Source organism: Emydura macquarii, unplaced genomic scaffold (assembly GCF_026122565.2).
Source record: "Emydura macquarii macquarii isolate MOO-44397 ecotype Brisbane River unplaced genomic scaffold, CSIRO-AGI_Emac_v2 contig_1253, whole genome shotgun sequence".
NCBI classification, from domain to species: domain Eukaryota; kingdom Metazoa; phylum Chordata; order Testudines; family Chelidae; genus Emydura; species Emydura macquarii.
The window spans coordinates 80,112,769-80,647,009 of NW_027131390.1; the positions used below are offsets into that span (position 1 = coordinate 80,112,769).

The 534,241-nt window shown below is 39.5% G+C and overlaps 5 protein-coding genes across 11 annotated transcripts; 4 read left to right on the top strand and 1 right to left on the bottom strand.

Annotated features, from left to right (window-relative positions):
* Positions 1-42,286: 42,286 nt before the first annotated feature.
* Positions 42,287-354,526, top strand: KCNH7 (potassium voltage-gated channel subfamily H member 7). Its single transcript, XM_067549879.1, has 16 exons — positions 42,287-42,362; positions 44,413-44,643; positions 222,841-222,996; positions 251,251-251,679; positions 257,393-257,413; positions 260,901-261,115; positions 292,712-293,137; positions 301,362-301,761; positions 305,251-305,450; positions 318,941-319,193; positions 322,502-322,707; positions 328,590-328,689; positions 344,836-345,087; positions 349,074-349,242; positions 352,932-353,124; positions 354,174-354,526. Exons 1-16 carry the CDS (start codon positions 42,287-42,289, stop codon positions 354,438-354,440), a joined length of 3,594 nt encoding a protein of 1,197 aa, XP_067405980.1. The 3' UTR covers positions 354,441-354,526.
* A 9,639-nt stretch (positions 354,527-364,165) lies between these two features.
* On the bottom strand, positions 364,166-384,077 carry GCA (grancalcin). Its single transcript, XM_067549353.1, has 8 exons — positions 383,890-384,077; positions 380,188-380,361; positions 372,473-372,542; positions 371,371-371,414; positions 370,929-371,076; positions 368,486-368,599; positions 367,984-368,042; positions 364,166-366,314 (listed from the first exon to the last, which is right to left on the bottom strand). Exons 1-8 carry the CDS (start codon positions 383,911-383,913, stop codon positions 366,288-366,290), a joined length of 660 nt encoding a protein of 219 aa, XP_067405454.1. The 5' UTR covers positions 383,914-384,077; the 3' UTR covers positions 364,166-366,287.
* Positions 384,078-393,572: 9,495 nt separating this feature from the next.
* On the top strand, positions 393,573-436,624 carry IFIH1 (interferon induced with helicase C domain 1). 2 transcript variants are annotated; one of them, XM_067549356.1, is made up of 17 exons: positions 395,962-396,065; positions 398,267-398,510; positions 399,336-399,492; positions 402,129-402,311; positions 410,474-410,554; positions 414,740-414,960; positions 416,015-416,225; positions 418,707-418,924; positions 420,602-420,718; positions 421,771-421,894; positions 422,029-422,262; positions 427,191-427,447; positions 429,702-429,851; positions 431,030-431,191; positions 431,744-431,934; positions 433,708-433,801; positions 433,900-436,624. In XM_067549356.1, exons 2-17 carry the CDS (start codon positions 398,487-398,489, stop codon positions 434,080-434,082), a joined length of 2,607 nt encoding a protein of 868 aa, XP_067405457.1. In that variant the 5' UTR covers positions 395,962-396,065; positions 398,267-398,486; the 3' UTR covers positions 434,083-436,624. The 2 variants fall into 2 exon arrangements, with proteins under 2 accessions (XP_067405456.1, XP_067405457.1); XM_067549355.1 differs by lacking the exons at positions 395,962-396,065; positions 398,267-398,510 and adding an exon at positions 393,573-394,703.
* A 3,208-nt stretch (positions 436,625-439,832) lies between these two features.
* Positions 439,833-497,859, top strand: LOC137153702 (prolyl endopeptidase FAP-like). 6 transcript variants are annotated; one of them, XM_067549360.1, is made up of 26 exons: positions 439,833-439,846; positions 446,336-446,420; positions 458,155-458,250; positions 459,638-459,732; positions 459,868-459,942; positions 460,181-460,233; positions 461,980-462,052; positions 463,411-463,531; positions 466,958-467,112; positions 468,104-468,207; positions 468,548-468,683; positions 473,243-473,287; positions 475,031-475,135; positions 475,219-475,289; positions 476,066-476,119; positions 477,067-477,191; positions 479,848-479,895; positions 482,145-482,243; positions 483,028-483,097; positions 484,442-484,636; positions 487,487-487,541; positions 492,359-492,458; positions 494,671-494,735; positions 495,655-495,727; positions 496,005-496,078; positions 497,518-497,859. In XM_067549360.1, the coding sequence occupies exons 3-26, from the start codon at positions 458,187-458,189 to the stop codon at positions 497,617-497,619; spliced, it is 2,157 nt and encodes a 718-aa protein (XP_067405461.1). In that variant the 5' UTR covers positions 439,833-439,846; positions 446,336-446,420; positions 458,155-458,186; the 3' UTR covers positions 497,620-497,859. The 6 variants fall into 6 exon arrangements, 5 of the variants coding, with proteins under 5 accessions (XP_067405461.1, XP_067405459.1, XP_067405458.1 ...); XM_067549357.1 differs by lacking the exon at positions 439,833-439,846 and adding an exon at positions 445,926-446,052; XM_067549358.1 differs by lacking the exon at positions 446,336-446,420 and having other exon boundaries at positions 439,836-439,846.
* Positions 497,860-513,378: 15,519 nt separating this feature from the next.
* On the top strand, positions 513,379-520,081 carry GCG (glucagon). Its single transcript, XM_067549880.1, has 6 exons — positions 513,379-513,481; positions 513,912-514,073; positions 514,983-515,036; positions 516,270-516,407; positions 518,382-518,525; positions 519,573-520,081. Exons 1-6 carry the CDS (start codon positions 513,384-513,386, stop codon positions 519,595-519,597), a joined length of 621 nt encoding a protein of 206 aa, XP_067405981.1. The 5' UTR covers positions 513,379-513,383; the 3' UTR covers positions 519,598-520,081.
* Positions 520,082-534,241: the final 14,160 nt, after the last annotated feature.

The following is a 534,241-nucleotide window of genomic DNA, read 5'->3' on the forward strand; positions in this document are numbered from 1 at the left end:
ATAACACTGGGACAAATCTTTATTCTTATGAAAAGGATTGTTGTATTTTTAACGTCCATATGATGTAGAAACAACCTTATGTTTTAAGGTGTCAAATGAGTGCCCTCCACCCTCCTGCACAAGAAACTGCATGAAACTGAAATGATCAGCCTAAGAAGGATGAAAGGCTGAGTTGGCCCTGGTGTTATTTGATCTTTGGTTCCAGCAGGTCGAACAATTTTCAGCCTTAGATTACTAAGCAATGCAGTACATCAGAGGTGTCATTATTATGTACATTTATTATTCAAGTCTCCTATAATCTTACAGATGAAGACAGATTGCACTTTAGAAGCAGACAACCTATTTTCAATAAGAAATAGGTGAATCAAAATAGAAAGGTCCTAGGGGATCCAGGGGATGGAGCCTTCAATTTAAATGAAACTCTCCACTTGGAGGTAAAATAAAAACCAAACACACAGCTATACCTTCTTTCATGTAACGTCCCTTAATGTAACATGCCCTTTACTCTCAAACCTACCTTTGATAGAGACCTGCTATGAAGCTGTCCAGGAGAGATGCACATCACTGGACTCACCATAGGTTTGACCTTAAGCACACATGCATGCACCCATGCGCCCACATTCTCTCTCTCTCTCTCTCTCACCTGGTTCCCAAGTTCTATAGTTCATAGGCTGGCCCTCTTCCCTTCCCCTCATCAGGCAATGTAATCAGAACATAATGAATTAATTCACTGGCTCACCAGATCTCTTTCTCCTGCAGGTGGCTTCAACTGATGGCTTTATCTTTTCTTCTGGAAGTTAGGCCAGTCCTTGTGCTTATCATAGTCTTAGTGACAGTATGCTTAATTGCATCAAGGCATGGGTACAGGAGGGGCATGCCTTTGGATTCCATGAAACCAGAGTAGCAACTCCATCTCTAATCTGGTTTCCATTGGCCCTACAGAGTTTATATTTTGTTCTTTAAATAATGTCTGGCCACTGGTGGGGCTGAACAGGTTCAGAATTTCTAATAAATAGGCCCAAAGAGAATTGAATAAGTTTGTTTAAAAAAGAAGTCAGGAGTCATCCAAAATCAATTTCTATATAATCAATACTCCCCCTTCCTTGGCGCCGACCCAGCAGGCATCTTTACAGGTAGTATGATACACGCAGATATCTTTGGCAGCCTTCAAACCCAGCTGACATTACTGTATGTAATTACTACCTTTTTCATCAATGGAAGAGTCACTCTCCTTCCACTCGTAATTTCACACCGTCAGAAGATGTTCATGTTGAGTGATGACCTTCTCCTTCCTTTTACCACACTATTCTTGGGACCCTGCATATGGTGACCAAATGTCCTGATTTTATAGGGACAGTCCCGATATTCAGGGATTTTTCTTATATAGGTGCCTATTGCCCCCCACCACCTGTCCCGATTTTTCTCAGTTGCTATCTGGTCACCCTAACTCTGCACCTCATTATGGGTAATGTTTTGGTCTTTCCCACTTACAGAATTAGAAAGCACTTCTGGAAAGTAACGGCCTCATGTCAGGTAAGGCTGCAGTTTTAAAAACACAAAATCCCGGGGAAGATGGAATGTGGTGAAGTACTTTAAGCACCTTAGTTCAATTCAAACCCATGAATTTCACATGAAATATTCATACTTTAATGTTCACAAAGGAGTTTAATCTGATCTGCAGAACCACAACTCCTGCAGTATAATATGTCCCATGACCATGCAAAGTGCTGAAGAAAGCAGAATATGCCCAGATTCCTCTGCCAGGAAAATTCTGACCTACAGGCTGTGGAGCAAAACACTTACTAAGCATCCGAAATAGCTGTCTAATGTATATGCCCTCTGGAAATGCTTCGTGTTTTTCTCTTTAGGTATCCATCTATGAGCTTAGCAACCAACACAGTTTCTTTGCTCAGTGACCTTATAAATAGAAGTGCAAAGATCTAGAAAAATTGCTAATAGCATCAAGATTTTTACTAAAGGCCAGTGATTGTGAAGGTTTAACCCTAATTGCAGTTATGCAGACAAATCCAGCAACAAACCTTTTGTGTTTCTGAAAACATGCTGTCTGTCATCGCTCAGTTACAGCTGCAGTATTTATTTGCTTTCAAAAGCAGCTCTAATTGATTTATCTGTTGCTCAGAATAACATCATGATAAATAAATTATCACCTAAACACAATTGATTCCTAGCATTTCCTTTTCTAATTATATTTATGACATATTACTAAGGCTCACATGGTTTAAAAGCTTACATATGTTTCTTCCATCCCCGTAATCTAATCTAAGGTGCAAAGCCTGGATTTGTGCCAATAAAACCCTTTGTTAATATACTGCTACACTAGCATTGTCCATCTGGAGTTACTGTTCTGCTTGATGTCACATGACAGATCCTACCTGCACAGAAGATGAAAGGACATTCAAGGCATGTGTCTGGGGATGACAGTTTTCTTTGTGATGAACCACAGAGTCACAGCTTGTTAAGTAAGACTGTGACAGTGATAAAAGACAAAGCCATCATTTTATAGCAGAATATGGCCTATCTGCACATGACAAGCCATACTATCTCTGCTCACACATGCTGACATCTCATAATGCACTCCCCCCAAGTGCCGGACCGAAATAGTCCTTGAAGACAGCACCACTAGAGAGTAATAGCATACTGCTTATCTAGGAGCAAATGAATGGAAAAAACCTGAAGTGTACAATGTGTCCCTATTAACATCACAGATAAAAGTGGCTTCAATTTAAAATATTTTCTACTTTGTACCTATTTCATTAAGGTTCAATAGGCTTAGGACTAAAAAAATAATTATAACTAAATTGGCCTCATTTTCAATAGCAGAATGATTTAAACTCTTCCAAATGATTTTTTTTAAAAAAACATGATTATGGTAAGTTTATGAAAATCAATTTAAGGCTCTCCTTCAATTCAGTACTTCAGGCTAGGTGTTCGCACTGTGAGCGCATATATTTACACTACATTTAACATTCTTAGCATTTCATGTCTTCCCAGTGATGTACAAACATTATTAATGAATCCTTACGGGCTCCCTGTAGGGTGAAAGCTAGGAGAGAAGTGGGTTCTACCAAGAGGTCGAATCAGGGGCAGAGAAAAACCCTCCAGGAGCAGACAGCACAGGAGACATGGGAGCTGAGACTGACAGCAGAGAGGTGGATGCACAGCAGGAGGCTGTTGTCCTGCTGCAGGCCATGGAACATACTGGTGGCTGCCTGGAAAGGAGGGGCTAGGGAGGGAGAAAGGGTCTCGTTAAACAGAAAGGAGGATAGGAGCTGAGAAAGAGGTGGAGATTTAGTGGTGGGAGAGAAAGGAGGGGAGGTTCCCTTTAGCATCTTTGGTTTTCTGTTATTTAAAGCAGACTAATTTGTGCTACTATTGTGTTCCTAGGGCATGTCTTCACTGCAGAGCTAATATGGACACTTACCCAGGTTTTAACCTAAACCCGCCTACTGTCCACACATGAAAACCTCTGACCCTGTGGCACACGGGCAGCTCATGGGGCTGCCCCACCCTGTGTGTCCCCTGTCATGTGCTCCAGGAAGTGAAGGCAGCCTTGCCTCCTGCTTATCTTACTTTCCTCAAGCAGGTCCTGCAGGAAGTTGCTCCCCGCCCATCCCAGTCCTCTGAACTATCATCGAGCCCCTACCCCACAAGCCTCCCCTACAGCCTCCAAAATGCCACCTGAGCCGGCTGCATGGCATCACTAACATACCAATGTCATCAACTGGCCACTGGAGGTCGCATTACCAACTCCCAATGAAAGTAGCAACAATTATATTTCCTCAAACCTCTTACTGAGGTTTTGGCTGTACTTTTCCCTGCACTTCCTGATTTATGTACACTCCATCCATGGTCCCACAAAGTCACGAGACCTCCTCATCAACCTGCTCCTGGAGCCGGCTAAGATAGCCATCCATCACTCCAGGAAGAGGAAGGTGAATGGGAGGTAGGTGGTCTGTGACTGAGAAGCCTATTTCTATTTCCTTATTCAGTCACGTCTCCAGACAGAGTTCCTCTGGGCAGTGTCCACTGACTCCAGAGATGCCTCTGAGGAGCAGTGCCCTCTGTCTGGGTTTCTCTGGCTTGGTGTCCCCTTCTGGCTCCCTCATTTTTAACCCTTGATCTCAATCCCAGTCCCATTTTTTCTTTCGTTCCCCCAAGTACTCAATTGCAGCCTAGCCTTGGTGGTTCCTCCCCCTTAGTTGAGCGGGAGGGCCTTTAGTTTTGGGGAGCCTAGACCCACCTGTCCCAGTACTTTGCAAATACCACAAAAATCTCTGACTTGAGTTTGAAGGTACTGTAAGCCCAAGGTAGTTTAGCTAGCTTGTGGGGTGGGCCACAGCCCAATTCACTTAATGTCTTTAACTCGGACTGGAACCAGCCCGCTTTGCAGTGAGGATGCAGGGTAAATCACCGATGGTCTTCCGAGGCCTTCCGACAATCCCCCCAGGGAAAAATAAGTTCTACTCCAATTGACTGATCAGAGAACATCTCAGCTCAGAGAAGCATGGGATATGCCTCCAGACACACATGAGTATATACTGAAACAGTGATGACACAGTAATGTAGGTATGGCTTTACAGTGGGGATTCTCACATCCAGACTAGGCTAATCTAGGTGCTGAGACCTGATCATCCAGGTATACTCTGCAGCAGACATGCCCTATATTTGTATATTTTAGGTATGCTGTTTGGATGTTTTATATGTATAGAAACTGCAGTAAAAAAACCTAACTTAACAAGCTCCCACTCTCATCTCACGGCTGTGTATACAAAATATTGCCTTTAAAGTTATCTTCCTCTCCTGCTGCCCTGACCACCTCACTCCTCTGTCTGAATCCCTCCACTGACTTTCTCTGGCCTCTGGCATTAAATCCAGGCTTCTCACAGTCACCTTCGAAGAACTTCACATGTATCCCCTCAGCCTACCTTCTCCCAAGTCTCTGTTCCTGAACGACTCATTTGCATTCTCCTCTCATTTTCATTTTCACACCTTCTTCCGTATTGTTCCCGCTTTCCTTTTCTTTTTGCACCAGTCTAACTCTCTCTTCTCATGGAAACTGCAGGATTTTTTTTCGGAAGAATTTGTTTCTCTGATAACCTCAACCTTGGTTGCTTGATATTTGCCTCTTCAATCTGTGTTTGAGCCATATAGCTAGCCTGATGTGGGTCCCCATCCTGCAAAGCCTTACACATGCGCTTAACGTTAAGTGTGAGTATATGCAATATTGACAACTCTCACAATTTTATTGTGAGTCTCATGAAACTTGATGTGTTTCTTAAAGCCCCAGCTAGTAGGGTCATGTGATGCACAAAAATCTCAGTCATAAAAAAAAAAAAAGCCTTTATGTTTGGGAAGAAATGCGTAAATTGTGATGCCTAAAAGCTCCAAATCCTGAAAGCAAATAAAAAGAACCCAACATTTATTATTTTTTAAAAACTCCTGACTGCTAAGTCAATATCATGATTTGGGGGCTATTAGTCACTATTTTGGAATGCTTGGGGTTGGCATTGCTGGAGCAGTGTAATTGATTTCAGGAGTATTGAAACATTAGATCATACATTCATTTTGAATGATGTCCTCCTGTGTATTTGTATAATGCTGAGCACACTGCATCAGCACTCAAATAATAAAATAAAATCCCCAAACACTTAAAATGGATAGTTCTCAAGGTTCTGAAGTTTTGGATTTTTCTCTTTCACAATTTGTCAGCTTAACTGACTTTTCTGGCTGCATTTGCCCTGTGTAACTGAATTAGCAAGGGGCTAAGTGGTTTAAGTAAGTCAAGACTTACTGCATCTGAACTCAAAATGAGCATTTTTATTTTGAGATTTAAAAGAGTTTAGTTAGGTTTTTCCTTTTCTTTTCATGCTTTCTGTGCCTCATGGTGCTAATCAGGACTGGAAATGCCACAAAGGCCACAAGAAAGAATGTTCTCACAGTATTTTGGAGTCAGTCAGACATAGAAAGTGCTGAAAATCTACCAAAAAAACCCTGATCTGGTGAGTTCTTCAGCCCAGCTTTAAGATCTGAAAGGCACAATTAAGCATCTGAGCTTTCAGATGCTTATCCAAACCAAACTGATTTTCTGAAGCTACTTGAAGTTTTCTCATCATTACTCTGAATTAGTTGAATGCTGTGGGCCTAATAACATGTACACTATGCTATCAGTAACAATGTTTTAGAGGTTTTTTAAATATATATTTGGAATGGCATTGCCTAACGCACAAGTGTGCTGCTGGTGGCTTTTCCACAATTCCAAACTAAAACAATAATAGCAACAAAACTGTTTAATATAATACGCTGGCACTGCTGCTATTGTTTAGCCAAAATTTAATTTCACTGCACCTTCACAACTATGCAGCTCCCAAATCACATACAGTGGTGACAGAAGTTAATTATATTGTTCTTATGGAGTGTAAGAACACTTGATACTGAGGGAGAATGCTGCCAAAAAGGCTGTGAATGGAGCTGCCTGCCATATGTTTATACTCTCCCCAGTGGTTTGGCCCAAAGAACTGCCTCTAGCATTGAGATGCTCCATTTCTCATCTAGGCTTCAGTCTAATGGCGATGAGCAAAAGGGTGCGGAAGGAAGTGCACTGAGCAACAGCCTGGGATGCTGAGCAGTTTGTGTTGCTGAAACCAGTCTAATGCCACCCAGCCTCTCGTTGTGCTCCACCCTCTGGGTTCCAGGTTTATCCCTGGGTTGGAGCAGGAAATATGCAAGGAATGGTTGCTGTATAACATAATAGCACTTAGAGAATCTTTACTTAGCTGTTCCCTTACCCTGATTTTAACCATGTCCATTTTCTCTCCAGAGCAATGTTAAATTCCCTGGCATGCAAAAAGTCTAAAAAGATGGTTCTTCATTATACTGATTGGACCTGGCTGGGAACTTTTCAATGAAACATTTCTTTTTCCATTGAAAAATGCCAATTCGTTAAAACGAAAAAATTTCACAGAAATCTATTGGTTTTCTGTAAAATTTCAATGGGAAGATTGATTAAGTCCAGGATGGAATTTCTGGCCAAAACTAAAGACAGATGGTGAAGGCACTCACCGAGACTGTAGAAGAGCCAGATTCAAGTTTCCTCTCTGCTTGAGTCAGACCAGGGACTATTCTAGTCTCCCTGGTTTTATCAGAAATTTCATTCTGGAGCTGAGAAACCTTCCCAACAAAAGTTTCATCAAAACTAGAGGAGTTTTAAGAGGTTGTTCTGCTTGCTTTGGAGCAAGAACATGAATCTGAGTCTTCCGTGTCCCACGTGACTGCCCAAACCACTTGGTTATGGGGTATTTTAGAGTGTCCCTCTCCTTTTTTCACAAAAAACTTCACAGTGTTTCATTTTTGTTGCAAATTAGAATGGAAACAATTGCCAAAAGCTCAAAAATGTTCATGAAACGGAATTCCTGTTTTCCAGCCAGTTGATTCTCTGCTATCCAGGAGCACTGCTGAAAGTGCAATCACAAGTGTGGAGGTGTTCTGCACTATGCACATCTTCAGGCCAGTGAATCAGGTTCCTAATTATGGACCTATGTACCTAATTAAGTCTGAAACTTTTGTCCTTATTCCCAGGCGTGCACACACCCCTCAGAAATCTTTCTTGTCTGATTCTTTACTTTAAAGATATTCTGTGGCCTATTTAAATTCATGATTATTTGCGCCTATATTTTATTTTTTCCTGCAACATGGTTATGTATTCTGCAGCTGGTTATGTTAATAAATAAGAAATACAAAATTCAAGGACATGAAATCAAGAAATAATAAAAGATTTAATACATCTAGATTACCATTCAAGTGGGAAATAATATGGATCACTGGAAATTATAATGCAAAACTAATACATGCTACTAGTAGATAGGCTATTTGAGAATTCAGCTGTAGTATTTCAGGCTGTAATAGTTGCTTTTCAGAAGCGCCGAGCACCTGCAGCTCCAGTGACTTCATTTGCAGTGGGGTTGCTCAGTACCTGTGGAAATCAGGCCAGGTCATGCACTCACTCATGGAAAGGCCCCATTTAAATGGAAAATGATACAGATTAAAGGCTAGGTTGTTTCTGCTTCATCATGCTCTCTATTGTGAGGTTGGTGCTTCTCTGCGACAAGGAATGTGGCTCACTAACACTGCAGATGTCCCAAGCTAAGAGATAAGAGTTTATCTCAGTCAAGCAAGTGAGCAAGGGGATGTAAAGCTGAGTAAGACCTACCAGGATCTTGGGTTTGGGTCTGTTGTGGCGCATGGCTTTGGCTGGAAGCCCCTTCTGCAAACAAGTGGGCAGGGAGGGTTGGGGGCATGAGGAGAGTCCTGGCTTTGTCCTCTCTATTCCATGTTCAGAGATGTGGGGTTGCCAGCTGCATCCTTTCAAGTACCTCAATAATTTACTTCTTGCTGGAGCAAGACAGGAGTAGGGTAGGAATTATGACACTCTCTGAGTCACAATTCCTTCCTAGAGCTCCCTATCATACAGAGCCTATCCCTTACTCACAGACAGAGCCTAAATGCTCAGTCTAGCCCTATGAGATTTCACTTACATGTAAAATCAAGGTAAAGAAACAGAGTTCTTTCTTTAGCCAAGTTTGTTTTTCAGAGTGTTACTGAAGATCAGAAAAAGCATAAAGAGACTGTGTAGTACATTAGCTGAAACTGAAAACTGCTGACTATGTCAGGACTGAAAAATAATGATGTTACCTTGAATTCCTTTTAAAAGCAACCTATTATTGTCAGTGGATACGTAAGTGTTCATCACACTATGTGGTCATTTATTGTCAATGTCTATTGCTGCTCAACATAAATTGCACAGAGCACAGTTTATAAAGGAGAGTAATGACACCCTGCTTTCAGTTTTGCTATGGTTTGAAAAATCACAAAACTAAGGTTTATGGTTTTTTACCACAACAATTTCTGTTAAATGTATTTTTGTGTTAAAAATATTACATGATTTGTTTTGGCTTTCTCGTGAGGAATGAGAATACATGGGTATAAAAGAAAAATAATGCACACGATTTGTAAACTTGTTCCCAAGGTTCTGCAAGGAGATCTCTGTGCTTGGATCCCTGCACCTGAACAAAATTCCAGTGGCTTCACAGATGGCAATGTGAATTTTGTTGCAGGATCAGCACCTTTCTTTGCAAGCTCTGTGTGTGGGCTGATCAAGCAGAAGTGTCAGTGAGCCACTGCTGATAACAATGCGGGAGAGATGAAGGAGGCAGAAAGGCTTATGAGTCAGTATACACTGTGAACAATGATCAGAGAGAGTAGCAAACAGGGCAATTAGGAAGGACTTTCAGAGGAGGAAGGAGATGCTGACAGGTCTCAACAAGTGAAAACGCTCCCTTGAGAAAGTAACAGCATTGGAATGTGGAGTGGACACAAGAGGGAAATAGACTTGTTGTGAAAATCGGGCCTACAAATTTACTCTAATTGCGAGATCATCTGTAATGGATACAAATGATACAGCTAGATTCTCGCTGGAACGTATCAAAGGAGACTATGCCAAGCTGGAGAAGAATCTTAAGGAAATCGAGGCTCAGGTGATCTTCAGTGGGATTCTGCCCCTCTCTAGAGGAGGACAACAAAGGCATGACAAGATTCTGATGATCAACAGATGGCTCAGACAGTGGTGCTATAAGGAGGGCTTTGGGATGTATAGGCACTGAGAGGCATTCCTGGACAGAGGACTGTTCTCTTGGGATGGACTTCACCTGAGTAGGGAGGGAAATGCACTTCTAGGATGGAGGCTGGCACAACTGATTAAGAGAGCTTTAAACTAGGGAGTTGGGGGAGATAGTTGGGAGATGCCCAGGTAATCTCCATGCCTGATTTTAGCACTGAAAAGGAGGAAAATGAAGTAAGAGAGGACACAGCAGTGGGGAGCAGAATGGATATTAAGAGGAAGGGCAGTGTAGCTGCCCGTCTAATAGGCAATATTGGCAGTAGAAGGACTGTGCCAAATCATGTAAGGAATGTGAGCAAAGCCAAACAGCAAAAATTAAGATGTTTGTATACCAGTGTGAGGAGCCTGGGTAACAAAATGGAGGAACTAGAGCTACTGGCAGAGGAAGTGAAACCAGATATTATAGGGATAACAGAAACATGGTGGAATAGTAGTCATGACTGGTGTACAAGTATTGAAGGGTATGTGCTGTTTAGGAAAGACAGATATAAAGGCATAGGTGGTGGAGTAGCATTGTATATCAATGATGAGGTAGACTGTAAAGAAATTAGGTGTGATGGAATTGATGAGACAGAGTCTGCATGAGTAAAAATCACATTGGGGAAAAAATCTACTAGAGTTTCTCCTGGGATAGTGCTTGGGGTGTTCTACAGACCACCAGGATCTGATCTGGACATGGATAGAGACCTCTTTAATGCTTTTAATGAAGTAAATACTACTGGGAATTGTGTGATTATGGAAGACTTTAACTTTCCAGATATAGACTGGAGGACAAGTGCTAGTACTAATAACAGGGCTCAGATTTTCCTGGATGTGATAACTGACAGATTCCTTCACCAAACAGTTATTGAACCAACAAGAGGGGATGCCATTTTAAATTTGGTACTGATAAGTAGTGAGGATCTCATAGAAGAACTGGTTGTAGGGGAGAACGTTGGTTCAAGCAACCATGAGCTAATTCAGTTCAAACTAAATGGAAGGATAAATAAAAATAGATCTCTGACTAGGGTCTTTGACTTCAAAATGGCTAACTTAAAAAAATTAAGGGAATTAGTTGGGAAAGTGGACTGGACTGAAGAACTCATGGATCTAAAGATGGAGGAGGCTTCGATATACCTCAAGTCAAAGTTGCAGGAGCTACCTGAAGCCTGTATCCCAAGGAAGGGGAAAAAATTCATAGGCAAGAGTTGTAGACCAAGCTGGATGACTAAGCATCTCAGATAGGTGACTAAGAGAAAGCAGAAAGCCTACAACAAGTGGATGATGGGAGGGATCAGCAAGGAAAGCTACCTCTTGGAGGTCAGAACATGTAGAGATAAAGTGAGAAAGGCCAAAAGCCAAGTAGAGTAGGACCTTGCAAAGGGAATTAAAACCAATAGTAAAAGGTTCTATAGCCATATAAATAGGAAGAAAACAAAGAAAAAAGAAGTGGGACCGCTAAGCACTGAGGATGGGATGGAAATTAAGGATAATCTAAGCATGGCCGAATATCTAAACAAATACTTTGCCTCCGTTTTTAATGAGGCTAATGATAAGCTTGGGGGATAGTGGTAGGGTGGCTAATGGAAATGATGATATGGAGGTAGAAATTACCACATTTGAGGTAGAAGCCAAACTCAGACAGCTTAATGGGACTAAATCAAGAGGGCCGGATAATCTCCATCCAAGAATATTAAAGGAACTAGCACATGAAATTGCAAGTCCATTAGCAAGCATTTTCAATGAATCTGTGAACTCCAGAGGGGTAGCCGTGTTAGTCTGTATACAGCAAAAATAATGAGAGTCCTGTAGCACCTTAAAGACTAATACATTTCTGTGGGCATAAGCTTTTGTGGGCTGCAACCCACTTCGTCAGATGCATGAAATGGAAATCACAGATAGGAGGTATATATATATATATATATACAAGAGTAAGAAACATAACAATGGGGAGGGCAAGTGTTAACAAAGTCAATTCAGTTAGGGTAGATGAAGCCTATTCACAACCTTTGATTAGAAGGTGAGAATGTGTGAACAGTGACAATTACTTCTTGTAATGAGATAACCATTCCAAGTCCCTATTCAGACCCCGTCTGATTGTGTCAAGTTTGCATATGAGTTCCAGCTCTGCAGTTTCTCGCTGAAGTCCGTTTTTGAAGTTTTTTTGTAGAAGTATGGCAACTTTCAAGTCAGCTACAGAGTGTCCTGGGAGACTGAAGTGGTCTCCAACTGGTTTATAGATGTTACCATTTTTTATGTCTGATTTGTGTCCATTTATTCTTTTGCATAGTCACAGTCCGGTTTGGCCGATGTACATGGTAATATATGCTATCAACTTTGAACTTTCAAACCATATCCCCATATTTGATGGGCTCTCACTTTATTATTGACAGTGTTGCCAACTCTCATGATTTTATTGTAGGTCCTGTCATATATGACGGTTTCGGTAAACCCCCCCTCGTGAAGTCAAGAGATTTCATTTTATTAAAAGAAAACTGAGATTCTGATATAGGGTTTGTCTACACCAGATGGGTGTAAATTTTGGTGTGCACTAGCCTGTTTCCTCCTTAAGGGCAGATATAGTAATTGCCTTTTAAGGTAAATGTATTTACGTGATATGCAAACCATACAGTCAGGAATATATTGGAAACATGTGGCTGTACACAGAGCAGTGACCATGGCCTAGTTCTACTCCCAATTAAATTTCAGTGGGAATTTTGCCAGTGACTTCCTTGGAAGTAGGACAAGATCCTGTAGCCCCTTGTGTAGCTGTTTTCTGCTGTGCCCACATAATACTGCTGAAAAGGATTTGTGGGTCATAGTGGATCACAAGTAGAATGGGTCAACAATGTGATGCAGTCATGAAAAGGGCTAATATCATTCTGAGATGTATTAACAGGAGAGCGGTGTGTAAAACAGGGGAAGTAATTGTCCCACTCTGCTTGGCACTGGTGAGGCTTCAGCTGGAGAACTGTGTCCAGTTTTGCGTACCACACTTTAACAAAGATTGGACACACTGAAGAGAGTTCAGAGGAGAACAATAAAAATGAAAAGGTTTAGAAAATCTGACTTATGAGGAAAAAGAAGCTGGGCATGTTCAGTGTTGAGAAAAGAAGACTGAGGAGGACCTGATAACACTCTTCATCTATGTTATGGGCTGTTATAAAGAGGACATGATCAGTTGTTTTCCGTGTCCACTGAAGGTAGAAGCAGTAATTAGCTTAATTTGCAGCACAAGAGATTTAGGCTGGATATTAGGAAAAGCTTTAAGGGTAGTTAAGCTCTGAAATAGGCTTCCAAGGGAGGTTGTGGAATTCTGTCACTTCATGGTTTTCAAGAAAAAGTTAGACAAACATCTGTCAAGCATGGTCTAGGTATATTTGATCTTGCCTCAGTGCAAGGGGCTGGGCTAGATGACTTCAAGATCTCTTCCAGCTCTACATTTCTGTGATTCAGTGTCACAAAGATAACACAGCTGCCCTAACAAGCATCCTCTGCTGGTGGAGAGCTGATATAGATGGCTCTATACTGTTCACTCTCCCTACCTAGATCAGGATGTATTTTGGAAGAGAAGGACATGCCAGGGGCAGAAATGGATTGACTGGGTAATCATATGCTCTGATGATCCTGCATTTGCAGAACCAACGAGGAGACAATTGCAGATGGCAAATGCTGGAGCAGTTCTGAGGCTGAAAGGGCTCCTGCCTCACCAAGGATCAGGGGAGCACAAATGTGCTTTTGGATCTGAACCTGTTTGTAGTAAAGTCATCATGGTACATTCAACTGGCCTGTTCATGAACCTTTATTACATATGCATGCACTGCAATGTGTTTAAAATATATCATATAGTTCAACATGAATTCTGGCAACTCTAAGGGTTAAAATATTATGTACATTGCAACGTATTTCAACTACAATACAACATATAAAATACACACGAATGGACTGACCCAGTTTTCTTGTATCTCTCTTGTATCTTTAGTTCCATTAAAACTCATTCATGTGCACATAGTTTTCAAGAAAACAAACCTGGATCTTGAAGTACATTCCCACTTTCTGCCATTGATTTATTTACTCTCTTGCTTAATTTCTTCAATGGATGGTTTCCAACCAACTGTCTTGTGACCATATTGACAAGTCTTTCAAAGTATCATCAAATCTGTTTTTAAACATGTAATAATCAGGGCCAGATTAAGGTAATCCAGGGCTGTTGGCACAGCATGGTCCCATCTCCTGCCCCTGAATTGTGGACCTGCCCCCCAGTACTTGGAAAGGCAATGGCAGGGACCGTCCCACCCCTCTCTGAGATTCATGGATCTCTCTCTTTCCTCGAGGAGTGGCAGCAGGGCCACCTCTCCCACTGGAGGCAGCCAGGAAAGAAACAGAAGTCCCCACTCTTTCCTAGAGAAGCAGAGGTGGCAGTAGGTGCTCCCTTTAGAGCTGACCCTGGCAGATGTGATGTGTCTATTTGGATGGATAGACCAGATCTGCTGTACTCTTCTCCTACCACACACACAATTATCTGCAGGGGTGGCTTGCCACAGAAGTTAGACTGGAAGTCAATATCTAATTGAGATGCATAAGGCAGTTCACCTACCTTACAGCTACTGTTTCAAACTGGCTGTAGACTCAAGCAGAAGGCCCTGCAACAGTTACATTCAGTTTGTTTTCATGTTTTTCTTCGCACCCATGAGAGCTAGAAACGTCATTTTTTTAGAATGTTTTTAAAATTTTTTTAATAGTTCTGATGTGATGTCAGTAATAATACAAAGACAATACTGGTAATGATGGGATTAGGTCTGATCTATTTCTCAGTGCAGATGATATCATAGAAACATAGAAGATGGAAGATAAATCTGAAAATTCTAAAATCCCCTGGAGATGGATGGGGTCAGATCATACCTCTCAGAGCTAACCATACTATGTCACCCTTACTTCTGCACTGCTACTAGCAGCAGTGCTGTCTTCAGAGTTGGCCAGCAGCCACTGCTCTCTGGCCACCCAGCTCTGAAGATAGCACAGAAGTAAGGGTGACCATACCGTGATCTCCTACATTAGCCTTGCGACCCCCTTTTGGGTTGGGACCCCCAGTTTGAGAAACACTGACTTAAAGGCTTAATATGTTTATATTTTGCCATTTTAAACACATATTCATGCTTTGTTACAACACCGTGAAATTTGATATTTAAATATCTGAAACCGTGACATTCAAGAGTTTAAAAATGCTATGACCGTGAAATTTATGAAAATGGACCGTGAATTTGGTAGGGTCTGCTTATAAGTTACTTTCAAATAGTTGTCTAACTACCAAGCTATTTCCGTCCCTCAGGAATAATAAAAAACAAGTTGTATCTCCAATTTTCCTTTGCTCCACGTCAATGTGAATGAAGAAACAATGCAATCAATGGAAAAGAAATCTAGATTAGCTTTGATGACAAATAGTTGAAAACATTTAATTTATGCTGTCCAAAGCAGATGCTAGAAAAGGCCCTGCTGGATTTATCAGCTTGTGGGGCTTTTTTCCCTAATTTCTTAAATCATGAGAATAATGTCATAACATTTAAAATAAACTTTCCCTCTTTCCACAACACTACATTTCACTAGACTGGCATGTCACTGTGTTTTTTAGTGAAATGAATCTATTCATAGATAAGATGAATAGAAAAACAAATAATTATTCATGCTTTTTATTAATTCATTTCCATTCATTTCTGGTGCCTGTGGAAAGTGACTTATTGAATTAGAGATGGCCTTGTTTATAAATGCAGATTTCATGCACAGGAGCATTCATGCCAATGTAAAAGGGAACATTTTTAGGTTCATTTTAGTTTACTGGATACATAGCATGTATGAATTTAAATACTCTGTAATTAGGTGGCAGACATCATATAAATATGTCAAGACTCTAGTCAACAAAATTCTCTGGGATTCCCTTGATGATAGCTAGGGCAATTCAGTGAACTGGCATCTGCAAAGCACAATCACTATTCAAGTCTTTCAAACACATTGACATTAACACTGTGACACTAGCCCAGGTGGACCATATTTGCTTTCAACAAACAAATGTCTTAACCACAATTGCATTTATCTCCCTGGATCATTTTTCATTTTATAGCTGAATGGTTTATACAAACATTTGCTGGTATTGGTTTATCCCCACCCATAGTATTTCTTTATAAAGATGAGATCATTAGTTCACACTTTTGAAGTCACTTACCAGGCTCTTCAATATGGTGCCCCATAATACATTTGGTGCTTATGAGCCTGGGTAATTCAAAGCCTGTGAAGGATCATGCTCCCCGCCTACCCTAAGGGATTAGTGTTTCTGGGCATCTCTTGAGCTCTCCACTGCCTGCTTGGGGAGAGGGTCCTGGTGGGAGGGTCCCTTTTCCTGGTGGGAAGAGATTCTGACTTCCTGGAAGTACTGACACTGGTTTCATACACATGGTATTAGCACCACTGCTAAGGGAAAACTCCCTATGTGTGCAAGAAGTGTGCCCTTAAAGGAATTGACATTTACAAGAGACATCATTGTGGTACTTACAAGAAATATATCTATGCCTGCTGGTAAAGTATACTTGTGTGATTTAACGATGTTTTGTTTCTTCTTAGTTTCTTCCTCAAGGCTACCCCATTGCATATAGTGAACAGTATGTAGGATTTTTAGTTGTATTTTCTTGTTAAACGAGTTTCTGAACTATATTACTTTGGCATATCTGTGACAAAAAATTAATTTTGCCTGGTGTGTTCAAGAAGTTATTTTCACATGAAATTTGCCATAACATTTCTTCTATAGTTGAATTTACAGATTTTCTGTGCAGGAAGGTTTCTGGGGGATTTTCCGTAGATGCAAATGAAGTAGGGGCCTTTAAAAAGATTTAAAGATTTAAAAAGCAGGATTTAACTATACAAAGGACAGTCCCTTCTGAGAAGGAAACTTGTGGGCTGGAATTTTGGCTCCATCAAAGACAATAGCAAATCTATTATTGATTTTTAAAATGGAACAAGAGAAAAAAGTTGTGAATATCAAAATACAACCATGAAACTTATTATTAACTTATTATTATTTGTTTAACACTGTTTTCAGTGGTTCAGTGTTTCATTTCAATGTTTTCATTGTTTTCAAAGTGTGCTCTCTGACCTTTTGGGTGACAGAATCCAGAAACCTCCTGTTATAGTTACTCTCTAGCTACTTAAACATATACCACACAATACACTGGATGGGTAAAAAAAGCCTAACATTGCTGTTAGAACCCCACCTTTTAACCTTCCTGACCTTCTTCATTTATTTATTTAAACCTTGATATTGGATTAAGATATTTTGTGCACATTTATGACTGTGCTTCTCTTTAAGTTACTGTTTCAGTGGGGCTTCTGATGCACTAAAGTGAAACTTGGACATAAGGATTTACAGGACTGGGGCTAGAATTTGTACTACTTTATATGTAAATGACCTGGCAGGAAGATTTAAATATAAACTCACATATCTAAAATAAAAATCAAACATTACATGCACAGTGACCTTAAAGCAGATGAAGGTAAACACTCCAGCAGCAATATACCAGTGAAGAACACAAATTAAACCCATCATCAGAACTGATACTACTGGCCACTTGTTGAAAGATTTAGCAAAGAGCTGAATTAGCACAACAGATAGTCCTTTTAGAGCAGTGATTTTCAAACTGGGGCACGCAAACTCTCGTCAGGGGGAATGCGAGACAAGTCCTGTAATGGTGGACAACACATTTTATTTAGTAAGACTTGGCAACCTAATCAATGTTTCATCCATAAGCAGAGTTTAACGTCTATATTGGGGGGGTAGGACTGCTGGCCAGTAGCCGCCGCTCTCTGGCCACCCAGCTCTGATGGCAGCACCATCACGAGCATCAATGCAGAGCTTCAGAGCTGGGCGGCTGTAGCATGGCGGCTGCTGGCCAGAGTATTCATATTGTGTACAGTGCGGGAGGACTATTTTTTTTAATCCTGTTCCTGTCCCACCCCTTGAATTTTTATCCTGCTCCTGCTATTATTGCAGCGGGTCCTACGGGACTCACGGGATCCCAGTCCTACTGCAGGGCTCTACTCTGAAGGCAGCATGGCTGCCAGCAGCAGCACAGAAGTAAGGGTGGCGATGGGGGCGCTTCCTGCCTGTACTTGGGGATGCTGGAGCATGGGGGCTTCCCGTCCACTTTGCATGACGATGCAGGGGCTTGCCAACCATTTGCATCGAGGGTTAAAGGTTTCTAATCCCTTTGCATGGGGAAGGGGAGGCACAGGGGCTGCTTATCCTCTTGGAGGGGTGCATGGAGACTACAATCCCTTTGCATGGATGAGTTGGGAGAGTTGCATTGCATAGGGGTTCAGGGAGTGGGTGGGTGCTTGTGCGGGCAGACATCTGCTGGGAGTAGCACATCCAGCAATTGCTGGGACAATTTTACAGCCCTCCAGAAGGACTGGGATTCTGCAAGTCCCGCAGGACCCTGCTGCCATAATAGCGGAAGCAGAGTAAAAATTCAAGAAATAAGGCGGGAGTGGGTGGGAGTAGGAGTGGGTATTGCAGGGAGGGACAGAAGCGGGATTTAAAAAATAGTCCTCCCACACCACAAACAAAATGAATGCCCTGGCTAGCAGCCACTGCTCTCTGGCTGCCCAGCTCTGAAGTTCTGCGCTGCCCCACACAAATATAGAAACAAACTACAACTATGTTCAGTATAATAATAATAGATAATAATAATTAATAAATCATTGTACTTGAGAGCTTGAGCATTGTTTCATCATGTTATTCCTTATAGACCTTTTTCATAGGTATATTATGACCCCATTTCAGACGGGGCTATGCAGTAGACTACATTATTTGGAAAGGGGTATGAACCCTAAAAAGTTTGAAAATCATTGTCTTAGAGGAAGTTCTTCTAGAACTTTTTGAGCTAGCTCAGTATGGCAAAGTAGGAAGGATCTTGCACTGCTGCTGATCTTGCTCTGCCTGTTCTGTGAATGAACAGAAAGCATCAGTTTCTACCCATGGTCAATCTGGAGCTGTCAGTTTCAAAAGAATAGGAAAAAAAGCCTAGGCCATATGTGGCCCACCAGCTACATTCACCGTTCTGTAAACTGGAGGCATCTGTGTCCCTTAATCCAGCCAGGAACTGGATTAATTTTTAATTTAATAAAAACTAGTCAGCAGTAGGACATATTTTGGGCCCACTTAATTCAGAAGCGGTTCAAGGGGTAGAGAGAAGCCTATATTCTAATTGACTGGATCATGTGGCAAACACCATCATCTGCAAAAGGAAGAACAGCATACAAAGCTGGCCAAATTTCAAATGAGTAGCCTGGCTGGCAGCCGAGCCACGATCTGTGACCTTCAGCAGCTGCCGTGGGCTTTCATGGATCATTTCTGATGAACATAGCCCAGAGTAATTACATTCTTGCAGATTACTTAGTCCTGTAATTATACTTGAAGTTACTAAGCAGTTCAAAGATTAATTACTGTGTAACTTGCAGTTTTTTGATCTTATAATAAGGGTAGTTGAAAAGGCAAATGCAACATCATCATGATGTTGTGATCACAGGGATATTAAGTAACCATGTATTTACATGACGAAAAGTGGCCAGAATTTATACCGTACATGGTGTCCTCTAAACATAAATCTGGACCTAATTTAATGTTATGGCTAGAAAGATGGGGAACTGAGACTGCTATTGCTGATTCACTTATTTGTTCTAACTAATAACAAAACAAAACCCCTCTAAAACTATAAATTGTCTATACATGCAGCCCTTGAAAAAAATATGCTTGCATTGCTTTTACCACATCCCTTCTTTCCTCCTCCCCTTCCCCTCTGTCTCCCATTGGTTTGTTTTACCCTTCTTGTCTTAAACTAAATTGTGATTCCTTGGAACAGTTACTATCTTTAGGGTGACCAGATAGCAAGTGTGAGAAATCGGGACATGAGGCGGGGGGTAATAGGCATCTATATAAGAAGAAGCCCCAAATATCAGGACTGTCCCTATAAAATTGGGACATCTGGTCACCCTAATGGTCTTTTACTATATTTCCACAGCACTAAACACAACAAAGCCTCTGCATGCTACTGTAACATTAATAATAATATTTGTAACAATCTGGAAAATGTGATGTAAAATGGTTTAGTATTTATTTATTTACTGGGTAGCAGGAAGGGATTTTCATAGGCTATACCGATATAGTTAATTAAAATCAGTCTTATTCAGACAAGGACTCTTGAGCTGAAAAGAATATATCAGATGCATAACATATTTTTTCCCTGGGTGAAGTTGGAAGGTACTAAATTGACTTGGGGCCAGATTTGTAGAAGCTAGAGTCTAACTGTGGAGATTACAGAGACCGAGACGCCACAGTTAGGGTGAATGCAAGCCTGCCCTTATGTCCTGGTTTGTTTGGTTTTTTTGAGCCCCTTACCTCCTTGCTATATGATCCCCAGTAGTCAACTTGAATAGTGGCACTAGACATTGACAACAACTCCACAGAACCAGAACTCTCACGTTGTATGTGTGTGATAGCTGAGATGCCTGGTCACTGCTTTGGTTAAGAATCACATGCTTGCCACTTTAATGATCTTGGATATTTGGGTAAGCCCATTAATCAAAATATATTTTTTCTTTCTTCTCCAATGCATTCCCCCCTAGTATAAAGCCTTTTTCTTTTCCCATATTGATCAGTCAACACTTTTTCCCTCCATGAGCCTGATTCTGCACTCACATTACTTTTATTCCAGTCTAAGTGCATTGGCTTCAGTGTAATTACTCATTTATACTGGTGTGCTGTGTGTCAGTGAACAGAGAGAGGGAGAGGTAAAGGGAGAGAGAGAGCGAGCAGGATCAGGCCTAATATTAACAATGAAATATAGGAGAGAATTGCTAGAAGGGGAGAGTAATTTGAACATTTAAATTGGCTGTTTGCTGAAGTAGGTTACTTCAAATTGTATTGCTGCACTTTTACTATATTTAAGCATTAATTTTGTTGCCTAAAGCATATGATGGGTGATCTTTTTATTAGCAAGAGTGTATAAATAAATCTAAATAAATACAAATGTCATTTTAATGTTTATCTAAGAAAGGGAGAAGGAACATTTTTTAAGAAAACATTTCTTGTATGTTATTAATATAAAATAATAAGACAAGCTGCAAAAAGATGCACTGATATATGTTAGGAAAACAGTTGAATAGTAGTTGCTGGAACCTGACTCATCAATGTGTCAATATCCAAAGGCAAAAGGAGGATTTATCCACAAGAGTTGGAGTGGGAAAGTTCTAGGAGGTATTTAAATATTTAAATTTGCTCCTCTGAAGCAAAGTCTTTGTCCCTCTCTTTCTCAACATAATACAGTCATCTCTTTGTTTTGTTTGTATTGAATCATTTTTGCAGGGAATTTAACTAATGGGAGTGAAGGAAAAATTACAGTTCTTAAAAATTGGATACTGTGATGGCTGTCACAATTTAACCCCTCTGTGGGACCATGTGTCAGTATCCAAATGGTCATTTATTGTCAAATGCTATTTACATATGTAGAATAGTTAACTCAGTCTATATTGAAACTAAAGCAAGTTAGTGTGTTTTTCTCAGCAGATACTGACGATATCTCTTAATCACAGTACTAATACTCAATTTGTTCTTACTTTACCAAAGATTAGAGAGATACCACAACTGTATAAAGGGGGAAATGTACTTACTAGTAAAACTGGGTGTCTGCAATGTGGCTGTTAATTAGGGGAAAGGGGAATTGAAGTTTTGTGGAGAAATATACTCTCTCCATCCTCATCTTCATGCAGCCCCACCTCCCTTTATCCCTAACTAGCATCAGTCAAACGATGGGCCAGATTTACAGAAGATATAGGTTAACTGGAGCCAGCAATGCTCCCTGCTCTCGAGGTGGTGGGAGATGCACTTCAGTGAATGGGCAGGTTCTCGATAATGCCACTGTCATTCTTTAGGCTTTTCTAGTGAGGGGAAGCAAATTAAATTATGAGCTCCACTGCAGCCCAGCTGGCTCAATCAACACTTTCCACAGATGAGAAGTAACTGAGGTTCTTTGAGATGTGTGTCCCTGTGGGTGCTCCACTTCAGGTGTCAGCGCATCCCGGAACCATCAATTGAAGAATATCAGCAGCAGTGTCTATCTGAGTTGCGCGTGCACGGTGGTTATCTCAAGGTAGCATTGGCGCCTCATCTATCACGCCAGAGACGTAGCCAGAACTGATTTTTTGGCAGGGCATGTGGTTGACACGGGCGGGCACAAGCCTTATGTCACAAGCCTGTCTGCTTGATTATATTTATTCAATTAAACAAAAGAACCCTCCCCCACACTTTGGAATAATGCTTGTGATTTGTCACTGGCATGTAATGGTTTAAAATCATGTTTTACAGAGGCAGATAAAAACACGGGATGAATTGCTTAAAATCTGATTGGGTGGACTTGCTTTCAAAGTGGATTGGCGATGGCCCGCCCAGGCCTACCCGTAGCTACGCCACTGTCACACACGTGACCCAACCCCTTCAGTTCCTTCTCTACCATAGAGTTTCTAATGCAAACTCTGAAGTAGCGGGACAGAGAGTGGGTAGTGGAGCACCTACAAGGACACATGTCTTGAAGAACCTCAATTACTGCACAGGGTGAGTAACCTTTTCTTCTTCTTCTTCGAGTGCTGCCCCTGTGGGTGCTCCACTTCAGGTGATTGTAGAGTAGTGCTCCACTGTGGATGGAAGGGACTTCAGAGTTGCTTGAGTGATTGAGGATAGCACTGTGAAGCTGAACATGCTATCCGAACCAGTGGCCTGAATAATTGCGTAATGGTTTATGAATGTGTGTTCAGAGGCCCCGGTTGCAGCTTTACATATGTCCAAGAGTGCTACATTATTGAGAAAGGCCATTGAAGTTATTAGAGATCTTGTGGAATAAATTTTGATTCCCCATGGGATTGTATTTTCTTCCGTTGGTAACATAGGCGGATGCAACTAGAGATCCATTTGAACAGTCTTTGTGTGGATATGGCAGAATCTTTAGGGTGTTCTGTCGTGGAGGTGAAGAGTCTTGGAGATTTCCGGAAAGGCTTAGTTCTGTCCAGGTAGATGTTGTTGGTCATCATGCGCACTTTGTCCTTTATCAGTGGAAGAAAGTGAAGGCATGCATTGCAAACCACATATAGTTTGTGTAGATTGATGTGCAGCTGTGTCTCTGCAGGGGACCATCGTCCTTGGATGGTGTGGTGTTTTAGGCGAGCATCCCAGCCAATTAAGGATGTGTCTGTTGTAATCATTATGGATGGTTGGTCCTGGTAGAAAGGGATCCCAGTGCATACATTTTCTGGTTGTGTCCACCAATGAAGGGACTCCTTGATCTTTGTGGGAATTGTCAGGCTTTTGTTCAAGCTGTGCTTGTTTGGTATGTGGACAGAACATAGACAGCTATGTAGGCAGCACATATGCAGTTGTGCATGTTTTACCACAAAAGTAGTGGCTGCCATATGTTCCAGTAATTGTAGGCAGGTACGTGCCGATATGTGTGGACTGACCATGCTTATCAAAATAAGGTTTATCAATGTGAAGATTCTGTTCATCGGTAGTGATGCTCTGGCTTCTATGGAGTCAAAGTGTGCCCCAATGAATTCCAGTTGATGTATAGGATTTAGGGTTGATTTTTGTTCATTTATCTGTAACCCTAGGTTTTGAAAGAGCTTGATGGTGTTTTGAGTAATGGCAATTGCCTCTGTTCGAGTGGGGCCTCTTGGTGATCATTGAGCTATGGAAATATCATTATCCCTTGTTTGCATAATGGTGCTGCTACTACTGAAAGGGTTTTGGAGAATACTTGTGGTGTTGTGGAAAGGCCAAATGGTAGGACTCTGTACTGAAAGTTGTCCACTCTTACTGTGAACTGGAGGAAACTTCTGTGAGCAGGATGTATCATGATGTGGAAATAGGCATTTTGTAGATTGAGGGCTAAAAACCAGTTCCCCTGTTCCAGCACTGGAATTATCCTAGCCAGTGTGACCATCTTGAACCTTTGGGCTCGTACAAACTTGTTAATTTTTCAGTGATTGAGAATGGATACTTCTGTGTTAAAAAGTAATGGGAATAAAACCCTTTCCCTTTTTGTTGTGGAAGAACTTGTTTCCTGACACCTAATTGTAAAAGCTGATTTACTTCTTGTCGCAGAAGATGTTCGTGAGAAGGGTCTCTGAAGAGGGATGGGGAGGGAGGTTCGGTGTCTGGTATGGAGGAGAAGGGGATGAAGTAGCACGATTGTATAATCTCTAGGGCCCATTTGTCTGTGGTAATTGATACCCAGGGGTGGTAGAAAGGATATAATTGATGGCAAAAGACCAGGCTGGTATTCAGTATTTGTGCTGGTAGATGAGGGAGGTCGTTCAGACCCTCAACCAAATTTTCAAAATTGTTGTTTGGCTGATATAGGTTGGGACATAGATGATTGGGTCTTGGAAAGTCTACGTCTCTGGGAACTCTGTCTGAGGATTACAGTGTCTTTGCTGAGGTGGGAATGAGGTGCTCTGCCATGCTGATATGGCTGATAACATCTGTATTTGGAATGCAGGTGTGTATACCCTGAGAGTGAGAAGGGTCACCCAGAAATCATTCATAGATTGGAGGACCTCATTAGTTATGGCAGAAAAAAGTTTTTCACTGTCAAAGAAAGATCTTCCACCTTTTGCTGGAGTCTTTTGGGATACCTGATGATTGTAACCAGGATTCCCTGTGCATTATTACAGCTGTGGCCATTGTTCTTGCCACTGTATCTGCCAAATCAAAGGATGCTGGTAGCGCCATTCTGGTGACAAGTTGTCTTTCATTTATTAAGGCCTTGAATTGTTCCTGCCTATCCTCTAATAAGTCATTGGTGAAGTCATTGAGTTTGCTATAGTTGTTGTGGTCATACTTGGCTTGGAGCACACTGTAATTTGCCATGCGGAACTGTAAAGTCGTGGATGAAGAGACCTTTCATCCAAATAGGTCGAGTCTCTTCCACTCTTTATCCTGTGGGGTAGTTTTGTACTGTGGCTGTTTGCCATATTGGTTTCAGGTTTCTACTACCAGGGAGTTGGATGGGGGTGGGGAAAAAAGGAAGTGCATGCCCTTAGTGGGCACATAATACTTCCTATCCACCCTCCTACATGTGGGTGGTACGGTGGCTGGTGTTTGCCACACAATCTCCGCTGGCTCCATCAGGGCCTCATTTATGGTTAGCACAATTTTTGAGGTGAAAAGGTCTGGAGAATTTGAAGAAGTTTGTGCTGAGTATCAGTCACTTTGTTGAGTTGGATCTCCTAACTCTGCACCACCCTTTTAAACAGTTCTTGGAACTGCTTAAAATCATCAGCAGTGGTGGGAGGCGGGGGCATTATGACTTTGTCTGGTGAGGATGAGGAGTTGTGTGCAGGTGTCATTGTGTCCTGCTCTGTGACCTCCTCTCTCTATCCTCCATTTTCTAACGGGTTTCAGATGTCTCTGGTATGGGAGACGGTGGTGGAGATTTAATCTAATCTCTAAATGGGGTTGAAGGTTGGCTATACTGTGCCCTGTAGGCTGCCTGTGGCCATTGCATGGGAAAAGGCATGGGTGGGCACAGCCATGGTTGTCCGTACCACAGTTGCATCTCTCCCCTATATTAGGCCCTTGATTTCATGTGTCCCAAATGGTGGCCTCTGCTGGATGGGTGAAGAGCAGTGTGAGGAGAAGGCACCCCCTTCTTGATCATCATCCTCATTGCTCAAGAATGGTGGGGCACTGTGTGATGCTGGTTGTTCTGGTACTGTATGTACCAGGGAGCCATCAGCGCCAATCATAGAATCATAGAATCATAGAATATTAGAGTTGGAAGGGACCTCAGGAGGTCATCTAGTCCAACCCCTTGCTCAAAGCAGGACTAACCTCAGCTATATCATCCCAGCCAGGGCTTTGTCAAGCCTCTGCTTAAAAACCTCTAAGGATGGAGATTCCACCACCTCCCTAGGTAACCCATTCCAGTGCTTCACCACCCTCCTAGTGAAAAACTTTTTCCTAATGTCCAACCTAGACCTCCCGCCCTGCAACTTGAGACCGTTGCTCCTTGTTCTGTCATCTGCCACCACCGAGAACAGCCAAGCCCCATCCTCCCTGGAACCCCCTTTCAATGTCCTTGTGCTGCAGTAGTTGGTGTGGTGTCCTCAGTTTCGGTGCCGTCGGCACCGATGTCAGTGTTCTAGATGGTGCCATGGTCGGAGCCAATGGTTCACAGCCTGGCATGCTCAGAACAGGTGGTGCCGTGTCTGCTGGTGCTGCTGAAGTTGTCAGTACCAGTGGTTGTGGCATACCCACTGGTGAGGGTCCTGGCGCCAGGGTTCTCACCGGTGTTGTCTATACCATAGAGGAGGAGGCAAGTTCAGATGTATGGCTGGACTCCTTGTCCTTTCGGTGAGATTTGGCAGTAGTCCCAGCGTGGACAGTGCTGCAGGTGCTGAAAGATACTCAACTGTAGGATGATCAGCATTGAGGACAGCGACCTGGCTGACAACCGCTTCTTTTTAGGTGGCTCTCTCTGTGGCGGGGTCATAGCTCTTTTCCTTTATTCTTTTTTTTAGGACTGAGCATTATCTTTAGGTGAGGATGATGTACCTGGGGAGTCTCCTATAGAGAGAGAGAGACTGTTGCCCGTTGTTGTTGTCAGAGGCCAGTTAGAGAGATTTCCCCATCAGAATGTACTTCAGGCAGAGGTCTCTATCGCTTCTGGCTCTGGCCTACAGATTGCTGCAGTGAGTGCACTTTTGGGGTATTTACCACTCACCAAGGCAATGACATGAGGAATGTCTGTCTGAGACAGTCATAGCATCTCGGCAGGAGCCACATCTTTTAAAACCTGGAGAACCAGGCATAGTTGAGTGGGGTAGACATTCCTCGCACTCTTTCCTCCCACTCAGAGGAATTTTTTTTTTAAAGAAAAATAAAGACTGAGTAAACAACTATACTACAAAAAATTAAACTATTTCTACTATTTCTCTTTGTCTGTCACAAACACTGGGACAGCACTATGGGGCTCCATCTCAGGCTGGGGACAGTTGAGAAGGAACTTAGGGGGACAGGTTGTGCACGCAATAGATAAGGTACCAATGGTGCCGAGAAACAACCAATGCTCATGCGGGACCCAGACAGACACTGCTCCTGAAATTCTCCTATTGATGATTCCAGGACACACCTGAAATGGAGCACCCAGCGGGGCATCACTCAAAGAAAAAGCTGTGATTACATCCATTGTCTAGAACAGCGCATACCCATGTGGGGTCTGCTTTGGTCCCCTGGTGCAGTGTAGATTACAGATGACTTTTGTCACTGCAGTTTCCCTTGTGGACTCTCCAACAATGTGGGCCTCTGCTTTCTTGTGGAATAGATTCTGCGCTAAATTTTGCCACAGGCTCTTGGACTGCGTGAAATTAAGTCTAACACTCAATTTGATGTGACGTCTCTGTTTGTCTGTAATGTGATAACTTTGGAACACTTTGGAAAATTTCAGGCAATATTTTAGTCATCAATGGGCACAAGCCTGTTGATTTTGGTGCAGATCAGAACACGGGAACAGCCTGTGCCCCTTCTCCTGTTCCCTCTTCTTCCACAGTGGTTCCTTGTTGGGAGGCCAGAAGTGGGGCCAGAAAGCAGGAGTATCCAGAAAAATCCAGAGGTTAGGCAGATCTGGGAGCAGTGACTCTCCCTCCTCCCTGGCCCAACGCCCCCGAGGATATCACCAGATGTCTAACAAATTAAATCAGTTGCCAGGTGACAGCCACCTGAGCATTAGCTAACATCTTAAGGATAAACAACCACTGACTAAATTGTTCATATTACTCATGCTTTTTCTATTCAGAATGACTACTCATAACAAAACTGTTACTAAAACACCTACACTTCAGGGGTTGTTTGTGCTCTGGAGAGGCAGACATGCTGCATCCCCATCTCCTCTGAATGCTGTTTGGGACTTCCACCATCAATTCCCTGTTGTAGAAACTAAACCACAGATACACTAGTCAGCTTTTCTCCTTTGTCATTAATCATCCAGGGCTATGCTGTAATGCTTTTTACTTTAAAATGAGGGAAGGCCAATTATAACTGTGGAAGGCAGACTGTACTCAATTGTTCCAGGTAATAAGATCTGCATAGCATTTTGCCATCTGCACTGTGATTCCATTGCTTACTATCAAATTACGTTCCACATAATGAAATTAAAGAAAAATTGAATCAAACTCCATGTGTTTTTATCTCTACTATAGTAGTTTACATTACTTTGTTATTATGATTATTAGAGAATCTGGAAAAGCTTGTCTCTCTCACCAGCAGAAGTTGGTCCAATAAAAGATATTATCTCACCCACTTTGTCCCTCTATTATAAAATATATCCATGTTGAAGAGAGGGGGGTTAAATTAAAGGAAGAGGGCTAATTTGGTGGCCTAGCAATTATGCTTTGAATTTCCATGTAGGACAGTAGATTAAAAGTCTGGTCCTCATCTCTTGCTATTCAGGCACAAAAGAACGGTGAGTTTTGTGGAGGCAGTATTCTCTGACCTTGTGGAATGAAACAACAGTGAAATCCTTTGGCGGATTAAAGGGAGACCCTAGAAAACATCCCATTCTTTTTAGCAAGAAGGACTGTGGATGAAACATGGACCCCTGAGAATGAGAGTTGGATGATTAAAGAGGAGACACAAAGAATTCCAGTAAAGAAGTACAGTATAGTCCCATAACTCTTTCCCCCATTGATCTCCTGCTCTGTGGATTGAGGCATCCTATCCTTTCTCCTCCTCTCATATTTTAATGTTTGGCTACAATGGGACTATCCATGTGCTTAAATAGTCTGCTGTATGGGGCCCTATATTGTTACCAGATTTGCCCTTCACCTTGGGGTATGCTCATTTATTAGGGTTACCTTCCTACAAGGGGGTGTGATTCTACGGGTGTGATTCTACTAATGTACTGCTTGTGTTACTTGTGTGTTCATATGTTCAAGCCCACTCCCAATGGAGCTATCCTGCAGGACCTAAGGTTTTCAGGGCTGGGTTCCTCCAGCACCAGATTCAAATAAACCCCACACAGATACACACACGCATTCCAGATTAACTGAGTGCGTCTGAGCAGCCCAGGCTATCAGCACTCTCAGCTGATCCCATATGTGTCCCTGAACTCAGCAGTGGCCACCCTTATATGCCCCTTTGCAATGCACCAGAATAGAGCACACTTCTTGAGCAGGCTGGATCCAAACAGCACTTTTCGGCTACTCCCCTTATTTGCCCCTGGACTCCATAGGCTAGGCAGAGTAGCACTTCCCGGCTGTCCCCTTTATATGCCCCTTTACACCACAATTGTTCTAGCAGTAACCCCTTGATGAGCAAACCCCATAGGATTTTTGGGCACTCCAGAGATCTTTGGCTTAGGTAAGAGAAGCGTTGCTGCAGAGCAAGATAGGGCCAAGAACACAAGGGAGTACATGCAGTTTGGAGAGAGAGAGAGAAAGTGGCAACCAGCTTGATTATAACAAGTTATTTTATTGTTAGGTACATAAATCTTATGATACTAATAGTAATACCATACAAGGAGAGAAAAACAATCAAATGCTTACAATACTACACAAATACAGTTGGGGTATTGGAGAAAGCTATTCCAGGTTTGATTACAAAAGTAGAAAGTTATACCTGGACTAAGAGAGAGAGAGGGAGAGAGACAAAAAGTATGTTGGTGGAAGAAGTGTGTGGTGGGGGGCGGTCTCACCACTCCATGCAGTTCAGAGGTTCCCAGGAAACAGGCTGGTCAGCTTAGGGTCTGGACCGCTTTGAGTCAAGCAGAGTCCCCAACACGATCAGTCAGGAAGAGGAGAAGTTACAGTGGAACTGATGCAGAATTTTGAATCCAAGCATCAGAACAGGGGTTTGAACTCTGATAGGGGGTTTTGTAGATACCAGGTTTGTTTATAGATAAAAAATGTCTGGACAAAAGGAGCTGATCCTTCCTGGAAGGGCATTTTTCCTTGAGCAAGAGCTCACAGTGCAACCAGGATTCAGTGTTTTGCATATCAATAACTAGAATGGTCTGATAATTGCGGAGCTGGATGTGCACAGGTGTGAGTTTATTTACATCAAGAGCATAGATCTCCCAACATGCAGTAAATTCCTGCTTTACCAATCCCAGTGCTATCCCTGCTTTACCAATCCCAGAGTTCAGTGCGTGTTCCATCTACGATGTAGATGAGGCTTCTGTATGCCTCCTTTTTACATCTTTGATGTAGATGAGGCATGAGGAGTTGTATCACCCTTGATGGGAGGGTTTTCCACTGCCTTTTCATATTGAAATGCCTTTGATTTCTGGTTCAAGCAGCCGGGGGGGGGGGGAGGGTATTCAGGTGAGCCAGAGAGAGAGTCAGGGTTTTTCGCCCTGGTTCCCCAAGAACACAGAGCTGCTAGGTAACAATATCTGGGTGATCAAAACTGCATTGTGTGGAAAATTGGATAGATATAGGAACATGTAATTTCATCTTTATGCAACCTTCCCCACTCCACATTCATGGCTAAAACTATTAGAAGCATGGACCCTGTAGATCTGTGTAGTAGAGGGGGAAAAAATGTAAGAAAAGAATTTGTACCCCTTAGATATTATACTCACATTTGTCTTACATCTTATCTTGTTTATTCATGGTATTTGTTGGATATTGTTAGGATACATAGCCTCCCAATAAGGAGTTACAGTATGATGGTAAGTATACTTTTGTATAAAATAATATCTAGGAACATGGAGAACTCTATTTTCAGGAAGTGCTTGATGAGAGAGGAAAGTATATCTGGAAGAAGGAAAAAAGCCTGAATGTTGCAATGTATAGGCTCTCTCTTTTTATGTTTGGACACTGAGCAGGTCCTATCTCAGCTGGAAGAGGGAGAGGAAGGTGGTTTTTAAAAGATGCATTTATGTAATGGTATGGAAGCCACAAGAGATGATCTACCTGGGCTTTACTTGGCTCTCCATCATTGCAGTACCTGAGTGCCTCACAAACATGAACAAATATAAGCTTGCAACTTGCCTTTGAGGGAGGGAAATTCTGTCCCCATTTTACAAATAGGAAATTGAGTCATAGTCAGATTAAAGGGATGATCTAAAGTTTACTGAAATCAATGGAAGTCTTTCCATGGACTTCAACAGGCTTTGGATCGGACTCTAGGTGACTTGCCCAGGTTTACAAGAAAAAGATCATAGCAGACCTGAGAATTAAACACAGGTTCCCTGAGTCCCAGTTCCTCCTCTCTTCCTTGCTCTCTGCACTACTTGCTACCATCCAAGTTGTCCAGTGCAAATCTCCATTCAGTATTACCTGTAGATTACAGCATTAACTATATTTCATGTGTGCGCTGCATTTAAACTATATATTTTGAGGTGTATATTGCAACATTCCTTGGAACAAGACAACTTCATTTTCCATTTTTGTGAAAATTACAGTGGAATGCTGATATAAGGGTATGACATGTTTGGAAAGAGGTGCGTGAACCAAGGTATAAGGGATACATGTTTATTTTTTATATATTTAATGTTTCATCTGAAAAAAGCTTTAGAAAGCAGACAGAAGCATTCTGCTAATGAACCATGTACGACAGCTTTTTTAAATGTTAATCAATAATGTATCACTTATGCAGCAGTTCATGCCTCAAGAATTATATTTGTAGCTGTGATAAACAGTGAATAGACTTCAGCTACATAGTAGAATTTTATGCTTATGCATTCTTAAAATGGTCTATTTGTGAGTAATGTGGAAATGACAGTGGCACTAATCACTGAATTGGACAGGATGATCTAGTCTAGTGGATAGAGCAGAAGGCTGGGGGACTACAGTGTCCTAGGGCCTCAATCTCCTAAAAGCCTGTGCATTGCGGGACTGGGAGCTTTGTCCGGCTGTGCCACTGACATAATGTTTACTTTTGACCAAGTCACACTGGACCTGATTTTCCAAAATGTGTACATGTAATTGCTTTCCTAATTATTAGAACTGGTCAGGAATTTTCTGAAAGAAATTGCCCTTTTAACAGAGTAAAAATTTCTTCCGGATAATTTCAATTTCAGTTTTCAACAATTTCAATTTTCTACTGAAAAAATCAAAATGAGATCTCCCTGGCAACCCACTTGGATGGTTTATATCAATTTCACTTTATGCCTGCAACAAGAAGAAAAAATTATAAGAGCTTTCCTGGAGTTCAGCTGACAAGCAGAAAAATCCCATTTTGGTTCTCCTGAAACTGTATTTTTGAAACTGTATTTTTCTGGAGATCCCTTCCCACAAAAAAAATTCACATTTCTGACTTTTTGTCTTGGCTCAGGATGGAAAAAAATTAAAAACATGACATTTTTCACAGGAACTGATTTCTATTTTCTGTCCAGCTCTATTGATTTTGTGTTAAAATACCCATCTTTGCAAATACCTGAATTTACAAGCTGAATTTACAAGCATAAACTGATCATGAAAACTAGGCATGCTGCAGTGTGTGAATTTTTGAAAATCAGATCTTCAATCCCTTTGTATTCTTGAACAGCATGAAATAGGGCTAATACTTATCTACCACAAAAGAATATCATTAGTATTAATGTATTGACCAAAATTTTCAAACTTGGTTATGTAAAAGTAGGCAACTAATCCATAACTAGACAAAGCGAAGTACAGCTCCCAGAGCACTGCTTTAGGTGCCTGAATATATACTTATGTGGCTAATGTCAGATAAGTGACCTGGCAAATCACACAGCTACGACACAGTGATGAACACTGATCTTCCATCACTTGAGGAAGTATGAAAGACCATCCAAAAGTTACGGAATGTCAAGCTGCTGTAAGGTGCCTTGGAACCAGTAAACATTGGCCTCCACCAACTGTTTTTAAAATTGTCAGCATCAAACAGACTACCAGCAGAATGGCATCAGTGTCCCTGTTCAAGGGTAAAGGATCTTGCACTGTCAATATTGTCTATATTGTCTATCAGCCCCTAGAAACATTTTCACTCACATGCTCCTTGATAGGATGCAACTACTCCTTACCAGACACCATCATCCAACACAAGCAGGTATCAGTGCTGTGCAGTTAACAATGGACACTGTCTTTACCCTCTGGCTTCTGGATGAGCTGCCCCAAGGAGTTATCCACCTGCTTCATGTGACATATATCAACATCAAAATGGTTTTTAATTCAATGGAGAGGTCAGCACTTTGGCTCACAATGAAAGGAGTTGGTGTTCCAGATGTTCTGCTAAATCTGGTGTGTGATATTCACTCTGGTACCAGTGTGAGTGTGCACATTGGTTCACAGCTTTCACTGCAAGTTTATGCAAATTCAGGTATGTGGCAAGGATGTATTCTCACCCTGGCATTACTCTGTCAAGCTATCAACTGGATATTAGAACTTGCCACTTCTCACACCAGAATCAAGTTTGGTCAAGAAGAGTTCACTGACCAAGACTATGCCGATGATGCGGCCTTGCTTGTGAAGAAGCCAAAGAATTTCAACCTTGCCCTTCAAGGTTTTCGAAACACACCCACACTATGGGGCTGAATATCTCATGACAGAAGACCAAGGTCCAGGACTTCAGAGCTGGGCCACCAGAACCCCTGATACAGGATGCAACTGTGAAGGTTGTTGACAAGTTCATTTACCTAGGCTGCAAGGAGAGTTCAAATAGTTACAGCAAACCAAATGTCTGCCATTGAATAGGTCTCACAATCTCCTGCATGAAATCCATGTCTAACCTATGGATGCAAAAACATCTCTGCACTGAGACAAAGTTCAGGATCTATCACACCCATGTATTTTCTATACAGATCAGAAACCTGCATGCTCTTACAGATGGAGAAGGTAGAGGCATTCCAGATGCACTGTCAGCAGCAAATTCTGAACATAAAGTGGTTTGACTTTGTGCAAAATGCCATAATCTCATAGAGATCTAGCTCTCCTCCTATTGCTTGATTAAAAAAGGGGCATAGCAATGCTCTTCAGCTACGTAACCAGCATGGACAAAAACACACCAGCACACTGTGCTCTCAAACTCTCCGTCAATTATGTGCACACCTTGACCCTACCTGCCATCGCCCTAAGGGCTGGCCCTAGAGATTCATGGATTCATGGAATTGAACCAAATCTGGGGACTCCACTGTATGACGCCATCAGCCATGATCACTCTGGCTAGCACAACGATCCTCAGTAGACTATGAGCATATGATAAGCATTGTGGAAAATGAGGGAGTTACTGTATATTATTTTTAATAACTATAGGCCTCATGTTTTCTGTTTGATATTAACCTGCCTGAAAGCCAGATGTTAAATCAGAGTTGTCTGTAAAGGCAGAAACCCACAGGAAACAAAATGATGCAAAGATAAGACTTCTTGAGGAAGCAATGCGGAGGAACTATTGGGGAATATCCTATGACTACATCAAGGCTAAAATGATTTACTCTTCCCAAGGCTGAGTTTAGGATCAAAGAGGATCATAAACCTCAAGATGCTAGGAAAGAAAGGAAGGGTTAAGTGGCCAGAGGCTAGCCAGGGTGTCAGTGAAAGCTGACAAATTGTCAGAGACACACAGAGACAGGGAGCCTGATACAGCAAGACAGGCTACTTCTCCCTGCCTACCAGAGATGGCCTTAGCTGGGCTGAGGGAAACTTACCAAAGCTGGCAAGGGAAGTTGAACATGTAAATACTGTCATGCCTACTGGTTTTACTGGTCTTCTACTGGTTTTACCCTCTGCTCTTTATGTTTTGTACTTGGAAGAGATGAATGAATAATACTTTGATTTGAAGACGTTGTTTCTGTGTCACTGCAAACTTGTACTGTCAGAGGTTCCTGAAGGGAAACTATTATAGGTGCCAAAACCAATTTGGGCCTTAACATGTTTAAGGAACCGGGGGGATGCAACCAAGAGATCAAATCCACAGCAGGTGCACCATGAGGTTCCTCCCATAATAAGATACAGGAAGCCAGGCTGTCACCTGAGGTGTGCACTCAAGAAGCACTAAAGGGATATCCAGTGCAGTTCATCCTGTAGCCCTGACAAGTATGCTTCCACATTTTGGATATAGTGCTATGGAAGTATTTAGTATATAAATACGAAGTATTATTATCATCATTGTCATCAGTAGAATGATTGTCATGGAGAGAGCATATATCACCTACACATAAATATCTTGGTAATCAACAATAATGGGAAAGGGGAAACAAGCATGTGATACTTTAATGAGCTTATGATGAAATCTTCCTATTTTTAAAAGTGTTTCCCTGGTAAAGTAGTGTGGGTTTTTTTGTTTTTGTTTTTGTTTTATTTTGTTTAATACTGATTAGGGGCAGTGGAATTGACTTTCATCTGAATACTATTACCTATGAGCCAAGTAATCAGCACTGGGAAAATGGGAAAAAAATGAGGTGGTAAAACAAAGCACAAGTGCTGGAAAAAACGTGAGGAGACTAAAAATGTACATTTTCTTTGTATGCATAATAAATAAATGATGTCTTATAAAATATACATAATGGCAGAGAGAGGAAATCCAGGAAAGATTAATTAAATAGCCCCTTTTCAGCTTGTGGAAGACCCTATGCTCAGAATATCATCTGTAATTTGTTTCTTTCTGTCATCATATACTATGGCCAAAGCTTTCAGAATTGAGTGCCTAAAATTAGGCTCCCAAATCCATAATTAGGCATCCAAATATATGTTGGAGAGGTGCTGAGCACCTGCCACTCCCTTTGATTTCAACAGTATTTATGGGTGCTTTGCACTGCTGAAAAAGTCAGGCCGTTCAAAGCCATGTTTATTAATATGGATCTAGGAGTCTTATTTTAGGCAGGCACCCAGCTTCAAACATTTTGGCCTATATGAAATAGTCTTTTGTCAAAAGCAAAAACAATACATCTGCTCATGGAGCAGATTTGTGATGGAAGATGCTGCTTTGAAAGGGTTTCAGCATGTGGCATCTCTTCAGATGAGTTAGACAAACACTAGGGTTTTTGTGGGTTTTTTTGCACCTAATCAGGCATGTCAGGATATCAAAAAAAAAAATATATATATATATATATATTGAAAGAGAAATACCTGACCTGGATTGTTTAGATTATTGTTGACTGCAATTTGAGCAATGACAGTGACACATGCTGTGTCAGAAATAATTATCTTGTATGATATGAACTGTTAAAAATTACACTAAAAATACACATATTATTACTTGAACAAGAATACAGAAGAATTAAACATGGAAAAATACCATAGTAGAGAGAAAATGTATACACCAGGTGGAGAAGACTTCGCCTACAGAATTCAGTGTTAGAAAATGCTAATAATAAAAATGTTAATGACTAATTGAGTGCAATGCAGAAACTTTGGTTACCTTATTTAGATCAAGTGAAAAAATGAACAAGGTATAGAACACTAAAAATGAAATAGTGCATGCTGTGCTTGTCAGGACCTTCTGATTAGCATAAAACACACTGTACTACTATTTATTTATCAAAGAAATCAATTTAATAATTGATAGTGTGGGGCTAATAACACTAAAGGAAGCTCATATGATTCTCATTTCTTCTTGTGATTAAAATATGATTTGATTAACGTATGCCAAAGATTCCCAACCTCTGGCCCAGAACCTGCAAAACAATTATCATCATTTGATGAAGGGGTCATTGCTCTTTGATAATGACATATACAAGCTCTTTGAGTCTGTGTAATAATCTTCCCAAAGAAGTAGTGTAAGCCCCATTCCTAAGAAACATTTATAAGTAGCCTGGATGACACATGTGTGAATAGACTGTAGAGCTGTGCTGTTCATCCTGGGGCCTGCTGTGGCTCTCAAAGCTATAGATTTTAGCCTGTGTGGGTACCTGTGTTAAAAACAAAAATGTGTATTTGAAAATGTCACCTGAGCTTCACCCCATGGTTTTTAAACTGAACCGTTTGAATCACCCCTATTCCTACAGAGAGAATGTAAGGCGCTGCTTCTGCAATTACCTCCCTTTGCTTCCCCTGCTGTGTCAGGAGAAGGTCTGGTGTGAACCGGAGCACTTTAAACAATTGCTATCCCTTCTCTGCTGCAGCTGCTCAGGAGTGCCTCACTAGCAGCTTGCTGCATCATAGAAGAAGGGGAAAGGGATTCACTATAATTGTTGGGGTCCCTGGCACTAGGGCAGTTTGCATAGTATGCTGCTATGGAGCCATAGACTCTGAAAGTCCAGGTTCCCTGCAGCCCAGCAGACAAGCTGCAAAGGAGCTGGGAGGTGACCTGGCAGGAATCCAAACTGGTCTCTGATGGTTCTGGTCTCTGCCCAGGTTCCATCAGAACTTTGATGAAATTGAACCATCTCTGTGCCCAGTTCTACACCAGTACTATATGGAAAACCCCTGCACTGGAATAAGAATGGTTCAAGACTTTTGAACAAATTCCCATGAGAACTAAGGCAAGGTGCATTTCTTCGACCTTCATTATATAAACACATAGTAGTGTATATTTATAATTTTTTTTAAAAAATCAACCAAAACTACACTACACATACAAGTTTCTCTCTGGGAAGAAGATGAAAGAATGAAATATGCTTGACAGATAATAATCACATCACTTCATACACTATTGGAAGGTGACTGTAGTAAATGAGGGCAGTCTAAGAACCTGTATACAACTTAATAGAAATAGAATTTTAAATAGCTGGATTAGATGACCTACAGCAACTAATTTACTCAACAAGTTTAGCTTCTTTTTCTGCTCCTGGATTGTCAGCTAGCAGATCAGAAGTTCCTTGTATTTTTTAGTAGTTTACTCAACTTTTGCAAGGAATTTAATTTTTTTTTCTGTGATGGATTGATCGATGGACTGACTGCACATGTCCAATAATTCAAAACCAAAGGTGTGCTGGTTGGTTGTGGTGGGTCACATACGTCATGCATTATTATTTCTTTTCTTTATGTAGACTACATTTCTAAAACGACACTCCCCAATCGAATGAAGGCTATGTAAAATGCAGAATAGATTAGCATGACTACACATGTTTATCTTTGATGACATTTCCCCTAGTTCCTAAATAGAAACTAACCAGCATATGGAGCAGGACATTGCATTTATATGCTATTAAAACCTTTCTATATATCTTATGAAGAAAATAATAAATGAATAGAGAGGTATTTTTCATGTCTTGCCTTATTATCATTATTCTGTGTGGATGCCAGACAAATAATCGTGATTGTGACTGGTGTGTGATCTGACTAGAAAGTGACCATCTGGATGCCATCACTGCCCCTCTTAATTTCCAGAAGGGGTCACTGTTGAGTAACTTGGGGCACTCCTTATTGGCCAAATACCTAGGGAAGTAAGATAAGCATCTAAAGAATGCAAACACCAAAAGGAAGAAAACACAGTTGGGGAGGAGCTAGGGATTAGCCTGAGTAAGGGAACATTTTGTCTTAATATGAGGGAACAAAATCCTATGGTGAGATCAAGGAGATGGTTGAAAAGTCCCTTAGACAAAGTGGTGTAAGTTCCATTTCTTGAGTAATTTAGAACAGAACTGGATAATACAATGGCAAATATACCAGGGAGCAATCCACTGGCAGGGACAGACTAGATGAGCTACATTAATGTGTTTGTTTCACTTCTATAATTTTCTTTCCATGACATGTTCGCACTGCTCCAGAAGTGCTCCCAAGTCATGCTGACTTATAACCTCAAAAACCTGTCTCAGAGCCCTTCTTTTACTAACGTATCAAATCAGCAAGAACAATATATTTTGGCATATTTCAGAGTAACAACCTTTAATGCTCACTAGAGCATTCCAGAGAAAATTATACTAGCTTGTGTTTTACTTGCCCACTATGTGAGACTACTTTTATTTTTCAGTCTAGGAGACTGAATTAATAAAAGTTAGTTAAGTAATTATAGCCTTTTCTTTTCTAATTAATCTCTATTGGCATTGAGGTAGAATGCCACAGCCAGAATTGCCTATATAAGACATTTGACAATTTAACAGAATCAAGAAGGAAACATATAGGCTGGTATATTTACTCCCATCGAGATAATAAGATCATTGTGATCCATTGTGAATACTAAGGATTCCAGGAGCAATGGTAGATCCATGAAACTCTGAGACTATGAATAATTTTGATCAAAGGTGATCATATACCTTCTCTAGATGGTGCAGTCAACCACCTCCTATTATTCTTCTAGGATCTTTATCCACCAACAAGCACCTACCTCTCCAGTGGTTTTTACAGTAAAGGGCAGTCAATCCACTTTAATTCAAATCCCTGTCTTGATCAGATACTGCAAAAATAAGAGCATTGACTGTATTCAATGAAAAGGAGACAGAACAATCAATCTGCAGATGAAACTCCAGCATTCCAACTGCTAATGCTAGACTGCATCATGAGATAGAGGAGACTGGACAAAAATAATATATTTGCCCTGTTTCCAAAAGATTATGTATACTTGAACAACTGGCCAGAATTGTTCATCAGTGAATATGATTTACAATTAGTTATTAGGATTCTGGAAATGGAAGAGGTCATTGTTTTTTCTTTGGACAATGTAATTCACGATTATTAAAGGTGGGCATTTTCTCTTGCTGGTAAAGAAATATCTTTGGTGTTTCTTTATCTAAAAGCCAGAAAGAGGTCAGTCCTAGATGTTAAAACTGGAGTAGGTGCTATGGTGTTAGGTGATGTGATAATATAAATATGCTGCTCTCATTCTGTGCATATAAATTCTACTGAAGTAAATGGGAACTTTCCATGCACACATGGGGCAATATATATCCCTTCTAACCAGCTGTACAGAGAGAGAGAGAGAGAGAGAGAGAAATTCAGCTGGCAGCCTTATCCACTAATGTGAACTATACTAAAAACAAGGGAAAATACCATATAAATTACACTGCTCTTGTACTGGTCACAGAGCCACAAAAATGTCGTACTTCTCCTCCAGAGGGTAGAAATGAGTCCTATATGATTACTATTCCCCTGTTTCATATTTCTGAATATAGAGTGAAACATTTGTCTCTGTACATAGGTAATGCATAAAAACAATTACAGGAATAATTTAGAAGCATAATGCTTGTAGTCCTCTATTCAAATCAATCAATTGCAGTATAAAAACGCCCTCAATCCTTAAAAAGACTGATTGTATAGATGAATGATACCATTTTGAACAACTGAAAGCCATTTCCCCTATCTGGTATCCAGCTTTGCAAAAACAATGGGTTAGGAAACAAACCAACAAACAAGAAAGACCTAGGAAGGCCAGATTCTGCCCTTAGTTACATTGATGTAAATCTGGAATGACGCCACTGAGGTCAGACAACAGCAGAATTATAGATAACAGCAGAATAAATCTATACGATGAAGCATAGTAACAGAGTAACAAAGGCCACACCTGAGAAAGGCCTTTGGGAGAAAGGGAACACCTGCTAGCATCGCTGATGAACAGGTGGAAGGCAGAGCTTTGCGGGCTCGATATCCTGCGGTTAGTATTGCCATTACAGAAAGTGGTTGGTTTTCAGGTGCCCTCCCCTGCACCCTTCCCCCCTCAACGACTTTATTAAGAAACGTTGCTGGTGAACCGATATGAGAGATCTGCTTTGCGCTACCCTGGAGGTGCCCCTTGCAGCACCGCGTGACCGACTCCGACTCCCTCTTTGTGTTAGCTAAGTGCTGGCCCTGCCCTCGCGGAGGGCGCGGCGCTCTGCCGGCTCGGTGGTGCAGGAAGCCTGAATTACAGCCTGATAGGCGCTTCCTCTAGGATCATCCTGAGTTCTTACTCTGGGCTGGGGAGGCGGGAGGAACTGGGCGGGACGACGGCGGCGGGCTGCTCTGTCCCACTTGCCCCTGTTACTAAGCCCGCCAGAGGGCTGCTCGGATGGCGGCGGCTGGTGCTGCTCGCCCTGAGTCAGCAACGTCAGCACCACAGACAGCTCCGAGCATTTCGCACCCCCCGGCTCCAAGGCCGTCCTGGGAGAGCCACCGAGCCGCGGGATCCCCCCGGGCTGGAGCCCCCCGCGCTCCCCTTGCCCAGCAGCCTCCAAGCCACCTCCCACGTGCTAAAGCCAACGGGGCCCCGCCACCGCTGTCCCGGGAAGGTGCCCGCCTGGGCTCGCAGCGCGCGCGGCTCCCACGTGGCCTACAACCGGGGCTGGGGGGCTGGCTCGGGTGAGCCCGGCGGCTTCAAGCGCTAACGCGGAATCGTGGCCGAGGCCGGGCACCCCCAGGCTGCATGCCCCGCTCTGGCAGCTCAGCCGGGCCCCCTAACGCTGGCTCCTTGGAAAAACCCAGCCCCCAACTCCAAAGGGAGCTAGTGCCCCTTGCCCCCAGCGCTCCGGGGAGCGAGCAGCACCCGCCGCCAGCTCACGGCAGGAGGCGCCCCCCCAACTTTCCCTGGCGGGGGGAAGAGGGGCTGCCATTTTAGCCCACGCCTCCCGGCCTGGGGGGACTGGGCTCCGGCTCTGCTCCCTTCCCCCGCAGCTCTCAGGCAGAGCGGGCTGGGGGGCGGCTCCACTGCGCGCGCGCGCGCGTTCTGCCCCCTGCGCCTGCCCTTCCCTCCCTGTCAGTGCCTGCGGCTGCCCTAGCCCGGCTGGCGCGCTCGCAGCCGTTCGTTGTGCAGGCGGGGGAGGGACGAAGTGGGAGGGGACGGTCTCCCCAGTGTCCCTGGGGTGCAATGGGCGGGGGGCTGAGCGGCGCGCGCTTGCCCAGCCGAGGGTCGAGCCCCCCCGGGCGAGCTGCGGGGCCGCTAGAACGATCCGCGGCAGAGAAGTTTTCGCTGCTTCCTTTGTTGGTGGCTGTCGGGCCCCCCCTGTCCCCCGCCCTCGCTACGCTTCCTCCACCCCCGGCCTGGATCTGCAGGGATGGGCCCCGCCGCCCTTGCACCGAGCTGGTTTTGCAAACCCAGGCGGCGCACGCAGGGGCAGGGAACGCAGCGAGCTGCTTTCCCACCCAGCCGCTCCTTCTCTGGCAGGCCCTAGGTTCTTGCGCTCCTTGCAGCCTTTGCGTTGGGGGATGTGGCATGTGGCAGTGGTACGGGGTGGATCTCGTGCCTGATGTAGCCGTTTGTCGCTGATTTTTGGAGAGATTTATTGGCTGGCTCCAACTAAGCCACGCTTGAGTAATCCGAGTTGCTGCGCGCTGTGGTTAAGCCCGGATGGGGGGTGGGGGGCGTCACTCCCTCTGGTAGCAGAGCAACATTAGTCTTCCATCCCTCTAACCATCACTACAGCCTGGGAAACTGCCGGGTCACATCCATTTGCATTGGAACATTGGCGATGTTTGGTGCTAAAGAAACAGATCGATCACCCTTGTGATTCCCCCTCCTCCTGTCCCTGCTTACCCCACCCCTCACCACCCCAGACAATAGCCTCCGAGGTCCCCCAGAGGAAGGACCGGGGATGGATCTGACTCCAGTAGGAAAAGCGTGTCTCTAGAAGTGGTGCTAATGGGAGGAGATGCTGTGATCCAGAGGAGGATGATTTGTCACAAAGGGTAGCTGGCTTAGTGCTTTGGGCTGGAGCCGTGTAGGAGATCATTGGAGAAGTCATTGTGCACAGTGAGCCGAAGATCTATACAAACATGCCTGTTCGCAGAGGGCATGTGGCACCACAAAATACATTTTTGGGTACAATCATACGAAAATTTGAAGGGCAAAGTAAGTTCTCTCTCTCTTTCTCTATATTTTGATACAATGGTTTGGGTCTGCTTGGGACTAGATGGATAGCAACTCCAGACTGTTTTAAGCTTAGAGGTTGGAAAGGAAAAACAAAAGGTGAGGTAGGGATCACGAAGAGCGTTGCTGATATTATTACAGATCTACATTACAGTTTACTGTTTCCCCCATCATAGGGGGCAGTTTTAATTATTGGCTGTATTTATATCTTATGTTGTAGCCACGGTACCTGTTCAGCATATCGCACAGAGAGGGTGCTTATGCAATATGCAAGGAAAACATTGCTACAGTTTTTTTAAAAAAACAAAACAAATCAGAACTGGAAGACTTTGATTTAGAGGAGACAAATAACACCAAGAGGAATTGTTTTGGGGGGAAAGTACACTTGTTAGCTTGTCTTCAGCGCTGCATTTTTAACGTATTTGTCAGTGATGTTTTTTGTTTATCATTATTTTATGGAAGCTTAAAGTGTCTATTAAATCAATGCAAATATATCCCCAGGGAGGATGTTCTGGATAGGTTGCTGATCTAGTCTATGAGATCCTTCCCAATGCAGCAGTTTACTACCTGTCAAGGAGATTGAAGCTTTCATTATTTTTCTTTGTTTGAATTCCAATTCACTTTACATCTAACACTTGAAACCTAAAAAAGAATTTTATAAGGGCACTCAGAAACAGTATATTTGACTCACACACACTAATTTAAATATTTAGCCTATTTATAATATATCAGGCCACTAAAAATAAACTAAGTTTAGCTCATACACTTTGCAGTTCCTTCTCTAAATGTATCTGCAGCTAATTTAATATTCTTGTAACTTGTGTAAGAAATAAAGCCTATACTTATCAATCAATGGTGCTACTTATGTTAGTAAGGGTTTACAGACTCAAACCATTGGATTGTGTGATTTACTGTTACAATCAATAAAGCAAGTTAATAATCTAACATCCTTTAAATCACTAGTCCTAAGTGAAAATTCAGCATAATATGAAGACAATGGAGAAAGTAGATATAAAATGCAGTCTTTTCTACAAATGTTTGATATATTAGAAAACAAAATATATTTAATTTTAAAAAAACTAATATAGGGTCATACATTGATCACTTAACTCATGATAAATCCTGTTAAAGTCAAGGAGTCTGTGTGTGGGAAGGAGTCAAGCAGGATTTAATCAATGGTAATAACATAGTAATTGTATCAAAGCTGAATATCCATTTGTAAAATGGGAGCAGTATATAGTGCAGTTGTGTACAGAAATAAGTAGAATAGCTATAAGATAACTTTGGTATGTTACTCTCAGGTGAGACTTTCAAAAAATGTGTGACTTAAGCACATGACTTTACAAGTATACTTTTGACCCAGATTGACAGAATTTGACCCAAGATGATCTTTTACTATGTGGCTTCTGTGCATGTTTGTTTGAAATAGTATTTTTTAAACATCAAATTCTGTAATTTCCACTTTCCGTAATAACTATAGTTTATAAGACAACTCTACAAGCAATTGAATTATCATATTACATTTATTTTCTTGGAAGTTTAATTGAAAACAAGGTTATGGGCTTGATCCTGCTCATATTCAAATCAAGGGAAAAATTCTCAATTGGCTTCTGTAGTGCAGGATTGAGCCATTTGGGCCTGGTACTAGCAAGATCTCATGTGGCTAAAACTCCCACTAATTCTTCACAGTTTTCCACAGTAAAGACTTGCAGGACTGAGCCAAGAATCTGGGTCTCAGTGGTACTGAAAAAGGTATTACAAATTTGGAAGTCAACAAGAGCTTTGCAAAAGGACTTGTTGGATCTGGTTTTATATTCTTAAAAGCCAACTATCTTCATATTTAATTTATAACAAGTTTATTGAAGTTTCTTTAAGCACTCTCGGTCAAGATAGCTGTAATATATGTCACTTGAAGATCTCTACTCATAGAAATCACATGCAAAAATAGGTTCTTCAACCTCTGTCCATGCAGCCAACACTTCATGGAATGTTGAAAAAGTACTAAAAAATGCATCTCTTTCTTGTATTGCAGATAAAAAATTCATCATTGCTAATGCTAGAGTGCAGAACTGTGCTATCATCTACTGCAATGATGGGTTTTGTGAGATGACTGGATTCTCCAGACCAGATGTCATGCAGAAACCCTGCACCTGTGATTTCCTTCATGGGCCAGAGACCAAAAGGCATCATATTGCCCAAATTGCCCAGGCACTGCTTGGGTCAGAGGAGAGGAAAGTGGAAGTCACTTACTATCACAAAGATGGTAAAGTTTCTCTATTTTAATTTTTTTTTAATGTGTTTGCATGACCAGTTGGCTTGTATATGGGTTTTTTAAAGAAATTTGTTTGACACTATGGGCCAAAACCTTAGCTAGTGTAAACTGGTGTTATTCTATGGACTTTAGTGGAACTACACTGATTTACACCAGCTGAGGATCTGTCTGTATAAGATCAAAGGTTGGTATTTATCATACATTCCTAACATGTCTGTCTATTTAGAATTGGAATTAAAATAACCATTTTATTTATTATATGACCTGTTACACATATAATAATAATAATTAATAATAATGAACAATTTTTAATGGTACAAAAATAAATGGTCTAACTCTTCTTTCACTTTCACTGGATAAATCAGGAGTAACTCTATTGAAGTCAATAGAATTACACTAGTGTAAAACTGGTGCAGTGAAAAGAGATTCAGGCCCAGATTGTTAGTTTCAATGGATGGTTTCATATCATAATAGGTAGTAACAGTATGTAAGTACCAGAGGGTTAGACTCTGTTATCCACACTCAGCTTGAGTAGTACCTTGATGTAAATGGGATGTCTGAGCAAAGTACTACTCATCCTGAGTTAAGGGTGGCAGAATCTGGCCCTTGTTAAGTGAAACATGATTGAGAAAAAGTGAAAAAAGAAGGGCCAAATTCTTCTCCTAGTTGTGCTGTTGTAAATGCTTAGTAACTCAGCTGAAAATCCAGAATGATGCTGTTATAACAAAGAAGGATTTGGGTCCCATCAAAACAGAAGGGAGTTCAGCCCCCTCCCTTCCTGCCCAGCCCTTAAGGAAGAATGCAGACAGAACAGAATACTATTTTTATTATTATTGACATATGGAAAAAAGAGTAAAACAACTATGCTGTTATATATTTACTGCTGAAAGTATGAAAGGAATGTGTGTCCATGTTCTCTGAAAATGATGTATCTGCACATGGCAGTATTACAAAACTAAATAATTATGATTCTTTATAGTTAAGTTTAAGAGGTTTTTTTCTGATTACTCAGCATTATTTACATGAATGTCTAGCTTCAAAGAGGTCTGAATAATGTATAAGTATGGTGTACTATGTTCTGTCCCTCACTGTGAATATACTCAAGAAAGCAAGCAAAGGAAATTCATATATTCAAATATTGAGCTTAAATTAGTTTTGGAGACATGCCAGAGTACTGTTTGCATAGTTTCAGAACTGCAACAACAGAGGCTCTCAAGCTTTAAAGTCACAGAGCCAAATTCTATTCCAGTTATTGTTTTTCCAGAGTGACACCAATGAAGTAAATAGCGTTATTCCAGGTTTACCCTGGAGTAATGAAGAGTGAAATATGACCTACAGTTTCCCCCTCACTTTTGATATTTTAGAAAGATATTCTCTTTACCCGTTGGATTCTCATATTCTCTCTAGAGTTAGACTCAACCCCAAATCTTGGATCAGAATATTTCCTTACTTTGGGGAAGTTCAGATCTTGGTAAAGATCCTCATCTAGGGAGATCAGCTTTGCTCAGTTGATTTCATTGAGAATCTGGCCTTCAGTGTCTTGTGGAAATTTTCACTCTGTTTATGTTAACATGAAATATAGAATAAAAGTAGCATTGGAAGTGTGAAACACCATCACTAACTTTCAAGAGATCACAGTCAACAGAGTGAAGAGCTGGCTTTATGGTATGATCATTCAGAAGTGTTCTTCTTGCTTCAGATTGCAAAAATGATTGGGGAATGGAGGGTGGGGGGGGGGGAGAAAGAGGGAAATGGTGTCTACTTAAATAATTAATAAATTGTCAGATACCTTTTTAAAAATACCACATTTCTGAGATGTTGAATTCTGCAACTTGACTCATTATAGAACATTAAGAATACAATATAAACAAGGAAAATGTTTATTTCCTTTTCCACATCTTAATTTTTTCAGTTTGCAACATATAATTTATTAAATTATAGAGCATTTAAGGAAAGATACTGCAAACAGTTATGCACAAAAGTAATTATACTTTGATGAGTAGTCACTTTAAACTTAAAGGTGATACCCATGTGAGTATAGTTAATGCTCAGCCATGTGTTCGCAGAATTAGTTCCTTTAGAAAGGCACAGATAGTGTTTTTCACAAATTAGGGCCTGAATCCTTCTAAGATTTACTACTGGGCAAAATAATGTACCATGAGCACTAATACACTTCAGTAAACCCTTGCAGAATTGGGCCCAACCTTTGGAATTTAAATACAGAGAATTAAGGGATTGCAATTGCTCACAGGCTGTACTAAGTCAATGATTTCTAGGCAGAACTGCCTATTAGTTCTTAAGAAATCCACATAGAAATCTATGCTAGTCCATGACCCCATGCTATTTATAAGCCTACCACAATCATTTGGAGCCCAATCCTGCATTCTTAGTTCATCTACAGTTCCCACCGACTTCAGTGCAATCTTTGGGTGTGGGGAAAAAAATCCAGGATTGGGTCATTTTTAGGAGGGCACATCAATAACTTTGTGACAACCTGGTGGCATGTCTATTTTATTTACACATATATACTTTTATTTGTATTCTTTCTACATTATCTGTAAGCCCTCACTGTAAGAAAACATCTTTTAAAAAAAAACAAAACAACTAGCAATGGTGTTTTGTAAAAATTAAAATGTAGTATGAAAACATGTTCAATATTACATTGGGTGTAGTTACTCTCAGATTAGTATCATAGTTCTTATAAGAAGCTGAAATGGTCTCTTTTAGTTTTCATAAAAAGTGTGTGCATGTATTTTATATATAAATAAGCATGGAAGATTTAGATTTTTCAAATAATTTGACAGATAGCATATTTATTTTTAACCATTTTTTTCCATTTAAATGTTTACAGTTGTGGAAAGTTATGGGGTGGGGGTCAGACAATAATTTAATGACAATACATATTGAGATTTTAAAAGTTAAAGCTTTATAATCATTAAAACAGAAATTGTCATCATTACATCATGTGATATATACAAAGTAAATATCCTTAAATTTCTTAAGCACAGTTTTTCTTAATTCGCCTATCTGTAAATTTTTATTATTATCCATGGAAATATTTTTGTTGGTTTGTGTGTGTTTGATGAAATCAAAGTTTACTAACGTTAACAACATTTACTGAAAAAAATCCAATCCCTTCCAACATATATATCTATATCTATATCGGTGAAAGTTTACTAGGACCTTCTCCAGGTTTCTGAAGTGGGCAGCAAGGTAGGGTGGGGAGTTGATGGATCTGATGACTGTTCATTTTGTATTATTCAGGGTCTGTTTTTCATTTGAGTAAATGTGTATTTTTAAAGGGCTCGATCCTGTGAAGTTAGACATGTAATTTGTTCATCTGAGTAGTCCCAGTGAAATATCATTCAGTGCTTAAAGGTTTGATTTAATTTATAAATTAGTAAAGAAAATGCATAAGTGTATGTACATGTTGTATAGCTGCACATAGTATACTTCTGTACAAATGCAACCTACTGGGATTCTCCATCTTCCACTGATATAAAGCCCACACTTCTAGCTGAGAAGAGTATCAAGATTTTGGACTTTAAGCCTGTCAATGATGCAAGACTGAATTTTGTCTATCCTGCCCCTCCGGGCACTGCAGTTATGGCAGAAGATTCCACATTTGGGGGGTAGGGATAGGGAGGTTAAAAGGAAAACATTTTTGTAGCAGGCTGATTTTAGAAAAATGGAAGATTCTGAAGCTGCACCGACGTTTTAAATATTGAAATAAATCCTGGGATGATGGACAGAATGAGCAGAATGCAGGTCCAGTGGTCAAAGGTGCATGACAAAGACAATGGATCACTTAGCTCCATTAATCAGTTACAGGGCTATCACCATCATATATATTTCCCTCTACAGTATATATAATGGGGGAAGGGAGAGAGACCATGCATGATGGTGTGGTTTAACAATTTTAATGGCATGAATTTGGGATGCCATCATTATTAATCAGGCCAGAGGGATTTATCCCAATGACACTGACTTCCAAAACCTCAAAGGTTTTGAAAATTTACTGCTAAACATCCTGTTTGCACCTCATAGAAAGTATTTTTAATCAGACAATTCTGCTGTTATAGCCTATATTTTCTTTGTTAATAAAGGCCTTTCCATAATGCAGTCGTTGTTTCTGAAGTCCTAATAATTTGTTCCAAAAGAACTGAAGTAGAGCTCTGTATATCTCAAAAGCTTTTATCTTTCACCAACAGAAGTTGTTCCCATATATTACATCAACCACTTTGTCTGATGCAAAAGAGGCAATTATGAAATCACCAAATGGATTTCAGTTTTTCAGGGCCTAATCAGTGGGAGGAGATGGACTCAGAAAAATTAAGGGCCCAAATGTGTATCTCTTACATACATGAATAGTCCCATAAAAATCACTTGAACTACTCATGGGAGTAAAGGTTGTGAAATTAGCCCCTAAGTTTCATTTTAATGCAAATGTCCTCCTTCATAAAAAAATTAGGGTACATAAATGCAGAAAAAAAAGTCACAAGCAGCATCATTTCCAAATAGAATATTTTTCAAAGCTGCCCATGAGACATTAGCAGTTATTTAAATTAATAAATTATACTCTGAGTTCATAGCAATTTAGTGCAGTGTGTTCCTTATGGTTTATAAGTTTCTCTTCCCAGCTGGTTATCTAGAGTATATGTTCTGTATTAGATACATTTGAAGGTAAGATATTGTTTATACAGAGTATCAATTTTTGTTTTAATAAAGTTATTTGCAGTGGAAATGTTTGACAGCTCTTCCTTTGAGGACTCCATTTTACAGTTTAAGTCATTATTACATAAATCATTCTTGACAGCAGTAAAATATTACTTGAGGTGATAAAGGTGTAAAGTTTTTTTTACATAAAAACTATAAATTATACAGAGATTGAGGATGGGCATGTGTTAATGAAAAGTATACCATCACTGCCTACATTTTCAGCATGAGTTCTGCAGACAACAGTAGGATATAACTAAAAATATAGCCTAAGAAGTCTGCTTATTAGCATGACATGCAGGAGGTCTTTAAGCACCTTACACAGGTGCAGATATTTTATGGATAGAAAGTAGCAGTGAAAGATGTAATGATGACTAAAGAGATGATAGCAGGAAAGCATGGTTCCAAACAGCAAGAAGTACTTGGCACTCATCTAATTTGAGTAATCCAGTGTGCTAGAAGTAACTGTAGAATAAAAATATTTGTGTTTCCAAAAACTCACTGAGGTACCAAATTAATGGTTACCAGACCTTTAAATTTTCTAAATGCTCTTTTTCAGACTAAGAAAAATAAAACATGCCAAAATATTGCTTAAGTTAAGTAGAAAGCATTACTGGTGTCTTGAACCTAATCAGAAATGTCAAGGCATTTTGGAATAATAGGTATATGCATTCAGCTTCAGCTACAACAGGCATTTTATCACCTGTTCACTTTTTATATGCCCTGAATTGATCAGTCAGTTTAAACAAGGTAGGTGCAATAGGTCTATGAGGGCAGACCTTTACCCCTGCACTGGGCCTCACTGTAGTCAATGGGACCTGGCATTGGTGCCCAGATACACCAGAATAGGTCTGATTGCAGGATTCAGAACTGACAAGAAAGGAAAAGAAGGTGGAAACATGCCAATATCATGCCACTGGAGGAGTTTTTAGTAAAATAGGAAACATCATATGTCTGCAGGTAGATAAAGGAAGTCTTATGCTTTCCCCTTTCTCCAACTCTCCCTCCCTCCCTCCCCCCCGCCCCCGAAAAACAAGAACAAAACCCTTCTGTCACTCAGTTTTTCAAAACATTCTAAAAAGATACCTGTAATGTGTCTACCTTAGGATATTATGAAATGTTCTGGACTGAAAGCAGTGGATATGAGCAACCTTTTTCCACAGAACAGGTATAGCACAACTACTTGTACTTCAGACTTCTGCCTACCCCTATTTCATGGTGACTCCACCCCCTAACCCTCCCAATTTCATTGAGCCTTGAGTTGGAAGAACCAGCTGTAGCTCAGTAGCCATCCCCATTTAATTTTTGGCACCTCTGCTGACAGAGCTAGGATAGCAGTTAGAAGAGGGGGAGGCTTCCCCTCTTTCCTTTTCTCCTCCTCCTCCTCTGTGATTTGACTGGGGGGGATGGGGCGTTTACACTATTTCACTAGGAACTGGACTGAAACCACTGACTTATTTCACTTAGAACATAGGATGCTCATAAGATAAACTTTCAGTGATACTCAGCTGGACTGGTGTCAAACTAGTTATTTAGAGGAGAAGGTCTATATCATTTCTACTTCCCTGAATCATCTAGTTACTCAGCTTTTACAAAACAAAATGTTGTTTTTAAAAGTTTTAGTTAAATTGAGTTTATTTGGAGGACTTTTGTGGGAAGTAACTGTTCACTCCTTTCCCTGCATTCATACTAACTAGATGTTTAAATGAGGGAAAAGGGGAACAAAAATTAAACTGTCTTCAAGGTTAGTCTTTCTGTCAGAACTCTGGACTTGCTATGTATTTTTTGGATAGATCTGATCTTAAGATATAGTGAAAAGCACAGCCAGTAATAATTGTTTTCTTAGTGGGTAAATACACTAGTGATGCTAATAGTTGGTGCAAGACTCTCCCTTCCAGCTAAGTGCCACTCAGATGTGAATGGGGGAACTACAGGCAGGGTCTTTTTCATCCCTGTACATTCTGGATGAAGAAACTGCACTACCTTGATCAAGATGGTGCATAGAAGAAGTTTGAGGTAGGCTGGGGACAGGCCCTTGGTTCTGCTACTTATACTGATCCAGTGGCCTAAACCTTTCTTGCTGGAGGTACAGAGAATCAAGGGTTGCTGTTTTAGCCTACAAGCTCCAGCAATGATAAGACAGGAGCTATATACACTGAAGCCCCACTGCCTATACATTTTATATGCAGGGAATTGTATTTTATTCCTCCCAACCCTTGCTTTGTGCTCCATAGGGTAGCCCAATCATACAGGCTTTGAGCCCGAGAAGGGAATTTCAACCATTGTGCAAGTAGTGGACAGGATTTTTAAATGAGACGCACAACGGTGCAGTGATTCCCAATAAATGGCAATAAGTCCTTCCATGATACAGTGGCATTAAGACAACTTCATAAGCACCAGTTATTAGCTTGTGCCTATGATCCACGTAGTGTAATATCTTGTCTCTGAAAGTGGCAGTACCAGATGCTTCAGAAGAAGGAGCAAGAAACTCACAGCAAGCAGATGAGGGGTAATCTGACCTCTGTGAAGATCTCATCTTAATCCCTCTTAGTTAGAGGTTTCCGTAAAACCTGAAGCGTATGGTTTTATATGCCTTCAAGTACTATTTTTAGCATTAATTATTATAATTTTAGATAGTGTTGTTATCCGTATAAATGGCCAAACATTCTTTGAAAGTTTCTATGTTCTTTGCAGTGAAAAGAATCCTATGGAAAGGAGTTCCACATTCTAAGTTTTGAATCTGTATCCATTCAATTTCATTGAATGACACCTTGTTCTTATATCATGAGACAGGAAAAATAGAAGCTCCTGATCTATGTTTTTGATACCATTTTATATACTTGGATCATGTCCCCTTTTATTTGTTTCCTTTCTAACTGCAATCATTTAATGCTCATATGCAGAGAGTTTTTCCATGCCCATAGTCAATTCTTTCTGGTCTCCTCATCCTCCAAAAAGGCTCAGAGTGGGCAAATAAGGAAGAAGATTTAAAGAGAGACATTGGGGTAGAGCCATTGCTTTGGAAGTTTATAGTTGCAAACTTAAGATTGGATATTATTACACAAACTTCAGACTGACGACTTGGATAATATATATTTGTGACATTATCACTCTGCACTATGTGAACTCATGCACAGGAAAGGGGATAGTAGTAGTATTTCTATTGTGCTGTGTTTAATGTATTTCAGGGACCAATTTTATAGTGTTTCATATAAATTAGATTTATCTGAATATCACTCCATGTATATATTGGAGTACTCCATATTTGGACCAGCTTCCAGACCGAGTATGAAACTGCCTAACCAAGCAACAAAGAGTTAAGAGCAGCAGGGGAAGAAGCTTGCTGGTTGTGGGAGTGGCCAATTCACCCTGAAAATAACACACACCAAACCAATCAGAAGCAGGGCTGTGAATCCAGATCTGAGCAACTTCTGAGTGCAGAGCGGATACACACATATATATGTGAGTTCCACAAGCCATAGTAGGAAGCCCTTTCACCAACTGACACGCAAGAGAGGGATGGAAAATGCTAGGCAGCCATATCACATTGTATACAGTGGTGCCTTACAATACTTACAAACATATCTTATGACAAGTGAACACATGGACAGAGCTTCATGAGCTGTAAATCACCACACACTACGTTGTCCAAGAACTAATCGGTGTCTACCAACAGCATGCATTGTATCACACACATTTCTCTCTCTAGATACATGTATACACCAGTATAGCACCACAGTGCATTTTCACTAAATATAGAAGGATTGACTGTGGCTGATGTCTTTGCACCTGCTGCTGTATATTGCTTGTTACTTTAGCTTTCAGTGTGGCTTTGAGATTGGAGTAACTTCTTGGTCTGACTTGATCAGCTTTGCAGAACAATGCATTGGTATAGGTTGTGAAGTAACTGGTGGAGATCCGAGATACGCTCTTTATGCTTTCTGTACAGCCAAAATACCTTAGTCCTGACTCAGAGCTACACAGGTGGCCGCACAGTTTGGATAATCAATGTGAAATTGGATTTAGTCCACACAAAATGGCCTATTTGACCCAGAAGTACTACACTGTAGCTCCTTTTTGGAAGGTCCACAGCTGCCATTGCAGTTAGTCTCAGTACAAGATTTGACTGTTAGTCCATAATTATACAATTTGTTTTGGGCTGGCTCCATATTTCAGAGGTCATTTCTGTACTTATAGCTGCAAATGCTATTTATTTTATGGAGCTTGATTTTTTTGGTCTCTGTTTTTCTAGATATATTTTAGTTTCAGAATTTTTCAGTTATGTTATTTTTAGGAAATAATGCACATTCTGTAAACATGTTTAGATGTTAAATGGAAATTTCATGAACTGGGAACCAGAATTCCACTCAGCTCCTGACATAAAAAGCTGTTTGACTGCATTTCCACAGGCAACCAAGTTAAAGCTACCTCAATAAGCTACTAGTACTGCACCACTTTTTCATTTCAATTTTCACAGTTTTTTGCATTCTGTATCCACAGTGAAGTCTCATTGCTCAAGCTCACCTCGCAGGTTAACAGTCTGTAACAAAGCTGTGTCCAAAACGTCAAACTAATGAGAGAATAAAATTCACAAAGGGGAAAGTTAGTAAGCGGCCTTGTATGTTCTACTATTTCATCAACCAGACCCAATATTAGAGGGTCATATTACCATTTCTCCTGCTGATGGCCTCTACTGTGGCAATGGTGTCTTATTCAGCCAAAGAACATGGGGGTGTGGGTGTTGTCAGCAAAGAAAAGCAGTCATTGAAACCTCTGGATGACTGTTTAAATGTCAGCATTAACTGTTTCACTGCTGATATTTTGAGCGGAAGCTTCCAGCTAAGAGCATTTAACCCAGAATCCCAGACTGCCTCCCAAACATTCTTGGGTGCTGAAAGCTCTTGCTACCCAAACTATAACTTTCCCATTTGAAACTACAATGATGTAGTTACACAGTGTCAATGCAAAAATCTGCAGCATGCTGAAAACTGATAATAAAGGGACACATAAAATATAGTGAATTTAATGCCCAAATAAACTACAGAGGGGCTACTACATTAATTGTATTTTTTGTTTTTATTTAATTCAATAAAAATCAACCTCATTCAATTTAAGCAACGCCACCACAGAATCTCCAGCCTGCCATACAAGAGTGCCATAGAAATCAGAGGGCTTTGACTCAGAATTAAGGTCTTGCTTCCCTGGTGTACCTGGACCCTCTTAAAATGTTGGGCTCTTTAAAAGCATCAGTATAGGACACATCCACTGCCTGATTCTGTTCACAGAAGTACCACGTGGGGGTAGCTATCACTGATCTAAAGACACAGGATCCGATTCTCAGAAGTACTAAATACCCACAGTTCCCATTGACTTGAACTGCATTTGTGCGTATTTTTCAGGTTCATGGTGTCATCTAGGTACCTTTGATGATGCAGGTATTTGGGGGGCAATGCCCAGCTTGTAGTCAGGTGGAACACATGTTGCCAAAGTTGCTTTTAGATCAATAACATTTTACATAAGCAACCCATAATCAAAAAGTATCTGATAAAAGAAAAACCCATTATTTTAATCTATGAAGGGGATTGTTTCAGATCAAGAATAGACAAGGACCTTCTCTGTCTCCCTTCCTTTGTCTTTCATCTATATGCCTGAAAAGCAGTTAAATGTCATGTAAACGATGCTCATATTAAATCACCCATTATGAAGCATTTACCGTGAGATGTTCATGGACTTTGGAGTCTGCAGTATTTTCAGATTATTTAATTCTTAGAGGGTTTTCCACTGGTTTTCATTCAAATCAATGTGGTTGCCTCTCTACAAAACTGATTTGTAGAACTCTAGAAAACTGTGCCAACCTGCCTTGCTTCTTTCTATCTGAAGAAAACTCAAAAAACAACAGGATAATCTCATTAGTATTTTACATGTTTGTGATTATTCTACAAGAAAGCAATTTTTTTTCTGTTTGCAGAAAATGAAATACAGTATTGAACAAATCCTATTTCTATGGTATTTGAAGTAAACTATTGTTACAGTTCTTCTTTGTCTATTTCCTTGTCAAGATGCCTTAGGATTCACAGATAGAAAGAGCCCTTGGGTCTGTATCATTTTTAATAATACTAATAAGGAAAGGTTATTTTTTTGCAATTCTAAGTATCTGTCAATGTTTTCAGACTATAAAATACACCATAAATCAATTTAACACAGAGCTCCATGCAACAAAAATTATGAGAGACCTAGCAGGATGTGGGAGTCCATGTATACTAGTTGTACAATGTGCCAGTCTATTCAGAGAGATGTCGGCTTGATATCTAAGATGTATCAGATAGATATATATGGATCAGATTCTGAGCTCTGGCTCAGGGGTGCTTAGTGCAGCTCAGGAGGGGTATGAAAAGATAGCCTTAAGTCACTTTTGTGCTACCCTATTCCTGGGCCAATCTGTGCTGGTCCATTCCCTTGGATCATCCTCAGGCTTGCTTTAAGTTGTACTTGGTGACAGTGGCAACAGGGACAGGCAGGTGGGGTAGCTGCTGTAATATAACCCAAGGTCCCTCCTATATAGGGGAGATCTTCTGAACCTTCCTAGATCAGAGAGCTGAATTCAAATATTGCTTGGACGCTATATGGTCCTCATACGTTGAGAGAGGCAGGTGTGGCCATGTAGAAGGTTTATCACCAATTTAGTGATTCAGGATGCTTTTTGATTAAGAGCTATTAGTAACTCAACTTTGGATCTGCAGTACTAGGTCTAAGTAGAAATATCCTGGGTGTGAAAATTCCATTGGGCATTCAGCTAAGTGAGTTGTTTTGATTGGAATATAGGCATATGATATTGACAATAAGATCTAGATTTGAAAACAGACTTGAGATGGAATAGGAGCCCCAACTATATATATAGAAGAAGAATTTCACTCTCCTGGGATTTAGAGGTTCTTTGAGTCGTTCACTTTGTGAAAAAGCCAAAATTCCAATTGTCCCAGTGCCAATAGACTATAAATGAATCCAGAGATACTATAGTTTCCAAGATCCTCTCTAACAAAGTTTCATCCAGTCACAAGAAATCATGAGTCTAACAGTGAATTAAAGGGGCACATATTGAGATCATTGATTAAAGCAATAAATCTCTTACTGATTACTTTGAAAGACAAAGTCAGTTTATAGTTCCAAGATGGCATTCTCTGCAGCATTCGTGCACTAATCCTTCCATAGATGAACAAAAGCACTTGTGTGTGTGTATGTAATTGCCAAAAGCTACTTGCCGAGACTGAGTGAGTCCCAGAAATGATGAGCAGAACCAGAATATAACAAGATATTCATGTGTAACTAACTTTGCAAAATAGCAATTTACCATAGAGCTAAATAGGAATTATCTTTAATCCAACATTTAGGAATTTAGGGCCAGATTCTTGGTGCTTCAATGGGGGCATAAAGCTGGCTTAACGAGCTACCTGGAGATTCCCTGTGGGGAGGAGGAATCCTGGGTGGTGCGGTTGTATACTGCTCCCACTCCTAACCTCTGGTGAAAGGGGTATTTCCAGGAGAAATGGGGCATACCCAGGGCATCTCTACACCCTGGTAATCCTCAGATGCCAGAATAGCCCTTTGGGTCTAGAGGCAGTTGAAACTAACTTAGTATACTCCAAAGCTGCCCTAAATTATACTGGGGGCCAAACTGGCCCTTGGCCAATCACAGGATTGTGGGAATCCAAAAATGGAATTAAGCCACCTTCATCTCTTCTTCTTGTTTGTCCTGTGCCAAGCACAGTTCAGATGAACTGGAGGATCCAGCCTTTAGGCTTTCAGAATTCCAAAGAGAAAATAGGATCCCCAGTTAGGGAACACAAGTATTTCTGGTGAAAACATATAAGAAGAAAGCTCCATAGGTACTGGACTCACACTGTATGCATTCTTAGCTCTTTTCAAAGCAGAACAAAATAGTCCTGTCATTTGCCAACTTTTGGTTTGCAAATTAGTTTAAGGGTTATACTGCTGCTACCTAACGAGAGCCAGGAGTCAGGCATACAGTAGCTGTGACTCAGTCTTACTCTATATGTATTTTTTAAAACAAACAACTTTGTTTTGTTGTGTATTATTTGCCTTCAACTGATTTTGGGTGTGTCTCATTATTAAAGAGAAGGTTTATTTTATTTTCTCTTGATAGATGAAAAAAAGACGATAAAAATCTGACACTAGTATGTTGCTCCTTTCACAAATTTCAGTCTCCCCTTACCACATTATGTTTCAGTAGAATTCTGAATGTTAATGGGAGTCATGTACACTCATCAATGGGAAAACAGAGCCCTCTGCTTGACGTGATATATTCTTTTTGCCTGGTTTGTCTCATCTCTAGTTCTAGTAGACTGACAAATAATGTTCTGGTAGGATAGTCCTACACTGTAACTTGTTTTCCATCTTAGATCTTATCCTTTATTGATAGCCACTCTTTCTAAGAATTGACATATTGCTACAGCCTCACAAAACTTAGTTCCCAGGTTCAAGTGAGAATCTTCAAGTAAGTAGCAGTCAGTTTGCCTTTGATTCCTGGAGGCCTTCCCACAAGCATGGAACATGCTCTAACTCACTCTTCTACAACAAAATATATCTCACTCTTCTACAACAAAATCCCTTTGTAAAGGTGTTACACTCATCTTTGTAGCCTCATGCATTTATATTTTGTCTGTGTGTCTGCAGAAAGTCAGAAGTATAAATAGGTCAGTTGCTTCCTGGGTACATTTTTAAACTTAGCGGCACAATTATGGATATTCTCTGCGGTTTTTAATTACACTTATTGGAATTCAGTATTATTTTACTGAATTTCTCCTGCTGGAATTTTGTAAGTTATTTTAAAATATAGTTAAAGATTTCCCATGGTAAGTGTGAGTGTGCACGTGTATAGAAGTAATTAAGTTTGGTCAATACTAACCAGGGAATCTGCCACCAGCAAGGTTCAATGTGTTTAAACTCTCAGCCAGCTTTCATGTATAATATACACAAGATTTCATCTGATTTGTACATACACACTCATGCCTTGTGATATCTTACGATATTATACATGTAAGCTGGTTGAGATTTCAACCACATTTCTCATATGTAGGCTGTAGGCTGAAAATGTACCATTCCAAAACATCATTACTACTATCCAATTATCTGGCTGTTCTATGGTTTACATTTAATGAGCTGATGGTATCAGTTCAGGACAGAGAGCCACTATCACAAGTGGCACTAATTGATCCCCTTATTGGCATCTCCCCTGGAGGCCAAGGGTGGATGGGCTATGCCCTTGGACACTGAATGGAGTTTCCTCTCGCTCAGACATCATACATCTTGCTGGGTGCTTAGGGACAACAGCAATGGCACTACTACTACCTGTTACTTTTTCTGTGGATAACTAAAGATTTCTGTCTTTGGCCTCCACTTCCTGCAGCATACTGATTTTTCTTGGGCAGTTTCTCATCCAAACCTATGCCTGTGTTGAGGGAAAAGAGACCTCCTACTGTTTATTCCTAACATAGAAAAGAATTAGTCGTGTGGCTTGGCGCATAGTAAAGCTAACTGTGACGTGTATTTTCTTTTAAATCTCAGATGTAGCTAATCAGTGTCTCCTCATACTTGGAGATAAACTAATTGCTGCTGACATAAAATTATGGTGTCCCTGGTATCCATTATTCATCACTGTATCTACACTGCTGAAGATGTACTGAAAACAGATCTTCCAAGGAAAATATTCCTCACACCACGTGGAATTCTCTTAACAGTATCAGAGAGTCTGGAGTGAGATAACCCCACTGAAACACTTTCCTGTCTCAGGAGAAAAAGTTCTCTGCCAAGGTATTTTTATCTAGGGCACAGGGAAAAAGGAAGATCTTTGTTTTCCACTTCTCTTCTGCTGTCACTTCTTTCTTCGTCACTGTACAAACATGCTTATTTACTTCTACTCTCCCTCCCTGCACACAACTCTTATGGCTTAACTTCCCCTTTCTCTCTGATCTTTACCAGAGGCACAACTGCTTCTCATGTTACTCTCTTGAATAGCGTGACAGGTGCCCTTCTGCTGTATCCTATTAGGGTTGCTGCTGCTCTAATCCACAGGCAGTTACTTGCTGTCCCTTCTCCCCACACCATGCAGATAACAATGCAGTCCATGTTGCAGGGTACATAATGCCTCCTCACAAGAGCTTTGCACCTCCAGATGCCAGAGTTGAGGGCATTTAGCACCAGTAGGATCCAGCCTGTAAGAAGCAAGGCCCAGCAAAAGGCAAAAGTGCTTCCTAGAAGGAATTTAGTGGCTTTGAAACCAAGCTAAATTGTAGAGTCTTTGATTCTTACGTGGGAGCTGTCCCCAAGTCCCTCCTCCAATCTGCCATATTCCCCTCACAAAGGCCAGGGAGAATCACAGTCCTCACACTCATTGGATTGCAGTGATTGTTCCTTCTTATAGTCCACTTGATGACTAAACTGCCCTCAGAGCAATTTTCTCTCTGTGTTCACACCCTGACCTGGCTAGCAGAATAGGCTGGATATGTCTGGAGAAGCAGGCTGTACCAGTCTAACGGATAGAGCAGGGTGCACTCACATCATGAATGCTGGGTTGCTTCAGATGGGACTGACTCTTGCGACACAATCCCTACTGAAGTACCCCATGAGGCAAGGAGATTCTGTGCCACCCCGTTGTGCACAGCATAGAAACGGGACCTTCTATTTATTTATTTATTTATAAACAGACCAATATGGGTCTGTTAGACACCACAGGCGAGGTTAGGGCTAAGGTGGCTTTAAGCCAACCTTGTGCCCTCCTGATCTTGAGCTGATCCAGGACCGAATGTAATTTAGACAGACTCCTTGGTCTGCTCTATGGGCTCAAATGCCACCCTGAATCTTGCAGTACTATCTGAAGCAGCACCACCTCCAACACGTCCCTTCTACCCCCAATCTTCGCCCTATGAAATCAATGGGAATCTTTCTGTTGATTTCAATGAGCTTTGGTTCAGACCCATAGAGCTAGGTGCTGCCAGGACACTGAAGACACTGTAGCCTGACTCCTTACTTACGTCCATGCATAATACATTGAGCCAGAGGAACAGAAAAGAGACAAGATGGAACATTAGAGAATCCCACATGAGAAACCCCTCTGGATCTCACCTGCCAAAGGGAGCACCATCTATACCCACTCATTGCTGCTAGCCACCACCACCTCATGATCAATGGCAGGAGGTCAGAGGATAGAAATAACACACTCCTCGGTATTAAAATGAATTGCAGTGTACTTAGTGGGTTACAGTGTTATGGCTACTCAGCAAATGCAAAGAGCAAGATATACATAGTGACTTCATGATGCTTTGGCAACACCACTTGTGGATTCCTGCAGCCCCACAGCATTTCAGTGCAGTTGGAAAGGAAGATTAAATAACACCCTCCCAAAATATTCATAATTTAGGCCTGCAACTCCAATCTGTGGGTTCTGGTGATATTAAAAACAAAAAAAAAAAGCCCTCACTACTCAAGCAACACACTCAAAATTTAAAATGTCACCCAAAATCAGTGGGATGACAGCCTTATGATGTGCAGTTAGGGGACATTATTCCTTATGATCAATCCTTTATGTTTATTTGGACAATGGCTGTTAAATAAATGCAGAGTGACTAATAAAGCATATTTAATGAGCATTAGTAATGATAAATTCCTTAGCTGTATGAAGGGGTCCATAAGCTTCATTAAGTATATTTTCACTAATTCAAAGGACATTGAAGATATTTTTCATATTATTAAATGCATTTCTCCCTCACTCTTTACATATTTGACACTTTAAACTAAACTAAGGGCTATTTGTTTCTTGCTGAATTTTAACCATCCCAGTTTGTTGCTGTAAAGTTATACTATACAATCTGCTCACTGATTTTCTAAGAGATCCTGCCTTTCACCCTGTTCCCATCATGTCAGGTAAGAGCAGCTGGGATGATCTAGCAGCATTTCCTGGGGTTGAATTTTCAAGTGGCAAGTCAACTCCTCTGGAATTCAATTCACTTGATATGTCAGACCCAAATCTAAGAGATTACACTGCAGTCTTTGGAAAGTTTTTATTTGTTTGATTTTATTTTTTAATTAGGGCTTGTCTATATGGCAGGTTACTGCACAGAAAGCCAGGCACCAAATTCCTGCCCGGTAACATCCCTGTGGCCACAACACAGTGAAAGTCTGGAGTGTGTTTGGCTTTCTACTACTTGAAAGTGTAGTAAGTGAAGTCAGTTTCTGTTTTTATTCCTTTTTCCACTGAAGTCAATGGGAGAAGGATTAGGTTAATAATGAAGACGTGGTTGTGATCATTTCTGTAGGAAACAGCTCTGGACCTGGAATGATGTTCTTTGTAGCTATTGTTATGTGGTTTATTTTTATAAATATGTAAATGATAGAGTGTATGTTAATGTGATAAATGCTTTATATATTAATAAGATATATAAGATTGCCAAAGAGTATATGTATTGGTTTGTTGTTATTGGGCTCCTGGACAGTAACAAAATTGATATTGTAAGGTTGCTAATTAATATTTGACTTCAAACACTTGTTTGTTAGTTTAGGATGATTCTTGTATGCTTTGCTCTTGATGCAGAATTCTGAAAATATGTGATTTTTAAAATGACAGGTATTTCCTTGCCTACATTAACTTCAGAATATTAAAACTATTTTTCAAATTATGTTTACTTTTTTACTATGTATGCTTTGTCCACGTTGAGAGAAAGGCAAAATATACAATAAAAGCATAAGTCAATTTTACTTTTGAGACATGTCGGGTTCTCAATGCCACAATCTGGAGTTCCAGGCACTACAGGAGAAAGTTTATTTGTTTCAAAACAAACAGTGTTTTTTGGGATTTGAAAACCATGGAAATATTTTATGGGTCTTTGACTTCGTAAAAGTTTGTTTTTTGGAACCAAACTGAAATGGCTGACCTTTAAATGAACACAGAGGCATTGTTTCTTAGATGTACAGTTTATTAAGTGTTTTCAATCAATTATCAGAGAAAACATGATGACTAAAATAGCTTAGAGGAGCTTTAACAAGTGTAGCATTATCAAACTTCACACTGATTTTAAATTTAACCACAGTGCATCCTCTCCACACAGAGACCAGCTTTCAAAAATGATTTCCTAGCATGGTCTTTTTTTGGGAGAGGGAGGAAGAGTAGACAAGGCCTAGGTTAGATCACTATATTTCAATTCTAATCACTTTAGTCAGCACTTACAGTTTACTCACTGAAAGTCTGAAGGCCTAATTTAAGTGTCAAACTGAGAAAATTGAGTCATATATAAAACGTACTTGGGTATTGCAATACGTTACTGCTGACCAGAGCCCTGACCTATGTGGCAGTAGCATTTGTTGTTGTTCTTTGAAGTAACTGTTGTTTCCCTGGAATGCTGGCACTTATATTCATAGATTCCAAGACCAGAAGGTACCATTGTGATCATTTAATCTGACCTCCTGTATAGCACAGGCAGAAAACTTTCCCAACATAATTCCTAGAGCATATTTTTTAGAAAAAATCCAATCTTGATTTAAAAGTTGCCAGGAATGGAGAACCCACCATGACCTGATAAATGACTTGATAAATTGTTCCAATTGTTAGTAACCCTCACTGTTAAAAATGCGTGCCTTATTTCCAGTCTGAATTTGCCTACCGCCAACTTCCAGTCACTTTGTCTGCTCATTTGAAGGACTCCTTATCAAATATTTGTTCTCCACATAAATACTTATAGACTAATCAAGTCACCCCTTAACTGTCTCTTTGTTAGACTCAAGTAGCTCAGACTATTTAGCTTATCACTATAAGGCATGTTTTCTAATCCTTTAATCATTCTTGTGGCCCTTCTCTGGACCCTCTCCAATTTTTCTACATCCTTCTTGAATTGTGAGCATCAGAACTGGATCCATATCTCAGTAGTGATCACACCAGTGCAAAATACAGAGGTAAAATAACCTTTCTACTCCTACTTGAGATTCTTTATGACCTTTCTTCTCACTCTTGCACATCTAAACAGGGAATTTCACAAACTGGCTTAGTCTCTAGCAAGTTTATTACTATCCACCATGGTGATGGTCCACACAAAGGTTAAAAGAAAAATGATTACTAAAGGTGCAAGGAAAGAATAGTAAAAAGCAACTGCAGTAAAGAAGAGCATACTTTGTGCCAAACTCTTATTCCAGCCTTTTCTGTTGTGTTCTCTTTCAGCAAAGAGTTCAATGTTCTTTTCCCCAGTACATAGCATGCAAAAGAAGCTCTTTAACATTGATACAGGCTTTTTGATTTGCAAAAGAAAAAATAAACATTGTATTAATTTGCAAACTGTTTTTGCATGTTCCTAATATACAGGACATCCATTAGTGACAGCGATGCTCAAATTCTTGCTGAGAGTAATGCGTCAAGTTAAAATAAGAGCTAGGTAAGCATGAGAAAACCTGCCTGGTGAGGTTCCAAGTTAGCCCAGCATGCACGGGTCTTAACAGTGCTAGAAATTTTAAAGGGAGAGGAAAAAACAGATGGGGAAGGAAGCACGTGGATTCTCTCTTCTAACTCAGTAGAAGTGGAACAGCTGGCATGAGGCATATGCTGTGCATGAATCAGTTGGGCACACCTGACAAATAGGTGTTTACTCATGTAGTTTGCTAGTTAGCCAGAATCTCACAGATTTTTTTTTTAAAGGGAGTAGAGTGGGTTTATCTATACATTTTAAACACACACTGGGCCAGACTATCAGAAGTGCTCAGGTTAATTTAGGCACCAAGGATGTGGCCAGATTTCCTAAAAAGTTCAGTATGATGGGGTTGAACTCTTTTCAAAATCTGCCCATAGGTATTTTGATGGGAGCTGCTGGGTGTGAAAATCTGGCCTGCATTTAGCTGCCTAAATGGGAGCACTTGAAAATCTGTCCCACTAAGCATACAAAATAGTTCAATGGTACATTAGCTTTTATGATCATCATGTAGCATCTCTTTTAGTCTTAAGTCATAGATTTGATGTCTAATCATTTTTGAGGGAAATGGATTTGGTACTAGGACTTTGAACAAGAACTGCCTTTTCATCACTACCACATGTCTTGCTGCATATCTTTCCATTGTCAGCTCTACAACAAATATCCCTGGATTCAGAACATGGCTCAGTGAAGAAGCAGCACAGACAGACAGTGAAATCTTGGTTTTATTCAGTAAAATTTCTGCTGATTTCCTCATTAGAGTAATCTCCAGCATATAGCAGTGAATATATTATTTATTCATGATGGTCTCTCTCTTGGATGTGCCAATATCAGCTTCCAGGCTTAAGGAAATCACAACAAGTAACAGGGCAAATATACGTAAAGCTGTGGTGTATGTAAATTGTACATAGTTCAATCTAATTACTAGAAATTAAATAAATAAGTGCCTGATACCCTAGGTATCAGTCAGAATGTGTGAAATGTTGTCAGCAAGACCATGTGAAAGGCATCTGGTTCTAGGTTTCATTACAAACTCAGAAATCAGAACAGAACGATCAAAAGATTTGATGCAGCACTTTTGACTGGCCATGGGCCCTCTCTAAACTACCAGCGCCATGCTTCCTGGGCTCCCTTACTACAGTTGACTTTGGAGGGCATCCTATTATTAATTATTTGTATTATTGTAACACCTAGATGTCCCAGTCCTGGACCAGGACCACATTGTGCTAGGAGCTGTACAAACAAGGAACAAAAGGCAGCAAGGAGGGTTTCACTGCACAAAGGCAAAGCAGCACAAGCTAATACTCTCTAAGGCTGTATTAACAAGTATTCAGCTCCCTGCCTGAATTGTGAGACAGCAACAGAGAAGACATCTCCCTGAAAGCCTGCCCCATCAAGGCACCCAGTAGAGTCACTATAAAGGGACTTTTGTAATATTAGAGGAGGGAAAGTGAAGCACCCTTTGCAAATACAAATTCCCTCTGCACAAATGTGAAGGGAAGTCTAGAGCCTCCGGTTACATGGCTAAGCCCACGGTGTTAGAATCAGGATTAGAACTCAGGAATTCTTGGCTCCCAGCTCTGTGCTCAGACCATCTCTCTCTCCTTTGTAAAAACACTCAGAAAGTGTCCACATACATGAGAACTATGGTAATACAACTTTAAGTATTGCAGAGAATGCACTGGACACCAACCTGAATGTCCTATATAGAATTATTAAACTGTGGATAAATTACGGAAGTGTAAATCCATAGAGGTTATGGGAATGTTTCGGAGTTTTGACTCTTCTGGCGGGACATAGAATAAATCTAGACCTTCAGTCTCATTTACAACTTAATATGGAATCTTTTTTAGCTGTGGAACATATAAATGAAGTCACTCTGAACAGGCCTGGGTCCTTCCTGCAGCTACAGGTTTAACCAAATCAAAATGGGAGTCACAAAGGCCCCACAAGAAAGAAGAGTTGAATCATAAAAATCTATATTTCAGCAGGCAAATTTAGGAAGAATTCCTTAAAGGAATGTAACCAAAGTTAGCAGTAATCATTGCACATTGGAATCCTTTTCTATAGTGGCATAGTACAGACTTAGGGAGCTAGATATTAATTATTATTACTATTTGTTTACAATTAGTGCTGGTCAAATATGAGAACCCCCAATTTTAATAAAAAGCATCTCCCCATTTTCCATCAAAAAACATTAACAACATTTTTGACAAGCTATTGCAAATGACAAGTCTAATATTTAGAGATGTGCTCCTGTCACAAGATTCAGGTCTCAATTGGAAATAGCCAAAATTTGGGGAAGAGGCGCAGGAGGAGTAGAGGGTGTAGGATCTGGAATTCTGGGTTGGCCCACTCCAGACACAATCGACTATTTTCAAAATTCACATTGAGTATAGCTTTGGAATTCAAACACCTACCACACTCCGGTATGTTTGGATCGGGGGGCTTAGTTTGGGCCCTACTTTAATATATTGTCATCTCCAATTGAGTGGTTTAACTCATGGAGCTCAATCCCGAGTCGCTGATCTGGCTGTTTAGATTTACTTTCTGGCTGTTTTGTAAACCTAAAGTGGCAGCACCCTAAAGGGGAATCCTAGGGTGGCATAGGGTCAGCTCCAAATGAGAAGAAAGAAATGGGAAAAGGAGGGGCAGCACATTATACATAGCGCTCCCACACATCTCGGACTAGTGTAGTCACCGCTCTGCAACTGGTGCAGCCAGGGTAACGTAGTCGGCTTTAAGTTACACCACCTGTCTTTTCTGTCTCTGACCAGCACAGGACTGTGAGGGAGAGGAAAGCTGGAATAGAGCCACATTCCCCACTCAGTCTCCTCAGTTGAACCAAGCACGAAATAGGCAGAGCTGAGGTTGAAATGCAGGGTTTACCCCTTTAAAGCATTCTGAGCTTTGATTTTCTGTCCATTTAATCTTCAAAAAGCCTTCATATCATGATGGGTATAACAAAATGTCAGACTAATGATTTTTCTGCAGTGGAGTGAAAATATAAACTTTGAAGTGGTGAAATGAGCATTTGCTGTATATAGATCATTTGGATGCTGTGGTTTCTTAACATAGTTTTGTTTCTTTATATTTAAATCATTTCTTTTTTTAAAAAAACCAGTCAATCAGGAGATAATTACAAAAGGAGAAGAAAAGAAACCCAGTTCATGTTGATGGTGCAAAATTAGCAATTATGAAGGTACAGCACAGATATACTGTAAATAGCCCCCCAACTATTCATTATTTACCCACATTTTAATTTTTTGCTTCACTGAGCCAGATTGCATTGCCAATACTACCCAAGCAGAATGTTCAGTCTATATAGATCAGCACTTCCTGCATGGAAAGGGAAGGCAGAGGGCAATGCTCTTCACAGCACACAGGTATTACTCTGTCCTAGATTCTGCCAACCTCCAGTCCCCCACACATCCCCCCTTAGGGATCCACAGCCAGAGAAAGAATGAACTAGAAGCAGGCTTGAGGAGGACTTGAGGTTGGATTGCACCACAGAAAAGCCTGCAGAGATTTACTGAAGCCAGGGGTTGATTTAACTCTCCTATGCCTAGCTTTGTGTTAAGGAGACCCACTGTTCAGAGTGGTTCCAGGGAGTGGCTGAGTCAGGACAAAGCCCTAGCGGTGTGGCTCTAATGGAGTGGGGCAGAGAGAAGCCCCCCTACACACACATACACACACACACACCCTTGAGGGTTCCAAAGCTGGTATGAAGGTACTGGACCCTCTGGGAGTCAATAGGGTTGTGGGCAGAACCACAGCGTACCCCACAGAGCAGGGATAATCTCTGCCCCACTACTTCTTTCAGAACAATTTGGGGAAAACTCCACAATAAGATTCTCCTAGATTTTCCATTCCTCCTACCCCCAACCTAGTCCACAGGGATAATATGGGCCTCTGAATGCCATTTATTTCTTCATATTTAAATTAATAATATTTTCTTATTATTTCCATGCTACATCAGGCTAATAATGCTTTGTTCCAGATGCAAAATCAAGAACCTCTATTCCTCTTGATTGTTCCCAGGTGCAAAATAAACAATAAATATTAATAATATCGCCAACCTAAACAAAACATCCCCTCAGCCACTTCATTGTTTTAAAAAATGCTTAAGAGTCGTGGGGACTCTTTTCTGACTTTCTGTGCCTTTTGGATGCATATTACAGTAACACTGTTTCATAACCTTTCTTCAGAAGCTGTAAAGCCAGGAACACATATTTCCTAATTAAACCTTACAATCTCACAAGTAGGTAATCAGTTCAGACCAGTTTCTGCAAACAGATCCAAGCAGAGAGACGTTTTGTTACTGTTTAGAACCCCACTGACGGGTCCACCCACCTGGATATGGGATCATGACCTTGACTGCAGTGATAGGTGCTATAGAAATATCTACAACAGATAAGATAAAATGAATATCTTATTATTACCATGAGGAAATCTCCTCAAGAGGGGTAGAGCCAGACTAGAACGCAGGAGCCAAAATACTCACAAGCTGGGAGGGAGGTGTATACTGCAACAGTCTGCTACTGAAAGGCCATTTTAGGATTACAGTGGCTGTCTCTCTCAGATTTAAAGGGCCAATTACCAGAGAAGACCATGCCAAAAAAGATCTATTTAAACATGTAAAGCCAGACTCTAGAGTTCAGGCAGATGAAGTAATAGTAGCTGGATGTTTTTAAAAAAAGGGATTAAATTTCCCTATGGGTTTGTATGTGGGATGCTGATTACCTTTAGCTGCTCCCATCTTTGAGGTCAGGAATTTGGGTGTCAGATCCTCTCAGTACAAATCTGGGGGTTTCCTGAGTTTGGGTGATTTATTTTCATACACTACCATGGTTTATTACAGTATTAAATAAATCCACCGAGAATATGTATTTCTTTTAGATAGGCTCTCTGCCTGTGCTTGAAGTGATAATTGATGACTAAAACTAATTAAAAAAAATTGGGACTGTTTAAATGAACATTTACACAAATAATTTGTATTTTTTTTGTTGAAAAAAGTACATATAGCAATTTTATCATCAGCTCTTTTGGGATCATTAGCCTTATAGCCATTCCCCATTTTGTAAGTGGGGAAACTGAGTCACATGGTATGTTAAGGGAAAGTCCTTATTTCCCCCTCTCTCTGCAGGTACAGAAGGCCCTGGATGCGGTAGAAATGTGTTATTCCCGTGCATGCACATATATACCACAGATCACAGCTCTGTGGAGAACTTCACATCCCAGCGTGGAGGAGTGGGGTTTGGGAAGGGCAGGGTTAGTGGATCTGTGATGATGCAGATTCACTAATTAAACTCCAACTGCACCATACACATATGCAAAACCCCCAAACAGCACTCTAATGAACAGTCCCATTAACACACAGCCCCCTGTGTCATGCACAGGGCCCAAGATTTGGCCTTGGTGAAGGCTTGGTGACTTGGTGAAGATCTCAATATAATTCATTAGCAGAGTGGGAAATGAAATCCAGATCTTACTTGGGCATTTTAGTTAAGTTCTCAGTCCATATTTACCTACCCTATCCTCTTTATCTCCAAATAGGAGAAAGTCCATCTTTTTCTTTCTAGGTGTGTATAATAGAGCTGGTTAGAAAGTATTTTTTTTTCTCTATAGAAAATGTAAATGAAAATGAACAAAAACATTTTTCTCAATATTTTCAGCAGTAAATGTGAACTTTTTGTGAAAAAAATGAAAACCCCAAAGCCAAAAAATTTTCCATGTTTGGAAACAGAAAACCCAAAAGTTTTTACTCCAAACTGCCCCCTCCCCCCAAAAAAAAATAATTCAAAAACTGATGAAAACTAAAACATTTTCAGTTTCATTCAAAATGCTCGGTCTTCCAATAAAAAAGAATTTAAAAAATGGAGGAAAGGAGATACTTTCTGCAATAATTTTCATTTACTCAAAAATACAATTTTCCAGCAAAATATAGATTTGATTGAAAAATTTCAACCAGTCCTACTGTATAATTCCCATTAATGTCAACAGGAGGTATGTGTATGTTGGGAGAGGAGAACAGAGATCATTTGGATTCAGGTACTGACTTCACATAATCAGTCACCGAGAAAACAACAAACACAAAATCCAAATGCATAACAAGCGCCTGGTGCAGTGATTTTCTTTTAAAAGTTATTTTGGGTTTCAGCAGTTTCCACATGTCTGAATATTTGAAAGCAAAATTTCAATTTATTTTAAAATCTGTGTCACAATTTTAACCTTTTCTAGGCTGTTCTTTCCTTGTGAACCTAATGGGTGTGCTATATTCTGCTTTGTGAGTGATAAAGAACTATGCAGCTACAAAGAAAAATCACTTTCTGAGTATATTACAGGTTTTCCCTTCTGAGATTGCTTGAAATTTAATGATCTCTAGTAGCTAATACAAACTTAAAGAGGATAGATCCAAATTTGCTTTTGTTTCTTTTATTTCCATAGGCATGATCTCATGTGCCAATTGAGTTGTTAGTATTATCACGTGTGAATATTTATTACTAGAAATATAGAGAATTATAAGATACAGGTTTAGATATGAAACACTACTTTACAGAATACTCTTAAGGTCTTTCATATTCTATAAGGATCCAGACAACATTGGTTCCACTTTGTTTTTTGTCTGGTGCACATATTTGTAAAAGTGCAATGGATAGTTTACACCTTTATTTAGAACTACCAATTACTTTTTTCTATGCCTAACAAAAACGATAATTTAACAATAGGCAGATTTCATTGTGAAATATTTATAGTGATCTTTGTGAAATAAATGAAAAATTAAACATCCTTCTTTTTCCTGTTTGTTCACCCATAGCCAGCACTCTGATTATGCATTTTCTTAATGCATTGTTTTTTTTTATATAACTCCTCTTGCCCTAGCAAAAACACTCTACAGTTTCTGAAAGCACTTTTAGAACAGCAAAGTGGTGTAGAGATTTTAGATTAATTCTTCCATTAATAGTTCAGTTCCTCTTTTCTTACTTTAAGCCCTACACTCTGTTGGTTTTTAGCCTTTTATTTATGCCAGCAGTTTCGTTGCTTTGTAGGATGAAACTTGTGGTCTGTTGAGTTTCCATTTTTTTAATCCAGTACAGAAATAACTCAGAATCTCCAGAACTCCAGATTTCTCCTGCATGTACAAACTTCCACTCTAAAATAAGATAAATGAGAGTTATACAATAGGAAATTAGATTACCACTACTATAGTAAGGGCAACTTTTACTGTTCGAACAGTAAATCTACTAATATTTCTTCCATTGCCTGCCTTAACTGAATACCCTTAGGCAGAGTGTAAATTTCTTTATTTGGTAACAGACGTTAAGGGCGGAAAGGACAAATTTCTAGCTTTTTATTAATATTAAAGACAGCAGCTGATATTTGCCCAATTTTTACCTATGAATTACTGAAACAGAGAGCCTCTAGAGCAGTAAAGTCACACTTGGGTGAGATATTTCTTTCAAGGATAACTCTGGAAATCAAGCTATTAAACAGTGTTTTATGCTGGGAATCTTCTATCAGGGCGTAAAAGAAAGGTTCCTTCTTTGAACTGAGTGAAGCAATTGGGGTATTGTTTACATTCAAATTCCTAAATATGCACTTGCTTCTGCACAATTTTTGGAACTACAATTAAACAGAGACACAATCACAAGTGTCAGGGCTGCATTCACTAGGAAGCCAAACTACCTGACTGCACCAAAAATTATTTAGTTGAATAAAATGATTTAATTTCATAAAAGCATTAAACTGGAGGCACAGATTGTGTGCACAGTATTGGAAGCCAGGTAGAGGTCTAGTTAAAAATCAGGGTCAATATGATCAGTTGTGTAGTGAGGGTAAACAGAATTTACCCCCTTCTCGTATGGGGAATACAGAATTTAGTTCAGGTTAGTTTACCCACTTCACTTTTTACCACTAACCACTGAACATGATGTATTCAGACACTGTAGCAATAGGTACCTAGATAGACTGAATAATATGAATAGCAAAATGGTGTTTGGTGTTGCACTGGTTTAACATGGGTGTGGGGGAGGATCCAGGAACCTTTATTTTTTACTTTGTAGCCCTATGCAACCAGTTGGGTGGGTGGGTAGGGTGAGCAGGACAATTTATCAGCACAGCTGAGTAGAACAAGGATCTTGAACCCCGGTACAGGACTAGTAAATCTGTTGGTGCAGTGTACACTTGCCAGAACAGTGAGAACATTTTCTGGAGCTGCCAGAGAACATCTTCTCTATATGCCCTCCAATACACATACCTTTAAGGCACCATCTAGCCTTATGTGATTCAGAGAAATATATTTATTTAAATAGTAAATATTTAAATAGACTAGAATTTGGTCTGATATGGTTACATTCATAGTCATCTCATCCCAAAGTGCTTCCCAAAATAAAGAGCTGCATGTCAGAAGCACAAATGAACAGCCATCATGTGCTCACTAACAGCTTGATTACTAGAACCATTTTGAGATGAAGGGAAAGATAAAGCTGATCAGAACATATACTCTTTATTAATATATATACAGTGCAACTTGGGAGCACTTCTGCTGAACAGCCACTAGAGATGGATAAGAGAGACCTCAGCTTAATCTTCAGCCAGCCAAAGGAGCACACATCTAAAAGGATAACTTCCCTCTAATACTGCATTGCAATATCAGTTTTGGGTTTGTGCCCAAGTCCTGGTAGGGGTCTTGAACTCATGACTTCCTGGCTAGGACACAAGAATGCTATGAACTGAACCATAAAGACACGTCATGTTGTGCTGCAGGATATGCAGTAGGATGTATATTGCTACAAAATAAATAATCGCCAAAATATATTTATAATTAATGGATATTTAAATAAATTACAGTAACTATCCTATTAAATTTAAAACGCAGATGTATTGAGTTACTATACATGAAATAACTAATTATTAAAAAATTATTAACTAATTTGTTGTATTTCAACAACATAAAGAGTATAGAATATGGACTTGATTCTGCTCTAACTCACACTGTCTTTTTTCAAGTTAATGGAATATCTTATGATTTACACAAGTATATGTGACAGGAGAATCAGTTCCATGAAGGTGAAGAGTTGCTAATCACATTAATTTAATTACAGTTCCAGTATTTAATTTAGTAGCTCTTGTAAAACATTGTTGTTTTCCTCAAAAAACTAAACATTCATGTGGATGGTATAACAACTGTATTACCCAAGAACTTCAGTTGTAGTTTATGGTTAATGGTACCACTGAAATGTAATTGTTCTATTTGTGGCAAAGGATGACTATTTTGAATTCTGCAGAGAATTTGATTGCTATAGCTGCTCAGATATGAAGGTATAATTTGGCTCTGCATCCCAGCATCCAAATGAAAATAGAGGTATCTCAGAAATAAAATTTTTGCAAACAAAGATTAGAAATATTGTACAGTCTTAAATAAATATGATTTCAAAATTTGTAGAGCCAGTCCCTTGACTAGTTTAAGTCAGCATAGTTGTATTGAAGCCAATAGAACTACATCAATTTATAGCAGCTGAAGATATGGCTTGGGAACTTTTAAAGTACTGTGAAGGTTTATAATGGAATCCTAAATCCAAAAGCACTCCTTCCCTCCCCCTTTCACAAGAAAACCACAACTCTTCCACTGTCAAGGGTTCTCAGCAACTGCCAGGGGTTAGATTCGACTCAAAGCTGTTCTCCTTGCCAAATACATCCTTAGATCAGGCAGCCTTAGTTTAAAAATCTCTTGCGGGAGGATTCTTTATTAGCAGTATCGTTAGTAAATCATTAACTGTGCACAGAGAAGGTCCTAAAGCACTCCAAGAGAAAGGCCATAAAAAGAAAACAAATAGATGTTCCTTCTGATCTAGAGGGATTTTGCCAAATTTAAGTGTTCATAATTTTTAAAACAATGAACCAACTTTTTTCAGTTTTGAGATGTTTTTCCATGGTAAATGAGGATTATAAAAAGTCATATTTGAATTTTCTATCAACCCTTTTGAGTTATATTTCAGTTGGAACATATGGGGAAATCATTCTTTAGTTCCACTTCCATAGCTCAAGAACAGTTGAATAAATTTTGTTCTTATTATCCAAAATGATCACCTTTGCCCTGAAACCAAGAATGAAAAATTTCAACCCTCAAGTGATTTATTTGACAAAGCTATTAAAATAGGAGTTAAAATAGAAACAGGATCTCAAACTTAACTATAACATTTTTTACCCAAAAATATTACAGTGTATTGCAGTGATCATTTTCATCCAGTACAATATGTATGAGGCATCTACAATAGGCATCAACACCTGTTTCCCAACCTCGCTATCAGGACCAGGAGATGGGTGGTCTGACCTCATTAGAGTCAGGATCTAGCCAAGGGTCAGAACCAAGAGTACATAACCAGGGCCAGGGCCAATGGTCAGAACTGCAGTCAGAAGTCATCAACCAGAGGCAGAAGCCAGGCAAGGGGGCAGGACCAGAACAGGGCAGGAGCAGACTACAGCAAGATAAGAAACAAGTCAGACCCAGAGGCAGTCACATCTGCAGACATAAGCATTAAACAGCCAGCAATTTGCTGCTGCAGCTGAGCTTAAATGCAGACCTAATAGCTCCTTTCATCCAGTCAGGTGGACCAACCAATCAGCCCATTCTGCCGCAGCCCAGCTGGATTCATTAGCCTGCTTAAAGGCAAAACTGGCTAGGCACTGCTCATCTTAGGGAACTCAGCCCCATGGTTCCTGACCCTGGATTGGCCAAACTGGCCATTTATAAGTCCCAGAAAGAGAAAGGGGTGATGGAAAATAGATTTGACTTACAGATGTGCTAGAATCAAAGCTTGAACACTTCCTAGCTTTAGGAGTGTTCAAAATCTGGATTCCAATCAGAATTTTGAAAATGGCCCCACGGTTATAATGGACCCCTGGATCTGAATCCTTCAGAACTTTGGAGTGCTTTAAATATAAATCCAGCACTCAGTTCTGTGGTTTCAATTTTCCTATACTTTGGTGTGGAACTCTGTTTTTCTGCCCCTTAGAGATTTCCAAAAGGTAATTTCTATTGTCTCTTTTTCTGAACCAGTGGGCAACCTGATTTTCAGAGTTGTTGTGCACCTACAGGTTCCTTTGACTTCAGCTGGAGTTGTGAGTGCTGAGTTTTGAAATCCAAGCACTGAATTGACTTTCTTACTCAGTATCCCCAAATAGCACTTTATATCAGTGCCAAACATCCCCGCATTTAGTTTGGGTTTTGCAAACAATTGTTGATGGGGTTTTGGTTTTGCAAGCCAAACTGGATTAATTATGGATTCTATTTATCTGAACTGCAAGATGGGATACATTAAAATAAATGGTGCCAGTCCCAATACAACTTTACTTCAAATGCCTCCTTTTCGTTTTACAGTTTTGTTTTATTTCTGTTAATTTTTGTTCTGTTATCCACATACCTAATTTTATTCCCTACATCACCAAACTCTGAACACCATCTGAGTATTTAAAAGTAACACACATGTTCTTCCTTCCAAGCTGGAAGGAGAAATAGCATAATTACTTAATAGCTCCTGTTTGTTAGTGTATAAGCAAGTATGTTGTGTGTCTGTCTGTCTTGAGGGACACCTAAGCTGAAGAAATCAGTTTTGCATTTAGTTCTGAAAATGAGAAAATTCCATATTGGAGCTTCAGAAAGTTCTGTCTCTCGTGCTCATTAGCCTCCTGCAACTGGTTGCAATTTCATTGTTCCAGGTGCATTTAGCTGTCATGGAAGATCATGGTTGTAGAGGGCAAGGTGATCTGTCAGGCAACAGATCTTCAACTGTACTTTGCAGTCAATGGAGAGCCAATGTGGAGAGCAGAGCTCTAGGTGTTGTGTTCACGGCAACCTATATTGCTAAGCAGATGGACTGCTGCCTTTTATACCAGTTGTAGGTTTTCAGGGCATGCAGCTTTAATAATAATTAAGCCAAAAGGTCATGAGTTTGTGGTTTGCCATGACTAGGACTGTGTCTGATGGAATGGGGAACAATCAATACTCAGCTGCAGATGAAATTTGGCATTTTGTTCTGTGATGGCTATTTTGACATCCAGTAGTATTAAGAAGGTCAGTGTAATAATCCGAGGGCAGATTTTTCAGCAGTGGGATGTTACAGGGAAGATAAGCTCTCCAAAATATTTTCTTCTAGCTACCAACATCACCTTTGTCTTGCCTGGGTCCCTAGCCAGGAATTATTGCGTTCTCTACTTGTTAAGTGTCCTCTTTTTAAAAGAAGAGGCTAAAAGGTTTCAGCCTTGCCTCAAACAGAAGTGCTACACCAGGTCAACATTTATTCTCATACAATATCTCACCTATTAAATGTGTTTGCTTTTCATAGTTTGCATAAATAAATTAGTTTAATGGACTGCTTTAATGGAAACTACAGCTCAGTCAGTTTATTTGCAGTAACATATTCCACCTATCTGGAATCCTACATTACATTTACCCATAATCTCATCTATCATTATCTATTTGTTACTTTGTGTCAGTTTTGTCCATAACAAACATGGAAAACATTAATAAAAAACTGATAAAAAAAAGGAATGAGAGCATAAAATTCAATATCCATTGTGCAAATATAGGCTACATAGATCTGGTTCCTGCCTAGTTAATATGTTAAATAATAAGACACAAGCTAGTTACTTGTTTAAGAATCACTCATAGAAGAGGTTGCAGGTTTGGACCTAAATTAATTGGGCCCAATTTCCTACTCCTTTACATTAGTGTAACTCCACTTGGGTTAGAGCTGGACAGGCATCTGCTTTCCTTGTCCTGCAGATTGTTGAGATTTCAAAATAATTTCCCATTCTACATCAAGATGAAACAAAGACTTTTGCAAAAAAAAATGGAGAGAGATCCCAGAATAGACTTGTGTTTAAGAGCACTTACGTTGATAAATCAGGCAGAATAAGGACTTGAACCAGAGTTTCCTACAGCCCCCATAAATTCCTTACCCACTAGGCTATTGGCTATTCTAACATAGGCCTTTCTCTGGTATTGACCAGTATTTCCTTCCTGGACCTGCGATACTTCTAATTGAAAATGGTATGTTTCTGCAAAAAGTTTCCGATTCGAAGAAAAACAATTTAGTCAAAAATTTCCTGACCAGCTCTGAGTTATGTCGGTGTCAAACCAGCCTAATGGAGTGGAGAGTGAGGTCCCTTGTCTCTTCTTGAGTCCTAACCATGCTTCTGTGATGAAACTTCCATTGACTTTAAAGGGAGCAGATCATATCCTAACGTCAATCCAAAAATATCAAAACCTATGATTCCTCCTAGTGATCACCTTATGCCCTGAAGCATGGAGATTGGTACTCTTTGTAATTTCATCCTAACTAGTGTAACTAGATGTTATTCCTGTACAATAACATCCTTGTCTAACAGTTTATGGAAACTTACTAATCTATTTGACTTACAGTGTACTTTACCATTACCCTTGCCTTTCCCTCTGAGCTGAATTGAAGGGAAAAGGAGGAGAGCAGTAGCAGTAGAGGGGAGGTTCTCTGAATCATTCTATGTGCAAGACCAATGCACTCTAACACATTCCTTGCTGCTGTAGTGCTTGCTTCCGGAGACCTGCAGGTGGGTGTACAGAGTAATATGACCCTTTGTACACACTCACAGTCCATGTCCCCGGGGGATCATGAACACTGCCAGGCATAAAATCACAGAACCATAGAAATGTAGGGCTGGAAGGGACCTCAAGAAGTCATCAAGTCCAGCCCCCTTCACTCTGGCAGGACCAAGTAAACCTAGACCATCCATGACAGTTTTTGGCCAACTTGTTTTTAAATGCTTCCAGTGATGGGGACTCACTATGACCTTTCTTGGAAGCCTATTTCAGGACTTAACTATCCTTTTAGTTAGAAAGCTTTTCCTAGTATCTAACCTAAATCTCCCTGGTTGCAGATTTAGCCCATTACTTTTTGTCCTACCTTCAGTGGACATGGAGAGCAATTTATCACTGTCCTATTTGTAACAGCCCTTAACATATTGGAAGATTGTTATCAGGTCACCCCTCACTCTTGTTTTCTCAAAACTAAACATGCCCAGTTTTTTTAACCTTTCCTCATAGGTCAGCTTTTTTTAACCTTTCCAATTTGTCCACATCTTTCCTAAATTGTGGTCCTACATTGTGGTCCAGAGGCACGAGATGGAGGAGGAGACTCTTTCTACCTCTTGCCCCTCCTTGCAAGACTTGGCAGCCATCACATGAGAAAAAGCTTGTTTCGGATTTGAACTGCAGTGGGTCTTAGACTCTTAGGAGAAGCTTCCTTTGACCAGAGGAAATAATTTGTGTTAAAGCCACCCTCATGACTTACCCACCCAGGACTAAACCAGGGCCTCCAGAGCTAAAGGCATATATTACTATGGCTTAAGCTAAAGCTGCAGGCTGTAACAGCTCTTATTCTCTGTACGGAGGCAAAAAGGGGGACCAGTAACACATGCTCACCAGCAGGTTAAACATGCACAAATGAAAATAATTAAATTTAACCATCTTTATTTCCCTAATCCTGCCCAATACTTGTTAACTAGGTCTTTAGACATAGGGATTGTTAATGAAAAGTGCCAGAAATGTGAAGCCAGCAGGCAGCATGGAAGATCAGAGGAATAAAAGCAAAACCATTTCTGTGTCAAAGCTTCACTATTACCACCATTATGATTGAAATTATTGGCTTGAACTCATCTCCTTGAATTTCTTCTGCCAAATCTCTTAGACAAAACATTTCCTAGTACATGTTGTTAGCAGGAGAAACAGTTACGACTGGCTTCTTGCTGCTAAGACAACAGAAGGATTCATCTCACCGAGCACAGGGAAAGGAATTAGTTAGGCAGGGAGGCCTTTGCAATGCAGTGGAACTAACGTGACCAACCATCTGAAACACAACTGACATTTGTAAAGCTTTTTAGCAAGAGTTCCCTTTAATTTATACAGTTTCCATTCAAAGCTCAAGAAGTGCTGAAAATTTTACTGGTAGTGGTAGAATTCATTTTAAAATAGGACTATTGTGATTTACAATGGAGTCTCCAATACACCTAAAGAAAGGCCGCTTTCAGTATGATGCGGGAAGAGGGGGAGAGATGAAGAGAGAGAAAGGCTCTGATCTGATCCACCCACTGTGATCTTCCACACTGAAGTCAATGGAGTCATTCCAGGTGTATCCTGGTGCAACTGAGATAAGAACCTGGCCCATATACTGTACACAATGCCACTTATTAGATTAGAATGAGTCAATATTAAAGGACAGAAGAGCAGGATGCAAGTGCACTCATATGACTGACACCAGATAGAGGTTTTTAATTCCTGTGTGCCTTTATCTTTGGGATTAGAGCAAATATTTGTGGGTGCCTTAATCTTAAAATTGCTATATTTATTTTTGCATATTAGCAAGCTGAAATTTTATTAACCAAAAAGAAACTGAAAACCTACAATATCTAATCTTCTTTTCTTTGCTTATATTGCCAGTTTATCTCATACATGATTAATTATTGCTTGGATCTTTGTGTGTGTTTATGTTGCTAGTACACTGCCATAATGATTTTCTGTATTACTGGTTTTTAAAATAACTGTGGTTTAACTTTCAGTGAAGGGTTTTTGGGGGATATGGAAAAATTTGCCATGGTAATCTCTAAGCTGCTTAAGATATAATGAAAAAGAAAACAAAGTGTTGACTGAGATACCAAATTATATTCAATATTTTCAACTCAAGTAAATAATGGTAGTGAAAATATTCTCACATATATTCTTTTCATGATAGAGTTATATATTTGAAATTGTATCACTAAAACCAGCAATGATCTCCTCTTGTACTGTAGTAAGTACGTTCTTACATTTTTATTTAGTTTCTTTGTTAGCTCAGTTATGGAAAAAAATTCGTTTTAACTACAACATAATTGCGTTACCTAATGACTGAGTTATACAACACGTTTAATCCTGATTGATATTGCAGTGAAGCACAAACTAATCCTACCACTAATTAATGAGTACTTCTGTATCTACAAAAAATGATTTAACTTGTCCACAGTATAGATTTTCTTGGGGCTAATTGTTCAATTTAATGAAGCAGCTATCACCCACTGAGGCAAGTGCCATGTAGACTTTGCCCAAGTGACTAACAGAGTTATGAAAACCCATTGTCCTATATCCATAGATATGTGCAGAAGCAAATTCTAAACTCTCTTCCACCTGTGAAATCCCACTGACTTTAATGGGAATGCATAGATAGAACACAGCATGGGATTTGATCTGATTTATTAGCTTAATGTTGATTGTTTTTATTCATGTCTTGTGAAAACTGTTCTACTCAAACTACTGAAACTAAAATTGCTAGGGCTGCAGTACTCTGTTATGAAACAAATTACTTCCCTTAACATGGGCAAGAATATCAGAGGGTTGATTTAGTTCTCAGTCTTGAGCTAACCAATCACTCTTGAAGGGCATGGCACCTGCATTACAGGCCAGCAAACACCAGCCACCGCAAAGAGTCTTTGAGTTCATTAGGCATGGGGGCCTCGGGCACTCTTAAAGTAATTGATAAATTAAACAGGAAAAAAAGCAATTATTAAAGCAAGACACAGTAGTGCAGTTGAATGCAACTGGGGAAGCCAGAGGGGCCTGATATCAGTTGTCGTTATCGATGCAGAGGATGGGATAAATTCAGGCTAGCTGATAGCGAATTGTAATGACATGGGGGAATGAGATGGGGGCACTCATTCATGAACAGCAGCCCAAACATTGTGGATAAAGAGCTGCCATTTGCTTAGTCACTTGATACTGGATATTATTGCCTGAAGTGCCAGTCTTTCCCCACCCAAGCATTACATAGGACATTCGACTGTTTATATATTTTAGCATTAATGGTGGATAAACTAATAGAATATTTGGAAAAATAAGCAAAAAAAAAAAAATCTCCACTCTTTTGACATTGCATGTCTGGCAATGGAGTGAGTTAGCAAAGTCTGGGATTTGAAGCAGTACCATTAGCAAAGTACCATGGGATTTGTGCTCCGAGGATTCCTTGCTATTGTATCTTTGCCTCTTGTAAAGACATTACACACAACTTGTCATCTGTATCAGCATCAGAAGCAGCAGTGTATTAGGAATGTTAGTATCAGGGATGTTTTCCTGGGTCTTTGGTCTGAATCTTCAACTGGCATCAAATAGCATTTCCAATAGACTTCAGTGGAGCTAAGCCCTTCTACAACAATTGAGGGTATTTATACTTATTTTTGAAAATATAATTTGTTATAATGTGTATTTTTATTATTTGGATTTTTTGCTCCTAATTTCCTACAATCTTTTCTGGATGCATTCCAATGAATGTTGAAAAGAGCATGGGTTAAATACTTGACAGCATCTGCAGTTGTCAGACCAATAATTTTTATATAAAAAACGAGTTCCTTTTGTATAATAAATTGCCATCACACCAGAAATCAACTGCATGAACAAAGTGAAACATTTTCTGCTAGGTTTTAATGATGACACCTTTTTTTCTGCACTGTTCTTAACAAACAGCAAGAGGAGTTACTGCTGGAAGGAGCTGAAGAAACATGAGGCACACCAGAGAAGGATATGTATTCTCTAACTTTCAGACAGTGTTTGCCATGGTATCAGACTAGCAAATATGTCTGTTAACATCTGTTCACACTTTTCAGATTGGCATCATTAGGAAGTTAGGGCTGAATATTATTCTTAAATCTTGGATCCAGTGAAGATACCAAATTTTCATTCACAGCCGTATCCTAATTCTGCAGGCTGTTGAGAGCAACTCCCACTGACTTCAACAGGAGTTCAACACCTTGCAAGTTCAGCTCCTCAATCTACAACAGGTTGCCGTCATTCTAACATCACTGACTCAGGCTTAAACAACTCCTTCACTGGTCTCCCTTGGTGCACTTACCACCTTATTGGTCCCCGTCAGCCACAAATCTTGCCAATCTTCAGAGTCCTCTTGAGGTCTGATTACTGAGACATCATATTCACAAACCTTAATCTTTGTCTGAGCTCTTAGGCTGCATCTACCCGTGGAGCTAGGGGTGTGATTCCCAGCTCATGTAGATATACTCCTACTACCGCTCATTGAGCTAGTGCTCTAAAAATAGCAGTGTATCTGCAGTAGCCTGGGCAGAGGTGAGCAGCAACATGGGCTAGCCACCCCAAGTATGTAACCACAGGGTCCAGATGCATTTGTACTCAGGGCAGTGAGCCTGTGCCACCACTTGCCCGTGCTACCATAACTGCACTATTTTTAGGGAGCTACGTTGATGACAGCTAGTGGGGATATGTCTATGTGAGCTAGGAATTACATCCCTTGCCCAAGGGTAGACATAAACTGAGTCATTTATTTGTTCTCTTTCTCATCATGTGACTTCAACCCCATCTGATACCAAATGCAGTACGCCTTCCTAGTTCATCTTCCTGGCAGATGACCATGTTTTAGCTGCATATGTAATAGATGTCTGCAGAGAGAAGTCTAAAAATGTTAAGCAGGAAGTAAAGTATGACTTTTATTGTATTTTTATATTGTGCCAAAGGTGCAGTAGATACTTAGATGTTTGAGTAGCTAAGATGTAGTTGGAGGCTTTTTTATAGTTAAAAAGTCTTATGTCTTTGTTAAAGAATTCATCCACAGCACAGGAAAAGCAGTAATGTGATTTTCCAAACCTTGGCCTCAATCCTCTGTTGGACATAGTGAGCACAGAGCACAGCTGAGCGGGAGAGCAGCAAAAGACCTATCTCAAGCTCCCTGATGCTGGGGATTATGATGTACCAGCTAGGAATTGCTGAAGGGCACTGCACTCAAAGCATGTTTCCAATTATCCATCCCCCTAAGCTGTGTGGGCAAGGAGGGAAGCAAGCTATTCTACCTCTATACCACCTTGGTGGGAGATCAGCCTTTCAACCTTTTTGCCCCACCAGAGCAGTAAAAAGGGACCAGAGTGGGGTGCAGAATTGAGACCATTGTCACAATGTATTTTCAGTATGGAATTTCAGGAGGCTAATGAGGGGTATTTTGATTATCTTTACTAATAAACTTTGACATTATATAACCCTTGTCTTCCAAAGATCTCAAAGTGCTGATTGTGCTGCTATTGTCCAGGTTTCCCTGGCTTCTAGGAAAGACTTGGAAAAAAATCTGAGAAAAGTAGTCTCACTGTACAGAAACTAGAATATTGTCTTCTACCATGCCCAGGCATTGCCTATGCTTGTGTGTACTTGTGAGTACTTGCGTGAGTAGAGTTTCTGCTCTACAGCACTTACCTTTCCAGCATTTACAAAGTCAAGTTCCATCAAATGGACAATTCCTCTTTTAAATTGTGTGCCATCACTGACTGATTTTCTCCTTTAGCTTTCGAAGATTCTTATGGACCTTTGCTGAATGATTAGAAATGGGTACAGAGTTTGGCATTAAACAACTGATACAGGAGTACAGAGTTTGTGTTAAGGAACGCCTGAAAACATGTCCAAAATGTGTGTGTGAGCATTTGCTTTCAATACTAGCTCCATTGTAAGGCATAACGAACCCAAGAGAAAGACCTTGGGAAGTAAGCCATGTATTGATTTGTTCTTGAAGCTTTAATAGTATTTGGATGGTTATCCATGCACTGTAAAGCCCCAGAGATGCAGAGTTTAGCTTTGGTTTCAAAAGCCTCGTACATTGTCCAGTGGCTTAAACAGATGCTATTTTGGAATGAGACCTGGTAAATTTTGATACTCATATACTATACCTTCAATGTTTTTCCACTCATCCATACATTATTTGTTACATGAAAAAATTTGCCTTTACCAGGGCTTACATTATTAATACTGTTGCATTGTTATATGGATGCAGTACTGTCTAGGTTGTTGAAAAATGGGTTTGAGATGGTATGATAAATTGGGGCACCACAATGTCAAATGAGGCAATTGAACTCAATTATCTGCCAAGCTCTATGGCGAATATCACTTATCAGAGGAGTGACAGATAACTTTATGGGAAGCCACATAAAGTAACAGATTTGGTTTGAATCCTCAGCAAGAGCAAACTGATCTAGTAGAGTAATGCTAATTTACACCAGCTCCAGATATTTAGTTCAGACTGACAGAGGCACTTTTACTTAGCAAAATACATTTCCCATCTCCTCTGTCATATTCAAACAACCATATTGCAGTGGGTGAATTGCTTGTAAATAGCACTTTAGGGTGGGTGTGACAGGATTGGTTCCAGGCTGTCATGACATACTGTTTTCTTGCAAACAGTTTTTTCTGTATCCATGTGTAGAAAACTCCACATATCAAATTCTGATGGCTTTCAGCACCATGTGGAAGTGATATTAGCGAAAGGAAGTGGAAGCAGATCTACTCCTCTGCTTCACTGCCACCATCGCTTTCCTCTCAAGGAAGGAAATATTTTACTTTAGCTCCCGTGGCATGTTTTTTACACTTGTTTTGTCTTTCCCTAAGATACTTTTTATTTGTTTAATATTCTTTTCCTTTTGCATCCCTCTCTTCCCCTTAATGGTTCAAATATTCCTCCTCTTCCAGTATCATCTTCTCTACTTTTCCAATCTCAAATTCTTAACTGTTCAGGTTTAAGGTTAAGATACATTTATAGTCTAAGAAGATCAATCATTATAAAACCATCCATCTGGCTCCCACTGAAATAAAGAGGAACTATGTTTGGCCTTTATGCTGTCTCTATGTTTCTGCTACCAATAAAATAATACCCACTGTTACTTACCATAATGAAGAGCTATATAAAAGAGCTATATAGAAATTCTGTGAACTCTTATCCCTGAATTCAACTTCTACGGCTATTATTTTTGGCAGAGGAGGTACTGAATTCCTTGTTTTTTCTTCCCTACCCCCTGCTAGCTGAACCTCTTGCAATGCCATCAGTGATTTCCCTTATCTTTTTTACCCCATAAATTTCAGTACATTTTTTGAGTATGTCTATGCTGCAACTGAGAGTGTGATTGCAGCACAGGGTAGGCATACCACATTAGCTTTAATCTAGTTAGCATGCTAAAAATAGCAGTGAAGACACATCAGAACAGGTTCAGCATGGGCTAGCAATGCAAGTACATGCCCACTGAAGCCTGTGCCACCACATTGTCACAGCTATTTTCAGGGTGTGTAGCACCATGGTGGCTTACTGCTTCCTAAGCACCCCTCATAGTTAGGGTTCCTCTGTGACCATTCTACCTCTATTTCCCCTTCATCTAGGCCCCTTTAAAGAACTCACTCAATTTCCAATGACCTTCTAAGCTCAAGTCCTTTAATTTACTCTTCTCCTCAGTCTGCCAACAAATAATGTCAAAAAACAGAACTCAGGAGTCCAAAACAAAGTCTTTCAGCTCATCTTCCTTTAACTCCCACTCTCAGGCTTTATCTGGCGAGGCCCCTGCACATGACTAGCTCAGATAAGTAATGGGGCAGGCTCATTCATGGGCTTAAAGTTACGAGTGTGCTTAAGTACTTCGCTGGACTGGAGGTTGGTTGTAGTTTCCTTCACCTGGTCTTTCCATTCCTTTCTTTCCTTCTGGTTTCACGCCTATTTGTGATGTTTTTTTTCTGTAACAGACAACAACTAAATCAGAAAATTAATCTTTCATGAAGGTATAAAAATATTACAGCTCTCTTATCTTCCTTTCCGGAGTTACACTAAACTATTATTTTTTTAAAATGAGATCAGAATTTGCCTCAAGGAGGAATCGGGTTCCTCTAAAAAAATTGTCCCTTGGACTCTGAATTCAATAGACACATATTCCTCCTCTCACGACAGGAGGCTGTAACTTTTTCACAAGGTCTGCTTTCCTTCTTTGCAAAATTGATAGGGCCTAATTCATTCCTGTGCTGCTGCAACACTTGGTTCAGGGCCTAAGGGGTGAGTGGAAAGGGACTAAGGTTACTTCAGCCAAACTTGCACTCAGATACCCAGTCAGCTTTTGCAGCAGCTGGGAACAAGTGGCCTTAGATTCAAAGCATAGTCTTTCCCTTAATAGCAGCAGAAAAGACTCTCTTCCACAGATTAGCATCTATAGACAGATGGCAACCCTTGTAACTTACCCCCCAGAGACATGACCATATCTTCACCTTCCCTCTCAGATAAGGCTCAACAAGGTGCAGAATTTCTCATTAGGCCAACCAATAGGAAAATGAAGACGTGACAGCCAGCTGGCTTGGCAGAGGAGAGGGCCAGGTGGGTTTCTGAAAGTTTAGGATACCTATAAATATACCAAATAAAAATTTCAGAAATCAAGACTTCAGATTGTGTGTGCATGAGTATTATGCATATGTATGTTGGGCAAATGTGTATGTTTTATATTTCTCTGTTATCTAGTTTGGGATCTTTGTATGATTACTACAAAGACCTCACTTTTTTCCTGATAATATATTTGTTTATACAATCCTTCTCCTGCAGCCAACTGTGCACATATGATCCTTACTTAACAAGGAATTCCACTCCCATCTGTTGCTCTTGGCACTCTTTGCTGCCCTATTGGAACCTCTGCTGCTTACTCTTTAACTGAAGTGACAATTAAAAAATAGAAAAACAAAACTGAAACTGTAATATAAAATGCTAAAAGCCTGAGGCTAAAATAACCAAAATCTCATTACAGGTCAAATTTAAAAATTATAAAATATGTGAAGCTACATTACGTTGATGAGCTAAATCCTTCAATCTATCAGAATTTCTAGAGCGATTTCACCATGCAGTGTAAGAAGGGCAGGTTTTGTCTGATGTGCAGAATTGCTTTGTTCTTAGACATGCAAAACCTTCAAGATTAATTAGAGCTCAAAGGATAAAATGCAACAATGGGACTTCCCTCTCCTTCTGTCTTCTCCCAGTGGATGTAGAGGATTCCCCTGTCCTTCTGTCTTCCCTCTCTTCCCATGGCCCCTGGAGGATTCCCTTCCTATCCTTATCCATGATGACGCTTCTTCTTTGCTCTACCCACAGGCAATGGGGAACTCCCCTTCTTTCTACCTCCTCTCTCACCCATGGGGATTGAGGATGCCCCTTCCCTTCTGTTCTCGCTCTCTCTCCCTCCCAGTAGAGGGAGATGGGGATTCCTCTGCCTTCTGTCCTCTGCACATATTTATTACACTTGAGTCTCTGTTTAATGTTTCAGTTTGGGAGACCAGTGTTCTCTTTCTTTCCACTCACCTTGCCCCCGAGTCCTATTCTTAATCCTGCAAAAATATGAAACCACACACCCACTTCAGATTTAGTTACTGGCAGCTGTGATCTAAATAGCATTATATCCACTGAGTCCTGCTCCCTCTCTCTCTCTCTCTCTTCTTGCTGTCTCCTTTTTAAAAGATGATTAATTACTAATGTGAGAAATGTGGGTTTAAAGACAAATAGAAAACCAAGAATCCCTGTTTTCCACAGTGATTTATTTGTGAGGGATCCACTCCAATATTGGTCATCTCCTCTAATAGTTTTTGCAGTACTCACTGTAACCCAACTCTGCCCAGCTAACGATAGATTACTGCGTCTGGTGAATTAGCAAGTGTAAATGAAATTTACCCTTGTGCAAAGGGCCAGCAAAAAGCCTATGCCCCACTTAAGTGTGTCACATAAGCACTAAGGGACTTAAATAAGTCTATGTGTAGATCTTATGTGGAGGGGTGAAGTTCACTGTGGGAATAAGCATGGACATATAAAAGCCAGGACTAATGTCTAACAAATTGACTTCACTTTGATATTGATAGTTTTGTTTTAACAACTTGGGAGTATTGCAGACCATAATAGTAAGTCGTACTCTAATATATTTCATAAAAAATAACGAGGTCTCAGTAAAATGACACCACATTATAGCACTATCATAATGTATACTCCATGCTGTGAACTCAGTGTTGGGGTGAGGCTGGGCTCTGTATGAGAATTTTCTGTTCAGCTCTATATGTAGATTAATGAAGTGGGAACTGGCAAGGGCCTACTGTCTTGTACTTTCTCTGATTTTGAATGTTCATTTCACTTTTTGCAGGAGGCATCACTATCCAGGAATAAATGAACAATAGTTTAAAAAGGGGAGTTTCCGGCAAAAGCAAACTTGGGAAAAGAAAAATTAGTTTACCTTCTTAATATAATTGTGATCTTTCTGATTACTTTGAAAATATTAATATTATAGGAAGAGGTTCTCCTTGAAGTCCCAACTTTTCCTGATTAATGCTACAAGAGAAAGCTATAAATTCTGTTTTAGCTAAAAAATTATTGCAACATCACTAAAACATCATTAATATTTCCCTGTAGAATCACATAGAAGAAGATGGTTTCTTTGGGAGCAAATCCTTGTTTATACAAGCCTGTTGGGATATTGACATCTCCAGTTCCTTGTTCTGCGTGGTTAATTAGCACTCCGAATTTCATAGGCAGAGAACCACCAACATATAAAAAAAATGCTATTCAGTTTTTAAAACCACTTTATACAAGTAAACAAACTTATACTAGTGACTTCCTCCACATAAGCCATTTGCCTTAAGCTACTTAAATATACTCATCTTTAATAAAGTAATGAAGAACACTACAAAAAGCCTATAGCATATATATTTTGAAGTTGTATAAATCATTGGAATAATATTAAACCAGATCATTTTGAATGTTTCCATCTTTTTAAAAAGTATTATTTGAATCTTCAATCATGGAGGTAAACTGATCCAGATCTTGGGCTATTAGATCATCAGTCCATATGTACATGAAAGATTTACCAGTCTAACTGGATTTCAGAGTAATCAGACCATCATGGATCAGACTGAAAAGCAGAACAGGCCAATTTATTGAGCACAAGGGAAGAGCCAGGAACTCCTAAATTGTAATTCTGGCTCTGTCACAGACTTGCTGTGTGATCTGTATGACCTTATAAAGCATCCATTAATTTTGGGTTCCTCAGTTTTTTCATTGCCCAAACTGATGCATATAGTCCAAATTGTGCTATAATTTAAAGGCCAAATTACATGTTAGTCTTGCAGGTCGTCCATTTAAGTCAATGGGACTACTCATATAAGTAAGGTAAAAAGGACTTTGCCACAAAACCTCCTGGCTTACATCACCTGTTATCACTCAACCATCTTAATACCTAAAAGGGGTCTCAAACTCTTTCATAGCTGTGGACCATGCTTTTAATAGAGAAATGGACTTGAGAGGTGGCCCGCCCTTGCTTACTATAGATGGATGTATGAATTGTGTCCTCCTTTGCAATTAAATAGCATCCATATGGCAAATTCAGTGAGTGTGTACTTGGTGACCATTTAGTGAGGTGTTAGCTGACCATTTAGTGTGGTGTTAGCTGACTTTCATGCAGTTTAGCAGCTGAAAATAAGAAGAAAGAGCACCATGTGACCACCCTGCTTTTCGGACACCAGTTGTGAACCACCAGTTTGAAAGCCTCTCTCTTAATGAAATACATTTATCTGTGTTTCTATTGGGTGCAAATGTCTGTTGATAAAGGGCTTACTCCCCAGCCCTTCCTGCTGTTTTCTTGGGCACTCAAAGCACATACAAATCAGCATCATGTCATTTTGTTAGAGCATCATGGAGGTAAGGAAGATAGATAAAATGGGGAAGAAATTTGTGAGTGTTGTGGGGGAAAGAGATGTCCAGAAAAGCTCTGACAAATTATGACGTATCGTGTCTGAAGAATACCTGCAAGCTTTAGTAAAGAGAGGCTTTGTCAAAATTAGATCATGAAAACAGTCCATGAATTTTAGTTAAAAAAAAAATCAAAGGTTTACAAGTGTTCAACAAAAAAATACCACTGGCAGCACTATAAAAACTACTGAGTAGACCTTGATGTTTGATTTGTTTGTAAGGGCAGTTGCCTTTCATGAGCTTTTTATTCTGGTTTGTTTATCTCATTGAGCGGGCTAATCTGCTATGCATTTGTTCATTCTTTATCATCACATTTTTAACCCCTTGAATGTTAGTAAAGGAGTACTTTGGCATCTCATAGGAGGGTACATGGGCACATTCAGCTTTTCTTTGATGAACAACCTCCACGCTGTAGGAGGCCAGTAGCAATGTGAATTCAATAAATATTCATCTTTTATGAACATTCATTAGTCCTTATGCTTTATACACAGCTGCTCCCAAATGCTGTGAATGGTATGGCAATAAGGGATTGAATTCAAGTCACAGAGTCTTTAGAAAGGTGTAGGAGTGAGGGCATTTGATATTATATTCTTCTGCTAAGAAAAAAAAAGAGAGAGATAGAGGTGCATCTATAACAATGCCTAGAGAACAGACTCTCCTGGAATGTAAGGTCTGGATTCATTCTCCTCTCCTTGAAGCCAAATATGCTGCTAACCTGCTGTCTCTAGCATATGTAAACTCCAGGCCTCTGGAGCTTTCCTATGTCACATTATGTTCCATTTCTTTTAATAGGATTTGATATCTTGCAAATATCAGAAACATTTTCTCATGAGATAATCCCCTGCTTCAAAAATTTTGTACTAAGAAATAATAAAGCAGCAAAATAAAACCATGCCACACAAACAAACAAAAATCCACCAAACTGGCTTTGGTCAGGGCAGTTTCTTTTCCTCAGACATAGCTATGCCTGAGAGAGGAACTGCAAAGGAGACAGCTGTTTTGAATATGTACAAACAAAAGGAGTGGTTTCTATAGCAACCATGGAGCCATGCAAAAGCTCTCTCAGCAATTCTCAGCTACCCCTTCCCTTCCCCCTATACATACACTGGCTTCTCCTTTGTGAACTGGTTCATCCCTGTTTGGACAATCAGGTGCTTAGTGATTTGCATTGACATAGTGAGTTAAGGTGAATATCAGAGGATACATTTACACTTTGCAAGCCAGTAAAAATTTGCAAGTTTGCAAGTCAAAATGCTTTAGAACTAGTCAGCTTATCCTGGCTATTTAGCCTGGTTACTCAACCTACTTTGTCATTAACCTTTGCGGATAATTATGTACGGACATTAACATAAAATATGTTCAGACTAATTATGGACATGTACGAGGGTAGCACAACAGTAGTGAGAAGCAGTTGTGGTTACAGGGAGTCATTCACTTTAAGGTCTACACCAAGGTCTACACCAAGGATTAGCCTTATTCCTATTTGTGACTGTAATGATTAGGAGAGAGGGTCCATGGAGATTGTTTTTTGCTGATGACATTATGTTTTGCTGTGAAGATAAATATGAACTGGAAAGGGACCTAAAACTCTGGATTAGATAAAAATAGTTTACTAATCAGCCCACAAAAGACAGAATACATGTGATGCTTCATTGAGAAGGACAACAAGAAGCCAATAAAACTAGATGGCATAGAGTTAAAGTCCATGCAACAATTTAAATGCTTTGGTTCAGAGTTGAGCCACGATGGGAATGGGGATGTTAGGAGCCACATGAAGAGCCCAATAACTGACCTACCTTGTCTCTCTAATATCCTGGGACCAACACACCTGCAAAACTGCAAACATAAAATACAGATATTAGTTTTGGGATTTGGGAGACAAACATTCACCTGCTGAAGGGAAACCTATTGTAGACAATAATCTAGTATGAATTTTAATCCAGTTTCAGAATAAGCTACCTGAAACAACCTACAATTAACTAAACTTTGCTAACTTGCCTCTCTTCTCATTGAATGGGGATATGTGGTCAATACAACCTTCCCCAGTCTACAGTAATTTCTAATGCATTTGTCAACCCTTTTCCCTCAAGTTTCCCTTTCCATTGGCAAGAAGCCAGAAACAAACTGTCCCAGTTACCATTGAAGTGAATGATCACTTGAAATCAATTTAGACAAAAGACCCTCACAACATGTGCGTACCAATAACAGGCCCCAGCTATGATTAGCCCTGGCTTCAAGAACACTTTAGTAGTATTATCATAAACAAGGTAATCAGTATTGCAATTTCCTTAGAGAGAAAGTGTATCTACATACATCAGGTTAAAAAATGGAAGACTACATTTTATTTTGGTGAACTGGGCATGACCATAATTCTTGAGTATGTGACTGAGACATAACTCCCATAGTAGAGCTGTTAGGTCACCACGAATAAGTACAAATTACCAGTATTGTTTTTCTTTTCATTCACTTAGGGATTTTTTTGTTCACACCACTTATAACAAGTGTTTTGCTTCACTGGTTCCTTTTAAGATGATGTTTGCTACCACTAACAAAAAAGACATGAAAACAACATTCAGATCTGAGTTAATGGTTAATATGTGTCACTTTCATTGTTGCAGTGTTAGAAGACAGGAAGGAAAGGTTTTATTGAGCATTTTTTTCTGCATTTAAGTTACATGCCATATGCAATGCACCATGGTCAAACTGAGACTATCATGTTCATTTTTAATTTAGGTTTGACCATGATATCTGAATTAGGAAGAAGTAAGGCATGTTCTCCAGTACAGCCTCAGAGACATATTGGTATGAGGTACAACACCTCTCTCCCCAAAATTGGGCAGATGGAAACACTAAGGCTCAGAGTACTGTGTCAGCTTTCTTCACCCTTAATCCCAGGATTAACATCAGAGGCGGGGACAGAGACAGGACAGCTGCTGTGGCTCAAATAATTTTGTCGATTAAGCAGGACTGAGGCACACTCACTGATTCTTGTTGACCGGGTAGACAACCAACTATCTGATGCCATCTTCCCTGTACCTAATAAGATCTGGAATTCAACAGAACTATTTTAATTCATATTCATTTTGTCTGGGTTTTTGAATGGAAGGTGCCCAACTCCCATTGAAAGTCACTGAGAAATGAACACCTTACTCAAATGCAGCCTGGTTCTGCTTTACACAAATACCAGTGCTTCAAAGTAAATGGGATGGGAGCCTTCCACTCTCTTGCTACAATATATTTTTCCACACACTATCCATTTCCATTTCTGATCTTCTACACCATTGCATGGAGTACAGTAAATCTAAGAAAACTAAGTACCCTGACTTCTAGGATCTCCTTCTGCATTTCCAGCAACTGTAGCCAGAATATTCTCAATTGTGAACATAAACAGACTATCAGCTATGTCTCCCTGCATCAACTCCACAAATGCATTATGTTGGGAGCCAACAGAGTTTGTTTCTGAAATGAAGATGGATAATGCACAGTTTGGCTGTCTAGATAAAATGTGAGGTGCCATAAGTCCTTCCTTGCAGTATGCATCAATACATTTAATCTAAAGGGTCTTCTCCCATTTGACCTGTTTTCCTTTAAAATTAATTATAATGCTTATAGACAGTGACAAATGTGTCAGTGCTTTTAAGGCTGTGGACACCTGTCTAGTGGGAATGGAGGGAACTCCAACTTATTTCAGTTAGGCCATTAAGTAATCATCAGATAGTAACAAATTTGGATTACAACCAACCTGCAACAGATATGAACCAGAAATAAAAAGCTCCATATTCAGTTACTATTCTCCTGAGCCATACAGTCATCTGGTTACTGAATGTGAGTATATGGGATTGATTTTATTCTCATGCTTTCCTGGATCCCTGTGCAATATCTGTAGGCTGAAGAGGCAATTTTTTTATTCAGACATGGATCTAGTTTAGATTTTTAGGATTCAAGCTTGAAGCTGAATCAGAGCTAGGATTTGCATTCACATTCACACTCGACTCTGCTGAAATTTTGTGAGCTGCTTTTGTGTGATTTTGAACACAGCTGTTGACTAATAAACATTGGCTAGCAAACATATATATTATGCTAATAATACTACCCACGCTATATATTCCAAGCTTTTAAGTATACATATTATTAACCATTAATATAGCAATTATATAGCCCAAATTGGTCTGTACCTTTATTATAATCCTGTTCACTTAAGCTAAGCATCCCATAACACATTGCATTAGCTGAAGTATGCTTTGGCTTAAGTAGATAGGAAAACTGTCAGTATCAAGGCATATAATTGTTTCCTCATAGCATCAGAAACGGAGTTATCCTCACAAACCTATTTACCCTGGTACAGGCCTCATTGGTGTCTTCACACCCCTTAATACCTAGAATGCATGTGCTCAGAACAAAAATAAGGGCACATCATGATCTGGAATGCATGGGTTCAGAACGAAAGATAAAGGGGTATACCATGATACCAGAAACAAACAAGATAAATAGCTGATTAATTAAATCCAGTTTCAGGTGATGTACATAGTACCTTTTACTGCTAAACAAGTAGGGTACCAAAATATAGTTTTAGAGATGTAACTTCAGGGAGCACACCTTCTGCTTAAGGTGAATGTAACATTGCTACATAAGACTGCTCTTCAGAGACTGGTATTGTATAGAACCTTTTCCCTGTAGCATATTAATAAGCTTGACTGACACTGGTTACTTGATCTCCTCAGTATATTTCATAACAAACCAAAATGTGCCCAAGCAATTGACAATACAGTTTATCAACACATCCAAACAAGAATCCAAAAGTAAGTCCATTTATGGATTTAGAACTTACTTAGAGATAAAACTATAAGAGTTTCTACCTAGGGATTCAAAACAAGTGGGTCTGAAATTTGAAGGGGTTTAAGATCTGAGGTTCCAGTTTTGGCCCATTTCTCAATAATATACGCATAGAGTGATACTATATATAATTTATATAGTTAGAGAGCAAAATCAGTTTTTCTTAATAACCATATTGATATTCTGTGTAACTTTATCTTGCATTTGGAATCGAGTTGTAAGAGCAGAAGCTTAACTGTATAATGTTCTGTGGTTATAGATAATGCTGAGAACTTTATGCAAAACTCTTGAGTCCTGTAGCACATCAAATTTTATAAATATATAGGAAATGCAGATGTGCATGCACAGTGGATAAATAACAATCATTCTCATCCCCTCTCTGAATGACATCAGTGGCTGCTCCTCTGGCTGGTGGCAATGCTTTTCGTTGAAGTGAGGGACCCAAAGGATTAGCTTTGGACCCTCATTTGAGATTTTTCTTTGAGCCTTTTACCAAATTTACTAATTAACTCAATTGTTCTCATAAATATAGTGGTAGCTTCTTTGCAAATATTTGCCCCTCATAAATGCACTAAATATAAATTCAGAAATAGAGGGTACATTGAGAAGTAATGTGGCACAAGTATAAAAAGGGAATATTATGAAGCCTTGAGCCACTATCCCTACATGCTTTAAACTGCAGCACAATATAAAACCACTAGACCACCCACAACAGGTGAACAATCTAACATGTTGAGAATTATTTCACTATTATTTTCAGCTCTCTTCTCCCCACACAGTGAGGTTGATTACAGGTACGTTGGCATGGAAGACTCCTTACCTGTACTCTGTAACTGGCACGGATATTTGGGTAGCGTTGTCTCTTTGTCAGGCAGGCTGGATCTACTCTTCCCAGGCACTCACTAAAACCCCTTTTTAAAGCCAGCTGTAAGGCGCTGATGTGTTCATTCAGCTAGACCAATAGATCGGCTGAACATCCCGAGCCCTCTTATTTTGAATAAAGGATACATCATACTGCTAACTGAATATTTAAAATAAAAATAAAATAAAAGGTTCTGACTAACATTTGTTACATCTTGTAGCAGAACAGTGTGGGAGGGAAAATGCCTGAAAGGATTACCTCAGTGGAAATGAGAAAAAGAGCCCTTCACATTTCTGATAGCAAGACAGGACATCTTGGCTTCACTTTCTCATCCTACCGTCATGCGTGAGCATTGCTAATGAGGACCTCCCGGCATGTAGAGGTACTTCCAGATTTACAACAAATTAAGATTAAGAGACTAGAAGCCAAATTCTGGGCTCAATTACATGTGTACAATCCCCTTTGGCACTAGAATTACATCCAAGTCATGGTCAGTTGCATTCTTCCCTTTAGGTAAAAATCAGACATTTCTACTGAGTTGCATAATGCTATGTGCGAATCTTTTTATGGAAGTTGCACTCACTCCTCTGTCTGGAGACATTTAAATGCGTTGATTAAGAAAACCATATTTATATCTTCAGGGAAGCATATATTTAAAAGGGAAAAATCTTGTAGGGCAGATGTTGCAATTGGCTAAAAGATTGAAGCTGAGCTTTGTTTTATGCAAACTAGAGCATGAACATTTATCATGTAACTAGCATTTAAAGGAACAGAATCAAACAATAAATGGACAAAATTCAAACATATCTTTATAATTCAGTCCTATATACTGAAGTTATAAAGAGTATATCAGAAAAAATTAATTTCCTAGTTTCTTTTATCCTGCTGGGTGCGTGGTTGCTTGTAAATGCTGCTTTCAGCAAACTCTGTTTGAACCTACTATTTGAACCACAAGCCACACCAACATTTCCCTGATGTTAAATGTCATGAAACTATAGTTTGCCCAATACAATTAGAATAATCAATCATTCATTCAGATAACACGGCCTGCAGGAAAATGGACCTTCTGTTGTCAGGGCTAAAACTAGAGATTGAGTGCAGGTATAATTCCCCAAGACAGGATGCATCAGATAATTTTCGACATTTCCTTGTATTTTTCCAAATATTTTATCTGGCTCCATTGTTAAAGGCTGGGAAGCAAATTGCTTTTGTAAAATTGTGGTCCAGAGCACTCAGGAGGTAGTCTCAGGTAGCAGTCTCATGTGATATCAGTCCTTTGCCCACAAGTCGCAGAGACTGGGAGCCTTTGGGGGAACTGCAGTAAAGAGAAAGTATTCCTTTACACCACTCTCTAGCAGCAGTTTTTGGCCATGTATAGAAGTCATACAGACAGGCTCTGCAAAGAGCTGCATCCAGCCCATTTCACCAAAGAGAAAGATACCACAATGACAGGCTTTGGAGGTTGGGGAGGGCGAATAAATGGATGGATCCCTGGAGACTCTGAAACATGTTGGAGGGTTTCCAAAGAAGAAATGTGTCCCTCAGTCCACCAGTAACTCAGTGTGTTTCATATGTGTAGCCAATGGAGAAAAACTATTAAACAGAAATGACAAGGATTTATTTATTTATTTTGCTCAGATTTATTTTGCTTATTGATCAAACTGTGCTACATTTTTTTCAGCATTGTATTTCTTTACTAGGACTATGAGGAAATTTTGTGACACAGGCAGAAGGAGAGAAAATGTGTTTTCACTAGATCCACAAAAACGAGTGCTTTTGCCTCTTTTTTTTTTTTTTAAATAAAGTGTAAACCTACTTTCTCCCTGGTAGAAAACTTATTCAAGGGTCTGGGGAAGGATTTTAAAATACTGGACCCAGACCCTCTGCTCTTCATCACCTTTTTAAGCTTATTTTCTGTTCTTTCCCAATGATAATATTTAGGCTTATGAGGAAGAAGCTTGAATTAATTGATCAAACTGCTATATGTTTTTCAGCAGTTTTTTTTTTTAAATCACTGTTTACAACCCAGGTCAATAGTTTGCAGTAATTTTATTCCTGTTAATATTTAGTTATGGAAGCAAAGGAAAAGCAAACATTCTGAAAAGGTCCTGCTATGGATTTGCCCAAAGGAGAAATATAAAGGGGGCAAAACACCCTGACATTTTAACCTATAATTATATTGGAGGAATGTTTTTAATGGTAACCATAGTGGCAAATGCCAGGTTCGCTCTAGCCAGAGACCTGTGATACGAGTGTTGAAATCAGAGCACCAATGATAAGAGAATGAGCACTCAATTCTTAGGACACTATGGAAGCTGGCATATTTAATTCCCTCTCATGTATTACTTACACTGGATGCTGACAACCCAGTTGTCAGTTACATGTACTCCATAGCACAGATTTCTGTATTTGAATCAGACTAAACCGTCCTGGCTGAGTGTACCATGGACTTTTCACCATGGAAATCCCTTACAACACGGTGTACCCATTCTGATCCAGCCTGGTGACCTGACATTTTTATTTAAATACAGTCAAACTGCTGAATAAGTAAAATAAGTATTCTATTTATAGAGCTGCAGGAAAGATTAATTCAGCAGTGCGCTGGTTGCAGTTTCCCCAAGTGATCTGGTTTTCTTATATGGCATCTAAATGCAGTTCTCTCTTAAAAAACTATTTGTTCAGGGGAAAAAAATTCAGAACCTCTTGGCAACCTAAAAGGAAATACATGACATTGACAAATACAAATGCTGAAATCATAGTGTTAATAATAACAGCAAACAAGCCGAGTGAAAGAACAGAACTTTGTGAATTAATAGAATGTTGTTGGTGTAAGTATGTTACATATCATGGGGATGGGTGCATTATAGATATTTAAAAGAGATAGATAGAGAGAGAATTACTTAATATTTAGATTCCAACAGGAAATTCATAATGAAGTAATTTCAGTTTCTAACTTCAAATAAATATGAGAATGGTAATAAAGTGACAGAATAATGACTGCAAGTTGTCATCACCTGATGGCTTTTTGGTGGCCCATTTGATATGAGTTTGGTGGTTGGGGATAGGATTTGAGGGGGGAGGCATAGGTATTGGAAAGAAGGAGACCTTGCAGCTGGATGGGGGCTGATTTGGCTTCCAGCATAATTTGGTCCTAAAGCAGGACAGATGAAGTTTTAGTCCTTCATTTAGAACTAGATCATGCTTTTGGCATGCAGTCTCTATACAGGAATGGTGTAGACGTACACTACACTGGGGTAGCAACAGAAGAAACCATGCCTTAGCAAAGCCCCAGTTCTGCTGTGGTATGGAGTAATTTACTCTCCCCACATGGCCAGTCAGTTCTGGGGGACAAAGACATGAATCCACTTGTTGCCCACCATTCCCTGGCTATTTGTGCTAGAGGAAGGATCAGAGATGTAATTGTAGCCAGTCTTAAAAGCAGGTTACATGAAGGTGGGATGGTCAGGGTGAAGGCTTACTCCTTTCAACACCCCTGTGTAGCTGCATAATGCACAGGAGCCAGTCTAGGCCTTACATAGGCTATTGTGGTTAATTATGGGATGACCTCTATATAACAATGTAATGTAGCCTTTGCCGACGGTGATACACATACTGTAGAATCTCTTTTTACAAACTCAGATGTTTCCCTTCAGCCCTCCCTAATCATCTCCTCCCCCAAGCCCTGTTTCTATCTAGAACACAAATTATTCATTTGTGGGAGAATCACAGATAACTGAGATTATCTTTCTGTTACACTAATTATTATTCCTCATCCACTCAAACATTGTCACTGAAAGCTTCCTGGTTACCCTTAAAGCACAAGCTGAGGGTATTTGCTAGACTGCCAGCTCAAAAGTCTGGGGATCATTAGATAGATAATACTAACCTAAAGAAGTGGGGAATTGGGGGAGATGTTTGTTTACATTTTAATTGGGGCTCTTCCACCTCATCTAGTCTCAAATCCTGCCCCCATTACCGAGCCCCAGTAATTCACTGTGCTTGGGTGAGCTCTGTTGGAGTAAGGGAACCAACCAGGAAGGGGAGCTGAAGCTGAGCTGCCTTGTGGCTGCATCTTCAACTTTTTGGCTGAAGGGCGCTGTGTGCTCTTGTGCGTCCAGAAGAAAGGGACTGGAGGATGTGTACTCACAATCAGTTCTCTTGTCCCTGCCTCCACTCTTTCCTCAAAGTGTGACCCTACTAGAGGCCTGCTGGACCTCTGCTCCAAGGCACAGAGGTCTACCCCGCTCCTATGTGTTCTGACCGCCTGTCCCCAACATGGTGAGATCTCATTCTGCTGTGCTGGGGTCATCTACACCCATGAAAGAAAGAGGAGTTGTGCCCTACTATACTGAAGGGATAAACTTGGCATGTATATAATCAAGTTTCAACCCAAATGGCCTAGAATGGTGAAGAAAAGGTAGCTAACTCCATCCTTCTCTAGAGAGTGAGTTCCCCAATTAAATTTCCATATAGTCATTAACTTCTCTCTTTACCTCCCATGTTTAGTAGAAAGAGGTATTATCTGACTAAACTATTACATGTGTTTGTCATTTTCCTGCATCCCTTTTCCTCTCCCTTTAACTATTTGTCTCCATCTTTATAGCTGTGATAATGACAATGAGATTTCATTAGTCTGGGAATATTTCCAGGTGAAGGAGGTAGTGAGGGAGGAGTCTGATGTGTCTGCTTCATAACAAATGAGTCCATAAAATCATCCCATACATTTTTTTTTCAAAAATAAAGGCATCCCCTACATATTTCTGCATACTGGACCTTTTTTCCTTTCACTGAATTCAGTAAAATAAAGAAACAAACTTTGAGTCAGTATCCTGAGCTACTATCTCCTGAAAATGTTGGATCTCTTCTTAACAAAGCCTTTCGAAGATGGTGTCTTTACTGATTATCTTGCCATTACCATTTCTCAGTTTGTATATAGATTTACATGGGTGAATTAGTATCCCTATTACACGTCTTTTTTTAATGTATTAACAATTTCAGTTATGCACCCCATTCTAACCCTTCTATCTGTAAATAACACTCCATGGGGGTAAGAAAAAACAAAAATATATCTATTTCCTATTACTGTGCATCATATATAATACAAACTAATGGAAAAGATAAGTCATTACAATACACAAGCTTTACCCAAACAGCACCTGAGTAATTACAAGAAAATAAGCTCTCTCTTTAGTACTTTCATATTTACTAACAGATGTATATGTGTGGATCTGTAATCTGAACTTCCTTCCCATCACCCAGCCTGAAAATCTTTCCTAAGGAATCACCTTGCCAGGACACTGAAAGTTTTATGTATTCACAATTCTCAAGTGCTCCAAATCATACATTTATCTTTCTAGTTGGAGGCAAAACTAATGCGCTACAGCGGCAACTGAACTTCTTAACAGTTGGTTCTAATCACTCGACAGTCCACAATTCTAGAACATGCACCAAAGAATACAGGAATGGATCCTGGGAAGTTACCATAGTAAACAGTAGATAAATGCCAATTTTAAAATGACCTGCGACTGAACTAGCTTTGTCAGAGTATGGCAGATCTCATCTAAATGATCTAGTTTTCGCTTGTTTCAGTTCATTTCAATAATCCCGTTTTTTTTTTTTATTTCATTTTGTTCATTTGATCTTTCCACTTCCCAAAATGGAAATGTTGCCATTCTTATCTTTCATTTCACTCTTCCAGTCAAAACATATATACCAATGTTATTTTTGAGTTCTTTTTAGTGTCATCTCTCATTGCCTTTAAAATAGCTTGGTATGTGTCTATATATACACACACTACAATAATGGAAATCAGAGAAGAAAGAGGATGTATATTAAGTCTCTTGGTCAGTTCCCCTGGGGAAACTCATGATTGTTCCTTATAGTTTTTTTTGTAGAGCTTTGTCCATCTTTAGACAACCAAACAGATGGGGCATCACCATCTCCTTTGTGAGGCTATTCAATAGTCAAATATATCTTCCTTTTAGGAAAATTTTTCTATACTCAGTGCTATTCCATTACTCACAATCATGTCTTCCTGGCCTCTTCTATACAATTGTCACTCCACTACAGCCCTCACTTTCTGCACGTCCAATGAGTTATAATTTCTAATACCAGACAGGAGAATACCCGGATTAGTGCATGTGACCAAATAGTCACTGTATGTAAGCTGAAAAAGAAAACTTCTCGGCTGGTTGTTGCCATCTTCATCCACCTCTCATCCTTGTACTATGAAAGCTTTCATCTTTTCAGAAATTAAAAAAAAACAAAAACCAAACACACACACAGTTCAAATGTTTAAGGACAAAATATTTAAAGCACACATTTAATGGGACATTTGGACCATACAAATAAATGAATAATAAATAAAATAAATATTAATCATGCATCCGAAAAAAGGCCTAAAATGAGATTGGGACAAGCACCCAAGATTTGAGGTATTTATTTAAACCTTTTAACTTTGCAAATTGGGTAAAAAAAATCTCAAGCACAGTTTCTTGTACAATTTCTTCTTTCAATCAGACCTGGACAGGAACTTTTCTTGAAGTAAAGTATTTGCACTTCTATTCTCATGTGAAGAACATAGTGAAGACAAAGCTGCATATCTTCCATATCATATAACAAGTTTGGTTCACTTCCAGCTTTATGTGATGATTCAGCTCAGTTCTTATTTTACCCAAATCAGTGGACACACCCCTAACACTAAGTGCATTATTATTATTTATTATGGAAACACTTGAAGGCCGAACCAGGGATCAGGGTCCCATTGCACTAGCCACTGTATGCATGCACAATGAAAAGAGTCACTGTCCCAAAGAGTACATATTGCCTTCTTTCCATAGTCCTGATCTGATCAAAGAGTTAATGACAAATAATCTGTCAAATTTTAGCTCTTATTTTTGGTAGCGAATCATTTGTGAAACTATTCTCTTTTCTGTAAAGGTATTCATTACTCAAATATTTTGCAAATACTTTGGATAAACAATTCTCAACCTATGGGTTGTTCTCTCAGTTCAGCCATTTGCTGTTCTCTTTTCATGTGTGTGATTGGTCACATAAATCAGATGACCTGTTTTTGCTCCCTGACTGAATGACTGAAACTTTTTAAGTAGGAGAATATTGAATAAGAAATAGTGAATGCTAAATACTCTTGTTCCTGCACATACACTGTGGATTTTATACATATATGGGTACAGTCATTCCACAAACATTCCTAATGAACATAAACCTATTTGTGTGAATCTTCACAAACAGCAAATCAAAAGAGGTGTGATCAATGTTTAGCTGCTCGGCTGTTTGGAATCTGAATGAATCTTTGCAAACCACGTTTGCCATATTCAGTCAGTTTTACCTATTTCGAAAACATGTTACTGGTGCAATTAATGTCAGAGAAACTTACCATGCTTAGTAAGTACAGTAGCAGTTTCAGTAGATGAACTAATAGTTAATTTAAAAAATACTGCTTTAATCCTAAAGGATTTATTCCAAAAATTCTCAGCTCAAAATGGCTTCTATATCACTGGTCAGAAGCATATTACTTTAGCTTCATTAAAGGCTACTAAGAATTAGAGAAATTTAAGATATATATATATATATATTCTACTGCCTAGACAATCAAATTTGGGCTCTTAAGTGTAGAATCACCTCAGGTGAAATCCTGGATTCATTGATTTCAATGGCAAAACTCCCTTTGATTTCACCACCTGGTATTTTACCCTAGATCTACTCCCATTGAAATAAGTGACAAAACTCCCATAGGAACAGAAGCAGGCTCCCTTTTAGCAAATGTCAGTTTGACTGATTGTTTCTTTTTTTAGCATGCCCCCAGGTATGTATTAAATAACAGTCAAAACAAATTCTAGATTGTGGTCAAAGCTTAAGTTGTACTTTTGTCCTATGAAAAGCTTCTTTACGTCACGCACAGTACAATATGGGAAAGCCAAATAGGATGTAAATCTTTGCAGGCAGATTGAAAGAGAGTGATATCAAAAGGACAGAGAAGCAGTGAGCTGTTGATTCAAAGTGGTGGATAAGCTCTTTTGGACTTAAAATATCCAGGCTTGAGCATCCATTCGTCTGATAGATTTATACCCAGAGAAAAACCTAGATGTACAGGAAAAAGGACTTTCTTTTTTCATTGTTTTGACCCCCTTTGGTGGGTAAATAAGCTATTAAAATAAAATTGAAAACTTACAGATGGAAAAGACTTGTAAGGTCCTCAGGTCCAGGCCCTGTCAATGCAGGCTTGTTCCCTAGGATATTTTCCAGTGATTTGTTTACTTGGAACATTTAAAATAGGAGTAATGGGGATTCCAACTTGGCTCAAATGATTATTTCATGGTTTTATAGAACTCTTTCAGGAAGAAAGTGTTCAACTGCAAACATAGGTAGGAGAGCTTTGTTGAGAAACAGTGATGGGGAAAGAAGAACATGGAGGATAACAGGGAAGCTGAGCATAAGAAAATTATTATAGGGAGGGGGACAGGTGACAATACCTAAAATATACTGGATGGGGGGAATGGAAGCAGAGACAGGAAGGGTGAAGATTAAGAGAAAAATATTCCTATAATCAAATCTCCTCCAGTTAGACTAAGAATGCAACACACATGGAAATAAGGGAGAAGCTAGTCCTGTTTCATGAGGTCCTTGTGTATAGAATGTGAAATAAAAAAGGAGGCCTGGGGCAGGCAGGAGAATTTTTGAAGAGGTTCAAGAACTTTGCTTATTTATTTAGGGCTAGATTGAGACTTTATAGCTACCCATTGGCAAATTATGTCAGTGTCACATTTCCTTCTCTGATCTCCCCTTGCTCCAGGTACAAAGTTACTGCAGACCTTTATGAAGTGGACCTTAATTCCATGCCTTGTACTGACTCAGTTCCTCTGGCTGGTGCATTTTGGAGGTAGAGTCAAGGCTCCACCCACTCTCTGCCTTTATTTCTGGAAAGACCTTGGCTGCTTGACAGGTGTTTAAGAATACTTGTTCAAACAAGAGAGAGGGGGTTTAGTATTAATCACTTAATATTCTGAATGAATTCTACTCCTGTCCCATTACTTCACACTCCTTGGGCAATATACCTAATGGTAATTTGCTGCAGTGGATATCAGAGATATAAAGATATAATTAATACATTTTAAGAGGAATGTATTCTTTGCAAACAGAGGATCTAAGGTATGAGATTATGCAGATATACAAAATTCTGTAGGGAAAAAGAAGACAGCTGTAGCAGGTTAATTTCAGCTATTGTCAGAAACAAGGACAAGGAAGTCCTAAAGTACCGACATTGGGAACAAATATTTAGTAATGGATTCTTCAGTCTAGCAGAGAAAGGTGTAACACGGTCCAATGGCTGGAAGTTGGAGCTAGACAAATTCAGACTGGAAACAAGGTGTAAATTTATAACAGTGAATGTATTAACCATTGGAACAATTTACCCAGGTCATGATGGATTCTCCATCACTGACTACTTTTAAATCAAGATTGGATGTTTTTCTAAAAAATATATGCTCTAGGAATTATTTTGGGGATGTTCTATAGCCTGTGTTATGCAGCAGATGATCAGAGTGGTCCTTTCTAGCCTTAGGCCCTATTTTTTTAGTATTGACTACTGCCATCTCCCCACCATACTAGAAAAGGGGGGTGGAGGGAGGGGAGTCTTTTTAAAAGTTTCAGAGTTTCAGAAGTGACCTTATAAGAGTTAGTGTTGAAAGTGCAATACCAAAACAGGAAATACTTTCACTTTAACAATTAATACTCTCCCACTTTTTACTGTCTCTTTAAATGAGAAGAAAATTGCACAAAGTAACACTTTAAATTTTTTCTGTGGGAAAAAAAAACTGAAAGAAGTTTTTAAAAAAAAACCCACCACTTTATCTTACTTTTCATTTTCCCTTCCCTTCAGAAAGGAGTCACTGACCACCACCTGAAACTCAGAATAGAATCACACAAAAAGTGAGAACTAGGTCAAATTACAAAGGATGAATATATATGTTTTAAAAAATGTATGTAGGGACAAAATTAGAATGGTTAAGGAAAAAAATTAGATTAAACTAGCTAGAGACAAAAAGATAACAAGAAAATATTTTACGAATACATGAAAAGCAAGAGGAAGACCAAGGACAGGATAGGCCCATTACTCATTGTCTTTCCCTCCTCATTAACAGAAAACACAGCAATGCTGTTTTGTTTCAGTTTTCACCAAAAATGTTAGCAGTAATTGGACAACTAACATAGTGAACATCAGTGTAAATGGGGTAGGATCTGAAGTTAAATAGGAAAAGAAAAAGTTAAGAATTGCTTAGACAAGTAAGATGTCTTCAGGTCAATGGGGCCTGATGAATTGCTTCCTAGAATAAGGAACTGGCTGAAGAGATCTCTGAGCCATTAGCAATTATCTTTGAGAACTTGTATAAGATAGGCACTATATTCCCTCTTTCCAATCCTCTGGAATATTTCCCATCTATAAAAAGGGGAATAAGGACAACCCAGGGAATTCTAGTCCAGCCATTTTAACTTCAGTACCCGGAAAGATAATAGAGCAAATAATCAATTTCTAAGCACTTAGAAGAAAATAAGGTGATAATTAACAGTCAACATGGATTTGTCAAGAATATATCACGTCAAGCCAACCCAATATCCTTCTTTGGCAGGGTAACATACCTTGTGGATAGGGGGGAGGAAGTAGATGTGATATATCTCAACTTTAGTAAGTCTTTCCATACCATCTCACATGATCTCCTTGATTTCCTTCTTTGACAAGGTAACTAGTTTGGTGGATGGGGGAAAAAGTAGTAGACATAACATACCCGGACTTTAGCAAGGCTTTTGACACAGTCCCACATGACATTTTCATAAGTAAGCTGGAGTCTCATAAGTGGTCTTAGTAGAACTACCATTATGTGGATACATAATTAGTTAAACAACCACAAACAAAGAGTAACTATTAATGGAATGATGTCAGATTGGAAGGAGGTCTAAATTGGGGTTCCACAGGGATCTGTTCTGAGTCTGGTGTTATTTAACATCTTTATTAATGACCTATATGTAGGACTAGAGAGCATACTGATCACATTTTCAAATGACTAAAAGCTGGGGGCGGGGAGGAGTTGAAAACACCTTATAGGATAGAACTAAAATTCAAAGGGATCTTGATAAGTTGGAAAATTGGGCTTGTGATAAAGTCAGGCCAGAGGGCCTCAAAAGGACATACCAGGGCCAGTATGTAAGCCCAAGAATGCCCAAAGCCCTTTTCCCTGCAAGCAGAGGAGTGATGATTGCAGGGCAATTAGAGACACCTCGACCCAGTGGAGGGCTAGTCCAGGTGTACTTAAACCCTGCCTTCCCTAAGGGGGGTGGGGCCACAGGAGAAGGAAATTGTTCAGAAGGCTTGTGGCAGCTGGAGGAGAAACTTCCTCCAGGTTAGGAGATGGTGCCCCTCTGCAGCCAGAGGGGCAGAGAAGAAGACAACCCCTAGCCCCAGCTGGCAGGAGGGAGCCACAGTAAGGTACTCCCCCTGGCCCCGGGGGCACACTGAGGGGAAAGGACAAAAGACTTGTTCAGCCTGGAGAGATGGGGTAACCGGTAACTCCCTGGCCCACTACAAGGGGTAGAAACGTGAGACCCCTCAGGGTGAAGCTGGCCGTTTGCTACAGGCTATAGACAACAAAATAAAATAAAATAAAAAAGGGGGGGGGAAGAAAAACCAAATGCAGCATGGATGAAAACTGGCTTGGCAACAGTAGTCCTGAGAAGGATCTGTGATTTGTGGTGGATCACCATCACAACATGAGTCAATAATGTGATGCTGTTTCAAAAAAAGTCAATGCAGTTTAGAGGCATAACATGCAGGTCACAGGAGGTGACAATATTCCAGTTGAGGCTAACGAGCACTGAGTAGAGCAGTACTGTGTCCAGTGTTGGTCATCGCTGTATAGAAAGGATGTACAGAAACTGAAAAGAATCTAGAGATGAGTGACAAAGATGATCAAAGAAATAGAATGCAAACCATATGAGCAAAGGCTGAAGGAACTGGGTATGTTTAGTTTGGGAAAAAAGGAGATGGGGAGGGGGGAACATGATAAGAATTTGAAGAATACTAAAAGGCTGCCATAAAAAATGTGAGGAAAAGTTGTTCTCATGTCTTGCCACAGAGGACAGGATAAAATGCCATGGGTTCAAACTACAGTATAGCAGATTTAGATTAAATCTCAGGAAAGACTTCCTAACTGTAGGACAATGGAACAAACTGCCTATGGAAGGCATGAAAGTTCCTTCACTGGAGGTTTTCAAAAAGAGGATAACCATCTGTCTTGGATAGTTTAGATACAACAAATCCTGCATCTTGGCAAGGTGATAGACTATATGACTATCTAAGCCTATGGTTCTATGATCTTCTCATAAGCCAACCATGGAAATATAGTCTAAACTAACCTACTATAAGGTGGATGCACAACTAGTTGGAAAAACATACTGAGAATAGTTATCACAGTCACAGTCAAGCTGGAAGGGCATACTGAGTGGCATTCTGCAGGAATCTGTCCTGGGTCCAGTTCTATTCAATATTTTCATAAATGATTTGGATAATGGTATAGAGAGTAAACTTATAAAGTTTGCGGATGATACCAAGCTGGGTGGGGTTGCAAGTGCTTTGGAGGACAGGATTAGAATTGAAAATGAGCTTAAACTGGAGAAATGGTTAGAAATAAATAGGATGAAATTTCAATAAGGACAAATGCAAAGTACTAGACTTTAAGGAATAATCAATTGCAGAAATTGGGGAATGACTGCCTAGGAAGGAGTACTGCAGAAAAGGATCTGGGGGGTTAAAATAGATCACAAACTAAATGAGAGTAGTCAATATAATAGTTGCAAAAAACAAAACAAAAAGAAACCCACCCACACAACTAACATCATTCTGGGATGCAGCAGTGCTGTAAGCAAGACATGAGAAGTAATTCTTTTACTCTACTCAGCACTAGCAAGGCCTCAATTGGAGCACTGTGTCCAGTTCTGAGTACGAAACTTCAGGAAAGATGTGGACAAATTGGAGAAAGTCCAGAAGAGAGCAACAAAAATGATTAAAGGTCTAGAAAGATTGAAAAAAATGGGTTTGTTTCATCTGGAAAAGAGAACTGAGTGGGGAACAGTTTTCAGGTATGTAAAAGGTTGTTATAAAAGAGGAGGGTGATAAATTTGTTCTCAGTAGCCACTGAGGACAGGACAAGAAGTAATGGGTTTAAATTGCAGCAAGGGTGATTTAGGTTAGAGATTACAAAAAACCTCTTAACTGTGGAGGATAGTTGTGACAGGGTGCACTCGTCTCCTGAGTGCCTCCTAGTGGCTGGGTGTGGTACTGCAATCTTTTCCCCACTCTTGACACCCTCTGTAGGTTGCCAATCTGGCTCAGCCCTCCAGTCAAGTTACACAGTCAACCCTTCTGGGGTATGAAAGAGTTCAACAAATTTTTGCCCCCACCAGGGGCTTCAGCTCCATCTCTGGGCCCTTAAATCCAGCCCTTCATTTGGACCTCTAAAGGAGCCTTGCTCCTTCTTGGGGCTTAGGCCACTTCAGCAGTGACTCTGGGTGAACCTGGGCCTGCCCACTACTCTGGGTTTCAACCCAGGGACTCTATAAATAGCAGACACGTACCGCTTCTTTTAATTAGTTGCTGCTACATTCCCTGGGCCTCTTCCCACCAGGTCCCTTTACCTTCACCCATTATCTTAGGGTTAGAGTCCTCAGGTCCTCTCTCTCCTATGTTTAGCAAATACAGCTTCTTGAGTTTTTAGGGCCAGAAATAAGGAGCATCATCCCCCACCCCTCAGATCCTAATCAGGAATTGCCTTGCTAAGGCCCCCCAGCTCTTTTTGAGTCTGCTAAGCTCTAATTGGCTGCTTCACTGCACCTTTCTAGGTGGGCTTGGAAGACCCAACTCTGCTGCTCCTTCCTGGGGCAGGCTTTAGTAGGACTGCAGGGCCTCCAGCAGGGGGCCACAAAACGCCATATACGTCCCCTCACAGTAGCTGTACAATACAATAAGTTACCCGGGGAGGTTGTGGAATCTCCATCATGGGAAGTTTTTAAGAACAGGTTAGACAAACATCTATCCAGGATGGTCTAGATTCTAGGTGACCAATCAAGGTTCCTTCCAGTCCTATGTTTTTTATGATTCTATGCTTTTTGTATCATTATCCAAAGTCTTTTGCTGCTTCCCTATTCACTATTGAAGTGCTGGGCTCAGCTCCCTAGCTGGTTTACAATGATGCACCCAGAGTCATGTTCTCCCATGATGCACCATGCAGAGCTTGTTCACAGGGCAATCTGCATTGCATTATGAAAGATGTAGTCCAGGGAGTGTGAGCTATAGGAGAGAAAGGGGGTTCAAATTATAACTCCGATAAGGCAATGTGTTGATAAAGAAATTAAACAATGTTTTATTGAATTGATTTGAAACTAAATATTTTGGGTAAGTTCAACAAAATGTAATATTCCAATTTGGATTGAACTGATTCTAAACAAAATATTTAACCTTAATTGTCTGACAGAAAATGCAGTTTTCACAAAATAAAAATTTTCTGCAGGAAACTCTTGATTTTGCTGTAAACTTTTGATTTTCAATACAAAAAATCATTCTTATGGAAAATGCCCAACTAGCTCTAATAAATACTTTGATAGTTAGCAATATTCTCCCCTTCCTACAAGTTCTCTGTAGACCAGTGTTTCTCAATTATATTTCGCCGCGGCACCCTTGTGCGGCCAGGCCATACCCTCCGCCGACAAGTCCAGGAAATCTTCCTCTTCTCCGCGGCGCGCTTTCTAAGCTGTTTTCCGCGGCACGCTCTCTAAGCTGTTTTCCGCAGCGCGGTTCCGCTTTTTCGCAGAACCCTTCGACTCAGCCCGCAGAATCCCAGGGTTCCGCGGAACACTATTTCAGAAACACTGCTGTAGACATACACATTGTCGGCCTTACACTCATATGATTCCACTGACTTAACTAAAGTTACTCCTGATTTACATTGGTATAAGTCATTAGAGAATCCTGTTATGAGAAACTGATCAAGTTTCATCTTTGTCCATTAGATCATTCTTTCCTTTGCTTAGTATTGATTTTTAGCTTATCTTTCTCATTTCCCCCAGACTCCTTGAGGTTTCCTCACTGATTTCATACACCTTTTCAATTCTTATTAATTCACCTCTTGTTCCACAATATCTTCATCTGCTTTCTCATTATTCAAATTGGAAATTCATACCAGAGTTTTTAAATTAAGTGAAATACTTCTCTAGCACAGTGTTACTTAGTTTAAAGCCTGCTTGATACACCCTAGTAGTTTTGAACTCAAAAGCCAATATACCATCTGATTAAGGAGGAGATGATCTAGACTACTTCTCATCACAGAGGCATTCCAATGCTTTAGGAATCCAATACAAACTTCAGTATACTTTTGGGCTATCCAACAGTGAGTCTCCAATAACTCTTTTTTCCTTTCTTCATTTGCACTGGAAAAATCTTTGAGAAGATCAATTTTGTCAATTCCGTTTTCACTTCTCTTTCTTAAAGTCACGCAGTAAATCCATAAAAACCTTCTTTCACTAAGGACTCTGCTTTCCCCCTCAAATTAAAAAAAAAGAAATTCCCCCATCACCCTAAAATATCTTTTGTCCTTCATCTCATATCTCTTGCCCTAGCACCCAGAAAGAAGTGAATAATCCTGTTTTTTCTATATGGCCCATGGCCTGGGCCTTCTTCACTATTGTATTGAGTCTTCAAATAAGATCACTTGCTTCTTGTCCTCTGATGGATCCTTTTCAGTGCTTGCCTTTCAATCACTGGACAGGCTATTATTGCTGCCTTTTGCTTTTTCATGTTTTATCTTGTAGCTTAATATACTGGTGTGTAGGTTGAGTGTCTCAGTAATTGCTTTTGTTCTATTATCTTTCATCCTTCTCCATATCTAACCCATCCTTGGTCTCACTCTGCTAAGCCAAAATCCTAAAGCGCTTTCCTTTGTGATTTATCTGAATTCCTTTCCCATGTTTTTCTCTGGAACTTCAAGCTGTCCAGATCCTTCCATCATTTCTTCCAAATTAGAAAGCAGTTATCACCTTGTTTGAGCTCCATTCAGCAACAGGAACATTGAACATTTGAATAGGGCTGCATTGCTTTCATTAGCTAGATATGCCCCACTGAGGTTTCTTTCTTCTAGTAATTCCTTCTTTTTTTGTTGGGGCCTAACTGGATCTAGGTCAACAGAAACTCACCTATTTCCTGCCCATTATATGTGGCTAGACTCCAGCCCCTGTTTGCAACCATTCCTAAACCATCAGATATCCCAAACAAATCACAAAAGACCTGCTCAGAAATCAGTCCATTTATCAAGCCAGCACATCACCTCCTTCCCATTTGCTGTTAATTAAGTAAACTCTGATTGTTTCGTTGATTGTGCTTAGTCTCCATCTCAGTGAGTCACACAGAACCCCTCTCTTTTTTCTGAAGATTCACTCTGCTTCTTACTCACTCTGCTGCTGCCTTGCTGCAAATAACTGCATGCCACACAAGTACAGGGGAAGGATGGGATTTTAACAGGTAAATAAGCAATAACACAGCAGAAAATAAGGTCACCCTGAGAAAGTTTACAATTAGAGAAGATTAGAAAGATAGAAAAAAATTCACAAGGTGCTTGGTATTTTGTGGGTGGGAATTTAAAATGTTATCAGATTTCAAAATCTGAAAATGTTTGACCAGCTGTAAAGTTGGTAAAAAAGAAAGGGGAGTGGGGATACAAAATCTTGAAAATCACAAAGTTTCAACCAGTTTAGTTACAAGGTACAACTAAGTTCACAGTAAAATTAACAGGTATTTAGCAGCCAGTGGAGCCACATGCAGATGGTGACACTCACATAGACCAAACTCTGTCTGCCCCAATGGGCGTGTGCTACAAGGGAGAATTTGCAGCAAGTCCTTCTGCTACTAGCACTACCATGTACAGTTTCACAAGACAGTGTAATCTCAGTCCACATCTCTTAAACAGTCACTCTAGACCAGTGGGTCTCAACCTGTGGCGGCCCAGTCTGCACACAACTACAGCCCATGTGACATCCTCAGGGCAGTACAGGTAGTATTGGATGTGGCCCACAATGAGAACCACTGCTCTAGACCCATCAAGGCAAATTCCCCCTTAATGTACTGACACTAACTTCAGCAAAGGTCTGATTCTGACTTTGTGTTTATCCACTAAGGCTTAGTTTATACCCTCAGGCCTAGCTATTTCAGAAGACCCTTCTAGTGTAGTTATAGCTTCTATCAGGGGAAAAAAAAGTGTTTTTGATAGTCTAGCTTTGACTGAAATAAGCTATCCAGTATAACTGGATCTATAATAGGGCTTTTTTTTTCCAGTAGAGAAATTTGTCAGAAAAAAATTATACATTCCTATTCAACATTACAATGATGTCAAAAGTTTCTAATGTAGACCTGGCTTCAGAAACAATTACAAATTATTGTTCTCACAAAATTTGTTTCATAGTCACTGTGCTCTAAAATTTAGTGCTCTACAAAAAGATCAAAATCAAATTCCAGGAAAGAATGAGTGACAGAGTTCAGAGGCTCTGCCAAAACATCTGGAGCTGCAGGGCTGATTAGCAACAGAGATAATTCTCTCCTCAGGTTTCCAACACCTGTAGATGATAGAGTCCTGGATAGGGAAAGGTACTCATGGCCTAATTCAGCACCCAGAAAAAAAAACCCAGGGAACCCAACAGCAGTTGCTTGTGGACTGGGTTATAGCTTTTTCTGCTTGATCCTATATGCAGGTGAAAGCCTATTGATCTAACCTGCCCATACAAACACATTAAAATAAGGGACTGAGTGGCATGAAGGGGTCAGAAAGCAGCCAGATTTGGTTAGCATGGGGGAGGTCACATGTAGAGCAGAGCTGTCATACCTAGCTCCTGCATCACTGACCTCACTTGGTCCCAGCCCAGAGCAGAGAGAAGGAATGGACAGAGTGTGCTATGCTCTAGTTATGCTCTGCTGACAATCAGTATTTAAGGAACTTATGCTGTGGCTCAAGAAAATATTTCCTTCTATGTTAAGCTAAATATTTGGAGAAAAAAATTGCCTGGTCAACAATTTGTTTTGTTGCTTAACCACATGGTCTGTTCCGCCAGCTTACCTTTGCCTGCTGGTTTATGAAGGACATTATGAGAAGGGATCTAATTGTGGCTGTATGATTATCATCCATGTATCTTAGATTTATGATTTCAGGATATGGCAAGCTGATTTAAATGGGATTATTCTACAAAAACACAGACTCTGTCAAAAAAACAAAATTGAAAAATACACATAGATGGATACCCAGAATCCTTCAGAGATGTTACATGGGATTTAAGGGAAGTAAATGTTTAGTTAAACAGATGGAGGGGGCCACTAAAGCAACTGTATTGTGCAGATGGCTCATTAGCAGCATATGTGTTTGGATACGTGGCATACAGGTATCTGATTACATATCTGTGAGCTAGGAAACCATCCAGCAGACAGGTATTTGTGGAAGGAGGTAAGCAAGCACTATTGCTGCAATGACAGAAGGAGGGGAAAAAACCCATTTGTTGTCATTACCTTATCTCAGTGATTGAGCAAGAACCATTGTTCTCCTCTCTCTTCCTCTCCCCTTCTCCCAACTATGACTCATTTTCCAAGGTTGCTACCATCACAAGTAGAGGAGAGTTTTCTTTGCCTGGAAATATATGATGTTGCACAGGCACAACCAGAGCAGTGTGTTAGTCCATCAATCCTGTTACATGTTCTTACTTCATTCTGTCTAACAGCTGCTTCTTGTTCTGTGGATGGGGAGGACAAAAGGCAAGTGGGAATTTGGTGATACTCAGTGGTATCACTGCTTTTCTCTGGCTGACAACTGCACTGAGACTTTGTTACTCCTTAGTAAATTATTGCACATATCCCCAGAGAAAATGTACATAAATAGCAACACAGCATCATGGCTCTCTCAATGAAATTGGACTGATGTTCCAAAGTGCAGGGAGGCTGTGAGTGTAGGGCTGTAGCACGGAGTGCGGTCCGGCTCCATGGTTGTGGCCCTTCCTCGGGCCCAGGCTGGGAGGAAGGCCCCTGCACCTTTCTACAAGGGGAACATTAGCGCCTGGTATGAGTCTATCACCCTGACCCTCAGGCAGGGTGGGCGAGCAAGCAGTCTATCGCCCCAGCCCTCAGGCAGGGCGGGCGAGCAATGTCCTCTGGTCAGTAAAGCAGGGGACGGCAAGCCCTCCCTGGGTGGCGAGGACAAGGGGGGGAAGGGAAGGGAAGGGGGACGCAGGCCCACCCAACTCCACTGCGTCCCAGCCCAGGGCCCTGAGTCAGCAGGGCTCCCATCGCAACACGCTGACAGGGTCTGGCCCCTGTCTCAGCCACTGACTCTGGCTGTCCCTGGGCCACTTCCTCCCCATAACCCCAGGTACCCATCTCGTCAGCCGGGTCCTCGGGGTTGCTGGGGTATGTAGCCCAGGGTAGGCCCGCCAATCCCTCCTCGTCCACTAGTGGCAAGGCAGGGTGCTCCTCTGCGAGGGGCTTGCTCCTCCAGGTCACAGGGCTCGGGGGATGCTTCAGCCTCAGGCAGTTCCTCCAGGTCGGGGCCAGCCTCGGGTGGGTTCTCCCCACCCTCAGGATCAGGAGGCTCAGTCCAATCACTGGGGCCCAGAGGCCTGGCCCAGTCCTTGGGGCCTTTAGGCCTAGGTGAGTCTAGGGGGCCCAGAGGCCCTATCCAACCCTTAGGGGTTGGCCATTTGGGCCATTCCCAGGGCCTCTGCTCTGGGAGGTGTTCACTTGAGCCAGCAGCCCGGCCCGGGTCTTTGCTGCAACCAGCAGGAGACACATCTGCCTCCGGCGGCAGCTCTCTCCCTACTGAGCTGCGGGGCCTGCTTTTTGTATTCACAGTCCTGGCCGGGGCTCCGCCCCTCTGCTGCCAGATTGGCCAGCCAGCGGGACCTATCGCTGGCCGGTTCCCCGGTTGCTGGGCAGACTGGACTGCCGGTCCTTTCACTGTCCAGCCCCGCAGTTGTAGCCCTCCCTCGGGCCCAGGCTCGGAGGAAGGCCACTGCACCTTCCTACAAGGGCCCTTGGTGTTTACATTTGGTGGTTGTCCCCTCCCCTATCACCCCCCTTTTTCTTGACATTTTATGTTCCAGTCTTGACTGAATTAGACAAGTATAATCCTATAATGCTAAGTAAGGAAACTTCATGGAGATTTAGGAAACAAAAAAAATGGATATGAAAAATTGTGAAGTTATGCTTACATTAGTGGGTTGTGGACATTGCACTGAAATGAAATCCAGGTCCAGTGGATCTATAAAGAATCTGGGTGGACAATTACACTACAGCATGTTGGCCAGTAGGAAGCCTGTATTTGGAAGTCAGCATTTGGTGCTCTGAAAGAGGCAGAAGGAGAAGAGAATTTGGGAAAGATCTCAAGTGGCAATGCAAACAGTACAAATGATCAATAACTTATGCTATTATGCCTTTCCATTTTACATATTCTACATAAGATTATCATTAACAGCCTTGTTTCTGTTTCAGTCAGTGAAAATCAGAACAATTACAATGTTCCCTAATGAAATTTATTAAACCTTTAGGCGGTACGTATGTCATGAGAGATGATACTAAGGAGAGATTCAGCTAGAATGGTCATCTGCTTGATACACAGTTTGCCCCAAGTGCATACAAGTTTCCCCAAAACAGAGAGACACATATCTGTATGTCCATTGAAACTGTTTGTGCTAAGATAGCAAGCTTAGTGACATCACTGCTGAACAAATTTAAAATGAGGCACATGAGTGGATTATATGCCCCAGAGATTGCAGTCACCATTCTGTGTGAAGAATTATCATCTGTGCACTGCTGACCAATGTCAGAATAAAATAGAGCACTTAAACGTACTGTAATTTTGTCCTTTGCTGATAAATCCTCTCGTCCTACTGTGTCTGTCCACAAATATGAAATCAATATTAGAGTATTGTGTCTGAGAACAAAAAAAGCACAAGAATTGTAGATTTCAGTTGCTTAGTCTGTGTTTCCACTCTAGCCTCTGCATATCACAATTTCTCGCCAGAAAAAAAAATACTCAGCATGTTCAGAAAGATATTATGATGCAGTGATCTCCTGCTGAAGGTTACCTTGTAGTTGAGTTTCTGAGTTTGGAGGGGTATCTGCCAGAATTTGATTGTGTGGCAAACATTTTCCCTGCAGCTCATGATCAGGTATTGATGAACTGCTGTATTGGCCAGAAATGATTCAGGGCTCAGTGAGGTCTGCAGGATTAAGGCCCTTAGTGGGGAAAAAACTAATAGTGTGTGTGTTCCTGGAATTCAGACTTGTAATAGAAAATTTTCAGGCTGTACATACTAGGGCCAGATTTTGTTTCCTTTACTCACGCTGAGCAGTACCTTACTCAGTCCTTTTTATTGATTTAAATAGGATAATAGGAGTGCAGCAACTTGAATGTATTAATTCAAGCTTAGTATACTCTCCAAGCAGTGAAGACAAGCTCAAGGACAACTATGAAGCAAAGTTAGTAAAGTTTTGTAGCAAAAGAGTAACAGTGGATCTTAAAATACCTGTAAAGGACATCTTCAAAGCTGTACATTTTAGAAGCTCTGAAAAATGACAGTAAAAAGATCTCATATATCCTTTGTTGTTTGCCAGCAACCAAATATGCATGCAATAAATCTTTCTTGTGAGAAATGAGTTCAACCCCTACTTAGGAATAAGCATGTATGAACAGTATTGAACCTTGATATACTATTAAGAGCTTATGCAATACTATTGCCATCTCTGTTCCTCATATTTGGGATGTCAGCATTATATTAACCCTTTGCATATGATATATTCCTTCATTGATCATTTAGAATACTGTGGATGAATAAACTCATCAGTCAGTAAATTATACTGAAGTATAGAACAAAAATGGGTGAACCTGTTCATTTAAAACTAATACTATTATTGTTTAACCTTTATATTGCAATAGCACCTAACAGCCAACCAGATCAGGGCCCCACTGTGGTAGGTGTTTAACAAACATATGATAAATGACACTTGACCACTGCCCCAAAGAGCTTACAGTCTAAAAGACAAGATATAACTCCGAGATGAGGCAAGGAAGCAGGTCAAGGTTGGTGCTCGGGGAGAGAGGTAACAAAAATATGCATGAGTATTTCCTAATGCATAATTCCTAACTAATCAGGAGCATCAATCACAACTCTCCACCTGCCTAACCATGATCAGGTTGTAGTTTCTATAGACATTACAGGAAAAGGGAGTTCTGAAGAGTGACTTGAAAGAGGATACTGTGATGGGAACTTGTCCCCTCCAAAAAATTTTCCTAGTCTAGGAAGTGCACCAGGAAAATGTGGTTAAGATCTGGACTTCCTGTAATCACCAAAAAAGCAAAAAGAGTGAGGGACCAGGCTCTCAGCTATATTTGAACAATGCTCTACAAAGATGAAGAGGGATCTGCAAAGGTGGCTTGAAGCAGTCTTTGCAGCTCCCAGATCCTGCTGTAAAGTAAAGCTGCCTCGGGATGTCAAACATCACGCTATCTGTCAATACCCATCCTGCCCAGCCACACCTCTGCACTAGATGCTAGGAGGGGAGTGGTGTTGTGGCTGCTACAATGGCTTTATAACAGGCAGATTCCTCAGGGGACCATTTAAGATGACGTCTTTTTTTGTGTCGTGAATTTTCTGGGAATGTTTTTGGTTTGGATTGCAAGGTCTCTGGACACTTTAAGCTATAAGGTGCAGAAGGAAGGTGGTGGCACTGGAATATAAAGTAGGAAGCATTATTTAATTTTTATGCCTGGAACTACGTATATGAGCTGTAGTATAAACTATACAAAAAGCTTTAAATATAAAAATCTGAGTAGAGAAAACATTAAAACAAACCTAGGAAAATAAGGAAAATGACCTAAACAGGATAATTAAAAATATTTTTAAGGGGAATATAAAATGAAATGAAATATTTGAAATACATTGAAGGCATCATTGATTTATGGGCCCAAAATATTTGATCCATTGTATCTGAAGAACATTTCATAAAAATAAAATGGGTTGGTAAGTTCAGCTGCAATAATAAAGGTTCCCACTTCAGTTAGGCCTAAGCCATGAAGATCACTAAGGTCTGAAAATCACCAGAATTCAAAGTGATTTGTCTTGGGCCCAAATCTATTTCCTGTTCCTAAGCATTTTAATGACATAGAGAGCCTGATCCAAAGCCCTTTGTAATCAATTACTGTCTTTCTACTGACTTCAGTGGGCTTTGGAAAAGGCCCTTAGAAGGGAAGAAGAAAGTTTGGACTAGCAGAATAAACTACTGAAATGAGCTGCCTGGAGAATGGAAGCTGGGGTTAAAAATTTAGGCAATAGGCAGCTCTATAAACTCTCTGGAAGCTATTAACCCATGGGCCAAACATATAGGCATCTGCAATTGGCTTGTGCTTCACCTTTTATGTCGGTGGAAGGCTTTATAATCCTCTAACCACTTGCTGATTTTAAGGGTCACTCTATAAAGAAATAATTATGATTGTAATAAAAATGCAGTCCAATAATTACACACGATGGAATTAGGTTTGGTTAGAGCCTTACATAAAATAGAACCATTAAAAGACACTAGTGTAACAGCTTTTGTTGACCTAACAATCGGAATCACTCCGTATGCTGTATTAATATGATCTCCTGTCCTATTGTTTCCAAAAAGATGTTCTCTGAGGACTAAAACTACCGGGCCTGAAAAAGATGGACATATTGGAAAGGAAATAAAACACACATACAAAATAGTCATCATTGTTTGTTTTTTCCTGTCTACTGGTCTATGGATATTTGGTTTAGCTACATATCTAAAGCTTATCAGAACTGTCAGAAACTCTTGAGTCTACAATCTCACGAAGAACAGGCTACCTGAAAAAAATCCTAAACCTTCTATGTCTGGTCTTGTCCAGAAAATATACTACAAGAACAGTGTTCCCTGTAATATGGTCATGGCACTTTTGAGTTTGGACCAGAACAGGAACTGAAAATTCATGTACCCAAACATTTCAGAACCTTAAAAAATATTTGGTTCATATTCAGTTGTAAAAAAAAAAAGAGTGAAAGTGCAGGGGGTTGGGAGAATTTTACTCCAGTCTCTTCAGCAATGAATAAAAATATCTATAATACTATTTTTATAACAAGCTATTATTAGCTATTGCCTTTGCTTCTGGATCTCTTACTTATGCAGAATGTACTGTGCTCAGATTGAGAGAAGCCACCAGAACCAGTGTATATAGGTAGTTAGGCCATGTTTATGTATATTAGTAAACATGATTTGTAACCCAGCTCTGTCTGTGTGGTTTCCTTATATTCTTAATGTGGTGTGCAATGAAAAGACCCAGTATAAGCCTATCAGCAGGTTCCCAGTTAAGGAACTCATAAGAATATTTATTGTCAGCCGGCAGGGAGTGGGTGTGTGTGTCAGTTTTGTGGCAAAATAATTTGACGATTTTTATTTATTCTTTAGTATGTAATGGGCATAAAAATACATGCTATCAACTTTATCCCTGGTTTATTCTTTGCAACAATACATTTCTGTATCACATGAAGAAGCGCCATGTTATAGCTCATTCTTTCCTTTAAATCTAAGCCTGTTCATGGAGCTGGAAATGTAAGCTCTGTTCATTCCATTATGTGCTTTTGCTAGCACGCAATCTATCTCCTGCAACAATAAATCAAACCAGCACTGTTAAAGCAGGAAAACATCACCTACACGATTCATTCTCTGTTTAAGGCCAAATCCTGCCTCAGGGAATAAGGACACTGGCAAACTTTCCTCTATTGTAAGAATCCTGTCCATCAGAACAGAATTCTATGGGGAAACACCACTGGATACAGAATGGGATGTGCTTTGTTTGCACTCCAAACAAGAGTAGCATCTACCTGTGAGACCCTTCCCCCTCGCAGGATCCTAATGCCCAGGCTCCAGCCTGAGCCCAAACATCTACACTGCAATTAAAAGGCCCTTGGCTTGAACCTTGTGATCCCAAGTCAGCTAGCACAGGCTAGCTGTGGTTGTCTAATTGCAGTGTATACATACACTAGGAGACATCTTACATTCGCATACATACACCTCCGCTCACCAGAGCATCAGAGGGCAGTGTCTAACCCTTTCATTTTAAGGCATTGCCTTTTTAATTTTTTTTTTTTTGTAGCTATGTTATATCCAGGTTACAAAATGATACAACACTTTGATGTTTTCTCTTTGGTTTGGGCAAGTTAAGAGACCATTTTGTTGCTTTAAATATGTGAGTTCTGAAAAAGCCTAGAAATTGCTATTAGCACAAAAATCCTTTTGAACAATGAGCTCCCAGGCTTTGGCCCATCTTAATGCAACTGATCCGAACTCCATGGCAACCCTCCTGAGAGAGTTGTCAAAAATAGCAGTGAGGGCCATGTCAATCAGTGCATGACTTGTGATTGTTCTCTAAGCAGCAGTAGACTATGTAAAACTACAGTGACAGTATTCTCTGCTTACTTTTTCTTGGCAGTAGCCAACAGCTCTTAGTATTGTAAACATGGTTAAAAATATCCACCAGTGCAGAGGGAGATATAAATGGCCTTTCAGTGAAACACATGAGCAGATATTGTTTATCACCACTAGGTTTGGGGGAAGGGCAGTATTAACATCAAATTCTGGCAGGATGTGTACGCAAGCGTGGGTATTTACTGAACTTGGGCTATTGGCAGAGAACCCAGGATTCATGTTTTGTTATTTAGTGACTAATCACAGATACCTATTTAAAACCAAGCCTGAAAACCCATTTGGTTAATGGGTTCTACTCCTGACAATTTTGTGTCTTTGGGGTATGCATTTAGCTATAATTTTCATTAAATATTTATTCTAAAAATCTTTACTAGCCCTTTATATCCTGCAAATTAGAGATATTTTATTCTTCAGCATAAATCAGTGGAATAGCACAATTATATTCACCTCGTTTGAAGATCTTACAAGGTAATATGAACAAGTTTTACAGCAGACAGGATGAGCTTCATAGCTCAGTTAACATTTTGTTTTCTAAATCCAGCCATCCTTTACAATATCTCATTCACAAAAATATTCCAGGAGTTGGCAATTGCATCGAGAGAGATACATGTTTAACATATATTCTGCAAATGTTCTGCAGAAGAAGATTAAAATGGGGATGCTAGAGAATCTAACGAAATCAACAATATCCGGCATATTCCTGGTATTTCATAAGTTTGTGTATGTGTATAGAAGAGTCCCTGTTAGGAAATAACAGAGGTCCAGAAAGAACTCTTGGTGCCCTGGCCTCCCATATCAATTAAAAACAATGTGAAAATGGTGCACTTTGGGAGTTCATTGTAAAGAGGAGGTGGGAACAGTAGTATATTTGTAGGTGAGCTCAGAGGGATACTCCATCCTTTAAAATTTTCCCTAGTTATTTTTTTTTATTTATTATTTTATTTATTTATTTTACTTATAGACTTTTCTATAGCCTCCCATCATTAGAATATTTGTGTAATTCACATACATTAATGTGACACCCATGTGATTTCCATTTTAGAGATGAGGAACTAAGCACAGAGACATCAAGGCCAGAATTTTCAAAAGAGCTCAATGCCCATAACTGGGACCACATTTTGAAAGTGTTCAACACCTCACATTTCCTGCTGAGAACAACAGGGCCTGCTGGGTGAGCTCCTTTGAAAATCTAGCTTCTTCATTTCAGGCTTGTCTATACAGCACCAGCAAAGTGCATTAGCGGTGTAGTTTGTAGAGCACTCTAACTTGCTGCGCTCTATCTGCCGTATGTAGACCCTGAATTACTGCAAACTTTCAGTTTGCACCAACAGGGTCTACATAGGGCAATTAGAGCACTCTACACATCACAACCCTCTAATGCACTTTGCCAGCGCAGTGTAGACAAGCTCTGAAATGTCCAAATGGGCAGAAAATCTGAGCTCTGCAGAAAATCTGGCTCCAATTGCGGATGCAGAACACTTTTGAAAACCTGGTCTTATGTAACTTACCAAAGGTCACACAGGAAGTTTATAGCAGAGCCAGGAATAAAACCCATATCTCCTCCTTATGTCAACTTCAGTGCCTTAACTACACAACCATCTTTCTCTGTATGTGATCGATAATTTCCCAGACAGAGAACTAATTTGTCTCTTCCTTGATATTTTCCTGTGGTTTACATTATGAGTTACTAAATATTGCACCAATAATTTGCTGTGATAAAATGACAGTGGGAGTAAACATTATTGTGTAATGTTGCAAATTGGTGCTTTATGGTGCAGAACAACAAAAATAATGTGATTGATAAGGATTGTTGGATGACTTTGCATTTATCATCTGTAATGTTATGTACAGTCTCTTTCTTAGGATGACATTATAATTACTTTTTGGACACAGCTAGCCACTTGGCACTGTACAGAATAGTGTGTGGGGGGGGGGAGGTAAGTGCTCTGTCCTAAATAATCTTTCAAATGAGAATCCCTTGCTTTCAGTCTCTGTGGTTTCAGTTTAACCAGATTCTGCTTCATCTTTGAACCACTATCTAGCTGCACACTGATGAGACAATGCATCTTTTACAAAAAGAGAGAAAAGTTACAGCAAGGGTATGGAACAGATACAGTATGCTGCTATTGCCATCAGTATGGGATTGCAACCCGGCCCTGTTGCCATAAAAAGGATAAGCAATATTTTGTACTGAAGACGATATTACAGTAAGATTTAGAGGAGCACATCTGCTGAAAATTAGCTGCTTTGACGACAAAAGATGTAAGAGGGGACATACCATTCTCCTTCCATTAGCAACCACAGCTTCTTTATGCCAGTCACGCTGACAATAAAAATCTCCCCCTTGTTTGTTGCGTACCTACCAACATTATTTCTAGCCAAAAGAGTGTGGAAGGGGCCCATTTTAGTAGTCACTGGTGTGTGTGGTAAAGTGCACCTCCACTTAAAGGAACTGTACTCTGTTGCAGCTACACGGCTGCAATTTGGGAAGGTATGTACAGGTGCACACATGATTTCTGAAGACAAAGTAGAAAGAGAAAAAAAGGATCAGAAATGAAAGCCCTCCTCTCCTTCTTTCCCTTTCATTTTTAATCCTTTTCTGTTTCTTCCTTACCTTTTCTCTCTCTCTCTCTCTCTCAACTCCCATATATTAAGTATACAAGGAGTGCTTGTCTTATGCACAGGAATTACAGCAAACACACTTCATGTTTACAGTTTGAATGACTTAACTTACTTGATATTAATTACTTAATATTAATATTCTCTTGCTGTAGCAGCAACATTCCCTGCTATTCAGCTGTTCTTTCTACTTCAGCGATGTCAGCTGAGCAAAGCAGTAAATCAATGGACTAGCAATGACAGTGGAAACCCCAGAGACAGAATTCTAAGGGCTGGGTTATGCCACAGAGAATGTTGTCAACCTGTGGGGGCCTAGTGCATAGCCATACCTCCTCAAGGAAGCAAAATGACTCTCAGAGCTGCTTGATGCACAGGGGAAGCACTGTCTCCATATTGTCTTTTGAGAGGGCACAACATATGTTCCCCTTCATGGATGGCTACCTCTTGCGAGAGGGAGGCATTGGCCGAGGTATCACCTCTGCCCCACACCAACCGCCCCCGAGATGGCTTGGACTGCTAGAGATGCTAAGCTCCCGCCGATGTTGCCCTCAGTGAACTCAATGATTGACTATGCTCAGACATTTCACGCGGGCTCCCTCACCTGTGCATCTGCCCAATGACAGGGCAAACACTCATCCTGAAACTACAGCACAGTGCCAAATCAGCAACAGTGGGAGTGGAAGGCAACCAGTGACTTTTAGATATTATGAATTCTCAGAAGGGGCCCTGCCCCCTGCTCACCCCCCCCCCCCCCCCCGAAAGGTACCAGACCCAAAGAAAACAGGAACCAACCAGGTACCAGTTCCCAAAAGAAACAGAAAAAGAAACTTCTCTGCTCTGCAGTTCTGCTATCTTAGTTAAAAAAACTCAATGGACAAATCCTAAATCTAGTGCAAAGCCTGAGTAACTGGGCTGTGCACACGGGCTTTCTATGGGGGAAGGGCACAAAAGGAAGAACTCCTCCCCTTCAAGGCTGTGCTTTGTAACTGTCCTTGCGGGGGAAGTGGGGGGGGACATGCACATGGGAAAGAAGAGTGTTGGATCTATGTATTTGCATAGCCATCACCCCCCTCCTCCCCCATTCTGCCTTTACCCAATTCACAAAAATACACTCTTCATGCTGAGGCAAAGGTAGCCAGCCTATAGCTTAGCTCTAAGGCAGTGGTTCCCAACCCAGGTGGAGCGCATAGCGCTAAAGGATGCATGCAGTTTCCCTGCTGCAGCTAGGGGGACTCCTTCCATCTGGCTGCAATGGGGGCTGCTGGCAGAGACTGGTGGCCCCTCAGTGTTGAAAAAATTATACCTGTGACCCTCGAGCCAAAAAGGTTGGGAACCACTGCTCTAAGGTGTACTGGGAGTATGGAGCCCCTTCTTGGATCCCAGAACTGCCCTTGCCTTGACAGCGTTGTATTTGTTCTGTGGCCATCAGAGCCTTCCACAGGCCTGAATGAATTTAACTTCTAAATGCATGAGCTGGGCTGCGCTTTCAGCAAGTCTTGGGTGTTTCTGTAAGCAAGGCTGTGCAGAGGCAGGCAAGTAGGTCATGTATTTTGCCTACAGGGCTTGCCTCACAAAACTGGCGGATGTTATTGTCATCTTCAATATTCTCATTCCCCAGAGCACCATTTCTACTCGCAGTCTTTTAAGGAGTGCAGTGAAAAGAAGTCTGGATCCACTCAGCACACACTTGGGGTCAGGTTGCGGCCGGCCACTGAGCAAGCATGCCAGGGGAGGGAGGTGTGACAGAAGGATTCTCCCTCTCTTGCACTCACACACGGGAGAGTCATAACTGCAGTCTCTGCATTCTTTGGGGCATAGGCATTGCTCTCTGTTATTTCCACCTGGGGAACAGATCACCTCAGGAAGAGCATAAAGAAGACATGCCCATCCCTCACAACAGCCAGCATAGCTAGCTAGTCACTGTCAGCAGCAGTACTAAGGAGCATGGCATGGGAATCCTCCCTACTACTTGTCTATGAGCTAAGAAGTAGAGCTGTGCAAATGACCATTTTTTTCAGTTCAGTGGCTAATCCGAGCCTGAATAAAGAATTCAAGTTGAGTTGACCTGACGTGGCACTACAAAAAAGTTCAACAAATATTCCTTTTCATTCAACCCAAAACAAAGTATTTCATTTGAGGTTTTTTAACCTTTTAATAAAAAAAAGAGTGAAATTTCAAAACTAAATGACTTTTGAAATAAAGTTGAATCGTTTGTGACATTTCTGATTTTCTTTATTCGCTCAAAACAATTTACCAAAATTGACATGAGCTCATGGATTGTTCTGGTTGACCCACATCTGCATTTTGCAGCCAAAAAAAAATGATTTGCATGAAAAATTTTGCCCAGCTGTACTCAGGAAGGCATTGTTGCTCCTTGAGGCACAATCCCCGCAGGTGCTTTCCTGGAGGCAATTTGTCTCCATGCTCTTTTGCATAACTCCAGCCACATAAGGTATGTAAAGAGCATACTTTGAGATAATGGATTGGAAATTAGCTGCTGGGTGATTTAGTATAACTCACTGCAGTAACAAGGATCTGTGACGTTCCCCTCTGCAATATGGACTGGTATATCTCTGTGTCACACCAATCCCTCCATTCCTGGGGCCCGTCCTGCACTTGCCATGTTGTGTGAACCCCCCATTCCTGGGGCAGCTCACGCACAGCCACCTGCAAGTAAGCAGTCCCTGATTTAGTGAATAAATGTTTCTGGCCAGCCACTCATGGGATTATGAAATGGTGTGACCCCCCCAGCCTATATCCCCAGTCCCAGATGCAACTCTAGGAACTGCCATTTTACAGAGTTCAGTGCTGCCCAATGGCAATTAGTCAATTTATCAAATAAATTGATATGCACCAGCTCTGTCACTTTCAATGAAGTCTCTACACACACCCAAACCACATGCACTGCTTTTAATAAAACAAACAAATACATTTAAGTACAGAAAGATTTTAAGTGATTATAAGCCAGAAGAATATAAATCAGATTTAATCAAAAGTAAATAAAAGGCAAATCACATTCTAGTCTAAACTTACTACTCTCAGTAACTTCACAGTCTTAGATCATGCTCCCCACAGGCTGGCTGACTCCTTCAGCCAGGCCATCCCTCTATGGACAGTCTTTCAATTGCTTGGTGTTGTTGGAATGCAAGAGAGAGCTCAAGAGACCAAAATGTCTCTGCCTTTAACCCTTGTTCCTTCACCACCTTCCCAGGGTCAGGTGATCAGCAATGTCCGGCATGCTTTCCTCCACTTGAATCAAATGAGCATCACCTTATCAGATGCTCAGACCAGTCCATTGTTCCTGGAAGAGTTAAATTGATTTATGCATGCCTTTGTGAGGCATGAACTCTAACTCTGCAGTCAGTGTTTTCCTGGATCTGCTCCGAACAGCGTGAGACACATATTTAGGAATATTACCTAGCAGAGCTTCATAACCACACATGTGACATTGCAAGAAGAGCACTATCATAACAATAATGTTCAGTATATCATGAGCATTCCAAAAATGCCTTACATGACACACTTTGCATTAAACAATACACAGTTACGCTATAAGGGTGAACATGAATGATACACAATCATACCATAAGGGTATACACGGGGTGCATTGTGTCTCAGGATCACACTGTACAATGATCACTTGTGTGTCTATTAGTAACTGGTCTGCTTGGAAATTTCTACTCATAAACTCACATTGACAGCAAAGGAACTACAGAGGGGTAAATGAAAGCAGAATCTGCCTCACCATTTGTTAAGTTTAGAAAATACACAAATGTCATGTTAGGGAAGAGAAAGAGAGAAGTCATTCTAACACTGAACTAGGAACTTTATTAGGATAAGGAAAAAGCATTCTTAAAGATTTTTCCTCCCTCTGTTTACTGATGAGTATGTGCCTGGGAACGTCCTGAGTACCTACTCCAGACTGACTTACTGCTATGGATTTAAAGAAACACAAATATATATATATATATATATATATATATTGTCACTGCATCGTGTTATGAGATCCAGATATATATAGATAGATATATCTGGATCTCATAACACGATGCAGTGACAATCAGTTTACAGCAACATATATGGATATGTGCCGAGACTAATAAAGCAACAGGGGACTCAGCATAAAATACAGTTTCAAAGTGGGGAGAAGTGAAGTTAGAGATGCCAGTGTTTCTTCTTAGGTGTTTTATTTAGTCTGATTTGAACACCTCTAGCATTGTTGCCAGAGCAACCTCCCTTAGCAGATTGTTCCTCTGTTTAATTGACCTCATTTTTTAAAATGTTTTTTTTGTGAATATCGCTACTACGTGTTCCTGTTTTAAGTTTCAGGTCATTACTCTTTGTTTGAAAAGCCTTGTCCACCTTGAACATTTCCTCCCCCCTTCTCTGCTATTACCTCTCAAGGGGATTCAATTGTCCTATCTTTATTAAATATAAGGTCAAGATTAGTATTTTCCAGTCCAAGACCATTACTGCACCAGTTGTCTATTTTAATCAGGCTACATTCATTTAAGCACAACACCCAACACTTACAAGCAGATTAATGGACCAAATATAAATGTTACGAATGGCAACCTGAACTCTTTATACAAAACTTCAGAATGGTCCAGCTGAAATTTGTATTTATTTTTCTAATGCTCTGCCCTTCTTAGTTTCATACAGAAGCATCTTTTCAGGGCCGGGCTGTTGGTAGCCTGTGTGTACCAATTAGTTACCAAGTTGCACTCAGGAGACAAGTAATAGGTTTGGGGTTGAGCTGGGTCAGGATACCAGGAAATCAGGGCCAGGCACCAGGTTACGGACAGCAGGCAAGTAACAGAGTAAGGGATGAACTGGGGTCAAATGCCAGAGTCTAGGATTCACAGCAAGACAAGTTTTGGAGCAGAAGCAAGCAGTCAGTGTGCATAGCTCCCCTGATGGCTTCCTGGTTTACATATCAGCCTGAGCCAATCAGTGGGCTGTGAGGGGCCTGTCACCCAGGCCCCAAATGGGCAGTGCTTCCTATAGTGTCTAGCTTCACCAGGTCCTCAAGTCTAAGCTTCCAATGGTGATGCAAGCATCAGAAGCCTAGAACCCATGTAATCCCAGGTTTTAATCATGCAGCCTAGAACCCCCATAGTTCCAGGTTCTAATCATGCAGGTTCTTATGCATTTGTTCTGAATTTATCTCAGGAAAGATACTGTTCTTATGGGATTTTTTCACTTAAAATCAGAAAGTACTGGAAATTTCATGAGAGTCTGCTCTTGTGTAATTTTCTCCCCTACAGGCTTGGGTACATTTCAGATAAGACTCCACAATAGACTTGAGAAGTTTCCAGGTCACTAGTCACTCACAGCAGCCATTCTGAACAGTATAGCTAGTACGTCTATCATACTATAGAGTTAACATTATGACCACAGTAACAGGTATCTAACACTGCCAGAGCTTTAAAAACACACAGCCATGGGGCAAGCTCTTTGAGACAAAATGAACTCTAAGCTTGTGAGTTTAGGGGAACAACTAAAACCTGTCGAAAAGACCTCATATCTTTCAGCCTCCACCACCATCCCTTAAACAAAAATAATGTGAAACATTTAAACATTCTATCTGTGGGACAAAGCCCAAGTTCCTTAGTCAGTCTTTATGCGAGCATAGCTCCCATTAATTTCAATGGGAATTTTACATAAGTAAACACTATGTGACGAGAAAGTCCCAGGCTGTTCCCCAGGATCTGTGGCTCCCCACTTCCTGTATGGAAAAGAGAAATAATGCCTCTAAGGCCCCCCACCAATTGCCTGGCATGGATGCCTGTCTGCTAGTGTTCTGTGTGGATGGAGCTTTGTAGAGGAGGTGAAGAAAGGGAGAAGCTTCTATGAGGGGTAATAATGCCATGTTTGGAGATTTCCATGTGCAAATCCAAATAGGAGGTAATGTATCTCTAGCTCTCTTAACTGCAGAGATACCCAGCTAGTGGCAGTGCAGTTCCTGTTGGAGCTGTGCAACTAGGGCGAAGAGGGTCAGGGGAGCAGCAGCTGTCCCTGCAGGATGGTTCCTGCCTCCACATGAGAGAGGGCTTCCCTAATGATGGCTTCCTCCACAGGAAGTGCTGATCTGGCCCTGAGTAAGCTTTTCAAGACTTGTCACTGTCCCTTTGACTGAAAGATATTCTTCCTGGCTAGCCCAGGTTCAGATAAAACAGGGACTGTCCACAGCAATATATCAGTGTTGTTAGCTTTCAAAAGAGCTTTTCATCTGAAGCCTGAAGGAAGAAAGGCACTGAGCTTGGGAGGTTTTCAAGCAGAGGCTGAACTGCTTGCAAACACAGCCTGATATGCTGTCCCTTTTGTCCTTCGCAGTTCTGCCAGGTTTTTGAGGTATAATGAAAGTTTAGCCAAATGGGGAGAGGGAAGGAAAGAAAAATTCTCACACACACACACACACACACACACACACACCCAATCAGTCTGGCAATGATGTGACGGAATTCCTTAAACTGCTTGTAACGACGGTCCGTAGGAAAGAGTGTGAACAATTCAGTATTATTTTCCTGGATGACATTTTTCTTATAGTTCTCTCAGGATGAATATTTTGTTTCCAACCAGATGTTTGAGATTAAGGCCTATTAAATTTCCCTCAGCAGCCCTTCCATGACCGTGCTCCTATTTGTTCAGGGAACCCAAAGAACATCCCTTGAGGTGATGAGTGAGAGGCAATAAAGAAATGACGGTTTGGGGCTTTAATCATCATTGTGTTGTTTTAACAATGAGATACCATGAGTGGCAGACACCCTCTCTCTCCATTTAAATGTAGTCCTTGACTGGTTTGTACCATTTAAATGTGATGTGCCACTCAGGTGACAGCGTGCTGAGCTATGGTACTGGAATGTTCAAGCTCAAAAGCTGACTCAGACATATAGCAGCTGCAAGTCTAGCACATCTTACAGACAATGCACTTGGGTGCACTTCTCCTCTTGCTTGCACTGTTCATACGCCAGTGTTACTTCATTGACTGTGATGGTGTTAACTCCTGATTTACACCAGCATTAGAGGAGACTCAGGCTATTGGTCTCAAGAAATAGACACTATGAGGAGCAGCTGCTTTCCTTAATTTGTTGTTTTACATGGAGACAGACTGTCCTCAGCCCTAGGACAGGTGCACAAGCAGCAGTCAGGAATGGTGCAAAGAGTTTGGATGCCTGCCCCCTCAGAGTACTCCAAGAGATTTGGGCTGCCCCAAAAGAGTGGCGTGGGGACTAGATGAGGCTGTAGTCCAGCCTCTCTTCTGCCCCGAGGCACAGGTGCCTCTTTGTATGCCACAAGTGTGTCTTTGTATCACAGAGTTCCTGGATGGTATGGTACCTTCCCCCTGGTAGCCATTGCAATGCTTATGTAGACCAGTTTACACTTGAAAAGCAACATTTGTTGCCCTGAAAGGGTTAGAGGGCAAGAAGAATTAGGCAGGACCACAATTACCAACGAAAAGCGTATAGTTCAAAATGTCAGTTTCTTATCATGTTAAGGCTCCATTTTGCATATTCCACCCAGAACTTTCATTAATGGTCTCATTTTGACTTCAGACAGTGGAGAGCAGAAGAGTTCTCAAGTGCCCCTCTAAACGTGTGAAATCTTCAGTGAGTATATATGACATGACTTTTCTCTGTGCAATTTTTTTTTCTATGATGAAACAGTTAGAGTTTATCTGAGTTGAAGAATGACAGGATGATTTTTTTAAATTTATTCTCCCAGGGAAAAAGTGGCCAGGACAATGGCTTACTAGGGTAATGCAAAGAGACCTTGAATTATCCCAACTGAATCTGTTGTGGATTATGAAAACACACACAAAACTGAAGGGAGATGTGGGAGCTGGAGGGAAGGGTGGGGAGTATATAGAGAAAGGTGAGGCAGGTCAAGGCTAGATAGGGAAGTGGATGCGGAGCAGGTCCAGAGCAGCAGGAGATTGCAAGGAGGAGTGAGGGGAAGGGGAACTGCTGCTTCTTGTAAAAGACTAAACCAATCCCATGTTTTTACTGTGACATTATTGCTTATATGAATAATTGGTTAAGTTTAATATTCTTTAATATGTGTATCTGTAACTCATCAACCCCAAAAAGTTCTGTGTGTGAGTGTGAATCATGATGCATTAATTAAGTCTGGGTTCTCAAACTATTTACCATCCAGCCCTTCTTTTATCAGAGGAAGTAAACTAGGAGGGGAGAGAGTCAAGACAGTAATAGGGAATGGAGGTAGTTTCCCTGCCTTAGTGGGGAGGAGAAGAGAAGTGGAGTCTCCATCTCAGCAGCCAGGAGGAGATGTGCATTTTTGTGTGCAATAAAGGTTGACTTTTCAACCTGAAATTATCACACACACACACAAGTAGAGGCATGCAAGGGAGTTAAAAAGTCAAGCAACAGTAAAACGATGATTTGATGAGTTTTTTAATTTCATGATTTTGGGGGGAGGGAAGTCCAAGTCATGATTTTTGATCTCTTGAGGCTGGCAATGCTGCACCCACAAGCTTTGTAGTTAACGCCCGCTCAGATGAACTGGCTTGTTCACACTGATTTTACAGATATTCTTTCAGGCTATATGCAGACTCAGAAGAAAGAGCTCCCGTGTCAACTGATGATGTTGTCCCAGTGTCCTAGTCTGAGTTTTGATACCAGCATTGCCCTGCTGTCTTGCAATAGCGGCCATCTAGGGCCTTGCAGGGAAGGGCTCACTCCTCAGTTGCTTCGAAAGGTGGGGTGTTTGCATAACCAGAGGTGGGGGATTTGCATTCATCTCCCTCGAGATGTTCTCCAGAAAAACCACTTAGCACCTTTTGTTCAAAAGTCCATTCACATCTGGTACATTGTTCAATATAGTCCTTGCCCTCCTCCCCCAGGTCTCATGTCTGTCACATCTCCCCCCTCAAAAGGTTACACGCAATCCTGGCCCACAGTAATACATAAAACATTAATTTAATATAGTGGACCCCAGCAATATTTAAACGTAATTCAGTAAGTCAGGCCCTATCTTTCACAATATGTTTTTAATCATGTCAGCACTCACTGAACACAATTTGTGGAGTAATATTTTGGCATCCACTGAATTTCAGTGGGGCCAGCAATTCACCCCAGCCTTTAAACTAGTCAACACCATCCCTCAAATCCATTCTTCTGCTGCTGGCTGTGCTCTGCCCAGCCTCATAATTCTGAGCTCCCACTTAGTAGCTATGGTGTGGCTAGTTTTGTCAACCAGAGGGAGGAGGAAGCTACCATGTAGCTACCTTTCCCCTCAATGGGACCAGTCCTTGGTCTTTGTCATCATGAAAGGGAGGGGCTCATATGTCTCCATGTCTGCAAAACCTGGGCTCTGGCAGAATATGTTGTTCTGGTGCATGAAAGAATGTCAGATGGGATGGATGAATAAAAACTCACTGAGTTAGCAAATGTGTAAGGGGGTTCTCACAGTATGGATTCTGAAGGAATGGGTACTCATTAGTTTATGCTGAGTTATGAGTGTGTAAGAAAATAAGATCCCTGCTCCAAGGAGGTTTTAATATAAAATGGAAGAAAATATAGACAAAGGAAAGGGGGAAAGGATGTAACATACAAGTATATTTGGAACCTGTGAGAGTTTTATATGGATTTTCTTGTTCCTTAGCATCTCTTGGGCTTCACTAAGCACTTTCAGCACACATTATGTAGATTGGTTTGACTGTGTATCCTTGAACTCTTAATTCTATGCAGTGAAGTATGTTCTGTGGATGGAAACATATTGTGCACATGAGTGTGAAAAGCTCACTGTCCTTCAAATGTTTTAGTGTATCTATGTGAGCTGACTCCAACTATGAAATACACGTTTCTCTGAGGTTCTTGTAAACAATAATGTTAATGGCACTTCTAAAGCGCTCTTTAGATAATGGTACAACCATTAATATTACAGTGCGGAGTATTATTATCACACTGTAAGTTACGCATTAATTTTTATTTTTAAAATTCATTTTGTTTTGTATTTTGGCTGCACTTTTGTGCTGACCAAAGACCCACACATTTTTGGAGAGATTTTCCCAGAGATTTTTCTTGGGGAACATATGCTGTTTGTAGTGTCTTTGATTCCAAATTATAGAATCCATGTAGCATAAAGAAGGGTTTACATACACGGACACACAGAGGATGGTTCAAAGATTTTTACATCTCTTAGGCACTATCCTCAGCAAGGTTAAAGTGAGCAACAGATCTTCAACCATTTAAATAAGCAAAACCACTCTGTTGAAAAAGAGGAACAGATTTGTTTAAACAGGTACAAATCTTCAAAAAATCCTGACTTGATGAACAACGCTTCTATTTCATCTTCATTTCCCCCCCAAAGCTTTTGACAGATTGAAAAAAGAAACAGATTTGTAAATGCTAAGAAAAAACATTGAAAGTAACAGTTTTTGAAAAACCTCTGACACAATCACCAAAACAGATTTTGTTAACTTAAAAGAGAAGCTGGAAAAGGGTTTATTTTTTCCCTCTTTCTTTCTCTCTCTCTCTCTCTCACTTGTGCACACACACATGCCCACACAGTGACAGTCAGAAAGGTTAGAGAGTTGTCTTTTTAGTCCCAAGAACAAATATTTTTATTTCCTAATTTCTGCCAGGACTAAGCTATCTCTGGCCTTTTGTGGTGGAGGGAAACAATGGACTGACCTATTCAGGAGACACTCCCCCTGCAGCTTCAGAGACTCAAGGTGGACAAGAGCTCGCGCGGATGAGATCTCCAACTCACCTATTTCAGAGCTCCTTGATCACTCAGCCTCCTCACTAGAGCCACAAAGCTGGAGTCCAGAGTGTGCCTTCAGAGACCAGTTGTACCTTCTAGACACAGCCTTCAGTAAGGGATGATGCGGATGCTCAGCACACCACCAAGAGCAGAGGAAGTGCACTGACTGCAATCACCTTAGGGTAGCCTATGCTCCCCTGACCTGTGCTCTCCTGCGTGACCAACCAGCTCTGCCAGCCAGTGCAGAGGGGTTTAAATCATGGCACTTCACCCTATCACTGTCCTTTTTGGGGCAGTGTCCATGTGAGGCTAGGAGAGAACAGAGACTGCAGTTTTGCCTAGCCACACTGTAGGAGGCACTAGGTGGAGAGGGTGTAGTCCATCCCCTCCTTTCATCCTGGTGCACCTGCACAGCATCTGTGCACATCTTTGACTTAAGGGAGGTACATTTGTTTTGTCCATTTGCAAACTCAAGCCACACAAGAATGTTACTGTGTTTAATGCAGTAGACTGCAAAAATGGAGCACAGGGGAAAGAGGCAAATGGGAAAATAGAATTCAAAATGGGCAGAGAGCAGGCAGGGTGAAAAACAGACTCTGAGAACAGAAGTAGTGAGTGGAAGAGAAATCTTTCCAGCTATTGGCTTCAATAAGATTTGTGCACATGCAACTGATGGATAATCAGGGTCCTGACGGGAAATAAATACATTCGCCAAGATTTCCAAAATGACCAGAGATTTTGGAGGCTCAATTTCAGATGCCTTGAAGGGGTCTGATTCTCAGAAAGTGCCGAGCACCCACTCTCTGAAAATTAGGACCCTTTAAGGTTTATGAAGCTGGGCACTCATGATCACTAGTTACTTCTGAAAATCTAGACTATTTTCTATGATACAGGTTAAGAAGATCACTCCTTTGCACTTGCTGACCTTTGGGGTTATTCTATTCTGTATAGGTTCTTATAATGCACTCATCATCATAGTGTCTGAACATGAGTGCCTTCCAGTAGTGAATTAAGTGTCATGACTAACATCTGTCACATGTGGTTTTTCTCCTATATAATGTTACATGTAAAGCACGTGCTTCTCCTAGCTCAAAAAGCTTATTCTAAAAGAAATTAGCACATGGTTCTCTGTCCCTTTTACAGACCACAACCTTGGGTGGCTCCCTTGGGGAAGTAGATGTTGTTTAAAAAATACTGGGAGACACACATCCTAAGAACAGATAGCAGCTTCTGTTCACAGTGCCTCCTAGACGGCTGCTGCTGTGGAGACAAATTTGGGCTGGCTTAGGAACTATTTTTAAATAAGAGATAAATTTAGTTCAGAATATTGGGAGATTGTCTTTGGTTCTGAAACTATTTTCTATGCTATGCAGCTTCATTGCATTGCACGCAAAAGATTTGAACAAATGGTTATTCATTAACACCAACCAAGATTTCTGGAAATTGTCTAAAAATAACTGAACATGGCTGACTAAGTGGAATCACATGTGCCCTTTCTAAGTGCTTGCTTGTGCACACATTACCACGTGCCATACACAAGGGCACCTTTGGTGTAAGCAGATGCAACTCCACGGGTGTCAGTAGAGTTGTGACCACTTATGCCTATTATGAAATTGTCCAACAGTTTGTGCATGTCCTTATTCTACAAAACTTAATGTAGTTATAGTCTTTTTTCCACTGTTAAAAGAGGCATTTGAAGGAAGATTTTGCAGCTTCTCTAGTTCCTTTATCTTAATTCTTTCAACAATTTCTCACATAAGTTTGAGCCATATGGTTTTTTCAATAACCTACTTAAATGACCAAGTGTGCAATGGAATTCCTCAACCAGGGCAGGACAACCTTCAGAAGGTGGTAATTCTTGGCATACTTTGAATTAGCATTTCTAACTGAAGTTATAAAACTTGTTCACTTTATTTTTAACTAGTTTTTTTTAACTGGGTTCACTTTGATTTGAATCTTAGCCACATCAGTAGGAATCAGAGGTAGCATAATGGTAAAATCCACTGTTTCAAGCAGCAGCAGGTATTCTGTTTTGTGCAATATCATTCTGGTTGTGCTCCACGGACTTGGCAAAATGGTTTCTAGTCTACAGATGGGCCACACTGGATTGATCTGAGAGTACAATTTTACCCCAGCAGTGCAAATTCTGATGAATAGAACTGAACCAAATTATAAGAATATTGTTTGTGTTTTTCAGAACTATTTTATCTGCCATTTTCTCATTTCTGAGTAACATGAGAAAAAAGACCTGGTGCAATAAGTGGTGGTAGCGTAAAAAAGCTGACTTTTTAAAATTATTTTCTGAACATTTTACTATCAAACATTCCTAATAGGCCAAAAGGACTTCACAATAGCAGATGATAAACAACATATTGGATATTCTGCATCCCATGTATACCTATGGAGGAGGATTGAATCTGATGTGCCATCAAAAATATCATCATTTATCTATCTACATCTTAACATTTTTTGTAGGCAGCATCAGTGTTTCTGAGGTTAATAATTTGAGTATTTTTGAAACTCTTCATCTGTTTAACCAACAGGAGTATATGGCTTTATTTCTGTAGATTTAATGTATACCTTTACCCTTCTAACAACCTTATTTTATATGCCACAATAATCAATTCTTCTCTCCTAGATAGAAACTTGCTCTTTCTAATGTTTTATTTTTAACAGCATGTTTTATAATAGATTATAGTCAATTCCATTTGTGAGTTCCCAAAAGCCCAAAATAGTTGTAAAAGATGAACAGTTTCTGCATATGAAAAATACTGCAGCTGGGCATGTTTACAACTTGGAATTGTTTAGATTCCTGCATAAAATAAAAGATAACTGCTGTGAAACTGACAATTAGAGCTCAGAAACATTGAGGCTGCCTATAAAATATTGCAATACAAGTGTGCAAATTTTGATTATTTTATAATATAACTGACTCCAATCTCTTTCACAGTATTTAATTTAGGAAGCTGGGATTTGGGGTAGTCCAATCTTTATTATGAGTTCCTATATACCACTGAATGGGAGACAGGCATTGGGGATTGGCAAAGAAACTTAGCCGGGGTAAGAATGGTGATATTTAAGGAGTTAATCATGAAAGATTAGCAAAAGACTTCAGTATGTTGGGTGCTGAGCACTTTTGAAATTTGATCACTTATTTCGGTTCCTAAAAGTTATCTGAACTCCTTTGAAAATCTGGCCCATCATGACCTACTGTTCACTATGTATTGAATCAAAAGAGGAAAAAATTAGATGTTCAGAGAAAACTGGTATCTAAAATAATAAAACTTAGGATGAGCCAAAACAGCTGAAGGATCCAGAATCAGTTGTCCATCCTCTACAGTTTATCATAGCAAAACATGGGATGATTAACAATATGTGACTAAATGCAGAAGTGAAGAAACCACCCCAAAGGCAGATGTAAAGAGGAGAGATAAAAACTGTCATCAAGGAGATAGGAGATGACAACTTTAGTCCTCCCTTGGGGGTACAGATCTCAATTGCATCCAGTTCAAACAACTTTAAAACCAAAAATAATGATATGATAATACTGGACTGAGGTTATGTGGAATATAGAAAACTATCTTTTCAACTTCCAGCCGCTTCCTGTGTCTGTGACTAGTGACAAAATAATGATTTTGCACATTTCTCTTTATTATAAACCTCTTCCATACCTGCAGGTGTTTGAAGGATGACCTGCTAAGCCTAGACCTATTGGTATCCTATAGGTATCTTTATAGGTATCCTAACTGCTACATTTCATCATAAGATATCTATATTTCTGCAGCATAAGTACATGTATTAGAGGGGACATTTTCGAAGGCATCTAAGAAATGTACGAGCACATTGACTTTCCATGGGACTTCTATACTTAAACCTGTAAGGTGCTTTTGAAAATCTCATCCTACATTTTTTAAGTGCTTTGGGATCCTATATCCATTTAATTATCATTATAATGCCCTTCCCCGGTTAATGCTAGTATTGAGCTGTATAATAGTTATAAGGAAAGGAAAAAAGAAGTGAAACTATACAATTCAGTGCCTATCCCTATCCTGGTTTAGGTCTTGTTTGTTTTCTTCCTTTCATCTCTTCCAATCATGTTCTATTATATCCCCTTAAATTGTAGCTGTTCAGATTGCATGACTAAGTAAGTACATGTGCCCATGTACTCTCCCCTACCCTTTACACCTTTAGCAGTGCTTGTGTGCTTTACAGAATGATTAGTTACTTTACTGCAGTATATCAGCAGAGCACAACAAATTACTTTCCCCAGAGGTGCCTGCTGGACTTGTCAATGGCAAAGGATCATACGGTAAATAATTATTTCCTGGCAATCACAAAAGCTTTGCAGCATTTAGTAAGCTATTGTCTTTGTCTACCAATGAGGCATCTGGCTCAATATTTTAGATAAATGATTTTTCTTTTGTTGCCTGCCTGCTTATGTTTGATGAAGTTCTTGAACTGACTCTTGCTCACAGTCCCTTGCAATCAAAGGAAGTTACTTTCAGCAAAGCATCTGATGCCCCTCATGACACATTGACTTCCTTTAAGAAATGCCAATGTCATAGCTGCAATGATCTATGGAAGCTGATTGTCAAACATCATGAATTAAATGGAAACACTACTATCTCACCCCCAATTACCACATCAAGCAAAAACATCAAAGGACCAAAAAAAAGAGGAAGCCATTTTGGTGTAGTTGTCTTTGAACAGTGCAAGAAACCCATAAATTCCAAAGGATGAAATTTTAGTCAGCGGCAGATATATCTTTGTCTTCTGCTTTTGGATGATATGACTAATGAGATCAAATGGCATGTCCCGTTATTAGCAGCAATACAAAAAGGCATGGAGTATAATGAGAATATAATGGGAAAAAATCTGCAGCAATATTTTTAAAAAAACAAAAAAAAATGGCTCTTTTAGAGATTTCACTTTACAGGAGATTTGCACCAGTCTTGAAATTGCTTTTGTGTTTTGCATCTGGGTCTTACGGAACCAGAAAATTCCTCTATCATCATCATCATCATCATTAGTTCGCCTAGACAGCAGAAGTCCGTTGCAACAGTCCCCTATGGCCCTTGCCAACGGCTTTGTTCCATTCATGTCTGATTGATGCTTGCAAGTGAGCCGTCGCTGATTGTTGCAACCAGGCTAGCCAGAGGCTAAAATTCCTCTAGAGAGGTCATATTTCAGCATTCAATGGAATACAAAAACTTGGTTTTGTACTTGGTTGTGGTAATAATAATTTCCTTGCCATACACTTTTACACATTGAAGATGACAAAATAATCATCTAAATCATTAATGTGCTGTACCACAGGAAGCAACTAGAGGGCACATAAACGCTCTCCCTCGAGAAAAATTGGAACCTCTCTCAGGCCAGTACCCCCCCATACTTTATTTTACATTTTTTGTAGTAGAATAATGATGTCCATAGGCAAGACAGGAGCATGAATGGCGAGGTGCTGAGCACATTCTGAGAAGTTCTGAGAGCTGCTGAGCCCCTATAACTCCCATGGCTTTCAGTGGTATTTGCAAACACTCTGCATCTCTGAGGAATAGGCCCTGTAATTGTAGACAGTTGAAGCATGCAGCTGCTGACATGAGAACTGCATACATATGATCACTGGCACATTGAATTTTATAACCAAAGTTGTTCAGCCATCACATATTTGAGAATCCCCCATTAGAAATATTAAACTTGGAAAATTTGCTCTGTATCTTTGAAAAATGATGCAGTTTCTCAAGGTCCAAAGACATTTATGACAGTTGTTTCTGAAATTTTTCATAGGGGAAAAAAAAAGTTTGGAGATTATCTGGAAATGTCAAAAACTGGTAAAAACTTTAATTGCTTTAATCAGTAATCATCTACTCTGAATGACTGAAATGTTCTTTCCATGATGCATGGTCCCCGTCCATTGTGGAAAATATGCATGTTATGAGACTTGAGGAAAATATATTAAAGTCTTGGGAGCCTTTCTGTCCTCTCCTACTCTACACCACGCAAATAATCCTCTAATTCAAACGGTGTCCTTTTAGAGACATTAGACTTAAGTGGGTGTGCAGCATTCATGGTTTCACCCTATCCTGTTTGCAGTTCTTTCACATTTCCAGGAATCCACAATGACTGACATTAGGTCCCTGAGCTTCTCTTAGGCTAGTTTCAATTGATCTAATGAGTTTTTTAGTTTTGATTGCCTGCTATCACAAGTTTTGTTTTCTCCACTGGCCCTAATTAAGCTTCCTTTTGGTTTACAAGATGGAATAAAAATTAACAGACTTATGTCATAGATTTTTTAAATTCTCCTAATCTTTATATGACATTTAAATATGTTTCTATATTATAAAAAAGATGTTGGGAGACATAAAATGTTGCACTTTGATCTCTTTTTTCTAATTTGCAACCTAAGGTCATGGACAACTAAATCAATGGGACTGCTCATTAAGGACAGCTCACATGAGTAAAGATTTCCAGGAGCTCAGCTCCAATGTATTCTTCTCTCTATTCCCACATGTTATCCTGTATATAACATAACAATTGCTTAAGTGCTTTAAAAAAATCCTCCTACTAACTTCCACTTCCTACTAACTTCCATATGTTGCCCTTGATTCATAAATACAACTTGCTTTTTTCATAATTTTACATCTTTCTAAACCAGCCTCTCATTTTCTATCCCACAATCAATTTGAGCATCAAATTGTGATGTGGATGACAGAATGTAGATGTCCAGCTATCTGATCTGTGCCTGCACATAGTCAGATATCTACATTATACCTTATGTGACAGCAAAATTGTGGAGTCAAATTGAAAGTCTGGTTTGAAGCCTCTAACTCTAGTGCTCTATGTCCATTTTAAAATTAATTAAGCCATTCTAATTCTTTAGCCATTTTTATACTTCTACTTGTTTGATGTTATGAATACATACACAAGGAAAATATTTTGAAGCTCTTTAAAGATAAATGTTGAAATCATGCATCAGAACTGTGAACAAACTCCTACAACATTGCAAGCTCTACATACACAACAGCAGTGCGTAGGTAAAAGTACAGTCATTATATACAGTGTACCCTTTCCCCAATTTAGAAAATATAAATTAACAAGTAAGTAGAAGAGCAGGGACAACAATTTCCCATTTAACTGATTTACTGTCATTACTCTGTAAGTTTCTTTGTTTCTCAAGACTACTTTTCCCACAGAAGTGAAATGCTTGTTAGCTATTTTTATATGAAATAAAAAGGAAGGGCTTCATTAGTTTTATTGCCTGATGGCAATCTGTATGCTACCAAGTGAAAAAAGGAGCAGGAGGCAGAGAGTATACAGTTCTACAGTTAAGCAATAGGGGTCCGATTCTGATCTCAGATACACCAGTGAGAGAAGGCGCAATCAGTCCTTATGTTTCTCTTCATACTGTCAGCAAAAAGGACATTTTCAGCACTATCATTAGTTTGTAAATCGTAGGGAAATTGAATTCAAATACATTTTGATTATTCTGTTTTGAACAAAGACATCACTTTCTGGGTTAATTTAAGCATACCACCAGCTTTATGTTTGTACCAATAACATGAACCCAGACCGAAAGCATTTCTCCATAACAACTGAGGTTCACTGTGCTAAATGATCAGTTTTCATTTTACCTAATGAGCAGTGCTATTCCAAGGAGATGCGTGTAGTTGGTGCAGAACCACATAACATGTGCAGTGTCTATGGCATGTTGCTAGTGAGGATCAGGTTCTTGGAAACTATTTCTATAACTTGAATTTGACAATGACAATAGAACAGATGTTCAAGAATAAATTGGAGAGGCAGCCAGTTTGTTTTTCCTTCTACAGGTGACTTAATCCTCATTGTTAAAATGCAAGAGCAAGAGTTGGGATTGGTGCTCAATAAATCACAGTTCTTAGGTAATACTGGGAAAACACTTTGCATGAAATGGCCTACATGCCCTTATGCAAGCATTTAGGGAGAAATCCTCCCTTCTAATGTAACAAATCATCTTTTTGCAGGCATATGAGGGAACAAACTCCTCCTCTGTAATCTAGCAGACAAAAGCATTACAAAATCCACCTCCTGGAAGTTGAAATCAGCAAAGTCCAGCCCTGAAATAAGAAACATTTTTTATACTAATCATTGGAACAGATTACCAGGGTTACAGAAGATTCTCCATTTAAGTCAATTGGATGTCTTTCTGAAAGACATGCTCTGATCCAAACATAACTTCCTTGGCTGGATCACTGAACAAAATCTTCAGCCTGTGTTATGCAGACAACCAGACTAGAAGGTCATACTGGTCCTTTCTGGTCTTGAACGCTATTAAATCATCAAGGCATAGAACACCACCACAGTCTGTCTGAACCCACCAACCCCCCAAACTTGTCATCTAGCTACAAACTCCACAAAACCAAACCTCTTTCTACATGAATTTACTCAGCTATAAAAATGGGCAAAATTGTATTTACCTCAATAAGGAATTGTAAGGCTTAATTAATTAAGGACCTTAAAGTGCTTTGACATTTTCAGTTAAAATGTGCTGTGTAAGTGCACAGGGTGTTTAGTAATGAAGGAGAGGTGAACATCCTCCTCTCCAAAATTACTACACACATCTCCACCCAGTTTCAAAATCCCTCACATATTGTGAGTTTGAAAGTTAAAATCCTTGGGGATTGCATTCTATTATGCCCAGTGAAAAAGGGCCAGAGACTGCAGATCCAGTGAAAGGGTGTGGCAAGCAATGGAGCAAAGAGCTGACAATGAAAATATATGTATATAGATACTATATCAAGTCTATCACACATAAAGCAACTACTTGTTCTACGATAGCATGGGGAAGTGTAGTCTTCTATCCTTATTGGCTTCACCCTCTCTAGAAAATCATGTTTATGTTTTTTCCTTTTTAATTTGATCCACCCTTGGAGAGAAAAACACATTGGTTTAAATGGCAGGAACTCATTGGAACCCAAACCCGCAAAATAGTTTGCGAGGTTCTCAAAACTTCTGATTCCACACGCCTTGCCAGTTCATAGTAGTAATTCTCAGCTCTGCCTGTCCTCCCTGGGTTTCCTGTCATAGCCATGCAGAAATGTCTAGGATCTATTCAGAAGTGTTGCTCCTTGATATAATGGATGGCTTCTTGGTGCATCCCAAGTTAGTGGCCTCTGGGGCTCCTGAGAGGCATGTGCTGCACACTTCAGTACTTTCCAGAGAGACCAACAAATGGAAATTGAACCTGGATCTCTTGTATGGTAATGCAGAATAATAACCATTTGGTTTTGTTTCTCTTAGAAAAGTAGCACCTATTTAAAATCTATTTAAAATCCATCTAGTTAATCCAGAGCATATCTGTAATCTAGGTGCACTTAAACTGGTTTAACCCTGGCTTTAATTTATCACCCTTGCATTGGTAACTTTGCATCTAGATTAGGATTGTGAAGCCATTTAACTAGAAAAATTTTAAACTAGAATAGTTAATTAGTGTAACTTTTAGTATTGACAAGGCCATGTCACCAGGTTACACCAAGAAGCTGTCTTATCTCTTTTAACCAAAACCAATGATCCAAAATTCTCTCTGTGAATGGATGTAATTCAATATAAAATCACGCTGTGAAATGGTGTAATTCTGTATAAAATCATTTCTCTTCCTGATTAAGCCTTAGTCTTCACCCTATTAGTATTTAGAACTTTTGTAGCTGAGACCTAATCAGTAAAATACACTCCCCCCTTCTCCACAAAGCAAGCTGGGTGTACTCACTGTAAAGGAAGCACAGTCCTCATAGCTGATATAAACAATTTTCCTTTAAATGTTTTATTTCCTTTCAGTGTTTAAAAATAACTGGATACAAAATTAATGTAAACACTGATAAATAATTAATCATAACAGCCTACAAAGAGAGCACTTTGTTGGCCTTAAAAAAAAACATAATGAGAAAAAAATCTTTCTGATGTCAATAATAAAACACCCTATATTTTTACTATGCCTTCCATCCAAGGATTTCAAAGTGCTTTACAGATATTATTACATTAAGTATGTGTATATTCTGATCCCCAGTATTGATGGGAAAACTGAAACATGGGATCAAACTTAGCTTTGATATAAGCAGGTACAAGCCCCACTACCTTTGCGGAGAGGTTTCAATGACACGCTCCTGACTCTACAAAAGTTATACATGGCAAAGCCAGAAATATAGCCCGGTTTAGGGTTCATATAGAACAATAGTATAGACTGAGGTCAATCAACATTGTAATTTCGAGTTGAAGAGTATCAGAGGCAGAGATGTATGTTGATTTCTGAGTAGTCTTTTTCACAAAAAGCACAAGATGTTTGAGTGACTCTCACAGTAAAACACAGACAATTAGATGAGTGCACATTTATGAAAACATAGAAGTACTTTCCTTCTCTTTTACTCAAGGATGAAATCCAAAAAGTGAGGGAAATGCCACACCGTTGCTCTCCGGTGCCAGTATTTTTGGATATGCAAACTGCTGTTTTAGCCAAGCTTAAAAAAATACATTTTTAAATGTCATTTACTTGGCTATTAAACTAGGGACTAGAATTCTAACGTTTATAAAAATCCTTTATGGCACTATATTTGTATTGTATGCATGGATTGGGACTAAAAACTAGGATCATTCTTGTAAACTCAAAATCCAAACATTTGAAAATGGCTCCTATCAAGATAATGGCTCAAACTGGAACCTGGGATGTGAACAGCCCTGAACTTTGAAGGTGCTCAGAATGAAGTGTTATACATGAATTTTGCAACTTCAGCTGATCAGCAGTTATGGTTAAACTGCAGTAGACTGGCCAAACATGTATTTGTCACTCTGGGCACCCTTCTTTCTACATGCCAGGCAACAAAACTGACTCCCTTTCAGTGTTGTTATTTCTTTCTCCACCTTGGCTGCATATTGCTACTCCTAATACTTCAGTGTGGGAGTTCACATTCACGTGTCTAGCTTTAATGTCCAGGAAGGCTTTCGGCCCAGCTTCTGGAAATCATGTCACGTAGAGAAGCTGCTTTGACGGTGTGGCTGACCACAGCCTAGTTACCTCCCTACGTATTATATTCATGCTATTCTCTTCCAGTCCACTCCATCCCGTAGCTTTTTCCTCTGCCAGCAAATGGAGAGAGGAACGTTGGTCTTAACATACTAAACATAGGTTGACTGACTCACTAATTAAGCTCTAGTTCGGTTGGTGAACAACAGACAACTAAGAGGTATCATCCCCTGAAATACAGTTCATCTTTAAGTACAGTAACTGCTGTTCTTGGTGCTGGACCCCAAGCGGGAATGGAGCCAAACCAGCTGAGGAGTTATTCTTTTTTAAAATTCTAATAATATAGCCATTAGCTCCATTAAGGCACAATTAATTCTTGAATTGCCCGTAAATCATCTGGGAATAAATGTGTAACTGTTTTAGTTTTTCACAACCATACCATGCCCTCAAACCACATAGGCAGCTCCATTTGTTTACAAGGGATGCGGATCAAGGGCATGAGATGGCCTTAAGTGGTGACAATTTGATGATTATTGTGTTTGATTTGTAACTCTGCACGTATGGTTGGGCTGATGTTTCCTTTATAAAGCGTTTTTTAATGTGGTTTAAAAAAACCCTCTTGTCTCATCTCACCCCAGGCAGCAAATGGCATGTAAGCCTAAAAAAACAATATATTTCATCAAATTAAAATGCCCAAAATTGATTAAATCTTAATTAGAGACAGAGCTCAAAAGAAAACCAGCCATTCCCTACAATATGTTCTTCCTTTATCTTTGATTTTATTGACGCTTCTGAAACTGTGGGGGCTGAGGTTCAGTGGATCAGGAAAAATCAAGGTCTAGCAGGGATGGCTGCGCTTTGTGGTATAATTCCTTCCTCAGACTCGCTGGGAATGCTCCATGAAAGACAGGGTCAATGCTGTCAGCATTATCTCCCATCTAATCCCATTCCTTACATTGAGCCTACTGCCCTTCTGAGAGGGTTCTGAGGGCAGCTGCTACCACAGAGCACACAGCAGCTCAGCTATATGGAGAGATATGCTGTTATGGCACAGAGGGGATGTTGTAGTAATTTAGATGGAATATATGGATCCAAAGAGTCAAAGGTGTTGACTTGACCCAGTCTCTGAGCAAGATGGAACAGTTTTACACAAGGTTTGGGGCTAGGTATACAGAGATCTCAGTCTGCTTAGTACCATGGCAATCACACCTCTGAATTTTTTTAATCTTTTATTAAACATACAGAAAAAAGAATTAAAGCATTTGAAATGTACAATATTAAGTACAGTTTTCATCTTAACAATGTCTCTTGTTCCTTTTCCCCTTAGCTGGAGAGAATTTTTAGAAGGAAACCCCTCCCATCTGACAATCTTTGAGGTTGTATTAAAGAGGGTAAGAACCATCCTTTTGGGGGGAAAGGGAAGAAGTTAGTTGAGATGGGCTGGAGCTGTCATTGTTATGACTGTTAAAGTTTAATCCCATTTCCTAACAGACAAACACACACAAGAGGAGAGAGAAAATAACAGCAAAGATAGAAAATGCTCCTGCTGGCTCTGATGTTGACTCTCTTATGCAGCCTCACTGCTAGAAGAGTGAGGTGCACAGTCTTATTAGTCACTCCAAGGCCTGGTGAACTTGTATCAGCAGAGGGCTGTTTAGGGCATTGCTTTTATCTGCCTCTTTGGTCACAGGCTTACAGCAGCACTGCAAAATATACAGTCCTGGCTGGCTTAAGCCAGACTTTTATTAGATAGAAGGCAAAAAGGAGAGGGATATGAAAGAGGAGTAATAAGTTGGAGAAGGAAAAGGACACGTGTGGAGGCAAAGGGAGAGAAACAAAGAAAATGTCTCACATTCCAGATAGTGCTTGGGAGCTGATGGAGGTGACATCTGGGTAATTCTTTCTGAGCGAGGTTGGTTAGGACGTTTTTTGGGATTGTGACAATGAAGGTCCAGAAGCATCACGGTAGATCCTGGGGTCCCAGGAGATGATTGGAATGGCAGCCCTGATGGTGAAGTTTGATCTTTTCTGTTCTCCTGTCTTTCTGTCATCCAGCATCCACTAATTTTTCTCCTAAAGTCTTTTTCTAGTCAGGACCACAAAAGGGAGTGATGGGTGGAATAGCCCATTCCTTCATTACTTTGGTCATTAATTAGGCCCAATTTTTAACACACCAATTTTGGTCTGTTGATTTCCAGTCACGCACTTCTATTATTTCCCAGGCATTGTTTCAACAGTGTCCATGAGTGCTATCACTAGGATTTTTTATTTGGACTCATTTAGTCTTTTTGTCTCCCTTTCATACCATTTCCCATCAACACTTGTTGTTTTAGATCATTGATGTTTTATGAACTTTCACTCACTTTTCACAGCTAACGTCACAATGAAGGTTAATTTGTAGGTCAAATTACCACAGCAGGTATATTCAGATTAGTTTGAAGGAACTAGACCTCTTTGCTAAATGCCAATGCCTGTTCTCTTATGACATATCCTAAGACTTTCAGGATTTCTCCATACACCTCAGGACATCCATGGGTTTGATGAACCTCGGCCCCTTCCTTTTCTGTTGTGGGAATGGTGGGAACTCCACTCCCTTGATGGAATAATCAGAAAGAAATTCATGATTTCATAAATAGTCTCCTGACTTCTTCATGTGCTTTTCCTGCATAGAGGATGACGTAATGATTTGTGATTATCACATCCTGTCAGCAAAATTTAACATTGGTTTCTCTGTGCAGTGAGGTTAATGTGCAATTTAATTTGTGTCTTCCGCCTGTATGGTGAAGGATCTCATTGTTCTCACCAGACTAGGGAAAGATATCTCACTTACTGAACGTTATGACTGATCAATACTGTGAGTAAAGAGAGATTTATGAGGTGTATGTAACAGATACACATTGTGTGTTAGTTCACATTTGAATTTTGATTATTAGCAGCTTCCAGCAGAGTGTATAGGAAGTGACATGGAACAATAAATTGACAATTTGTGCCAAAGTAAAAAGTCAGTGAAAAACATTTGGAAGCCTTAGCTTACTTCTTAATAACTCTGGCTATCAAAGAGTAAATGAATCTGAATTGTGCAATGGAAACAATGTTCTATTTTTTAAAACCTCATTCTGAAGTAGCTATAAAATTCAGCTCTATCAGTACCAATGGACACATGAAATAATTTTGTTTTATTATCTTAGTTTAGATTTGATCTTGGCGTATTCTTGTATTCAAAAATAATGAAAGCATTCATAGCTGTAAAAATTCATTTTTAGAAGGGAAAAAAAGCATGCATTAAACTTCATTGAAAAATCTGAATGAGATGTACAGGACGGAGAATAAAGCATTGTTAGGCTGTATGCAAATGAAACTTTCTGATCGTGCTGTTACTTTCTTTCAAATATCTTTAAACATTGTAGCTCTTTAAATTTACAATATCCTTCTAACTTCATGACTCAGCTGGAGACTTCCATTTATATCTCTAGCTTAGTCATGTTACCTGCAATAGATGTGGGGTTTTTTGTTTTGTTTTTAGATGTAAACACCGGATAAACCAGATCAAACAGCAGAATTGAAACAATGGTTGTTGCACTTTAAACATAAATATATTGATTATAATTTACTACTATAGAGTATAATATAGGACTGGAGTGAAGAAATTCCTTCTTTCCTACAGGAAATAAGCATCTTTTTCACAGGAACTCAATGGAATACAGACTTCAGAGTGGCAAGTCCCAATAAGGATAGGTCAAATTCTAAGGCTCAACGGCTGTGATGCCTTAAGTAACTCTCTGCAGGGGGATGCCTGTCCCCAGCATCGGTATTGAATGATGAGAACCTGAGATGCTGCAATTTTGGGCTAAAGTTTTTAAATTTTGGGTGCTTCCTTTTTTCAGTGCTCCACTTTAGATACCTTAAGAGAGCGCTAAATTCCAGAAAGTGTTGAGCATTCACCTTGTGAAAAACGGGTCTCTTTAAGGGATCGCAAGTTGGGCACTCAAAAATTGGTATGCCTAAAATCATTAGTCACTTGAGAAAATTTAGAACATAAGGTATAGGAAACATTTCAGTAAAGATAAAATACTGCAGTATAATAAATGCTGATTTTCTGTCTGAAAGATACACAATAGCCACCATAAAGCAGTCAACACACCCCATCATGACCACAATTATTACCAGTGGTATCTGAGATACCGCTACAATTGCCTATTCTAAATCTAAAGAAACACTGAAGTATCTCAGATACCTCTGAGTGGTAACTGTGCGGTGTGCTGAGTCTTTGATGGTAGTCATTTGGTTTGATGCTATGTGGCTTTATATAATTTATTTTGCTATATCTATATATGTTTGAATAATCACAGGAAAATTTCAAATAGCTGCAGAGGTTTACTTTAGCACAGTTATGTGCTTGTGCTTTCTTTGCTTCTTCATTTTTTATGCATTTATTTGACATGATTTTCTCATTGCTGTAGTTCATTCTGATTTTTCTTGGCACTGCTAACTATTCTGATGCTGTACTGTAATTTGTTTTGTTCAGTGGGTTCTCTGTCAGATATGTCTGAAGAAGCTCTTTGATTTGCTGCTTCAATTGTCTCTCTGCTTTGGCAATTGGTCATTTAGTTTTCTTCAAGATTTTTCAAGCTGTGCAAGCTATGCAAATGATGTACTATTCCAAGTGTGATTGTTGAAATCTGAATTTATTCTGGTTTCCCAAAAAGGCAAAGGAATCATTCTTGTCAATCAAAACTGTTTTTAATTTAATAGACATTAAAATTGTGTCTTACACGGGGGGATGGGAGAGAGATGCTAGGAGAATAAAATGAAAGTTCAAATCCAGCTTAATCAATCATTTAGAAACAATAAATTTTACACACCTAATCAGCAATCTCCACTCTCAAAACACAGCCTTGCAAATGCCTTTGTTCGTTCTTTTGAAAGCTCCGGTTTTTAAGGAGGAATGAAATAATAAGCTCTTTTCCCATTTTTTCTTTTTTTGGCAAATAAAGAATGAAGATGGGAGCTGAGTTAAAGGATTGGTTACAGAAATCCATGGGGTGACATGGAAAGAGTAATATATATGGCAAGGTCACTCAGACTTTTTCCAACTGAGAGCCAAACTGGCCACTTGCCTGGCTCTCAGCTGTTGTGTCTAAAATGTGCATACACTGGAGCAGACTGCATCTGACTTATCTTGAATACAGAACTGATTCCCACAGACATTGCAGATTCCAACAGGCAATGTCCCCTCTTCCTCTGCATGACCCTTCTCGTCAATCAATGTGTCGTATTGTCACTGGAACCGGTGGTTTCAGTGTGCTTCACTTCAGTATTCAGGATGAGTCTAGGCCACATATGAACAAAAGGCTGCATTTTGCCTAGTCCTGGAGAATTAAAACCCACAGTGAAAGAGGGCAAAAGAAGGGCAGTTAAAAGGGAGTACATTAGTTCAAATATAAACGATTTGCTTGCTGGAGGGGATGGGTGCTAAGGAGGAATAAAAAGGATGCTGGAATGGAAAGAAAAGCAGAACCAACTGGACTGGTTCAGCACCCACTAAAGTCAAAAGAAGGATTCCCGTTGATTTCAGTGGTCACTGGATTAGACGCCATGTGAGGCATAGAATAGTCCATCTGAGGAAGAGAAGGTGGGCTGAGAACAAACTTTGATGTCTCTGAGGTCCATTCAGCTGTAATTGTTGTAATGAGAAGCAACCAAAAATGCTGGCTGTTGATGAGGAATTTGAACACTGGTGGCGGTGGAAGAATCCATGTACCGTAAATGATGCAATTAGTAAATAAATTATATAGACACACATAAGAACCAAGAATAGAGCATGGGGGCTTCAGCTTCAAAAATACAGGACTCTGCCACCTGAGCTAAGGGAGGTCTCCCCTTTATGGCAGCAGCAGAGGCAGGTTCCTCATGCTGCCTGTGAGTCAATAAACTTTAATGTGCTACTAATTTATTTCGCATTGCAATTCTGAATTGTCTAGAGAATATGTTGCAATCCTTCAGAGAGGAAAGGAAAATAGAGGTTTAAAATATTCTTCTATCTATCAGCCTAGACAACTGGATAAAAATATTTTTAGTGATGCCTGTGAGGGCAAACCTAAAATGCAATTCATGCCCGTACCTTTGCTAGTGGAAAATGCCCTGAATGTGGCCAGTGGAATTGTGTAGCTGACGATCCATCATTCTTACTTTCTGCAACTCCCCATGTGCTGGGGCACAGGGAGTTGGTATAGATTCTGCATCATTCTGGGCATCTACACACTCTGCCCAGGGCTCCCCTAATCCTGTCATCTCCCCATATTTTTCCTTTGTCAAAAAACCACAAAGTATATCCGAGTGCAAGGCCTTTTGAGCCTGTAGACACATCACGGGATGTCTTTTAGGGGAAAGAGCAGCTGAGGAGTGATTGAGAAGGATAAACTAGCCCAGAATTTAGACTTAAGAGTTTGAACAAGGGTACAAGGAGCCCTTCAAGATGACGCTAAATGTATAGACAGAGCTATGTCCCCATCCACACCATGCCTAGCTCTAGTCAGTCTAGCTAGTGCTATCGGCTTCCCGTAAACACAAGGGCTGAAAATTCAAGCCAACTGTTAGTTTAAAAATGAGAAAAGAAACAAAGAAACAAAAAGACACCCCAGCAATAAAAGATTCATCTTGCCAGGGGCATGCAGACAGTGTGGTAGGGACAGGAGAACAAGCAGGACCATTCTTCATCATTCAAGTCTATTTATGTAGATCACCCCTCAAGATTCCATTCCCAAATAGCAACAGCTTCTGTAATGTTTAATGACCTTTAGCAACAGTACTTTTGTCTTTTGGGACTGAATTGATTTTCTCTGGCTTCCATGTAGCGATTCAGAGTGTTCTTATTGACCCAAAGCTTCAAAGTGTACAGTACCACTAGCAGCAGAGGAATTGAAGGGATTGCAGCCACTTTTAGGGCATCAGATTGGAACATAAGCAGGTGCATGTTGCACTGAGACAAAGCTCCCACACTATTCTCTGAAATCAGCTGGTTCTGGTGCATGGAAGTTTTTGTGTTTATGGGAGGGGATCAGTTGATTTCTTATATGTTATCTGTGGGATATTTTATTTTATCCAGAGGAATTGACAGGTCTCTTTGTTGTTTGTTTATTTAGGGTATTTTAAAAGTTGGTTAAAGACACCCAGAATGTTGTTTGGGCCCCCTTTTATTGTCTTTTTCAAAAATCCAAATGAGTAAATGGCATTCCTTGACAAAGGCCATTCATTTATTGATACATAAAATTCAGAGGCTTCAGGAAGAGGATCGAAAGAAGATTTCTTCCAGCTGCAGGGCTGGGTCCTCAGCTGGTACAAATCCGAGTGACTCCATTGATATCAGTGGAGCTATGCTGATATGTCCTGGTGGAGGAACTGCTCCTAAGTATTTTTGAAGTACTATTCTAATGCTTTCTTACAATCAAATAATAAAAATCAAAGCTTCTTTTCTGAACTGCTTATGAAAAATCTCTCTAAGAGCTTATTTTTGTAAAATGCTCTAAAAAAGCAATATGAAGCATGGGCCACACTCATCCCTGGCATAATTCCACTGGATATTTACTCCCATATTTGCAGTGTTCTTCATCAATGAAGAACTGTCTATCCTCCACTTAATAAAATGGCATATAAGGTTTCAATTTAGTTTAATATTTGATCCAGTGTACTGTAAAATAAAGCATGCCTTCTTTTAAGGCAAGAATCTTTGTTATGTCAGCTAACTAGTTCTGTTTGTGACATATAGGGATTAGATATGTGCTTAACTTTGTGGTTGCATTTGCTCTCTTATTCTCCATCTCAATGCAATATGTTACGCTTCTTAGTTAAAAGTCAATAAAAAGCATTTTATAGAAGTGATAAAGGAATAATGAATAATTTAGAAAGAAGACACACTTATTTAATGTACTATAAAGATCTGTTATGGGGAAATTTAAAGCTCATTTTGTTATTGTTTATCATGATGTGTCATTAGTTGTTCCACTTCAGGCTGTATCACAATATAGCACACTCTATAGCATGAATTCTGGAAGCACCTTTCATTAAGGTTTCAAAGGAAAATATTTGATCTGAAAAAGGCAAACTCAGCTCACCCTGAGCCCAGCCCTGCATTGCTTCTGAACTCAGATTTTTCATCAACATTTTGGATGTGCAGGGAATGCAGGCAAATTCCTGTTCCTGGAAAAGATGTATGAACCAGATCACCTCTTACATGGGACAAATCTGCAGAAGAAACCAGAAACTCAGGGAGATTCCTTCTGTGGAAGGAGCAGAAGTTTTGCTCACACCCAACTAGCTGATCTCAAGAAGCTGCTTGAGGTCATGGCTGTTCATACCAAGACCCTGTGCTTCTGGACTGCCTCAAGGGTCCTGTGCAATCAACCAATGTACCCATTCACTCTCCCATTGACTGCTGCACTTGGACTTGCAGTCAATGACGAGCCTCCTTGGAGGGGGTTCCACAGCGTCCCCAGGGTGCACTCATTGCCTCCCAGCTCTGCCTGATTTCCATGCACAGGTCTCCAGACCCACAAAGGGGTTTCTGTGGTATTCAGAGAAAAGAGAGGGGCAATTTCTCATCTTTGCCTTTACAGGCATTCTCCCAGATGTGCCATCCCCTCCACAGAGCGAGGTGAAGGGGATGACTGGCCTGCAATGAGAACACAAAATGGTACAACATAAACCCTCTCTCAGAAGAGTGATGTTCCCCTTGTCCAAGTAAAATGCTATATGTTACTTGCTATGTGTATTGCACGGAAGGAAGGAGGAAATATTGATACTCCATCAGTTTTACATCCAAGAATTTGGTGGTGATGTAAAGCAAACTGGGACCAATTCTGAAGTCAAAGGACACTGCATCCAAGTAACTTTAGGCAGTGTAAGGCCCATAGAGTAAGAGCAAAGATTTGAGACACTGGGTCTAATGAGGGCATTCACATTTTATATGGAGAATAAGTACCAAAATATGCAGCTTCAAAGGTTATTAGATTATTAAATATCAGGGTCCAATTCTGCAGTCCTTTATTCAGGCAAAATTCCCTGTGATATCAACTCTTGTGTTGCCTGAGTAAGGGCTGCAGGAATAGGCCTCGCTCTGTGGAACTGTTCTTTAGACATGTAATATACACACTCAGCTGTGCTGCTTTCATATTACTTTATTCCTCAAAAGCACAAACCAGCATATGACACACAGTACTTTAGCGATGCATTCCAGGAAATCCTCAAAGCACTAAAGGAATATAATGCCTCCTACTTACAAATCTGCTCATGCATAACAAAGGTTAGAATACACTTCCGCAGTGAATATATTTGTCTTCAAGGGGACAGGAGAGGAAAAGACTCAGGTGAATTTATTTAATAATTGATAGTGGAAATAGACTCTAATGAAATTTCCATCATGCAGAAACATGAACTCTACCTTATATTTACAGCCCTTTATTTGTCTCCTAATACCTGTCTTGGCAGCTTCCTTGAATTCTCTACTTGTACACAAAGGGCTGATGGGTTCCTCCTGTGATATAAGAAGGCTCGTGGGAAGGAAAGCTCCATGAGGTCCTTCCCACAAAGATTTTCCCAAATTGTTCTTTTGGGGGAGAGGGGTCCTCCCACCCCTTCTAAAGGGCTGCAGGGCATACCCACAAACCCTGCAAATCATTGGGGATCAGAAAAATGCCAAGGCCATATGCATGGGGGCCCTGTACCTTCAAAGCAACAATACCTTCTGCCAACAGCAGCTACTCTGGAAGCCTTCATTACAGGGGCATCCCTGCTGTGGAGCGAGGGTCCATGGAAAAAGGTACAACCGTATTGTCTTTTCTTTTGCAGGGCAGGCGGAAAGGGGAGGCGATGGAAATCCTCCTAAAATATGCATCCTGTTGGTTCTGTTCCTGGCCTGCCTAATTTTCCCTTAGCCTTCCTAGTTCCCACCCTCTCCACTGGCACAGATCTTTGGGAGGCCTCCGGGAAGATGATGTGTGAAATGGCATTGACTTACAAATAGTGGTGTGGAAGATGTCCTATCATGCCATTTACTGCTATGTATCCAATCCCCTGAAAAATTTGCTTTAGGTACTGTGCCTCTTCATGCTGAGATAGGCCTCAAATAAGCCATTGTGTACCATAGTCTTCTCTAGCTTGATGCATAGATGTAACTCCCTTAAAAGGGAGTTGAATGTATGTGTGTATACATACCCTAAGGAAAATATGTCCCTGACTGTATTCAACAAAACAGTATCATGTGATTATAAAACTGTTCCATATATTATTGTTTTAAATGCAACATGTTTTTGGCGGTAGCACACTTATAGGGCCTGATTCGCCTCTGACCTGCACTTGTGTAAAACAGAAGTAACTCCAGGGGTACAGTTGTGTAAAATCTGTGTAAGTGAAAAGAGAATTAGAGCCCCATATCTGATTAGATGAGGCCAGGATTTAATTAAAACAGTAGCAATTTAAAAAAAATAATTCTATAAACCAGCCCATCAGAAAAATTACTAGGTCAAACTGGGGACCTGTATATGCAGCTGTTCTGTCTACTGTGAATTCTGGGCCGACCATCTGACTGTGTAGAGAGCAGGAAAGTCATTCAAATAAGCTTCCTTCCCCCTTCCCCACTTCTCTCTGTAGGTGACTCTGTGACTTGCCTTCTTTCACATCCAGGGTTACAGGAGTTAGTGTTCTCCACCCCTTGGCTGATTTTCTGACTTTTACCAAATGGACTGTGTTTCTGTGTTGGGTGCCCTACAGCAAGTCAGACCTTGCCAATGAATCCATCTGCCTTCCTACCTTTTAGCAACGAGGACATGTTTGTTTTGCTGTTTTACGTTCCCTAATAGCCTTTGGAGTCTAATTTTAGGCCCCAGACCTGACTTCAATGGAACTACTTTTGTGTAGGTGTTTCTGGATGATGGTCATATCAAGTACTTTCAGAAGACTCATTTGAATGACAAATAAGATAGGATGCTTTGCTAATACTTCCCACCGTTTGATCTGTAAAGCCTGCAGGTGTCTTATAAACACATAGGCAACTAACAGTTGTTGAGACATGAGCATGTTACCTTCAGTCAGAATTAGGGAACCTTATAACAGCACTCCATGTGAAAAGTATTACCTGAAGCACTGGAGCTTACTAAAGGAGTCAGCACCCTGATATTGGTCTGACAGCAGGCAGGTTCTAGAGGTCAACAGTGTAGAAACAATGAGACAGTTGCAAAACTGGGCTTTAGGAGCACATCTTTGGGCAAGCCATGAGTCTAACTGCCCTTTGAGGAAAGAGGACTTCAGGTCTTACCACGACCATGGAACTTGGCAGCCCCACCTTCTAGTGCATCATTTGTGCCGTTCCTTCAGGCAGTTGTTATAAGATAGGTTGATAAGATTTTTAAAAAGTGAAGAAAGGATTCTCAGATCCAGCATCTATAAACTACAGCTCTTACAACATAACACTGCAGAGCAATGACCATCTTCAAAAGTCTTTTAATCTAAAAATATATATATAGACATGAAGCAAAGTCATTTTTAATTTTCTTGAATCAAGCAAAAAATAACACTGTTACTGGGGCAGCAGCACTGTTTTCAGTCATTTTAGCATCATATGTTGGGGCAGAAACAGGTGGTCCATCACATTAATTGAAGTGACAGATCAAATATGAAAACTACATATGATATGCTATTAATAGCATGTGAAATATCTATTCAACTGCTGCCTTTATAAACAGCATGAATGTATTTGTCTTCTGTGTTGAAAGGCACTATACAGTGACTCATCAGAGGGACTGTACAATTGTGATATTTTCAGCAATGCCACAGTAAAGACTTAATTGTGATTTCCCTTGAAAAGCCTTTGGTAAAATGTGTAATTGTAGGAAAAAGTTGTTCTAGGTCGAAAAGTGAACCTATTTTTTCTCACTCCACTGATGATTTCTGTCCTCAACTATTCCCCCCAACTATTAGTACATTTTGTCAGTTTTGTTTTAGAGAAAAGAACTTGGTTTTGTTCTGGTTCCAAAGTATTGTTTCACTATCGCCTAGACAGGATCAGATTTACTGCCCTTACTCTGTGAGTAGTTCCACTGATTTAAATAGTACTGAGAAGTAAGCTACCACTCTGTGAAACTGTGTGGCAAAAACTGATCCAAAATAAAAATGGCTTACATCTGTAAGAAGAATTTTGCAGGTACTTTGAGGTAAATGCTCTGCATGTACTCTATAATAGGTGGAGACGTGTAGCTGGGTGGTTCATCTGCCAGAACAGTTTGATTTTGCTGCCATTTATGAAATTTGGGGAGGGGGAGGAATCACAAAGTTAAAAAAAATTATTCACTCAAACTTCTCACACCTGCCATCATTTGACTGGTTTTCTCTGTCAGCAAAAGTCTGTCCAGATGCTGCAACATCCTTTTAGGTCCAGGGATGACTTTGTTTCTGTGACTGATTAGCTCAAATGGAGTTAAAGTGGGGCTGACTTTGTGCTCAAGTCCTAACTGGAATCTAGGCGTGAAATCCTGGCTCCATTGAAGTCAATGCAAATTTTGCCATTGGTTTTGATGGAACCATAATCTCAACCTAAATAATGCTCAGCGCTGACAGTATTCTAGGTGGATTTTGTAGGCTTTCATGAATAACAAAAGCCTTAAAGCCCATTTTGTGTCAGTATTTTATTATCCCAGACTCACAGGAAGAAAGACAATTTGCAAGTCTGGAGAGACAGAGTTTATATACCCTCCCCAGGTGCAAGGGGCCAGTGGCTTACCTGAGCTGCACTGGCCTGCCCACCAACCCATCTGGCAATCACCCCTTTTCCCACTCTCTGAAGGAGGGCAAAACCTTTAAAGGAAACACTATTCTTTTCCCCCATCAGATAGCACCCCACATCTTGAGCTTGCCTTCTGATCATTCTAAAAGCCTGCCTAGACCACACATTAGTTATTATTCAGTTTGGTTTATGACTTGAATACCTATGGCAAAGTTTAGGCTGGAGTTAGGGCAAGGTGCAATAGGAGCTTGTGATATGTGATCTGACTTGTACTGCAATTTCTCTTCAGGTTTTGTTTAAAGGGGTAAAAGTTTTTATGTATGATCACTACATTGAAATGGTAGGAACCCAGTTTTGTGGGTGGGTTTTTTTTTTTTTGTTATAATGTTTTAATAGCATCTCTCTTAGCAGTTTTTAGTCTAGTGTTTGCAATTGATTCAAAATGCCCAGGTTAAGACATTTGAATCATTATGTATGTGAGCGAGGAGGAATCTAGTCATAGTATTTGGGATTTGCTACACCATCTGCAGCATCTAGGAACCCTTTGGTGACATTTAGAAGAGCTGTATCTATTGCATATAGAGTCATCAATTCTCTATACGGTATATGTGCCTATGGACATATCCGCTTGAAATAATTTGGGAAAAAGTGATGTAATTATATCATCTCTAAGTATCTATGAAATTCATAAAATTTTTTGGAACTGATTTGGGAAACAGTGATGGAAGAGAATATGTTAAATAACACTGACATGCTACTAACCTTTTTAATATAGAAACTCTCTTGCTGAGTGATATGTAGAATACCATGATAACCTAAATATCTAGATTACCATGATCATTTATGATATGTCACAACTATGAAACAGTCTAACAGACACCAAAAGATTTAGCATTTATATTTGACCCTTGAAATATCAGCACAGTGCATTAAGCAAGCGAGGTAGAGCTACTATCAAGACAACAGGAAAGATGGAACATGAGGCATCAGCAAAGTTTGATTCCATGTGTGGATTAGGACAGGTAACTGGAGAGTGAGCAAACAGAGTGTCTCAAATAGCAATAGTGAAGACAGCAATATCACTATAACATTGGCTTTGCAACTGACAGCCACTTGGCAACAGCAGTTACAAATGTCCTACAAGTAGATTGAATTATCCAGGTGAAAGTTCCATCACTATGATGTGACAACTGATTGAGCCAATGGTCCCATGAAATCTACAGAGATAGACTCAAACTCACCCTAAAATGCAAGAGATTAAGTATTTATTAAGTATTTATTTATTAAGTATTTATTTACCAGTATTTTCAATGCAAATGTTTGCAATGATTTGGCAGCCTGGGGAAAAGGAGCTCTCAGAAGAAAAAGTACAAAAATATAGTTATAACAGTAACCACTGAAGTTAGTGGATACTGAAATTTATATGACTTTAGGGCAACTAACCATTCGAAAACCTCCTTTGTGTCATGTGACTGGGTCTAGGAAATTAATTTCAATCCTTGACCAGTTGTGACAGAAGGTGCCTAGGGCTCCGCCGAAAGGGGGGAGGAAGGGTGTTGGTACAACTCCTGTCCCATGCAGGCCCTGAAGTGTCATGCTTGGCCTCTGGCTGCCTAAAATGCCACTGTTCGAGAGTTTCCCAGGTGCGGTAGCCCCTCTGGGCATGACAGGGCTCAACAAACAGCAATGATGAGTAGTACAGCAGTCCTGAAGCCCCTCTGGGTGCAGCAGGGCTGTTTCCCTTCTTGCAAGTTCTGAGAGTGAGTCTCTCTCCTCTACTGTCCCACCCTACTCTGAAACCTCTCCTGGGCTTTTAAGCCCCACCTCCTGCAAGGGTGTGCACAGCATGCATGACAAGGAGGGGCCTGTCTGGTCCCCGAGGAAGCTAAGGGCTCCCCCTCTGGTGGGAGGGGCTAGTACACCCCATCACACCAGCAGTCCAGTGTGTCACACCTTTAGGTCATAGCACCAGAAGAAAACAAGGGGACAGCTCCTCCACCGGTATAAATCAATACCACTCCATTGATATCAATGGAACAATGACAATTTATATCATCTGACAATCTGGCCCTAAATAGTTGCAAACAGAGTAAATGAAGCCTCCTGAATCTCTTGGTCTGGAAGAGAACATGGGCAAAAACTGAAGGAAATGGCTTCAATACTTCCAACTTTCTCTGGAAGCAACTGGTATTGCAGAAATATCAGAGTAGGCAAAATCCTCCAACCTTCTATTTGGCCCTTAAGCATTGGAAATATTCAATAATTCAAAAAAGCATAGGAAAAGCATGGCGTGCACTGACTGTGTAGAATCCAGTGGCTATTGTAACATAACTTTGGCTAGTGCATATCCCCTTACAGGAACACAGTTTTTTTCTCTCTCCTCCTTCACATCAGACCCCAAGTAGAGTTTGGATGAGCCACTCAAAAAGATGGCCTTGCAGCCTGTACTTGTAGCAGTAACATTTGGGCTCAGATTAATCTCTGGCAGAAACTTCTTGTGGAGATTTTCCAACAGGAAAGTTCTACTCCCATGAGCTATACCCTAAGCATTGCCAGCCAAGCTGTCTTAGTTGGCTTTGATTGTTTCAGTGTAGTTTGCATAATATCTAGCAGTGAAGTAGCAATAGTGAATGTCACAGAGCATAAAGTAGTGTAGGCAGTTGCTTTTACTTCTCTTTGTAATGCACTGAAAATACATAGATTCCTGAAGCAGCTCACCATGGAATGGATTCTGAAATCTTGGGGTCAAGAAAAAGCCATCAGTAGAACTAAATTGGGCATGAAATGAAGGAGTAGGTAAAAATGAATGGGAAGCAAAACTGTGTTTCATCTTTTCTGGCTGAAGGGACAGATAAATAAGGGCCATGTTTGTGAACATGACACTGACAGGCAAAAGGCATTCAAGAAGAGCAGGTATGACTTCTTGAGGAAAAGGACAGGAGAAGTGCTTTACTGAAAGAAAAACAGGCTTTTCACACTTGTGGACATGAACAACAGAGGCTAAGGTTACTACCACACAGATGACAGTATTATAAAGCAAACTTCTGAGCAAGGAGACAGTTACTTCAGGAACTTCTCAATTAAGATCAGTTGCTTTTTATTAGGTCAGTCAGTGTGGTGTGGCAGTGAAGACACAGCTCAGTATGGATGTATGTGTAGTTATCATCCAAAAGAATTAGCAAAAAACTGAGATTCAGATGTGAAGAGTAAAAGCATCAGCTGTCTATGTGAGTGGGTTGGTGCAAAGTAATAGTGACGGTTCTCAAAGCTGAGAGGCCAGAAATGAGTACAGACCTAGAGACAATGCTTAATCTGAGCCAGGGCTTGCCAGGGCTGAGCCCCTGCACCTCTAGTCTTGGCAATTCATAGCCCCGGGACCTCTGGGCTTTCTGCATCAGTTATGAATGTAAAAAAATTGCTTGAGCCCCGGCACCTCTTTCATCAAATATTAAGCACTGCCTAGAGAATGTCAGTGCACGGTAGGAATCAGTGAGAACTGTACAGACCTGCAACAGACAGTATAGTCTTGAGCACAGGACTGAGAGTCTGGAAACCTGTCTTCTAATCCTGACATACGGTGTGACTTTGGGAAATCACTAAGGCTAGAATTTACAAAGATGCCTAAGGGAAAATGTCAGTGGAATTAGGGAACCTAATTCCTTTTGACAACTTTGAAAATCCCAGCTTCACTCTCTCTGTGTCTCAGTTTCCCTATCTGTAATATGGAATTAAAGACACTTAAGCAAATAACAGGGGTCTGGTAATTAATATGCCTGAAGTGTTTTGATACCATGGTGATGTGTGTGATATAAGAACCTAAGTAGAATAGGATAGGAAAGTGAAACATAGACGCTAGGTATTATTATACAGCAATCTAGGAAAAGTGGTCAGAGGCACTGCAATAATCTTATTCATTTTTTTGTTGTTGTTCTTTGCAAGGGATAAGTCTGAATAGAAAGCAGAACTTACACTTGTCTTAAGAAAATAAGGCAATATAAAGCTAAACCAATTTACACTCATTGAATATCTGTGGGCTCCGGAACGTTATTCTGCCCCCTCCCCTTTTTTTAAATGTCATTTAGCTAACAAAAATTCCAATAGTTTTGCCTTTCACTAGGAATTGTTATATAGGTTAGGGGAAAATCAACAAATATTTTAGTGCTAAAAACAAGTTCTGAAAGAGCTTTAAAGTGTCGCTTCCATTGAAACACAAGACTATGCTATACAAATTCCAGAGAATTTAATTATTCATAGTAGCAAGTGTTCCATTGGTAATGTTGGTAGCAATGAATCGCTTTGACAATGCTGTGGACACATGTCTCCTAGATAGACATATGCCTTTTACCATATCAGGAATGGAAATAATGAACGAGGATTTACATGAGGACTATACAGAAATACAGAAGAGCCTCATATAGAACCAATCTTTAGAAGAGAAATGTGTGCTAAAGAGCCTTCGGTCGTGGAAAAGACTGTACCTAACCTCACATACACAACATCAAGTACAAAATAAAAGACGGGTGCTCTCAAACTGGTTGCTTTTTTGAGGAGAATGGGTCCATTTACAAAAGCCATACACAAATGTGATATTAACAACTGGTATTATTCTGTGAACTTTGCTAGATAACATAAGAAATGGAAAATAGTGGATCCAAACGATGGGACAGGGCAGGAAAAATATTTTGAAAGGAAAATATTGAAGTTATGAAAACAGGAAAAGATCACAAAAGAAAACTAAGTGCAATGAACTGAAATAGTGCCTGCGACATTTTGGTCTAACAAGCTACATTTTAGTATGAATGGCTGATGTCTTTGTAGAATGGAAGCTGAAAAAGCCAAGTTCAATAGGGAAAACAATAGACTAATAGGTAAGTGTGACAAAGCCATTGATGAGCAGGTCAGAGTCTTGGCATGCGGTAATTCTGGCTGACCCTGAATCCTTGTCAAATACAAGATAGAGAGAAAACACATGTAAAACTGAAGACTTCAGTTATTTCACCAAAGCACTAATAAAATTTACTATTAAATGGTTGAACCCCAAAAAACAATTGTATAAAGTGTCATCTGACTCTTGTAATAGGATCATGTTGAATTCAACACTGGCTCACCCCGTCTGTTAAGTATAGTGACGAAAACATCAACAATAGTCAGACTGAAAAGGAATAAAAGGAAAAAGATGTGAGCAACTATGGGCCTTATCCTAATCCAGCCCTATACCATCTTCCCAAGTATGGAAGGCCCACTGCAGTTCTGCTTTATGAGGCTAGAGGCAGAGGCTGCACTACAGGGTGTCTCTCTCTGCACTACATGGAAGTAGTATGGAAGGCCCACTGCAGTTCTGCTTTATGAGGCTAGAGGCAGAGGCTGCACTACAGGGTGATGGTGTCTCTCTCAACAGCAGCAAAATGAGTGTGCATGTGCACGTTTCTAGGGGGAGGGGAGTAGTGCCAAATGGGCATGAGCATACCACTGCCTGGCTCTGCACATCCAAACCCCCATAAGAGAGGATGCTCAGCAGCCATGCCTGCCTCTGTTGTCCATCCACTGTATAAATATCTTGGTCACAGCTGCATTGGTGCTTTGGGTCCTGCGGGAGGATTCCATGCCCATGGAGTTCCTCCATTCGAGGCCTATTTCCTTGTTCTTTGTACACATGGGGTCCAGTATTTTAATTTTAGGGACTTAGGGAAATTACAGAAAAAGAAACAAAATGAAAGAATGCAATTAAAATCACTTTTAAACAAGTGGCAGGAACCAGAGCCAATATAGATCAAAAGAATATGAAAAGATTTTCAAACATTGATACGGAGTAAAATTTCCCCCCATGCACTACCACCTCATGATGACCCTTCTGCAGAGATATGAATTTCACCCAAAAAGACTATGGAAGAGAGAGCTTGTAGTACAAGTATTGTAGTAAAAAAAGATGAAGCTAATATCCAGGATACAGAGAAGTAGTCAATTAAAAGAAAAAAATTAAACCCATGTGCTTCATTCACAGTTTCATTAGGCTTAATACCCAAAAGGAAAGATAACACTTCATATAGCAAAGTATAAGTATATCACTTTAAATATGCATTTGGAAACACCATGTTCATTCATTAAAATCACACTGTGGCTCCTTAATGACATTTATTGGAGAAGAGGAGTACGGTTTAGTGGTTAGGGTACAGTACTGAAAGCCAAGATATAAAAAGTTCTAATCCTGGCTCTGACATTGGTTTGGAAATCTCTTATGTCTCAGTTTCTTTTTCTGCAAAATGGGGCTAATAATACTTATTTGCCTGCTTTTCAGAGACAGGGTGAAGATTAACTATTTTAATGTAATCCACAGAGCTCTGAAGATGAAAAGAAGTATATTCTATGCTTTGCATTATTCTTATGGGATGTCCAATTGCAGATCAAAGGGAGAATAGACCCCTTAAAATTTACTTATTATCATAACACATATATGAGACCAAGGCAATTTAATATATAAGGTCATACTTTGTATTAAGGTTCCAAGTATAGTTTTAATTATGTATTAATCATGTACTAACCTTTATAGAGTCCAACAAATCAATAGGTTGTTTATAACTATGGCTTATAGCCATCTATAACACCTTAATAGATTCATAGATTTGAAGGCCAAGGGGGAAGATTATGATCATCTAGTCTGACCTGTGTAACATAGAGCAAGAAACTCATCCAATAATTTCTACATCAAGTCCATAATTTCCATTTCAGATAGAGCATATTATTTAGAGAAACATCCAATCCTGATTTACAAATTTCCAGCAATGGGGAATCCACCACAACCTTTGGTCAGTTGCTCCAATGGTGAATTATCCTCATTGTTAGAAAACTGTGCCTTATTTTTTGACTAGCTTCAGTTTCGATCTATTGGATCTCATTATGCCTTTTTCTGTTCAGTTGAAAAGGTGGCAACTTGGTGGAAATTTCTTCACCATCTAGGTACTTGTAGATCATGATCAAGTCACTTTTTAACCTTCTTTGTTAATTGAACAGATTGAGCTTCTTAATCTCTCACTCTAAAGCAGGTTTTCCTGATCTTGAATCATTCTTATAGCACTTTTCTGAACCCTTTCCAAGTTTTCAACATATTTTGAAGTGTGGACACCAGAAATGGATACAGTACTCCAATAATGATATTGTTAATGTGATATACAGTGGCAATACAACCTCCTTTACCAATGTCCTTATAAACACAAGCAACTAATGTCTGTAATGTGCTTATAACTTGCATAAATTATGTATTGACTGTTGATAAACCATTTATAAAGTATGACCATATATAGAAAATCACATTATTTTACATACATCTAATTACATGCTTGAATGCTGAGAATAACTGTTGTATTTGGTAAAGCAACAGAAAGTTCACTACTTGGATATCAGTGACAGCAAAAATTCAAAAGCTAGCTTTCCAGAAAGAATGCCTCAGTATTTGCTTTATGCGCCATCTCTGAATATAGCCTAAAAGTTTTTCAAAAATTAAATGGAATATAAACTGTGAATCGGAATGGGAAACTAGCAAGCTGCAATATCAAAACATTTTGTGGTACAAAAAATTTCAAAAAGTTTCTAATTGGAAATGTCAATGTGAAAAAAGTTGACATTGTTCAAAACAAAATGATTTGACATTCTAAAATGATTTTTTTGCTTTGAATTGACATTTTGAAACAAAAAATGTCATTTTGTTTCAAAATATTGACTCTAAATAAAATATTTCAGTTTTATTCTTCCAACTGGAAAATCAAAGAATTAATCAAAATTGACTGCAAATTTGTATCTCAATAAAATCACATTTTCCTAAGGAAAACTTTTCATATACAAATTTTCAACCACTTCTACTTCTAATACTTTAATACAGGTTCTCAGTCTGGGGACAAGTCAGAATCAGGCATAGCCTACCTTACCCATTTCTTTCTGACCAGATGGGAATTATATTAGTTTAGATGCTCCCATTCCTCGTGAAATATAAGGCAACAAACCTTTCTGCTGTAACAAGGTGTCATGGTATAAGAATGACTGAGAATCTGATTTCAGCTGAGTCATTAGTATTGTAACAAAAACCTCTTTCACCTCTAGTACTTCCACTTCTGGTCCAGAAGTGGAGAGATACATGTATGTATTTCTAATAAAAGGAAACAACATTTTTTCAACTTTGTTTTATCTTTCCAATCTGCCCTTCCTAGTGCATGTGTGTGTCTGTACAATTACCAAGAAAGAAAAGGTATACCACTACCAAGTCCATTTTGACAAGTCAGAAGATAACCCATAGCTATTAAAACACCCCACAGTAATGAATTATTCACTTAGAACTTCTCTGATCCTAATTAGCCCACTCCTAGCAAATATTTATAGGTCTATTTTCCTTGCCATTCATGTGTATATCTCTGATTATATGTCAGAATCAGTGACTGTTATGTTTATGAATCAACAGCAGAAGAGACCCTCCTAAGTGGAGATACATGCTACAGCTGTACACAGAGTTTCCTGATTAAAGATAAATTGGACAATTCTTTTTTTTTTTTTTTTTTTTTTTTTTTTGGTGTTGTGAAAAGGCAAAATATCCACTTTCCATCTGCTCAGTTTTGCTTATTTTGCCAGACGCAAAAAGCAGTTTCCACCAGTAAAACCACTTTGACCCTGAGAAACAAGTCTTACCATTACACTGTTGGGTTAGAGGTGAAGATTTAATGAACCATGGCAGCACGCATGCACAGACACCATGGTAGTCTCTAACTTTGGACTGGCACGTGCAGTATGGTAAATAGAACATCTCACAACCTTCTGCCCTAAAAACACAGTCTTCTTCCACTGGAGCTAAAGGAAAATCTTTCATTAGCTCCAGACCCTTAGCCAATTGTACCCAATTCAAGGTTCCACCACTAGTGGGGCAGACTCTTATACACTAAAATACCAAGTGGATCTGGTATACCCCATCCTGTAGAAGGTGGTGTTGTGGACACTCCTGCATACTTCCCCATTAGGGTAGAGATTTTCCATGAATTCAAATGAGAGGACCAGATCCACTGGTCCATTAAAGATGCTCTGTGACACTTCAGTTTAAATGGCCAGTGGAGGATCCCCCGTGCCTAGGGTAATCCTTGAGTTATGAAGAGCCACCATAGTAGCTCCTATGCCAACCTTCTTCCAGCTGTCAGTGCAAAGTGCATAGCTGGAGAAAAGGGGTATGTCCCAGTGATCTCTTGCTGCTGGGATGGCTGCTGGTAGCTATAGACAGCCAGCATAAAATAGAGTAATCCTTAGCTGTTGAAATTTACTCCAGGGATTGGCTGACTGGCCCTAGAATTGGGAGCTTCACGGGGGCCTAAAGGAGTGTGTAACCAATAGGAGATGGCAGAAACTGTTACTTGCTGATGCTGCTATCTGAAAGCTTAGCATCAGTGAGGAATTCAGAAGTACTCTTAAACTGAAGATGAATTGTTGACAAATGAGTCCATGTCAGCTCACCAGTTTTCCAGGTGGCTTCATGCTGATGTTGAATAAGACCAGAGAGAGAGCTGATCCATCAGTAATCCCATAAAAAAGAGACTGGGTGGGAGAGATGCAATTTCCCATCCATCCTGGAATGACTCAAACAATTTTACTTCAGTCCCCAGGATACCTGACACCTCTCTCAAGTTGGGTATCAATATCTGACAGTCCACAGCACTGGTTGCTGAAGAAAATATTTAAACAGAAATAATGAATCACTATCAGCTATAGATTCAATAATATAGGTGTGAAAGGCAAGTTAATGTATATGGTTTGTATAGTATTGATGAATCTAGATGGTGTAACAGTTATAGAAAGAAGGCAATTTGCATATACCAGCATTTGTTATTGTGATTATAGGCAAGCCTGGTAATTCCATCTATTATTAATGTTGTCCAACACTTCTCAGAATAAGACCTTGTTTTCATTTGCTTATAACTTTGCCAAACTAACCATTTGGGCTGAACATTTCCATGCCAGATGTCTGCCTTTATTTTTATTTTGGAAAATTTCAGTGAGACATTTCCAAGAATGAGGCAAGGAAAAACAGATCTGACAAGGAGCTGAGCAGTGGGAAGTGAACTGGGACTGACTGGGCAAAGAACTTGGGCCAAGAAGCCAGTGAGGACTCAGATTGAATGAGAAGACCAGAGGGTGAGACTGAAGCCAATGGGGATGGGGATCGTAGCCACATAGGGGAGACTGGTGTTCTGGGTAAGGGAAAGAGACAGATTAGATGAGAAGTCAAATGGCAGGGGTGGGGACTGACAGGGCAAGCCTCTCTGTGCCTCAGTTCCCCATCTGTAAAATGAGGGTAATAATGGTTCCCTACCTCATAGAAGTGTTGTGAGGATAAATACATTAAAAGATTGTGAAGCACTTTGTGATCTGATGGAAAGCATTATTTATTATTATTATTTGTTGAGTAAGGAGACTGGGTCTTGGAAGAGAAGCCTCAGGAGTGGAGACTTACTCTGGAGATGAATCAAGGTTGGATAATGAATGAAGGAGGCTGTGACCTGTAGGATCCCTACTTCATTTGTTGCAGAAGCAGAAAGGTATGTAGTGAATGAGGCAGGGGATATAAGGAATAGAAAGGAGGGTCTCCTGGTTAAGGCAGTTGAATGTTGCCCTGGAGAATTGGCTCTATCCCTGCCACTGCCACAGAGTTCCTATGTGATGCTAGGCAAGTCACTTAAATTAAAATTTTCACAGGTGGTCACTAACTGTCTGGTCTTCATTTTCTGTGGGGCTGATCCGAGCCCCTGAGATCTGATTGCAGAAATTCTGAGCATTCAGAACTGCAACTGAAGTGATTGTGAGCTGTGTTTCAAACATATAAAGTGCTACCTAATTCTAGGTGCTCTGAAAAACCAGTCCTAGGTGTCTCAAATAAGGCACTCAAAATTAGTGAATACTTTTGACCTTAATTTCTCTGGCTCAGGTCCACAAATCCACATTGATTTCAATGGAAGTTAGGAACTTTTGTGGATCTCAGTTTGTTCCCAGCTCTGATATCGGGATAATAAAACCCTTTCACCTCCCAGGGTATCAATGTTTGTGAAGTAATCAGATTCTACAGTGATGAGAGCCATATAAAAGGTCATAAGAAAATTAATAATTCTGCCTTCAGAACAGGGTTGAATAGTGTGCAATAAATAAAGCATGGGTCTACACACTGAACAAGAGGCAGATAAAATATTGAATAGCTTCTTGTTAAATGAGCACTGTCCATGTGCATTGAATGAGGCAGGGGTCTTGTGGAGAAAGTAGTATGTGATCACGTAGTTAAAGACTGTATATGCATATGCACAAGCCGGCCAAAATAATGTTGCGCTGGCAACCTTAGTTCTGGTGTTTGCTAACTTTTGAGTGCTTGACTTTGCAACCTTAGTAATGTTCTTTTAATATAGGGTTGTGGGTGTGCCTGTAATACATTATTTAGATTACAGTAACACCCTAGAGCAGATGTCACAGATGACTCTGTTAAACTTGGTCTTCCAACTTCTTTTTCTAAGCATATGAGCAAGTTGTGACATTTGGGAAGACATGCTGCATAATTGTTAGTTTAGGATTATGCAAAGTTCTGTGCAGAGACACCTTTGAGAGAGAGGGATCTGTGAAAGCAGCAGGAGAGTTTGTTCTCAGCCTTGGTTTCTCATTAGAGTCAATTCTTGAAGCAGAGTTGCTTCCTGGGAACCAGGCATTGGTGTTGGGCTGAAATTCCTAAAAGAAGGGGTTGTCTGCATGCTGTTTGACCACTTCTGTTCTAGGTCTAATGTATATATGAAGTCAAAACAAGTTACTTATAGTATACCCAAAACCCATGGTTGTCCTCTACTGGGAAGCTGAGGCTTTGCAACTCATCTGCTGCCATTCAGCAGAGGGGTGACAAGTGTGTCAGCATGGGACACTGGTGTCAAAAGAAGGGAACAACAATATGGTAGGTGCTGCCTAAGAGAGTTTACAATCTGAAAAGAGAAAGATAAACTTAAGGTAGAGTGGGAGTGTTAGGGGAAAACAGTACATACAAGCTAAGTAAGGTTTGTATGGAACATTTACTTCCAGAGGTGAGGTGAATGGGAATGGCAGGAAGGGATGTTAATAGGAGCAAGGTTAGAGGAAAAGGAAGGGAAGGGGAACATTTGTTTGAGATAAAAATGGTAGGGAGATTAAAATGGGGAGTCAAGACAGAATGATAGAGGGGCGCAACAAGGGCTGGGGAAATGAAGCAAGTAGTGGAGGAACTGTTAGGGAGAAAGGTGGGAGGAGGTACTGGCAAACAGCTAACAACATACGGAAAAGACCGGTCAGAGTCTAATTGTAAACTGCGCTCAGCTGACATTACTTGTCTTCTGAGGGGTCAGAGTTCCAAGGGGTCCTGGTTGGACCTTGTTAGTCTTGATCAGATGCAATTCCTCTGATTATGAGAGAGAGAGAAAAATCACTGCTGTTAAAAACTGACAGTTTGTGTTGGTGACATTTTTTTTTTTTTTTTTTTTTTGAAAATCAAAATTTGGGTTTGATCCTGCAAACACTTTGACAGGCATTCTGGATTCTCAGCCCTGCAGCATTGCAGCTTTGTGTGCAGTTCCTTCTGTCTTCCATACAATGAAATGACGGTACCCTCTTGTGAGGAAGAAAATGTTTTTCTGCGAAAACTAGTGCATTGTCACAGCTGGATCAAACACGTGATGCATTTCAGGGTGAAATTTTTTCACTTCATTGAGGGAGGACCCTATGGAGAAAAAATGTTCTTATCAAATTCACAAATTACTCCACACCTCTGTTCTCTATGTGCAAACATCTTGAAATGAAAGTAGTTGCAACTGGCTTCTACATCAAAGATTTTAAAGAAAATATTATATAAAGTTACGACTTTTCCTTGCAAGATCTTTGAAGTTGTGAGGGTAGCAGTTACCATCGTAACTGACAAACCAAGGATTGAACTGTGGACTTCTAGAGCTAAATAATCAGGCAGTCAAGGTGAGAACCCTCAGAAACCCACAGCCTTTGACATTTTGGTACAAAAGAAATCATATAACACATTGACCCGCAGGTTACATAAGCACATCATTGTTTGAAGGATTTCATGACTTAACAGGCAGATGTGTGGATCTGAAGATGAATTTCTCAAGAAAACAAATCACTCTAATAAATCCATCATTTCCAATTCTTTGGACTTTATAGGGTGGTAAACATACCCCTTACTCTCCCTCTCATTACATGCACTTGGAATTCTCATTGAAATTGCTGAGAGTAGCAGGTGTTCAACATCTCTCAGAAGCTAGCTCTGAAACAGATGCTGAAATATTATGGAATGAAATAATTATGCTGGATTTACTGGGATCATTCAGCTTCCCTTTGTGATGTATTACACAAATACACAGCACATCTCTGTGATCAATAGTTCACAAAATCTTCTGATCAGCAGACACAGGAGTATTCTATCCAGGATAACTATGCATAGGAATGTCGCTAACTGCAATAGGTTAATTTAAGCTTTTTCTTCAGTTTCCAGATTAAGTGGGAGCATATATGGAACAGAATGTTCTCATTTTGCAGAAATAGAACAGCAACCTGTATTTCCTGAAAAAGAAATTAGTCTGGATCCTATTTGCAAAGCAAACATAAGGAAAGAAGGAAAAAAATAAACTTATTCTTCATATTTTTAGTACGTTTGCCTTAGATCAAATAGTAAAGCCATGAAATAAAAATGGATCTTTTATAAAGAGGTAAGATATAATGCAGTAGGGGGTCATAAATGGACAAAATCATATCCCATCAATAAAATTGTAAAATTGATGCCACCCTTAGAAAAATCAAATTTTGTTGAAAGATTTCCGAGTGCGTTATAGTGCAGTGAGGCTATTAGGTCTGTGACAAGTTGCATGGTGCCAAAGAAGCAGAAGGAGCTGCAATTTTAAACAGACAATCTTTATTCATGGTGGTTTCCTCTGCATTGCATATATACAATCCAGGAGGTATACATAATGCAAGGGCCCAACCCTGAACATACCTACTAATCATCGTAGAAATCAGTGAGATGGTATAAATCAGTCTGTTGGGTAGTATACATTTTCAGGACAGGGTCCTACTTCTGTAAATAATTACACACATAACAACATTGTATGCCTGCTTTGCATAGATTTAGATCAGGAATCCCCAAACTTTCAGTTGTGAGGGCCACAACACTAAGTCTTGCTCTTATGGTGGGCCGGAGCGGCTGGGCCTACATCACATGGGAGAGGGGCTAGGGAAGGAACTGGGCCAGGAGGGCAGAGCTGCTGCCACACGGTGCTGCTTGGGGTTGGTAGTGGTGCGGTTCTGGCCAGGGCTCCGCTAGGCCCACATGGGAGAGGGGTGGGGCCTGGAGGGGGGAGCGGTTGCTGCGCAGTGCTGGTTGGGGCCGGGAGCCCACGTGGGAGAGGGGCAAAGGGAAGGGGCGAGGCCAGGAGGGGGGAGCAGGCTGGTCAAAGTGTGTCAGTGGGCTGGATGTGGCCCACGGGCCATAGTTTGGAGACCCGTGATTTAGATGATTTAACATGGTGGGTGGCAGTGGAGAATCAGACTCAGGAATTCTGTGGCATATCCAGGAATGCATCTTTGATTTCTAGAATCCAAGTCCTGTGTTTTGCATACAAACATATCCTACCTATTTCTGATAGTTTTTTTACTCAGTCAGGAGCAGCTCAATGTCTTGTCCTGTGGGACTCATTATTGTATTTATGTGTACTAATTTAGAAGAATAGTCACTGTTTAAGAGTTACTGCACTTGGACACTTTGTTTCTTTGTGCATATAACCGGTTATATGTTTTGCCTTTTTGCTTAGGTTCCCTCTCTTGCTTTAACAGAGTAGAAAACTTGTTGCAATATTATTGAGTGTAATATTATTTTGCATTGCACTTAACCAGCTGGTGCCAGTGGGACAGAGCTCATAGCCAGTCCTTGATCTGTTCTTAAATAATATTTCCATATTGTGGAATATGGTTAGGTTTGGATTTCAGTGTATACGGCTGACCCATTCTTTCACCATAAATTAGATCTGTTTTGACCCTTTTATTTAACCACACAGCACTGTGAGAGTCTGGAGAGATCAGGTAGAATGATAATTTGTGTATACTCTGCTGAATAAAAAAGGAGCAAGGTTTATATCAGTGTGTTTATATCAGTAACATACGCAGAAGCACGAGTGTAACTTCTAATATGAGGCTAAATCCAGTTAAGCATTGATAGTATGCTAGATGACACAAGCTTGAATGGCTCCATCTCTAAAGTCATGGAATGCAGCAATTTTCTGATATCTAAGCCGCATGTAGGATTTCTTTCCATAAGAATACACTGTAGCCTCTCAACTTGATTGGATCTATCCAAATAGTTACATTACCTCTGAGTGGAAATGGTTATATCATTGTCCCATGTGACAGTCTTTCCAAAGCGTGGGGCATGAAGGACCTTCTGGTAGATCCAGAGGAAGGGAGGACTGATAGATATATCAGATATCTCCAGAGTTCCAGCTATCTTTTAAAAATAAATAAATAAATAAATATCTACTGGCTGGAGTTATAAAAAAATCCTGGAAACGTAACCTGATTTCACCTAATTTACACAGCAATGTTTCCCTAAATCTGCAGAAAACATGAAACAATAGCTCTTAGATGTGAACTCCTCTCATTCATTTCAGTGACTCAGCTGCCAATGGAGATAATTTAAATGTCTATTTCACTGCTCATCCAACTGTTTAAGAAAGGACAAGAAGTATAATATTATGGAAATCTACACAAAAACTAGAGATCTTCCCTGTGGCTAGAGAACACAGCCATCTATCAGAGCTTCAGAGATGCTAGCCGTTCTCTTGACAAGGCTTTTCAACTATGGTAAGCTAACTGAACTGAGCTTACATGATTGAAAAGCACACCCAATGTTATCTATCAAGACAAGACCATAGACAAGGCCTTTGTGAGTAGAGATGGCTGAAAAAATTTTGGCCCAAACTTTTTGAGGGCTAAAAATGGAGATATGTGACAGTGAAACATTTTGATAATTCATGTCAGTTTTGCCAAACTGTTCATTTAAAAAACAAATCAAAACAAAAATGTAAAAAAGAATTGGTGTCTCATTTAAACATTTTCATAACAAGATGTTTTGATGTTTCGGTTTGAAACAAATTTCCTTTTCAAGATTTCCTTTAAAATTCAAAAACTTTTTAAATGGTCAAAATTGAAATGTTTCAATTTTATTTACACAAAATGTTTCATTCAACCCAAAATAATTTTTTTTCTACTTTTTGATTCACCAAAACTTGTTTAATTTTTGGTTCAACCCGAGTAATTTTTTTTAGCTCTTTGAAATTGCCAGTGAACAAAAGATCCATTATTCACTCAGCTCTATTTGTGTGCATGCCTTTAACAATACCTGCAGAGCAGGACTGAAGGGGGCATGACTGGCTTCATTTTCCTGAAAGGAGATTCAGCTTTCACCACTTAGGAAAACACTGTTGTATGGAAATAAACAAATAAAACTTCTCTTGGCATTGGCCACTGTCATCTCCTGAGCTGAGATTTCATACATCATAGAAGAAAATTTTTTGAGAATTTGCATCATGTCTTATTGAATAATACTACCAAATTTCTTAGTACGTGTATCTGGAGACAATGTTTATCAAAACCTTGTACAAAGCAAGAATCTCTTTGTGTCTGTGATGATGTCCATAATTCATGTCCAAGAGGTATGACAAATGAGGTTAAAGTAAACGTAGGCTGCTTTGTTTACAAAAACAATGTACAAGTATCTGCACTGATCTTTTTTATGTAGTTCTTTCTTTGCATTTTTTCATATCCAAATATATGAGTAGCACTACTAAAAAAAGAATCTCTAGAAAAATACCAACTAAGCAAACATATTCACTTCTCCATTTATTCTAAAATCAGTGGTGTGTTTTTTGACAATTTTTTTTCCTGCTTCAATCATTAAACTTCACAGTTTACAAAACAACGTGAGTTCTGTGGCACCTTAAAGACTAATACATTTATTTGGGCATAAGCTTTCGTGGGCAGAAACCCACTTTTGTCAGATGCAAGTTCACAAAGTTTAAAGTGAACAAAAATTATATCTTCCAGAGTTAACTGGGAAACCAATAGCATCATCTTATCAGCTTATTTAACATGTTCATGTTCACAGAGTTGTCTTTTTCAGATGACAAAACACAGCAATGATATCAGAACCCTTTGTCATTTGCATCAAGCTTTCAGGCATAATTACCAATACTATTTGGAGTACTTTTTAGAAGTGTGTAGTTGACAAGTTTAAGTAATCTTTCTCATTCTCTTTTTCACATGGAAAGGTTGCTATTACATAACAGAGTCCAGGCTTGGTTTTGTGTTTTTCCCCACCAAAACTGAATGAAGTTGGCAGTGCTACAATTTTTAATCCTTTCTGGAGCTGACTAGCAAAATACAGTGACTGGTAAATATTTTACTTGATAGTATAGAATTTGAACTGATCACTGTACAAGTGTGGTGAACCAAGCATGCTAGAATTTAACATGTGAGCAAAGAGCCTGAGTCTGTTTGTTGCATTCAGAAATAAGGAGCCAAATTCTCTGCTGGTGTAACTCCACTGACTTCAGTGTTATGACCCTAAAGAGACAATGGCCCAAGAGCCATCAATATATGAAGACAGATTAATCAAGGAAAAGGAAGTGAGACCAAGCAGAAGTACCTATGAATAACAAAGTAAGAGTTAGGTTGTGCCGAACAGGTGTATAAATATGTTGGGGACAGGACAAACTGAGCTCCTCAGCGGTAGCTCTGGGAGGTATCGTACCTCCTGGGGCACAATCCCAAAATCAGATCCTCAAGGCCCAGGAGGCAGTGTACCTGCCATATTGCATGGTGCAGCCTACTCTTCCAAGAATGCCCAACCAGCTCCATATGAGATGGGGAGAGGGAGGCAGGGCAATAGACCCAATTCCTCCCCACCTCTCCTGCTCACCTCTCCCTAATTCCCTCTGGCACCCCAAGAGAGGGCTCTTAGGAAGGAGCAGTTCCTGTGCTCCAGACACAGCTACTGTATCTGGCTATTACGCTGGATGAAGGCTCCTTCGCACTCAAGGTAGAGCTGGGCACAATCTGGTCCTACCTATGGATTTGCAATACCAGTTGTGCCAGGAATCCCTAAAACCACTATTGTACTAGTACACACAGACACAAAACACATAGATTTGGTTTGCAGTCTTGTTTTCTTTATGTAATGTCTAATTTTGTGACATCTCGAAGATACTTCCTGGAGTTGCACCAGACAATTGACAAAACTGAGTTTCTGGCAGTGGGGTGACTTCCATATGAGGTACAGTAACAGTCTGCCAACTCTGTTTCCAAGAATTGCTTGTTTAATATGTATATCAACCCATACTCCACAATCTATTCTTCTGCCAAATCCAGTTCCCCACTGCCTACTCACCGCTACAGTGTTCCAAAGCAAACAATTTATTGCATTTTAATGTAGCATTTGCAGTATTGCAACATTATGTACGCCAGTATTTTGCCTAGCACATCTGGTAGCACAATATTTTGTCATGAACTCTTGGGGCCAGATCCTCAGCCCAGGTTAAGTCTCACTTGTGCTTTTGTTGCAGCACAAAGGAGACTTAAAAGTCCCCTAGTGGGAAAGTTGTAGCGGCATTTGGGGATTCCCCTTGTACAAGATAAATCCCTGAGTAGTGTAAAAGCTGGATAGCTGATGGAGGTGTTGTGCTGGGGATGGAAAGAGGCGTAGCTGGAGCATCTTGTATTCCTGCAATCCCCACAAGTGGAAAGGTGCCCTAGGATTCTCTGCCAACGTATCTTAAAGCAGCCATGTGGTTTAGAACTACCTTTCCCTCTTTGCCAAGATCCTACACCAGGCACAGATCAGCAGGTACAGGGATATGGCCCTTGGTCTCTAGAATTACCTGTGGCCTACTAGGGCTGTGCAAAAGGGGGTTCAAATGGTTCCAATGGAAACAGGCCCAGGCTTATCAAGGCCCCAGAAAGGTCCTCCCCTCTTCTCTTCCATCGAGGGGCTCTTTCCTTTTCTGTATACTGCCCTGAATGGTGCATTTGAGGCCTTGTTCAGAGCCCTGAATGTGTTTTTGGCACCTCCCAGAATTGCTACCTGTGCCACTCCCTGGATGCTGCAGCTCCAAGCCCCAGGTTCCCCTCCACTCCCTCATGGGCACCGACACCACCCACTCCCTGTGCTCTGACAGATGAGCCAATGAGTGGAGGAGTGCCAATGGGTGAGAGATCAGAGCCCAAGTGGAGCAGAGCCTCTGGGAGGCACCATCTCTGGAAGAAGCTTTGTGGAAGCCTTAGTCATCTTTTCTGATCTTAAAAACAATTGTTGAGCAGGCTGCAACTCTCCGCTCTCCCACGCACACTTTAAGCCCTGGGGATACAGCTCTGAGTTTCCCAGAGGTGTTATAACTTTTCACCTGATTTCTTTTAGAATTTCATAGAATATTAGTTAGAGCTTTCACCCACTATTGCAGTCATTCCCAACCTAGCAATTCCTTCATGAAGACCTTGGTGGATGAATTCTTACCTTCAACCTTGATTTCCACCATGAATACGTACAAGCAGTGCAAATTGCAGCAGGCCCATGAAAGAGAAGATCAGAGAAGTGTGAATTATCTGGAAACATGTTTCTTGAAACAATCTGTGGACGATTCTGCTACTCACACTTCTGAGCCATCCTTAGCCAATGAGAACATTACTTTGGGTTTGTCAAGTTTGTTAGGACCTGGAGTCTTGAGAAAGTTGCCCATTAGTTGCTAGTGCAATTTTTATGGATGTGGATGCTGCAAGCAGTTAGATTACTGTAAGCGTGGAACAGAATTTTGCTTTGACAAGACAGATGCAGCTACTTGACCACAAGTGATGGATAGTGGTGGAACATAGTTGACTTTGTTAGCACTTGCCCTCCTCATTGTTATGTTTCTCACCCTTGGATGTATATATATCCCTCCTATATGTGGTTTCCACATCATGCAGCTGATGAAGTGGGTTGCAGCCCACGAAAGCTTATGCCCGCAGAAATTTGTTAGTCTTTAAAGTGCTACAGGACTCTCGTTGTTTTTGGTTTTTTATAGAAAATGATCCATTGTTAAAGTGGAAAAAGACTTTTTGCCATGTCTCTGCAAAGGAAGGCAAACATTAAAATTGTGGTTCTTTTTCAAAACTCCTAATGGGGAGTTATGCCAACAATCTTGATCGATGTACAATTTGACTCTCCTCCTTGTTCTGTTTTGCTTGTTTGCTCTTTCAGCCAAATTCCTCATCTTCATGTAAAACTGGGTTCACAAGTTTTTTCCATGTTAACAAGCAGGTACACCAACATGAATGTTCAAAGGAACACGTGGAGGCAATCACTCTCTGGATGGAACTTGCAGAACAATTGAAAAAGTGTTGCACAATTTACAAAGGGATGCAAACCTGCTGTTAGATGCAGAAGGACATGTGGCACAATAATTTACATCATCTCTTGGATATTTTGCTGTACTGAGGGGAGCAGTGTTTCGCTTTAAGAGGTTCAGATGAGAAATTAGACAGTCCTCATAATGGTAATTTTGAGGGGTTACTTGAATTGCTTGCAAACTATGATACTGTGTTGCGAAATCCATGTGGAAGATATTAAGGTTCCTATCACAAAGGTGACATACTTATCAAAACAAATTCAAAATTAATTTTTCGGTAGGCTCACAAGAAAAGTACAGCAGACAATTTTTGATGAGGTTAGAAAAGCTAATTATTTCTCTGTTATGTTTGATTGCACTCAAGACCTTTCCTGAATGGAACAAATGTCTCAGGTGTTAAGGTATGTTGAGGTTTTGAAAGACAGAAAGAAGGTTGTTGAGAACTTTGTAGATTTCATTGATATCCACACCAAAACAAGGGAAGGTATTATGGAGGTTATTTTACAGAAGCTGAAAAAAGATGGCTTAGATATGACTGATCGCAGTGATCTGTGACAACAGAGCAAACAAGGCTGCAGCACACAAAGGTATTCAGAATCAAATTCAGCAAGTAAATAAGTATACGTCTTCCCTCCCATGTGCTGCCCAATCACTGAATCTTGTTGGAAAAGCTGCTGCAATTACCCAGTTCCCCAAGTTATCCCATTTTTGTTATCCCAAGTCTGTAAACCCAGTGTTTGTCTTCTACTAGTCATTGGGATGTGTTGAAAAAGCATATTAGCATTGCATTAAAAAGCCAAATCCTGACAAGATGGTCAGCAAGGATAGAGTCAATCTGTCCACTATGAACTCAGGTTGAGGGTGTTTATGATGCTTTAGATAAGTTCAAGGCTTCACACAATCTTATGCCAAAACTTAAATCAGAAACTGATTGCAAACAAACATTTCAGAGTTTTTGTTTCTTGTTTTGGCTGAGATATGATGTAATATCTTATAAAAATCAATGTTGTGAGCAAAAAATTAGAGTCCAGATCTTGACATTTAAACAGCTTCCAGTTTACTTGGTGGCTTTTGAGGTGCTTTATTGGAATTAAAGTCTTCTGGTTCATTGCATGTAAGGAAGCTGCTGCTTCACAGGCTGAAATGTTAGGAATATCCATCCACACAGTTCAAAGAGCAATGATCTCAAAGGAGCAAGTAATGCCTGTTGAACTTGTAAAGGACCAGAGGTCATCAGATCCCCAAAAAAGTTTTTTAATGTGAGGTTTTCAACACTGATTAGATGCAATATTAACACAATTGAATGACAGGATATGTAAGTATGACAGAATTGGAGAAATGTTTGCTATTTTGACAGGTGATAGAAACTGAAAAGTCTCAGCAGCAAAGACCTAAACAGGCAAGCTCAATTCTTAGCAAGCAGCTACCCTGAGGATTTAAACTCAAAGAGTTTTTAGAATGAGATTTAGCATTTTATCAGTTTTTTCAAGGAAAACTTTAAAGATGGCTTGGAAACAAAGGCACCAATTGATTTTCTTAGCTATATTCACAAAAGGTCTTTATATGCAAGTTTCCCTAGCACAGAACAGTATTTTTTGCTGTCTTCCTCTAACTATGGCTGTTATTGAAGGGAAATTCAGCAAGCTAAAATTCATCAAGACCTACTTAAGAACATTCATGGGGCAGGAAAGGTTAGGTGATCTGGCAGTTATTTGTATCAAGAAATTGGAAGCAAGGCAGATAGACTGAGAGGAGCTAATTAATGAGTGTGCTTCAGAGAAGCCTAGGAAGGTCCATTTGTAAAAGTACTTAGTGGTGAATGCAGGGGTTTTTTTGCAGCCTGAGTCTTCAAACCTGGCCTGGAACCTCCCTTTGCATGACACAACACTGAAGCTTGCAGTTGGACATGATATATCTAGACCATCTAAAATGTCACGGAATCATAGACGTGTAGGACTGGATTGCTGAGATGATTGGTTTTTTTGCAACTGTTACACTGTTAACATATTTAACTTGTTATCCATGATAACCTCAGATCCCTTCTACAGTACTCCTTCCTAGGCAGTCATTTCCCATTTTAGAACCTCCTGGGTCTTACCAAGGAGATTCTAATTTTACCCAGATCTCCTGGGTAAGCCAGAGTGGTCTCTTGCAATACTTCCTATCTTTCCTACACAATGGGATAGTTTGCTCTTGTGCCCTTAATAATGTCTCTTTGAAAAACTGCCAACTCTCTGAAACGGTTTTTCCCTTTAGATTTGCTTTCCATGAGATCTTACTTGCCAGCTCCCTGAGTTTGATAAAGTCTGCCTTCTTGAAATCCAATATCTTTATTCTGCTGTTCTCCCTCCTACCATTCCTTAGAATCATGAACTCTATTTTTCATGATCACTCTCGCCTGAGCTGCCCTCCACTTTTAAATTCTCAACCAGTTCCTTCCTATTTGTCAAAATCATATCTAGAACAGTCTCTCCCCTAGTTGCTCATTACCAAATGTCATCAGTGTAAGTCTGCACCACAAGAATCATATAAATAGGCATTTCAAGAGCAAAAGGCAATGTGGACCTGAGAATAGCCACACTTACATAAGAAAGGCTAGGTCAGTGTAGGCATTTGGAAGTTTAACACAATATTCTCAACCCATTTCTGAATTTACAGTCAACTAGTTGCACCCATAAAGAAAGGTACACAACTACTTTAAGTTCACAGCAGTTTTTATGTAGTGGGATTTTCTTTACACAAAACAGGTGTTCAAAAATTAACTGAAAGCTGACTGAAAAAAAATGGCCAAGAAAGTAAACTAGAAAGCTACAGTGAAAACTAAATTGATCACAGATGCATCGTTCTGTGATATCACTGCTACATACATTATACGAAGAGCAAAGTTTTAAACTTCTGGTACCAATAAAGACTCTTAATTAGGCATTTTGGGATACACTCCATGAAAAAGAAAGTCCCAGAAGGATTTCACAGAGAAGAGAAACAAATGGTTAGGTTATCTGAAACTTAGATCTCTGATGAACACTTCCTACTACCTGTCACCGGGGAAAATCAGCAGAGAAATTAATCTTAATTCACATTTATTTTACTTTAGCATCTTACCTTTGAGTTTTGACTTTGTAGCCTAGAATTTAACTTCAATGATTTATAATCATATAGGATTAAGCACTTAATCCTATACTCTGTTATAAAACAGTGGACCCCAACCTTTCCAGGAAACTAAACCTGTTTACCAAAGAATTCTGTGTACCAATCATTGTCCATTGGCTCCCACTTAATTATGCCCTCTCAACCATGGCAGAAAGAAGCAGCAGGATATCAGAACCCAAAATGAAAGCTCACCATATGGTCAAGAAAAAAAAACCCTAAAGTTCTAGAGTGAAATGCTGACCCCATTGAAACCAATGGCAAACCTCCCATTGACTTAAATGGGGCCAAAATTTCACCCCTAATTTTTGAGTACCAGTATTCTCAGATGTAATTGTCTGAGAACCTCTATTCTAAAGGCAATCTAGTACCCTACCAATGTCTTAAAAAGATACCAATGAACAATTTGGTAGAGAAAGAAATCCTATAACAAGCTTCAAATTTAAGAAATTTTCCTCCCTAAATCCCTTAATTAATTAAGTCTCAGTGCATTACTGTGGTAGGTAATTATTATCCATTTTAGTATTGGTTGAAGTGAGTCACAGAATTGACTGTGACAGATCATTTGTTGAATCACTGGAAAAGCTTTGACTAGAAACCCAGGAGTCCTAACTCCAAGTCCTTCGCAGGTACCATTAGGCTACATTAGTTAATCTTTATGCAAATTTCTCCCACTGTAAGAAAAGGATTCTCTGCCTCTTTATATATTCTAGCTCTGCAAATGCTTGGTAATATTAATAATTTCAGAATGATCTCCATAAAACATCACACATAGCTGGTTGGGATTCTGAGAACACTTCGATATTTGTGATTCTGATTGGTTCAAATCAGATGTGCTGTAGTCTAGACCAGAGCATGGATTACTTAGGTTTAGTCCCCCTATTGTGTCATTTTAACTGTTTGTCTTTTACTCACTTTCTTTTACATATTCAAAATGATAATTCATGTGTAATTAGATTTTTCAAGCTGATCAAACAAAAATGCCTTTAAAAACAAAATTGTACTTGGTAAAACTACAGAAATGATTAATCAACAATAAGTAGCTTAATTTCAAGCTGCAGCGAGACCTGGCCCTAGTTGTTATATGATTCTTCTTAAATTGGGATTGCAACTTTGTACTGAAGCTGTCTGAAACCATTTGAGAACCTTCGTAAATTATTAACCAAAGAAGGAGCTGCCAAGGAATGTAAAAGCCAGCTTGGCCGGAGAAGCAAATCCTAGATGGCTTCAACTTGTCAACTGAGTCCCTGGAGTTATATATTTTTAATGGTAGTGCAAAATTCTTTTGTGTAAGGGGTCAGGAAAGTACAGCATATGAACATCTTATTTACAATTAACATATGTTTGTGTAACCAAAGATGTTTTGCTTGCTGGACAAGAAATAGAGTTTTTGGAGATGTAGCATTTTTTTCATAGTAGAGTGTATCTGCACATGACAAAGGTATGGAAGGGAGACTATATCTGTGCAAATTTCTCACCCCAATTTAAACAAGTGTTTAGTAGATATCCTTTTATTGCTGAGTACTGAACCCACATTGCAAAATTCAGATTTGGATTTGAAACTTTCCAAAGATCAGGGTGTTCAGATGTGTGCTTTTGGTTTTACCCAATGTATAGTTAAGGAGAAGCTATTACATTTGGATCCAGGTTCACACTCTGAACCTCTCAATGTTTGTTGGAAGGGAGCAGAGCTAATTCAGGGCTCCAGTTCTACTACAAACCTTTTGGCCATCCTGTCACCTGTTCTTATTCCTCTCCTCACTGTTGCTGACAGCAGATTACAGTGCTGCATAACAAGAGAGATGTAGGTGGGAACACAGGTCAAATAATATTTGACAGATATTTGACATGATTGATTGCACTATATTTTTAAAATACATTTTTTACAAAGATTCTTTCAATATTGGCCCAGCACTAGGGATACATTTAGAAAAGTTAAAAAATAATAACTCTATATCTTGATAAAAATCTTTGCTGTGGACATATGAGTCTACTTGGAAAATGACATTACAATACATAACTTACCTGCTAGTTCTTGTAACCTGTCATACAGTTATGTAGTTGTATCAGAGTTAGAGCAACCTGAGTTAGCACATGGTTCAGATCAACCCTGGAGGCAAAGTGATTGTTTATAGTGTACTAAGTCTAAGAAAGTGAAAGTGGTTTTGAATGTTTTAGATGATTGATGATATTTGTCTATCCTTATTAAAATTACTGCTACAAATCTGAAGGAGATAAGCATGTTTTTATATTCTCAGATCCTTCATGTAAGAATTTTTATAAGGCATTTCGTGTCTGTATTGTTGGGGGTTTTTTTGAATGGGAGGAAGGGGAAACAGAAACCCACCGTCTCCAGCAGAAGTACTACAAAATGCAACTTGTAAAGGGTTCAGTTACTGTAATGTGGTTATGCAGAAATGTACACACACAACACTGGTGGAAGTTGTACTATGACTTAGAGGTACATTGTTTAGTTTAGTTTAATACATAGATATCAGGCTGCGATATAACTCTTCAGGAGAATAAGAACAATGGATTTATCTGAATGATGTCCTCGTCCCAAAACAAACAGGTAGTCAGAGTATGAGATACAGAAGGATTGCCTTTGGATAGAATAACATTTATTGCACTTAATTGTAAGGGCAGAATCCTTTTCAGTAACTGAAACCTTTTACCACCTACCTACTTCAAACAGTAGAAAAGATAAATCGACACTTGAGGCTGTTGTATGAAATCCTGTCTATATATAGGTCTGCTTGTTTAAGAGTAAAGGTCAGATTTGAACTTCCTTCTTACTTTGCTCCTAATGCTAAAAATACAATATATATCTCAAGAGAGAAAAGAGATCTTCAAACTTGATACTCATTTACCCTTTAAAAGCTTCTGATACTTTCTTCAAGTAATTATGAAGTTTGTATTTAATCTCCTGAGCATAGCAAACCAAATATATATTATTTACTTTAAAGAGCAAATGACTAGAAAATAATGAAATTCGAATGCTCAACAAAGAGTGGACAGCAAATGGAAAGATAAGCACAAATATGAGGTAGTGGGAGCCAAATTCTGGGTAGACTTACTCTAAGGATTCTGCACAGCATTTTAGAATTTGGCCTTACACCTGAAATAATATATAGATAATGATATAGCTCTTTCCAAATCACCAGCAAATGGGATTGCTCTCTTCAATTCCAAAAAACCATTAGTAAGTTAAAAAGTAATTGACTATCTCTTTGTCCGGTAGCAAGTACTGCCAGCAAATGTTTATTATCTATAGTGCAAAAGTCAACATGAATGAAAATATGGTATTATTTAAATTTAGGAAAACTGTTTGTGATAGAGATTTCGCAATAATTTAGCCTATAGTAGTCATCGAGGGCTGTACATGAAAACAAGGTCTGGAGTTTTTCACCTTTTCAGAGATATTATTGTTTTCATAAAGCATCTTCATACCTTGGAGGCCTATATAATATCTCAATCAGATATTTATGATCTAAAAAGAGTGTTTTAAAAACTGACACAATGTGACCAATAATAACATAAAAAGAGTATATTATTGAAGAAAAACACACCTACATTACACTAATTTTTCATATTATGCACTTTCTAAGATATTCATATTATAGACATGACAAATCAGATGCCCTAGGTCTAGAAATGTTAGGGTAGACTGAGAATTTATTCTCAGCCCATAGTAAGGGACAGTGCACAATGTCCACCCCTGCTTCCAGGGAAAATTAAACCATTATTGGTCTATATCAGTAGATGGGATCTGGGCTGGCTCAGCTGCAGGGTCTAGCGTTTTGTAGTGGGGTGGAATCAAGGTTCTATCCATTCCTCAGTTCTGCCCACCTATTCCCTGCCCACAGGAGTGGAAGGAATAGACTTGCAGAGGCTGGTCTACCAACATTCTGTAGCTCACAAAAGGTATCCTTGTAGGGAAGCAAGGGGGTATCTCCCTTCACTGCCCTATGTAGGCGTGGAGGGCAATCCATGATCTTGACCTTATTGAAGTTAATTTTTCACTGACTGAGAACAGTGTGAGCGTGGAATATTTTAAAGTCAAATGTTGCAGTGAAGTATAATAGTCTGAGCAGTACAGCAATGATATTGTATAATGCTGTAGATGTGTTTAATCAGCATTGACACATTGAAGGAGAGGCAGATAGAAATAGCCATTGATCTGCTATTAATACCACAGCTAGAGATAAAAATAATCCTTAACTTTATATAAAGAACATGAAATGTTGAGAGACGGGGAAGTTGACTGCAAAATGGATTATAGAAGGGAAATCATTTCCAGTGTTGTTTAAAATTCAAGATAGTTGCTAGATTCCAGTAGGGCCATCACTAACCTTGAAAGTATCTTACTGTAGACTACAGAGGACATTCAGAGAACTGCTCTTTATGTCTAATAGATGGTTTCAAGGCCAACAAATGCATTTCTGAGCACTGTGCTCTCCTTAGCTTAGTAGGGTTACAGTAGATCTTAGTGAACAATGCTTCCTCTGTGCCATTTAGTTCTCCTTTTAATGTTTTTGTCATCCCACCATCTCCCTTTATCTACCAAAGTCTTACCTATTTCATTGCCCAATGCAGTGAGATCCATGAATTTATTATTAAATTATTTTCCAGACATTTTGTAATTAGCATTGCAAGATGACTTATTGTAATTGCACTCGTGACAACACAGATTTCCATTATGTATAATGTCTTGCTATATAATGCATATATTTTAATGCATTTCAACCAATCTGTAACTCATCACAGTCAATCGCCTGGAAAAAATGTCTCAGCATGAGTTGCTTTTAAATCTACAGTAACTGTTATATTTTGACTTCTGTTCAGAGAAATTGTACCACAGTAAATACTCACACCCTTCAGGATTCACTGTGCATGAGTGTTAAACCAACTTGCCCCTGGCAAGTTTTTGTTCTCAAGGACCAGACATGAATCAAATAAACTCAAAGCTCCATTAAAATGACACTCACACTTTCCCCTTTTAGTGGACCTCGACTGACCCCACCATAACCCAAAAATCATCCTAATTTCAGATGTGTTCGGGATTCCAGCTGAACCTTTCACACACCTCAAAATATGATCCCTCTCAAAAATAATAAAAATCCAAACTTTGCAAACAGAAATAAGAATCACGTTACGTGCACAAACACAACAGTGGGAAAATACCAAAAATCCTTGCTGGATGCTGCTATAGTCAGTATTGCTGGATCCTGCCATAGAAACACTGTTCTGGCAAAACCAAGACTATTGTACATCATAGTTTTTTAAATCTTTACTGTGGACTGCATCTGAAAATGATACCAACTATCACTAGCTCAGATAGCAGCTTGTTCAAGGCAATCTTAGCCAGTAATGATCATTATCTAATACAGTAAACTAGGAAAGAAACAGTGATCTGCACGGTATTTCTTAACAATTAAAACATACTTGAAGATGGTAAAAACTGTAATAGTTATCCTTACCAAAAGTCCATAGATAGCAGAAAAAACATATTGCTGCATTGTATTGCTTAATATATATTGCCGCAACTTTTTAAAACATACATATATATATCTATGTATGTATGTATATATTACATAGTTGTTAAATACTGTTTTATATAATAATGTAAACACATTTATTATTTACAGTCTCCCACCTCTCAGGTGCTGTATACACGCACATCAGGAAGAGTTATTTTACATTAACCACCAGACAAAGCAAATTCTACAAGCTCCTTAACCTCCAAATATGTTTTCATTAAGAGAAGCAGGAGCCTGAGGAACTCCACACTTAGTTTTCCAGTCCAAATAAAACACAGCAAAGCAAATCATTTTTATGCTGCATTTCACTGTAGAGCACAAAAGTCTGTCTCACACCTTCTATAGGGTTTACAAAAGTCTCCTTCAGGAGCTTTGCACAGCTGCTAACAGGATATAGCAAAAGCCTCCAGCAAGTCAAAAATCTGTTTATCTTCATAGATGGAACAATTATACTTAGAAAGGGCAATATTTTGTCACTCTAACTCAGGCTTGGCCACATATTATTCCACAATCAATGCTATCTCATTGAATGCGGCTGCTTTTGGAATAAAGTATAACTTAAGATGAGTAAGGGTGACACAATCTTGCCCAAAGGTTGCTTCTTTTTTTTAATCATTTCAACAACAAAACTATTTATTTTCCTTAGAATTAAAAACTAAGGGCACCATGAAAGGTAGACAGCCTGTTGCTAAACGAATTGTGTGTGATACCTGGGTGGGGGGGACACCAAGGACATACTTGGGAGTTACTGTGTCCCTGAAATCTTCCTTCTTATTTTCCCTTTTTAACCACTTTACTATTGCCTCACCTACCCAGTATGTCAGACACAGCATATCTTCATTGTCACCTTCTTTCACCATTCTTTCCTCTTTCTGAAGATTGGTACCAGTGGTCTGCAGCAATGTAACCAGCCATGAAAATGCTAAGTAGCAGGCAGCTGCTCATCTCTCAGTTGCACTCCCCAGAAGTGCCCAATTCCAAGACTGGGGAAACCAGCTGAAATATAGCTAGCACCCATGCTGGACGATCCAACTAGCGGATTGAATTCAAGGATTGCCATGAATCTTGGTCTACCGCTCAAACAGGTTCTGGAAGATGATTTTCTAGTCATACATCCAGCACTTAAAGTCCACCATGATACTATCTACACCCAGTAGGGAGCATGCAGGTAGATTGGTGGCTGGGAAGAGAGGAAGCAACAAATCTTCAGGTTGCTCATGTGTAAATGGGTGATTACATGCACCAAATGTTTATGGCATACATGATTACCTGACTTGTTCACAAATGAAGGATTATGCATATGAAACAGTTGCACTCACAAATATTTGTGCAAAAGCTTCACAAAATTCTTTTCTTCATACATATCACAGGAAAAACTTGAGATCTTTTACAAGTAATTGCAAGAATTTGAAAACTTGATCAAGAGAGAAACTTCAAAAATTCCATCATCAAACACTTTTTTCATACTGAAGCACGTTAAAAATCCAAGTTGGACAAATCAAGGCTGTGCAGGCATTTGTCCCAGGTAGCATGGCAGCATTGTGGAGCTGAAAAGCACCATTTTAATAGCTTTTAAATGCAGTGTAATCAGTTTTTGCCTATGCGAACTACAATTTTGTTAATTTGAAAAAAGGTAACAAGTTTGAACTGAAACAGGAAAATATTTTTGTTCATCAGATCACTGGAAATAACCCTTCCCTAATCCTTCATTGGAAGTTCTTGTACATATTGAAGCTCTTTAGAATACTTGAACTTTGTTGTGAACAGTTTGAATGCACATTAACACTATTGTTCACAACAAAGTTCAAATATTCTAAAGGGGGGTGAATCATGAATGCCGATCCATTGTACTTCATGCATAATCCCTCCAGGTGTATTTTTTCAGGCACACTTAAATCCACTCCTCTGCTATGGTTACCGGTTCTCTGCAATACTGCTCTGCCCACTGTTCACAGAGAGGAAAGCATAGAAAGCTTGTGACAAAATTACATGATTTGCCACATCTACCTTTAATTAAAGACTTATTTAATCTACCACATGGTTGTCTGTCCTTCTGGAGCCCATTCTGGATAGATTTACCGGGCGAGGGATTTACAGTAGAGGACATGTGGTGAGCTTCATGGACTGCAGAGAAAGTGACAAATAATTATCGTACCTCGGACCCCACTCAGCGTCATCCTGGGTTTCATTTGCCACAAAGGTAATGGAGCCTTCTGAACTGGCTTTGTACCAGACATGTAATTTGTGCTGCAGTGAAATTTCTATGGCATTTTAGAGATAATCCAATATGTCAGTGTGGGCAGCCACAAACCATGACACGTATTATTGAGGACTGCATAATGATTCAACTTCCTGGAGGTCTTCGTGCCTTGAACATCTTTGATAAGAATGCAGTGGCTTGGATTGACTGGATTGCATATGGCAAATAAATATAATATCATGGCAACACCTTTTAATGATGGATACCAATGTGTTGGTTTGAATGATTAGATCAAGAACCCTTTTCCCCCAGTTATGTCTTTCACCAAAGACCACACATTTCTTTTCTTTGACTCCAAGAATGGGCTAGAAGTTTCCCAGGAGAAACCTAAGACCAAACATATCTTTCAAAAAGCAAAAATGAGAGAAAGTCAAATCAATCCAAAGTAAAAAGAAAATTATATCTTGTCTAAGGTCTGGTTTCAGGTCCACTAAGTAGGGTAAACTCTAGTTTAAATCAAAAATAAAATCTTTATATTCCCAGAATTAGTGTATGTCAGCCTTTCACATGGGCTAGTTATTTCTCCCACTCTCTCTTTCTGTATTAACATTGCAGCCTCAGTTTCATTATTGGCTTTCTCTACACTGAGGTTCTGGTGAAAACCTCTCACTGTTGCTCAAGCATCAATGCAGGTCTACCAATGCTAGCAATGACAGTGCTAATGTAGAGAGGCCACTTGACATGTTATCACTGTGTTGTATAGACTTGATCTAAGCCTGGTTAGATAAAACACAGAGATAAAAATGCCAGCAGCTGCTCTACAATAGTACACTCCCACTGATGCTGACACTGGTGGAGCTACCTCTGATGCTAGAGAAAATCCTATGTAGACATAGCTTTGTATCACTAAAGCTTTCCAGGAAGGCTGTTGGGTATTTTAGAAGTTTAGGCAGGACCATTCTGCATTACCATGCCACCCATGAACTCATGTATTGCATCTTCATATGGACAATGATACATTCTCAATCTCAATAATTTTGAGGGACCTATCACTGTCTTCTTTCTGGCACAACAGCCATTGTATTCTTTACATAATGATATCCATCATTTCTAGATACGCAGATATAACTATATCATATGCGGCTGCTTGGATTTGGGGCTTGGTTCAGCCCATTGTAGAGACAGGCCCTAATCGGGAAACTCAGAGCCAGGTTCTGGTCTGTGTTTCAAATGCCCCAATGTTGGTGGTGGTGGTGGGATGGCTGGGCAGACTCAGGTGACCTACTTCTGGCCAAACTCTAGTTATGTTTATTGGACTAGATTTACCCAGATGAATGGGGCATTCCCCTGCACCTGAGGGTTGCTGTGGCCCAGGAGATTTCATCCTAGGTGAAGAGAGGCAATGGGGCTTGTTCCTCTGAGGGGGAGGGAGGGGAAGAACTGCCGTGGATGCTCCCAGGGGCAAGCACTGAATTAACACAACCCCAGCCATGCTTCCTGCCTGACCTGTACTTATTGGGGATGCACTGGTCACCTGCAAGCCCCCTAACAGAAGGGTGTGGGAGAATGCAAGTCTCTAAGCACAGATTTCTGTTTCTTGTGGCCCTACACTCTTTTTTTAATCTAACCCACTGAGTCCAAGTTGTTTGACTGTGATGCTTTTAATCACCATTAGAACATGAGGCAATGTCTAACCCATCCAGCATAAATATTTTGATATGAGGAATGTAGAACACATTAATATTTGTAAGTGAAATGAATTGGTGCAGAAAGCCTCCACTGGCACATTAACAACCAGAACTGTAAAATAGTTTGTTTTATTGTTGAATGAAACAGGCAGAGAAAATGAGATCAGCTAGAATGTGATAGAATCTTGTGTTCCTAAAAATGAGAATTTACTACCCGCTGGACATAAAAGTAGAATTTTAGGTAGGAAGAATTATTGATGTTCTCACTAGATCTCTTCCTTCTTATCTCCTAACTAAACTTAAAAGACAAAGAGCAAGAGTTGTTGTAAGGTTAACCAGAACTAAAGAACTTATGCATCTTACCACCAGTACTTGTATACATTCAGCTCAATCTGTCGCTCATTTGTGGAAGTTACTGAATGCGATTGACACACTCTGAGAGTTATTGGTGGCAGAATATTGACTGTTTAAACTCTTTAGATGAGGTTAAGTTGTATAATGAATGAAAAACATAATAATAAGTAAAAACTTCTGTACCATCCTCAGTCCAAAGATCCCAAAGCACTCAACAAACTTACAAATTGCTTACAAGATATATGACAAATCTTGTAGTCTTCGCTCAATTGTCATTCCAGGCTCAGGCTAATTCTATTTTGCTGTTCTTCACAGTATCATTTTTATTTTTCCCAGAATGACAAACAATTGGTTCCTAGATACCAGTGAGTAGAAGCTTTATGAACTGGGTGATTGAATGGAAGGTAAATATGAGACAACAGGTTCTAGGTTCACAATTAATTCTGAGCACAGGTTCTAGTCACATGTATTGTAAATGCTTTAAACATTGGTCATATATTTTAACCTTGCAAAAGATCTACTGAAGAGACACGTATTTTAAAAGCTTTTGCCATCATTGGGTACCATTACAAATGGATGAATGAACAAGCAGTGCAGTTCAGTTTGTGATTATGTAATTTCCTCCCTTGCTCCTTTGTTCGATGAGGGATCAACAACATTTTCTTCTAAAATTTCCTCTCCAGATTCAGGGTTTAGAAGATAGTTCAGTACCACCTATCATCAGGCTATCAGTGTTGCTGCTTCTAATTCCCATGACACATGCTGAAAGTTCATTTGCTCAACTTATCTGTAAGAGCACTTCTTTGTCTTATAATTCCTTGTTCAGTAGAGAAGGAAGGGAAAGAGGAAGGGACAGATTTCCTATGCCACCACTGTTGCTTTTCGTAGCATGACCGGTTTTCTTACATTGGCAGAAAGCACAGGTGCTATGCTGTTCCTCAGAAAATGCTGTCTCCTCTATAAGTGGCTTCATTGTATCTAGGCTGTGTAAGAATGTCTCCTTGTGTGTCTGTAGGGTGTAAAAACAACAAAGTAAAACTGAGCATTTGTGACAGATAAGGGAAGCAAAAGAAGATATTCTAATGCAGGACTATCTATTAGATAGTATTGTACGAAATGAAAAAGCCCTGCTCAGCTCACAGAAAGAACATAGACAATTCTGTGCAGTTATTCAAATGCTGTGTTTTAAAGACACGGTCACAAAATATTCTACTCAGATGAAGCTAGAAAAAAATCCATCAAACTCAGATGTATAAAAATAAATATATATATAATATGAATTTCTACTAGAGTGGTTTAAATTTGTCTTTCCCTGCCTTAGCTATCATGCCAGCTCTCACACAATGTACGTAGCTAGCTTGAGACTCTAAGTACCTGTGAACATTTCATTTTCACTCTCTCTCTCTCTCTCTCTCTCTCTCTCACTCTCACACACACACACACACACACACACACACACACACCCTCCATGGAACATTTACTACGCTCAAATGGTGGAATATGATACCAAAGTTTAAAAAAAAAAATCTAGGCTGAACATTGAGCTTAGTAATGAAGTCCTGACACCAGCATCTTTTTATAACTTTATATCTGAAATTAGTCCTACAGAATTACATAAAATTCTGGGCCATTCCAAACTCAGCTACACTGTTGTGTGCCAGAAGTTCTGCCACTGACTTCTATTAAAGAGACAAGGTGTGTGAGGTAATATCTTTTATTGGATCAACTTCTGTTGGTGAAAGAGACAAGCTTTTTAGCTTACACAGAATTCTTCAGGTTTGGGAAATGAACTGAGAGCTCTGTGTAAAGTTTGTCTCTCTCACCAACAAAAGTTGGAGCAATGAAAGATATTACCTCACACACCTTGTCTCTCTAATATTGTGGGCCCAACATGGCTACAACACTGCATACAACAATGGAAGATATCAAATGTTGCTGTCTGAAATAAAAACCACAAGATGAAGAAAAAGGAAGCAAAACTTAACAGTGACATCTACTTCCTCAACAAAAGCAAGAAACAAATCATGCTCCCTACAGGTCTCACCATCTCTAACCCTCTGACTACATACAACTCCAGATATGCTGAACAGTTCTGCTGCAAGATTTTAGAAAAACTAAAGAACCACTTACTGAGCCGCACATACTCTAGAAAGGGACCACCTCAAACACTCTGAGTACATTTCCCAGACCTGAAGAAGAGCTCTGTGTAAGCTCTAAAGTTCTCTCTCTCACCAACAGAAGTTGGTCCAATAACTGATAGTACCTCACCCACCTTGTCTCTCTAATATTTTGAGATCAACACAGCTACAACAACATTACATTGACTTTTATCACATTACTCCACCATTAAAGCAATATAACTGAGATCAGAATCTGGCCCTATAAAATACTTTATCAATTAAAAAACTATTGAATTGATTCCTAATATATTATTGTCTGAGGCATTACAGTACGTTGCAAACATATGACACCTATAAATAATTGTATGTATTTCAGGTTTTATGAGTGCTTTACTATAAAATCTTCTGTAATGTATTTTTTAATAATTTAAACAAATCTCTAAAGCAGACTATGACATTGAATAATAATTTATTGGGAAAAACAATTTCTATTCATCATTTATTAATTATCATTAAAGTATTTAGAAATGCTCCCCTCATTTAAAGTGTAACCAGGATTACAAATTTTGTCATGAAAATCTCTGACAATCTGTTAATTTTATTTTGCAAACTAGAAAGCTCGATACTTTATAATTTATCTGTTTTTAATACTAATCATCTGTTCACGCAGTATACCTTCCCTAGGATTTTATTAATCCTTCTCAACCAAATATGTGGTAACTAATGATCCAACACCATAATTAAGGTAGAAAAATAAAACTAAAATGACTCTTTTTATGTTTAAAGTGTAGCCCTACACTATGGTGTTTAACAGGATAGCTAACATAGACATACAAATGCTTTGTACCCCAGCAGGGATGTCCCAGATTCCTATACCAAGCAAATAGACAGCACAATACAAAGGGAAAGGAACAATGAGAAAAGAATCATTACTATTTTTGTTATTATTCAATAATTACATAACTGTAGTGCCCAGAATAGCAAGGCCTTTCTGGACCAAGTGCTGTGAAAACACATACGAAGAAGTAGTTCCTTAATTCCAGTTTAATGGAAATTAATTGGAGAAAAATACCAGCCATTCCCAAATGGAAGGCCTAATTTTTTTTTTTTTTGGTTAGCCTTCCAACTCTGACCTCCACCAGTTTCAGCTTCCTGCCTGAGTTTGATCCCTCAAACCTTAAATACCAACATACACACAAACAGATAGATAAGATATGCAAGAAATCTGAAGTATACTGAGTTCATTGCTTATATATTTCAGAATACTCTAAGGTCCTGATTCAGGAAAGCATCCTAATTTAAGACAGCAGTTAAGGTACAGGATTTAAGCGAATACTCAAAATTAAGCATGTGCTTCAGAACTTTCCTGAACTGAGGCCTAGGGTGTCTTCCATTCTGTGAAGAATGACTCTTTTAAGTTGTAACACCATATAACAAAGTGACATTTTCATATGAAATGTGCCCTGCATGTTATTGCTAAGGTCACCAAGTGACAGAACGTATTAAAATGTAGAGGTTCAGTCTGAAGGCAGTGCGTGGGAATTTAACTTTGCAGAACTCTTAATGCAGCAAAGACCCCAGCCAATAATCCTCATTTGGCTGCCCTCAGAGCACAGTGAGAAGAAGGCATACAGAAAGAACACTGGCATAAAGGACAAGGAGTGCATCAGATCTGTGCCAGAGGTTAAATAGTTGCTCGTGTCCCAGTCCATGATTGGTAGATTTTGTAAATGGCTAATTGCTCAGTGCCCATTAAACTGTTCTCCTGTCCTAAAGACAGGAAAGTTCATTACATTTATGCCACTTGAGAGAAGTTTACATTAGGGATCCCATGATAGCCAGAAAAATATTTATTATTTATTTAGTAATTGTTTAAAGTACTTATGTCCGTACTGAAATACTTTCATACAAAATTAGACACATAGGGTAGTATCCTAGACCTACTAAAGTCAATGGCAAAACACCCATTAATTTCAATGGGGCCAATACTTCACCCATAAAAACTGAAAAACTATTTGTAATGGGTAGCATATGCACAGCCACTACTGTTGCAAGAAAATAAATGTGCATTTAAATAGAAATGACTTCCACAGAACTCTGAAGCATCCCACCATCAGGTATTGGGGCCACGTCATGGGCGATGATAGAGCCTGTCAGCTGAGCAAGTTCTTCTGTTAATCCTGAAGATGTAATCTGCTGCGGGGAAACAACAGCAAAGCCATCCTAGTTTCTAGAAGTCAAATTCCGTCCACACATGTGTGAAATTCACCCCCGTACACATGCTCAAAGGGTTTAAGTGGTGCAAAGGCCTTGTGTTAGTGCTCTGCACAGGGCTGCATTTCACTCGTCTGCATGTAACTCCCACTGAAGTCATGAAAAATAATGCACACATCTCTAACCTTGATCCAAAAGAGTGAAAACAATAGTGAAAATAATGGTACCAGGCACAAAACTTCTAGGTGATTATTCTATGACAGAGACTATCAGAACAGGACAAATACATCAGACAATGGCAAAGAGGGCGGAGATTTAAAGCCAGTCACTACACATGATTATTATTATTTTAACATGTAATGTAATAAGAATTGTATACTATTGAATGCCTAAATAAGAAAATTACAATTTGCACTCCAATAGCGCAAAGGAAGCCATTACTACCCATTAGATAAAGAACTTCCATTTCTAACTCATTTCTACGTCTTTATTAAGAGATCATTATGAGTGCACTGCAATGCTCTATTGTGTTAATTCTCAGATGCTTGTATGATGGAATTTTTGTTGTTTTTTTTTAAACTATAAAAAAGGGAAATTAAGCCACAAAATGCTTCATTAAAGTGATATTAACTTGCCACAATGAAATTTAGCAAAGCATAGAAAATAAGAGTCAGGGCATGGTGTTGTGCTAGCAGGAGTCACAGCTGGATTAGAAGAATGAATTCTTAGCATTCACTCTGAAGTGGACTTTATCTGTGTTTCAGACATAGCTTTAATTTTCTTTAATGCATACTTTGTTTCAATAGAGGAAGGGCTTCATCAGCTCCCTAGCCATTTAAAGGAATATCAATCAAGGGTGATAGCTAGGTTTTCATCCCTCCTTGGGCTTCACTAGCTACTGCAGCCCATCTTTTCAGCCAGGTGGAGGGGAAATCATACATTTTCAGTCTTGGGTAGGGAAAAATTCTATTCCCGCCCTTTAATTCCTTCTCCTCCTGCTGCAGACTATGGTCATGCAAATACCATGGCAGCATGTGGCAATTCATTTTAATAGGGTTTATCAGGGCTGGCCTTCCTGGTTTGCTATGGTACCCAGTGATAGTTTGGGGATGAAAAGGAATTTTTCTCACTGCAGATTAGTAAATATGTGGGTATTTTCAATTTACCTTGAGCATCCAGGAGACTTGACTTGAGCCAACAGGCCAAAAACTAGCATGTGCTGGTAATTTAGATCCAGGTGTTACTATTAAGTCCTGTCAAACAGAAGTTCATTGTGGTAATGGCACATTACCATGACCACTCACAGAACCCTGAACACAGAGAAGTGAATCAGTGAGGCCCTTTTACTTTGGAAGTGCTGAGAGAAGGGAGATTGTGGCATCCCAGTTCCCTGATGGAGAAGGGGTAACTTGTGGGATTCCACCTCGAAGCAAATCCCACTGTTATTAGTATTGACTTGCGTTCTGTTTGACTCTGGGCTTGGTGAACAAAGGAAGCAGTCTGATAGGTAGGAAGGTAAGTTTTACTGTCAGGAAGAGCAAAGGGAATAGTTTTGGTTACATATAATGTTACGGGTTTATAGAATAAGTTAATAAAAGTTGCAGCCATTCATTTAAATCTTAGAAGGGTGTCTGGAGTCTTTATTTCCAAACTCGGAAGGCTGTGACAATGTCATTTTTGTAACTTCATATAATATTATAGTCTGCAGGAACAAGATTGAAGTCAGGCATTTTGTGTTTTGACATGTGGTAGCATATTTTATACTGTGTAACATTATTCAATGCTTCATATAGTTTTATTATATAACATACTTGTCAGGATATATTTTAACACATATTTGATTTCTCCGTCAGTGAGAAATGTGTAAGAGACATAAATATCTTAGTGGTATCCAAAAATATATAAAGTAAGGTCCTGATCCTGTACCTGCAAAGTTAACGAAAGTTTTGTCATTAACCTCAAATTGAGCTGTATTGAGCATGGAAGATCTGATTTTCCTCTCACTTACACATATTTTACACTGGTATAATGCTTTTGACATCAGTGCTGTTACAGCCAATTTACACTGATGTAACAGAGAGTAGAATCAGCTCCTTAGAATTTAATGACGTAACACAGTTCACAGCAATATGCTGTATATTGGCTTGCTGTTAATATATTCTAAACAACCTTCTGTTCTTTGTTCGTTGAACGTTACATTCACCACCTTGTGTCTGATTCTGCACTCCTCACTCGGAAACACACCCACTGAGTCATTTCCCTGAGTAAGGAGTATACATATGGACTTCTACTGGAAAATCTAGGTTGCAACATTGTTCCTGTTGCAGTCAGTGGGAGTTTTACCAGTGACTTCACAGAAGCAGTGTTGGGGCTCTGTTGACCTATTTAATATACCTTAAAGAAGCCTGATTTCCAGAAAGTGTCGAGCACCCATAGTTTGAAAATGAAGTTTGTTTAACGAGTCTCAAGTAGCTGGTTGGAAAATATTTATTTTTCTATGGAAAATTTTGATGAAAATGAAAAAAGAATAAGGTTTTCTTGAAAAATTTCCACAGTAATTTTTTTACTTTTAGTCAAAACTCCAAAAACTGATTTTTAATGAACATTTAATATTTGATTTTGTCAGGAAAATTGAAATGAAACATTTTGTGGGTTGACCCAAATAGAAATATTTTAGTTTGTTTAATTGAATCAAAACATTATGCTTTGGGGCAATTGCCCCAAAGTCACCTTCTTGTTGACCTGTCATAGTGCATTATGGGAATCACCTGTGTTTCATGATGGGGGATGTAATTCATCCAGGGATTACTATGTAACCCAAAGTGAATGGGAGCATGGGGCAGCTGAAGTATAACTCCCATGCAACAGTGCTGTAGCTCAGAAAGATGCAATTCAGTGCTGAACTGAGCGGAAATGAAATATTTTCATTCACAAATGTTAAAATGTATCTTTTTGATCAAAATGTTGATACAAAGTATTTCCAGTTTCAGGTTTGCTCAAAAATTCAATTAAAAACTGAGAACGTTTTGGTTTGGGGGTGTTATTTTCCAAAGAAAAGCTGAAAATTTTGATGGAAAGCAGATACTTTTTTGTGAAAAATTTAATTTAGACAAAAACTTTTTTTTTTTTTTTAAATAGTTGTGATGGTAATTTTCAACTAAACTTGATCTCAAGTTAAACACCAAAAAATTGAAGCAACCTAAATCTTTAGTTCCATTTGAAAATTTCTGCCATAGATCCAAACCACCTTTCACTAATGTTGGTGTAAATCAGGAGTAACTCAACTGAAATCCGTGCTAGAGTACAGAGAATTAGGCCTATGTATTATAAACTAAGTCTTTCTGTGTTATACAATCTTTACCTCCCTCTGCTGAGCCATTAGTCCCAAGAGTAACTCATGGACTGAAATGGGCCTACTTGTGTGAGTAGCTACTCTTTGATGGGAGTAAGAAGTTCAAAATCTGGCCCTATATGAGTTAAAATAAGGTGCTTGCATGGAATAATTTGAGATATGAGATAATCTATTTAAATCCTCTCATTTTCATGTTTTATTTAAACAAAAATGATAAACATTTCGAAAGGAAAATGCAAGATTCCAGCGTGATCTAAACTGGGCATTAGCTAGATGAACTAACAGGTCTTTCCCCTCTCTGGTTTCTGTGAAGTCTTCATATGACCTAATTCCACTGCTTTTTCAGTGAATATGTCTTCTGTGCCAAACAGCAAAGATACATTGGCAATCATTTCTAGAAGGAGTGGTAAAGTTCCTACTTCGGGGCCCAATCAGTTCCCCATGCACTCAGATAAACAGGTTATAGGCTGAGGAGTCAGAATCCTTCCAGGCGGGTTGCAGAACAGCAGTAGTGGCTCTCCATAGCCACTGCTCAGGCATGCTGTAGTGTTTGTGCACATCCACACTTTTATAAAAGACCATTAGCATAGCTGTGGCTGGCTTGGATTGGCTGACTCAGTCTGCAGGGCTATACAATTGCAGAGTAGACATACAGGCTCCGACTGGAGCCTGGACTTTGAGACCCTTCATAGGGAGAGGGTCTCAGAGTCAGGGCTCCAGCCTTAGCCTGAACATCTACACTGCCGTTTTTAGCCTCCCACTCTAAGACCCATGAACCCGTATCAGTTGATGCAGGCTCTGAGATTGGGCTGCCACGGGTCTTTTATTACAGCATAGACAAGTCCCTTGACATTGCTGTGACCCTGGCGGGGGAGGGAGGGGGGGGGCGATGGTTAAATGGCAGATCCCATAATCACATGTTCACTGGTCACACCATCTTGCTACTCTGGCTCATCACCAAAACTCTCATTCATGCTGCGACATATACTTCTGCTGCCTATCTGGCCTCCTGTTCTGTCCTGTTCCTTATACCACCCCATCACTATAGTATCTGAACACCTCCCAGCAATTCATTCAACAGTTTGACTAACATCTGTCACATGGGGATCTTTCTTTCTCTCATTCTCTTCCCAGCGGGTGAACTGCATGTGTATGTAGTGTTTTGTTTTGGTAGGCTATGTATTTGTTTTCTCAAATGTACACACCGCTGTGTGTTTATTGGGGCCTGGGAGGCAGGTTGAGAAAGTGATCCTCATATATGGAGTGGAAGGTGGTGAGGTTTGTGGTGGTCCTTAGCTCCTGTGAGAGGCTGTTCCACAGTCTGGGACTAGCTTCCAAGAAAAGCTCTGTCACCTGTACAGACAAACCTTTACCTTATGATAGAAAGATCCATTGTTCTTGAAGAGCAAAGCTGTCAACTAGGTTTTCATCCTGGAGCTTTAAGTGATCTTTTAGATAGCCCAAGCCCAGGCCATTTTGGGTGTGTCTACACTCTGTTTTAGAACTCATGGCAGCTGTGTACACGTTCAGGCTTGCACTGAACCTCAGGCTCTGAAGCCTCCAGAGGGGCATGGCCTGTTTTTAGCACCGTAACACAAAGCGAAGTCTGTAGACCCAGACTGAGATTTGCTGTAGTGGGTTTTTAAAATGCAGTGCAGACATACCCTGAGTGCCTTGAAGATAAAGACTGAAACCTTGAACTGAACTCCATATTCAATATAACGCCTGTGTAGAGAGCACTCTTAAGTACCTTGTTGCATCAGGGCTCTATACAGTGGGCATCATTAAATTTGTTATGGTAGGGTTTTTTGGTTTTGTTGTTGGTTTTTTTGTTTTTTATTTTTTGTTTTGCCTTTTGCTGAGCACTAAATTTTACCTTTTTTGTGGTAGTTGCAGTATGCACTATTCTGTGCTAGGGATGGGGACTACCAAAAAGATCAGAGTAAATTTTAACTACTGAAATTAGTAAAGGTTAAGATTATAGGGACATGCATTATATGCACATTTACTCACAGAGTGTATGTATTAAAAGCTCATTAACATTTATTTTGGAGACAGAGTTTTTAAATTCTTGGTTTTAATGATAGAAAGAGCATATAATTTAGCACTTTTGGTTTCTTGAAATAAAGGTGACTCATCCTGCATTTGAGAGAGACAAGGTAGATGAGGTAATATCTCTTATTGGACCAAGTTCTGTTGGTGGAAGGTAAAACTTTCAAGACCTTCTTCAGGTCTGAGGAAGGAAATCAGAGTGTCTGAGCTAAATACAGTTGGGACAGATTGTTAAGCATAAGGGGTAAACACTAACACACATTGTGAGAGAACACTTAAAATAAGGTGGGCATTTGAGAGTGAGAGTGTTGAATACAAGGGGTTTACACATGCTGCAGAAGACCACTTAAAATAAAGTGGGCAGTTAAGCATTAGCAGGCAGTGGGGTGTGTTATAAATTGTTGCCATAAAACCAGGGTCTCTGAATCCATGGTTTTTAGTGTCTAGCAAGGTCCCAGATTTGTCTTTTGAAGCTGGTGTGCAAGTTTCCTTCGAGGATGAGAGCTGACTCGCTGATATGGAGTGATCACTTTGTGACTAGTGTTCAACCAGGGATCATATGCAGCTTTTATCTCTTTTCATTTTTCCTGTGTGAGTTCATTCAAGAGCATAGTGATTGTCTGATTTTACCCACATGATTGTTGTTGGGCACTTGTTGCACTGGGTGAGATACAACACACATTGTGATCGGCATGTGCAGGATCCAGGAATCTTGAAAGGTGTGTTGTGAGGGGTAATAATCATCGTAATAGTGAAGAGATGCCTGCAGGTCTTGCATCTGTTGTTCTGGCAAGGTCTGGTGTCACTTTGAATTCATGTGCCCTGGTCTATGGGAAGCTTGTTTCTGATGATGAACTTAATGAGACTGGGGGGTTGTCTGAAGGCCAGAGGAGGGGTTTAGGAAAATGTCTTGCAGGATGTGGTAGTCAGGCAGGGAGAGGCTGCCTTCCCAACCAGACAAGACTAACTTCAAGTACCAAGTATTGTACAACCCAGAAAAAGATAAAAGATGGGTCATTAAAGTTAACGGGAAAATGCTGAAACATCTTGAAACTGAAAAGGAAATGCCAATCTTGGAAAACTAAGAAAGGAGGGAGTTTTGAATGTCTAGAGTGACTGAAGAACACCCCTCCCCCACAGCAAACCCTTAAAAATGGGGTTCGAACTGAATAGGATCCAGAAACTAAGGGACAGTCACTTGGTGAGTGCGGTCTGTGGAAAGCTGGATCCCCTCTATGGCAGGGGGTATGCTGGGAAACTGTTCAGAAGCAATTGGTAACTTGTATTAGAAAAGGGCGTTTAAAGTCTGCAGTTGTGTCTTTATGATTATTTTCTGTGCCGCTTGTATAAGTTTGCTTCCCTTTCTATTTTATCTTTTGACTCTGATTTTTCTATTAAACAGAATAAAATAGTTTGTTTTTATCCAAGGAGGTCTCAGATGTGCAAACTGTGTAGAGTGTGTCATGTGTACCAAAGCAAACTGGTGTCTGGGGGGCTGGTTTCACATCTCTGGGAATGGCAAATCAGAGGGGAAAAGTCTGAGTGTCCGGTAGTTAATAACTTGGGGTGGACAGATTTGGAGAGAATTGGGACCAGAAGAGCTGTTGGGGTCAGCCTGCAGGTTGGTGGAGGCAGGGTGAGACCTCTACACCTGTCAGCTGGATAGTAGTGTCAGGGCTCTGAACCATTACAGCATAGCATTAAGGCACCGAAGGTTACAGGGCAGGCAGTGATAGAACCCTTAGTAGTCTGGGGGATACCCAAAACATCACGACTGCCTCCTGCCCCACTGAGAGATGGAGCTGAATGTTGCAACACAAATTATGAGCACAGTTTTAGATATACACAAATTCATCGCCCCAGATTGTGTACAGATCTCGTAATGACCCTCAAGTTCAGAACATTACAAGCTTTCATAAAAGATCTTATTCAACGTATCTTTAGAACACAATAACATTGTATATAATCAGTTGATTCAACCACTTATTCTTTGGGATTCAGACCCCATTCTCCACTGGACAGAGTGGTCAGTGGCAAGACAGGGGTGGGTTCTGTACTGAAGCAGGTTCTCCTGGACTATTTGGGTGCCCTTTCCATAATGCATATGACATTGGTGACTCCTGAATTACTGGTAACTCTTTCATTTGAGAAACAATAAGATCTCTAGGATCCATGTCTCTAACAGTGGAAAATTAATTTTAATCATTCATTTTCCTAGCAACTAAAAATATCTCTTGCAAAAACTATTTTATGAGGTGATGCTGAGAAACATGGAACCATATATTCTGCATTACTATTTCTTATTATTTTTCAATATCCCTTTATTTTTCATGCATTAACCGCATCCCACATGTAGCAACTGAATTGCTCCCAAGACAATACAGTTTCTGTAAACATGTGCAGAGAGCTCTAACTGTCCAAATTTGGGTAAATTTTTATGGGGACAGCAAAAGCACATCTCTGAAATTAGGTCGACCTCCTTGCCAAATTTCAGGCTCCTTATTTCAAAGCATGGAGGTGCTAGAGCTTCTTGCAAAACGGTTGTAAGAATTATTTTGACACAGGCAAAACAACATATTTTCCCCTAACCTCATCCTTGGAATAGTTGAACCATTTTAGCTGAAATGTCCTAAAATACTAGCCTTAAGCAGACACGCAGCATGGAAAATTTCAGCCTGAACAGCTTAACTTTGGCAAAACTATAAGCAACTGAAACGAGGATTTTATAATAGAAGGTGTCAGGCAACCTTAAACTATAGATATTGTGACTCGCTACTTGTGCTGCCTATAATATATATTAAGACTGTATCAAAAGTTTGTCTATACAACTAAGTTACTGCAGCTCTAGTGACAGGCAGATATCTATATACTTGATTCACCCAGCTGCACGTGAGTCACAGTTATGTAGACTATCAGGTAGCTGCCCTATTTTTACCGTACCACTCATGAAATATCGAGTTGACAATTAGACTCTTGGATGGTACTTTTAGGAATTATATTATTCTAGATGGGGGACCACTAGTTTGGCAAATGGAAAGATAATCAATGAAGTAGAATTATTAGATATCAAGCATGGACAAAAGAGGGCTGGCTGCAGTAAATAAACTATACTAGGAGAAATAAATTTGTATTTGTCAGCGCTCTGCTAAAGGACATTTGCAAGACTGGGTTTGTGATGATTTTGTGTCATTCCTTCTTATTCAGGTTACTAGCCAGGGCTGTCAACATAGCTCAGTAGCCACAATCAGGGCCAGATTTTCCAAAGAGCGCCCGTCCCATTTCAGCACCTAAATACATGAGCAGATTTTTCTGAAGAGCTAGCACATAAGCTCTGGCCCTTTTTAAGGTGCCTGAATGGGAACTGAGCGCTTTTGAAGTTTTTACTGCTGAGTATGTGAAAAACTTACTCTGGCCACTTTTGATGATTTGACCCTCTATTATTAGGAGAAAGCTGATCACCGTATTTCATGGTACTGCAGTATCTTACACCATGCCCTACACAACTGGCAGTTTCACCGGCAGACAAACATACTTCACCAGTTGATCCCTGTAGACCATTTTCAGAGCAAACACTCTTCTTGTGGCTTGAGGAGTTTTAACTCCTTTCTGGTTCAGTCTATTCCTTATTGTCAATATATGACAAACACAGACAATGCCTGTGGGCAATGCTTTCTTGTGAGATATGCCTTGACTCTTCAAGTACCTATGATATTACTTAATTTTTTTTTCTTAAAGGCACCTGACTATGCATTTCATTTAATTTTAATAGGTGTTTGTTAAACTAAGTGCTCACTAAAGATGTGTTTATTAAGGTGTAAATTATGTAATCAGATATATATTGTACAGTTATATCTGTAAAGCTGATGCCAAATATCAATTCATTTGTGCTGTAAATAATCAGTTTATTAAGTTATATTTCATAACTAAATCTAAAGATGTATTTAGCTAAACTAAGTAGTAAATTTAAGATAATCACAATTTAATTAGTCAGTACACTTTTATTTGGACTTTAAAATTATCAGTTAAATATCTAGCTTACTATAAAGTTGATACATCTGAGTAATAATGGTCCCATTCCTGCTCTCATTAAAATTAATGGCAAAACTTTATTGAATTCAATGGGAGCAGGAGCAGGCACCAAATTATTAATAGTTAGTGGGTGTTTAAAAAAATCTCTTAACTGTAATATTATATCAAAATTAAAACCTCATTAGACATAATTTAAAATGTCACTGCAATAGTAATGGATTTCCTACCATGTCCATGGCAATATAAACTGTTATAATGCTACCTAGGCAGAAGTGCTTATATCTCTCTTCTGACACATTGCATTAACAGCTATGATTTAATACAAGGAGACATAGTGACAATGTACAAACTGGACTGATTTCTGCAAAAGAGATGGTACGTTTAGTATTAAGTAAAGATCCAGTATAAACTGCTCATCAGTGCAAGGCAAACATGTCCTGTGCAAGGGTCCAAACAACTTGTGGAAGGGCACCATGCCAGGCTAACAGATGGACGTACATATGGGCAGCCTGGACATCATGTGAACCCATCAAGTACGTATACCGAGGGCATGATTCCAATCTAAGAACATGAGCTTTCTGTGAAGGTTAAGAGGATGTGCCATTATAATCCATCTGAGCTGGACTGGATTTCAAAAATAAAAAATAGATTTCAATGGCATGTCAGATGGGCGTTTTGGTCTTCTTAAATCAGGTGGTGATGGAGAAAGTTATTATGATGGAGTAATTATGATGGGAACCCTAAATATTTCAAAGTGGAAAATAGGTTTGAATGTACAGATGCGTTTTTTCAGGATTCAATGGATGTTAATGATCTTGCATTTATAGAACATTTCATTCTAGTTGATATTGAAGGAGTTTACAAATTGTATTAACTATTGTGAAGAGCATACTGAAATGCAACCAACCCCAGAGCAAGGCGCATTATATATTTTGCAATGAACAGCAATACTACACAACAAATTTGTACCAGGAAGTAAAAAATACTGTATTCAGATAAAATTACAAGGAAAATCTTAACAGCTGTGTTAAAATCAAATAGGAGCTAGATAGGTTCAGTGCATTCAATGGTCTTTTGTTTGCCAGGAGACTATAAATATGCAATATACACATACAGTAGGGCTGGTTGAAACTTTCAAAATATTTAATGCATAAAAAGTTTCCGATTTTTCTTGCATGGTTTTTGAGTCCTCAATATAATGTTTTCCATGATATTTTATCAGGGCATAAATTGCTAAAATATTTTACATTTCAGGTTGTGTGTGTTACATTAAACTAATAATAAATACTAATAATTCTCTCCCCTCATAATATAAAATGTCAGAATTTCACCAATTTAAAATTTCACATGAAATTACCATATCATTCATCTTTGGCAAGACTTCTTTGTGGGATAGAGCAGCAAGTAGGTAAACTTTTATTTTATACATACAGACATTCACAGAAATTATGCAAATCAGCAAAACACTTGATCATGTGCTTAATTTCAAGTGCATGAATAATAAATGAAATATGCTTCAGTGCTCTCCTGAACAGGGGTGGGCTTCAGCATTTATTTAAAGTTAAGAATATGTTTAAGTGCTTTTTCTGAATTGGGGCTTTACACAGCAGGTCATAAGGGGACAGAATTGATGAAGGATGTATACCTTCTGATTCTACCTTCAGAAGTAGCAAAAGGTTCTGTTTTGGGTCCTGCACATGCCAATTGAAGAAACAAGTCACTTTAGACTGCAATTTTGGGCAGCTGATGTAAAAAAATAATGAGTGAGAGACTGAGAGAATAATAACTATTGTTGCTGCCATTGTTATGGTAAGGCAGTAGAAATGGTTAGCCTAATTCCCATGAGGAACTCATAGTGTACCCATGTCATTAATTCATAGATATATAGAATTTAAGGCCAGAATGGACCATTACATCACCTAGTCTGATCTCCTGTATATCACAGAACATTAAATTTCACTCAGTTATCCCTGTACGAACCAGGTAACTTGAGTTTGACTAAAGAATATCCCCAGAAAGGCATCCAGTCTTGACTTGAGTTGGAGAATCCACCACTTCCCTTGGTAATTTTTTCCAGCGGTGGATCATACTCCACTGTTAAAAAAAACTGTGACATTTCTAATTTGAAGTTTTCTGACTTCAGCTTCCAGGCATTTTTCTACTAAATAATGAACCTTTTCAGCACCCAGTATTTTCTCACCATGAAGGAACTTATACATTGTAATTAAATCACTTTTCAATCTTCTTTCTGATAAGCTAAACATATTGAGCTCTTTATGTCTCTCATTGCAATGTATTTTCTCCAGACCCCAAATAATTTTTTGTGGCTTTTTTCACCCTTTTCATTTTTTCAAAGGCATTTTTAAGATGTGGACACCAGAACCGGACACAGTATTCTAGTATCAGTCCCACCAATGCCATATATAGAGGTAAAATAACCTCCTTACTCTTACTACCCTGTTTACACATCCAAGAGTTGCATTGAATTGGCTCTTTTTACCACACCATCACATTAGGAGCTCATCTTAAGTTGTTTGTCCACTATCACACCTAAATCCTATTTTCCAGGTATAGTCTCCATTTTGTAGTTACAGCCTTCCTTCCTTGTTCCTAGGTATGTAACTTTGCACTTGCCTGTATTCAAATGCATTTTGGACCAGGCTGTATAACTGTCCTATCCTCTTCACTATGAACCACTCCACCAATCTTTGTGTCATGTGCAAATCTTATTAACAGTGATTTTATATTTATTTACAGATCACTGATATTTTTAATCAGAATGTCATACAGTACCAAGTCAAATAACTTTCGAAAGTTTAAGTATATTACACCTATGCCGTTACCTTTATCAACCAAACTAGTAATTTCCTCAAAGAATACAATCATTTTTTAACAAGACCTATTTTACATAAAACCATATTGGCTGGCATTAATTATATTCCCATTCTTTAATTCTTTATTAATTGAATCCAGTATTAACTTTTTCATTATTTTTCCTGAGACTGATGTCAGGCTAATCAACCTAGTTACCCAGGTCATTCTGCATACCTCTTCTGTATATTGTCACAGAATTAGCACTCTTTCAGTCTTCTGAAATTTCCCCAGTACTCCAAGATTTATAAAAATGTAATGTCAGTGGGTCAGTGATCTCCTCAGCTATCTCTTTTTAAGGACTTCTGAGTGCGTTTTCCAGAGCCAATGATTTGAAAACATTTATCCCTAGTAGATGTTTTTAACTAATGGACTAGAAAGTACTTCATCATCCTTATGTGATACAGTAAATCATTCTGTTTCTTTCCAAATATAGAAAACATTCATTGAATACTTCTGTCTTTTATGCATCGTTATTAATGATTATACCATCTCCATCTAGTAATGGGGCCTAAACCATTGTATTCAGGTTTCTTTTGGTCCCAATGGAAATAAAAAACTCTTTATTGTCCTTAGCCTTACTAGCCAAGGAATTTTCCCTGATGCCTTTAGCTTCCCTTATCAATTTTCTACACTTCATAACTTCTAATTTATATTGATTGCTATCTTTCCCTTTTTTTCCATTTGTTATATGTTGCTGTTTTATTTCTAATTCATTACTACATCTTGCCACTGAACCAGGATGGATTTTATTTTAGAATTGTGACATTTTGACCCTCTAATAAACTCTTCTTAAAGAACTTCCCATTTTTATTCACATTTTTCTTACAATTTTGCTCATATTCTAAAATTAGTCCTTTTGAAGCACAAAAATATGTATATTACTCCATCACAGTATCCTCTGTTTGTCCATATTGAAAGTAATCAGGTCATGATCACTGGTCCCTAGGCAGCCAACAGCTTCCTATCCAGTGATTAATTAATCTTTATCCAACATAATGAGGTTCAAAATGGAGTTACCTTATGTTGGAACACATGCCTTTTGTGTTACAAAATTATTGGACATAATATTTAGAAACTCTAATGATGTTTTGCTACCAGATGCATGAGATCCTCAGCAGATGTCTCTCACACTGAAGTCCTCAGTTGCAACAGAATTTTGTTTTCTACACACTACAGACATATGCTTAAGGAATAATTCATTCTGTTCCCTGGTTTGATTTGGTGGTCTCTAACAGAACCCCAATAGTACCTCCTCCTGGGCTTTGTTAGTTAGCACATTGATCTGTACGCATTCAAGATCCTGTATTTCTGACTTATTGGTAACTCTGAAATAGGTATTGGTGTCTTTAACATAGATTGTCACCCCCCTACACAAATCTTTTACCCACTCTGTTCCTCTTAAACAGATTGTAACCAGTGTTTTTATCTTTACAATCATGTGAATAGTCTCAGCAGCTTATAGTGAAGTCAATTAGATCAAATTTCTTCTCATCAATAAGAATTTCCAATTTCTCCTGCTTGTTACCCAGACTCCTATCATTGGTAGATAAGCAATTGAAAAATGCATTCTCTTCATGTTCTTTGCCATATCAGACCAATTTTTTGGTGACATGCAGACTTTGAACTTCTTGTGCCTCCTTTCCACACTTCCCAGGCATTATTAGTTTAATGCCCTCTTGACTGCTCCAGCCAATCTCCCACTGAGATGATTAGCCTCCTATCTCTGAGATGCAGGCCAACCCACCTATACAGTCCCATCTCCCACTGGAATGTGACCCAATGTTCCACAAAATCAAAACCTTCAGTTTCACACCAGCCATGCAACCTGTGGTTCACTTTCAGTATTTTCTGCCTTCTTTCACTCATGGGACTGGAAAGATTTCCAAGAAGATCACTGGACTTTCCTCGTCTTTCGCTCTCTCTTCTAATGTGTGCATTTCCACGTGATGCCCCATCATTGGTTCCAACGTGTATCACCACCAATGGAGACATCACCAGTGGAGACTTAATTTCAGAATCCTGCCCAATCTTGCAGTTACATCTTGTGTCTTCACTCCACAGAAACAGAACACCGGCCTGTTGTCCTTATGTCTCTTTCTGAATCCTTTGTCCACTCTCCCTAATATGGAGTTGCTAATGATGATTGCTTGTCTTCTTCAGGTGGTTGAAGATCCTCTCTTGGCAGTTGCATTCCCGATCAGGTGCATTCCCTGTAGCTTTCTGTTCTGTTTTTCCAACACCAAGGTCCTGGATCCAAGGTTAATGATACTTACGATCTGCACAATGTGAGTTTCATTGTGCCCAGCATAGGCGTGCGCCGCACATTTCATTAGGGTGTGCACCCAGGGTATTTTCATTAGGTGTGCACCCAGGGTCTTTATCAGGGACAGGCGTGTCAAACTCAATTCCACCGGCAGGCCACATTTGAATTTCCCGCTGCGTCCTAGTCTCCGCCGAGAAATCACGTGATGAACGGGATTTTGGCGGCAGACCACGGCGTGCTCCTGTCCGCGGCAACATGGCGTGGCTACTTCATTTTCGGCTGCAGCTCGCTTTCTATTGCCGTCCGCCGAGAAATCGCGCACGCTGGCTACTCTTTCGGTGGCAGCTCTAACGGTCTACATCCAAAAAGGTTCACGGGCCGGATAACAAAGGTTTGACTCCCCTGTATTAGTGTGTGTCTGGGCATGCTTATGGTGCCCACCCCTACATAATTGCCCATAATGAGACTCCCCTTTGCTTTCCATTCCTGCTCAGAATCTGGGATTTTTGTTACTCTGAGTATGGGAAAACATCCAGTGCCAGCCCCCTTAGAGAGTGTTGGGAAGGCCCCACTCCCTCTGTACTGGCTAGGGGAGTGCATGTTGCATTTATGCTGACCACATGATGCACTCGTGAAAGGGTCCAGCAATGAGTGCTATCTCCTTCTGCTTCTGGACCAACTACTATGCCTGGCTGAGTTTTGCAATTCAGGCCCAGAACTACAAAGTAATTAGAATTGGTTTATCATGTCATCTTTCATAAAGCCCCCTAGGACAGTTTAAAACTGTTCTTTTTCGATACTAACAATTAAATCACCAAAGCCTTGATTTCAGTGGACTTGCACAGGAGTAACAGCAGAATATGCTCCCATACCGTACAGCCCATATTGCTTCAAGACATTCGGTGAATTGAGACGAATTACAAGGATGGAGTTTCAGCCTTAAACTTTTCCTCTTCTTGATTTAGAGTGTTTTTAAATCAGTGCCTAGAATATTTTACATGGTTTAATTTGGGGAAAGAAATTAGGTTACTTTCACATAAATGTCTTAGTCTGCACTTTTTCTGCATGAGAGACAATATTTGACAGTCCTGCATTCCCTTTCCACCTAAACATAATGAGACATTTCTCAACTGCATACCTGGAAGTGCACAACTTCTAATGAGGTTGTAGGTTGGGATCAGCTAAAAACAAAAAGAACATTTCCAGATTTAGCATGTAAGATTAAATAAAAGTTAAGTCTAAGCTATCTAGTTAAAATGAAAGCATAACTATTTCTGTTTGTCCAAATGTTTTGGGTTTTTTCAAATAAATTTTATCTTATAATAATCTCATGGTATTTATATACAGGCACTGAAGTTTCTGTGGTTCTTCATGTTTCCATTACACAAATGTTCTGAAAAAGGAAGAGTCCCATCATTGTTTTTATGAAAAGTTTATCTCCCGAATCTACACATTTGGTATTTGTTTGTAAGTGGATAGGGCTATTGCATTTTAAAAACTTTGTGGAATGTTTATCAAAAACACAAAAACTGGGTGCAGACCCAGTAAAATCCCTCCATTTCTGAAAACTATTTTAACTGCATAGAATTACAAGGAAGTGATGTAATTGTAGGCACGGTGACTTTTCTAATTAACAAGTCTCTGTCTTTCACGGACATTGAAAAATGAATGGAAACCTAAAACTGCAGAAACCTGATTACCAAAAATTTGGACACTGACAAACAAACCATTGTTAATTCATATAAAAACATAGCTTCAACACATGTGCATTGGATATATTCTGTTTCTTTATTACTGGCTGGGTTAAGTTATTACTGACTGAATATAACCAATTGCTTCAACTAGATGCAACAAAGAGTATGTGCCATTTATTCACAAGCCATTCATTCACAGACCTCATGTAGAATGAGAATTCATTGGGGATATTTTATACACACACACACCATTGTGACAGAGAGTGGTTTTTGTTTATAGTGTCAAACTCTAGATCCTCTCTTGTAATAACTATAAAATGCAATTCTTGCCAAGAATCTGACATTTTGGTACCCCTTAGATAGCTCATATTTCAGTTCCTGCTCAGCTTGACTATATAGTGCATTCACTAAAAAGGCATGTTCCCATATGAGTAAGGGTTTAAAGTAGGAGAAAAGATTAAATCTAGTGAGTTTGCCTCTATTGGACTTCACAGGTTGTAACAGATAGAGTCACAACAAAAAACTGACAAAGAAGAAACCTCACCAGCCATTCAACAGTCAACATGCAAAGAGTTAACAGATTTAACAGTTAAAGGTTTTCCTGAGATATAGTCATTTGTGCAGTTTTCCCAGGTGCTTCCTGCCTGACTGCTTAGCGTTAGCTGGAGCACCATGTAGTACAATCACAGACCCCAAGCAATAAGCCAGAGCATACTTACTGCATATGCAAGGGAAAGGAACATGCATGCCCATGCTGACAACCTGGAAGCACTGCTAATGAGAAGTGCTCTGGCTTGCTATGTTTTGCAGGCAAAAGACAATGCTTAGTAGATTCCTTGTAAAGTTTATGGGCTAGGTCAGGCCCTAACTCCTTACCAATAGTAGACACAGACACACACGAAAGCATCATTAATGTGAGCTGATGTTCAGAGCCGCTGCAGCCCTGTGCACTGCCCCTATGAATACTCCTGGCAGCATCAGGCATAATCTGTGTGAGTGGCCAAGTTAGGAGGCATCCACACTGAAATATTTGATCCGATCCCTCTGACTATAATCCCTAACCCAGAACAAGTCCTCTGAAGCTCTGGCAGAGTTTGAGTGAGAGATTTTGAGGAAGCCTACACGGGGAGAAAAATTCTACCTCTCTCAGCCTCGGCTTTTTTAGACAGAAACTTATGTGAAGCTTGGAGCCTGAATATGACCTTGGATCCTTGGGTTTTTCATAAACATAGTTCATCATTTTTCTATATATGTTGATGTTTATATTGCTTTTATAGTCCATGTTCTACACAAACACACCTCTTTGCTTGATTTTTTTAATTCAGGGTTTGATTTTTTTTTCTTTGTAAAACATTTAATCACTCTCTATTTTCTGTAAGTTTTTATGTATGGTTAAATAACACAGCACCATGAAACTGTCCTCTCCTAAAATGTATTCAGCATTACAGTTAATCACCATAGTCCTATTCGATTGTAGGCGTAGATATGAATAATGATGAGTTTAGTAATAATTGTGTCTATTCTGTATTATAAGAAATGCTGGGGTGGGGGTGTTGAGCAGTATTTATCTAGCTATTAAAATATACCAAAAATGGGATAAATGAAAAAGCAAAAAGGAGTCTTAAGAATGCTGGTACTTCTCAAACTGCCAGACGATTGCTGGGAGATACACAAACCCTATATGTCCACAGTCTCCAGTGGCCAGCTCAAAACCTATCTTCCCTCCACTCCTCAAACACTGTAAGCAAATGCCTTACAATCCCTACCGCAGTCATGTAAAACAAAAGTCTTAGTATCAGCAGTTGTTTCAGTAACACACTGAATATCTATTTGATATGGAGGATGCAGTGAACTGTCAAGGGGGAGCAGATCCCATAAATCATTGTAAGTTCCCTAATAAATACCAGCCAAATACATTCTTTCTTTCTTTCTTTCTTTCTTTCCCCATCCCCCCTCAAATGAAGCTCCTGGAATGAAGAGGGATATAATACATTTCAACCTGCCAGCTATTTTTAGTTGCTCCTCTGCAATGAATCTTTTAAAAGAGACAGTCACACAGATCCATCTGCAGCAGTTTAATGGAAACTTGTGAATTCCCCATTTTTGCCAAACAAGGTAACTCATTTTCAATCAACTGGAGCTGGAAAATGGTTACATAAAGTCACAGCCCCAATTTCATAGGTTAAAATGAAGGGAATTACACAATCCATTTCCAGAAGCTGCGCGTGAAAACAAACTATACACATTTTGATAGCGTGGGACTGTGGTGTAGCAGTTAAAGCCTGGACTTCTGGGTTCTGTTCTTGGTTTTTTCATTGACTTGCAGTGTCACTTTGGACAAGTCATTTAATTTCTCTGTGCCTCAGTATGACCACATGTAAAATGAGTAAAGCCATACCTACATACAGTACTGTGCAGCAGACTAGCATGACTTAATTAATGTTTGTAATGTGTTTTGAGATCCTTGGAAGAGATGCAGTATCCAACTGCAAAGTATTCTTATTCTCCGAGGTTCCTCTTGTTTCCAGTGTGATGCAGGGTAATGAGAATACAGGAAAAAGACATGGGCATCTTGTGTGCTCAAAACTCAGCTGCCTCAGAAGATCTGTAGGAGCAAACTGAACCCAAAAAGCTGCATGCAGCCACTGAGATATAGATTTGTTAGATCTTTCTTTCATGCAGGTATTTCTGAATCATGCAGTGAGCTAAACAGTGCTCTTGTCCAATGTTCTGAATCTGTTTCACTGGCAGATGGGGAAGTTTTCTAGAGGAAGACTGTGCTTTTTACTAGTGATGGAAATGTTTCACTAATTTTCCTCTCAAGTAATAAAGGAATGGGCTGGCAAGCTTGTGGAGAGTCCCTTATCATTCTAATTCTGTCAGCAGATTGAAGGGGGTTAGAGGCATTTGGGGTAATTTCCCTGACCTCTGGATACTACTAAATTATCCCTATGAGAGATTATTCAACTATGGGGCTATAAAAATGCTTCTGAAGAGCATCTTTTTTTACTTTGGAAATGGCCAGATTGTACCAACTGTCACATGTTTACAAGGACATTGCCCAGGGAAGGAACCTTCAGATTTCACCCTATATTACAGAGCCTTCATCCCATCAGGAGCAAGCTATAAACGTCTCCAGCAAGGGCACTGATGGTTGTTTGCAAAGTGATGTTGCCTCCTGCCTTGCTTTTGAGAAATTACTTTTGTTTCAATGAGAACACAACTTAATAGATATCAGTCCCTTACTATTCTTGCTGAGCTCCCTCCCCTACACAATACACACACTTTATCACACACTAAGGAGCAATCCTTTTTCTTTCTTTTTTTTTTTTCTTTTTTTAACAAGTAGTTCTTGTTTAAATATTGGAATAACATCACTGACATGATAGCGTACATCAAAAGCCAGCAGAAGTTTGACAAAGTGTTCTGCTTGCTTAGGGTAGACTTCAAGCATCAGATAAATACAGTTCATTTACAAATGTTTCAGGACAAACACTAAGTATCCTGAGTTCTGATCCTTAGCCTAAACTATCAAAATACAAAGGTTTTTCCTCAGCCACAATCTACTGAATTCAAAGCATAAAGTAAATGGGCTTTTTTCCAGCAGTGAGATCACACAAGACAGAACCACCCATTTGTTAGGTGCTTATGGGATTTGTGTTTGTTTGTTTTGTAAAAGCCCTCCTTTGCTCTCTTTAGATCCCTTCTCTGAGAAGGTGTGGCTCCTTCTTCCCATCACTAGCTTTGTTAGTAAATAAAAAGGAGTCAGGTTTTCAGGTGTCTTCATTTCATGGCAATCTTGGCAGCTCTGCTGAAGCAAGATTTAACCCATTCCCTGCCAGGGTCCTGTGCCCTTCTCTGGTAAAAAGTATGGGTATTAAGATTAGAATCAAAAGGTCTTGTATTCATGTTCATGTATGAATAAGCTGGACATTATTATAAAGTAAAATATTGCATATGTGCTTAGTATAATCACAAATGTGGATCTTTCACAAGTCAACTCTGTCTGACTGTTCATGATTGCTTAGTCTTTTTGGAACTACATGAGCCAAAAATATCAGCACGTCTGCAAAATTCCCTTTGCAACCTTGACCAGTTTTCATCAGGAGACTAGCATGGACAACATAACATAGAGGGAGAATGTGAATGTGTGTCTTTGGAATTTTCAGAATAAAATATATATGGTATGCTTCACAGGCACAGTTCTAGCCAGCCATTGGTTTGAAAAAGAAAGCAGGTAGAAAATCCTGCTCACGGAAAGCTCTGTTTCATTAAGAGTGCTTTAGTTAATAAATAATATAACCCATGCTGGACTGCTGAGCATCAGTATTGTTGCATTAAGCAATGTGTACCTATACTACAAAATGGAAAAGAAATAAATGCATAATACTATAGTAAATATTGTGGAGACATATTCAAGGAGGTATCAGGTTGATGAAGAGGAGCTGTAGAAAAATGCAGGACAGAAGATATATTTAAAGGACAGCACTTTCGTTTTTATTCAGGGTAAAAGTCTTATTAACACGAAAGCATACATTTTTACAATAGTGTATGATCCTTTGCACTATTGTTATAGAAGTATGTGACAATAGTGTATCCTATATTGACTTTATGTGGGACTGGGGACATTAGGTAAATAAGGAATGTCCCTTTAAAAAAAGTACAGAATATTATGCAATGAGAGACAAAAGTACCCATGCATATCTTTGATTCTGCACAGTACCAGGCATATTTCTCAAGATGAATCTCAATTATCCAGACCCTCTCTAGCTAGATAGACAAAAGATGCCATAAATGGCAAGATTCATGCCAAAAAAATAAACACTGGATATCGTTGCAGCTGTTTCATTCATTCTGGTTAGTTTGCCTGAATAACAATGATGCCAGACCTTCAAACCTCCTGATGAATGACATGAACAAAAAAGTACAAGGGACCGAAATGTGAAATATCTGTGTTTTGTTGCAAGTCACTTATAAATTATTTTTAAAAGTTTAAAATAATCTTTAATTAATAGATTCAAAAAAACTTTTTGCTGCATTTCCATCTACTTGAGGGCATGTGTTTTGAGTATGTATCTTGAGGACAAAAAATAGAGTGAGCATTTCAGGAAAGCATAGGTAGTTTTTCCCCTTCCCCATTCTCTGCATTATCATAAAAGATTTATGTTATATAATTGTTTGGCTTCTCTCCCCTCCCCCCGAAACCGTCAATCAGGTGTTTCATTCAAATCTTTATTCAGAGATAAAAATGCAGCAGATTCTGGAAATGATTTACCTAACACTACGGCAGACGCCACTCTCTCACTAGCAATCCATTTACTGTCCCCAGTGTTTGTCTTTCCATTTGCTCCTCCCCTGCTCATCTCTCATCAGCATCTTCAGGCCAGGAAGGAGCAGCTGTGGATTGTGGCAGTTGCCACTCTGGGCTTCCGGGGGTTGAAGACCACAGCAGCTGCAGCACTAGGGTGTCATAGCTCCTCTTTGTGTTTGACGGCATCAGAGAGGATGTGGTTGGTGGATGGACATGTTGCCACGCACACATAAGAGGTATAATAAAAACTGGTAGAGCTGGGTGACATTTTTTGGACAATCGTTTAGTTGCTGAAAAATGCAGCTTCAGGGTGACAAACTATTCAGAGAGTCGGGTCAAATTTGGTGACTAGTTTCAGCTGAAAAAAAATTAGAAAAGGTCAAAACATTTCATTCTGACATTCTTCTATGGAAATGTTTTGACTTTTCCTTGCAAAAGGATGTTCTTTTCGGAAATCTAGCTAGATTTACCTTTTTTTTTTTTTTTTGGGGGGGGGGGGGGGGGGGAGCGGAGAGGGGTAAAAACCACCCAAACATTGACACGAACCAGAATGAAAAAACATTTTGTTTGACCCGCAATTAATTTTTTTCTTTATTTGAATTGGTCAGTGATTTGCTCAGCTCTGCAAACAGACATCTCTTTTTGACTCCTGCCTTCTCAGCTGTGCAGAGCAGAACCAGATGTGAAAAATTGCCTGAGAAGTTGGAAATGCAGCACAGGGAGACAGAATTGACTTCAAAGCATGATGGGTGAAATCCTAACCCATTGAAATCAGTGGCGAAATTATCATTGACTTCCATGGGCAGAATTTCTCCTAATATTCAGTGAAATGCAGAAGTTGGAAGACCTGATAACAATGTAACACACATTCAAGCAACAGGGATGAACCCTTTCAAAGTGGCATAATGGGTTTCCCAGTAATGAAGGCTGTGTCTCCCATTAGTGAAATTCTGGTTTCCTGCAGCATTACAACAATTACTTAAATGATGCAGTGTCTCATTTTTCAGAGATTCTGTGAGCAATGGCACATGTAATGGTCTGTGAAAACCTCAGTCTCAGGCAAGCTAAATCAAAATAGCTGTTTGGGATATGTCCTTTTTCAAAAGGTGGCTGAAGGGATTTTATGGGCTAGATTCATCAGTGTGGTCTGGGGGCTTTGTGCATCACCACATTATACTATGTGTCTTCCTTGTTTTGTTAATTATTTATCAGTAATGACATGTGTCTCTGTGACGGTTATCATGGCACCCAGGACTGTGAGTCACCCTGATGCCCTTTGACTCCATTGAGAGGGAGTCAGTTCTTACCTTTAAGCCATTCAAGCACTCACCTCGGGGCTTGCGTTACATCGCTGGCTGACTAGTGAGGGGGACAACTCCCTTTGGTATGGGTCATCCCTGAGACTAATTTCTACTGCCAGTCCATAAAGCATGCTTTCAGTATAATACCTTATTCCTTAACTATTCCCCATATATACATTTCACAGTGATTATGAATCTTGACAAGTTTCTATAGATACCGTCCATGTAAATATTCTGTAAGGCCTGTTTGTCAGGTCTGAGGTGAGAGTTATTTGCAAAGAATGGGCTTTTCAGCAAGGGATTGCTCCATCCTTGCCCATCTTCTCTATATGATCCTGTTGTGAAATCATAATGCTGGATTTCTAACGTCAAATTCATTTCCACAGCAGGATCCAATGATCCTGTTCTCATTGAAGACAATAGGGTTTTTGCCACTGACTTCAATAGAAAGAACAGCAGGCCCTAAAATGTCATACACTCATGAGTTTGACTTAAATTCAGGAATAAGCTGAAGGAGACTGTGCTACAAGAGAAAGAGCTTTTCTAAACATGAAATTCATATTGGCAAGGAAATTTCCAACTTGTCTCCAGTGTCTCTCAAACTAAGCCTATAGCTGCCATCACTGTAATAATTTTAACAATATAAACTCCAAATTGTTTTCAATGATAAAGTAAATGTTTATATTTCACGACAACTCCTCAATAGTCTTTAAAAAGCTGAGAAGGTGAATCTTTGGTCTTTCAGCACACTAATCTAATTTCAAATACCACTTGGATATTTAATCAATTTGTTAATAAAGGTGTAATTTTACTAATTATTCTGATTACACATCTTCTGCTTTCTCAGTGGCTACAGATAAGAATTGCAAATTCCAGAAACTTCATTCAAATATATTGCTCATCAGATGCATTTCCTACTTTCAGAATGTTTCAGTAAAGAGGCCAAACACGGAAATTATGCTGAGTGCTATGACAAGTAATTGAATGACTCAGAGTGCAAATATTGGATAATATTCTTTATAAACAAGTTACTTATTATTTCCTTCATTACTGTCAACTTCATTAAAGCATCAGCTACTTTTCCCCGACGATGTTTAGTTTTTATATTTGCTAGACTTACTTTTCCTATCCCCAACAATGCTTTTATCTCTTTACTCTGGTGTTTTATAGTCACAGTTGCATTTTGTCTCATTCTTACTGTCCTTATTTTCATTTGGATACAATAGTCTAGCTTTTGCAATATTGACATCATAACAGAATATTACTTAACTATGAATGATGCTGCTTAGCTTGTACCATCGTAGCCCCTTGTGCTCCGAAGCTGTCAGATCTCATAAACTAGGAGGTGGTTGGTTTGGTGAGTTGGTTCTGGAAGCAAGGCCTTCAATTATGAGCAGCAAACTGGATCTAAATTCTGCTTTAACATCGCCTGCCTTCCATGGCAGTCCAGTACAGCAGAGTATAAATTCCAAGGCAACTTTATTTAAATTAAAGAATGGAAGTTTTTTTGTGACTAGTACAATCAATACAATAATCTCTGTCATTTATTTTGATGTTAACATCAGTTTATTTTAGGCTGTCCCCACATTTCAGTTTCAATGTGCTGCTAATTTTTGTCTTGATAACACTTAGTTGCATTGTAGAAGCTGCTACGGGGGAAGCTAGAGATTTTGGCAGCTGGGTAAAGGGCAGATAGAGATTTTGGTGCTGAAGAAGGCTTGAGAGGTGGCTTGGAATTGTGGGATAAGCATATTATCTGGATGTTTCTATTAAAATGATAATCTGTGAAATATTTTTAAAATTATTTTTCTACATTGTTTTCCTTAGCTTTCAGAGTTAACTTCCTAGTAAGATGAATGGAGGTAGTTCACACCTCTCAGAGCTATCTTTCAGGCTATCTGCAGACGCAAGCAGAGATCTCTGCATCTCCTTATATTTGGTTCACGTTTTAAGGTTTAAACACAACCATTAGGGTTAGGAATGTAATTTTTTTAAGAAAAGGAAAGTTTCAATTCTAAGATCCTCAAGCCCAAACTGGCAACATGTGTAGATTCCAGTGGAATAATAGACTACGCAAGAACTTCCCTTGAAGCAACACCTCTATGATACAGGAAAAAGCATTAGGGAATTTGTTAGCTGGCACCTTTCCCTTAATGGTAGAGTGCTGCTGCAGGTGTTATCTTTTGGATGAGATGTAAAATGCAGACTCTCATCACCGGTAGTCATTAAATACCCCATTGCACTTATCAAAAACCCTAGTGTCATGGACAAATTCCAGCCTGGTTAAATTAATTGGGCCAAATATTCTGTCAGTGTAAATGATGTCGCTCCATCAACTTCAATGGAGCTATGATGATTTACACCAGGTAAGGATTTCTCCCACTTTGTGTTCCTAAATTCCCACTGCAAATTCCTTTGGCTGCGGCATTATTCGCTTTCTATCATGTTCTTGTGCTGTATTCCTCCATAGAAGTGAATCACTACCTGTGACGCTCGTACCAGTTTGTACATGCTTGGGAGTGAAATGTTCTACATCAATATGAAATCTCATTAATACTTCAGGGTGTGGAAGGACATGTCAAATGCTAAAACTCCCTTGTGTGCAAAATGTAGCATTGAGCACACGTTTAGTAAACTCGGTGGGTCACTGATACTTTTGTTCCCCAGAACCATAAACATTTAATCCACTGGAGTTCAGCATTCTTCAACCCTATGTGAGTTGCATTCCAACACCATCTCCTGCCCTTTGATTTTCCATGAGAGGCAGGAGGTGGCAGATTGCAGGATCATCGTTTGATTAATAAATCTGCATGTCATAACAGAATCCGCATGTTGAAAAATTCAAAATAACAAGCTACTGATGGAAAGTAACCATGTCTTTCCAAATGAATCAGGAAATGTCATTTTAAGTGTTAAAAGTCAATATGTATTTTGGTTAATTAGCTGAAAATATAATGGTTATTTCTGGCCTCTCTTCAGACTCTCTATTTAACCAGTCTATGTTGCAATGCTTGGCCTGCAGCATTTCTATTTTTAGCTCTAATGGAATAGTCTTAAATTGCTTATTTTCTGTTTACTAAAGTCATCCAGTTTGTTACCATGGGAACTGTGGCAAGTGCTGCAGCTTAACTGTTTTGTTAAATGGATTGAAGGTACAGCTGCAAAACTTGAAGGGGCAGCCTGTCCGTTTTTATACATAGCTCAGGCTGCTCTAAATACCTCATTAGAGTAATGTTACATTAAATATTAGGGGCCAAGTTCTCATTTCATTTATAATGGGAAAATCTTGAGTATTTCTTTTCTGGTAATACTTCTGATTTATTGTGGTGGTACCCAGATCAAGATCTGTCCTTATTACACTGCCTGTCAGATTTCAGGGATTATTACATTCGAATGGATAAATTACAGACGCTGTTCCTGCTCATCATGGGAAGACACTTGCTCCCAATTATGTTTGTGTGAAGCTTTTAGCAGAATATTATCTTATTGCATACAGCAATCACATTATTGTTGGAATGGGTACATACCACTAATGTAACAACCGGAATCAAAGGGAAGCTAATAACTTTGTCAAATGTCAGTTTTCCAAGGAAAATTACAGTGTTGAACAAACATAAGACAAAATCTTTAAATCCCTAACAAGGCAACTATGTAAAAGTGCTCTGAATTTCAGAGGTGCTAAGCAATCACATCTCCTGTTGACTTCAGTAAGAGTTGTGGTGGTCAGCATCTCTGAAATTCAGATCATCTTACTTAGGTCCTTCATCATGGATTTGGGTATCTAACATCAGTAACTCAAGTAAAAAAAATCTTGGCTGTAAAGGTTCGGAGTTGTTTTTAATAACAGAATGTGAAACACCATTTAGTATGATTAAGTTAAAAATAAAGGACTTGTTTCCATGAGCATCATTTTAATACAAAATCAAAATGATATTGTGCAGACTCCAAAATAGTAAGAGCTAAAATAAGAATAGCTATATATTGACAAACATAACCATTTAATGAGTGATTCTCCCTGTTCTCCCAAACCAAAAAGCTTCAAGAACTCCTGACATTTAGGAAGTGAATGTGGCTTTGTTTTCTCCAGTAAGCATTGTGGTTAATGGGGTAGCTTGCAGGTGGCATTTGATGCTGAATACTTTCCACAACATGATGCTGTGTATTTATATTCAAAGCATTTCCAGTGAATAAAAACCAGTGCAGCAAAAGAAAGTGACGAACTTACATGAGAAGTATTTTGCAACAAGGACACATGATAAGTTATTAGAAGACACTTAGATTATGCCTCTGCCAAAAACGGCCTTATTTAAATAAAAAAACGTGTCATATGTTTGGTGAGCAAAAGAAACAATCTGCAGGATTTTTGACATTACTGGAGCTATTGATGAAAGAAAAAAGACATCATACAGGTTTCTTTGACTTACATAAACTTCCTTTCTTTTTCTCCCTTCTTAGGGTCCACCTTCATTTGCAACACCCACATAATCCCAGTGAAGAATCAAGAGGGAGTAGCTATGATGTTTATTATTAACTTTGAGAATGTAACAGACGATGAGAATTCTGAGACTCCCGAGAAGTTCAACCCGATATTGCCAGCCAGACTTGTAAACCGTAAGTGCGGGGGGAAGAGAAGGCTGTCATATGTTGCTGTTATTTTCATTGCAGAACAGTTTCATCCAAATTATAATTTCAGATATTATGAATTAAAAATATATCAATGGAGCTAATTGCAAAGAGAATTTACTACCCTTAACAATACTTACTGCTTTTTGTATAACTGTGGTAGAATTTAACTTACATAACTTTTCAGTTACAAGTGTGTCAATTTTGACTTACTGCTAAAATAGTGTTTCAATTTTTGACATACTTCAGCAAAAAGTGATAGAAAATATGAACTAAAGTTGAAAAACAAAACCAACCAAAATTACATTATCCCCGAATATCCTACTTCTATTAAGAGTTGGTACATTAATGTAAATCTAGGCAAATTTAAACTAAATCTCAGGAAACACTTCCTAACCAGAGCTAAGAGAGTAATGCAAAAAAAAAAAAAAAAAAAAAAAAAAAAAAAAAAAGTCCATGAATATTAGTTCAAATCTTTAAGGGCTTGATTTTATGTCCAGTGAAATTGATGGCAATTCACCCATTGATTTTGGTGGTACAGGATAAAACCCTACATTAATTAGCATTGGCCAGTCTCACATGCCTTTTATGTTTTAATTTTGCAAATATTTGAATTTTACTGAAATATGTATGGAAAGTTAATTTAATAACTGAATTCACAAATATCACCAGATATCAAATTTTAAATTTGCATGCACAAGTATTCATATCAGAAGTACCTGCATGCTCTTCCAATCAGGAAATAAAAACAATCCATAGAGTAAAATATTTGAAAAGATGTCCATCAGGTACATGTGAGAAATCATGAGCTAGTTGGAGACTGCCTTTGAACACACACACAAAAAAAAAAAAAAAAAAAAAGAGGTTAAATTCATCAAATAAAATTATTCATTGGGAATCATTTGCTTATTCCTAACTGTGAGGGCTATTAAACTGTGAAATAGCTGTGCAAAGGAGTCAATGGAAGCCTCATTACTTGACACATTTAATAGCAGACTTCAAAGCAATAGGAGATACACTGTAGAGAGCAAACCTGCTCAAACAGAAAGATGCAATGGATAATCTAATAAATATGCTTTTAGTCTCTCTAACTCCTGGAAGTCCATGAATTTTGTTTGTTCAAATCTTTATAGGTTAAGGAGTCAGAGTCTCAATCAATTCCACAGTTAGGGTTCATATGTGACAAGCTGATGTACAGCTGAAGCAGCACTGGACTATATGCATAACGACATGTTTTAATTTACAACAGTTTTAATGTATTGTTCTGGCAGAGTATTTCAGCCTGAACCAATGTCAGACAAATAAGCGTAGTTGCAATTCCTCAATGAGTGTGTATCATGTGACTGTGAGGAAGGTTCTAGCAAAACAAGAAAAACAAACCCCTTTGCTTCTACTACTCTAATACCTTATTGTATTTTGGGGAGCTATGAGCTCCCCTTCCCAAATAAAAGTGCACACAAGGGTACTTGAGGAGCCACGGTTCCACACCATCCTCCTTCAGTATCCCCAGAGTGTGCATGCAGGTCAGATATTCTTAAGGAAAGATAGCAAAGACCCAGCAAATCTGAAGCCCTACTTGGTGTTCCCTATTGCTCCCACATTATCCCCACACCTTGGTACGGCAATATGGATACGCCACCACAGCAGTGATCTTGTGACCCTTCTGACTAGGGAACACACAACATGTAATAAAGAGTGCTGCTGCTCAGAATCCTCAGTCACCAGAGTGGAATATGCTGCAATAGAATGATTGCTCCCAATTCCCCTCCCTTCTATCCAGGCCACTGCCCTTTGAAACAGAGGTTCTGGGTGTAGCAGGAATACAGCAGCCAGAGAATTGGAGGGAACGTCTCCTTTGTATGTAGTAGAGCTGGTCAGAAAATTTCCAGTGGAATGTTTCTATGTTGGAAAATCCTGATTCATCAAAAGTCAGACATTTCATGGAAATGCACCACCTTTGATGAAAATTTGTTTCAAAATGAAAATTGAAAAAAAAAATGTTTTGATAAGGTCAGAACATTCCATTTCATCCTTTTTAGAACAGAAAATTTCAATTTTTCATTTCAAAATGTTTACTTTTTTTCAATTTATATTATAAAATAAAATACAAAATGAAAAAAAGTTGAAATTTGAATTGTACATTTTGAAATACTTTGAATTTTTTAATTTTCGGTTTTTTTGTTTTTTGTTTTTTTGTTTTGTTTTGTTCCTTTCCGGAACAGAAAAAAATTTGAAATTGCCAAACTTCCCCAAACCAAAAAATATCTGGTTCCCGTATACCTCGACTGGGTAGCTTTCATGGCCCGTTTTCTGCAGAACCTGCATAAGTTTGCTCACCTTCACTCCCTGCAGTCATTCCCTGAAGTGTTTCCTCTAACTCATTCAGCTCTTACTGACAGATTTCCCAGAGCAGATCCTCGCTAGTACCAGCTCCTAGTGAGCCAGAATGAGCATTATTATTGTCCCCGGAGTCTGGTTGGTCCATTAACACTTGGAAAATGCCTTTAGCATTACATTTAGTGTAATAAAGGAACTTGGAACCTCAGTCCTCTGACTGGCAAATAACCTACCCAACTCTCTCTGGACAGATGGCAAAGAGGGGTATCGTTGCAAATGCCCCAGGGAGAGCACAGCATAGGAGTGCTAAGTGGTCCTCTACTGCTTCCTCACCTCAGCCCCGGTGCAAGGAATTGGAGGGACCACCGTGCACAGCCCTACAGCAATTCTGGACTGCTCCTGATTAAAGCTACCTTTGATCCCTTCCCCTAGGCTGTGCCTTCTGTGCTGCACCCTGTTGGAAAGCCACCCATTGTCTGCCATGCATTATGTTGTGGTTGTACACAGAAAACACAGCACAGCTGTAGAACCTACAAGTCATCACAAATTCAACAGAGATTTCAGTCCCCATTTTGTGACTATCAGAGATGCATCCTGAAATAAAGTGTTCATTAAGATTTGAGGACGAACATTTTGTGGGTAATACAATAATTGGATGGGTGCACAGAATGGGCCAAATTCTTCACGCGGTTACACTTGTACAACTCCACTGAAACCAATAGCGTTGTTAGGTGTTACTTGGAGAGAATATTGCCTATCATTTAAAATCAGCAGAATACCTATAATTACTGCTCACTAAATGGGACCTGCTTATAATGTACTGCAAATTATTTACAATATTTATTTAAAATATTTCCTTTACTCTTTCTTCTTTTAAATACAATCAATTCAAGCTGTATTTTTCCTTTGTTTTTGATAGAATACATTTTAATAGAAGGTTACACTTTTCTAGAAATATTATCATTAAAATCCCATCAGGAGATAATGTAAAAGTGATACATATTATGTCTGCTAGCCTCTAGTATTGTTCTGCATCCATTTTACACAGGCTATGGCTTCAGATGTTGTGAATACTCTTTGCTTCACTATTAGTTTTCAAATGTAGTTTTGTATTATCAGAATAAAATAGTACTGTTGATTTTTCCCCAGTGTGGTTGTAAAGGTAACATTGGAGGGAGGAAATAGAATGGTAGTAGGAAAAGGAGTGTGCTTCCTCCCAAGAGTTCTAACCATTTGTTCCTGTTATCTATCTGTATTACATCAGCACATATACTTAGAAGTGTTCTGTGTCATTTGCAATATTCTGAAATGAAAGAGCTGCTACAAAGGACATTCTCCAAAAGACATTCAGTCATATTGTCCAGCTATGCTAGAAGAAGGACGGGCAACACTGAATGTGGTTTAATTATGCCACAACTTTATTCCTAAGTGTCAGGGAGTATCCAGCAGATAAAAATATACAGTCCAGGTAATTCCATAATCATTTACATATACCCTGGGTGGGGAGGGATCGCTGTCAGCCCTTCTTCTTACCCAGCCTATCCCCAGCCAACCTGCTGCTGGAACCATGCCCCTCCCTCCAACCTCGAATGAGGGTTGGGGGCTATAAAGGAAGATAGGTTGGCTTCCTGCCATACCAGTCATAGGAACCCCAATACCCCCCATTTCCATTTCTGTTTAAAGGAATACCTCCTTTAAATCCTTTACCAATCCATTGTATCTGGTCACCATATCCCTTCCTATGGAGTGCCTGCATTGGACATCTGCCACAAGGAGGCACCAGCAATTAGTTTGGCTGCCTTCCCCCAATACCTAGCCCAACTCCCAAACATCTACTAATTCCCTCTCTAATATTGGCCAAAAACATGTAAGGTCCCAAGTCTGACGAGTGAACCCCATCCTCCCTGACTAACTTTGGTGCCCCATATGCTATGTCCATATGAGTCATTACTGACCCCACCCATGACACCTATAAATTTGGTCACCTCCTAGCTTTGTTGACTCACAGTTGCCCATCACATCCTGTGTTGCAACATGTCCAACCAAATCATTTTTATTCCTGGGAAACATTCCAGGATCTGCCCCAAATCCCTCTTAGCTCTGATTATTAAGTCCACCTCTTTACACATTGCCAAATCATTTTCCCCAACGTGAACCATAATCATATCTGCTGCCTGCTCACCAGTCATCACAGTGAGCAGAAGGGGCATCAGCTGGTCCCACGACATGCCTCTTCTCCTGTGCCAGCTCAGGACTGCTTCACCACTGACCCCATCTGTGAAACTCAGACAACCTGGAAGCCCACTTATGCACCCAGTAAACAATCCTGTGCCCACCAATCTACACCACCATCTGGCTGGCCCATCTGCCAGCATCTGGAATGCAAACACAACACAAAATTAATACTGATTCCCCACCTGGGAATGTACCTTCTGTCTGCTTCAGAATGCCAACACCCAATTGCCCTAGCCCCCAGACCCGCTGAATTGCAGCTGGTGCCACCCCCAATCCTGAATGAGTGGGGACAAATTCATGTGCTGGAAGCCCCAACCTTGTCAATCCTCACCTTAAAACTGTAACAAAGTGGTATGTTGTGAGGGAACTCCAGTCACTGTGAATCAAGAGGGGCCCATCCCTCACTGGCCTTATTGCCATGTATGTCCCCACAGCCTCCAGAGGGCCAATTCTTGGCTCATCATCCTCCTGTAAAATAATGGATTCACCTCAGTCTCCTTGATCCATCTTTGACCTCCTCAAGATTATTATCATTGATTGCTCCTCTCAGTGTATATCCACCACTTCCAGAAGAGTCCCTACAGGACCCAGGTACTAGTTTGCTGATCCTTAAAATTCCAAAAAATTCTACCAGAAATGCCGCCTTGAACAAGGCCACCTCTTATCTACAGTGACATCTGGGCTCTAGGATCCATACCGGCTCCCTAAGCATATTAACTGTGATGAGACAACATGCATCCTCCCTAGGGCCGATGCTTCAAAACCACCCTGCTGGAAACCTCCAAACTAAAAACCTGCTACAAGGATCTAGATAACCATTCAGCCTGCTGACAAACGGCAGGGCCAACAGGCAAGTGGAAATGATTGATGACGCCAGTTGCCAGATTGCTAATGACACTGTGTACTACAGCAACCATTCTTCTGTAATGGGCCATATCAGGCCCTCCCACTCCGGAAATTGCACAAAATCATTAAAGCGTCTCTCATAGCGCTGCAATGTTCGCGGCGCCACTAATCTCTATGCTACACTGACAGCAACGTGTGCCAGGGTTCCATAACACTAGCGGCATCTGCCCGGGTTCCTTGCTGGCTTCTGGTGCCAGCTCCCGAAATCTGTCCATCTGAAAATGAAACAATGCCTTTGCTATGCCTTTGTCAACCCCAGGCACAGGTCTGAAAAAGAAACAGATGTTAAAACTTAAACACTGTAATACAAATGCCCTCACCAAACTCATAACTATGTGATCTGGAGGACTGGCAATTGATAATGTACCACTGCCATGTTGTCACATCAGAAACACAGCCTTTCATTAGCAAACACGTTTCCCCAAATGACCACTGCAACCCAAATGGGGAAAAAAATCCAAAAATGTTATATCCTGTACTATCCTTTTTTGAATCCAGGTGAAGGGTCATTTCTGGGTGCATCACCTGCCTTGGTAAAATATCCCAAAACCTGCACTTTCCAAAGTATCCAAATGGATCTTTAAATCAGCCTGAGGTATCCATTCCTCCCTCGGCAATGACACTCCATTACAATGGCTCAGCAACTGTTCCCACACACCCCAAATCATTCTTCTTCTTGCTAATAGCTCTTATAAAATGTGAGGTTTAGTTATGCCTCTGGTGATCTCTGCAAGCCAGGAAACAGAATGCCCACCCTCAGGCTATCACCCAGTAGGCAAAAATAAGATGCCCAACAATAGATTGCAGCTCAGAGATTGTAACTTTCCTGGCCACTCTTCCTCCTCTAATCAAGCCCTATAGCTCCTGAAGCTTATCCTGAGGGAGTCACAATATACCCGCCAGTGTATCTAGCTCAATCCCCAGGTAGGTCAGCACAGTGGAAAGCCCCTCAGTTTTTAATTCAGTGAGGGGTACCCCCCGGTTTTTTAGCCAAGGCCTGAAAGCTGTACAGGCTAACACACTTGTCTGAATTCGCCCTGCCTGTGAACAAAAAGTCATCTAAGTAATGCACTTCCTGCCGTAAACCAGCTTCCCACATCACTGCCCAGTGAAGTTTGTGTTACATTTCTCAAATGCCGAACAGGATATTGCACGTCCCATGGGCACAGCTTTGTCAAAATAAAACTGTCCTTTGAAAAAGAAACACAAAAGGTTAAAGTCAGAAGGATGTGCTGGCAGCAGTCAAAAAGCAGACTCAATATCACACTTGGACATCAGAGCCCCTGGGCCACAAGACCTAACCATGCACACAGCCTCTTCAGCAGAGGAATAGCACACGGGAACAAAATGCTGAGTCTAGTCATTAACTGAGCTATCCTGTGGGTATGACAGGTGATGAATTAAGTGATATTCACCAGGCACTTTCTTAGGGACCAAGCCTAGGCGAGAAACCTTCTGTAAGAAGTTCTGTAGCAGGAGATGATTAAATGGCCCTGCTACCCTATTCTCCTTTAATTCTTCTGTAATCTTTTTCTTTACAGTATGGCTCACTCCCGCTAAGGACTTCAAATTTTTGTACATCACATGACTTCTTTCTCCCCTAAAGGGGATCAACGCCCCCCCTCAGTAAACCCATCCCCCAAATATGCCCCCTCTCTCTTGTCATGGCACTGCCAAAGGAGCACCATTAACACTTCCAGCTTAACTGAAGATGGGACTGTTGTCCAGCCCCCCATTTTCAGCTGGCCCCTCCAGCCCCTTCTTGTGCCTTTGCCCCCATACCCTACTTCTGCCCCCATGGGTCCGAAGGTAGCATTTGACTTACCCCTCCACCTTCTGTTTCCCAGTGCAGCCTTCCCTGACTGTTGTGGCAACTGCAGGCTGTATGGGCCCCAAGCACATTTCGCAAGCGTGCTTAGATTTACAGATACTACAAAAAAACACCCACTTTCATTAAATGCCCAGCAAATGTCATTACAAGCCTCAGGCCTCTGGCAGGCTTGCTGCAGATTGAACAGCCCAGTTCAGTGTGGAAACTTGGCCCCTGTGGTGTCATCCACTCTTACCACAGAGTGTGATGTGATGTGTCCCACCGGATCCCAGTTTGTTTTGCTGCCCTCAATCTGACCAGTGAAACCAAGCCACGCCCCAAACATAGTGTGTGCCCGCCTGATTATATCTGAAGAATGCTGAGCTTCTGTCTGGGTGAACTTCTGCAATAGAAGTTCCACATAGATCAAGTGGGCAGCTTCCCAATTCTCCCATGTTCTAACGTCCCTGCTTGCCATGCCCTAGCTAGGGTGACCAGATAGCAAGTGTGAAAAATTGGGATGGGGTGGGGAAGTAATAGATGTCCATGTGAGTTATAGTGGTACACCATTTCTCAAATGCCTAGTTTACATTTCAGTCATGCCCCTAACATCAGAAGTTAACTGCAAATTCTCTGAAAGGAAGCCGTTTTTCATCAGCTAATCCTACATAGAAGGTATAGCACCAGATATAAAGAGATGATTTATGTTCATTGGTGCACACAAGGAATATACAGTAATGGGAAACTGGTTGTGGGGAAATAAATAGGATTAACATCTATTAGAGAGAAGTACAGGCATCACAAGAGGCTTCTTTTAAGCGTAAGATTTCTTAAACTGAGTTTTCTTGTATTAGAATGTCTTTTTATACACACAAATAAAGATGGCCTAGCCAGATTGCAGGAGGGTAGACCTAATAAGTGAAAGGGAAACAAAGGAAATACAGTTCCTTGCCAGGCCCCAGGAAAAAAGACAATTGATCCATACTGTCACTCAATCTCTGATGCCTTAGTAAGACTTGACATCCAATATATCAAATGCAATTTTGGAAATTCCTTTCCTTTGCCTGAAAGCAACTATTTTTCTAGCTGCCTCCAATAGCTTTGCAAAGGATTGGTGCAAACTCTACTGCCACAAAAATGTTAAAACACCTAAATAGTGTTTTATCTATACCTGCTAAGATCCTCTTAACACAGTGTTGCACATGGTTGAGGTCTAATATATTAAAAGAAAAATAGACTCTCATGCTGTAAAGATTGCACTTTGTTTTCAGGCAGATCCGCTACAGAGAAAACAGGATCCCAGTCTTGTAAGATACTGAGCATCCTTGACTTCTATTAAAGACCCATTGAAGGCACTCAGCACATTGCAGGAGTTGAGCCCAGGTTGTCTACCCCATTGTGATTAGATAGAAAAATAAGAAAAAAGTTTAATGGATGTACATTGGCAGATGTCATATTAAATTGCAAGCTTATTTGGGGCAGGAAGTCTCCCTTTATTCTGTGTCTGTGTATTAGTTAGCACAATTGGAACATGATCCATGACCAGGGCCCTATGCACGAGAGTAATAAAACAATAAATAAATAATAATAAAATAATAAGATGGGTGAACTGAGGTTATATGAACATAGCTTAGTATTTAAAAACCGGATTGCTCTCATAAGCATGTGGTTTTCAATGGCTTCTAGCACATATGCAGGAACAAGTTCAGCAACCCGTAATGTGAAAAATAAGGATACTAGTAGCACAATAGCAGTGAAAGAATCCTTTCAACTTAATCTTTTTTTCTTTATTTGTCCCTATAAAGACTCATCACTAGTTCCTGTTGTTAGGAGGACCAGGGTTTATATTATGGGCATGTTGAATTTTGAAAACTTCCATGTACCATATTAGTACATAACTTGCAGCGTTCTGCAGATGGCCATTCTAGCAGGACATTCTCCACTCTCTTGTCTATAAGACTTCTTATATTTTTCATCAAATGTTTTGTTAAGGAATGCCTGTACAATAATAAACCAAGACAACCTTTGCTTGTATGTAATTCTTTCCTATTGTACAACAGTTTAAATCATACAGTTTTGCTTCTTAACCTCAGCTTAGACAATTTACTGCTGTATACTTCAGAGTTGAGGAAGTTTTTTTTCCCAGCTTTTATTATACAGTTGGGTGTAACCCTCTTTTATGGGTGTCCATCTCTTTGAAATATGCATATATCTTCAAGATTGAGGAAGCAGTCTGATTTTTCTCTAGGTGGTCTGCTCAATCATTCCTTGTATTAACTTTTACAGAAGCTGGTTTCTAGATCTAGAAATATTTTACCCAGTTTTGTTTCAGAGACTTGTTTCAGGGAGCTTCTCTTTACTGTGGCTTTTCCTTAGTTAAGTGTGTTATCATTCCAGGAACTGACTTTTGGGGCCAGAGGAAAGACAATTAGTAACCTTTCTATGCCTCACTTTCTCCATATGTAAAACGGATCATAATGAGAATTGTGACTCTGGCTGGATTAGGGAGGCCCCTGAGGTGTATTCAGGAGATCTGATTACTCCCTTCTACACCAATCTCACGTTGGGAGTGTCACGCTGCCTGGATTGGGGGGGGGGGGGGGGAGATTTATTGTGTTATTTAACATCAATAAGTCAGAATCATAGTCATTCATATGATATATGCCATGTCAGGTACTGTTAGAAAGGTTATAATGTGCTAAGTAAGGTGATGATGTTTATGTTCATGTGTTATATGTGTAATGGAAGTTATAGATATGGTTGATATATCTGTATTTCAAATTGTGCTGTGTCTGGGCAACACCCCAGACAGGATGGCTGCAGCAATAGCCTGCTTAATGGCCCATTAAGAAATTCACAGGTACAAGGGGCCCAGGGGGAGAAGCCAGGGATATACCTGATGAGTCACCAGGACTTACTCATGTGACTCTGGACTCCATCTTGTTCCATTTTGTCTTTAATCTGACCTACCTCTGGATCAACTCATCTACAACTGAACTGAACTGAAGCTGTGAAACATAGAATCATAGAATCATAGAATATTAGAGTTGGAAAAACCAAAGGACACCCCCTGCTCAAAGCAGGACTAACCTCAGCTATATCATCCCAACCAGGGCTTTGTCAAGCCTCAGCTTAAAAACCTGTAAGGATGGAGATTCCACCACCTCCCTAGGTAACCCATTAATCTCCACCACCTCTGGAAAAACTCATGTCCAACCTAGAACTGCAACTTGAGACCGTTGCTCCTTGTTCTGTCATCTGCCAACAAAGGCCCCACTGAGACCCTTTCAGGTAGTTAAAAGCCGCTATCAAATCCCCCCTCACTCTTCTCTTTTGCAGACTAAACAAGCCCAGTTCCCTCAGCCTCTCCTCATAAGTCCTGTGCTGCAATCATTTTGGTTGCCCTCCGCTGCACTCTCTCCAAATTGTCCACTTCTAGTGGGGGGCCCAAAACTGATATATATGGCCTCACTTTCAAATCATTTGTGACCTGTATCTAATGCAGCCCAATATTCCATTATCCTTTAGGGCACACTGCTTCATATCTTTTTATAGTTACCCCCAGGTTTGCTTTCGGTTTATATATGGGATTCTTCCTTCCTTGGAGGTTGCACTTGTTTACTGAACCTCATTAGATTTCTTTTGGCCCAATCCTCCAGTTTGTTTAGGTCACTCTGTATTCCCTACCTTGCAGGGTATCTACCACTCCCCCCAGCTTAGTGTCGTCCAAACTTGCTTATACCCCATCCTCCAGATCATTAATAAAGATGTTGAACAAAACTGGCCCCAGGACCGACCCCTGGGGAACTCCCTTGTGACCGGTTGCCAGCTAGACATGGAGCCAAACAAAGGACTGAGACCCATCCAGGTACTGGATGTATACCAGAGGGACTCTACAAGCCTGCAAACTCCACAATTCTTCTAGAAACCTGATATATATGGACTTTCAAATCATTTGTATGTATCTGATTGATTTAATCCTTTAACATTTCTCTTATAGTTTGTTTCTTTCTTTATATAATAAACCTTTAGTTTTATTTACTAAAGGATTGGCTGGCAGCGTGGTATTTTGGGTAAGATCCAAACTTATATTGATCTGGTGCTGTGGCTGACCCTTTGGGGTCAGGAGAAACCTTTTGGTAAAGAGCATAGAGTTTTAAATAACTGGTCTCTTTACTGGATCTAGTGGCTGATTGGGAGCCAGAGACTGAAATGCAGTAAAGGGGGCTGTGTGTATTTGTATTTTGGCTTCTTGATAACCAGTGTGGGGAATCAGAAGCACTGTTTGTGGCTGATTGGGAAGTCTGACTTCAGTGTCACCCACCAGTGCAGGGAGAATCTGCTCTCCTTTTACAGCCTGCCCTGACCTTGGCATTTTCAGGTGGCTGCCCTAGGCACGGATGGGTCACACTAATACCTACTTGTGAGGCCTAAAAATATTTGTAAAGCATTTTAAAATGCTAAGACCACAGGAAAATCAATTTAGTTAGAAGCCTATTACTGTGTGGATACCGGTAAATCAGTATACACCTGGCTTATTTTAATTTAGTATAAATCAACTAGGAATTTAGTTTAAAATGACTAGGAACAGGTTTAAGTTAACTAAAATAAACCCATCTTAATCTGAATTAAGAAGGTGTACAGAGTTGTGTGCTGGTTTAATGAAATCCATTTAAAAACCAATTTAAATTAAACCAGCACAATGGTTGTGTCTAGATAAGGTCTTAAAAAGCCACATATTGGGAAAAGAATTTTAGGGGCCTAATTCTGCGCTGACTTCCATCCCATGCAAATCAGAGTAGAATTTGTCCCTAAATGTTTAAAATCCATTTAAAATATATTCTTTGGAGTAGCCACAATCATTACCAAACACAAGCTTTGGATAGATTATTATTACCCACCACATACTCCAACTACTCACCCACACCATAAATTGACAGGGATTTTAAACAGAAAATTAAAGGGGTCGGTGACATGAATTATAGCTCAGTCCTGGCTTCTCGCTCAGTTCTTCACATTTGAGACATGATGAATACCTGTGAAGTTGCTGCAGTCTAGTAACCATAAAAGATCAAAATCAGTTGTGACACTGAATGGACATAGAGAAGATATGCAGCTCTTTCACACCAACACAGAAGTCATAGATCTGAAGACACCAACTGAGATATGAAGAACACAGGTATAACTTTTTTATTCAAAGTCAGTGTTTTTGTAGCACTGCTATATGCACACATATAATAAAATAATCCTGCTGCTATAGTTCTGGGTTCTCCTCACGCACTGCATCATACAAATCATGGTTTTTTTAAACCTGTGAAGTCATTGTGTAAAGGTTAAGGAGTTAGACTGAACTTTTGCTTTTGGAAACACTTCTACCAGACATTTCTAAGACAAACAAGCAAAAAAAGAGTATTCCAGTTTTCCACTTACTGATGCAAGTCTCTACAAATACTAATAGCACAATCCCTCTAAAATCCTCTGCTTAGGGAACCAAAGAATTTGCGATACAAAACGTTTATGTTATAAGACAGGCGCTTATAGTGTTCTTCAGTGGAGGTGAAAGCCAGGCAGCTCCAGCTTTAGGTTAGAGAAAAACTACAGTAGTAATATAAACCCTTTCAGCAACAGTGCATTCCTTTTAAAAAAACCACACACAAAAATGCACAAGCCACTCCATTACCCAGGTGAATTTAATGCAATGGTACATTGTTCCATGCAACTAACATTTACCATCAACATGGTTTTGTAATGGAGTTTAAATTTGACATAGAAAAAGTAAGTCAGTGTACTTTGACCCAATTGGATGTAAGCCCAGTGCAACAGTTCTTACTCAGGCAAAGTTCCAGTCAGAGTTAGCAGCACCCAAAGATCTTGGCAATGTGAGAGAAAAAGCAAATTCATCTGTTTGAAGGATTCACTTTTTCAGACTGTTTAGTTTCCTAACTGCTTGAATCTGGAAACAAACAAAATATGTCCATATTTGCTAAAAGTGAGGTGTAGAGTGCTACATTTTTTTTCTTGTTTTTAATTCTAATTTTTTATCTACAGGAGAGACCTTACATTTTTTAAATCCCTATAAAACGTTTTTATTTAATGGTGTTTCTATGTTTCCTAATAATTTGCAATGCCAGTGCTATGTGCATTGTTGCTGTTATTATTATTATTCATATATATATACACAGTACCATAATTTGTCATGGTATTTTACACAGACACTTTTAAAAGACAGAGCCCCAGTCTTGAGGCGCTTATAATTTAAATTACTCAAATATAGAGCAGGAAGACATGCCAAGGAAAGGGACAGGGAGAAGAGTGAAAGGGTTAAAATGAATAATAATAATGCTTATCCTATTATAACTTGAGTAAATCGCAGAAGCTCTTATTGTAAGTAGAGATGGATGTAACTCAAGACAAGAGAAGTAGAGATCCCAGGAGTGGAAGTGCACAATGGAAAGCAAAGCGAAGTGGGTTCTGAGGGATTTGAAGACAGAGAGAGTAGGGATGTTTGATGCACAGAAAAAGGATATTGTTCCAAGCACAGAGGGCAACATGAAAAAAGGGATAAAGGTTAGCCACGAGGGAAGAAGAGTGGGCAGAGCACAGGAGGTAAGGTGAGTGAGGTGAGGAGTGATGGGATTAGAGATGAGATGGCAGCAGGAGCAGAGCCATGTGGAGTCTTGAAAGCAAATACAAGGGATTTAAACTTTATGCAAAAAGAGACAAAGAGCCGGAGAAGAGACTCAAGGGGTGTGTGCAAGTGTGAGAGAGACATCGGAGGAGAGGAAAGGTATTTTAGCTGTTGCATGTTAGAGAGACTGAATTTAGTTGAAGTTAGACAAATTCAAACGGGAAATAAGGTGTATATTTTAAATGATGAAAGTAATTAACCATTGGAACAATTTACCAAAGGCCATGGTAGATTCTCCATCAGTGATAATTTTTAAACCAAAATTGGATGTTTTTCTACAAGATATGGTCTGGAAATTGTTTGGGGCCAGTTCAATGGCCTGTGTTATACAAGAGGTCAGAGATGATCACAATGGTCCCTACTGGCCTTGGAATCTACAAATCTCAGAAGGAAGAGGCAAGAGTCAGAGTTGCTGAAGAGGAGGAGTTTACCGTTGTCTATTGGTATGTCTTAGTGGGCAAAAAGGGTGTGTTTATCAATTGTGTTAGATATATCGAATTAGCTTAACATGATTGAAAAAACCCTGTTAAAATGCAGGCTTATAAGTTATCTGGCCTTCTTCTACCCCAAAAACAATTGATTGTCTAGACCTGAGCTACACAGATGTGAATTAAAACAGTATCTGTCTAGTCCCAAAGCCACAGAAGCTTATTCCCCCCTAGTGGAAAGACAGTACTATCCCTTTCAGGTCCATCACAGTATGTATAGAAAACTGATCAATAAAGAAGTTAATTACATTTACCAAATATATGTATTTTGGGGGGTCCTGTATCATGTTATCACTTAATTTTATAGACCCATTCTGTTACTCACTGGATGATTTCTTGGTTTTCTTCTTCTGAAAAGGACTAAGAGAAATGATTATTCTAGTTTTATTTTCATATTGCCATAGACTGGACAATAAAAAGTGTATTAGGAACACAAATACTGATATAGCATAGGTAAATGGCAAATGCTTAGAAAACCTAGACTTTGTTGATATTTCACTGTTGATAGACACCTCTGAGAAGTTACAAACAAAGACAGACAGCCTGGCAAAAAAAAGCAAGCCAAGCCGGACTCAAAATTGATTATGCTAAAACAAACATCCTTGAAACACAGATGTCAAGCAGTAACATCACATTAGAAGGCAAATATATCAAGACAGTAGAACAGTTCATTCACTTGGACACCATCCTGTTGGCCAATGGCGACCTCAAGAAGGAAGTGACATCAAGAATAGGAAAGGAATCCACCCCATTCACTAAACTCATCAACATATGGAAATCAAAGATATACAGCTGCAGAACAAAATTGAGAATTTTCAATTCATACTTAATCTCAGTGCTGACATACAGCTGTGAGAGCTGGATATCTACCTAGTAAAGATTCTGGGAATTGATTGGAAATACTTCGTTACCAATGAAGAGATACGAGAAATCACCAACCAGCAGCTCATTTCCAGCAGAATCAGAAGAAAGAGCTACACTTATTGGGGGCGTGTACTCTGGATGCCAGCACACAGATTCCCACATGAAGCTGTCAAATGGAAATCAATTAGTGTGAGGAAACAAAGGCAGTCAATCTAAACACCACATAAGCAGATGGAAGCAGCAGCAGATGACAGAGAGGAATGGAAGAGACTAGTTTCTGCCCCATGTGCCAATATTGGCATGAGAAGGATGTACTAATAAATCATTTTCATATTGAGGACTTGTTTGGTTTTTTATAATGCAGGCAGGATGCATGAGGTCTTGCAGAAAATACCATTTCATATCTTTTTCTAAAAACCATAAAACATTCCTTTATCTTTTTTCAGGGAAACATATTCCTTTTTTCTACAGCTCTACATGTGTCATCAACACAACTTAAAACACCTTTTCAGTTAACAACTGAGAAGATTTCTAATTCCTATACATCCTACAAACACACATGATGGGGTGATTAGCCAATAAAATTAGCACTGAACACTTCATTGTCAATTGTATTTTAGCAGCAGGGAGATTATGGAATTTGTTTAAAGTTCACAAAAAATGCTAACACTTTGGCCTGATTCTAATCCTGGTGACATAGTTATAAACCCAGCGGTTTCCAACCTTTTTGGCTCGCAGGCCACAGATATCATTTTTACAACCCTGAAGGGCCACCAGTGTCTGCAAGCAGTCCCTCCCTCCTCCTCCCCCCGGCCTACTGCAGCCAGATGGAAGGAGGCTGCCTCCTCTCTGATCTCCTGTCTCCCTGGCTGCAGCAGGAAACAGCACACATCCTGTAGCCCTCTGCACTCCACCTGGATCCCTAGGCAGTGGCTCCCTTCTGCAGCCAGGAGGATGGGAGATCAGTGCTCCCCTCCTTCTGCCTCCAGCAGAGATCCCAGCATCTATAGACCTAGGCGGAGCACTTTGTCATGCTCCCTGCTTCAGACAGGGGGAGGAGAACGCTCATCTCCCATCCCCTTGGCTGAAGAAAGAGGCCTGCACTGGTCTTTTAGCCCTGCAGAAACATGCTTTGCCTGGGTCCTTAGCCTGCAGCTCCTTTCTGCAGCCAGCAGGGGAGCCGCGGGCCATTTTGAAAGCCCCTGTGGACTACTTTTGGCCCCCAGGCCACAGGTTGGGAACCACTGGGATAAATCAAGATAGCTCCACTGAAATCAATGGAATTACATCAAGGTAAAAAGGTATAAATGAGATCTGAAGCAGGCCTTTTCCTTCTAAAATCCATGGATTAACTTCACTTTAATTAGATAAGTAGTGATTATAATATACGCATTGGGTATTCATAAACTGAGTTTCCTATATGCAAATTACTTGGTTGTATGAGCAGGCATAGCAGTTTAGCATTAGATAAGCATTGCCTATGGACAGATAAAGTATTATATTAAAAAAAAACATATTGTACAACTAAGCTGTCAAAAGAATGGGTCAAGTAATGTACAATGTGGAACATGAAGCATACGAGTAATAGTAACCATCTGACCTTGCACAGAATGCAATAAGATATTTGTCTGGGGCATTATTTTTAGACATACCATTGGAAGCAAATTCATCATGAGTGAGGGATAGTGAAGAAAAATTGTCTCTGGGAGGACAAAGGTTTCTAGCTAGCCAACCAGAAGCCTAATTATAACAAAGCCTATGTCATTATGTGTATTTGCCTCCAAGATAAATTAAACTGAATGTCAGGTGAACTGAGACATTGATGACTCCTTGCTATGGCAAAGATATTATTCTGGCAAGTAATAAAATAATAATAATACTTTTCATCTTCAAAGTGCTTTTACAAATATCATCCAACTGATTAATCAATATTCACAACAGCCTGCGAGGCAGGAAGGTAGGTATTATTATTCCTATTTTATAGTGAGGAACATACAAAGAGAGTAAATTACTTTTACTCCAGGATAATCACTGTTAGGGCTGGGATTAGAACCGAAATATTCCTGGATTCTAGCTATTATTATTAGCTGTTTGTATTATAGCATCTCCAAGAATCCCCAGTCAGGATCAGAGTCCCATTGTGCTGCATGTTGTACAGACAAGCTATTTAAAAAAGGTAATCTTTGCCCTAGAAAGATTGCAGATTAAACAAAAACAGGATGTCACAGGTTGTAGCACTCAATGGAGAGAACTGGAGACAGAAAGACAAGGAAAACAGGAACACATGATGACGTAGATAAACTACTTACATAGATTACATGTAATTTTACTTTTTTTTTTTTATATAAATTAAGATTAATAATTTTTTAACACTGGGCTAGTCATTATCTTTAGGCAGTTTACTGTAGGTATAACAGTAGTGGTAGGTTCTAATGGGATTAAAGGACAGGGCAGTAGCTTTACAAATTGATCAAAGAAAGTCATACTTGGTTGTAGGGAGCAGCACTGAAGAAGGCATGAAGGCAGTTATTAGAGTGCCTGACAAACCCATGATGGAATGTCAATTTATGACCTAATTATTTTCAATAATAGCAAGTGTTAATATTGAATATTTTGAACAGTGTTATTTGCAAAATTAAAATGCTATGAGAAATTAGGAGATTTCATGCTCGCAGAAAAAATATAGTGGAAACATCAAGCTACCACTTGAGCTTGGGTGGAGTGGTTTGTATTGGATGATGGGAGAAGCCTAATTTGGATGGATTTTGGAAGATTTCATATTTTGGACATTGGTTTTAAGAGATATGAGGAGATATCTGAGCCATTAGCAATTATCTTCTAAAAGTCATGGAAGATGGGAGAGATTCCAGAGCATGGGAAAAGGGCAAATAGAGTGCCAATCTATAAAAAGAGGAATATGGATAATTACAGACCAGTCATCTTAACTTCAGTACCCGGAAAGATAGTGGAGCATATAATTAAGCAATCACTTTGCAAACACCTAGAAAATAATAAGGTGACAAGTAATAGTCAGCATGGATTTGTCAAGAACAAATTGTGTCAAACCAACCTAATAGCTTTCTTTGGCAGGGTAACAAGCCTTGTGGATAGGGGGAAGCGATAGATTGACTTTAGTAAGACTTTTGATACTGTCTCACACAATCTTTTTATAAACAAACTAGGGAAACACAGCCTAGTTGGAGCTACTTTGAGGTGGTTGAAGAACCGTTCCCAGAGAGTAGTTATCAGTGGTTCACAGTCAAGCTGGAAGGACATATTGAGTGGAGTCCCTCAGGGATCTGTCCTGAGTATGGCTCTGTTCAATATCTTCATAAATAATTTAGATATGGCATAGAGAGTACACTTCTAAAGTCTGCAGATGATACCAAGCTGGGAGGGATTGCAAGTGCTTTGGAGGATAGGATTAAAATTCAAAATGATCTGGACAAACTGGAGAAATGGTCTACAGTAAATAGGATAAAATTCTATAAGGACAAATGCAAAGTACTCCACGTAGGAAGGAACAATCAGTTGCAAGCATACAAAAGAGGAAATGACTGCCTAGGAAAGAAAGCAATCTGGGGGCCACAGTAGATCACAAGCTAAATATGAGCCAACAGTGTAACACTGTTGCAAAAAAAGTAAACATCATTCTGGGATGTATCAGTAGGAATGTTGTAAACAAGACATAAGAAGTAATTCTTCCACTGTACTCTGCATGGATTAGGCCTCAACTGGAGTATAGTGTCCAGTTCTGTGTGCCACATTTCAGGAAAGATGTGGACAAATTGCAGAAAGTCCAGAGAAGAGCAATAAAAATGATTCAGAGTCTAGAAAACATGACTTATAAGGGAAGATTGAAAAAACTGAGTTTCTTTAGTCTGGAGAAGAGAAGACCGGGGGAGGACATGATAACAGTTTTCAAGTACAAAAAAAGGTTATTAAAGGAGGAGGGAGAAAAATTGTTCTTTTTAACCTCTGGATAAGACAAGAAGCAATGGGCTTAAATTGCAGCAAGAGCAGTTTAGGTTGGACATTCAGAAAAATTTCCTAACTGTCAGAGTAGTTAAGCAATGGAATAAATTGCCTAGAGAGATTGTGGAATCTCCATCATTGGAGATTTTTAAGAGCAGGTTAGACAAATACCTGTCAGGGATGATCTAGATAATGCTTGGTCCTGCCTTGAGTGCAGGGCACTGGACTAGAAGATTTCTTGAGATCCTTCCAATCCTACGATTCTCTGATTATTTATTTTTATATGGTCCCATATTGCTGTACAGGCATAATTTTAAATAAATCAAAATAAATAAATATACTACATAATGAAACAAAAGTTTATTATAATCACTGCCTCTTATTTTTCCAATCTGTAATTTTAGAATTGTTTCCCTATTTTGTTAAGGAGTGTAGTATACACACAAGTTAAGAGTTCTTCACCTTTTGGTCCCTCCATCTGTAGATCTCAAAGCACTTGACAAGGGTGGGTAAGCATACATGCTGTTTCCTTATACAGATGAAATAACTCAGGCACTAAGGGATTATGTGACTTTTCCAAGGTTACATAGTAAATGAATGTTGACCCAGAGGGCCTTACCCCCTACCTCAAATAGTTGCCAAACAAATCACTCAGATTTTTCACCATCAAAGCTTTCCTCTCTTTAAAATGGGATAACAATAATAATTAGCACTTTCATAGTACTTTTTCACCTAGAGTTCTTAAAGCGCTTGACAAAGATCAGTAAACAAATATAAATAGCTCAATTTTACTGAATGTAGGCTTGACTGTTATTTCATTTACTCAAGTTTTATACCGGAGCCATTCCACTAACACAAAGAGTTCTTACAAGGGAAATTGACCCTATTTTATGCAACAAACTGAACAATTCTTAAATTTTGCAAGTAGAAAAGGTAATGTGTTTTTAGAACAGTTCTCCTGCAAGCCCCATATACTTTCAGACTATTATAATTTGCTTAGACAATGTGTCGAAAAATGATATTCTCCCTTGTTTTCTTTCGTAAACAATCTCAGCACACACATTTTTAAAGCTCCTGTTAAATGCTTATTTCTTAACGTGCTTTTATAATCTAGTGCTGTCTGTAAATCTAGTTTAATTGTATTTCAGATGGCAACAACCTTTCAAGTGGCTCTTCTTCAGGTAAATCTATCTGTTGTTATCCTGTTACTTCTTGTGTTCTGTGTCTATTATTTCAAGGTCTTACCAAGTTTTACATTACTCTGCCAGAAAGTAAGTCAAAGTTCAGCTCTTGCCACAGCTCTCTGAATACTCTTTTCAGCAAAACAGTAGCTACAACACTTGAACTATTAAATCTGATCTCAGCCTGATACAGCTGCATGAAGATAAAACCCAAATGTAGTGAAGGTTGTCAGCTTATTCTCACTTTACGTCCTGAAAAAACAGAGCATAGAAATCTATTTATCTAGAGGTGAAATAAATCATATGATGGAAATCTGTCTAGATGTCTGAATTAGTGTTTGGAACGTGACTTCATAAAGAGACCTTCCTCCTAGGGTTTTCATTTCATGGTCTTGCAGACAAAAGCAACGCTATCTATTTGATAAAGTCTGGTTATCTAGTTAAGGGTAAAGGCTGGGAACTTCTTGCAACCTTGAAATGATAAATAGAATAGATTCTCTCTCATATTTCAAGACAACTGAACTTTGTGGTAGAAGACACTAAGGGATAGTGCTAGCTGAATAATTCATTGCATATAATATTTATTGTGATGACTTTTTTCATTGAATAATTATTTACAAATAAATGTGTTCATTTTTTAAGTTAATTTGTGTCAAAGAAAGAAGATTACAGTAAGAAGCGATATTTTCTATTTGAGGGGAATAAAAATATGTACTTTTCCACCTAGCACTTTATATGACATGAGATGAATGGAGTTAAAGTTGACACCTAGTATAACTGGAGTCTCTTATAAATATGGCTTATCTTCCTTTTCACTGATTTGAAATTGGAAACGGGGTGGGATGGCGGAACCTAATATGCCTAGTAAACTTTTAATATTAGCAACAGGGAACAACATAATAAAAACTGAATAGACAGGTAGAGAGATAAAATAAACATATGCTTATAAACATAAACATATAAGCATTTATTAATGTCATAGGTCTGAAAGTGTCATCTGTATATTGTCAATGTGTTGAGACAAACACATTGTGTTGAGATAGCATAATATTCCCACATACAAGGAGGAATAAACAAGGCAGTTATTGTCCCAGAAACATGGACGCTACAGAAGAATTTAAAGTGGAATAAAAATTCAATTTAAAATTTCCCAGAAAAGGGAAATAGAGTAACACAAGTGCCAGAACTAAAAGTCCATGTTATAGAGTTACAGTCGATGAAGAAATACTCAGAGGAGGTAGCTGAGAATTAGTGGACGTTGGAGGGTCCTTTATCTTACTCTGGCTTCCAATCTGGCACCTGGAGATGCTTTCCTCTTCCTGTAAGGAGGGAGAGAAAAACAAAGCAAACAAAGGAGATAATTAGGGGACCAAGAAAATGACTCACGTGTGTACATGCCTCTATGTTTGCGTGTGTATAAAAAGAGGTGGGAAAAACATAGAAGTGATCATAACTATCACGCCTTATTCCCTGGTCTGGTAATCCTAGGGAAGGCAGAGGCTATGGTTTAAGCATATGCCTTAATGGCTATATGCAACATATTTCAATATCTATTACTTTGTCCAGGTAGTCAATGTTTAGGGATTTTATTCCTGAAAATAAATTGGTTCCTCTTGATTCTGAGTCTGTTGACATAACAAAACCCGTATACACTTAGTTGTATGAGTGGTTAGATGTTTTATTCCAGCCTGAAAGCAGGAGTTCAACTATAGCCTGCATCTGCATTTCTGATTAACTTGCATTTTGGAATGATTCCCTACATGCAATCATCAGAAAGTCCTTCTCCGAAGAGCAGTCCCTCTGCTGCTCTCACAAATAGGTCACTTGGCTCAGCTTCAGGGGAAGTCTGAGAAGACTTGCGTTATTGAGTAAATTTCTGGTCTGGATAGTCAGTCAGGGATGTTTATCAGGGAACTGTCTGGCCTGACCAGGAAGTACTGATGAAAGTAATGAAGTACTGGAAAGCAGGAAGAATTTTGAAGTGCTGTGATTATAAGAGCTGCTGAACAGATCCAGCTGTGGACAAGGTGATAACTATCACATCCTTTGTCTAAGAATCCTATTTATAAGGGGCCAGTTATTGTGATTATATAGCAGCCAGGCAGGCTGTTTTCATAACGTCCAAGGTTATATGGCCAGATCTGTCATTCACTCTGATCTGCTTATCACAAGTTTGGTCACAAATGATGCACATTATTGTTACCTGACAGCACCTGGACATGGGCACCCCATGGACATCTGCAGTATGGTTTTAGGGCTCTCCAGACCGAAAGAAGCTCTGACTTGTGCTAAGTAAAACCACTGACAACTCTCACATCTGACTCTGTTGTGCATAGGAGGCACTCTGGCACCTTTGAGGTCCTGTTTAGTATTTCTGGAGTGGGTCATCTAGAAAAGACCGACAGCTTAGGAGGAAGAAACACCACATTAAGTCCAGCCAAGTAGCCTGAGAGAGGTTCACTCTTCCTTCCCAGCTAGGCATTTTTATTCAAGCCTCAGAAATCATCTTTACAGGTTTGTGTATTAGAGAGTGAAAAAGAAACAAAGGCAGCATAGCTACCCGAGATACCACGTAACCTTGCTAAATACCTTTGGTGGAGCTGATACTGCCTCCCAACACATGTTGTTATGGGTGCCTTTTTGGAGAATGGAATGTTAAGGTAAGAGACCTGGAATGCACTATGTACTGAGAAATACTGAGCAGAGATACTGGGTTAAGGAAAGGCTTTCTTCATTCACCAGAAATTTCAGTGCCTTCAGCAAGTGTATTGAAATTGAGATATTCAGCCTTAGGCACATCTCTGACTCCGCTGCAATGAAAATGTTGTATAAGCAAATAAACATTTCTGCCTTTGGAGAATTTAGGAGCTATATAACTGGTGCCATCACCATAGTAAAGACCCTTGGGGCAATACTCAGACCAAACGTCATTACCATTCATTGATGCAGAACTTCAATGTAGGACACAGGCTTAGGAATTTCTTGTAACTTAGGTGCATGAGGTTACCATGGAAGCCCTTGTTCAGATCGGTTATTTTGCTGGAATGTCCTCTTTGCAAAGAGTAATTTACATCTTTGAGACTATCCATGAGAAGCGTCTGGAAAGTCATCAGATGATGTAGGAACATTAGTTTTAAAACATGGCAGGAACACCATCACTCTTGTGACATGAAAAGAGAACTTTTCCAGCTGCTCTGTATGTTTCCATTTAGCACCAATCCTAAGGTCTGAAGCCATTGGCCTTCTGTAGTTTCCTCTCTCAGGCCTAGGAAGGCTATGTCTCCCTAATCTCCCTATTTGACCCTTCGCACAGAATCAGACCTGAAATACAATTTTAACCATTCCGACATCCATGTCAGATCAGACAGCTGAAGGTTCATCATTTCCCAGATCTGAACACAATGCTGCAGCTCACTCTGTCCGCTATAATGCTGTGTCTTACGCTCATTTGAAAATTCTGTGGAGACAAGCTAAGTTAGGGTTCTCCACTAGCTGTTGGAGCTTTTTCTCATGATGCTTTAATCCAGGATTATGGAAGATAGCAGGCTTCCTTCATGTTGGACTGGAGACCATATTTTCCTCTGATGAAGAAGAGGTTTCTCAGTAATAATGATCCAGCCCATTCCAAGCACTCTGTGGACACTTAAGGACGGGTGTCAGGAAGCTTGGAAGCATGAGAAATTTCCACATGCCTTGGAGAGCTGTAGGAAGATCTCTGAGGCTGAAACCCCCTCAAGCTTGCCAGGAGCAGTATTTGATTAAATTACCCAAGCACCCAGAAAGGGAGGGTATGCTGAAGCAGAGGAAATTGTTCTATGATAGAAAGCCTTACTAGGAGCGGAGTGGACAGTCTGGATTACCTACAGTGATTCAGATCTCCTGCTCCTACTGTTGTTCTGTTGTAGGAACCATTGGGGAAGGAGGTGTGGAGGAAAAAGGTCACTATGAGGTCTTTTATGGCTGACTCATTGTCAGAGAAAAGTTCTGGATGCAGTCAGAAACACAGCAGTGCCCCAGGGCAATTTCTTCCTCCATGCAGCGCAGGCCGTCTGTGGAGCATGTGAAGCGAGAAGGGGATAAACGGCTGCAGCCCATAAGGAGGTGCTCCTCCAAGTGGGCAGTTGTAGGTCTGGTGAAAAAATCAGCAAAGAAGAGAAGCAAATCTATATTTATAGGGACTCCAATGACATTTAGACTTGAACTCTAGCTTTTCTCACCTGATGTCATGGAAAGGACGGAATACAAACTATACGTGAAAAATAATCTAGCTTCATTCCCAACTGATACATTTAAAGTAAAATGTCCATACTTATTAAAACAGATTATGGACAAAAGTATGAATCACTTGGCCTGGTTTTATACTTAGGGAGTTTACGCTGTGTAAGATGCCCCTTTACTCTTCTTCTGGGCCTCCCCACATCACTGCTTTCTGCATAAGGGAAAGTGGGGTATATGGTATTTCTCCTCACATTCCCCCATTCAGGAGGGCAGGCAGTGGGCAGAGAGGGGAAGGGAGTGGGCAGGACCTTGGATAACACTCTTACATATGTGCACATGTTGGTCAACTCAGCGGAGACAGCATGAAGAATGATGTAATCTGCTACCAGCATAGGCCAGTTGCGGATTACTTACTCACTGGAGCAAGGGGGGAAAGCAGGGATGGAACTGAGACTGGTTTCCTTCCCTGAACTGCTCCTGACATGGCCCATCTTTACTCAGCACCAGGAGGAAAGTGGCAATCTAACCATAATTCCTATAACAATTACTGTATGGAGTTTAGCATAATGCAATCTATAACTCCATCCAGGCATCTGGACCTAGGCTGTTTTCATTGGTAGTAGATGACAGAACGAGGAGTAATAGTCTCAGTTTGCAGTGGGGGAGGTCTAGGTGGGATATTGGGAAAAGCTTTTTCACTAGGAGGATGTGAAGCACTGGAATGGGTTACCTAGGGAGTTAGTGGAATCTCCATCCTTGGAGGTTTTTAAGGCCTGGCTTGACAAAGCCATGCCTGGAATGATTTAGTTGGGGTTGGTCCTGCTTTGAGCAGTGGGTTGGACTAGATGACCTCCTGAGGTCCCTTCCAACCCTAATCTTCTATGATTCTATGATTCAATGAACTTCACAGTAAACTAAATAATATTCAGTTAAATCTGAAATTATTTTAGTAGCATGAACTAATCAAAATTACCTCAATCAGCATACGTATCTAAAATAGAGGCTTCCTGCTTTACAAAAACAAAAGAATGCACCTGATCCTGAAGTCTCTGTGTAGGGAAAACTCCAACTGACACTTTTGTCTACATTGGGACTTTTGACCTGGGGCCATGAATGTTTGCATCAGGCTATGTTATGTTAGAATGCATTGTGCAACTCACACAATTATGGCTTGTCTTTCTGTTAGCTTCAGCTCCAATACTGCAGAAGGAATCTGAATTTTTTTTGTAAGGAACATTAAGCACAGTGTAGGGCTCATTGTCCAACTTTGAACATGAGTCACAATCCTCCCATTTTAAAGGATATTCTAGTTAAAAAGCAGAAAATGGGGACTTTAGCTTTTAGAGAATTTATTTCAGTTCAAAGAAGAAGAATAAAGAGATATTAATATGTGTTTTCTATTTCATGCCTGAAAGTCTTAGCAATGAGCAAAACTCGCGCTGTGTATTCTTTCCAGCTGAACTACAGTTAGACAGCTAAATCAGTAATGCAGTATAACATGATCATATTAACCTAGTGAAGCAGAAAAGACCATCTGTACCACCATGAATATGACTAAAATAGAGCGTGCCAGTAAAAAGCCTTTAACAGTATCTAATGCAAGGAAATCTTATGAATGGTATTTTAAAGGAGTACAATGTAATTGATGAAAAAGATTTATAGTAATTGTTTGACCTTCGATGTAATAAGCCTGCAAAATTGATTTATAAACTGCTTTGTAACTCAATTTCGTGTACATTAAAAAACCTATAAAATGATTTTTATGTACTTCACTAATTGTTAATTGTGGGCAATTTACTCAAGTATACATAATTTGTTAGGGGAAATATATAAGAAAGCTTTCAAAACAGCTCCCAAGATGCACTGTTATTGAATCCTGATTGCACAGATTGAAAACTGGCATATCCAACAGCTGTCCACATCATGTTTCTCTCTTGATTTATGCAATCGAGATTTTTGTGTATACAGTACACTGGATATGCATGAAGGTCTCCCCATGGCGTACAGTAGGTAAATCTCACATACCTTTCTTTAGTATTAAAAATCAGAAGTTAAATACTGACTGTATAGTACTTTAGTTTTCAAACTGAAATAAACTAAGCAGTACCATAATTTGCTCTGCATTAGCTATTGTGCATATGCTTCCCTGCAAGACATAACATTTCAAAACATTTCAGTATACTGTCTTTTGATGAATCAAAGCATGAGCAGACAAACCTCAGTGTTATAGATTAATAATAATTAACTAGCAACAAACACTATCAATCAAAAATGAGTGAAAACAATCAAAAACAAAAACCCTATCCCAAACGGAGTTTTTACCCCAAAAAAGGAGAAGTGTCAGAGACTCCATGACATCCACTACGGACTTCACTATTGCTATTGATTTAACTGAATAGGTGCTCAAATACTATGGTGATGGGTGGCAGTATAAAATCCAGAGAAAAATAGATAAATATTAATCAAACTGTTTATTCAATTAAATGTGGCATCTTTCATCTCTTTAATTATTTGATGTTGGTTTTTACATTATTTGACTAGCTGTTCAGGTAATTCGTGTTACTGTTTTCTCTGTATGTCACAGGCATTGGTGCTTCCCTTTGTTGGTTGGGTTACATGATACTTGAAATATTTGCTGTTTGTTTGTTTGGTGTTTTTTACAATTCTCCACCCACCCCTTGCCCTTGTCCATGCCTATGGGCATACCCACATTTCCTTTAATTAATCCATTTTATATACTTCCTCATCTACTTGTATTGTGGTGCATTATCATCCATTCATCATCATACAGCCTGCCTTGAGATGCAATATGTTATGCTTAGTTATGTATACATGTGCAAATGAATTGAAGGTATTTATGTTGCATGGGTGTAACAGAGAGTAAAATCTGATTCTTTTCTATTCATAAATGTCTAGAGAAAAAACACAATTTAAAGGTACACACATGAAATAGGTTTCTGTTAGACTGGGAACATGGTAAAACAAACTCAACTTTAGTTTTTCTGTCTGGAGAATTAGGATGTGTAAGTTTTCAGTTTAAGTTATAGAGTAAATAAATGGATTTCAATGAAATAGCAAAGATACATTTTAAAGTGAATGAAGTTTAATCTGACTATAAAAACACACAAATATGTTATTTAAGGACATGATTGTCTAGTAATGTGGCAATTAAATGTTATATCATGACTTTCATGGATTCATGGATTTTGTAAACCCATAAGGAACCATTAGGTAATCTAGTCTGATCTCTTGTAAAACAGGCAATGTATGCCACCTGGTTACCCCTGTACTGAGCACAAAAGTTTGTGTTTAGCTGAGGCCTAAACCTGTCTAAAGATAACTAAAGCAATACTACTTGTATATAACATTTCTTAATTGTGCATTCTCTTGCTAAACAGCACACACTATTAGATTTGTGTTAATAGATGACTTATGACTGGTGCTCCTATACATCATATTGGCATTGTGAGAGAAACTAAGATTTTGATCATAAGTAACTCATTCTAGTAATTAATCTTTTCTTGTTTAATTTATATCTAGGCAAACTTTTCGGATTCAAGTTACCTGGACTGAGACTCTTAACATACAGAAAGCAGTCTTTGCCACAAGAAGACCCTGATGCAGTGGTGGTAGTTTCATCTAAGCACAGTGATGACTCAGTGGCTATGAAGTGCTTTAAATCCCCCACAAAAGAAAGCTGTAGCCCTTCTGAAGTGGATGACACAAAAGCACTGATACAGCCCAGCAAATGTTCTCCTTTGGTTAATATATCAGGACCTCTTGACCATTCCTCACCTAAACGGCAATGGGACCGACTTTACCCAGACATGCTGCAGACAAGTACACCACTAACTCATTCCAGATCAAAGGAAAGCATTTGTAGTATAAGGAGAGCATCTTCAGTACACGATATAGAAGGATTTAACGTCCATCCCAAAAATGTTTTTAGGGACCGTCATGCAAGTGAAGGTAGGCTTGAAAATTAATAAATATTCTGTGATATACCTGAAGAGGGATTGTTCCATTGTTGTTTAAGTTATCACTATTCCTTAAAACTTAATATAACAGACTTTCCAAAGTCAATTAAAAATTATACTAAGAAAACAGTAAGGGCCCGGTCTTCTCACCCTTATTTATGTTGAGTACTACCTTTCTCCTGGGGTGGTAGCTTACATCATAGCACATAATGGAAATGTGGCAAAATCAGGGCCAGTGGTTGCAAAATTGCTGTAAACATTTAAAAGACAGGAAATGACTAAGTTAAAATTGCATGTGGAACCTTAATTCTGCCCCTTTCGGTCATATACATTACAATATGGTCTTTAATTATATGAAATGCTATTTCTCAGATAATAAGTATAACATCATGCAATTTTCATTATAACCCTTGACATCTGTATAATATTCTCCTTGTGATAATAGTCCAGTGTTGTTCACGGGTTTTTTTAACTGACACAGGGCCTGATATTTTTTACTGAGACTGGTACAAGTCAGCAATAACTCCATCGAAATCTATGGAGTTACACCAGTGTAAAATTGGAGCAAATGAGAGGTGATTCAGGACCTTTATATACTATACATTGTCACTTCCAACCAGAAGAATTTTCCATAGGTCTTTCCTTCTGAGCTAGTCACTTCTAGTCACTCAAAGAGTTTCAGGAGAGTGGGCTCTATAGTTTCCAGTGCCAGGAGTGAGGAAGTTTGAGAGACCCAGGAGCAAGAAAATCTTGGAGAAAGAAGTTTGTGGGCCCTGGGAACTGGGGGAACCTTTGAAATAGAAAATGGGTTTGCATGGAAAACACTAAGCCCCATCGCATAAAGTTTTCAATGACACTGGCATCCACAAAGGGACTAAGACTTTGTGACACTAAGCATTGCAACACAACTTTTAGGCACCTAAAAAAGCATAGGAACAACACTGCAATCCACCAAGCCTGAGTTAGGTACCTAGGCTCCTATATAAAAAATGGGGAGAAATAGGTACTTTGAACTACAATCCACAAGGCCAATTCACTAAGCTAACCACTGGGAGAAGCCAACCAGAGGGATGTATACAAAGCTCCACCCTTCCCTTTGTGTTTGGCTCGTCAGTCTGGACTGCCAGGAGGCACCTATCTCTCTATATTCATTATGGAATATAGGCATTTGGCTGCTTAAGTTGCATGTGGGGCCCAAAATAAAGCAGGAGGAGGAGGAGATCCTTCCTTATAACTTTTGGCCTAGTGAATAGGGTACTCACCCAGGAGACCCCTGGTTCAAGTCCCGCTTCTACTGAGGGAAAAGAATTTGAATAGGAATCTGTCACCTCTCAGGTGAGTGCCCCAACCACTGGGCTATGGGATATTTGATGTGTGGCTTCCTCAGTCTCTCCTGTTGAAGTTGTTCCACTTTAATTAAATAGTTGAATAATTACATATGAATTGGGCCAGTGAAAACATTAGAATGACTCGATAGCCTATAAATCCAAATCCTACTCACCTTATTCACAAACTAAGGCAAGCAGGATTTGACACAACATTTTTTTTCTGGGCACCCAATCCAGATGATTTTGACACATTGCATGTACTGTAGCTAGAGCATATAAAATCCTAAGTCAAGGTCATCTGCAATCATACAAGGACAAATTTTGTGGTCCTAATCGAGCAAAACTTCTGGCCCAAGGAGGCACATTATTGAGGCTAATACATTTCCTTTCACTATTCCATGTGAATAAAGATCCTTCATAATTAGGAATTTTACACAAACAATTAAATGTCCTGATTGAACCCTGAAATGTAGCCTTCAAATTTAAAATATTTTTACACTTCCTCAATCTTAAATATTAATGGAGCCTGTTTAATAGGATTCTAACAGAGCTAGAATAAGGTCATTTAGTTTGCTGGTAACTGAACTAATCCAGCTGGGTTCAAATTTGTTTACCATAGAAGGCAAGGCTAATTGAGAGTACCAATTATGTCATGTCATGTGGCCCAGCTACCTATCTATATATACTTCAAAAATACTGAAACTACAGTTATCAACTTGTTTTAAAATGCAGTTCTATGCTGAAAAGTGGCTCACTAAGAATGGAAGAGTGACTTTCTAAATTCATTTGAGTGTGGTTCACTGGTTTCCATATCAAATTTACTCTGTATGAAAGTAAAAAGCCAGAGGAAGGCTATATTAGCTACCTGTCCTACCCTCCAGCTAAAGATAAGTTCTTTACGTTTCAAACACCAGCACCATTATTATAACTTCTGCAGGCAATTTAGGCCTTCAGCTACACCTGGGCAACCTTAGTGTCTTCAGATTATGTCCTCAGTAACACCTGTGCAACCTACCAAAGGCTGGGTTTTTGAACAGGTGTGGTTGAGGTCCTAATTTAGCTTGCAGAATCTGTATTACTATTGATGATGCATGAGAGAAAAATAATCCAGGCAGCTGGCAGCTAGAAGAAAAATGGGCTTAGTCCTGGGGTGTGCCAGACCTTTTGTGCTCCCTAAGTCCTATGCTATATCACCCCAGATGCTAACAGCCCACTAGCCATGTATGCCAATGGGGATTCATGCTCCAGACATGCCATATTTATCCAAGGGCCAAAAGCAGGTAGAACACAGTCAGCTCCCTGCCAGGTATCTGTCATGGCAGTTTTCCCTCCACTTGGGCTGCTCCCATGGCCTAATGGGGCTGGAGCAGGGGCTGAGGACCTGACCCATGGTTTTACATATAGATGAAGCCTTTTTGGTATGGAAATCAATGAGACTCAATGAATATGGAACCCTACCTTTACAGTAACAAAGTACTTTTACAAAGTAACTTTTCAGTGGAGAACCACCACATGTGAATATTGCCTTATCTTTATGTTATCACAAGTGCACTACATTTTTGAAGAATACTGTTCTAATACAGTAACTAATAGTTTAAAAACTATGGTGCTCCATTCTGCAATGAAACCAACAAGTAAGGGTTATTTGTAAGGCTACAAAATCAGGCCTTTGGGAAATGCAAAATTTTTAAATAAATATTTGATAACCTCTAAATGGGAGAAAGGGCGTAATTGCACATCATTGTAATTTTGTGAAAATGGTCTACCTGCTCAGTGCTGAGGTTTCGCTTAACAAAAATCAGGCTTTTATTAGTGAAAATTAGATCTTTTTTATTGATGAAAATGGAACTGGTCTTTTTCTTGAGCAGAAGCTGCCAGATTTGTAAAATTTTGAATCTTGGAATTCAAAATTTTATATGATCAAAGTCAGTTCTCATTGTGAAATTTCTAGTTTGTGCATGTTTTGACATGAAAATACCATGCATAAAAATCTCACTAAAATGTGAATTTTTGCATGCTTGAAACCTCCTGGAATGAAATTACAAAAATTTTGCCTTTCTCCTACCCCAGAATATTCACTGTTTCTTCCAACCCTGTTAAAAACTTGAAGAAAATAACATGACATATTTTCCTCTAAGTAAATCTTGACAGAAAATCCAGTCTTTTTTCAGCACAAGTATTTTAGCTCTCATCTTTAACTATTCATCTACTTTAAAAACATTTTCCTCCTGTAATATGGTAGATTGTTTTTCTGAGTCTCACAAATTCTGAAACTGCTTCTTCAGTCATTAGATAAATAACACTGCCATTGAAGACAATGGATATTTTGCTAGCCTAAAGACTAAAGGATCAGGGCCAAAATATAACAATTCTCATTTAGCCCTAATATTATAATCCTTCAGTTTTGGAGGATCCAAACTAGGGGGCTGATCCAAAGCTCAAAAAAGTCTGTAGGAATATTTCCATTCACTTTAAAGGATTTGGAATAGGTCCTATAGCCTACATATTTAAAGATATTTGTAGGTACCTAAAGATGTACATGGGCACCTAGACCCAGCTCTGTGAAGGGATTTAGACATTGTGATGCTGAGTATCCCAGTGCCTAACTTTTAGGCATCAAGAAAATCACAGGAACAACTGTGCAATCCACAAAGCTGAATTAGGTACCTAGACACTTTTCAAAATCTCACTGGAGTGGGGTTACCAAGAAATACTTAGGTGCTGCAACACTGCACCCCTGAGGTTGGTGGCCAGGTTGTTGTAAAATGAAAGGGGAGAATTAGGCACTTAAGAACAGGATTCACAAAAGCCAAAAAGGTGATCGGGGAACCACTCAAACTAGCCAATAGGAAATGCTGAAAAGAGTGATGTGGCCTAAGAGCCACCACTCCAAATTAGTCAAGTGCCTACGTGTGGGCCAGAGGGCCCATGTCTCCATTTGGGATTCACAGTCTTGGACCTTCTCCTGGAGTTAGGCATCGAAGTCAGAAAAGAGGAAGAGGAGGAGCTGGTGCACTCTAACACAAAGCCCAGTGGTTAGACCAGTCACCCAGGACGTGGGAAACTCAAGTTTAATTCCCCTTCTGCCTAATTTGGAGCAGGGACTTAAAATTGGGTTTCCCACCTTTCAGGAGCATGCCCTAACCACCGGGCTTTGGAGTAGGTATCTCGCAAGCTCTCCTGTTGAAGCTATTCCAATGTGTACAAGTAGTTTAATATTCATTGGAGCAGGAGGGACTGGAAACTGGGTCTCTCACATCCCACATGAGTATCCTAACTAGTGTGCTAGAAATTATGAAGGGGAGCAGAGGGAAGGGAAGGAGAGAAGCACAAGCACCTCCACCTCTGGCCATTTTATGTAGATTTAGGCATGCCTGGAGCTGTATGGGACACAAGAGGCAATATAGGTGGGGGAATACCTAATCTTTGAATCCTGCTGGGGCTTAGACACTTGGTGCCTTGAGGTAGCTGTGTGCCTTCCCAGCTGCCAAAATTTAGGTGCCTGAGGGCAGATTGGCATAGGCTCTGGGAGGTTTTCGCCTTCCTCTGAAGCATGGGGGCACGGGCCACTTGCTGGTGGATTCTCTGTAGCGTGAAGTCTTTAAATCATTATTTGAGGACTTCAATAACTCCGTCTTATGTGAGGGGTCTATTACAGAAGTGGGTGGGTGACATTCTATGGCCTGCGTTGTATAGGAGGTCAGACTAGATGATCATAATGGTCCCTTTTGACAGTATAGTCTATGAGTCTATGAACTTTAATGGTGGAAACTTAGGTGTCTAGTGACTTTAGGCACCTGCAGGGTGGCAGCTGCATAGGGATTTTGTGAATGCTGGTGCTGCCCAAATGTTGGATTTAGGAGACAAAAGGGGCATTTAGATGCCTATGTCCCCCTTGTACCTATCTGCATCTTTGGGTGCCTAAATACCTTTGCAAATCTGGCCTTATGGTGCTTATTTAATTAAAATTTGCGATTTGCCACTTCATGGAAAGATAATTTTGTCTTCAAAGTGCAGTGCTGGAGGAACAACCTCAAAATCGGCATGTTGAGGGGAAAATGTATTGGAATTTTGCTACTGAGGTAAGACATAGGGTGGAGATCCTTCACTGCTCTGAATTGTCATAGGTCCATTATGGAGTTATAATAGTTGACAAGAGCAGAGCATCTACCCCATGAGTTGTAAAGGTTATCGAATATAATTACTTAATTATCAAAATGATTTAATCTTAATTGGAAGTCAAATTGATGCAAAAATATGGTAATTCCAGTCAAATACGTATTTTCAACCAATATATTTTGTGTTCTCTGATGTAGATTTTAGTTTTCTTTTTTTTTTTCCTCTTCTCTTCTTTATTTTTTTTATGCTGAAAACCAGACAATGGTCGCAATGTCAAAGGTAATGTATAAGTATAAAAGGTACCACCCAGTGCTTCAGCTGCCACACTCTTTGGCATGTTAATTTGCCTGCTGTATGAACTGTACAAATGCACCATTCTCCTGCTGACCTCTATAGGGACAGGTGCATTACTGAAATGATCTTTCTTTTAGTTTGTTGGAGACATAATTAATACCTCAGCTATAGCCACGACATTAGCTACCACTCCTTGGAAGAAGTGAAAAAATGATGAAATAATAATTACACTCGTTCGTCTTAAATGTTCGTTAACAAAAAAGAGAGAGAGAGATTTACCTAATTCAATGCTGCAGACCTTATGCAGGCAAAACTGTTATTGAAGCCACTGGGAATTTTGTCTATGAAATGAGTGTAGAATTGGATCCTTAATGAACAATCAATGGTTATGAGACATTTAATGCTTTTCAGTTATCATCTTACAAGGAAAGAAAATTAAATAATAATCAGGACCCATGTGGCAGTCTCTTCATTTATTCCTCTTTTGTCTCCTTAAAACTAGTTTCACGCTCCTGGATGGCAGGGGGTATGATTCCAAGCTTACTGTAGTCTTACAATGTGCATGCATGAACTTCATTGCCAATTCCACATTGAAATAACTCTTAATCATGTACATCAATATTCAAAATTAATTTCTATTCACCAGAAAAATGACAGGAAAAGGTGGCTAAGCTGTGCCTTTTATATGCAATTTGGATTTAATTCCCTATCGCCTTCTTCTACTTCTGGAAAACACTTCTTGCACAATGCTTCAGACAAATTAATTCAATTGCACTATTTGTAACTAATTATGAGAACTGTTTGGTTCGTGATTTCATGCATGCTGCAAAAGTTTGTGGTAAAATGTCTCCTTACTAAACTGCATGTAGTGCATGAGCTAAATTCTGTAAGCAGTTCATCATCAGTGGATTATTAAATCACTACATTCGCTTCTTGTGTATGTCAGCAGAGTTTTAAATATAGTGCAGTGTCTTTTTTCTGTAAAACAATTTTTGTAAGTGAATTTATTGCTGGTGAAAGATGATGGACTGACATCAGAGGACAGTGAAGTCCTCAGTTAACCTACAGAACAGGTACAGCACAAGCAGTGACAGTGCAACACTGCCCCACCAATGTGCCTCACACCTGATCTAGGGGGATTTCTTGAGGTGGGGGAGGGATATTTCATTTTTCATGTTTATTCAGTCCCTGGCCTTTCTGCTGAAACTGTCCACAATTAGTGTCAGCTGTGGTGGTATTTGGATTTTTTCTTTTGTTTTTTCCTCTCCCTGACATGGACATCTCTTTACTAGAAAATAAATACAGAGCAGATCACAGTTCGGGAATAATTTGCAGTCACTGCAAACCAGACACTTGGGATTAAACCACTAATGTCCTCTAACCAAGTAACATTATTAACTCATTGTCAATAAAATATTTTAAACCTTGTAATATCTTTTTTTAAGCCAAAGGATAAAAAGGAAGATTTTAGTCTAGTGTGCAAATGAAAAAGGTACTATTGTATCCTAGCCTGTGATATTAATACTGCAGAGGGGAAATCACTAAATATCTAGTGAATCGCTAGTCAAAGATCTAGTCAAAGAAATAAAGCCATTTCTCAGAGAGGGTTAATTGATTTGATCTCTAAACTTCTTTACAGTTCTCCAGTACCATTCCCCTCTTTAAAAAAAATTACTCTGTACCAAGCACATTTTTTGGCTCCCAGACCATTTTTATAAGATGAGTGTAGAGTAACGATCAGCTATACAGATTCAAATGCCTCTGTGCAGTATTGGAAAGTAGTGATGGACGTCCATTTAATGGACATCCATTTCATGAAGAGTTTGAGTTGTGGTTGTTTTAGAACAACTATCATGAATCTTATTAAAGTAATACAAGACTCTGAAATGTATATGGAATATGTTAGGAAGTACTATTTCTCTCAATCATTTTTTTGAGAATGACCATTTTAACAGTACTTCTTGAAAATTAGAGCACAGGTATAAGAGGTTTTTCAGAAACATTCCAGAATATTCACAAGTCAAATCCTAAGCCCCTTATTCAGAAAAAATGAGGTAGGGACCTTAGGTTTTGGTCTATTGTTGGGGCCCAAAAAGACAAGATGCAGACCAAGAGTTAATGAAAACTTCAATTCAATAAACAGTTCTAAAATTTTTTTAGTAGTTTTACATACGGTTCATTGGATCAAATTAATCCCGGGTGTGTTTCTATTGGCTCTAGTGGAGTTGTACCATGGATTAATTTAACTAACTGTATTTTTTTTAAACCTGCTGATTCCTTAGAACCAGTTATGAATCTAATTTTATTTAGAATCTCTGTACTCTGGACCATTGCTAGCTGATACTGGAGCATTATAGAAGTGGATCAGATTATAACATTAGCCAAATGACCATAAGACAAATTACATAAATAAAACACAATCTGTTGAGAATGCAGTAATGGTAAATTGGTCCTCTCTGGAGTAGACTTCAATACCCAACATGAGAATGAGATTACTGATTAAAAACTCTTTGGTACCATTTTCTGACCCTATTATATTCCTGGTCACATGTATGAAAAAAAGAGATTTAGAATCTGTATGCAAATAAAGACACAGCAGGCATTAAGTACCAGGGTTTCACAATAGATGCATCATGCTAAGGGACCTAGATGTCATATTTGATTAATTAAACCAAGCAATGAAGACAAACACAGGTTATAAAATACCTTAATAAGATAGATAAATCCTTGGTTTTAGTAAAATCACTTCAACCTTTTGCATTTAAAATTACTACCGTTTCTCCATCTCCACTGTAATTATTTGGAGATGGATGTCAAATAATTTTAAACCATATCTGCACTGAGCTAATTGACTATTGTATAAAATACCTGAAATGATCTAATTAGCAGGAGTTGGAAAAAGGGCAAATATTCAAATAATATTACCAAAATATGCTCAGCTTTTATAATTTATGATTTTACAGACATAAGCAACAGATGTGTGCTTAACCAGTAATAGCAAAATAACTTTGTGTCTTGGCTGTTCGATGAGTCACAAGGCTGAAGATTAAATGCTCTTGAGCACAAAGGCAGAACAGCCATTCCTGTACAAAATCAGTTCCCGTGCCCTTCTATCACTTTTATAAATAAAGTAAGGACACTATATTTCCAACCTATATTGTGACGCAGCAAACCTGGCTGGTTCAGAATTTTTAGGGATAGATGTACACAGCTTCCATGGACATGATTTATCCATTGACTTAATGAACAGAACTGTAGGCTATGGACAAAGGGAATTATGTCTACACATCCAAGAGCAAATTTGACCCTTCTTAGCCAGTAAAAGTCCTCTTTTTATATAGTCCTTTTTATTATAAACAAATATTAGATTAACTGCTTTAGATACATGTTTCTGTGGTTCATCAGCTAAACATTGTGGACAACTTTAATTCACGCCATTTGTCAAATAGTAAATATGCTTTCCAATTTTTAGGGCCTTTTAATCATATCAAGTCAAGTCTATTGGGATCCACATCAGATTCAAACCTCAACAAATACAGCACCATCAACAAAATTCCTCAACTCACCCTGAACTTTTCAGATATCAAAAATGAAAAAAAGTCTTCATCGCCTCCTTCTTCAGAGAAAACAATTATTGCACCCAAGGTGAAAGATCGAACGCACAATGTAACAGAGAAGGTTACCCAGGTAAGATCTGGTCTACAATCCAATATTTTTTGTTCTCTATATTTTAATTCTATTAAATTCATTTTTCACATTGTTTATTCTGAAACCTTGTTCATCATGAATGATATGGATGTTTCCAAAACATTTTGAATTATCGGGGTTCGTGCTTTCTAATTTAATTATTCTCCATGCCAGTCGTAAAAGGGATGGTTTTGTTGATATTACTAAGCTTCTCCTAAAATTCCTTATTATACTCCAAAGTGAAGTAAATAATTAAAAACTTTTTACCATTCAGTGATTGTGGGATGGTACTCTGCTGTTTATCATGTTTTTGGGCATTTATTTTATTGCAGCCCAGTGTCCACAATGACTCTACATCAGTGATTCCTGACAGTACCGGCTGAATCAATACATGACTTTTTTTGTGTAGCTTTTCATTCTGTGTCCTTTTCCTCAGCCAACTTTCTGAACTGCTGACAGCGTGAAGTACGATGTAGTGGTAAATGATATGTGATTATGCTGTTGCTATTGGTGTCATAACTATGCCCCCCAATTTATGTTCCAGTTCCTTGTCTTTTCATAATACTTTTCTCTGTGGATAACTTTTTCACACACATATACAAAAATAGCTGTCAAAATGAGATATGAATGCCTTGGACTTCATTTTTACAATTTGGGCAAAAGCAAACACCGCATCCGTTGTCCACTGCTTTTTAGAACATGGCTTCCATCTGCATGCATACAAATATATGCTGGCACCTTTTGCTTGTTAGCATCTGTGTGTGCCTGTGATAACTTCTGTCAGCGGCGTAACTGAAGCCAAGTTGAGCTCTCTGAAAATTTGGCCCATTTTGAAGGACATTTGTTTTAATCTGCTGAAAAATGTACACAAAGCAAATCTGTCTGGTATAGGATAGGCCATACCCTAACAAAAATGTGTACAGTAGACAAAGTCTAGCAAACTGTAACATAAACATTAATGGCTTTTATAACATAGCCTTTTGTATTTGGAGAGGCAGCCTGCACAGTATCAGGAGTAGGACTGGAGAAATTTTGCCTCCAGTGGACATAATCTCACCAGAATAAGATAAATCTGATTGGTCCCTCTGGTATGCATGCCCTTCAGTGAAAAGTGGGGATTGGCCCATGATCCAGGTGAAGGAGGGGAAGATCAGGAACAAGCAGTCCCTGTATTTCCTAATGTCAGAGAGTGCAGGAACTGTTACTATGAGAGTCTCTTTTGCCCCTCCATTCCTGTGCCTGATCACAAGGGCTGGTCACAATTCGTCCCTAGCAAACTGATCTGCACAATGATAGTGTGTGTGTATATACATACAATAAAGGAGAGAGCGAGAGAGATAGAATATATATATATATATATATATACACACAATTCACACTTTGGGTATTTAGGAGAGTATAGTGCAAGAATAGACGCTCATTAAGTATTGTCCGTTCTATGAAACTATCTGACATATAAGATTGTGCTACAAACAGCTGTTGTGGAGTTATCTGAACTTAATAATTTATTGAAAACAGGAAGACTCTGAAGAGTCCAAATACAGAGACTACAGAGAGTGGAAAGGTCTTCATCCATTATTCAATATGGTCTATATCCACTTTGTCAATATAGGATGCTCTCTTGTCAGCCTGATGAACAGAGTAGAATATAAATCAATGAAGTAAGTTTTCATTTTTTAAACCTTCAGAAGCAGCTAATGGGAACCCTAGTGAATTTTCATTGCACACTTAGGAAATTAGCCTATTTGTAGCTGGACAATGCTAGTTAACGGCCACATGCATGTCAGCTGTTACGCTGATCACTGGCTGAATCGAAGGATATAGCCCCAGGAGTTAATACAATAGTGATAGATGAACCTCTAAGGGTCCGAAGGGTCAGTATGGATAAGCATGCAAAAGTTCGAGTGCTTATTTAAAGCTTACCAGAGTTGCTTCTACCTGGAAATATCACAAGACTTTGCTTTCTTGTGAGTTTTTCTGTGCTTGCTGCCATCAGATGGAGAGAAATGCTGCTAGGACAGCCTTTCTTTTAGCATTTCAGTCACTCAGACTTCCAGCCCCAGCTAAAACAGCAAGTGCAGTGGTGTGAGAACACACAAAAATCTAGTTGAGTTCAATTTTAGCTTATGGTTGAAGTCTTGATTCATTCTTGTTTTATACCCAATCCACTTCCATTATCCAGCATTCCAACAACTACAAATTAACATTTTTCTTGGCCTCCTTTTTATATTCTAGGCCCACTGAATTATACTGATTTTTAGAGAAGTATTATCAAAAATGTATGTGGGGTTTGACCATAATAGGAGTCAGACAGCTACAATTAGCATGGACCACATTGAAAATATACCACCAGAATACTTTTGAATTTTGTAACGTATAATAAATTATTGTATTTGTCTGGAGGAACAATCAAACTCTTGCATGAAAATATTGGCAGTCATATCCCCAGTGACCCAATGAGGTTATTCTCCTGTACACAGGGCTGCACTCATAAGCAACATGAGAGGAATATAAAACCAAGAAAAATTTGAAGTCTCACAAAACATAATGATCCATTAGATTTCAAGCTTAATGTATATAGCCTACCAAAAGGGACAGATTCAGCCCGTGGTTCAGGAGGTACAAATTGCACTGCCCTGTGCCAATGAAAGCTGCTGCACCCAAGAAGATTCCTCCCCAGTGAGGGGAGGTGCTGTCACACCACCTTGGTGTGGTGATTGGACAGTTCCACCAAAGGATGGCAGCTTTAAATTCTCTCAGAGGCTCCATTGGAGGGCCACTAATGGAATCTAATGTGGGGATGGCTTGTGAATCCATATTCCATGGCTGTCATAGTCACATCATCTTTGAAGGCAGCACAGACCCCTTTTGTGTCTATAATGTATCTCTCAGTGCCTCTGGAGCTCTATGCTATTAGAGATAGTTCTGTCTCATACAGAATCTCTACCAGTTATTCACAGGTATAAAATGGCCTTCTTGTTTGTAACCTATCTGAGATTTTGTACAGCAGTGGCCCTTAAAATTTGCAGTTGTCTTAGAAAGTTAAATAAGATTTTTCAGTTTGATAATCCTCGAGTTTGCAGCTTTCAAGGTAATTTCTGTTGTAAACATTGAGTAGGACAAGTAAAAATCTGCAGATACTGAGATTCCCCTGTATATATGCTGTGTCCTAGATAAAACCAGGAGGATTTTAAGGAGCTAGTGTGCCACTATAACATATTTCACAGTATATGGCACAACTATCCATGAAGAAAAGTTTTCTTCAAATCCTACTGCACATTTGCCCTAACAGCGTGCCAGTCAATGTTATTTGAAGGGTATTCCACTTATCTGTATTCCAATCAAACTTCCAATTAATCATTAAGTATTTACACACTTTGTAGGTGACACATCATTTCTTCACAAAACTAATTGGTCCAAGTGAAAATATGACTGGAAACTTCAGATCAGTCTGCAATAGAGGTAACAGCTGGTTTTAGCTGCAAAGAAAATAATCTTCCCTTTCCTTTTAATATGCATTAAAAGTAACCATTTCATTGTGAGAAGTCCACTGCACCTGTTGTGAGATCAATGAAATATTATGGTATGTCTCATATATTGAGCAGGCATGTTTGACCTGAATACACTTGGTATGTTTAACAGTAGTCAAAGAGATAAATAGGCAACATGAAATAGAAATCAGTTGTGAGTTTAGCACAGAGTTAATCAATCAAGAACCTTTTAGAAATAATCCTATGTAAGCCTTCCTCCCTCTGGTCTTCATTGAGTGTCTGGATGTAACTTCCTTGTGAATACAAGGAGAACTCCTTGCTTGCCAAGAAAGCTGGCCAGCTGGAAGGGATCTCCCAGCACATTTGCTCAAGGTGTGCAGCAATGTCCATGCTCCTGATGCCTACTGGTGAACTGCCAGTGGCGTTGAGCCCCCTAAGTGCACAATGCATTATGGAGTTCTTGTTGAGGCAGTGTAGCTCTGCACTTATGCCAGTGCCTAATAGGCAAAACTAAGGTCTAAGGGCCAGATTTTCAAAGGCATTTAGTCATCTAAGATGTAGATAGGTGTCTGGTAGGATTTTCAAACGCGCCTAGGCCTGCATCTTTAGGCACCCGATTGCCTTTGAAAATCTGACCCTAAGAGATTTAGGCAAATTATTCAAGGCCTATTCCAATGGCCACTTAAGGCAATGGAAGTCTTTCCATTGACTTCAATAATAATAGCTACTATTATTATTTATATTGCCCTAGTATCTAGAGACCAGCCAGGCTAGGGCCCCAACGTATTAGGTGTTTTACAAATGTATAATAAATGACAGTTCCTAGCCACAAAGAGTTTACAATCTCAATGGGCATAGGGTCAGGCTCTAAATACTTGACCAATGGCAGATAGCTGAAGATGAGAAGAACCATTTATAAATATGCAAGGAAGTATTAATGGCATAAGGAGGATCTCATGTAATGTAGTCTTTCACTTTCCACAGATCTGATTTCTTCTTATTGCCTCTTTACACTGCTGCCATACCAGATAGTTTCCATACTCCTCTGCTCCTTGACAGAAATATAAAATAACATATTGTCCATCCTATTGGAGAAATAGAGATAACAGTTGTATTAGTTTGATCTTCAGAACAGTTAGTGCCTAAAATGTAATTGGATTCTTATCTTTCACATAGTTCCCTTTAGGTAGTTAACTTGTGTCTGCAACCATTGTACTGTCTTCATTGGTCAGTCATGAAAGATTTAATCTCTTCTGGGTCCCTTTTAATATATTTTAAATTATTCAAATTAGTTTTACAGACAAATCTTTTTACAGCTAATACAGCAGAGAGTCAAGTTTCATTAAAAAGCCTAGGTTTTATAGGTTATGCAGGCCTAAGTCAAGCTTGATTTGTCTTTTTCTAAACTCTGATGGGCTAAATTAGTGCCAAAATGCTCAATTCCTAACTGCTAATGATTCTATGTTATGGACAGATTTTTTTTTTTAAATCTACATTTATTCCCCAAACAATTTAGATATTATGAAAACTCCAACAGAAATGTCTCAGATCAGCTTGACTTGCCGGAAACATTAATGCTCACTAAATTTAAAATTAAATTTGAAATGCTCTGTGAAAAATGTTTCATGGAGCACTTCTAATTTAATTTGACATAAACTTATATCTCCATTAATTTTGTGTCTTTCTAAAACTCTCTAATAAAAGAACACACATTGGAAGTATACCATTTACTATAATGAGAGAGAAATCAAGTTGCAGAAAGATATTCCTTCCTGCCTAGTAATATGTCCATTTACACCAGCTGAGAATCCTGCCAATAAATTAGATCAGTCTGCCTTTTGCACACAAATTCAGTTTATCCAGGAATAAATTAAATTTTACTTCCTGTGCATCAACAACACAACTACTCATGAAAAAAAATTTGATAAATTTAGTTTTCTTGTGAATTATAGTAGAGGTAAAATTTTCAAAAGTGATTTTGGGATTTTCAAAAGCACCTAACTCCAATGGGAATTAAACACATAGGCACTTTTGAAATCCCACTTGGTTCTTATCTGCAACTATCAGTGCCTAAATACTTTTGAAAATCTGCCCCGAAACCTCCTCTTATTTGTACTCTAGGAAGTCCGCATTATTTCTAGCTTTCTAACACAGCAAAGAAGTTTTTATAGAACTTTTGAAAACCCAGTACAGAGATTAAGTTCTTATAAAACAACAGGATATGAGAGTAATGATACCTGGGATAATGACGAGTCAATGCCATGGTCAGGCTGAAGCAAGCGCTCCAATATATTTTTCTGGACAGGAGTGCATCAAACAATTCCTCTCTTTCATTCCCCACAACACACCCTGACTGTTCAGCTTCTTTCTTCCATCCCCCAGAGCTACATCTCCCTTCCCTTGTTTCTCCATTCCTCAGCTTGATTGAAAAAAAACTCACTTCCCAGTGCTATGGTCTGGCATCTCCACCAGGATGGCTGCTATCTCTATCTATAACGCAGTGGAGGGTTGTCAGCTCATGCAATGCACTGAGTTGTTAGAAAGCAGGAGAGCTTCATTCTGTGGAGTTGGTATCTCTACAATGCATTACTAACAGTGGACCAGCAGAGGCAGTATAAGAAAAAGGCAGAGTGGATTCCTTTTTTCAGAAAGTATCTAGATAAGTGAAGGAAAATATTTGCATTACTTCTATCACATTCTAAAGCTGAATAAGACATTCAGGGAATGAAAAAGAAAAGGTGGATGGGACTATGATGGTGAGACAGCGAGAAGGGAAATAAATGAAGTTATGATGGGAAATATTAAACATTTTTAAAAGGACAGCACAGGCCAGATGGGAAGTAAAGGATAAAAGAAGGTTAACAAACTAATAACAACAAATAGAGGCTTGGCTGAGGAAAAGGCGGGGGAATGGGGAGGAAGAATCCCTCAAGGAATAGCAGTGATTACAACAGAAAAGAAATACTAAATTAAGTGAAAAATAAGATTGGGGTGAGGAGGAAAATAAGTACAAACAGTATTTTACAACTGATAAAATATGGAACACATAGAACATAATTCTTGCCCTGAAGTGATTATGGACAGTCTGAAGACATGAACAAGTATAAGATCATGAAGAAGCATTGAGTGTTGAATGATCGTTATAGCTGTACTGTTTCATGGAACAGGTGCACTTTGGAATTTTTCGAAGGAGAAAAAGCAGGGGATCTAGAGGTACTGGCATGTTCCTAGTGCCATAATATGGTGAGTGGCAAAGAAGACAAAAGGAGGTTTCAGGAAAGAAACTTGGAAGGACCCTAGTGTTGAAGGGAAAGAGATGGGCAGAGATGTCAACAGTGGTTGAGTAGAAATTTTTTTTTAAAAGTGAGAACGTGAACCTTGAAATGTACATGAAAGAAAATGGGAAATCAGTGCAGATATTCTGGAAAAGACTTTCAGTTAGAAGAGTTTCCTTCTCAGTCTTCCACTGAGGGGGAAGATGGATCTTACATTCACTGTGGAAAAGCCAAGAAGAGTAGAGGTCCTTAAATCCACCCTAAAGCCCCCTAAATCCAAATAGCCTCTACAGTTTCAGTTGCTTTCACTATTCCCCTGGCTCCTTCTGGCTTCCATTAACATGGTGCCTGCAGAAGTTGTGATGCCAAGAAATTCCCCAGACCACAGTTGTCCTAGAACTTTGCTGCCAAACCATGGATCCTACAAATCAGAGAGGGAACCCATACAAGTAACTGTAGAGTTGGGCCCAAATCATAAAATCATAGCCTCATAGAAATGTAGGGCTGGAACGGTCTATGAGAAGTCATCAAGTCCAGCCCAGTTTGGTGTCATCTACAAATTTTATAAGCATACAGTACACTCCATTATCCAAGTCATTAATGGAAATATTAAATAGTACTGGACCTATGATTGACCCTTGTGGGACCCCACTTAGATATGCCATCCCAGTTTGACAGTGAACCAATTACTTTCTGAGTATCATCTGTTAAACAGTTGTGCACCCACCTTATAGTAATTTCATCTAGACCACATTTTCCTCATTTGCTTATGATCCAAATCAGTGAAATCAATAGAAGATAGAAGACTAAATAGCTTTGAGGTTCTGAGTCTTGGTGACATACTAGCTTTTAGGGGAGCAAGAGCAAGCCGCATACAAATACTGTCCCACCATTCATGCTTCCACTCTCTACTTCCCAATATGTGGGCCTGGACTCTTCTGAAGCTTCCACAAAGGGGCTTCCTCATAGTCTAAGGGAATGGTGGAGATATATGCTGTAGAGACAGCACTCTCTCTCTAATAAATAATTTCAACTCGGATTCCTAGGTTTCATCTCCCTTCCAGTGGACAGTGAGCATTGGGGAGATGGGACTTGCAATTAAGAGGGGGGGAAAAAAGGGATTTATCTGGAGAAAAATTAAAAAGGGAGATTTTGTTAATATATTAAAACATAAAAAACAATATGAGGAAAATCCAAGGCTTGTTAGGAATACTGAAAAGGAAAAAAAAACCCATTAAATTAAAGAAGAGAAGGAAAAAAGAGAGAGAGAGAACTTAAATCAATGAAGACATAATAGTCAAATGTTCTTTTTTTATATACAAACTGTGTTGTTACAACATATCATATGCTGGATGCTCTCTGTAAATGTCTTGAGCAGAGAAAATCAGACAATGTATGAGCAAATTAATTCATTTCCTCTATGATAATGCTGTTTGCCTTGTCCATTCATTTTTACTCTTTAATATCCTAAAATGGAAAAGTGAAAAGAGATCCCACTCGCCTCAGATTACCATTATGTAACTGCAAAGGATGTCTTTCCTCACAGAACCATGGAAAAGACCATTGACATTATCAAGCCTGTTGCCATGACAGTGCAGGATTGTTCCTTATTATGTATTTTCCAATGTTTCTTGAATTTTAAAGGAAGGCATTAAGGGCTAGATTCCATCACTCTTCCTCAGGTTGAATAGCACCTTACTGCTTGACTTGCTCCATCAGAATAAATGGAGCTATTCAGAGTGAGCCAGGTTGTGATACACTAACTCCCATTGTGAAACACCTCACTTCATGTGACACTCCATTCAACTTAATATGAGTATCTACCAAGTAATGTACTGCCGAAAATGAATAAGGATATCCTAATGTGGGTCAGAGTGGGATGTTGTTCAACATGAAGAAGGGTGGCAGAATCTAGCCCTAAATGAACGGATGCTGGAAATCTCCCTGAACTCCCACATGGTGATCTTCTCTGGCATGTTCAGCTGCCAAAGAAAGACTCCATGCATAAGACACATTTGGAGCTGTAAATGTTCTGACCATATTTTCCTCCGAATGCCCCTTTCTGTATAACATTCTGAAACGTCCTGGGAAAAATAGATATGTCAGCAATTTTGTCAGATGACTCTTCCTAAAAAATTGGAGCGGTCATATTCCATTGTAGAAATCTATCACTCAAATCAGAGTTTTCGTGATACTCTCCCTTACAGCAGTTTCTTTTCTTTTGAATTATAATTTCCAGGGGTGCGAAGGGAGACTATCTTCTTTAGGACAGACTCAACATTTTTTTTTTATGTTTCCTGACAATCTGTTCAGGAGAACAGTCCCAATTCTACACATTTTTTGCACTAACAGGTTCAGATAGGGTCTTGACACTAATTGCCAGAAAGAGACAAATCTTCCCATAGGCACAAAAACTTGATTTTATTAAAGAAAGCAGCAATGCAAAAATCTGACATCTGTCCTTTAATGTTTTAATGAATAGAAAAAATGGGCTTCCAGCCCTAAAATTACAGCCTGAAGAAGCATAAAAATATGCAACTTAAATCTTCCCTATCTTGTTTTATTGTAAAGTCCTCATAGGCATCCAGTTCATACTAATGTCTGACTCCAAAGCCAAAAGCAAGCTTTTAATTCTACTGTGAACTGAGCTTTATGGAGACTATAGTAGCCTGTATCTATGGTACTTTCAAAGAAAAGGGAGAGAGAACTCCTGAATATCCACAGCCTAGGCTTGGTAACAAACCAAACCAAACAATGAACATACAAGAGAACATAGAATCATAGAATCACAGAATATTAGGGTTGGAAGGGTCTTCAGGATGTCATCTAGTCCCACCCTCTGCTCAAAGCAGGACCAATCCCAATTAAATCATGCCTGTCAGGGATCAAGCCGGGCCTTAAAGTCCTCTAAGGATGGAGATTCCACCACGTCTCTAGGTAACCCATTCCAGTGCTTCACCACCCTACTAGTGAAAAACTTTTTCTTAATATCCAACCTAGACCTCCCCCTTCCCCCCCCCCCCCTGCAACTTGAAACCTCTGCTGCTTGTTCTGTCATCTGCCACCACTGAAAACAGCCTAGCTTCATCCTCCCTGGAACCCCCTCCAGGTAGTTGAAGGCCGCTATCAAATCCCCCCTCACTCTTCTCTTCTGCAAACTAAACAATCCTCGTTTCCTCAGCCTCTCCTCATAAGTCCCATGCTCTAGACCCCTAATCATTTTTGTTGCCCTCCTCTGGACTCTCTCCAATTTGTCCACAGCCTTCCTGTAGTAGGGGGGCCCAAAACTGGACACAGTACTCCAAATGAGGCCTCATCAATGCCGAATAGAGGGGAATAATCACTTCCTTCGATCTGTTGGCAATGCTCCTACTAATGCAGCCCAACATGCTGTTAGCCTTCTTGGCAATAAGGGCACACTGTTGACTCATATCCAGCTGCTTGTCCACTGTAACTCCCAGGTCCTTTTCTGCAGAACTGCTGCCTAGCCAGTCAGTCTCCAGTATGTAGCAGTGTGTGGGATTCTTCCATCCTAAGTGCAGGATTCTGCACTTGTCCTTGTTGAATCTCATCAGATTTCTTTTTTAATAAATAGAACCTATGTCCCCAAGTCAGCAAAGTTCAGAGATTGTCTGTCCCACTCAAGTCAATGGAACTACTCACCTGCTCTAAGTTAGGCATGTGCTTAAGCTTTCTGAATTGGGGCCTGTAGGCATTTTAACTGTATGATGTTTCATCACTAGAGTCACCATGAAGTAAGGCAAAATTCTTCTGGGTTTACAACTTTTAAATAACACTTTTCCAAATAGTTTTACTATTACCCTTCATTGAAGGAGCTGAGGAAATATGTATTCTGTTTTCCTGGATGATTGGACACTTGTGTCTGATTTCCTGAAATGCTAAACACCCACAGCTTGACAAGCAGCCTCTCAAAGTTCAGAGGTTCCCTGACATGCACTGGTAGATCCTGTAGCTTCACTACTAGCTTTTATAATCTTGGCCAGACTCTCTTCTGTCAGTCCCAGAATATCAAGAAATAAATAACAATATCCCCCAAGGCCAGTCACAGCTGTTGATATAAAAAGAACTATTATATGATCATGACTTCAAATTAACCTTCAGATTTTCAGGCTAAAAAAAGTCTGTTTAGCTGCAGACAGGGGCAATATAAGAGCTAAAAATAAATCAAATTATTGAGCTATATATTTTCAGCACTCTGATTCAACTGACACATTGCATTGTTTACAACACTATACAATAACTCACAAACAAACTATATTTCAAGACTGTTAGTTTTGGAACACAATCTGACAAAAGCTAGGAAATTCTAAATTAAGGGGGAACACACCTTATGATATGTCTTCCAATTATGCGTCACACTAATAATGCTTGTAGTATGGCATTTACCTAGTTACTGTATTGAACATGTTGTTTATTCATTTCCCCTAAAACTGTGAATTTTCTTGGTTTCATCAGTTGCTATCCTGATCTTAGTGTTCAATTAGTATCACTCTTTCAGAAATCTTTGTTTTTATTACACAGTAATTTTTAGTGATGCAATATAATTTCATCTTTTTAACTATGTAGTTACATAACTGAGTTTCATAATTACTATACATATCCTAATTGTATAACTAGTTTAAGTGCATATAATTATATGATCATTTAAAAGTATAATTTATATGATGAGCATGTGGGAAAACAGATGGATAGAGGACGGGGAACCCCACAGTGATGATAAAACCAGTGAAAATCAATGGGCTTGATTTTCCACCACTGTGTGCCTTGTGTAATCATTCATACCTGTGCAAAGTTGTGACCAAATCTGAATGATGCCCTCACTTTGCACAGGGATAAATGACTGCCCCTGTGGGTACTACTGTAGGTTGTAATACTTTGGCCTCATTTTGTTTGCTAGATTAGCGTGCAGATGCTGGATGGTGCTGGTGGCATGTGCTATTCAGGAGGTCACACTGGGTGATCTGGTGGTCCCTTCTGGCCTTAAACTCTATGACTACATGAGGTGCAACATAGTGGAGAATTGGGCACATTGTTTTTAATGGATTTAAGAAAAATTAGGCTTTTTCTCTTAAATTCTTTGGTATGGAATAAGATAAAAAATAATGATCCTTCTTTCTAGTGTAAAAACAATGCCAGATTCAGCCCTCATAACCCAGGTAGTTACACACCCACAGAAATGATATTTCAAAGCCTTTTCTGAAGAGCCTCGTTTCCTTTAGGGCACCTTCCTTCTAGTCCATACTCTCTGTGATGAATCCTAAAAGGGATCGGAACTGCTGCAATATTGTATCATGAGATCACAACATATGGTGGAAATCCAGTAATCAGAGAGTCCAGCTGCTTTGAAACATGGGAACTGAATCCACTTATCCATCTTTAATTTGTCTATGCCTTTCCAGTCAGGGATCTCCAAGCCCCATGCTGAGTTAGTAGGGAGTATCTAGTGTCTTTTGTGAAATGTAATTGTAACTAATCAATCTGTATCTAAAGGGAATGAAGAGCATCCTCATTGTCACTGTCCTGAGCTGCATAATCTTTGATCATCTTGAGTGTAGAACCAGTGATCTATTCTATGATCTGGATCTTGAATGCAATTTGTGCTATTGGTAATACTGTATCACCTCCCACAGAGAATCACTGGTTTCTCAGGTTTAATATATGAAATAACACAGAATGGGTGTCTTTCTACTCACTTCAATGGGATCTGGATCAAGCCCTTGAACTGCCTTGCAGTTTGCTTTGAAGAGAATAGATGGTTACTACTCCAGTGAAAATGTTGGAGATACGAGAACTGATCTTCTCACTTCAAAACAAAACGCAGGGCTCCAGAGCCACAAAAATACCTAAGCACTTTAGGCATCTATGTTCAAAATTTAGGTGCCACTGAGAGCCTCAAAACCCCTGCTTAGCTTCTACCTATCCTTGCAGGCACCCAAAATCCCTTGGTATCTGAATTTTAACTGTAAAAGTCCTCTTGGTTCCTACGTTTCTGCTGCTAGTTATGTGCACAATGCCTCACTCTAGGCATCTCAGTGCCTACCTAAGCCCCAGTGGAATCCTCAAACCAGTCAGAGATAGGTGTTCCCCCACCTATCGCTCCTGAAGGGCCCAATCTGGGTTCTGAGCTTATCTAAAAAGGGTCCATATAAAATCCCACCAGAGAAAGAGACACCTTCCTTGTAACTTTCAATCCAGTAGTTAAAGCATTCATCCAGAATGTGAGAGACCCAGGTTCAGTTTCCCCCTTCTGCCTTAGGGCAGAAAAGGATTTGAATACAGATCTCCCACCTTTCAGGAGAGTACCCTAGCTACTAAGTTATGGGATATTCAGGAGGGTCACTTAGTCTCGCCTCATGAAGCACGTCCAATGTGGATAAATACTTAAATAGTCATTGGGCCAGAGAGAAAATGAGTGTGAAAATGATTCTGGGTATGTCTACACAGTAATATAAGCCCAAGCTCAAGCCTAACTCCCCTGGGTCCACACACCAATTGTATTAACCTAGAGCTCAGACTAAGGTCCCAGGACCCGGGAGTGTCTGAGCCCATGTTAATCTGGGACCTAGGGTCTGAGCCCTATTTCTTTTCTGTGTGCACATGGCCCCAGCTTGACTCAGGTCCTGGAATTCTTCCAGATGTATCCCAGAGTTCCTTGGGCCAGCTTCCTTTAGTCTTCTCTATGCCGACAATCTGTGGTGCAGTCTATTGCACTCTACTGCAAATGGAAGCCACAGCTCCCTTTGCAAAGGGCAGCAGCTCAGATCAGCATTAGCCCACCGTTTGCTTAACACCAGCCTGCAAGCACACTATCAGAGAGTCTGCAGGGTTTTCAGTGGAGACCGATCAGAAGAAGCGTTTTGCAAAGAGAGCTGCATTCTGGTCACAAGGGCACAGCCAGATTTTGGTACACAAATTCTGGTACACAGATTTTGGTACGCAAATACAGCCCCTGGGAGCGCCAGAGAGCAGAGTAGGGACTAAGCAGCTTCCCTGTATGGAGAGGGAGCAGCAGAGCTCCTGGCCCCCAACACCCTGGCTGCTCCCCCTCCCTGCCGGGCAGCCACTTGGTCCCCGCTGTGCTCTCTGCCGCCATCATCACCCTGTCTTCCCTGGAGCTGTTTGTGCAAAGGCACCCGAGCAGTGTGCATTGTGAGGGCAGTGAGTGGGGGGAGCCAGCCCCAAAACTTCCCTGCAGCCTCCTGCAGATCCCTTAGCCTTGCCACCCAAGCCCTGGGGATGCACTTCACTGCTCCGCTGCCAGCAGCAGCCAGGTTGGGGAGAGGGAAGATATTGTTCCTCTGAAACCTACATTTTATGTCAAACTTCAAAACAAACATAAATAGACAAAAATAAATAACCAAAAAGACAAACAAGAACACCTTCACTGAACAGCCCATTTTAAAAATTAAGAATTGCAAAGTTTCATTTTAGTAGTTTGACAGCCCTGGAGACTGATGTCCTAATTATCCTCAGAACAGGTGCACATGGGCATTTTCCTGCCACTGTGGCTCAGCCTACAGCTGGAGAGCCCAGTTCTAAAATTAGATGGTAGTTCAGTATAAAGCCTTCTCAAACTGCCATCATTCTCCTGCGACAGCTGCCAAGGGAGCTAATTATGCAGTTTATGTACTCATGTGTTCCTTATGGGCACCTGAGTCCTATCAATAGCACCACCACAGTTAGGAAACAGGGTGGGCAATAGAGCTTTCCCACAATGCAACACATTTATAGGGCTAGAGTATCAACACAGGGAGCAGGGGTGCAAGGCACTCTGAAATAGGGTGACTTTGACTCAGGTCTGCACTGCTGTGTGGATGCCAGAGCCCTAGGTTTGAGCACAGGTCAAAAAATCCTTAACCTAGAGTTGAAATGCAGCATTTCTGCTTTAGCCCAGAGTTCCTTGATATGGGTCAGCTGACTCAAGTCCCACTAACTTGAGGCTTACTTTTCTGTGTAGACATACTCTCTATGGCCTGATAGTTAGGGCACCCCAAGGGGAAATACAGGTTCCTATCCCTCACTTAGGACATACTCCTTTAATCAACATCTGCTTTTGCATAGGCAAGGAACTGGTTTTTGTGGATCCCATTCTTAAGCACCTTCCTCTCCTCTGCTCTCCTCATTCATTATATAGGGAGCCTGGGCCCCTAACTCAGGCTTAGTGGATTTCAGTGATTCTAGGTGGCTAGGTCCCTTTGTGACCCCAGGCCAGGATCACTAGTATTGGGCAAACACTATAAACTTGGAGTGCTGTAGTGGGGCATATATTTACTCTGTACCAGGAACCACCTTCCTCAGATAAAGGATATTGACTTGTTTAGCTGATATATCAGGCTAGCACCACTTACTTCAAGGAATGTGAGTTTTCACTGTTTAGTAGTAGCAAAGACATGAACTGAAAGGTTGGTTGGGTAAAAGTTTAATTGTTTAATCAAATGATTGAGTTCCCACTTGCTGCTGGTGAGAAAAAAACTGAGAGCATGCCAAATGGACAAGCTAAAAGTTCCAGAGATTTGCAGATGGAACAAATAATGGTATTTGGAACTAGTGGTAACTAGTAATTATCTTCAACTACCAATTGGAAACCAGGTGGTCTGAAGCACATAAAAAAAGAGAAACTGGCTAGTAGCTAGGAAAACTTTCTTTTGGTCTGGATAGGGCGTGACAGTAAATCTTGCAGGCTGACTTTGATAACCTAGAAGAATATTTTCTGTTAAATTTGTTTATTTTTTATTGAGGTCAGGGTCTGAAGCAATAAGAAAGGACAGGGACCAACAAATGTCATTCTCAGAATGTATAATGTGAAGGCCTTCTGATTTCTTTCTTTCTTTTTGTATCTCCTCAATGCGAATAAGCCATAGCAAACAGTACATGTCTCTTGACTATATCTCACTTATCAGGGGGTGGTTAATCCCTGTCTTTTACAAATAGCAGAATCAGTAAGGGATTGGGAGAATGGGGCTTCAGCATTCCAAGTCGGAGAGATGGGTTTTTTGTTTGGTTGGTTTTCTTTAAAGGAAGGAAGAGAAAATAACTTTTAAAAAATGCTATTCAAACACATTAATGAAAAACATAAGGGGGGGAATCCTAGATTATCTGAATCCAACAACTATTTTAAAAGTATAATTGAATTTTAGGGATTAACTCAAGGAACAGTTACAGATATTTACTGAGATTTGTGGAAGGGGCAGCTGTATTAAACAACTAATTAATGAACAGGAGGCCCTCAAAAAAGCTCTGTAAAATTAATGTATTAAGGATGGGTGGTGTGAAGCTAAGGTGCATTTCTAAGAAGACAAGTGATGTACAGTATTTATGCAAGTCCAGTTAGCAACAATTTACATAAAAATATTTATTTGAAGATTTAGAATAGGACTAATAATCCTGGGACAACTGGTAGCAGAGCTTCCTCTTTCCAAGATCAAAGGCACCTTGGATCAGCTATTGTCTTACATGTCAGTCTGTGCTGCCTAGCCTGCTTCTCCTAGGCACCTGAATAAATCTTCAGGGTGATACAGGGCTGAATTTGTCTCTAAGATACACTAACTACACCTTCAGGTACAAGACTTTATTCAAGGAATTGCCAATTTGACATAAAAATCAAAGGTGACATCTTCTCAAGGAAGAAGGAATAGGCAAACTCCACTCCTTTCAGGTGATGTGTTAGAAACTTACAAACCTTTCTATATGACTTCTACTAGATTTGTATAGTAAGAAGTGCAGCGTTGTTCAGAAGAACCTGTTCTGATTACTGATATCAAGAAATGAAAATTTCCTCTGAGGGCAAGGAAATGCAACCAAGTTATTCACTTTTGAATTTCCTACCTTTTCACTCTGAAATTCAGGCACCAGTAGCCTGTGAATATGGTCCATTTTTAAAATAACTAGAGCATATAGAAGCATAGAAATGTAGAACTGGAAGGGTTCTCTAGACCAGTATTTCTCAACCTTCTTGATACCAGGAACTGGCTTGCTGCCTTCCTAAACTGTATCGGGGAGATTTCAGGAACTGGCACCAGTCCATGGACTGGTTCTTGAGAAACATTGATCTAAACCATCCCCCCCACATTTAGGTAGGAAATACAGAAAAGCTTTTCTGGAATCACATTCCCTTAATATTGAAGTAACCCATTCCTTTATTTGAAATAAAAAGGATCATACGCGTTCTTCCCTCTTATTCATACAACTTTCTTAAATTCAGAGGGTTCAATTTCATTGGGATTGCAAGAGAAGACTGTAACTTGGTGAGGTTAAGTAAACCTTCTCTCTCTGCCTAGTCCCTAAAGCTTTCAATTACCAACTAGGCTTTGGAACACAGCAGTAGAGGTATTAATCTGTTGTTTCCTAGGGCTGATGCCCATCCAGTAGAAACCATTAGAGGTCAGTTCATTTATTCGAATAGACTCTCTTGCTAAAACAGCATGCTGCGACTGCAATTCCTTTCTAATGCTGTGGATGCAGTTTATAGGAGAAGCTTTTTATAGGCTAATAATTTCCCACATGTATTGCAGGGTCTATTATGTGTCTGTTACACCTTCTGCAGCACCAAGTAAGCCCAAGAAGCTATCATGATTGATCTATTCCGGAGCTTAAACAGTATTTTTAAAAAGTAGCCTGTATAGCTAGAAAACCAAGCAAACACCAGCAGAAGAAAAGCATACAAGTAAAGGGTCTAACCCTGCCAATGAGACAGAGCACATTTTTTATAGGGGTTACTAGATTGAGCAAGAGCCATGTTTTAGGAACTCTGTACACATCTCTGTTATGTACTTTTAATGCTCTGTAGCCAGACATAAGAGATTCACCTCTCTTTGATAAATATCACTAAATATAGGGCTGAATTTTCCCATGTTTTTGAGCTCCATTTGGCACAGGAGTCGGGGTGGGCCTAGCAAGGAGCCACTAACTGCTCACTGATTCAGTGTCAGCACAGCTGCAGCTTTAGAGTAGCCTTATGCAAGTGGTGAATCAGCATAACAGAGTTCTCCAACATTCCTGTAGTGTTCTCTCACTATTCCCCCAGGTTCCCTCACGCCACGGGCATTGGGGGTGGCTGGTGCAAGACCCAGCCACTGACTTTATGCCAGTGGCGAGGTCCCCTCTCTAATTCTTCATTGGCTATTTCCTAAAGGATCTCTCCACTGTGAGCTATCAGAGCAGCGCAAAGTGTGCAGATCATACTAGAAAATCTAGGCCGTATTTTTATTTAGCATTAACAATAAATGCATAATAGGGATTCCTAAATGTCTCTTTTCCCTTCATTGGATGTGTAAACGTCCATCAGTGTGCATTCTGCATGCCTTGCCCAAATCATTACCATAGCTACTTACCTATCTTTACCCTAGGCATTTTATATTTCCTTTTGCATTTTATTTTGATGCTAATTTTTAATTGCATTTGAATCTTTTTCAGCTAGCAAACTAGTTCTAAATGGATCTTAATGAAATATAGGATTTTCATAAATGGCCAAATACTTTTAAAATAGCTAGCTTGGAGCTAATATCAACAAGTACAGGAGTACGTCTTTGCACTGACATGTCATCAACTAATGATTGTAATTACATTTTGAGTGACTAAAAATGATAATTTAAGCCCTTGTTACAAATGTGGTACGTAATGGCTAGCTGGCTGATTTATAAATGCTTGTTAACAGCTTAGAGGTTTTGTGTTGGATAGAACAATCAATAATGTGCTGATTCTTTCCTAATTTGTAGCCTAAAGTTTTGAAGCATTTACTTGAAAGGCTTCTTTAGGTTAATTCCTAAAGAATTGAGCAACAGGATTCTCAATGTTTTTTTTTCTGTCATTAGCACTTGCTAAAAATAGAATAGTAGTTAACATTGCCTTCATTGATAATCCACAAATTAGTATGGTAAGATTTAAAATTCACTAAAGTATATTCCATAAATCTATCTGCTTATACGTGTTGGTCTGTTGATGCATTACGCACTAATGTGAAAGTAATTGTAGACTAGCTGGCAGGAAAAAACTCCCGAGGCTTAAGATCTATAAATTCCATTTTAAAAATATCACTGAAAAAATAATGCATAGAAAATCTACTATAAAAATGCACCATCTCTTTTAATATGTCTTCATCAGAGAGCAAATGATAGTATAGAGAATTAGTATTCTGAATTATCGCATGTATTAAAGTTCGAGGTGCTCTTATTTGACCATAATACCCATGAAAATAATTCCACAATACACTTAATTATACTGAACTTGGTTGACAGGATCATGATCTGAAGCTTGAGTGTACCCATCCATGATGTCCTTGGCTAGAAAGTTCGTGGTGTTCTGTGTAAATATCTTTAGCTGGATATTTATCCAATTGCCTGTCAAGCTGGGGTTTATGAAAGGTTAATGAGGATTAGTGGTGCCAGAGTCACTAAATGCTCAATCCTGCAAGGCACTGAGCACTTTCCAGTGAGATTTCACCATCCTCATCTCCCATTGAAGATAGTGGGAGCTAGGAGCACTCAGCATCTCACTAGCATGCATAGTACCTTGATGGAAGTGAGCCCTAAAAGAATCTTCATGAATCTTCAGTGCCAAGAACAGCTTTTTAACTGTTTAAATGGAGGGTCAAAGTGCTTTGCTGAGAAGGCCTGCTTGTGCCTGTGTTCCACTGCAGTGAGTTTTTGGTTGAATTCTCTGATCGAGGGATTGAAATCCCCAGAAATGCAATGTTCATAGATACCAACACACATCTACTATGCAAACACCAGCAATAGCCAGCTGGTTCTTTGTCACCCATGGGAAATTTTCTCAGTCAGAGAGCCCAATAATTGTTTAGTACAGCTGCTGTAATTTCAAGGCACCAACCCATCTGCAGTCACTGTATGCATACAGCAGATGAGTCATGTTGCCGATGCATACACATGCGTGGTAGGTGTGGGTTTCAACCTTGGGCTCAGATCTTAAATTTGCTCTCTGCTTCATCATATATTTTTGGGAAGATGATGTAACAGATTATTATTATTTAGGAATCTAAATACCACACATGAGTCTAATTAATTGCACTTTAATAAAAACCACTTAAAAAAAAAAAAAGCTTGAGCATGGATGATAAAGAAATAAACAGATTCTCTTGTACCAAAATACTAAAATAAGAACTTAGATTACACGGATATAGAAACATGCAGGTAAAAGTTTATCTGCTGCTCATATCTGCATGCTGCACACTTCCCCATTTACCAATATACCCCCCAAGCCATAAAGCTGTAGCATTATTCTGAAAGTTCTGGTATGTCTAAGCATAATGCAGAACAAAGGGTTATTAAATAGGATAGGCGAGTGTGGAGGTAATAAAATATCCACCTAATACTTGTGAATCACTACAGACAGCTCAGACAAATCATTACAAGCTATTTGTATTTAAAGCAGTAATGCATCTCAGACCAAATTCTGCTTTCACTTTCATTGGGGGTAAATCTGGAGTGAAGGCAGTGGAGTCAGAAGTTATGAAAGGTCAAAAATCAGTCTGTGTTTATTCTTTTTGCATTTGCAAATAGCAATTTAGCATAGATCTTGTTATAATTTATATGGTAGAATATGGTGCAATTTCTCTATCAACTGTCTTTTCCTCTCTGTACCATGTCAATTTTTGTTTAAGATCCACCTTGCTCTGTCATTGCACAGTGTTCTGCTTACTGTCTATGGTCCTGTCCAATTAGCTTAAATCTTAAATATGTCATTTGGAAATGTTTAACTTTTTAACTAGGAGTTTAGAGCATTAGCTAGCCAGTAATCAGATTCTTTTCTGTTAAAATAAACAGGAGTAATCATTATTGGGCAGTCAGCCTTAGTGAAGATGATAGACTACAGCCTTATGTTTTACTGTTAGTCGCACTAAGCAATTAATCATACTGATGACGTAATAAATCAAAAATATGACAATTCGTATTCTGCACTTTCTAACCCAAAATAGATCTTATACAAGGATTTTAATGTTGCTTAAAAATTCAGCAACACAAACTAAAGCTAACATAGGACATTAATGAAATGGTTTGTATGTTTATTATAGGCATAATTATTAACTCAAGATTAGATAAAGTAAGAATCAACCCAACAGTTAGTCCATATTTAACTCTTTTTAGGTTCATAAAAGTCTGATTTGTATTTGTTCTTTGCATTTGCACATAATTCATTGTTACTTCTCAAATTTCAACTTAGGCAAGAAAATGAATTACTGAAAAATATCCAAAAAGCCTGTTCTTGTGATATTCCCAGCATAAATTAAACCTATGAGCACTGGATATTCACAAAAGTTTTATTTCATGAGATACTATAGCAGTCTGACTTCTAGAATAAAAGAGATTCAAACCATGTTCAGATAAGCATTGTCTTTTAGGTTCACCCATCAGTAGTCTGCTATTTGTCATCCGGTGACTATGTGAGTATAGTCAGAAAAGAACACTGTACTATTTCTGGTCCTGCAAATAAAGAAATATTGAGCTCATTGTTTAATGCTTTAATGAGAAATGTTTATACCAAACCTCCTGAATCTGAAGTCCCAAATGGAAAGCACATAGGAGGATATGGAAAGAGGTCACGCTTTCTCATGGCAACGGATTTGTTATAGCAATCTGTAGGCTGGTGGCACAGTCCAGCCGGGGCGTCGCGACTCTTCCTCAGGCCCAGGCTCTGAGGAAGGCCATAGCACCTTGGTCTAAGGGAATAAGCTTAGCAAACTACAAGTCTTTAGCCCCAGCCCCAGGTGGGGCAGGCTTCTCTCACAGTCTGTAGCTCCCTGCCCCTCCCATAGGGCAGGGCTAGCAAGCAATCTGGGGCCCTCAGGCAGGGCAGGGCAGGCAAGCAGTTTACAGCCCTTGGCCCGCAAGCCAGGCAGGGCTGGTGAGACAGTTAATTGGCCCCAGCCCTCCGGCAGCGAAATAGTCTGGAGCCCCCGGCCTTGCAGGCAGGCAGGGCTAGTAAAGCTTGGTATCCTCGGTTGAACCAGTTCCGAGAAAACCACCCCGGGAGTGCTGGGCTAAGGAAGGGGGGAGCGGGACGCAGGCCCACCCGACTCCACTGCATCCCAGGCCAGGGCCCTATCAGTGGCAAAGCGTTCCGCCACGGAGTCAGCAGGGATCCAGCTGCAACACGCTGGCTGGTCTGGCCACGCACTCAGACACTCTCTAGTCAGCTGTCCCTGGGCTGCTTCCTCCCACCCAGTTCCCAGGTACCTGCATCCAGGTGTCTCCCTCTGGGTCACTGGGGTAGATGGCGAGTGGGAGTCAACCGTCACCGTCAACCGGCAGCAGGTGTGGGAACTCCTCCGGGTCCTCAGCAGAGGGTAGCTCCTCCAGGTCCCAGGGGGTCCTCCAGCACCCCAGGCTCAGTCCGCTCTTGTGGGTCCCCAATGTCGGGCAGCTCCTCCAGGTCAGGGCCGGCCTCAGGGGGTTTCTCCCACCCAGCAGGCCCGGCGGCCCTCTCCAGTCACTTGGGCCCAGAAATCCGGGCAGGCTTTGGAGGCTCCAGTCAGTGGGGCAGTTGCTCCAAACAGCTGCAGGGCCTGGGTCAGGCCTAGACCGCAGCCTCTGGGAAGACACGTCTGCCTCCAGCAGCAGCTTCCCCCTGACTGAGCTGCTAGGCCGGCCTTTTACACTGGCCCTTCCTGTCCTGGCTCTGTCCCTTTTCTCCCAGGTTGTTTGGCCTGCAGGGCCTTGTTCTGTCCAGCAGGGGTGACGAGACCCTTCCTCGGGCCCAGGCTCCAAGGAAGGCCACAGCGCCTTGCTACAGAATCATTACATTAAAGCTGATCATTAAAAAGTGATACTCTTTCAATATTAGCTTATGATAATTCAGATGCATTTCACGCTTTCCGATAGCAGAACATACATGTGAGAACTAGATATAAATATGCAACATTCTGCTGCATAATTCTAATGTAGTGGAACGCATGAAAAGGGGTAAATATGAGACAGGTATTGATAAATCCTCGGTGGTGGAATTTTCTGACTGGGAAGCTGAGCTTTCATGGCCAGCCTTTGAAAAACAAATAAAAAATTGGGTTTGTGCTAATATTTGAAGGCAGTGCAATACTACATTTTCTGGTGGATTAAAATCAAAAGGAGTTCAGATGTTTATCATTTCAGAATTGGTGTAGCCTTATTAGTCATTCATGTCAGCTTCAAGATGATTGAAATATGGGCATTGAAAGCCCATGTTAATCACAAACTAAGTCAGAAGTTCCTGAGGACATTGGTAATGCTTGTCATCAGGGGGTAAATGTTCGCTTTATTGTCATTTGTTCAGGGGCACTGGTGTGATATGGTATATTTTCAGATAGTGATTTTTTAATTCAGTCATCTCCTTAGGATGTTCAGGTGCTACTGGCTTTGTAGTGATGTTATGAATAGCGGTGAAAAGGGAAGAAATTGTCCTTGTTAGACATAGTTGGATAGCTTTAATGGAGACAAAACACAGGAGAATTGAGAGCCGAGAGAAGTTACCTCATGTGAGGTGAGAGACTTATGATACTAAGAGATCATGCATCTAATGCAGCAGTTCTCAAAGTGTGGGTCGCAAGTTGATTATAATGGGATTGCCTGGTAGGGCCGGCATTAAGGGATGAAAAGGAGAGTGATTGCCCAGTGCCCTATACCACAGGGGGTCTTGCAAAGCTAAATTGCTTGGGCTGGAGCTGGGGCCCAGAGCAGAAACTCAAATCCCAAGCCCACAGTGCAGAGCTCAAGCTGAAGCCTGAGCAAGTTAGGCATGGGTCCCCAGGCAATTTCCCTGCTTGCCACCCCCTAACACCAGCCCCACTTGTAATGCATTTTTTATTTAAGATATTAACTATTCTACAGTTACACGGGGCCTTGGGTCATGTAGTAATTTTTGTTGTCAGAAGAGGGTCGCAGTGCAATTAAGTTTGAGAACCACTGATTTAATGAAATCTCCAACCCAAAAATCATCCTTCTCTTTAAACCTGTGGGAATGTTGTTTTACTTTTTGAGAGTGGTGGTGGAATTTGGAGTTGAAACTGTGCATTAGTGATAAGACATTTGATTTTTCCAGGAACATAACCTTAGATTGTCTGGCTATGCTGGAAGAACGATAGGGAACACAATGTGGTTTAATTAGGCTGCAACTTTCATTCTTAAATGTCTGGGAGTACCGGACACATAAAAGTGTACAGGGCAGGTAATTCCATAATCATGTCAATATAGATCTGGGGGTTTCTGTCAGCCTTCCCCATTGCCCATCCTGGTCCCCAGCCAACTCCCTGCTGGCCTCACCATTTCCCCCCTTGAATAAAGATTAGGGGGATATAAAGGAGAGGGGAGTTGGCTCCTGCAGTATCAGTCATAGGAGCCCTAAACCCTCCCCCTACTCTTGCTCTGCTCCGTTAAAGAATGCCTCCTTTTACATCCTTTACCAATCCCTTGTATCTGATCACTGTTCCCTTCCCTACCAAGTATCTGCACTGAACATTCGCCTCACGTTTAGATAATGAGCTGCGACATCATAGCCTAACTCCCATTCTATGTTTGCCTCAACTAAGACTCTCTGTCTGTCTGTCTTCACCTCCACCATCCCCCTGGCCAAACCCGCTATGGGGAAGTTGGATAAAATCCCACTTCACCTTGGCCAATCTTTCCTCCCGGAGAAAGGAGCAACTAGTGCAATGCCCACAGCAGATCCTGACAAAACCTGGTATTTCACCACTTCCATGGGTGGGAGGGTGGGTAGGTGTGTGCTGCCCCACCTGGTAAAAGAGGGCTTTTCCTGCACCAGCATGGATCTATATAGTCTCCCCTCTCTTCCAGTCACCTGAGGGGAGATGGGTCACACTGACTTGGTCTGCTGCTGCAGCAGAAAGTCACTACCTGGTTCTCTAGCCCTTAAAGGAATGCACACCTTTTCCTACGAGCTGGACAACAGCCCCTCCCGTTTAATGTGCAGTGAGGTCATTCTACCATTGCATCCATTTTTCATAAGGTTTTGATGCCTGATAGTGTTACTGACGTTGCTGTTAATGATCTGAAAATGAGCTCTCAACCCAGGTTAAAAAGACCAGTTAGGATTACAGATGTAGCTATTGATAGATGACAACTGCAAATGTAATGAAAGGGTGTTTTTGGACTCCAGGCCCATTCATTTGGTGGTAAGTATCAGAAAGGGTGCCAGTTTTGATGTGGTTTAAGTGGACAGAGAATTCCTTGTGAGATTTCTAGGAGTTTCTGCTGCAGACAGGGCTGAAAATGTTGTTAGAAAAAGCATTTCATGCAGTATTTCAGCACTTTGCTCCTCTTTCTAGGCTCTGAAGTGTTGAGAGGCCTGTGGAAATAAATATAATGAGGCATCAAGCAACTTTATCAGCCTTTTATTAAAATGAAAAATATTCAATTTGAAGGTTCATGCCTTTTTAACCAAATAACACAAATGTTTTACGCTTTAGCACTTTTGTCACCTTTCCATCTTTACTCTCTGATATGAATACAGCTTATTTCAATTTTCCAGTGAAAAATTTCAACTTTGATAAAATTGCATATTTTGATAGGGGGCAGAAAAAAATCACCCTTTTTTTTTTTTTCACATGCTTGGTTTCCCCCTTCTCCCTTTTTTGACCATAGCTATGGTAATGAGTATCTTATTTCAACAATCTCTTCCTCCCTCCCCCATAATCATATTCTGTATTTGATACTTTGGCAGAAATGTCCCACCATGATAGTCTGTGTTTCTGGAGATCTGCTAGCTCTAGTTTTGCAGTGAACATTTTCATATTTTCCTCAGGCTCATTCATCACTAAAGCTAATGAAGGTGCCCAAGCTCCTGAGCAGAAAAATAGCTGACACGCAGCAAACTTTATTGTTGCTGGAATTTTCCCTGCCTCAGACATGCGAGAGAGACCATCCCTCCCAATGTCAACAAGGCTGTGTGCCTCACAATGCTGTAATATGACTCATTGGACTGAACCCACCAGGACATTGTCAGGAGAATACTTATCATTTTGTGGAGTATTCCCCAGAAGTTGATATTGACAGAACTTTAACAAATCTCTAGTGCTTTCCTCCATGGTTTAATGGAGGATATTTCATGGGCCTTATTGGAAGGATGTTTAAAATCATCTAAGTGATTTAGGAGGGCATTGAAAGTCAGTCAGTAGGAACCATCACTGAGGGATGAAAACACATACTAAATGTCTAATGGTGCAGGGGGCAGCTAGATGGAGAAATAGTTAAGCACTATATTAGTCAATGTTTATTTGCAGTATATATTTCAATATTTATTTTTGATCTGAACACAAGATTAAATGCCAGAAAATCCTTGGTTCTAACCCTTATTCTGAAACACACATTCGGTAGCTTGGACAAGTCACATAACTTATGTGGCCCAATTTCTCCCTTAGTAAATTGGAAATAATAATGATATTTATCTGACTCACAAGTATGTTATGAGCATTACTAAATGTTCATGAAGTTATTTGAAGATGAAAGATGCTAAGTTTATTAGCATTTGGAGGTATTTTATTTTCACTTCTGTGGCAAAAGTAACAATAACACAATTAGCAATATGTAAGATGAACAGGAAAAAAGATCATTTTCAATATGCTATAAATATAAGTTTGGAAGTGAGAGCCACATATAGCAAAGCAGGTTTTATAATTAAGCAAAATTCACAAGGTACAACTACCTATTACCTAATTATTTTAATAACTAAAGTTATACAATGTCCAGATCATCTGATAATGAACAGACCTGCTGACCTCACAGAGGCATTCTGAGAATAAATTCATTAAGGTGAAATGCTCAGATGCTCAGTAACAGAGCAGGCTATAAATATATAATAAATCATAGAACTTCACCCTCTTAATTATTCCTCTTTGCCATATTCTGCACATATAGTTTTACTGTAACAGCAACATACAGTACATTTTCAATAGAAGAGAAACTCTGAGTAATTATTCAGTATTTTGATAAGTTTGTGAGGAGACACACTCCATCATTAGATATATTGAAGCACACCCCTGGACAGCTAAATTAGGCTTTGGAATTATCACACTTCTACACCTGCCTTTGAATAGAATGTAGCTTGACAATGGAAACTACCAACACCATCCTGCTCATTCAGTGGTGGAATACCTAGCTAACACAAATCCAAGCAGTGCCTTGAAAATTATATATTTTAATTAATCATTAGTGTCTTTGGGAGAGTTTTTTTTTAATTATTTCTATTGTGATTTATCATTTTACTGTTGCAGTCCTCCTACTTTATAGGTGACAAATCTGAGGAAGTGTCCCAGATGGAGGTGTCATTAGAGAAGGTTTTGGAACAAATTCATAAATTAAACAGTAATAAGTCACCAGGTGTCTTCACCCAAGAGTTCTAAAGGAGCTCAGACATGAAGTTGCAGAACTGTTAGGTGTGATATGTAACCTCGCATTTAAATCAGCTTCTGTACCAGATGACTGGAGGATAGCTAATTTGGCGTCAATTTTTTAAAAAGGCTCTAGAGGCGATCCTGGTAGTTACAGGCCGGCAAGCCTAACTTCCGTACCAGGCACATTGAAACTATAGTAAAGAACAGAATTATCAGACAGATGAACACGATTTGTTGGGGATGAGTCAACATGGTTTTTGTAAAGGGAAATCATGCCTCACCAGTCTGTTAGAATCCTTTGAGGGGGTCAACAAATGTGGACAAGGGTGATCTAGTGAATACAGTGTATTTAGACTTTCAGAAAGCCTTGGACAAGGTCTTTCACCGAAGACTCTTAAGCAAAATAAGCAATCATGGGATAAGAGGAAAGGTCCTCTCACAATTCAGTAACTAGTTGAAAGACAGGAAACAAAGGGTAGGAATAAATGGTCAATTTTCAGACTGGAGAGAGGTAAATAGTGGTGTCCCCCAGGGGTCTGTACTGGGACCAATACTGTTCAACATATTCATAAATTATCTTGGAAAAGTGGTAAACAGTGAGATGGCAAAAGTAGCAGATGATACAAATTACTGAAGATAGTTAAGTACAAAGCTGACTGTGAAGAGTTACAAAGGGATCTCACAAAACTGGATGACAAAATGGCAGATGAAATTCAATGCAAAGTAATGCATATTGGAAAACATCATCCCAGCTATACAGACAAAATGAGGGGATCTAAATTAGCTGTTTCCACTCAAGAAAGATCTTGGAGTCACTGTGGATAGTTCTCTGAAACATCTGCTCAATGTGCAGTGACAGTCAAAAAAGCTAACAGAATGTTGGGAATCAACATCTCAAAAAAGACACATTGAAATTGGAAAAGATACAGAGGAGGGCAACAAAAATTATTAGGGTTATGGAACAGTTTCCATTTGTGAGAAGGTTAAAAAGATTGGGACTTTTCAGCTTGGAAAAGAGACGACTAAGGGGGGATATGAAAGAGGTCTATAAAATCTTGACTGGTGTGTAGAAAGAGAATAAGGCAATGTTATTTACTCCTTCACATAACACAAGAACTAGGGAGTCACCCAATTAAATTAATAGCAGATTTAAAACCAAAAAAAGGAAATACTTCTTTACACAATGCACAGTTAATTTGTGGAACTCATTGCCTGGAGATGTTGTGAAGGCCAAAACTATAACAGGGTTAAAAATAAAGAACTAGATAAGTTCATAAAGGATAGGTCCATCTATGACTATTAGCCAGGATGATGAGGGATGCAAAACCATTCTCTGAATGTCCCTAGCCTCTGTTTGCCAGAAGCTGGGAGTGGACGACAGGGGATGGATCACTTGATGATTGCCTGTTCTGTTCATTCCCTCTGATGCACCTGGCATTGGCCATTGTCAGAAGAGAGGATACTGGGCTAGATGGACCATTGGTCTAACCCACTATGACTGTACTTATGTACTTCTCTACTCCTTCCATTTGTTTGCTACAACCACTTGTGTCCTGACTTAAATTAGCTTAATGGATTCCAAGGCCAGAAGGGACCATTGTTTGTGAAAAGAGAATCAGACCTTGACTTCAGTGGACAGTTACCTCTGTGTTACACTAGTGTATGAGAGAAAAGAATTGAGCTCAATTATTTCTACAGCAATGCAGCACATTGGTAGGAATTTTCATACAACTGACAGAAAATTGTGAAGTGATATTTATTGTCCTTGTTGTCTAATCCATTTCTTTCATTGTCTCAAACTCTAGCCGGAAGGCTGTGTTATTTATAAAGTGCATAGCAGTTTCTCCCCACACACATACACGTTGTTCTCAAATACTAGGAAAACAGCTGATTTATTCTTGTCACGTCACATGCTGGGGGTCTGAGTGTGTGCTTCAGATGCTGTACAATGTCTCTGATTCAGCTTGCTATTGACTAATGTCTAGTGCATAAAAATACAACTAGTCCCATTAGTTAAATATAAGTCCCAGCTAAAAAATAAATAATAGATGAATATTCTCCACCATCACCTCAGCATGGTGTTTAATGGCTGCTTGAAGGTACCATATAATCTTTTGGAAGGCTTAATCGTTCCCTGCTTCACTTTTCAAAGGAGAAGAGTGGTTATTAACCCTCGGGTTCTCACAACATTTTCACAGTAGAGCTTCGTTGAACAACTACTGCTGCTTATTTGGCTAAGGAGAGGAGGATCTGAGTTTCAGAAAACTCTTGCTGCTGGAAAGTTAAACAGAAATAGATGTGCTAAGAAGGATTTTTAAAAGATTATGTTGGGAGAGGGTGTCTTACTTTGATCTTGTACCAGCTAAAATCTCAAATCTTGAATTGCTAATCAAAACAAATATGAAAGCACGTGATAGCTTTTCATTTTTAAATAAGTATCTTTTAAAAAGATATAATTTCCAAGAATGTAATAAATATTACTTGGCAATAGAGAGAGATTAGATGGAGATTCTCTCCAGGTCACTCATGCAAACTTGCCAAAGTGGGTAGGAACTTAAAGTTGTTAAAACATTTACGGCTGCTCATTGCGCTGTGTGAAATGAGTGGTTATCTGAATCGTCTAAGAATTGGACAAGTGCTTACAGCACAGCTGGCAATAATTAGCATCATTGTTGGCAGCCTCAATAAGACAAGCCAAAGACTGAATAGAAATGAAGACTGAATTTACCTTCTTACCCTTAAAGGTTTTTCCTTCACATTATGGTTCAGGAACACTGGAGGGCTGCTTGGATTGCTCTGCTGGTCTACCCAAACCTGTTCTTTGCATAAATCAAAAGCTTCAGCCTCTAGGGCTGTCAGTCTAAAGACGTTTTGTTGTTGTTGTGGTGGTTGGGTTTTTTTAAACTCTTAAAAATAAATTTAAAAAGCAACTAGGCAAGTGCAATGAATGAAAATAGCTCCAACAAATCTGGAGCCACACTTGTAAATGAATGCAAGAGGTTTTTAGATTGACAGTGTTGCAGTGAGATAATGGCAAATGACAACATTGCTGAAATAACTCTTACCATCTCTTGTAGCCATCACGCATGCAATAATTGTAGCCTGGGTGAAATTCACCCATAGGGAGGCAGGTCTGTGTTGGCCTTTCAACCCCACTGAGGGTTGGGCAGAGCCGTGTTTAGGGCTATCTAGTCATACCCCACGTGCGTCAGAAAAGGTCTGTGCCCTGGCCCTCTATAGGCTGGAATGAAAGGTTACCATGGGGTGGACCAGGGGAAGTTTTTATGAGATCTATGTTTACACAGATCTTTTGGCCTCAACACCTCTCACAATAGGTTTACTGTCTGGCTGATATTTGACAGGCCTGGCCAGTTTCATTATGGATTTGCCAGTTGCCAGAAAAAGAATTTAATCTGCCAGGTTTTTTTTACGTGCATCTAAAGATTTAAATTATTATTACAGTACACTGGGACCTCTAGTGTTAAAAGTTTCTGTGTCCCGCTAAAGATGCTGCAGTCTTCCCACATCCACAGTTTAAGAAAATAATGTTATCAATCTTATGTATATAGACAAGCGGCTGGTGGGGGCAGGTTGCTGAGTTGCCTTGAGGTTGGGGGTTGGGGTTGCGGCAGGCTTGCCTTTGGGGCAGGGCCAGATTTCCAGTTAGGCACAGCAAGCACGTGCCTAGAGGTGCCAGCATTCTAGGGGCCCCTAAACAGTGGCAGATTACCACAGGGGCCTGGGCTAAGGGGCCCCAACTAATTTGGGGGTCCTGCATGAGCACTGGAACTTTGGCCCCATCCCCTGCTCCTCCTCCTCTCTCCTGGGTCCCCACCACCTTGCTGCTCCTCTTCCCCCTGAGATTCCATCCCCTAGTCAGGCCGGAAGCTGGAGCCCAAGGGTGAGCATATTCCCCCCCTCCCCACCTGGAGCTGGCTAAACAGGTCAACCAAGCCCCTCTCTCCATCCCCACCCCCGTGAAGCTAGCCTGGCTAGCACCTCTCTCCCCTATTGCACCCCCTGTGCAGAAAACATGAAGATCAGCTGTAGGCAGTGGGGTGCTGAAAATGTTGTGCCTAGGGTTGCATAAGGTGTAAATCTGGCTCTGTTTGGGAGGTGTGTTGCTGCGTTTTTTTGTACTTCAAAGATGGTAATCCTACTCACAATTGGTGGTGAAGGTCTGAGGGGTCAACCCAAGGAATAAAATAATTCACACGTGTGTTTGCAGGATGAGGACTTAAAGATCTGATCCTCCAGTCTTTATGTAAGGAAAATTTATCAGTGAAGTTGCTGGAACTGAACTTCTTCATGGGAGTTTTGACTGCATAAGGACTGTGTAACCGGGTCCTAACCTCCAGGTGTAAATAACCCAATACAGTTTCAGTATTTCACTATATTTGCTGTATTTAAAAAAAAAAATGTACAGATTTTTTGCTCTGATTTGTTCATTCTTTACATGATATATTTCTTATTCTAGGTTCTATCTTTAGGAGCAGATGTTCTGCCAGAATATAAACTCCAGACACCCCGCATCAACAAGTTTACTATATTGCACTACAGTCCTTTCAAGGCAGTCTGGGACTGGCTCATCTTGTTGTTGGTGATATATACTGCCATATTCACCCCTTACTCTGCGGCCTTCCTTCTGAATGATAGCGAGGAACAGAAGAGACGAGTGTGTGGATATTCTTGCAGCCCACTGAATGTGGTAGACTTAATTGTGGATATTATGTTTATCATTGACATTCTAATAAACTTCAGAACAACATATGTAAACCAGAATGAAGAAGTGGTAAGTGACCCAGCAAAAATAGCAATTCACTACTTCAAAGGCTGGTTCCTAATTGACATGGTTGCTGCAATACCTTTTGACCTGCTGATTTTTGGATCTGGCTCTGATGAGGTAAGCTAAAATAAAAAAGTAGCCTTTTCTTCTCAGGTATTGACTCTGATAATCTGCTCTAACCACATGTAACATTTCCTGACCATGAGCTCATTTAGGCTTTTCAGTAATGTCCCAAGGAAAGTGGTGAAAGCCCATAACTTGGGACTTAATGTTTAACTGGACAAAACACCAGTAAAATAGTAGGGGATGAGCCTCCGATGGCAGAAAAAAAACAGTCTGGATGATCCAAATCAATGTTTTCATTCTCAAATTCTTTGACACAATCTTATTTACAAATAAGAACACAAACATACCATACACAAAGAGTTGCACGATAATCTTGGTGTTCTAAAGACTTCTCTTCCTGTCTTTCACTCACACACATGGTTAACCTATTCTGTGGATAGGTTGAGGGACTCATTCATCAGGGCTGTCAATCTGGCAAGGTTAAACCAAAACTATTCCTGGGTTTGTTTTTTCTTTAAATCATTTTAGAAGTTTAAATCCATGCTAAAATAACCTGAGACAGATCCTCAGCTGATATAAACTAAAGTAGTGCTATTAACTTCACTTGAGGTGGTCTGACTTATACCAGCTGAGATTTTTACACAGAAATTCAGTACTATGGAATTTAGGCTTAATATCTACACTCAGATGCAAAACTTAAAAATGTTATATATAGTTTAGGTAGAGCAAGTGTAAATTAGACCAGCCCAAGTTCTCAAATATTTGAAAACTGTCCAAATGTGTGCAAGACACACATTTTGTGGGTACCTGACCCAGTTCTGCCTCCTTCCAAAGAGCTTTTATTTAATTTAAGAAAGGCTAAAGTTATGTTGTACTTTGTGATGAAAGCTGAATTAACAAGTAGAAAATGCTTTTTAGGATAGGTAGAACTAGAGCAGTTTAAAAAAAATTTAAAAAAAGCAGCAGCAAACCCAGAAAAATACGGTGCAAATGTAACCTACAGTTTCTCTTACTTCTGCTTTTTAAGTTATATGTAATGAGAAGGGCTTCCTTACTCCCACCTTCCCCACTCCATTTTCCCTCCATTTTGATGGACAGATACTATGGTGATGTGGACCATATAAATACTTGAGTGGGAGAAAGAATGAGAGATTGGGTCCACAGGGATCCTTCTTTTTCCCACTGAAGTCTATAGAAAGATCCTTGTTGATTTCAATGGGTTCAGACACATTCAGAAGGGAAAATGAGGAGTCTGGAGCTATGTGCGGGGAACAAAATAAGTGGAAATAAAATCTTGTTAAAGGAATGCAATAAAAAGAGAGAGATGGCGAGTTAAAGAGATGAGGAAAATATGAACAGTTCCCTTACCAACAAAGACCTTTTCTCTGCAAAAGAAGACCAAAAGGCAGAGGCAGATACAGCAATCGCAGAATCTTCTTATCTTTTGCATTTGTCACACTTAACAATGGTCACACTCCTGCATTTCCTCTGAGTCAAGTACCATCTCCTAACTGGCACCTGGGAGGAAAAGGAAGCGAAAGGGGCAGTGCTGATAGCACAACTATTTGGAAGATTAATATAAGGGCTGTGGCACTTTTATTAACTTGGACCAATTTGTTCCTATGCGGTATGGAAAAGAAGAGAGCAAATCTAAGAAGAAGCTTCAGTGAGAATATGAAGAGGGTTACATAGGATGCTTCCCTCATGGCTCCTCCACCTCTGGAAATTATCCACGTGGCCCCTATACTGTGAGGAAAAAGTCCTTAATGTCAGGGAACGGAGAGAAGAAACCGCTCTTAAGTGGCCTGATCCAAAACCCACCAGGGTTAATGGAAAGACTCCCAATGCTCTTTAGATGAGGCCCTAAGTGTCCTAGTTCTCCCCTCCTGCAGATGTGTTGCAGGAAAAAGTGTTGTGTGCTAGACACTATAGTGATGGGCACTATAGAAAAACTCTAGGTAGGTAGTTAATGTTGCAGAATAGCAGCAAAGAGTTTTCTGGCAGCTGAATTCCCAACTAGCACAAATATGATCAGAAAATATTGGACCATATATGGCTTGTTGCTTGTGATGGATATAAGGAAATTAATTAATCATTTTACCCATCTCTCATAATTGAACATTTCTGCCAACTGTAAAATCTAGTTAGCTTTGTCCGAGGAACAACCAAACTATGGACTTTTTGGTCAGTTCAGTATATCTTTTCAGTAAACTCCTATTTCTCATTTATAGCAGTGGATATATCAGATACTTTCTAAAGCTCCTGGGTGAAAGTCTGAACTTCACTTTTATTTTAGTTTTGTTTCTTATATTCCCAAGTATAATATTTCTATAGTGATCCTTTTTAATAGCCCAGTAGAGAGAGAGAGTGAATGTAAAACCATCACAATGAAGTGCCTGTCGTTTCATAAACACTTTCAGTCATGAGGGTGCCTTTGCCCTGAAACAGCTTTTTTTTTTTTTTTTGTTACCTAGGGATTCTTCAGATAAGACCCCCTGCCAACAATTGTGCCTGGATATCCTTTGTATTAGCCACCATCAGTTCTAAAGAGAATTCCATGTGTGCTCACCCAGCTTTAGCAAACCTAAATATCCAACTGCACCTAGAAAGGGCAGGAGATAGTCAAAGTACCACCTGCAGCGCTACCTGAATACCTCTATTTTTGCCTTAGTTTGTCAATACAGAAAACTAACAGAGTTAGAACGGTTAATCTTTCCATTTTCAAAATGAGATACTAATATAATGTAAATATACCTGTTCAGTTTAAATAGATGTTTAACACAACACTATTCTAGATGATTGTGCACTGTTCCCTTTTTTGTGTGTTTTGATTGTTGAGTGACATCTGTGAAACTTTAAGAGGTAGGGGACAACATACATTATCTTTTTGCCTTCTATTGCTCTGATAGTTTATTTTTAATCTTGCTGCTAGAATCTGGCCTAGATTTTCAGAAAAAATGTACATGCAATTGCATAGCTAAGTGCACACAAATACACACAAATAGATAATTTGTATGCACATTTACAATGATTGCATCATTAGCTGTGATAACTGGACATGAAAATTGAATATACATTTAAAAAAAAAATTAGGCCTCTTTTCCCACCATCTTCCCATTTCAGGTCCCAGATGCAGTAAGAAATGAGGGTGGAGAGACCTGTTGATAACCAGGCTTTTCTTTATCATATAGGCCCCAGTTCAGCAAAAGACATAAGCATGTGCTTTAATGGTTTCAACAGGGGTGCTTGTGTGCTTAAAGTTATGGACATAAGTGTTTTTGCTGAATCAGGGACATAGAGGGCAAACATTGACTTGAAATGTACGCAAGAAAGTAAGACCCTGTGCTATTTCTATTTGTACACATAACATTAATACCGGCCATCTTAATTACATTAATACTGTAATCTTAGGAGCACCCATGAAATGCAAAACTGAATGGACCATTTTCAATTGGTAACAATAAGTCAGAAAAAGGGATGACTTTGCGGCTAACATAAAGGCATATGAATCAAACACTTCTATTCTGAAGCTCTGAATTTAGTAAATCTCACAGTGTACATGCTAAGTAACTTATCAGTTTTACAGCTTGGCAAACGTTACAATGAAATAATGTGCCAATGGCAGCACTAGGGATAGGACCTACAAAGTCCTGACTCCCAGTCCACTATTCAGATTTGTAGACTACACTGTCTCCCTTAAGGTGTACATTAAACCAAGCTCCAAACATCACAGAAAAGGATAATATTAGACATAGTTTTCACTTCCCACTTTAGCACTTGATTTGCAAATCAAATTTTCATATCATGGAGTATGTCTCTTCCAAAGAGTTCTCTCCCCTTGCATCTGCAACCCTAAGGACCATCTCTCCACCCATTCATGATCCCATAACATTGTGGAATTACAGCAACCGTTTACATGAATAAGCAATCTCAGGAAAGTCTTTAGTCAGTGTATTTTTAGCTGCCTTTAAGCTGCCTTTTAGCTGTCAATTTGAAACAAGGAGGAGCTCCAGCACTGCCTGCCCAGCCAGCTGTCTGTGGACAAACAGCAAGGGGTCCATGGACCACAGTTTGAAAACAAATGCCCTATTGTAAATGATTAATTTTCATTCATTACTGAAGATGCTATTGTGAAGGACAATGGCGACATGTACAGCCGAAAGGTTTTCAACTTTGACACAGTCCTCAGAAGAGGCTATTAAGCAAACTGAGTAATTGCAGGATAAGAGGAAAAGTTCTGTCATGGATTAGAAAATCGTTGAAAGAAAGAAGGAGGTTAATAGTGGGTTTCCTCAAGGATCTTTAGTAGGCTTGCTCTTATTTTATATATTTATTCATGATCTGAAAAAGAGATGAAAAGAGTAGTGCCAAAATTTGCAGGTGACACAAAACGATTTAGACTAGGCTAGAGGACGGTGAAGAACTTCAGAAGGACCTTACAACACTAGGAAGCAGAGAAACATGGTGGCAGATGAAATACAATGTAGATCAATGCAACATTGGAAGAATCAGTGTGAGCTACACATACACATCAAGGGTTATTTCATTTTAAAAAGAGAGACAAATAGGAGCTGACATGATAGAAATATATACATTAATAATAATAATGAATATTTTGAAGAAAATAAAGCCACCGAAGCCAGGGATCTGGCCATCAGTGAAAAAGGTTTGAATTATAATGGTTGTTAGCTCAGAATGAACACTGTGTGTGCAGATAATTCGCTAATCCCAACTCAGTCTTCCAAACAACTGAATACCAGTAATACCTTCCAAATTATGCCTCTGCAATCAAACAGACTAATGGATCTTCCTGTTTCTAATTATTCCATCATCAATTGGCCTTATGTCATAAATCAGTTCAACATCAGGGCTCTGGAAATTAACTATCTAAACTAGCCTCAATATTGAGGATGGAAACAGTACTCTGACTTGAGAAGAACCCATAACTAATGAGTAAGGATTTTATAAAATATACTCAATGTCATACTCCCAGAAGATGAATTAACTGTGAACTAAAGTGATTAGCAGGATTTTTGGCCAAATTGATTTTAGGCAGAAGTTTATAAAAATTTATCTTTTTCAAGCTTCTCAGGAACATTATTGAATAATCCTTCCTAACAATCTGAATTAACTGTTACAATTTGTAGATGAGCATACATAAGCCCCTTTTATGGGCAGAACCATACAGAGATGACCTAGGAGTTATTACTTGAATGTTCTGATCATGGTTTTGGATTTTTAATCATGGATTTGAGCCATTATAAAAGTTAAAACTTTATTTCTAAAATATACAGCCTTCTGGATCAGGAAGCAATGTAATAACTGCAAACCAAATATCAGAAGCAGCCCAGGAAGTATGTGGGGTTTTATCATCTTTTACATATACATGGTCTCTGTGCAGACCTTAGAGAATTAAGAGATTCATCAGTACCAGAGAATATTTACAAATATGGTGTACAACCATTTGGTTTAGGTAGAGTGTTTGGAATATTTCCATTAAAGTTCTTAACAAAGTTGACTTGCATTAAGGTGAAGTTATGGCATAGGGAGAATGAAGTGTTGTTCGTTCATTTAAGAAAATCTCTGACTTTCAAGATATTGATGCACTATGTGAAACAGTGATTTTTACTATGAGTGTCTTATAGTAGCTATGATATTTTTGTAGGCTTTTCAAAAATATGCATTTTTTTCATCTTTTTGAAATAGCCATTGGTTTGTATTTTTTTTTCCATTATTTAAACATTGTGTTCTCTTTGTATTTTTTATTCTGTTAGTCAGTACTGTAAGTATGGCCAGAGTGACTGTTTCGTAACTACATAAAGCACTTGAAGAATATCACCTACATAAATTCCTGCTTAGTCCAAGTCCTGAGTATAGCAAGAGGATTAAGGTCTATCAAGTTTTAAAAGCCACTTAGTCCATTGACCAAGTGAATCAAAAGGATCAAGACTATGCTCGATTTATTGGCTAATAAAATGAATCTGTGTTAGCTCAGCCTAGCTGAATGTAAAAGTAGCTCACTATAGATAGCAAAGCTGCTCTTTCATCTCGGTTGGATTTTTTTATTTGTAATCAAAAGGCAAATTTGCTTTCCTAAAGCAGGGTAACTGAAAAACTGGTGATACCCCTTACTGGTCCAATGATAAATCACTGACTTCAAGAGGTTCTGGATCAGGCTCCAGCGAATCCAAATCTGTAACCTCAATAGCTGCGGATGTGATGTTGTAACTGTATTACGCTGACCCAGAGTGAACTCTAAACAGCTGCCAAATAAAAATTAAGTGGTTATCCAGCAAATCCTTCCTCTCAGAGGGCCAGACTGTGGCCCGGTTTGTGCAGCCGTGCAAGGTTGTAAGAAATCAGGTAGCAAGCAGTTCAGGGAGGAGAGCAGCCTCCACAGTGCTGCTATATCCTCTGGGTACACTGGTGGAAATGGGTGACATGGGGCAAGCAGTGGGTGGAGCCTGGCTCCACCCCATCAGTGTACTGATGGGCATGCGGGGGAAGTATGCTGCACCAGATATCATTCTGGCACTAGGTACTTTTCATCCTGGAAGCAAGGGGAAATGCAGAGTGTGACAGTCCCAGTCTGCCTTATGTGTGTTCCCATGGCAGTACAATAACACCATCCTTTGCTTGGGGCAAAGCCATGATTGGTTTCAATTAAATTATTTGTAGGTGCAATGATGCTATTTGCCCAAGGATTGCTTGTGTGTGTAACTGGGACAGGACAGAGTCCTAAGCCATTAGGCCCTGATCTTGTAAAGACTTACACATGTGATTAAATTAAACTCAATATGTGCAAAGATAAGCACGTGCATAGCTCTTCACAGGATCTGGGGCCTTAGTGAACTTCTCAGAATGTTGAAATCACTTTCAATTCACCCTCTTCCCTCCGAATGCAACTGCGACATTGACTCTGAAATTATTGTCTGTCAACAGTTAGAATCTTATGCAAAAATGAATTACCCAACAACCACCTTCCTTCCAGTTCTGTAATCAGAAAAGTCATTCATACATTGTTTTTTCTTATTCTGTTTAGTGCATCATTATTTTCTAGCTCAAGTGTCCTTTATGTAATACTTCATGAATGTCAGACTGCACAATATTTACACATTTATTTAGTCCAAGAATAATCCTAGGAGAAATATGATGATGTCATTAAACAGTTTGTACTTATTTATTACACCCACAATTGACTTTGATTCAGCTATGAGCTTCATCATTTTTGCCAACACCATCATATACCAGTTGCTTAATTAGCTGTTATTAGTCACTTATCACAATGTGGTGTTGTGACATAAGTGGCAAATTTGTTATAAACATACTTTACTGTCCTTTTACAAATGTTGCACATTCAGCACATACGTTTTGTGCAGGGGTTATCCATACTGTTGTGTTCTCACTCTGAAACACATAAAATATAGAGAGGTTTAATAAAACATTAAAAACTAGTTTAGTACTTAGTGAAAGGAAAATGTAATGTGCAGCATATTCCCATCAGAACCTTTGGTAAAGCTAAGAGAACTTCTCCATTTGTTAAATATTATGTATTATAGATGCATACAGAAAACTTTGTCCTGACATTTACTGTGCTTTAATATTACATGCACTTACTTAATGGATAGCCAAAAAAATTTGCTAAGTTCTCTATTTGAAATTCTATAGTTACTATTTATAAGATTGTTGATAATCTGTTTTACAGGGCACTAACAATGAGCATATAAAATGACTCAATAATGGATAGGAGCTGGTAAATGCCAACTACAGAATGCTGAATAATTGTAGAGTGAGGGGCAGACCCCATTGTCCTGCCTACGGCTGCAGTGGTACTTGATGCAGTTCTGCTGCAGAAAGGTGGGGCTAGATTTCACATGCCACACACCATTGTAGCATTCTATATGTAGAATTCTAATATTTTGCTGCCTTATGGAGTTAGGAAAATAGATCAGGTACATTGTTCAAAGGTGTGAGGTTCTAGACATCACAATGATAATGATTAAAGATGTAATAACTTAACAAAACACATCAGACAGTCCATTTCCTCAGCATATTCTACATTATAATAACCATGTAGAAGGCTCTGAGGAAGATGAAATCAACATTAAATTGAAATAGGTTACTATAACTTGAACTTTTTGTTTCTAATAAACGACAGTCTTTTCTTTACCCACTTTTCTTTACCCAGAAGACTGGCTTGTTCATGTTTGCCATTTTGGAGCATGCGTACTAGCAATGAAAATCAGTTTCTAACGTGTATATCTTATTTTCACAGACAACAACGTTAATTGGTCTTCTGAAGACAGCTAGGCTGCTGCGTTTGGTGAGGGTTGCACGGAAATTGGACAGATATTCAGAATATGGTGCTGCAGTTCTGATGCTCCTTATGTGCATATTTGCACTAATTGCACATTGGCTTGCTTGCATTTGGTATGCCATTGGGAATGTAGAAAGGCCTTACTTGATTAAAAAAATTGGCTGGTTGGATTCTCTAGGAGAACAATTAGGAAAACCTTACAATCGGACTGAGCTAAGCTCTGGACCATCCATCAAGGACAAATACGTTACAGCACTTTATTTTACCTTCAGCAGTCTGACAAGTGTAGGATTTGGAAATGTATCTCCTAACACCAACTCAGAGAAAATCTTTTCCATTTGTGTCATGTTGATTGGCTGTAAGTATTTTTTATTTTATCCTTTTAACTCCATATTTGAACAATTGATACAACAGAGTTTAGGTTTCTTAAATTATAAACATGTGGGAGGAAGACAGACAATGGAAAAGATCTGACCGTACATAAATATATATTAATAGCATATCATGCTGTGTCATGGAGTCTCAGGTATAGGAATTGTCTTCATGAAATATTCTATAGTTATGAAAAGACAAAGACTCCACTTCAAGAAGCTTCTTAAGCATGTGCCTGACTTTAAACACATGAGTAGAACCTGGACTTCCATGAGACCACTCGTGCTGGAAGTTCCTTGCTGAGCTGGGACCAAAAGGAGAATGTCTCTGAGTGTTTTGTTTTTTAAATACAACTTTTTTTCAATAGAAAAAGCTTATTTGAGCACTTATTATCCTCAGGTAAGATTTCCGAATGTGCACAATACATTCATTAATATATTCATCTCAGCTACTGTTCACATTCCTACCTATGTCTGTAACACATTGCACAATCAGCATTCAGATGTCTGATTTCGGCCACTGTGCACATACTGTCTGATGGTCTGAAATCACCTTTTTCTGAATACGCACCTTCCATCAAGTTGAAAACAGTTGATTTATAACAAAGAAAAAAAGCTTTTTTAAACACCTAACATGTTGACAAATAAGCCCCGTTATCACCAAACCCCTCAAGTTCACCAGTTGAAAGACGTATAGAAAAATGAGAGGATGGACCATTTCAGCATGTGCTTTGCTGCTCTCCAGTTCCAAGCTTTGACAGGTGATAGCTGAAAAAGCCAGGAGATTCCATTGATCGGATTCCTGCCTGTGTTGTGTGGATGCTTGTCCTGTTGCATGGGAAATATTGTCAGGTGCACACACAGGAACAGATTCAGCACTATTTTGGCCTGGATCCTGCCAGCCCTTCCACCGTGTGCAGCTGTGTGAGGGAAGAGACTGCTTCATTGCTAGTGTGAACAGACACCGTGGACAGCCACCAGTGAGGCTGTATGCTAGACGAGGTCCTCAGCACTGAGTAGAAATCAGTCTCAAGATCCCTGTGCACCCACTTCCTGATTCTCAAGAGCATAGGATAAAACAGGACATGGCTGCAGGTGGAGCACAGGTGAATCTGAGGAGTCTTTGTACTTTAGCTCATATTCCACATGGAAGGATGCGACTCTTTGGCCTTACTGAAGTTTCAAAGCACAGGTTAATTAGGCATCCAAACAACATCACTCTCATTATAGCAGGATGAGGTTCCACATGCTCTCTGCCTTGCTCATCACTGTTTACATTGTGTTTATAAGTGCATCACTCATGCAGAATCAAGGCCTTTATTGGCAAACCTTCAGCAGGCTGCTACATGCTCTATAAGAACTTGCATACCACCAACAAATTCTGCCGAAATTCTGTGGTTTCCTCTTTCTAGCAGTTGCCCTAAAGAGACCACACCATTCATTGTGTTATGCTTGATCATGTAATATGCTTCTCTGTTCTGAGCCAGCGCACTCACCAACAAGGAATGTATTAGAAAGTTTGTATCAAACTAAGTATCTTAGAAAAGGAGGACAAACATGCACCTGGTAGTCTCAGCATTTGGGGACAGAAAGCAGCAAGCAGTATAGAATTGATATCATTTTATTTCTCGTGGCCTTACTGCTGTGAATAACCCTGGCAATGCACATGAGAACTGTTGAATATGGGTCAAATCCTCCTACCCTTACTCAATTCTTTATAAAAACAAACAATGGAATAGCAATGAAATAGAAAAGCATTATATTTGGAACTGATAAAGGAAATATTTTTGGTTTTACTGAACATATAATCAATCTGTGGAATTAATTTCTACCACATGTTGTTTAAGGTTTATAGTTTAATTAGACGAGACACTTATATAGCAACTGTAGTTATGTTAAAAATGATAAAAACTTTTCAGAAAAGTTGTAAATGCTCCTTCTTCATGGCACAAATCAAGCACTAACTGATGGAGGTTAGGAAGAAACTTACTGGATATGTTGTTTCATAAATACCCAATACTGGTTTTCTTTCACCTTCCTCTGAAGTATTTGGTACTTTACTAGATGTACAGTTTGTAAGACACAGAATGCTGGGCCATTTGGATCGTTGGTCTGATTCACATGGCAATTCCTATGTTCCTATGACTTGCTTTTCTGATCTATTAGCCCACCATAGACAACTGCTAAAGGAAAAATGTGTAATGTTAAGGTATTCTTCACAAAAATTGAGACTTCATAGCAGCAGTAGCCAATGTTCTTTAAAGATAGAACCAGCTTTTTATGGAAAGCTATTGTTTCAGTAGATCTTATTTTTAAATCAGACTGAATTAGTTTAGGAATTGGTAATCAAGGTGCAGCATTGAAATTCTCATTGAAGTTCTAGAGCTTTGATGTATCATTAAAGGAACAAACATCACAGTAGCTTTCCTCCCTTAGATGAAAGGACCAGTCTCTTCTCTTTGTCTTTCCAGGAGAAAGATCAAAATGAATATTATAAACTGATGATGTTTTATGTGTCTCATCTGAAAATTTAACACAATCTATTGAGGTACCAAACAGAAATTTTAAGGAGTGGAAGTCGAAGACACTAAAAACAACTTTTGACCCTGATCCCACAGATCCTGATCCACCCACAGAGACCTATTTATGTCAGAGGTGCTCTACATAGGCATGTGTCCTCGCAAGCAAATTGCTTTACAGGATAAGGAGCTGAATTTGCAATGCATTATTGGAGCTATTAACCTAAAGAGGCTCACATCTGATTCTGCTTTTTGTTTATGTCAGGAGCATGTGTTCAGAGTGGTTCCAAACATTTCTCATATTAGAACAGATTTTAAAATGCAAAACTGATATCTGGCTGCAAACATCCAACGATCTATCCAGTTTCAGTTACTTCAGCCTCCATTATTTAAAACTCTGGGTTATATGAAACTAGATCTTGTCCCCCTATAATATTTAATTAGATTAAAAAATCACTTAATTATCCAGAATCTCAGTTACTCAAACTAATCTCCCCATAGCCTTAGATAATCAAGGTTGCACTCTATTTCAATTTTAGGCCCCAATCCTGCAAAACCTTATACACCTGCTTACTTTTACCCACTGCAAGCAGTCCTGTTGAAGTCAATAGATTGGTAAAGTTAAGCCACAGGTGCATAATCTTTGCAGGATCAGAGGTAAAAACCTTCAAAAACAAACATTATAATAATCCTGATGTTTAGCTAATATTTTTAAAACTTCTTTCAGTCAATGTTCCTTCTGTGAAGCTTACCATTAACATAATCAGACAATTAACAAGCTATAAAGGTCTTTCTTACATCAGGCAATATCAAATCCAGTTTCTGCTTAGAAGACCAAAATGTGACTAAATCTGATCTGAGCTGTTTTTCTATACTAATCTGTGCAGTAATAATAGCTGTGTTGTGTGCAGAGTGCAGTGATAATCGATAACCGTTTGTTGTCTCTTTCTAATCCAGCATTAATGTATGCAAGTATTTTTGGAAATGTATCTGCAATAATCCAAAGACTGTATTCGGGAACTGCACGGTATCATATGCAGATGCTGAGAGTAAAAGAGTTTATACGCTTTCATCAAATCCCCAACCCTTTGCGGCAGCGGCTCGAGGAGTACTTCCAGCATGCGTGGACATACACCAATGGCATTGACATGAACATGGTATGTAATTTTACTTTTAGAAATTAATATCAAAAAGCCATAGGGGCCTAGAATGAAACTACGCTTATAATTTTGGAGATGCTAGATTATGTTTCTTTCTCGCAGGTTTACTTTTTGCCCTGGAGACAGTCCCAGGTTTCCAATCCATGTCATCACATGGTATTGAAACAAGATGTCACATAGCTGTGTGCTATTATACAATGCAATGTGGCATAGACCCATAAGACATCACTTTCGACCCTTTTGGAGAAACTGTATCAAGGTAGCAGACTAAATACTTGGTATTCTCCACCAATTCTAATTTAGTTGTACATTAACCCTTCTCCAAATCACAGTCTCACAATCCTTGGAATATAACACGCCATCCATATTTACATTGAACAGCACATTGAAACCAAAGGGAGTTCTGCATATATATTTACAGCATGCTATGGCCACCTGAAAATTTGGAGTAGCCCAGATTCCATTGTTAACATGGATTCCATGATTAACTTGGGAGGTGACTAGTGGTGTGGCACAGATGGTGAGGAAGAGACAATGGCCAATATTTTTTTTTAAATGGCTAGTAATTGAGGTGAGTGCTTCAATTTTAGGATGCCAGACTTGAGATGTTTTAAAGGTGCCTGATTTTCAGAGAAATAGGTTTCTTAAGCTGGGCATCGAAAAACTGAGGCACATCCAAATCCAAAATCCCCAAATCACTAGTCACCTTTCAAAATCTGTCCTTTAATACTAATCATTGAACTCCCACTGTTGGTACACACAGCACAGGTTGGGAACCACTGTTGTGTGCTATGGACTAAAGAGAGAGAGAGAGAAAATCTAAAGAACGCTTGTTCCAAATACAGATTTTTTTTAGGATATTTTTAAACTTTGGCTTGATCCAGATACCCTAGTTTCACAACCGTGTATATTCCAAATGAGTTAAAGGGTTACATTGTGTAAAATCAGTACAGTATGAGGCCCTTTTTCAGCATCTCATGACACAGCACTAGTACAATGTAGCATGTGTTTCGGTGGTGGGGAAAGTGGATTAGTTGGCATCCCAAAAGAGAAGTATTTAATCAGAAAATAGCCTGTGCTCCACCCACCAATCTCTGTCTTTGCTGAAAGCCAACACAGTGTTAACCGTTCAGCAATCCACAGCGTTCTTACTGGTTTATAAAAACTGCCTGGATCCAAAATCTATATTTTTTACCCATGACAATTGACTATAGACACTGATGAAACACTGTAAATAAATCTTACATCAAGCTACAGACTATGGCTTGCTAAAAGGAAATAACATCATTAGCAGAAGTAGGCATCCACTGACTTTGCTTCTTTTCCAAAAGGCTTCTTTTCCATTTCTGAGAAGTTGAATCACTCAGCTTCAAGCCATCAATGGCAATCAGACAACTTCCTAAGCTGTTCTGAGATGGATAGATCTGAGACCTTGCCAAGCTTTCTAAATGGCTGGAAGGAAAAGAAACTCCACAAGTTTTAGTACAGTGTAAATAGACATTATAAACCCTTACTAATGTTGCCTTAAATACCAAATCTTCCAGGGGGTTGTTGTTTCTCTGTGAATATGTTGCTCATGGAAGCGTGCACACCTTATGTCAGTAGGTAAGGGCAGTGCTTTTGATAAAAGCCATTTAGAGCTGAATCACTGACAGCTTGACTTCTTGGTTACCATTACATAAAGCAGTTTTTATGGGCAACAATATATAATTAATCTATAAACAATTCCCCCCCTGCCTGGGTGCACATACTCAGACACACTTCTGCAGGCATTGCCTCACCTCATGGGAGAATTCATACCCCAGAACAGGACAGGTGCTGTTTGCACAAGTCTTCCTTGGGGGTTACACCAGTGGAAAGGCAGCATGAGAGCTTAATCCTATATGTAATTGAGTAGCCCTAACTCTTACTGAAATCAGTGGGTTTTGTGATACTCAGAACTCTGCTGGATCAGGCCCTTGAGTTAGAGTAGGTCTCAATCTAGTTCATCATATTATTTCTGAAGATATTAAACAACAGGAGTGCACGTTAGAAGGAACTCATTCATTTTGAGTACTGGATGTAACTGCTATGGAGACACCTGTATGTGACATAGTACCCACAAATTGGATGTTGTCTGGTTAAATTTTGCATAATGCAGAAATTGGTGTATTGGGAATTGTCTTGGCTTTGTAATTTATATGAAATACAAAGTAAATGAGTTAAACATCCCCACCTACATCAATATGATTGTGAGGCAGTCTGAAGGTTTTGTTTTAAATAAAATATGAAACAATGACAATCCAGATTAGTGGCTTGTTTTGTTATATTTTATTTCTTACTCTCATGCTATTCTGTCTCTCAAGTCTATGACAATCATTTAATTTACTTTTAATGTGTGTTTGAATATATTACACATCAATTCAAGGTTGATATGCCAGTTGTCTGATTTATGTTGTACTTATGAAAGATTTATCTCTTTCCTGTCTGCTTCATTCCTAAATACATGGAATAACACCATCCACTGGTAAGAGCAGGAGGTATTTGTATCAAATTTAATTCCAGTGTAAAGTGTGGAGACTATCTATGTTATCTGTTGAGTTTAGAGCTTGTTTAATGTTTTCTATTTTTAGTTGTAACCTTTTTGCATGATGAAGTGGTAGATAACAGAGAAAGGGACCAAAATTGAATCAGATGTGGGACAAAGCAGATAAAACTGCCTGATATTGCCATATTTATAAGATACTGTTTTACCCCACAACTCTAATCAAACTTCTCTGCCCAAAAAAGGTCATGTGCATATGATATTCATTAGATAAGTTGCTCTGTAGAAATGTCACACTCTGATAAAGTTGTCATGCTGATCATTCTGCATTTTCCTTTTTGTGTGAATGCTTTTAGTTCAAACCACATGCATGTTAGCAGCAAGTACTGATGAAGTTTTCCAGGCTCTACACCATGTCCATATGCAAAGGACTGGCATGTGGCTTTGAGAGTTTGATCTTGCATGAAATCTCTGTATTTGCATACAAAGGGACCAATTCTGTCCTCAGGCAAGTGTGTGACTCCTGCCAACTTCAGCTGGAGTTGTGTGTGAATATCTAAGGGCAGAATTCAATCCTGTCTCTCTTTTTTTCCCCCCATCTCATAACTGAGATCTGAGTACAAATAAAGTTCAAAATTTTCCTTCTTTGACACATGAAATGTATGAATAATATACATGTTATATACACCATTAATATGACGTTTGTTTAAAAAAATGTTTTTAAGTGTCAGGAAAACAGACAACTAACTTTTCACCTGAGAAATAATACAGTACTTACATAAATAAACTGTCTTTAAAAATATCCTGCAATTTTTTACTGAAAATGAGATCATATTTCTTGTTAATCTTAGGTGGCTAAACATAAAAGTAACCTTAAAGCTCTGGTGGTGAAATATGCTGAGAACATGATTAGTTTCATTTGTTCATTTGTTCCTCTCTGCTTCACTTCTACATCTTTTTGATTTTGGTTCATTGAATAATGTATTTTGATAAAACAGTTGTATTGATAATATAATTATGCATGGATTCGATACAGAGAATTTTGGATTTACTTTAATCTGGATGAAAATCTTAAATCTACAAAATAAGTATAATTTAAATCATGCCGTTATTATATTCATTGGCAAAGTTAGTTCCAAAAGACGATTTATAATGAAAGCTCCTGCCAGCCCTTGAGATTCAAAGGGATCATTATGTTCTAGAATTTTTCAAACTATCCTGTTCTGTTTTTCATGTTCTTTTCTCCTTATCTTTTCCCCTTCTCAGTCCAGCACCCACTGATAACAGTGGGTTACTCCTTATGGAAAGAAGCAATATTTAATGTCTGACGATTCTTTTTTAAATTATGCATGCATTTCTTCTAACCCACACGACCCCATGGATTTTCTGTGCATCAAGACATTAGTTTATTTTACCTAAAAGAAAGTCCAAAATAAGTGGGCCATTCTCTGGGAAGGGTTTGGCCAAACTTCTGTTTTAATTAAAATTTCAAATATAGACTAGAAGTTTTACTTTTTTTATTTTTGGATTCAGTACTGTAAAAGGAGATAGCAGGTCATAATTTCTTCCAATATACATTTCTAGACCCTTCTTCTGCAAGCACTATGAAAATGCTTAATTTTAACTTGTCTCATTGGCTGGAGTAGTGCTACTTGTGTGTGTAAAGAAAAGCACATGCATAACTATATGCAGGATCAGAGCCATAAATGGTACTGTACCAAAAAAAGCAGCTTTCACCAACTGGTAATGCACAGAGATTTCTCAGTTTTATATTATTCGGTACAACTCTTTAGTCTATATTTAGTCTATAAATAGTCTATATTTGCTTATCCTCCTGATATAATCACTTCTGAAGCCCAAAGTGATGCTACCATCGTGTGCTATCTATGTACGTTCCAGAAAGATAAAAGAACAATTCACATTTCACAAGCCCAAAATTAGGATAACTTAACTCGATCCTGACTAGAGCCATAAACAACATCAATTTCTCTATCACATCTGAACTGTACCCAAATTTCAAGGGTTTGGATCATAAACATATAAATGAATTGGCTGAGATTAGAGCTGGTTGGGAATTTTCCAACAAAACATTTTTTCTGAAAATGTAGATTTGTGGCTACTGAAATTTTATTCTTTCTTCTCTCAAAGATCCTGAGAGTCATAATAAACAGCTGTTTCTCTCCTCCCTGTGAACTTTGACCTATACACTCCCAGAGGGTGGAATGGTTAGGGGACATAGGGCTGATAGAGAACCCATAAAATGCAATCTTTCAGTGACTTCATTGTGTTTTGGATCAGGCCAAAAACTTTTGGAAGGTCACAGATTCATTCTGATACAGAATGGGAAATTTTCTGACAAAAATCTCAACAGCAAAAAAAATTGTGGGACAGTTTCCTACTCAGTTTTGCTTGAGACAGCCAAAAAGTAACTCAAATATGAATACAGTCAGAAGTTGTCTTTTCATCGTCTATAGTAATAAATGGCTAATGAAGAAAAAAATTACAGCTAATCAAGTGATTCAAAAGAAGAATCTTATCAGACTTGAGTATATGAATAAACTAATCTTGTAGCAATAGTTTATTGCTTTGTTTTGTGCACTTACAAACAGGAGAATTACTTATCTTTCTACCATTGGTTGCCTTCATTCCATAGTAAAGACAGGATATGACTCACCACTATACTGACCATGAAGCAAAAAATCAGAGGTCAGCCATATTCTACAACAATTGACGTTCCCAAGAGGTTTTGAGGAATGAACATTTCAGGAATCCATTATGGAGCTCACAGAGACAGGAGGAGGTCTTGTGGTTAAGGCACAGTACTGGAACTAGGAGAGAGAGCGTCTATTTCTGGCTGTCTTACTGACTTCATGTGTGACCTTGCACAAGTCATTAATATCTCTTTGTCTTGTTTCTCCAATGGAACAAGGATAAAATCGTACTTCCCTACCTCACACCTTTGTAACGCAAAAATAATCATCTGAAAGATTTTCAAATATTACAGTGATGGAGTCCATATCCATACTTAGATAGATAGAGATAATCAGAACAAAATGTGTATTCAAAAGAACAAGTCACAACCTAAAGTCTGGCCTTTCACCCTGCCCATCCTAGAAAAGAGACCACCTATATTGTACCATCCCTGGTACCTTGTGGATCGTCTCAGATTCCTAATTTTTATAATAGTAAAAATTATTCTCCTCTTGAATTATGGGGTCAATAACTTGATAAGACACTCAGACCTTTTCCTGCCCACAACACTTGGGTTCCCAAACACTGCCTGCCACCACCCAGTTCACCACAGCGCTCAGATGAATTCACACAATTTAATAAGAAAGCTGGAAAATGAATGGAGAATGATCCATTCCAGTTCTGACTAATTCCAGCAAAAGTATTTCACGCAAACATGTGTGAAAGTGGTGATTGAAACCAAAAAATTCTACTTCTTCATGATGATAGCATTCAGCAAATCTCATCCAAAGTTGAATCACTTGAGATCCCAGATTGCTTCTTCTGTTTTAAGGAACTCTTTCAGATTGTACCAACAAAATCATGTGAATCCACAACTGTTTTTTAGGCATGGAGAGCAAGAATCTCATATATTCACCCATCCCGACAGGAAATGTACCTAATCCTATATAGAGAGACACTAGATTCACTGCAAGGATTTTGTGCCTCCACCTATAACCTTGCCCCATGTTCTTTCTAACTGGTCAAAGCCATGTGAAATGTCCTGGCCCACTGCTCACAGAAACAGTTAATTCCTCCTAGACATGGAACATGGCCTGCTGTCCTCGTATCTTGAAACATGCTGTAATCTGGCATGTTCTCAAAAAACTAAATTCAGACACACTGACATAGCTAAATATTGTGTAGTCTAGAACATCTTATCCCTGGCAAGGTTATTATGTAAGTGATTGCAAGCAGACTGTAGTATCCTCTGGCCTTCAGTGATAGCCTCCATCCCTCCAGTCAGACTTCAGGCTGGTTCCTGTCAGACAGCCAAAACTGATGGATGATGTCCTTATGATGAACAGTGGCAAAACAATGGTGCTGAAACTTCTAGAACTGTCAGCCATTGTGGATACTATAAATCACAAGATATTATTGCTTGACTTGTATATGTCACAATGGGAATCAATGGGATGTATCTAAACTATCTATTCTTTCTTCTCTCAAAGATCCTGAGAGTCATAATAAACAGCTGTTTCTCTCCTCCCTGTGAACTTTGACCTATACACTCCCAGAGGGTGGAATGGTTAGGGGACATAGGGCTGATAGAGAACCCATAAAATGCAATCTTTCAGTGACTTCATTGTGTTTTGGATCAGGCCTAAAATGAGATGACAAAAGGGATATATTGCCAGTAAATGCACACAGCTCTGTTACCTTTTTATTCAAGTCAAGAGTGCAGTCTGCCTGATATTTTACCCCATAAAGTAAATTAGAGTAAAGAACAGCTGGCTCTAATCGAATCCAGGAATGACCAAAGAAATGACAGAAGAAAGAATCTCTAGATATTTCTTTAGGTGCTTTACCAAAATCTTCTCAGTTTCTTTCCATAAAAACTGGAGATTACAGACAGGGTACTTACTAGTGAGATTGCTAGCCATAAATAACCCATCTGTCAGTGTGATACTGTCACCCTGTTCTTCTAAAAGGAGGAATTAACAATCTTCTCCAATTATAGACACAGTGTCTCCTCACTAGAGATACATATAAGTTCAATTTATAGGTTTGAGCCAGAAGCTTCCTAAGTATCTGCAGCATGTAAGTCTGTGAAACATTGTTACATGCCCCAAAGACTTATCTCTTATAGTCAGTCATCTAGGCTTAAAAACTGCCTTTTTCACCATAGATAGAAAGAAATCTGGTGTAAAATATAAAATATCTTTCTCCATCCTGCACATCACTCTGCTCTATAATAAACTGGCTAAAAACCCAATCAAGTAAATTATATTAACTGTGAAAGTTTGGTTGGCATAGCTATGTTATAACTATTCCAACCTAACTTCCAGGGTAGATGCAGCTTTGTTGACAGAAAATTGTTTCAGGTGACATAACTGCCACTGCGGGGGTAAGAGTGTTCCTACACCAACAGAAAAACCCTTTCCAGTGGTGCAAGCTGCATCTACACTGAAGGGTTATGTTGGCATAGCTACAATGATGTGGCTTTGCATAGTGTAGAGATATGCTAAGGCATGTACCTCAGTATTAGATAGGTTAGCTAAGGAAAAGCATGTGGAGTTTCCCTTCGCAAATACTCCAAGCATTTGATTCTGCACCTATTAAAGTCAATGGAAAAAATCCCATTGACTTAAATGGTGCAGGATTAGGCACATAATGCATATCTTACGTGCCTATGCTTATCCCTGCCTCTTCGAATGTTGGTATACCTGCCTGCCCTCATAAACAGGTTTGACTCTCACTCTAGGGGAGGGATGCTAGGCAAAAATAAGTTTGGGTGAGCCATCCTCATAATATAGTTAGTGCCATCTCTTCTGCAGGAAGTCCATATTTGATCACATCAGTATCAAAAAGATTGCTTGAACCATTGGAGAAAAGACAGAAACAGAGTTCAAGAAGGACCCCTGACTGTCACTAGGACTAGTGTATGGCAGCAGGTACTTCTTAGGGAATCAAAATACACACACACACACACACACACACAAAAGGAGACTGCATCCCTCAGGATTTCCATCCAAAGTCAAGCCTGTGCCTGACAGAAAGAAAAACTGGACTTCCAATAAGTTTGAATGCAGTACCGCTGAATACGAAACACAAATTATATACCACGCCTGCCCCAATGAACATGCAACATGTAAAAGTGATATAGCTTGAAATGGTAAGCAAAAGTACATGGTACACGATACTGTGGGGCAAGTAGAGCGAAGATAAAAACAAAGAAATGAAACACACTCTGTCAGGTTTGTACAACAAACACCCCACTTGTTGGATATAATCAAAGATAACCCAGTACAGTTCTTCTGTTTCCTGCCAGCCACTATTGGATCATAAATAAAGGTTGAAAAATAACGCAAGTTGTGTCACACTACATGAGCCAGAACATGTCCGTAAATACCTGTTAGAATGGTGCAAAAAAAACCTGTGACTAGTCCATACAGTCCAAACTATAGTCCATACTAGTCCAAACAGTGGTTAACCCTGATATATTCATCATTTACTCCATAGTAGTATTTGACTTTACTGCTGTGTTTGTGGGTTTTCCCATCATGAGTATGGTCCCACAAATAAAGCAGTTATGGAAAGGGCTGCTCTAGCCAGTATCCTGATTTGCGCCTATTGGAGTACTTCCCAAGTGTCTTGTGTGGGATAGAAATTGATGGCATATAAAAAAAAACTGTTCAGTAGTTCAACAGAAAATCCAAAACCAACATGGCTCATCATGTACATTATTATTGACTCAGACAATAAACATGGGCCACTTTTCCTAACTATTAATTGTATCTGTCACTAGCCAGCATAAAAATATGCTGGTTGTCTGAGGTTAAACCTCGTAGATAAAGCTCATTCTATTGTCATAAATCCTTGTGCACCAACATACATGTGAGGTTGACATCCAATAGGGCATTCCTGGAAAAGCTTTGAATACCGGTCATCTGATGGTATATCTACACTGCTATTAGACACCTGCAGCTGGCTCGAGCTAAGATACCATTTAATTGCAGTGTAGATGTTTGGGTTTGGGCTGGAGCCCAAACTCTGGGACTTGAGCCTGCATGTCTACACCACAATTAAACAGCCTCTTAGCCCAAGTCCCATAAGCTCAAGTCAACTGGCATGGGCCAGCTGTGGGTGTCTAATTGAAGTGTAGACATACTCATAGTAAGTTATGCAGCTGGATAGCCTCACCACCTCCAAAGGACTAATCTTCTAGCCAATTTGAATAGTAGGCGTACTTGCCTTTCTAGGTTGCTCCTGATCATGACACAGAGTTTGACATAGAGAGTCATCCCCTGTGTATGATTTTAATTTTTCTCACTAAGGACGCCAAATAGATCAGTCAAACATTATATGACATACAGTGGTTGCAAAGGAAAGGAATGAATTTGTGCTGCATGACTGCCAAAGAACAGAGCTAAAACCCATAGTAAAGAAGTATGATAGCCTTGTGGGGAGATCTGCGTCTCCTGACTTACACTTGCATACCACGCTGGGGAAGCCTCTAGAGGTTCAGTTGCAAAAAAACATGAAAACCTTGTTTTGCTGAACAGAGCACAGTGGGAAGAGATTACTGAGGTATTAGAGCATAGAGGTAGAAGAAAAGAGAAGGGGAAGAAAAGAGAAACTAAAACACACAAATGTATAAACCTTCTCTTGATAGATTTTAGTAGTGTTGGGGGTCTATCACCTAGAATGCTGCTGTTTTGAGAGCAGTTCCTATCCATGTTGCACTCTGTGTTGTCAACTTCCATGATTTCATCACAAGTCTTGCAATTGTTAGAGTTTTTCTTAAAGCTCCAGCTTCTGGAGTCAGATAACTACAAGAGAATCTCGGCTTTTTTTTTTTTTTTTTTTTTTAAAGAATAAGTTTTTAGTCCTCCTGGTCACAGAAAAACTTGTAAATCAAAAGAACTCCAACTCTATTTTAAAAAAATGCACACAATTTTTGAGTACTTGACTCCTGATTATTGAACACTTTGGGTTGGCAATTCTGGGTACTCTATAAATATTAAAGCATGATTTCCCAACTCACCAATCTAACAAGAGATGTAACTCCATTAATTTGAATACTGTTATTCTGGATTTATAGTAGTGTGAGATCAGAATCAGACCTTTCTTTTTAACTTCTTGCTAAAATGCTGAACCAAATATTTTCATAAAGATCAGCATGGATTAGAAAAGAATAAGGAACTTTTAAGGCTGATTGAAAGAATAATCTAAAACGTAATTTACCACTATTTAAAATACGATCAAGTACAATGTAAGTGGTGAGGCAATTCTGCTTTTAGTAGTATTGTATATATCAATGTTCTAACAAATTTTTAACTCTTTTTAAGTCAAGAATTTAGGCTGTAATTTCAAAACTGCCTTAATGGAGTTAAGCACCCAACTCCCATCACAATTAAATGGACTTTGGGTGACCATTTTCCTTTGACCATTGAAAATCATAGCTTCAAATCATAAATACTTTTAATATCTGATGTATAGTATTGATTGTATTTTAGGGTATAATCTCTCTGGGGCAAGGACTGTCTCCTCTTACATGTTTGTACAGTGCCTAATACACTTTGGGTTCTATTGAAATATGAATATCTAACAAATAGGCAATAGTTTAATATCTTCATATTCAGAATAAATTAATGATCTTTACACTTTTCTCTAAGTAAATCAAAAATATTCAGAAATATTAACTAAACCAACAAACATGCTCTGCCCAGCTTTTAATTAATAGTAAAGTACAATTCTTTGGTAACTAATACAAATAGAAACTGAAGCGAAGCAGACTCATCTTGAGGCTGTGCTTCTGTGTGTCTAACAACACAAAAACATTTCACGTATAGCACATCTGAATTGAAAATATGTTGATATTTCATGTCATAAAATTTGTACTCTTTTAAATTACATTAAAATGGGAGCGTAACAGAAACAGAGATTAATAATTAAACACTTCAAAATATTAACTTATTTTCTTTAGTCACGTGAACAGAGACCAAGATAATTTAAAAACAAACATTTTAAACTTTTCAGCCACCAGACTGTTGATCTAATATATTTAGGTATCAGTTTTGCTGTATTATTCAGAACATGATAAATGTTGTAAGTGATATCAACTTGTTAATACTTGTGGAGATAATCATACTAAAATAAATAGAACAATTGTACTTTAAACAGTATCTGGTTATATGTGGTTAGACATTAGTAACAGAGCTTTACAGGGGTTTTTTTGTATTTTATATTTTGTTTTCTTTTGCTTCTTGTTGAATTTTGGCTTCTTTGAAGATGTATACATTGGTGTGATAGTTTCCTAAGGCCATAAATTGTTAAACTTTTTGTATAAATATGTGTTATAACATTGTGTTCTCTGTTATTTCACAGTAGAAGCTGTATTGATTTCTGTTAGCAATCATAGAAACATTTCAAAAGCAATTAAAGGTACTAATGTTTCATTTGTAAATCATAGCTTGGCTTTGGTGGACAAATAGCTACATGTCAGAAATGTGCATATCCCTGTTCTCTGTTAACAAGGCAAGAAATAGCAGTTAAGAACCTCTTTATGCAATAGGAATGACCGCACAGACCTTTATTGTGCTGAAATAAGAAAATATACAGTGAGGACTGAATGTTATGACGTGTTGAATTATTTTAAATTGCATTCTATACAGAAATACCTATTGATACAATTATTTACATAAAAAAAGTGCATGTGCACACACCATAAAAGAAAAAGAAGTGGATCAATAGACTGCGTTAATAGCAGGAAGGCAAAGTCTGTTCACATTACTCATATGATTAGTCCCATTGGGTCATATTCAGATATGTATGTGCAAATCACCCTAAAATCTAAGAAAACTGTACAATAAGGGAGAATATGGCCCATCAAATACAATGGAACTCTCTGCATAAGTGAAAAACAAGCAGGAGAATTTGGCCCATTAAATGCAATGGAACTCTCTGCATAAGTGAAAAACAAGCAGGATGTCCAAGAAGTGGACAGTGCATAGTAACTTATGTGGAAGTCCAGTTTCTGAATACAATGAGTTTACTTAATGGGTGGGCATCGTTTCCATTGAAATCAATGGTAAAATTTCCATTACCTTCAGAGGAAGCTGAGAAAGGTTAATGCTGAACAATTTAGCATATCTCATCCATAATGACCAAGCTGTAAGTAGAATCCTTGTCTTCGTTCCATGAACAAAATTAATATTGTATCTTTGGGGAATTCTGAGGTTCTAGTTCAGGTAAACTCCTGTGGACCTGAATAACAGATGAGCTGGGCTGTACATTTCTAAATTAAATACATTTCACTTTAAAAATGGGCCTACTGCTGAAAAGTACTTTGAATACTACTCAGGTATCTATTGTATTTTACAATATTTATTTCAGTGAGATCACCTGTTTTACTAAGAGTAATCCTGGTTAAAATTGATCAGTATGGTATAGATATAGGAATCCAAATAAAGAGATGAGATTCAGTCAAGACTGATTCTCTTTCTAGTTGTTCTCCCATCCTTAATTATGTCTAGGATTGACAGAATTTGATTTTTTTTTATAATTTTGATGGATAGTATCAATGTTTAAAATAAACACTTATCAATTTAAATTTTCACATTTATGCAAAATTATAGGTTTTAAGCATTTTTTCTATTTTTATCTATTTACATTTTCAGTTGTGGGAAATTATGGGGGTCAGACAGTAAATACTTAATGACAGTAGACACTGAGAGTCAAAAAGTTAAAGCTTTGTAATCACTAAAACAAATAGCCAACATCACAGGTCAAGATATACAAAGTAAGTGTATTTAAATCAAATTCTAATAAGTTCTCAAACAGCATTTTTCTTACTTTGCCTATTTGTAAATTTCTATTATTATCAATGGAAATATTTTTTGTCAGGATATATATGTTGAAATCAATATTTACTGACATTTACCTATAAAAATCTAATCCTTCTAAGCTTAATTATATCTGTTGCAATATATTTATACATGTTCTGATTCTATTTCCTATAATGCAAAAAAATTTAAAAAATTGTTTGTGGAGACCCGACTAGTATTCAGATAGAATGAACTCAATCAATAGAGAGAACAGCTATTTGATCCTATATTTTGCTCAAATTACAAGTTCATTAAATTGGATGAATTGGAAATATTCTGAACAGCCTTGCTACCCACCACTATTTTATGTCAATACATTCATATTGGGAACGAAGAAAACATTACAAGTTATATAAAATTATTTGCATGGTATTAATATGAAACTCTTACATTTTTCTCTTCAGGTCCTAAAGGGATTTCCAGAATGCTTACAAGCTGACATTTGTCTACACCTCAACCAAAACTTGCTTCAGAACTGCAAAGCTTTCCGGGGGGCCAGTAAAGGTTGTCTCCGAGCGTTAGCTATGAAGTTTAAGACAACCCATGCTCCTCCTGGGGACACCTTAGTCCACTGTGGTGATGTTCTCACAGCGCTTTACTTCCTGTCAAGAGGCTCCATTGAAATCCTCAAGAATGACATTGTTGTAGCCATTCTTGGTATGTATTTGCAAACTAAGGAGATGGAATGTTGTCTTTCTGCTAGCACATACTGCAGAGCAGTAGACTGAAAAGAAATGTCCATTGCCATGCTCACTGTGAATGATTCAGTCACTTTAATCTAAAATTGAGCTGCTCAATGACTAATTTAGGAGTACAATCTACATAACATCCTAACCCCATGGTCAGGGAGGGGCCTGTCTGCATCACAAGTGACTGTGCTGTACAATGGAAGGGGTAGGGTCTGGGGAGTTCATGCAGGCAGTGGAGAATCCCTGTGCACCAAAGAGCCCAGCTGCCTGTGCATTTACAATTTAGGGGCAGGGATGGAGGAGATCCACAGGCTGTCCCCACATATGAAGGGCGTTGCAGAGTGAGGCACGTGGGTCAGAAGCTATTCCATTCTGGATGATGGTGTGGCAGCCTTGGGAAAATAATTGCTTCTCTTGAGGCTCTAGTGCACAGCCCAGCTACTTGGGCTTTCCTCTGCAAACAGGATTTCAGTCTTAGAGTTTGGGTTCTTTCTTAAAATCTAATAAAAACCCCTTCACTGACAAAACACTGCTGTTATTCTTGCTATGGGTTTTTTTAAGTTTCAATAATCTGGCTAGGTAGGAGTGTTGCAGAGAAGCACTCCACCCTAGCTGGAACTCCCCCTCAGCCTAATGGTGGATTTTTGAATTAGTTACAAAGAAGTCACTATTAGCTTATAGTAGTTTTTCAAAAAGCAAAGCTGCACAGATTACTGGAGGAATTACTAAATGTTTCTTAAATTTAGCCAGGGGACAAAAGTATAAAGCAGGATTGAATATCTTACAGGTTTTTGGTATTATTGGAATACACAGTAACTATAAAAGAGTCATCCAGAGATATAGCTTCTGGAGTGCATGGTAAAATAAGAAATCTAACTTCAAGGATGTAACAGAGAGGAAAGTGTGAACAATTAGTAAATATTTATGTCACTGACTATGAAGTATCAAATAGCAGTATGTTACTGATCTGTTTTTGATTAATCATTTGCTAGTGCTCTGCATGGTACATATGTGGATAGAATGCAAAAGTATTTCATCTTAAAATATATGAAAATAATTGTAATCCTCATAGTCAAGAGAAAAAAATGAGGGAGTTATTTTTATTTTATTGGATTTTGTGCTATGCAGATGATAGGCTTTTATGCTTGATTGCTGGTGCACTGGTCAACAGGAGTTTGACAGCAAGAATGTATTTATTATTTATTTTACTTATTTGTGTTCTGGTAGCCCATTGGAGTCATGGCCCCGGACCCCATTGTGCTAGGCGCTATAAAATACAGAATAAAATTATAGTCCCAGCCCCAAGGAGGTTATAAATTAAGTATATCACAAGAGACAACAGATAGATAGATATAAACACATGGGAGAGAACACATCAACAATAAAACAATATTGGTCAGTATGATGCACTGGTTTAAATTAACCTGCAATAAAACTGCATTGAAAAAGAACAAAAATAAATAATATTTTGCCATAAACTTCTTGGACCCTGCTATTGCCTCCTGCAGAAAGGCACAACAATTTATATGGAAAATTCCTGTTGATGCATCCTTCTGTCCACTCGAAAAGGTTTGCAGCCACACACATGGCATGGCCAAAACCCTCTACACTGTGTATATGTCCCCGAATCCTCAAAGAAATCAAGGGATGTGAGGAAGTCTGAACAGTTGCTTCCCAGGTCCCCTCCTTTTCGCAGCATGTCTCATTCAGGAGCCAAGCTATGCTATCACTACTGATCTATTTGCCGTGGCTCACTAACCCTTTCTCAGAAGGAAAAGAGAGGGAGATAATGTGTTCAGCATTATAATGGAAAATCCAGTGGTTCTAAAGAGTATAATGCTGCCTAGTTGGGCTGCTCCCAGTTCCTCCCTCTCTGGTCTGCCAGTCCCCCCAAATTTGCAGAACCCCAACCATGCAGTATTTTGTGGGGGGCCTTTTGTTACATTGTTGGGTGGGGGGCAAGGTTAATAGGATAGTTTATAGGTATTGGCTAACCCTTTCCAGGTTTGCAGGCCAGAGCTGAAGGGTATTTATGATAATTTTGTCCCCTCTGTGCCTGACAGAAAAGGGGATTATAGGGCAGAAAGAAATGCCAACATTTCATAAATGGCCACTGATTCACTGAATTTGGATACCCAACTTCAAACACTCTGGGGCCTATTTTCAGAGGAGCTGAGCATCCACAACTTTGTTTTGAAGTAAAATGGGCACTCAGCACTTTTGATAACAAGATGCGAACTGTCTCAAGATGGGCACCCAAAATCAAAGTTCACTTTTGAACATGTTGGCCAAAATCTTTGTAAATTGTTGAAAGATGGATAATGGAAATGAATTCCGGACCCATTTCAATCTGAGGGCTGATCCCGACAAACCTCTGCCTGAATAAGTTGTGGAGTTGTTATAGAGTTCCTGGAACACCACAGTTCCCAGAGAGGAGCAGGATGCAGTAGGGAACTTAATAAAGGTGGTAACTTCCTTATCAGAGGGTTCTCTAGTTGCTACTTAAGTCATGGCTCTTTGTGTCTATGTCTTCACTGTACATAAGGTATGAAAGATCAGACCCAGATTTTGGAAAAAACAAACAAGTACACTACTAATGACAATCTTAGTAAGAAATAAATACTTTAAATGTGTCAAAGTTGAAGGAAAGCAGAGTTGTAAAAGTATCAGCATGAAAACAACTCTGTTTAAGGGACTGCTGTCTCTTGAGGTTTTGAATTATTGTTTAAAATTAATTCTAACATTGAAAATTGAGTCAGCTTCTTCCACTGCGAGATCTTTGGGGAAAGGATTATGTCATCATATATATTTATTCGTTTGCTAGTACAATGTGGCCTCAATCCAGATTGGGAGCTCTTGGCATTTCTGTAGTTTAAAATTTACGTTATCAAGAACAATATTATTTACTGCTCTAGATTATATTTTGTTACAAAAACAGGCTGGTAGAAATGCATGTATTCTGTTATGGCACGATTAACACAGAACTGATTCTAAACTGAATTAAAAAGCAAAGCTGCACAGATTACTGGATGAATTACTAAATGTTTCCAGATTTTCCTCTCGCTTACTCCAGTTTTATACCAATGTAACAACTCCACTGATTTTGATGGAATTACTTCCTTCCCTACAGTGGTGTAAATGAGGATAATCAGGATTAAATCAGGATTATCACTTCATAAAGAATCCCATATTCTAAGTTTCCTGAAGAGGTATGGGGTACATTCATTTTAATGGCTTTCTCATAATTAAAATAATAATCTGATTTTGTTTCTGCAGGCAAAAATGATATTTTTGGAGAGATGGTACATCTTTATGCAAAGCCAGGGAAATCAAATGCAGATGTGAGAGCTTTAACCTACTGTGACTTGCATAAGATCCAGCGAGAAGACCTACTAGAGGTTTTGGATATGTATCCTGAATTTTCTGATCTCTTTCTCACCAATCTAGAACTGACTTTTAATCTGAGACATGAAAGCTCAAAGGTACATACAATAGATGTTATTTTTTCTATGATTTTCTTCAGTGTGTATGTGTTAAGTCACAAAACAGAGACATTTCTGAAGAATATAAATTCTGGCTCTCTTCTTACACCAAAGTTAATGGAGTTATAATGGTGTGAGAGTGGAATCAGTTCCATATGATCAAAACTGGAAAATTACAAATGAAAAACAAAGGTTAACAGAATTAAAAGCAAAAGGTTTGAGGCCAAATTCTGTTCAAGAAAATTTACCTGTGTGGTCCCAGAGACGTGGATTAGACCCAGCAGAAATTAATCAGATGACTCAGGTGATGTTAAATTACCAGGATTTGGTATTCAAATAATATTAAGGTTTCAACCAGGGGGATTTTGAATATTTTGATACACCCATTAAAAATATTTTTTGTAATAAACATGGATATAAACTTAACAACAAGAGGAAATTGGTTTGGAAGGAATAAATGGGCCCAAAGAATCAAAGATGTTAACAACATCCTGTCACTCTCCAACATTAAACAGTGTTAAACAAGGTTTGGGGGTTTGGTATACAGAGATCTCAGCTGGCGTAGTACCATGGCAAATACATAATTAAAAATATTTTTAACCTTTTACTAAAGATACAGAAAAAAATGGGAGAAGTTGCATTATTTGTCAAGTATGTAAAGTATTAAGTAAAGCTTTCATTTTAACATCATCCCTTGTTCCCTTTATATTTAGACGTATAGAGTTTTTAGAAGGAAACCCCTCATCTGACATTACTATCTTTAATACCATCTAAAAGACTAACTGTCCTTTTTGGGGAAAAGGGAGGAAGTTAATTGAGATGGGCTGGAGCTGTTGTTACTGAAGTCTAATCCTCTTTCCTAGAAGACAAAACAAGACACAAAAGTGGAGAGGAAAGAATAACAAAGATAGAAAATGCAGCTTCTGTCTCTGATGTTGAATCTCTCTTGCAACTGCACTGCTGGAAAAACACAAGCACAGCACACAGTCTTATCAGTCACTCTGAGACTTGGCAAACTCATACCAGTATAAGGCTGTTTAGGGCATTGCTTTTAACTGCCTCTTTCTGGTCACAGGCTTACAGTAGTGTTGCAAAATTTACAATCTTTGCTGGCTAAACTAGATTCTTATTAGACAGAAGGCAAAAGGAGAGGGAGAGGAAAGAGAAGAAATATGATGGAGAAGGAAAAGGACACCCAGGGGTGGAGGATCCAGGTGTGATAAGTCTCACATTCCAGGTGGTGGTTGGGATTTAGCTGGAGCCAGGTAGAGGTGGCAATATGTTCTGGTTCCCTCTTTTTGGCCCAACCTGGTCAGCACATCTTTCAGGATTAGGATGAAGATCCAGGAGACCATGGGTTAGCGGCTATGATGGTGAAGCTTGCTCCTTCTCCTTCTCCCATCTTTCAGTCAGCCAGTGTTCTGGTACCCAGATTTTCCCCTGAGGTCTCTTTCTTTTTTTAAGAACTCCAAAAGGGATTGCTGGGCAGAATAGGCCATCCAGTCATTATTTTATCCACCATGTAGGCCTAATTTCTAACACACCAGTTTTAGTTCATTGATTTCTGGGTTCCCATGCATCTCTCGTTTACCAGGCATGATTTAAAACATAGCCTTGAATTATCTCAGTAGTCCTTTTTGTTTGGCCTAATTCAGCCTTTCTCTCCCTTTTGCAACTTTTCCTATCAATATTTATTGTTAGTGGTTATTGTGACAATTTATAAACTTACTTCTTTTGTAGCTAAAACAAATCCCAAGCAGCTGCTGTTATATGATTGTTCAAAAATAAACCAGCTCTTATCAGTTCTTTGCCTCTATGCCCAGAATGGTAAAGACGGGAAAAACTTTCCCCTTCTTTTTGCCGCTTAGGTGCTTATACATTCAAAGCTGCATATTTACACAAACTGTAAACATTTTATGCACCAATGGTCAAACTTTGTTACCTGGAGAAATTTTTTTAGCCTACCTGATGGCATTTTTACCCATATGTATTGCCTTCTTTTACCAAGGAGCAATAAGACAACGTTTTTTAGGAATCACTTTTGCATTTATGAGCCATTTGGAACAGCCAAAGGTAGTAAAAATTAGCACGCATTTTTAGTCTCTGACAGACCTTGCCAAACTTTTCCACCACCAACATTTGTGAGGGCAGCTTAGCCCGCCATGAGGATCTCATCTGTGGAACAACAACAAAAATTGACATCACAATCAAAACAGAAAAAAACTGCAAAACCCCCAAAAAACACCACCACCAAAATGTTGCAAAAACAAGGGGGGAGAAAACCATTTTAAAAACGAAACAAGAAAAAAAACCATTGCAAAAACACAAAACCATCACAAAAAGTTTGGTGCTGCCACAGCCCTTAGTTCAGCTGGTTTGCAATTCAATTCACAGTTAATGCAGTAGCAGCCTTGAATTATGCTGGCATCTTGTTAACAAGCAGGAGAGGTGGTTACCCATGAAGGTAATTCAATAAAAGTTTGCTTTAGCAACTTAACCTTCAAAGATGCAAAATACTTAATGTTTGCCACTTTCTTTATGCTTTTATATGAAACTTTCAAATTATTATCAATTACAGAAACTACAAAGCTCAAAATAAATGAGAAAAAGAGAAGCAAAGCATGTGTTAAAAGGTTTAAAAATTAATAACTTTAATACAATCTCTTTTTTAGGAAAAATATAAAAATATTAATGCTTTGCTTTGCATGCTTTTGTCCTTTTGACATTCTAATATTTTAATTCCTTCTTCCCTCCGCCCTCCTCCCCCCAACCCATAAGTTAAAGGCTGAGCTTTCTCTTTTTTCTTTTTCAACACATTATTTGACAATTCAAATCGTTATACTCAAAATTCCTTTTGGCCAATCCCTTTTGTGTCTCCTTCATAAAAGCCATGTTTTTATTCTTTTCTCGCAATATCCTTTACACCATTTGCAGCATGCCCACACTTTTCCTCTACTTACAATTTTCCATTAATACACTGTTTAACTTCTGCATTATATCTAAAATTTCACAATTATTTCACAGTAAATTTCCAATATAATAAATCAACTTTGAAAATAATCACCTATTTGCCAAGATCACATCTTTGTTTTTTTGTTTAGATGGAACAAATGGACCCAAAGAGTCAAAATTGTTAATATGACCCTGTCGCTATCCAACATTAAAAAGTATTAAACAAGATTCAGGGTTTGGCATACAGAGACCTTAGTCTGCTTAGCAGCGTGGCAAACACATCATTTAAAAATGTTAACCTTTTATTAAAGATACAGAAAAGAAGGAAGGAAAAGATATCAAAGCATTTGAAATGTAGTGTTAAGTATAAAGGCTTTCATTTTAACAATATCCCTTGTTCCCTTTCCCTTTAGCCGTAGAGAACTTTTAGAAGGACCTGCATCTCCTCTGCTCTCCTTTCTCCACCATCTGACAGTCTTTAAGATGGTATTAAAGATGGTAAAGACTGTCCTTTTTGGGGAAAAGAGAGGAAGTTAGTTAAGATGAACTAGAGCTTTGGTTATTGCTGTTGTTGCTGAAGTCCAGTCTGGTTTCCCAGAAGACAAAACAAGACACAAACACACAAAAGGGGAGAGGAAAAAACAGCAAAGATAGAAAATGCAGCTTCTGTCTCTGGTATTGACTCTCATTTGCAGCCTCACTGCTGGAAAAACCCAGGCACAGACTTACAGCAACTCCAAGACCTGGCAAACTCATACCAGCATCAGGCTGTTTAGGGCATTGCTTTTGACTGCCTCTTTCTGGTCATAGCTCACAACAGAATTGCAAAATACACTGTCTTGGCTATCTAAGCTTGACAGAAGACAAAGGGGGAAGGAGAGGAAAGAGAAGAAATAAGACGGGGAAGGAAAGTACACACAATTGGGAAAATGTGGAGGCGTAAATTATCACAAGGGGGGAAGCAAGGGAGGAGCTACTACCCAGGTAGTTTTGCCTATCACATAATGCTGTAGAAGTGCATCTAGCCCTGGCTGTAAAGTGTAGACTATACTGCCCTGTGGATCTGCCCCTTTTTGGTTGTGTATTTGAAAAACGTAGTTTAAATTTAGGTTTCCTGTTAATATGTCACAGTATTCCAGGTTTTCTAATGTATTTTAAAATAAAAATAATACAGCTTTAGTATGAAGAGGCCCCCCTGTAGCACTCTCCTCTTGAATCCATGCTGAAACATGGGGAGACAGAGACCATTAATGCTGATCCTTCTTTGATGAAAATTGTATATTTTTTTCTTTACAAAATTATCCCTTCTGTGCCATATTTTAACTCTTTTTAGGAAAGGTCATCACTGTTATTTAAATGTTAGATATATTTTACTAATATATGTAAGCTAGCCCTGAAACTACATATTTGAGTGATTCTTGAGGATAGAATTAGTTTTACACAATAGGGGCTTGTGAGCAACTATTTTCTGTACCTTCCTCATCCTCATGTTTTATATTTATTTTTCTCATTGGAGGCTCGTTGTCAGTTAAAATGAAACTCTATCCATCATGTGTGTCAAAAATCTATGACCCAGAGACAATCCCCTCACATCCTTCCCTCCCCCTCCGCTTTAATCCCTTAGGGATGTTTCCATTGCCATAAGCTATTGCTTCTTACTGCCCCACCCGCACCCCCCACGTGAAGAAGCAACAAGAGACACCTTTGGGGCTCCACACAGTGGAGACTCAAGGAGCCACCCATACCTATGAGCTTACAGGAACAGGGTCTTAACTAGTGACTCACTGACCATCATAACTCTCAAAATAATATGTAAATGATTCAGTCAGCACATCTGTGACTAATGGGCTTTTGGAAACTCGATGCAGTCACAGTTTTTTATTTGATCAATAGATGCCTGTGCCTTAGTGTCTATCCCTGAGCTATTTCCTACCTTTTTTTCCCTAGCTTTTTTCTCCTCCCATTAGTTCACCCATGGGGCACCATTGTAAAGTCCATATAAATCTAAACCTCATCCTTCAGGACTACAATGAGTGTGGTAACAATAGCAGTAAATGTTGCACCCTCCCTTCTTCCCAGCCCAGTCACATGACCCAGCCACTTACCTGATTGTCATGTCCTGTCTCACCAGCAAGAGAAGTGAGTCCAAAACCCAGGCCTTGTGCTTATTCGCATACAGCACTGTCGTCATGGCATTTTATTTATTTTTAAATACATTATCAGCCTATTAATGATCTATTTCTTGGCACTAAACAAAAATTAAAACATGTCAAATACTCTGGCATCCATTTCTGCAACCAAAATCACTAGTTAAAACTTCATGTAGACCACAAGATGGATAAAAAGAGAAACCACAATTTTCAGCTACAGAAAAAATAATATTTCAATGAGCTGAATCGGAGAGGGAGGAAGTGAGGGACTGGAAAGATAATAAAGGGTAAAATGCATAGTGTTTATCAACCTTATATTTATTGTTGTAAATTTTAACCTGTGTAATCATTACCATGTAATTAAACATCATAGCTAACTATAATCAGTTACCACATTACTGCCTGCAATACACATCCTTTGTAAGAGGTTATTTTAATTTTTTTCATATTTAACTTCACCAAGCTGTATTACTTAAGACACCATTCCAAGAAGCTCAGGAAGCTGATGACAGCACACTCATGCATTGTAATGATCTAATTTGTCTGGATATTATTATTTCACCATTCGATGGTGACCCTGCTGGAATTATTCCATCCATGTGTTAATTTTATTATTAATAGTGAGCTATGTCAATAGTGGTTTTCATTCGATCCAGACTGAACAGTATAATCTTGCCTTCCTTAAAGCTGGAACATGATTAACAGTCAAACGCCTATTGATAACATGCTGTTTTCAAATGGTACTAATCTGTCATTGCATTACATGTTTCATTAATCAAGGCTGATCTCATAATAAGATCACAAGCCACTAATGATTCGGATGGAGATAACTGCAAACTTCGGAGAAGGAAATTGTCTTTTGAAAGTGAAGTAGAGAAAGGTAATTAATGTCATGTCTTACATTAAATAGACAGCACGGGGACATTATTGATTGATATTTAAGAGGGTATACTTTTCAGTGGGTAACATAGATATCTATTAAGGTTGCATGGCAGCAATTACTTGTGAGCTACTCAAGGTTTTGTTGCTCAGTAGGAAGAGTTCTGTGCAGTGGCTCTCAAAGTAATTATGCACGAACACTGGATATCAGCTCCACCTTACCATGACTCCTCAACCCCCCACTACAGATCCCATTGCTATATATGTGGGAAAACTTATTAATTCTTAGAGAATATCATGTCCTGGTGCATCATATTAAAAATCTTTGGAGATGCTAGTCTGCTGGATTTTTTAATTAGCAGTATTCATTTTATTCTCCCAACAAGCAATGATATGCTCGATGCAGGCTAATATTTCTCAGATCCTGAAATATCCTTGGAATTATAGCATTTTTTGCAGTGTACATTATGCCTTACTATACTAACCAGAGATGAATTTGTGCCTCAGTTGGCAGTGTGCAAATGGGTCTCTTGGCAGATCTTCAGGTGGCATTTTCTATGCTTACGTGCAACATAAAAGGCCATTGAGAGTAATCAGAATGGAGGGGAGCATGTGGCCAAATATTAACTCATGTCACCAGCATTAAGAGCTCACAAATACCAAGGGCTTTGGTTAGGACAGCAGTGTAATCATAAGGGAAGCTAAATTAAGACTTATGTGCCTTTCTTGGAGCTGGATGAATCCAATTCTTTAACTAATTCTGTTGTGTGAATGTGCGTGCGTTTGTCCAATTATTTATTTGACAAATCAACGTTTCTGGCATTTGCCCAGCTCTACCTTTCGTTTTCCACTGTTAAATGCCAATCCTAAATGCAGGACAACACTAGTTTGAGAGCCAAAGCCTTGCTGATGATAAATGAAGGACAAGTGTTGTGCTAGAAGAAGGAGGACTTTAACCCAGCGTGTGCCTGGTTAGCAGAATGACATTATCATTTCCTCAAAGAAGCATCTTTGAGGCATGAAGCCCAGAGTGACAACATATATGGCAGGAAAATGCCCCCATGAAGTATTCAGTCAGCTCATCATAAGGAATCTATTGCCAGAGGTGTCTTACCTGAATAACCTTTACACTTCTTATGAGAAAACATACCCTGCCGCCTAGAAAATGTGGAAGTAATTTTGCAGGCCGTGCCACCTGTGAAATTGCCAATAGCCTGCTCGGTTGCCAAGGGGGAGGCACACATTGCGTTTTGTAGCTCTTACCAATAGGTCTTGCCCACTAAATTATGACTCTTGCTGAGCAGTCTTCTGATTACTGGCATTCATTCACATTACTTTTGACAGGACATCATTTACTGTAATTTTGTCAATGAAAATAGTGTGCCATTGGGGGAGAACAGAAATGAATGGTAGCCTAGCCCTCAATTCTGCTAATGATCATATGTTATCTGGCTGGCTGAGTCACACTAGAGAGAGAAACTCCAACTCCAGAGAAGAGGAGAGAGGGTAATCAGAGAGGGTAATGTGTCGTTTTGGACCTACCAGCACACTTCTTCCCTGCCCTGGTCCATGCCCAAACTCTGCACATTGCCACAGTTGTAACAGAGCAGTGGTGCACATGGAGTAACTTATGCATTGCTATTCTGTAGCCTGTCCCGTGGCCTGTATTGTTCTGTGAAGAACCATGGTAGTTCCACTGATTTCAAGGCCTTCTATACCTGTGGGGAGAGAGAGAGAATGAGCCCAATTCTGTTCTAACTTAGCCTGCAATAGATAAATAGTTTGGGATAGATTCTGTGTAGCAGTTTAGGAGAGGTACAGCACAAGCAGCGTAGATCTGGGCCAAGAGAGACGTTTCTAGGCACAGTCTTGTTCCTGTTTAGAATAAATGCTGTCTAATGATAACTTTTAACAGTCATATTTTAGCTTCAGAGCCATAATCTCTAAAATCGAAGCAATCCATGCACGCTGTCAAGAGGCTTTGATGTTTTAAATCTCAGTAAAATCTTAATGATTTATACAGTCAGTTGTTCATGTTACCTCTCAAGTGTGACACTGAACTTACATTCTTGATCTTACAGAAGGAGAGCTCTTTTCAATAGAAATATGGACTTCCTGCTATTGCCTCCCATTCAGCTGTTGACCAACTGGCACATTATACAGTTTGAAATTGCATTTTCCCCTCTTTGGTGTGAACATACAGTAGTTTGAGATTTTCTCCCTTGTGGAGTGCTAAACATGGATTTGTGTTTCTCTCTTCCTTCAGTTCATGTGAACCTGATTTGGATCTTGTTGCCCTGGTAACTCTTTTTTGCAATAGCTTCATAGTTTCATCAAGGACTTAGACAATATCTCACAGCTCTTTATCATTTATCTGCAGTATGTACTTGCTTCCTTTCCTAGAAATGGGGCAATTAATTCAGTAAAGGTAGTTTGTTATTTGCTGAACGAGCAGCCTGTGCTCTCTTGTGTGGTGGTGCAAGATTGTTACTCCACCACAGACACGTTTCCAGCATATTCTAGGTGAGTCACCAAATATCTGATCTCAGCTACTATGTACGGTTCTATCATGGTATTCTTTAATGGCCAAACCCTGGTCCCAGAGACCTAGGGGTTGCCACATATCCACTACCTGGCAGCTTTATCCTCACACTTAGCCAGGGGGTTCCATGACTCTTATCTCATCCCAGCCTTTGGTAATAACACTGGGGAGTCCCTGTGCATATGCAGGGCACCTCTACAGCCATAGAAGCCAGTTACCAAAGATGACTGAACGTCATCCACAGAGTTTCTTACCAAGATTGCTTGGGCCCAACAGTGCTACTGGCTGAGAGTTCCAAAACAGAGCTGTCAGACGTTTTCTACCCACCCTAAGAGCTGAGAGGCAATGGGGTTGTACAATGCCTTCAACTACCCTTTTACCTCCCTGAACACTCACAGGGGAATATTTTGCCTTTCTTCCCCATTTCTCTCTTTCTCTCCCATAACAGCTCGATAAGAATTATCCCAACCCCGGGGTCCATTGGACGGGGAGAAGGGGACGGGTAGTTAACTCTGAATTCAAAAGTGCTGTAGAGTCCCTCTATGCACCCCAACGCTGCTCTGCAGGATGCTAACAAATGCTAAATCCGGACTTTAGTGAGGCACTAAACACCACCATCAATTTCCACATTTTGTTATATATGACACTATTCCCTGAAGTATAAAGTATTCCCTGAAGTATAAAGCAGGAATTACCCTCACATTGTCATCTAAATAGCATTAAGGTTGTGACAAAACCAGACAAAGCTCAGAAAATTCAGAGATCAGGCTGTCACTCCAATCTAATTCATGCCATTGTGCTAAAAACGGCACAAAAGAATAAGTTCAGGATTGAATGTTCACTTTAAGTTTGAAGTTTCTAGCTTTGAATTTGACACACAAATTTACAGTTACTCAAAACTAACTCTTTTCTATTCAGTTTAAAGAAAGGAAAATAAATCTTTATGTAAAAGTTATCTAGCCTGTATTATTTGCCTGCTGTCCCATTTGCCTTAGTAAATACACTTGGGTGCTATAAAAATAATTTCACACAAAAAAAACCCCCTATGTTAGAAGAGCATTATTAAAGTTGGAAAGTCAGGCACTCAAAAATCAGGAAATGCCAGAATTAAGGCTCTCTTTGCAACTTTAATTCAGCCCCCTTTTGTCTATGCATTATGACACAGTCTTTAATTCCATGATCACATACGATTTTTTCCAGAAGTCCCTTACTTCACTCAATGCACAGAAATGTACGGTGCTCACTTAGTAAGCAGTTATTCAATATTTTGTTTTCTCCTTATTCAATATGTGGTTCTAGGCTTTATTTACTGTACACTATTCAAACCCTCCTGTTTTTTTCCTGAGCTTTTCTGTGGCTCTCATCATTTATAGTATTTGCTTCACAAACTTTAATTTATCTTCACAACACCCCTGTGAAGTCAGGGGGTGATATTATCGCCATTTTACAAATAGAGAACCGAGACAGAGAGACACTGAAGGTCAAAAGTTTCTACTGATTTTAGCTGCAAATTTGAGATGCCTAGCACCCAATTTTCAGAATCCTTAGCACTATATAGCACTTTTTATGTTCAAAGTACAGCTCCCGCTGATTTCATTTGAGGGCATGAGTGCTCAGCACTTCTGCAAATCTGGCTGCAGTGTATCAAGTCAGGCACCCAGAAAATGAGAAACACACAATTTGAGACCACCCATGAAAAGTTTGCTTTACGTGACATGCCTAGCATCAGATAGGAACTCTGTGGCAGAGACAGGATAGAATCCAATTCTCCAGAGCAACATAAAGCTGTCTCATCCATGAGACCTTCCTTTCCCTTCCTGCAATCCCCTTTCTCATTCACTACACTTTTCAACTTCTGCAAGACAACAGTCTCCTTTACTAGAGAACCCTGATTTATTGTTAGAGCAGGTCCATCTATGCACACGGGTCCTGTGGAAAAAATAGTATGTGACCACAGAATTAAAGACTGTATCATAATGCATACACACAAGGGGGGATGAATTAAGATTGCACAGGCAACCTTAAATGTGGCATTTCCTAACCGTTGTGTCCTAATCTTTGTGACCTTAATAATAATCTTTTTATTTAGTTTTTTGGGTATCATTTCTTAAGTTTTTTTAAAAAGCAAACTGAAAAAAAAGAAATTCCATCATGTGATACCATAGTGATTCCCATATGGGTCATTAGCAGGGTTGCAACTTTTAAATCTACCACACAGACCACTGCCACTAGAACTAATAGAGCAACTGATAGCAGTAGTAGGTTGTCATCCTCTATGTGGACCAACACTAGACAGGGATGGGACACTTTGCCAGATATTTGCTGAGAGCAGAGGAATGATAGAACTTATTAATCATTGGTTCCATTCCAGGCAAAACAACATATTTTCCCCAGCCTCTTTCTTGGAAACAGCTGAACTGTTTTGGCAATAATTACCCAAATAAATTCAGCCTGAGGCAGACACCCAACATGGAAAATTGCAGCTTGAACAGTTAAAGTTTGGCAACATTATAAGTAACTGAAAACAGGGTCTTCACATGGGAAGTTTTGGGTAACCTTAATAACAGGCAGCCCTACTAGTCCCACCTATACTAATGAGGTGGAATTACTTAGATAAACTAACGGAGATATTTTGTCATCATTCCTGCATCCTTTGGAAGTCAATGGTAAAACTCCCAGTGACTTTAGTGGCTGGAACATATGGCCGTTTGGTAACTTTCAATCCATCAGAAAAATAAGGATTTATCTATTTTAAAATTTAGTTGAATAGATGATGGCTAACTTGTGTCTATTTAACTTAGAAGGAGGGAGGCCTCTGAGTAATAAAGATTATAAATGAACCAACACTGTTGATTGCAATTATACCAAATATTAATGAGATGTGTAAGGACCTGATTTGTTTTGTTCAGGCATAGAGAGTTTCTAACTCCATGAGTTTCAGCTCAATGGTTCCTACTTATTCTTCCTTCTGTACAGCAGGAACTCACCCTGGAAGTAATGGATTCCACCTCTAATTCCATGAATCCATGAAAAATTAAGATCTGCATTAGGCAAGGGAGATCCACATGGACCCCCTTACCTCTGTTCTTTTTCACACCTTTGTCTCTCACTGGCCCTACAGACCATAGCTCCTACAGACATCTGCCTCCTATGGCAGCTGTTCCCAAAAGTGGGCCTTAACAGCCCAGAGGGGGAAGCAACACCAACTAATACAGCTTTTGGCTATATAAACTTGCACTGCTCTTACCCACAGAATGGAGAAAACAGTAGCTGGTTTCCCTAGCCCTTTCTGACCCCTCTAAACTACAGAGCTAGAACCCCAATTAGGAGTTGTTAGAGCTTGCCATAGAGGTAGAACCTCCCCCATCTGCAATAGCAGGTTCCCCACCACAAGCATGGTGGTCCCACATCATTATAAGTGGAAAATAGAGGTTAAAAATCCAAAATCTTTGCTACCATTAACATTAGCCATAGAAAAGCGGAGCTCTAAAACTCTTGTTCCTCCTGAGAAGAGAAAAATATTTAATTTACTTTTATTAAGAGTAGGATAAATCAACTTTCTATGTGGATTAGTTTCCAGGTAGTCTTTCTGATGATCTTTCCTTGGTGTAAGTCAGATATAGAATACAGATCTGATGCCGCATCATGAAGTATGTGAGTAGTCCTGAGAGTCAGGGGGAAGCTGGAGGGAACTACTATGGATGGATGTAAGGGAAAAAGTCTTTATCTGCTTTTAAACTTCTGTGCATGAAACATTATATGCATTAAGTTTTTCTCTCTTTTCATGGCAGCAGCCATTATAAGTATTTGAATCCAGTCTAAGTTTTGAAGTCTACCTATTTATTTTAAATATTTCTATGGAACCTATTGATGCAGTATCTAGGTGCTGAGCAAGGTAAATTAGATGCATAAAGCATTGATTTTGGTGGAGTTCAAAGTGGATTCTTCTCTCAGGTTCAAGAAACTTTTCTAGGAGTTACTGTGTGTGTGCACAGATGTTAATGTGTTCTTGCTTTCTGCAATGACAGGTATGCTTTGGCAAACACAGGAGGGTTCTAGCAACGTATTCTGAAAAGAGCCAGGCTTTGCCTTAGTCTTCTCTCTTCCAATATATTGTTCCAAAGCAAAGCAGTCTTTTCTAGGAAAGCTTTACTTTCATTTCTCATTAATTTTGTCTGAGGCCTTGTTAGATATAATGTTTCAGAAGAACACAGTCATGAAGGCAGTTATATAACATAGTTAGGCTCAGGTCAAGGTTGCATCGTATAAACAGGTTATAAAAACTTAAATATGGCATCACTGTAAAATTCACCTGTGAATGAAGCCATGATGATTTTAGGATTCTTCACATCCCTCATTTTTATTTCCAAAAATTAAAATCTGGAATCACTTTTAGTTCCCAAAATTTGAAGCGATGTCTGTGGAATGACTTCAGCACCATTCATTGCTTTAGCACTGCCTTTCATTGTGGCCAAAGACTGTCACTGTAACTTTCCACTATGTAAAGACAAAGGAATTTCAGTACAGCAAAATCCCTTATTAAAATAACACTGTGGGATGATCTAAGCCAACAAAAAACAAAGAGAGGCTGCCATTCTGTCCTTAATTCTCACTCTGCTCAGTATATAGAAAGTGCAGAACATATGGTATATAAATTACCCACTGTTCAGAGACCTTTTCAATATTCAAGCATGTTGAATTTAGTTAAGGACAGAGTTTGAGGCTTAATTCTGAATTTCACAGCTTTTGTTAGCTTGTTTCAGAGCCTTAGAGCCAAATGTTCTGCCTGGCCTTAACCAATTTTCCATTTTTGCACTCACAATTTAGGTCTCTTGGATGTCTAAATTGCCCCCACATATCAGATACTGACACATCTAAATAAGATTGGTTTGGTCAAGCCCACTGAAAGCAATTCTGGGCCCCAGAGCAGAATAGTTAATGGCCCCCTAGAAATGGATGTCTGAGGTCCAAGTGGGCTTCTGCTGGAAGTTTTTACTTATTTCATATGCACCATGCAGGTTCCCAGGCAGCTGAGAAAGCAGTATCTGCTACTCAGCTTCCCATGTCCTTTGGACTGCCCCGGGAGATTACTGATGAAGTCCGGAAGCGGAGTAGCAGATACCACCTCCTCAGCAGCTCAGGTAGCTGCATGGCACATAATAAATAAGCTTGGCTCAGGAAGGGGCGGAGAGCACGAGAGGCGGAAGCTTTGGGGGAAGGGGCGTGTGGAGGAAAAGATACGTATTTATCCATCCACCTGGGCCCTTTTAAATTACTGGGCCCCTGGGCAATTGCCTCACCCAACCCCCGTTGGCAGGCCTGGGTTTGGTAGAAAAACTGCAGTTCTCTTCACAATGGTATGTCTACATGGTATGTTTATATTGCCAAGCTGAGTCAGGGCTCGGACTATGGGAATGTTTAACTACAGTGTAGACATACCCTCTGTGTCTGCTTCCACCAAATAATTATACTATTATACAATATCTGTAGCATCTTCCAGCCAAGATGCTATAGCTTTTGTATAATAGTATAATTATTTGGGGGAAGCAGACACAGAGGGTATGTCTACACTGTGGCTGAAGCTCTAAGACCTTGTGAGGTGGGAAAGTCCCAGAACTTGATCTGCAGCCTGAACCTCTACACTGAGATTAAACATTCCCATAGTCCGAGCCCTGAGTCAGCTTGGCAATGTAGACATACCATGAATTAAGACACTTACCTATATCAGAACAGAGATGGGAACAGGAACCAGATCTCATGACATGCAGTCTAGGGATTTGGCCACTATAATAATGTATCCCAGAGCATCCCAAATTACTTCTTATCAAAGGAAAGTAATGATTTCTTATTGTTTAATATTAAGAGCCTACCAACTGAAGGCATATTTTAATCATAGCATAAAATTTGGATATAAACATCTTGCACTGAGTCATTCTCATCTGGAAGAAAAGATAACTTTCCTCCTCACATTCGCCAGTACTTAACGCCTGCTATCTCCTCTGACGTGGGATGCAGTGGGACCACACAAAATAGTGAGCACCTCCCCAGGGTTTAAATGTTTGTAGGGTCTGATCCAAACTTACCTGGGCATGTGGAATCTCTTCTCCACTTGCAATTCCATGAGTGACTAAACAAAGCCATATTTAAAATAATACAACCTGCAACATTCCCTTATGGCCACAGGCATGTTTAATTAAACGTGAAGCAGATTATACACAAAGGGGAATAGTGCTTACAAGTCTTATATTGTTCTATTAATATTACATACTATTCATGTTTTTTTTTTGTACTACTGAGTGAAAAGAAGTGATTACAGTACCAAGGACTAAAACTTTCCTGATTTACTTTGGCCTGCTCCTAGTCTGTGCTAAACAATCATTCACATATCATGGCAGCATAGGGCTGGAGGATATGCATATTCTTGTGCAGAGAGGTGAAAACTGTGCATCAACAGACTGATTTTTGCAAATTTGTGGCAGGAGGGAGTGTTGTAAGCAAGTGAAACAGTGATCAAGTGAACTCACCTCATGTAAGATAGTAAGGGCCTAATGTATTTAGTCAGCTTTAGTCCTTACAGGCATTGTACATTTTATTTTGGACATTTTTCAAAACGTATTTGTTCAAACCATTTTTGTAACTGTTTGGTAGAGAGTTTACTCAGACTGGCATCTATCTAACCTGTCATTTGGAGGCTTTTCACTTCACTATTTGCTATTTTTGGTGTGCGATTAGTCACCTGAGATGTCGTGTTATTTCTGCTTTCTGACTAGATGGCTGACATTTTTAAACAGGAGACTCTTGTTCAATAACACCTTATTTTGCATATGAATATGGATAATCATACAGAAACTATGGACAACTTAAAGAAACACTCACTAAAATATCAAGTAAAGATATTACTCTTGTAATTGGGGACTTAAATGCAAAGATGGAGCTGTAAGAGCTCATAAAGAAGTAATGGGAAACAATGGTCTGGGCTCACAAAATGAGAGAGGAGGGCATGTAGCTGAATTCTGCTGCTCTAATCCCTTGGTCATTACAAAGACCATCTTCACCCAACACGTGGAGGTCACCTGGCAGTATGACAAAGAACCAAAGCACCTACGGAATAAATATAACAATGTTGGAAATTGAATGGCCAATGGAATAAATATGACAATGCTGGAAATTGAATGGTCAATGGACAAAGAATTTTCTGAGTGCAGACTGTGGGTCAGACCATCAGCTGTGAGCCTCAAACATAAATTACAACTTTAAAGATGCTGTGTTCGACAGGTCCACTGCATTTGGACTTCTCTAGAATCAATGAAGATTATATAACTTCTATTTAGAATGGGTTTGAGGAATTGGCATGGATGAAAGAGGAGAACAACCCCAACGAACTTTGGGATAAAATGAAAATTGTTATGCTCAAAATGGCCAAAGCATACATTCCAAAAAGTCAGTGTCAGAATACACCACGGTTAACTGAGAAGGTGTGTGACCTGGTAGAAGAATGCTGCAGAGTAAAAGAGAATGGCTTGGAGATGGAAGAATGGTAGGAGAGAATACTGAAAGGCAGACTAGACAAGATGAGTGAATGTATAAGGACAAAATGCATGGAACTTGAAAAGTATAAAGAGAGGAATAATATAAAAGATATATTCACAGTGGACAGACTTCTGACCAAAAGGATTTCACTGTGTTCAAACATAATAAAAAATCATGATGGCAGAGTCCTGACTGAGGGTGATGATACTAAACACAGGTAAAGAGATTACTGTGCCAGTCTGTGTGCCTCACCAGAGCCATTCATAATACAGGATGACAGAAAAGAGAGTACAGACTGGAACTGTCAGTCTTCTGAGAGAGAATGAAGCCTGGAAAAGCACCAGGGATAGATAACATGCCTGCAGAATTGTTAAAAGGGGTTGGCGAACACAGTATTGATTTTATGTGGAAAATTTGTAATGATGTACAGATGACTAGAAATTGGCCGGAGGACTGGACAAAGGGAATTTTTCTGCCCTTACCAAAGAAGGAAGTATAACCAAGTATAGTAATTATTGTGCCATCTCCCTGATTTCACATGGTTTACATAATCCAGGATTGCATGATAGAAGCAGAACTACCGCCACAAGAAGTTGGTTTCAGAAAGGGCTGAAACACTCATGACCAAATCACATATATCCATCACACTGAAAAAATCAGAGAGTACAATCACCGTGATAAAGTCAGGCCAGATGGCTATGAGAGGGTACTCCCATTTGGGTTCTGGAAAGTGGGTGGGCATGAGCCCCTCCCCCTTCCTAAGGGGAGGAGTAATTGGGCCCAGAACTAAGCTGATTATGGGGGACAACAAATGAAAAAACAGGAATGGGCGTGGGGGTCAAAGGGTCAAACTGAGGGAACCAGAAGGGGAAACTGAGCAGAGAACCCTGGACAGCGCCCACTGCTCCTTGAAGGTGGAGCCAGCGGACGCTGCCCAGAGGAACTCTGCCCAGATGCGTGAATGGATGTGAATCATGGGAGGCTAATGCTGCTGACAAAGAAAAAAAATTGAAGTTTTTGAAATGTGGTGCTATCAAAGATTCTTGTGTACTTCACAAATACCTATGTTAAAAATATTATTGGAGAGAAGCAGAGTCTGATGTTGGAAATGAGCAGATGCAAACGTATGTACTGTGGTCACACGGGGCATAGAGATGGAAATAACCTTGAGAAAGATAATAGGGAAGAAATGGTGGAGGGTCGTCCTAATAGGAGACAACCAATGAGGAGATGGATGGATGGTGGGTGGCAGATCACTGGAAGATCAACTGCTGAGTGCACAAAGTTAGCAATGGATTGTGAAGCCTTCCCAAAATTCTGCTATTATCCAATATTTAGACATGAATAAATGAATTTCCCTATACAGAAACCATCTATCCTCCAAACATTCTTGCAAATGAATTCCCCTTCATATGAAAATTTGTGACTATCAAGTAAATGGGGAACAATAATGGTTGAACCCAAACAACCATTGGGAATTGGAATGAAAATTCACAGACTGTTTTATAGCATTGTCAGCTTTACTTCACACTCCTCAGTTAGTGACACCTAGTGGTGTTTAAAATGATGTGGCAGGACTAAAGGGTTAGAAAATGTCATGCCCATTGATGAGATTTGTAGTTATACAAGCAATGTTAATTATAAGGATTATCTGTCTCATGATGTGGGGTGTAAATTGTTTTCTGCAAGAGTTGGGAAGGTAGTCACCTCGTTTCCTATACAAAATTGAATTTGTCTAGGCACACTGTAAGGTTTTTATTTGGAGGTCAGAGAAAGGAAGTAGAGGTTTGTCTTCTTCTGAAGCAGCAGACTAGATAGTTGGTCCAATTCTGTACACCAAATTTCTCCTTAACCAAATTCCAGTAATAATTTTAAAAAACCTGGTTCTTCCCATGTAATATATGTAAAATTATGCCAGTTTTATTGGTATCAACATTTGCAGTTGTATTGGATATAAAGATAACAAAATCCCAATTCACACAGGCTGCCACTCATTGAACTGAGCCAAACTTTATTACTACTAGATTTGCATGACAAAAGAAAATAAAGAAAACATGTTTGATCTCTGGTAATTGTCACACTTGGAAGACTCATAGAGCTACTGAAATGAAAAGTCCTTTCAAAGGCCTGATCATGTCCCCAATTCTTCTTGCCCATCTCCCTGAAAGGGGGGACACAATCCTTCTCATAGTTACTTTGAAGTCAAGGGCTTTGTTATTTTCAAGGCTGAAAAGTCAGACGTTGTTGCTCTGTAAATCAGGACATTCCAGTGTTGTCATGTTCATTTGCGCTCTTTGGCAGATGCACAAATTTAAAAAATCACAGACTAAAATGAGTCCCACAAATGGTGCAAATTGTTTGAAAGGGTGTTTGGCAAAGCAGGAGGTTACAGAATATTCAGTCTCTGGAAAAATTGTTTGCAGCTGTCCAAATCGGAAAGTGAAACCTGTCTCACTGGAAAGCAGGTGGGGGGAGGGGAGAAGGCGGGGGGGATGATTCTGTAGTGAAGATGATTTCTGAAATGATTATTAATCTTTCCTTGCAGTCAAACAGAGGGTAAAAAAGAGATGAGCCTATCTGGAATTGCAAGTCTGTATAACGGAGAGTGAATTTAAGTAATTTATTCCTGCACAGAAAAAGCCCAGCCAGAGAAAAAACTGTTCCTGTCATCTGCAGTGTTCATTCCAACCCAGTAACATGGATTCATTAGAAAAAGGCAGAAATGGTTGTGTCCCATCTGACTAAAGCATTACCTAGAGACTACTTAAAATGTATTTCAGCTTAATTGCCCCATGAACTCCATTAGCTCCTACAGTTCAGAGCCAAATAAAGAATGCAATTTCCATTTTTAATTCATATTTTAGCCATACCACATCATAGGATTATTCTCAGTGCTATCATTTTGTTGCATTTCCTTACAGTGAAGATTTTGGTTCCAGACTAAAATGAAAACCTGTCTGGAGTAACCTCATAATGAAAAAGCAATGTTAAAATCTCTGAATACAGGAAGATGGCCATCAAATTCAGACATGGCATTGAATGTTATGTTATGAAATCTATCAACTAGTGGGCAAAAGTTATCTTCCTTGGATCTGGAATCCCAGATAATATTACTGGAAGGGATCTCCCCTTTAGTTACTCTTTGTACTAGAGCTGACGTTTATATATTTTGGATCAAAATATGCAGTCAGCTGCACCAAAATAATTCCAGACTAACTGCAGTTGAGTAACCTGAATTACTCTGGTTTTACAGCAGTGTAACTGAAAACAGAATTTGATTTTGTGCCTCTAGCTATTACAGTGATTGGCACTCTGTAAATATGATAGATCAGTCCTCTACACTTTAGCCATTATGTGATCTCTCTTGTCTATGTTAGAACTATCTCTGAGTGACCTCCCTTTGCAAACTAGTTTACTGAACAATCTTTCTTTTATAAAATGCCTATGACTACTTTTGGTTCATATATTCTCATGGGAATATGAAATTGTTCAAAAATGTGGAAATTTAAAATGTTTCAGTTTCAAGTCAATGTAGCATTGAGTAACTAAGCCCATTGTCTCCGTAGAAGGACAGAAATAAAACAGAGTTCCATCACCCACTTCCCTAGAAAAAACGTGTGGGTCAAGAGAGAGGACGGGAAATCTTCACAAGAATCTTCTCATGGAGCTTCTTCCATTGTTCTGTCATGTGTGTTGGGGTGGGAAATTGCTGGCCATAGGGCCAGCCCACAAAACCTATGGATCCCCTGCAAGCCACACTATGCAAGCCATCTACACTTGTGCAGTGCCACAGCGCTATCTATCCCGGTGCCACTTGCTGCAGCATGGCCTCTCCAAATAGTGACAGGGATCCTTGTTAAAAGGGGAGCCTTCCTGTGGAGATGGGACCAACATAAAGCTAATTCAGCTTAATGCTGTATTAATTTCCTTCAGGGACTTCAGTGATAGCAGGTGCGGATGATGTGCATCAAACCTGGCTTTGCCTTCAGCTTGATCATTGCTACCACTTGCAGATCTCTGGATTCATGGAAGTCAGGGCAATAGAGCAAGATGCTGCAGCAAAGGCAACTGAGCCTCATCTTCTGAGCAGGAGGGAATTCACTCCATGTGCAGATCATGGGGGTATGATCAGGCCCACAGTTCTTCAGTGACCAGGAAACAGTGTTAGAGAAGAAGAAACCCAGGGAACGTACAGAGTCCTGTATTAACCATTACTGTCAGGATTACATGCACTCTAGAATTATGTTGATTAGTAATTAGCTGAAAGCAGATGGGGAATCATGCTATCTCCCCAGGAAGTTAATGCAAACTAGTTACAGTATTTATAGCTAATTGAGACTCCCCTGATAAAATATGTTCTAAATAAACCTTCAGGACTGGAATTATCTTGACATTTCAGTTAAAAATAGGCATAAAATAGAATATTAGATTTGAAATGATACAATAAAACACACTGTAAGTGTTGCTCTAAAGACAGACCAAGAGGCCTCCATACTCACCAGATGATCACTGCTGGTCTCTTGTCTTTATTTTATTTATTTCCATTTGTAATACACTGCTGTAACTGCTGTAAATCAAAAATACAGCCACTGAATAGTATTAAGCCAATAGCTGCTCTTCACTCTGGAACCTGAAAATAATTAATCAAAGATGATTCAAGACTTGACCAATGCCCCCCTTACTACACACACCACAACAGCCCTTGTCATGTACCTTGCTCCCCCCATAGTCTGGGTAAGTAAATGGGCCTTGCAGTGAACCTTAGTGGTCAATAGACTGGGGCTATTTTGGACCAAGTTGAAGGCCGTAGGTTCCAAGGTGGAGCTGCTTGCTGGCAGCACCCTTCTCTTGTTCCAGCACAAACACCTGTACAAACTACAGATGTGGTAGACGTGGCTCCTCGAGTAGGCAGGGCCCTGGCCAATTAAGGCTTTGTGGGTCAAAATCAACAGCTTTAACTTCCCCAGGAAACGAAGAGACAGCCATTGTGAATCACCAGGCACTGGTGCCACATGCACCTGGTGAGTTACAACACTTAGCATTCTGGAATATTCTGCACCTATTGAGTCTGATATCCATGGCCATTAGCCTGCTAAGAGTGTGAAAAAGGGACTAAAAACACCAGCCGGACAAAATGAAATGAAATAAGGCATTCATTTATCATTCTTTAACATCTATCTTTGTTTTTATAAGGTTGCCTATCTCCGAGGTATCTGAGGCTTACACTAAAACATAGGTTGACTTAGCTATGTCAGTTAGGGATATGAAAATTCACAGTCTTGGGAGACCTAGTTAAGTTAACCTAAAGCCTGGTATAGACACCACTAGGTTGATGGAAGAATTCTTCCATAAATCCAGCTTACCGCCTATCGAGAGAGTAGACTTACTACAGTGACAGAAAACCCCCTTCTGTCATTGTAGTATCTACACTACCATGCTACAACAGCATAGCTGCAGTACTACAGCTGTCCTGCTGTAGCACTTGTAGTGTAAACATACCCTAAGTATAAACTTTCCTGAAACCTCACTCCCATAAGTAATAAACAGTGATGTACCACTAGGGTTGGACAGGACGAGATACTTGTGATTCTGCAGTGAATAACATTCTACATTATGAGGTATGGAGGAGGGACCTGCTAATCCTAGTGAATGCATGGGGAATGTCACAGGAGATTGCTATATAAATAAATGGCAGAACCTGCATCATTTTTTCATCCAGAAATCAGAAAGAACATCTCCAACATCTCTACAGTGATCTTTAATAGAAGAGGCATTAAAGTTATGTTATCCCTAACAAAGAATGAACTTGCTAAATGATATAACTTCTACTCTGCCCCTGAGGCCAATGCCGATGCTAGCCAAGTGGGGGCCTTAAGCAGGAATATCCCTTCCCCCACCAAAACATACTAATAATTAATAGGGAGCCCCCTTGAACTGCTCGGGGCCATAAGCAATTGTTTAGTCTGCTTATGCTTCGCACAGGCTCTGCCTGAGGCTCAGAATAAATTGGAACAATATCTCATGCGCTGCACGTTATTGTATACAATTATTTCTATTTGACAGGCTATGACAAAGAAAACAATCAGAATGATCCTGAAGACTCAATGGATAACACCAGACATTATCAGTGTACCAAGAAACATTTTGAAGAGAAGAAAAGTGAATCATCGTCTTCTGTGTCATCTATTGAAGATGAGCAGAAACCTCTCTTCTCTGAAATAATCAATTATCCGTCAATGATAGGGAAAACTACAGGCCTGGACTTTGAAGAAGTGGTACGTGCAACAGAAAGGATCCATATTGACAAAAGAACCCATTCTTGCAGAGGTAATCTATTCTGTGCTGCTATTTTGTAAAGCTGGTCCATTCATTTTTTGCTCTGACAATCAGTGGGAGAAAAAAAATCTCTTCAGAATGCTTCCATTAACAAATAATACACTTAATTTACCTTTTAAGGGTTTCATGAAGCATTTACCAAATAAGTTTCTTTCAAGTCAAATATGGAATATTCAAAGAATATTCCCCTTGAAAGGCAATATGGTTTTGTAGTCTGGGAATGAAATTGGAATCCAGTAGCTCTTTAATGCTATCTAGGCTTTGCCAATGACTTACCAAGTTGTCTTGGACAAGACATTTAAGCCCAAAATTTTCATTTCATTTCATAATGTTGGATGCCTCTATTTTTGGGTGCCCAAAATAAGTAGGCACCTTTGAAAAGTTGGGCCTTACTGTCTTTGGGTTAAATTTCCCCTTAATTAATGATGGCTTTTGCTGCTGTAAACTAGGCCACAGGATTCACAGATGTGACGAGTCCATTAGATGAAGTTGGAGTGAAAAATGGTGACAGCCCAGCATGATATGGTGTTGGATGGCAGTACAAAATCCTAGACAGAGATCTAGATAGGGATACTAAATACGAGTTTCACAAACCCAGTCTAGATAAGGAAAAAAAACAAAAACAAAAGTGTTTTTGGGTAATTGAAGGTAAAAATTGTTTTTATTATTTTATGTTTAGAGCGATGTGAATAACAGATTTTTTTTGGTTTGCTGGCAATTCTGAAAAATAAAAAAAATCATTTTGAGTCAAAATATTTTGTTTTGGTTTCAATCTTGTTTTTCAACATATTAAAATAAATATTTTATTTAGAAAATGTTGAAACAAAACATTTATTTTTTTCAAAAAAAAAATTTGAAATTTTTTTTAGATGGAAACAATTTGGTGAAATTGACATGAATTCATGAAATATTTTGATGTCACCAAATTTGAAGCACCTGTTTGCTCAAAAACTTTCAACCATCTTAACCTATTTTATTAATATTTTACACTATTGCACATTAAAATAGTGTTGAAAAATGCATAACAATGAGACTGAAATACATGTTATCCAATTCTGTACTGTTACTTGATTAAAGTGATGAAATATCACACAGGAACACAACTTGACTTCAGTGGGAAAATTTCCTGAGTAAGGAGAGCAGAATTTGGTTCTTAGTATGTGGTGTTTGGCTTACAGTGATTAAGCAATCTCAATTAACTTAATATGGAGTGATTGTTTTATATCATCTCATCATACATTCTGTCTTTCTTTAAAGACTTAATTTTCTGTGATAGTTAGAGTGAACTAATGAAAAGTCTATTTATACAACAGTAAAGGTTTTGATGCTGAAGATGCTTTACAGGTGCTTCTGGTTTAAAGGATGACTTCTGTGTTTAGTGCTTATTCCTTTTTTCCCTCAACAATTTATTTCCTGGTACAATAAATTTAACCACACAAATTCAGGATCAACTTTCGGTTTCTAGGATATTATTTTAAATTATTCTAAAAACTAATCCAGCAGGATAATATATTTTTGATATCCAAAGGCCAAGCTATGTGACATCTAATCTTCTCAGGGTAAGGTCAAATGCCGATATAAACTTGCTTTGTACGTATTGCAGTTGGAAAGCTTACCTTGCCCCTGCCGGTAGCCAGAAATGTGTCCTTGCAGCTATAGCAACGTTTTCCAAGGCAACCTAGTGCAGATTTTACTCTGAGCTAAATTTAGCAAGTCTAAAGGGTGTACATTTTGATTAAGACCACATACGTTTCAAGAAGGAAAGGGAGTAATCCTGCATTTCTAGTGGTGTATTTGAAAGCTGATCATCTTTCTTACGGTTTCTATAAAAAAAAAGTCAGATTGTTTTTGATTGGTTTTAAATGAAATTCTCATTCCTGATATTAATTAGAAATTGATTTTATTTTCTGTAAAGGCAGTTGTAAATCAAATATAAGTTTATAAGTATAAATCTTGTAAATATGCACATATATCAACATATATGAAAGCTTCCATAACTTATTACCATTACAACAGATATATTTTTAGTCTAGTCTTTATTTTATTTTTGCTTTAAATGTTAGTCATTAATTTATTGTCCATGAAAGGAATTTAATTGGATAGGGTGGGACAGGCAATGTAAATGTCACCAGAGTAATCCTGACCTGAAGCACTCCTTTTATTTCAATCCTGGGCCTCTCTTAAAAGCACAATGGTTAGCTTCTCTGTTGCTGCTACCACCTTTCCCTCCCCTCCCTACCCAACCCACACACTGCAGAACAATGCCATTTTCCATCCCTTTGGGGCTTCCTATGGCCTTTATTCAGGTCATAGGATTTCATTCTTGAGCTGCTTTAGATTAACCAAGTCATATATTTATTAATCTAGTTCACATCTTGAGAACAAACCTCCATTCCTCCAAGTCCATGCTGAGTATAATGTTTGGATTGTCTCCTGGCCGCTATATGACTTTAGTGGCTGTTCATACATGTGGGAGCACCTGAGAAGACGCACCGAACAAAGGGAGTGACTTATCCCTTGAAGGAAATGTCTAGATTAGCGTTTTAGTCCTGTTTTGAAGTCAAGTTTTTTGGCAATTGGATTATAAACATTAGTCTAGATACTCCACAAACATTTATTCCAGGATGCAATCACCTGTCATTCACTCCAGGGTGGAGCCAAAGAGACACCAAGGCCAGGTACAAGAAAATATGTAATTTTAGTGGATGATTTACATGTAAAATCCCCTAGATTTTACAGAACAGTAAAGAAGTGTAAACAAACAGCATTTATTGTTTGCGTTTCATTCCTGAAATTCATTGTTGAAAATCAACCAGCTGATTTTCCAATATCCTGCAAACATTCTACAAACAGGTATGGATTAAGATTATGATGGGTCTGAATCTGCCAGAATTTTGCTCCCTGCCCCTCTCAAAAAGCTCTCCAGCTTCCTCAGATAACTGGAAATTGTGCCATGAGTACCAGCTGAAAAATGACACAATTTTCACTCATTCCCTTCCCCTTTGGGTCATATAGTGAGTGGGTGGAGCAGCTGAATAGGCCACCATGAAATCTCCTCCTCCTCCTCCTCCTCCTTCAGCCCTATGTGTACAATCAGTTGAATGTTATACCATGTGACATTCTCAGACTTGCAATAGCCCCAGGAAATCCCGTGACCCCAGAGATCTTAAAGATCCATTAATTCAATAAAGCACATCTCCCCCTTTTCTGCTACAAGGAGAGGAAGAACTCCTCCTCTTTTTTGATTTATGTGGTGAGAGCTCCCCTTCTTGGTTCAATCTACTTTAACCACGGTATCTAACTTTGGGAGGGATTTCCTTTCCTTACTGTGGGTGTGCCCCCTCTGGGGAAAAATGATTAGCTAGGGACATTTGAACAGGCCTCTCAGAGCCCCTGCTCTTTTGTAGGTAAGTCACTAGCTGTTATGGTTGCAAAGAAAACCTTCACAATGTGAAATGAGTGTAATTGATCAGAACAAAGTCGTCTACCTGAGTTTGCAGAAAGTCTGTACTAATAGCTCTGAGGAGTGATCTGCCCACCCAGTTGGAGTGCTAACATTGATGCCAGTTATGATTCTTTAAATGTCAATATTGATGATTACATTGCTCTTCAAAGTATGTACAAAAGGAGAGGAAGTACATAATGATGCTCTACACCAGCACTTCCCAAAGAGTGTGTGTAAGGGGTGCACCAAGGACTGCTGGAACAAGCACGGAAGATGTATAGACTAAGATGCGTAGGCCTTTAACAACATAAGAAGGAGTTGCAGGAGTTCCCTGAAGAGGGAGGGCTTACCTTCCAAAGGTTTGTGAAACATTGGTTGATGGGATTCCTGGTTGAATAGGCTACGACCTCCTAAAAATCAAGTGTAGAGACTGTAGCTCTAATTCAGTCATGTTGTGCATTCCATACATTCAAACACGTCTATTCTGAGTGGATCTGTAAGCTTCTACTTGATGATGTTTGTTTTTTGACAGACATCACTGATAAAAGAAACTGGGAGTGGGAAAACACCAGAGGGCACCAGGAGGTCTCGAGACAGTCAGCATTGCCTCATGTTACGTGGGGCATCTGTGAAACTGAAAGTGAGCTGACCTGTGGAGAAGTGGAGCATCGACTAGATTTACTTCAAGAACAACTCAACAGGTAAAAGCAATTATGTGAAAGGATTAGATTGGGTTGATAACACCCTTGATATCAATGGAGCTACAACAGGGATGAATTTGGTGGCAGGTTTTCAAAAGCACCTAAATGAATCAGGAGTACAAATCCCATTGCAAGGCAATGGCACTTGTGCTTCTAAGACACATAGAGCCAGAGCAAAGTATTAAGGCTTCTAAAGATGCAGATAGGTGCATTGCGGAATTTGCAAAAGTGGTTAGGCACCTACCTGCATCTTTAAATACTGAAATACAAATCTGGCCCTTAAGCCCTTTGAAAAGCCCATCCTGGGATGCGTAAGTACAGGTTATTTTACTCTCTCCATCATCCCTCTTCCTTCAAAAGCAATTCCTGGCTTTCTACACAAAAAAATCCTGTGCTCAGAAAATGGGCACTGCTGTACTTTCCTGAGCAAATCAGCTGTCTTCCTCGCAGAAGCAGCATTTGTATTGTAGGCATCTTCACTTTTTGATGTGTAAACCTCCTTTCCAGCTCTCTTTATAATAAACAGCCATGGGAGTATCACAAGTGCAAAACACACCTACTACGATAGAAAACAGTCATTTTCTTTGTCAAAATACTGCATGTGTAAATTACCTTTGCTAACACAGCTTATCTTCCTTCTCCCCCTCCCTACTGGTGTCTAACATACCACTCTAGTTGGTGGCTAAACAGCATAGATTATGGAATTTTAGAAATATGGTAAGGAAATTACACTATAATTTACCATTAATTTCAGTTAATTTAAATTGGCCTGTGCTTAGGTCTGTGGCTTTTTATTATTTTCCTGAGAATTCCGTTACCCTCGACATTTTTGCCATGATAAATACATGATTTACCTCCAAATTTACCATGACACAAATTCAGCCTCAACCATACTTTAGTACATCTTCACTGGCACAATGCATTGTACATTTTAACAAGCAATTTAAAGCCAATATAAGGATATCTTGCCCTCTTTGCATTCTGTGAATCAATCAAACTTCATTTCTAGTGAATAAATACCACATACTCTGTGTTACAAGATACATGTTTTAACATGTAGGTTGAAATGCCTGTAACTCATGAATGAAGTAGAATTATGTAAGTATTTGTCTACCTATCTAGGCACTTAAATGGCTCACATCATAGCATATGAGGAGATGTACATAATAGTGTCTTGCTTATTATTCTTTCCTTTCTAACCTAAATAGCTACTGCTCAGGGCAGATGCCAGGATTATTGATGCCATAGACAAAGATTTTGGGGAGGGAATTTTCTGATGAACAGTTGATATTTTAATTTTGTTTATTTCTTTTTCTGGATATTATCCACATCCCACTTCATTTGTTAATTCTTTTGGTGTTTTTTAAGGTACCTTTGTGCCTTCTGAATTCTGGGCCTGGCTGGCCCTGGCATAGGCCAGATCAGCTGCAGGGGGGACTACTCTAATTTATGCCATTTTTAAACAGCTACTCTGCTAGCCCAGAAAAGTCAAAAAGCAATGTTGCCTGAGCACACCTCCCTGCCTCCTCCCATCCTGACATGATCAGGGCCCCCACATTGGGAGGAAAAAGGGTACACTTTACCGGAGCCCAGAGACCCTGAGGAGCCCAGTCCAGGCTGCAACCCCCATTACCATGAGGAAAAAATTTTTCATGCCTGATGAGATTATATGTATGGGATGAGGGATTATGGGAGGGGGCCCCTGTTGCAAGTTTATACTGGGCCTGAAAAAATTATGCTTGGGCCCTGGACATGATGCTAAAGTGGGGGTCCATGGTGGACTGGTATAGGGTTTTATACAAGCTGGGGAAGCCCAGAGACCACCTTTCACTGTCTTTCTGCCTTTTTTATGCCACTGGAACAGTGTACTGGAGAATCTGAGTCAAGGAGTTGCTGAGTATCTTTGCCCTCCCACATGTTTGCCTCTGGGAGAACGTAATATGGCTCTATTTTTTAAGGGTTTGTCTGTTTTTTGTTGTTTGTGTGTTTTCTGGCATGGGTGTTAACTGGCCAAGTAAGAAAGAATGAAGAGTGGAAGAAATGAGAACTCTGTGATCTGGAGTGTTGGGAAACCTTCCATAAAGTAATGGGGAAGACAAAGGAGAAGAGGGCCACTCTAGGAATAATTACTTTAAAAGTCCAGGAGGGGAGGGCCGAAAGGGTGCAAGAGGACAAAATTATCAACCCAAGTTCTTAAATTCTTGCATTTCTTCTATTCAAAAAGGAATTTTAACTTAGTTTTAGCAGACATGCACTCTGATTGGTGACGCTGCTACATTTTTTCCCTGTGGTATCAGCAGGATGCTTACTGTGAGGTCAATATTGGCATATTTGTCATCAGCACACAACGTAAGAGGGCTGAGCAGGAGATGAATAGGATGTGAATGAGCATAGCCCCAGGACTTGAGTCTTGTATTAGGTTGCATTTACAAAAGCTGATGCTACAGAATCAATGGCAACAACAGCTGACCTAGGAAGATATTTCCTTTAGAATCTATGTGAGGATCAAAGGCATCTTCAGCATCCGTTAGGGGACTCAGGTCAGGTGTAAGTTTTGGGCTTAGTGCACAGCCACTTCTAGTAATGGAGCTGTACTGAATGACACTTGTTATGTCAGGCATCTAATGAAGGCAAAGATCTGCTACAGCGGGACTAATTCTGCTGCTTCAGAGCTGTAGTAGGGACGTTCTCAACACTGAGGGCTGTTGACATAAAGATTTGTTTACGGTGAAAATGATTCTGTCAGGAGATGAGTTCCAATCCAGGAGGATTTATACTCAGCTTACAATCTGTTATAACATGTTTTGTGGTCTCCTAGGCAGCTGGGGAGGCACAATAGGCATTACCCATTGCTGAGTCTGTTAATTATGTTGGCAAGACAAATTGAAAATCATTTCAGTGTCATGGCAATAGAAATGTGAAGAAGATAAGCAAACTCAAATGTTATGACTTACACCAAGGTTTATTTAAACTCACAGGATTCAGGCACCAAATCATGAAGAGTTAATACATCAAACAATCAATAAATATATAACTTTTGAACATCAAAAATTTTGAGTTTTGTTCTGAATTTTGAAAAGAGCTTCAGAACGGTTTTCCCTCTCCCCCCCCCCCCCACCCCCAAGAATGCTACTTTAAATTCTAATAATTCACCATTCACCTAAAGAGATTACTGATTTCATGACCTTTACTCAAACCAACCAGAAATGCCTTAAGGTTTCCTGCTATAGGAAAACATAAATTAGGCTGCTTTGTTGTGTTAGGGTATCCCCTTAGAAGTAGCTTTGCGACTGTCAGAATTTTCTGTTGCTTTAAAAATCCTGGGCCATATCTTCAGCCTTTATAAATCAACACAGCTCCAGTTAAATCAGTGGGTGCTGTGCCAGTTTATGTCAGCTGAGAATAGGGCCCCCAATATTCATATCGACTGCAAACAGAAATGATAGTCATGTATTTATTCTTAAATTAAACACTAAGTAAGGTCTGAAGCAAACATTAGAACAGATATTCTGTATGAATGTCCCAGTGCTCCCTCTTCTGTTCTTTCCTATTCAATACATGATGCTGTTACACATAATGGCTTGCTTTGTTAATAAGCTTCATATCCCTCTTGAATGCATTTGTAATCAGTGTGTTAAAACATAATCACCCCTGACCATGTGTTAATTGATTTCATATTACTTCTCTAGGCTTGAATCCCAAATGACTGCTGACATTCAAACCATCCTACAACTACTGCAGAGGCAGTCAACACTCATTCCACCTGCGTATAGCATAGTGACTGCAAGTGCAGAATATCAACAGCCAGCTACCCGGGTGATGCAAAGCCTTCATCCTGCAGTATCTATTAAAACAGACAGAAGCTTCAGTCCTTCATCCCAGGTATGGATGTCACACTATGGAGTCAACTATAGTGATTGATTAATGTTGTTATCTGTTGCTGGAAGAAATGTTTACTACTGGCATTTGGTCTGTAGTTTTCTGAACAGGAAATTGTATGTTGGCCAAACATCTCCACAGGATTCATCTAGTTGTATTATTTTGGGAGCTAATTTCCAGAGGCCAAATTTCCTCTTGGGAGGAAGCCAAACAAAGGTCTCAAAACTACAAATGTAGCCATCGTCATGCATTTAGCACTGCTTGTGGACCCCACAGAGAAATATAGAGGACCGGGGAAATAAGAGGCAGGCCCAAGTCACAAAAAGCTAGATTGCAATTAGCCCTGCATGAGAGTATGTGGGAGGACTCAAGAAATTGCCCCTCCTGCCCCAGGGTTTGCCACTGGCCAAGTCCTTAAACCCTGAGGCATACCTTGCTTGGATCTGCCATGCAGAAACTCAGCTGATGCATCAGGAAGTGTACGCTGTATGTGTGTTAGACAGAGAAAAGTGGGTGAGGGAGCGGTACACTCCCTCAGCAGTCCCAGAGACAATGTGCACGTGCCCAGGAGTTGCCACCAGGGCATCACTCACACTTTTTATGACAGGCTCTGACTTAAAAGATACATTAGAACCCAGCGTGTGGGTCTGTATCCAGATCCACATAGGTCCAAAGTTAGGAATTTGATTCAGTCCCAGATTTCAATTCTGAACTGCCACAGATTTCAGAGGTGTTCACACCCAGGATCTCAGGGTTGGTCCATCTCAGGACAGTTCAGTCTTTGACTGAAAGTTTTGTTAAGATGTAGAGACAGGAACATTTAAACTGAGGAAGAAGGGTGGGATTCCATGGTTTCTGCTCCAAATAAATTCTGGGCACAATGGTATTCAATTACAGATAATCAAACACGGTATTTAGTGAAAATCATTGATTCTCTGCTCATGTTTCAGATTAGTTTTTGTTTTGGATTTTGATCATTTTCAGTAAAAAGAGGAGTACCCATGAGACTGTTTTAAATATATTGTCACCTTGTTTCTTTTCCTCTCTCTCAGTGTCCTGAATTTCTAGACCTTGAAAAATCGAAACTTAAATCCAAAGAATCCCTCTCAAGTGGGGTGCATCTTAACACAGCCTCAGAAGACAATTTGGCTTCTTTTTTAGAACAAGAACATGACCAGTCTTTAGAGTTTCACCCAAGGCATTGTAAAACTTATCTCCATTCCATTAGGCATCCTTCCTTGACAGATTCTTCCCTAAACACTACAGGAATCTTGGGTCTTCATAGGCATGTTTCTGATCCTGGTCTTCCTGGGAAATAATCCTTTTATACTATTACTTCACATAAAATGTAAGTGCTTTTAATGGCTGTTTTTCCTTTTTTTTTTATTTTTATTTTTTATTTAAATCCTCTATACTTGACTCAGGGGCTACAAGGATATACCATTATATGCAAAAGTACTGTATATTTTCCTAAATTTGAAGCCTTGTAAGGTAAAGTTGAGCAGTTATGATGTAAATATATATATATATATATATAAACTGTATGTTCCAAATGTAAAACTGCCAGCATTCTCAAGGCACCTTATATTTTTTAATTTTTTTAAAACACATGCATGTTCTGAAATTACAGTTTATGTTGCATGGAAATTACCATTTACTGCTTTCACTGAAATGGTACTTTATTGTGGATATGACTTCAAAGCAAATAAGAAACCAGGTGATATTTCACACGGTCATAACTCATACTTCACTGAGCTATTCTGAAGTTCAAGCAAAAACCTTCTTCCAATCCATGTTTGAAAAGATACAGTTACCCTCCTTGTATTGAGCATTTTACAGTCAATGGTCATCATTCTGAAAAAGAATAAAAGAACAATGTCTACTGGGTTCTAAAACATTAAGATATAGTACAAAAAGCAGCATCTTTAAAGCAAACTGAAGTAGGTCACTATTTTAACAGACAGAACAACAGTACTACACGATGGGAAAGTATCATCACTGATTGCAGTCACAAGAACACGTTAACGGAATAATTTATATTTTCAATATTTTGGGGCTTTTTTTTTTTAATCCTCATCATGACTAACAGATTGGCTGTCATAAACAGGCAGGTAGTTCTCATCTGTCACCCAAACATAATCAAATGCAATAAATATAATTTCTATGTAATACAGAAGACTGTGTTCCTTTTGTTCAGTGCAAACTACTAACAAGCTGTATAATTAAAATATTTTATAAGTTTTCTTTTTATAATTATCACGATTGTTGTTTGTGATATCTCTTTTTACCTACTGGTCCCTCCATAGAAAACTAGAGAATATATATACACACACACATGTGTACACACATATCTATGTGCATATGTGCGTGTATACATATATATGTATCTGTAATATATATGTATATACATACAAATATATGTGTATATATAGCTACACATATGTATGTGCGTATAGAGATATATATATATATATATATACATATGTACATATGTAAAATCACTTTCGAGTACAGTTGTAAACTTTCTTATTACAAAACAGGTAATCTTGTGTCCAAAGCTGACTACACTAGAATCAATTGAGTTAAGGTCCATAGGCTTTAAATACAGTATGTACTGCATATGCATAATGCTTTGTGAATACTTAGATTTAATTTTATTAAAATATTATACTGCTTCAAATATTGTGTTTGTTTTAGAAAGAACTGACCTTTTTTATTACTGGTTTTAAATATCTAAAGGTGGTCATGTGATTTTCTAATCTTAAACAAAGCTTTAAAGTAGAAATCCCCTTGGAGGGGAACTCTGCTGATTTCTGAAAAAGCAGAGATAGGAGCAAGTTAATGGGTGGGCATTTATAATTTAAACTATAACCAAACTGAAACCTAGACTCTAGAAATGCTAAGGACTGATGCAACGGTGATTGCCTCTCACATGTACAGGCATTTTTTTCTGGCAGGTGAGAGTTTATCTACTAGCTAGATATGACTAAATCTGTCATGAATCAAGGTATAAAATCTGTGCTGGCCTTAATGTAAACACAAGAGACCTGACTTTTCTCTCCCTCACACTAGCATAATGCCATTGAATTCAGTTGGGTTAGTCATAATTTTATCTGTGTATAGAAATCAAATTTAACTTCCTAACTAGTTTACACTGTTGCAAGTGAGAAGAGAATCAGGCTCTTTGCATGTGGGATCTGATTCTCCTCTTGCTTACATTAGTTTTACCTCAGCAGTAAAAGGACCCAACCCTGCAAGGTGTGGCATGTCCTCAACCCGCACTGCAGTCAGGGGACGTTGTGGTGGTGGTGCACCTCCCATGACTGGACCCTAAGTGAGCTTAGAATCAGGCCCACTAGCATTCTCTTCTCAGATTCACTGAAATGTGATAAGATGCAGAACAATGAATAATATTCTCTGTCTTCACCTTTTTGTGTTGTAAGAGTTCATTGTTTCTGTTTTATCTTAATGAGGCAACCATCTGCTAAATGTTAAAGTCCATTACCAAGTACAAATTAGAACAATTTCTAGCAAAACTACAAACTTCCGTAGATTAAAAATAGTCTGATTTAAATTAAGAATTAAATTAAAGTAAGTGAAGGAGGTAGAGTTTAGAGAATGCATTTCATACTATAGTTTTCCACAATCATGCAGTGGGACCCACTGTAACAGCTCAGAGGAGTACAGATGCTTCCTCTCTGCTACAGCAAAGGGAGAACTCTTCCCCTTATCCCTCTCCCTGGCTTGTGACAGGAGGAGTCACCAAGTAGAGGACTCTGAAGTGGGAGCAACAGAAGGTGGTGGTGCTTGGGTAAGGAGTTTCTGGGGCTTCCAGTCTCTTGCCAGCAGATGGAGCAGCAAAACATAATGAGAGAAGTCATAGTATCGCAGCTAGAAGACATCCGTCCACCCATTCTCCAGTAAAGGGGGAAAGATCAGTCCCCCTAGATGGCGCCCCCTTCCCTTCCCACTGCCTCCAGCTTCTGCTCCCCTCAAGGAGCAAATAATGTGTAAGATTCTATACAAAACCCTATATTTGGAACTATCTTGACTTAATCTTCTACACTGCATGAAATTGCTTTAGGTATTTCAAACATTTCTGATCAAGTTCCACCATTTCCCCTCCCCCCGCCCACACACCCACCCCCTCCCCCCACTTTTTTTTTTTTTAATCAATAAGATGACTCCATCTTGGTGACATTTGCATTTATAGAAATGGGGAGAGAACACCCACCCAGCTCCATCCATGGCTGAAACACCCACATGCACACACACCCTTCTTTGTGCAGCTGGCTCTGGGCCTGCCTGAACACAACAATTCTGTTCAGATACATTTCTTCTCTTGTCCCCATTCTTTCCTTTGCTGCTTCCTATCACCGCCTAGTGAAAAAATGCCACATTACCCTACAACTTCAAGACTGGTGACCAGAATTGTGCTCTTCCTCCTATTCTGATTCACTTTAACCACTGAGAGAAGAATTTGAGAGGTAAACTAAGAAAGGAGTCTAACATGGATATTTGCATAAAGAGTGTAAATGTGTCAACTGTTCTGAAGAAGAAATGTTTGAATTCTCTCATGTATTGGCACAGATTAATTACTTAGCTGGTCTCTCACATCCTTAGAGCCCTGGTACAAACTAGATGAAAATACAATGATGTCTGCAGTTAATATGAACAAGCTGGAGCATCCTTTGCATTATTTTAGCCACATACTAATTGTATGACTGTGGAAGCCAGTTTATCAAGTTCAAATCTCTCTGGGTTGGAAGGTGGGCAAGGGACCATGAAAATTGTTTCTTCCCTCTCCAACTACCTTCTTGTTAGAACGGTGGTTAAAATCCCTCAGGGTTCAAATCCTGGAAGTGAAAGCGTGTAGCATTGGGTCCCGAGACTGAAGATACTTTGGATAGGTTGTAATGCCATCTGAACACTAAAAAAATGTGCAAAGTATCCCATCCACATGTGGATGTAGAGTGGACTCCCTGCAGGTAGATCACCATGACCATGTCTCTTACAGATCTACTGGAGTGCAGTGTAGAAATTGAAAGGTAGTTAGTCTCACCATGATGCTGTATTAAGTATAAAAGCAATGTTAAGGGTGAAGAAGAAGTCAGAGCTGCTGCATGAAAAGTCAAGAGACACCACAATCCCTAGGAAGGACTAGTCCCGTCTAAGATCCACAATCCCCTATTTACCTTCAGTGGGACGATTCCTAGGAAACCCCAGTTTCCCTGGCAGAGATTTCCTGTCACTCTGTCCCCTCCCATGGATTTCTCCATAGGATAGGCCAGTCTGACCCACAGTTTTCACATAGTTTTACGTTTATTTACTGTATCAATCACCTCCTGGGTGCTCCTTTATTGCTACTTTCCTCCTTTCATCTTATTTAAATTAAACTCTGCTGTAATGGCCTGCTTGATTGTTCCCATGCTAAAGGTAATGAAAGGTTGCCCCTTACTTTAATGGAATCTGGGTGAGGTCCTAAATGTGCTTTTTTAAAGAAAGATAAAAAGTGGCCAACTGTAAGTGTTATTAAAACCCCAATCTGCCTGGCAACTGGAGCTTGGAGAAGACCCAGCACTTGTATTTGAATGAGCCCATCTACTGACTGATTTCAATGGCACTTTCCTTGGGCCACATTTACCTTTGACATTTTTATATAAAAATCTCAATTAGATTCTGGATTTTTTATATAAATTAAAATTTGCCAGTTGCAGGGAAGTATCCTAGAAATTCACAAATGGCTAATGCAAATATTAAAGCAAAGAGTGTTTTAAATATAATGGGCCAGCTGGAATAAATCAGCATGGCTATCCATGTAGTTAACACTTACACTATCTGAGGAGTTTAAAGATATCATTTACAGCTGGGACACCATACAAGGGTAAGAAACTATGCACAAAAATCATTTATAAAAGAATATCAGTAATGTTGCAAAAGTTAAGAACTCAAAAGTTAGAAAATGTCAGAATTAAAGTTTCTCATGCAACCTTAATTCTCCCCACTCATGCCTATGCATTATAATAGTCTTTAATTTCATGAGCACATACTATATTTTCCACAGGACACCTGCCTTATTCAGTGCATGTTTTCTAAATCCAAACAGAAAGCTTTCTTCAGTGAATGCTTATTACATTAAAAATATTTCATGACTTATATATACAATGATTAACCATTTAACAGGGTTTTACTCAAAGTGAAGGGATTTTGATAAGTTTATTTTTAAAAAAGGCAACAGCAAAACTTGCTGGTGTATGAAACCACCAGTCCTTTTGAGAGGAATCTTAATTTTGTAGCCACCTTAAATTTTATAATATGTGCAGCCAGCAGAAATACATGGCAGCTCCATTTTATTCTTTTTGTTCTTCCTTCAAGCCTCACTCTGTTCATTCCATCTTTCCTCCTCTACTCCTTTTTTTCAGATACCAAAAAAAGGAAAAATAATATATCAGTTTTGGTTTCTGAGAGTGAAGATGTTTTCATGGCTTGTTCTTTTTGACTACTATAGATGTCAGCTGATATCTATTAAAAACACATATTGGTAGAGCTGAAATTGAGCAGCAAAATTCAAATCTGGATGAAAACTAAATTTGAGGATTTTGGTTTAGCCTTATGTCTGTTTAATGAACATGGATGCAATATTACTGGGAGACTGCAACATGGCAGCAGAGGGGCATAGCTTCTATAATGAAAGCTGGATGAAACATTCGACCTGCAAATCATAAGCTTTCAATTATTTACAATATTAGCTATGTTGAGTATTCCTGCATTTTGAACATGAGCATATACTACTATTTTGAGCCTGATTCTCCTCTCATGCTGATGTAAATCAGGAATAAGTCATTCCAGTGAAGCCAACAGTTATAGGTTTACACCAGTTTAAGAAGAGAATCAGGTCCATCGTGTATTGTAGTATATAGTCACACAAAAACATACTTTGTGTTTACATATGTAAAGTATAATGTTTATTCATGCACATATTCTGTAACTCAGGAATTTGCCATTTTCAGAAAACATTCAGCTTGTACATTGCTTGACTTTTTGATGTCTTTAACAGTGTTTTGATTGGAGTTTTTCAATATCCATAAGATTCAGTTTTATTTCTTCAATCATGAAAAGTCAAGTGGTTTTTACACTAATAATTTTTGTCACAAAACAAAAATGTGTTTGCTGTCCTCATATGCACTACATTATCAAAATAAATCCAAACCTAGTTATATTTGGAGAATAATAGTCTGACTTCAGTTACTATATGGGAGTTCTTAACTTAAAGGGACATTGTAAACTTAAAATTCTTCTGTCTAAACAATTTTACCTATTGTTGTAATATAGCTGAAATTGCCTTTTGTAATATTTCAAATTCATAATGTGCCTTTAATACCAAAATGAAATGTTACCTAAAAATTACATTTCCCAGAACTCATAGTTCTACAAGATATTACTAAATATTCAAAGGGTTTTGATCAAGTATTTCACATTCATTTTAATGGAAGTCATACAGCTACAATTGGACACACTTACAGTTTTGGCAGGGATGGAAGAATAATGACTGGGAAAGACAATACAGTATTTTAGAAATTTTGAAAAGAAGAAAACCAAAGCCATATTTAGAAATGATACAGATGTTTTAACTCCTTATAGCGTCACTCAATTGTTTTACTCATATCAGGTGTGGAACCTTGCTGTCTTTTGTGGAAGTATGAGAGAACCTGCAATGGTTTTTAAAGATAATGAACGGCATAACAAAGCAAATTGTGAGCTCCATGTTTATTCACATAATGTTACATGTAGATGATTTTTACAGTAACTTTCTTTGTATTGCACAAATGTTTTTCCAAGATTGTATTAAAGACAGTGTAATCTGCATACATAATCAATTTTTGCAATAACTTTCTGCAAATAACTGTAAATAAATGTTACAGTGTAAAACTGGCCACAAAAATGCAATAGTTAAAGAATTGCAAATGGTATATTAAGAATAAAGCACATACAGGAATTTAGAGGGCAGAAACCGATCTCTCCCATTTATGTTGATAATAGAAGAACATATATGAAAATGGGGCAAGTTCAAATATTTAATCAAGGCTTTTTGCCAGTATGGAACTACCAACCAGTTAAGATACTGAAGTTAGAAAAGCTCAGGGTTTTTTCCATTAAAAGTGTTACTAGGATCTATAGTCATTAACATAGAGATGGCTATCATCCAGAAGTAACCCTCCTGTGTTACAGAATGCTGATGGGAATATTTTATCAAGGGGGATCCTACAAAACATCTCCACGTAGCATATCATAGACATGCAATTGTACCAAGGGTGCCAATACTTGCAGAGAAGAAGGTTGAGAGCCTGGGATACCTATTTGTTTATTTGCCTATATAAAAAATTATTTTCTGTAACCAAAGGGGCAGAGAACACCATTGTGCAAAAAATCATATACTGAGCACTTGCTGGAAATGTGTGCACTGTATTTTGTGCCCCAAAATATATTTATCTCACACAACATTCAGCTGGTGTAAGAACATCCAAAGGGTGCTGGGGATATCTTCTCTTATGAAAGTGTTTGAAAAGAGCTGGCATGTGTTGCAAGCAAAAGGCAAATATTTGCTCTTCAGAATAAATGTTTGTGTGAGCCTCAGGTATCAGTCATTTCCAGTAAGGATGATTTAGCCAACAGGTGGGGAAGAGGTGATTGTCAAAAACTGGTAAATCACCCAACCTGTTCTTTCAAATAGAGGCAGAATTTGAAGACAGGTCAGAGGTGCCCCTCTATATCCAGCACATTACTGGCATAGAGCATCTCATTGGTAGGGCTGCCTCTGGGCTCTAACGAGATGTTAAATGATCCCTTCTAGAACGTGTTAGGGGAGAAGAGAAACAATAATATAAAGTGCTTTACCCAAGCAGGGCAGCCAGTGAATGAAGTCATAAATGCACCATTATGTTACACTACTTAGTATATTTACATTGCCCTGAATTAGCACAACAGAAACATCAGGCTGCCATATCAGGACGTTTTGCCCTTTAGCCCAACTTCACTCTTTGGGTATGTCTACACTGCAGCTGAGAGTGGACCTGCTGGCTCAAATAAACAGCCTCATGCTAACTCTGCTTGAGCTAACACACTAAAACAAGACTGTAGCCACTTGAGTATAAACCCACCCAGATCCTATGTGTACCAACTCACAGCTGCCAACCAAACTACCCTGGACACTGATATTTTTAGCATACTAGCTTGAGTGAACTAGTGCCTCTGCCACCTGAAGCTGAGAAGCATACTTCCACCTGCACTGTATTATATAGACCCTTTCTGACTTCTAGGAAAGAACCACTGGGTTGATTTCTCTCATGTACAAGTGCAGAGAGAGGGATATTAGCTGCTTGACTCCCTTAGCATAGCATTCACTCCACCTTATATTAAACTAGGGAGGTTCAAATCATACCCAGAATGTCTACGAGAGCAGCCTGGGAGACCTCACAGCCATAGATCAGTGGCATGTTATTTATATTAGGAATGTTTTCGCTCGCTAATCTTTAGAAGTAATACCACAGCATGAAGCACACCTAGCCACAAAATTTAGACTAGGAATACCAAATAGTGTAATTGGTTAAACAGCTCTAAGTGCTTTATATTGAAGATTGCTCAGTACCTACTACTGGGGTCAGATTTTTCAAGAGTTCAGCCACCAGCAGCTCCCACTGAGACAGTGATGGTCAGTTTTTCAAGAGCTCAGCATGGTGGAAATCTGGCCCCCGTCATGGTTATTAAGTCCTGCTGACAATTCTGGCCCTATCTTCAATGCAATTGGATAATGATGCAGGAGAATGATCTCTTCTTCCTTGTAGGAAAAATGCTGATGTAAAACTCAGCTCTCCCATACTCTATTATAAATCTAGAGCAGTGGTTCTTAACCTTTCCAAACTACTGTACCCCTGAAGCCTGAGTCCCACCCCCACGGGGCTGAGGCATGTAACTTAGTTTCATGGCGCCCCTGTGACTCCAGGCAATTGCCTTTCTTGCCACCCCCAATACCAGCTCTGCACTTGCGACCCCTCTAAAACCCCAGGTTAAGAAACACTGATCTAGAGTAATTCTGTAAGTCAGTTACCAGTACAGTGCCTTTACATTGGTGTAAACCCACCAGATGTAGGCTGAATTTACTCTGGTCTGACAAGGGAAGAATTTGTTCCAGAATCATAATTAGCATTTTGCAAAGCACGTACATTGGTCTGATGTCTTTATTCACTCACAAGGATAACCCCTTGACTGATTCAAATTTTGTCTCATCGGCGTGAATAGAGAGAGTTTGCTGTATACATTGAGTGAAGTGGTAGTCTGCTACAAACCGTGACTTTGTATATAAAAGATGGCAATTTCAATATCATGGGGAGCAGGTTTGTCAGTCATATCTATGCACTTCATGCTGGTTTTTGCTCTTTACACAGAGTAGCACTATAAAGAAAACTTTGGGTAATGAGCTGAACTAAATCATTTCTCATCCAGCAAAACAATTACATTTCAATGGCAGAGCTAAATTATTCTTTTACATCCAAGCAAACCTCACTCAAAAAAAAAAGTTGTACAGAAGTAAGAAAGCAGAATTTGGCCTATTTAATCTATACTGAATCTTTGTGACTATGCACAAATAGGAAAGAAACCAGCTCAGCTTTCAGGTTCCAGGTGGAAGTCAGAGAAAATGTTTTACTTGTAAACTGAACAAATGTGACCTAGATTTATTTAAACAAATAGACATGTAATGCAGACATGCCATATTTAGAGACTTTCCAGAAATATGAATACTTAAATGGGTAGTTTCTTGCTGACTAGAATAAGACTGAATAGGATGTCCCTGTCCCATGACCATGAGCACACTGATTTTATATTTTCTTTATCCACCCAAGTTCCATAAGTAAAGACTAACTTTTTTAGTTAATTTTTTTTGTGCTCCATTTAATCATTCAAGATCCACTAATCAACCAGACCTATTTTGTGTGTATTGATTTTTTTGAAAACTTATGCTTGGAAAAAAGAAGATGGGACAAAAATATCATCTGCAAATATTTTATATTTAGTTTAATACAGGTAAAGATAACATACAGAAATAAAATCCTTAAGTGATCATGACAGTAAGTTTTACTACTACTATTAAAGAGGAGCACATCCTGGACCCTGTATTTGCATGAAAGAATCACTATGGATAACTTGTTTTCCTCACTGTAGAGCTATTTTTGAATAGTAGATAGAACTGTATTATTTATGAGAAAACATTTGCTACTTGGCTTTTTAATGCCCACTTGGGATGTTTTTGATTCATTAATGAACAGAGTGTGGCTATGCTCTTTGGAATGGAAGTTAGATGGACTTTAAGGCTTCTCATAGGATTGATTTGCCTCCCATTTCTGTCATTTAAAATGTACTATGATGCCAATTTAATATGGAATTGTAAAGTTGGAGATTTTTTTTTAATTTGGCACTTTTTATATCTAGATGAAATACATCATTTATGAAGCTTAATATCTCTTGTAACCTAACAGGTTTTTGTACAATATATGGAAAGCTATTTCAATGTTTATTTCTAAAAAAATCTCAAAGATGACTTGGAAAATTGTTCACTGTACAAATAAAAGCACTTGTACACAAATGAGTATATTCAGTATCTTTACAACATGAAAACTTATTGGCAATAGGTCTAAATGTGCACAAATAAACTGTTTACTTATATTTCAGTCTTGAACAGCAGGATATGCAAACAAATATTTAGTTTGTTACAGATCTGTGATTTTACTTCCATTAGTTACTATAATGCAAACACAATCAACAGGGATCCAAAAAGGTTGAATACATTTCAGTATCAAAAATATTCAGCAAAATCATTCTTAAATTGTTACGTTTAGTATACTTGTGACACTATGGCATAGGTGTAAAAAGCACAGAATTACAACACTGCTCGTTGGCAAAATGTATACACGCGCACACACAACAGAACTACAAGATACAAGACTAAAAGTGTCTTGTTTGGCATGAGAAAAATATTTCCATAAATTCCTAACCACACAGCAATCTCAATGCATCACAGTAAGTCTCCACTTCAAGCATGACATGAGCATAACTTCCAATTTAACCCCTGCTAGGTTTGTTGTTGAAGGATTCAGAACCTAGAATGAATGGCTGTTGATTACAAAGCTTGGGACTGAACAAAACATTTAAACAAGTTTGATGAGATGTAGAGTTGACCATGGTTGTGACTCACTCATATTTCTGTTAGAAGCACTGCTGAAATATCCTAGCAAAATAAGGACCTGTTTGAGCAATCCCTTAAGCCACACACTTCTGTTCACTGGGTTATTTTCTTAAGGGAATTTTGAGATCTCAAAATTGAACATGTTTACCAACTTGAAGGTCTACTGGGAATCAATTTTTTACAGAATAGGTGAGGGCTTGAAAGCTTTCAAACTGAAAGGAAAACGAACTCTATGAAGACTCACAATATTCCCTTAAAGAAGAAAACATGCAGAAAGCACACAAAATATTAATTAGCAGAAAGGGTCTCCAGTTGTGCTTAATAAGCATTGTCCGATCCATAAATAAATCCTTAGAAGAACAAGTTGTAACTGTCTGCCTCTGAAAATCTATTGCAACAAGTCTAGATAATTTTACCTAACAACTTGTTTTAAGTTATGTTTCTGGTGGAATATATTGAACTAGTGTCTCCAAGCAACTAGAATTCCTCCGAGTATGCCATCTGAAGCAACATACTACCACTCTGATGGTCACATGAGATATCTATATTAGATTAAAAGCCAGGATGTCTGATATTTGACTGATATATGCAATCTGAATACATATAAAAATGGTCTATGCTTGTGACCGTTAAAAGCAAAAAGTTTGTTTACTCTTCATTACGCTTGAGTGCATAACAATAGTACACTTGTCTAGAATTATGCATGTACATATAAAGAGTATGCTTCTGAAAAATAACTAAATGAAAAAAATTCTTTATTGCTCTCAACTGTGCACTAAAATCAAAACATTTATTCAAAGTGGATGTCTTAATAGGCAGAAACATGGGGGAAAGTCTGCTACAGCTTCAATTCACAGCAGGTTCAGTTAATTTCTTCTGAGCACAAGACTTCATAGGTCAGAGTCTATACCCTTCAGCAGCCTAGCACTCAGATTGCCATGGTGCACTGCAAAAACTAGAAGGTGGGGGGAAAAAAATCAAGTACTGAATTAGTTACCAACACCACATCTGAAAATGAAAACTCAGCTATTGGAATACTACAAGTTATCTGGGCATCTAAAGAGTTCAGGAATTGTCTGTCTTGGTTTTGCCAGATTTCTTTTAGGGGGTGGGGAGGTGAGGGAGGAAAGAACACTGAATGCCTAGAAGAAAGCGTGGAAATACAATTTGGGATTTGGATGAACAAACGCTTAGAAGTGTTCACAGAATTACAAAAAAAAGGGTAAAGTGTACACAGGTTTGTTTTGTTTTTAATCTTCAGCATTAAAGACTTTCAAATTGCTAAGTTTATACTATTAATAATGTGTATAACACTATATAATGCCACGTATGTTTATGATGCCAAGTCCTTGCCATATAGGTAAATAGATGACTTACAACCTAAGGGTCTGATCCTGCAAACACTTCCTACTGGGTAATAGTCCCATTGAAGTCAATGGACATACTCGCAGTAGTAACTACTATCCATAGCCCATGAAGAGACAGCACAAAACACACTAAGCCCTCAAATCTGTAAAGATTTATGCATGTGCTTATCTTTAAACATTTGAGTAGTCCCACTGTGTTCATCCTGTGCTTAAATCTTTGCAGGATCAAGGCCTTAGAGCAGTGGTTCCCAACCTGTGGCCCGGGGACCAAAAGTGGCCCACTGCTCCCCTCCCGCTGGCTCCAGAAGGGAGCTGCTGCCTAAGGACCAAGTCCGAGGGCGTTGCCACGGGGCTACAAGACCAGTGCAGGCCCCTTGCTGCACCCAAGGGGATGGGAAATCAGCACTCCCCTCCCCTGGCTCCAGCAGAACACAGCAAAGCGCTCTGCCTGGGTCTCTAGGGTACCTGCTGGAGCCAGAGGGAGGGGAGCATTTATCTCACGTCCCCCTGCCTGCAGAAGGGAATCACTGCTTACGTACCCAGGCAGAGCACTCTGGACTACAGGATGTCTGAGGCTCCCTGCTGCAGCCAGGGGGACGAGAGATCAGCAAGGAGGTAGTCTGGCTGCAGTGAGGAGTGGGGGGCTGCTTGCAGAGCAGCTAGGACCCACCATGCTTGAGGAGAGGGGTAAGATTGTAAAAATCAGTGACTTTGCTGCCAGGCCACGTGCTTCAGTGTGTAGTGACAATCACTCATCTGCACTAGTGCTTTGTCTATGGGGGTGTGTCATACTGTGACTAATTCGTAGGTGTAAAATAGTGAATAAAAATGAGCACAATAGCATCAAAATGTTGACTTTAAATATGTAATGATTTGTAGTCCTTAATGGTGTATACTTAAATACATTTTTATGAGCTGAGAGAGTGGTGGCCCTTCAGGATTGTAATACTGATATTTGTGGCCCTTGAGCCAAAAAGACTGGGAACCACTGCCTTAGAGTATGAAGTAGCCATTACAGGTTGGATGCTTTACAAAAGGAATGTTTTAGTCATTCTTTGGTTGCATTCATGTTAATTTACCCCTACCTCCACCTCCAAGAGTTTATTACAAAAGAAACATTTCTGATGAGACTAAAAGCATAATGAAAGATAAGATTTTAAAGTCAAGTTTAAACATGCAGCCCTAGTCAGTCATTTGCAATAAAATCCTTTTCATATAGTTCTGACAATTTTGAGTATTTTATCTAGAGATACTTACATCATCATATACAAAATTCACATATCCCTGTTGCATGTTGTCTCGTCTCCTGAAGAAATCTTAGAAAAGAAATAAAATAAATAAACTGGAGCTTTGCAAAAGGAAAGTATTTACTAATGCAGACATTAAATGTAAATTTGGTTGGCATCATTACTTTGTCAAATATTTCTCTTGGTTTTTTCAAGACAAATTTGTCGCTTTTGAACCAGTTAAACATTTCACATTTCTTTCTTTCCTTCTAAATTCTATCTAAAAATTACAGTAGGAAAGCAAAGTTACTTTCTAGATTTCCTGAATATTGAACAACTATCACTCAAAATACTGAAGACAACCATGTTCAAAATAAACTTCAAAAGTGCAATCTTAGATTTTTAAGAGATTTAAGAACATGAAGTATGATCCTTATTCTGCAATTACAATTTTTAGTTGAGGAAAAAGTCAAACATAGCACTAATAAACCCTGGACTGCATTTCTATTTCAAAAAATACAAAACCCCCATACCTGTCAATGCCCGTAACTTCACACAGCAAGCCACATAGTCATCAAAAAAGATTTTGCCGTTCTTGCTATAACGTTTTACAATAGCAATTAGCGTTTGAGGGCTTAACCTGTAACCTAGAAGACAAAAAAATAGGAAGTTATAGCCTTGTAAATTTGTCAGTTTTGCAATCGTTTGCTGGATAATCTTTAGTAAACCTGACTACTGAGTAACAGTTACTATGCATCCTGTATTGCAGTCAATACTCTTTAGAGAGCACAGTGAAGATGTGTTCATATACAGCAGTGAAAGGATTCAAATTTTCCTGACATTAGAAGAACAGTTCCATTTTAGATTGTGTTTCCATCCTGAAATTCATCTGAAAGGTTGACTTCAGACATTATCAGGAACACTCATGACATTTAATCTTTCATTTAAGACAAAGATTAAGTAAATAAACATGCTAGACAGAGATATTAGTTCTGTGCAATCAGGCCAGCCTTAACTATTTTGCATGATCTTAGCACAAGTAGCCAGAGGGCGGCTTGTGGACATTTCTAACAAGGCCCAGCAGTAGCAGGATGTTTAGCATCCACTGCTTGCTTGTGAGTTCTCCTCCCAATTGGTTCATTTGTAACATACTCAGCATGATTACTACTAGAGTGGCTTAACTGAACTCAGAGCTTCCGCCAGTGAGAAAGTGAAGCATGCCCAGACAGCATGACTTTTCACTCTACAAAGAGCAGTTTCTGTATTTTAATCCCGCTTGACAGCTTAAAGAGAGAGAGAGAGAGAGAGAGAGAGAGAGAGAGAGAGAGAGAGAGAGAGAGAGAGAACACACACAAAGGCAAATGAGGAAAAGATGAAAGGATTACAAAACCAGCCTGCCAGAAACATCATGAACATGAAATGCTGTCTCTCGAAAAATAGATTCCAGTGCCTGAAAGTTGCAGGAGCAATACAGGATCCTCCAGACCCCCTTTCATAACTTCAGAAAACAGACTCAGAGGAAGAAGAGAGGGAATAGAATCTTATTTAGGTATTTAATGTTTTCCAAATTGCATACACTTTAAAAGCAGTACTTTTCAAGCAAGAGGCCAGACATCTCACCCAAGACTCACAGTCTCTAATAAATTCAGTTTCTCTTGGCATTTACTTTTCCCCTTCTTCCTGGCCTCCTGTCATTCATAATCAACTGTGGGTATGTCTATATTGCAATCTAAGCTGTGACAGACCAGTGCTAGCATTGCTAAGAACAGCAACATAGGCTTTGCAGGCTTTAGTACGAGTTAGGTACCTACTTGCATTGCTGAAGCTCATGCCCCTACATCTATGCTGCTATTTTTGGCAATACTGGCATGGGTATGCCTACCTGAGCTGCAATCATGCCATGTGGTGGTCAATGCCTACCTAACATGACTTAAGAGAGTAACTAGGAAGCTACTAACTTCCACCCTCTACCTCTACTAAAGAATTAACTTAGCAGCAGCAGCTAACAGTGGTGGCCCAGAGACTTAAGGGCAGATTGTGCATGGGTTATTACATGCACAAAGTAACTATTGCTCCACACCACAAGAGCCCTTTGATCCACAAGAGCACCAGCCTCCCCCACTCAGAGGAAATGAACAAGCTGTCTACACACCAGGGTTCCAAAAATGCAGTTTAACAGAAAGCCTGTTTATGCCAGTGCAGTATCTGCGCTGATTCCTGATTTACTATTGTCGGCTAGCAGCAGCTATGATAAAATTTATATAACTTTTTTAAAATGGGGTATTTTAGATGAAGAGCAGCTTTTAGTCACTATACTTCATTTAATGACCTGCCATCAAATGGGAAGCACACAGGCTTGTGTGCACCTGCCCTGTAAGATGATCTAGATTCATCACAGCTTGTGTGTGTATATTTATATTTGCTGAAATGCTGTTTCCTCCTAGGAGGCATTTTGCGTCACTGGACAGACACATGCCCATGACTCCTCCAGGCGAAATATTCTGAAATTCTTCCTTTTCCTCCTGTCCCCAAAATGAATGCATTAGCTCTGTGTATGCTGATACCAAGAAGTGCTGCATCTAAAAACTTGATGTGAAAATGGACACTGTGTTCAGTCCTGAATGTGACATTTGTTTTAAGAGGGATTTCCTGCCTATCTTCAAGGATGTGTGTCAAGATGACCCATCCTTTCATCTAAAGATAAGCTTTAAAAAGATGCTGCATACAGCTATCAACACTATTTCTGGGCTAACCAGAGAGGAAGGAATACTTAGTTTCTGGAACTCCTCACTATCAACTAAGCATGGTACCCATACAAAACTGCTGGCAAGCCCCGTATTTTGAACCCACAGGCAGCAACACAATCCACTGCAACCTTCATATTCTACATGCTGCATCTTTGTAATTAAGGTGGTAATTATACATTGCATTAATAGAACAAACAGGAAGTTGCAGAAGTTTTTCAAATGCTCTTACCCATAGCTGCAATGACTTGACTCAATTCATGAAGTTCTACAGTTCCACTTCGGTCTTGATCAATCATCATGAAATTTTGCTTCCAAGCATTAAGAGCTGCCCAGAGTTCTTTGAATTCATTAAATCCCATTTTTCCTGTATAATCTCTCTGATGTAGTTTTGTTAACAAAAATAACTTAATACATGAAAACCGAGTAACTTAGGACAAACCAAATTATTAAATTACATATACTTCAAGTGACATGAGACAGTTGGACATCTAACTACCATGACAACTAACACAATCAATTTCCAAGCAACATTAAAAATGAATGGAGCCCAAAGATAGTGTTCTAAAACACATTAGTTTAAAATGTTTTAAAATTCTAGTTTCTTCTCATGATCACTGATTGGTTTAAATTGAGATTAGTTTACAGTAGAGTCTAGATTTGCTCAAGGATACATCCATCATGGAGATCATAATTCTGCAGGTTTCCAAACTGAAAGCTGAAAAATACAGTCAAAGATTGAATCAAAACTAGATCAAATTTACTGTTGTAATTTCAAGTAACTAGTGCAGTTTAAATGACAATAGTCGGACACATGAGTATTTCCTTTGCAAGAGATTTTGAAAGCTTACTAGGAAAAGCAAAATCAAGTAGGGGATGGCTAACAGGACAGAGATATTTGCAGATATTTGCTTCTATATTACTAGTCCTTTAGGTCAGGGGCTAGATGTTGACAAAATGCAAGACATTAAATTGCTTTTTTAGCATCTACTGAGACAGGATCTGATGATTCAACTCCTGTTCTTAATTAAGAGTTTTCTCTATTGCAACTGGTATTAATTCAGTATCAGCAGGGATAATAAGGATTAAACAGGCCAGTAGAAATCAAGTTACCATCTCAACTCAGTCTCTCAGGGTGAAGGCACATTTGGCAGGCCAGTGGAGGAAAGCTTGTTCTGCTACTAGGCTACACGTGTCAAATACACAGTAATTTTAAGAGCAGTAAGATTTGGTATTAAAAGCATAACCTATAAAGCAAAGATGGTTTAATTTGATTCCAGGAGTTTTAATAAATTCTTACAACAAAGACAGACACCACCTCGCCTTCTGAATAACAGTTTTGGTATGTGTTGCACTTGAGACCCTATCTGATCTCTTACCATATGCTATCGCATTCAAAGGTATTATAAAGCATGGTCCAGGTCTTGGGAGGGGATGAACACCCACCAATGCCCAGGCCCTATGATTGCAACTGTTTTCATATTCTGTTGTGTAAGAGGGAAAATGTTAGGAAAAAAGTCAAAATAAAGTGCACTGGAAACCACTGTGCAGATCAACTAGCACAAATGCTGAGCTTCAGGATTGGCATTAGCAAGGAAGTGCCATTTCTTTAAGTTGTATGAAAAGGACACATGCCAACACCAAGTGGAAATCTGTGATAAGGAAGGAAATGAAAGAGGGACAATGGGAGAAAGGGAATGCTTCTTTAAGAACAGAAATTTCAAAATATCATCCACAGATTAAAAAAGTGTACAGTAGAAACATTCAAAGTCTTACGAGAATAGGTCCCACTGATTCCAGATTGTGTTAAGCATCTCTGTAGTTCCTCTGCATCCACTTCACCATCCTGTAGAACAGAGTGCATAGGTTTGTGGTCAGGGACTTACCAATACAAATTCATGCAAAAATGAAGTGTCAGTGAATAATCTAACTGAAGACAAATAAATTAGTACATTATAACTATGTAAAGATATTTATTATTTAAAGCAATATTACAGAATGGTGCCTCACCTAAATTAAGAATCTGCAACACTAAATTTACATAATAGAAGTCCTTGCTTCATCAATTAAATTGAATTATTCTATATTAGCAACAAATAGCTATTTAAAATATATTTAAAATGAGCTTTCAGCAGTAGTGAAGTTAGTAACATCTTCTGATAATCAGTACAGACTTTTCATATGAAGTTACAGACAATTTTATTAAATAATGGGTTAAGATGTTTTCTGTACTTATTTCCATTATGTTCATGATTATAATGAGAGCCTTCTAGAGCATCAGAGCTTCCATTTTGAAACAAATAATTAAAAGGTCCTTTTCTTTTTCCCCACCACATCTCCCACAATATTTCAGGGGTCTCTGTAGTTTTGATGCTGTTCCTTTGGTTGATGCACACAATAAAACTGACATTCTGACCATTTTCTGGTGAAAAAACCTGTGATGCTATTAAGAGCAGGGATGTTATTCCCAGTGCCCTAGCTAAATCCCAATTTGGGCAGTTGTATTCTAACTATCTAAATCCTTCCATAGTTCAGTTGGATACATATTCCTCACTAACTGTTCTAAGCTATAGTATAGTGTTGCTTTGCCGTTTGGAACATCTGGCAGATGTTTCTCTCTTTTTAGAAGAATACGAACTCTTCAAACTGAAAAGGAAAAAAATAAGAGCTGCCAGGTTCCACACCGAAGGCGGTGGTAGCTGCACTTCAGTAATGGGTCAAGTGATTCCAGAATCTATAGTCGATTGTGCTGCAAAGTACTTTAGAATCCTTCAGATTGAAAGGCAATAAAGAAGGATATAAAACTGACTGGTGGCTGATTGTTTATCATGCATGACATGTGACTATGATAGAGGTGCTTTTTCTGTCAGCCAAGTATCACTTTGTCTGTTCCTTCGTGTTCCTGTTCTGTTCCTAGTATCTTGTTCTATAAGCAACTCCACAGAGCACCTCAAGAAGGATATTAAAATAACCCCAAACGCTTGCTTATTTCATTGCCTGCACTGAGTATAGCTGAAGTAGAACGATGCAGATAAGAGCAACACAAAAAGGTGAATCTGAAAGCAAAACATCCAGTATAGACATTTGTAGATCGGCCCTCTGAACACCCAAGACCAAAAGGTAAGACAAAGCTCTCAAAACTTCCACATTTGATCCTCTGAAAAGGAGTCTCTAAAAACCAAGATCTCAAGAAGCAAGTGAGTGTAACAGAGTATAACATCTTCCTTGCATTTAAAAAAAAACAAACAAAAAAAAACCACACACACACACAAACACACCCCATGACAAAGGACTTTAAACAGGATTCTCTAGACTTCACTGAGAGCTTTGCAGAAATGTCCAATCAGCTGGGCCTCCACTCTGTCTTTGAACTGGAAACTTATGGCAGCAATCTACATTTTATGGCTGGTTAATAGGAAAAATGGCTGACACACTGAGCAGATTTTATATCAGGTGGAATGACATCTCCACAACATGACAAGCAGCACTTTTCACTGTACTTAGATATACATTCTAAGTAGCTTTTAGAAGAACCATGTTACAGTTCTAGGATATTATGATTGGCCAACATAAACAGTTAAATAAGGAAATTCAGCATGCAAGTCAAATTATTTTACTGCTACTGTATCTTACACTACAATGCTAAACTTTGGTTTTTATAAAACAAATAAAATTAAACATGAGCTGTAAAATAGGAAGAACCAATTTTTGGTGAGCTTGTCCCATGAATAGGTAGACATTAAATCTGAGAGAAAATATTGTAAGACCAATTTTTTCTTGTTTCTTGCCCTGCCATTCTTAATACTGCCTTAAGGGTAAAGCCATGAGGATAGCAAATTCAGAGAAACTCTCCAGACGCAAAGCAAAATTAGCCCATCCTTGTAAGATTCATTTTGCTCCTGCTTACATCACTGGATTTCAGGCAGAAGCAGAGGTGTCATTCTCAGCTTGAAGGAAATGGGAAAAGAAAGATATTCTACTTGCAACTCTCCATGGAGGACTGAATTTCACCCATCACTGTGTTACAGCAGGGGCTAGTAACACTGTGCAGACAGTATACATAATCACGTGCTCTTCATCAATCCCCATCTGCCTGACTGAGGAGCAACATTGGCAGGCTCTAAAATAAAAGTAATCAGCTCTACTGAGCTGTGAGAGTCTCCACAGTATGGAGCCTTTATCCTCAAATGGGAAAAAGGACATTTTTCAATGGGTAAGCTCACACAAAAAAAGAGGGGTGAAGAAAAAGAAGGGAACTGAACAGTTTAAATTTTAGTGAGGTGAATATTATATTTCTGAATCTCATTTACTAGTCATATTAACAGCACAATGAAAGTCAGAAATACAATTTTCCCCTTTTGCCCTCCCCCCAAAAAGCAATTAAATCCCCATGTTTCTGTGAATTTCTACCTGCTCAGTTCTTTGAGAGTCAAGGCCAGCGCTTCCATCACCCCACTGGTCTTGCTACATGGTAGATGACAGATTGTGGTTATGTGCCTCGTACTTCAGGAGTGAATGTGTATTCCCCCTACAAAAAACTAAGTTTACTATAGTATTATACTTGAGAATTTTTTTTTTTAAAAGGAAAAACCCTGAAAGACGCTAAAAGTCAGCAAGTGCTCAGTTAAGATTCCAAAAGGAGCTCACAAAAACTATAACTCTGCCCCTTACCCACACGTTTCACAATAATGGCTTTTGTTACATTGTTACACAAATACACATGCATGCATGGAAGAGAGACCAATATATTTCAAGGTTTGTCATGTCGCAAAGCATACTGCACTTGGAACAGAATGTGGAAAAGAGTGCACAATAGAAGACATCTTTGTTAATTGTAATCTACTTTTACTTACAGATGTAAAATTCCTGTAGATAGATTTGGAATAGAATTGATTTTTGACAGCAAAGACAATGCAGGTTTGCACACAGAAGCTACAAAGTTTCTCTCACTATTCCTTGGTAGACAGTGAATAAACCAAGCTATTTCTGAGTTATCAGAGGCAGACAGCATATAATAGAAACATGCTAAATCTGTTGAGTTCCATAGCTCAAAACCAGCTCATTCAGTAGTCATGAAATCTGAGGCCCCACACCGTTAGGCTGATACTAACTAGGTAACACTTCAGCTTAAATGCATTTGAGAAAATTAAAATGTGAAAACAAGGCAAATGGAATGACTCCTGCAAACTTAGCTAGGAATTATTCATGATTTCATAATAAAGTGTGCTATCAAAAGGCAAGCAGGTAGCTTTTGTATGTAGCTCAATCAGGTTTCAACTATGCTTATTTATGGAATACACTCATCCATCAACCTCTCTATTTTGGAGTTAGTCCCTAAACAAAGTGAACAATGTGAAACTATGTCTTTCCCCAAGTGTGATCTTCGTATCCTCTGAGGCATGCATGATGCAGGCTTGATTGTTATGCATATAAACCAAAGTCTTGATTTAATCTAGCTTTGAATTCACTCTTTCTAACATGCTGGAGAACACTATATTAAAGGATGTATATCCTTGGATAATACCACCGAAGAGTTTGGCTGACAAAACAAGAAGTGATCTGTAGCAGAAATTATTTATGGAGACAGATTCCTGAAAGGCAGAAAAATCTCTTACACTAAAAGTTTGAAACAATACGAACTCTGGACAAAGATTTCCTTTACTCTGACACACAAACATGAAATTGAACTAGGCAAAGGGAAACGCACAATTTTGGGAATAGAGATGAGTTTTAACTCTGAATTGTTCTCAGCTGCATCAATAACTGAATTGGCAGCTGGAAAACATACACAATATCCACCCTAAAATTAAGCAATAGCCTTTTCTCCCCCAGTCTTTAGGTTGTGTGCATTTATTTTGTACATTAGGTACTCATATTCCAGTGATACTGTGTAAGAGCCTACACTGAAGAGGGACATATTCAGTCCCTCTCTTCCTATTTCTCCACTTTCAGAGAAGACAAAAGCACATTGGCATATCAATTTTTTTTTTAACTTTTTGCTTTCTTCCCTCCACCACCACCACAATTACTCACTGAGTAGTCAGATGCAGATGCTTTTCCTAATCTGCTTATGCCTTATCATAGTCTCCCATTTTTTGGGCTTCTGCCTTGGATCATGTTTCAGCTGTATGTCTCGTGCTTCTGGAACAGCAGTGTGAAACTGATAGAATCCGAACTCGTATCACTGCTGCAGACACACTATGGGTCCAATTCTGCTCTCACAGAAGTAAATGACAAAACTATCATCTCTCCATAATGGCTATTATAAAGTCACAAGTTATATACTAGGCCCTAGTCCTGCACCTGGATCTGTGTGGGTATGGAACCCTATTCCTGAACAAAACCCCTAATAATTCCAGGAGAGTGGATTGGAACAGGTCTTTTTGGGCAATACCCAGAGTGGTTTAAAAGGGGGGAAAAATGGGTAATATATAAAATTTGAATTTAAAATTTAGATACTTTTAAAAAATAAATATATTTAAAATTAAATTTGAATTTATGACAATCTACATTAAGGCCTGAATGTACTATAAACTATCAATCATTTACATTAAATTAAAAATATTATCCAGTCCATCTTTGTTACTGAAGTTTTAAAGACAGTCAAACCACTGAACTAGTGGAAGTCACTAACTTAGCAACTGGAACCAGAGTTTGCTGAAGTGCTAAATCAGCTTTTGACTCCAGTATTCTCCACAGAGAACATTTTCTTAATTTCAGTTTATTCAACTGGTTCCTGTTCAATGACCAGTTCATTCAAAGTTAAGAAACTAATTGGGAGCTGAAAAAACACTCAAGCTTATTTTCCTCTTCCAAACTAGGAATAAAAACTAGGTGTGAGGACAAGCTCTACTAGTTCTAAAATCTTGAAGGACCAGAACCAATCACTTCAGTTTACTAAGGATAATACTTCCTAGTAGTATATACAAAGTGTGTTTTGATAACCTTTTCCCTTTATGTATCCAGCACATTTAAGGTTTAGTTTTGCTGAATTAATCAAACAAATTAAATGCTGTTCTTGGACATTTTAATTGAATTCCAATTTCCATCCAAATACAGCTGAATAAAATACATCATTCATCATTCCCCCCCCCTTTTTTTTTTTTAAACATAAAAGTGTGAAAATATGAATGCATGTTAAGTTATATAATTGCTTAAATGTATAGATACAGTGTATCCTCCTGGTCAGCAAAAAAGAGTATCAGATTTAGCATAAAGGGTCTATTTAGTTGCAAATCAATATGTTTTAATAGTTAGCAACCAATGAGAATCAAAACTTTTCTATAGGAAGATAACCATAAAAAGCACACATGCAAAATAAGATTACAACTGATTATTTAAATCATTTCCTGCTTGCTGATTTAAATCAATCCATCCTGGTACTACTGGATCACATCAGTCTTAGTATTGATCCAATGACCAGACAGAAAGTGAATTTTAGTTTACTGCTCCTAGCAGCACCAATTTATGTTGCATGACTTCACGAGCCACACAGCTCAGATAGGTTGCAAGTCAGAGGAAAACGTGTCTCCTTCCGGCCTGTAATCAATGAGATTGAGTATTTTTTCAAGAGAAGTCATGAGCATCACAGTTGAGGCCATTTAACTATGAAGCATTAATATGGCTTTTGCTAATACCTTTTGGATAAGTTTTATCCTCCTAGAAAATGTCATGTCTCAAGCACTTCTGAGAAGGAACAGAACTGATGGAGAACAAGTATTGCTCATGGATCACATGCAGCTGTCCAGCAGTTTTAATACAATTTGGATCCTGTATTCAGGATTGCATTAAAAATGTCTATGCTGCTCTATGCACTGCAGCTATTTTATTTACAGTGTATCCATCTACTTCTGCTTCCACAGATTAGTAGGGACAAAGGCAGACTATGACTCATCACGAAACAGAAAAAGTGGTGTTCTGCACCAAAGAGAAATAAAGGAGAAAAGCTGGTTAGGCAAGCAGAGTCAAGGCAGCACAAAGCATCTTAAAGCAAAAGTCAATAGACAAGTTGAGGTTCACAGCCTCAATCTGTAATGACTGCATGACTTAAAATGCCCGAAGAAGAACAAAATGTAGCCCCTATAATCTAGAAGAGAATATTACTCACCTGCAACTGGAGATCTTCAAATATATTGCCTCTGGAGATCCACGCTCTCAGGAATGTGCATGTTGGCAGCACAAATCCCAAACCATCTAGAGAACAGTAACCTGTGGGGCCATGTACATGCCCTCAGTGAATCCTTGTCAGCCTTCCCCTCCCACACACTTTTTTCCCAGATCACACTATAGAAACTTACTGGTTCTTATTCCTTACATCATGTGATCATATGCTGCATTGTTGCTGCCACTTCCATCACAGAAACATAATGCAGATTGGGACAGGATATCTATTTTAATCCCCACCCACACAGTAGCTGTGTATACATTATTCTCAGTGTTTAATACCTTTATTTGGGAGTTATAGTACAAAGCCATGCAATAGCATGCTGCCACAATAAGTCAGTTAAAAAAACAAAACAAAATGTGGATTTATATCTGTCCACCCCCATCCCCATCTTATTAAAAGAAACTATGCAATCTTTTGCCAATAAATGATACTGTTTGGATAGTGACTGTGGGACTTAAATATCAGATTTAGGACCGCAAGTTAAAAGAAACACTTGAAGACAATTCAGGCAGCAGCCATTTTAGAGACGCAAGTCCCTTGGGATGCTACTTTGAGAAGCCATGTTCTTGTATTGTCTTTCTTTTTCTACTTTGTTCTGTATGAAAGCACTAAAATTAATTTAATGAGAATCCTGGTCTGGTTTCACCTGAATAGGATTTCAGTGTTTACCTTTCCTACCTGCACACAAAACTATGGCACTGAGTGGCACAATACTATAAAAGTGACCTGGAGAAAGACAGATAGAGGGAGACCATCACCTTCACTTCAGGAGGCAGTGAAAACATGAATATGAAATACTTATAAAAGTTTAGGCAGACAGCCTTTTTTAATAAGAGTAAGAAGTCTACCAAGTCTACAAAAGTTAAACAAGCTCTTTATTATTAGTAGTAGTAGCAGTTGTAGTAGTAGTAGTATTTTGGGGAATGAGGGACACACAAAGTAATTGGCTCTTCCTTTAGGCAATCAATGGTATTTTTGAAGATATCTATATTTCAAGCATTTAAAACTGTAAAGTTTGTTCTTCAGATTAAGAAAGGATTAATAAAGGATGAAAACGTGTTTACAGCTCACCACTGACATTAAGCTTTATGCTACTACTCACGAACAACATCACTGTCATTAATTGATAGAGGACATCAAACTCGAATGCTATTTTAATTATCATTGTTAGACACAATCCATTTTTACTTGGTGAGACACAATTCTTGCTACGAGACCTTTAATAATACTGTACTGAGCAAGCTGTTTTTCTTTCACAGAAAAAGATTACTTTGTTAGGTCAATTCACAAGACATACTTAATTACATTGCATATTTTACCATACCTGTCCAGCAATAGCAGTGAAGTAAGTCCACATGGGGTCAGCAGCTGCAGAATAAGTACCAGAATATGCAGAATATCCAGAGTATCCTCCATGAGGCATATTTGGTACTGCTCCTGGCATTGGCTGTCCCATTGTCATTTGCATTCCAGGCATCTGACCACTGTAACCTCCATACTTTTGTGAAAAAGAGAAATATTTCAGTCTCTTTACCACCTCAATCTACAGTAACAGACTTCCATTTACAAAGTCAGCTTACTCATGATGTACTTTTATTAAAATACCCACTGCATAGCCTAATTTAAATAATCATATCACCTCAAATTCATCAGTCATACAGTCAAACACTAGCACATTATCTGCTTTTAAAAAAAAGTTACACAACTAATACTTTACTACATGATTGCGAATGGACAAATTGCACTACCAAATAAATGTTATGTAAGAGAAGTTAAATGATTTTCCAAAGAGAAATGGGAGTTGTTAGTGGTTCTCTTTTAAATGAGGTATAAAACAGAGAATTTGGCCACTTCATGGACACTAGTGATCCCAGGGCACTTTTTGCAGAAGTTAGTAACTTGGGTATCCTAACCTAATTCCAGTTTGGATAATTAAATTCTAACCATCTAATCCTCCCTGCCGTTTCCATTATATTCTTCACTCCCATGCTAAATTGTTTAGTTATTTAAATCAGTCATACAGACTGTTTCAGTAGTCTTGACAGGTTGAGCAAGGAAACTGTATTGTGATGTTGAAATGGGTGGGGCTTTATTTGACTACTAAAATCATGCTTGGAAGTGATTTTTATTTTTATATAGCAGAGAGCCTTACCCTCTAATAAACAGTTATTTTTATTACTACCATAAGGACTATCTTAAAAATTTGAGCAGGTTTTGTTCTGACACGGAGTTATTAAAGAGTGGGAGGAAAAATATAATAAACATGCTAATGGCTTTTTGCTCATCAATAAGAACAAATGAAATAATTTTCTAAAATAATTCAGCACCAGATCAGACTCAAATGCCAGTGCCAAGGCAACTAGTGGGTGAAAGAGAGGATACCGAACTGGAAGCTGAACCATAGCCCTTCTGAAAAGCAAATGAAACCAACTCTGCACATTGAAGCTTCAATAGAAAGCTCTGGCATAAAAAGAGACTGTGCAGAGGCAGTTGTCAATATTGGATACTTCTTTTAAAAGCAGCTTAGAATGGCCTCAAAGAATTCATCCTCTGTATAATATTTCAAAAGTGGTATAATATCCAAAGAAAGCAGTGAGGGTACCAAAGTCTTCAGAACCCCAAGAAGTAGCCCCCATAGCTATGGTGCTATCTATTCCAGTTTTAAAAATGAATACTTTCCAACACAGCTTCAAGGAAGCAGAAAAGATCTGAGGGCCAAATGCTCCAGTGGAAGCTAGAACCCATGGAGTTACTTTTAACTAAATAAAACTGAAAGAAGACAGCTGAGCTCCTAAGTATGCCGGAGCTAATCTAGGCAGCTGAACTTTGTTTTATGGTTAGGGAGTTACTGAAGGACAGTCTCAGAGAAAAAACACGGAAGTCTCCATATATCAGAGGTCCCCCAAATGTGGGGTGCATCCCCATAGGGGGACAAGGCAGGTCCTGGGCCAGCCCCCACGGGGGAGGGGAGGCAGAGGAAGCCACTCGGCCCAACTCTGCCCCATCTCCCCTCCAGCATCCAGCCCCACCTCCTGACTGTAGCCCCAGACCCTGTTCCTGGCCAGGTTCGTGGCCACACCTCGCTCTTGGAAGTGGCCTGCCCCCGGGCCTGGGTCCCATTCCTGGCCCCAGCCCCATGGCTGCAGATCCAACCCCCATCCTAGTTCCAGCGCAGCTCATGTTCCCTGGCCTAGTTCCCTGGCTCATGGCCCCTGACCGCAGCTTTGGCCCTGCTCCCAATTGCAGCTCCTGGGGAGGCATGGACCAGGTAAGGGGGAAGGAGGGGGGCGCGGGACCACAGCCATAGACAGACTGTCTTCAGAACTGGTAAGTATCTGGGGTATGCATCCTGATTGACAAAGCTCTCTATTGATTTTGCTTAATTTGATTGGCTGAGAACATTTTAGTAGGTCAGGGCACTGAGTTTATTTTTCTTCTGTTGTGCCACAACTACAAACACAAGAGCAGTGTCTCTTACCTAGAACAAGAAATTTTATTATTGAGGACCAGATGATAGTTAGCTACAAGTGATCTGTGCTGCTATGAAGTGAGTGGTGCTTGCAGCTGTACATGCTATGCATGGTGCACACTGTTGGCAGTGACAAGGAGGAGCAGGACTAGCTGCCCCACTATCTACTCATGTTTAATTCCAGGAGTAGAACTAGCTGCTCCACTGACTACTCAGTTTTAATTCCAATGACCCTCTGTTGTGACATAGGGGCAAAAGGGCCAAAATTAAGTGATCAGTGCTGCAACCCCCATGAATCATGTCTTAATCAATGTTGGCCCCACTCCCACATCACAACAGAGGGGACACAGAACAAAACCTGAGTGGGAGTGGGCCTGGCTCCTGCAACAGGCCTACTATTCCCAGGGGCCTGTCTTAACTTGCCACACTTCCAGCAGCTCCATGTCCCCTCTCAAGAATGGGGAGTGACACTGTGCCAGGCTGGAAGGTAGGGGCAGAGCATGGTGTAGTCTCAGCAGGCAAGGCACTGGGGTCAGCAGCTGCAGTGGGGATGGGGTGACAGGGATTTATAGCACATCCCCTGGGAAAAGTCATTGAACACACCCCAAACTCACACAAGTGGCTTCATATTTGCACAAGGCTATTTTATAAGTCGCTGGGCCTGCTGATGCAACATCACCACTCCCAGGAGGAGCTGTTTGTGAGGGCGGCTCAGTCTCCATGATTATTCCATGCAACCACCAGACAGGACTGTGGGCGAGAGCGCTCTGTGGAGCTGGCCGCAGGGCCACAAGAGGGGGAAGGCCCAACTGCTTCCTCCGATAAACTGGCCTGTATGTAAAGCAGTGTCTCAGGCGCCTCCCAGCCCCAGCCTTCTCCCACAGCTGCTCATTTCAACTGGCTCTGCCTCGACACAGGAGGCCGGCTTGTTTTTAAAGCCCTACATTGGCAGGGTTCACACCAAGAGGCGCGAGCGGCTTCCCAGCCCTGTCGAGCCGCGACTTCATTCCCGCGACCCCCAACTTCCCGCCTGCTCCGCGGCACGACGGGGCGCCGCTCTCGTTGCTTCCCGTGCCACTGCCAAGGGCCTCGCATCCGCAGGAGGCCTAGCGCCGCGCACAGGCCCGAGTGCTCGGGCCTCCGCGCGGCGCCTGCTCAATAGCGGGGACGACACGAGCGGGTGACGGGAAAGCAGAGCCCGCCCGCAGGCTACCCCCAGCCCCGCTGGAGGCCGCCTGTCACGCCCGGCGGGGCGGGGCCTGGCCTGGCCTGGCCTGGCCGTAACGGCTCGCTCGAGCTGTCGCTCCCTCCCACGGCTGCGCCCCACCCTGGCTCCCAGCCGCACGGGACCGGGGAGCGGCTAGTCCCCAGCCGGGCCTGGATGGCGGGAAGGGCCCGGCCTAGCTCAGGCTCGGTCCTTTGTCCCGTGCGCACGCGGCCCCAGGCTCCCTCCACGCAGGCCCCCGGCGCCAGGGCCTCCCTCCGCCCTCTCCCTGCGGAGCCCACAAGTGGCGACGGCGAGGCTTGGTCCGGGCGGCCGCCGCCGCCAACACTCACCGCTCCGAACCCCGGGTAGGCCATGGCGGAGACACGGGCCGAGCCGCTGCCGTCACAGTTCAGTTCACAACCCGGCCGGGAACCGCCTGCTGCCGCCGAGTCACCGTCACCGACTCCACCCCGCCCGACCGCGGAAGCTCGGAGGAGCCAGGGTCTCCTGCCATTGGCTGCCGGGCTCCCCGCCCCCTCCGCGGACAGGCCTCCGTGAGGGGGGCGGGGCGGGACACAATTCCCCACCCCTTGTTTGTGCAGCGCCGGAGGGGGGGAGGAAGAGGAAGCGGGTGAGAGGAAGGGCGGTGTTAGGGAGTGGGGCGGTGACGGGGGCGGAGGGCAGTTGGAGCGGGGTGGTGGTGGGGAGCGGGGCGGTGACGTAGAGGGGGCAGTTGGAGAGGGGTGGTGGTAGGAGTGTGGCTGGGGGGGGGGGAGGAGAGGACTCAGTAAGGCGGGGCGGGGCGATGTATGTGGTAGAGAGTGGGGATGTGTAAGGGGGGAGGGCAGGCTGATTTCCAAATAGTTTCTTGGCCTTCTCTGTTATTGAATTAAGTCACACTCATGCCCGGCCGGAGCAGAATGCAGCTTGCAGCTTTGGCTGCTGAAGGCTGAGCCACTGCTCTAATGTCAGAACCAACAGAGGGCCAGGGGATGTGAAAAGTCCGATGAGTGGCAAATAGTGGCAGTGGTTTTGACACTGGTGTTTAAACAAGGGCAGGGTGATTTGTTACCCACTTATGCACCAGTGCAGTTTGAAACATGGGCGTATAACATCCTCAATTTCAAAATCAAAGGGCGGTCTGGAAACGTTTTCCCTCTTATTGTTTCAAGTAACTTTTTAAAATATCATTACAGAAGCTATCAGAGAAAACAAAATATTTTTATTTTTTTCAGTTTAATTTTGTCATGTGACAGCACTTTGTACTTAGAAGCCCCTGCTGTATATGTTGGCCTTTCAACTAGTAATAGGGGAGAGGAAAAATATTTTTTTAAAACATGGAAATGTTTCTAAAACCATTAAAACTGGCTGGGGGATTCAGGGACTTGTTTAGCAACTGGGAGTATTTAACTTCCTTTTTTTTAACTGACTGGAATTCAAGTGTCTAATGTTTGTAAAAACTTTGAACCTGTATAAGTATACCTGTATTATAGAAGTCATAAATACTCTGGGCCTGATTCTCCATTGTTCTACATATTGCATAGTCATTTGCATCTGTGCAAAATATGCATACAGACTGGTCTACACACACAAGTTATGCTAATGTAATTCCTTACTCTTGCACACTTCCCAGCCTGTGCAAAATGACACCCTTAATTGTCTTGCAAATCCTCACCACAATTGCCCCCCACTGTGGATTTCCCTACACGCAACTGAGGCCCCATTGACCTGTAGCAATCAGGTGGCAGGCTTCCATATTGCAATTGACACTCACTTCTCATCTCTGAGGAAGCAAGCCTCACTTTAGTGTTATGATAACTAACGTATGTGTCAGGACAAGTTTGCCACATCACTCAGAAATGTGGCCTTTCAGCTCCTGACATTTTATAGCCACTTCTGATCCCAGGTCTCTATAATGATTCAGTCCCACCATTCAGTGCTTATTGGCTGTGCCCAGAGACATTAGTGTACTACTGAGTGCAACTGCTCTGGGAAAAGATCAAAGGCAAAAGTTTGAACAGCTTCAAAACATGAATTCTCCTCAGGCAGTTCCCTCCACCTACAAATTCATTTAGTCAGCACTTCTGGATCAGTGAGGATTCTGTCCAGTATAACAGGATTTGCTTTCTTGTCACAATAATGGACTTCTTTTGGCTTCTATTCCCCAATTCACTTAGATGCCAACAAGTATACTACTATATACCATGAAAAATAAATCCATTTTTCCTTTACCAAGCAAGAGTGCCTTTAGGTGAAAGGTTTGTAATTTGCTTTGAGATGTTCTGATTAAAGGACCTGTAGAATTGCAAACATCTCTTCACTATAAACCAGATAATACCACCATTACTGAAAATGTCCCATTGGGAAAAAGATCCTACTCAACATAAGGGTGGCAGAATCTGGCCTTTTCTTACAATATACTTACACTGCATTCTGGATGTTTGATGTACTTTTAGTTGCTATAGATATCTCATGTGTGCCAGTGACCATTTACACTTACTAAGAGAATAGCACTACTCTCCTATGAACCTTCTAGAATAGATATGATGACATTTGTGGGTACAATGATTGAGCAGTCTTGCGTAATGAAAGTAGTCAGTTTGAACACTGGTCTTTGCTCTTTCTGATTTTTTTCTTTCATTCTCTTGATTTTTTTCTTGGGGATTAAGCACATGAATTAATAGAATTACACAGTAGAGAGAAAGTTTGCAGGGAGGGAAATGAAACAATTTATGTAATTTACAAGTTTCTCAGGAGAGAGAGATATCGAAGAAAAATGAAACTGGGAAGAGGATAGTGAAGAGCTTTAGAATCTCATGAGGAAAAGGGGAAATTGGCAAAGTGAAATGAAAGCAAAATATTGTGAAAAAGGGAAAGAGAAACAGAAATGGATCATGATCAAAGAAAAGACAAAAAGTGTGAGATGTGTGTACTTTTGAAGATATTTTGCTGTAGTGCAAAAAAATTTAGACCAACAGAAGGTCAAGTCATTAATACAATTTTCATACCCATGTAGGATGAGTATATTGGAACAGAGATCCTGAGGGGTTGAAGGATGGGGAGACTGGGAGTGTCAGTTTCAGGCTCAGAGACAAACCAAATCACTGATTCTTGTATATCACAGGCTACCCACACCTAAACCTAACAACTGAAATTAGAGCCCCCAGGAGACTAGATTTATGTGCCACAGGCAGAGAATGGGAATGACTGAGATGCACCAGTGCCTAAGGCCCCCAGGATGGCAGGGAAATGATTAAATATGATATACCTAGCTAATCCTGGGCAAATGACACACACCCATATGCTGCACTGGAAGGAAAAAAAACCCAAGATCACTGCCAATCTGACCTGGAGAAAAATTCCTTCCCGACCCCACATACAGCAATCGGTTAGTAAGAAACAGCCAGCCAAGCACCTGAGAGAGAATTCTGTACCACCTCAGAGTCCTTGCTTTCCCCGCCCAAGGTCACATCTCCAGTTGTGGCCATCCCTGATGCTTCAGAGGAAGGAACTTTAAAAAAAAAAAAAAAAAAGTTGCTGAGGAAAAAAAATCCCCTCCTGACTCTGCAGGTGGTAGGCTGAAGCCCTAATGCCTGAATTTGTAGGATTATAAAACATAAACTGGAAGTGAGCCTCAGGGCTTCCAAGTCCTGTTTTCTACCATCACAAGCAACCCATCCTACAATCACACTCAAATTTGTTCAGCTCTCTCTTGAAATCAATTAAGATGTTTGCCCCCACAACTCCTATGGGGAGGCTGTTCCAAACCTTACCTCTCTGATGGTTAGAAACCTTCTAATTTCCAGGCTGAATTTGTTCATGTCTGAGTTATATCCATTTGTTCTTGTGCCAACATTATCCTTTAGCTTAAATAGCTCTTCACCCTCTCTAGTGAGAATGACTGTAGCTGGTGGGTCAGAGACCCAGAAGCCAGACTCCTGCTCCAACAGATAGGTATTTACCCAAAGAGGAACATTTGAGAGATTGAGGGTGACCCACAACAAAATATCCTGTAGCCTAGCGGTTACAGCACTCTTCTGAGAGGCAAGAGACCCCTTTTTGCCCAGCCGGTACAGGGAGGAATTGAACCCTGGTCTCCTACATCCTGGGTGAGTGCTTTAACCACTGGGCTAAAAATTAAAAGGAAGGCATCCTATTTTCCTCATCTGGTGGCAATAGTGTTTCTTGCAAATAATACTTAGGTGTATGCTTCTAGGAGAGGACTTCTGGCTATGAATCCCAAGCAGAGATAGGTTCCTCTCTCCAGCCTAGATTTGGGTACCCAACTGTGTGTGAGGAATGGGGCTTCGTACACACCCCTCTCATTAGTATCTTCTTTTGGCTAGCTGACATGGCTTGCCCACTCAACATGCTGGCTTTGGTGAATCCCACTCCTAGGTGCCTATCTCTCCCCATTCATTATATAGAGAGCCCAGGTGCTGAACTCATACTTTGTGAAGTCCAGTGCCTTTTTTTCAAGGTATCTAAAAGTTGGGTGTTGTAATATTGAGTGTCACAATGCCCAAGTCCCTTTGTGAATCTAGCCCCCAGTGTGAAGCATCAGTTTTTCCTGAGTTGGGAAGATAGGCTAAAATGAGGTATAAGCATGGAGGCCTAATTCACAAATTAAAACAATGGATCTTAACCCAAGAAAAACAGGGATATAATAAAAATATTATAGTCCTGAACTATAGCTTTGCTGTCAGGTGTGCCTGTTACAATACTTTTATAAAGCTCCATATACATGGAACGGATTCTAGCATATCTTAGTTTAGAAATTTTGACAGAAACTCTCCCTCTTACTCAAAGGAAAAGATTTTTAAATGTGCTTTTGAAAATCTCACAAGGTACCTAAGTTAGGCACTTACCTGAATCTGTAGGTACCTAAATACCTTTAAAAATCTGGCCCCCATTCCTACTGTCTATTTCACCATAGCCCTGTTCAAGGAATAATGACTCCTGCTGTGCTAATCAGGGGCACCATGGAAACCAGGATGCTCAGAAAAAGTAAGGGTGGGTGAAGATGTTACTTAGCAACAAAAATCTTTAGGTTGGAGAGCTCTGTTCCAAATTGTGAAGGAAAATGACAGTCAAAATCAGAAAATGTAAAAACTCAAGGAGGGCAAGTGCAGTGACTGGTGATGGTAATGTGTTGGAAAGTAGTATCAAAGGAAATACTGAGGGGAATGAATATGAAATCTTAGGGAATATAGGAGCTTCTAAAGGGACCTGGAACAAATAGAAATAAAAAGGAAATGGTAAGAGACAACAATGAAACTAAATGGCACAGAGTGAAATGAAACCAGAATGGACGCATAAAGGGAAATAGAAAACAAACAGAATTGAAAGAGAAAATAAACAGAGGCCTATAAAGCAGAAGAGACAGTTTCTATGTAAACATCTAGTTACAGCACTACTTAAGAACATAAGAATGGCCATATTGAGTCAGACCAATGATTCATATAGCCCAGTATCATCTTCTGAAAGTAGCCAGCATCAGATAATTCAGAGGGAATTAACAGAACTGATCTATTATTGAGTGATCCATCCCCTGGTGTCTAATCCCAGCTTCTAGCAGTTAGAGGTTTAGGGACACTCAGAGCATGGGGTTGTGTCCCTGACCATCTTGGCTAATAGCCATTTATGAATTTATTTAATTCTTTTATGAACCTAATTATACTTTTGGCCATCACATCCCATGGCAATGAGTTCCACAGGTTAGTTGTGTGTTGTGTAAAAAAGTACTTTATCTTGTTTGCATTAAACCTGCTGCCTACCCAGTTCTATTGGGTTTTTTTATTATGTGAAAGGGTAAAAAATAACACTTCTCTATTGACTTTCTTCACACCATTCATGACTTTATAGACCTCTATCATATCCCCCCTTGGTTATCTCTTTTCTAAGATGAACAGCCCCGTCTTTTTAATCTCTCCTCATATGGAAGTTGTTCCATACTCCTAATAATTTTCGTTGCTCTTATCTGTACCATATCCAATTCTAATATATCTCTTTTGAGTTGGGGTAACCAGAACTGCACGCAGTATTCAAGGTGTATCATCAATTTATATAATGGCATTATGATATTTTCTATTTTATAATCTATCCCTTTCCTACTAGTTCCTAATATTCTGTTGGCTTGTGACGCTGCACATCGAGTAGATGTTTTCAAAAGACTGTCTGTGTTGACTCTAAGATCTCTTTCTTGAGTGATAACAGCTAAATTAGAATCCATCATTTTGTATGTATAGTTGGGATTATTTTTTCTACTGTGCATTACTTTGCACTTATCAACAATGAATTTCATGTGCCACTTAGACATGTTTTGAGTATTTAACACTTTGCATTTTTAGGGCCAAATCCAAAGCCCACTGAAATCTATGGAAAAATCCTATTGATATCAATTGGATTTGTATTAGGCCTATAGAATCTTTCATCAAAGGTTGCAAATGGTTCACAGCCACTAAAAAAGGCTTGGTCTATATTACAGATTTATGTTGGTATAACTGTCGCTCGTGTGTGGAAAACGGGCTTCTCTCATCAACATAGCTACTACCTCTCTGAGAGGTGACATACCCATGCTGACAAAAGCTCTCTCCCTGCTGTGCTGTATGAATAGACAAACCCTAAGATACACAGGTTCCTTGCAAAGCAGATAAGAACATTATAAGACAACTTTACAGAAGGGAAAAATAAACAGACAGACACAAAGGAGTGAAGTGACTTCACAGAAATGGATGTAATTTAGCAAGTTATCTATTTGGATATTTGGAAGCCTTAAATGCTGATTTGAGTGTGCAAATGTGGAAGTGGATACCTTAGCTCAGGCACCCCAATTTTGAAAGCTCCACCCACAGACTATACAGGTAATGGTGAGCTACAATGATGACACTAAAGATATGTCTACATCTTTGAATCTTTTGATTTGGGGGTATGATTCCATAACTACCTCTCACTGAGCTAGCACACTAAAAACAGACTGGTAGCCATGGCTGGAGGAGCTAGCCACGCCATGTACATACCCATCCGAGATACCAGGTACATACTCAAGGCACCTAGCTCCACCCGCCCTTTGAACCACCACAGCTACACTATTTGTAGTATGCTAGTTCAAACGGAGTTAGCAAGGCCATGTCTTCTCAAGCTTGGAATTACATCCCCAGCTTGAAGTGCAGACATACCCTAAAACAGGTTTGGCCAAACCTGAATGGTGCTGTGATCCCTTATGCCAGGTTGCAACATCCAGAGCAGGGAGTAAGAACTGACCCCACAGAAGTCACTGCTGTGGGAAGAGTACAGACTCACTTTTCAACTTCTCCACCCTCTGCCCCCAGGGCCTTCCCTCCACACCAGGCAGAGATTAGGGTTGTGCTACTAGAGTAGATAGCCAGTGTCCCCTCGACAGGGAGAGGAGAAGGATCCTCACCTATGATATCCTTGCCCCCTTTTCCCTCATCCCATACATTTGGATTCTAGGTGGGTCAAAGGTCAAAATGCACCTGGTGGGTTGCCTTAGTAAAAGGTTTGGGAACCACTGCCCTAAAATGAGGTCATCAGGTTGATGTGTGGATCGATTGTCTCCTGAAATACCTTATTAAAAACTATACTTCCTACCCAAGCTGCTGTTTTCTCTCCTTTGTAGACTTCTTTCCTCCTCCTCCCTCCCATTTTATTTCATTTTTTCCCTTACCCCACCTATCTCAAATAATCCAATGAAGCCTTGTGCACATTGGCAAATTTCAAAGCTGTAGTACTCCATCATCTCAATCTGAGATTCAATGTGACAGCTATTTTCATAGTACACTACGTACCAGTTTAGGATCAATCATATCTAAATAAAAATTGTAGGAGGAATTTAGGTACGAAATTCCTTTGTAGCATGGGGCATGAGTCACTTGCTGGTGGATTCTCTGTATCTTGAAGTCTTTAAACCATGACTTGAGGACTTCAATAATTCAGTCATAGGATGGGGTCTATTACACGAGTGAGTGGGTGAGGCTCTGCAGCCTGCGTGGTGCAGGAAGTCAGACTAGATGATCATATTGGTCCCTTCTGACCTTAAAATCTATGAGTCTAAAAGAGAAATGTTCCAAATTGAAATTTGGCCAGGACACTGGAATTACTAACATTTCTGCTTTTGTGAAATGTGTTGTGGGATCTTTAATGATTTTATGTGGGAGGACCTCTGGTCTTACAAGTCCTCTGAAAGGCTTGTAATTAAAAAGGACTGAAATTTTGTTTGTAATCATAATACATGAAAGTGCCAATACTAGGTTCTCAGATTTATTCTTTCTTGGATTAAATTCATCATACCTTTCCGCATCAGCGAAAAGAGTTTTCTTAAAAGCAATTTTGAATTTTTGTGATTGTTAGAACATTCATTAAAAATAAATGAACATTTTGAAGAACAAATTCTCAAGAAGCCCACTTTATGGAACCACCTGCACATACGTTTAAAGCCATCAATAAAAAATAGTCAGTTTAGATGAAGTAAAACATTTAGGGCCTGATCCATTCAAGGGATCTGGGTTAATTCCCTTGAAGGATCAGGCCCTAAATGTTTTGGCTGATCGTAACAAACTGACTACTCCTTAGTATTCCCCTAGCCATATGTATATGGAGAATGCTCACATGCAAAAGTGAGAAGGAATGTTTGTCACGGAAAAGTAATCTACACTTCGTGGCAGCAGCTCCTCTTCACTTTCATTTCTCTTCTAAATTTGATAGAAAAAAATCAAAAGCTTATTGTCCTTTCTCGAAACTGAGTATATTAGCAAGGAATCCTTTCAAACACCAAAAACATTTTTGGTAGAGAATCATGTTTAACTAATCTAATCAAGCCTCCAGCAGGCAGTTGCTTTCAGTTTTTTCTGACAGAAGAGCTGGATTATCTAGGCATGTGGTAGATTATGATTTTAATACCGGTCCTGTATAGGTAGTGCTACAGAAATGTATTGTCCAAGGAGAGTCAAGCTGTCTCCCATTTCTTTGCCCCTCTACTTCCACATTTAGTGTTGTCAACTCTTGTGATCTGATTGCAAGTCTTGTGATAGTTAATAGATTTTTTTTTTAATCTTCAGCAGCTGAAATCAAGAGATTGCACTATAGTTGCAAACTCAAGATATTTTTTTTTTTTAAATGCAAGATATTTGCATGTAATTGCTCTTGGTTGAAAATACACACACACACAATTGTTGAATTCAGTCTGTAGTTTCGGAGTGCTCCTGTATTCCTTCCTGACACTAAGTTGTCACATAGCAACATTAGTGAGTGATGCTTCCCACCATCTTTAGTTAGTTAAGAGACTCCATCCTATCCTGATGGATGATGACCTGGCCTCAGCTATACATGCGTTTGTGACCTGCTGTCTGGGGAAAAAGGCAATGCAATGTACCCAGTTGTGAAGCCTCTGGCCAGTACAGAATGTTACAGTACACCTCCTCAGCAACACTGGCTACTGGGAGCATGTCTAATATGTTTTCTGCTTTCTATTCTGGCTTCCCACTGAATCATAGAATCATAGAATCATAGAATATTAGAGTTGGAAGGGACCTCAGGAGGTCATCTAGTCCAACCCCCTGCTCAAAGCATCTCAAGGTGCTATATGGCCTGAGCCCAAGATATCCAAGAGATTGCTTAGACCTACAGGATGAAGACTGTAGCTGACAACTCTTTTTACCATAAGGTAAAGCTTGTCTGTCAGAACCCTCACTGGAGCTGTTCAGAGACTGCAGCACAAACTCCCACAGGAACAGAAGACTCTCACAAACCCCATCTCCTTCCACTCCCGGTGGAAGGCATGCTTCTTCTTCTATGCCTTCTCTAATACAGACACACAACAGCGTGCCTATTTCAAAAACCCAAAGATTTTCCAAAACAAAACACTCCACCCACATATTACTTCTCCCCCTGGAGAGAGGATGAGAGAGCAAACCAGAGAATATGACAGATGTTAATCATGTTGCTTAACGCAGAAGTGGAGGGACCTAGATACTATTGTGATGTGGATGGTCTAGGAACCTATACTGAAGGGTCTTCAGGGTTGTAAAGAAAAGCTTGAAAAGTGAAGAGTGTGGGGCCTAGTGGCTCAGAAAGCAGGAGGTAAATGTAACCCCCCCAGGATTTTGTTCGTTTTCAATGTTGGGGCTGGCAGTAGTGCACATATGGCTCCAATTTTTGCTTTTCTGGGGCTCCTCTACTTTTTCTGCCTTCTCTCTCCCGTTTCCCATCCTGCGCGCAAGAGATGGCTTCGGGCCGCCTCCGGCTCCGCTCCTGCGCTGGGCATCAGGCTGCGAGCTAACGCGGGGCGAGGTCGCTGCCGGACGCGGGAGGAGGGCTGGCTCAGCCCTTGGCGTTTGAAAACCGAGAACAGCCAGGCCCGGTAGGAATCGAAACCGAAAGCGGCCGGCTGGGGACGTTTAAAAGCGGCGCTCGCACGGCCGCTCCGCTCAGTTCGCAGAACCTCGGCGGCTCGGCTCCCCGGAGAGACGTGCCCAGGCCCCGAGAGAAGCGCAAAGGCCGAGGATTAGCTTCGCTTTTCCAGCAAGAGCCCGGGCGCAGGGGGAGAACCGCAGCCACCCGCCCCGTCCACGTGGTTAGGGCCTGAGCGCCGGAGAAGCGCAGGGAACCTCCCCGTCCCGGGCACTCTCCGGGCGCAGGGGGAGAAGCGCCTTGAGCCGACTGCACTGCCCAGTCCCGCCGCGGAGACGCCGGGGAGATGGCGGCCCCCTCCCGCGAGGAGCAGTTCCTCTATCTGATCTCCTGCTTCAGGCCCCGGCTCACGCAGGTCATTCGGGTGGCGCCGGTGCTGGACTGCCTGGAGACGCTGAGCCTGCCGGAGAAGGAGCGGCTCCGGGCGGTCGTTGCGCAGCAGGGCGAAGCGCAGGCGGCTCGGGAGCTGCTGGACGCCGTGGTGCGGGGCTCCCACCAGCAGGGCTGGGTCCAGCAGTTTGTCACCGCGCTGCAGCAGGGGGGCAGCGACGTGGCCGCCTCCTACGTGAACCCCAGCCTGAGCGAGCTGCCCTCCCCGGCGGAGGAGGCCGACAACGACCTCTGCGTGCACCTGGTGCAGCTGCTCTGCCGCACCCTGGTGGACAACCTGAGGACGCTGCAGGTCGCCAACAAGTGTCTTGAGAAGGGCCTCTTCCTGGAGGACGATCAGGAGCGGGTAGGTAGCGCTGCCGCCTCTCCACCCCCGGCGCTGGTGCATTTCCACTCCCCCTTTCTCCCTGAGAGCCGGAGCGGCAGCACGGGGTAGGGTCTCCCTGTCAAAGGAAAGCCGCGCAGGCCGAGCGAGCTCAAGCTGAAACTCATCCCAGGGGAGAAGCGCCGAATCTGGGAGTCTTTAGTCCTTGCCACAGATAATGCACAGGATCAGCAGATGAAACTGGCACACAACTAGGGCATGAGGCCTGCTACACTTTCCTCTTTGCTCTCTTTACTTTCCTCTCTCTCAACCGTCTCTCTTGAGCCTCTTTAACTCCCTGGTGCAGCACAGCTCTTCAGTATAGGCTGTTGCTAGCTGCATCTTCCCAGCTTGCAGTGTTGATGCTGAAAGTTTTCAAGTCCCTCTTGTAAATATCCTTGAACCTGAGCCTAGGTAGCCTGGTGGCCTTGAAGCATCTGCAAATTCTCTGTACAGGAGGTCCTCTGGAATGCATACATCCAGTGCAGATGACAAAGCCAACGGAGATGTCTGTGTTTGAATATAGTGATTAGACTTGGCAATTTTTTTTCAATTTCAGCTATTTTGGCGCGAACTTTGGTATCCCACTTGATACACTTGGTCAGGTGGTTGAATGTGATTCCTGCCTTTCATATGTGAGCATTAAGCTTGTCATCTCAGATAGCAGAACTTTTGTACAATTTCTACTGTGGTGCTAGTTATTAAAACTTCTGATACGGTCAACACAACTTGTGTCAGAATCCTTGCCTTCTTTAGGCCATTGGTTAGTCCAAATTCATCACAAGCTAGTGCAGAGCTTTTACAGAGTTGTTGGAGCTCCTCTTAGCCAGGTATAACAAGCACTGCATCATTAGCCAAAAGAAGTTTTCTTATCAGCAGGTGTTGATTTTGCTAGACACACAATGGTGAAAAGTTTTCCATCTGATCTTATATGGTAATGTACACCCTTGGTTTGCTAGATGAAAAAGCATGTCGAAGTAGCAGAGAGAAGAATATACCAAAGAATGGTGCCAGAACACATCCCTGTTTGACACCACTGTAGATTTCAAAGCTGTCAGAGTGATCAGCGTCATTGAACTGTAGTCTTCATGCGATCATGGAAGGATTGAATCAAATTGAGGATTGGGGGCAACCAGTTCTCTATAGCAATTGGAAAAGGCCCTTTCTGCTGACAAGGGCAAAAGCCTTTGTAAGATCTGTGAAGGTTACGCAGAGAAGTTTCCTAGTTCTTGAGACTTTTCTTGCAATTGCCTTCGTGTGAAGACCATTTTGATAGTTGAGTTCCATGCTGCATCAGCATTCAGCGGAGGTGCAATCAATGACATAACATCCCTGAGATTCATAGTGAGTTGAAGGTACCTTCCTTGGTCTTTGATGTTAATGTGCGGACAACAACTTTGTTTGGTATGATGGAATTTCTGTAGTGAAAGCCTTATTTTTCAGCTTACAAGTGGATGATCTGTTTCACAGTCTGCACTGTGAAAACTGTGAGTATGGAGAACATCTTGTTGGTGCTCTCTGTGGGTGACAATTACATCCAGTTGGTGCCAAAGCCCAGACCATGAGTCTTTACAGCAGTACAGCCACCTTGGAAGTAGGTGTTGGTAATGCACAGTCCTCAGTGGGTGCAGAACTCTGGTAGTGTTTGTCCAGTGTCGTTATTTTTCCCACTCTATATGGTGGCCAATGTATAGTGGCCACATCTCATGATCTCAGCTGACTCTAATGTTGAAGTCTCTCAGTAGATAGTTACTCACCTGGTGGTTGTTTACTAATGATACTGGCAAGTTGCTGATAGAACAAGTCCTTCTCTTCAGAAATAGAAGGAAGTGTTGGAGCATTGGGACGGGGTGTATAAACCCTGCACACGTGATGAAGGGGTTAAAGAGTTGCTGTGGAGAAGGCTGGCAATGTTGGCCCTGCCAATCATGTCAAGTGTGGAATAAGGACTTTGAAAAAACTTTAAAACAGGACGTTCCCAGCAGTTGCTACTTCCTGGGCAGCTCTGGGGGAGAGCAAATGGTGGCTTGCAGCGGAGATTCCTGGAAGCCTTCAGGGGAACTGCCCTTGGGAAGGTCAGTTATCAGCCTTCACTGTGTTTACAAGGAGTCAGCAACCCTGGTACACTGGCCAGGTGAGATAGTTCTGGGAAGGCCCAAGGCAAGCTGACTAGGTGGTTGCTGCTGCTGCTGCTGTTCTTACCTTTTTGTGGTTTAGAGAATCAGAGAATAGACAAATGGGTCTAGGGGAGTGTGAGCCAAAAGCCCCAGCCCCATCAATATAGTTGATAGCCTCATCAAAGACTATCTAACCCAGTTTGTGTTACAGGGACTCGTACTTAGGTAGATGAGGCAACATAAGAACTTTTCAGTGCCCATCCAGTAGGAGGTGCCCATCAGCAGCCTGAGAACTGTGACAGTCATATATACTGATGATGATGGCAAAGCTTATTCTTAGTTATATGATACAGTCTGATGCTGCAACGGATTCGACCATGCATGTTAATAAGTTTTTGACTGTAAAATGCATCCTGTGTTCATGGCAGTCTTGTTTGCTTTTTCCACGGCAAAGCTTGTAATGCATTTTGCATAGAGAAAGTGTGTTAGCTAGTTTTGTTTCAGAGAGAGTGTCTATGTCAATGTCAAGCTACTCCAGCTCTCTGGCAGTGATGGTGGACTTTCTAGGGTCATTGAACTCCCCTAGATCATTGTGCTTGCATTCCAACAAGCAAGTTTGAAGAGGGCAACCCTTGTACCCGAATTTCTAGAACACACCTAGGCAAGAAAAAAATAAGCATATGCTTGACTTTAAATGCATGCCTACGTCCCATGCTTAACTTTTAAGCATGTGCTTAAGTCCTATTGATTTAAATGAGATTTAAGCATGTTTAATTTTGAGCATGCTTTCCTGAATCAGAAACTTGGATTGTAAGTGCTTTGGGCTCTCATTCTTACTATGTGTTTGTACAGTGCCAAGCACAAGGGCCCTAAAAGTGCTACTGTAATACAAGTAATTAGTAATAGGTAAGATATAACTGACATGAGCAGGTATTTTTCCTCCTCTTAAAATAGATATGGCTGCTAGAACTGATCATATACCTACTTACATGTAAAATATTAAAAGAAACTAACTGTAGCCACACTGAAAACAAATGACTTCAGTAGCTTTTTTTTGGTATTACTTCAGTGCTAAGTGTGTAGTAGGAGACTAAAAGATCCTCCGTTGTCAAAGTTAATGTCCTTGGATATGTATGTGTTGCCTTCTATATATGTTGCCAATATTTGCTATGTTATTTCTACGAACTGCATCTGAGGCAGTGGGCTGAAGCCCACGAAAGCTTAAGCCTGCTGAAATTAAATTTTTTAGTCCTTTAAAGTGCTACAGAACTCTCGTTGTTTTTGCTGTATACAGACTAACATGGCTACCCCTCTGGAGTCCTTATCTATGTTATCATTACAGTGTAGGTGATTAAAAGTAAAATAATTTTAAAAATTTGGTTTAATATTACACAGCTTTTTTTTTCTTTTTCTTTTTTGGTACTCTAGCTTGGCCAATGAATACACTAATCCAGTGGTTCTCAAACAATGGCCTGTGGAGAACTGGCAGGTCGTGTGGACTTGGTGGCTCTTCCAAACATCCTGGTTCTTCACGGCAGAAAACTATATACCTGGAAACAAGGAGGGGCTTAGCTAGCTGTCTCTTCTAGAGTCTGTTACATAAGAAGAGGAGAGGAAATAGGAGCTGTTCTCAGAGATCATAGAAAGCATGTTCAGGAGTAAAGAGGATCAGGTAACGGGGAAGCATAGGCAGAGGGAGAGGAAGAGATGGGGATGGGGTGGTGGAGAAATATATGAAGGGAAACAGGAGAAGATAGGAATGGAACAGGTAAGGCTAAGGAAAGGAAATGAAAAGAGTAACATTAGATATTGTGATTAACTTTCTGAAAGAGGGCAAACCACCAACCAAGTTAAAATGCATACATTGTTCCATGTAAGCAATTGCTTTAGTTGCCATAGAGATATTATAGAACTGTAAATGGGAAGAGATGTGGCCCACCCAACTGTGAAAGAGGGGAGATGGTCCATGTGGTCCATCTCTCAATTAGGGTGTGTGTATGTGTGCGCATGCATGCCACAATATGTGGTCATGCCATGAGTTCAACCTGCAGCCAGCTACGCTCTGCAATTTCACTCCCTCCTTTTTTCACCTACCCTAAAATATACCCTGGGTCAGACTATTGCAAAGAAATCATTGTTTGATGCTGGACCTCACAAACTACAAGAGGTAGCAACAGATGATTCAGATCTTGAGTTGGATTTAAAGCTAAACTGGCTATATCCTATAGGGAGCAACACTGCATGTACATGAAGATAGACAAGATGACATCATGCAGTAAATCTCTCTTGATTAACAAATTACTGGCTCCCCTATTTTGTATTTTTATCTGTATCTGTGTGTATTCAAACTTCAGGGGGAAAAACAACTGGAATTCTGTACGTTGTCTTTACTGTGCCATAAAGGCTTTGAGGCTTTTCCAAAAAAAAAAAAAAAAAATTGTTCTGAGGTTTTCAATCTTACTTTGAGAATTTTGTTTTCCTTTTCAATTTTAACCAGATCGTGGCTAAAACTGAAAATTATGGGAATAAGGAAGGTGCAAGAGAGTTGCTAAGTAGAATAATAAAGAAGAAAGATTGGTTCTCTTCATTTTTGGCTGTCCTGCGTGAAACTGAACATGGAATCCTCGCAGATGAACTAAGTGGAAATACACAAGGTAATTACGTTATTTTACTAATTTAAATTATGACTTTTCATCAGCTTTGTTTTTGGTGTCTCTGCTGAGTCTTTGGGCCCAATTCCAGAATTGACTTCAGTGTGACTATTTACTTAAGGATTACTCATATAAGAGTGTTGGGATCAGGCTCTTCACTTCTTACTTAAGGGGCTTCTAAACACCATTACCAGACAAATGACAAATTTAATGAAGATTAACTACTTAAAAATATAATTCAATTGCTTATTTTCCAGCCCACTTTTATTAACTTTGTTTTGAATACAGTATTTTTAAAATCCATGTAATTTTCAGCACAAAGGCATTCTGAAAATTGTTTTTGATAAACTCAGAATTACAGTTTCAAGTTTCTTGCACAACAGAAAAGTTTGTCTTCCTAAGAACCCCAAGTTACAAATGCATGTACTCTTGAAGTCACTCTCAGAAGTTAAATATAATAACAAATAATTAATTCATTCATGTAAATGACAAAATTGAAAGGGCTTTAGTGTTTCAGCTGCTATCTAGTCATATTACGACAGAATGACTGTAATGTTTTAGCATCATCCTTTCCAGATTGCTGACCAGGATTCTGGAACAGCTGAAAAAGAAGCAGCAGCCCAGATGTCTGTTCCAGGATTTACATAATACCCAGCACATGCTGGTAAATTTTAGAAGTTTTTAGGGCTTTGAGACATTTAATACTAGATTTGTTAAGTCTTCTATTTGGCCAGAAGGGTCCTGTTTTTCATCAGTTTTCTGAACTATTCTCCCATGGCAGCTTCAGCTTACCAGTTTGAAGAGCTGAGGAGACACTGGCTCTAAGTGGTATGTCTGTATGTAGTTAGGGCTCCAGTAGGTGAGGCTATGTGCTATGATTAGAGTCTTTCAGGCCTCTAATTGGACATCTCCTTGCTAGTAGCAGGAAGCAACCAGATCCCTCTCTCAATCTAGGGCAAGCAGCAGCCGGTGTCAGGGACTAGCAACCCAACTCCAATCCTCCACCCATTGCAGGACACGGAGCAACCAGGGCAGAGCATCAACGAGTCAACCCAGGGAGATGCGAGAGTCAGCCAGCAGCATATTTGTTCCTGTGTTCCTAAAGTTCATTCCATGCAGCAGCTTTATCAGATTTAAGTTCTAGTCATCAGGACACTTGTTGTCGTTTATGTAAACAATGTAATGCATATTCCTCAAATGTGTAAATTAGGGCATTGAGTTATTTGGGTACAAACTCCAGCTTTCTGAACCTTCAACTTTAACACTGCTCTGTGCAGATCCTAGGCAGGGTAAAGGGTTCAATAAGGCTATTATTCAGTGCACTACTGAGGCCAGGTCTACACTACACACTTACTTTGGTGTAACATCATCACTCTGGGGGGGTGAAAAATCCACACCCCTGCGTGATGCGGTTAAACCGACCTTAACCCTTACCTCTCCTTGCCTCTGTGAAGGCAGTACTATGTCAGCAAGAGAGCTTCTCTCCCGTTGGCTTAGAGCTTCTTCGCCAGAAGCACTACAGAGGTGCAGCTGCATGGTGTGGTGACACTGAGGTAGTGTAGACCTACTTTGAGTCATAGTGCATTAATTCAGGAAGCTTCCAGTAACCTGGGCTAATGCAGTCCTCAAGAAGACATTACACAGACTAGCATGCAGCAAGTACATCATGTTATCACCAAAAAATTTTTTTTTTCCATGTCAGGAATGTTGTATTCATGTAGGATATGTTGAAAGTGTAAGATGGGCCGCCTGAGGGGACTGGCCTGCCCACATTTTGTATGTCTTCACAATTGTAAGAACAGCCAACTCTCTAAAAGGCCTTCCATATTTGGTGTGTAGTCAAGAACATTGTAAGAAAAAGAGAGGTGATAAATTTTGTATCTCTGCTTTCTGATCCCAAATCAATTGTTAATGGAAAATGGCTTCTTGAAGTTGTATGCAGAAATGGACAAGGTTTGAAAAAAAACCTCTCCAAATAAGAGAAACTTTATTCATATTTTTAAATTTTTAAATTTTGTTTTTAAAAAATGGTCTTGTCTTTTAAGGTTATTCAGTTACTAACATGGAAAATCCTGGAGTACAGTTTTCTCCAGTGTTTCTATGTAAATGACTTGTATGTAATTTATCAAACTGCTTTGTTGTTTTATGCATCCAATGTACCCACACTGAAAACTGAAAGTGCCACAAGAGATGAATCTAAAATAGAGATGGTCTTTGCATTGAAAAAGAGGGCAGAACAATGACAGAACATTATTACGCCAAACCCTATTTTTTGTTTTCTGGATTTATGAACCCACATTATAACACAGGATGAATCCTGCTCACCTTTATGTCCATGCGGCCCCATTGACTTCAGCAAAGATTTACAAGTGTAATGGAAAGCAGAATCTGGCCCATTATTTTATTTTCAGACCATAATAGATCAAATATCTCCTTCTTCTGAAAAGGTAATCTAAATCCTATATTTGGACCTTCAAATCAAGACTTTGACATGTAAAAAGGACATTTATGCCCCTGTGTGGTGACTCGTGCAAATATGAGATTAGACTTACTGTATAATTGCCTGCATTTGGAGACTAAGCTCCACGTTTAAATGAAAACAGCTTGTTTTGTAAGTTCAAGTTGTATTACTTTTCTAGAAAAAGAAAATAAAGAAAATGGGACCAAGCATCCAGCTACTACAGATGAGGAAATGGACTCTGAAGAGCCGTTGGCTTCTGAAGAAGGGAAGGGGCTGAAACAGAGAGATGAAATGAATGATAGTCTGGCCAGTGGGAGCATTATATTAGAAACATCTTTTGAAGACACTTCTGTAGTTTCAGGTAATCTAATAATTGGTACTTTGTTTTACATTTCGCATAACTTGACAAGAGTTCAGGTGAAACCAAGATCTGTAAAATATCAGAAATAGATTTGTTTCCAGTGAGCTCCCTGGAGGCTAGAAATTTCAATTTACTGGATATATGCTATTATCAATGGTAAGCACATAAGTGAAAAGGAGAAAGTATTCTCTGTTAGAAGTGGTAAATTCCCACCCTACACCATATTTACAGTAACCATGCTTATAAACAAGTGCTTATCCACTTTGGGCCAAATTTTGCAGCTTTTATTCAGTACTTAAGTAAAACTGTCACTCAAATTCAATGAGATGCAGCAAGATAAGGAATGACTAAATACTGCCACTCTTGAACTGATTAAATAAACACAACTAGGGAAAAATCTCCCCCCAGGGTAGCAGTAGGGGGTCCAGGAACCTTCTTGCTGGCACAGAACAGAATGGCTCAGGGCGACCTGTGTCAAGGCAGTCTGTAGCACTCCTACCTACTGTTCCCATAGAGCAGGGATCACCCACATGGAATCAGATGCAGGTTTATAGTGAACGTACAGGATTTGCTACTTTAGCATGGCCTTCGTGATCTGCTCACATTTGATAAAAAGAGCATCAGTAATTGTCTTCCTCCTGTGTGTTATAAATACAATGTTTTAAAATGATTCGAAAACCAATTTTAAGATGTGGTTTGAATAAATGTATAATTCTCATGTAGGTTCAATAGTTATCACAGATTTCAGATTAAATCAGCCCAGATCTACATTATAAAAAGTTTGCTTGTATAGTTATACTACTATAGCTATACTGGCAAACCCTGTAGATGCAGCTTATAGTGGCAAAAGCACTTTTATGCTGTGTCTACATTAGGGTTTTTGTCAGTAATTGTCTAACAAGTGAAAAATGTTTATTTTACACCAAAAACAACATAATCACATTTAACTTACTAAATCATGGAAAACCCCAGAATCTGAAATAGCGGTTTTAATTACTCATATTTCCATTGTTTGTGTGAATTCACTTTTGAAAAATGTGCCTTGAACCATAAATAGCAGGAATACAGACCCATATGAGATCCACTGAGTCAAATGTATGCTTGTGAGCTAAGAAGACTGTCACATCTGCTACAGGTTCAGATGGAGTCCCAGTTGATAGTAGTGATAATGGTCAAGATAAGACCTGCCTGCCTTGCTCATATATGAGCTGACACAATCAGTGATTTTTTTTTTAATGGATCTCCTCATGTGAGTAAGGCAAAGTAGGATTTGGCTCTGATAACTAATCTTTTGACTTGGGAAACAAGACCGCTTCTTTTTTGTCCAACATAATATAAACATATCACAAAGTGTTTTAAAGTAGATTGATAACTGCATAAAAACATCTGTAGCAGAGATGCCAAGTATTTAATGATCATACTGAACTGATCAGATTGAACTCCCTTTCACCTTTAGAAAGGGTCCTTCCAAAACAGGGCCCGGACACAATGACATTCCCTGAGTGTGGCTATGTTTTCATTGCAGTTAGCCTGGGCTCTTATCTGGGTGTTGCCTCTAACCTCCCTTCCATCCACAGGCAACAACTGCACAGTTTAGTGGTGATTTTAACCTGGCTCTGTGACCCAGGTAAGAGTGTAGGTTAGAGCCTGGGTATCGCTTTCACTCAGGCTGATAAGACACCCACTTTGCAGTGAGGACACAGACTAAATCACTTGAGTGCTGATAGTTTTCCCATGCCTGCCCACAGTTCCCTCCCATGTTCCCAGAAAGACAGACAAGTTCTCCCATAATTAATTGGGAAAGAATCATAGAGCAGCTCAGTTTAGGGCAGCACAGAGAACATGAGATGTGCCCCCAGAAATCCTAGTGACTCATGTCACTTGAGTGCAGTGCCCGTGAGGGCCCAGTAATTGGGTAGGGCTTTGTAGTGTGGCATCTCTCACCCGGTCTATATTGGTCTGGGTGTGACTCTCCTAGGCTAATCATGCAAGGAAGACGTACCCCGAGCCTCAGCAAAATAAGAATCCTCTGCTTGTGTGGAGGATGGTACCATGGCAAAGGGGGCATCGTCCGAACATGCTGTGCTTCAGTGATTATCCTTTCTGCATAAAAAGCCTCAGGAATAAGATAGTGCAAATTACTGCAGCCCTGAAGCTGCTCTGATTTGCACTGGAACCTGAACTAGCCTCTGCTGCCCCCAGGATTGGAGGAGAAAGGGAAGTGGGAAAATGAGGCATGCTAGGGCAGCATTAGGAGCAGGGTGTGGGGAGAATGGAGCAGGCTAGGGGGTAACAGGAGCAGAACAGGAATAGGGACAGAAGGGAACAAGCTGTGGGGGATCATGTCAGGAGGTAAGTTGGGGCAGAAAGGTCGGTAAGAATCACTAGAGCATACTCCCTCCAGAACCTGGAACAAAACCCAGAATGTCTGAGTCTCAATATTCCTCTGCTGTCACCAGATATTTTAGCAACTCACTGGCAGTGTGTCTCATTCCCCTCTAATGGTTAGTTCACATTGAAGAATACAGCATACTATAGCTATCAGTTATTTCATTCACTCAAATGGTAGATGTGTGATCTGTGGAGCTAAAGATTCCAACCCTGCTGATGACCCATGTACGGGGCAGTATGGTTCCACATAATGCAAGTTCTGTTTTGGGTTTTTTCAGTTTGTTTTTTAAAAGCCTAAATCTTCCACACAAAGCAACACTAAAGGAACCTAAGCTTGCAGATCAAGCACTCAGAAGTTAGGTAATATTTGGATTAAGGTTGCCAATTCCTTTATCAACCAAGCTTGTAATCTCCTTAAAATACAATTTCAGTTTTGTTTCACAAGATCTATTTTCCATACATCATGTTAATTGGCATTAATTATGCTAGAGAAAGATTATAAATTCTATTGGACACTTTCATAGGGATGGAGACTAGAGAAGTAGCTGCTGTACTCTGTTTTCCACCCTGCCTCCTCCTCCACACACAGATAGTGCAAAACATGGATCTGTATGCTCCAATGGGCCAGATTTTCAAAAGTACTTTGCACTCAGCTGCTCCCATTGCAACTTCTGGCCCCTGAATGTTGAGCTCTTTTGAAAATCCAACCTTATATCTGAGTTCATTATAAATTGATTCCACTGTATTCAGTTTAAAATTAAGGTTTCAAATATGTCTTACAAATGACTCTCTGATTCCCTCATGTTAGAAACAGCTCACATTGTTTTAGCATATATTTTCCAATAAAATGAAGCACATGGGGGTGCTATTTTCCTTTTTATCAAAAGTATCAGGGCCTTTTTTCTCTACCATCTTGCACCACATGTGTAGATGTTTATGTCTGTGCAAAGTGGGTGTAAAAGACTACATAAGGTGCAGTGACGAGCAGGGCACAAAGAGAACTCTGAGGGAAGGATAATAAGGCTGATGAAAACTGTCAGAATACCAGCCTCTTTGTTTTGATCATTTGGGGAAGGTTTACTTTTTTAAAAGTAATTTACGAAAATGACCAAAATTTTAAAATAGAAAATGTTACTCTTCTTTCATGTTAAAAACCCTCTTTCATTTTGGAAAATGAGTACCCTTTCATTTCTTTTCTAATGGATTCTCTTGAGTGAGGGCTTTGTAATGAATATTGTAGCTTGCACAGAGAATACATTTACATTTTTAGGGCCAGATTTTGGTAGGTACTTTACGGCTGTGCCAGAAAACCTACAGCCATCGGTGGGGTAGTGATGTCTGCACTGGGGATGTTTTGTAGAGCCTTTCTTGTACGTCACTAATTAGACCAGATTATAATGGCCATTCTGAATGCCTGCCTGGAATGGTTGGTAGACTCATTCCAGGCCCCAGTGGACAAATGATCACGTTGTGACATTGGCCTCCAGGGGAGCCATGCTGAGATATCTTAAACAGGGCAAAACTGCAAAGCCCTAAATACTGGTAGATTTTCTTCCATAAGATGTATCAAGCCAGCAACAAACAGCTTCTGATCACCTCACTGGTTATTCAGAAGACAAAACAGTTTCTTTAAAACTGTCCAGCCCTTTGGCTAGCATCCCGACAGCCAAGTAAAATATGATGGGGATTACTGAAAATCTTTATTCATCATATGTAAAAAAGTTCTACCAATCCCAAAGGATTGGACATATTACCAAACAGGTCAATGAATAGTTCAGGTCTTACCCAAATACATGCTTAAAGCCAATGCTTATTAACTAAACTAATAATTATTTAAAAAAGGAAAGAGTAATGGTTAAAAGGTTAGTATACATACACAGATGAAAATAAAGCTCTTAGGTCAGTTTCAAAGTAGAGATGATAACGGAATTGCCAAGTTTTTAAATTGCAAAGTTTCTGAAATTACCTGAAGAGCTTGGGGGTCATGAGTTCTTGTTTAGACTTTCTTTGTTAGGAATTCAGTCCAAAGAAATGAAGACTAAATAGTCCATGACAGAGTATTCAAATTCTCCCATGAGAATTAGCAAGGTGATTCCAGGTTGGTGCTGGGATCCCAATCTTGTGATCCAAACGTTCCTTGACAAGCTTGGACAGATTTGAGATAAAAAAACGATCAGTCTACTCGAGTCGTTTATAGCTCTGGGCAGGCTGACCAATATCTTCTTGACAGCAGGTACCTCGTTGAACAATTAATAGATGATTACTTGGGACTCTGAAGTATCATCTCCTATGTCCTGTGCACACCTATCACTAGTTACATTAGCACAAGGTAATTGGCCATTTATAACCATTCACAGGTATTTACTATTTAATCTTCAAAGAGAAATAAAAACAATAGTATTGATACAATCAAGTTCCATCTAAATGTTAATAATCCTTTTTGACCTTTTAGTCAATTGAACAACAGTAATAGACAGGAAAGCAGTTTATCTGTATTGTTAACCTCTAACAAGATATATGTAAACATCATCAAATAACTACCAACATACACTTGCACATCAAAGCTCTAGTCTACTTGTAAGGAATGACCCTCACTACCATTGTATTTTCCTATAATATGTCTTTAAACTTGCAAAGTTGCTTAGCCATTTCTGGCCCAGTGTCACACATGTCATAAAGCTGCCATCTATACTTGTACTCCTGTTGATCTCATCAGAGAGGACAAATCAAGACTAGGTATTGATGGTGACCCTCCAGGACAAAGTTAAAGCTTGCTCTGCAGTTGCCTATATTTTACTTATTCTGCGGACAAATAAGAGGGATTCATTTCTGGTAATCAACTACCTTTTAAGGGCACTAAAAGAGAGCAAAACCAAGCTGTCATGTAGTCCCTGGCCTGAGACATGCTTACCATGAAGCAGATTACTTCCCCCTTCCTCTCCAGTCTCATCAGTATGCTGGTATCATATATTTAAAGAGTTAGACGTAAGTATAACTTCTCTTTATCCAGGAAGTGCTAGATTTAATTTTTTAACAGAAGTTTTTATTTATAATGGCCATTTTGTTATGTGGATTATTTGTTGACTATTGCAGAATACATGCATATGAGTAATAATGTATTATTCATTGAAAACTACTAATAGGTATTATGAGCCATGTTTTCTAATGTATTTGCATCTTGTGTAGTCATTTAAACCTATTCAAAATGGGTGTAAACACTACTGTCCCATCTTAGTGGTTTTCTATACTTGCTTTGCACTCACTTTGCACAGATGGAAATGACATACATACACTGGAAGACAGTGGGGAATCAGGTCATATGTGCCAGGTTTTTCAGAAAAGCTCTCCACTCATTTAGACACCAAAATAGTTGAGCCTTTTTGAAAATCTGACCATATCTGTCAAGTTTACAATACAATTTAATTCTGCCATATCATTGTCCTCCAGGAGAGGGCGTGCTTAACATTGAAATAAGTCTTTGTCATACCAGAGCTTTTCATTGCAGTGATCTAGTCTTCTAGTAGGTATGACATAACTGTCACTTTCTAATTTTATTTGTAAGTTTTTTGGTAGGTTAAATGTTATACCTCTTTGTCTTTAAACTATATGAGAAATAAGCAAAAGACACCAATGTAAAAGTCACACTCCTGTCTGATTTTTTGTTTGTTTGCTTGTTTGTTTTTAAATCTACCATAGATACAAATATACCTAAGGTTACACTGTCTGAAAGAGAGTAGAAGGGAACTTTGTTTTTCTTTTTTCCGTTTTCATACTTTGAGTATTTGGCAGCACTTGGTGTATAGTCATTTTCATTATCTTCCCTTTTATAGCTACAGTTAGTCAGTGTCCCTAGTCTTTTGTGCAGGAACAGGTAGGTCTGAAATGTGCTTGTTAAAATACAAAAAAGCCAGGGGGATTCAAGGGCATGTGTAGTATCAAACTGAGTTAAACACAGTTTCAGAAACTTAGATTTCATGTTGATGGAGTCTCTAACATATTTTTGGAGAAAATACACTAACTTTCTGGAAGCAAATTGCAGATTTTGTAAAAGAAAGTTGTGTTGCCTTAAGAAGTTTACAGTCAGTTTACAATCTTAAAAAGATTACAGTCAGGAAGTGCATTTAATTGCTAAGGCCCTGATTCACTAAGGTCCTGATGCTGCAAACACTTAAGCACATGCCTGTATTAGAGTAGCCACTAAACTGTTTTCAGGAGTCATGGAAAATGAGATGAGCTATTAACAACCCTTGGTATAACTTGTACGCTATAACTGTAAGTCATGATATATACTGGAACCAACACTGTTACAACACTCCATTCAATTGAGTATGGCATTCTTCACTTTCTAGAAAGAGACCTAATGTGCGGTGGTGGTGTGTGCTATGCTTTAGCCATGTTTCATCTCCGTGGTAACCAAAGTGATATAGCCAAATATAAGTGTAGTCAATAGAGGGGCTTTCAGACCTGTGAAATGACATTGTGTTAGTATAAGAGTTTCACTTAGTTTATATACTGAAATTTTAGCTTTAATATTAATAATGTGAAATAATGTCATATTTTGTCTTAAACCTTTAGGAGAGGAGCCATGTCGTTCTTATGCTTATATAACTGCAAGCACAGTGGGGCACGTGACTTGATTAGGGCCTCTGGATGCTACCATAATACAAATAATAATAGATCTTTTTAAACTAAGTTCTAATCAGTTACACCTGTAGAAGCCAATTAAAGATGGTGTGGTTGTAGGGACTGAACCGACTGAACCTTTATGACTGGCAGTAGTGATACCCCAGAAGGAAAGAGCTCATTTTGTCTCTAGATACCTCATTTGTTTTCCAGGTCTGGCAAGGAAAAGCAAATCCAGGTATTGTTTGTTAATAAGAACCTTAAAAGGCAAGTCTTATTGGAAGTTAGATTTGTCACAGTAAAATTCCATAACTTGTTTTATATTTATATATTATTATTGTTTTATATTTATATTACTGGTTTTATATTGATATGTTTCAATAAGATAAACCATAGGGAAAAAAACTAAGAAATCTGACAAGATAAGTTGTAGAGGCTTTGACAATAGAAATGATTTTTATGACTGTCACTCTCTAAAGTAATAAATTAGACCAGAAAGCCCTGGTGAACTTCTTGTAAACTTCTTCTTTTAAAAAGACTTTGAGGTCATAGCACATTCATGTTGTACTTAAACTTCCTGGATTCTATTGTTGTCTGTTCATGTTTATAGCTCAAAGTGTCAAAATAGATCTCCCGAGGAATCATTTTTACTTCTACAGTTTGCAAATCACAAAGTCTTCAGATGTATTGGGAGATGGACATCTCCATATCTTGCCACTGCAGGTCCTCCTCCAGTTCACACAAAACAAAATGGTGGACCTGGCTCTGGCCATTTTGGACTCTTAAGGCTATGCAAAAAAAGATGGAAAATTGCCCTAAAGGGGTAGGCAAGGGTTCCCTCTGACTGTAGGGAATATCATTGGCATAGCTGATTCTACACCATCTGCACCTCTCCTCCTGCCTACCACAACCTAGGGGTAGGAACAGGAAGAGCATATGCTGGCACATAACAAAATGCATAGTTTTCCTCTAGTTTGTCAGTCATCATAGCCTGTTGCTGCAGGCAGCGTAACTTAAAGCACCCCTCAACTACTCTAATTTTTTGGCACATCTCTGTTGAAATACAGTGTTAAGTACAAGCAAGTAGGGAAATATGTTTATGCCATAAAACTTTTAGATTTATTTTTAATGTTCTCTCTTTCTTTCAGAAGAGGCCAGTTTGCCAGATGCAAGTGTCAGTTGCCTAAATGAAAGCATGGGACAGAGTAGTGCCACAAGTGGTGATTCAGGTAAGATTTCTTTATATACTCTAGTAAGTGTAAAATAAGATCTATGGAAGCAAGCACACGGGGTGTTCTGTATCAATAACTAAGGTTTCATTGTGAGCGCTAGCTTAGTCTGTAAGCTCTTCAGGGCAGGGACCCTATTGTTATGTAACACAGTTGGATCCTGATTGGGGCCTCTGAGCTCAACCATGGTATAAATGTCTAATGATATGTGATATTGTGCTATAAAGTATTTCATCGCTTGCCTTTTCTGCAATTCCCTCGAAGTAAAGTGCAGCCCAGAAAAGAGATGCTTGGCCTGAATAAGGCAGTGAGAGGGAACAAGTTTTACTAGCACTTTGACAGGTTATATTTTGAGGGGATCTAAGGGCTAGGGATAAGATTTTTTTCAGGAGCAGCTGTGTGACTTTAGGAGCGCAAGTGCCACTGAAAGTCAGAGGGACTTTTCTTCCTAAGTCACTTACAGCCAGATACACTAAGGTATTTGGGCACCTACATCCAACATTTAGGAACCCCTGACATTCACAAAACCACTGCTCAGCTGCCACCTATGTCCCCTATGCGCCTAAGCTTCCATTAGTCAGCATTTGCAAAGCTGACTAAGTGCTGGTATTGCCCGACAGTTAGCCAGCAACTCAGAGCCCTAATCCCAGAGGGCCCGAAGCAGATTTTCAAACTAAGAGGGGTAATATCTTGTCTTGAACCAACATCTTCCACATCCCAGCTGAGTGCCTTAACCATCGGACTGTTGAGTATTGTGGGGGGTGGTTCTCCGTCTCTCCTGTTGGGACTGATTGATTGGGCTAGTGAGAGACTGATTCTATAGCCCGCTGGTTAAGGCACTCACCTAAAGTGGGGGAGACTGGTTCAAGTCTCTGCTCAAGATCAGACAGAGCAGGGACTTGAACTTGGGTCTCTGACATCCCAGTGCCCCAACCAGCTAGCTATTGGCTATTTTTCAGCTCTCTCTCTCTCCCTTTGCTCCTCTGTCCCTAGATTTTTTTGTGAGAAAGGTCTGTGTTTTGAGGGAGGTGCTGGCTTCAGGACCATTAGTTAGAGACCTAAGGCCCAGATCAATCGGAATTAGGCATCTAAATGACTTTGAGGCACTGGGCCCATAGCCCTGTCCCTTTCCTCTGCATTTCACACCCCACCTAGCTAAGGTGATTTCCTGCTCAGATTGCTGGCTTCTGCAGATCTCCCCCTTAGGTGCCCAACTCTCTTATACACTACATGGCCTAGGCACCTAACTCATGGCTGTGAATTCCATGAGGCTGCAGGGTTCCGGAGTTGAATGCTATACCACTGAGCAGAGCAACACTTTTGTGTCTCAGGCCCTTAGCCACTCTTGTAAATGACACCCTAGATCTTGCAAATGGATCTGCCTGTGCAGAGCTCTGTTGCCTTTGCAGGGATCCCTTTTGTCTTCAGGGATCTAGCCCTAATAAAGATTGCTTCCTGGCTCCCCTTTGTGTGGGGGCTGGGAACAGTTTAGGTCTCCAAATATAACCAGCTGATACAATCTGTCTAATAAAGCCAACATAATTGGTTCATGAAATCAATATTAATAATAGGAAGCATTTATATAGGGCCTGATACAACACAGCTGGAGTCTGCAAAAGACTCCCATTGACTTCAGTGGGCATTGGGTCAGGCCATCGTGTTGTGTATGTTCAAATTATACAAACATTAATCACACAGAGTATGGGATAACTGGTGGGGTTTCGATTTATTAATTAATTAATTAATTTTATTGTGTTAGCTCGTTGAAAATCAGTCCTACGTTCCCCTTTGGGGTTCACCAGGACCAGTTAACGCATGTTAAAATACAGTTCTCTTTGTCTACACTAGGGTTTTAAAAACATGTTAGTTAAAATAAGTTTGCTAACACAACTCGTTTTTAAAAAAACATAGTTCACTCTCCCCTAGCAAATATAGTGAAAGCCAATATTAGAGTTAAGGAGTGATAGACCTCCTGCTGATGACAGAGTTTGGTATTTTAAATAAGTGACAATTTATACAATTTATACAATTGTAATACTGTCATCAGTAGTTTACTAATGGTGTCTTAATGCATTGAAGTTTGTGTCCTTCACGTAGGTTTGATAGCAGCTTGATATTCAAAGATCATTTAAAAAAATAGGGGTTAGGAAAAGGATGCAAAACAAAGAATACTGATCGTGTGAGTAGACCCAAAACTGTGATTCATACGAACCTTTCAGAGAAATAGATAATTGAGAGAAAAAGACATGGCGTAAAAGGCATTCTTTAAATTTTTTTTAAAGATCTTATATGTTTATCAAAAAGGCAAAAAAATATACAGAAGAGAGAGAGTTTTCTAAAGCGTTAGGTTAGTTTGTTTGGTTAAATTTCAATGTCTTGAAATCGACAGACAGATGATACCATGCTGGTTTCAATATGATTAATCTATTGGATTTAGCCAGGCAGAAAGCAAACAAATACTCTTCCTCAAAACCGAGAAGTAGTAGTTAGATGACTTCTGCCAAGCACTCTCTGGTGTGAATTTTCCTGTGCTCAAATAGTACTGCACGCACACTAAAAGATAAAACAAGCGAAAAACACTTAGAAATGGAACCCGGATGTTTCCATCAGCAGTCTTTTCTCAAGCTTCATTAAGTTCTGTTAGTTTAGTTTTATTTAATGGAATCAAATACAAGAAACGGGACACTTATTTTATGTATAATGTGACAGTGATGATAAAAGCTCTGTAATTCTTCGTCTAGTGATCTCATCAGACAATAAGAGCAAGGGTTTGGTTTTATTTAGTGGAATATTGTCTTTATCTTTGATGTGGAATGTAAGTTCTTTGAGAACATTTACAGAGAGTTCTCTACAAGTATGGTTGAAAATAAAGTAATTCTTAAATAAATGTACATACAATAGTGTAGAAATAAATTCTGCCTTTTAAAATGAATCAACGCAGGGCTTGATCCTGTTCCTGCTGTCTTTGTGCTATGAGATTAGCACTGAACCCATAATGTCACTCAGATTTTGTCTACACTGTAAAATGGGGTGTGATTGCAGCACAGCTAGACATACTAGTGCTAACTTTACCCACGCTTGGATGGCTAAAAATAGTAGTGCAGATGTGGTGGCACAGACATCAGCATGGACTAGCCATGCAGGTACAAGTGCACTGGGTATGTACTCGCGTTGCTAGCCCTTGCTGGTGCATCTGCATTGCTCTTTTTAGCCATGGATATGCTTGCCTGTGCTGCAGTTGCACCTTGGATTACACTATAGACATACGCTTAAGAGGCAAGTGAAGGTGAGATTGCAGCATGGGTAGGCACACCTGTTCTAGCTGTACTCTGGCTAGCATGGGTAACAACAGCAGTGAAGGCATGGCAGTAATGTAATTCATGTGGGATTATACATATCGGTGAAAGGCTAGCAGTCATTCAAGAGAAGTAGATTTCCGGAATCTTGCCTATGGATTATGGACCAAATCCTTTGTCTTGCACAAAGCCCAAATAAATGGAATTTGTGAAGGGGGTGAGGAGATTCTGTGGCAGCTAACTGAATACAGACTACAGAACTGAATACAGAACTGTAAGACTACTACTGCCCACGTCTGCCAGAGCCTCTCCAGTTACTATGCTCCCTCCTCACACTGGGATTTTGGTGGTGGATTCTCAAAGTTGTGGATCATGCACCACAAAGCTTTGTTTCATTCTAAGACAGAGTCCTCACAGAGCCCTGTGGTATGCAGAGATTGTTTTCTTTAACATGCATCAAGTAGAATTATACTAGCTCGCAGCATATGAGGATTTATTTCCACTGTCTTTACTTGTATTGGAGAATTTGGCTCTACGGGCATTAAGTAATAAATTAACATATATAACAAACTTTGTCTATTTCCTGATTATCATGTTTATGCTGAACAAGCCTCTGACTGGGCTGCTTTTCAACCTGGGAAGTTTCTTTGCTGAATTGAAGTAAAACTTTTGGCCACGTCCAGTGATGTACCCCAGATTTTTCTGTTAGTTTAAGAAAAATTGTTCAGATTTGCCCAACACAAAAGCAGTTATGTGGCAAGGCCTTCATTTTGCTCTGAAAACCTATGTCATGGTTACATTTGTATTATATTTGAGCTTTTCACATACTATTTGTAAAATTTGCTGATGTTTTCCTCTGTTTGACCGTTGTATTTTTCCATCTTCTTAGATGAGGACGATAGAGACAAAAGAGCTTCCCCTGAACCAGAACTGATTCTCAGAAATTACCAGATGGAGGTTGCAAAACCAGCACTGAATGGGGAGAACGTTATCATATGTCTTCCTACAGGCAGTGGTAAAACCAGAGTGGCTGTTTACATTACCAAAGAGCACTTGGATAAGAAGAGAAGAGCATCAGAGCCTGGAAAAGTTATAGTACTTGTGAATAAGGTATCCTGTGCCATTATAACAGGAATAGCAGTTTAAAGCTTTTTGTATTTATCATAGAAATGTAGGGCTGGAAGGGACCTAGACAGACCATCTATTCCAGCCTCCTGCCCTGAGGCAGGACCATGTATACCATGTTAATATTGCCCTTTTTAAAATAAGCACAAATCAGCATGCCAATAAGCTTTCTAAATCGAGCTATGTTTAAAAGGGCAGCTGCTTTAGATTCTGATGTCTATTATACTAGTGTAAATCCAAAGGATTTCCATTTACACCAGTGCAACTGAGAAGCTAATCTGCCCTATCAATTATATTGCAAAAATAATACCATTATCTGTATTACTAATAACAGTTTACATGATTAACATTGAAAATATTATTTTAAAAAAATCAAAATGTATGTTTCATAATTATGTTATTTTTACAGCTGGGTTTGATAATGAAGTCCATCTGGTGGGTTTTGCATTTCTTGGGAGATAATTTTTAGCCAGTTTTTCTGGTTCTGTTGAGGTAGCACAATGCTATAGTTTAAGTTCATTGCACTGCAAGGGAATGTATAAATTAAAACTGTTTTCATTGAAATTTTAAAATACTATTACAAATATTTCTATTCCCATTAGAATGTTGTAAATAAACAAAAAAATACAGCCCATACTATTACATGTGTCTTTAAGATTTATTTGTTAAAATACTTCTCTAGAGTTTAATAAAAATATCTATTACAGTTTTTGATGGATAGATATTTTTACCACATTATTAGAGGCATAAGAGTAGGAAAACATGCCCCTAAATAACTAATTACTGAAACCTTTAGACGATGTTTCATTCTTGATGTAAAAATCCAGTAAGCCCACTCTCATTAAAATATATATATAGTATTTTGCTATTGGTCATTTTCCCCCATCTCTGTAGTACAGAATACCCAAGGTATTAGAATAAATACTGGTTTACACAGAATGGAAGTTTTAGCTAACAATCATTCTGTGATATATGTTTAATAGAATTAATCTTGTGGGTCCTGTGTAGTTCAAATTTTTCTCTGGAAACTTTTATTCAGGTACCTTTAGTGGAACAGCATTTCAGAAAGGAGTTCAACCCGTTCCTGAAACACTGGTATCGGGTTACTGGATTAAGTGGGGATTCTCAACTGAAAATTTCATTTCCGGAAGTTGTAAGAAAAAATGATGTCATTATCAGTACTGCTCAGATCCTTGAGAATTCACTGCTGAATGCAACGAAAGAAGATGAAGAAGGTGTCCAGTTATCAGGTAAGTTTTTCACTCTAGGTTTTCTTTGAGAGACTTAAAGTGTCATTCTACTCTGGAGAGTGTCAGTGTGAAAATGGCAAGGTGGGTTTCTTTACTCATTGTTTCTCACTGATGTTTTTCTAATCACTAGCTCTGCAAACGCAACCTGGGTTGTGGGAGTCAAGATGGATTCTTGTGCATCGTTATCGGGAATAAAAATTTTGGCAGCCAAATTCGACACAGTGATATCTTTGCATCCCCATTCCCTTCAATGTGTTTGCCAAAGTGAACCGACTGGAACTTAGTAAACAATTCTGTGGATGATGCAAAAGAGGGAATAGAATCCAGCTCACGCAGTGTTAGTTGTGTTGATCTGATCAGAATGATGGACAAAAAAGTAGGAAAAGTTTTATTTTAGTCTTGAAGTTGAGCAGATATGACTGGATACAGAATAGGAATCACTTTGTTGAGTAGTAACATATTGTTTTTAGTCCATTTTCAAAGCTGAATTGCACTTGAGTCCTTAGCTCTTCTATTCCTTTACAAACACAACAGAAATAGGATTACCCCACACCACACCTCTGAGGTAGGCAACTATAACAATATCTCACTGTACTGCTGGAGAGACGAAGACCCACAGCGGTTAAGTTGCTTGCCCAAATTAATAGAGAGACCCGTGGGGGAGAATGGGAAGGAATTCTCCTATTTCCCAGAAATAGACCAACAGTGGAGCTAAGCCCGACTCGATTGATTTCAGTGGGGCCACGATTTCACCCAAGTTGTGAACCCTGCCGTATGTAGTCTCCACATGGTGTGCCCCATTTCTATAGCGGAAATGCACCTGTTCTGGTAGGCCAGGCCCTTCTGAATAACAGCACTAATGTCCTCCAAATATACATGTTCAAGGGGGAAGGGCAAAATGGGTGTTATAAGAATCCAATTCAAGAGATTCTGAGAACCTGTCAGTACTCTAGCTATAGTCCTGCTTTGTGACAGATCAGAGTGGGCTGTGCACCAGGCCACTCTGACATACTGGAGCACTGTGTGAGGACACTCGCATCTCCTCAGTGAATATATAGCACAAGCTAATCTCCTTTTCTAGCTGTCAGTCTTCAGCCCCCAGGTAAAGTGTCTGTTGTTCATTCTCCCCATCGCCCCCCCTTGCTCCTTTTCCTTTCTCATGGCTTTTTAAACAGGAATCTTTTAAATTTCACTCCACTGCCTCCATATGCAAATAAAACAGGGAGATGTTTTATATATCTGCAAATGCCACCCGGTGATTTAAAGTAGTACAAGGCATCTTTGACAAGGTCCCTTTGTAACTGTAGAGTACTGCATGCTTCTGCGCTGCGTTTTTGTCACTGGGTTGCCATTTACTGAGGACCCCTTCATGGCCAGACGTGCCTCTGCAGCACGCTCCCTCTGTTCCTTCTCTATGGGTCCCCTGCGGATCTCCCCACTGTGTTTATCAGGTCTCCCACCACCTTCCGGCAGCTGGGTTAATAGACCAAAGCAGTTCAAAATGGTCTTGGTTGTCCCAAAAATAAAGTCCATTGCAGCAACCCAAAAGTTCATACTCCTCTCCAGTTCTCCTGCCACACACTGTTCTTCATGAAGCTGCTGATCCTGTCCTCTCCCTCCCAGGAGATTGGAGAGAAGCTCTCCGAAGAAGGGCAGTATATATGCTGCCTTCTCCTTCAGAACAGAGAATGCACCGACAGGGAGAAGGAAGCCAGAGCTGGAAGTCTAAGCTCCCATTGGGAAGGAGCCCTGTCCCACCTTACATTACATGGCTTCTGGTCCCTGCCTTTGTTTTTCTGGAACAGGGTCTTAAAGGGCCAGTATAACCTGTTACACATTTAAGTAAACATGTGACTGAAAAACCAGCAAACAATACCTAATTATCCCCAGTTTTCCTAATTATCTGATACCAGTAGCGATACAGTAACTTAACATTTTTGTATTTTTTTCCTGTGGCTTTTGTGTCTCTCTTCTATATACAACTCCCTCCCCCCTCTTTTTTTCTTAAGGGAAAAACCCTCAGTCTACTTAGACTTTGAGCTCCTTGAGCAAGGCCATCCATTCCTGAATGTCTGGAAAGCATCTAACACATCAGGGGTGCACCCATAAATAATTAATACAACACAGTTGTTGAACACATGGTTTAAAAAAGTATGTTTCTGGGGTTCATTCTTGCCTCATATAGTCTTTGCAAAAGCAAAAGGCAGTTTATATAATGTAAAAAATACTTTGCATTTTAATAGTGCTGTTTCAGATAGATTTCAAAGCACATTACAATACATACACATACATAAACACAACCCTCCAGGGAGATTGCATGAAATTTACATTCTTTTAAAGCATATATATCTTAGATCCCAAAAAGGTTGACGGGGTCCCTCTTCATTAGTGGTGTGGTATCCTTTGCTGTAAGAGGATTGATTTACTGCCGTACTGAATTCGAAGGAAATCTAGCCATTTTGTACTGGGTATGTTTTCCAGACTTTTCTCTCATCGTTATTGATGAATGTCATCACACCCAGAAGGAAGGCGTCTACAACAATATAATGCGACGTTATTTAAAAGAAAAGATGAAAAACAATAGATTCAGAAAAGAAAACAAACCCCTGATTCCACAGCCTCAGATCCTGGGACTGACTGCTTCACCTGGAGTGGGAGGAGCAAAAACTCCACAGAAAGCTGAAGAACATATTCTGAAAGCAAGTAGCCCTTAAAGTTGCAAATCACCAAGAGAATATTGTCTTATTCAAGCACAATTCCTTTTGAAGTCAGTATTTGTCTCTAAATGTATCACCTAATTTTTGGTGGGTACATGGGAACTGATTCTGTAGACTGATAAGTAAGTTGTCCTATTGAAATTAGTGAAATCATTTGCAGGATCTGGTAAATAGAAAAGATTGGCTTCAGTTGAAAAGCATGATGGGTTTGTGAATTCTCATATTAAGTGTTGGTTTAACCAAAGCAGTGGCACTTTATTATTAGAAACCCATGAATCCCATCAGTGGTCTGGAAATTATAGTGTACTGTCATGTCCTGCTGGAGCACGTTGTTTATTAGATGTGTTTTTAAGCCTGCTGAGGTACACATTTGTGTGGGTTGAAGAAGGTGGAAAACCATGCAGTAATATTTATAGGCAGAAATTTTTGTGTCTGTATAGAACAATAAGGATTCAAAGGTGTTAATTTCTAACAATTAGAACAGCTAATTAGGAAGGAAGAATGGGTAATTTGAATAAGATGACGCAGGAGACAGTGCGCCAACATCTCTTATATACACAACTGTAAATCCAATGTAACTCTATTTTAGATGGACTCCATTGGAATTATACTGATGAAACTAAAAGCAAAATTTAGACCAATGCCTTAGTGAAATTTGTAGGCTAGCCAATTACTGTTGAATAGGCCCGGCCTATAAGAAGCAGTTATGTTGTCTCAAACCAGTAAGAGTAGACAGAATTGTGAGGTATGTTTAAAAATACAGCCACTTGATGATGTCTTGGAGAAAACCAGAGATCATCCTACTTGGCCAGAAAAACAAAACCATGGATAGACATGAATTTATGTAATAGGTTGGACAGGTTCTACAATTACACTAGGACTGCTCAGTTGATCCATCTATGAGTTAGCACTGTTAGCTGGTGGCACAATATTCTTTATCTGTATTGAAATCTTAATAATAGGATGTTTGGTTTTTAGTTTAATTTTTAATGAAGAAATGTGCAATTCAGATTTCTAGACTTGCAAATAGAGTGATACTGCTCATGTAATTTACCCTTTGTTTTCTACATTCAAGAAGATTTTAATATTTCCCTTTATCGTCACTGAGATTAATATAATAGAGGGAAAATGTTTTCCTACTGAAAACATCAAAAGTGAAAAAAATCTCTCAATCTGTGCAGTTAATAGGCAAGTGCCTACATGTTTCATATTCCGAAAATGTCCAGGTCCAGCTCTTACTTTTATAATTACTCTGAACCCCAGTTTCCTATATTCCACTTTATTATCCTATGTGTATCCAAAGTCCTTTTGCTCCACATTTTTCATGTCTAAATCATGATCTCTTTTTTTTTCTCTTCTCAAATTCCTATTTTGCAATCTAAACTGCATATTCATATTTGTTTGCTTCAGGGGCCCAAGATGATCAAAGCTCATCTTTCATCTAGGATGTGGTTTGATTAGCTTATCTCAGATGCTTTTCCCACATTTTTTTTACATTTTGCACAACTATGTAAGACATATAGGATGTGCACACTGCTTTTTTAAGGAAGGTCTTAAATAAAACCAGATACCATGAAAAAACAAATATTTCATCCAACTGTTATGTAGAATAACTCATAAAATATATGAAAAGTAAAACAGAAATCTTTCTCCTTCTAGATTTGTGCTAATCTTGATGCATATAGACTCATGACCGTTGAAGAACATGCCTCACAGCTGAAAGATCAGGTGAAGGAGCCATATAAGAAGTTTGTGATTGCAGATGACAAAAAAAGGGTACGTTTTGCAAAATCTAAGCAGTAAAGTACATTAATCTCCAAAGAGATATTGACTGGAGTCGAGGTTTCTTAGGCCAATGCTGTTGCCTTGAAAATTGACAGTGATCCACAAAACTGCTCTGGAGTTATTATAACCTAATGAAGGTTCCATAACAGGCCCTACGATATTTGTACTCATCCAATAATAAATGAACTCTTTGGAAAAAGAAATACAATTTATATATGTTGAAAATAATGACACACTATTTCTGTAGAGGAGTGTCAAGTTGAATGCAAAATTTTTGTTTCCTTTTCAAAAGGGCTTTGTGTTGTTCTTATATTTTTGAGATAACAGAAAGGGTCATATTTCAGGTATTGTGTTGTGAGAAAATATGCATTACTTTATACTCATGAGGAATATATTATGTGGACAATCTAATATTTATGATGTTCTTAGCTATTCATTTCCTTAGTTTTAAGTGTTTAGAGAAGCAAGTACATTATAGACTCATAGACTTTAAGGTCAGACGGGACCATTATGATCATCTAGTTTGACTTCCTGCACAACACAGGTCACAGAACCTCACCCACCCACTCCTATAATAGACCCCTAAAACCTATAACTGACTTTCTAAAGTCCTTAAATAATGGCTGAAATAGTTCAAGGTACAGAGAATCCACCAAAGAATCCACCATCAAGTGACCCATGCCCCATGCTGCAAAGGAAGGTGAAAAAAAACCAGGGTCTCTACCAATCTTCCCTGGGGGAAATTCCTTCCCGACCCCAATATGGCGATCAGCTAAACCCTGAGCATGTGGGCAAGACTCACCAATCAGACACCTGGAAAAAATTCTCTGTAGTAGACCTGCCTTTTCCTGGTGATGGTGAAATTCTCTGGCCTATCCCCTGTTCTTTCTGGCTGCAAGTCAGCAACCTTAATTGTTTTCTGAAACTAATTTTTGTTTTAGGAATTTCCTGTAGACAATATTAAATGGAAAAGGTTGATCCATTTTTTTTGTTGGCAGAATAATGATTGTAAGTTTAATTACTTTTTGTCCGTTTGTTTTTAGGATCCGTTTAGAGAGAAAATTACCGAAGTCATGACAGAGATTCAAACTTATTGTCAATTCAACCCAACATTTGAATTTGGAACTCAACCTTATGAACAGTGGGTAGTTAAAGAGGAGAAAAAAGGTATTTTTAAAAATATTTTAACATAAATGTATCATGATTTTGGATTTTGAGGGCTGCTTTATCTATCCCTGTGTGGACCCACACAAAGAGACACAGATTGACATGCATGTATATATATATGTTCTTGTTTTTAGCTGCAAAAGAAGAAAAACGCAAAGAACGTGTTTGCGCAGAGCATTTAAAGAAATATAACGATGCCCTGCAAATTAATGACACTATCCGAATGATCGATGCATACAACCACCTCAATAATTTCTATAAGGAGGAGAAAAGCAAGAAAACAATAGTAAATGAAGATGATGATGATGAACCAGTAGCATCAAAACTAGCATATGAAACCGATAGATTTCTGATACATTTATTTTACGGTGAGCATGAAATTTACAGTGATATATGGTAAAATCTGAAATCCATACAGCTGATTAGTATACACTGCTGACATTGTATTATGTGATTTGCATGGGTACTTATTAGTTCATAGAAACCTCTGTGGCATTCAGTGCTATAGTGTTTGTTTGTCACAATATACCATATAGATAGATTAAATTCCTTATCAGCATCTTATGGCATTTTCATGTTCAGTGGTATAGTTCATTGTAGGAAAGTGTATTCATATTCATATTCAGGATTTTGCATATTTCTGATACAAGCTCAGGAGATCATTTATTGCACATTAACCATAGTCAAGTACTTGAAACTTCTGGGGACTGATAATTGTTAGACCCAAAGTCTCTCATATCTAGGTTACTCGTGTGAATCCAGTCTAGGTTGATGACTGAAACTTGTTACTGTCAGCTGGCTGTTTGATGGGCTATGTTAGATTAGTCTAGCAGCAGCAGGCAGAGACCAGCAAACACTATCCACATGACAAAACCACACCTACAATTAGCAGTAAGTGTCATCCTTGCTGGCAGCCTGAGGAGAAAGACCAAGAGGATTTAATGATCATGGAAGATGAAGAACCTCAGGGAGGACTTAGCCTCTCACAAGACTAGGTCCATAAGACCAAATTTTTCAAAAGATCTCAGTTCCCATTCAGGCATCTAAAATGAAATAGCCAGATTTTCAAAAGTGGTGAGCACCCAGAATATCCCATTCAAAACAATGAGAGCTGAGCCACTTTGAAAATGTAGCCAAAAATGTCCCCTTAAATAAAATGCACATCACTCAATGTCCAAGCAAATGGCAGGAAGAAAGAGAAGCATTTTGCACTGTGATCTATAGATCAACAAACTCTGGCCCTGCTGGACCAGTGGAAGAAGCAAATTGCAGAGCTTCTCCATTGAGAGAACTGTGCCCAGTCCCCTGTCCACTTAAATGTAGAGTGTGAGCTTGAGAACCCAGCTGATCGCCATGGAAGTCACATTCTGAGAAAGTCAATCTCGTGCACAGCCATTTAGAAGTATTTTGCACTTCTATTTGTGTGGTGAAAAGGAGGAGACAAGGCACTTGTAGTTTATACCACTGGATAGCAAGGTCAGTGGTATACCTCTCCTCCTTCAGGCTTACTCTGGCTAACCTCCTGATGAAATAAATGGGAGCTTTGCCTAAGTGAAGGCTGCAAGATTTGGCCTAAAATGAGTTGCTTATTCATATCTAGAGGAAAATATGGCTCAATGGTGATTTCAACCATAGAGACAGATATGAAGCAATGTCTACAGATCCTTTTATCAGTACTGTGATATAAAGTAGAGTGTGGGTATTTGCAAAGTCAGGCTAATGAATATATTCCTTAAATAATTTATACAGGGCTTTCTACAATCTGTTAAAGTGAAAGACTGTTTTAGAGAATCAGTGATATTCATCAACATACATGTTTGCTGAGAAATAGACTTCCTTGTATTCCTGCTTAATAATGTATTATTATTAAATAATTGTGTTGGCTTAGTATTTTATAATTTGAAAAAATTAGCCCAATTTATTTTTAGATTGAATGACATATTACAGTAAAACTACAGATCTAATTTACTACTGCTAAAAATATCCAGACAGTGTTAATAAAAAATATTTAGTGCAGTAAATAAGGCAAGATTTATTATGGCTCTTTGAATTCAAACCATTGTGGCAGAAAAAAAGTACCATATTTTTTACCTTTCATTCAGAGGAGAAATTAATGAACAAAAGTTCTCATTATGTTAGTATAAATTATCATATACCTCAATGGGAACAGGATCAGACTGATTGAAAATTTGGACTAAATCCTAGTTGCCTTCTAGAATTTTTAAAAGTGTGTGTTGTGTTCTTTGTTGCTATGAATACAAACCCTCTATTTCTCCACCACCACATATGCACACATCATAGAGAGCCAGGAAAAATAGCTTCTTAATAGAAATGGCCTTTTACTAAAGATAAAGTGTGCTGAAAACCTGGGGGATATTAAGAGACAGTGCCAGGTCAAATTGGGTCCCAAAATTTAGGTTTTGTGAAAACAAACTGCAAAGCCAAACTTATTATAAATATTTATTGCAAAAATGTTTAATAGCATCTTAAACATGACTGGTGCCTTACAGAATATAGATATAACATGTTATTGTAGATAAGCTTCAAAGAGATAATAGGCACAACAGTCACTGTAGAAACATTTGTGATATATATTTTTAAACTTCTCGTGGAAAGGTTTATTTTGAAAGTAAATCCTTTCCAGTGTTTGCAGCCTGAACATGTCAACATCAGGTTAATGTCTGAGAACTAGAAAGTTAAATGGCTTAGAAAGTAAAACTTAGTAGACTAGCCTGTTTTTCATTGCCAAAAGGGAATGAAATTCAAAGAGCCTAATGAGGGAAAAGTAAATTAAATGTATTCCATTTTATTCTTCAAGTGCTTGCTCATGTCCATGTCATGCTCAGGTGTGTGCATGCACCACATGCATTGGTGCTGGTGATATTTCCCAGTGATGTCCATAGGGTCGTCTCTAGGGGTTGCGCACACATATGCAGATATAAGGGGCGCGCCGCCCTCCCCCCCCCCAGTTCCTTCTTACTGCCCGTGATGGTGCTGGAACGTCCTCTTGCTTTGGCAAGCTCTTCTAACCTAGTGTTTTTTTCTTATAATAATAGTGTACATAGTTAAAAGTTAGTTAGTTAGTTTAGCTCTTAGTTTTATCTGTTATATCATAGATGCAACCCTACAGGGGACATAATCCCAGACATAGTCATCAATTATGGTACATCTGGCAGCCCTATTGGCCTTTCATCCTCCTATTCAGGGCAGAACAATCTTATCACATGAGATGACAGCCAGATTCCTTAAGGGCCTGGAGAGGCTCTTTCCACCAGTACAAGACCTGATTCTTCCTATCAAGGCTCACTGGGCTCCCTTTTGAGCCCTTGACATCTTGCTCTCTTCTACACATGGAAAGTCACCTTCTTGGCGGCGATTACTTCAGTAAGGGGAGCCTCAAAGATCAAAGCCTTGACTTCCGAACCCCCTTACATGGTGTACTACAAGGATAAGGTCCAGCTGCACCCTCACCTGGCCTTCCGAGCCAAGGTGGTATCACGGTTTCACATCAAGCAGGCTATTTTCTTGCCAGTCTTCTTCCCGAAGCCCCACAACTCTAGTGAGGAAAGGTGTCTTCATACACTAGATGCCACTAGATACACTAGACGAGCTGTGGCTTTCTACATTGACAGGACTAAGCCTTTCCACTGATCCACGCAGCTGTTCATTGCAATTGCTGAAAGGATGAAAGGGCTGCCGGTATCATTCCAGAGGATTTCATCCTGGATCACTGCCTGCATCCGAGCCTGCTGCGAGCAGGCAAAGGCCAAGCCTCCGGCTTTGTTGACGGCTCATTCTACAAAAGCTCAGGCATTGGCTGATGCATTTCCTAGCTCAGGACCCAGTACAGAATATCTGCAGAGCCACAACGTGGTTGTCTGTCCATACCTTCGCCATCCCACTATGCCATTACTGAACAGGCCCGAGATGATGCAGGTTTTGGCAGAGCAGTATCGCAAGTGGCACATCCATGAACTGGCCCACCTCCAGAGGCACTGCTTGTGAATCACCTGACATGGCATGGAGATGAGCGAGCACTCAAAGAAGAGAGAACGGTTATTAACTTTCCGTAACTGTTCTTCAAGATGTGTTGCTCATGGCCATTCCGTGTCCCACCCTTCTTCCACTCTATCAGAGTTCTGGCTAGAAGGAACTGAGCGGGAGTGGGGGCTGGTGGTGTCCCTTATACTGGCACATATGTGCGTGACCCCAAAAGGCGCTAGAGCTGATACCACTGAGGGAAAAATCTCTTGCACCAGTGCCTGTTGCGCACACAAACCTGACATGGAATGGACATGAGCAACACATCTCGAAGAACCACAGTTACAGAAGGTCCGTAACCGTTCTTTACTGAAGGTGGCATTAGTGATACTGGGAAGGAAATTTATTTTTATATTAATTTTTCTCTGTTGTTTTAAGATGGTTGGCTGCCTATGGGAAGTGGTCTTTACTGTAGATTTCACTGTGTAAAAGTTTTAAGTAATTAGTGACAAAAGAAACTTGTCACACCTGCTGTATTTGATTATAGTCTAAGATACTTTAATAAGTCTTATTCCCTCAAATAAGCACATTATGTGTGAAGGAATTCACTATATGCTGATCCCATGCTGTGGCAAACATATCATATAATATACGTCTAAGGCCATTCAGCCAAAACAGTCCCCAATGTACTTTGCGTTCCTCTATAAGGCATTGAACACGTAAAATTCTTTTTTCAAACAATAAACCAATCCTGGTGCTTGTTACATGTTATGGAAATTGTCTGAGGGGGGTAAAATATCTTTACAAGGATGTCCCAAGGGGCATGGTTTCTGTCCTCTCAAATCCACCACCCCACAAATGCACTCCATTTGTAAGGTCCAGTGCGTCTTAACATAGGGTTTTCTTTAAATATAGGAGCCTGCCAACTCTTCTCAAGCTGTTTGGTAGGTTACTATAAGGGCTAAAGTATTATTTATATTTGAGACCCTCAAAATGTTGTTTGTTTATACATATGTATAGTATGTATAAATGTGTTTTTAGCCTACCGATCCCCAGGGTACGTAGGCGTCTTTCTGGTTTATTCTCACCATAGCTGAAGTGTTTGATACGTTATCAGGATTTCTTTTGATTCATTACGTGTTTTTAATTAATATAAAGTAATTTGAAAAGTAAATTGGTGTGTCCTAGCCTTTCATACTGTGGTGTGAATTAGCTAGTGTGGGAGAAATATAAATTCACTCTGCGACTTGACTTTTCTAAAGCATTTATTTCCACGATAGCATCTTGTTGATTTTTATATTTTGGTTTTTTACAGCAAAAAAGAAAGAACTGAAAGCGTTGGCTGGAAAGCCAGAATATGAAAATGAGAAGCTGACACAGTTGCGAAATACCTTAATGGAGGAGTTCACAAAGACTGATGAAGCCAGGGGAATTATTTTCACAAAGACTCGACAAAGTGCATTTGCCCTTTTACAGTGGATTCAGGACAACACAAAATTTGAAGAAGTGGGAGTTAAAGCTCACTACCTTATTGGAGCTGGGCATAACAGTGAATTTAAACCTATGACTCAGGTACAAAACTATAACAGAAAGTGTAATTGTAGGAGTGCCATTAAAAAGGAGTTTAATTTTAAAGGGGGCAGCTTGTCTTAATCATTAGAGCAGAGGACTGACCATCAGGAGATCTGGATTCTAGTCCCACATCTATCTCTGACTTTGTGTGATCTTGTGCAAATCACATACCTGCTTTGTGGCTCATTTCTCCATCCAAAGAGGGGGGTGTACTAAAACCCTTTGAGATGCTTAGTTGAAAAGCACTATATAAGTATAAAGTGCTATTAATATTTTAAAACACATTAATTGAAAACGAGTTCATCCGTCAATTACCAACTGAGTCCTGAGATCTGAATTCTGAGCTATGTCTTCACTGACAAAAAAAAAGAAAAAAAGGGGGTGTTTTTACCGTGGGACCACTAACACGTATTAGCTATCATGCAGTACAAACATAGCGGAGACAAGACACGATAGCCACAGATGGGGGGGAGGGATAGTGAGATCTTGTTACCTCCTGGTGTAAATGACAAGTGGCTTGTCTCCTTTTAATTATTTCACTCTGAAATTCTATCGTGCGTTAGTTATCTCATAACAAAACACCTTTGTGTCAGTGAAGAGAACGCCTGAGGTTACCCTGGGAAGAGATGATGGTCTTATAAAGGCCAAACGAGCAAGGAGTGTTGGGAATTCTCTGCTTTGGGTGTTCATAATGTCACCTCTTCCATGGAAGAATCCACAATGCAGTATTAAGGGTCCCTCCTGCAGACACCACTGAGAGTAGCTCTGACTACCATGAGTAGTCCCCTTAATGGCCCTACTCACAGTAATGAGAACTATCCCCAGTTGTTTTAAAAAGATTGGGTTCATGATAAGTAAGGTAGATTTGTGACGTCAATGAGCTAAATTCTGTCATTTGTTACATCTGTGCAAACGCTTGAGTTCAGTGGGGCAGCCTGGGCAGGACAGACCTGGGCCCTTTATGTATATTCTGGTACTAATCTGGGATATTAAACTAATTTTTGTAAAATACAATTTATTTGTTAAATTGTATTTTAAGAGACAAAATAATACCTATTGTCATATTTAGTATTAAATTGAAAAGAAAAGTTATAATATTATTGACCTCTGTCTTTTCCTTGTATTGCCGTTTACCTAATTTGCATAGGCCCATATGCTTCACACCATGGCTGGATAATTATTGAATGAGAAATTGCCAAAATTCACAATGAATATTTCACAATGAATCACTCAGTTAGGTTTACTTCATGCTTTTCTGTTTGTTGACTGCGCTTTCTCTGTGACTTTCTGCAGCCAAAAATTATTCAGATTTCAAAAGAAAATGTTCTAATTGGCTAAATTTCCCCCTTGAATTCCTGTTCTAGCTCCCAATGAGACTGTCATTTCAGCACTTACAAAAAAGTGTGGTTTACATGCTAGACAGAATCAATTTACATCGGGGCCTCTGTTTAAAAATATGTTAGGAATTGTTCCCTCAGACATGATTCTGGTTTAGATGAAGATTTATTGCAATATGGTATAGTGAAAAAGAGCATACAGAGCTTTTCTTTGAAAGCCTCTAGATTCTAAAGTTGAACTCGGCATGTAGAAAGATTTCAAAAGTTGTCACATGTCCCTGCACACAACATTGTTTTGTTCTAAAAGCCTGGTCAGTGCTCCAGTTTTTTCATTGCCAAGTCACTATGCTGTTTTACTATCTGAAAAGGAATATTTTACATTAAAATGTTATGATTCTTACAGGGAAATTTTAAAAAAACTTTTGGGCCTGGTTTAAGGGGTTGTTCTGGTTACACTCCAGTTGAAATCAGCAATAGTGGCAGATGTTCACAGCACCTCTGAAATCAGGACCTCCTCCTCCCCCCCCTCCCCATCAGTGCTGCTGTTAATGACAGAACAAAGAATCAGTTTTATCCAACCCCTCTGAACCAATAATCCTAGTGAACTAAGATTATAGAGTGAGATTTTCCACATTTGGGCACTTAATATTAGGTGCTTAAATAAAAGTGACTTGATTTTTTTTTCTTTGTCAAAGGTGTTGTGAATCTACAGCATTCATTGAAGTCAATGGTGTAGTTTCTTATCCCCTTAAAAAATGCTTAAATATGGTGCCCAATATTAAGCACCCAAATTTGAAACCTTTGGCAATAATTCACTGAACTTTCTAAAGCAAGGAAAGATGAACTAGTTTTAGGTGCTGGAAGTTAAAACTGAAAGTTAATATATCAAATCGAATTAATGGAATTGTCTTTTACAGAATGAACAAAGGGAAATCATCAGTAAATTCCGTGCTGGGAAAGTAAACCTACTTATTGCTACTACTGTAGCTGAAGAAGGCCTGGATATCAAAGAATGTAACATTGTTATCCGCTATGGTCTTGTCACCAATGAAATAGCTATGGTGCAGGTATGTCAGCATGGGTCTTTTTTTTTTTTTTTTAATTGTGTTTTGTATTTTGGGTGTGTTTTTTGTTGTGGTTTTAGATAAGGTTAACATTTCTGATTGTTGTGTCTAAAAAAACAAAACAACTTTTCTCTGTCAAGAGGAGGATTGGAGGTGATACACAGGAGTTATGCGCTCTCTGACAGTTATTTTCAAACCACAGTTTAATACTCAAGGTGATTTTTTTAGAATTGTACATATCATATTTGGAGCAAACCTTGGGACCCTGGTGGACCAAAGGAGAAGGTGCTCAGAGAGGATGTTCTGCACAGTTTTATACCAAGGTCATTTCCATGCATCATCCTCTTTCCGTGTACAATGTGAAATTCACCCTGGCCAAAGTGCCTACTCAAAGCTCTTCACCATATTTAACCTGTAGGGTGTCCCTTCCTGAAGATAGGAGAGAGGATGGGCAGAGCAAATATGCAAGGCTGGCCTTTGCACCCTTGGACCATGTTGGAGAAGGGGCTCCAGAATGAGAAGTGTACCCACCCCTTCTGTTGATTTAATGAGCTTTCATTTACTAGCTTGCCCCGCCCAAAGATAAATGGCAAAGGATTCTAATGAAAAAAATCCCCAATCACATGGTGTGATCCCCAGACATGGTGTGCTAGACACAGTATAAATACATAACAAGACACCCATGCTCAGAAGAGTTTACAATCTAAGTAATGAACAGAATATACAATTGTGAAGTCATTTACTATGGTAAATAACACATGCAAAGGAACACTTTCATCCCAAAATACCACTTTGTCCATGCTAGAATTTTATTTGTGAACTAATATGGGATTTGTGTGTACATGCATTCTTTTTTTCCAAGCAAAACGTAGGTTCTGAGTTTCAAAGGTTTTGTCTCCTGGTCCCTTTAGTATCATATCTCCCTAACACCCATGTGCTAGGCATTTTATCTTTAATGGCACTACAGAAGCAACGCAGGGTATTAAAATGCTGTTTATCCAAGAACCAGGTGAATAATGTTTAACTTCAAATATGCTGCACAGGGATTCTCATTATCTTAACTTCAAGTAAGAAACACTGAACATTTTTAGGTACATGAATGTTGGTGAGTGAAGGGCTATGTAGTATTTCGGCTAATGTCTATGCAGTATTTCTTAGCCTGTGTTTCTTGCAAACTGCAGGCCCGTGGCCGAGCTCGAGCTGATGAGAGCACCTACGTACTAGTGGCATCAGGTGGATCAGGAGCTGTTGAACGTGAAAATGTTAATATATTTCGGGAGCAAATGATGTATAAAGCTATTCGACGTGTCCAAAGGATGCCACAGGAGGCATATTTAAATAAGGTATTGCCTCTGACTCATCATTTCTCTTATAAAGAGGGACAAATCTGTTTGCTGAAGACTCAAAATAACATTGTAAATACGAAATCTTATTTAAAAAAAATAAAAGTTAAAAGTAGTTTCTGGTACAACAGTTGCCCCTGATTCCTCATGCCAATATTTATTGTTTTACGACCTCATCTACCTGTTTTTAAAAGAAAGTTTTTTCTTTCCTGTTGATGATGTTAGAAAAACCCACATAAACTAGGTGAAACTGACCATGAACAAAGTAAAATAACTGAAAATTTAGAAGAAAAATATTGACTGTTCTCAAATCTCTGTGACAGTTGTTTTAAGAGTTAACTTGTAATAAGAATGGCCAGACATAAATTGGTAGGCCAAAGAGTGATTTTAAAGTTGACTCTGTCCTTACTGTATCCATTTCCAGAATCTGTATTCATTGCAAGTGTCTGGAGTTTTGGAAGTAAACTTGGAAATAAATCTTTCCATTCCATAGATCTGCTGCTGTAGCTTCAGAAGAATATGACAATGTTGTTGTTGCTGTTCTGCTTCTAGATTCTGAGCTTTCAGATGCAAAGCATAATGGAAAAAAAAATGAAGGCAAAGAGAGATCAGCTTAAGACTTACAAGGAAAATCCATCACTAATAACTTTCCTTTGCAAAAACTGCCACAAAGTTAAATGTTCTGGGGAAGACATACAGGTTATAGAAAACATGCATCATGTCAATGTGAAAAAGGAGTTCCAGTAAGTGTTACTTAACTACTTGTTCTCTTTGAGGAAGGAGCCTGTTTTACTGTCAGTATGTCTGCAAAGAGCCTGTAACATTGCAGCTGCTATAAAATAAAATAACAAGTATTTTTTGGGTGTGTCAACCAAATTCTGGCTAGTAAGAAATGGAGGACTCAGTCCTCAACTACATACAGTTTTGGTGGAGCTGAGGAGATGGTGGGACATGGTGGCCCTAATCCGACTAGAGGATGAAATCTCAATAAATGCAAAAGATTAGGTTCCAGAAGCTATATTAACTAGGCCACTTTGAATATACTGCATGTATTTAACAATTCAGCCAGTAACCAAAAATGCTATGTACACGCAGTGTTGCAAATTGCAATACAGTGTGTTTGTATTTCTTTTTGTTTTCTGTTTTAGCAGCTTTTTATATTAAACTTGCAACCATAATGTTAAGCTAATTTTTAACTTCTGTGCATCTTCAATAGATGGAAAAGGGAAAAATTAGAGGGAAAAAGACTGTGGCACTCTGGAGCTATGTAATTATTTTTGTAGCTGTCAGTTTTAAACATCACTGCTTTGTAGACTGAAGAAGACAATAAAATATCTATGAAGTTATATAACTATAGCTGTAATACTGTAGTTGTTGTGCTCTATAAATACCATAAGGTGAAAGTAACCCAATACAGAAGGGCCTACTCCAGATCATATATGCTAGTCAAACCATGCTTAAACCCTTAGTGCTGAGTGTAAGGAAGTGATCCTAGGATGTTGTATGGGCAGGTGGTGTGTGTTGGGGTAAATTTCACCCACTGGATCATAATGTAACTGAAACACTATTAGAAATGTCCTGCTGCAACTGCACAAAATAAGTTATAATTGCTTACAACCGAGTGTATGTGTTTTGTTATATTTCCAATTTTCCAATCAATTATTCTTTCCTGAAAACTAGCTCTGTATCAAACACTTCCCCACCCTTCAGCGGTTGGACCACTCGCTGAAGGTTTCAGTCTAGAAGAACTTTTGAGAGTGTGTATGAGAAAGTGAATGTGGGGAATTAGAGGAAAGTTGAGCAGGAGCTGTCAATATTATTTTCCATGGTAGCAAAACCATAAGGAGTCCCCACAAAGAGCTCAGTAAGCAATATACCACCTTGTTAGCATAATGTTAGCAGCTGCCTACCCAAGGAATAGATTAGTAATTCTTATAGTCCTTCCACATAGGCTTGGAGCTCCAAACATCTAGTATTCACTAACATAACTAGCAGAATGGAGTACATGCAAGCTGTAGCTTTGCATTTTCAGAACCAGGCACAGCTGGTGCCTTTCCACATTGAGAGGAAATACAGAAGCAGAGCCACCCACTCCCATGCACTGTTTCTCCCAAAGCTCCATGGCACACGGAGTGAGCCAGCTACACCATCACTTCTGAGGGTGCAGCGTTCTCCCCCTTCTAAGGATGGTTAGCTTTGATGGCCGGTGGGTAGGGAAGGGAGAGTCAGCTATGGCACCACTTCTCTTCTGTCTCCTAAGTAGGAGATACCAGAGAGTAGTCCCTACACTCAGAGGTGCATACAGAATAGAGTTGTCATTGTTTTGCCTTTGCATCCTTTCCTACTTGTACACTTGCACAGGGGTCAGACGCCGTTTGTGATGTTAGCTCTCTACTATAGCCATTTTACACACACATCTTACTTTGGCATTTGTGATCTTAGTGTACAGTATTTAAGGCCATCTCTGCTGTAAAAGGGATAACACAATCTGATTCATATTTCCCATCCATTTTCAGGGACCTTTACAATATCAGAGAAAATAAGACACTGCAAGAAAAACATGCCGATTACCAAACAAATGGTGAAATTATCTGCAAAGACTGCGGGCAAGTAAGTGTGTGTTTCCTTTTTCTGTTTTGTGCCAACATGTTTCTGTCTGATTACACTGAATATTTTAACTGAAATATACCTTTCCTTACGTTTTTCAGGCTTGGGGAACTATGATGGTGCACCGAGGGGTAGACCTGCCTTGTTTAAAGATAAGAAATTTTGTAGTTGCATTCCAGGATAAGAAAACCTCAAACAAAATTTTCAAAAAATGGGGAGAGCTGCCAATCAAGTTCCCTGTCTTTGACTATGCAGAGCATTATGTTTCCAGTGATGAAGATTAAGAATTCGTTCAAGAATGGTAAAGAAAGGCAAATGTTCAGCATTATTTTGACTGCTATAATCAGACTCCTGTTTGCATACAGCAGGCCAAGTCTTGCATCCTAAAGGCTGTGGAAGGCCCCGAGTGCAGTAAAACTGCTGTGTGGGGAGGAGAAGGACATGGAGAGGAGAGAGGACTATGCTGTATGGCAGCTGTTTGCACTTCAGCATGCAGTGGAAGTTTGGGATGGGTCAAAGAAAAAGAAGATCTAGTGGAGCCAGGCTTAAGGTGGATCTAGTGAACAAACCTACTCTACCTACACAGCAGAATCCAATCAACAATTTTCACGGTCTCGCTAATTTTTTTTAATCACAACTGTTGTTTTTTTATTATTGTAATGAGTGCCTTTCGCTGGCTGAGACTTTCTTCAAATATTTTTGGGTTTTTATCTCAAGAAACACTTTTTTAAAACAAGAACTTGATTTTAGTTCAAATGTGCATGTGAAAGCAGGGGTTGGGAATCAGATTTTTGGCGAGTGTTGATAGTGTTTGATAGTGTTGGAAGTGGAGTATTGGGTATGCAAGCAATATCCAGTGCAAAAGTTGGTGAAGGCCACCAACTTGTAGCAGTGGTCTAAGCTGTTAATTTTTCTCAGTTCTTTCTCACATTACTATTACTCAAAAGCACAGATGACCTTGCTGTGTCCATTTCTACATTAGAAGAGGAGGCAGATGAAAAGAGTAGATTTACCAAGTGCTGTCTCCCAGAATGGCTGTTTCTATGCTCTGCTTCTCCCCCCTTATGCCATCAGCTGGTGACTCGGAAGTGTGTTACATGGTCAGGCTAAAATTAAACTACTATTAAAACATGGTTTAAAAAATCAATATATTTAAATCCATTTAACTATCCAGCCTCTCAAATCCTTGAAGTTCAGTGACCAATATAATTTTCCCTGTGAAGTAATGTGAGAAGACTATCTCCAACATCTTATGCAAATTCATGTAGCTCATTAATAAATAATTTCTCTAACCTGTGATATAGCTTACTTCCTGTCACCATCAATGCATAGACATTCATATACAATAATTGTTAAAGCGTCTCTTCATGACATTTTTTTTAAATGTTTGGTGTGAAATCCTGGTCCAGTTTGATGTTGAGGGCAAAACTCCTATTGACTTCAATAGGGCAAGGATTTCATTCTTGAAATTTAAAGTGCAGCTCTGCTCTGAGAAGTGACTGCAAAAATGGCATTACAAATTGTCTCACCTCACAAGTAAAATAACTGTGGTTTGTGTCTTGTCTTCCTAACTATCAGCCTTGTAAATTCAACCTGGGATCTCTGAAAGTAAAGCTGTGTTCTTTCTGGTTTGAGCATCATTGCTGATAACCCTGACCCAAATGAGGTGTGCAAAAATGCAGTTGAGGTGCATTGTTCACCTTTCTGCAACTCCAGGTAAATATTTTGCAGTTGAAACATAGCTAAAATTCTTTTTGATATTATGCACAAGACAGAAAGTAATCCAGCTCACCCTCTCATGTATACCAGCCTTATGTTGCTAACAGGAGTAAAAAGTAGTTTGAACTTGTTTTTGTTATTAAAAAATCAGTGTCCACAAGGAGCAGATCTGTTGAGTTAGGACTTCTGACCACACTTTAGATATATTAAATTAAATTGTTACATACAAAAAACCCAGCAACATAAATTACGACTAGCTGAAAACAGTAGCAAATCACAGATATCAGACTGTGGTATGGAACAATGTTAAATTTTAATTTTGCATATGTCGATGTCTGTTCTGATAAGCTCATCTGAAGTCTATATTGTTTTCTTTAAATTCTTGCCTCAGTCATTCATGTAACTCATGGGAATTGCTTGGCTGATTTTGCATTAAAACATTAATGTTTAAAAATACTACTAAAGTATATTTCATGATAGGTATGGAGAAATATCCAAGTATTTCTTATTAAAAAATTTAGATAGTATGTGTTAAATAACTGTCTACAGGGGTGCTGTGTTTCAGTGAACAGGTTTTTTGTCTCTCAAGATAATTGGTAAATTTGACTTCACCTCAATCAATCTGTACCATATTTCAATTAAACTTGATATTCTGCTCACCTGAAGTGATAGCTGCTCATTTTTAAACGAATAAAAGGGTTGTAAAAATAAATTTGTATACTGATAACAATTAAGTTTTCCACTACAGCAGTACTGTAGATTACAATGTGCATAAACTGCATAAATAGTGGGCATGGATAACTGGTGTGGAAGAATTTAGACCTATAAATAATCCAATATACCACTACCACTACAGAAATAACTTTGACATCAAAGTATGAAGGCCAACGGATTTATATCCACTCAAATGTTCTGAGACAAGATATTTTACAGGTCTTTTAATGATACTGTTAAAACAAAAAAAGTGGAATAATGGAGGATAAATAGAACATGGCATATGAGGGTTGAATTTTACGGGTGTATATATCTAATCTGTGGTAATATTCCTACTCTTACGCATTGTGTAAAGTATGATACAGTTAATAAATGAAAGCTTTATTCATGTAAGTTCACAGCCTTAAGTTCTTATTATTCTCCTTTGTCCTTTTAAATAAAGTCACAAACCAAAGTTTCTTGTACACATTATCCCTAGAAAGAGAGATGTTTTGTAGTTTTTACAGTAATATTGTTAGCAGTTAGGGTGAAGTTGATCCTGGTTCAGCAATTTGACTATAGCTGTTGGTTATTCTGCACTGGCTGAGACCACACTTTACAAACCTAAATACGCATGGACCTGGCAGCCTAATTTTGGTATCCATTTTTAAAAAAAATCTTAACTAATATATATTGTGTTTCTAATGTTATAGGAGGTTTTGGGGCTCAAAATCTATTTGGACAATGTTTTCAATGTCAGGTAATTAAGATGCTATTAAACACAGAAATTTAACCCATGGGTCTGGCAGTTTGTCACTTTGCCAGAGTGGTTCACAGATTACGTTATGTCTCTGGAATCCTTTTTAAATCAAGTGTTCTCCAAAGACAATTGTTCAGTGCTTTGGAGAGGCACAAAGCTATGCTGAAGAACTGGCAGTAATGCCTCCTCCTGGTGGCTCCCATATCAAGTAAGTGATCCTGTTCCAAATGGGATGTTCTTTTCCTAAACTCTGCTGAGCCTCTGCTGCTGCTCTTCTGTTGAGTTCCTTAGTTCCACAAGAGAGGGAATCTCTACAGTTACGCAGCAGAGGTTGCTTCATTTTGCTGCATGTATTCATGGCTGTAAATGGGAGCTATGTCACACCGTATCTTTGGCTTCTGGTGAGTAAGTCATCTATGCTGTGCATTCATACTTGTGGTTTATGGTATGGCCCTAGATAGATGTTATATCATAGCAACTAAGCATGTGTGCCATCCTCCTGTCATGCATAACATATGACACAAGATACTGAAGCTCCAGTTCACATATTGGATAGGCAGTTTCCACTCCAGTGCGTTGGTTCACATATGGTGTTGTAAAATTTGTGCTCATATTGCTCATCCAGGAAGTGTGAAGTTGTAAAGATAAGGCTAAATTGTCATATCTGTATCTACTAGTTATATCTCCATTTATTGCCTTATGGATGCAAAGTCCTCCAGGAGAGTGGCAAATCCACATAAGGTTCCTGATTGTATTTTACATTTAGAGCTCTGCTTTTACTGACAGATGTGGAGAGGAAAAGAACATGTCTAACCACTAGGAATTTGTCTAGCTACATTATTTTATTCTTAAGAGTGCACAATAGTTCAGCTAAGGTTAACTGTAACTTAGTCTCACATTGGTTTCCTTCTGCTGTAGGTTTTAGTTGTATTTTTTATTTTCACATTCATTTTTGGTCAGGTGTCATGCACACAATGCACCTTTATGCCTCTGTTTCTTCATCTGTAAAATGGGGATAATACTTAACCTGCCTAACTGGCACAGGTGTTGTGAAGAGTAATTAGGTAATCTCAGTAATATACTTTGAATATGAAGAGAGAGAGAGAGAGACAGGTGTGAGGTCAAAATTTTGAAATGTGGGTACCTAACGTTAGGCATCTAAATACACATATTTGGGCACCTGATTCAAGGGGGCCTGTGTTGTCAGAACTGATGAGCCTCTGCACCTCCAAATGACATTTGGCTCCCCAAGTTTCATGCAAACCTCACCATATGTAGACTAGTGATACCACCTTCCTTGATTTCACTGCAGTTGCATTTCCGAATGGTAGTGCCACTTGCTGTCTACATTCTTCCTGTCCACGCTATTTCCCAACTCCACCTGGACATGACTGGCTTGGATGGAGGGTGACTCTATTGTCAGTTAAGTAACTTTCGTATCAGCATGTCTTAAAGGGACAGTGTCAATAGGTTCTCCTTTTTATTTTTGATGGACATTACAGTAATTATAGAAGCTTTAGAAGGTCTTTGATCTTCTAAGCTCAGAGCATGTGAAATTGCCATAGGATGGAGCAAGCAGGCCTAAGTCACTAGAAACTATGTTGTTGCTCATATAGCATGAGGTCCCCCTTTTCTCATGCCCTGATATAGCAAGGAAGAGCCAGGCTTAGATTCTCTCAGCAAAGGAGGGCTACTTACGTAACATTTTGCTTATATAACGTTTCTACAAAAGGCATGTAAAAAGTCTGTTTCTAAGGGCAAAATTCTCCCTTTGTATCTACATTGATTCAACTCAAATATGTACTCCCTAAATATGTACAGCTCTCAACTGTTTATGCAGGGAGAGCAGACCAGTAGAGTCCAGATCTGTTGATCTGAAGATCCCTTGTGTACTGAGATCTCCAAAGCAGCTCTTTTGTGTATTACTCAGCAGTCTGGACGTGCAAAACATTATTTTCCATTCTTTTTCTAACTTTTGATGTAAGAACCCATAGGCCTAGACCCATAATTTGCAGGGTTTGAGGCAGTAACTACTGCTTTGTTGCCTTCAGAGGTCCAGGTAGGTTTGCCACCAAGAAGTATTGAGAGGGTAAGCTGTGAAGGAAGTCCTACCTTGAGGGACATGAGTGACAGTCCCCTGTGATACCCTGATTGGCTGGCACTCTATATATAAACCAGGAAGCCATTTTGGTGTACTCTGCCTTAGATCCCACTCGCTGTAACTCTTGATCCCAGACTTGCAGTTCTCAAACTTCCGATCCTGGTTTACTATCTAAGGCATAAGACCAATGCTGACTAAGTCCCTGTCCTGGTCCCCGCCTGATTCTCACCTCACGATATTAATTTGGTAACAGTCTCTGACTTTGTGGTTGTGACCTGGTATGGCCCTAAATTGATCTGTGATGTTTAGCCTCCAATACTGAGCAGCTCAGTCTGTTCTCACAGGCTGCCCACAACCCAGCTCTGACATTCACACTCCCCTCCTCCCATGCTCCCGCTTCTATTTCCTTATTGTAAACCTAAAGATTACTTTGTTTTCTTTTCCTTGCTTCTCTCTAGTTTTTCATCTGATTAGTGTTTTCTTTCACTTTCAGAACTGTTTTTATTTCTAATTTTTGGCTTTTTTCCCTTTGCTTATTTGCTTCCTTCTCTGACCCATCTTTCCTACACTCTTCTTTCTCACTGGTACTGTATGGTTAGCATATGTGGAAAGTGCAGACAGCTCTGCAATGGTTACTAAGTATATCAGTACTTAGTTCCTCACTTAGTGCTGGTTTCCAATTTCACATGCCTGAACATTGACGATAACATTTTGAAGCATGTGATATTGAGACTAATGTACTGGAAGAAACAGCAGAGAGACCTTGGAATGGGCGGTCAGTAGATCTACTGTGATGTTACTCTTATTATTGCAACAATTTCTACTTGACTTCTTTGCTTATTATAACACATGCTTAAATGATTAGACCAGCAAATTGGAAAGATACACATTTATGTGGGATCATGGTCCTTTTGTTAACTTGTTGTCTTGGTATGTGTCATATGAGTTTGAATCATTTCCCTGGCGGAGTTCTGTAAATGCTCATCCATTAGAAACAGCTGAATGTTTGGAAGCTAGCTGTTCTGATCAAACACTGAGGTTTGGGAGGATGGGGTTCTGTTTATTAGCTATTTCCTCCTGTTGAGGTTTTGGGAATTTTTTTATTGGGTTAGATATACCCAAATATGGTGAAAAAAATGGACTTCTGCAAATGCTGATTGTCCTGGAACAATGAGTAAGTAGGTGATTTGTTCTCCAAAACACAAGGGAAGGAATTGATAGTTTAACTACAGTTTCCTATGAGTTCCTCAGTGATCATATCCACTTCATATTACTTGATATCAGCAGGTCTACAGTTATAAATACTGTACATAAAAATAATACATTTTCTGATGCTCAATTCATTTTTGTCTAAAGACTCTCTCAAGGTTTCAGACCATGGAAGTATCGAGCAACTACTAATTGCATATGTTGAGCTACATGAAAGATTTTTTTCTAGCAACTAATTGCCTATCAAATGCCATCTTTCTTCTAGAACTGAAAAAATAAAGATAAAGCTATTTTCCTAAAAAGAATTGAAGTTGCTTTTCATTTTAATACATTCAAAGAGGGTGAATTCTTAATTTCTTTTTTTCTCCAAAAAATATTGTATTGAAAACAAGATAGCATTTTTTGTCTTTGTTTTTGTTAGCTGGGTTTTGGAAAACTAAAACAGTGAATTTTTTTTTTTTGGATGACTTGTGCCTCTTTTTGATTGTTTTCCAACAATTTTTAAATTTTTTTGTGGGGGGGGGGAATGCCTAACAAATGTGTATTCTGAAAATTTCAACTGGCTCTATTTTCATCACCTTACTCGGAATCACTACTCCTATACAGTGCAGCTCTGTCCTTCAGGCATCAAAAGGCTTCTTGAACTATCTACCATTTCTCCCTATTTCTTGTTGGTCTTTGTTTCCTTTTCCAATGAAGTAGTTACTCTGAGGAGTAACGCTCATCACTATTCACTCTGCTTCTCCTTTATTATCTAGTGTGGCAAGGTGGGCCTGTTTTGCCCCGTGGGTCTGTGCTCCTTACGGCTATGCCAGTGGTGCGGCTGGGTGGGAGCAGGGGGGGGCCCGGTCCCGGCCTCTACGCCAGGCCCCAACCCAGGGACCCTGCGAGGAGTAGCCTCAAACAGCTTAGTCCAAGGGGCTACTACCTTCTCTGGGTCGCTCTTCTGTAGCCCCCTGGCTTGTGGCTCTCCTTCAGGCTCTCCTCCGGTCTCCACACCTTGCAGCCGCTCCGCTCCGCTCCTCTACTGACTCCACACCTTGTAGCAGCTCTACTCAACTCCCTCTTAGCTGCCCCCATCTGCCTGACTGGGAGGCTTTTAACTGCTGGGGCAAGTTCCTTGATTGGCCCCAGCTGGCCTAATTGCCCTGGAGTGGCCACAGTTGGCCTGATTGGCCTAATTGCCCTGTAGTGGCTGCAGCTGGATCACCCAGGGAACAAAGATTTGCTAAGCCTGGGGCTGATATATATGCCTTCCAGCACCCTCCTATAGCCATCAGGGCTGGCCTTATCACACTAGGTAAGAAAAAGAAGGGGAGAGGGAAACAATAAGGAATGAGAAAAAGGAACCCAGACTTCACATTACAGGTGTTCCAGAGAATTTTGTCTAAATTTGCCTTTTTTACCCTATCTAGACCAGTTCAGACAATGCTGCCAAAGCTGCAGCTCCAGGGGCCCCACCAATATTAGTTTGAAGATCACTGTTCATACTCCTGGCTTGTTGTGTTGACTAAAGTTGCTTCATTCTGGTTGTGAGTGCCAAGGGGATAATAACTTGAATGCCTGTGTGTGTGGGGGGGGGGGGGGAGGTCTCTTCTACATTTATTACTGCCGTGAGACATGGCACAGCCCAAGTTCTACCAATCACCTACTTTGACAGGAAACCTGTGTTTATTCTGTCTGGGATCTTCAAAGGATGGAGGCATCCAACTCCCATTCAATCTCAATGAAATTGGGGTGCTTGGTTTCCTTTTGCTACTTAGAAAATTCCAATCATTAGGGATGTACTAATTCTTACCACACACACACATCACTTTTCTGGACTCATTACTTATTCTCCCCTCTTCTCATTCTACATGAACTCAACCGTGCACTTTGTGTAGTGTAGGAGTTTGGGACAGGTGAAGGGAGTAAGACACTCACTGAATAAAAGGTCTTTTGAGTACTACTCAGAAAAGTAACATCCAAGTTTGAGTCACAACATTCAACTAGAGGGGGCAGTTATTTACTTTCTGTTCAATTCTCTTGAGAAGGACACAGGCCATGACAATATTCTAACACTTAGGCAAAGTAAAGAATCTAAAGTCCATTTCCAGTGGGTCAAAGGTTCTTTCAGACAATGCCTGTGGAATATATTCCATAGTGGTGTGGTGGAAATGGCACCTTTAAAACTAAATTGGAAAAAAAATTATAGGGGATTGGAAGAGGAGAAACTGGCTGAGGCTCTGTGCACATTGGACTCAGGTTATGTGCGAGGCTGGCAGCAGTACTAGTGGAAATTGTATCAGCATCCCTAATTGAAGGTATGCAGTTGCTATGTGTAAGGCAGATTCAGTTTGTGGTACTAGTTGGTCCCAAGGATGAAGATTAGCATCAGTAGCCAAAAATCTTGTTTCTTCATCTTTCCTTGGTAAAGTGAATGGAATGATTTACATCAGATACAGACTTTGCTACACATGTCAATGCCTTTTCTCACCTTGAGAAAAGAATACTGCAATGAGCTCTACATAGATGTACACCTGAAAGTGCTCAGCAAGTTAAGCTGGTGCAGAATGTGGCAGCCCAGATTGATGCTTCAAGAACTGTACTTGGTGCCTGTGAGTTTCTGGGCAGAGTGCAAGGTCTTGGTTTTGATCCTTTAAATTCTCTAATGGGTTGAGACAGTGGTTTGGTTCCTCTCTGTGGTTGTCCACCAAAGCCACCACCACAGGTGCCCTAGTGCTCCCAGAGTGGGGAAGGTTTCCCCTGCACAGTTCTGGGTCCTGGGGGTGTTAATGGGAGAAGTGACCCCAGCTGGACTCCATTTTATTGCTGTAGAAGTTGGTGAGCTGCTGGCAGGGCATTCTCTGAGAAGACCCTCTACTCAGGAATGTCCTTTTCCTACTTTTCCATTATATCCAGGATCTGTTAAGCTTCAGGACTTGTTACAAAGCCCATAACTTCTCTAGGGCATCGGAGGAGGAGGTGATGGGAGTGGTGTGGAAGGGTTATGAGGAGATGCTTATGTGGGGGGCACTGGGGTATGGCGGGTGATTGTAGTGATTATTGTTTATCAGTTATCCGAGTGATTGTTCATTTGAGTTATGCAGGTCATCCAGCACATACAAAGAAAGGGCACTTACTGGTGTGGGATTACAAATAAAATATTGTCTTCATTTTAAAATACATTACTAAACAATCTGGTCATACTAGACTAAATGGCCCAAGAGATCTCTCACGACTCTAGATCCTGTAATGGCATGAGAGGAATTTTGTGTATAATCTAGTGTGGGTCTGATTGTTCTGGGATCACTTTCCTAGGTGTTAAATTTACGGTTTCTCCAGCAGTCTGGTACTAATTCAGGTCTGTGAGGTAAGCTTCCTTGCCAAAAGGGGGAGATAGAGACAAAGTTGAGGATGTGGGTTTCTTGTTCGCCTGAGTATGGAGACAAAGCAGAGGAAAACTCACAGCCCCTCTCAATTAAGGCCTTCATTTGAAAGGCAGATGCCAATTAAAATAATTGATCAACTGAAGCAGGTAAGAAAGAAAGAGACTTTATTAGCTAACTCAGGTCAACACAGTATGGAGAAGAGATGGCAGCTAATAGGTTTTGACCCTATTTTGGGTGACCACATGTCCCAGTGTTCTTGGAATCTCCTGGTTTTGGGAGACAGTCCTGGGCTTTCAGATGGGTTTGCTAAAACTGAGTCAATTTCTAGTTCTGATGTGCTCATAGAGCTTCTGCTATTGCTTGGTTGGGCTGAGACATAGGTTATGCTGCCCAGCAACATCTCTGCTTCACTAATCTCTGCTACCTGCTTCTCAGCAAAGAATAGATTCTGACCCCGCTTCCTGCCTGTTCTGGACTGGCTTCCTCCATAGGCCTCCGTCCAGCAGGGACCCAGGAGTCTTGCAGACATATTTGGACAGCCTGGTGCAGTCCCATCTTGAAGTATTTAGTAGAAAATGTCATTAATGATTCTTTGCAGAGGTATCAGAATAGGTCAGCTTCTCAGTTCTGAAATGCCCTTATGAAGTATTTCTGTGCAGCTGGGGGGAAATGGAAACCTGCCTCTGCAACGACAAAGGAAGATTAACATTACCAAAAAATCCCCAAACAAAACAACACCCTGTATATTTGTTAAGCTTATCAGCTGGCTGATAGACAAATCTGTCAGTATAGGCACTGTGTTGCACCACCGTAAGCTATCCTATAGGGCCCCTTGCAAGCACCAGACACATGCTGAGGCTGGAGCAGGGGAAGAGAGGGGACATGCTGAGGTGGGGCCATAGTGCAGCTCTCTATGGAAGATTGTGGGCATCTCTGACTTGTGGAGCTGTCCAGGAGGGCTGCCATAATTTGAAGCAGCTCCCTGGGCTGCCTGAATTAAATGGAGAATTGTTTCTGTGGAGTTCAGTGGTAAGTGTTTAAGGGGCTCTTCTTTATTCTGTGTCCAGATCCAGCTGACTGTGCATAATAACAGCTAGAAGTTTACTGCACCTGCCTCAACTCCCTTGTCCAAGAAGCTTAGCCCTTAAAGTCTTGTTCTGAAATACCGCAATTTCAGCATGACTTTACCTCTTAGGGTTGAATCTAGATTTAGGATTTTCTCTAATCTCCCACCAACGTTATTGCTCTGGTGCATCTCTGAGCATAGTTAAATGACACGAATGTAAAAACACCGGCGGCCAGTCTACACAAGTGCTGTCACCTTTTCCTGTCACTGGTGGAACTGTACCGAAGATAAAGCAATGATCAGAAAACTTGAGAAATGCCTGTCTAACTATATTTACATTATGCTCTGATTACAACAGCATGATTTTACTTCTCTTAACTTCAGTGAGCTTTGGATCAGGCCCTATATGCCTGTGTGGACAGAGGGACATGCACTTTAATGGTTAGAGCACTCATTCAACCAGCTGTATGTGTCTTGTTTGGCTCACTAAAATAAGGTGAATTGAAAAAAAAAAGTGTTTGTTTTTTCCTTAACACTGAAATATCAAGTTTTTAAAAAAGCATCCTTAGCAGAGACGGGCAAAACTGAAGTAAAATCCAAAGCCCACTGAAGTCAATGAAAAGAATTCCATTTACTTCAATGGACTTTGGATCAGGCCCATAGATCTAATCTATACTGTAAAGTCTACTACACAAATTATTATTTTCTCAGACATACATGTAATAATTTTCTTCATGTGCTAAAGAGTCGTTGGTTTAAAGAGATTAAAAAGTGTACGCGTTTCAGTTCATCACTGCATTTCTTATAGTCTTCATTTCTTTTTTCTCCTGAAAACTAAATATATAAACATAATATATACAAATAAAAAGAAGTGCTTTATTTTCCTTAGTTTGTTACTTTCTTGAGAATAGAAATAAGGTCATCGTCAATGAATTCTAGAACCCCGAGGTTTGCCAAAATACCTTATAAATAGTTTTTTAGAGGCAAACAGCATATATCAAACATACTGTTGAGTCATAAAACCCATAAGTTACCATAAGCAGATGTTGGTTACAGTTTATGGAGAGGGAGAATATAATTACCACTCCCACAGCAACCCACAGGTCACTTCTGGGCCAACAACGCCCCCAAAAATCTGTTTCTAGTTTTCTTTAAAACGTCAGAAATTTGGCAGAGTTTTCAGAAGTACGTGGGGAAAAAAAAAAAGTTTTCCTAAGGTTTGGCCTCTGACTGTGAAAGCAGAGCCTGCCTTTTCAGACTCCTTTCACAGATCCACTGACCAACACCCAGCAGAGAGTATCTGTATTCTTTTAGAATACATCAGGAAAAATGAAGGTCTGTATGTAAACCAAATTCAACCTTTAAAAACTGCTAAATCTATTTTTCTAAACTTTCTGTAGTTGCACAAGGCCAGGTTCTGATCTGTGTTTGCTTCACAGGAAAGAGGAAGAAAAACAGTTCTAAATATACTACAGGAAGATTTATGCTTGTTGACTTGGATGAATATCAGAAATTAAATAGAAACTCTTTCTTTTTGTGATGGGGGTATTTAGTTATAAACAAACCCATAATGTATCAGAGGAGACAGTAAACATAACTGTTTGTTTTTATCCTACAGACCCGGCTAAAAATTGTATTTGGAGGGATTGCATGCCTTTTGCTTTCCTTATTAGTAATATGCATTATACTACTTCCAGCAAAAGGTAAGACAATTTATAGTGTAATGCATTGAAAAACACCTCTTAGATGTTTTAAAATAAGTCTATACATTTTTTTAGTATTGTCCTTCCAGTGTTGCTATGGCTTTATCAGCTTAACCGAATGTTTTACTGACAGTTTAAAATTCCTGAAGAAATGAAGATGCCAGCATATGTTGATGCAAGGAGCTCTTTCAAGTGAAAGGCACCTGCATTAACTTTACCATGCATGACAAGTTTTCATCAGACTCCTATTATTTGTTAGCATTTGCCTTTAGGGCAGTGACACTCTCATGATTTGTCATTATTTGCTTTGAATTTAGGAAACTTGCATTAGATTACAGATGATTGAATAATAATTGTAGAAGATATTTTTCCAATGGATTATTGGCTGAATTCATTGCTTTGGGGGAGGAGGGATTGAATAGTTTGTGACTATTTACAAACAACATGACGTCATTTGAATAAAATATTAGACAGTAATTGGTTTCATTATTTGGCCAGTTGTACACAAGGGCTTGTCACACCATGAGGTTTGCAGAGTTCTTAAGAACCTGTTCCTCCCTGAGCCAATTACTGTAGCTCCCTATCAAAATTAAGTGTTTGGTATGAAGATTGTATCTTAGTCCTGCCCAAGTATTTAAAAACAGAAATAATAATAAAATAACAGGTGTTTTTCTTTCTTCTCAGACTCAGGGGAAAACAGTTTGATTAGTTTATAGCGATTTTTTCCTGTTTGTCGGGAAAGGGTGTGCTTTGAATAACTTCCCACAAGTGTGCTAAGTCAAAGGAAGGTGTTTTGCATTTAGTCCCAGAAGTGGTGAGGTCTATGACCATACTTGTGTTTTGTGGGAGTGAGTCCCATAGTCTAGATCCAGCTACTGTGAACGTTCTCTCTCCAACTCATGAGCCTCTTTGCACTGGCTGACATTTTGACTGTGTTTCTGGAACAAAGCTGGTATGGGAGGGAGGTTGCAGAGAGGTTGGAGGAAAAGGGGATTTCTCAGATTGTTAAGGCTTTGACTATCAGAACAGAGACCTTCATCTAGATTGTATCCAGTGGGGAGCCTGTGCTGAGAGCATAGTACTGAGGTGATGCATTCATGGTGACCCATGATGCTAAGCAGATGGACTGCTGTGTATTTTTTGCTAGTTTGTGTGGTTTTGTGGACTTTGTCTTTGAGGACCTGAGATTCCCAGACGGTGCCTGGGAAGGGCACGGTAAAGCTTTTCTTGTTATGCAAAGCCAAATGAAACCAGACACAGAACAAAGCAGATCTCTTATAAGAACCTTAAGTACTGCATGATTACTGATCGCCACCCTTTCAGCATTTTCAGGATGTAAGGTTTAATTCCTAAATAAATCAGTTTTAAAAAGCAGGCACAAGTAAAGTATGTGCTTTGTTGTAACCAGGTCTGTGGCTGATATAGCAGGGACACAATCTTCTGGTCTGTTGCAGATGGAAATGTGTGCATTTTGTTGCCCTGGCTATTTGGGGATCCAGCAGCACCCAATAAGGAGTGGAGCTTTTTCACCAAAAAATGCAGTTTGAGAAAAAACTATTAACTCATTTGACACAAATTCACCAAATATTTTCAGACAAAAAAAGAAAAAAGTTAGGATAGATTTACAGAAGGACTTTGGCTTCAATCACGGGGCCAAAGAAAGCATGCAAATGACTTCTGTAACCAGTTGGGTCTCCCACAGTCCAGTTGAGCATTCTACCCAAGTTCAGGTCACTGCTCCACTGTTTATAAATAATTTAAATATTCATTGCAACAGTTTCTACAGGAGTAACTGAGAGAGACTTCCCCCAGAATAGCCAATAGCCTGGTGGCTAGGGCACTCACTTGGAAGGGAATGGAAGACCAGGCTTCAAATCTCTGTTCTAGAATGGGGATTCAAACCGGGGCCTCCAATATCTCAGGGGAATGCCCTAACCACTGGGGTAAAAGTTGTAAGTTTTTTTGTCAATTTAACCCTTCATTTACTTTGCTTTTATTAAAAACCAAAAAGTTAAATGATCGGAAACAAAACAAAACAATTCATTTTGGGTATTGCAAAGGGGTTCACTCACCACAGATGCACCTCCTTATGGCTGGATATGGGATTTAACTGGCTCCCCTTCTGTTAATATTTCTCTCTCTGTATCTCTCTGATTCGGGGTATCCCTCTTTGTGACTCGGTCCGTGTCACTATATAATCCTCTCCCACCTGTGTTCTGGGGTAACACAGTCCTCCTGGACAAGGTGTCCAGATGCCATCTCATATACAGTCTTCTCTTCCACATCTTCATCACCAGCCTGTTAAGGACAATTATGGGTTAACTCATCCACATGTAAGTATCTCCTTAACCCCAAGCATTTAGTGTCTGGTATTGGCCTATCAATATAAGGGTTTATACTCCTTAAACATTTTTTTTACTCTAGCTAATGGAATTGTGGATGTTAGCACTATCTTTGAATCCTACTTGAACTATAACTCAGTTTTCAGAGAAGGATGTCTGAGTTTTTGGTGGCTGCAAATGTGAGAAGAACAGGAAATAGATGGTGAGTCAGAATTTTGTTTTGCTTGACTGTGAGAAGTTGGCGTTTTAGAAAGAGGATTAACTCCACTTGAGACTTACATAGAAAGAAAGCTAAATTCCCTCTTCCAAAATAAACGAAAAAGGTGTCATCTGTAAATCCTATATGAATTATAAGAAGAATTTAATAATAACAGCACAGGGAGTACTGCCATCAGTTTCTAATGTAAAACTCTAAGAAATTCACAAGTTTTCTTTCAGAGAATTTAACATGAAAATGTACTTGTAGTTTATATGACTTCCCTTTATTTGTAATGTTAAGATGTGTGAAAATATGAAACATTACATATTTACAATGACAGCTATCTTTGCTTTCTTTGGGAAACTAATACATTGTGGCTTGAAAACTGCTGATTTTCACTCAGAAATGCTCACCCTATTTAAAAAACTTTATTTTTTGTTTAGAAAATGTAGTTATGGAACAGTTTTAGAGTTTGTGATGAATGCAAAAAGCTCTTGAATATCAAGTAGCACCCTCCTGGGGATGTGTGAATATAAGACCATTTTTTTCATGGCATGTCATGTGGAAATAATCTTCTCAATTTCTAGATAATTCATACCCTTCAAATGTTGCAAAAAAATGTGGTGGAGTTTGATTTTTTTCCCTCCACATCAGAACATGCAAAAATGTGAAAAACCACTTACGAAATTTCAGGCATCAGCAAAATGGTAAAATAGCAGCTATGTTGGAAAATGTTGTTTTGTGGGGAGCGAGGAAAAGAGAAACCTAATAATGACATGTATATATGTACATATACACATTATCTTTGGGACTGAGATGAGCAGAGAGAAGACTCACTATTAGTGAATGGTGGGTGGCTGAAGAGCCTGGTGTCAAAGGTTTGGTGATACTCTGGATTAGGAATGGGCCTTGCAATCTGCTAATTGCACAGAATGTAAAAAAGCAGCTCCCTTGTCCTGGCCTATCCATATGGAATATGGCTGTGAGAATGCATCTCAAAACTACTCAGAAAGAGATGGGGTCTACTGTACCACTGGGTAGTCACTTTGTTCCCCACCAAGAGAGGAAGGTAACAAGGGATATAAGCAAATGTCTGCATCCAAAGTGCAAGGGAAGCAGTTGGAGAACAGTTAAATTAGACCCTCCAGCCTGGACTCCTTTTCCATTGTACTTTTAATGTGTTTCCAAAGTACTAGCTGAACACAGTGACCTGTATGCTGCAGATAGATAGTCACAAAGTGAACAGCAGGAAATTAAAATTTAATAAAATAACATCAAGTTGAGGCATCCATAGTAAGTACAAAAATAGCCTCCTGCCATCTAGCTGGTAACAGAGTGGTTTCAAAGTTTTCATTGCACAATAACTAGTATGAATTCAAAGTGAAGTATTCGAAGTATGAATTCAAAGTGAAGGCTGTGAAATCAAGCACTGCAAGGCTGAAGCATTCCAACAGTTTAAGTTGCTCTGGCAAGGTTAATTCTGCCATGCTATATATATATGAAGTCTTGAAAGGCTGGATGGCCATGATTAGTCCTGTGGGGTCCTCAGGGTTTAACTAGTGTTTGGAAGATGCTCCATACCAGGTGACCCAGGAGCTCAGCGTGAAGTAATTGGCTTGCCCACTTTACAAGTTCTCTTGGTTTTTCCATGCTTACACCGTATGTTTGTGGTAGAATAAATATTCTTTCTTAGTCCTGATTTAAAAGAAGAACCACCATAACCTTATTTCTCATAGTCTACCCTAGTCGTGTGGAGCAAATAGTGAACTGAGGTGGAAGTATGCAGTTGGCTTTTGCTACTTCAGTAAATCTTCTGAAACCTGAATTTTCAGTAAATGAGAGAGGTTGAAGGCAACACTGTCATGTGGGGGCACAAACCCATGAAATATAATGCTCTAGCGGAAGTTTTCCATAAGTAATATTTTCTGTAACCTCAGTCTATGGAGTTAAGTCAAAATTTTCAAAGGCTGGTACCTAAAATTAGGCATTTAAATACAGTTAATGTGGGATTTTAAAAATGACTAAGCTCACACTCTCATGGACTTTTATGGAAAGCCCCACTGAACTCGAATTGTGGAGGATCTTTCTCAAATTGTTGAACAGTGCATTATACAGTATATTGCACTGGCCTTCCAATGAAAGTCAATGTGAATAGTGCTCTTTAGTCACTTGGGTGCTTCTTAAAATTCCATCATTAGGCGCTTGGGTAAGAAGCCTTATTTGCAAAGGTACTGAGACCTTGCAGTTCCCATGGCAGTCAGATGGCCAGATAGAGGCCTAACCTTGCCATGTTCATGTGCAAATACATGAGAAGTTCATGTAGCTGTGGTAAATGTGTGCTTAAATTCAGCATGAAATTGCAGCAGTCCAACCCAGTATCTAAATGTCCAATTAGTGGCATCAAATGCAGATGTATTTCTGTCACAGGACTCGCTGCACTTCTCTTCTCTTCCCAGTCTCTGAGTGCACCCATCTCAGGTCTTGAGCCTCTTGGCCTTATCTGTCTAGGGGTGGAATCTCATGATTCTTCAACTTTTAGAGCAGTACCTGGGTACACTATCCCATATGTACCAATTGCTTATCACGCTGCAGGTCTGACTGGATTTCAGGCACTTGCATGTCCTCCATTCCAGAACCTGTGAGAAGTGATATTGACCAACGACCTTCTAAAACAAAGTGTTGATTATTTAGCAGTTGGAACAAAGCATTAGAAAGAAATGGGTTTTTTTTTTTTTTTAAAAACAGTTGATATGTCCTTAGTCTCATCTAATCTTACATTTCACTACAAGCTAAGTTAAATAGGCTTTCCTTTGAAATTCCAGGAACAGAAGAGAACCAGCATAGGCGCTCCTAGCAAAACCCACACCCTGCTGTGTTTCTGTGGGTCTCTCAGCCTGGTTCTCTCCCTGAGGGTGTGTCTTCACTGGGGAAAAAGGTGTGTTTTTAGGTCAAGCTCTAACATGAGATAATTAACAAAGTAAAATCCTAGTGAAGACAAAGCAGTTTGCAGCTTTTACATGGGTAGCAGATCAAGGTAAAGAGTTTGGGCAGCCTAGGTTTTACCACAACCTGCTAACTTGTGTGAAAAGTATAAAGTGCCTTGTCTTCATTGGGATTTTACCTCTTGTTAGTAAAGAACACACCTTTATTCCCTAGTGTAGACAAGGCCTCAGGGATTTAGAAAGCATTTATCTTCCCCCTGTGGAGGTCTAGGACTAACTACCATTTTTTTCAGGCCAGAGACGTGTTATTCTCAGTCACCTGGAGCATCCATCAGGGCCTATTAAGGAGGATGCCCCCATGCTGATGGGTTTAGATCTCTTCAGTGACCTGATGGCTGTAGGAACTGGCTGATCCCTTTTAGTCTGGAGCACCATTTGCGGCTGTCTTCAATTCAGAGTTAACCTGTGTGATCAACACCTATGTCTGAGCATCCAGGTTAGCCTAGCCTGACTGAGTGGCCACATTGCAAAGCCGTACCCAAATTATTGGGTCCACACTGATTCTGCACTCCCTTGTGTGTGTGTCGCTAGGACTTCCGTGGGCAAGCCCCATCATTCTGAGAACTGCACTAAGTTGTGCTGCTCTGTGAATTCTTTCCAGTACATTGTGGGGGAAACTTCTTACCCTCCTGGGCTCCTGAAGAAGTGGCCTTAGCCCACCGACTCAGTAAAGCAAACCACTTTTGTCCTGACATGATTTCTGTCCAAGTCCTCCATTCCATCCAGCGGCACGGCATGGTGGATCCACCTCAGGACAATTACCTGTTCCTGCTGTTGGTGTTAACCAGGAGGCAGATATAGCACATGAGGCATAGTGCAGGGCATTTTGGCAGTGTCTTGTTGCCCTGAGAGGCAGCAGCATGCCTTCCTAAAGAGATTGTGCAGGCTACATGTAGATATGGAGCAGTGGAGACCGCTGACACAGGTTTTAATAGCAGTGAGGAGACTACATCATCATGCAGGCTGGATGCAAAATTTTTCAAGATAGTTAAATCCAAAGCAGACTGTGAGGTGTTACAGAAGGATCTCACAAAGCTGGGATGTGGGTAACAAAATGGCAGATGAAATTCAACACTAAGTGCAAAGTAATGCACATTGGAAAACATAAAATAATCCCAACTCTACATATATAATGATGGGTTCTAAATTAGCTGTTACCACCCAAGAAAGAGATCTTGGGGTCACTGTGGATAGTTCTCCCAAAACTTCCACTCAATGCACAGCAGCAGTCAAAAAGACTAACATTTATGTTAGGAACTATTAGGAAAGGGATAGAAAATATCATAATGACACTATATAAATCCATGGTGCACCCACACCTTGAATACTGTGTCCAGTTCTGGTCACCCCATCTAAAAAAGGATATATTGGAACTGGAAAGATTCAGAGAAAAGTTCTAGTCATTCCTCCAACCCTGGGTCAGTGACTACCATCCCTGATGTTTGGACTCCAGCCCAGCTGAGGCTGCTAGGTCAGATCGCCTACATTGTCTGCACACACACTCACCCCCCGAAAGCGTAAGTGAATATGTAAACCAGAAAGGATACTATTCAAATATTATGTAGTCCTGATTGACCATAGAGGGAAGTTCACAAACAGCAACTTGGGATACACTGGCAGGGTGCACGATACCATGGTATTCTGGAGATCTGGCATTTTCAAATGTGGACAATCTGGGAATTTATTCTCTACCAATAATATGGATATCAATGGGGTGTCTAGTGGCCACTGTTATTTTGGAAGATCCAGTTTATCTATCCCATACTGCCCTGCCTCATGAAACCTTCCCCTGATATGGGAGCTGGCAGAAGAAGGTTAAATTACACACAGAGAAGTTGATGGGTGGTGATAGAATGTGCATTTGTTTGACTGAAGGCAAGATGGTGCTGCCTACAAAGCTGTTTGGTCTTAATGTTATTAATGTTGCAAATGATAGGATAGGAGGGAGAGCTTTTGCCAGGAGTGGGTTGATGCCTGTGCTGATGTATAGACCTGTCTATGTGGCCAGAAAGTGCACCTCTGAAAACTGATGCTGGATCCAGGAAAGCGGGGAAACTAAGGATTGGTTTATGCCCACATCCTTGATTGGAAGTGGGAAATGTGATTATGATAATGGGTAATGTGAGCACAATATTAGTGCATGGTATCAATTTACCTGTGAGAGAATCAAATGTACGTGTTGTTAATTGAAACTTGGTTTTGAAGTTCCTATCTCTGTTGTTTCCCAAGCAGTCATACATCAAGGGATTGGACAGCAAAATAGAGGTAGAACACACAGATCACATTTTGGGACACAGAAGAAATATGCAATTTAACACAAATATTTAGGGTCATATATTGTCATAGTTAGATGTGCGCATAGAGCAATGATTAAATGCAGTAATGGTCAGTTATTATGAGGATGGAAAATGTAGGGCAGGTGTCAAGATTATGTTGTAAAGCAGAATGGTCAGCACAACATACTATGTAATACACTGTTCTGTATAACCTGACTTCACTGGGAATGTTGTGTAAGCAAAGGAGGCAGGATGACATCCTCTGTATAAAGGCAAAGGAACTATAGAGAACTAAAATCGAGACAGAGTGTTTTAGAGGAGAAAGAACAGTTCAGGGTCAAGAACCTTTGATTTCGACTACCAGGTCTGCTACTGATTTCCTGTTTGTCCTTGGGCAAGTTGCCTCATCTCTTTACCCTATTTCTCTGTCTGTACAATGAGAATAAAAATAGCTATGCACCACATTTGGAGGGGTTTTGTAAGGGTTAGTTAGTCAATATTTGTACAGTGCTTTGAACATGCAAAGCACTCTAAATGCTAGTATATATTTTGCATGCTGAGGAAACTAAAATAATGATTAGATAAACTTGAATTTATTTTAGGAAATTATGGGTCTGATCAAAACTGTACCAGCAAAAGAATCCAAAACAAGGATTAAAAACTGACACAAAAGTTATGGAAGGATTTGCAAGATGTGGAAGAAATGAAGACACATTATTTCTTTGTGGAACATGATTTCAGAGACTAATTATTGAAATGATCTTAGTTATACAAAAGGAGTCAGAAAAATGCAAATAATTAAAGCTGCTGCCTTAATTAGAGCATTTAAATGTCTCTTCAATTGCTTATGAACACACATTCAAAATGATAAGTAGTTAGCCAACTGGAAGTAAGAAACACTTGCATTCAGTTTTAAAGTGGAATAGCGGAAATGTAAGAAGAGAAGGACACTTTAGCAGTTGTGCTAAATTATCAGAGAATATACTGTGTGCAAGCGTGATGTGGTTAAAAGAGTATTTAAAGAGTCTAGTCAGTTGATGTGATAATTAAGACAAAAAAGGAGGCCACTAACTTGATCAGTGGTGCTGCTTGTATCCTTTATAAGAATTCTATTCTAGATTCTGTAAGAACCTTTAAATATATACAAAGACTGAGAGTTTGCTTGCTAAAGGTATCGACTAGGACCGCGGGCTTTGGCTCTTACATTTCTATAATTGTGCACTTTATCTTACTAATGGAACTGTAACAGTTTTAAAACCATAATTCATGTAGAGAATTTAATCTGGAAAGTATATGGTAAATTAAGACATGTTAAGTATCCATTCATTTGATGATGATAGGTGAAAGTGAAGAAGCTGATTCTTCTTGGCAATTTGACATTGCTTCAAAAACAGTTTGTAATCTTCCCTTCTTCTCTTTAATTTACTAAAGCTCTCAGTAAAATATCATCATTCTAGTCACAAGAAGAATTAACTTCTTCATGAACATATATGGATATTTTCTGAGCTAATTGCCAGCTCAGTGATGTGGGGGTGGGGTGGTGTTTTGTTTTATTTTGGTTTTTTGTACTTACATGTTTCTGCCTGTAGTTTGTCATTCACTTTAATTTAGCTTGACAGCTTTCTTCTGCATTAGTGCAGTCAATAAGAGTGTCAGCCGTTAACCTAACTAATCGTTACTTAGCAGAAAAATCATGCACTGTTGTTATAAAGTGAATCATAAAAGTCAATACAAAGACACATTTCACAGGAAGTCAAAGTGTGGCCTTAACAGAGAGAGGAACTTGTAACAAGGATGTTATGAAGGAAAAGATAAAACTGCAGTGTAGTAAATCATCAGGATTGAATGTTATTCACCTCAGAGTTCAGAAGGAAACAGCAGGGTGAAGCAACAGAGGTACTCTCTAAAGAGCTCAATGTTGTTCCATTGAAGACAATGGCAAAATTCTCATTGACTTCAATGGGAGTGGGATTAAGTCCAACCACCCAAAGACTGGAAAGCTGCTTATCCAGTGGTGAACTTCAAAACCAGAGCCAAAGGCATTCCTAGGATTTACACACAAGATGACTGCCTTTATCGGACAGCTCCTCATGTGTTCTGCACTTTACAACTGTTTTGTGTAATGATAGATATTTTGCTTCTCATGAATGCACCTATGTTTTTCATATTCCTTAACTTTGCACTTATGTAATATTGCTCTCTGCTGATTGACACTACGTTTTTTTGTTTTACCCAAAATCATGGTTTAATGTATGTTAGCTTTTTCAAAATATTTTTTTAAATAAACCAGCCACATCTTTTGTACTTGTTTTTTAAACAAAGTGTTTCAATAGTCAGTTTGTAAATCAAGGACTGGTTTACAAATTAAACTGTGTGGTCCTGGAAGAAGCAGCTAAGTTTGCAACTGCAACAGGCTGTAATGAAGTATTAGAGAGGCTAACTTCCTTCCAAAATCATTTCAAATTGTGATTTGAAGCAGCAAGTAAACAATTGTCGTTCATTTTACTACATCTGCTCTGACATGGCTGGCAATTCTAACTCAAATCTCTTGCCTTTATTGCAAAAGCATCTGTCATAGAACTACTTGATTAGTTGAAAAGCCCAGCACCAGTCTGTCTCCTCACCACGCTCCACATATGACCTCCTCTGCACTCCCCACTCAATACAGACACCTTCTAGCTCCCTCTCCCATGAAATAACTTATGCAGAAGATGGGCCGATCTTCCAACCATCTGCTTGGCAGCTTGTTTCTATTGCTCTTTCAGCCTCATTTTCTCCTCCACCTCTGAGGTGACTGTCAGTCAGTTCTGTTTGCTCCATGCCCACTACGCCCCTCCAGCTATCCTCCTCTCTGACTGGGAGCTCAGTGGCGCTGTGGCCAACGTCACTCAGTCCATCCCTGTTCTCCCCAGTCACCTTTGTCTGGTGGACAAGCAAATTGACAGATAACCCTTCATCTTTTCCAGGGTTTCTGGTCAGTAGGATTTTCCCAGGCACCTATCTGGGCACTGTGCAGGGGAAGGCAGAAACCACACAACTGAGCACTATTCAGAAGCCATTTTATGTAGTGTCATATACATAGCCCATCTGGGAGAAGGGTGATGTAGTGTGATAGCCACTGCTATAGAGGGAGATCAGAGTAGGCAAGAAGGACCCATCTTTGAACATGCAATTGATTTCTAAAAATCAGTTCACTAGATTTATGAAATTGTTCATTCCTCTAGAAATGTGTCTGTTCCTTTATTCTGGCTACGCTGAGAAATAAGCATACATGATGATTATTTTTCAAATATTCTTAAACCCTTCTTCGAACACGTCTTGGTAAGAACATTGAAAAGTATGTAAACAAGGGGACTGTCACGGGATAGGGAGCCTTTCACCTCTGGGATGTTGGCTGAAATCGAGCTGTGGTGGGCAGTGATTTTAAAGTGGCTGTTTGACTCTTTGGTGGCCTAGTTACAGGGCTTGTCTGAAATCAGAAGAGGGTTCCTGTAACCACTAAAACAAGAATCTTCACACCCTAAACACATTCAGGAAATCCATGCTCTTTTTAAAAACTGTTGAGTGGCCCCAGAAACTGTGTGGAGAAGGGTTCCTCTGGCTTGATAGTGTCTGCAGCTGCAGAGGTCCATCTCTGTTTATGTGAAATGAATTGGTCTCAGTCCAGTTCTTAGCTTCTTATCCTTCAAGGAAGTTCCTCCAGAAGAAGGATGAAGGACACTGTCAGGGTCATCATGGGAAGCTTTCATTGGTGCTGCCTCTGCTGAGCCTGATTTGTGAATAACTGGAACACCAAATTCTTCAGGGCTAAAGTCCTGAAAGATGAGAAAAGCTCAACTAGCCATGATTTCTGTTTTGCTTCTCAATCCACACAGTGTTGTTAATAACTCTCTTCTCTCTACCTTATTTCTGAAGTTCCCAACTCAGATGACAGTCCTAGGGCTCTCATGTTGGAGGATTATTTGAATGGAAATTTTCAGTATAAAACATTTTTTCCATACTGGATTTCAAGTAAGTGAAGATATCTGGCTATGTATAAATTTTTTAATATGTATTTTCTGGCTGGTTTACGCAGACTGAGGCCTGGTCTACACTAGAAAATTAGGTCAGTTTAACTACATCAGTGAGGGATGTGAAAAATCCACACCCCCTGAGCGGCATAGTTAAGCCAACCTAAGTCCCCATGTAGGCAGCTCTTGATCGATGGAAGCATTCTTCTGTCAGCCAAGCTAACCTCCTCTCAGGAAGATGGATTGCCTATGCCGACAGGAGAAGTGCTACAGCGTCGCAACTGTGCCAGTGTAATGTTTAAAATGTACACAAGCCCTCAGAAATGTATTTTCTCTGAGATGAATGTTGCTTCGACTGAATGCTAACTACTAAATTAAAGGTATAAAATCACAACCAGAGCTAACCGTTCTATGGCAGCAATTCTAGAAACTTCAAGTATCTGACCCCATGGCAGAAAGAGGATTCTTATAACAATTTTGTTTTCTTAATCTTGTATCAATTTACAGTGGCTCCATTGTTTTATTGTACTAGCTTCCATGCTGAAAGGCTGGAAGATGCACTGAACATGTCATTCAGCTCTTAAAGAGTCTGTTTTCTCTTGTCTTTGGTTTCACTGAGCTTTTAATAGATAATGACTGATAATCTTTTTTCTTGTGGGCCCAGCTCTGCCACCCATACACACATTGACAACTAATCCTCAAGCAGTTCTATTGTCTGCTCTCTTATGGCAGAAAATCCTATGCCCCGACACATGTAGAGTCCCTTTGAATGAGGCCTGTTTACTCAGGTTTTGCATAGGAGTTAAGGGTTTGGTTCTAAGTGAGTTCTTTAATATATAAAATAAATATGTGAAGTTAAGTACCTGAGTTCAATGGGGTGGGACATACAAAATTAAGTCAGAATTTGGCCCATATCATCCTTCTTTATACTGTATTGTACAGTGCTAGTGTTATCTACAAAATCTGTATACAATAGAGAATGTTCAGGTGAAATTCTAATCCAGGATTTTGAATCTTCTGGCATCAGTGGGTTTAAATTCATTTAAATTAAATTAACCCATCCTGTGTTACGGACCCAAATCCTGGTAGGGTTGGGCAATCATAATGCAGAACAGAAACTGGCCTCGTAGCTATAAAGTAACGGCCATAGCATGGCTGTGCAGCGTTATCTCAGCACACAGCCGAGTGGCCAAAGGTCAGATCATTGCATAATTCTGTGCTGTTACAACGTTACGAAATAAGGCCAAACTTATTTTTATACTGATTTCAAAAGGCATTTGCTCTTGAACTGCTTAACTGCCAAAGAGAGACTGTACTCTGAACACTTTTATTGCACAATATCTTCTGTGTAAAGATAAATTTTCCCCTTTCCCTCCCCTCTCCTATAGATCACGAATATCTTCATCAGTCAGCAGAAGATAACGTTATTCTTTACAATGTTGAAACTGAGCGCTCAACTATTATCTTAACTAATAGCACACTTGTATGTATCATTTTCATTTCAAAAATACATAAAAGGGAGTTATTTTTAAAACCTCCATATAAATATACATAGATTTAAATATTCAGATATTTAGTGTATGTGTGCTGGAATCTAATCAACTTCTGAATCTTTCAGAAAAAAGTTAATGCTTCAAACTATGCATTATCAGCTGATCAACAGTTTATAGTTCTGGAAAGCAATTACATAAAGGTAATTCCTTTTATTTATTGCTTGGCTGAGAATTCTTCCTTTTAATATCTGATGTTTTATAGATTGCGATAACATAGTACTCAACATGAGATCAAGAAGTATTAACAGTAGGTTAGAGTGGTGAATTAAATTAAACTACTCTATAGCATGGGGTAATGTGTAGGCCAAGGGGAGCTCTGACAGGCATTATACTTCCGAGATAATAATATATTTTTTCTTGCTTCCTCAATTTTTGCAGTTTTGGAGATACTCTTATACAGCATCATACCACATTTATGATCTTCAATATAGGTAAAGCATTTGTTTCTCACATAACTATGGCCAAATCCTCTAGTTACGTGCCTGCTAGCATTTCCATTAGAAAGCTCTGTTCTGATATTAGTATTGCACTGTTCTGTTGCTTCAGTCTCTCAAGTTGCTTTTTGTTTGCTTAATTAGCTGATGCAAAATTCAGAAATTACCCTGAAAAAAATGAGAAAATCCTCCTATCTTTTCACAGCTGAGCACCTTGGGTCTATCTGATCTGTGATTGCCTGAATCTCTGACTACTCAGAATTCTCTAGTCCCTCCTTCTGTCTTTTGTCCATCTCCTGTATCTGATTTTTCCCTCATTCTGACTGCTCTGCAATCTTACAGTAGATGTCCCCTTGGCCTTCATTTACCTAATCCTCCCCATTTCTGGCTGATCTAATCTATAGTTTCTCTAAGACTCTCCAATGACCTTTTGGCCCTCAGTGATCTCACAAACATCTGTTCTGGGTTTCTCAAGTATCCCTTAGAAGAATCACTATCCTTCCCAACTGATTCTGCTTTCTTATCCCCTCATCATAGCCCCTCTTTCTTTGTACCGTACTGCAGAGGAGGCTCTCTGACTCCCTGCCTCTATCCCTTCTAATTGTGCAGCGGCTGGCAGTTTGGTTTTAACCTGGCTTGTAGATTCATGTAGTTGGGCTGAGGCCAGGGTGGCAGCTGTTGGCTTTTGATCATCTCTTAGTTTATAGCAGCCGGGACTGCACGTCTCTCTTACATCCATGGGAAGGTGCTGGCAGGGGGTGAAGGGAAGAAGCTGCTGCAGCCTGGATGCTGAAGGAAGGCATTGCACATGGCACTCCAGCTGCTCTCTTGAAGTACACAGGCACTGCTTATGCCTCCTGCTGATGCTTTGCTGGCTGCTCATAGGTGATACCACACAATTGATCATATGGCAGTTCCCTGGACCTCATGATTCACACGTCCCTAGAGCTGGTTCTGATAGTAATGCACACTGTACAATATAGGAGGGTGGTGAAGCACTGGAATGGGTTACCTAGAGAGGTGGTGGAATCTCCATCTTTAGAGGTTTTTAAGCTGCGGCTTGACAAAACCCTCACTGGGATTATTTAGCTGAGGTTAGTCCTGCTTTGAGGAGGGGGTTGGACTAGATGACCTCCTGAGGTCCCTTCCAACTCTATGATTCTATGACTTAGGGCTTGTCTACACTTACCTCCAAGATTCGGCGGCAGTCGACCGGAGTTACGCAAGCAACGCAAAAAACTTGCGTAACTCCCGTCGACTTCTCTGCTTCTCTTCTGAGCACCGTCTTCACTGCTACACCACTTGAGAAGGTGGTCTTAATACGTCGATTTCTGGATCGACTGAGCGGGTCTGCATTGACCGCTCAGTCGATCCAGAGAAACTGATCTGATGGCGGAGACTTTGCCACCGTCAGTGTAGCCGTAGCCTTAGATGCCTGGGCAATACTTGGACACACGTTAAGACTGGCTGTAGGACCAAGGGCTGCCTGATTGTGCATACACAAAGTTTGTTAGCCTGTGCAAGCCCTTATGCACACGAGTCACATTATTTTATGCCTAACTGCCTGGTTTGCACAGCAAATGCAAGCTTCTGATGCCAATTTTGCATTGTTCACAAAACAAAAGCTGTTAAAATATTGTGCTTTTGTGCTTTTTCTTTAATCTGTCTTTTATATGTGCGTACAATATTATGATCCGTTTGCAGTGCGGGCAATAGCCATCTCAACTTCTTTCCTTTTTTTAGTGATTTTGTAACAGAAAATCCGCTTCCACATAAAATTCAGTATATATCCTGGTCACCCGTTGGACACAAATTGGTCAGTAAAGATAATGAAGTGCTAGAATATTGTTACTTTCCGATGGCATAGAATAGATTTATTTGCTTATGTGTGTTTGCTTAGCCCTATTTTCACAGGCCTTTAAACTGTGTTTATCACCCGTACTTAAGGGCAGGAATAATAAAGATAACAGTGTAGCTGGTCAATGTGGAAGGGGGAACCCATTAAAGAACAACCTTATTCTAGCTTAAAGCTCATGTTTTAAACTTCTTGTAAACAGTAAATAATAATTAACTTGCTGATGCCCCATTATTTCTTTTATCAAGAACTTTGAACAGAGTTCATAGTTAAGACATTTTCGTAGTAAAACACGGAAGTGCAATTGCACTCTCACTTACCTCCAGCTCTGACAGTGGAGGAAGAGAGGTCAAAACAGGCTTCATGCTCCACCTGAGAATGTTGAGTGCTCTTTTACTGGTCATTTAAAACGCAGTGCAAGTAACGTTTGACTTTTATGTTATTAGAGCAAATATTTGTAGCCTCAAGAGACACAATTTTCTAAGAAATTCCCCATATTTTGGTTTGATGTAGCAATCCTGGCATACCCCAAACTCCCACTGATTTTTACCAGGCGTTTGAGATGAACAAGGGCTGTAAAATCAGGCTCCTTTTTTGTAACAGAAACAGACAAACCAGTTCAGGTAAAATAAAAACCTTTGCCCAAATCTCAAACTGAATCTGAACTGAGCCTTTTCTGAAGTTCCAGTGGAGTCTGAGTACCTTTTAAAATGTATAGTCTAGACCCATGTTTGTATCCACACTCGCTAGGACTAGAAGCAGAAATGCCAGAAATCTCACAAGATTGAGATTTCTAGCTCAGTTGAAAAGATACAAGAGTTTCAGAAAGTTTGGATGAGTTTCAAAGAGGGCTGCAAGCTTTTAGGTACTTTTCCAAACCGAACTGAGGCTCATTTATGACTAATATTTCAGGATATATTTTTCATTCAACGCCTATATGTGCTTTCCAATACAGCTAATGGGAGTTAGATACCTGCATCCACAGTTTCAACGTAGTACTTTTTCCATATTGACAAAAATTCAGTGGAGTTACTGTGGATTTATACTGATGTAACTAAGAGCAGAATTTGGCCTTCAAATTGTAATTTACTTATACTAGACCAATCCAAACCTAGCCCCAAGGGAGGTACTAGGTTCCTGGGAAATTCTGTAAAGGCTTCAATTGTAATTTTACTTGTATAAGGATTTCAGGATTTGGCTCATCAATTATACTTTATTATCATCTACAATGTATACGCATTAGCACTGACTGTACAAAATTTGGTCAGACCTTTTTCTATAATTGTACGTATTCCTAACTAATACATTCTCATCTTTAGGTATATGTGTATCAGAATAATATCTATTTGAAACGATATCCTGAAGAGCCATCTATTAAACTAACTAATAGTGGAAAAGAGAATGAAATATTTAATGGAATTCCTGACTGGATCTATGAAGGTATGTTTGTATTGAAAACTGCGTAAAAAAAGGCTGGGTTTGGACAGGACTTAGATGGGAGAATGCCAAGCAACATCTAAGTGCAGCAAGAAATGGTGTTGGTGATTCAGTATTTGGCAATTGTCTCTCTAAGTCAGTAGTGTGCCTGTTTCTGCGTATGATGTGCCTATCACCTTGGTGACAAAGCACTATTCATGAGCCACCCAATGAGGTGCTGGATGTGCAATCTTTCAACAAAGATGTAAAATCAAGGGCTTGTGATCATCAAAGATACCATGACACATTTCATAAGAGTGGAGATATTGGCCACAGTGTCTTGGCAAAATTTCAACTCAGGAAACTACATTCTCTGCAGTTAAATTTTGCCTATTGCTTCAGTTAGATAAGTTACTTCTCACTTTCCCTCCTAAAAGCTGTGGTGTTGTGCAAGCTGGTGCTGTATTTAAAGCCCAGAGTTTGCTTCATTTCAGTTGTGGATTTCCGCCACGTTAGGACATCTGTAATTTTCACTGGGGATCCACAGTGGATTTTCTTCCTTAGAGGCCCTCCAGCAGGAGCTGTACCAGCAGAAGCCACCCTAGACCATGGGCTGAATTTAGCCTTTTGTAAATATTCCTTTCATCTGCTGTTCTTTGGCTTCATCTTGTAGTGCCTTTTTGGGGTAGCAGTGTAGTTAGATGCAGCTACCCCCTCCTTATCAGTGCAAGAAAGCTCAGGCCTTTTTTTGTGGCTCCATGCCAAGCCTTTTTATGCTCACTTTTACAATTCCGCCTCCTCCTCACACAAAAAATTATTCCTATTAGAAAAGGTCATCTTCCCTTTCTTAGAGCCATCCTCCAGTGTAGGATGAGAACCAGATACGCTCTGGAGCACTGGCTCCTATTTTAAACCAACTAGGAGGCTGGTACAGCAGAGTATGTGCAAAAGTTTTCCATTGAAAAGCAGCACCTCCATTTCATGTCTTGTGGTGATTTAAAATCAAGTTTCAGAGTTAATCTAGCATGAAGTAGCGTGACTTGCTACCACAAAGCAGTTGGGCTGGCCGATTATTAAATATAGTTTCCTGCTCAAGTCTTTTGTAAAACAGTATCTCTCTTGAACCTAGAGCGATTACATGGACCCAAAGATCTGTGGACTTGTAGTACTTTTGAGATTGTCTTTCAACTTCTTGTTTCACTACAAGTCAACGACATTCTGATGTTTCACCGTATCAGTACACTCTCCCCTACGTTGTTTCTTATATGCAAACAATTATAGGCAAAAGATGAGTTTCACTGCTTGTAACGAGAGAAGTGCAAAAGTAAAGTTAAAAACTACAGAAGAGATATCATTATTGCAAAATCCTATCAATATGTGGGAGGGAGGTTTAGAGGGTCAGGAAGTTGCCTCGTTTTTTGGGACCCAGAAGTTTTGTAATAGATCCTAAATTTGGGGAAATGATAACTAATAATTGCCTCTTTTTTATAGAACATAGTTGCAATAAAACAAGGAAGGACCCAAAATAAAAGAGTAGTACATTTAAAATCAGTGAAAGGACATGTTTTTTTTTTACACATCACACAATCCATCTATGGAATTCACTGCTGCAGGAGGTTATGGAAATACATACTGTAGCTTTATTTTATAAAGGAGTGGGAAAATGTTATGACATTTAATATCCTTAGTTATACAAGTGGTGAAAATGATACTAGTAACCAGACTTATTGCTTCAGGGCATTAACCTGTTAGGATCAAGAAGGAATATCCTATCTTCCTCCCACCTCAACCCCATGCATTGCACTGCACAAAAATCCAGATACATTATTTAGTTTCTGCCTTCTTGAGGCTAATCCCAGTACCTGACCAGATAAACCAGTGGTCTGGTGCAGAATGAAAATCCTTCTTGGTGTTTAGGAACAGAAAGAGTCAGCTTTTTAATGTACCAATTTTTAAGGTATTTTTCTGATAGGAAACATGAGCTTTGATATTCTGTGCATAATTTATTTTTCCTCAAGAGAAGTGCTTTGAATAAAGGGAGGATATTTTCCAATCAGTTTCCACCTGAGTCCCATTCCCTACCCCTTTTTTCTCTCCTGACCACACCCTTAATCTTCTTTGCCCCCTGATGCCTTTATGCTGCAGCCTCACAGTTACTGTTCACTAGGTCCTATCCTTCATTTTCTCCAAAGCCCACTTCTAAAAGCAGTCTGTGAAGCATTCCAGCTAAATGAACATACTTTATTCTGTACTGGATGATGTTAACCCTTCTTTGTGTAGATACAGACCTGAACCACAGCACTGGATCTGAATACCCTCAGACTATCAGAAGTTTAAATGTAGCAGTTTGCGCACATTTTTATAACACTCTGGATTGAAACTCACTTGAATTGGGGGGAAATTGGATCTGGATCTGAACTTTGCAGATGAGGCTCATCTTTCCTTTATACTTATTGAATGGAAATGAAACTCAGTGGGAGTTTTTACTTCAATGCAAGCAAGATTGGGCTCTTAGGCTTCAATCCAGCCAGACACTTAACCATATACATTACCTTAAGCTTTTAAATGGGTTTATTTGAATTGTAACCTTGGAAGGGTGCAATAAAACGCAACTTTGTTTTCAGGTTCGAGCCTCTAGGTTGGTATTTAGTAGAGGACCACTAAGTGACAGTTTGAATGATAAAAGCAAATGTTGTTCAAAAGAAAAATGATCAGTTAAGCAAACAGGCATGCAATTACCACTTACACAATATTACAATTATATTTACTCTTAAAGATGAAATAGCGTATCAATGACTGATCAGTCCACTGACAACAGAGTGGAGTACAACTTTATAATCCTGGGACTGTTGGATATTATTTGGAGCTCTCTCCAGTAGTAACCAAACTATTCTTATAATATTAATTAACATTAACCCTACCCATTACCACCTTCACATTTCAGCCACCTCCTTTTTGGTTCTGTACATTAAACATGATATAAATTAACAGCTGCACCAACGTCCTTCCCATGCCATTAATATGCATTTTAATCGAGCATTCACAACGCTTAAAAACACTCATTACAATTCATGCTGAAACTAGTTAGAACTGAAACATAGCCACAATGCAAACTTGGGTCATGTCCATGCTAACTTCAACTTTCCCATCTTACTATCTCTAACTTTTCTCACACTAGTCATCTCAATTTCCCCCACTCCTCTACAGTTTGGCTAACTTAAACCAAAACCAAATTTCTACTTAACATAGGCTACATCCTGCATAAAGTTATTCATGTTCCTTCGTGCTTTGTGGAGTGAAGATCTTTCTTATATAGCACAGTTTTCTTGTTGAGAAGTGATGTGTACACTGATGGCAAGATATAATTTTAGGATATAGTGCTTTAAATTAGGTCATAAATGATGAGCTGTAACTAACATGTAATTTTTTTTTTTTTTTTTTTTTTTTTAGAGGAAATGCTTGCTGCGAAATATGCTCTGTGGTGGTCTCCAAATGGAAAGTTCATAGCATATGTGGAATTTAATGATACTGACATACCAGTTATTGAATATTCATATTATGGTGAGGAGCAATATCCTAGAAAAATAATTATTCCATACCCAAAGGTATGTTGCTTATTTTAAATGGGTGCCATTTTATTCCCCTTGTTTTCTAAATGAACTGTGACGGCTTTTAAATAGCAAGACACCAAAGGTGTGTGGGAAAAAATGAACTACTGGATAGCAGTGGTTAATCCTGCTCTAGTTTAGAGATAATTTAAGAGAGCACACTTGAGCCCCAACTCTGCAAAGACACAAACTTGTGTATAACTTTGCACATGGGAGTAGTCCATTGAAATAAATGGAACTACTCATGAAAGTACAGTGAAGCATGTGCATAAATTTTAGGAGGATCAGGACCTTATTTTGCTTTCCTACCTGACGTACCTGTTGTGTTGCTTAACAAGGTATTTATTATAATATACTATATTTAAAAAAATAAGGCCTATGTTGCATTGAGAAATAAGAGGATGTGAGATCTCAAATTTATTCCAATCCTTTAGGGACCTGATCCAAAGCCCATTGAATTCAGTCAGTCAGGTCCTAACTGACTTCTATGAGCTTTGGTTCAGGCCTTATACCTGTAGTTCCAAATATAAATCAATGTTGTTCATTCATTTGTTTGTCTCTAGTCTGTATTGGAGATCTCCTATGACTCTAATTGGAGTCTTCTGCCCAAAACTGGGGCAGTATACATTACAGAGATCTTTACTGTACACAGGAGAGAAGAACTTTCACCTAGTTTCATGTTTTCTACCCCCAAGCACTATGTTTCCATCTGGAAGGACATTGAATTAGATGATTTGTTTTCTTCTTGATGCATGAACTAATGCAAAGTGGAGTAACAAACTGCCGCAATGAATTACTCCAGATTTACACTTGTTTAAGTAAGATCCGAATCTGCCCCCTTACGTTCAATAGTATCAATATTTCAAAATACTTTAAATTCTTTAAAAAACTGATTGCTTTCTTGCAAGAAAAAATGTTAACTTTTAAAAATGGTAGCTAATCCTCCAGAGCTTGATTTGAATAACCTGGTAATACATTTCCTTTGAAGGCTGGGGCTAAAAATCCTACCGTTAGAGTGTTTATTGTAGACACTACTAACCCTGAAGGTTTAGGTCCTAAGGAAGTTCCTGTTCCTGCAGTGATAGCATCAAGGTAGTGTGTTCTCAACTTCATCTTCTTTTCCTTTTCTTGCTGTTTTGTGTTAAATGATGGGACCTCCTATTTTCTTTTCTGGAGGTTCTGTTCTGTGTACTGCAGCTTCATATTTGTCTACCTTATGAATCTGGAGCTAACCTGAAGTTTTAGATACTGGCTTTTCTGGTTCATACTTTATGCAGTTCATAACCATTGTTGACAGAGGGCCAAATCCAGCACCATTGAAGACCATGGGAGTTTTTCCATTGTCTTCAATAGAGCACGATTGGGGCTGTAATGGATGCAATAGCTATACTCTATTTCTATACTGTAACCAGCCTTCATTCTTTGTTTTTAGTGATCACTATTTCACTTGGCTCACTTGGGTAACAGATAATCGAATCTGTGTGCAATGGCTAAAGCGAATCCAGAATTTTTCTGTCTTAGCTGTATGTGACTTCCAAGAAAACTCCAATTCCTGGTACTGTCCAGAGGTATTGCATGTTGAAATATATGCTTAACATTGTGGTGAAACTGAATTTACAATAGAAATGATAGAACTTGCGCATATATATATATATATTCATAGATTTCTGAGGCCAGAAGGATCCATTCAGTCATCTAGTCTGACCTTCTGTGTATTGAGCCCTATAATTTGTGTTTGACTAAAGCATATCTTCCAGAAAAGTATTCATCATGATCTGAAAACATCAAGAGATGGAGATTCCATCACTTCCCTGGGTTGTTTGTTCCATTTAATTCAGTGGTTTTCAACCTGTGGTCTGCAGACCCCAGGAGATCTGCAGACTGTCTAAGATTTCCAAAGGGGTCCACACCTCAATTTGAAATTTTGTTTTAGGGGTCTGCAAATGAAAAAAGGTTGAAAGCCACTGCATTAGTTAATCACCCTCACTGTTAAACTAAATAACTAATAACCTAAACTAATAGTGAATTTCATGATACCATGACTCCTCTGCAAAATAAATAAATACATTTAGTTACAACAGCAAGAAACCAAATTGTCAGTACTGTGTTTTCAGAGAGTTTTAATATAAACACAACCAGATGTCCACTGACTTCAAAACCATTGGATTTATTTCTCCTCTTTATTTCTTTATTTCATCCGGGAGATCTCCTCACAGGGAGGAGCCTAATTGGGGGAAAAAAAAAAAGTGTCCAGTTTATGTGCTGTGGAAGTTCACATCAGGTCTAAATTACTTTAATTGGAATAGTTCAAAACTATGTACGTTAAGAGTGAGACCAGCATATATATTAGGAAGACACTGTATAGAGATGGGAGAGCTGTGGACAACATTTCACTGACAAATTTCATACAGAGGACGGACTCAAGGACTGACTCAAGTTCAGTAATTGCAGTATGGAGGTCTCATTCTTGGTCCTGTAGTCAAAAGTCTCTCATAATGGCCATTATAAATCTTGCTTCTAGAGGTTATGTTATAAAACCACCCATAAAAATTCACTTCAGGTTGAAGCTTAGGGTACATAGATTCAAGAAACCAATTTTATAAAAAAAGAAGTTTGTTTGTTTTATAAAATTATGATTATTATAATTTTATACACTGCAAATATAAAGGACATGACATTTTAATTTACTCAAATGAACTTTACAAATTCAAAACACTTTTTGTTTTTATATAACAAAATAAGTACAGCAGACATTGTTGTGACTTTAAAGGAAGCTAAATCTCAATCCGGCACATAACTTTTCACACTTGAACAGTTTCACTGAATCCGTTGACACAATTCAGACACACTAATATAAAGTTACTGATCTGCAAATTGCAGATCAGTGTCCTGTATGCAATTTTACATTTTAAAAAAGGGCATTTTCATTATATAACAGATTCAATTCAGATTTTCCTTGCAATTGAATCTGTGTCCCATCAGTAAATGGTACACGTTTGAGGATTAAAGTTTACACAGAAAATCAAAAGGATTTAGAAACATCAAGGGATTAAGGGGTCTGTCCAGCAAGATGCTGATTATTTTGGCCTTGAGCCAGTGAAGCACATGCGCTTAACTTTAAGCATGTAAATGACTATAATAGGACTAATTCCATATTTAAAATTAAGCATGTGCTTAAGTGCTTTGCTGGATCAGGGCCAAAGTGATCACCATCTTCCAGGATTGTGTTCATAATCCTTGTTTAATTGCATTGATGCTTCCACAACACTATGTTTATACAGTGATATAGTGCTTTTATCATATTAAAGGTTGCACAAATGGCCAATTGAAGGAGTGTGAACAGATGGGAGTACTGCATTAGCTCTATTTGTCCTAAAGAAGTGCATCTCTGTGCATTTCCACTGGCAAAAATAGTTCCATCTCTGCTTTGTTTTCAGATTAAACCAAGGGCGTAAAGTACAACAAATGTGCTATGCTTTATGCATTTGAAAATAATAATATATTTTACAAGTAATTTCTAAAACCCTGATCCAGCAAACACTCAAGCCCGTGTTTATCTTTTATTTATGTGAATAGTCCCATAGAAGCCAATCTGACTTCAAAAACTTGTGTGAGTAAAAGTGAAGTGTGTAAATGTTTGCAGGATTGAGGCCTATTAAAACATGTTGATGTGGGCCCCAGGCCTGCAAATACTTAAGCACTGGAGTAACTTTGCACATATGAACGGTCCCATAGAATTCAATGGGATTCTTTATGTAAGAAAAGTCACACACGGGCTTAAGTATTTGTGGGATCAGGACCTTAAATAAAACGGAGACAAATAAATCGGGATTTTACTCACATCCTTAAGTGTTTGGAGGTCTGTCCCTTACAAAGGGTTGTTTATTTCATAAATGAAATTGTTTTGGCCATTTTCTATTTGGCACTGATTTCATGTTTTTGTTCAAAATGCACAGATTTAAATATGCCTGAACTTTAAAAGACAAGCACTTGAGTAACTTTACTCACAGGAATAGTCCCATGAAAATTGCTCATATGCTTAAGCACTTGCTGATCAGACCCTAAATTGTGAATTGACCGTAAGATGCCCGCGGGCAGAACTGCGCAAAGTTAAAATTGAATGGGATTTTACCTGCAGACTTAATAGCTTGCAACATTTTACCATTTATGTTTTGTATTTTTTTTATGAATAAGAAACAAAGCAAAGCAGCTGAGTTAATTATTCAACAGAGTACTGCACAAGGAGTCCGTGTTGCAAGGTGCCACGCACTCCCCTGAGGTGCTGAATGCCCTCGACTTCCACTAAAGTCAGTGGGAGTTGAGGGTGCAGAGCCCTTTTCAGGATTGACAAGAGGAGGAAAAGACACAGCTCTGACTGTTAATGAGACACTACATTAAGGATAAGAAATGCAAAATGTTTTCTTCAGAGAACAAATTTTGGTGTACGCATTTCACAGGGCTTCAGACTGTGAAGAAATGTTCCATTAAATAAACAGTTTAAGAAAAGCTAATTTATAAAATAAAATAAAAAAGCTATAAATCTATTCCATGTAGATTTGTTAGCATTAACCAGTAAATAATTTAGTTCCATCTAACAATCAGGACATTACAGTCTGCAATGAAACAGTCATTAGAAACTATTGGAAATGCATTATAAACTCTAAATCAAACATAAATCAAAGCCTAAAAATGTAAAAGGATCATTAGAGCTGATAAAAGAACTGATTAGAGTACTTTCTAAATCTGTACAAGCCATTTTTTTTTAAACAGGTCAACACTAAAAATGTTATCAGGGCCTAAATCCTGAAAATCCTTAGCAATATGAGGAGTTCCAGATGCCCGCATTTTCAAAAGTAACTAGACACAGAAAATCACTAAATTCTACTAATCCTTACTAATTACTAAATTACTAATCTTTAATTCTACTTCTTGTGTACCCAACTGAAACACCTTACAGGGGTATGATTTTCAGAGAGGTTGAGCACTCATTCTATCAAAATCTATGAAAAAAACATCATTATGGTATCTCAAATTGGGCATCCAAACATTGAGGTACCCATAATCACTAGTCACTTTTGAAAACTTTAGCCATTGACTCTGTGAATATGAATTCTGTTAAAAGGAATATATTTTAATTGATTTTAGTGGGACTATTCATATGAATTAGAGTCCCCAGAATCTCTGCAGAATGGTGAAGAGTTTCTCTCCAGACTACTGAGAGTTCAAACGCCATGGAGGAAGTGGATTCTGATCTCAGTTACATTGCTGTGAAGCTAGAGTAACTCCACTGAATTAAATGGAGTAATTCTGGATGTACAAAGGTGTAAATAAATGAAACCAGAATATGATCCTGTGTGTTTAGTCTCTGTCAGAGGAGAAATGGAGAAAGAATTACCATTGCTCATTAGGTATAAAAGGCTCCCACAGCTGTGTGACCTGAAGTAGCTTATGTGCAAGAGTATATAAAGGCTATGGGACAAGTTCAAGTGTAACTTTGAAAATGAACATAAACATACAGGCTCACTTCCTCAGCTGATGTAAATCAGTGTCACTCCATTGAAGTCAGTGGAACTATGCCAATTTACCACAGTTGGGATCTAACCCAGATTGTTAATATTAATAGTCCTGAAAGGATTGATTTTTTTTTAATGAAAAATTAACTTGAGATAAAATAGTCATTAATTCTATGTTTGATTGATATGTTGTGCAAAATTATAATAAATAATTTATTTATCTCTAATGATAACCATTAAAACTTAATAAGTTAGTATTAATACAGTACTGTTAATATATCCCTGATATCTTTTTGTCAGATGTCCTTCTACTTTCCTGGCACTTGATATTGTAGGAGTGACTTAGGGGTGCTGGAACAATTTGTTTAGTGGAGGTGCTGAGAGCCACTGAACCAAACTGTAAACCCTGTATATGATGGAAACCACTTCAAGCCAGGAGTGCGGCGCCCCTGGTTCCAACTCCTATCAAGTGATTTGAATTTATCCCTAAAATTCTTCTACAGTGTCAGTTTGCAGTTCCATATTTATTTGAAGTACTTTCCTCTCTGTGAATAAATTGTGCACTTCTCTTTCCTACACATCTTAAAGGTTGTGCCCTTCATTTTGTTTTTCAGAATCGGCAGCATATAGAAGAGAGTCAGACAGGATGGGCTGGTGGAGTAGGGTTTTGTTATCTTTTACTACGATTAATTAAAAGCTACAGTCATTTATTTATCTTCACAATAATGTTGGAAATATAAATAAGCTGGCATCATACTGTGTCATGGAATACATATACTGCACTAGACCTGATGCATTTTAAGGCTGGGATTTTTAATATGCCTAAGGGAGATAGGTGCTCACCTTCCATTGACTTTGCAAATCTCAGTCTTAATGACTTTGGGCTATACTGCAGTTATAGAAATCACATCCACATGAGGGAGAAAGAACGAGGTGCACAGTGCCAGAGCATTCTGCTGGCAGAGGACAATGATAAGGACATTTCCCCTGGCATCACTGATGGGCAGCTCCTATTCCTCCAGATATGTCTATAAGACATACATTTCTGAAAGGCAGTGATTTCAGAGCGTAATTTTAGTGCAAAGTGCTGCTCTTCTTTACCAAGGGAGGAAGCTTTGAGGCCAGAGACCAGTAACCTGTGGGTAACTGATACTTGCTTTCAGTTACTGATACATCACTATAAATATCTACGTCCAATAGCTCCCACAGCATTCGGATGTCAGAGGAGACATGATCCTTGTCTTGAGGAATTTGCACTCTAAAGACCAAAAAGCAGACAATGGGTAGGGAAATAAGGTCAACACATAAAATTACATTAACATGTGTTATATACATTACACACACATACACACGCATGCACATATACACAACATATCCCGTATATAGGTCATGTCTGATATTCCTCAAGCATGACGATGTCAAATACCAAGATTCAATATGTAGGACATCAAGTGGCGTCTGGGTCTTCTTTCACTGGGCTTAATTAAAACTTCAGTTTGCAGTACATACAGTCCTATTATATGAGGTAAATTATACTATGCATCCACAGGGATAAGACACTTTATTTGGTCCTCTTTTCCTTACCTTCTCTTTTGGATTAATGATGACAGGTTGCTATAAGAACTAATAGAAACTACACAAAAGAATTTTACTTTATTCTCAATGGGGGATTTCTTGGTATAGGGGGATTAATAATGGAATACAGAATAATTTAGCTCTTGGTCACAAATTCAAATACAGCTCAGGTCAATAGTATTGGAAAGTCATGTGACCGAATGAGTGTCTGATGGCATATGCAAAATGGGTTGGTGGTTTCAGACCATTTTCTGTTGGACCATTTTCTCTTATTTAAAAAATAAAACTTACAATTGGCACTAATTTACTCCCTTGTTGACTGTCTCAGCAGAGACAAAGGTTTGAGCAGGAATAGCGATTGAACTATCTTTATTCCCAAACCAGGTTGAAGCATATTAGTAGGGCAGAGTGGGGAAACTTGGACAGCTGCTGCCCAGTGCTGCACCTGCTTTGTACATAAACAGATGACTTTATTTGCCAGGACTTTTAGTCCGGCACATTTCACAAATACAAATTTTATTTTAAAAAACTATTTTTAAAAATCACCGGCTCTGACTATAATTAAAAAAATGAATACATTAAAAAATTGATCGAACCAAACACACAAAATAATTCCACTTGCACGAAGCAGAAAGTGTGTGTACATGTCGGTAGGCGTTGTGATATGTCCACATTACCAATTCAGAAGTTTGTCAGAAAGTACACTGTGAGAAAAGGGAAGGCATTTGAAGCATTCTCTTGTTGCTTTAATGTAGATATTACAAACTGTGTATATTATAAACTGCTCAAAAAGCCTGGTCATTTTCATTTCTGTTCCTTCGTTTCAGTTCTTCGTTTCAACACCGTATTTTACTTCAGACACCACTTCATACTACAAAATTTTTAGTGACAAGACTGGTTATAAACATATTCATTACATCAATGGCTCGGTGGTACGTCAAACAAAGAATTATCCTCATTAAATTTCTATATTGTAGGTTCCTGAAATAACCCCGCTATATATCTCGGTTTATAGGAAAATGCAATACAGATTACAAATGGACAATGGGAGGCAATATACATTTTCAAAGTAACGGATGATGCAATGTAAGTATTCTACAGAGCAGAGCATGTTGATTATGTGCTATTTGCCGTCAGCAGGAATGTACTATAATTATATTGATTTTTGTCAGGTTCCATTAGTCTCATTGGACCTGATATTCAAAAGGGCAGTTTCCTGGGACCTGTGAGCAATTTTACAAGAATGACCACAGCTGTGTACACAAATCCGGTATTTGGGCATGCCCATGGCTATAGTTAGCTAAGGTGGAAATACACAGGCTATGGACATAGCTATAGTAAATTTTGTGTACAAACATGTTTGCACATGTCGGCTTCTGAAAGACCTTTTGAAAATTGAGGACCACCATCTTTTTCTAATAATTTTAGGCCCCTATTCGATAAAGACCTAAAGCACCTTCTTAACTTTAAGCATGTGATTAAGCCCATCATTGTTCAGCAGGTCTTCAGTGCTTAAGGCTGAGCAACTGAAATCTGGGTCATACTCAAAAGTTCTGCTTAGTTCTCTTTTGTACAAATGGATCTATACATTAGAGTCCATTGATCAAGTGACACATGGAAATTAAGATGAAGCCATTAGATTTCATCTTATCAGGATTTGAACCAAAGTTTGGAGGGATGAGAAGTTATGGTGGTTAACCCACTGTTCCATCTTGATATTCACCACACAAAAAAAGTGAAAATCCAAATTCTAGTTTAGTTAAATATAACTTTTCAAGCAGGCTTCTTACTTAGGATGCCTGATACTACTTCACAGGTTATGATTTCGTGGACTACTTAATAAAATGTAAATTAATTTATAGATTCTATTCGAGCAATGAATTTGAAGGCTATCCAGGGAGAAAGAATATATACAAGTAAGTTCATATCAAACTTTTTGATTAAATTAATATCAGATGGATCTGGATTTATATGATATAAAAGAGAATTCTACGCAGTCTGAAACAGTTTCAAAATGTTAAGAGTAAATATCAAGAAGTTCTTACCTAAAATTTAAATTGGGCTGTTGCACTTTTTGTGCAGGTATCTTGTAATGAATAGGTAGTATGTGTTACTATATTTAAAGCTGCCATGCTTTTTGGAGTCGCACACAACATTGGGATACATTTTCAAATGTGGCCCCCATTTGTGTGTGTATATAACGTACAGGTACATTTTGATATTATCATATATATGTAATAGTCTTGCATGTGTAAATCACCTGAACACACACACATATTTGATAGTTCTAAAAATGCATAAGCAATTGTTTTTCTAAATGCAATTTGTACACACAAACAAGTGGAGGAGGAAGCAAGGTCTAGTGGATAGGGCACTGGTTTTGGACTCAGTAGATCTGGCTTCAATTCCCAGCTTAGCCACAGACTTTCTGTGTGACCTCGAGAAAGTTACTTAACTTATCCTGAGTTTCCCATCTGTAAAAGGAGGATAATACTTCCCTACCTCTGAGATATTGTGAGATTAAAATCCATTAATAATAAATCTGAGGCACTCAGATTCTACAGTGATGAGGGCCATATAAGGACGTGGATATCTGTACAGACATGCCATGTTGAAGACTCTGAATATATGATCCCAGAAATATTAAGCATATATCTAAAAGTTGGGATGTGGGGGAGAAGGATATTGTCTGAACTATACAACTATGGTTTTTTAAAACTTGAAAAACTATAAGCCATTGATTAGAACATGAAATTTATATGTAACTTTATAATATAGATGTTTTGGAGCAGATGGGGAAGCATTATGTGGAAAATGTACTTCAATATTATATTGGTTTTTTTTTTTTTTCATTTTCTCCTAGAATTAGCATTGGAAGCAATCCTCTTAGGAAACAATGCATTACTTGTAATCTAAGGAAAGAAAGGTGTCAGTATTATTCAGCGAGATTCAGTGAAAATGCGATGTATTATGCCCTAGTTTGTTATGGTATGTATAGCATGTGACCAAACAAATTCTAAATTGTATTTTCATGGCAATATGAGATAGATGAAATTTATTCCAGGAAATATTCATTCAGACTTAACAGTTGACAGAAGAGGTTTTAAACTGAAAAAGTTTGGCTGCCAAAAACTAGAAAAAAATGTTTTCAGTTGCTTAAAACCAAAATATTTTTCAGTTTATGGGATTTCAGTTTTTGGACCAAAAAAACCTGAAAAAAAAAATGACTAAAACAAATTTATTAATCTTTCACAGGAAAAAAAATCATTTCCTGACCAACTTTAGCCAAAATCACACTCTGCCCAGTGGCTACTAAGGCAAGATCTAGGAACCCCTTTCTCTTTCATTCTTTGGGTTCCTACTAATCTGTACACTTGATTCTGCCATAGGAGGCCAAATTCAGCTGTGGCATAAGCAGATGTAACTCCTACTGAAATCAGTAAGACTTGAACCTGCTTACACCAGGGCTGAATTTGACCCAGAAAGTGTTGACAGTTTTCTAAGTGATGTAGTTTTATTTTCAGAATTTTTATATTTGTTGTGAAATGTAGTGAGACACAGCGATAATCATGAGACCTTTGAAATTGCTCTCAAGACAAGTGGATGAAATCTTGGTCCTACTGAAATCAATAGGCTTTTTGCCATAGAATTCAGTTGGCTGGTTTTCACTCATTATCCGGCATTGTAAATAATGGACAGTAAATCTATATAATATAAAAATTCAAAAGCAAAACTCTATACATTTTTCCCTTCACAATCTTGTATGTAGTATACCATCTTTTGCTACCACATTTCAGAATCTGAACTGAATATTCAGCTGTACAAATAATAAAAACCCCAGCTAATGGAGCAAGCGTAACAGAATGATAACACCTCTCAATCACCTTGTCAAGAATATTTGATATTATCGTCATCACATGAAATCCACTCACCTTAGGAAATGTGATGTGACACATTCTCAGAAGCCCATTTCACATTATTAATTTTGAGTTCCCCTTATGTAATGGCACCTTAGCTGTTTGCTGGACATCACTTTGTTTACAGGCTACCTTCCTCCCTAGAGCTTTGTTGTATGGTAATGACCAAGACCCTTATTTCCGAAGCAGTGCTTTTGACATAGTGTGTGTGGCAGTGATTCCTGTGTTATGCAGTAAGAACCTCAAAATTATGCAATATTGCCTCATGCCCTGTATCCCTTACAGCTCCCAGCCCAGTACAGTACAATTAGTACAGGAATCTTTGTAATTTCAATTTTGCTACTAAATTGAATTTGAATTTACCACAGTTTTTCAGTGTGCCACAGATTTTTCTATTAAAAATACATCACTGCATTGTAGATATCAAGATATGCTGGAGATTTAGACAGATTGGTAGGAAAGATTTGGAGCTTTTGGTACCAAGACAATGGGCAGAAAGTTATTCTGATTACCATTCATTCATTCATTCTGTTGCTCATGGAGCATAGAATGCACACCTCAGATCATCCATTTCCAGAGAGTCCGGTCTCCTGCCAGTGTTGCAGCCTGCTCTATATTAAGACTTAGGCAGTTAAGGTTGGAAGCCACTATATGCCTCCAGCATATGCAAGACTGTCCATGAGGTCTTCTCCAACCAACTTTTGTTGAATCAAATGCATAAAACTGGTGGGATGCTATGGACTCTGGTATACGGAGCAGATGGCCAAGCTACCTGAGCTGGCATTGAGTCACTTGGGAGGACACTGGAGGCTGATTGGCATGATGCTTAACATCTTTGTTTGTATCATGAGTATCTTAGCTCCATTGTTACCAAGGAGGGGTGCTGCCTTGGTGACATGAAACCTTGGATCAATAAGGCTACAGGTATTATGCATGCTCTATGGAAGCTTCTGTGGTGTCAACATCACATATCAACTTGCACTAAGATGCGTCTCTATCGTGGCTTCTGTCTTTGTGTATGGCTCTGAAAACTGGGCCACCACAGAGATGCAAATACAACAGCTGGACACTTTTGACATGAAACAGCAATGACATGTTGGGCATATGGTGATTTCATCACATTTGGTTGACAATGGTGACATTTAAATTGACATCCTGAGGCTTCTGAATTGACACAATATTGAAATGACTTGGGACAGTTCACCCCTTTCCTTAGAGCATTGTTTCAGACTGTCTGCAGACTCAGGCAGAGAGCACTACAGGGAAGTTCAGTTCCTTTTTGAAAATATTTCTGTGCAACTGTACGATTTATTTATTTTTAAATGGAAGTTTGGATTCTGAAGCATAATTATGCAGCAATTTTCAAAAAAAGGGCAATTATACAGTCATATGATGTGACTGTATAATTGCACTATGCATGGGCCTTGGGAACAGCTATTATTTACACTTGTTAGTAAAACATTTTTCAAAGGGAGTGTTTACTTCTTTGTGGTGTAGGAACCTAATAGTGCCTCGATGCAGGGGATAGACTAGAAGACCTCTTGTGGTCCCTTCCAGCCCTACCTTTCTATGATTCTATTAAAAGGAAGTTATATGCAAACATCCAGCCGAGAAAGTTCAAGTAATCTGCAAAGATCTCATCATCGATATTTTAATAGTAACTCTACTCTTCAAACCATGTTTCAAAAGATATACAACCTTTCATTCTCTTTTAATTTTCATTACAGGTCCAGGCATTCCTATTTCCACTCTTTTTGACAGCAGCAATGACAGAGGTACTGCAAATATTCTGCATATTTCTGTGCGTTGTTTTTATCCTGAATATTTACTAAATAAATCCCATAAGCCACTATTTAGACTTGCTTTAAAGATGCTTTTGACTCTCAGTGAGGGTCAGATTCAATATTCAGCTTCTTTCTTATTACATTGTGAAATGTGGATATACTATATTTTTGTTGTTGAATCCATCCTTGAATTTTACATTGTTACAAACAATGGGTATAATGAGCATTGGTAACTCCCAGTGGGCCAAATCCTGATATCAATACACAGTTTCTACTTAACCTTTACTCATGCACTATGCTGTTGACCTGTGAGGAATCCAAAAGAAACGTTTGGAGCTGGAGAAGGTTGTTCCATTCCCAACATGTATGCTTTTGTTCTCTAGCCATGTTCTTCCAACTCTTCTTTCTGCAAAATCTGTTCATGAATTGCCACTTATATCTGCACATTAAGGGTCCCTTCTAATTTCCCAAGCAAAGAGCATAGTCTGTATGAAATGGTCAACAAACTGTTTAATTATCAATATGTCATTCTACTAACTCCTTGTGCCTAGGAAACAAAGGTTTAATTTAATGGACTTTCACCTTTGCCTTCCCTGTGCTTTGCTCAGCCACGCTGCTTCACTGCAGAAAGAACCTGTTCAAGCTGCCTTTTTATTTTTGTCTTTGTTAAGGGTATTATGTAGCCTCTTGTTTTAGTCATCTTTGTGCCATTTGGGCTAATTGCTTATTTGTTAGGTGATCATGACAGTGTTTGTTTTGAACTAGACTGCAATTGCACAGGAGGGGAAATGAGTCCATTTTCATTGTGGTTGGCAGGGATTTGACCATACACCACCCATTAGTTCAAATGGGAGTTGTGCAACTAACTTCATACGCACCAGTCTGGAAGTTTACTCTGGACTGTCTATAGGATTGGGCAAACTTCAAAAGATTTGGAGCTCCAGTTTGGATTGGGTTCAAAGACAGGATGTTTTCTCAGCTTTTATCCGAGCAATAAAAAATTACTGGATCTGCAAAACTGGCCTGGATATTTCACAATAACTGACTTTCTTGAAAGAAGTCTGGTATCTCCTGTTCCCAGTGAGGCTGTGTTTTTTTCGGTATTAATGCTTTCACAGAGCCAGGGAGTGTTTTTCAAAAAAGTAAAACAATCACAAAAAGTTTAACAGAAGTTGTTAAAAAATCACCTAAGGTTCTGTTTCAATTTGTGGGTGAAGATTCAGGTCACAGACTCTCATTATGTACAACATTCTATGCCCATCCCTAGTCATAGGAAAGCATTTTGATATACAAAGTAGTTTTCAATGGATTCCTAATGTGCCAGTATTACAATCTGCGCTGGATATTATCTATATGGAAAATATAACTGTTTAAATGTACATGTCAATATGTTTGGTGCTTGATCATCTAAGAAAGTTTTCCAGTAAATAAATACAGTTATATTAAGATTTGATTAGAAATTATTCTGTGAGTTACAATTCTATGAAGTTACAGCAGAGGACAAGATTAAAGTATTAATTCAGATGCAAAAAAGCACATTGTATCTTGCTAATAAGAGGCAGGAGTGTGCAGTAATCCATTACTCAGGACAATGGATGTAATTAGAGACAACATTTGGAGAAGCATGTTATTTCTGGCCTAACCATGTTCTTTGTGGTGTACCTGTTAAGTCTACCGAGGGCATGAATTGAGGTAGCTCCCCCTCCAATTTTAACACATCCTGACTTATCTAGGATAAAGGTTACAAACGTGTATATACTTTAGCTCATCATCACTTATCTAGGCTAAAGGGTCCTGAACATATGTATGCTAACTTGCCTTAGCTCATCATACAGGATGTGGCCTGCAGATTTCTTGCGTTACAGCCAAAATACTCCAATACAAATTTATAAACCTATTATAATAAAACAAGAAATTAAATTCATAAGAAAAGATATATATGCAAGCAAGCAGGGCTACATTAGTCAGATAAAATTTCCATTGAAATTGACAGGAATTTAACCTGAGCTAGGGTTGCAGAACATGCACAGGGGCTGGGGAATATATGGGCCATTAATTTTGTTAGTTGAATAATTAAAACCAAATGAAGTTTCCTACACTGACTTCATTGCTTATTTGTAAGTGTATTCCATAGATTTCTATTCCAGTCTAGCCACACAAAAAAAAACAAGGGAGTCTCAATTAACAGAGATGAGTTGAAAAGCAAATTGATTCCTAATATGGAAACTTCTTTTACCTAGAGATTAAAGTTCTGGAAGACAATGGGGAATTAGAATCTGCATTGAAAAACATCAAAATGCCTAAGGAGGAAATTAATAAACTTGAAGTGGATGGAATTAGTAAGAATTATACACCTTATATTGTACTGTTTGTTTTTCTATCAATGTTATGCTTTTTCTATTGTAGACAGCAAGAAAAAGGGATGTGGAATTAGGCTTCCTGGGTTGTATTTTTACTTTTGCCATGGATTCACTATCTGACTTTGAGCAACTCACTTAATATTACTGTGCCGCATTTTGCCCGTCAGTGAAACAGATACAATATCACTCTACCACACAGAGGTCATGGTACTAAGAGATATTATTCATTAATATTTGTAAATTAATTAATTTTTCTCTCATGAGAGAGAAATATAAAAAGTATTGTGGTCATCATAAAAAAGTAATATGTAATCTGGTATGCATGCGTTACGCATTATAATGCCTTGAGGATAGGGTTTGAATTGTGAAGGCATTATCATTAGTGATTTTACAACATAGTCTTATAGTATAGTAATGAATTGATATAGAATGTTTCCTAAATTCATATATCTCACCATTGAGATAGACTTTGTCATCGTGATTTCATTTTTTCTTCCTACCTGCAGAAATTAGACCCTAATATTATTGCATACAGCTTAATTAAAAAACACAAACAAACCCGAAAAACCCCAACACTTGTTTTTCAAGATTGTTCATAAACAGTTAAATAGGAAAAATGACTTAAATCAATTCCTGACTCACAAGTCATGAATCCTGTGTCTCATTGCTTATTCATTTTCATATGGTACTCCAACAAATTATAGCTCATACATAGAAGAATCATCTTAAACGTTGATATATTTGTAATACATCTTTTTTTCAGCTATGTGGTACAAGATGCTTCTACCTCCTCAGTTTGATCGCTCCAAGAAGTATCCTCTGCTTATTCAGGTGTATGTAAGATTTTCTTTTCTTTTTTCATATAGTCTTCTTTATTAGTTTTGACACTTCACGTGTAGTGCAGGACAAGTGCATTAGTGTATATAACAAGCAAAGCATACCAGTTCTTTGGTTTTAGGCTATATTTCTGAAATAGAATCCTGATCCTATTGAAATCAATGAGAGTTTTGTTGCTGACTTTAGTGAGACTAAGACTAGTCCTTCAGAAAGAGAAAGAAAATAATGAGAGTCCTGTAGCACCTTAAAGACTAACAAATTTCTGCGGGCATAAGCTTTCGTGGGCTGCAACCCACTTCGTCAGATGCATGAAATTTCATAGAATTGTAACTCACAGAATAATTTCTAATCTAATCAAAATGAAAGCTTATGCCCGCAGAAATTTGTTAGTCTTTAAGGTGCTACAGGACTCTCATTTTTGATATATACAGACTAACACGGCTACCCCTCTGGAACTTTTCACCAGAAAGAAAATAGGAATTTGCAGAATATCACTTGGAGTCATTAGCTCCACTGCTGCTCCATGCACCATGAGACTTATGGGTTTCACTGTTGTTAACTTCTGAAATCATGATATAAACTTATCTGAAGTGGCTAAGAAAAATTAATGTAAAACAGTGTGGACTAGATTATCTTCAGCTTTCATTCAAGTGTATATGGACTAAAGCCCCTCCTTGTCTTGCTCAGCTGGGTAAGGTGTACTCAGATGCCAGCTGTCAAGAAGAAAGCCAGGGGCTGCTCACTTGATGTTCTCCGTTGTAACTAAGTGGGCAGAAAGGGGCAAGGAAGCCTTATCCTTCCCCCCTCATTGCTGGCCAGATTCTCAGTCCAGGAGCAGAGGGGTAGGAAGTAAACTGTATCCCTGAAATGGATGAGGTAATTTACTTTGCGGAATTGTGACTTTGAGGCATAATATCCTCCCAGAGTTCTTCTTGAGACAGTGCAGCCATGGGCTGTTCCTTATTCTGGGCCAAATCTAATGAATCAACCTGGTCCTACAAGAACTGAAATAGATCATAGCTGGCAAAGTCCCACACCTATATCAGTGAAGGTCTGATTGTTTCTGCCTACTGAATACCATGAGTCTATTCTGCCTTATAGGAGAAGATATGCAGAGAAAATATGAGCTACAGTCATCTCCAGAAATTTCCCCTCTCCGGAATTAAGATTTTGTTAGGCTGCCCTCCAGGGGCTATGCACTGAAGAAGTTTTTTATTTTAAATAAGATCTGAGGTTTGAACCTTAGTTATTCCATTATTTATGTCCTCTATTTGATCAATGTATTCTTTTAAGCTCATCCACCATATCTAAATCTGTGATTCTGCAAATATTACCTTTAGGTATGGAGGACCTTGCAGTCAGAGTGTAAAAAACACCTTTGGGATTAGCTGGATAACCTATCTTGCAAGCAGAGAGGAAATTATTGTTGCTCTTGTGGATGGCAGAGGGACAGCTTTTCAAGGTGACAAGATGCTGCATGCAGTATATCGAAAACTAGGAGTCTATGAAGTTGAGGACCAAATCTCAGCAGTGAAGTGAGTATCACAGTAGGATTGAATAGAATCCCTTTCACATGTTAAGCAACACTGAAGCCGTGGTACAGGAGACACATTAGTAGATGCATTTCAAGGTCTTTTGAGCACCACTCAGCTGGTAACTGTTAAGAATGAAAATCTATATTGGGCCTCTCCCTCCACTGCCTCGAGTAGGCAAGACCAGAACTGGGACTCACGGACAACAAACATTATAGAGGTACATCTTACCCATGTGGTTATGTGGTGTCCTCTGAACCCATCACAGGGCATGCTTCGATCCTGCTAGTTCAGTTCTTTGAGTAATAATTTGCATGTCCATAATGCCTCCAATCTGGGATCTACAAGCACTTGCCCAACGTCTGTACCCACATCTCTAGACCATCAGAGAGGGTGTTTAGTCACCAAACCCATCTTCCTTGCCATTCCAAGGTAGCAGGAAATGACAAGAGTGCCTGGGGCCAACAAGTTCTGGCAACAGCCTCTTGCAATTCCTGACCCACCCATGCTACTCTGCATAGAAGCTATCCAGACTCCAGGTACTCCAAACAGATATATCGCTCCTGAATGGAAGGAAGGGCTGAGAGACTCATGAAAGAAGCCCCAACTTGGAATTTCACAGTCCCAAGATGCAACAGCACTATCAAAGCAGGTGTTTAGAATGGGAGGAGGGTTAGTTTGCAGCCTCAGAGAACTGTGTTGTAGGGGAGAGGGATTAATTTTGTCTTGTGGAAGGTGCCCAAAAGGGGCTGACTGGTATCTTGGGAGACTTTTTCATGCCATGGAGGCTGGCCAGGGGGAATTAGGTGCCCCCCAAGTGATAGAATTGGCCCTGAGTAGCAGAGCCAGGAAGAGAATCCAAGAGCCCTGACTCCCATTCCCTTGCTCTATGTGCTTAAGAGCACTGCCTCTATCTAAGTACCCTTATCTCTTCCTTCCTGTTTCTGCTTGGTGACCTCTCCATTTCCTTCTTAGCTATTATTGCATTAAGTATCCTATCGTTATTATCCTTTTCACTGAAGACTGAAGCAGACTATCTGTTTTATCATTTCAGACTTCTAAGTGTCATCTGTTAGTTGCTTTTCTTTCCTGAAACATTGCAGTGACATAATCACTCATTTTAGGAGATCATAAAAGTCATAAATTACTTTTTATGGGTCGGAAGTGACACTCAGACATAAAAGGGGTGGAAAAAGACCTGTCAGAGGCACTGTACGGCTAAACTGCTTCTGCAGCTGCAATCTGGCCTGACAGCATGTAAAGGAATGGCTGAAATTATCACAAACTTTTCATACAAACTTCCCCAATTTACTGCCAGCATCCACACCGATTTTAGTGTGTGCGCGTGTGCGTGTGTGGAGGATGGCTTCCGCTTCATTTTGCTACTCTGTCACAAGACTATAGGCCAGATTTACCAGCAAGGGCCATGCACCCTGGCAGGGGACTGCCCCTAGAGAGAGAGGGGCTTTAAGTGTAGAAGCCCAGCTGGCTAAGGCTGCAGCAGAACTGTGCTGAATTAGCGCACCCTCTGGCAGCCCATATTCCATGTCTCACCATGTCCCTCCCAGTCAATACCTCCTATTTTAGGTGTGGTATTGGCCACTTGTGTGGGCTTCCTGGCAAAGGGAAGTTAGCAGCTGGTGGTGGTGGAGAACCTGGGGTGAACATCTATTTGGTGCATTAGTCACTATGCTTCCTCTAAACGTGGATGTGAAGATGGCTGAGAGAAATAAGTGGGATTATATTGCTGAATGAGGGCAGGGAAGTTGCCCTCGGCCTACTAGTTTTTTTATCTTTCTTGTGTCTTTTCCCTCGTTCTGCCTCTTCTTCCCAGTTTTACCATATTGTGTGCTGAGCTCTGCACCAATAATTCACCCATATTTACATAGCTTTTTTTCTAAGTGGCTTCTTCGGGAAGATGTCCCTGTGCACAAACCCTCCTTCCCTCTCTAGAATGTTTCCTTCAGCAAACTGCATCATCACAATGTGACACAGAGGCTGGGAACCAAATACTAGTGACCTGATTTTCCATTCAAGCTGCTTGATGATCAAACACACAAGTGAGGCATAGCCCTTCCCTCTTCTTTGAGCTTTTCAGCATGCATCTGCAGGGAGCACTGGGAGAAGTTTTCCTTGTTATTTTTATTACTGTGCCATGAACATGCATGACATCTTACAGACCAATAAAAGGACAAGTAGTTTAAAATCTCAGGGCCTGATCCTGTAAGGCACCTCCTTAAAGGCAGAGAGCACCATTAGTTCCCACTGGAAGTTGAGTATGTTGAACACTTTGCCGGATCAGGCCCTGACGTTAATTACAGCACAGCAAAAGATTGGCATTAAGAAAAGATGGAAGGGGAGAAGCAATAATGGAAAATCAGGAGATATGTTTATTGGTGTGCACGAATCTTGTTAGCTCCTTTTTAATAGATATAGATTTAAACTGGAAACACAGGAATGTAAGCCAAAGTGAGTATCGACGATTTCTGAGACTATCTTCTTTAGTTACTCTTCCACTCTGTGACCAGTACTCCCACTGGGCTCCTTGAGCATTGCTTTCAGCTATGCCCTGGTCTTTCTACCTAGATGAAAATAAATGCGTTTTAAATATTCAGAGTAAAAAGTAAACTAAAGGGTGTTTTATTCATCTTGGAGGTCAAACAGATAACCATAATCCATGAAGCTGTTACTTGGTCCCTTGTCGAAATCAGATATGCTTTCTATTCTTCGTGTACCTGGCGTGTTGGAAAGAGTGAAAGAAGCTTGAGCTCTTTTTTATTAACTAAATGTAATGTAAATTATCCTGTTGGGCAATAAGAATGACTTTTTAATGGTGATTTTTCTTTTAAACAGAAAATTTATAGAAATGGGTTTTGTTGATGAAAAAAGAATAGCAATATGGGGATGGGTAAGTAGTTGCTTTCCATATTTACCTTTCTTAATCTTACTACAGTGGGTGTTTTCGAAAATTCTTCCTTGTTTCCTACTAAGTCTCTCTAAAGTCACTTCTCTAAACTTTTGTCATAGTGAAAATTTAAAAACAGAAAAGATTCAATGAGGATTTTCAAAGCCTATACTTATTTTCAGGAAGGCATGGGCTGAATTTTGAGTAGATCTCAGTTGCAAATATGGTTTTGGATTGAAACCAGGCAACACTCTGAAGTTTCAGTTGGCTTCACTGTTAATTATGAGGTTCTTTGAACACGATACTCACATCAAAATTCAAGAAGTGTGAATTCAAATGATCTGAAGTTAAAAAACAAAAAACAGAATCCCATTAATCCCTTTGATCTGAAATACTGACCTGGCTTCCATTACTTCGTGATTTTTGTCTAACCTTGAAATAGTGCATAAGGTTGAACTTCAGAAAAAACACAAGTGATCGAAACCTCTTTCCCAAACTAGAATCTGGTTTTTTTTTTTACTGATGAAATGAAAGGATGAGGGGCTGCACACACTGAGATTTGGGGACTCCAAGTAGGGATGGGCAAACCACATTGGATGAGATAAGAATCAGGCCAAACCATCAGCCAGAACTTGAATCAAACCCAAATCTTTGAGACTGGGAAAAGTTTCTTTGACTTTGTTTGACTTTTCCAGTGCCTTTGCTCTTCCTGATTGGGTTTGGGACTGGTGCGTGCAGTGAGTGAAATACACAAGGAAATTCATTCTTACTGCATTCCTAGGCCCATCAAAACCACCCAAAAAAGTACCCAAAAAAGTACTGGGGATCTTACATAGCTGCTTGTATTATTCTTCACTGTTAAAGGGACATAATTGTAAACCTACTTCCTATTGGCCAGATTCTACCATCCTTACTCACATTGAGCAGTATCTTAGGGCACCTGAAGGTCAGATTTCTAGAGCAGAATCTGGCCTTAACGGAAGAGAAAAAAACCATTATAATTAGTAAAACAACGAAAGTCCTGTGAAACCTTAAAGACTGACAAATTTATCTGGGCATAAGCTTCCGTGAGCAGAAACTGTGAAACAGTCTTTAAGGTGCCACAGGACTCTTGTTGTTTTGCTAAAAACAGACTAACATGGCTATCCTTCTGGAACTCATTATAATTAGTGTCTTTCCCCTTGTTGTCATTCAGTCTTCAAGGTAAGATTCCGGTACTAAAAGTACTGCTTAAGAGTAAAGGATGAGCAGGGGCCGAACAGTAACAGATAAGCACTAGCTAGAAAGGCTTACTAAACTGGGAAGTTAGTCACCAATTAATTGATTCTTTCCAAAGTTTTGCTGTTTTATAAATGCTCATTTTTCTCTGATTAGCTTTCAGAAGGGATTTCAATTTAATTCTTTTCAAACAGACTGTCTTTTTGCCAGGAGAATTCTTCTAGTCAATGTCATTGTTTAAGTTTCTTTTGTTTTTTCTTGGCTCAGTTGCCCCATAAGCAGTTTCTCCAGAAACATGTTACAGGACAGAACTTGCAGATTCAGTTGAAAAGTAATGAATGAAAGTGGCTGGTATTAGATGACACGTGAACAGAGCTGCTAACAGCTTTGTATGAAGTTAATATAAACTAATATTTTAGTTATTGTGATCATATACCAATACAAAATACCTAGATACAATACATCACATTAGGGTGTAATTAAATTATGTCTGTATTTATGAGTAGGTAATTCTGATATAATACTTAATATTTTGGGGCCAAATCCTTAAGTTCCTGAACTGAAAACCTTTGGCTTTTTTATCAAGAAGCATTTTATTTAAATAAATAAAATTACAAGTTTCCCATAGAAATGATGGAGGCATGGTGGATGAGGGTAATATCTTTTATTGGACTAACTTCTGTTGGTGAAAAGAAACAAGCTATCGAGCTTACACAGAGCTCTTCTCAGGTGTGTAAGCTCAAAAGTTTGTCTCTTTCATCAATAGAAGTTGGTCCAATAAAAGATATTACCTCCTCCACCTTGTTTCTCTAATATCCTAGAACCAACACAGCTACAACACTGCAACCATATAAATGATGACATTTGACAGGGCTGAAGTATTATGGTCCCTCATTAGATGCATTATTAATATAAAGACACTATTGCACAAGCTGTCAGCCTTTATATTTTAGGGAGGAAGCTGTCATTTTCCCACTCAGTCCACACAAAAGGCTCTAGTGTCCAATATATTTCAATAGAGTTGGAAGGCATTCCTCTTTTCGTACCTAAATGTCCCTATTCAGAGTCTGTATATGTTTGAAAGTCTGCGTTATGTTTTTCACTTTTTCAGGCTCATCAATTTCTCTTGAACAGCAAAGCTTGTAAAAGACTGTTAAAGCAATTCAGGCTTCGAACTCCACCTCTTAACCTGCTATAGCACATAAATCTTTCTACTACTGGTTCCTTATTTTCTGGCTTTGATATGCTCATTTCTGATTTGGATAAAGCCCCCTCAAGTTAGCGGAAAAAGAATTGCATAAGTTCTCTTCTATTTCCTTATTTGTTGCTTCTAGTTATCCCCCACTCCCATTACAAGTTGGATGCTATTTAGAAGGGGGTGGGGAGTTGCTTTATTTTTGATACATATATAATTAAATCCAATACATCCATTAATTTCTAAACTTCCCTTTATATTTTGAACACAGAAGATGAGAATGCTCATCTTCAGGATTCTGCATGAGCCCCTTTGGTTTCCACTCCCCTCTCCTACCTTTTGTCGCTCCCCCTCCTCCAGAAAGAATGGAAACCTTTTATTTTCATTCTCATCCTCTAGAAGTAACAAATAAGGAAATAGCAGAGAACTTATGTTCATCCATGTGTGTGCGCTCCTTCAGTCACACATGCTGCTCCCCACTACCAAGCAGACCAAATGCTTACACACTGTTCCCAACTGCCAACCCCACCTCTTTACACAGAGCCTTTCTGAACTCCAGCCTGATTCTTTCCCTTGCCTCCTCCCCAAATATGAATTAATTCTCCCCTGCTGAGGATCAGGCAAAGAACCAGCAGCAGGTGGGAGGTTGAGGAATTGCTTGTCCCATCCCAGAGAGTTTTGACAGCTGGCAGCTGATCCTTTAAAAAGGGTGGGTGGGAAATTATGCAACCATGTGGACTGACCATCATGTGTTCAATTATGTGTTTGAGTTCAGTGAGCAAAAGTAGTCAATGCTAAGGCTTCAGGCTCCAAGCTACTTTATTTGGATAGGACAACAGGCAGAACTCAAATTCCCCACTTTTTTGGTCTTTAACATCCAGAGACTGGAGTCATTCTGTTTTCTAGACATCTTAGAAATGGAACTTGATACTGAATGAAACAGAATACAGACAACATGGGGCCGGATCCTGCCCCAGACAAAGGTCCTTTTGTTCCAATTTTGAGTGGAGTAAGAAATAATACTCAAAGGTTACTTACTTTCCCCTCCCCAAAATTCCTGTAATAGTATCTGAATCTGAGAGGTGCTAAGTAGTTGTAACTCATGATCAGACCGTTAATGTATCAGAAATCATGCAAAAAACCACATAGTAACATCTTGATAAATAAAAGTTTCCTATCTCTCTTCCTCTGACTGTAGAATATTAAGACAGAGGAGAAACCAGTCAGTTATTTTTTTAATTAGCTACAAGACTATTTTCCTCTCCCTTGCAGAAAGGAATCCAAAACTTTTGAAGAAAACATTTCAGAATCATATATAGGGATTCTCCCCATATACAAAGATAGTGTTTTCCCTTCACTGCTGAGAAAACACAAATTTAAGTCCAGTCAGGCTTTCTAGTTAGTATGATTAGTTGAAATTTTTCTGTCTAAGTTGTTTTTTGATGGAAAATTGGGTTTTTGACTAAGTGACATTTTTGTGAAAAAAATTTTTCCATGAAAAATTTCTGCTTTTTGTTGAAAACACAATTAAAACAGAAAAAAAAAATCTATTTTAAAAAATGTTGCTGGGAATGATAGTTTGGGTGTCTCATAGCCCAATTTTCCTTAGTGGGTCAGGTGGGTTCCTTAGTTGGACTAGCTCTGCTATGATGCACCACTGTCAGGGATTTCCAGAATGCACCACAGCGACTCAACAAGAAGGGAGATTGCAGTGCATTATGGGAAGTGTAGTCTGGGTCCATAGAGGAGAATGGGGCCGAGAGATACGCAATTCCCATGAGGAACTGCAGCAGCATTTCCAAATCAAAATGTTTGGTTTTCAGCTGTAATTTTTTGTTTTTAGATGAACATTTTGGGGTTGGGGATTTTTTGCTGAGTCTAACTTTCCCATGGAAAATGTTGACTAAAATTATTATTTTTTCTCCATTTCTATTAACATTTTCTGCTAGGAAAAAAATTCCCACCAATTCTACGAGGCAGTCCTACAGCACATGGACATTGTTAAGGCCTTTAACAAAAGCTTGACCTGTTCTTGGGGTATTATGGTCTGCTTCAAAGCCAACATCCATAGCCTTCCACAACTTGCTGTCTCTGCTTCAGACATTGGGCTGATTCAATATAGTAATTTTTGGAAGAAGCTAGGTAATTCAATAGGTGAGGAATACCGGGATTTGTCCTGAACCGAGTCCTGGATGAAGCAGTAACATAGATGGCAGGAAGAGGTGAAGTGATTAGATAGAACTATCTTGTCCTTCTGTTCCTCACAAGAAGTTAGCCAATAAAGGTAAAGCCTCCAGTTGCTTTGCCCGAAAGCAAATATTTCCTTTGGATGTAATGTTTTGCTACTTGGAGTCTCAGAGAACAAAGTGATAGCTAACCTATTAACCTGCCTTTGATTTCTCCCTAGTCCTATGGTGGATATGTAACTTCGCTGGCACTTGGATCTGGCAGTGGAATATTTAAATGTGGAATGGCAGTGGCTCCTGTCTCCAGCTGGGAATATTATGGTACAGAAACGTTTAACAAACACTGACTTAGAAAGCAGGACATAACATTTAATGAACTTCCTGAATGGAATTATTGCAAGAGCTTGACCACTTGAAACCCAAAAAATAAGAAATTGTCATCACCTGGAAATAAAATTCCGCAAAACTTGTATTTAATCCTTCCCTGCTGACAATAACTGCAACCAGCCTTTTGGAACAAATACTGTGCTCTGGCACAGGGTTTGCTAATCTCACTTGTGCATCTCTAAAGCCCCCTCAGCAAACCATATCCATTCCATTATGTGCTGGATGGGGCTTCCTGGAGCTATTTGCCACCAAATTGGGGGGCAACTTTGAGGTGATTTATCAGCCTCTGATGGAGTCACCCCTCTCTGGTTACATTATCCCTTCCAGAAATCACTTATCCTTGCAGCTCATAAAATATTACTAAAAGACATTTTTTTTGTCTTTGAAATGGAATCGTTTGTTCCAGATCTCAAGTATTTTAAAAAATATTTCCTAGCAGAAGCTCCCATGAAGATTCTCAACCATTCCCCCCATTTCCTGACACACAAGTTGAACACAGTGTTACATTAGATGTACACTCTGGTCATTGGGTTCTCATTTACTCAAACATTTTTTCACACCATGCTGACAAGGCATAGGAGTCTTACAGTGGATGAGAATTACAGGTAACTATGAGTGTAATGCCTCTCGTTGGGAGGCTAAGGTGTCAACCACCAATATACAAGCAGTGAGAAAACTCTAGCTCAAAAAATTGCTGGTGACATCACAGCTTAAACAGTTATTGCCCAGTATGCTCCTTCCCTTTCTGGAGAAAGTTATTGAAAAAGTGGAGTTACAGCAACTGCTGTTGTTTTGTGATTCCACAGATTTCCATGTTCCCTCCAAGATGAGCTACAAATGTGCATGTGGCACACAGAAGGCACTGCCACAGAGCATTAACTATTTATTTCTTCCTGTACACAGTTAGATGAGCGTACTGATTTTTTTAGATCTGTCAGCAGTCTCTGATAACACTGACCGTAAACTATCATTGACTATCCTGTGGATCTTTGCAGAGGCAGATGGAATGGCCATATAATAATTTCTAGCCTTTCTTCCCAAAAGGGCAGTAACCGAATAATTGTTCTATCCCCCTACCTGGATTGAGCTTCAGCAACTTTTAGTTAATGATGGTTCTGTCACTGGGAAACATGGGTTCAACTTTCATTTAATGATTGTGCTGTCAATGTATCCTTTCTCCAGATCCATGTGCCATTCACAGCTAGTCAGATCATGACATAGCGCTACTGTCTCCCAGCTCAAGGATCCCCATTCTCCTGAACTGTGAAGTGCACATTCCAATACGGAACTCCATAGCAAAAGAACCACCCACATTTCGCTAAACATGCTGGCAGTCACAGAAGATCACTTATAAAGGTGCCCTGGGTGGGCCCTTAAGCAGAAAAGTGCCCAGCTGACAGTTTCTGATAGAGAGAGGTTTGCTCTCACCTATGTCCCTACCTCGGTCAAACACTAAGAAAGCAAAGAAACCACAGCACCTGGTGTCAGTGAAAAATGGACAAAGACCTGAATATCCTGTGTACAGGGTTTTCTACTACAGCCTATGTCTCTCATTCTCTCATAGGGGCTGTGCATACCCATTGAACAGGAAGGGTGACGGGTGGAATCCTAAGGGACTCTTCCCTGCTTCTGAGTTCGAAGTAATGTGTTGGTTACAATAAAGCTCTTGACAGTTTGGTGTCACCTCTCTTGCATATGCCCTTATGGCTGGTGGTATATGCCGGTTACTCTTGCTATTGGTTCCTGGAATTTACCCTACTTGATAAAGCAATCTCAGCCTTTGTCTCTGGGACTGGGTGTTCCAGGTAGACTGCCGACGCTTACATTTAATAGCTCTCAGGTCATGGTACACGACTTACCTGTTCACTCAGCTCTTTTGTTAGGTCACTCCAGGTGGGGCAGATAAAGTGGCAGTATGTTTATCAATCCATCTTCATAAATGATTTTTGTATGTAGTTGATTTTAGTGTGAGGCAGCCAGGAGCTACAGTGATGGATGCCACAGAACTAGTCTAAAATAAGTAATACGTTTAGGGTGTATTAATGGAAACGTGTGTAGTTTAAACATGTACCCATAGTACTGAACCATTAAGTGTGTGTATATTCTGTCTACAGCTCTTTTTTTTTTTTTTTTTTAAATATTATAGCATCAATCTACACAGAGCGATTTATGGGTCTTCCGACGGAGTCAGATAATCTTGAGCACTACAAAGTGAGAATTCTCATCATTGCATTCATTTTCCTCAAACTTAAAATTACGTTAGCAGGGAGAAAGGGAGTAGTGGGGAAGAGAAATCATCTTTTCATAGTATCAGCCCTATAGCAGTGAGAGCTACTAGCATGGAATTCACCGGCCTATAGTTACTCTTTTTTTCTCTATTTAATAGTCTTAAATATTCTATGTTTAATGGTCCTTGTTGTCCCATTGGAACAGACAGGGTCAGTTCAGATAATGCTGCCAAACCTTCAGCCTTGGGGGGGACCTCACCAGACAAGTAGAAATGATGATGATTATTGGCCATTGCTAGGACCACTTGGTGTGGCGTGCAAGCTGCTTTATGCAGACACAGCTCTGTGGTGAAATAACATGAGCCCCCTCGGTAATCAGATTATCTCCCTTAAGTGGAGGCACACTGCTGGTTCCTAATGGTTTAACAGGAAATTTCTATCCTCTACTCCCCTGATTCCCTCCACAAACATACATACCAGTTCTGAACATATTTAGGACCTGATCCAAATCCCACTAAAGTGAGTGGAAAGGCTCCCATTGACTTCATTAGACCTTGGATCAGGCCCTTAATACTCATTACCCCACCCAAATGGCAAAAACTCTTCATCCCAAATTTCTATAGCAGAGCATTTTGGTGCAGATGGGTGATATTGCAACCAATGTGTGGGATGGGGCCAGGTCCAGTCCTGAGATGTGTGTGAATTGGCCCTGGGAAGAGCCCAGAGAACATACCTGGCTTCCATTCCAACCCCAGAGGGTATTAAATAATCACTGTTGTCATTATAGTGTCAGTTAATATGATGATTCAGTTAGTTTTATACTATGCAATGAAAGGCTTTTACCTACGTGACTAAGTGGTCTAAATTGCAGCTGCTGAAGTGTTCTTTTTACCCCTGAACAGAATTCAACTGTGATGGTGAGAGCAGAAAATTTCCGAAACGTGGAATATCTTCTCATCCACGGAACAGCAGATGGTGAGGTTTACGAAAGGCAGTTCAAATACTGAGCCACAACCTCTTTGTTTGAGAAACATTAAGCATCTTAGTTTGACTTTGATTAGGGTCAGTACTTAGATGTTCGGTACATTTCCATAGGGTATATAAAGTGTTGCTTACTCATTGTTAGTAATGTCAACTGTATCACTCGATAATTGATGGACTGAACTTAATGCACTATAACTTTATGCTATCTGGTATTTACCATGTTTTAATAACCACTCTTCTCCCTTTTTTTTCCTGTTCCTTTTTCCAGATAATGTACATTTCCAGAACTCAGCACAGATCTCTAAAGCTCTGGTTAATGCACAGGTGGATTTCCAGGCAATGGTAGATAACATCAGACTATTTTTCTTTTTAAGCACTGTCTTATAATTCTATTAACGAGTTCATCTTACATCTAGGGAGATTTTTAAGAAGCTCATTTTAAGCAAGTGAGTCCCATAGTGTAGCTTGTAGACTTGTGATGGCCTGGGGAGCACTTTCTGGTAGCCACAGAAAACTAGCTGGCCAAATGGGACTCTTTCTATTCTTTGTTTCCAGCTGCTTCTATAGATGGTCAGGTTTTCCTTTGGAAATAATAGCTTGGAGGCCTGTAAAAGCACCTGGAAACTAGAACAAGCAGCCAGCCTAGATGCCTCTTCTTTGGGCTGCTGCTACCTAATAAAAGAGAAGGAGGAGGAACTAGGAGTTGCCTTCAGGGACCTGCCAGCCACAAACAAGAGATGAATGATCACAGAGAAGGGAACAAGGCATCTGGATAGTAGGTCCAGAGGGAGAAGAGACCAAGTTGTCAGGGAAGCCTGTGCAAGGCAACAGGGTCAGAGAGAACAGAACAGCTAGGAAGGTGGAAGGAATGACTGAAGAGCAAAAGGAGGCCAAATGATTATTGCATGCATGCCAAGCTTTGCTTCTTCTATATCCCTCGCTCCTGAGCTAACGTCAGATAAACCAGCCTTGTTCCTGTCCTCCCTCTGTCCATGAACTCCCAAGCACATGAGTACACAGGCAACCCCCATGTCGCTGGGGTTTGTGGCACTCCATGAGAGTGTGGACCATTGTGTGGGCTCCATATATGCTGCATTTCCCCATCGATACAGCAAAACAGTGCTGGTTCTGCAACATCTGCAGAGAAGAGAAGGACCTGGCCTAAAAAAAATAATAATTTGGATTCCAGAGAGTCTTTATGACACCGGGATGGAAATAACTTAAGGCAAATTGTCCTATTAAAAATAAGTGAAAATAATTGCTGCTATTTCAAGGTATAACATAATCCATCTAAGTCACTTGTCTCAGAATGCTGTATAGACTGCCCAAGGCACTGATATAATGCTGAATGATTTGGACAGAACTCCACAATTTTTAGGCGAGGGATATTTGGTGAGAGCATGATATTGCTAGCCAAGTTTGTCGTCTTAATGATCCTGCTGCTAAGGACATGCAGCACATGCCAAGGACTCATGGAGCTCTTTTTTGTCTGGCTTGATGCAACTAATTCACCAGACAGCAACTCTGACTTCAAAATCACAGATTATTTAGAAATGTTGTTCAATGAGAATATGAATATCATGAAAACTGATTAAAAAAAAATAATTAACACGAGAAGAACAAAGATCTAACAAGCCACTGCCCATTTGACTTTGTGAGGCACCTTGCACCCTTTATGGGGGTGTAATAATAATTAATAAAGATCAATCTTCTGTATTGTTTACTTACTGGAGGATGGAGAAGTCAAATGTGCTTTGTTGTGGTTTTTTCTTCTTTTTCAGTGGTACACTGATCAGGACCATGGAATTCCAGGCCTTTCAAGTAAACATCTTTACACTCACATGACCCACTTTCTCAAACAATGTTTTTCCCTGTCAGAGTAACAAAGGTATTCTCAGCACGATGAAGCACTGAGAGCTAGATGTGCCTTGATTCAATGCAATTGTAACTGTGCAAAGATAAAGTATATTCTGCAGGTGGATTAATAATTAAGGAATAAGGTACTTTTAATTTGGAGTTTACATCAGTTATTGATTCTGAGTATTAGCAGATAATACACCACTACTGTTTTTGGCACATTTAAGACCTGCTTGTTAGAAAAAATAAAATCCGAATTTAAAATGCTATGTCTGTTTGTCATCTTGCAGAAAACTCAAGTTCTGGATTCTGATTCATGTTCCAGAGATAGATGCTTATTTGAGAAGAAGACATAAAGCCAAATGAATATGCTTGCTTAGTTAACTTAACAACAGTTGAGAAAGCAATGCGATTTGCTAATTAATGTCCCAACCCACAGGAGCAAAACCTAGTGCTGAGTGAACCACATGAGGTTTGGAATTGCAGTTTGTATAATCATCCTGAAGCTTAGATGCTTGTCCAAAGTTTAGTTAGTGCTGGTGGTTTTGAAATTCTGATTTCCAAAGAAGAGTCTTTTCCTGAGATTTTCACTGCTTCCTAGTATGAGCAAGGTCAGTAGCTTGGTGTTTTTGGTCTTCATCTGGGCTGATATGAAAACATTCACAGATGCTTGAAAAAAAAAAATTTCAATTCACCAAACCTTCTGAAACTCAAACCAAGTTTCAGTGAAGGTTCATTTAAAGGAGTAGAAGAAGTAGGCTCAGCACAGTTATTTTATTCCGGCAGTTGTTTTCATTCTTATCCAGAACTTGCTAGCCACATTGTGTGTATCCTGTGACCAAATCAATGTCAGGGGCATCATTTTCATGAAGTTTCAATGGGCAGTTTTATTCTAGCGATGCCCAGCTCCTTTCTGGGACCCCAGTTTACAGATGGGAAACTGAGGTACAGAGTTCCCAAGGTCACACAAGAAGTCTGCGGTGGAGCAAGGAATTGAATCTGGGACTCCTATGTCCCAGGCTAGTTCCCCAACCACTGAGCCACTCTGCTAGCCGATTAGCCTCCATGAAATCACTAACCATAATAGCAACACTGAACTGAATCTCAAATGCCATTCACTCAAAAATGAGAGAAATGATTCAGTCTTTTCTTACTTTGTTTTCAGTTAGTGTTAATCCACTTAAAATAGGTTTTTTTTAAAAGATGGCCCAATGATACTTGGGCCCTGATGTCTCCAGTTTTACATTGGTGCAACTCTACTGAAAGCAATATAACTGAAGTTAAACTGTGGTGACCGTCAAAGTTTTGGGCACTGATTCCCCTCTCTATCTTTGGTGGGAGAGGGCTGCTGCTTGGAAAGAGTCCTTTTACAGGTGCAGACTTGGGAAGTGTCACACCTCACCATTTCAAAATAGACCTTGTGACGTTCTGGAGCATGTTCAGAAATCAACTAAATAAAGATACGAAAAAATGGAATCTGTGAGGAAAGGTGAAGCGAACGGGGCAAAGAGAAGCTAGAGGGATAACACAACTATCAACAGATACACAAAATGATGTTATAAAGATGATAGTCATTGCTAGTCAATGAGACATGAATCTGGAATAATGGATTTAAGAGACACAGAAGAAAAACTTTAAGATAAATATTTAGAAAAAAACCTAAATTCATGCTTCTTGGCCTGGGTGAGGTCAGTACCATGCTACCCACGCGGCAGGTCTTTTTGTTTTGAGTTTGTACTAATGGGTTCATGCCTAATGGGTTCATTATCTATCTTTGGGGTCCCTCAGCACTTCCACAATGCAAATAAAAAAACAACAACAATAAAAGGCAATTGGAAAAGAGATGCCAAGAGTGACTTTGAAATCCCCACCAGTGAAGATATTTGACCCCTATCATCTATCAGGGATGATTTGGGAATGAAATCAATCCTGCCATGATACATGGAAATGGACAAAATGTTCTACTAGAGGTCCTATGCAAACTAAATGAGTCTATGATCATACTTGCATAGGAGTTATCATATTGTATCAGACCCAGGGTCCATCTTGTCCAGCTTTTTGTCTCTGATAGTAACCAGTGCATGATGCTTTAGAGGAAGGTGCAAGAAACCCTGAGGTGGGCAGTTATGGAATAACCTGTTCATAGGGAAAACTTTTTGCTAATCCCGTCCACTAGAGGTTGACTAAGATTTCTTTGTAGGAAAGCAAAGGCCTTCATTTGACCAAAATGACAAAAATACAGGATTTGTCCAATGGAATTTAAAGGTAGAAGAAACCTGCTCTATAATAAGTCTCTTTGTTTTGTGGATGGCGATAACAAATCTGATTTTCCTCATACAAGAACATTCTTCAGAAACTGATAAATCTTTATGTAAATGTTGTTGCCAAGCTGTTTGTAATGGTTAAATTATACTTTGATGGGAACTCTTCAGAAAATATTCAGTTCAGTTAAGATTTTTTCGGAAACATTTCCAATTAAGTGACGTTAATGAGCTTTTTGTTGGTAATGTAATTAAAATTCAGCTGTTCTAATTGTTAAAAGGAAAAATTATAGCTCTGAGAAAGTTAACAGTAAAATAAGCGAATATAACATGAAGTGGGGCTAATTAAATGGTGATTATATGGGCCTCTGTGAGTATTTGACTGACAACAGTACTCTCAATAATGTGGTGATTTTAGAAATGAGGAATACAAGTCAGCTGAATTTATTAGGGCCTAATTCTCAACTCTCTTACATTGGTGTAACTCCAGAGAAGCCACTGTAAAATGGGTGACTGAGGGGAGAATCAAGCTCCTAGGGCCAGATTTTCAAAAGTATTTAGGTGCCTAAAGGTACAGATAGGCACCTACTGCAATTTTCAAACTCATCTAACTTTCATTGATTGAAATGAGAGTTAGACACCTAGGCACTTTTAAAATTCCACTCAGCACCTATCTGTATCTTTGGGCATCTAAATACCTTTAAAAATTGGCCCCTACTGTCTAATATTGCAAATATAAACAATGAAATGATTCTGACCCAATGAATCATTCATAAGTTGTGTAAGTTATGAAGCCAGAAGCGCTTGAGGGGATGGGCATACCTGGAGAGTTTCAAAGGTGTGTGTGTGTAGATAGACTAGATAGGTAAGAGGAAATAATGTTTACAGGTGGATAAATTGTATGCGCATCACTGTTAATCTGCTCTAATGCCTATTTATTTTCTGGGAAAACAGAGCACGCACATCCTCTGATGTGTTCATTGTTAACCTGGGCTTCTGGGGGTGGGAGAGAAAGTAATAGGGTTAGACAATGGGAAAAGAAGCACACTGTTCTGTTAATTCTGCTTAATGATTTTCTACATCAGCCATTACACACTCCATTCACTGTTGGTAAGGAAAAGCAGAACTATGTCTCCAGGACAGTGTGACAACTACACAGCACTGCTGGAATAACTTCTACCCTGCAATCAGTAAAACAGGGCAGGTGAGTTAAGTAATCATGTATCCTAGAGGGAAGGGGGAGATATCTTCAGCTGATGCCAGTGTTGAAATCTTATAATCACATATGCTCCATCCACATAGGTAGTCTGTGCTAATAGCAGGCAACAGAGCTGATGTGCAATGCAGAAACTCCCATGCGTTCATTCCTTAGTAACGGACACAGTGCCCATTGGCATGCCTGCAGCATTCTCCACTCTGTATTGCCATCCACGCTGTCTGGCACTGTCCCTGGCATGTCTATTGACTGGGACAGTTAGAATGAGCTAGCACTGTCCTCCCCTCACGCAAGGGTTCAGGTAGGCTAGAGTTCCTCACAGCCCAGGTCAAAAGTCAGGCTTTCAGCTCCCCCCCGCTCTGCTACTTTCAGGCTGCTTCCAAGAGAGAAGGAATTACTCTCCCTCCTCTTCTCCCCAGCTGGGCTCTCCCAGCTCTTTATGGAAACAAACCCTGCTCTCCCCCTGCTGGACTTGATTTTTAATTAGGCCTGGCCCACTCTCCAGGTGCAAGCAGGCACGTTAACCGACTTCTCAGGCCCTTTCCCATATTAACCCTTTCCCAGCATGTGTGGGGTGAACACCCCATTGTACCTGGGATTTAGTCTCAAACATGACATTTTAACTCTGCCTGACACAACTTACCACACTGGACAGCTAAACTTTGCTTTAAATAATTCTAAAGGTATGTTTACACTTGGAGATGAGGTATATGAGTCCCAGCCAAGGAGACATACCTGTGCTAGTTCCAACTGACCTAACATGCTAAAAATAGAGTGCAGCCGTGGCAGTGGGAGCAGCTAGCCCCCCTGAATGTGAGCCTGTTAAAGATGATAAGTGAGTGCTATCAGGTGCTAGCATATCCCACGGGTTACAACACCTCAGCTTCACTCTATTTGTAGCTGCTGGTTCAATCAGAGTTAGCATGGGTAGGTCTCCTTAAGCAGGAAATCCTACCCCCAGTTCAAAGTGTATTTGTCGCGTATATTTAAACAAGGCTGCTAAGTCACTGGAGATAGAGCTCTAGAAAGGAAGTGCGTAGATACTACTATTTTATTTGTATTCAGCAGAGAAGTCCTTGTATTGGGAAATAATCAAACACTGATTAGATTGTACGGCTCCGGTTCCTTCATGGATACTCTTTACTTTTATATATTTACAAAATAAAACAAACATGGTGGCAAAGCAGTGGTTGCTTCAGTTCAGTGGTTTAAATAATTCACGGACAACACTTCCACATGCACAGCAGTAGATCTCCTGGCCTCACTTCAACCCCATGCTCTCTCCTGCTCCCTGTTCCCCTTTCTATACGGCACAAGGTGCACATGCTCCACAAACATCTGTCCTACATTCAGCTTCTCTTGCCCCTCCAAATTGGAACCACACCAGTTCTGCTGCACTGGACTTCTGTGGCTGCAGAACTGGCATGGAGAAAAACATTAGTGAAAAGGTTGGGTGCACCTCCAGCCAGGCCTCTAGGCCTTGGATCATGCTCATAACAAACTGAATCAGAGATAAAGTCAAATTCATATCACATTCAGTATTTTCCAGTTTACCAGTCAGCTCCCAATTACAGAGCACAGCTGTTTAATACATTTTATAGAGCCATTTGAATGCTTTGTATTTAATCTGAATATTTTATCATATTTGCTAATGGTATTGGTATTACTTTCAATTAAATACACTGTCTTCACAAAATGTAGCATAACTAGTACACAGTGGGCCAACTCCTTTGCTTGTACATTGCTGCAGCTCCATTGATTTCACATGGAACAGAGCCTATTTGTAGCATCAGACAATATGGCCCATTGCATAGCTGTGATATTGCCACACACTGAGGGCCAAACCCCAGCCTTGATGCATCCATGGCATGAAGTCTAGCTGAAGCTGCACAGTTCAGCCAGATTCTGAGAGTCTGAGGGAGGAAAAATCCTCCTTTCTTGAAAGCCATCACTGCTCTGTGAGGTGTAGTCAAGACTGGGGAACGAAGTCAGGCAAATTATGACCATGTATTGTGCCTCTCTGAAACCCACAATGAGAGTTCAAGTCCCCTCTGACTAATAGGCAGTGCGGGGGACAGTACAGTACAGTCCTGGCTGACAAGTCATTGGACAGATGAACGTCTTCAGGATAAATGTCATCAAGAGAGGGAGACAAGTTTTCAACCCATTCACCAAGACACAACTACCACCAAAATGCATGTGTTGTGTATTTAATAACAGAAATGGTAGAAAAACAGTAACAAAAAAAAGTCACTGGAATGTGCTGACGGTTGAACAAAATTTTGAAAAAAAAAAAAAAGTTTGTGCTTCATCAAAAATCACATTGTGATGTGAACCTTCCTTGAGAGTGTGAAATTCAGAAAATGTCAACCACCTCTGTTTAATACACTGGACATGTACTTGATGCTGTTCTGTAATTTTGTTTGGCATACAGCTCACACACTGCATACAGTTGCATTCGTACACAAATATACAGCAATAACTAAAAGGTTCATGGTTCTTGGTGCATGGTTTTGCTTCTTTCCTGTAAAGTTTTATTTCTTATTCTGGATCATTCAAGACATATTTGTAATTAGATTATCACAGTGAGATTGTGCTGATCTAAATACTCTATGTAGCAAATTGCCTACCCAGGTGCCTTCAGCTGCTCTGTTTCATACTTCATACTCATTTGAAATGACTATACTGTAAATAGAAAATTTTATTTTTACACCAGAGAATAAATAGGACTAAACAAACAAGAATAAATGAAATGCCAAGATTCTGAGAAAGGTGATAGTGTATTATCTTTTCCAGAGCTGATTTATGAGAGTTGTGTATCTTTCAACTAATAATAACCATACAGTAATGTAATGTCAGTAGCAATTCACTGCAAAAGGACCATCTATATATCACACTGGTGCAAGAAACTAATAAAAGGACCTACTGAACACCCTCTGCTGTCCTGCCTGGGAACTGCAGAACTGCTCTCTCCTGTCTTCTCATAAAGGGGTAGGAAAGTTCACCAACATACTGAAGCGACACAGCACTTTGCTATACTTAAGGGCTAGACTTAGTTTCCCATTTAAAGTCTGATTTTGCACACACCCCCCCCCACCTAACAATCATAAAATCTTAGTCCAGAGTGGATTTTTAAATAATTTAGGGCAATGTAGGCAAGGCACTTCAGTGATTTTGAGGTTCCATAAAATGACTGGATTTGGGTTTCACAAGTTGTATGAATGCTTAACTTGGCTCCCAAACATCTTGGTGTAGATACTGCAGACCTGCATCATTCTGTCAGTTCTGGGGAGGATTGGTGCCTTGGATTAGTTTGTGTGTGTGTGTGTGTGCGCACGCGTGCACGCACAGTGAGGGTGTATAGGATGAGGAAATATGCAGCTATTAACCACACTTTTCAGACAAAAGTCTGAAAAGCCAAAGTCTGTGTTATATACGTGCACTATTTGGATCCATATGTTAATATATGTAAGCACATAATCCCAAGCCGTACATTAAATCAGGGCTTGAAAACATTTTGGATTGGAGGGAGAGAGAATAGAAAGATCACGGGGGTTGAAATAAAAAAGAGGGAAAGGGGGAGAGTAACAAGGAGACTGATGATAAGGGAAAGTGATGGGATAAGAAATGAATGAGGAGGTAGCATGAGTTGATGCAGGAAGAAGAAAGAGTGACTGAAAAATAGAGGTATGTAGGGAATGGGAATTGGAGAGGCTGTTCATTTAAATTTTAAACTTCAGTACTGGCAGTCATTCATCCTTCACAGAGAGAAAACTTACAGGGAACATTGATCTCAGTACATGGACTCTGTGAGTGGAGCAAGGCAATAACTTCACATTAGAAATTAAAATATACCATGTGGCCAGTGCAATGTGGAACGATATGACGATTTGCTGTTCCCTATATACATACAATAATTCAGTACTAGTTACACAGGGATCTATGGGGGAGTTGGTGGGCATACATTACAATTTGTATTTGCTGTTCTATTACATATGTGCTCTAGACTTTTAAGGCTAGAATCTGGTTTATATTTTGATTCCTTTGATTCCTCAGTGCGTGTGGCTGGAATCTGGTCACTGTAGGCCAGCAAAGACTTCTTCTACTGAAGGAGAACTCTCTGCTGGTGTGAGGGGCTAGGTGAGGAGAGAGAAGATGTATCTTTAGGGACCATACTCCAGTAACATAAGTTAGCCACTACAATGCTGTAGTTCATGCTGGGGCCACGGCTGGTGCACAGGTTCAGTGAACTGTAAGTGGTTCCCTAATGGTCCTACGCCCTTCCCTCCACCAAGCAGAACTTTAGGCTCAGGGGAGTATTTAGCCCTTATTCTCTAACTTCTTACCTGGACCATCTGATCACTTACAAATATTATAAACACATTCAGTTGTGCATGCATTATTACAGTTTGTACTTACATGGGTAAGGTTTTTAAAAGTAAGTTTTTTTCATGGGTTGTCCTTGAAAAAAACCACAAGAGGTAATCTCCATTCGGATCCCCTCTTGGAAACCCCACATTGTTGCTTCATAGAAGAGGATGAAGTACCCATCCAGCCCACCCCACTCCCAACACTAGCAGATCCTCAGGGTTTTGTCCAGATCCCAAGGCCACCTTCACAGAAGCTTTGTGCCGCTATACCAGCTCTAGTTATTGGTGCCCTTCCCTCCTGCCTCCTTGGCAATGCTACTTCATCAGAGTTGGGCTACTGACCCAGACACTAATACCCTAAGGATTCACTCTGAAGGACAGCTCTACAGAATATAATACAGCCTGTGCCTGTATGATCCTTTTAAACTCATTCCCAGGGCACTGGGATATATGAGTAGATCTAGGGGGCATAATGCAGCCTTCAGTTATGAAACAAGTATTTGGCATACAGGTCTCACACATGTACCATATATTCTCAGATGGAGGAATTTACAAAATTGATACATTGCACCTGGAGATAATTTGAATTGAAACCAAATGTTTCTATTACATTCATTCATATGTTTTAGGGTTTTGTACAGGTGCCCATCACTGTAGTATCTCAGCTCGTCTTGGGTTAATTATATTGGCACAGCAAGGTTTCTGGTGGACTTTATGGAATCTTCCCCTTCTCTGATTGTGGAACACTTTGTATGAGGTTTATGTTTTTTATTATTATTATTATTTTATTTTATTATATTAGACTTATATAATTGATGGGTGAAGTCTTTGCCCCACTGAAGTCCATGGGAGTTTTGCTATAGACTTCAATGGGGCCAGGACTTCACCCATCAATTTTAAATTAAACATTAGATATGCAAACATGAATTTGAAGGAAGTGCTGCTTTGAGTCTTAGCACCTTTATTTAATTGTGTATAGCCCGAATGTCCTCCTGATTAATATTTACTACTTTTGACATTGACACTTCATTCCTTTTGTGTCTCCATTAAGGACCCATTTCAGCACTGATGTCATAAAGTAAGCAGAATTAGTATGTGAAATTGCTTGTAAAAATTGCCAAATGTAAAGTAAAGAATGGCAAATATGATTTTTTTTAAAGTTGAACAAGGAAACTGTCAGCAATGATGCACTCTCATAATGCTTACTAGAGCTGAACAGTATATATAAGGCTGAGCAACAGAGGCAGCTAGGCAGATCTCAGGATCCTGAAGGCTTCCCAAAGTTCCAGAAGAAAGAGTAGCTACTCTTTCTCCAATTGCTGTGTATCACATCAAAATATCAGAAGGTAAGATTCATACTAGCTACCTGTAAGATTTGGTCAATAGGTTGAGTGCAATTGTTCTGTCCAAGGTTTGTAAAGCAAATACAGGATCTCTCAATATGGTGCTCTTTCAGCTTTTCTTGTCTTATTATTTTTATTTATTTATTATATTTTGATATTTGGAATTAATAAGTAGTGTATATAATTAAATTTTAAATCAGTTTTAGTTTATTCAATGGAAGACAAGTAATTTGAGAGAATCATCCAAAGATGCAAAAATCAACTTCTAAGACTGACAGAAATGAGGAAGATTAAACATGGGATCATGGAAGAAATGCATTGTAGTAAGAATTTAAATGTTAAACATGTACACGTGAATATTGATTTTTGTTTGTCTTACACTCCCATTTTCAAATCCCATATACTAGATATGTATCCTTTACAGATACTGAACCAGTTTTACTTCATACACCATCAGCCCATCCTAAAAATCCTATAGAAATTAATAGGGATGAAACCAGTAGGGGGCTAGAGAAATTAATTAGGTTTCTATAGATATTACTTGAAAATCTCTTAAGCCAGATTTGCGTCTCCATTACAACAGTTTTACACTGGTGTAACTCCATTGAAAGCATGTGGTTTTCATTCATTTTATATACATTACAGCATAAAATGCCATATGGGAAACTTGTATATCATTTAATAAAAAATTATAACCTTCCTGTTGGTTATTTTGAGCCATCCTACAGAATTTAATATAGACTTATATCTCAGTTATGGAATTCTGTAGGATGGTGCAAAAAACCTCTAGAAAGGTATTGATTAGATCCTACAGAACTTTTCCATAAATGCATTTTACAATATAGTGTCTATAAATTAGTAGTAAATTACATGTATTTGAAGAGATAATAGATTCATAATGAATAACCTATGCTATCTGCAACACTTCCATATCTGCAGAAATCTATTCTTATTCACATTTTCATTTTCAAATAAAAGTATTTCTCACTATTCAGCCCTGATGTAGCTCGACTGATTGATGTGTATTTACACTAGGAATGAATTGGGCTTTTAGCAGGATTCTTTGTTGCAAACTTTGTTGCAATATATCCAAATACAGATTCCACACAGTGCACTACAGAAATCTGTAATAAAATATGTTTAGAAGACTAGAGAAAATCCAGTCTATCAAGAAAAAATATTCCTCTATGATTACAAATGCTACATGAGTCAATAACTTTAAACATTTTCATCAAAATTTGATAATGTGTATTATTGACAGTCTCTCTGGTAGCTAGGGCCCTGGTTAAGAACATCCATTCAGCTTATTTGTTAATTTTTATGTGTCTTATTCTAACAATCTCAGTTTAGCTACTACATTTTGAAATTGCAGGAAAGGAAGGATTTGAACTGTACTTTCTAATTCCTAATTAAAGATGAATTAGAAATTTATCCACTACCCAACTGAAAAAGAAATCCAGATAATTTTCTATTTAAAATTGAATTCAGTTTGACTGGAACTTTGACACTTGAGACCGCAAGCTTTTGTGGCTGTTTCTACAAAAAAAACCTAAACTTTTCAAACAGAATCAAGAGCTCTATTCCATTTGCTATGGAAATAGTTTCATCTGGCTTTCAGCAAATAATTATAGGTCATAAATCTCTACAAATATTCTTTTGTTAATAAATTCCTCTTTCTCTATAGGGCAAACTTGTGTTTTCTGGAATGAAGTAGTAATAACATAAGAAGACATTTCTAGTTACTATTTTAGTTTCTTTGACTTAAAGAAAATAAATAACTATAACTGACAAGTGGTTACCAATACTAAATATTGAAGAATAAATGCACAAAAATACATGTTAACTTTCAAGATAAAATGTTTGACAAATATTTAATGGAAGTGCAGCAATTTTCAAAAGTATCTGGCTGGCTAAAAGACAGGTTCCTCTAACTTAAAGATTCTCAAATCTCACAAATACTTGTAGATGCAATCTTTTCTTTTTACTAATCTCACCAAATGTCACTTGCTGATACAGTCTAAGGCCTAGATTCTGGAAAACACACCTATTTAAAAATAATTCAAGCACTTACTTAAATTTAAACATATGCCAAAATCATATCAAAGTAAATGGGAGTGCTCTCATACATAACGTTAAGCACTTTGTGTAAGTTTTGCAGGATTGGGGCCTAAGGATCTTTCCCCAAATTCCACTGAAATCAATGGGAGTCTTTCCACTAATTTCAGTATATTTTGAATCAGGCCTTTTATATTTATAAATTATTTATAGATCAACATTTGCTTATTGATATTATTCAGCATAAACAGTGTTTAATGACCAAACCATTTCATGCCAAAACCTTCCAGTTACAGAAACTTTTGACTGAAGTGTTCATAGACTTCAGGATTTCGCCTGTAGTCTTTAAGCACATGAAATGTGAAATTGATGTATTTTTTAGGATCAACATTGGATGTCAGTGTTGTACCACTGAAGAACAGCTCCAAGTGGACAGAGAGTTAAATATTGTAGATGGATTTTAAAAGGATCTGAATAGTTTTATGACCAATATGGTACTTCTAGGTACAATATAGATGGTATGTTGAGAGGGAATAATCAAACCTTATGCTTCCAGGCATAAACTAATCACTACAGAGATCAGGAAGGAATTCCTCTCTATGTATGCCACTGCATGATTGGCCAGCTGCAATTATGAAGACACCTACCTGTCTTTGACGCATTATTTATTGGCCACTACTAGTAATAAGATAATATATTTCATGGCTCAAAGGTCTGATCCAGTATGGAAAATTTTATATTCTTATGAATATGATTTGTGGGGAAGAGTCAACATGGTTTTTGTAAAGGGAAATCATGCCTCACCAATCTACTAGAATTCTTTGAGGGGGTCAACAAGCATTTGGACAAGGGTAATCCAGTGAATATAGTGTACTTAGATTTTCAGGAAGCCTTTGACAAGGTCCCTCATAAAAGGCTTTTAAGCAAAGTAAACTGTCATGGGGTAAGAAGGAAGGTCCTCTTCTGGATCAGTAACTGGTTAAAAGATCTGAAACAAAGAGTAGCAATAAATGGTAAGTTTTCAGAATGGAGAGAGGTGAATAGTGGTGTCCCCGAGGGGTCTGTATTGGGACCTGTACTGTTCAACATATGCATAAATGAGCTGGAAAAAAGGGGTAAACAGTGAGATGGCAAAATTTGCAGATGATACAAAACTACTCAAGATAGTTAAGTCTAAAGCAGACTGTGAAGAGTTACCAAGGGAACTCACAAAACTGGGTGACTAGGCAACAAAATGGCAAATGAAATTCAGTCTTGATAAATGCAAAGTAATGCACATTGGAAAACATAATTCCAACTTCACATATAAAATGATGGGGTCTAAATTAGCTGTTACCACTCAAGAAACAGATCTTGGAGTCATTGTGGATAGTTATCTGAAAACATCCACTCAGTGTGCAGCGGCAATCAAAAAAGCTAACAGAATGTTGGGAATCATTAGGAAAGGGAGAGATAAGACAGAAAATATCATATTGCCCCTATATAAATCCATAGTACGCCCACATCTTGAATGCTGCATGCAGATCTAGTTGCCCCATCTCAAAAAAGATATATTGGAACTGAAAAGGTACAGAGAAGGGCAACAAAAATGACCAGGAGTATGGAACATATTTCATATGAGGAGAGATTAATAAAACTGGGACTTTTCAGCTTGGAAAAGAGATGACTAAGGGGAGATATGAAAGAGGTCTATAAAATCATGATGTGTGGAAAAAGTAAATAAGGCAATGTTATTTACTCTTCCTCATAACACAAGAACTGGGGGTCACCACATGAAATTAATAGGCAACAGGTTTAAAACAAACAAAAGAAAAGTATTTCTTCACACAACGTACAGTCAACCTGTGGAACTCTTTGCCAGAGGATGTTGTGAAGGCCAAGACGATAACAGGGTTCAAAAAAGAACTAGATAAGTTCATAGAAGATAAGATGACTATTAGCCAGGATGGTCAGGGATGCAAAACCATGCTGTGAAGGGTCCCTAGCCTCCGTTTGCCAGAAGCTGGGAATGGGCGACGAGAAGGATCACTTGGATGGATGGTTACGTGTTCTGTTGATTCTCTCTGAAGCACCTAGCATTGGCCACTGTTGTAAGACAGGTCACTGGAATAGATGGACCATTGGTCTGACCCAGTATGGCCGTTTTTATGTTCAATTCATTTTTCTAGCTCTGATTAAGATGCCACTTAACTATATCACCTTATGTTGCAACACAGCAGTGTTGTATTGCTATTGGCCATTAACATTTCATTGAGAATGTCTGGCAGCAATCAAGTAGTTCATGCCAGGGGCAGATCGTCAGATGGTGTAAATTGTCATAGCTTCCTGGAAGTCAATTGAGTTATGACAGTTTGCACCAGACACGGATCTAATCCTAGATATTTAGAAATCCAGTTTCATGAATATTTGGCTTCTATATCATGCTCTGAGTGGGATTCAGTACATACTTCTGTATGGAGACCTTGCATGTACTTCCTCTCTGGCATCATTGCTCTGCATCTAAGTTATTTGTATTTAGCTCTGGAGATGAAAAGCTCAACACGGTGGTCTGAATATTTATCTACATAAACAATGAACGTTAGTTAGTGCTTACTGGTAAGTGCTTGCTTCCATCAGTTGCATAATACTTGGCTTATTATGTTTTCCACTCATAAGTTTTAGCCAAATTATTGGGCATTTGGAGTCCACTGAGTCTTCTACTCTGTTAGGTTTTCATTTCCAGTTGTGGGTCATCTCATAATTCATTGAAGAATTCAGTTGTCATGCTCAGTTATGTATGAACACCTGCTCTGAAATGTATCATAGCATAAACCTGTGACAGCAAGGCTTCTGATCCATTCTTATCTCAGCCCATGGTGCCTAAGTATTGCAATATAGAATGGGTCCATGTCTGCTCTGACTGAACACTGTGCTGCTCACTGAATTCAAATAAACAATATCATTGGGATTTTATGGGGTATAAAGCAGTGCAGAACTTGGCTTTAGATTGTATTTGGGTCCTTATTCTGAAATCTGGAGCAATGGGGAGGATTACAAATGATGTGGAAGGTTAAATTTAGGTTTTTTATTGTCTTCCAGGGATTTAGTTAGCCACTTAACATTTTATTTCAACTGGCTCATTTTTCCTATCTCCCTTTATTTTTCAGACTGTAGTATAAACTTCTCTGGAACATTTTTATGGATGGGAGAGTGGCTCTTTCAGGCACAAAACAGAGTATTAGTTTGAGTGATGATGGAACACTTCCAATGACACTAAGTTTCTGTGAGCTCATTACAATTTCAGTTGCTTTATAGTGAATTAATATTGTCAGCTACGCTGATTTTAAAGCACGAATTGATGAACATTAGCTACTTTTTGAGCTAAATATCTTGGCTTGTTTAATTTATTTTTAATAGCCAAAAGCATGAGTCCAAAATGCATATTAATTTCTTTTACTATGCAATCATTTCAAAGTTAAGAACTGACCCAAAACAAGTACTTTAAAATCTACTATCTGCTTTATAATATTTTTGCTTCAATTTATATATAATAATTTATAAATATATATATATTTTGCTTTCATTGCAAAACATTGTAGTCTATGAGACAGACCCTGCAAATACTTACTCTGCTCACTGATGTGCTAACTTGTTTGAGTGGTCTGACTGAAGTTAACAGGGCTATTTGGTCCTTAAGCTAAATCGGACTAATAACAGTCCATTTAATAATGATAATGTTTAGCATTTAAATATTAGGGACCTTACTCACATTGGTAATTGCTCACTGAAGTATGTAACTGAAGACAATGAAACTACTTTTGTGAGAAAGTGTTCATCTGTCTGAATAAAGGATTCATAATCTAGCTCTGAACCACCAAAACATATATACTGTGGGCCACACTGTGATACACTTACTCAAAATGAATAATCTTACTCATGAGACCACAAAGGGAGTAGAATAGAGATCACAATCTAGTCCTTTATTATTAATTTTATATAGTCAATGGAACTACCCACAGAAATTACATTGCATTACATCTAGTAGTTACCTAACACTGCACTAGGTATAGCATTGTATCAAAGGCACCATAAATACAACAGAATTTGACATACCTTCTGTATCACAAATTTCTAAACATAATTTTATTTATTTTTCGTAAAAGCCCCACTCTTGATCATAGATTGAAATTTGCCTGTTTTACCCAAGGTGCCCAATCCTGCAGCTGATAAAAACAAAAACAAACAAGCTCCAACAATTTAGAAGTGAGCGGATGAAGAAAAAATTCTCAGTCAGAACAAGAGTGGCTGGATGTGACACTACACTCTCTGATGGGACTCTGCTTTTATTTCTTTAGTCAATAAATTAGAAAATAAGAAACCACCTCACTAGTGTTATAGTGTGAAAATTGCAATACATTGAAACAATGTAGGATTTTCATTCTCCTCTCGTGTAGAGTTTCATTCCATTCTGTATTAGTGGGTTTTTCTGTCTATATATTGACTCCAAAGTACATAAAGAGGACTATATTTATTTATTTTTTCCCCTCATTGGTGTTCTGACAGGCAATGAAAATGAAAAGCATTTATTTTGTGGCTGGATTGCTTTTAATGATCATTCAAGGCAGCTGGCAAAATCCTCTTCAAGACACAGAAGAGAAATCAAGGTAAACACTACAAATCAAACGTCTAAGAATAACCCAAATATACTCTCCCGTACCTTTCCTACAACTTGAGGGAAAATTTTTGACTTGAGGAAAAGATTTTTATAACATTACAGTGTATTTAATTCATCAGTGGATCAGAGAAGGAAATCTATATTGCAAAGTGCAGTACACCAGTTGTTTGGTATTTCAAACAGTACCCTTTTACTGTTGTCCTAATAGTCTCTGCAGTTATGCAGTTACCATGCTGCTAGACTGATTGACTCTGTCAGCTAGCTAATGATCATAGCAGCAGCAAGTAATTTTTGCTTCTTTATTTTTGTTCTTATTCTGTTAGACTATAGAAAATTTTTAAAAAGACGTCAATGCAGGTATAGCACCTGTAAAAAGTGCTATCATCAATGCTGATTAATGTATTACAAACTATTCATAGATCTTTCAAAGCTTCCCAGAGTGAACCATTAGATGAATCTAGACTGCTGAATGAAGTAAAACGTCATTCACAAGGCACATTCACCAGTGATTACAGCAAGTACTTGGACACTAGACGAGCTCAGGATTTTGTGCAATGGTTAATGAGCACTAAAAGAAGCGGGTAAGCATGTTGGGATAACCATTATAAATTTCCATGCACAGATATATCCATAATCTAGTGCATGTCAGGAATCGGTTCACTTTTCAGCTTCCCCTCACATAACATGATCTATTTTACTTTTAAATTCATAGCATAAAAATCAGAGAAGAAGACCTTAAGGATAATCGAAACGTAGTAAAATGAGCCAATTGTGGAAGGTCATTGTTATATATTAGTTCAGTCTTTTTTGAAATAGCAGAAGTGATTGGTTGAAAATAGTCATCAGTCTTTTGGCTAAGATCAAGTGTGGTATCCATGTGGTATCTGATATGTCATCTGTAAGGAAACTGCTGCAGGAAGCCCTTTCAGGAAGAGAGATTCAGTGACCTCATAGGTCTTTTCTATCTATAGCTACTCTGATCCTGTGGTCTCCTTATAGAACACTTATCAAGGATTAAGCTTTGTTGGCCAATGGATACCTCGATTGTGCCACAGAAATACTGACACTGCTAGTACTGGTACTGCATGCCTTTCTGGAAGATATGCTTTGGTCAAATACAAGTTTCTGGGCTCAGTACAAAAGTAACTGGATGAAATTCTATGACCTGTGATATAAAAGAGGGTCAGACTAGATAATTTAGTGGTCCCTTCTGGCCTTAGTTAGTGCTGCTATCATTTTAACTTCCTGTCAGAAGGTGGTCCTAAAAGACAGAGTATGGAACTAATAGTTTCAAGAGCCTGTATTCCATTAAAATCACCACTCCTGAAAATATTACTTAGAGCACTCACCTGGGTAATTTAGCATTCACAGATTTTTACAGTGATATTTAAATAATGTTCAATAGAATTTTATGAGCTAATGCATATTATGTGCTCTACAATGTACTAATATAATATCAGTGATCTAATGACTGTGGGCTTCTGCTACAGACAACCAGCACTGGAGGACAGAGAGAATGAAAAATTCCTGGACCCACTCTCAAGGTACTTTAAAATGCTGGATATGTTATTCAAGAGGAATTTAAATAATTGAGATTTCTGTTGAGTAGAAACACAGGCAACTATATAAAGAATGTCTTACATTTTCATAATTATAATCCATGAAGTAGATACCCCAGCCATAAAAGAAGCCTGGGTCTAAATTTTACAATTAGGGAGGAAATGATTGAGACTTTCATTGTGATAGAGAAGCTTGGAACCAGTGCCCATGAGCTAACTGAATTCAAGAATGGCACTGAGAATGTAGCAGTACAAGAGTATTAGATTTCAGGAAAGGAAATTTTAGGGAATAAAGAAATCTAATAAGTAAGGTACAAAGGAAGAAGTGCTAAAATCCCACAGGTGTGGGAGAAGGCCAGGGAATCCTAAGAAATACTGAGTTGGGGGATCAAAACTGGGTACAATACTGTAATGAAAGAGGAATGTTGTATGATGAGGCTGAATAGCCAGGGAGTCAGGGATCAGTCTCAGGTCCATTTTTATGTAACTGGTTCATTTCTAGAAGAGGAAATAGATGGCACATAAATGAAAAGTGCAGATGGTACTAATTGGGAGGAATGACAAACTCCCAAGTAGACAGAAAAATAATGCAAAGGGCCCTAGAGATATTTGAAACATTGGCAGAAAATAACAAATGCTAAATATAAATGCAAACTAATACATCTGGAGAAAAATGCTCCAAAACATGTCTATTCTGTTAGGAGGCAGGAAATGGACAATCCAAGCAGTTATAGTGAACAGCAAATTAGACATAATATTACACTTCAATTTGACTTCAGAAAAGACCAGTGTGATCAATTTTGGTCTGAATATGCAAAGGCAATATGTCAATGAGAGGGGGGAAAACAGTTCATTTCTACCGACCCTTGTGTGACCACACCTGAAATAGTTCTGGAAACCACATGATGAAAGGGATATTGAAAATGTGGTATTCAGAGAAGACTAACCAAAAATGATCAATGGCTGGAGGAAATGAAGACAAAAAGAGTTAAATCTATACAGTCTGGCTAAGAGACAAAAGGGGGGAATATGATGGAATTATGTGGTGCAGCTAAGACATATTGGGTGAAAATATGAAGGCTAATTTGGGGGAAAACTTCCTGTTAATGAGAAATGCTGATATGGCAGGAAATAAAAGCCAACAGAAGCAAGAAAAGGACACAAATAGATAAAGTGATAACAATGGTCCTGATCCTAAGAGACGTGTTCTTCTTTCAGCAATGGACTCTCGAGACGTCATGCTGAATTTGAGAGGCATGCCGAGGGTACCTACACCAGTGACATCACCTCTTATTTGGAAGGTCAAGCTGCCAAAGAGTTCATTGCTTGGTTAGTGAATGGACGAGGAAGAAGAGAGTAAGAATCCATCTGTTCCTATCATTAAATGTTGTTTGGCTTTTCTGGTTAGAAATCAAGCCTAATGGAACTATAATGTATTTTTGTTTATTCTTGCTGTATTTCATATTTTTCTTTTGTATCTTAAGATACGGTGTGGGTGTGAGATGATCATTTTAAATGATTCAGTCCTACTATAGTTTAAAATGAAATTGTTGACGAGTTTAATGTGTTGTTACACTGTAAAAGGTCAACATGTCTAAAACTGAACCAGTCTTTCCTTCAAAATCCCCCCTTTTCCCTTTCTAATATCTCTTTACTGACTTCCCCTATTTTTCTGCAGTAAGTTCAAGATTCACCTCCCTGTCCTAAAAGTGCCCTCTCATAGCCCTTCCCCACCTACATTTCTGATCTCTTTGCTCCTGCATCCTCTCTTGCTCCATAATCTCATCCCAAGCTTCACCCCTTCCTGCTTACTCACTCCTCTCATTCCTGACTTTATACCGTCTTTCATTACACTTGGAACAGCCTCCCATTTCATCATTTCCACGCATCCTCTGTCTCTTCCTGTTTCAAATCCCCACCTGCTCTTCATGGCTTATCCGCTACAATGTCCTCACGCCACTCTCCACCTGTTATCAGTTCTGTACTTTTTTGGGCCTTTAGACTGTAAGCTCTTCAGGGCAGGAATTTCATTTCACCCTCTGTTCTCTGTTTATATATTTTACCAGATGTAAAGCACTGTGTATGTCTCTGGCACTATATACTAAGTAATAATAATAATAATTAATAAAATATAATCTCTAAGACAAGATTGTGTGTTGGAATCTAGGAAGAGCCAACAGGTAAAATAATTCTGAAATGACTGACTATCCCTGAAAGGATAGAGTTAAATGAGTGAGACCAGCTATTGTAAAGAGAATGGTGGCAAGTTCCGATATTGATATTCTGATTTCCAGTGGTCTTGCTGTCATGGGTAATTAATAGCATTCAGAGGCAGCAGAAAGATATCCATGTGTCTGTAAATAATGGAGAAAATATTAGGAGCAAGTTCTCCAGTCTGGCTGAGCTGTGTTCAGCCCAGAATCCTGGGTGGGAAAGTACTTGGCCTTCCTCCAGGTCAGACAAGCCTCTGAGGTAACATAGAACTGCCTAATGGCCATTCTAAATTATGCCATTAAAGGGCTCCCATAGGGGACCATTCTTCTGGCCAGAGGTCACAACAGAGCACTGGGTGCTCCAGCTCCAACCTACTTGGCTCCTGTCCATTAAAGAACCCCCTTTGCCTGGTGGGAGGGAGCAAATGGGGTAAAATTGTCTGTCAGGGGAATCTCTGGCTGCCTTGTTAGAATAGCTCTCTAAGGGCACAAAAAGGAGCCAGGGTCTGGCCCTATATGTTAGTATACAGAACGCAAACACACACAATTTAGGAAAATACTATAACTGGCAGTTGTTAATTCAAAAAGCTATCATTCCCAATTGATTTTGCTAAAAGAGTAAATATTCAGGCACTAAACACTTTAGGAATTATAAATCTATAACTTCATAAATCCAGTAAAACTATTAATCTGTTGCATGAAACAGTTGGCTACAATGTTCTTAAGCAGTGAAGCTTATTATGTTTACAGTGGATTTTATTGTGTTTTAGTCTCAGCTGTGAGTAACATTGGCTTAGGAAACTGCAGTTTGATGTATTATGTCTGGTGTTTCTTGCTTTTTATTTTTTTTAATTATAATTGAGGAATTAAGGCTCATTTAAAAAATCTTTGAGAAACAGTGCCCTAACTGGGAAAGGAAGAGACCCAAACTGTCTTCTGTGACTTAAAAATGCTCCAAATGTTGTTTTAACATAGAACATTCCAATACTGGGTTCAGTCTTGTGTTTCTTGAAACCAGGGAGCCTTGAGTATGTAAAGACTGCAGGATGAAGTCTTTGAGGAGGTTTGTTTATTATGGTCTGCATAGCTATTATTTGACAATTTCTCCCCTTTAAAGTTTCTCAGAAGAAGCTAATGCAGCTGAAGACCTGGACAGAAGACATGCGGATGGCACTTTCACCAGTGATATCAACAAAATCCTTGATGACATGACTGCCAAAGAGTTCCTAAAGTGGCTGATTAACACAAAAGTTACCCAGAGGTGATTGAAATTTGATCATCTTTTATCCAATATATTTAGATTTTTAGCATACTTGAAGCACACTGAGGAAAGACAGTTAATTTTTCACTTAGCTATCACTATTTATTTATATCCATACATGTATTAAAAATATTGTACTACAGACTGTGCAATACACTGTAAGCAAAACCATTGCAAGTATAATCCAAGTTTTTCATCAAGAGCCAAATCCTGTTCCTATTTAAGTTAATGCAAGTTTTGCCATTGACTTGAGTGTGACAAGTATTTGGCCTAAAATAAACTTTTGATAAAAGAAATTGACATATATATTGCAATTATAACAACCAAAATATTATTAAAATGTATCAGAGATTTAAAAAAAAAATATAAAGTCTAAAAGATTGGTCCGAGCAGAGTTCTGGGAGCCAGAAACTGCTGAGTTCTAATCCCACCTATGATATGAACAATCTCTGTGGCTAAGGGCAGGTAATTTAAGCCCTGTGCCTCAGTTTTCCTATTTGTAAAATGAGAAAATAAAATTTTCTAATCCAGCTTTCAAGGCATTTAAGGAATTATGCACTGATGTTTGTAAAGCACTTTAAAGACAATACTGCTCAAGTTGAGACATATGTAACGGGGTTGATTTCCAAAGATGCTGAGCACCTACCTTATGAAAATCAGGCCGCTTTCATGCATCTCGCACAAAAATTGGAAACATCTAAAATCACTAGTCACTTTTGAAAATGTAGGCCAACAACTTCTTATTATTAAAGCTTGAAAATAATTATTAAAAGATACATTTTATTAGCATTTTCATATTTTTTGCATTTAGCAAATTTGGGCATCTAGTACAACATGAAAGAAATTGTTTAAGAACATCCATTAGAAATCTTTTTAAGAGCTTTACCTTAAGAAATAATTATGATTTCAATCAGTAATTAGAGGGAGCCGTCAAAGGGTTTGTGGAACTAACATCAGTTAAATCTTAACCAGGAAAAATGTCTTCCATATATATTTAATCTTCTGAATACTATAACTGATTCTAATTACTTCCTTTTGTTTTTCCAGGGACCTTTTGGGGGAATACCATTAAAAATACAAAATAAATATGAGACAAGTCAAGATCTTCTTCACTGCATCAGCTGCTGGTCACTAGAGAATTCTGAAATTTGTGTTCTGTAAATTATATGAGATGTAACCTAAAGCCATATTGCTTTGCATGCCAAGAAATGAATTTTACTATAGTGTAGTGTCGCCAAAGGATTATATATGAAAAAAATGTTGTCAAAAGGACACACAAAGTAACAGCTTTAAGAATACAAAAATGCCTCGTCTTCATATTTTCCATTTATTTAGGGCCAAAATATCTCTATTTACATTTAGCAATGAAATTATTTTTCTATAAAGTCAACTTTTACATAGGATTGATTCCAATCACCAAACATCTGCATTATCAGAAAGAGGCTGGCAGTCACAAATGTCTGAGAAGTGAACTTCCCTCTTGAAACCTTTGTTATAAAAAGGCTAAGCTTTCAGGATATTAAATGATAGCCTTAAATAAATTTTTTTCAAGCTTCTTTTCTGTTGCCTTTTCTTTTGTGTGCCCCTTGCATCTTTGAAGAAAAACAAGCCTGTTTTAATCTAAAGAATTAAAATATCACAGAGCTTCAAAGTGATTCATTTATAATGCTGTGCATAAATTTAGCATTTATTTCCTGACATTTTCATGGTACAGTACTTCCTCTTGTGAATGGTTTTCATGAGATGGTTTTGATGATTTCCAAAACAGGGAATGTGTGAATTTTTAGTAGACTTTTGCTAAAAAATGAAATTATGAAAGCAAAAGTTGAGTTTAAAGGGAATTGGGTTGGCTTGTTTTCAAATGTTCTCTTTTATCACAAATTGTTGTATTTCAACCAAAAGTGGGAGAGCGGCCATCTTCGCAAATTTTTGACTGCTATGTGTTGCTTATACCATGCGCTGTCGTGTAATACCATGAATCTGAAAGGACTGGGCTAGCTAGTTCGAATATGGTCGGTCAGTCTCCATCTTGTTCAACGAACATTTTGTGGCACTCTTAATTCGTGAAGCAAATGTGCAACTCACAAGCCGAGCTGGGCATACCTAGAGTGAAAATGCCCCAGTCTTGTGGCAGTATAGAGAAAAACATGAACAGGGCAATAAAAGGGGGGGGGAACAGTGGTTGCACCTATGTGCTCATATACATGTCAGCAGTGGTTTGCTCACTGGTCCACATGTCCATAGTGACGTAAACTGTCTTACACCCATAGTTGGTCAAGATAGGCTGTTAGACAGCTTTCCTTCATATTACTCTGGAATAGCTTTTGTGGTGATGCTGTCCTGGAACTGTCACTGCCATCAGTTCCTGAAAGCTCTCTTCCTCTACTTGTTAGAACTGCAATAATTCAAGTGTCTGCATTTTAGCTTGTGTGGCTTAAGAGAGAGCACTTGGCAGTGGGGAATGGGCAGGGAGTGTGTGTGTGTGTGGAGGTGTTGTCTTATGGTACTCAGTGCCTCACTGTATAGAATCCAGAGCTGACTAGATCCAGAACTTGACCCCACTCTGTGGCCTTTGCTACAGGCAATCTAAATGATTCTGCTGTTGCTATTATTATTTGTTTATTTTACCAGTCAGACCTAGGGACCCCAATAAGGATTAAGGTGCCCAATTGTGCTAGACACAGAGTGAGACAGCCTCTTCCGCAAAGAGCATGGGCTCCTGGTGTTGTAGGCGGGGGAAGGCTTAGCTTTCCCAAACAGCCAGGCATGGCTCTGCCCCCTCCTGTTGCGTCTGATGGGCACTGCAGCAGGCTGCGAGCCAGCCATTGGTCCCGGCCACCCACCTGGTGCTCCAGGGCTGCCAGCGGGTGCTAGGGCCACCTAGTGGTGATTCTGGGGCAGCTGGAGCCACCGACAGGTGCTGGGGTCGTGCACGGCTTGGGCCACCTGGCTGGTGCTGGGGCTGCTTGCTGGGACTTGGGGCGGCTGGGGGTGCCAGGGCTGCCCTGTTAGGACTCAGGGTGGCCCGGCTCTGGGGTGGGGTGGGGTGGGGCTCCTCCAGCTGCAGTAGGGGAGAGCTCCAGGTGGCGGTGAGGGAGGGGCAGGAGGGTCGTGGCCTCAGGCGGAAGGGGCAAGGCCATGGGTTAGCCTCCCCTAACAGGTGGTTCACCCGTCGTCCATGCCAAAGAGCTTAAAAGTTTAATTTTTAAGACAAGAAGCAATAAGTAGGCGTAACAAAACATCTAAGGGGATGGGAAGGGAGAATGAGAGGAACAGCTATAGAATATATCTTACATAGCTTGTCTATGTGCACAATTAGCACACTTCAAGTCAATTTTTAAAGACATAAATAAACAATGAATATTAATGTTATCCATAATTTGTGCTATCCACCTGTCTAACCATTACCAACAAGCAATTTATTTTAGACATCTTAGCAGATGTGGGTCTTTAGTATGGATTTGAAAGAGGACAGTACAGTGGCTTTGTGGATTACCTCAGGGAAGGCATTCTGTGAGTAAGGGTCAATATGGAAGGAGTAAAGGCACTTGTTGGAGTGGTGAACAAATTGGCGATGGAAGCAGTCATAGTTGATGGACTGGAGGAGATACTAGAGAGACTAGAGGGTGAGGTAATATCTTTTATGGGACCAACTTCTGTTGGTGAGAGAGAGAGACAAGCCTTTGAGCCACACAGAGCTCTCATAAAAGATATTTTCTCACCCACCTTGTCTTTTTAATATCTTGGGTCTGATAGAGATACTGTACGAGGTAAGAGCTGATAAATAAGTGACTAATTTGTCACTAATTTGTAAAGGGCCTTAATAAAGACAAGAAGTTTTATTTGATGCTTTAGATAAGAGTACTGAGTAGAGAGACTCAAAATGTGTGTGTGTGTGTGTGTGTGTGTGTGTGTGTGTGCAGGTAGGGTTGGTTCATAGAATCATAGAACCACAGAAGATTAGGGTTGGAAGGGACCTCAGGAGGTAATCTAGTCCAGCCCCCTGCCCAACTAAATCATCCCAGCCAGGGCTTTGTCAAGCTGCACCTTAAAAACCTCTAAGGATGGAGATTCCACTACCTCTCTAGGTAACCCATTCCAGTGCTTCACCACTTCCTAATAAAAATGTTTTTCCTAATACTAATACACAGTACTCCAAATGAGGCCTCACCAGTGCCGAATATATGGGAATAATCACTTCCCTTGATCTGCTAGCAATGCTCCTACTAATGCAGCTCAATATGCCGTTAGCCTTCTTGGCAATAAGGGCATACTGTTCACTCATGTCAGGCTTCTTGTCCACTGTAACCCCCAGGTCTTTTTCTGCTGAATTGCTGTCTAGCCAGTCAGTCCCCAGTCTCTAGCAGTGCATGGGATTTTTCCATCCTAAGTGCAGGACTCTGTACTTGCCTTGTTGAACCTCATCAGATTTCTTTTGGCCCAATCCTCTAATTTGTCTAGGTCACTCTATATCCTATCTCTGCCCTCCACCATATCTACTACTTCCCCCAGCTTAGTGTCATCTGCAAACTTGCTGAGGGTGCAATCCACCCCATCCTCCAGATCATTAATGAAGATGTTGAACAAAACCAGCCCCAGCACCGACCCGTGGGGCACTCCACTTGTTACTGGCTGCCAACTAGACATTGAGCCATTGATCACTACCCGTTGAGCCTGATGATCTAGCCAGCTTTCTATCCATCTTATATATATAATATATGGGGCTCGCGGAGGTCTGAGGTTCTCAGCTACAGCTGCAAGAACAAAACTATTTGAGGGATTATTGATTGTGTCATATTTTGCACAAAATCAATAGTAATCATAAAGGTAGGCAACGTGAGACTTCTTTATTTGGAATCTCTCAAATTCTGAAACATTAGCACTTCTACAGTACTTCTAACTCTTCCTTTTGGCTGACTATGTCCCCACTCCAAGTTCTGCAGAAACCAATGAACTGCAAATTCAAATAAGGATTAACCATTTCTAACTGGACACCTGGAACAGCTTTTCACAGAAACGCACAGCTTTTCTCATATTTTAACTTTTTTTTAAAGCAGGAACACTCAATATAGATTTTCTTTTTAAAAACATGTTCATGTCATCGATGATGCAATTGTTAGAGAAGATGAACATGTATGTTATTTGTTTAACCTCACTTGTGTGGAATGTCTTGACTCCAGATTATAGAATGAAAAAGTTAATTTGCAGCCATACTAGTCTGAAACCGTGTGGTAATTATTAAGTAAATGTTGTTCCAACTGTTAACTCTTTATAGCATGAGGTTGTCTTGTTTTTTTATTACGTCACATTTTTTTATTGATGCTCAAAAGAAAATAATATGGTACACATACTAGTCATTTGCCAGGTGGACTATATGAGACCCTTTAAACATACTATATTTGTCTAGGATGGTGTAACGTAGATCCGTTTTGATTTAGGCCAGGATGGAGTAAGGCAAATAATCAATACTTCTTTTTGCATGGTTTGGTAGGGCAATAGTGAGAACCACCTGGCTTCACAAGTGTTTGTATTTTGTAGTTTCCAGAATGTTAACAGTTCTATGGCCAATATTCCTTAATGCTCATCACACATACTTCCTTTATTAAAACACTTTTCTAATGTGCTTCTAAGGGAAATACTGTTACCCCTATTTTACAGATGATTTGTACTAAGGAACAAAATGATGTGTAAGTGGCTTGCTCAAAGTCACACAGCTAATCTATGAAGGAGCTAAAAATTCAGCCCAGATTTCCTGAATGTCAGTCTAGAGCTTTAACCACCTGCCTCTTTGATGAAGGGGTAGGTGAAAGAGGGGGTCAGTGTCTAGAAATTCTATAATCATTTTCTGCCCAACATTAATAGAATTATAAAATGTACATTGTTCCTTACTCTTCCCTAGAGTTAGACCAAGAAGCTATAACTTGGGGATAATTTAGGACAAGGAGTGGGGAAATGAATATTTCTCCTATCATATCACATGCTTCTTGCCAAATTTTTGAAAACACAGGACTAATCCATACAGAGTGAAAGAAAGTGATAGCTTCTGATTGTTTCTCGTACATGTTGGGTGTAATGTTATGAATGATATCCTATGTTTGAGGAGAAATAATGCTTCCCTGGTTGTGACTCTAGGCACCCTGGTATTCAGACCCTACACACCATTGCAATAATATTTGTACAAAATATGACTTGAGAAGCATCCTATGAAAGCTAATAACATGCTGGTTATTAATAGCATTGTAAAATGCATATGAAGTTATGAATTCCCTCTGTATGATGTTACTAGAACACATTTAAGACCAAACAACCTAGCTTAGGTAAAGGTGATAAACAGCTCTGTCCTCTAGACAAAGGAATGTGGGTTTACCTCAGTTTACATATTAGCAGTAAGCAAAGCTGTCAAGGTTGAAGGGAAAGGTTATTCATGCCAGTTAAATTAATAAACTGTGATGTACTGACTCTTTAACAGAGCAACAAACTTATCTTCCGTGAATGCACAGTGATAGTGACTGTGCATTGCAGAGAAATATCTGGGTGTGCCCAGCAGTGTGTTACAATGGCTTATACGAAATAGTATCTGTACCAGGTTATGGCTAATTATATGTGTGAGCTATGCAGCTCTGAGGCAAGAATTATAACAGCCTGGGGAGATAGTGTGAAACTATCTTTATGTTTTCTCTTGTTGGTTTGTTTGTTAAAAGTGTTTGGTCTTTACATGCTGTGAGGGCTGTTTCTGTCAAGAAGGTTGGAAACAAAGTCTGCTCTCATACCCTTTTTATATAATAGGTTTTCTGCCAAGCATATAGGGAGGGGACTCTCAGCAGCGGTTATTTACTTAGATGGGACTCCTTGCAGTTCAGGTGAAAGGAGGTTCTGCTTGAGCTCTGTGAACACAAAGAAGGGGGAAAAGCAATAGTGTCCAAAGGGAGCACAGAGTGGTAGAACAGAGCATGGCCCCTCACTTTTCACTACCTGGCAGATGGGGTAGTGCTGGGATGCATACATGCTGCCTTTTGTAGCAGTCACCATTCCCTCACACGCTCCCCTAGCACCCTCAGAGACAGTCTACATGCCTCTGTCCTCTGCAGATAGAATGCCTATGGGAACTCTCACTGTGTGTTGTCCCTCTGCACCCACTGCAAGTTCTACAGCCACAGTAGAGTCAGTCCATGGTGTTTGTCTTGTTCGGAATAGAACGGATAGCTATCCCATGGCTGTGCAGTTTGGAGGCATTGAGAAATAATAATGCCATTCATAATTAAATCGGAGTTATTTCTTTTTGTGTCCAGACACATACATGGGGTTATTAAATCCCACCAGAAAGCTGAGATTTCCCCCATCTTTAAGTCCCATAAAGAAATGTGTCCTATACTGCATCGCCTCTTAACTGTATTTGAGATACAGCGCCTTCCCACCATGTGTTCTGAGCCTTTTGGGGAGGGGATGGAGATGATTCATTTATTCAGACAAAACATGAGATTAGCCTCAGCTGCCTTTTAGTGCGAGACTGTTTGGTTTTCTTCTTTTTACTGTCATTTAAAAAAAACCTCTTCATAATTCATCTCTTATTTCACATCTCATTTTATTATATCATTGAACTTCCTGTAAATAGGTCTCACCCTTTTTCCTCTTATAAAAAACACATACATATGGGTGTATATTCCAAACCTTCTTAGATACCAACCAGCAGGAACAACAGCACGTTGTTCACTATTGCCCATTTGGGTCCACTATTTAATTTTATAAGGAAGGAAACCACAGATGCTGTAATAGTTGGGCACCATGGGTGTAGTTTGAGGACTGAGGCGAAATGCCTTCTGCCACATATGAAAATTTTAATTTACAAAATGAGATGGGTAAATTGAAAGAACTGAATGGCAGCGGCTACTACACGTGTTAGAACTGTTAACCCAGTAAGAAGAACCAGCTGTAACTTAGAGAGGATAGGAAATATTCTTAGGAGATATATTTTATATCTCTGACTTCCTAATTTTCTTTATGTTTTACTTAATTAAAGGGCATACTATCTATTTGGAAGGATGTCCAGGATATCAGGGAAAGGATAGATATGTGTCACAGGGTAGCTGGCCCCTTTAAGGGGGGCAGGGCCCAGTTTACCTCTGACAGGCATTTTTAAGAACAAGCCCAGCTGTAAGTAGTTTTAATTGCCTGTGTGGCTGGTTGGCAGCGTGTTGGCTAGCAAGCACCTGGACCTGATAAAAAGTTAGCAGAGGCCAATGAGTGAGGTTTCTAGAGAGAAGATGAGGCTCCAGAGAACTCTCTCAGATTTCTGTAGGAGGCTCAGCCTGCAAGGAGTTACTAGGAGAAGAGTTGCAGTTGGCAGGAAGGCCCTACCTCCAGGAATCAAGATCAAGTGTGTGCTGGGGATAAAGGGCTTGGACATGGGACTGTTAGACTCAGGGGAGTCTGCCTCCCTGTTAAGAAGCCTGGGTGAAATTCTTTCTTGTGTTTCTGGGAAGGCTGCCATTTTGAGATGTAAAGGCACTGGTGAACTTATCAACATCCTAACTGGGGAAATTAAGGCAGAGTACACCTGCAGTGTTGTAGAAGGGTGAATAGGGTTGGCATGCACCACGTATGGTATGACAGGAGGTTTAGACTAAGAGGATAGTTGAAGAAATTGTCTGCCTTGTCAATATGATTTAGCTTTGCCCTGAAGCCAAACACATCTAGCAACAAGCAATAGTTTGACCTCCACAGCCATCTATCTTTGGTCTGCTGAGTGCCAAGAAGGGTACTGACTGTGAGGTGAACACATGTTCATTGGGAACTGAAAATAAGACCACCAGCTCACTTCCCATGGTTCCTCACAAGAGCTCACAGATATTAATGACTTTAATTCATGACCAGCCTGAGTAAGAATGGAACCTGTGACCGGAAGTAAAAGGTTCAGTAACCACGTCACATACCCCTTGACACTTCGTCCCACTTCTATCATGTTTTAATTACTCTAGCTTGGAGAGGTGCATTAGAGAGCTGATGACTCTATTCTTAAGCCCATGTTTCCTAATCATGCCGAGCTAGGAAGGAGAAAGATATATCTCAAATGGTTGGTTTAAAAGCCTGGTTTAACAGAATGTAATCAGGTATGAGCCCTTTCATGTACAAGTAAGGAATGCCAAGTCAGGATTAGGCTGTAAAGCTGCACAGAAAAGTAATGGCTGAAAAATGGGTTATGAGTTGTCTGATTTTCTTCCTGATTTGCAGCTATCATTTTCTTCTGCCCAAAACCTTCCCAACCAGATGTTGATGTAACTAAGCATAGAATCTGGCCGTAGGCCTTTTTTGCTTCAAAATTAAAAATACAACGAAGTATGTGGGGGAAAAAAATGCCAAAGTAATTTTTTCCCTCTGATTCACCATTTTATCCTCAGCCTTACAGACCCTAGTATAGAGACATTAACATTTTCACTGCCAGTAATATAAATGATCAGATTTGAAAAGGATGATACTATTAAAAACATGCGAAGACCATCCTCTGTTTTTCCTTGATCGTAAACCTCACTCAAGAATAACAAAATATGAGCTATTTTCATGTAAGAGTTTATTTCTTAAAATAAAATGCTTAAGTAAAGAGGAAGTAAACTATCTCTCGTTGGCTTTCTCATAGTTCTATTAAAAATACAAGAATTACACATGCTGCGGTATCCATCCCAGATTAAACTTTGAGACTCAAATTGAAACTAACTGATCCCAGCCCACATGAGCTAATGCCAGAAACTAAGCTTGCTCCCATCCATCTATCTTGATGAAGATAGCTGGCCAATAAGCTATAATAAAACAGGGCCAATGCCTATTTTCTTATAAATTCTCTGTTTCTCACATTTCTGACTACTGGATTTTTTGCCTTTTGCTTGCTATTACTGTGGGTCTTTGTTCCTTTATCTCATACACAAATATGGCATTACAGGACATGTTTTTCTGTAGTGGCACTACTCAAATGCTATAAGCACTTTGTCTTCAGCCTTGCTATACATCTGAGGTGTGCCATAATACCAGTATAATAGATGCTTTGCCACATACTGTTTCTGACATAGTCATGTAGTTTAGAACACATTATTGTATTTATAATGTAGATCATACGTGTGTGTGTGTGTGTATATATATATATATTCTCAAACAATAGTTTCTTGGTCTGTGTGTCAATATCTCCATAATGTGTTTTTTTTTCCCATTTGATTTATCTAAGTATTTCTAGCAGAACTAACTAGTTAAATAAATAGTTCTTTAATCTGTTTTCTAGCTTTCCTGGGACTAGAAAAGTATAAAAAAGACAACACCTCTGGTAGTTCCATAAAGTATTTGGGGAAGAATTCCCCCAAGAGCAATTTGAGAACTGGATTTTGCTTCTGGCTTGCAAATAGCCACTCTTTCTATATATACCGCATTCCAAGTGAAGCATCACATCTACACCACATTGAAAGAAAGGGGATAAAAAAGTCCCTCAAGAGTGTAACTTTTCAACGCAAGACAGAGGAAGATTTAAAGAATGTAATCTTCTGAGTTCAATACACTCTATGGGGTCATGATAGGCTGGGTCTTTCTCTGGAGTCATGCTTGGCTAGTTTGAGTCTCTTCCCCTTCCAAAGTTCTTTCCCCACTTATGCTAGGTACAGTAAGATTCCCTTCTGGATTCTTAGGAATGGGGCGGGGGGCTTTCACTTAAGGAGTTCAGTCTGAGTTTCCTGTAAAGGTCTGGTTTATCTATGGCAGTGTGACACAGCTAGACCCCGGATGGGGCTTATCTTCAACACCCTCTCTGCAGTGCTCAGCTTGTTTTGGGCCTATTAAGATCTTATGGTCAGTAGAAGCTTATCAGCTGACACATTCACTCTTTCTTTCTTGTCAGCTAGTTTTGAGGCACAACAGCTTTCCTCCCGCTTGCCACCCCTTCCTGTGTCAAGCTCTTCTTTTTAAGCTTGCTTCCTTCAGCTGGAATAGGCTCTGCAGGTGTGCCTATTTAGTATTGGTTGAGCATAGAGGAGCTCATTAGTATTCTGTATGGGATAGGAGCATGGCCCATCACAGGGCTGTTAAAAATTTATACTTGGTATTTATTGCAGGTAATCTGATTCTGGCTTAACGTATAGGAGACCCTGTTTGTCTTCTCAAGTCTAGATTTAGGACTTAAAGAAAATGTTATAGTTTTAAAGAAAAATGAATGTCAAAGTTCTCAGTCAACTACTGCCAAAAAAGTCTTACAGTCTAACAGGACAAGTCCATATTGTATGAAAGAAAGATGAGTTGGCTGTTGGAAGTGATAAGTCAAGGTTCTCAGAGTTTGGTATGGCTTTATTTACAAGGCAATCTCTGTCAAGCACACAGTCCCTGATAAAATGTTCTGGAAGACAAGCATATGTACCAGTCATGCCAGGGATGCATGTTGCCATTTACCAAACCCAACTATAAGGGGAGAATCTTGTGTGACACCACACCCAAGGGTCAGCCTTCATTTCTGAATAAACAGAAGAGAGAAGTGATGTGGGTGGAGAGAGTAATGGCCTAAGATGGAAATTTTCAAAGATGGAGGAGATGGGGTCAAAGCTGAAACTAGGCCTAGATACTATGGCAACTGATCCCCAAGAAATGTTTAGGTAGGTAATTTAAGGGAAGGATAGTTTTTGAAGAGGGGAGTGAGGTGTGGAAGTAGTCAAAGTAGCAGCCCAAGCTGTACATGGCATGGGAAGATGGGGAAGTGACCCTAATCACTTGGTCCTTTGCATCTGTATTTTTTCCCTTGCTCTAATGCTCTTGACAAATGCCTAAGTTGCTAAAAACCAAATGCTTTTGGGATCATGCATCCCTGGCATGACTGGTACATATGCTTGTCTTCCAGAACATAAGAGACAGTGTTTGTTATTATAAAGTCCACATTTACCAACCATTGCCACAATAATATCTGGCAGACCCACAACTATTTTCTATATTATATCCTGTCACCATTATAAGAACCTGTTTTCAGTTGCTTTTAAATTTTCCCAGTCTTCCAAACTTAAACCGTTTGGGTTAAATTTTTCCATGCCAGGAATTCAAGATGAATTCTTCTGGAAAATTTCGGTCAAAATGGTTCAACCATTTCTGAGAATTAGGTCAGGAAAAAAATGTCATTTTGGCAGGAAGGTGGCCTTTGTGTTAGGGATGTGCCTTTTGCCATGCCCATGAAAACGGCCTGAATTAGCCCAACTAATAAGCTTTGAAAAACTGCAGTTTGCACATTCTCAGTAGAGACTTCTTAGATTTTTAGTGACAATATCTCTGAAGATTCCATCCTCACTGTGCATGCCTGAGCCTCTCAAAACTTCTATTGCTGACCAGACTGTGCATGTACCATCCCCACTGAGCACCTGAACATGCTTCCTCCAGCCTAGGACTGCAGAGGTGAAGCTGGACTTCCCTAAAATGGCTGCTCCCAGCTGGGGTGGGGTTGGGCACCAGAACTGAAAGCAGTAAGCCTGTCTCTTCAGTGCTCTCAGTGACCCCCATGTTGATACCCAGGCATTGTGGAGGAGGAAGACATCTGATCTGAATGTATCAGGGACAAAAGTCAGACCAGGGAGGGGGGAAAGTAATAGATTGAGACAAGGAGTCTAGTGAGGCTGGGAATGGGGTGAGAGGAGAGATAGTGGGCCTGGCTGGCTCCTCTAGTGGCAGAGATCTGGTTCCAACCTGAGTGATGAATCATGTGGATGTCAATATGATGCCAATTGATGCAGTTTCTGTTGTTTCAGTTTGTCCTTTTTTAAATCCTAGGACATAAAAAACTATGTTAAAAGAATATTATTAAGGATGCAGAGTCAAATACTCAACAGTCAGAAAGTAGAAAACTTACAACCTTAATTCAGTCACCTTTGAGTATGCATTATGACGTGGTCTTTAATGAGAGAACATACTATTTTTCCTCCCACAGGTCTCATTTGGTACATTGGATAGACCTGCTCTGAAGATGAATCAGTGTTGAATAGTAAAAGAGATTGTTCTTTATAGGCCAACTGTCTCATTTGTTGCAGAAGCTGAAAGGTGTGCATCTATTGCTGGTACTGAGATGGGTAGGTTTAGGTCTGCCCAAAACCAATGGCCTGCCCTCCTCAAAAGAGGGGGAGGAACCCTGAGCCCAGTTGGTAAATGATTTCAGGAAACAAAAAATGAAAAAACAGGGACAGGAGTGAAGGTCAGATGGCCAAAACAAGGGATTCAGAAGAAGGGTTGTAACCATTCCTAAATATTGATATTTATTTATTTTAATGGCAACTTCACAGCAGCATTTTAGCAACCAGCCACTGCCATTTATTGGGATGGACTACAATTATTTTGCTTGCTGCTTTTAGCCATTTTCAGGCCTTTGCAGGAACTGAGCTTAACTAGGCAAACCGGGAGAGAGCAGGTAGACAGTGAACATGTGAAGTAAGCCTGGCTCTATGCATTCTCTCTTTCTGAATATGCTGGGGCAAAATGGGGAAAAACAGGAAGTCTGGATATGTTTTAGAATGATCAGTATGGGGAAATTTAGCTATCAGACTAACAGCTTAAAACTGCTTGCTTAACAATATTTTTTTTAGTGATATGTCTCTGTCACTTCTGCTTTTGCCCAGTGATTGATTTGTTTGGTCAGCTATGTAAAGTTTTTTGATTGGCATGTGTCTATAACTTTTGGGGTATAAGAGGGAGGTAGTGAGTCTAAATCAGGTGGATTGCTTCATGAACACATTTGGAAAGATCTCCAGACACAGACGGAAGAACTAGCCATCTTGAAATCTGTGACTGATTCATCTGAAGACTGCCTCAGACTTGTGGGGTAACTATCAAGTTTTGGGGTATTCTAACCACCTATTGTATTTGTATGTGCTTAAGATTAAAACATGGAGACTTTCGGTAAAAGTGATTCTGATGGGAATTGCTGAAGACCAATGAAGTAAAGCTTTAAGTTGAAAACACTTGGTTTTAACTTGTCTGTATCAGCCAAGATCAAGGTACTGCATTTCTTTTGGTTTATTTCCTGACACCGACTCGCAAAGACTAAAAGTTACTGGGTTGAGGAACCCTGGGTCACAGCAACCACTCTGTCTGTAGGTGCTAGGTTTCTATGTACTATAAATATTGAAAAGTTCACATTTTAAACACTGCACACGCCCCTCACCGCCCCCCCCTCCCAAAAGCCCTACCATGATCCCCTTTTGGGTCCTGATTCTGTTTCACAGTTTGAGAAACACTGCACTGGCAGAACCAGTTACATAGTCTAAGTTTAACAGGAAAAAGCTTTGAGATTTTGACTTTTATCTTTTGCTGGCCTCATGATATTCCTGCAGACTAGAGTGAAACAATGAGATGTTGTTTCATTGCTTGTGTTCTATTTCATGTTTAACAACATTTTAGTAGCACAAATTACTATCAGATGTGCAGCAGTGCATAGCTGAAATATTTTCTTATTTGTGCCTGGCTTTATAAGTGTGATTTAATTTTAAATTATTCTGACCTCATTCTAAGTTTTATTGACTTTGTCTCTGTCTCCCTCTGCCTGCATATTTTCTTTTCATTTTACTTTAGGGGTTATCATGAATGCATGATTTTTTAATATTCTGTTCCTTCATGCATCTCATATTCAGTATAATGTACAGAGTTTAGGCTCTTTGGTCTGTTTTTTACCCTTTGGACTGCAGATTTACTCTGGCTATGTATTAATGTGTATCTCATGTCCATTGCACTTTAATTTGTATCTCTTCACTATGTTCCCGTTGAACTCAGTACGTGTTGCAATTTCTAGTGAAAGAGGAATGAGTTTATTCCCTCAATCCAAAACACGGACAAGTTACAGGTCACTATCATGGGTCATAAACCTGCTGAGATTTGCTGTCAAAGGAACTTCACATAAAAGTTAACATCATGTCATAAATATCTCTGATATATGGTAAGCAAAACAAAAACAATGGGGTAAAGGTGATTAAAAAACTAGACCTGGCTGGAGCAACTTTGCAAGCTTCATATTATGACACAAAGTCAAAAGGAATATAGACTTACCTGAAATCCTGTATGCCTGACCAATACCCAGATCTAGAGTTCATTGGTAATGTCAGGTATTTCTGGGCTATACACAATGGCTGTTTTGACATCATGAGGAGTAACTATAGGTCATCTGCTGTTCTTTTGAACCCAGTGGATTACTTTGGTGTAACTGAGATCAAAATGTGGGCTAATAAGCCTAACTGAACAAGGGTCTGAGGCACTGTACGGTTTGAGGGAGCACATAGCATATTGGATTCAACACTTCCCTCATGCAAATCAATCACTGATCAGCATTGGAAATTACTGGAAAATTATTCCAGTATTACTAACATATGAATTGGTTAAAAGCTTACTAACATTCACGTGAGTGGAGTCATGACTGAGTGGCGTTCTAGCTATCTGTTGTAACTGTGGTTCCTGCTCACAGCCAGCAGGAAAATGCTCCTCATACGCTTTTATTGTAGCTGCCAAGATGATTCAAGATCAAAGGCCATAGTGGTACAGTATATTAGAGGTGTCTTTAACATGCAAGTGGCTGAGAATAGCAAAATGTGCTGATATGGAAATCTGGCAGTGTTGCCTAATGCTTTGAAGTGGCTTGGGCGTCAGCTGATTCCCTGTAATTTGCCTTTGCTGTTTCCAGTTTATCAGTCACTGGAAGTGAGGCATAGCTACATGAGAAAGTGAGCCAAATTAAA

What these genes read in the sequence shown, in the direction of transcription:
- KCNH7 (XM_067549879.1), top strand. Translation starts at nt 42,287, where the DNA reads ATGCCTGTTCGCAGAGGGCATGTGGCACCACAAAATACATTTTTGGGT. An exon ending in ACGAAAATTTGAAGGGCAAA is followed by an intron (nt 42,363 to 44,412) that starts GTAAGTTCTCTC and finishes CTTGTATTGCAG; the next exon opens with ATAAAAAATTCATCATTGCT. An exon ending in CACTTACTATCACAAAGATG is followed by an intron (nt 44,644 to 222,840) that starts GTAAAGTTTCTC and finishes CTCCCTTCTTAG; the next exon opens with GGTCCACCTTCATTTGCAAC.
- GCA (XM_067549353.1), bottom strand. Translation starts at nt 383,913, where the DNA reads ATGGCCTACCCGGGGTTCGGAGCG. An exon ending in AATCAGTGGGACCTATTCTC is followed by an intron (nt 371,415 to 372,472) that starts GTAAGACTTTGA and finishes TGTATTTTTCAG; the next exon opens with CTTTCAGTTTGGAAACCTGC. An exon ending in TCAAGTCATTGCAGCTATGG is followed by an intron (nt 368,600 to 370,928) that starts GTAAGAGCATTT and finishes TTTGTCTTCTAG; the next exon opens with GTTACAGGTTAAGCCCTCAA.
- IFIH1 (XM_067549355.1), top strand. Translation starts at nt 394,254, where the DNA reads ATGGCGGCCCCCTCCCGCGAGGAGCAGTTCCTCTATCTGATCTCCTGC. An exon ending in TGGAGGACGATCAGGAGCGG is followed by an intron (nt 394,704 to 399,335) that starts GTAGGTAGCGCT and finishes AATTTTAACCAG; the next exon opens with ATCGTGGCTAAAACTGAAAA. An exon ending in TCTGCAAAGACTGCGGGCAA is followed by an intron (nt 433,802 to 433,899) that starts GTAAGTGTGTGT and finishes TACGTTTTTCAG; the next exon opens with GCTTGGGGAACTATGATGGT.
- LOC137153702 (XM_067549357.1), top strand. An exon ending in TCTTAACTAATAGCACACTT is followed by an intron (nt 459,733 to 459,867) that starts GTATGTATCATT and finishes TGAATCTTTCAG; the next exon opens with AAAAAAGTTAATGCTTCAAA. An exon ending in TGGAAAGCAATTACATAAAG is followed by an intron (nt 459,943 to 460,180) that starts GTAATTCCTTTT and finishes CAATTTTTGCAG; the next exon opens with TTTTGGAGATACTCTTATAC.
- GCG (XM_067549880.1), top strand. Translation starts at nt 513,384, where the DNA reads ATGAAAATGAAAAGCATTTATTTTGTGGCTGGATTGCTTTTAATGATC. An exon ending in GACACAGAAGAGAAATCAAG is followed by an intron (nt 513,482 to 513,911) that starts GTAAACACTACA and finishes AACTATTCATAG; the next exon opens with ATCTTTCAAAGCTTCCCAGA. An exon ending in AATGGACGAGGAAGAAGAGA is followed by an intron (nt 516,408 to 518,381) that starts GTAAGAATCCAT and finishes TCCCCTTTAAAG; the next exon opens with TTTCTCAGAAGAAGCTAATG.